At 55.5% G+C, this 473,559-nt stretch overlaps 2 protein-coding genes across 8 annotated transcripts; both read left to right on the top strand.

The window, feature by feature from the left end:
* Positions 1–38,294: 38,294 nt before the first annotated feature.
* Positions 38,295–306,689, top strand: DNMT3A (DNA methyltransferase 3 alpha). 6 transcript variants are annotated; one of them, XM_075126271.1, is made up of 24 exons: positions 38,295–38,382; positions 50,233–50,453; positions 81,781–81,885; positions 157,118–157,457; positions 191,385–191,431; positions 192,719–192,865; positions 197,320–197,352; positions 250,341–250,553; positions 251,432–251,590; positions 251,703–251,810; positions 254,822–254,978; positions 255,765–255,914; positions 257,225–257,269; positions 259,177–259,256; positions 267,357–267,469; positions 268,016–268,199; positions 268,875–268,959; positions 276,550–276,695; positions 278,204–278,294; positions 278,398–278,546; positions 300,528–300,628; positions 304,629–304,698; positions 305,606–305,724; positions 306,331–306,689. In XM_075126271.1, exons 2-24 carry the CDS (start codon positions 50,382–50,384, stop codon positions 306,470–306,472), a joined length of 2,856 nt encoding a protein of 951 aa, XP_074982372.1. In that variant the 5' UTR covers positions 38,295–38,382; positions 50,233–50,381; the 3' UTR covers positions 306,473–306,689. The 6 variants fall into 6 exon arrangements, with proteins under 6 accessions (XP_074982372.1, XP_074982373.1, XP_074982370.1 ...); XM_075126272.1 differs by lacking the exon at positions 197,320–197,352 and having other exon boundaries at positions 38,296–38,382; positions 157,118–157,388; positions 300,528–300,613; XM_075126269.1 differs by lacking the exons at positions 38,295–38,382; positions 50,233–50,453; positions 81,781–81,885 and adding an exon at positions 82,249–82,266 and having other exon boundaries at positions 300,528–300,613.
* Positions 306,690–331,576: 24,887 nt separating this feature from the next.
* On the top strand, positions 331,577–443,053 carry DPYSL5 (dihydropyrimidinase like 5). Of its 2 annotated transcripts, XM_048846106.2 has the most exons (13): positions 331,577–331,728; positions 369,902–370,166; positions 393,773–393,931; positions 396,087–396,266; positions 396,730–396,798; positions 397,896–397,940; positions 399,023–399,098; positions 400,175–400,331; positions 400,579–400,720; positions 401,428–401,570; positions 402,156–402,363; positions 424,432–424,600; positions 441,832–443,053. In XM_048846106.2, the coding sequence occupies exons 2-13, from the start codon at positions 369,906–369,908 to the stop codon at positions 441,915–441,917; spliced, it is 1,695 nt and encodes a 564-aa protein (XP_048702063.1). In that variant the 5' UTR covers positions 331,577–331,728; positions 369,902–369,905; the 3' UTR covers positions 441,918–443,053. The 2 variants fall into 2 exon arrangements, with proteins under 2 accessions (XP_048702063.1, XP_048702065.1); XM_048846108.2 differs by lacking the exon at positions 424,432–424,600.
* Positions 443,054–473,559: the final 30,506 nt, after the last annotated feature.

Here is a 473,559-nt window from a genome sequence, read left to right as displayed (position 1 = left end):
TCTAAGCGATGTCATGCCATAATGCTGTGCTTACAATCAGCAGAGGCCCCCTACGAAAGGGAGGCTACTGTTGCAGGGCCTTCTTGGTCAGGGGCGCTCTCCTCTGGAATGCTCTCCCCCTTGCAAGGGCCCGAATAATTTGGCTTTGCTGAGCTTGTGGGCATCCTGCAAAGCTCAGCTGTTAGAGCAGGCCATGGCAGAGCACTGAGGCAGGGAGGGTGGGGCTTCTGTCTAGTGGGAAAGGTAGTGTATTGCAAACTGCATTCAAAATAAAGCTATCACTTTAAGTGTGAGGGATTTCCTGGTCCTGCTTGCCAGCTAGGGGGCTCTGTGGGAAGCCAGGTGGCCTCGAACACCTGAGTCTGTTTCCAGGCAGCCAGTCTAGAGTAAAGTTGTCTCTGTTTTTACAGAGCAGCCTGCTTTGTCCCTCACTGGTTTTGGGTTCTTGTGTGTGTTATCATTGTGAACGCTAAGAAATAAAGGAGAGTTGAGCTGCAGCCTTCCAGCAAGAGCATTTATGTTGTTATCCAACCTCTCTCTGTATACACTGGGAATGCATCAGGAAAGTGCCATGCAGAGGTGTAAACCATATTGGGCACATGACTGGTGATCCAAAGGTGGATGGCTGGGGGTGGAGGTTAAGCAGAAGACATTTTGCTGCTTTGGTCCATTTTTCACTTCATATCGCCTTCGTTCTTGTGTTTGTCCAGGGCATCCAGAGCTCTGTCTGGTGTTTGTTCTCTTGTGTGGACATTGCCCAAAATCAAACTATATACATAAGGAGTTACTCTTATTAGGAGACAGAGGAGGGGTATTCCAATCTCCTGGGGATAGGCAAGAAGATTGGGGTGACAGGGTGTGGGGGGGATTCAGGGGTTGAAATGGCCACATTTGGGCACATTGACTTCGAAAGGCAGTAGCCAGTCAAACCAGAGGGATTTTGAGGTGCTCCTCAGAACACAAGATGAGAGAACAGAGATGACATTTCAGAATGTTCGTAGACTTCTGTAGGGCATGTGACTTGCTACCATGTGACATTTTAATTAAAAAATTAGAAAGATATAAAATGAACCTGGCACACATTAACTGGGTGAAAAGCCGACTAGCTTCTGGGTCTCCAAAAGTAATTATAGATGGGGAGGCAGGTGTGCTGCCAGTGGGGTCCTGCAGGGATCAGTTCTTGGCCCTACACTGTGTAACATTTTTATCAATGAGCTGGAAGAAGACTTAAACTCATCACTGACAAAGTTTGCTGAAGACACAAAAATTGGGGAGTGTAAATAATGAAGAGGATAGGTCGATGTGGATCGCTTGATAAGGTGGGGTGCAAACAGTGAATGTTTTAATACAGCTAAATGTACATCAGTAACAAGGAATGCAGGCCATACTTACAGGCTGGGGGATTCTATCCTGGGCAGCAGGGACTCTGACAAAGATTTGGGGATTGTGATGGATAATCAGCTGAACATGAGCTCCCAGTGTGACGCTGTGACCAACAGCGCTAATGCCATCTTGAGCTTCATAAACAGGAATCTTGAGCAGTAGCAGAGAGGTTATTTGACCTCTGTCTTGGGCACTGATGCGACTGCTGCTGGAATACTGAGTCCTTTTCTGGTGTTCATAGTTCAAAAATGATGTTAATAAATTGGAGAGGGGTCAGAGAAGAGCCATGAATATGATTAAAGGATTAGCAAACATGCCTTAGTGATAGACTCAAAGTGCTCAGGCTATTTAGTTTAACAAAAAGAAGGTCAAGGAGTGACTTGTTCACAGTCTATAAGCACCTACCAGGGGAACAAATATTTGATAATGAGCTTTTCAGCCTAGCAGAGAATGTTCTAACAGGGTCCAAAGGCTGGAGGTTGAAGCTAGACAAAGTCAGACTGGAAAAAAGGCCCTGAGTGTTTAACAGGAGAGTAATTAGCCATTGGAACAATTGCCAAAGGCCCTGGTGGATTCTCCATCACTGACAGGGTTTCAGTCAGGACTGGCTGGTTTTCTAACAGATCTGCTGCTCTGTGAGTTATTGCAGGACAGGTCTCTGGCCTGTGCTAGGCAGGCGGTCAGACCAGATGATCACAATGGCCCCTGCTGGCCTGGCGATCTATGAATCTCTGACGAAGAATAACAGCAACACACTGAGGCTGCTGCCTGTTAACTGGATGAGAACTGTAGCCCCAACTGCTAGTCCCTTAGCTCATGTTGTCTACTATGGGGCCATGTGTCATAGCAGAAAACCTGAGCTTTCAATCACTGCTTTACACACAACAGAGCTTCTCATATGGACAGGGACACGTCAGGTGTCAATCATGCTCACTGGGGGACGTTGTCACAGGGCGGGCCTGTCCCTTTTTGGGCTGGTCAGGCCTGTACAGTTAGCCCCAAGCCTACTGCACCTGTACAGGGCTGGATTTAAAAGAAAGAAAGCCCAGCAGCAGAGGGTTGGCTGGAGAGAAGAGAGGGGAGGTTGGGAGGAGCCAGAGGAGAGCACAGGCAGGAAGGCCTGCAGAGAACTGCTTAGAAGGAGCAGGGGCAGCCCAAAGGAGCCCAGGAAAGGCTGAGGGGAGAGATGGAAAGGAGCCCAATAAGGGCGAAAGCTGAGCCCAGAGGGGTGGCAGAAAAGTGCTTGAACCAGAGGCGGGAAGATGGGCTGGGCTCAGTGTGAGGCTGGGAAACAAGACTCTGGGTTTTATTTTTGGACTTGTATAACCAGAAGGGGGAATGGTTTAACCAGAGAGCCAAGTCACCGTGGGGAAACTGAGGCAGGGATGTCTACAGCCAAGCTCTGCGATACAACCGCATTTGCTCCAACCCCTCAGACAGAGACAAACACCTACAAGATCTCTATCAAGCATTCTTGCAACTACAATACCCACCTGCGGAAGTGAAGAAACAGATTGATAGAGCCAGAAGAGTTCCCAGAAGTCACCTACTATAGGACAGGCCTAACAAAGAAAATAACAGAACGCCACTAGCCGTCACCTTCAGCCCCAACTAAAACCCCTCCAACGCATTATTAAGGATCTACAACCTATCCTGAAGGATGACCCAACACTCTCACAAATCTTGGGAGACAGGCCAGTCCTTGCCTACAGACAGCCCCCCAACCTGAAGCAAATACTCACCAGCAACCACATACCACACAACAGAACCACTAACCCAGGAACCTATCCTTGCAACAAAGCCCGTTGCCAACTGTGCCCACAGATCTATTCAGGGGACACCATCACAGGGCCTAATAACATCAGCCACACTATCAGAGGCTCGTTCACCTGCACATCCACCAATGTGATATATGCCATCATGGGCCAGCAATGCCCCTCTGCCATGTACATTGGTCAAACTGGACAGGCTCTACGTAAAAGAATAAATGGACACAAATCAGATGTCAAGAATTATAACATTCATAAACCAGTCGGAGAACATTTCAATCTCTCTGGTCACGCGATTACAGACATGAAAGTTGCGATATTACAACCGAAAAACTTCAAATCCAGACTCCAGTGAGAGACTGTTGAATTGGAATTCATTTGCAAATTGGATACAATTAACTTAGGCTTGAATAGAGACTGGGAGTGGCTAAGTCATTATGCAAGGTAACCTATTTCCCCTTGTTTTTTCCTACCCCCCCCCCCCCAGATGTTCTTGTTAAACCCTGGATTTGTGCTGGAAATGGCCCACCTTGATTATCATACACATTGTAAGGAGAGTGATCACTTTAGATAAGCTATTACCAGCAGGAGAGTGGGGTGGGGAGAGAGAAAACCTTTTGTAGTGGTAAACACCCATTTTTTCATGGTTTGTGTGTATAAAAAGATCTTCTGTACTTTCCACAGTATGCATCCGATGAAGTGAGCTGTAGCTCACGAAAGCTTATGCTCAAATAAATTGGTTAGTCTTTAAGGTGCCACAAGTACTCCTTTTCTTTTTGCGAATACAGACTAACACGGCTGTTACTCTGAAACCTGCCATTTACTATATAGTGAATTTTGAAGGTATATTACGTAGTAAATAGGACTGCGTGGGCAGCAAGGTGCTACTTAGTATGAGTGAGATGTGGTACCAGACTTGGTTGAAGAGCCCTGCTCTGTTAGCCAGTGTAGATCTTACTGATAAAGGATTAACTGGGCTGGGCTGGGCTGATTATCCTGCCATGGGCTAGGGGAGGTGAGAGGGGATCTAGGATGTGGACTGAGCAATCTTGAGGGAGGATCCCTGGAAGCTGCTAAACATGGGGTGAAGGTCTGAGCTGAACTTTATTATGGTTGTTGATGTTTTATGTGTTAATAAAGACAAGGATTTTAAAGAATCCTTATTGAGGTTACAGGAACAAACCATCTCAATGTGTAGAAAGAATAGTAAATATGGCAGGCAACCAGCTTGGCTTAATAGTGAAATCCTTACTGATCATAAACACAAAAAAGAAGCTTATAAAAAGTGGAAGATTGGACAAATGACCAGGGAGGAGTATTCAAATATTGCTCAGGTGTGCAGGAGTGAAATCAGGAAGGCCAAATCACACTTGGAGTTGCAGCTAGCAAGGGATGTTAAGAGTAACAAGAAGGGTTTCTTCAGGTATGTTAGCAACAAGAAGAAAATCAAAGAAAGCGTGGGCCCCTTTCTGAATGAGGGAGGCAACCTAGTGACAGAGGATGTGGAAAAAGCTAATGTACTCAGTGCTTTTTTTGCCTCTGCCTTCACAAACAAGGTCAGGTCCCAGACTACTCTAGTGGGCGACACAGCATGGGGAGGAGGTGACCAGCCCTCTGTGGAGAAAGAAGTGGTTCGGGACTATTTAGAAAAGCTGGACAAGCACAAGTCCATGGGGCCAGATGCGCTGCATCTGAGGGTGCTAAAGGAGTTGGCGGCTGTGATTGCAGAGCCATTGGCCATTATCTTTGAAAACTCATGGCGATCGGGGGAGGTCCTGGACGACTGGAAAAAGGCTAATGTAGTGCCCATCTTTAAAAAAGGGAAGAAGGAGGATCCTGGGAACTACAGGCCAGTCAGCCTCACGTCAGTCCCTGGAAAAATCATGGAGCAGGTCCTCAAGGAATCAATTCTGAAGCACTTAGAGGAGAGGAAAGTGATCAGGAGTAATCAGCACGGATTCATCAAGGGCAAGTCATGCCTGACTAATCTAATTGCCTTCTATGATGAGATAACTGGCTCTGTGGATAAGGGGAAAGCAGTGGACGTGTTATTCCTTAACTTTAGCAAAGCTTTTGACACAGTCTCCCACAGTATTCTTGCCAGCAAGTTAAAGAAGTATGAGCTGGATAAATGGACTATAAGGTGGATAGAAAGCTGGCTAGATTGTTGGGCTCAACAGGTAGTGATCAATGGCTCCATGTCTAGTTGGCAGCCGGTATCAAGTGGAGTGCCCCAAGGGTCGGTCCTGGTGCCAGTTTTGTTCAATATCTTCATTAATTAACTGGAGGATGGGGTGAATTGCACCCTCAGCAAGTTTGCAGATGACACTAAACTGGGAGGAGTGGTAGATATGCTGGAGGGTAGGGATAGGACACAGAGGGCCCTAGACAAATTAGAGGATTGGGCCAAAAGAAATCTGATGAGGTTCAACAAGGACAAGTGCAGAGTTCTGCACTTAGGACGCAAGAATCCCATGCACCGCTACAGACTAGGGATCGAATGGCTCGGCAGCAGTTCTGCGGAAAAGGACCTAGGGGTTACAGTGGACAAGAAGCTGGATATGAGTCAACAGTGTGCCCTCGTTGCCAAGAAGGCTAACGGCATTTTGGGCTGTATAAGTAGGGGCATTGGCAGCAGATCGAGGGAGGTGATCGTTCCCCTCTATTCGACATTGGTGAGGCCTCATCTGGAGCACTGTGTCCAGTTTTGGGCCCCATACTTATAAGAAGGATGTGAAAAAATTGGAAAGCGTCCAGCAGAGGGCAACAAAAATGATTAGGGGACTGGAACACATGACTTATGAGGAGAGGCTGAGGGAACTGGGATTGTTTGGTCTGCGGAAGAGAAGAATGAGGGGGGATTTGATAGCTGCTTTCAACTACCTGAAAGGGGGTTCCAAAGATGATGGAGCTAGGCTGTTCTCAGTGGTGGCAGATGACAGAACAAGGATTAATGGTCTCACGTTGCAGTGGGGGAGGTTTAGGTTGGATATTAGGAAAAACTTTTTCACTAGGAGGGTGGTAAAGCACTGAAATGCGTTACCTAGGGAGGTGGTGGAATCTCCTTCGTTTGAGGTTTTTAAGGTCAGGCTTGACAAAGCCCTGGCTGGGATGATTTAGTTGGGGATTGGTCCTGCTTTGAGCAGGGGGTTGGACTAGATGACCTCCTGAGGTCCCTTCCAACCCTGATATTCTATGATTAAGGTCTTGTGGTTGTTTGGCCCTGTGGAAGAAGTGATGCTGAAAAAGACCTAGAGATGAGAGTGGATGGCAATTTAAACATGAATTTTCTGAAAACAAGTGCTGTATACATTTGGGGTTGGATTTGAAGGGGCTTCCCATACCAGGGCATGGAGGGGATAGTCCCTGAGGCCTGATTTTCATTTATGAGGCCCCTTGGGGGTAAACAAGCCTCCTGGTAGTGCTCTGAGGTGCAGCTGGTTCTGGAAGATTGTGGGCAGTTCTAGGCATCCCCTTCCCATGAGGTATTTATAAGCTCGAAGGAGTTCACAAAAGAGTTATCGAAATAATCAGGAGGCTGCTGGTAGATGTCAGGGCTGGGAGGGAGCGGGGGGCTGATTAGAAATGTAACTATGTGTAGTTTGGCTGAGCAATGATCCGGGAGGGGCGCATGTGTCAGCAAATATTCTTTTGATTGTTTATTTAGAAAGTTAGCAGAGATTTGATAACATGGAATCATTGATCACCAAAACAAGGGCAAAACCAAGAGCCTGTTAATATGAGTATTAAAGAGTGTCACAGAATTACCTTGTACCAGAGCCCTCTACAAGCTGCAGGTGTGTGTGACTCTAAAACCGAACAGGAATAGTTAACACTTCTCTCCCAAGGCAGAACTGAGTCTACAAATACTTGAAGTGTTTAAACAACAAAGAGGGTGTATAATTTCATGTGTTTCTAATGCAGACACTGAAGATAGAGGAAATCCTTCGTGGAGGTTCTCTGAAATCACTTCCTCTTTCATGCATTGTTTCAGTCAACAGACTCCCATGTGGGGCCATGCACTGGAGCAGCGTAAGGCCTGGGTGCCACCTAGGTCTTGCTTCACCCTTCAAAATGAAGCTTAAGTCAGACCAACGTGGTGCATAGGCCTGGTAGTGGTCAGACGCAAGGGGTGAATTTTACCCATGTGGGTAGATAAAAGCTATTGAGAGTCATATAAGCTGAGGAGCAGATGCCGAGGCCAGAGAAGGAGAGATTGCGGTAGCAAGATGTGAGATGACGAGGGCCTGGGCGGGAAGTCTGGTGGTGTGGCTGGAGAGAAGAGAGGAAAATATGTCTATTGTCCAAAGGCTTTGTGTCAACTAAAGGAGTTCCGGTGAAAAATGTAAATAAATGATTGTGTAAATCTGCATGTCAACCTGTACTATGTCCCTGTGAAAGTCGCTATGAATGTGGTATGCTTGACATTTCTAAGTTTTAACAATATGAAATTAGAGAGTCCTAAAGAAACGTGTATCTATCCAGTGCAAATAGGTGAAAAGAGTTCACTCTAAATGCTTCTAACTTTTAACCTATTGAACAGAATCACTGAAAACATTCACACAAATGAAACCCGCTACCACATCTTTGGCAGACGATGTGAGTTTGAGCAGGAAATACTTTGTTTTTCTTATAAAACTCAGTGAAATAAATCATCACTGTAACTGCATTTTTCAACACAACCTGAACTCTATAGCGTGTAACTAGGACTAGTGGAATGAAATTGAGAAAGGCCATTTTTAGATTGAATCTCAGTAAAAAAATTCCTGATGCTGAGATGAATCTAACTGGGTAATCATCTCCTGGGGAAAGGCTGGGAGCCCCATTGCCTGGAACCCTTAAATCTAGACAAAGTAAATGGTAAGGAGTGGTCCTTCAAGGGTAGAGAAGTGAGTGTAGGACCCAGCAGGTCTCTTCCATCTCTAATTTCTGTGAACTCCACGAGCCCTCTGGGTGAAAGTCACCCCGGTGCTGAGGGGCACCAGGAGGCCTATGCATTATGTGAGGTTTAAGTTGGACTTCAGAGGTACATAGCCCTTGTGGTGGGCCAGGGCATATTTCAAAGCTACAGGGCGCAATCAGTAGAATGATGATTATTCCTATCCAATTGCAGTATGCAAGGCCTGGCTGCCAGAGGCACTGATTAGTGGCATTGGACCCTGGTTCTCAAGTGAGGCAATGGAGCAGTTCACAAAGACCTGTCACTTGGAGCATATCACCTCCTTTCCACAGAGTAACTGGATGGGCAAGAAAACTATTGAGGCAGTGAAAATCTCTGCAGGAAAGCTAAATGGGATGATAAACATCCATGTCTTGTCCTCGTGTGACTTAGAACTACACCCACAGAAGGACTGGCACAGATTCTAAATGAATTAATTCACCAGGTTCTCAATCAGCTGTAACCACTAAGTAAAAAAGACAGCAACAAAAATGAGTCAAACTTAATTGGTGCCTAGGGCTTATGCTGACATCTGCCCTGCAATGAATGTCACCCTCTGTGACTTGGTTGCATTAGTCAATGAATAGTAAATAAATGAGGAAGCTGGGAATAAAGTTATTGGTTGGGATCTGTCCTGCACCAGGAGTGGCTCTATCGATTCTGCATGGTTTTTTCTCCTAACTGCCGATGTTCTTGCTGTCCACCAAAACTTCTGAGCCTCTTTTGAGTGACAGCTTTCTAACAAGCTCTCCTTCCTCACTTGGCAGTGTCTTTTAACCTTAATTTAATTTCCCCCCTTTGGCCCTGATTCAGCAAAGCATTTAAGCATTCACTTAATTTTAAGGACCTGCTTAAGTTGCCTTGACTTACAGTGGGACTTAACCACATGCTTAAAGGTAAGCACTGAGGCCTTTTAAAAGTCCTAATCATGTTTTTTTAAATGAATAGATCTCATTTACAGCGTTCATTGAGCTTCAGAGTTTTGTGTCTGGGAATAGAACTAGGCCTGTTAGTTACAGGCACCCTGAGAGTGCCAGGAATGGGGTTATATAAATATCTAAGAGGTGGGTATACGCCTCTGGTGATAGGGTGCAATGCGTCAATGGTGCTGCCTAGGCCTTTGCATGACTGAAGCTAGATACATTCAGTCTGAAAATAAGGTGTCCTTTTTTAACGGTGAGAGTTACCATTAGACCAGTTGCCAAGGGCTATGGTGGATTCTCCATCACTGGCAATTTTAAGATCAAGATTGGATATTTTTCTAAAAGATCCATTCTAGGAATTATTTGGTGGTCGGTTCCTGGCCGGTGCTATGCAGGTGGTCAGACTAGATGATCACAGTGGTCCCATACGTCCTTGGGATCTACAAATCTGTGACTTAAAGTGTTCAGGGCTAGGTTTGTACTTTTTCAAAGGTATAATTTGTGTCACAAGGAAGGTAGGAGAAACACTGGGGAGCGATTCCAGAGAGACATGATGACATGGCCAAGAGAGGGGGCAGGGACTGGAGCCAGGAACTCCTGAGTTTTAATTCCAGCTCGGACAATGACGCCCTCTTTGGCCATGGACTACTCCAGGCATGGGCTGAGAGGCCATATGTAGACCTGCAGCCGCATGAGGTGTAGCCCAGAGAACTAAATAATAGCCCTTGACGTAGTGTGGGAGCCCCTAGTGGCACTCAGTGGGTTCTGGGTTTAAGCTAGAAGCCCTCAGAACCTAACAAGAGCAGCAGCGTGGCTAACCCTAGCGTGTTGTGTATGTGCAGGCCACGCAGTTGTGTGGGCCTCATTGTGCTCCTGAATGAGCAGCAGACACATTGTGAGGCTTGGGCCGGTGGCTGGGTCAGGCAACCAAGCATCACAGGACAACAGATCGGAGGTGGTGCTTCCTATAAGAGGGAGCCAGCTCAGCCAGAGGAGGGCAGACCTGCAGGAGACATAGGGTGAAGAGAGGACCAGGAAGGGGCTGGCCACACCAGCCAGATGGAAAGGCCTGGCGGCAGCTACGTCCTAGGAGACGCCTGGGTGGGGGCCTTAACAGGAAGTAGCTTTAGGAACTTCCAGATAGCAGGACTTGGGTTTTGGGGAGGAGATACTGAGCCCTGGAAAGTGCTGGTTGAACTGTAGAGTCTAGGAAAGATGAGGCTTGATTTGAGGTGCCACTGAACTGTTATTTGAATAAACCAGAACGCCAAGCCAGGTTATGGACTTGAATGCCACCAGTCTGTGGGCTGTTACTGGGGCACCCAAAGGGGAAGACGAGGTACTGGATCCATGGGATGGAGAAGCTGACCCTTCTACACTGAGTTTGTGGACAGGGCCTAATGCTGGACTGTCCCTGTTCTTAGCGTCAGTAACTCGCTACTCCTGCTTCTGCTGCCTGAAAGGCCTGGAGGCAAAGTCAGAAAGTTTCCAGAGCAGAGGAGCTTTTCCAAGACATCAGCAGGGCCTGGAACTGAGGGAAGCAGGTGTGAAATTGTTCTACTGAGGCATTGCCTCTCTGACATGTCCTCCTGCGAGCCTGTGGGACAGAGTGGGGACAGTGGAAGGCCCTTCCCCTCCAAAGAGGTCAGACCTCAGCACCTCGCCCCCAAACTTACCTGGGACTTTCCTACATGCAGTTGCCAAGTGAGGAGCCAAGTGACTGGTCCTGCTGGCCAGTGCGGAATGACTGGGAGATCATTCTGCGCGGGGGGAGGGGTGCCTTAGAGCCACGCCAGGAGCAGGTGCACTGTGGTTTTGCATGTGCAATGAGCGATCTCTCTGTAGTGCTAAGGCAAAATCACTTTCTAACTCAGTTCTGACTAAATGACTGACCATGTGTCACAGTCTTAATTTGGAACCCACCTTCTTGGTGAAATTTCCAATTCAAATCACTGCTCTGGAGCCCCCAGAAAGTGCAGCTTTTGAAATTGGCACCTGTCACAGGAATGTCGTGCTACCCTTCATCTTGGTGATGAGTCTTATCTGGGAGGCTACTGGGGGTGGATTGATTGGGCAGAGGCGGAGGGTATCAGCTGTGCTGCTGCATGAAGCATTGGCCAGATCCTGCAGCAGTCCTCAAAGCCAATGGGAACCTTGCCTGTGACTTGGGGTTGCCTTGGCCTCACGCTGCATCCTGCGCAGGGATGAACTGGATTCAAACCGTTGTCACCTTGAGCTCTAAGCACTCTTGGGGCGTAAGATGGTGGAGGGGCAGGTCACCTTCGCCTGAAGCATTAGGGGTCCACAGCTGCTGAAGGAAGAATTGTGTGATCTGATTGGCAGATGTGCCAGGCTGAGTGGCCTGGTGGCCTGAACCTCTTGGGCATCAGATGGGGTGCTGGTTGGCATGGGCCAGAGGTGGGATATCAGGCTAGATGGCCCAGTGGCTTGCCCTGGTATAGCACTTCCTGTGTGACCGTATTGTTGCTGTTCTCCTCCCATAATGAAGCTCCGAGCTAATGGGAAGAAGGAGGAGCCCCCGAGGCCTTTGCAGCCCTTCAGCCACAGTTCTGGGCCTTGTTGGTGAAATCAGCGCTAATTAGCCACACTCTGCCTCTCTTGATGTAAGTGTCGAATACAACCTAACACCCTCCTGTGCCTTTTACTGGCCTGCTGGAGCGCCGCACCTTCTGACACCAGCCGCATGATCGCGAGTGCTAAGTACCTTTGGAAACAGTAAATTGCTCAGTAAGAGCCTGACTGACTGAAACAAGGACAGATTGTAGGACTCAGAGACAGTCCTGGCACATTTCCTTATCCTTCCTGCTAACTAAGTGTCTGCAACTCAGACTGGTACAAGTGTCACTCCACTTTCCTTTTGGAGCAAAGGGTTACTGCACTTATGCAATTTCTAGCCATGAAACCACAGCCCTCCCCCAGCCCCTCTGACCTTACCTCATGTGCAGAGATTCAGCCAGGGGATAACTGCATCTATTCACCTAGATGAAGGATCTAATGAGACTCTAGCCTTTCATGGAGGATAGGTCCATCAGTGGCTATTAGCCAAGATGGTCAGCACATAACTCCATACTCTGGGTGTCCCTAAACCTGACTGCCCGAAACTGGGACTGGATGACAGGGCTGGATCACTTGATAATTGTCCCATTCTGTTCATTCCCTGTGAAGCATCTGGCACTGGTCCCTGTCAGAAGACAGGTTTCCTGGGTAGATGGACCATTGGTCTGACCCAGTATGGCCGTTCTTATGTTCTTAACTAGTGGCTAAGTAATTATGGCTGCAGAAGGCCAGTTGGACGTTATGATGAATAATGCACTGCATACAAGCGCATAATGCCATGACATCTGAGGTGCATCAGTGTGACCAGGCGGCGCCCCTGAATTCTGGAAGAGAGCAGAGGAAGGGCCGAGAGCAGCCAGAGTGCTAACTAACAGGATTTTGAAAAGGGGAGACCTAAGAGAGGAGACCCAAAAAGGCAATGTGGACCCATCTCATGGTCTCACCATCCGCGAGGCGAAGAGTGAGGGTTGGGTGCGATGCCAGAATGGCATCAGGAGGGACAGACCACGATGAACTGGCCCTCCACAATGGTAACTGGGTCTAGGGACATGGAATGTTACTTCACGGGTGGGAAAGGAGCCAGAGTTGGTGGAAAAGGTAGAAAGGTACTGTCACGGAGTCCCCGGGCGATGCTCTGGAACTGCTCCCCATGAAGCCAGTCAGGACTCTAAGGAAGTCTCCTCTCTGGGAGCAGCCTGTCTTCAGGACACTAAGCTCACACAGCTTCCACCTTCCTGGGTCTGACCTCGGAGCATTCAGCATCCTCTGCCCCTCCGTGCACTTCCCACAGCGAGTCCGCTCAGGCGGGGTTCTGGGGAAGCCAGAGGGTCCTGCCCCCCAACTTCGCAGTCAGATGTGACTCTCAGCCAGCCAGTAAAACAGAGGTTTATTAGACGACAGGAACATAGTCTAACACAGAGCTTGTAGGTGCAGAGAACAGGACCCCTCAGCTGGGTCCATTTTGGGGGGCAGTGAGCCGGACAACCCCGTCTACCCTTCACTCCATGTGCCAGCCAGCCCCAAACTGAAACTCCCTCCAGCCCCTCCTCCTCTGGGCTTTGTCCCTTTCCCGGGCCAGGAGGTCACCTGATCCCTTTGTTCTCCAACCCTTTAGCTCTCACCTTCCAGGGGGGAAGGGACAGGCCATCAGTGGCCAGGAAACAGGGTGTCGGCCATTCTCTGTCTCCAGACCCCTGCACACACCTGCCCTCTAGGGCTCTGCAATGATCATACCCCCTTACCCCACCCCCTAGAGACGTAAGAACTGCCTAGGGGAAACTGAGGCACCCCCACAATGTTCAGAGGAAACATTGAGAACAGTCCCACTTCGTCACATCTCTCCCCCCTTCGAGATCGAACTGAGCGGGGTCACTTTAGCCGGTGACCTGGGGAAGTTCGAAGCCACCAGCGTTCCCATGGATGCCCCAGCATCTCTCCCATTCCTTGGAAGGAGTTACACCAGGCCCTTCCAGTTTCACGCCCTCCCTTAGGTCGGGGGAGGTCAATAGCACTCGCAGGCCGCATGTGGGAAGGTTTATGTGGCCTGTGCCCTTTGGCCACCCCAAAACCCCAGGGGGTCAAACTGGGATTGGGTCTTCTCCCCAACAAGCTGGCCAAACACAGCCACTTGGTTATAGGACTGTTTAACTTTCTTAACAGCTTTCACTTCATCTGAGATCTTCTCAAAGCTCTCCACACTGGATCTTTCAACAGGAAAGTCAGTGGATCCATTCACAGCAGAGAATTTCTGGCTGCTAGGAACTGAAACTTTCTTGATTAAATCACTTTCACACCCTTCAGTTGCAGTAAACTGCTTGCAAAGACTCCATGAGGATTCCTTTCCCTAGGGGCTTTTCTATGCAACAATTCACCCCACACAGAAATTCTGCTCCTACCCTCTTTACCTAGGGCTTGTTCTAGAGGAACACTTTCCTGAGCAACAACAGACTCTTTCTGGGTCTCCCGTACATCCAGAATCACCTCTGGCCCATCCGGTGGATTCCTACACAATCTCCTTTCAGGCAAACTTACAGACTTCCTAGATAAAAGGTCAGAAGCATTCTCTTTCCCTTTGCCACACACAAGTTCAGGAATCTTTTCCTTCTTGCTACAAGTTTCCACACCCTCAGTAGGTAACACAGTCACATCACCTTCATGCTCTTCTTGTGCCCTGGCTAGGATCTCACCCTGATTAGACAGAGTTGCTGCACCCTTTCCAACAACACACTAGCAACAGGCAAAATACAAGCACCAGAATTGTCTGGGCTCTGGGATTTTACATAGACACTAACTGGATGCGACCTAGTTACAGGACCATTCTCCCGAGCAGACACAAACTTAGGGCCCTTCCCTTCCTGGGCTTTAGCTGAATCCAGAACCAACTCTGAGACAACTGCACGACCCTCAACCATCACAGGCTGAAAGGCCCCTTCTGTCTGCTCCACAGACAAAGAAGAGCCGGACACACTTTCTCCTTTCCCAGACACACAGCTTGGGAGCTCATTCCCCTTGTCCCAGCACACAGGGCTGGTCACAGACAACTGCTTGGAGATCAGGGTAGCTCCCTCCATAGGCAAGTCAATACCCCTGACAGACACAGGCACATTTCCTTCCCTGTCCCACTTCTCCACCCAGCTAACAGGTAAGGTCCAGGGACACTCCTCTTCCACTCTCCTCGCCTTCCCACCCTGCTGACTAGACACAGCCATCAGCTCATAAGGCTGCCTAGGCTCATCCAGACTTTTCTTACCGAGCACCTTGCCACTCCCCAACAGATCCCCTGCCCTGCCTGTGTCTCCCCCCACTCAGCTGGGGTCTCAGCTCCCACTGTGCTCAGCACTGCCCTTGCTGTCCCAGTGGGGTAGGCAGCAAGCTCGCTGCTTTCCTCACTGCATCAGAGCCAGCCTGAGCCCCCTTTCCGGTGTGCAAGGGGGCGGGGAGCATCTCTCTGTCCCACCTAGCCCAAGGGGTCTAGTTACAGGCAGGCAGGTAGCCTGAGCCTAGCTGCTCCTCCCCCCTGCCAGCCAGGTCATCTGCATTTTCACTGACCATTTCCCTCTCCACCGATTGGTTCCCTGGATTCAAATTCAAACCCTTGGCCGTTACAGGAGCAAGGCCTGGATCCTGTCCCAAAAAGACAAAGTCACCCCACAACAGGGTCTCGCAGCCGATATCCTGGAGAACCCCAACAACCAGCCAGCCCCACCCTCCTGGGTCTGCACAGGGATCTGGGCCATAGGCAGGGCGAGGGGCTTCGTCCCTGGAACCCTCACCCAGCTCACACAGCCCCTCAGCCTCTGAGGCTGCACCACCCAGGACCTGACACACAAGTCCATGAGGCAGTGCATCCAAGGGTGCTGGGAGAGTTGGCTGATGTGATTACAGAGCCATTGGCCATTATCTTTGAAAACTCGTGGCAATTGGAGTAGGTCCCGGATGATTGGAAAAAGGCAAATATAGTACCCATCCTTACAAAAGGGAAGAAGGAGAATCTGGGGAACTACAGACCAGTCAGCCTCACCTCAGTCCCTGGAAAAATTATGGAGCAGGTCCTCAAGGAATCAATTCTGAAGCACTTAGAGGAGAGGAAAGTGATCGGGAACAGTCAGCATGGATTCACCCAGGGCAAGTCATGCCTGACCAACCTGATTGCCTTCTATGATGAGATAACTGGCTCTGTGGATATGGGGAAAGCAGCGGATGTGATATATCTTGACTATGGCAAAGCTTTTGATACGGTCTCCCATGGTATTCTCACCAGCAAGTTAAAGAAGTATGGATTGGATGAATGGACTATAAGGTGGATAGAAAACTGGCTAGATTGTCGGGCTCAACGGGTAGTGATCAATGGCTCGATGTCTAGTTGGCAGCTGGTATCAAGCAGAGTGCCACAGGGGTCAGTCCTGAGGCTGGTTTTGTTCGACTTCTTCATTACTGATCTGGATGATGGGGTGGATTGCACCCTCAGCAAGTTCGCGGATGACACTAAGCTACAGGGAGAGGTAGATACGCTGGAGGGTAGGGATAGGGTCCAGAGGGACCTAAACAAATTGGAGGATTGAGCCAAAAGAAATCTGATGAGTTTAACAAGGACAAGTGCAGAGTCCTGCACTTAGGATGGAAGAATCCCATGCACCGCTACAGGCTGGGGACCGACTGGCTAGGCAGCAGTTCTGCAGAAAAGGACCTAGGGATTACAGTGAATGAGAACATAGATATGAGTCAACAGTGTGCCCTTGTTGCCAAGAAAGCTAATGGCACATTGGGCTGCATTAGTTGGAGCATTGCCAGCCGATTGAGGGAAGTGATTTTTCCCCTATATCCAGCACTGGTGAGGCCACATCTGGAGTATTGCGTCCGCTTTTGGGCCCCATACTACAGAAAGGATGTGGACAAATTGAGGAGAGTCCAGTGGAGGGCAATGAAAATGATTAGTGAGCTGGGGCACATGACTTATGAGGAAAGGCTGAGGAAATTGGGTTTATTTAGTGAGTCTGCAGAAGAAAAGAGTGAGGGGGAATTTGATAGCAGCCTTCAACTACCTGAAGGGGCGTTCCAAAGAGGATGGAGCTCGGCTGTTCCTGCTTCTCCACGTGGGCACCAATGATACTGCCAAGAATGACCTTGAGTGGATCACTGCGGCTTCGTGGCTCTGGGAAGGAGGATAAAGGAGTTGGAGGCGCAAGTGGTGTTCTTGTCCATCCTCCCCGTGGAAGGAAAAGGCCTGGGTAGGGACCGTCGAATCGTGGAAGTCAACGAATGGCTACGCAGGTGGTGTTGGAGAGAAGGCTTTGGATTCTTTGACCATGGGATGGTGTTCCATGAAGGAGGAGTGCTGGGCAGAGACGGGCTCCATCTTACGAAGAGAGGGAAGAGCATCTTTGCCAGCAGGCTGGCTAACCTAGTGAGGAGGGCTTTAAACTAGGTTCACCGGGGGAAGGAGACCAAAGCCCTGAGGTAAGTGGGAAAGCGGGATACCGGGAGGAAGCTCAGGCAGGAATGTCTGTGAGGAGAGGGCTCCTGCCTCATACTGGGAATGAGGGGCAATCAACAGGTTATCTCAAGTGCTTATATACAAATGCACAAAGCCTTGGAAACAAGCAGGGAGAACTGGAGATCCTGGTGATGTCAAGGAACTATGACGTGATTGGAATAACAGAGACTTGGTGGGATAACTCACATGACTGGAGTACTGTCATGGATGGATATAAACTGTTCAGGAAGGACAGGCAGGGCAGAAAAGGTGGGGGAGTAGCACTGTATGTAAGGGAGCAGTATGACTGCTCAGAGCTCCGGTACGAAACTGCAGAAAAACCTGAGTGTCTCTGGATTAAGTTTAGAAGTGTGTGCAACAAGAGTGATGTAGTGGTGGGAGTCTGCTATAGACCACCGGACCAGGGGGATGAGGTAGATGAGGCTTTCTTCCGGCAGCTCACGGAAGCTACTAGATCGCATGCCCTGATTCTCATGGGTGACTTTAATTTTCCTGATATCTGCTGGGAGAGCAATACAGCGGTGCATAGACAATCCAGGAAGTTTTTGGAAAGCGTAGGGGACAATTTCCTGGCGCAAGTGCTAGAGAAGCCAACTAGGGGGGGCGCTTTTCTTGACCTGCTGCTCACAAACCGGGTAGAATTAGTGGGGGAAGCAAAAGTGGATGGGAATCTGGGAGGCAGTGACCATGAGTTGGTTGAGTTCAGGATCCTGACGCAGGGAAGAAAGGTAAGCAGCAGGATACGGACCCTGGACTTCAGGAAAGCAGACTTTGACTCCCTCAGGGAACGGATGGCCAGGATCCCCTGGGGGACTAACTTGAAGGGGAAAGGAGTCCAGGAGAGCTGGCTGTATTTCAAGGAATCCCTGTTGAGGTTACAGGGACAAACCATCCCAATGAGTCGAATGAATAGTAAATATGGCAGGCGACCAGCTTGGCTTAATGGTGAAATCCTAGCGGATCTTAAACATAAAAAAGAAGCTTATAAGAAGTGTAAGGTTGGACATATGACCAGGGAAGAGTATAAAAATATTGCTCGGGCATGTAGGAATGATATCAGGAGGGCCAAATCGCACCTGGAGCTGCAGCTAGCGAGAGATGTCAAGAGTAACAAGAAGGGTTTCTTCAGGTATGTTGGCAACAAGAAGAAAGCCAAGGAAAGTGTGGGCCCCTTACTGAATGAGGGAGGCAACCTAGTGACAGAGGATGTGGAAAAAGCTAATGTGCTCAATGCTTTTTTGCCTCTGTCTTCACGAACAAGGTCAGCTCCCAGACTGCTGTGCTGGGCATCACAAAATGGGGAAGAGATGGCCAGCCCTCTGTGGAGATAGAGGTGGTTCGGGACTATTTAGAAAAGCTGGACGTGCACAAGTCCATGGGGCCGGACGAGTTGCATCCGAGAGTGCTGAAGGAATTGGCGGCTGTGATTGCAGAGCCATTGGCCATTATCTTCGAAAACTCGTGGCGAACGGGGAAGTCCCGGATGACTGGAAAAAGGCTAATGTAGTGCCAATCTTTAAAAAAGGGAAGAAGGAGGATCCTGGGAACTACAGGCCAGTCAGCCTCACCTCAGTCCCTGGAAAAATCATGGAGCAGGTCCTCAAAGAATCAATCCTGAAGCACTTGCATGAGAGGAAAGTGATCAGGAACAGCCAGCATGGATTCACCAAGGGAAGGTCATGCCTGACTAATCTAATCGCCTTTTATGATGAGATTACTGGTTCTGTGGATGAAGGGAAAGCAGTGGATGTATTGTTTCTTGACTTTAGCAAAGCTTTTGACACGGTCTCCCACAGTATTCTTGTCAGCAAGTTAAGGAAGTATGGGCTGGATGAATGCACTATAAGGTGGGTAGAAAGCTGGCTAGATTGTTGGGCTCAACGGGTAGTGGTCAATGGCTCCATGTCTAGTTGGCAGCCGGTGTCAAGTGGAGTGCCCCAAGGGTCGGTCCTGGGGCCGGTTTTGTTCAATATCTTCATAAATGATCTGGAGGATGGTGTGGATTGTACTCTCAGCAAATTTGCGGATGATACTAAACTGGGAGGAGTGGTAGATACGCTGGAGGGGAGGGATAGGATACAGAAGGACCTAGACAAATTGGAGGATTGGGCCAAAAGAAATCTGATGAGGTTCAATAAGGATAAGTGCAGGGTCCTACACTTAGGATGGAAGAATCCAATGCACCGCTACAGACTAGGGACCGAATGGCTAGGCAGCAGTTCTGCGGAAAAGGACCTAGGGGTGACAGTGGACGAGAAGCTGGATATGAGTCAGCAGTGTGCCCTTGTTGCCAAGAAGGCCAATGGCATTTTGGGATGTATAAGTAGGGGCATAGCAAGCAGATCGAGGGACGTGATCGTTCCCCTTTATTCAACATTGGTGAGGCCTCATCTGGAGTACTGTGTCCAGTTTTGGGCCCCACACTACAAGAAGGATGTGGATAAATTGGAGAGAGTCCAGCGAAGGGCAACAAAAATGATTAGGGGTCTAGAACACATGACTTATGAGGAGAGGCTGAGGGAGCTGGGATTGTTTAGCCTGCAGAAGAGAAGAATGAGGGGGGATTTGATAGCTGCTTTCAACTACCTGAAAGGGGGTTCCAAAGAGGATGGCTCTAGACTGTTCTCAATGGTAGCAGATGACAGAACGAGGAGTAATGGTCTCAAGCTGCAGTGGGGGAGGTTTAGATTGGATATTAGGAAAAACTTTTTCACTAAGAGGGTGGTGAAACACTGGAATGCGTTACCTAGGGAGGTGGTAGAATCTCCTTCCTTAGAGGTTTTTAAGGTCAGGCTTGACAAAGCCCTGGCTGGGATGATTTAACTGGGAATTGGTCCTGCTTCGAGCAGGGGGTTGGACTAGATGACCTTCAGGGGTCCCTTCCAACCCTGATATTCTATGATTCTATGTTCTCAGTGGTGGCAGATGACTGAGAAAGGAGCAATGGTCTCAAGTTGCAGTGGGGGAGGTCTAGGTTGAATATTAGGAAACACTATTTCACGAGGAGGGTGGTGAAACACTGGAATGGGTTCCAGGAGAGGGCTCTGGGCTGGGGCAGTGGGTTGGGGTCTGGGACGGGGTACAGGCTCTGGGCTGGGAGGCGGGCTCCAGAGCGGGGCCAGAAATGAGGGGTTCAGGTGCAGGAGGGGGATCCGGGCTCGGGCAGAGGGTTGGTGTGTGGTGGGGTGAGGGCTCCGGCTGGGGATGCAGGCTCTGGGGTGGGGCCAGGGTTTGGGGTGCAGGAGAGGGCTCAGGGCTGGGGCAGTGGGTTGGGTCACTGGAGGGGGTTCAGGGTGCGGGCTCCGGATGGCGCTTACCTCATGTGGCTCCTGGGAAGCAGCCACATCTCCCTCTGGCTCCTAAGCGGAGGCACGACCATGTGACTCTGCACACTGCCCGCGCCTACAGGCACTGCTCCCTCAGCTCCCATTGGCCACGGTTCCTGGCCAATGGGAGCTGCTGAGCTGGCACTGGGGATGGAGGCAGCGTGTAGCGCCCCTGTGGCCACCCTTACACCTAGGAGCCAGACGGAGATGCCAGCAGCTTCCCAGGAGTCGCATGGTGCCGGGTAGGAAGCCTGCCTGCACTGCCAACCGGACTTTTAACAGTCTGGTCAGTGCTGCTGACCGGAGCCGCCAGGGTCCCTTTTTGACCAGGTGTTCTGGACACCGGACACCTGGCAACCCTGGGGGCGATACTGTGGCAAAAGTGGCAGATGTGACCCTTGGATGTATACATAAGGAAGTAGTGAGTAGGAACAGGGAGGTAATTTTCTTTGGGCTATTATTACCCATCTCAAACTGGCAGTAAAACAAACAAAGTTAAGTTCTCTCAAGTGCCCCGGGCTAGCTGTAGGGCTGTAGAGTGACGCTTTGTCCTCCTCTTGGGAGAAGAGCAATAGGGAATGTGTGACAAGGCCGTAAGCGGACTCTAACATCCCGGGGAAGCTTATTTTGTGCAATTAGGGTGAAATTTACCCCTAGGCAGAGGGCCAGCATGCGGCCTGGTCCAAAGCTCAGGCAGCACCCTGAGATCTGAAGCAGGATTTAAGCGGTGCTCAGGCTTTGGAGCCTGCTTTGCTATGGCCCTCAGCCCAGGGGGAAATTGAACCATGAGTGTTTTTCTTTGGCTAATTATTACTCATGTAAATGTGGGGGCAGATGTGGTATGGCAAATGCAAATTTGGCTTGCTTTGCGGGGAGGTTGCTTTTGCCTCTCTTTTTATGAATATTAAAAGTACATCTCCAGCAAAAAATTTCCTGGAACTTAGGGGAAAGGTCTTTGCCGAACAATTTAACCCTATCAGGCGTTTCTAACTCAGGAACAGAAATTCACTCATTTCACAGGTTTATGTTGGCCTGAATCTATGGAATTTTACTGAGCTTGTGTTTTCTTTGTGTGGGAGGGGCTTCCCCCCCGTCATGTTTCTGGCTAAAATCAGAGGGAACGCACGGTGTGCCCATCGGTGAGCTGAAGCGGGTGTCTTCGTATCCCCTCTGAAACCTGTGACTGGAGCGGTAGGGGAGAGATGGCTGCAGATCAACGGCCAGGGAGCTATCCACAGCATTGGCAGTGGCAATGCAAGTATCTCTTGCACTGCTCCACAAATGGATTTCATCCCTGTCCTGGTGAGACTCTCCTCCAAGAGTGAGAGGCCCATTCAGCCCTTGGGCTCCCAAGAAGAGGACCAACTACTGCTGACTGCAATGGTATTTTTTATAAAGTGAACACTTCTGTATTGGAAAGTCCAGGTCTAAATCCAGCAAACTAGCTTTATAGAAGACACTGAACATCGACCCCGTGGAAACAGCTTTTAGTTCGTAGAACTTAAGTTTAGAAGGGACAATTAGATCATCTAGTCTGACCTCCGGCATATCACAGTCCCTCGATTTCACCCTCTTACCCTTGTAATAAGCCCAATAACTTGTGGTTGGATAAAGTACATCTTCCAGGAAGGCATCCAGTCTTGATATGAAGACTTCAAAAGATGGAGAATCTACCAAATCCCTTGGTAATTTGCTCCAGTGGTTAATCACCCTCACTGGTAAAAACTTGTGTCTTATTTCCAAATTGAATTTGTCTGGCTTTATCTCCCAGACCTTGGCTCTTGTTTGTGCCTTTCCCCACTCTATTTAAGAGCCTTTTAGTGCCCAGTATTTTCTTCCCATGGGTAGGCTTACAACCGTGTAATCAAGTTGCCTCTCAATCTTCTTTCTGAGAGGCTAAACCTTGAATATTTCTGTGGCTCTCTTCTGCACCCTCGCCAATTTTTCAACATCCCTTTTTAAAATGGGGACATCAGATTTGGACCCAGTATTCCAGCATCTGTCTCACTAAATCTGAATTGTGATAGACCCAGGCCAGTTGGGTACAGCACAGTAGTCCTTATTGGGATCCAGGAAGTGGGTGGGCGAAGCCCGCCCACTGCTAAAGGTTCCCCCCCAGCCTAAGGGGGGGATCCACAGGACCTGGGAAACCAAATAATTATGGGGGATAACTAATGAACAACAGGAACGGGACTGCGGTCAAAGGGTCAAACGAAGGGAATTGGAGGGGGACACCGAGCAGAGAACCCCGGACAGCACCCACCGCTCCTCAAAGGCGTCAAGGGAGTCAGTGGACACCGCCCAGAGGAACTCCGCTCGGAGGCGTGAACGGACAGAGGATCGGAAATAAGCCTTGCAGTCGCAGAAGATTCCATCGGCCAACCTCCTCACCCTGGTTTTATAGATGGCCACTTTAGCCAGGGCCAGGAGGAAGTTGACCAGGAGGTCCCGCGACTTAGTGGGGCCACGGACAGGGAGTGCATAGATAAGAAGGTGAGGAGAGAAGTGCAACCAGAACCGTAACATAAGATTGGTGAGGAGCCGGAATAGGGGCTGCAACCTGGTGCACTCCAGATAGACATGCGCCAGGGTTTCCCTCTCACCGCAAAAGGGGCAGGTGTCCGGAATTTGGGTGAACCGTACCAAATACATGCCCGTGCTCACAGCCCCGTGAAGGAGCCGCCAACTGATATCCCCGGCGGGCCTCGGGACAAAGGCGGAATAGAGGCTGGCCCACCGGGGTGCAGCAGAGTAGTCCTATTGGGATGCAGGAAGTGGGCGGGCAGAGCTCATCCACTACGAAAGGATCCCCCCCCAGCCTAAGGGGGGGATCCACAGGGCCTGGAGAGCCAAATGATTACGGGAGACAATTCATGAAAAACAGGGACGGGAGTGCAGTCAAAGGGTCAAACGAAGGGAACCGTACGGGGACACCGAGCAGAGAACTCCGGACAGCGCCCACCGCTCCTCAAAGGCGTCAAGGGAGTCAGTGGACGCCGCCCAGAGGAACTCTGCCCGGAGGCGTGAACGGACAGAGGATCGGAAATAGGCCCCGCAGTCGCAGGAGACTCCATCGGCCAACCTCCTCACCCTGGTTTTATAGATGGCCACTTTAGCCAGGGCCAGGAGGAGGTTGACCAGGAGATCCCGCGACTTAGTGGGGCCACGGACAGGGAGTGCGTAGATAAGAAGGTGAGGAGAAAAGTGCAACCAAAACCGTAACGAAAGATTGGTGAGGAGCCGGAATAGGGGCTGCAACCTGGCGCACTCCAGATAGACGTGCGCCAGGGTTTCCCTCACGCCGCAAAAAGGGCAGGTGTCCGGAATTGAGGTGAACCGCGCCAAATACACGCCCGTGCTCACGGCCCCGTGAAGGAGCCGCCAACTGATATCCCCAGCGGGCCTCGGCACTAAGGTAGAATAGAGGCTGGCCCACTGGGGTACAGCAGAGTAGTCTTATTGGGATCCAGGACGTGGGCGGGCAGAGCTCGTCCACTACGAAAGGAGCCCCCCCCAGCCTAAGGGGGAGATCCACAGGGCCTGGAGAGCCAACTAATTACGGGGGACAACTAATGAAAAACAGGGACGGGAGTGCGGTCAAAGGGTCAAACGAAGGGAACCGGACGGGGACACCGAGCAGAGAACTCCGGACAGCGTCCACTGCTCCTCAAAAGCATCAAGGCAGTCGGTGGACGCCGCCCAGAGGAACTCCGCTCGGAGGCGTGAACGGACAGAGGATCGGAAATAGGCCCCGCAGTCGCAGGAGACTCCATCGGCCAACCTCCTCACCCTGGTTTTATAGATGGCCGCTTTAGCCAGGGCCAGGAGGAGGTTGACCAGGAGGTCCCGCGACTTAGTGGGGCCACGGACAGGGAGTGCGTAGATAAGGAGGTGAGGAGAAAAGTGCAACCAAAACCGTAACGAAAGATTGGTGAGGAGCCGGAATAGGGGCTGCAACCTGGCGCACTCCAGATAGACGTGCGCCAGGGTTTCCCTCACGCCGCAAAAGGGGCAGGTGTCCGGAATCGGGGTGAACCGCGCCAAATACACGCCCGTGCTCACGGCCCCGTGAAGGAGCCGCCAACTGATATCCCCGGCGGGCCTCGGCACTAAGGTGGAATAGAGGCTGGCCCACTGGGGTACAGCAGAGTAGTCCTATTGGGATCCAGGAAGTGGGCGGGCGGAGCTCGTCCACTACGAAAGGAGCCCCCCCCAGCCTAAGGGGGAGATCCACAGGGCCTGGAGAGCCAACTAATTACGGGGGACAACTAATGAAAAACAGGGACGGGAGTGCGGTCAAAGGGTCAAACGAAGGGAACCGGACGGGGACACCGAGCAGAGAACCCCGGACAGCGCCCACCGCTCCTCAAAGGCGTCAAGGGAGTCGGTGGACGCCGCCCAGAGGAACTCCGCTCGGAGACGTGAACAGACAGAGGATCGGAAATAGGCCCCGCAGTCGCAGGAGACTCCATCGGCCAACCTCCTCACCCTGGTTTTATAGATGGCCGCTTTAGCCAGGGCCAGGAGGAGGTTGACCAGGAGGTCCCGCGACTTAGTGGGGCCACGGACAGGGAGTGCGTAGATGAGAAGGTGAGGAGAAAAGTGCAACCAAAACCGTAACAAAAGATTGGTGAGGAGCCGGAATAGGGGCTGCAACCTGGCGCACTCCAGATAGACGTGCGCCAGGGTTTCCCTCATGCCGCAAAAGGGGCAGGTGTCCGGAATTGGGGTGAACCGCGCCAAATACACGCCCGTGCTCACGGCCCCGTGAAGGAGCCGCCAACTGATATCCCCGGCGGGCCTCGGCACTAAGGTGGAATAGAGGCTGGCCCACTGGGGTACAGCAGAGTAGTAGAAGGCAGATATACTGGCCACTGGAAAAGCAGTTTTCTGTTCCCTGACTGCCAGAGCAGGGGCTGCTCCAGGCTGGGGTGGACACCTGACTCCAATTAACCTGCAAAGAGTCAGGTGAAGCCGTTAGGCTAATGAGAACACCTGACTCTAATTAAGGCCCCTCTGATAGTATAAAAGGGCTCGCTCCAGTCAGGTCGAGAGAACCAGGGAGCCAGAGGAGAGGAAGTGTGGCTGAAGGGCTGGGTAATGAAGACACTCTCAAGCCACTGGAAAGGGAGCCCTAAGGTAAGGGTGAAGAAGGCGTTAAGAGAGAGAAGCAGGGGGGGAAGTGGCCCAGGGACACGTAGCAACTCTGGCAGTGAAAGGTTGGCTGCCAACAACTGCTGCCATTAGGGTCCCTGGGATGGAATCCGGAGTAGGGGGCAGGCCCGGGTTCCCCCCAACCCACCACTACAGAAACATCTCCTGGGAGGGGAAGACAGGTCCCTGTCAGGACAGGAGGCTAAACTGTTCTGGAATAAGCCTGTAGGGACAACAGACTGTGGGAGTTCTCTCACCTACCTCCTTGCTGGTTTATGATTAAAAGGACTCAGTAAACTGTACCCTGGCCCCAGAGAGAGAAGGGCTACATGGAGGGTCACAGTGAGCCTCTGAAGCTAGCATAAACCGCCTGGAAGCGCAGGACCCATGGGGACAAGAGCTCTGCCACAACTGGTGTCAGGGATGGGATTGTTCACAGCATGGCAGAACAAAGGTTTGGTTTTTTTTAAAAAGTGCACTGGGGTTTTCGGTTTGGGGTTTTTGTTTGTACCACAATGGAGGAGGTGGTGAGAGCGCTGGTGCAAGTCACAGTGGCCCAGCAGGAGGCAACCCGGGCTTAGGTGATGGCGCAACAGGAGTCCATGAGGCTACAGCCGGAAACAAACCAATTATTAATGAGCCAGGTGACCCAAGGTCGAGCCCTCCTGTGCAAGGTCGTGGACCAGCTGAAGATGCTCACCACCCAGGCCCGGAGGTCCAATGGGACCCAAACCCTGAGGGCCACCGGTTGTCTGCCAAAGATGACAGCAGCGGATGACGTAGAGGTGTATCTCCTCTCATTCGAAAGGACTGCTCAGCATGAGGCGTGGCCCCAGGAGCAGTGGGCCAGCATTCTCGCCCCTTTTTTGCGCGGAGAGGTACACAGTACTGCAGCTAAGGCCTCCCCATTGCCGAGTAGAGCAGGACAATTATTTCTCGTGTCTTAGATCTGACACTCCTGTTCATACACCCCAGAATTATATTTGTCTTTTTTGCAACTGCATCATGTTGTGGCTCATATTTAGCTTGTGATCCACAATAACCCCCAGTCCTTTTTAGTAGTACTATTCCCTACCCAGTTATTCCCCATTTTATAGTTGTGCATTTGATTTTGCACTTGTCTTTATTGAATTTCATCTTGTTCATTTCAGATCAGGTCACTCCATAACCTTCTCTCTGTTGAGGTAAACAGACAGGGCTCCTTGAGTCTGTCACTATAAGGAACGTCTTGTATCATTGTCGTGGCTCTTCTCTGACCCCTCTCCAATGTATCAACCTCTTTCTTGAATTGTGGGCACCAGAACTGCACACAATATTCCACTGGTCGCACCAGTGCCAAATACAGAGTACTATAACCTTCCTGTTCCTACTCAAGATTCCCTGGACAGCTGCATGGATGGCGAAGCCTCTGAGGGCTCATAATAGCAATGTTGAAATGACACCAGCTATGAGAAATCCGCCACGAGCTCCCTGGTGTCTCTGACAGCGGACTCATAAGCTGTATTGCCTCAGGAGGCAGGAAATGACCAGAAGTTTGAATAAACTCACCTCTAAGGTTGGCCGCATCATGTGCTGCAAGCAGAATGGAATATCACAACGGTTCCCTCACTCCCCCCTGGTTCTGTGTGAGCTGGGTGGGTCACCGAGCATGCAGGTGCCACCAGCAGCGCAGGAACCAGGCCTGCAGCAGCCTCTAATCTGGGTGATCAGGGAGACTCTAGATCTGGGTGTCAATCCAGCCAGAATGGAGAAGCGTGTCAGGCTTATTCACAACAGAGAGAGCTAGCATTTCTAACGACGAGAGGGAAATCAAAGGAACGTGACTTGAAAGAGCCTGGTAATGCTGCGAACACTGTGGTAGTTGTTAAACAAACGGAGCTGGGAAAGCTCGATCCCAGGCTTGAAGATTCATGCCAGGGTTGAAAAGACCCAGTAAGCTAAATGGTGCTCATCCTGAAACAGAGATCAGTTGGCACTTGAACGTGGGGAGCCTTATTCCACAGGCAAAGGAAGTGCTGCAGCGGGAGATCAAAGCCTGCCCTGGCTCCATCGCTGCATGCTGACCTAATACGATGATCAGTTGAGACTCATAACAGACCAGGAAAATTAGCATTAATCACAGTTACACAGCATTAAATAGGAAGCAAGGCCTTATGTAGTTATGTAGTTAACTCCAGCACCCCAGTATCAGCAGTCAAGCTGGACCCAGGGGAAGGCAGTGAGAGAAAGCCAGGTAGCAGCCTGCTGAGATGTGGAAGCAACTAATCCCGAGCCCTCGTTCATGTCAACTGTAGCAGGAGGTGAAGTGGCCACAGGGCTTTGGACGCACTTACTGGATGTTGGGCTTAGGAGTTCCCTTCTGGAGATGGTGCAGGACGAGAGGTGGCTTTCAGGGCACCGCAGCATGTCACACTCAGGCCAGGTCTCAAAAAGGGAGATGGAGACCAAAGAGGAACTGCAGCAAGCAGAGGAGATAGCACTATGCACAAGGCCTAGAGGGGCCAGGGCTGGACTGCATCCACTGTGAGCAAAGGAGGCAGGCTGTGGGGGGGATGTACTGCAAGGCTCACTCATTTCCTTCTTGGCCGAAAACACTGTATTTAAAGGCACCTAGAAAGAGGAGTCGTCTCCGTGTGAGAGAGGGAGCAGCTTTGCCCCTTTCTTACGCAGCCTAATGTAGTGATTGTTTTTTTTGGCCAGCCCTGCACGTTGAGCAGTGTCGGCACTAAGCTGCCCACAGGAACATCCATGTCCCTACCCTGAGTGGAAATCAATCAGGTGTCTGAGTTGTTCACATTATTCCCTCTCATGTGCATTATGTTGCATTTATCAGCCCTGAATTCCCTTTCCCATCATGTTGCCCATTCCCCTGGCTTGGGTCAGTCCCTCTGAAGTTCCTCAGTTTCCAATAGCCTTAACAAATCTACAGAATTTGGTGTCATCTGCAAATATCGGCTTCCCCACCCCATTCCAGCACATTAATTATTACATTCACCATCCTCCCCCTGGTACCGTGTTGCCAACCTTACACATTCAGGAAAGATGAGTCCATTCAAAAAATATGGATCAAAATCATAATTGTTTAGAAGATAACAAAGGTTCAGTCCTTTGCTTTCTGATTTCTGAGCTCGTAGGGTGCACTCGGGTCCAGTTTGCAGCCTTTTCTCAACCACCAAGAAACTAGACACACTCTTTTTTTTTTTTTAAAGAATCCATCTGGTTCTTACCTGGTCATATGCCTCCTGGAGCCTTGGATTACTTGCTGGGAGCCCTTGGCCAAGAACAAAACGGACCCTTTATTCCTGCTGTTCACTGTCTCAGCCAGCACGGCCGAACTGGCTCGGACAGGGTGCCCTGTGTGCAGGGAGAGGGGTGGAGGGCACTTGCGGGGAGGAGCAGCCAGTCGCTGGTGGGGTGGAGAGGCTTGGCAGAGGATGTACCCTGAGAACATAGAATCATAGAATCATAGAATATAAGGGTTGGAAGGGACCCCAGAAGGTCATCTAGTCCAACCCCCTGCTCGAAGCAGGACCAATTCCCAGTTAAATCATCCCAGCCAGGGCTTGGTCAAGCCTGACCTTAAAAACCTCTAAGGAAGGAGATTCTACCACCTCCCTAGGTAACGCATTCCAGTGTTTCACCACCCTCTTAGTGAAAAAGTTTTTCCTAATATCCAATCTAAACCTCCCCCACTGCAACATAAGACCATTACTCCTCGTTCTGTCATCTGCTACCATTGAGAACAGTCTAGAGCCATCCTCTTTGGAACCCCCTTTCAGGTAGTTGAAAGCAGCTATCAAATCCCCCCTCATTCTTCTCTTCTGCAGACTAAACAATCCCAGTTCCCTCAGCCTCTCCTCATAACTCATGTGTTCTAGACCCCTAATCATTTTTGTTGCCCTTCGCTGGACTCTCTCCAATTTATCCACATCCTTCTTGTAGTGTGGGGCCCAAAACTGGACACAGTACTCCAGATGAGGCCTCACCAATGTCGAATAGAGGGGAACGATCACGTCCCTCGATCTGCTCGCTATGCCCCTACTTATACATCCCAAAATGCCATTGGCCTTCTTGGCAACAAGGGCACACTGCTGACTCAACAAGGGCACACTGCTGACTCAACAAGGGCACACTGCTGACTCAACAGGCGTGGCAGGCTCTGGAGGCTGGGGCAGAGTTGGGCTGCATCTGGAAGCGGACCCCAAAAATTCAGAGGGGCGGAGAGGGGGGATCTGGCTAGTCCGAGGAGGAGCGGGATGCTCCGGGTGCTGCCCCCAAGGCAGGGGGGGGACGGAATGCTGGGGCTGGAAGGTTCCTTGTCAGTTGGGCCTGAACCTTCTTCCCCCCATCCCCCGCCTCCCTGGGAGGCCATTGAGACGAGACCCCCGCCCGGGGGAAGGGGGCAGGACCCCACGGAGGAGGCGATGGGGGCTGGTGCCCCCGAGGGAGGGGGGGCAGGTCCCCACGGAGGAGGCGATGGGGGCTAGTGCCCCCGAGGGAGGGGGGGCAGGTCCCCACGGAGGAGGCGATGGGGGCTAGTGCCCCTGGGGGAGGGGGGCAGGTCCCCACGGAGGAGGCGATGGGGGCTGGTGCCCCCGGGGGAGGGGGGGGCAGGTCCCCACGGAGGAGGCGATGGGGGCAGGTGCCCCCGGGGGAGGGGGGGGCAGGTCCCCACGGAGGAGGCGATGGGGGCAGGTGCCCCCGGGGGAGGGGGGGCAGGTCCCCACGGAGGAGGCGATGGGGGCTAGTGCCCCCGGGGGAGGGGGGGGCAGGTCCCCACGGAGCAGGCGATGGGGGCTAGTGCCCCCGGGGGAGGGGGGGGCAGGTCCCCACGGAGGAGGCGATGGGGGCTAGTGCCCCCGGGGGAGGGGGGGGCAGGTCCCCACGGAGGAGGCGATGGGGGCTAGTGCCCCCGGGGGAGGCGGGGCAGGTCCCCACGGAGCAGGCGATGGGGGCTAGTGCCCCCGGGGGAGGGGGGGGCAGGTCCCCACGGAGGAGGCGATGGGGGCTAGTGCCCCCGGGGGAGGGGGGGGCAGGTCCCCACGGAGCAGGCGATGGGGGCTAGTGCCCCCGGGGGAGGGGGGGGCAGGTCCCCACGGAGGAGGCGATGGGGGCTAGTGCCCCCGGGGGAGGCGGGGCAGGTCCCCACGGAGGAGGCGATGGGGGCTAATGCCCCCGGGGGAGGCAGTGGTACAAGGCTTTCCCCGTCAATGGCAGATGACCAGAGGGGGTCCCTGTGAGGGGGGCCGCGCCAGGCTCAGTGAGCACGTCCCCCGGGGGGTCCCTGTCTAGGGGTCCCTGTCTGGGGGTCAGGCTGGGATTGGTGAGCACGTCCCTGGGGTTCCCTGTGTGGGGGTCGGGCAGGGCTCAGTGAGTGCATCCCCAGGGGTCTCTGTGGGGGCTGGGCCGAGCTGGGTGAGCACGTCCCTGGGGGTCCCTGTGTGGGGGTCCCTGTGTGGGGCCAGGCCGGGCTCAGTGAGTGCGTCCCTGGGGCTCCCTGTGTGGGGCTCCCTGTGTGGGGGTCCCTGTGTGGGGGCTGCAGCGGGCTCAGTGAGCGTGTCCCCTGGGGTCCCTGTGTGCGGGTCCCTGTGTGGGGGCTGGGGCAGGCCCCGTGACAGTGGCGGGGGTCCTCTGGGGGAGGGAAATGGGGAACAGGCAAAGAGGGAGGTTGGCAGAGGGGTCCGGGAATGAGTGAGAACAATAGCAAGGGGCTGCAGCCGGAGATGAAACCAGAGGAACCTGGGAGGCCGTGAGAGGAGAGGACAGAGCAATGCCTGTGAGTGGGGGCCCCTGACACAGGAGTGGGGAGTTTCCAGGATGGGGGGGGGGAAAGGGAGGGCTCAAATGGATGCCTGGCCTTGCCTTGCCTTGCCCTCTGCCTCGGGCTGAATTGCACCCTGTGAGCTGGCTTTTCTAGCTGCAGATCCACGTGGCAGGGAGGACTAGCGGGGTGCTGCAGCGGGGCAGGGTGAGTTGCAGATTGGGAGCCCAGGGCCAGCTGCACAGTAATGGGGGGTGTTGGTGCAGGACTGAGGGTCAGCCGGATGGGTGGGATAGGCTGAGCGCTCTGGGCCAGGCGTATCCCAAGTGGAGTGTTGCGTGGGATGTGGGATGCTGAGGGGTTGCTATGTGCATACCAGGGGGTGGAACGGGGGTCCCTATCAGGTGCTGCATCACGTTCGGTGAGCGCGTCCCCGGGATCCCTGTGTGGGGGCCGTGCCGGGCTCAGTGAGTGCGTCCCTTGGGGGTCCCTGTGTGGGGGCCGCGAAGGGCTCGGTGAGCGTGTCCCGGAGTTCCTTGTGTGGGGGCCGCGCAGGGCGCGCTGAGAGCGTCCCCAGAGGTCCCTGTGTGGGGGTCCCTGTGTGGGGGCTGGGCCGGGCTGGGTGAGCGCTTCCCCGGGGGTCCCTGTGTGGGGGGGCCGGGCCTGGCTCAGTGAGTGCGTCCCCGGAGGTCCCTGTGTGGGGGTCCCTGTGTGGGGGTTGGGCCAGGCTCGTGAGCACGTCCCCGGGGGTCCCTGTTTGGGGGTCCCTGTGTGGGGGCCAGGCTGGGTGAACGCACCCCCGGGGGTCCCTGTGTGGGGGCCAAGCCGGGCTCTTGATCGTGCCCCCAGGGGTCCCTGTGTGGGGGTCCCTGTGTGGGGGCTGGGCCGGGCTGGGTGAGCGCGTCCCTGGGGGTCGCTGTGTGGGGGTCCCTATGTGTGGGCCGGGCTGGGTGAGCGCATCCCCAGGGGTCCCTGTGTGTGGGTCCCTGTGTGGGGGCCGGGCTGGGTGAGCGCGTCCCTGGGGGTCCCTGTGTGGGGGCCGGGCTGGGCTGAGTGAGCACGTCCCCAGGGGTCCCTGTGTGGGGGCTGGGCTCAGTGAATGCGTCCCCGGGGGTCCCTGTGTGGGGGCTGGGCCGGGCTGGGTGAGCACGTCCCCGGGGGTCCCTGTGTGGGGGTCCCTGTGTGGGGGATGGGACGGGCTCGTGAGCGTGTCCCAGGGAGTCCCTGTGTGGGGGTCCCTGTGTGGGGGCCAGGCTGGGTGAGCGCGCCCCCGGGGGTCCCTGTCTGGGGGTCTCTGTGTGGGGGCCACAGCGGGCTCGGTGTGCACGTCCCCTGGGGGTCCCTGTCTGGGGGTCCCTGTGTGGGGGCCGGGCCGGGTGAGTGCGCCCCCAGGGGTCCCTGTGTGGGGGATGGGACGGGCTCATGAGCGTGTCCCCGGGGATCGCTGTGGGAGGGTCCCTGTGTGGGGAATGGGACGGGCTTGTGAGCGTGTCCCTGGGGGTCCCTGTGTGGGGGTCCCTGTGTGGGGGCCGGGCTGGGTGAGCGCGTCCCCGGGGGCCCCTGTGTGGGGGCCGGGCTGGGCTGGGTCAGCGCGCCCCCGGGGGTCCCTGTGTGGGGGAAGGGAGGGGCTCGTGAGCGTGTCCCCAGGGGTCCCTCTGTGGGGGTCCCTGTGTGGGGGCCGGGCTGGGTGAGCGTGTCCCCGGGGGTCCCTGTGTGGGGGCTGGGCCGGGCTGGGTGAGCACGTCCCCGGGGGTCCCTGTGTGGGAGTCCCTGTGTGGGGAATGGGACGGGCTCGTGAGTGGGGCTCGTGAGTGTGTCCCGGGGGTCCCTCTATGGGGGTCCCTGTGTGGGGGCCGGGCCGGGCTGGGTGAGCCCGCTCCCGGGGGTCCCTGTCTGGGGGTCTCTGTGTGGGGGCCACAGCGTGCTCAGTGTGCGCGTCCCCTGGGGGTCCCTGTCTGGGGGTCCCTGTATGGGGGCTGGGTGAGTGCGCCCCCAGGGGTCCCTGCATGGGGGTCCCTGTGTGGGGGATGGGACGGGCTCATGAGCGTGTCCCCAGGGATCGCTGTGGGAGGGTCCCTGTGTGGGGAATGGGACGGGCTTGTGAGCGTGTCCCTGGGGGTCCCTGTGTGGGGGTCCCTGTGTGGGGGCCGGGCTGGGTGAGCGCATCCCCGGGGGCCCCTGTGTGGGGGCTGGGCTGGGCTGGGTCAGCGCGCCCCTGGGGGTCCCTGTGTGGGGGATGGGAGGGGCTCGTGAGTGTGTCCCCAGGGGTCCCTGTGTGGGGGTCCCTCTGTGGGGGCCGGGCTGGGTGAGCGTGTCCCCGGGGGTCCCTGTGTGGGGGCTGGGCCGGGCTGGGTGAGCACGTCCCCGGGGGTCCCTGTGTGGGAGTCCCTGTGTGGGGAATGGGACGGGCTCGTGAGTGGGGCTCGTGAGTGTGTCCCGGGGGTCCCTCTATGGGGGTCCCTGTGTGGGGGCCGGGCCGAGCTGGGTGAGCGTGTCCCCGGGGGCCCCTGTCTGGGGGCTGGGCTCGGTGAGCGGGTCCCCGGGGGCCCCTGTCTGGGGGATGGGACGGGCTGGGTGAGCGGGTCCCCGGGGGCCCCTGTCTGGGGGATGGGCCGGGCTGGGTGAGCGGGTCCCCGGGGGTCCCTGTGGGGGGGCCAGGCCGAGCTGGGTGAGCGTGTCCCCGGGGGCCCCTGTCTGGGGGCCGGGCTCGGTGAGCGGGTCCCCGGGGGCCCCTGTCTGGGGGATGGGACGGGCTGGGTGAGCGTGTCCCCGGGGGCCCCTGTCTAGGGGCCGGGCTCGGTGAGCGGGTCCCCGGGGGCCCCTGTGGGGGGGCCGGGCCGGGCTCGGTGAGCGTGTCCCCGGGGGTCCCTGTCTGGGGGATGGGCCGGGCTGGGTGAGCGGGTCCCCGGGGGTCCCTGTCTGGGGGCTGGGCTCGGTGAGCGGGTCCCCGGGGGTCCCTGTCTGGGGGATGGGCCGGGCTGGGTGAGCGGGTCCCCGGGGGTCCCTGTGGGGGGGCCAGGCCGAGCTGGGTGGGCGTGTCCCCGGGGGCCCCTGTCTGGGGGCCGGGCTCGGTGAGCGGACCCCCGGGGGTCCCTGTGGGGGGGATGGGACGGGCCGGGTGAGCGGGCCCCCGGGGGTCCCTGTGGGGGGGCCGGGCTCGGTGAGCGGGCCCCCGGGGGTCCCTGTGGGGGGGCCAGGCCGAGCTGGGTGAGCGGGTCCCCGGGGGCCCCTGTCTGGGGGCCCCTGTCTGGGGGCCGGGCTCGGTGAGCGGGTCCCCGGGGGCCCCTGTCTGGGGGATGGGCCGGGCTGGGTGAGCGGGTCCCCGGGGGCCCCTGTCTGGGGGATGGGCCGGGCTGGGTGAGCGGGTCCCCGGGGGTCCCTGTGTGGGGGCTGGGCCGGGCTGGGTGAGCACGTCCCCGGGGGTCCCTGTGTGGGAGTCCCTGTGTGGGGAATGGGACGGGCTCGTGAGTGGGGCTCGTGAGTGTGTCCCGGGGGTCCCTCTATGGGGGTCCCTGTGTGGGGGCCGGGCCGGGCTGGGTGAGCCCGCTCCCGGGGGTCCCTGTCTGGGGGTCTCTGTGTGGGGGCCACAGCGTGCTCAGTGTGCGCGTCCCCTGGGGGTCCCTGTCTGGGGGTCCCTGTATGGGGGCTGGGTGAGTGCGCCCCCAGGGGTCCCTGCATGGGGGTCCCTGTGTGGGGGATGGGACGGGCTCATGAGCGTGTCCCCAGGGATCGCTGTGGGAGGGTCCCTGTGTGGGGAATGGGACGGGCTTGTGAGCGTGTCCCTGGGGGTCCCTGTGTGGGGGTCCCTGTGTGGGGGCCGGGCTGGGTGAGCGCGTCCCCGGGGGCCCCTGTGTGGGGGCTGGGCTGGGCTGGGTCAGCGCGCCCCTGGGGGTCCCTGTGTGGGGGATGGGAGGGGCTCGTGAGTGTGTCCCCAGGGGTCCCTGTGTGGGGGTCCCTCTGTGGGGGCCGGGCTGGGTGAGCGTGTCCCCGGGGGTCCCTGTATGGGGGTCCCTGTGTGGGGGGCCGGGCCGAGCTGGGTGAGCGCGTCCCCGGGGGTCCCTGTGGGGGGGCCGGGCCGAGCTGGGTGAGCGTGTCCCCGGGGGCCCCTGTCTGGGGGCTGGGCTCGGTGAGCGGGTCCCCGGGGGCCCCTGTCTGGGGGATGGGACGGGCTGGGTGAGCGGGTCCCCGGGGGCCCCTGTCTGGGGGATGGGCCGGGCTGGGTGAGCGGGTCCCCGGGGGTCCCTGTGGGGGGGCCAGGCCGAGCTGGGTGAGCGTGTCCCCGGGGGCCCCTGTCTGGGGGCCGGGCTCGGTGAGCGGGTCCCCGGGGGCCCCTGTCTGGGGGATGGGACGGGCTGGGTGAGCGTGTCCCCGGGGGCCCCTGTCTAGGGGCCGGGCTCGGTGAGCGGGTCCCCGGGGGCCCCTGTGGGGGGGCCGGGCCGGGCTCCGTGAGCGTGTCCCCGGGGGTCCCTGTCTGGGGGATGGGCCGGGCTGGGTGAGCGGGTCCCCGGGGGTCCCTGTCTAGGGGCTGGGCTCGGTGAGCGGGTCCCCGGGGGCCCCTGTCTGGGGGATGGGCCGGGCTGGGTGAGCGGGTCCCCGGGGGCCCCTGTGGGGGGGCCAGGCCGAGCTGGGTGGGCGTGTCCCCGGGGGCCCCTGTCTGGGGGCCGGGCTCGGTGAGCGGGCCCCCGGGGGTCCCTGTGGGGGGGATGGGACGGGCCGGGTGAGCGGGCCCCCGGGGGTCCCTGTGGGGGGGCCGGGCTCGGTGAGCGGGCCCCCGGGGGTCCCTGTGGGGGGGCCAGGCCGAGCTGGGTGAGCGGGTCCCCGGGGGCCCCTGTCTGGGGGCCCCTGTCTGGGGGCCGGGCTCGGTGAGCGGGTCCCCGGGGGCCCCTGTCTGGGGGATGGGCCGGGCTGGGTGAGCGGGTCCCCGGGGGCCCCTGTGGGGGGGCCGGGCCGGGCTGGGTGAGCGGGTCCCCGGGGGCCCCTGTGGGGGGGCCGGGCCGGGCTCGGTGAGCGGGTCCCCGGGGGCCCCTGTGGGGGGGCCAGGCCGAGCTGGGTGAGCGGGTCCCCGGGGGCCCCTGTCTGGGGGATGGGCCGGGCTGGGTGAGCGGGTCCCCGGGGGCCCCTGTCTGGGGGATGGGCCGGGCTGGGTGAGCGGGTCCCCGGGGGTCCCTGTGGGGGGGCCAGGCCGAGCTGGGTGGGCGTGTCCCCGGGGGCCCCTGTCTGGGGGCCGGGCTCGGTGAGCGGGCCCCCGGGGGTCCCTGTGGGGGGGATGGGACGGGCCGGGTGAGCGGGCCCCCGGGGGTCCCTGTGGGGGGGCCGGGCTCGGTGAGCGGGCCCCCGGGGGTCCCTGTGGGGGGGCCAGGCCGAGCTGGGTGAGCGGGTCCCCGGGGGCCCCTGTCTGGGGGCCCCTGTCTGGGGGCCGGGCTCGGTGAGCGGGTCCCCGGGGGCCCCTGTCTGGGGGATGGGCCGGGCTGGGTGAGCGGGTCCCCGGGGGCCCCTGTGGGGGGGCCGGGCCGGGCTGGGTGAGCGGGTCCCCGGGGGCCCCTGTGGGGGGGCCGGGCCGGGCTCGGTGAGCGGGTCCCCGGGGGCCCCTGTGGGGGGGCCAGGCCGAGCTGGGTGAGCGGGTCCCCGGGGGCCCCTGTCTGGGGGATGGGCCGGGCTGGGTGAGCGGGTCCCCGGGGGCCCCTGTCTGGGGGATGGGCCGGGCTGGGTGAGCGGGTCCCCGGGGGTCCCTGTGGGGGGGCCAGGCCGAGCTGGGTGGGCGTGTCCCCGGGGGCCCCTGTCTGGGGGCCGGGCTCGGTGAGCGGGCCCCCGGGGGTCCCTGTGGGGGGGATGGGACGGGCCGGGTGAGCGGGCCCCCGGGGGTCCCTGTGGGGGGGCCGGGCTCGGTGAGCGGGCCCCCGGGGGTCCCTGTGGGGGGGCCAGGCCGAGCTGGGTGAGCGGGTCCCCGGGGGCCCCTGTCTGGGGGCCCCTGTCTGGGGGCCGGGCTCGGTGAGCGGGTCCCCGGGGGCCCCTGTCTGGGGGATGGGCCGGGCTGGGTGAGCGGGTCCCCGGGGGCCCCTGTGGGGGGGCCGGGCCGGGCTGGGTGAGCGGGTCCCCGGGGGCCCCTGTGGGGGGGCCGGGCCGGGCTCGGTGAGCGGGTCCCCGGGGGCCCCTGTGGGGGGGCCAGGCCGAGCTGGGTGAGCGGGTCCCCGGGGGCCCCTGTCTGGGGGATGGGCCGGGCTGGGTGAGCGGGTCCCCGGGGGCCCCTGTCTGGGGGATGGGCCGGGCTGGGTGAGCGGGTCCCCGGGGGCCCCTGTCTGGGGGATGGGCCGAGCTGGGTGAGCGGGTCCCCGGGGGCCCCTGTCTGGGGGATGGGACGGGCTGGGTGAGCGGGTCCCCGGGGGCCCCTGTCTGGGGGATGGGCCGGGCTGGGTGAGCGGGTCCCCGGGGGTCCCTGTGGGGGGGCCAGGCCGAGCTGGGTGAGCGTGTCCCCGGGGGCCCCTGTCTGGGGGCCGGGCTCGGTGAGCGGGCCCCCGGGGGTCCCTGTGGGGGGGATGGGACGGGCCGGGTGAGCGGGCCCCCGGGGGTCCCTGTGGGGGGGCCGGGCTCGGTGAGCGGGCCCCCGGGGGTCCCTGTGGGGGGGCCAGGCCGAGCTGGGTGAGCGGGTCCCCGGGGGCCCCTGTGGGGGGGCCGGGCCGGGCTCGGTGAGCGGGTCCCCGGGGGCCCCTGTCTGGGGGATGGGCCGGGCTGGGTGAGCGGGTCCCCGGGGGCCCCTGTCTGGGGGATGGGCCGGGCTCGGTGAGCGGGTCCCCGGGGGGGCCGGGCGTGGGCCGCAGCTGGGGCGGGGTCCCCGGCGCGGCGGGCGCGGGGCGGGCCGCCGGGCGCTAGGGCCGCGCGGGAGCCGCGCGGTGGCTCGGGCTCCGCGGGCGGGGGCTGTGCGGCTCAGTGCTGCAGTGGAGGCGGCGGAGCTGCGGGCGGAGGCCGCGCCGGGCAGGGCAGGAGGCGGCGGCGGAGAGGGGGAGCGCGGCGGCGGCGGCGGCGGCTCCCGGGGGAGGTCCAGGCCCGGGACTGGCCGAGGTAGGAGCGGGCCCCAGGCGGCGGCGGCGGCGGGGGGGGGCCGCTTCCCCAGGGCCGATCCTCCCCTTCTCCGCCCCCGGGTGGGGGCGGTGCCATGGGGGCAAGCGGGCACGGAGCTGGGGGCTTGGCACCCGGGCACGGGGACGGGGAGCGGGCAGAGCCCGCACCAGCTGCAGCCGCCCCCTCCCTGGGCTGCATGGGCCATGCGCCGCAGCCCCCCCTTCCCCCCCCGCCGCTTGTTGCATTTTATGTGCCTGCAAAGAAATCTGCCCTAGATGTTGCATTGCCCCCCCCTTGCTTTCTCGGCAGTCGGTGCCCCTTCCTCCTCCCAAGTTCGGGTGCCCCCGACCCCACTGCCCACAGATCGATGGGGGGAAAAGCGGTTGGTACTCAGGGGCTACCCCCTTGCCTTGCACCCAGACTCCCCGATTTGCGTACACGGGGGGCACACGAACTTGTGATCCCCGGGGGGCTGTGGGGGGAGAGAGCCCCCTGATCAATTAATGAGCCGTCAACTCTATCCCCTGAGGTGGAGATACAGCTTTTGCATTGAATATTGGGGGGGGCACCCAGATCCCCTCTTCTGTGTGGGGGTTTCCTTTATTTCACGTACGTTTGCAGACGTGTCTCGGCTGCAGTGCATTGCTCCCGGGTATTATTTTTTTTTCAGCCGTGCATTGGGTTTTGTACAAAAATAAGATGGGGGAGGAGAAGGGTGGGCACGGTTCCAGGGCAAGGAAATAATCCCCCTCCCCCTCCCTCAAACCCTTCTGTGAAGTGGAATGTAGAGCCGGGTTTGCAGGAGGGTGGTATGGAGGGCAAAGCAGAGAAGCAGGAAAAATGGCAGCCTGGCATGACCCTTCTTCTCTCGCTGTTCCCCCCTCCCCCTTGCTGTCCTGTGCCCTCCAGAGAAGGGGGCTTTAGGACACAGGCTGCAGCCTGGGGGGGTCCTGTCAGGGAGTCAGGATGGGAGGAGATAAGGCGGTTCTGCAGACAAGCTGCAGGGGTGTAAGGCACTGGTTGAGGGTAGGGATGGGGGGGATTGCTCTGATCTGCTGGGAGAGGAATCCATCCCTGGGGAGCAGGTCCCTGTGCACCCCCACCTGTGGCTTGATCTATGTGTGTGGAAGGTAGGAAACCCCTTGAGTTTGGGCGGGAGCTGCTGCTCTGCTGTTGGATTGTGCCTGCCGAGGGCCAGGACCGGGGTGCAGGGAGGGGTCATTCCCCAGGCTCTGCTAGCAGCATCCTCTTGCTCTGGAGCTTTGCTGAGGGGATGGGAGGAAACCTGCCCCCTCTCCCCCACCAGATACTGAGGGCAGGCCAGGGAGGGTATGGTGCACTGTAAGGAAGGTGGAGGGTGGTGGTTGTTTTTTTTGGGGGGGGAGGAGGGGGGGAAGAGAAGGGAGGATTCTTTCCCTCCATCCCATCATCAAGCCCAACCCCAGGGAAGTGTTAGTGGGACAGAGACCCTGCAAGGGGCAGAGGAAGCTGCTGCGTCCCTGGCTGGATTTGGAGGAGTCAGGGTGGTTCACAGCCCCCGATGAAGCTGGGCTCTCCTCCCTGTGAAGAGCTGGGTGCAGACGTGTCCTTGAACGCTTTGCATCTGCACTGATGAAGGGCAAGGCATCACAGCTGGGATTTGGGGGAAGGAGGGAGGCTGCATCGTGGTTCTGGTCCCCTCCCCAGCACATACACACTCACTGCAGGGGAATTGCCTCCGTGGGGCCATTTAATCAGCCCCACAAATTAGCCCTTCTAAAACTCGCTCCCTTCCCTCCTGCCTGTGCCTCTTTCTTCCCTGCATTGCCTGCTTGGCTGGTTTATCATCCCGGGCCTGGCAGAGGGCCAGGCCCCATCCCCTCCCCCCGGGGCTCTCTTTTCTCCAGCCTTTGGGCCGGGATCTGGCTGGCGGTGTGTGGGGGGAGAAGACACTGTGAAAATCTCTATTCCCCCCCCCACCCCAAGTTCTCTTGTCTTTTTATTTGGAAATGGCCTCTCTCCCTCTTTTCCATCCTCATCGGCAAGGCTGGGCTGCCTGTATTGTGACAAGGGCTTTGCAGCTCCCTCCAAACACAAGAAGCCTAGAGAGGTTTTGCAAGGCAGGCTGGCAGCTGAGATGTGCATGTTACTCATTCCCTGCACACAAGTGTCATTGACTTAGCCTGCCCATCTGTGTGTGTGTGCGCGCCCGTGCGTGTGTCTGTTTCTCTTGCGCTCTCATCTGTCACTTGGGAGGGACAAGCTCCTATGGGATCTGCATGGAGATTCTTTTTCTTATACACAGTCATTTCAGAATGATCATTATCAAACGCTTGCCCTGCTGGGGGAGGGAGCACTGCTACCTTTAGCCTCTGAAAGCTCTCAGTCCAGGATTGGGGCAAAGGGGGGGAAGTTGGCATGCTGTTTAATCTCCAGGAAACTTGTTTAAGGGGGGTGCCGTTATGCAGAAATATTGGGAAATGCACTAAAGATCCACTTTGAAGCCCCATCTATAAATTCACGGTTTTGAGTGTTTGTAGGACTGTCTGGTTGTTTTTCCGCCTGATGATTTTGCTGGCGAAGAATAGTCAGATGTCCAGCTAGAATGGGAAAGAATCAAACTGTAAGCCATTAGAGGCTGGGTAGTTTGGTCTCATACATACAGGAGCGAAGTTCATCTTTTGTATTGATTGTGCTAGTTTTCATCCATTGACCTGTTTCCTTCTGTAAGTACAATGCAAAAATCTATATGGAGAAAGAAAGGGTTCTTCATGGCTTGGAATTGAGGCCTAAAAGATCTGTATCTGCTTATGACGTGTACAGTTACCACAGACTTCCCTAGCTGTCTCTTTTTATGTTTATTAATGAGATAAGTTCAAGTTAGTGATGCCTTTTTTTCAGTGTTTGAGTGTGTGTGTGTCTTTGAGCAAGTGAAATTTTCCTCTTAGCCTAGTTCCTCTTTTTTTCTTCCCTTTGTGCTGTGTAGATGGCATCACAATGGTTGGTTTTACTATATTTGCATTGCTTTGCTAAGTGGATGATTGCAGAAATAAACCAAGAGGTCAGTGGCTATGTTTTGGTGAACGGCTTGCAGCCCAGTAACCTTTGGAGAGCCTAGGCTTTGAAAACACACAGTGCTGTACATATGTGTATATTTTTAACTTCGCTGCTTATACGGGCCTGGAGTACCATTTAGAGAGGCGAGGTTTCTGTCTAAAATCCTATGGAAGGAGAAGGCCTAGAAATTTGTAAGCAAATTCTTCAAATCCAGTGGCTGTGAAGTTCTTCACAATAATGGAAGAGGAATTGACCTTTTTGTGTTTAGTAACTGCTCTCAATAACTCTTCACACATGCAATAGCCTTTCATGCTGAGTCAGCTCGAAACTTCCTAGCAGGAGTCTTTTTTCTTAAAATGAAATGTCCACAAACATCTCTAGGAAATAATGGATACCCATATATAACAGTTGACTAAGGGCTTGCAAGCAGGTCTATAGTAGAGTGGCAGTGGGATTAGAGTCCAAACAATGTTTCCTTAGCTGCTTAAATAATCTCTAAATTTATAAGTGTCTTAAAAACATCTCTCTGGGTTGGTTGGAATGAAAGCAGAGCCAAAATGATTTAGTTCCTAACTTCATTCTCAGGAAAACGGGCTGGGTAAAACCCTGGAGGGATGTTTGCTTTTAAAAAGTTGGCAGAATCCACTAATTTGATCCTGCTTTGCAAAGTATTTTTGAGGGTGGGCACCGCCCCTTTCACCATAGCACCTCCCATTGCTTACTGTATTTTGTTTGTTTTTGATATTTTACACAACGGATACGTGAAGCTCTGCTTCTGGGCAGCAACTCCGGGAACCTCAGGTGATTTAACATTCATTCTGCATAGTCCTAAAAATATCACTTCACAATTATGCATCACTGCTTGATTGCTTCCGTGCTAGCATCTCCCCACACTTATACCAAACCATGGGCTGGCTTTTTCCTTGCCCTTTGTTACAATTGGGGTTCTTCTAACCTACAGCATCCCTGCTTTGCTCAGTCTACGGTTCTCCTAATCTTCTTAGTGCATGCTTGAGAACAGTTTGAGAGGTTTCACTTATAAATCCCTTGAGTGTCTCCGAACAGCTAAGGTCAATGGTAGAAAGTAGATCTGGCTGCAATTCTCGTGTATTGGTGATGATGTAACAGAAAGGGGTGCCCTGCTTTCTGCTCTGGGCTTCTTTGAGCCTGTGGCAGAACTGAAAAGGAAAGTGAACTGGCACAGTGATGCTCTTTATTACCCTGATGAGTGTGTTTAATTTTCCATGTGGAGTCGGCTGTTTTGATGTATGGCATGTGTTTCATGTGGGGGTTGAACAGAATTAGCTACATGTAAACAGTGAAATGTTTCATACTTCTGAGTGCAGTTTTCTAGAGAACAAATAGTAGAGTTTGGGACCAAGTTGTTCCTGAATTTTCTTGTAGATTTTAGGCTGTTTAGTTTTTTAAATGAAGGTCTTCTTGACCTACTAACCAGAAACTTCTCTAGCAGCCATTCCGTTAGTGTTGGGGTGGGTGGGGGAGGGCTGGGAGACTTCCAGGGACATGTGAAGCAAATGTTTCGTAGATTCATAGAGTTTAAGGTCTGATCAACTAGTCTGGCCATTGAATTTCACTCAGATACCTCCCTGTGTGCTGAGCCCAGTGACTTGTGTTTGGGTAAAAAGCAGATACCTTCCATAAAGACGTCAGATTGGAAGCCATCAAGAGAGACAGAACCCACCACTTCCCTAATCCCCCTCACTCTTAAAAATAGTGCCTTATTTCTCATTTGAATTTGCTTGGCTTCAGTTTCCCGCCTCCAGTTCTTGTTTTGCTTTTCTCAGGTAGTGTGAAGAGCCCTTTAGTACCCAATATTGTCTCCCTGTGAAAGCACTTATACCCTGTAATCAACTGACCTCTTTTGCTAACCAGATTGAGCTCTCTAAGTCTCTCACTGCAGGGTGTTCTCGTTCACCCTCTAATAATTTTTGTGGCTCTTTCCTACATTCTTTCAAATTGTTCAGCATCCTTTTTAAAACGTAGATACCAGAACTGTGTGCAGTATTCCAGCATTGGTCTCAACGGTGTTGTACACATGTGAAATCACCTCCCTGCCCTACCCTCCAGATGACATTAGCTCTGTTTGCCTCAGCATCACACTGGGAGTTCACATTGTTCACCATCACAGTGTTCAGTTGCTTGTGCACTGTGGTCCCTAAATGCTTTTCAGTCCCTGTTTTCCAGAATATATTCTCCCATTCTGTAGCGATGGCCTGCATTCCTTCTTCCTAGATGCATAACTTTACATTATTATGTTTACAGTGTAGGAGAGGATCTTGACTACTTAGGTTACAGTACAGGAGAAAAGAAAGTCTTGTTGTGTAGAATAACTTTCTGTCAGGCTAGTTTTGGGACCTTTGCCGTATCCTTCTCCTTTCCGTCTAGTCTGTTGCTGAGAACCATCCATTCCCTCCAACATACCTGTTTTTCTGTGTATTTTCACCTGAAGTGTGTGCTGTCACTGACCCCAGCACTTGGCAGAGTTGATGATCTGTTTTTGTTGGGTATAGTATCAAGTTTCATATAGCACTCTGTGAAGGTAATAGCCAAATACAAATAGAGATTTTGACTCCTTTGCCTAACACAGACTTGTAATTTTGAATAATAAGCAAAATATCTGACCATAGAAGTTTCTAATGAGCTAAGTGTGTTTAACTGGATCAAGCCAATACTTTTCTTATCCATGACAATGAATTTATTACTGCCATCTGTTGGGAGTAATAGCATAGGTGACGCTATCACTTCTAAACCATTAGCCCTGAACATTTTTGACAAATATGGCTATGATTTTTTCTGTAGAGCTTTCTCTTATCAGCCTTGTTGTAGTGGAAAGAGAGACTCTCTCTCCCAATTGCCTTCTTTTCTGAATGTCAAGAGTTGTGGTTTGCAGCATCATTTAGTTGTTGAGACCATTTTGGTCGCTGACTTCTGGTTTTAAGGAGGGATGGATTTGTTTGCTGCTTGCCTGGGAGACCTGCAAGGAAAGCTCAGGTGCAGTAGGTGCCGACTCCGGGTAGAGTCACAGAAGATCAGGGCTGGAAGGGACCTCGGGAGGTCACCTAGTCCCATCCCCTGCTCAAAGCAGGACCAAGCCCCGACTAATCATCCCAACCAGGACTTTGTCAAGCCAGACCTTAAAAATGAGGGCACCACTAGGTACCACTCTTGCCTCTGAGTCAAGACTCAGTGAACGCTGCAGTGGAGGGGGTGGTAGTGACTCAAAGTAGTTAGCATTCGTCTCGCTGAGTCAGTGCTCAGCTAATGCCCAGGTGTGATTTAGGGACTGCGGGATGGTTGTTGGTGGCTCAGTAGGTGTCTCTTGTTCCTGAGTCAATTCTGAACTAATGCTCCAGGTTGGGGGTGGGGAAGGAGGGACTGTGCTGTCACAGGGGGTGTTGGTGACTCAAAGTAACAATAATCACACTTTGCAACACTTGTCATGTTTCAAGTGCTTTGGACAGTTTCCCTAATGATTCCTCACAGCACCCTGGAAAGCCCCCTATTTTTACAGGTGCAAAGTGCACCCGTCTAAGCGCTAGGTGGCCCTTACCCCCCCTGTCTGTGCTGCACCACGGTGCCAGGTACGTGTGACGTGCACTGTGTTAGCAGAGGTGCTGTCTTTCACATGAGGAGTGAAGCTCTGGTCTTTGTGGTCATTAAAGGTCGCTGGGCAGGGTGTCACCTCTGTGTCATGGCCAAGTGCTGGCTTGGGTAAGGTAACTGCACGCTGGCACACCTCAAATTCTGCATGTAGTGTCAGAGCGAAGAAGCAGCTACCAAGGGAGGACTGTGTGCGTATTTGTGTCAGGGGGTAGCCGTGTTAGTCTGTATCCACAAAAACAACAAGGAGGCACCTTAAAGACCCATGAAAGCTTATGCTCAAATAAATCTATTAGTCTTTAAGGTGCCACCAGACTCCTTGTTGTTTTTGTGTATTTGTAACCATAGTCTGGAGGTGGCTGCATTTCAGCGATCTGTGCACACTGCATGTGTGTCTCTGAAAGGGCATTGGGGTGCTGGTCTTCGGGGTGAAGCTTGCCCTCACTATTAACAGCTGGAGCAGGAGGCTCCTGAGCTCTCCTCTTTGAAATGACTTGAAATAAAATGCCTGTTAGGTCTCTGCGAGGCGACCAGGCTGAAGCACCCTGACAGCAGGACTTGAGGAGTCCTTAATAAACCCTGGTTTGTCAGCACTGTGTGTATCATAGAAGGTAACCCACTTTAAACGACTCTGCCGTCAGTGGGAGTGACTGGCAGGTCCCATACAAGCTCTGCCTTGTGGGAGAAGTGCGGTAAATTTTCTTCCCCACTTGCCTTCAGTTGTAAGGTCAGACTGAGCTGTTAAATACAGGAGCAGAGGAACGTGCAGACAGAGTCCTTCCCTACACTTCAAAGGCAGGCGCTGGTGCGTGAGTGGGAGAGCCAAGCAGGTGGCAAGGAGAGGATTAATTTGAGATCAAGCTTTGAGACCTGCTGTATTAACTGGGTGAAACTCTTCCAGTTTGCAAGCTTCTGCTCAGCCTTTGCTAGTGATGCTCCAGTAATAATCTGGGTGCTAGCGCACCGGAGGAGAAGTGCGTGCTGCCATCAGGAGAGCGAGCTCTCATTGTGGGAGCAGTGGAGGAGCTCACTGACTTGGGTAAGGTTATTCAGAGAGCTTGGGACCGAGGCAAGGCTGCTGTGAATGGGCCACTTCTGAAGGCCCCACAGGTTCCACACTGAATGTGTGTAGCCTGCTTCAGTCGTGTTTCTTTGCACGTTTAGAGGTAAGGAACATTGTGTGGACCTTGTCAAACCTCCTTTAGACAGAGATGCAGGATCCCTCGCTGTTTGGACAGGGAGTCCACTCCCTCACGGGGCTCACAGCCGCAGCTTGTGGTTACTAGGGGAAAGAGGGGTGTTTGCACTCCACTGTAACGGAGGGACGGTGGCTCACTATGAAAAAGAGTGTTTGTCTTTATTTAAAGCTCAGCAGAGGGCAAAGGGAGAGGTTAGTTGGTGAGGCTGTTGAGGGATGGGGGCGGGGAGGAGGCTTTCATTGCTGGTTGTTCCCGGTGCTCCCCCTTGCATATTCCCCATCTGCCTGGTGTTTCTTACGCAGCCCGACTATTTTTAGTGCATTTGGAGACCATGTTTGCTGGAAGCGAATCAAAGCCTGAGAACTGGCTATTTTTCAGAGTGGAGCTGCGTGCTGCTCTGAGCGAGCCATTTCTCTGGGACATTGGGGATGACCTGGGGTGGGGGCTGGCTGGCAGTGCTGAGCTATTTGCTGGCCTGATGTGTGTGTTGGAACGCCTTTCTAATGGCAGAGCTCCCTGCATCTGGGGGGAGAAGTGGCTGACAGAGCCGTTTCATATGGGTTTGGGGAGGCTTACTTGGAAATCCATGCGAACGTTGCCAGCAGCTCAGCTGGGGCCCACAGAGTGGGAGACCCACCAGAGGAGAATGTGTTCTGTGGTGAGGGGCCCCAAGGGGCACAAGACCCCTACAGTGGAGCTGGACTGTGTGGAAATGGAGGTCCAGAGAGGGTTGAGACCCTGGCAAGGGAGTCAGATAGCATGGGGGGCAGGGCCCTGGGGATCATGAGACTCTGGCCAAGGACCTGGATTGCCTGGGGGTGCTAGGCCAGAGGGATGAGACACCCTGACTGAGAAGCTGGATTGCCTGCGGGGTGTCTGCATCCAACTGGCGCTGCTCAAACCAAGCAGCAGGGGTGCTCTCCACCTCAAGGAGCCCACAGTCTAGAGATGCAGCAAGTAGGGGGCAGGGCACAACACACACGCAGCATTGGGAGGTTTGAACAGTCCCCCGGGCACTCCTCTAGCACAGCGTGTCGCCCAGAGGCAGCACAGCAGAGATGGAGCTTCAGGCTGAGCTCGGGGAGCACACTCTAGGTGTAAGGGGCAGAGGTGTGGGGGACGCTGAGAATGGGCATTGGAGGCTGATGCTATTCGAGGGGGCAGGGAAGCACCTGGAATTTGGCAAGGGTGAGTCAATAAGGAGTCATGCAGGGTTTGGAAGGGGATGACAAATAGCTGGTGAGAAGGGCTCTTTTTGGTCTTGTCTGCTTGGGAAGCTTACACCGGTTTTCCTGCCTCCCGGTTGCTTGAAAAACACCGGGTTGCACACATGAGTGCGTCACCTGCTTGTCAGGAAGGCAAGAGGCATTGCAATGTCACCCCAAAATGTACAGGGGTCACATCTCAGTTTACTGAGGGCAGTTGTTGCACTGACCTCTTTGACAGCTCCCTTGCCTGGCCAACCTCTCTAGCTCACCAGCTGAGAGTCTCCTCTGAGCTCCCAAAAGATCTCTGCTTCTCCTCTGGGCCATGACCCCATATCCACATCTTGGTTCCACTGAGTCCCAGCCAGCAATCCAGGTGTGGGTCATGGGCTCATTCTGTACTCATAGCCCAGCTCCCTTCTGGTTTCCTCCCCTGCTGCCATACTCCTTTCCAGCAACCCCCAGGTACGCTGTCTGCTGAGGCAGGAGGCAGTAGGAGGAGCGAAGCTGGGAGCTAATCCCTTGGCTACCAGATTCCTGTTCCCTCTGCTCCCTCCAAACCCCACAGGACTTGCTGTGACAGAGTGGGGGGTGGGTGTGAGCAGAGCTGGGGAAGAAGGATATTGTGGGGGAGGGGCATGGCAGGGAAAAGAGTGCAGACCCAGCTGCTGAGCCACATGGATCACCAGTGGGGGCCCTGCAGCCCCAGTAGGGGAGGCTATGGAAAGGGATCCATTTCTGGAGAGAAGGGGATCCTCTTGGGGGCATAGCGCAGGGGCAGAGAGGGGAGTCTCAGCCAATGGATGGCTAGGGAAGCTGTCTTTATTGTCTCAGTCACCCTATGTGAATCGGCATCAGCATGGGCACAAAGGCAGCCGTGGAGTTGGTTAGGGTGGGCGCCCTTGGCCTTTTGGCAACAGTGTCCATGCTGACAGACGGTGGGAGGAAGGAACAGGAGCTCAGTTTGGCCATGGTACATTTGAGCTGACATCAGGCTGGGACAAAGGGACACAGGTCTGGAGTGGAGAGGTGGCTCTTTGGGGTGAAGATGGTAGTTGAAACTATGTGAGTGGATGAGCTCGCCCAGAAGGAGGGGTGAAAGGAGAAGAGGCAGGGGACAAAGGCAGCACCTAAGAGACTTGAGGGAGAGTGGAGACAGAGAGAGCCCTGAAGCGATGGTCAGAGATGAACCAGGGGAGAGGGAGTCTGGGAAGCCCCAGGTGTCAAGAAGGAGTGTGCTCAGCAGTGTGAAAAGCAGCAGCGAGGGCAAGGTGGGTGAGGAAGGGGTGGAGCTCTGGGAATGGACCAGAAGAGGAGGTTGAAGGAGACCCTGGTGAGATCTTTCGGTGGAGTGGAGAGGCTGGAAGCCCAGGGGAAATAGAGGAACTTGAGGTGGTGATTGATTGTAGCTGGCATGTCCCATGAGTCTGGAAGTGAGGGGGAGATGGGGCTGGGACAGTTGTTGGAGACACAGGGGAGACGTATGGCTGAAGGTGGGGCAGCCCAGGAGAGGTGGGTCTGTTCCAGACGGTGCCCTGCTTGTTCAGGCTGCAGAGAATGTTCCATGGTGCTCAAACCTCCCAGTAGTGGGGAAACAGCTCCCAAGTGTTGGTTGGTCCCAGATTCCTGCTAAGGATGAAGGGGCAGGGAGGGGGAGGCTGATTGCAAGGGGCGCCCAGCCCCATGGCCTCTGCACAGAGCAGAGGTGTGTATGTGCAAGGGTGTGGGTGTGGACAATGGACAGACAGGGAGGGGGAAGCTGATTGCAGGGGATGCCTGGCCCCCTGGCCTCTGCACAGAGCAGAGGTGTGTGTGTGTGTGTGTGTGTGTATATGTGTATGTGTGGGGGTGGGGTCGGACAGGAAGGGAGAGGCTGGTTCCTGCCTCTAACCCAGCTCCCTGGCCTCTGCACAGAGCAGAGGTGCTGGTGCGGGAACGGAGACGGACAGGGAGGGAGAGGCTGAGTGCAGTGGACACCCAGGCTCTGGCCTCTGCACAGAGGTGGGGAGCACAGAGAGGGAGAGGCTGGTTCCTGCCTACACCCAGCCCCCTGGCCTCTGCACAGAGCAGAGGTGTGGGGTGGGGGGCAGAGAGGAAGAGGCTGATTGTGGGGGACACCCAGCCCCCTGGCCTCTGCACAGAGCAGAGGTGTGGGGAGGGGAGAGGTGGAGGGAGAGGCCGCTCCCTGCAGCCCCCCAGGCCACAGCCTGCCTGTAGTGGGGGAGAGGCACAAGAATTGTCTGGGTTTTAAGTTTCTGTCTAGAAGCAGCAGCCCTGCCTGCCCAGCAGCCCCCCACCCTCCTGGCTGGAAACGAGCTGCGGCTGGAAAGCTCTAGAAACAATTTGCAGCTCTGGTGCCAAAGGCAACAGCAGCCCCGGCCATGGCTAATGCAGGCAGCATTTTCCATAGCAACAGGTGCTTGGCTGCAGTGGGCAGCCCCTGCTGGGGGAGGGGGACCAGCATCTGTCTGGGACAGGGAGGGGGGACGGACGACGAGGACTCTGTGCCCCTGGACAGGAGTTTGGGATTGACGGGGGGCCAGGGAGGGGCGAGGGGGCTCTCCTTTGGAGTCTGGAGGAGCCGGCTAGTATGGTGTCAGGGTGGCGGGGACCCTGGTGGGGCGGCGGAGCTGGGGGAAAGGGGCCCCTGCCCAGCTGAGTCAAGGCTGCGGCGTGTTAATAATTGTCCCTGGCTGGGGGCGAGGCCGCTTGAAGCTGGTGCCTGCGGGTGCCGTGTGCGATGGTGTTCCAGGCCTCACCCTGCGCCCTTCTCTGTGTTTCCCCCACAGGTGGCAGGAGGGGACGGACGGACGGAAGGAAGGCTCGGGGCATTGCTGCTGGGGCAGTTTTTAAACTTTTTTCTTGTTTTTAAAGTTTGAACTTTTAAAGTTTATTTTATTTTAAAAAAAGCAAAACTTCTCAGCCTCCCCCTCTCCCCATGATGCCGTCCAACGGGTCTATCGACACCAGCAGCACTGCTCCAGACAGGGAGACGCCCGACACTCACAAGGTAAGGAACAGTCTGAAGCCAGGCACACCAACTGCGGAAGGGGGGCATGGTCCTGCCCACTCTCTGATGGCCTACATGTGTGATGAATTGGGTGGGTCTCAGTCCAGTTTCCTGTGCACGTCCAGTGCTGGCTCTAACTGGCAGAAGGGCCACTGGAGGGAGGGCAGGGCTGGTGTGAGGGGGAACGGCTTGCCCGGCTGCTGCCTTGCTCCTGCTGTGGGGACGCATGGAGGGTTCAGGCTCTGGGACTGTCCATCTGGCCCCAATGTTTTCAAAGGCCCATGTCACGTCTAACTGGCTGTCTGATTGCCAGGGGGAGGAGTGTGGCAGGAGCTGGGGGGAACGTTCTGGTGGCTAGCAGGCAGGGAGAAGAGTGGGGCCTGGCCAGAGGCCTGTGCTGTTGATCTGAACTGGGGGTGGGGGCAGGCACTGAGGAGGCCTGAGCTGCAGAGTGGGATTAGAGCGGATTGAGCTATTTCTGGGCACTGCTGAATGGGGGCGAGTGTGACTGTGCTGATGAGACCTGCTGTTACCCTCGCTGCTGTCGCCTGCTGAGAGAGGGAAGCCTCTGGTACAGCGGGGGAATGAGGACAGCTGTACCGTTGGTTGGGGTGGCCTTGGGAGGCCTGGGGGATGGTTGCTTTGCAGGCAATGGCTGGTTTACCTGCCCCTCTGCTTCCTGTGACAGCAGGAACTGGGTCAGTTCCCTCCATGAGGCCCTAGTCTGACTCCACATACCTGGGCGGGGGGGGTGCACACCCATGAACCAGGGACACATAGGTGGGGGAGGGGGGAGTGCACACCCCTGAACCAGGGACACGTGACACGGGGAGAGAGATACACTGGGTGGGGAGAAGGCTGGCATGGGAGAGAGACCCACCCTGGGGAGTGGGTGGGGGAAGGAAAGCCTCAGCATGTACACTGGGCAGGGGTGCGAAGAAAAGACACAGCTTGGGCTGGGGGAGCACACGTTGTTGGGAGAGGCATGGAGAAAGGACAAAGAGAGACCGATAGAACCACCTGGCTTGGCTGTGAAGAAAGGACAGAGGCACTGGGGGAGTGGAGAGGGAGACACACATGGGGGGGGTGGGGGTGGGACAAAGATGCACACACTGCGGGGCAGGACGCAGAGGCGTGCATGCACCGAGGGGTGCGACAAGAGGCGTGGACACGGGTGGAGGGGGTGGGATGAAGGGAGAGAGACATGCTGGGAGGCGGGAAGAGGGGAGACACAGGCCGCCTGGGGTGGGAAGAGGGCGTGGAGGAAGAGAGGAGGAAGCACAAGTGCCCATGTCAGAGCTCTGCTCGTTTGCCAGCCCAAGCCGGGAGGCTCCAGCACCATCCCTAATGCCTGGCTGGAGCGGGAGAGCTCAGGTAAGCCCCAGCTGGGGGCGGGGCCTCGTGTAGGTACACACCTGCATGGCTGGGAGAGAGGAGCCAGGCCCCTGTGTGTGCCAGGGAGAATACAGCGCAGCGGGCCCCTCTGAATGGAGTGAGCGTACATGTGAGTGGGTTGGAGGGGGGAAGGTTCCCACACAGAGCAGAGGATCCAGGCACTGTGCTGGAGCTGGGCAGCCGTGGGGCCAATGGGAAAGCAACCATTTGCTGTTGCGGGGGTGGCTTCCTCCCAGGCGCCCACCCCCCTTGTGCTCAAGGCCTCTTCTTGGGTCCTCATAACTCACAAAAAGGGGTGTGTGCAAGTCCAATAACAGCAGCCTCTTTATGGAAGTTTATTAACTTCAGGTTCAGAAAGGAACAAAAGTCTGCTCTCCGGCCATAAGCCAGGCCCAGCCCCAGACTCCCTTGGCATCTCAGCTCCTCCCAGCCCTTCTCAGCTGGTGGAACTCCCCGACCTCCGAACCTTCTCTGCAGGAACCTCTCTCGCTCCCTGCTGCCCTTTATCAGGGGGACAGCTCCCATTCCCAGCCGGTTCTAATGAAACCCCACATCTCCTCCCAGGTATGGCAGGCAGGGCTCATTGAACAGAGCCAGCCAGCTCCAGACCTCCAGTCCTTAAAGGGACAGGCCACTCCCTTACAGAACCTCACCCTTCCCCAACCACAGGGCAAGTTTCTACCTTCTTTGTTTTTTCTGTCCCTCCTTGCTGGCCTGTTTTGCCGACAGCAATACCGCCAACTGGCCAAAGCCATGGAGCAACTGGATTTTTGCTCCTTGATGTCCTCCATCTCCCCTATTTGGAGATGAAGCCCACCCACTTGTCCACCAGCATTTTGATTTGCCATGCTAAGCCGTGCTTATCTGTGGCTAGCTCATCACTTTCTTGTAGGGCCAGCTGCACGTCCTCCTTCAAAGCAGCACGTTCCCTCTGGTGTGTCTCCTTCAAAGAGAGCAAACCACTAATCTCCTCTCCTGCCAGTTCTGTGTTTACACCCCTTTACTGACCAGCTGTCCTGTCCTGCCACTCCCGAGGCGCTTCCCTGCTCTGGTCCTGCCTCTCTCTGGCTTAGCGTCCTTCTCCCACAGCCCCAAATCCATCTGCTCTCGAGCAGGAGGCGGAGCTACTGCGTCCATCACCACCCCACTCTCTCCTCTCGCCTCGGGCACAGAGGGCTGGCCCAATTCCGAGAACATACTAGCGGCCTGCCAAATCTTTCCTGCTTACGACCCCCTCATTTTCTTTGCCAAGGTCCTGGATCTCATTAGGCCACATCTTTAGCGCAGGTCCGTCCTTCCTTCCCACGCCTGAAACACCTCTTGGGGGGGTGTTGGTCTGGCCTCATCCTCATCGGCCACATCCAGCGTGCCACTTAGGGGACATACTCAACATGGCCTGTTGCTCTTCTTCTTTCCCGCTTCTTTTTTTAACTTCTTAAAGGAGCAGACCCTCCTGGTATCCCCCACCACTTGACACTTGAAACATATGGCCAGGCCCTTCCACCTCCACACCACCCTTGGCGTGTCTCTTCCCCTAGCCCCTGACAAGTGATCCCACTGCCAGCTGGGGCCCTCCACTCTTGTGTCCAGGTTTCCCATATTAAAGCATAGCAGGATCTTCCCCACCTGCTGGTAGGGATTTCCCTGTCCTCCCTTCTGTGCCTGCGGCTGCACTACCTGGATTGCCAGATGATCCTGCGGAAGCTGCAGAAGGAACACTTGGATCCTGCCGCCTGTGCCACTGGCAACGCCCCGGACACCCCTCATGGCCGCAGGCTGGCCCCTCATCTCAGTTTCCCTTCTTGATTTCTCAGTAATTCACAAAAAGAGGCTTTTACAAGTCCAGTAACCACAGCTCTCTTTAGGGACTGGTTATTAGTTTAAAGTTCAGAAATGAATCCAAAAGTCTGCCCTGCAGCCATAAACTGGGCCCAGCCCCAAACTCCCCTGGTGTCTCAGGGTCTTCCCTGCTTCAGCCGGCTCCTCCCAGCCCTCCCTATCTGGGCAACTCCCCTGGTCTCTGAGTCTTTTCGGCAGGAGCCTCTCTCGTCTCTTCTGAGTTTCCTGAACTCTTCTCCCCAGCGTCCTGCTGCCCTTTACATGGGAGGCAGCGCCTTTATCCCCATCCCTGCCCCCTCCTTGCTGTATCTCTAGACTGCAGGCTCCTTGGGGGGGGGCTGCTGCTCTGTTTGGAAGGAGCCCAGTGTATTATGGGCAGTGATGAATAAATAATAATAATGAAAGACTTTCTGTGCCAGCAGTAACTAGGAAGGGTGTTAAACTGCAGCTATTAGAGTTAAACATTTTTAAATCTGCAGGAGCAGATAACTTGTACCCAAGAGTAGTAAAAGAACTGGCTGAGAAATTCTGTGAACCATTAATGTTGATTTTAACAAGTTTTGGATCACTGGGGAAGTGCCAAAGGACTGTAAAAAAGCTGCTAATGTTGTACTAATATTTAAAAAGGGTAAATGGGATGACCATGGAAACTATAGGCTGATTAGCCTGGCAGAATCCTGGAAAAGCGGATATGGGATGTGGTCAGTAAAGAATCAAAGGAAAGGTAGAGTAATAAATGCCACTAAACGTGGTTTTATGGGCGTTAAGACTTGCTAAACAAGCTTGGTATTGTTTTTTTGATGAGATCACAAGTTTAGTTGATGAAGGTAACTGCTGACACAATATACTTAGGTTTCTGACTCTGTCCCTTTGATATTCTGTTAAAAAATTACCATTATCTGAGTGGATGTTGTCATTGTCGTGATGGCAAATCCCTGCTTTTGGTGACTATGTGATTGCTGACTGTGAATGTCATTCCTTGGTAAATCAGCTTCCTAATCTGTTGGTCTTCCATTCTAATGATGTGTCTGCACCACGAAAGCTGCTGAAATCAAACGAGAGAGCTGATTTCCGGTCGCTGAGTCCAGTGACACATGTCCTCATTGTTCTGCCACTTGATATAGAGCAGTCAACAAAGACAACAAAAACTTCAGTCTGCTGCTGTTCAATCATCTTCAGCTCATGCTTTTCATCACCGTACAATAGAATTGATAGAATCCTGGTGCTACAGATCCACAGCTTCATTGCAAGCGTAATGTCACAACATCCCCATGGAGGCTTCTTAAGGGCTCAAAACACACAGCAGCTACTGCTGTGCAAGAGTTCACAGCTCTTAGGCATCCCAAGTCTCTGACAGCGGCCACCTGCCTGCCATTCCATCTGGACAGGGTAATACTGAACTCATTGTACTCTGGAGCTGGAGGCTGCTCAATGGGAATGGCCAGGGTTTATCTGGATCAATGTGCACAAGCTTCTTGCCCGACCAGATTGGCATCAGGTTTCTGATAGTCGACTCCGTAAGCTAGCAGAAAAAGACCAAGTTCCGACGTCTGGGAGCTGAAGTTAGACAAATTCAGACCAGAACTAAGGTGCAAGTTTTTAATAGGGTAATTAGTTACTGGAGGAACTAACCAAGGGCTGTGGTGGATTCTCCATCACTGGATAATTTGAAATCAAGACTAGATGTTAGTCTCAAAGACACACCATAGTTCATCCAGAAGTTATGGGCTTTGGCACAAATCGTTGGGTGGAATTCTCAGACTAGAAGATCTCAATGGTCCCAGCTGGGTGAGATCAGGCTGTGCAGGATCATCGGATAATGGGGCAGAGGCCAGGTGAGAGCAGGCTGGCAGAGGGGAAACGGGACAGAGGGTGGGGGAGCGTGGGCTGGGCAACGCAGGTTGGCTGGGAGATGGTGTGGTGGGGCAGATTGGTAATGGTGTTTAGGCTCACATCAGCACAGATCCAGCCACAGCTTGACTTAGAGGTTTAGCATCAACTAATGTACAGAGAAAGGATTTACTCTCCCGCTTTCTTAAACAGTGAAGCAATCAGTGGTGAGTGCGCTCTGCCAGCCAGGGGTGCTGGAAGCGTGGAGGGCTGCAACAAGGGACAACTTGCTGGCCCTCCTACAGTGGGAGGCCTCCAGCCTATCTCTCGAGCTCTGGGCCCGTTCATTTCTGGGACTCTCCTTACCAGACAGATACTGACAAAGTGGAGGAAGTGTTGAGAAGAGCCACAGAAACACTCCGGGGCCTGAAGGATCTGACAGATGAGGAGTCATTACAGAGCTACATGTGGCCACGCTAAACCACAGGAGGAAGAGGAATTGGTGAGAGTGGCCCAAGAGACCATGGGATGGAGACTAGGAGACATGGGATGGAATTAAGAAAGGGAAAATGAGAGATTCCCTGGCAGGAAATGGATCAGGCTGGGGAATTGCCTTTCAGGGAAGGGCTGGAGTCCCTGTTGATCATGTTAACACACACATGACAAAATGCTAGAAAACATACAGTTGGGAGCAACCTTTCCTGGCAACTGGACCCTGATGGGGCTTTTGTGGTTCGGGGTGAGGCCAGCTCACAAACTGAGGTTAGCATGTGAAGAATAAATCTCTGCAGAACTTTAAGGGGGAGTGGGTGACTCTTCCTCCAAGGCAGTGCTGTGTGGCAGTTGCAGCAGTAGGGGATGCTGTGCTCTGGGACGTGCGTCTGGCAGATGAGATGTAAACCTGAGGTCCTTCCTATCTGTGAGCCTTTTCCCAAGAGTTAACCTGTTAGTCCCAGTGTCCTACCTACATCCCTGCTCAAGTGATTCTGTTGTGCCTTCCTGTGTTCCCAGTGCAGTTTCCGCCAGGTACAGTGTTCTCCCTATCTTCATGGGGCAAAATTCAGCCCTGGTGTAAGTACGCAAGACTCCCAGTGTTTTCCCCTGGGTAGCTGTTAAATAGTTGCCATGCCCCACCACAGAGGCTGCTGCAGTCTGTGAAAGGAGCAGCAGAGATGTGCGCTGAGGCCAGTGACCTGAGCAAGCTTTCCATCTGCAGAGCCAGTGCCTGCTTCATGCAGCAGTTCTCCTTGGAGGTAGTTTCCCTGTGGGTTGTTGCTTGGCAGCGGAAGGAGAGAGCTGAGCTCCGGGGACACTCCAGGCAGTCAGGCAGTTCATTAAACCTGAGGGGGAGGAGAAGCTGCGTGATTTATGGGGGGATGAGTCAGCTCAGAGCCAGCTGGAGGAAGCAGGGAGGCTATGGCACAGACGCTTTGGAGATGCATCCTCTTTGCAGAGAGGCAAGGCAGTTTGTCTCTTTCTGCCAGATTTTGCCACCTCTGCTGCCCTTCATCCATTCCCTGCATCCCCTTTGCCTGACTGCATCTCTGACCTCGTGGCTGCAGCCTGTGAGGATTCTTCCATGATGGTGGGATGCTGTGATGCAGGTACTGTTCTGGAGAATGCCCTGAAGCCAGAGCGCCATGGCTCTGGGTTCCGTGTTTTGCCAGCTAAACATGTTTGGGGCTGGTCAGACTGGAATGGGCTCTTTCCAGGGAATCTGTAGGTGCTGCAGGCCTGGTGCTGGTGATTCTGTAGGTGTTGTTCTTCCTCAGCCAGGCACTAAGGGGCGCCATCAAACTCAGGTTGCTGTGTTTCCGCAGGGAGGAAAGGCCTCCCCTGGGCATAGTCAGGGGACTGTTCTAGGGATCTGTTTGGCACTCTCAGTGCTTACTTTGCTGAGCCTATCTTGAGTCTTGGGCCTGCCACTCCTGTTGCCTTCTGCTCACAGCAGCCGCCAGGAAATTGTTTAGCCCTGTGGTTTGCTAGCCTTACACCTGGCTTTTGCAGATGTTGTTATGCTGTGCTTCCTCACCAGCAGAAATAGTAACCTTGAGGTGACCCAGGCTTAACAGGTTGTGTGGAGGCTGTGGCCTCGGCATTGCATTGTCCTATTGGCTCCCAGATAGGCTTGGGGTATGCTGAATTCCATCCCTGAGTCACAGATCATACCCCCTGCCCATGAGAGGAGGTATCCCATGTCCAAGCTGCCCTTTCCCACCACCTGGTGCAGAACCAAAAACACCAGGCCCTGCTTTCCAAGAATCTGGCCCATTCATGGAAGCACTGACTGCAAAGGGAGCCGCTGCCTGTTACTGCCCCATCCCTCCTGAGAGTAAGGGGGAGCAGAGAACACCTGGGACCACTCCTAGCAGAGGCTGTCAGCACCTCCTAGGCTGTGGGGAATCTACCAGCTGTCTGAAAATATTATCAGTGCTAAAGAAACCATCATCCTTCACCAAAGACCTCACAAACCACCAGATGGCCTCCTCTGGGCCGTAGGTAAGGGAATTCCATGGCTCAGGCCCTTCCTCCGGCCAAACCCAGACGACCATGATGGTTAGCCAGTCCTCCATTGCCATAGCCTGCCAAGATTCAGTCCTCTCTCCTGGACTATTCAAGTGCCGTATGCAGCTGTCGGAAGAGATGGTGACACAATAAAGGCTGAAATGCCAGCGGCAGACAGTTGACATCCAGTTCTACATCTGCTTTACATGCAGTGTAAACAGCACCACCATTCAGCTTTCTGAGCCTGCCAAAACCAGCACCTGGCTTCTGGGCAGCTGACTTGAGCTGAACCCAGGCAAGGCTGAGATGATGTTGGTAGGGAAATGGAAACTGCTTTGTGGTGGTTGATTTCTCTGCAACATCACCTCCATCTTAGAGCATCAGCCCTTGGACTGGTAAATTGATCCACAGCATATGGCCCCTTCAGACACCTTGGAGTACTGGGTGCTCAAATAGATATGGTGGCAAAAAACACTCACTTCCATTTGAGACAGGCGAAATGATAGACCTGGCCGTGGAGATCCACGCATTCATGGCCTCCAGGATTGAGTAGTGCAGCTCGTTTTATCTTCCTCAAAAAGCTCCAATAGGTTCAAAATACAGCAGCTGTTCTGCTTAGCCACACAGGTTGGATGGACACATCATTCCATGCCCTGCTCTCTCCATCAGCTCCCCAAGGTCTCTGTCCTGATACTCAAAGCCTCAGAGATCATCCCTTGCTCACTGAGAGACACCTCTTCCTCTGTGGCCAGGGCCTTCCACAACAGCTGCATTACGCTGGAGCAGCGAAATTATCCCCCACCAAGGGAAGAGAGAACTTTCCCATGTTCACTGGCCATGTTGCTTCATCAACATCTCTAGGGCAGAAAAGAGTTACTGTACTTCCAACTTCTGCAGCCAGAGATCGCTGGATGGGAAGCCACCTCATTGTCCTCCTCCCAACTCTTTACATCTCATGACACAAAATGTCTTTTGGGAACCTCAGAATGTGCAAAAGAGCCTAGTGAAACAGTGTTAACAACACTGATAGGATGACAGGACCTGAAACTGCTTCGGCTAAAGCCTGCACTGCGGAACTCACTCCCAAAAGAGAGTGGAGGACATGGGATCCACCAAGCCTAAGGCTGAATCAGAACTCAGCTCTTTGACTTAGCTTCCTCTCTGTTGTTTCACAGACCCAGCACACTGTTTATTTCTAGCTCTGCCCTCCCCGAATCTACAAACCAGTGGTTTTCAACCTTTCCAAATTATTGTACCCATCAGAAGGCTGATTTGTTTTGCATACCCCAAGTGTCACCTCACTTAAAAACTACTTGCTTATAAAATGAGACATAAAAATACACACGTGCCACAGCCCACTAGTACTGAAGAATTGCTTACGTTCTCATTTTTATCCTATACTTATAAAATAAGTCACGACCACCAGGCTGAGAAACACTGATATAGTATCTAGAGCAGTGTAAACGAGTCATTGTCTGTATGAAATTCTTGTTTGTATTGACTTCGCTAGTGCTTTTCATGTGGCCTGTTCTAAAACTAGATGAGTTAACGTACCTCTGGAAGACCTGCATGTACCTCTGGCATACGTGTACCCCTGGTTGAGAACTACTCAAGCACTGTCTCCTGTAGGCTGGCAAAGGGGCGGGGAGAGACTATTGGTGTTTCCATGTTAGCCAGGAGGTGCTCAGACACCGTGGTGACTGGGAGTTGTCCAAAGAGAACTTTTGTGCTGCCGGGAGATAGAAGCAGCATAGAGAGAGATGGGTGGGAACATAAGAGATGACTCCGGGGATGCTCCAGCCCTGGAGCACTCAGAAAAAAATTAGTGGGTGTTCAGCGCCCACTGGCAGCCAGCTCCCCCACTCCTCCATCAGTGCCTCCTGTCTGCCGGTGCCCCCGCCAATCACCTCTTCCCCCTCCCTCGCAGCGCCTCCCGCCCACTGCGATAAGCTGTTCTGCAGCATGCAGGAGGTGGTGGGAGAGAGGGGGAGGAGTGGGGATAGGGCATGCTTGGGAGAAGGGGTGCGGGCAGGGCTGGGCAGAGCAGAGGCGAGGTTTGGGGAAGGGGTCAGGTTTGGGGAAGGGCTGGGGCGGAGCAGGGGGTTGACCACCCTTTGGGCCCAGAGGATACTGGTGCATGTGGGTGGGAAGAAGGCAGCTCTCTCCCTGCTTGAAATGGCCTTGCATTTGATTAGAGACCCAGGCAGCCTGAGTGACACCTGGCTTTGTAAATGAGGCCCAGACAACCCAAACGACTTGCTAACAGGGAGCAGGGATGTAAACCTAGGTTTCCCAGTCCCAGGCTAGCCCCTTCAACGCTGGGCCATAATTCTTGTCTGTGGCACAGCGGCCATCCTCTCCACTCTGATAGCCCCCAGAGCCGTCACCCATGACCTGGGGTCACACAAGAGCTCATAGGATTATATTTTAGTTGCTCTAGGTTCTGTGATGGCAGCAGCCCCGGAGCCTGTTGTGCTGGTGTTGTGTGCACGCACGCACACACACACAGTCCCTGTCCCTCAGTGGGCAGAGACACATAGATGTTGGCTGGAAGGGGCCCAGGGCTCTCGACGGAAGGGTTTATACCCCGCTGCCAGCCCTGAGCCCACTCTCTGTGCTGAGGCTGGAACACAACCACCTGGGCTGTGAGTACCCTTGTAATCAGCGACTGGTTCTGTGACCTCCTGGCATGGGAGTGACTAGGTTCCTGAGATGGCTTCCAGGGGGAGACAACAACGGGGTTCTACCACCCTGGGCCTGGCCTGGCCTTGCCAGACTGCCCCCCAGAACAGGACCGCAGCAGAAGCAGAGGGATTGGGGAGGGGGAGCTGTGTGGGGAGCCGTGCGGGCAGGGGGAGCCACAGGGATTGGGGAGGGGGAGCTGTACAGGCAGGGGGAGCTGTGCGGGGAGCCGTGAGGGCAGGGGGAGCCACAGGGATTGGGGAGGGGGAGCTGTACAGGTGGGGGGAGCTGTGTGGGGAGCCGTGCGGGCAGGGGGAGCCGCAGGGATTGGGGAGGGGGAGTTGCTGGGACAATTCTGCCTGCAGCCTTCTCACAGAGTCCAGGGAGGGTCATTCCCAGCAGGGTCAGTTGTTGTGGTTTCTTTTTCTTTTATTGCAAATCTTCTCAACAAAACAATGATCAAAACTTCCCCAAGTCTGTGCCTCACCCGCCATCAGTTCCTCGGCCCAAAAGTGCCTGGCTCTTACCTCAGAGCCTTTTGGATAACAGTACTTCCCAGTCTCCCCTCTGTCCTTTTGGTTCTGGGGAGCAGTTCCTCCTACCAGTACCCCCAGCCTCCGGCTGGTATTACCACTGCCTCTGTCCATTTCCTGCTCCTCCTCTTGAGAATCAGCCAGTTAAGCTGCAGGTCTTTTCCCAGGTGCGGTGGGTGGGGTAATCAGCCAGCTGCTGGCTTCAGACCTCAGTGGAGCGGTAACCCTTATACCTTCACAATCAGGCTGGCCGGCCAACCTGTCAACACAAGTGCTTTTGCAGCTGGAGCTGCATTGTGGGGAGAAGATCCGGTTACTTCCTGGAATGGTGGTTCTTCGAGATGTGATGCAGAGGTGTATTCCATGCAGGCTTGTGTGCACCTTGGAGCTGGAGCCTTTTGCCTAGCAATACCCATAGAGGGGCAGTGCTTGGGCCTCATGCCCATAGCCCCTCACCTGGCTATATGAGGCGGGGCCACCTGTCACGGAGTCCCTGGGCGATGCTCTGGAACTGCTCCCCATGAAGCCAGTCAGGACTCTGGGGCAGTCACCTTTCTGTGAGCAGCCTGTTTGCAGGACATACAGCTCACACAGCTTCCACCTTCCTGGGTCTGACCTCGGAGCATTCAGCCTCCTCTGCCCCTCCGTGCGCTTCCCACAGCGAGTCCGCCCAGGCGGGGCTCCTGGGGAAGCCAGAGGTCCTGCCCCCCAACTCTGCAGTCAGATGTGACTCTCAGCCAGCCAGTAAAACAGGGGTTTGTTAGACGACAGGAACATGGTCTAAAACAGAGCTTGCAGGTGCAGAGAACAGGACCCCTCAGCTGGGTCCATTTTGGGAGGGGCAGTGAGCCAGACAACCACGTCTGCACTTCACTCCATGTCCCAGCCAGGCCCAACTGAAACTCCCTCCAGCCCCTTCTCCTCTGGGCTTTGTCCCTTTCCCGGGCCAGGAGGTCACCGGATTCCTTTGTTCTCCAACCCTTTAGTTCTCACCTTGCAGGGGGGAAGGGCCCAGGCCATCAGTTGCCGGGAAACAGGGTGTCGGCCATTCTCTGTGTCCAGACCCCTGCACACACGTGCCTTCTAGGGCTCTGCAATGATCACACACCCTTACCCCACCCCGTGGAGATTTAAGAACTGCCTAGGGGAAACTGAGGCACCCCCACACTATTTAGAGGAAACATTAAGAACAGTCCCACTTCGTTACACCGCCCACCCCCTCCCCCCGCCAGTTCCTTCACTCCAAATGTGCAGGGGGAGACTCTGATGCAGAGGCTGGGTCGTGGAATGCGTGTCTGCATCACATCTTGAGGAACCAGTTACAGAAAGTAACCGTTCCTTTTTCGAGTAGATGCGGACATATATTCCAAGTAGGTGACTTGTGATCCTCATCTGTAGTGACAATGAGGTGTATATCTTCCTGCCCAGAAGGCCCAGGTGCTTAGAGTCTCTGTCTTTGCGGGCGGACTTGAACCTGCCCTGCCAGGCCTTGTCATTCACTGCCATGACCACCAGTGAGTTTGGTGCTGGATGGGTATAAAACCCTCTTATCTCTGTACCAGCACAAAATAGCACTTCTCCAAGTGCTTGGCCACTGGGGTACGCTGGCCTTGGTACCATCAAAGAACACTCGCTGGCTCAAGGAGCACCTCATTAATCAGGAAGGCCACTCTTCCAGGGACAGAAGGTTTGAGAATGCCCATGACTTCATGGATGTTCTTCTGGAGGGTGATGTGTGACGAAGTGGGACTGTTCTTAATGTTTCCTCTGAATATTGTAGGGGTGCCTCAGTTTCCCCTATGCATTTCTTAAGTCTCTAGGTGTTGGGATAAGGGGGTGTAATTGTTACAGAGCAAAGGGCCAGTATACATAAATGGCCAACACTCTGTCTCCTGGCAATGGATGGCCTGGGCCCTTCCCCACTGCAAGGTGATAGCTAAAGGGTTGGAGAACAAAGGAATCAGGTGACCTCCTGGCCCGGGAAAAGGACAAAGCCCAGAGGAGGAGGGTGAGTCAGTTTGGGGCTGGCTGGGGCTGAGGAGTGAAGTGCAGCCGTGGTTGTCTGGCTTACTGCCCCCCAAAATGGATCCAGCTGAGGGGTCCTGTTCTCTTTACCTACAAGCTCTGTTTTAAACCGTGTTCCTGTCATCTAATAAACCTCTGTTTTACTGGCTGGCTGAGAATCACTTCTGACTGTGAAGTTAGGGGGCAGGACCCAGGACCCCGCTTGGGCGGACTCGCTGTGGGAAGCGCACGGAGGGGCAGAGGAGGCTGAATGCTCCGAGGTCAGACCTAGGAAGGTGGAAGCCGTGTGAGCTTCTTGCCCTGGAGACAGTCCGCTCCCCGAGAGGAGACTTCCCCAGAGTCCTGCCTGGCTTCGTAGGGAGCAGTTCCAGAGCATCGCCCGGGGACCCTGTGACATGATGGTGTGACGATGTGACTCAGCAGGGAGGGGGGAGTGTTGACCTGGGAATGTGCCCTGGGGATGGGAGACCTGAGAGCCTGTCACCTGAGCCAGGAGGGGGAGGGGGAGGTAACACCTCTGCCCAGGAATGTGAACAGAGGCTGCAGCAGGGAACCTGCGGGGTGAGTTTAGTTGGCAGTTTGGAGGCTGGGGGGAGGAACACAGGGAACCCCAGGGCTGGGGTCTAAGCTCCCTGCTCCCCCAGAAGGACGTGATTGAGGGGTCCTGGTTGTACCCACAAGCTCTGTTGTGGACTGTGTTCCTGTTGTCCAATAAACCTTCTGTTTTACTGGCTGGCTGAGAGTCTCAGTGGATCCCAGGAAGAGGGGTGCAGGGCCTGGACTCCCCCACACTCCGTGACAACTGGTGGCAGCGGTGGGATCTACTGCACCCCGTGAACGGCGCTTCCTGCAGTAAGTGACTGGGGAACAGTAAAACGAAGGGGAATTGACGGGGACCAGGCGTGCTGAAGATTCAGAGACGGTTTCGGGGGGCGGTTAACCCCTGGGAATGTGTGACCAGAGAGAAAGACTTTTGCAGTAACAGGGTCCCCCGGGGGATTGCAGCGAGCAGTCCCAGGGGCGGAGGAGTCTGCAGCTCGACCCTGGCAAAGAGGTGGTGACCTCAAGAAGGACTGGCACACTAAGGGCTTTTCCTGGAAACCGTGGGAAGCTGCCCGGCCTGCGAGTGGCCAGCAGGGAGATATACGCTAAACGCCTTAAGAGTGACCTGGTGGAGCTGTGCAGGCAGAGGGGGCTGCGCATCGGGAGGTCCACCAAGGAACAACTGATTGCCCAGTTGGAGGAGAGGGATCGCTTGGATGACCCGATCCCTATCCCTGAGGGGAGCCGCCCGGCAGACGCAGCGTGGGCCCTGGGGCCTGACCGGGCTGGGAGGGGTCAGACTGCTGCCGAGGACATCCCGAGACCCTTCCTACCTATGTCTGGGGGAGGGGTTGGGGGAAGCCCAGCGAATACCGAGGGCACCCTGACCCCAGCACCCAGCAGGGGATCCTCCCGGCGGAGCTCCCCATCCCTGGAGCGGAGGCGGCTGGAATGGGAGAGGGAGATGAAAATGAGGGAGCTGGAGGATCATGAGAAACAACGTCAACATGAGCAGGAGGAGAAGGAGAAACAACGTCAACATGAGCGTCAGGAGAAGGAGAGGGAGCGTCAGGAGAAGGAGAGGGAGCGCCAGGAGAAGGAGAAACAAAGACAGCACGAACTGGAGCTGGCCAGGCTGAAGAGCAGTGGGGCCCCGGCTGTGGTGAGTGAGGGGGGACCCAAGACTGCAAGGAGCTTTGATAAGTGCTTCCTGGCCCAGCGTAAGGAGGGGGAGGACATAGATAGCTTCCTGACGGCCTTTGAGAATGCCTGTGAGCTGCACAGGGTTGACCCTGCAGACAGGCTCCAGTTTCTCACCCCCTTACTGGACCCCAAAGCCGTGGAGGTGTACAGCCGGATGACAGGGCCGGAGGCAGGGGACTATGAACTGTTCAAACAGGCCCTGCTCCGTGAGTTTGGGCTGACCCCCGAGATGTACCGGAGAAGGTTCCGGAGTCAGCGTAAAACGCCTGAGGTCACCTACCTACAACTGGCCAACCGGATGCAGGGGTATGCCCGCAAGTGGACAGCGGGGGCCCGAGCTAAAGAGGACCTGCTTGACCTAATTGTACTGGAGCAGCTGTATGAACAGTGCCCTTCCGACCTGAGGCTGTGGTTGGTGGACAAAAAGCTCGAGAACCCCCAGCACGCAGGGCAGCTGGCCGACGAGTTTGTGAACAGTCGGTCAGGGGGTAGCCAGGAGGAGTCCCAAAAGAACAGGCCCCCCCCGATGCAGAGAGAGAGTCACCAGGGGGCCTCCCAGCGGGGAAATAGGGAGAACCCCCTCCCAAGGGGAACGCCTGGCGTCGGGCCCCTCCGACCCGCTCGAGGGGACCAACGTGACCTGAGCTGCTATCACTGTGGCCAGAGAGGCCACGTACGGTCCCAGTGCCCTGGGCTCAGGGACAAACTGAGCAGACCCAACCTACCCAGGGTTAACTGGGTAGGGACCCAGCTGGACGAGGGGCAGACGACTCAGGCAAGGGGGGCTGCCAGTTTACCACCTGCCCCGGAGGGAAGAGTACCCCAGGCCAGCTCCACCAGAGGGCTGGAGGCTCTGGACTCAGGGCGCTCAGTTTACAGGGTGGGCGCGGGGCTGTCCCTCCGGAGAGAGTGCCTTGTTCCCCTGGAGGTGGATGGGAGGAAGGTCAATGGATACTGGGATACGGGTGCGGAGGTGACGCTGGCCCGGCCCGAGGTGGTGGCCCCAGATCGGGTGGTGCCCAACACCTACCTGACCCTGACAGGGGTGGGTGGGACCCCATTTAAGGTGCCCGTGGCAAGGGTACACCTGAAATGGGGGGCCAAGGAGGGCCACAAGGATGTGGGGGTACACCACCATTTGCCCACTGAAGTTTTGATGGGGGGAGACCTAGAGGACTGGCCAAGCAAGCCCCAGACCGCCCTGGTTGTGACCCGTAGCCAGAGCCGGCGAGGGCCACTGCTCCCTGACCTCGGGGAGGGTACCGCACCGGAGGCGCAGGACCCTACCCTGGTGGGAAGGGAGGGCCGAGGGGCACGGCTCAGAGAGGCTGAGGCCTCAGACCTGGCCACTGAGGGGGAACCGGTCCCCATCCCTTCCCCAGCCGCTGAGTTCCAGGCCGAGTTGAGGAAAGATCCCTCCTTGCGGAAGCTCAGGGACCTGGCCGACCTCGGTGTGGTACGGACCATGAGGAGAGGCTGCCAGGAGAGGTTCCTGTGGGAGAAGGGGTTCCTATACCGAGAATGGGCTCCCACAAGGGAAGTGGAGTCCTGTGGGATCAGGAGGCAGCTGGTGGTCCCCCAGAAGTATCGCCGCAGGCTCCTGTACCTGGCCCATGACATCCCCCTCGCAGGGCACCAGGGAATCCGGCGCACCCGGCAGAGGTTGCTACAGAACTTTTACTGGCCCGGGGTCTTTACCACGGTCCGGCAGTATTGCCGATCCTGTGACCCCTGTCAGAGGGTGGGGAAGGCCCGGGACAAGGGGAAAGCGGCTTTGAGACCTTTGCCCATCATAGAGGAGCCTTTCCAGAAGGTGGCCATGGACATCGTGGGGCCTCTCAGCAGGACGACCCGGTCGGGGAAGAAATACATTCTGGTGGTGGTAGATTTTGCCACCCGCTACCCCGAGGCAGTGCCCTTAGCTTCCATTGAAGCAGACACCGTGGCCGATGCGCTCCTGACCATTTTCAGCCGAGTGGGGTTCCCCAAGGAAGTCTTGACAGACCAAGGCTCCAACTTCATGTCGGCCCTGCTCCGGTGCTTGTGGGAGAAATGTGGGGTCCGGCACGACTGGGCCTCAGCTTATCACCCCCAGTCCAACGGGCTGGTGGAGAGGTTTAACGGGACGCTAAAGATGATGCTGAAAACCTTTATGAACCAGCACCCGCAGGATTGGGACAAGTACTTACCTCACCTGCTGTTCGCGTACAGGGAGGTGCCACAGGAGTCTACCGGATTTTCGCCTTTCGAACTGTTATATGGAAGGAGGGTGAGGGGCCCCCTGGACCTGATGAGAGACGAGTGGGAGGGGAAGGCCACTCCCGATGGAGAGTCAGTGGTGGAGTATGTCCTGATCTTCCGAGAGAGACTTGCTGAACTCATGGGCCTGGCCAGGGAGAATCTGGCCAGAGCCCAGAAGAAGCAGAAGGTCTGGTATGACCGCACGGCAAGGGCCCGTGCCTACGCCACCGGGGATCCGGTGATGGTTCTCATCCCAGTGAGAAAGAACAAACTACAGGCCGCCTGGGAGGGCCCTTTCAAGGTCGTCAAGCAGCTCAATGAGGTAAACTATGTGGTAGAGCTGTCGAACCGGGCGCACCACCGCCGGGTGTACCATGTGAATATGATGAAGCCATATTATGCCAGGGGGAATGTGGTGTTTGCCGTGTGTGGACAGTGGGAAGAGCAGGGAGATGACCCTTTAGTAGATCTATTCCCTGGGACCAGAGCTGGTTCCCCCCTGGAAACAATTCCCCTCTCGGATCAGCTAACCCCTGCCCAGCAAGCTGAGGTCAGGGAGGTGCTGCATCCGTACCGACAGCTGTTTTCCAACCAGCCTGGACGCACTAATCTGACTGTCCACCGGGTGCAGACAGGGTCGCACCCGCCGATAAGATGCTCCCCCTTCCGAGTCACAGGGAAAACTGCTCAGGACCTGGAAAGAGAGGTCCGGGACATGCTGGCTTTGGGGGTGATCCAGCCATCTGCCAGCCCTTGGGCCTCGCCGGTGGTGCTGGTCCCCAAAAAGGATGGGTCGGTCCGGTTCTGCGTGGACTATCGGAAGCTCAATGCCATCACAGTATCTGATGCCTACCCCATGCCCAGGCCTGATGAGCTCCTAGACAAGCTGGGAGGAGCTCGGTACCTTACCACCATGGACCTTACAAAGGGCTACTGGCAAGTGCCGCTGGATGCAGATGCCCGGCTGAAATCGGCCTTTATCACCCCTCTGGGGCTCTATGAGTTCCTGACCCTGCCTTTCGGCCTCAAGGGAGCGCCGGCCACCTTCCAGCGCCTAGTGGACCAGCTCCTGAGGGGGATGGAGAGTTTTGCCGTGGCATATATTGATGACATCTGTGTCTTTAGCCAGACCTGGGAGGACCATGTGTCCCAGGTTAGACAAGTGCTGGACCGACTCCAGGGGGCTGGGCTGACTGTAAAAGCGGAGAAGTGCAAGGTGGGGATGGCGGAAGTGTCTTACCTGGGCCATCGGGTGGGGAGCGGCCGCCTAAAGCCGGAACCAGCCAAGGTGGAGGTGATCAGAGACTGGCCCGCTCCCCACACCAAAAAGCAGGTCCAAGCCTTTATTGGGATGGCAGGATACTACCGAAGATTTGTGCCTCACTTTAGCGCCATAGCCACCCCCATCACTGAGCTATGCAAGAAGGGGAAGCCAGACAAGGTGGTCTGGACCGAGCAGTGCCAGGAGGCTTTCCGGGCGCTGAAGGAGGCTCTGGTCAGTGGCCCAGTTCTGGCAAACCCAGACTTTGACAAGCCCTTTGTGGTGTTCACCGACGCCTCCGACACGGGACTGGGGGCGGTGTTAATGCAGGAGGATGAAAAGGGGGAGAGACACCCCATCGTGTACCTGAGCAAGAAGTTGCTACCCCGGGAGCAACACTACGCGGCCATCGAGAAGGAGTGCCTGGCCATGGTGTGGGCCCTCAAGAAACTAGAGCCCTATCTCTTCGGGCGGCACTTCACCGTGTACACCGACCACTCGCCCCTGACCTGGCTGCACCAGATGAAAGGAGCCAACGCCAAGCTCCTGAGATGGAGCCTGCTCCTGCAGGATTACGACATGGACGTGGTCCACGTGAAGGGAAGTGCCAACCTGATAGCGGATGCGCTGTCCCGGAGAGGGGGCCCCGAACTTCCCCAGGTCACTGGTCACAGTGACCCCGCTCAGTTCAGTCTCGAAGGGGGGAGAGATGTGACGATGTGACTCAGCAGGGAGGGGGGAGTGTTGACCTGGGAATGTGCCCTGGGGATGGGAGACCTGAGAGCCTGTCACCTGAGCCAGGAGGGGGAGGGGGAGGTAACACCTCTACCCAGGAATGTGAACAGAGGCTGCAGCAGGGAACCTGCGGGGTGAGTTTAGTTGGCAGTTTGGAGGCTGGGGGGAGGAACACAGGGAACCCCAGGGCTGGGGTCTAAGCTCCCTGCTCCCCCAGAAGGACGTGATTGAGGGGTCCTGGTTGTACCCACAAGCTCTGTTGTGGACTGTGTTCCTGTTGTCCAATAAACCTTCTGTTTTACTGGCTGGCTGAGAGTCTCAGTGGATCCCAGGAAGAGGGGTGCAGGGCCTGGACTCCCCCACACTCCGTGACAGATGGCACCAGTGCCATCCTGGGTACTGGAGCCTGCACCGTGGAAGAGTTGCCCTGGGACCTCGAGTGCTCCTGATTTGTCTTACGCGGCCTCCTCTTTAGCGCCGACGACAGAGAACAACTCCTGCGCCTCTTCAGAGAGCCCTGCCCCAGAATGGGACGCAGCAGCACTCTGCGAGCCGGAGGGTGATTTGTGTCCTGAGGCAGGCCTAGGTACTGCGTTAGGCCTCATGACTTGTTCAAGCAGGGGCTGCTTAAGGCAAAGGTCCCATGCCATCTGGGTCCTCTGCTTGAAGGATCTGCAGATCGCACAGCACTCCTTAAGGTGGGCTTCGCCGAGGCAGAGCAAACGCCACGCGTGGGGGTCGCTGGTAGGAACTGCCACTCCATGTAAAGGGCAGTGCTTGGCCCCCAGTGAGGGTGTCGCCGGGGAGCATCACCACTGCCTATACACGGTAACTGCTAAGTAGCTGGTAACTGTGTACAATAAAAACTAGGCTAAGAAGTAAAGCAACAACCGCGTAGAGCTCTGACTCCAGCTGCCGGGAGATGAGAAGGAACGAGGGGGGTTGGGGTGGGGCTACAGGCATGAGCGCCGCCCTCTGTGGGTACTGCTAGGCAACAGGCTCCAGCGATCCACGCACCTAGTCGGAATACACGTCTGCATCTGCTTGAAGACGAACACCCTCAAAGTCTCAGTATAGATGAGGCAAAACAGCCAGCTCCTCTCTGGGGACCAGCCGGTTCTGCAGCCAGTTTTGTGGTGGGACGCTGAGTGGGAAGAGAGGGCCAGATGGGCAGCTGAGAAGGAAGGGAAACCTCAGTGAAACTTGCAGCACCTGTACCAGAGCCCCCAGGTTCAGGGAGCTGGGTCGTGAACACTGATGCAAGAGCAGGCATGGTGTGGTGCATCCCATATATACCAGAGAACAGTGATGCTGAAAAGTACTTTGGGAGTCATGGGCGATAACCAACTGAACATGAACTCCCAGTGCATTGCTGATGCTAAGACGATGAATGCAAACCTTGGATGCATACACAGTGGACTAGCCAATAGGAATAGTATCCCCTCTGGACATTGCATTAGTGTGACCATTTCGGGAATACTGTGTCAATGCAAAAAGGGTGTTGAAAAATTGGAAAGGGTTCAGAAAAGAGCGAAGAGAATGATTCAAAATCTGAAAAACCTGCCTTACAGCAAGAGATTTAAGAAGCTTGATGTATTTAGGTTATCAAAGGGAAGTTAAGAGATGATTTGATCCCAGTCTACAGGTACCTACACGAGGAAGATTTCTGACAGCAGATGGCTTTTTAATCTAATAGCAAAAGGCATAATAAAGTCCAGTGGCGGGAAGCTGAAGCTAGACACATTCTGACAAGCAGGAAGGCACACATTTTAACATAATTAACCATTGGAACAACTTCCTACAGGTGTGGTGGATCCTCATCTCTTGAAGTCTGTAAATAAGATGGTGGTGCTTTGGCCCAGGATAGTGTGATGTGTCTAGTGCCGTGTGCAGTGTAGGGTGATTGTCTTCTGCTTCTTGCTCCATACCCAGCCTCCAGCTAGCTTTAGCACAAGGAATGCAGAGGACAGTTCTTAAGTCCTTCTAACTGGTATGCAGCCTCTCCATGGTCAAGACTCTTGCAGTGCCTCCTCATGGCACCAGCTGGAAACTGACTGCACCGTGTGGTTTCAGGCTAAATGTGAGGGATCTTGGAGCAGCATGGGTCCCAGAGGTGCAGAGTGCAAACCCACTGGCATGTGGCTATGCCTTGGTGCTCACCTACCATGGCTAGCTATTGGCAAATAGTCCCAACCATGGATTAAATGGGGAAGGTGATAGGAAGAGAGTCTGAGCATAAGCCCTTATATTAGAGGCCTGATATGAGGCAGGACCTGCTCACAGAATCTGGCAAGAACTGGGCTGATATTGCAGGAATACACATTAACATTCCCCAAGGATAACAGGAACACATTGACCCATTCTAAAGGATAAGGTCACGATGACAGTACGTAATAGATATGTTTTGATTGAACCAACATATACAAGGTGATGGGCGATATCTAGCTACGTCGGGGGCAGTAACTAACTATGTTAGAGGCAGTACGTAACTCGTTTGTATTAGGGTATAAAGATGTATCTCAGAAGGAGTGTCTTTGTCCAGCCGAGGGGGGAAAGGAAAGTCCCGCCATTCACTGAGCTCTGTCCATTGTCACTGGCATACATGTCTTAGTCTCCTTGTAGAGCCTGCCAGGTGCTATTACCGTGCTTCAGCGACAATAAACCTGGCCTGGCGCCTTCATACCTTAACGGATCTTGTGGTCATTGAACAGTTTGCTTGAGGTCTGCTGTGCCAGCTATCTGCGCAGAGCTGGGACAGCACACAGGAAAAACACCCCCACACAGCCAAACATCTGACACTGGTGACCCGTAACAGCTAATCTGGTAAGTAAGCAAGCTGTCCTCTGTAGGAATTGCGATCTAACGTGACAGAAAACCATGAGCTAGGGAACCCCGTTATCTCCTCCCTGCAAATCCCCACAAAATTCCATCATCAAACAGTCCAGTTCTTCATGCTGAGCAGAACCAGCGTCGCGATATACCCCTCAGTTCTGCCAGTGATGCGCTAGGCGTTAGCACCAGGAAACATCCAGATTGGCTTACTGGCTACATGCAGTACATAAAACATGGTTATCTGACATGACTTTGACCACTAAGAGAGGTGCCTATCACAGCTTTCAGCAATCTAGCCTGTCTGAGCTGCGTACAGTGGAAGATGACTGGTGGAAGCACACATTAGAAAATGGCCAGCAGGCTGCAGACTAGAAAGACCTTAAATGCCTTTATGATCAATTGCAAATGGGTTTTGGTTCCATGTCTTGTGGTAGCATTCCCATCCATAGCCCAGAGGTCAGGATGCTCCACACAGACAGGAAAGCTATCAGCGATTGCTGGGCTGAACACTTTAATGGTCTACTCAATCCTCCATCTGCAATTTCAGAAGCTGCTATTCATGGTATAGCACAGTTCCCCGTACATGAAGGACTCGCCAGACTGCCAAGTATTATCGAGACAGCAGCTGCTATCAAACAGTTATCACAAGGAAACGCACCTGGCTTAGATGCAATACCCCCCCAGAAGTCTGTACACATGGTGGTTGTTGTCAAACTGTCCCGAAGTGGCTCAAGAGTATCAACCTCAGGACAGATTGTTAAGAACCAGGGCTCAAAGCCCACATTGGTTGTGAGTTCTGTACTTAGATTTCACCAACCAATTTATCAAGTGTGAACTCCTCAGGTGCTACAACAACCTTACCATGGAGTCCCAGATAGTCCCTTTGGGTACTCCAGTCTGTCCTGCCACCTCGGTGAGCCTGTTTTTGTGATAGCTTGTCCCTTACACTAAGGATTGCAGCAAATAACCAGGTTACTCCCAGTCCCAAAGGACCAGTCACTCACCCCAGGTTAGTTGCACTATAGATCTCACAGCACAGGCAACTGGTAGCCAATCCTATAATAAACTATGCAGAGATTTATTATGTAGGAAAAGGAAGCGAGAGTTATTTACACGGTGAAAGTGGGTAAACATGCATACACATAAATGAGTTCCAAGCTTAAGTTTCAAACAGTAACAGAAGCTTCTATAATAAGCAAGCCCTATATATGTCCTTTAGGGTAACCCAGGCTAAGCACAGGGGATCTTTTGCTCATGCCTAGTAATTCTTGCCCCCCACAGTCCAAGCAACAAGAAGGAACTGTATCTCATTGCTAAGGGGTTTTGTTCCCTTCCCCACTTGTACTTGGAGCTGAAAACTCAGCTGATGGGAGGACTTCACGGACATGGCTCATCTTTGTGGCAGGTGGGGGGAGCAAACAACAAAGTGTTTTGTCCTCTTTAATGTTCCACAATAGTTTGTTTGGATGGGCCTCCCTTGTTGGCCAGGACGTGCAACAACTTCTGTTGGAGATCAGCACTTTACGCTAGTTAAGGTCTCCCTCCTGTCTGGTGATGTACGCAGTTGCAAAGGCTCACCATGCAAACCCTTAAATGGTGCCTTATAATATGGGATTCAGATGACAGAAGTGAGACTAACGCAGGTAGCAATTTACAAGCATTCCATGAAATGTAAACAATAAACAAAAAACAAACAATGCTAACACACAGCTGAGCCAGACTGGTCCCAGCTAGGGATCTGTCAGTGTTCAGTGGAGGCATGGGAACCTGGGCGTGACCTGCCACCTGGTATGCCAGCGTCACAGTTATATGTCTTGAATGCTCACTTGGCTCTTCAGTGTCATCTGGGAGCAGGAGACCATGCCTCAAGATTTCGAGGATGCCGCTATATGTATAGTTATAGTTTAGTTATATATCATAGAAGGTCAGGGTTGGAAGAGACCTCAGGAGGTCATCTAGTCCAATCCCCTGTTCAAAGCAGGAGCAACCCCAACTAAATCATCGCAAACAGGGCGTTGTCAAGGCGGGCCTTAAAAACCTCTAAGGATGGAGATTCTGCCACCTCCCTAGGTAACCCATTTCAGCGCTTCACCACCCTCCTAGTGAAATAGTTTTTCCTAATATCCAACCTAGACCTCCCCCACTGCAACTTGAGACCATTACTCCTTGTTCTGTCATCTTCCACCATTGAGAACAGCCGAGCTCCATCCTCTTTGGAACCCCTCTTCAGGTAGTTGAAGGCTGCTATCAAATCCCCCCCTCGCTCTTCTCTTCTGCAGACTCACTAAATAACCCCAGTTTCCTCAGCCTCTCCTCATAAGTCATGTACCCCAGTCCCCTAATCATTTTCATTGCCCTCCACTGGACTCTCTCCAATTGTCCACATCCTTTCTTTATTGGGGGGCCCAAAACTGGACGCAGTACTCCAGATGTGGCCTCACCAGTGCCGAATAGAGGGGAATAATCACTTCCCTCGATCTGCTGGCAGTGCTCCTACAAATACAGACCAGTATGCTGTTAGCTTTTTTGGCAACAAGGGCACACTGTTGACTCATATCCAGCTTCTCGTCCACTGTAATCCCCAGGTCCTTTTCTGCAGAACTGCTGCTTAGCCAGTTGGTCCCCAGCCTGTAGCAGTGCATTGGATTCTTCCTTCCTAAGGGCAGGACTCTGCACTTGTCCTTGTTGAACCTCATCAGATTTCTTTTGGCTCAATCCTCCAATTTGTCTAGGTCCCTCTGGACCCTATCCCTACCCTCCAGCGTATCTTCCTCTCCCTGTAGCTTAGTGTCATCCGCGAACTTGCTGAGGGTGCAATTCATCACATCATCCAGATCATTAATGAAAATGTTCAACAAAATCAGCCCCAGGACCGACCCCTGGGGCACTCCGCTTGATACCAGCTGCCAACTGGACATGGAGCCATTGATCACTACCCTTTGAGCCTGATGATCTAGCCAGCTTTCTATCCATCTTATAGTGCATCCAGTCCATACTACTTTAACTTGCTGGCAAAAATACTGTGGGAGACTGTATGAAAAGCTTTGGTAAAGTCAAAGTATATCACATCCACCGCTTTCCCCATATCCACAGAGCCAGTTATCTCATCATAGAAGGCAATTAGGTTGATCGTATGCAAAGATGACTGAGCAGTCTGCCACAGCCATTGGTATCTTGCTTCTTTCCATTGCTGGGAAGATTTTGGCATGTCTTGCTCAATAGACTCTCCATCATCACTGATAACATCGGTTGTGGCTTTCGTGTGGGATGTGGAACAGTGGATATGATTTTTGCTGCTCACCAAGTACAGGAAAAGTGCTGGGCATAAAACAGTGATCTCTGTATGGTGTTTCTAGACCTGATGAAGGCCTTCAGCACTGTTAATTCATGGGTCTTCACTGGATCTTGTATAAAGTTGTCTGCCTGCACAGATTTATCACCATGGTGCACTCGTGCTGTTCTGGCATGCTGGCTAGAGTGCTGGAAAATTGTACTTTATCAGAGCCTTTCTTTGTCATGAGTGGCATTAAGCAGCTCTGTGTGCGTGACCGGGGTATTTACATGCAATTGTGCACAGTTGGCAGCATCTCCAATCTCCTGTGTCTCCAGGCTCACACTAAAGTGATGGACCTGCCCATCAGGCAATTCCTCTTCACTGATGACTGTACGTACATAGTACGTACTGTCGAAGACATGCAGCATCCTATCTAGTGCTTTTCTAGATCAGCAAAGCGATTCGGACTCTCCGTGAGCCTCAAGAGAACCGAATCGCTTTACTAGCCTGCACCAGGAAAAATGGAGTCTGCCCCGAAATCACAGCTGAGGGCACACTGCTTAATGCGGTAGAGAAATGTTGCTATCTTGGCAGCGCTTTACCTAGTAATGTGATCAATGGTGAAATCCCGCAGTACGTTTCGAAAGCCAGGGCTGCTTAGGGTTGGAGTGCGAGAGGCCTTCGCCTTCACTCCGTGTAGCTTAGCCAAGGACTCCTCCCTATGACTGTGAGACATGGACGCTCGATAGCAGAAACTTGAAGCAACTAGAGCATTTTCACATGCGCGGTCTGCGTCTCGTCTCTGACATCAGGTGGTCGCACAGGACACCCGCCATCCGAGTCCTGGACTGGTGCTGCATGGCTAGCTTTGAGTCCCTAATCTTACAGGAGCAGCTTTGGGTGACAAGCAATTCCCCAAAGCCGCATTTTCTGGACAGATGGAAGTGGGAGCACGTACTCTGGGAGACCCATGGAAATGATATAAGGACACTCTCAAAGCTCAGCTAACAGCTGGCACAGCTTGGGAAGTGGCTGCTATGAACACGTCAGGATGGCAACAGGCCCCAAGCTGCAGTTAAAGCCACTGAGAACAGCCGAACAGAAAAAGCCAAAGAGGCATGTGAGCGAAGCAAGCAGCTGTGGCAAAACCAGGTGCCTGTATCTGCCCAGCATGTGGACGCATCTGCAGATCCCTTGTTGGCTTCCGTTGCACTGAAGCAAACCAACTCCTACGTCGACCCCGATGGGAGACTCCAGCAACGGGAGGTTCTCTGGCCTGTGTTCTGCAGGGCATCAGATTAGATGATCCGAATGGTCCCTTCTGGCCATACCATGTGAATCGGTGTGTGCCTGGCCACTCTTGCCCAGGGTACAGCTGGTGTGGGCATGGGAATGGCAGTTGGGCTATGTGCTCCTTGTTTCAGAACTTCATCAGGACAGCTAGTGGGGCCAGGAGAACCACCTTGGCACAGGGGTGAGGCCTCTGCTCTGAGAGCAGGCCGCAGAGGTGGGAGACACACAGAGGGTGCCCCCAGAGGAAGCAAGGTCAAGGAGCAGCCGCAGGAGGAGCAGTTCCACGAGCGTGTGCTTCCCGGACTGTGGCAATAGTGGTCAAGCCCTTCACCCTGCAGCCACCCCTAGGGCTCGGGGTTATCGCCTGTCATGGAGACCCTGGGCGATGCTCTGGAACTGCTCCCCATAAAGCCAGGCAGGACTTTGGGGAAGTCTCCTTTCTCTGAGCATCCTGTCTGTAGGACACACAGCTCACACAGCTTCCACCTTCCTGGGTCTGACCTCGGAGCATTCAGCATCCTCTGCCCCTCCGTGCGCTTCCCACAGCGAGTCTGCTCAGGCAGGGCTCCTGGGGAAGCCAGAGGGTCCTGCACCCCAACTTCGCAGTCAGATGTGACTCTCAGCCAGCCAGTAAAACAGAGGTTTATTAGACAGGAACATGGTCTAACACAGAGCTTGTAGGTGCAGAGAACAGGACCCCTCAGCTGGATCCATTCTGGGGGGCAGTGAGCCAGACAACCACGTCTGCCCTTCACTCCATGTCTCCAGCCAGCCCCAAACTGAAACTCCCTCCAGCCCCTCCTCCCCTGGGCTTTGTTCCTTTCCCCGCCAATCCTTTGGCTCTCACCTTGCAGGGGGGAAGGGCCCAGGCCATCAGTTGCCAGGAAATAGGGTGTCGGCCATTCTCTGTGTCCAGACCCCTGCACACACCTGCCCTCTAGGGCTCTGCAACGATCATACACCCTCACCCCACTACCTAGATACTCAAGAACTGCCTAGGGGAAACTGAGCCACCCCCACACCATTCAGAGGAAACATTAAGAACAGTCCCACTTCGTCACACCACCTCCAGAAGGAAAGGCCCCCAGCCAATCCCCCAAATTACATCCACTCCAGAGCCTGGGGGAGTGCAGCAGGGCACATGTGCAGTGTCCCTCTCCCCCCCAGGGGGAACCCTCCCAGCTGGAACACACAGGGCCTGTAGGCTGGGGTATGGAGGAACCGCTCTTGGCTTGCTTGTAGAGCGTGCGTGGGGCATCGGTTGCACTGTGAGGGGCAAAGCCCGTTGCCAACTGTGCCCACATATCTATTCAGGGGACACCATCACAGGGCCTAGTAACATCAGCCACACTATCAGAGGCTCGTTCACCTGCACATCTACCAGTGTGATATATGCCATCATGTGTCAGCAGTGCCCCTCTGCCATTTACATTGGTCAAACTGGACAGGCTCTACGTAAAAGAATAAATGGACACAAATCAGATGTCAAGAATTATAACATTCATAAACCAGTCGGAGAACACTTCAATCTCTCTGGTCATGCAATCACAGACATGAAGGTCGCTATCTTAAAACAAAAAAACTTCAAATCCAGACTCCAGCGAGAAACTGCTGAATTGGAATTCATTTGCAAATTGGATACTATTAATTTAGGCTTAAATAGAGACTGGGAGTGGCTAAGTCATTATGCAAGGTAGCCTATTTCCCCTTGTTTTTTCCTATGCGCGCCCCCCCCCCCCCCCACCAGACGTTCTGGTTAAACTTGGATTTAAACTTGGAGAGTGGTCAGTTTGGATGAGCTATTGCCAGCAGGAGAGTGAGTTTGTGTGTGTGTGTGTGTGTCCGGGAAAAAGGGGGGCGGGTGAGAAAGCCTGGATTTGTGCTGGACATGGCCCACCTTGATTACCATGCACATTGTAGGGAGAGTGGTCACTTTGGATGAGCTATTACCAGCAGGAGAGTGAGTTTGTGTGTGGGGGGGTGGAGGGTGAGAAAACCTGGATTTGTGCTGGAAATGGCCCAACTTGATGACCACTTTAGATAAGCTATTACCAGCAGGACAGTGGGGTGGGAGGAGGTATTGTTTCATGATCTCTGCGTGTATATAAAGTCTGCTGCAGTTTCCACGGTATGCATCCGATGAAGTGAGCTGTAGCTCGCGAAAGCTCATGCTCAAATAAATTGGTTAGTCTCTAAGGTGCCACAAGTCCTCCTGTTCTTTTTGCGAATACAGACTAACACGGCTGTTACTCTGAAAACTGTGAGGGGGAGGACTCCAGGGCTGGAGAGTGGGGGGCTGCAGGTCGGGGTTACAGATGAGCACAGCCCTGGCTGGTTGGTACCCCTGCTCTTGGAGCTCCGCAGTGGTTCTCTCCTTATCGGGCTCTGAGCTACCCAGGCAGCTGGTGGCAGCCCTGTAGTGTTCAGGTGGGACAGGAATGTGGCTCGGACTTGTGCCTGAGCCTTCAGGAGACTGGGAGCTGTTGAGGCACAGCTGGATCTCAGGAGCTGTCTGTCTGCCAGCTCGCATCCCCTCCCCAACCCTGGCCTCTCCCTATTCAAGTGCCCCCCCACCTTTTCCTTCCACTTCTCCCCCTCTGCTGGCCTCTTCCTGCCTTGGCTGGGGCTGCGATCTTAGAGGCTCAAGTGAAATGCATCCCTGCCACCGGGAGCTGGTTTGTTTTCCTCTCCTCGGGTGACCCTCAGGCACATGGCTGGCTGCAGTCTGAGTGGCCTGTCACTGCCCATGGCACACAGCCACTAAGGAGGTGCTAGAGAACGACTTGGGGGCTGCCCCCTCATCCCACCCTGTGCTGTCCCTTGCTCGGGGCTACCTGATGGGGCTGATCCTGGCCTTGGCTGGGCTGTGGGAAATGGAGCCAGCCATGCCTGCTGGGAGGGACCAGAAGGTCTGTATAGCAGCACACCCCAGCCCAGCACCTTGCCCCTGGCTGGCAGGCTCTGCAGAGAGGCTGACGGCTGAAGAGCCAGCCCAGTTCCGGGAAGCTGGCCCTGCCGCAGCCTGTACTGAATCCATTCCCGACAGCCCGTAGGCAGGGCGGCTTGTGCCCTGTGTGACTGGATTGGCAGCGGGGCCGGGGCCTCCCCCAGGGAACATGAGCCGCTGCTCTGGGAACGTGACGCAGGTTCCTCTCCTCGGGACATGTTCACATACCTCCACCCATGCCAAGTGCGAGCGTCTCATCAGCTCGCTGGGACTGGGACACGAGCCTGCCTGTGCCAGCGTCCAGGTCCTGGAGGGGAGGAGACGAAGCTGCACCCTTCAGCCATTGCAGGGGGCTGCGGAGGAGTCGGAGCTTTGAGAGTGGGAGGATCCCCAGGGAAGGGGTCATTCCTGGCCCTCTCTCAGACCTGTTTCTCTGAGCAGCCCCCTGGGCTCTGTGCTGGGCTCCCACTGCTCAGCACCAGGAATCCCTACAGCTCTGCAGAGCTGGGCTGAAGGGCCCATTCGAGAGCACGTATCGGGCCAGTGCTTGGTGCAGAGAGGTGGGGTCAGGACTCCTTGGCCCGTCTGTCCTCTCCTCTCCCTCACTGCAGTGTTGTTAGCTGTGCTGGCCGGAGGAGGGTCTCCAAGTGTGCGGCGTTAGCCCCTCTCTCCCTGTGTGTAGACCCCCGGGCCTCCTCGCCGTGCTGGATGGGGGGTGTTAAACAGGCTGTGTAAGTGCGTTGTGCGCCCATATGCATGAGCACAGACATGCCTCCCCATGGCTGGCCTCGATCCGTTCGTATTGTTTTCTAAATGGCGCCCAGGCCCCGGAGCAGGCTGTCCCCTGCTGGCACCAGGACAGCCTCCCGCTGTCTCCTCCCTAGCAGGGCCTGGGGCTCAGCAAGCCAAACCCCAGAGAGAGCTGACCCCTCCCTTTGAACCCATCCACCTCAAACCCTTGGGCTGGGAACCAGTCAGATTCCACAAGCAAGTCAGGGCTGGTTCCAGTCCCACTGGCCCGTCAGCTCGGGTACTGCAGGCAGGGCCGTCTCTAGCCTTTTGGGTGCCCTACAAAGCCCCCCAGGCCTCCCCGCCCCTGGGGTCTGGGAGGCAGGAGCTGTGGGGGGGCACTTTTGGGGGCCCCACAGGCCCAGAGTGGCCGGGGGATTAGCGGGGGACTGGGAGCAGCCCGCTCCGCTTCCCTCACCCTGGCCCCAGTTGTATCGCTTGGGAGGAGGGATCCCCCGCTCACTGGCAGCGGCGGGAAGTGGAGCAGCCCAACTCCAACCCACTCTACTCCGCCAGCTCCCAGCCATGACGCTCCGCTTCCCGCCACCGGAGAGTGTGGGGGGGGACCTTTCCCCAACCCCCCTTTCCCCTGAGCTACATGGCTGGGGCTGTGTTGCTCCGCTTCCCGCCACTGGTGAGTGTGGGGGGCATCTTTTCCCCAACCTCCTCTCACTCACCAGCAGTGGGAAGTGGAGCGTCGCGGCTGGGAGCTGGCGGAGTGGAGTGGGATGGAGCCAGGTTGCTCCACTTTCCACCGCTGCCGGTGAGTGCAGGGTTGCTGGGGGAAGAGGTGGAATGGGGGCAGGGGAGGAGCAGGGGGGAAAGGTAAGAGGTGGGGCGGAGGGAGTTGTCCAGGACCCCACACCCTCTAGGGACGGCCCTGCCACTTGCAGTGGGTGCAGCCCACGGAGCGGCCGGTCGAGGGATAGGGCTGGTCGCCGGAGCTGGTGCTGCTGCTTATGCAGCACGCAGCTGCCTAGGGTGCCATGAAATTTGGACAGTTTGGTGCCCCAGATTTCATGGTGCCCTACGCAGCTGCGTATGCTGCGTATGCCTGAGGATGGCCCTGACTGCAGGAAGTGGGGCTGGGGGCTCAGAAGGAGGCACGGTGCCCGCAATGCAGGGCAAGGAGACATGGGGCTGGGCTGTCAACCTGGGCACTCTGAGCCGATATCCAAAGGGTGGAAATCTCGTCCTCCTGTGCCAGGACCCTTCCTGACCTAACATGCCAGGTCTGCTGTATGCTGCTTTCCACCCCAGGGGTGCCCTGTCCGTAGCGCAGGCCGCGCTTTGGGATGACAGGCCGTGTTGAAGTGTAAAATATGCTGGAGTTGAGGGAGCAGCTGTCTAGCCCCTGCTGTGACCTACTGCACTGACTGTACTCTCTCTTTGCCTGGCAGAGGGAAGAGGAGCTGGAGGAGAACCGGAGCAAGGACGAGAAGCAGGAACCAGGGACAGCCACGAGGAAAGCAGGGCGGCCTGGCAGGAAGCGCAAACATGTCCTGGTGAGTCTGAGAATGCGAGGCGGCTCGGAGTCCTGCCAGCGGGGCGCTGTCTGGGCTGACGGTGCTGGAGAGAGGGGCGGTGGACTGAGGGCTCTGAACCGGAGGAGAGAGCCTGGCTCGTTGGCACGGCTTGTGGGAGTATGGCTCGTGTATGTCTTGGGCTTGTGGCATGTCACGTGGAGCTTTGCACTCCAGCAGCTCAAGGGCAGGGCTTCCTTGGATGCTGTGAAGAGTGAGAAAGGGAACCTAGGAGCCCATGCCCTACAGGAAGGAACGTGCCACTTGTATAGGATTCCGTCACCATCTGGTTTGGAGGAAGGGAGTCAGGAGAGCCGTGCAGGAGCAGAGATGCTGCGGGAAGGAGCTGGCGGGGAGGCTAAGGTAGGAGCGCCCGACCTGGTTCGGCATTGCAGCTCACAGTTTCTGTGGAGAGGTGGCATCTCTGCAGACTACATTTCCCAGCATTCAGTGGGGCTAGGCTGCTTGGGTGGGACTTAAGCCGCACCTCCACTGAGGGGATGAAAGTACCCGTGCCCTGCTCTGTTCTGTGATGGTCAGGTGTGTCCTTTGGGCTCCTAGTGATCTGCCAAGGGGGTTCTCGCTCAGGGAAAGTCGGGGGGCCGAGTAGATGGGTTGCTGTGTAAATGCACCAGAGCAGTGCCCCAGACAGCCTTCCCACGGGGCCCTGCCGTACCTGGGGCTGGGCTAGCGCCAGGAGGCTTGCGGAGCCCCCTGGGAAGGCTCAGTGACGGGGGACGAGCCAGACGGAGACGCCAATAGCCAGCAGGCAAGAAGCTGCTGAAGTGCAGGTGCGGGTTTCACCCCATCTCTCTGGCCTGCTGTGCAGAGATGCTGGAGACCTCTCCCAGCTGCTGCTGACACACCCAGCAATACCTGGCCATAGCTCCTTACCCCTCTGTAGCATGGGGGCGGGTCAGTCCCTCTACCGCTCTGTTACACAGGTGGAAACTGAGGCACGGAGCTGTTGTGACTTGCCCAAGGCCAAGAGGAGAGCCAGTGGCAGGCCAGAGACTAGCACCCGGACACCTCGGTTCCTGGTCGTCTAGCCCGGCCAGTGCAGGGTGCTCTCTTGCTCCCTCTGTAGGTGCTTCGCCTTTCCCTGTCTCCCCTAACGAAGAGAGGTGACCCCTCTGCCTCTGCTTTGGAGCGCACAGGCTGCCAGCCCACTGTGGGGTCCAAGCGGTACCTAGGACACTCCGGTGGTGTCCAGGGTTGGCTATAGCAGCTGCAGTAACAAGGCATATTGGACTTCTCAGTTTACAGAGCGGCTGTGGGTTCCCTCCCCGAGAAACCTTCCTGTTATGCTGCTGGTGCCTGTGTCCCACGCTCTTCATTCCTGGTGCCTGCCCCAGAGCTCCCCGTTCCTGCCCCTCCCCCACTTCCATTTAAAAAGCCTCCCCAAGCCAGAGCCTCCATTTAGAAGGTTGCTGGAAGCAGAAACTTCTTCCCAGCAGCCACTTATTGGGGCCAGTGTGCGGCAGGGGTCCCAGCAGTGCCCTCTGTTGGGGAGCTCATGCATGCTCATGCAGCGTGATGTACAGCTTGGCTTTTCGGGAGCCCGCCGGGCCAGTCGCCAACCCCACCCACCCAAATACCACGATCACCCTGGCTGGGGGCATGTTTTTAAGACGCTGTTCGAATCTTGTGCAAAGATTACAGAGGCAAACACAAGGCACAAGACACTGTCCCCTCAGGGGCAAGTGCCCCCCTCTCCTCCCACTGTCCTGGAATGGGCCTGGGAGCCCATCTCCCTTGCAAAGCTGGGCCTGCTGCAGCCTGTGCCACTCTCCAGCAGCTTTGTGCTGTGCCCTGCAGGTCCCAGATTTGGGCTGTGTCACACCAGGGCAGGCAGGCGAGAACTCGCAGGTCGCTGCCTGCCACCGCTCCCCCCTTCCCAGAAACCAGGAAGCTGCTAGCTTGAGCAGCCCTCGTATCGCCTGGGCAGAGGAGCAGCTGGAGTGGGTCTAAGAGCTGCAATCCTCCACAGGGCCTGGGAGGCCAGGTGGCTCCAAAGTGCTGACCTGGGGAGGAGCTGGGCTGCAGCAGGGACACTTGCCCTGGCTGGCTTCTGTAGCTTTCACACCAGCCCATCTGCCCAGCATCTCATGCTGGCCAGCTCCTGGCCCTTTGGGAGCAGCTGTGACAGCTCTCGATCTGCTGACACTTGGGTGATAATTACCCTGTGGGAGGCCATGCTGCTGAGAGGAGATGCCCCCTAAAAACCATCTGGTATGTGCCTGGAGCCAAATGCTGCTGCATGCTTCACCTCTCCAGCTGGGGAGGGGTTGGCATGTGCAGGTTGTGGGGGTGTTGTGAACTTCCTGCTCCTCCTGCCCATAGCCCAGCTTGTGCAGCTGTCCCTCTGCCCCTTCCTGAGATCAAGTGCTCTGCCCTGTCCTTGGGGAACCCTGTGCAGGAGCTCAGACCTTCCCTTAGTCTGACAGGGGCTGGCCCCATCTCTGCTGGGGCAGGGCTTCAGACTCGGCCCTGGTAACCCAGTGTCTCTCTGCTTGGCACGTTGAGTATGTGAGCCGCTGCCCAAGGAGCAGGGAGCAGAAAGACGCCAGCGTCCTGCTCAGAGAGAGCATTCTCGGGGGGAATCTCAGGTGCAGCTTGGAATGGTGCTAGTTACTGTGTCCTGGGGATCTCTGGCCAGGTGCGAGAGCCGGTTGTGTATCTGGGGTGCCTGGGGGAGTCAGGTGTGGGGGTTTTCAGTGCCCTCAGGCCCCATAGAGGTCTCTGCCCCAAGGAACTCTGGGCACAGAGGCTGGGGCAGAGCAGAGTGAGGGTGAGATCGATTTTATACATGTGCACTTGCAATCTCTGTAGCTGCTGCCCTGATTAAAGCACAGCTTTCCCAAAGTGATCGGTAGCTGAGTTCCTTAGATCCCAAAGCCGGCGGCAGGGGAGAGGGGGTGGGCGGCATTGGAATGGTCTAGTCTGCCCTGCAGCATAGCACAGGTCAGAGACCTGCCCCCCAGTAATTCCTAGAGCCGATCTTTTCTTGATTGGGTCACTGTCAGTGATGGAGAATCCACCACCACCCTGGGGAAATGGCTCCAGTGGTTAATTACTCTCCCGGTTAAACATTCCTGCCTTATTTGTTTAGATTCAACTCCTTGCTGTTGGATCACGTTAGATCTTTCTCTGCTAGATTGAAGAGCCTAGTATTAAACTTCCTCAGGCGGGTCCTTAGACTGATCAGGTCACCGCTTAACCTGCTCTTGGCGAAACTAAACACATTGAGCTCTTGGAGTCTGTCTCTACAAGGCAGGTTTTCTAACTCTTTAATCATTCCCGTGGCTCTTCGCTGACCCCTCTCCAGTTTATCGACATCCTTCTTGACCTGTGGCACCAGACGTGGACAAAAGATACCAGCAGTGGTCATCCCAGTGCCAAATCCAGAGGTCAAATAACCTCTTGACTCCTACTCAAGATCCCTATTTATACCTCCCACAATTGCATTAGCTCTTTTGGCCAACAGGCTGTTGGCATGAGAGGATGTAGCACAAGGTGGCATGAGCTGGGTGACACATCAGCGGCTGGGTCCAGATAGCATGAGCAGACATAAGGGCTATGGGCTAGGTGGCCTGAGGCTCTGGAGTTGAACTGGAAGAAGAAAGGTGGTGGTTCTCTTCCAAGCTCCATCCACATGGGGCGCCGCTCGCAACAGATTGTGCAGATGTTCCGCATCTGGTCATGCATGCTCTCTCGGTGGTGCAGGGGCCAGGAGCTTGATTCCTTTTTGACTGAAGAAAAAAATAAGTGAGGGTATCTTCCAAGCCCACCCACTCATGGTGCTAAAATGAACCATCATTAAAGCGGATGGGCAAATCTGTTTTGGTACGCTCCTTTCTCTCCTTATGTTTATCATCTGACGAGCAGTGGCCTAGTTAGCATTTAACTCAGCTGATGCTACTGTAACACCAAGGGACGTGAATGGGATGTTCACTCCTCTGCCGCCTACAGACTTGGCAGGTGTCACTGCCTCAATTATGCTCACATCACGTTTTCAAGATTTCATTGCAGCCGTAACAGCTAGAGACTTCCCTTTTGTTAATGAAAGCCAAGACTTTGGAGGACAAATAGCAACTTGGGAATGTTGCTCGCACACCATCCCACCACATACCATGCCCATCCAAGCTGGGAAGGGGCAGGCATAAATGGCACAGGCTGTGTAGTGCTGAGGGCTTGCTACTTCTGCACTGGGGACTGGAGGGTGCAAAGCAGTCCCTTGAGCACAGAGAGGTCAGGTGCCTGGCGGAGGGGAGAGGGCAAGCGGAACAGTAGCAGAGCTGCCTGGAGGGATCTGTACTGCATGGCGAGGTGCTAGCAAAGCCCCCCGGAGAGGCTGTTGACTACAGACTGATGGCCACAGAAGGGAGCAGTGTCATGGAGCAGTGTCTGGCTGGCTAAGAGACAGAAACCAGTAGGGATAAAGGAAAGGAGTACTTGTGGCACTTGTGGGTTAGCTCTCAGAGCGGGTAACACAAATCTCTGTCCTAGGACTAAGATTGTGAATGTAGGGCACATCTACACTTAAAGTGGTCCAGTGGGGCATCGTAGACACTACCTACACGCACGGGAGGGCTTCTCCCATCGCCGTAGACAATCCATCTCCCCGAGAGGCGGTCGCTAGGTTGATGGGAGAATTATTCTGTCAACTTAGTGCTCTCTACCCTGGGAGCTAGGTCGGCTTAGCTCCGTCCCTCTGGGGGTGGATTTTCTGATGTAAATTCTTGTGCAGACCAGGCTTCGGACACTTCACTGGGTTCCCTCTGGGAAAGACCCGGGCATCGCTGTGGACAGCTTAGTGTGCATTGGTGATCAAACCAGCAAGGAGGCTGCATAAGGACCAGGAGGGAGAATAATATTCCAGTGCCCTCATCTGACTGACGACCGGTATAGAGAAGGTAGCTGGGGTGCTGCCATGCACCTTTTCCCACATACAACAATGAGGGGGAAATTGAAAGGAGGCAGAATTAGCAATGAAAAAGGGAATGTATTCACAGTGTATCATTAACCTGTGGAACTCGCCTCCACAGGCTATTAATGAACCAAAAGCTTAGTTAGATTCCCATAAGGATTGGACATTTATATGGATAATGAGAATAACCAGTTACATTAGGCCCAGATGTACAAGGCACATGAAGCCTCTTGTTTGAGGGCCTGAATCAGCCACAGGGAGTGGGGGTTTTAGCAAGAAATGTTCCTTATGGGCAGGGTATCTGCTACTTGTCTGTAATTGCTCCTTCTCCTGTGACATCTGTTATTGGCTGCTATCAGAGTCAGGGTGATCAACTGGGTGGGCTAATCTGCTCTGGCAGTTTCTCTGTTCTTGCCCCCTCCCACACCAAAGCATCCACGAATATGGGGGAAGCAAAGCCATACAGCATCAGTTTCTTGAATAGTTTCTCATAAAGCGCAGAATTTTAGATAAAGATCAGGAGGAACTGGAAATACTGAGTTGAGATCCGCCCCTCCCTCCCCGCAGCCTTGACTCTGCCCCCCTGGAGCTGGCAGTAGCCATGGGGAATTCTCTGCATGCACTGCAGCTGCATTCGCAGCATGAGGTGTAGCTGTATTGAATGGTGGAGGAGTTAGTTGGAGCAACTTGGTAGAGCTGTGATTGTGACAGGTGATCTGGGGGGCTGTGGCCCTCGGGGGGTGTTCGTGAGCCCCTGTGTGAGTGATCAGAGGAAAGGGATGCATTGTGCTTTGAGGGCCCCAGCATCCCTCAGGTCAGTGCTGCATTGAGTAGGCTGTGTCAGTAGCAGGGCACAATGGAGGTTGGTGGGAGGTGAGCGTGTTTGTGGGTTTAATGAAGGGTGAGTGGAAGCAGAGTGCTGATGCATCATGCACCTGGGGGTGAACTGGCTCAAGGGGGCTGCAGTGGGGCTGGTCTTTCTGTGGAGTAGGCTAGGCCGGTTGAGCATCGGGAGCTCCTGGTCAATGCACTGCAAAGTCAGAGTGCTATGTGAGTATGTTTGACAGTTGTAGTTAACTCTGGGTTAACAACAGTGTTTGCCATTTAATTTCCTGGGTTTTTTTTAACAGATTGGTAGGAATCTGGTCATTTAGGCAGTTGTAGTCATGTAGGTGTGCAGTTCAGACACTGCTCCTGCCAGATAATGATGATAATGTCTAGCTGTTATGTAGACTATCTTTCCATCTGTAGATCTCAAGGAGGGAAACATTATCTCCATTGTACAGATGGGGAAACTGAGGCACAGAGTGATTAAAAAGAAAAGGAGTACTTGTGGCACCTTAGAGACTAACCAATTTATTTGAGCATAAGCTTTCGGTACTCCTTTTCTTTTTGCGAATACAGACTAACATGGCTGTTACTCTGAAAAGAGTGATAAAAGTGACTTGGCCAAAGTCATTCCACTGGCAGAGCTGGGAATAGAGCCCAGTTTCCTGAGTCCCAGTCCACTGGGACTATGTGGTTGTTATGTGATTCCGAAGTACCACCCAAAATATACTTTGTTACAGTGGATTGGGAATAATGGTTGTGCTTTGAAATGTTTGGCATGTGTAATGGCTAATAGGGCTGGTGAAAGAAAGACGTTGTATTGTGTCCCAAACACTTGACAATTTTATTACAAGGTGGTTACAGGAACATAAAGCCTGTGAGAGAAGATTGGGGTGTCTCTCTTCCCCTTAGAATCTGTGAATTTTATTAAATGCTGTTTTTTCCCAAGGGGCTGAATCTCGGGAACCCCTTGGTCAGAAGACCCCACGTTAGGGTCACTAACCATACGCTGTGCCCCCATGAGAAACACCAGATTTCAAGGTAACCCAAATAACGGTACGGATTTTAGAATGCTTTGAAGAGTTGAGCTTTAACAGAAAATTGGTTTCTGCCTTAACTATTGTAGGCTGGCAGTCCACTCTTCTGCTGAAAGGGGGACCATTTAGGGAGGATGGAGGGAAGGGGCTCTACACATCCCTCTGCAGCATAGAGGAGTCAGAGAGGTGTGACATGTCCCATTCATGTCAATGAGATGTTCTCATTTAGCTGGGAATACCCCAGGGAGATGAATACAGCCTGAAACGATAGCTCTGGGACGTGTGAGCCACTCCATTCGGTCTGGTGGTCTTTCCACCTCCACTCCCTGGTGCTGGAAAACCTGTAGTATGCATCAGGCATGCCTGTTCCCAGTGTCAGCAGTGTTGCCTTGGTGCATGCTCCCAGGAGGCCTGTTCCCAGCTCCTCACTTAGGGGGGCAGGGCTTCCACAGATCCTAGCACGCATAGGATCATAGCATTGTGGGGCTGGAAGGGACCTCGAGAGGTCGTCTAGTCCTGCCCCCTCCACTGAGCGGTACCAAGTGAACTTAGACCAGCTGTGAGAGGGGTTTGTCCAACCTGTTCTTATAAACCTCCAGTGATGCGATTCCACAACCTCCCTTGGAAGTGGCTCCCCAAAGCTTAACTGCCCTTAGAGTTAGACAGTTTTTCCTAATCGCTAACCTCAGTCTCCCTGCTGCAGATTTAGCCCATTGCTTTTTGTCCTGTCTGCAGGGGACATGGCGAACAATGGATCACCATCCTCCTTAGAGCATCCCTGTACAGATTTAAAGGCTATCAGGTCCCCACTCAGGCTGCCACATGGGGGACAGGGAGAGAGGCTCAGATTTTCCCCAGAGAGACAAGGCCTTTCAGATATCAGCTCACATGAGGGGAGGTTGGAGGAGGGGCTCAGGCACCGCCAGAAAGGCATGCCCTCCCTCAAACCTGGCTGATTTGAGGGGGGGTCAGGCTTACACAGATGGGCAGAGTCCTCCCTGCTCCTGGCACACCCAGGGGAGGGGCAGGCAGAGGGGCTCAGGCACCTCCAGAGGAGCTAGGTCCCTTGGATCCCAGCACATGTGTGAAGGTAGGGAGAAGGATGTAGTCCACACAAGAGAGCCCGTCCGATCCTGGCTCACACCTGGGAGGGAAGAATGTGACACTGACAGGTGCCCCTGCCCCTATCTGCTACTCACCTCCATATCCCCCTTCCCAGTATCAGTCCCCACCCATTCCCCCAATCCCCATTGCCTCACCTGGGTCCCCGAACCCCCTCCCCTGCCAGCAAAGATTCTTATGTCTATTTTTTCCCCAAGAAATCCTTTCATTAAGTTCTCCCAATACAGACGCTCTCCGGAGAGAGGCGGATTTTACCCTTCAGATTTCTGCCTGCAGTAGGACTCCAATTGACACTGGCTAGGAGGACCAGGTTCAGGGGCTTGCTGCTTATCTGTGAGCTATCCAGCCACGGTTAATGCTTCTGGCCTACAAACCCTGTAGACTCCTCTGTCTTCCTCCTGTTTTCACTTTTCCTCCTCCAAAGGGCTAGTGGGTTCTGTGCGCTCTGTGAGGGTGACCGTTCAGCGAGCGAGATCCCTGTGCCAGGATCAGAGGCAGGGTTTCATTCCCAAGGCTGGGTTAAAAAAAAAAAGGTGCAAAAATGTCACCCGTTAGTGAAGCTGTTTTTTTGGTGGGCAGCATCTGGAGAACCCTGTGGTCAAATGACCCCAAATTTGGCTCACTCCGTGTACCCACGTTCCCAGGGGGCACCCCACAGTTCAGATTTTAGAGCACTGAGAAGAGTTGAGCTATATGTAAAAAGCTGTAGCGGAGTCCCTGGTGGCTAGAGGTGGGATTTTATAGCAACACAGGCTGGGCCTGGACTACACAGTTCTGCTGGTGAAACTTGCCTTGTATCAACGCATCTCATGCCTACGCTGCTGTTGGGCAGGGTGATTGCGGCACATGTGGCAACCTACACTGACGTCCCTACAAATCGCGGTGCAACCCCAGTGTCTTGGGTGGTGGCACAGGCTAATCGCCCGAGGACAGGCCTGCCCAAGCCCCTGGGTACATACTTGGGTGGCTAGCCGGCGCTGCCGCGGCTTCACTGGTCCATTTAGTGGGCCATCCCAGGCAAAGCTAGCTCAGGTATCCTTCTCCACTGCAGTGCAGACATACCCTTTGTTTGCATCCACACTCGGCTTGGAGTCCTGCTGGTAAAACCCCAGCTCTCCGTCAGTGGCTGAAAATCACCTCCCTGACTGGCATCAATCCTTCCCTGGCAAGGTGCCACCAGTTCCTGCGGTAGTATCTGTGCTGGTCAAAGCAGTCCTCCATCGACCGGTCCACAGCGACAGCAACTGCGCTGGGCGATGGTTGAACTCTGCTGCCCGGGCATTGCAGTGATTGGAAGCCTCCCCCCTAAGAACTCCCAGTGTGATTTTGGAGTGCCTCCCTCCCTGCTCGCTCACCTCTGTGACCAACCCGACGGGGGCAGCTCCAGGTAAAGCTACAAGCTGCATGCTGCTGCTGCCTGGTCCAGGAATGAAGTCCCAACTTCCTTGGGCTGGGGGGAGCAGGAGCTGTGCAAGCTCGGCGGCAGAGGAGCTGCAGAACTGACGGTGTCTCTTCGGACACTGGGTGTGCAGCAGCTGGGCTCTGACAGGGACGAGCAGCAATGTGCAGCCAAGGGGAAGGAACTACGGCAGTTGCACCATAAGACAAGGGAGGCCAACAGAAACGTATGCCAGGAAGAGTCCTAGCATGGCCCTGCTTGAACCGGTACCGGGCACTCAGGACTGGTATGGCATATGAACCAGAATAAGCCGTGCTGGTGTATACTGATATAACTGCATCTACACTAGGGGGCTTTGCCACTTTCACTATACTGGTAGTTAAAGCAGCAAACCCATTAGGTTAAGGTCTTACTGGCTAGCTTTCCAGGTTCCCATGTGTTCCCCGTGTACATGGTGCTCTCGGATCCCCTTCCTCACTGTGCTGAAGCCATGTAGTTGATGGCCACTAGGTCCAAGCTTCCATATTCTTCTCAATCATTCCCTCCCTTCAGTAAGACACAGCGCTGGGGTGGGGCGCCATACTTTCTGGATTTTGATGCCTACAGGCGGTAACCTAGTTTGAGCATCTCTGTTTGCCATCAGCTAGGCGGATGATTAAATCCTCCAGAAGTGCAGGATCCTGCTCTTGGGCGCAGGTCTTGCTCTCCTCTTGTCTGACAGCCTGTAGGAGATGCCCTTTGTTTTCAATTCCATGGACCTTCTCGTTGTCAGATTGCGGCCCCTAGCACTGCAGGTGTTTCTGGTGTACGTCATCCCATCTGTCCACCTTTGCTCTCTGTCCATCTCAGAGAGCTTGTCCCCCTTCAGTGCTGAAGAACCAGCCCACTGATTAATTGTGTTGCCATGCTGGACTGGGTGCAGGGCCGTGGTCCTAGCAGCTGTGCAGTGTACGCACAGTGATGGACAGTCTCTGCCTCAGGGAGCTTACAGTCTGACACAAACCAGGTGAGTGAGGCAGACACGTGGGTGGGGAGCAGAGAGGACAGGGTGTTTTAGCACAGGCCAGCTGCATGCACAAGTTGTAGATGTGCCAAACCAGGCGGTAGCAGCGATCAGTGAGTCACAGCAGCATTCTCTTGGCCTCATGGCAAGGTGGGCATAGGGAGGGACTGGAAGGAGGGTCAGGTGTTGGTCTTGGGAGTTTTGACCAGGGTGTTTTCCCACGTAGAGGGATGGCAAGGTGAATGTGGGAGAAGCAGGTGACTACCGTCCCTGGCAGAGTGGGGGTGGAGCGTGAAGGGCTCTGAAGGCGAGGATGTGTAGTGTGTATTTGAGGTGGTGGAGACTGGGAGGCCAATGGACTGACACAAAGGATGCCTGGTGTGGTCCCAGGGCCAGAAAGATCACCTTGCTGACAGCATTTGGAAGGAGGCTGAGTGAGGCAGGGTGGCAGTAGACAAGGAGCGAAGTCAAGACACAAGGTGATCAGGGCTTGGACGAGAGCTGTTAAGTCGTCAGTGGTTCCTGCTCCTGGCTTTGGAACTGCAGGTGCGTGAGTCTGTTAAGTGCCATCCTAGCCATCTCTGCTTTCTGTGAGCCTCCGCCCTCTTGTGCCCACTCTAAAGAAAGGCTGGTGTCTGCTTCTGTTTGCCCCTGCTGTAAATGCCACCTCACAAGCTCTGCCAAGTCAGAACTGCCCACCTGGGACCTGTGTGACCGGCGACGGCAGCAGAGTCTTGGAGGGCTTGGCCTGTGCACAGACCTGGCACTGGGCCTTAGCTCCTGTACCTGGTGCTCCTGCAGCCTGCTCCTGCTAAGCGGAAGCTGACAGTGGAGCTGAGAGGCTGCCCGGCTGACAGTGCAGTGCATTGTCTTCCTGTGTACACAGTATCCAGGCTGCCAGACGTGACCGAGCTGGCAAGCCTTGCAGCCCCGTCAGCCGCTCGGGCACTGCCAGGAGAATGTCTCCATGCTTGTTTTGAAGGGGAAAGCCCCAGCCTAGTGTGGGTTACTATAAATAGCCCATACAGCTGGAGAGCCCTGCCGCGCTGGCTCCTCCAGGGGAGGCCAGAGGCTGTGGCCAAACCCGGCTTTCTGGGGAATGGAGCTGGCTGCTGGAACCCCAAGTGGAGAGAAGCCAGAGGGCCTGTGGTGGAGACACTCCATGTGCATCTTGGTGGCTGCTGTTAACTGTTCAAGGGCTGTTGGGGATGGCCAGCCTCTCCCTGAGTCCTGGCTGCTGGGGCCGATTTGCTGTCAGTCCATCTGCTCTGGGAGCTCACCCAAGGCAGGTTCACAGTGCACTTGGCCATGGGAGTGGGAGTCCTTCCTGGCCTCCTCATAGTCGGAGAGTCAAAGGCCAGAAGGGACCACCTGACCATCCAGTCTGACCTGCTGTCTAGCACAGGCCACCAACCCATCTGGTTACCCCTGTGTGAAGACCAATGACCGTGACTAGACTAAAGAGTTCCAGCCCTCAGGAGACTGAGCTGGTGTATCACTGGCCAAGAACAGGGGGATTGACGTTCAGCACTGCCTGAGACTCCTGCAGCAGCCAGGAATTGATGGGGTGGGGGGCTGCCCAGACGATCCCTGCAGGTAACCCACATCCTATGCTGCAAAGGAAGGCGAACCTTCTCCCCCCCACCTCCAGGTCCCTGCCAATCTGACCTGAGGGAAATTCCTTCCCCATGCTCAATATGGTGATCAGTATAAGAACGGCCAGACTGGGTCAGACCAAAGGTCCATCTAGCCCAGTGTCCTGTCTTCTGACAGTGGCCAATGCCAGGTGCCCCAGAGGGAATGAACAGAACAGGGAATCACCAAGTGATCCGTCCCCTGTCGCCCATTCCCAGCTCCTGGCAAACAGAGGCTAGGGACACCTTCCCTGCCCATCCTGGCTAATAGCCATTGATGGACCTATCCTCCATGAACTTATCCAGTTCTTTTTTGAACCCTGTTATAGTCTCGGCCTTCACAACGTCCTCTGGAAAGAAGTTCCACAGGTTGACTGTGCATTGTGTGAAAGACTAGTTCCTTGTGTTTGTTTTAAGCCTGCTGCCTATTAATTTCATTTGGTGGCCCCTAGTTCTTGTGTTATGAGAAGGAGTAAATAACACTTCCTTATTTACTTTCTCCACACCAGTCCTATTAATCTCACCTCATATGGAAGCTGTTGACCCTGAGCATGTGAGCAAGACCCACCAGCCAAGCACTGGAGAAGGAGAATTCTCTGTACCCACCCACTCCAGTGTCCCGTCTTCAGCCATGGCCATCTCTGATACTTCAGAGGAAGGAGGGGAAAAAAACCCGCAGAATACACTGGCAGGGAAAGATTCCTTTCTCACCCCTGCGAGTGACTAGCTGAAGCCCTGAACCATGCTGGCCAGGCAGTGGGGTTAAACCACACTGTGGGCAGAACTCTGTAGGCTTGTTGGTATTGGGGCACAGGGGAGTGCTGGGATTTCTCGGGCACTGTGCCCCATTCTAGTGGTGTCAGACTCTCTCCAGACAGGAAGCTGTGCAGGGAGGGGTGGTAAGGTCTCGGTTCTTCCATTGAGGAGGTAGGTGTGTTAGGGAGTGTGAGTGAGGGAAGTGGCACGTGAAGGGAGAAACCAAAGGAGGAAGTGGGAGAAGGGAAGGAGTCTGGCTCAGCTTGTGTGCGCTGTGAGAGGACTGCGCTGTCCTACGGGTGCTGCCTGCTAACACCAGGGGGATGTGTGACCCTCTCATCCCCCTCCCTCCTCGTGGGAATGCAAGCTAAGGGGAAGAGTGTGGAGATGTGGGTGGCACACCTCTCCTAGGGGTCGGGAGGAATTGCTGCTCACTCTCCTTTTGTGGCTGTAATAGGACCTCTTATTTTATCAGGCTTTTCTGGGGCAGGTGAGTGATCTCTGGGACGGTGCAATCCTGCCCCAGCATGCAGCATATCACTCAGACCAGCTCTGAGGGAGTCTGCAGCTCCCATGCCCTGGGCTGCCACTTCTCTTCCCCCTTCGAAGGGGGAGTCATGGGCTTCGAATTGCTAGAGCCGGAAGAGCCCTGGTAAGGCCCCCACTCCATGTGTCCCATGGGACCCAGGTAGGAGCACGGTGGATCTGCTTGTGACAGGGGTCTGGGGCACATGCTTGAGGGTGGGTGTGTAGAGGTGGGCTGCGGGGGTTGCAGTGCTGTGCATTTTCCCATGGCTTTTTCAGTTTCTCAGGGAGCTGTTTATGATAGTGACATAAAGCGAGCGCCTCTCCTGAGTTCTCAGGTGGTGCAGTACCGCACTGAGAGCCACTCTCGCAGTATTTCATCCCCTGGAGACCAGAGCGATCTGAACATGGCTCTGAGCCCTGCCTGCCTCTCTCTAGCTGCAATCAGTGCAGCAGCTGAGTGCCCCAACTCTCCAACCCTCCCTGGGCTCTAGGGTTGGGCTGTTATTCCCTTTCTCAGATATGGGAACCGAGGCCCAGAGAGTCTAAGGGACTGGCCCAAGATCAACAGGGAGCACATGAATTGAACCCAGGTTTCCCACGTCAGTGCCCTACCCAGTGGGCCACCTGCCATGTGGCCAGGAGAGGAACTGCCTGGCCTTGGCCTTTCCTAATACCACTCGACCCCTGTGACGAAGTGGGACTGTTCTTAATGTTTCCTCTGAATAGTGTGGGGGTGCCTCAGTTTCCCCTATGCAGTTCTTAAGTATCTAGGTGGTGGGATAAGGGTGTATGATCACTGCAGAGCCCTAGAGGACAGGTGTGTGCAGGGGACTGGACACAGAGAATGGCCGGTTTCAGAGTAACAGCCGTGTTAGTCTGTATTCGCAAAAAGAAAAGGAGGACTTGTGGCACCTTAGAGACTAACCAATTTATTTGAGCATAAGCTTTCGTGAGCTACAGCCGACACCCTGTTTCCTGGCAACTGATGGCCTGGGCCCTTCCCCCCTGCAAGGTGAGAACCAAAGGGTTGGAGAACAAAGGAATCAGGTGCCCTCCTGGCCCGGGAAAGGGACAAAGCCCAGGGGAGGAGGGGCTGGAGGGAGTTTCAGTTTGGGGCTGGCTGGAGACGTGGAGTGAAGTGCAGACCTGGTTGTCTGGCTCACTACCCCCAAAATGGACCCAGCTGAGGGATCCTGTTCTCTGCACTTACAAGCTCTGGTTTAGACCATGTTCCTGTCATCTAATAAACCTCCTGTTTTACTGGCTGGCTGAGAGTCCCGTCTGACTGTGGAGTTGGGGGGCAGGACCCTCTGGCTTCCCCAGGAGCCTGTCTGGGCGGACTCGCTGTGGGAAGTGCACGGAGGGGCAGAGGAGGCTGAATGCTCCGAGGTCAGACCCAGGAAGGTGGAAGCCGTGTGAGCTGTGTGTCCTTCAGACAGGCTGCTCCCAGAAAGGAGACTTCCCCAGAGTCCTGCCTGGCTTCATAGGGAGCAGTTCCAGAGCATTGCCCAGGGACTCCGTGACAACTGGTGGCAGCGGTGGGATGTTCTGCATGCCGTGGATGGCACTTCCTGCAGTAAGTGACTGGAGAGCAGTAAAACGAAGGGGGACTGATGAGGACCAGACGTGCTGAAGGCTAAGAGAGGAGCGGTTTTGGGGGGGCGGTTAACCCCTGGGAGTGTGTGACCAGCGAGAAGGACTGTGCAGTAATGGGGTCCCCCTGGGGACTGCGATGAGCAGTCTCAGGGGCGGAGGAGCCTGCGGCTTGGCCCTGGGAGAGAGAAGGACTTTTGCAGTAACAGGGTTCCCCTGGGGATTGCAGCGAGCATTCCCAGGGGCGGAGGAGTCTGCCGCTCGACCCTGGCAAAGAGGTGGTGACCTCGAGAAGGGCTGGCACATGAGGGGTTCTCCTTGGAAACCATGGGGAGCTGAGAGCACAAAGGCCTGTGAGTCCACAGCAACTTGGGAAGAGCGGAGTGATGTCCTGTCACCATCTCCTTAAGAAGGACATTGTAACTCTGTGCAGAAGGAGAGTGTGAGCATTGGAAAGTTCACCAAAGCACAGTTAATCGTGCAGCTGGAGGAGGATGACCGCTCTAAGGAACAGATTCCTGACCCCAAATGAGGCTATAGCAGCAGATAGGGAGCAGCTGGAGTGGTAGCCAGGCATCACCAAGACTCCTGTCCCCGACCAGACGAGGGTCTTCACGATGAGGTTCCCCATCCGGGGATCGGAGACGGATGGGATTGGAGCCGAGTCCGACAGAGCAAGAGGACTGTGAGAGACAGCGAGAGCCCGAGAAAGAGCTGCAGAAGCAGCAGCAGCATGAACTGGTGGTGGTGGAGCGGAGAGGCCTAGGGGACCTCCCAGGAGTGAGTGGGGATAGACCCCGGGGGGCCAGTTCCGCAGGGAACCTCGAGACTAAATTGCTGCTCCTGGTTAAGGAGTGGGGGGATGTGGATGCCCACCTCACTGCCTTTGAGGAGGCTGGCGATTTGAAGCAGGAGGACCCTGCGGAAAAGCCACGGTGTCTAGCTCCCTTGCTGGGTCCCAAGGTGTCACGGAGTGTGGGGGAGTCCAGGCCCTGCACCCCTCTTCCTGGCATTCACTGAGACTCTCAGCCAGCCAGTAAAACGGAAGGTTTATTGGACAACAGGAACACAGTCTAAAACAGAGCTTGTGGGTACAACCAGGACCCCTCAGTCAAGTCCTTCTGGGGGAGCAGGGAGCTTAGACCCCAGCCCTGGGGTTCCCTGCGTTCCTCCACCCAGCACCAAACTGAAACTAACCCCCCCTCCCCCCCACCCCCAGCAGGCTCCCTCCTGCAGCCTCTGTCCACATTCCCGGGTAGAGGTGTTACCTCCCCCTCCCACTCCCGGCTCAGGTTACAGGCTCTCAGGTCTCCCATTGAAACTCCCCTGCCACATTCCCAGGTCAACACTCCCCCCTCCCTGCTGCGTCACACAAGGCCATAGACTCCGTCAGCCAGATAGGTGGGGAGGTGGACAAGCTCCTACTCCTGACCCCAACCTATATGTCTGTGTGGAGTCTCCTGGGGCCAGGCCCCTCGGACCTCCAGTGGGAGCGGAAGGTGATGGTCAATGGGGAGACATTCCCGGGGTGGCGAGATCCTGGGACAGAGAGAACTGTTGTCAGGCCCTGGTGGTGCAACCTCAGATGCTGAGGGGCTGTGTGAGCTGGGTGAGGGTCCCAGGGATGAAGCCCCTCGCCCTGCCTATAGCCCAGATCCCTGTGCAGACCCAGGAGGGGTCAGGCTGGCTGGCCGTTGGGGTGCTCCAGCTGCGAGACCCTGTTGTGGGGTGACTTTGTCTTTTTGGGACAGGATCCAGGCCTTGCTCCTGTAATGGCCGAGGGTTTGAATTTGAATCCAGGGAACCAATCGGTGGAGAAGGGGCTCAGGCTGGCTCTGATGCAGTGAGGAAAGCAACAAGCTCACTGCCTACCCCCACTGGGACAGCAAGGGCAGCGCTGAGCACAGTGGGAGCTGAGACCCCAGCTGAGTGGGGGGAGACACAGGCAGGACAGGGGATCTGTGGGGAGTGGCAAGGTGCTGGGTAAGGAAAGTCTGGATGAGCCTAGGCAGCCTTGTGAGCTGATGGCTGTGTCTAGTCAGCAGGGTGGGAAGGCGAGGAGAGTGGAAGAGGAGTGTCCCTGGACCTTACCTGTTAGCTGGGTGGAGAAGTGGGACAGCGAAGGAAATGTATCTGTGTCTGTCAGGGGTATTGACTTGCCTATGGAGGGAGCTACCCTGATCTCCAAGCAGTTGTCTGTGACCAGCCCTGTGTGCTGGGACAAGGGGAATGAGCTCCCAAGCTGTGTGTCTGGGGAAGGAGAAAGTGTGTCCTGCTCTTCTTTGTCTGTGGGTATGTCTACACTACGGAATAAGGTCGAATTTATAGAAGTCGGTTTTGTATATTCGAGTGTGTGTGTCCCCACAGAAAATGCTCTAAGTGCATTAAGTGCATTAACTCGGCGGAGCGCTTCCACAGTACCGAGGCTAGAGTTGACTTCCGGAGCGTTGCATTGTGGGAAGCTATCCCACAGTTCCCGCAGTCTCCGCTGCCCATTGGAATTCTGGGTTGAGATCCCAATGCCTGATGGGGCTAAAACATTGTCTGGGGTGGTTCTGGGTACATATCGTCAGGCCCCCGTTCCCTCCCTCCCTCCGTGAAAGCAAGGACAGACAATCGTTTCGCGCCTTTTTTCCTGAGTTACCTGTGCAGACGCCATACCACGGCAAGCATGGAGCCCGCTCAGGTAACCGTCACCCTATGTCTCCTGGGTGCTGGCAGACGCGGTACGGCATTGCTACACAGTAGCAGCAACCCCTTGCCTTGTGGCAGCAGACGGTACAGTACGACTGGTAGCCGTCATCGTCATGTCCGAGGTGCTCCTGGCCACGTCGGCTGGGAGCGCCTGGGCAGACATGGGCGCAGGGACTAAATTTGGAGTGACTTGACCAGGTCATTCTCTTTAGTCCTGCAGTCAGTCCTATTGAACCGTCTTATGGTGAGCGGGCAGGCGATATGGACTGCTAGCAGTCGTACTGTACCATCTTCTGCCGAGCAGCCATGAGATGTGGATGGCATGCAGTCCTTCTGCACCGTCTGCTGCCAGCCAAAGATGTAAAAGATAGATGGAGTGGGTCAAAACAAGAAATAGACCAGATTTGTTTTGTACTCATTTGCTTCCCCCCATCCCCTGTCTAGGGGACTCATTCTTCTAGGTCACACTGCAGTCACTCACAGAGAAGGTGCAGCGAGGTAAATCTAGCCATGTATCAATCAGAGGCCAGGCTAACCTCCTTGTTCCAATAAGAACGATAACTTAGGTGCACCATTTCTTATTGGAACCCTCCGTGAAGTCCTGCCTGAAATACTCCTAGATGTAAAGCCACCCCCTTTGTTGATTTTAGCTCCCTGAAGCCAACCCTGTAAGCGCCCCTCCCGGCGTCAGAGCAACGGCAAACAATCGGGCATTTGAGAGTGCTGTCCAGAGCAGTCACAATGGAGCACTCTGATGGGGCTAAAACATTGTCGCGGGTGGTTCTGGGTACGTATCGTCAGGCCCCCGTTCCCTCCCTCCCTCCCTCCGTGAAAGCAAGGGCAGACAATCATTTCGCGCCTTTTTTCCTGAGTTACCTGTGCAGACGCCATACCACGGCAAGCATGGAGCCCGCTCAGGTAACCGTCACCCTATGTCTCCTGGGTGCTGGCAGACGCGGTACGGCTTTGCTGCACAGTAGCAGCAACCCATTGCCTTCTGGCAGCAGACGGTGCAATACGATTGGTAGTCGTCCTCGTCGTGTCCGAGGTGCTCCTGGCCACGTCGGCTGGGAGCGCCTGGGCAGACATGGGCGCAGGGACTAAATTTGGAGTGACTTGACCAGGTCATTCTCTTTAGTCCTGCAGTCAGTCCTATTGAACCGTCTTATGGTGAGCGGGCAGGCGATACGGACTGCTAGCAGTCGTACTGTACCATCTTCTGCCAGGCAGGCAAGAGATGAGGATTGCTAGTAGTCATATTGTACCATCTTCTGCCAGGCAGGCAAGAGATGGGGATGGCTAGCAGTCGTACTGTACCATCTTCTGCCGAGCAGCCATGAGATGTGGATGGCATGCAGTCCTTCTGCACCGTCTGCTGCCAGCCAAAGATGTAAAAGATAGATGGAGTGGGTCAAAACAAGAAATAGACCAGATTTGTTTTGTACTCATTTGCCTCCTCCCCTGTCTAGGGGACTCATTCGTCTAGGTCACACTGCAGTCACTCACAGAGAAGGTGCAGCGAGGTAAATCTAGCCATGTATCAATCAGAGGCCAGGCTAACCTCCTTGTTCCAATAAGAACGATAACTTAGGTGCACCATTTCTTATTGGAACCCTCCGTGAAGTCCTGCCTGAAATACTCCTTGATGTAAAGACACCCCCTTTGTTGATTTTAGCTCCCTGAAGCCAACCCTGTAAGCTGTGTCGTCAGTCGCCCCTCCCTCCGTCAGAGCAACGGCAGACAATCGTTCCGCGCCTTTTTTCTGTGCGGACGCCATACCAAGGCAAGCATGGAGGCCGCTCAGCTCACTTTGGCAATTAAGAGCACATTAAACACCACACGCATTATCCAGCAGTATATGCAGCACCAGAACCTGGCAAAGCGATACCGGGCGAGGAGGCGACGTCAGCGCGGTCACGTGAGTGATCAGGACATGGACACAGATTTCTCTGAAAGCATGGGCCCTGCCAATGCATGCATCATGGTGCTAATGGGGCAGGTTCATGCTGTGGAACGCCGATTCTGGGCTCGGGAAACAAGCACAGACTGGTGGGACTGCATAGTGTTGCAGGTCTGGGACGATTCCCAGTGGCTGCGAAACTTTCGCATGCGTAAGGGCACTTTCATGGAACTTTGTGACTTGCTTTCCCCTGCCCTGAGGCGCATGAATACCAAGATGAGAGCAGCCCTCACAGTTGAGAAGCGAGTGGTGATAGCCCTGTGGAAGCTTGCAACGCCAGACAGCTACCGGTCAGTTGGGAATCAATTTGGAGTGGGCAAATCTACTGTGGGGGCTGCTGTGATGCAAGTAGCCCACGCAATCAAAGATCTGCTGATATCAAGGGTAGTGACCCTGGGAAATGTGCAGGTCATAGTGGATGGCTTTGCTGCAATGGGATTCCCTAACTGTGGTGGGGCTATAGACGGAACCCATATCCCTATCTTGGCACCGGAGCACCAAGCCGCTGAGTACATAAACCGCAAGGGGTACTTTTCGATAGTGCTGCAAGCTCTGGTGGATCACAAGGGACGTTTTCACCAACATCAACGTGGGATGGCCGGGAAAGGTGCATGATGCTCGCATCTTCAGGAACTCTGGTCTGTTTCAAAAGCTGCAGGAAGGGACTTTATTCCCAGACCAGAAAATAACTGTTGGGGATGTTGAAATGCCTATATGTATCCTTGGGGACCCAGCCTACCCCTTAATGCCATGGCTCATGAAGCCGTACACAGGCAGCCTGGACAGTAGTCAGGAGCTGTTCAACTACAGGCTGAGCAAGTGCAGAATGGTGGTAGAATGTGCATTTGGACGTTTAAAGGCGCGCTGGCGCAGTTTACTGACTCGCTTAGACCTCAGCGAAACCAATATTCCCACTGTTATTACTGCTTGCTGTGTGCTCCACAATATCTGTGAGAGTAAGGGGGAGACGTTTATGGCGGGGTGGGAGGTTGAGGCAAATCGCCTGGCTGCTGGTTACACGCAGCCAGACACCAGGGCGGTTAGAAGAGCACAGGAGGGCGCGGTACGCATCAGAGAAGCTTTGAAAACCAGTTTCATGACTGGCCAGGCTACGGTGTGAAAGTTCTGTTTGTTTCTCCTTGATGAAACCCCCCGCCCCTTGGTTCACTCTACTTCCCTGTAAGCTAACCACCCGCCCCTCCTCCCTTCAATCACCGCTTGCAGAGGCAATAAAGTCATTGTTGCTTCACATTCATGCATTCTTTATTCATTCATCACACAAATAGGGGGATGACTACCAAGGTAGCCCAGGAGGGGTGGTGGAGGAGGGAAGGAAAATGCCACACAGCACTTTAAGCACAGCACTTTAAAAGTTTACAACTTTAAAATTTATTGAATGACAGCCTTCTTTTTTTTGGGCAATCCTCTGTGGTGGAGTGGCTGGTTGGCCGGAGGCCCCCCCACCGCGTTCTTGGGCGTCTGGGTGTGGAGGCTATGGAACTTGGGGAGGAGGGCGGTTGGTTACAGAGGGGCTGCAGTGGCAGTCTGTGCTCCAGCTGCCTTTGCTGCAGCTCAACCATACACTGGAGCATACTGGTTTGGTCCTGCAGCAGCCTCAGCATTGAATCCTGCCTCCTCTCATCACGCTGCCGCCACATTTGAGCTTCAGCCCTGTCTTCAGCCCGCCACTTACTCTCTTCAGCCCGCCACCTCTCCTCCCGGTCATTTTGTGCTTTCCTGCACTCTGACATTATTTGCCTCCACGCATTCGTCTGTGCTCTGTCAGTGTGGGAGGACAGCATGAGCTCGGAGAACATTTCATCGCGAGTGCGTTTTTTTTTCTTTCTAAGCTTCACTAGCCTCTGGGAAGGAGAAGATCCTGTGATCATTGAAACACATGCAGCTGGTGGAGAAAAAAAAAGGGACAGCGGTATTTAAAAAGACACATTTTATAAAACAGTGGCTACACTCTTTCAGGGTAAACCTTGCTGTTAACATTACATACATAGCACATGTGCTTTCGTTACAAGGTCGCATTTTGCCTCCTCCCACCGCATGACTACCCCCTCAACCTTCCCCCCTCCCTGTGGCTAACAGCGGGGAACATTTCTGTTTAGCCACAGGCAAACAGCCCAGCAGGAATGGGCTCCTCTGAGTGTCCCCTGAAGAAAAGCACTCTATTTCAACCAGGTGACCATGAATTATATCTCACTCTCCTGAGGATAACACAGAGAGATAAAGAACGGATGTTGTTTGAATGCCAGCAAACATACACTGCAATGCTTTGTTCTGCAATGATTCCCGAGTACGTGTTACTGGCCTGGAGTGGTAAAGTGTCCTACCATGAAGGACGCAATAAGGCTGCCCTCCCCAGAAACCTTTTGCAAAGGCTTTAGGACTACATCTAGGAGAACCGCAAATGCCAGGGCAAAGTAATCCTTTCACACGCTTGCTTTTAAACCATGTATAGTATTTAAATAGTTAGGGACTATTTAGAAAAGCTGGACGTGCACAAGTCCATGGGGCCGGACGAGTTGCATCCGAGAGTGCTGAAGGAATTGGCGGCTGTGATTGCAGAGCCATTGGCCATTATCTTTGAAAACTCGTGGAGAACCGGGGAAGTCCCGGATGACTGGAAAAAGGCTAATGTAGTGCCAATCTTTAAAAAAGGGAAGAAGGAGGATCCTGGGAACTACAGGCCAGTCAGCCTCACCTCAGTCCCTGGAAAAATCATGGAGCAGGTCCTCAAAGAATCAATCCTGAAGCACTTGCATGAGAGGAAAGTGATCAGGAACAGCCAGCATGGATTCACCAAGGGAAGGTCATGCCTGACTAATCTAATCACCTTTTATGATGAGATTACTGGTTCTGTGGATGAAGGGAAAGCAGTGGATGTATTGTTTCTTGACTTTAGCAAAGCTTTTGACATGGTCTCCCACAGTATTCTTGTCAGCAAGTTAAGGAAGTATGGGCTGGATGAACGCACTATAAGGTGGGTAGAAAGCTGGCTAGATTGTCGGGCTCAACGGGTAGTGATCAATGGCTCCATGTCTAGTTGGCAGCCGGTATCAAGTGGAGTGCCCCAAGGGTCGGTCCTGGGGCCGGTTTTGTTCAATATCTTCATAAATGATCTGGAGGATGGTGTGGATTGCACTCTCAGCAAATTTGCGGATGATACTAAACTGGGAGGAGTGGTAGATACGCTGTAGGGGAGGGATAGGATACAGAAGGACCTAGACAAATTGGAGGATTGGGCCAAAAGAAATCTGATGAGGTTCAATAAGGATAAGTGCAGGGTCCTGCACTTAGGACGGAAGAACCCAATGCACAGCTACAGACTAGGGACCGAATGGCTAGGCAGCAGTTCTGCGGAAAAGGACCTAGGGGTGACAGTGGACGAGAAGCTGGATATGAGTCAGCAGTGTGCCCTTGTTGCCAAGAAGGCCAATGGCATTTTGGGATGTATAAGTAGGGGCATAGCGAGCAGATCGAGGGACGTGATCGTTCCCCTCTATTCGACATTGGTGAGGCCTCATCTGGAGTACTGTGTCCAGTTTTGGGCCCCACACTTCAAGAAGGATGTGGATAAATTGGAGAGAGTCCAGCGAAGGGCAACAAAAATGATTAGGGGTCTGGAACACATGAGTTATGAGGAGAGGCTGAGGGAGCTGGGATTGTTTAGCCTGCAGAAGAGAAGAATGAGGGGGGATTTGATAGCTGCTTTCAACTACGTGAAAGGGGGTTCCAAAGAGGATGGCTCTAGACTGTTCTCAATGGTAGCAGATGACAGAACGAGGAGTAATGGTCTCAAGCTGCAGTGGGGGAGGTTTAGATTGGATATTAGGAAAAACTTTTTCACTAAGAGGGTGGTGAAACACTGGAATGCGTTACCTAGGGAGGTGGTAGAATCTCCTTCCTTAGAGGTTTTTAAGGTCAGGCTTGACAAAGCCCTGGCTGGGATGATTTAACTGGGAATTGGTCCTGCTTCGAGCAGGGGGTTGGACTAGATGACCTTCTGGGGTCCCTTCCAACCCTGATATTCTATGATTCTATGATTTTAAAAGGTACACTCACCAGAGGTCCCTTCTCCGCCTGCTGGGTCCAGGAGGCAGCCTTGGGTGGGTTCGGGGGGTACTGGCTCCAGGTCTAGGGTGAGAAACAGTTCCTGGCTGTCGGGAAAACCGGTTTCTCCGCTTGCTTGCTGTGAGCTATCTACAACCTCCTCCTCATCATCATCTTCTTCGTCCCCAAAACCTGCTTCCGTATTGCCTCCATCTCCATTGAAGGAGTCAAACAACACGGCGGGGGTAGTGGTGGCTGAACCCCCTAAAATGGCATGCAGCTCATCATAGAAGCGGCATGTTTGGGGCTCTGACCCAGAGCGGCTGTTCGCCTCTCTGGTTTTCTGGTAGGCTTGCCTCAGCTCCTTCAGTTTCACGCGGCACTGCTTCGGGTCCCTGTTATGGCCTCTGTCCTTCATGCCCTAGGAGATTTTCACAAAGGTTTTGGCATTTCGAAAACTGGAACGGAGTTCTGATAGCACGGATTCCTCTCCCCAAACAGCGATCAGATCCCGTACCTCCCGTTCGGTCCATGCTGGAGCTCTTTTGCGATTCTGGGACTCCATCATGGTCACCTGTGCTGATGAGCTCTGCATGGTCACCTGCAGCTTGCCACGCTGGCCAAACAGGAAATGAGATTCAAAAGTTCGCGGTTCTTTTCCTGTCTACCTGGCCAGTGCATCTGAGTTGAGAGTGCTGTCCAGAGCGGTCATAATGGAGCACTCTGGGATAGCTCCCGGAGGCCAATACCATCGAATTGTGTCCACAGTACCCCAAATTCGAGCCGGCAACGTCGATTTAAGCGCTAATCCACTTGTCAGGGGTGGAGTAAGGAAATCGATTTTAAGAGCCCTTTAAGTCGAAATAAAGGGCTTCATTGTGTGGACGGGTGCAGGTTTACATCGATTTAACGCTGCTAAATTCGACCTAAAGTCCTAGTGTAGACCAGGGCTTAGGAGCAGACAGAAAGGGCCTTTCAGCCTGTGATGGCTGAGGGTCGTGCAGTTGTCTCAGAGCTGGTTCTGGATTCAGCTAAAGCCCAGGAAGGGAAGGGTCCTAAGTTTGTGTCTGCTCGGGAGAATGGCCCTGTAACTAGGTCGCATCCCGTTCGTGTCTATGTAAAATCCCAGAGCCCAGACAATTCTGGTGCTTGTATTTTGCCTGTTGCTAGTGTGTTGTAGGGAAAGGGTGCAGCAACTCTGTCTAATCAGGGTGAGATCCTAGCCAGGGCACAAGGAGAGCAGAAAGGTGATTTGATTGTGTTACCTACTGAGGGTGTGGAAACCTGTAGCAAGAAGGAAAAGATTCCTGAACTTGTGTGTGGCGAAGGGAAGGAGAATGCTTCTAGCCTTTTATCTAGGGAGTCTGTGAGTTTGCCTGAAAGGGGATTGTGTAGGAATCCGCCGGATGGGCCAGAGGTAATTCTGGATGTAAGTGAGACCCAGAAAGAGTCTGTTGTTGCTCAGGAAAGTGTTCCCCTAGAGCAAGCCCTAGGTGAAGAGGGTAAGAGCAGAATTTCTGTGAGGGGTGAATTGTTGCATAGAAAAGCCCCTCGGGAAAGAAATCCTCATGGAGTCTTTTACAAGTTGTTTACTGCAACTGAAGGGTGTGAAAGTGATTTAATCAAGAAAGTTTCAGTTCCTAACAGCCAGAAATTTTCTGTTGTGAATGGATCCACTGACTTTCCTGTTGAAAGACCCAGTGTGGAGAGCTTTGAGAAGGTCTCAGATGAAGTGAAAGCTGTTAAGAAAGTTAAACAGTCCCACTTCGTCACAACCCCCATCTTAGATAGGCAGGTGGCAGGGCCAACAGCTGCTCCAGGGCCATCCATTGCATCCCTTCCATATGCTCGCCTTTCCCTTCGCCTCCCGAAGGCCTCTCAGTGACTCCAGGTCACCTGAGCTCTGGTCACCAGTGAGAAAAAGTTTTTTTTCACCTGTCAGGGACCCGGACCTGCCTCCACCCTGAGAACGAAGGCTTCTGCCAGGTTCCCTCTGGCTCTGCCGTAGCTGGTTGATGTGTCTGAAGTCTGGTTTGCTCTCTGCAGAGGCGTCGGTGGCTGCAGAGAGAACCAGCGAGCGGTTGCTTGTGAAGCCAGCAGATGAGACTCCCTCACACAGGGGGCAAGGCTGAGACATACAAGCCACCCTTTGAACTCCTATGCTAAGCCATTGCCAAGGACACTTAAGGGGCTGCTCTCAGCTTCTGTCCTCAGGCAGTGGCTGATGCCCTCACAAGGCAGCTGGGAGGACAGGGAGGGTGCTGAGACAGGGCTCAGCAGGGCAAAGCAGACACTGGAGTCTCTGTTTGGGGAGAATGACATGCCCCTGAGGGGAGCGGGCTGGGCTCTTGAGCTTTGGGGGGGCCTACCTGTGTCTTGTCCTGAAGCTGTGAGTTAAAGCTCCCACAGCTTTCTGCGCTGGGCGTGTGATACTGAGGGGTGAGTCCTTCCTGTCCCATTCCCAAAGGCCTCATGTCAGGGTGATGGGCTCCCTGGATCCTGTTGGAGACCGTGATGGGGCTGGAGCAGACTCATGAGTCCAGGGTGGGGTTGGAGCAAGGCCAGAGTGAGAGCAAGGCTGGAGCAGAACGAGGAACGAGGCAGCAGCAGGGCTGGAGCAGGCTAAGGTTTGGGGAGTCTGTTGCCTACTGGGAAGGGGAGAGTTCCAATCCTGGAGTGATGTTGAGCAGTCAGAGCTACTGTTCCTCCAGTGAGGATTATATACCTGCCCTGACAGCCACTAGACTAGTTCCTGGCTTGTGGATTGGCTGGATCCTAGCACAGGAGGGACTTGTCACCTTGCAGATCCCTTCCCCTGGATCATAGAATCATAGAAGATCAGGGTTGAAAGGGACCTCAGGAGGTCATCTAATCCAATCTCCTGCTCAAAGCAGGACCAATCCCCAACTAAATCATCCCAGTCAGGGCTTTGTCAACCTTAAAAACCTCAAAGGAAGGAGATTCCACCACCTCCCTAGGTAACGCAGTGCTTCACCACCCTCCTAGTGAAATAGTTTTTCCTAATAGCCAACCTAGACCTCCCCCACTGCAACTTGAGACCATTGCTCCTTTCTCGGTCATCTGCCACCACTGAGAACAGCTGAGCTCCATCCTCTTTGGAACCCCCCTTCAGGTAGTTGAAGGCTGCTATCAAATCCCCCCTCACTCTTCTCTTTTGCAGACTAAATGAGCCCAGTTCCCTCAGCCTCTCCTCGTAAGTCACTGGCTCCAGCCCCCTAATCATTTTCGTTGCCTTCTGCTGGACTCCAGTTTGTCCACATCCTTTCTGTGGTGGGGGGACCAAAACTGGACGTAATACTTCAGGTGTGGCCTCACCAGTGCCGAATAGAGGGGAATAATCATTTGCCTCGATCTGCTGGCAGTGCTCCTACTAATACCTGCTGCAGCCTCTGTCCACATTCCCGGGTACAGGTGTTACCTCCCCCTCCCCCTCCCGGCTCAGGTGACAGGCTCTCAGGTCTCCCATCCCCAGCTCAATATGCCGTTGGCCTTCTTGGCATCAAGGGTACGGTGTTGACTCATATCCAGCTTCTCGTCTACTGTAATCCCCAGGTCCTTTTCTGCAGAACTGCTGCTTTGCCAGTTGGTCTCCAGCCTGTAACGGTACATGGGATTCTTCCGTCCTAAGTGCAGGACTCTGCACTTGTCCTTGTTGAATCTCATCAGATTTCTTTTGGCCCAATCCTCCAATTTGTCTAGGTCACTCTGGACCCTATCCCTACCCTCCAGCATATCTACCTCTCCACCAGCTTAGTGTCATCTGTGAACTTGCTGAGGGTGCAATTCATCCCATCATCCAGATCATTTCAGAGTAGCAGCCATGTTAGTCTGTATTCGCAAAAAGAAAAGGAGTACTTGTGGCACCTTAGAGACTAAACCAATTTATTTTAGCATAAGCTTTCATGAGCTACAGCTCACTTCATCGGATGAAGCTTATGAAAGCTTATGCTCAAATAAATTGGTTAGTCTCTAAGGTGCCACAAGTCCTCCTTTTCTTTTTATTAATAAAGATGTTGAACAAAACTGGCCCCAGGACCGAACTCTGGGGCACTCTGCTTGATACCGGCTGCCAACTAGACATCGAGCTGTTGATCACTGCGCGGTGAGCCCGACAATCTAGTCAGCTTTCTATCCACTGTATAGTCCATTTATCCAATCCATACTTCTTTAAGTTGCATGCAAGAATACTGTGGGAGACAGTATCAAAAGCTTTGCCATAATCAAGATATGTCACATCCACAGCTTTCCCCGTATCCACAGAGCCAGTTATCTCATCATAGAAGGCAATCAGGTTGGTCAGGTATGACTTGTCCATGGTGAATCCATGTTGACTGTTCCTGATCAACTTCCTCTCCTCCAAGTGCTTCAAAATGGTTTCCTTGAGGATCTGCTCCATGATTTTGCTGGGGACTGAGGCTAACCAGTCTATAGTTCCCTTGGTTTTCTTTCTTCCTTTTTTAAAATATGCGCACTATATTTGTCTTTTTCCAATCGTCCGTGTCACGGAGTGTGGGGGAGTCCAGGCCCTGCACCCCCCTTCCTGGGATTCACTGAGACTCTCAGCCAGCCGGTAAAACAGAAGGTTTATTGGACAACAGGAACACAGTCCACAACAGAGCTTGTGGGTGCACCCAGGACCCCTCAGTCAAGTCCTTCTGGGGGAGCAGGGAGCTTAGACCCCAGCCCTGGGGTTCCCTGTGTTCCTCCACCCAGCCCCAAACTGAAACTAACCCTCCCCCACCCCCCGCAGCAGGTTCCCTGCTGCAGCCTCTGTCCACATTCCCAGGTAGAGGTGTTACCTCCCCCTCCCCCTCCTGGCTCAGGTGACAGGCTCTCAGGTCTCCCATCCCCAGGGCACATTCCCAGGTCAACACTCCCCCCTCCCTGCCGAGTCACATCCTCACATCTCTCCCCCCTTCGAGACTGAACTGAGCGGGGTCACTGTGACCAGTGACCTGGGGAAGTTCGGGGCCCCCTCTCCGGGACAGCGCATCCGCTATCAGGTTGGCACTTCCCTTCATGTGGACCACGTCCATGTCATAATCCTGCAGGAGCAGGCTCCATCTCAGGAGCTTGGCGTTGGCTCCTTTCATCTGGTGCAGCCAGGTCAGGGGCGAGTGGTCGGTGTACACGGTGAAGTGTCGCCCGAAGAGATAGGGCTCTAGTTTCTTGAGGGCCCACACCATGGCCAGGCACTCCTTCTCAGTGGCTGCGTAGTGTTCCTCCCGGGGTAGCAACTTTTTGCTCAGGTACACGATGGGGTGTCTCTCCCCCTTTTCATCCTCCTGCATTAACACCGCCCCCAGTGCCGTGTCTGAGGCGTTGGTGAACACCACAAAGGGCTTGTCAAAGTCTGGGTTTGCCAGAACTGGGCCACTGACCAGAGCCTCCTTCAGCGCCCGGAAAGCCTCCTGGCACTGCTCGGTCCAGACCATCTTGTCTGGCTTCCCCTTCTTGCATAGCTGAGTGATGGGGGTGGCTATGGCGCTAAAGTGGGGCACAAATCTTCGGTAGTATCCTGCCATCCCAATAAAGGCTTGGACCTGCTTTTTGGTGTGGGGAGCGGGCCAGTCTCTGATCACCTCCACCTTGGCTGGTTCTGGCTTTAGGCGGCCGTTCCCCACCCGATGGCCCAGGTAAGATACTTCAGCCATCCCCACTTTGCACTTCTCCACTTTTACAGTCAGCCCAGCCCCCTGGAGTCGGTCCAGCACTTGTCTAACCTGGGACACGTGGTCCTCCCAGGTCTGGCTAAAGACACAGCTGTCATCAATATACGCCATGGCAAAACTCTCCATCCCCCTCAGTAGCTGATCCACCAGGTGCTGGAAGGTGGCCGGCGCTCCCTTGAGGCCGAAAGCAGGGTCAGGAACTCATAGAGCCCCAGAGGCGTGATAAAGGCCGATTTCAGCCGGGCATCTGCATCCAGCGGCACTTGCCAGTAGCCCTTTGTAAGGTCCATGGTGGTAAGGTACCGAGCTCCTCCCAGCTTTTCCAGGAGATCGTCCGGTCTGGGCATGGGTTAGGCATCAGATACAGTGATGGCACTGAGCTTTCAATAGTCCACACAGAACCGGACCGACCCGTCCTTTTTGGGGACCAGCACCACCGGCGAGGCCGAAGGGCTGGCAGATGGCTGGATCATGCCCAAAGCCAGCATGTCCCAGACCTCTCTTTCCAGGTCCTGAGCAGTTTTTCCTGTGACTCGAAAGGGGGAGCATCTTATCGGCGGGTGCAACCCTGTCTGCACCCGGTGGACAGTCAGATTAGTGCGTCCAGGCTGGTTGGAAAACAGCTGTCGGTACGGATGCAGCACCCCCCTGACCTCAGTTTGCTGGGCAAGGGTTAGCTGATCCGAGAGGGGAATTGTTTCCATGAGGGAACCAGCCCGGGTCCCAGGGAATAGATCTACTAAAGGGTCATTTCCCTGCTCCTCCCACTGTTCACACACGGCCAACACCACATTCCCCCTGGCATAATATGGCTTCATTGTATTCACATGGTACACCCGGCGGTGATGTGCCCGGTTCAACAGCTCCACCACGTAGTTTACCTCCTTGAGCTGCTTGACGACCTTGAAAGGGCCCTCCCAGGCGGCCTGTAGTTTGTTCTTTCTCACGGGGATGAGAACCATCACCTGATCCCCGGTGGCGTAGGCACGGGCCCGCGCCGTGCGGTCATACCAGACCTTCTGCTTCTTCTGGGCTCTGGCCAGATTCTCCCTGGCCAGGCCCATGAGTTCAGCCAGTCTCTCTCGGAAGATCAGGACATACTCCACCACTGACTCTCCATCGGGAGTGGCCTTCCCCTCCCATTCATCTCTCATCTGGTCCAGGGGCCCCCTTACCCTCCTTCCATATAGCAGTTCGAAAGGCAAAAATCCGGTAGACTCCTGGGGTACCTCCCTGTACGCGAACAACAGGTGAGGTAAGTACTTGTCCCAGTCCTGCGGGTGCTGGTTCATAAAGGTTTTCAGCATCATCTTTAGCATCCCGTTAAACCTCTCCACCAGCCCATTAGACTGGGGGTGATAAGCTGAGGCCCAGTTGTTCCAGACCCCACATTTCTCCCACAAGCACTGGAGCAGGGCTGACATGAAGTTGGAGCCTTGGTCTGTCAAGACTTCCTTGGGGAACCCCACTCGGCTGTAAATGGTCAGGAGCGCATCTGCCACGGTGTCTGCTTCAATGGAAGCTAATGGCACCTGCCTCGGGGTAGCGGGTGGCGAAATCTACCACCATCAGAATGTATTTCTTCCCCGACCGGGTCGTCTTGCTGAGAGGCCCCACGATGTCAATGGCCACCTTCTGGAAAGGCTCCTCTATGATGGGCAAAGGTCTCAAAGCCGCTTTCCCCTTGTCCCGGGCCTTCCCCACCCTCTGACAGGGGTCACAGGATCGGCAATACTGCCGGACCGTGGTAAAGACCCCGGGCCGGTAAAAGTTCTGTAGCAACCTCTGCCGGGTGCACCGGATTCCCTGGTGCCCTGTGAGGAGGATGTCATGGGCCAGGTACAGGAGCTTGCGGCGATACTTCTGGGGGACCACCAGCTGCCTCCTGATCCCACAGGACTCCACTTCCCTTGTGGGAGCCCATTCTCGGTACAGGAACCCCTTCTCCCACAGGAACCTCTCCTGGCAGCCTCTCCTCATGGTCCGTCCCACACTGAGGTCGGCCAGGTCCCTGAGCTTCCGCAAGGAGAGACTGTGGGTAGGTTGGGTCTGCTCAGTCTGTCCCTGAGCCCGGGACACTGTGTCCGTACGTGGCCTCTCTGGCCACAGTGATAGCAGCTCAGGTCACGTTGGTCCCCTCGAGCTGGTTGGAGGGGCCCGACGCCAGGCGTTCCCCTTTGGAGGGGGTTCTCCCTATTTCCCCGCTGGGAGGTCCCCTGGTGACTTTCTCTCTGCATCGGGGGGTGGGGGCCTGTTCTTTTGGGACTCCTCCCTGCTACCCACTGACCCACTGTTCACAAACTCATCGGCCAGCTGCCCTGCGTGCTGGGGGTTCTCTAGCTTTTTGTCCACCAACCACAGCCTCAGGTCGGAAGGGCACTGTTCATACAGTTGCTCCAGTACGATTAGGTCAAGCAGGTCCTCTTTAGCTTGGGCCCCAGCTGTCCACTTGCGGGCATATCCCTGCATCCGGTTGGCCAGTTGTAGGTAGGTGAGCTCAGGCGTTTTACGCTGACTCCGGAACCTTCTCCGGTACATCTCGGGAGTCAGCCCAAACTCACGGAGCAGGGCCTGTTTGAACAGTTCATAGTCCCCTGCCTCCGCCCCGTCATTCGGCTGTACACCTCCACGGCTTTGGGGTCCAGTAAGCGGGTGAGGAACTGGAGCCTGTCTGCAGGGTCAACCCTGTGCATCTCGCAGGCATTCTCAAAGGCCGTCAGGAAACTATCTATGTCCTCCCCCTCCTTCGCTGGGCCAGGAAGCACTTATCAAAGCTCTTTGCAGTCTTGGGTCCCCCCTCACTCACCGCAGCCGGGGCCCCACTGCTCCTCAGCCTGGCCAGCTCCAGTTCATGCTGTCTTTGTTTCTCCTTCTCCTAACGTTCGCTCTCCTTCTCCTCCTGCTCATGCCTACGTTGCCTCTCCTCCTGACGGTCTTGCTCCTTCTCCTCTTGTTCATGCTGATGTTGTTTCTCCTTCTCCTCCTGCTCATGTTGATGTTGTTTTTCATGATCCTCCAGCTCCCTCATTTTCATCTCCCTCTCCCATTCCAGCCGCATCCCCTCCAGGGATGGGGAGCTCCGCCGGGAGGATCCCCTGCTGGCTGCCGGGGTCAGGGTGCCCTCGGTGTTCGCTAGGCTTCCCCCAACCCCTCCCCCAGGCATAGGTAGGAAGGGTCTTGGAAGGTCCTCGGCAGCAGTCTGACCCCTCCCAGCCCGGTCAGGCCTCAGGGCCCACGTTGCGTCCGCTGGGCAGCTTCCCTCAGGGACAGGGATCGGGTCATCCAAGCGATCCCTCTCCTCCAGCTGGGCAATCAGCTGTTCCTTGGTGGGCCTCCCGATGCGCAGCCCCCTCTGCCTGCACCGCTCCACCAGGTCGCTCTTAAGGCGTTCAGCGTACATCTCCCTGCTGGCCACTCGCAGGCCGGGCAGCTTCCCACGGTTTCCAGGAAAAACCCCTCGTGTGCCAGTCCTTCTTGAGGTCACCACCTCTTTGCCAGGGTCGAGCTGCAGACTCCTCTGCCCCTGGGACCGCTCGCTGCGATCCCCCGGGGGACACTGTTACTGCAAAAGTCCTTCTCTCTGGTCACACACTCCCAGGGGTTAACCGCCCCGTCTCTCTCTATCTTCAGCACGCCTGGTCCCCGTCAATCCCCCTTCGTTTTACTGCTCCCCAGTCACTTACTGCAGGAAGCGCCGTTCACGGGGTGCAGTACATCCCACCACTACCAGCAGTTGTCACGGAGTGTGGGGGAGTCCAGGCCCTGCACCCCCCTTCCTGGGATTCACTGAGACTCTCAGCCAGCCAGTAAAACAGAAGGTTTATTGGACAACAGGAACACAGTCCAAAACAGAGCTTGTGGGTACACCCAGGACCCCTCAGTCAAGTCCTTCTGGGGGAGCAGGGAGCTTAGACCCCAGCCCTGGGGTTCCCTGCGTTCCTCCACCCAGCACCAAACTGAAACTAAACCCCCCCAGCAGGTTCCCTGCTTCAGCCTCTGTCCACATTCCCGGGTAGAGGTGTTACCTCCCCCTCCCGCTCCTGGCTCAGGTGACAGGCTCTCAGGTCTCCCATCCCCAGGGCACATTCCCAGGTCAACACTCCCCCCTCCCTGCTGCGTCACATCCTCACAGTCCGGGACCTCCCCTGATCTCCAGGAGTTTTCAAAGATAATGGCCAATGGCTCTGCAATCACATCAGCCAATTCCCTCAGCACCCTCGAATGCATTAGATCTGGGCCCATGGACTTTTGCATGTCCAGCTTTTCTAAATAGTCTTTAACCTGTTCTTTCACCACTGAGGGCTGATCACCTCCTCCCCATGCTGTGTTGCCCAGTGCAGCAGTCTGGGAGCTGCCCTTGTCTGTGAAAACCGAGGCAAAAAAAGCATTGAGTACTTCAGCTTTTTCCACATCATCTGTCACTAGGTTGCCTCCCCCATTCAGTAAGGCCCCCCACACTTCACTTGACCTTCTTTTTGTTGCTAACATACCTGTAGAAACTCTTCTTGTTACCCTTCACATCCCTTGCTAGCTGGAACTCCAATTGTGCCTTGGCCTTCCTGATTACACCCCTGCATGCTCGAGCAATATTTTTATACTCCTCCCTAGTCATCTGTCCAAGTTTCCACTTCTTGTAAGCTTCCTTTTTGAGTTTAAGATCACCGAAGATTTTACTGTTAAGCCAAGTGGTCGCCTGCCATATTTGCTATTATTTCTGCACATTGGGATTGTTTGTTCCTGCACCCTCAATAAGGTTTCTTGAAAATACAGCCAGCTCTCCTGGACTCCTTTCCCCCTCTGTCACGGAGTCCCCGGGCGATGCTCTGGAACTGCTCCCTGTGAAGCCAGTCAGGACGCTGGTGAGGTCTCCTTTCTGTGAGCAGCCTGTCTCCAGGGCAAAAAGCTCACATGGCTTCCACCTTCCTGGGTCTGACCTCGGAGCATTCAGCATCCTCTGCCCCTCTGTACGCTTCCCCCAGCGAGTCCGCCCAGGCGGGGCCCTGCGGAAGCCAGAGGGTCCTGCATCCCAAGTTTGTAGTCAGACGGGACTCTCAGCCTGCCAGTAAAACAGAAGGTTTATTTGACGACAGGAACATGGTCTAAAACAGAGCTTGTAGGTACAAAGAACAGGACCCCTCAGCCGGGTCCATTTTGGGGGCCAGTGAGCCAGACAACCACGTCTGCACTTCAGTCCATGTCCCCAGCCAGCCCCAAACTGAAACTCTCTCCAGCCCCTCCTCCTCTGGGCTTTGTCCCTTTCCCCGGGCCAGGAGGTCAACTGATTCCTTTGTTCTCTAACACCTTTAGCTCTCACCTTGCAGTGGGGAAGGGCCCAGGGCATCAGTTGCCAGGAGACAGAGTGTCGGCCATTTATGTACACTGGCCCTTTGCTCTGCAACAATTACACCCCTGTATCCCACCACCTAGAGACTTAAGGAATGCATAGGGGAAACTGAGGCACCCCTACAGTATTCAGAGGAAACATTAAGAACAGTCCCACTTTGTCAGACCCTCATATTAGTCTCCCCGGGGATCTTGCCCATCACTTCCCTAAGGGAGTCAGAGTCTGCTTTTCTGAAGTCCAGGGTCTGTATTTTGCTACTCTCCTTTCTTCCTTTTGTGAGGATCCTGAACTCAACCATCTCATGATCACTGCTGCCTAGGTTGACAGGTCACTCCCAGGCATCGGCTGTGACCGTAGGAACTTCATGGCAAGAGGCCATCCTCTATTGAATCGAGGGCTTGAAAGGGTCTGGACTCTTGGTGGGCTCAGGAGCACCTCTGGGGGCTGAGACCTGATGAACTATTGCCTTTCTGTGACCCATTCCCACCCACCTGAGCAGGCTCTGCTGGGACTTGTTTCCCTCTGTTTCCAGGGAGAAATACTGATTTAGATCTCTTCCCATTGACCCCAGTCATTGCACGGCTTGTGTCCTTTCGCCCTCGCTCAGGAGAATGGCTCAGGGAGGGTGTCCCTTGTGTAGGGGCCAGCACAGAGATGGGCGGCTGAGGCTGGGGGCCAGTGTCGTAAGAGATGAGCGTAGGCAGGAGTGCAGAGCTGGGGAGGGCCAGGTGTGTGGCTACTGGCAGCCTGGAGGTGGTGGTGCTGATGAAACACTGGCTGGTCGTGGCTCACCTGGCACTTGGGAGTGGGGGATGTTTGCTGAACTACCGTTGCTAGGCAAGTGTGTTGAGATCTGGGTTCCCAGCTGGGGAAGCCTCGTTCCAAGGCTGGCAAAGCTGTTCTGCAAGGTGTGATTGTGCTCCAGGGACCCTCCTCTCTAATCCCAGGGCCATCCACGTGCACACAGGAGTCAATGAGCAGGGGAGAGCCTGTGCATGACAAGTCAGGTCTCTCTGGACAGGTGCTTGATCTGCAACTCACATGCTGCTCTCGGCGCATCTTCACCCCTTACGCTCCATCCTGTATCCATGCACATGCGCCTCCCTGTGCCCCTGCCCATCTGCCCCTGCCTCTAGTGCCTGGTGGGGCAAAGCACCGGTGCAGGGGCAGGGCGGGAAAGTTCCTCCTCACCCAAAGAGAAGGCACAAGCTGTGCTCTAAGCCCGCGGCTCTGCAGCATGAAACCCAAGCCTGGAACAAAGGCAGGCCTTGCAGGCCTGTACACAGGGCTCTGGGTTTCTGTTTATTTTTGACTCCCAGGGAGCGTTCCGAGGTCACTGATTTCTAAGAATAACTGAGGGCAGCTGAGTCCAAATGGAGAAGCCGCCAAATGCCTTTCACTGGAGGAGAAGCAAATAAACAGGCAGGGATCTGCTGGGCCAGGAAGTGACACACACACACACATGCTTCACTAATGATTCAATGGAATCTTGTTGGCATACCGAGCTGAAGTGTCAAAGCGACCAAGCCCTCAGGTCCCTCTCAGCTGGCTGGGGTTATGGTCTGCCCTGGACGGGCATCACACCATGGCTGTGGTTTGACCGTGTTACTCTGTGGTTCTTGGCCCGTTGGGGTGTGGAGAACCCCTGAATGTTTAGCAGAGCACAAGGTGATGAGCGCTTTAAGTGTCTCAGTCCATAGGTGAGCTCAGCCCGGCTCTGGCTCGCCTCTGGGGTTCCTGCGGCAAGGTGTAGGGCACTTTTCCCAGCCAGCATTATGTGACATCATCATGTCATGTGAGAGAATCTGAATCAAGTTAGAGATGTGGGGCTTGTTTCAAAATATCGGCGGGATAAGCCTTAGATGAGTAAGAGAGCCCAGCATCCCCCGTGGCTGGAGGGCTGGAGTGAGCATTCAGGAGTTTGCTGCTTATTAAATGTAACTTCTGTTTTATGTCTGTCATATCATTCTCTGTCTGTCTGCCTAGGCTGGCCCTGTCTGTCTGCCCTGAATGCTACTCGGCTCAGATACCCCTCCTGGCTCTGCCCGTGACGTGCTGAACACAAGGGGATGCAGTCTGCCCCGAATAGGGCTTCACACGGTAGCGTCCATTCATGAGTCAGTGGCGGGCTACTCTGATGGTGTCTGTAGCATCTCTCTCCTTGCCCTGTGGCCCAGGCCAGGTTTTCTCTTCCTTTATGATCCCTGATAACTGGAGGTTTCAAAGTAGCAGCCGTGTTAGTCTGTATCCGCAAAAAGAAAAGGAGGACTTGTGGCACCTTAGAGACTAACCAATTTATTTGAGCATAAGCAACGATGCTGGTTCTGGCGGGACCCATCTGAGAGTGCCAATTCAGGACAAATTGCTTCAAGCAGGGCAGTTACAGCCCAAGGCTGGGGTTTCTGTGCACCCCAAGGCAAACCAAACCAGCCAGACAGAGAGGACTTCGGTCTGACCCCACTGGCTAACCACAAGTCACACAAGCAATTCCCTCAGACACTCCAGTTTCCCAGTGTCCCCACCAGTGCCCCTCGTTATGGGGACAGATGGTTATGAAAACCAATACCCCAGTAAAAGAACAAAGGTTCCCTCGATCCCAAAGGACCAAGCCCCAGACCCAGGTCAATATACAAGTCAGATCTTACCCACAAATCACACTGTTGCCAATCCATTAGAATCTAAAATCTAAAGGTTTATTCATAAAAGGAAAAAGATAGAGACGAGAGCTTAGAGTTGGTGAAATGGAATCACTGACACACAGCAATGGCAAAGTGCTTGGCTCAGGCTTGCAGCAGTGATGGAATAAACGGCAGGTTCAAATCAAGTCTCTGGAGAACATCCCCAGCTGGGATGGGTCTGTCAGTCCTTTGTGTAGAGCTTCCGTTTGTAGCAAAGTCCCTCCAGAGATATGAAGCAGGACTGAAGACAAGATGGAGGAGCTGCAGCAGCTTTTTATAGTCTCTTGCCGTGTGGTCTCTGCTTTCTTTGTCCCAGAGACCAGCTGCCCATCCCATGGCCTGGAAACACCTCAGAGTTCTGTCCATAGGCAGGTCCCTGCAGACCTTGCTGAGTCCCCAGGCGCGTCTGCCTTCTCTCAATGGGTCAGTTGTGTCGCTGATGGTCCTTAATGGGCCGTCCAGCAGGCTAGGCAGAGCCGACACCAACTTGTCTGGGGTGTCCCCCAGAAGCAGAGCATAAATTTTGAATACAGAGAGTATAGAGCCAATACGTATATCTTTAAATACAAAAATGATACATGCAAACAGATAGCATAATCCTAACCAGCCAACCATAACCTCATCTTAGACACCTTATTTGACCCCCTTTATACAAGATTTGGTGCCACTACATCCGATGAAGTGAGCTGTAGCTCACGAAAGCTCATGCTCAAATAAATTGGTTAGTCTCTAAGGTGCCACCAGTCCTCCTTTTCTTTTTGCTCATAACTGGAGGTAATTTCTCCGCTGGAGGAGACAAGGCCTCTATCTCTGTCTCCCCTTTAACATGTGGCTGCAGGCTGTCCTCCCTCAGGGCTGGACAGGGCTTTCCGTCAGTGGTCCCCCTTGGTTATGGCAGTTTTTGGTGGGAGTTGGTCTGAGCTTTGCACATGGCCTGGGGGAACGTATGTGTGAGCGTGACAGCCCGTGCAGGGATCTAGCTGGTTCTGGTGTGTGAGGTGGATATTGTATTGGGACAGGTGGAACAGCGCGGCCAGTTTGGGATTAACCGGGCAGTATGCTTGGGAGGTGAGAGCTGTTGAGATGGTCCCCTGGGGCAGCTGTTGGGTAGAGGAGGAAGCCCTTGCCCTGCTAATGAGCTGAGCTCAGTTCAGGCTCCTGCCCTGCAGTCTCAGAAGTGAGCAGCGGAGGGCAGCTCTGTCTCAGCCGCACTTCCTGCCAGGCTGTAAAAGGAGTTACTCTGGGTCTCGGTGTCTTCTGGGCTAGGGACGCCCCCAGGACAGGGAGGTCCTGCCGGGTGCCCCTTGCTCGCCTTGAGGCCTCTCTGGCTTCTACCCTGTGGGCCAGGCAGGCTCCAGACTAGCTTGGTCCTAACAAACTCCCCTTGGAGTGACTGTTCTTGTCAGACCTGCAGCAGCTGTGCCAGGGGAAGGGAAACACCAATGGACTGGGTGGCCCTTGGAGGAGAGAGGGGTGGGCTGGATTCCTGGTCTGGCCCAGGACTGAGATGTGTGCGTGACCGGGCTAGGAAATGCCTGTTTCCACAGTGACCCCCGACACAGTGGGGACGGATGCTCCTGGGCTAAGAGGACCTCATTCTGTCTATAGGGGCTGGGCCAGCCAGACAAAGGGTATGGGGAGGTTCTGGCTGCACATGGGTATCCAGCAACCAGGCATCTCCAGCACTCTGGCTCCTCCAGCAGTGCCTTCAACTTTTTTTTCATTTGTGGACCCATAAAACATTTCAAATGGAGGTGTGGACCTCTTTGGAAATCGTAGACGTAGTCTGCAGACCCCCAGGTTGAGAATCATTGCCCTACAGGAGGGAGGGAGGGTCGGTGCCCAGCCACAAGGAAGACATGTGCCTGGCATAATTCCACCCGATTCCTTACAGGACTGACCACTCTGCTTGCGTCTGAAAAGTACAGGCTGGGGAGAGGGAGGTTAGATTGGGAATGAGGGACATCGCCTAGCTCTGTGTGTGCCCAGCTCAGGCCTGGAAAAGCTGGGGTACTGCATGTTGGGATTGAGGGGCTTTGGCAGAGTTTGGGGAGCAGATCCCTTGGCTGGGGTAGCGGGAGGGCTGTGGTTTGGATTGAAGGACACAGAGTTTGAGGAGGAGGGCTGTGGGGCAGGATTGAAGGATTGGATTATGGGGGTGGAAAGGCTGGGGGTTGGGATTGAGGGACAATTGCAGTGGTTTTGGGGAGTCCAGGGCTGGAATAGCTGGGGTTTGGGATCGAGGGACACTGGCAGAGGGTTTGGGGAGCTGGGGGTTGGGATTGAGGGACACTGGCAGAGAGTTTGGGGAGCCCAGGGCTGGAATAGCCATCTCTGGTGGTCAGAATTGAGGGGCATTAATAGAGCTGTTTGGAGGCGTGTGGGTGGCATTGCAGGGCGTGCTCCAGGGCAGGAGCGAGGCTCATGGGCACTGCTGGGGGGCAGGGAGATGTTGGCCTAGCCGTTCCGTGCTGGCACTATGCCCACATCTTTCAGCACCATTGATTTCCCACTAATGAAGGCCAGAGTGTTGCATGGGTTTGGTGATGGGAACAAGCATGTGCCTGCACCCCAGCAGGTTCAAACCCTGCCCCTCAGGAACATCTGGGAGGCGGCAGGGATCGGGGATCAGCGTGGGGCTTGCGGAGCAGGTAGCTGGGATCATGGGTGACAGGTATCAAAGGCAGGGGAAGGCTAAGCCTCCCCAAACTGCCTGCGTGGCCCTGCCCACACTCCACCCCCAGCCCCTCCTGCTTCCCACCATGCTCTGCTGCGGCTCTTCCTTCCCAGGTGGGCTCCTGGGACACGGGCAGGGGGCTGCTTTTGCTTCCACCTCAGGTGGGGCCCCCGGCACCCCTCACTATTGGGAGGGTTCCAGTGCCCCTGCTGGGGCCAGGCTGCAGCCAAGGACTCTGGGTGGTTGGAGCCAGTGCTCACGCTGCCTGCCCACCTGGTGCTCTGGGGCTGGGGGATTCTGCCTGCCCGCCCACTGCGCTGGGGGCCACGCTCAGCTTCCTGCCCGTCCGCCGGCTGCTCCGGGGCTGGGGGGCATTCTGCCTGCCCGCCCACTGCGTTGGGGGCCACGCTCAGCTTCCTGCCCGTCCACCGGCTGCTCCGGGGCTGGGGGGCATTCTCCCTGCCCACCCACTGCGCTGGGGGCCACGCTCAGCTTCCTGCCCATCTGCCGGCTGCTCCGGGGCTGGTGGGCATTCTGCCTGCCCGCCCACTGCTCTGGGGGCCACGCTCAGCTTCCTGCCCGTCCGCCGGCTGCTCCGGGGCTGGGGGGCATTCTGCCTGCCCGCCCACTGCGCTGGGGGCCACGCTCAGCTTCCTGCCCATCCGCCGGCTGCTCCAGGGCTGGGGGGCATTCTGCCTGCCCGCCCACTGCTCTGGGGGCCACGCTCAGCTTCCTGCCCGCCCGCCGGCTGCTCCGGGGCTGGGTGGGCATTCTGCCTGCCCGCCCACTGCGCTGGGGGCCACGCTCAGCTTCCTGCCCGCCCGCCCGCCGGCTGCTCCGGGGCTGCAGGGGAGACTGGGCGCTCAGGCAGGCCCGGGGCTGGTGCGGGGAGCCCGGGCAGAAGGGGCAGGCTGGCCGAGGGCTAACCTCCCCAAGCCTGCAGTTCACCTGCCGCCCATGGCTGGGTCTCCCACATCTCTGCTGGCAGCAGAACTGGCATCACCCTGGCTGGAGAGGGCTGCGCTGGCGGCTGAGCCGAGTGCCTCCCAGCCGCACGCGGCACCTGGAGCTTGTCCGTGTGGCCCACGGGGACTACAGCTCCCATCATGCAGTGCAGCCCAGCCTGTGTAAGCCAGGTGATGGCACGGTGCATGCTGGGGAGCTGTGCTGGGCCCTGCTGCAGGCTCTGGGCCTGGTGTGGCAGCTCGTAGGGTGGGAGGGGCTCCTGTCTAGGAGGACTTCTCCGGTGGGGGGCCCCCCCCCCCGTGTTTGTACCTTGGGAAGGGGGTGTCAGCTCCCCCTCCGAGACTTTGATTCCTTTACTGAGTCCTGGCTGCTTTTCCTCCACCTGGGGCGGGCTACCCATGGCTCCTCCAGGACCACTGATCCGGGCAGTGCATCTTCCCAAGGGGCAGAGCAGAGAGCCCCACAGGGTGCTCCTCAGCTCCATGGGCTCCGTGTGCGCTGCCTGACCCACCCCTCCATGCTCTGGGCACTGCTTGTCTGTGGTGGGAGCAGGGGGCTGGGAGCCAGGATTCCTGGGCTCTAGTCCTGGCTCATGGCGAGGGGAGGGGTCTAGCACTGGGGGTGGGGGCCAGGTGTCCTGAGTTGCATTCTCAGCTCTCTCCCTGATTGGGTCGTAAGTGGGGTGATGCTGTCTACCCCCCATCCCAGGAGTGGGTAGGAGGCTAAATTAATGTCTGTGTTGGGTTCCTTAGGTGAGAACAATGCAAAGGCATGCCAGGCTGGATCAGACCATTGTCATTGTGGTGTTCCCCCCACCCCCGGTTCAATGGCCAGCACCAGGTACTTCAGAGGGAGCTGCAAGACACCCCATGGTGGAGGCCCCGTATGCTCTGCCACGCTGGATCTGAATCATGTTGCAAGGTCTCTGATCCTGCGATGCTGCAGCGGCATGGGATACATGGCAGCTATTGAGTTCAGTCTCATGACTGACTTGTGCAGTCCACGTGGCAGCCCCTGGGGACTAGTTCTGAGATTAAATTCATTTATCTGATGTGGCCCCCATGCTTTCTGTGCTCAGCGTGCCACAGATGCTGTGCGTGGAGAGCTGGGACTTCTGGCACCTGGAGGGCAGTTTGGGATTGTAGGATCTTCACAGTAGCTGGATGGTTGTGCTGAAGCAACCAACAGCAAAGTCATTACAGCGCTGACATTTATGCAGCCATCTTTAGGTTCCAGAGTTAACGGCCCATTATGATGAATGATGTCGTTCATGCCTCCCAGAGCTATTGTTTCAAGCTGTCAGCAGTGTAGGAATGCCTGCCGTACTGACTCTAGTGCCGTTCTGTCCCTACAGTGCAGGCCCTGTGCAGCAGCATCCCTGCAGGATAGCCCTGCTGTGGGCATAATACCAGGGAATTAGCGTTCCAGCTGGAAGCTCGTCTGTCCTGCTGGAGGGTTAATGTTCTAGCAGGTTGCTTTGTGTCCTGCCTTCACAGTGGTCTGACAGCAAGGCCTCTCTGCTCCCTGCGATGCCGACGCGCAGCTCCTCTGCACCAGCGCTCGTTTGTGACAGGGGGTCGGGAATGGTGTGTGCCACATCCTGGCACTGTCTGCGGGCTCCATGCGGCCTGCTGGAGACCCCAGAGGTACAGTCCCTCCACGCTCTGTCCAGCTGTAACCTGATCCCTGCCTCTGGTGCCAGGGGAGAGAGGCAGAATTGACGCCCAGCCAGTGCATGCTGGAGGCTGGTGTTACAGGCTGGAGCAGCACTGCTTACGTGGAATGACGGCTGTTTCCTGAAACTGGATGGGGCCTGGGAAGAGCTGGCTGTGCCCATCAGAAGGTCTGCAGCACGGCTGGGAAGGGGCTGCCAAAGGGAAGAGCTGGAGTGAGGCCAGGGTTCTGTCTCTGTACTGTAAAGGCACAAAGCAGAACAACTACATCTGCTTGGCTTGGCTGGATCTCCATGTTGTGGTGGTGGTGGGGCACTTAAAGGCACAGCCTGCTGAATTCTGAACACAGGAGCGGGAGCGTGGGATTGGCATGCCAGTAGGGTGGGTACTGCACCTGGGCTTTCTGGGGCACAGCTCCCTACGAAGCCAGTCAGGACTCTGGGGAAGTCTCCTTTCTGTGAGCAGCCTGTCTGCAGGACAAGAAGCTCACACAACTTCCACTTTCCTGGGTCTGACCTCGGAGCATTCAGCATCCTCTGCCCCTCCGTGCGCTTCCCACAGCGAGTCCGCCCAAGCGGGCTCCTGGGGAAGCCAGAGGGTCCTGCCCCCCAACTCCGCGGTCAGATGTGACTCTCAGCCAGCCAGTAAAACAGAGGTTTATTAGACAACAGGAACATGGTCTAACACAGAGCTTGTAGGTGCAGAGAACAGGACCCCTCAGCTGGGTCCATTTTGGGGGCCAATGAGCCAGATAACCAGGTCTGCACTTCACTCCATGTCCCCAGCAAGCCCCAACCTCAACTCTCCCCCTCCCCCCCTCCTCTGGGCTTTGTCCTTTTCCCCAGGCCAGGAGGTCACCTCATTCCTTTGTTCTCCAACACTTTAGCTCTCACCTTGCAGGGGGGAGGGGCCCAGGCCATCAGCTGCCAGGAAACAGGGTGTTGGCCATTCTCTGTCTCCAGACCCCTGCACGAAACCTGCCCTCTAGGGCTCTGCAACGATCATACACCCTTATCCCACCCCCTAGAGACTTAAAGAACTGCATAGGGGAAACTGAGGCACCCCCACACTATTCAGAGGAAACATTAAGAACACTCCTGCTTTGTCACATCTCTCCCCCCTTCGAGACCGAACTGAGTGGGGTCACTTTAGCCGGTGACCTGGGGAAGTTTGAAGCCACCAACGTTCCCATGAATGCCCCAGCATCTCTCCTCTTCCGCGGTGGGAGTTACACCAGGCCCTTCCAGTTTTACGCCCTTTCAGTTTCACGCCCTCCCTTAGGTCGGGGGTGGTCGATAGCACTCGCATGCTGCATGTGGGAAGGTTTATGCGGCCCGTGCCCTTTTGCCACCCCAAAACCCCCGGGGGTCAAACTGGGATCGGGTCTTCTCCCAGCGCTCCAGTCTGGAGGGCTGCAATTCGGGCTCTCTTGGTTAAGAGCCCCCATCTTGACCTGGGCCACATACTGTTCACTTACAGAACCAGCATGGAGACATCCCTTTCTGAACAACCTTGTCTCCCCAACAGGCTGGCCAAACACAGCCACTTGGTTATAGGACTGTTTAACTTTCTTAAAAGCTTTCACTCCATCTGAGACCTTCTCAAAATTATCCACACTGGATCTTTCAACAGGAAAGTCAGTGGATCCATTCACACCAGAAAATTTGTGGCTGTTAGGAACTGAAACTTTCTTGATTAAAAAGAAAAGGAGTACTAGTGGCACCTTAGAGACTAACCAATTTAGCTGTAGCTCACGAAAGCTTATGCTCAAATAAATTGGTTAGTCTCTAAGGTGCCACAAGTACTCCTTTTCTCCCTACAATGTGCATGATAATCAAGGTGGGCCATTTCCAGCACAAATTCAGGTTTTCTCACCCCCCCCGACCCCCATACACACACAAACTCACTCTCCTGCTGGTAATAGCTCATCCAAAGTGACCACTCTCCCTAGATAAGCTATTACCAGCAGGACAGTGGGGTGGGAGGAGGTATTGTTTCATATTCTCTGTGTGTATATAAAGTCTGCTGCACTTTCCACGGTATGCATCCGATGAAGTGAGCTGTAGCTCACGAAAGCTCATGCTCAAATAAATTGGTTAGTCTCTAAGGTGCCACAAGTCCTCCTTTTCTTTTTGTGAATACAGACTAACACTGCTGCTACTCTGAAACCTTTCTTGATTAAATCACTTTCACACCCTTCAGTTGCAGTAAGCTGCCTGCAAAGACTCCATGAGGATTCCTTTCCCAAGGGGCTTTTCTATGTAACAATTCACCCTTCACAGAAATTCTGCCCTTACCCACTTCACCTAGGGCTTGCTCTAGGGGACACTTTCCTGAGCAACAACAGACTCTTTCTGGGTCTCCCTTACATCCAGAATCACCTCTGGCCCATCCGGCGGATTCCTACACAATCCCCTTTCAGGCAAACTCACAGACTCCCTAGATAAAAGGCTAGAAGCATTCTCCTTCCCTTCGCCACACACAAGTTCAGGAATCTTTTCCTTCTTGCTACAGGTTTCCACACCCTCAGTAGGTAACACAATCAAATCATCTTTCTGCTCTCCTTGTGCCCTGGCTAGGATCTCACCCTGATTAGACAGAGTTGCTGCACCCTTTCCCAACAACACACTAGCAACAGGCAAAATACAAGCACCAGAATTGTCTGGGCTCTGGGATTTTACATAGACACGAACGGGATGCGACCTAGTTACAGGGCCATTCTCCCGAGCAGACACAAACTTAGGACCTTCCCTTCCTGGGGTTTAGCTGAATCCAGAACCAGCTCTGAGACAACTGCACGACCCTCAGCCATCACAGGCTGAAAGGCCCCTTCTGTCTGCTCCACAGACCAAGAAGAGCCGGACACACTTTCTCCTTTCCCAGACACACAGCTTGGGATCTCATTCCCCTTGTCCCAGCACACAGGGCTGGTCACAGACAACTGCTTGGAGATCAGGGTAGCTCCCTCCATAGGCAAGTCAATACCCCTGACAGACACAGGCACATTTCCTTCGCTGTCCCAGTTCTCCACCCAGCAAACAGGTAAGGTCCAGGGACACTCCTCTTCCACTCTCCTCGCCTTCCCACCCTGCTGACTAGACACAGCCATCAGCTCATAAGGCTGCCTAGGCTCATCCAGACTTTTCTTACCGAGCACCTTGCCACTCCCCACAGATGCCCTGCCCTGCCTGTGTCTCCCCCCACTCAGCTGGGGTCTCAGTTCCCACTGTGCTCTGCGCTACCCTTGCTGTCCCAGTGGGGTAGGCAGCGAGCTCGCTGCTTTCCTCACTGCATCAGAGACAGCGTGAGCCCCCTTTCTGGTGTGTAAGGGGGCGGGGAGCATCTCTCAGTCCCACCCAGCCCCAGAGGTCTGGTTACAGGGAGGCAGGTAACCTAAGCCTAGCAGCTCCTGCCTGCTGCCAGCCAGGTCATCTGCATTTTCACTGACCATTTCCGTCTCCGCCGATTGGTTCCCTGGATTCAAATTCAAACCCTTGGCAGTTACAGGAGCAGGGCCTGGATCCTGTCCCAAAGAGAGACAGTCACTCCCCAACAGGGTCTCGCAGCTGATATCCTGGAGAACCCCAACGACCAGCCAGCCCCACCCCTCCTGAGTCTGCACAGGGATCTGGGCCACAGGCAGGGTGAGGGGCTTCATCCCTGGGACCCTCACCGAGCTCACACAGCCCCTCAGCCTCTGAGGCTGCACCACCCAGGGCCTGACAACCGTTCTCTCTGTCCCAGGATCTCGCCACCCCAGGAATGTCTCCCCATTGACCATCACCTTCCGCTCCCACTGGGGGTCCGACGGGCCCGACCCCAGGAAGCTCCACACAGACATATAGGTTGGGGTCAGGAGTGGGAGCCTGTCCAACTCCCCACCCATCTGGTTGACGGAGTCTATGGCCTTGGGGCCCAGCAAGGGAGCTAGACACCGGGGCTTTTTCATAGGGTCTGCCTCGTTCAAATCTCCAGCCTGCTCAAAGCAGTGAGGTGGGCATCCACATTCCCCCCTCCCTCCCCCCCCGCCCTTAACCAGGGCAGCAATTTAGTCTCGAGGTTCCCTGCGGAACTGGCCCCCCCGGGGTCTATCCCTACTCACCCCTGGGGGTCCCCTAGGCCTCTCCGCTCCCCCACTGCCAGTTCATGCTGCTGGTGCTTCTGCCGCTCTTTCTTGGACTCTCCCTGTCTCTCACAGTCCTCTTGCTCTGTCGGACTCAGCTCCAATCCCGTCTGTCTCCGATCCCCTGATGGGGCACCCGATCATGAAGACCCCCGTCTGGTCGGGGACAGGAGTCTTGGCGATGCCTGGCTACCACTCCAGCTGCTCCCAGATCCTGCTATAGCCCCATTTGGGTCAGGAATCTGTTCCTTAGAGCAGTCATCCTCCTCCAGCTGCACGATTAACTGTGCTTTGGTGAACTTTCCAATGCGCAACCCCCTCTTTCTGCACAGGATTACAATGTTCTTCTTAAGGAGACGGTGACAGGACATCACTCCGCTCTTCCCAAGTTGCTGTGGACTCACAGGCCTGTGTGCTCTCAGCTCCCCATGGTTTCCAGGGAGAACCCCTCATGTGCCAGCCCTTCTCGAGGTCACCCCCTCTTTGCCAGGGTCGAGCTGCAGACTCCTCCGCCCCTGGGACCGCCCACTGCAATCCCCAGGGGAACCCTGTTACTGCCAAAGTCCTTCTCTTTCCCAGGGCCAAGCCGCAGGCTCCTCCACCCCTGAGACTGCTCACCACAGTCCCCAGGGGGACCCCATTACTGCACAGTCCTTCTCGCTGGTCACACACTCCCAGGGGTTAACCACCCCTCGAAACCACTCCTCTCTGAGCGTTCAGCACGCCTGGTCCTTGTCAATCCCCCTTCGTTTTACTGCTCCCCCGTCACTTACTGCAGAAAGCGCCATCCACGGGGTGCAGTACATCCGAGGGCTGCCACCAGTTGTCACGGCGTCCCTGGGCGATGCTCTGGAACTGCTCCCTACGAAGCCAGGCAGGACTCTGGGGAAGTCTCCTTTCTGTGAGCAGCCTGTGTGCAGGACACACAGCTCACACAGCTTCCACCTTCCTGGGTCTGACCTTGGAGCATTCAGCCTCCTCTGCCCCTCCGTGCACTTCCCACAGCGAGTCCGCCCAAGCGGGCTCCTGGGGAAGCCAGAGGGTCCTGCACCCCAACTCCGCAGTCAGACGGGACTCTCAGCCAGCCAGGAAAACAGAGGTTTATTAGATGACAGGAACATGGTCTAACACAGAGCTTGTAGGTACAGCAAACAGGACCCCTCAGCTGGGTCCATTTTGGGGGCTAGTGAGCCAGATAACCAGGTCTGTACTTCACTCCATGTCCCCAGCCAGCCCCAAACTGAAACTCTCTCCAGCCCCTCCTCCTCTGGGCTTTGTCCCTTTCCCGGGCTAGGAGGGCACCTGATTCATTTGTTCTCCAATACCTTTAGCTCTCACCTTGCAGTGGGGAAGGCCCAGGCTATCAGTTGTCAGGAAACAGGGTGTTGGCCATTCTCTGTGTCCTGATCCCTGCACACACCTGCCCTCTAGGGCTCTGCATCGATCATACAGCCTTATCCCACCCCGTAGAGACTTAAGAACTGCATAGGGGAAACTGAGGCACCCCCACACTATTCAGAGGAAACATTAAGAACAGTCCCGCTTAGTCACAACCCGGGCTTTCTGGGGCACAGCATAAATCACTCTGGGGGTGGCTGCCCGCTGGGACAGGGTGAACAGAGAGGTCAGTGAAGGACGGAGGGGGGGAAATGTCAGGTCCTAGGAGCGATCAGCCGAGGAGAAGGGGAATTGAATGCATCCGTGGGATCCCCTGCAGCACGTTGCTTGGGAGCTCGTGGCTCCCTGTGTGATCCTGAGAGAGTGGCCACATTCCTGCATCCACCAAGTCCCAGAGGCTGAACGGTGCCTTGTCTGGCGAGGAGGTGGCCAGCCCCGCTTGGCTCTGCAGCATTGTTCCTCCAGCAGTGCTGTCCGTCAGCCAGAATGGGCTGAGCCCTGGGCAGCCACATTTCCCAGGAGCCCTTGCAGCAGCCTGCGGACTAATTCAAACCACATGGGTTGGTTTCCCGTTTCCTCCGTGGGAAGTGCAGGGAATCTTTGTTATTGTTTATAATGGAGACTTCAGGATGCAGCTTGGAACGTGGTGTGAGCAGAGCTGCACGAGGAAGCTGGGGGAGGAGACTGCACTGGGACCAGTTGCTGAGATCCCATTTCTGGGAGTGCTGCCTTTAGGCTCGAGAAGGCTGTCAGCGAGCTGGGGCTGTGCGGAGAAGCTCTGTCCTGTGCAGAGTGCTTGCAAGAGGATTAGCTGCCCCTGTGCATAACGCTGAAGGGACAGGTGGCGAGCTGCAGCGTGGCAAGTGGAAAGGTGACTGGGTGGGATCTAATTGCCCAGTCCATGAGCCAAAGGAGAGCAGGAACTGGATCTTGTCCAGCTGTCACGGGAGAGAGACATAGGCCAGTGTGTTAGCACGCAGGACACTGAGCGGATGGGAGCAGCCCAGCCCAAAGGCAGCTTGGCCTTATTCTCTCGCACCCGAAGCAGCTGTCCTGGCAAGGGTCTGGGCTGGACCTCCTAGGCAACAGAACTGCTCCATCTCCTTCAGCTCATAAACTTTGTATGTTGCCTATTGTAGTGATGGAAACATTAGGCCCGTTTCCCTTGGACCAGTGCAGGATTGTCCCCTACAGTCTGTTCCCTCTGGCTTTATATGGTGTTAAATGTTCCCAGCAATGGGGTCTCACTCCTGCCTGGGACATGCCCCCCAGCTGGACCATCTCCCCTGCCGTAAAGTTCTTAATCGTAATCAGTGTCCATGGTGCCAGGCACTGGCCAAACACAGAACAAAAAGATGGTCCTGGCCCCACGGAGCTCACAGTCTATCTAAGCCAAAAGCCAGCAGATGGATACAGTCAGACAGAGCGTGATCTTTAGAGTCTCTTCCAGATCCTAAAGGCAGCTGTTAAATAAGAGCAGACCTCACCACTCCCTGCTTAGCTTCCAAGCCCCCTCATTGCTGTTTAGATTAGCCTATTATTCCATTTCATCTGTGGTCCCTTGGCCAGCGTCTGGTCTGTTTGACAAGGTTCTTATCGAGACCAGTCCGAATTAGTATGGACAGGGAGGTTGCAGGATATTTCTTAACATCTCAATATGTTCTGCTTCTCCTCCTGTGCTTCCGAATTCTGTCAGATAAAGCCACGATATCTTGTCCAGGTTTGTTCTTTAAAATACCCTGCAGCTAGTTATCGCTCGTAATTCTGTTAGCGCTGGGATGCTGTGTATCTTTACATACAGTTCTTTGTGTACCTGAGGCTGTTAGTACCATGCGGTGGTCATTTCCCGCATATCCCTCCTTTCTCTTTGGGAGGCCTGGAACCAGATTTGCTTTTATTCAGTCCATCCGGATCTCCATAGCTCTTCAGAAACAGTTCTTTGTGCTTGTGGCGGTTAGTGGTACCAGTGGCTCTTCCTTGACTGATTCGTAGGTATTCCTATTTTCCAGGCATTGCCTTAGCTGCTCCCCACAGCTAGTTGTCTTAAGGTCTGTGTTACTTCCTGATCGGCCAAAGGTTTCCCTTGGGTTTGTTGGAGATGGGTTTGGAAAAGCCGTTTGCTGTCTCCCCTCCTGGCTTACAAAGGACTTTCTCTAGTGGTTCTTCATGCCTTGATGAATTCCTCACAGCCCCTCTTAGCTGTGTCTGCACTACTGGGACCCAGCTACAGCATTGCAGCTGTCGTGCAGCCACTTCCTGCGGGGATGGAAGGAATCATTCTGCTGAGGCAGTTAATCCACCTTCCCAAGAGGCAGTAACTAGGGCGAAGGAAGAATTCTTCCATAGACCTGGCTGCATCTACACCAGCTCAGCCTTGCTCAAGGTATGACATTTTTCACAGCCTTGAGCAGCGTAGCTAGGTTGAGCTACATTTTAAGTGTAGACCTGACCTAATTCCACGGATCCCTTTGGGCTAGCAGGAGCTAGCTCTTTTGCTGTGCTTTCCTTGACCCGGAAGCCCTCTCTGTGGTGTCTTGTCTGGTAACCTCCTCACCAGTTCCAGTCCAGGTTAACTTTTGAAACCTCAGATCTTGTTCTTTGGATTCTTCTGGTTTGGAGGAACTCTAGTCTGTTGCACCTTAATATAGAGTGTCTATAGTCCCCGCCCTCCTGCTGCCCATTCAGTTCTGCTCAATGCATTTCTTAATTCCTCTCACTTTGCTGTCCTGAAGTCAGATCCCCTCATGCTGCTGAGTTCTGGGAACCTGCTTCTGCCTGTGGGGAATTCAAGGAGCTTGTGGCATGTACCAGGCTTTTCCTAGTATTCTCATTCTCCATCATGCTCTCTATTGCCATGGGCTTCACTTAGGTGCCTCTTCACATCATGCCCTGGGTCTGTTTCCCTACAGAGGTGCGGGTGGCACAGGCCCCTGGTGATAGTTTGACGTCCTTGAACATGACGGTGCTTCAAGAGAAGAATTCTCTAGATCGGGGTCGGCTGCCTTTCAGAAGCGGGGTGCCGAGTCGTCAGTTATTCACTCTAATGGAAGGGTTCGCGTGCCGGTCATACATTTTAACGTTTTTTAGAGGGTCTCTCTCTATAAGTCTATATATTATATAACTAAACTATTATATAAGTATTATGTAAAGTAAACAAGGTTTTCAAAATGTTTAAGAAGCTTCATTTAAAATTAAATTAAAATGCTGATCTTATGCCACTGGCCCGCTCAGCCCGCTGCCAGCCTGGGGTTCCGTTCACCTAGGCCAGCAGCAGGCTGAGTGGGGCCTGCGGCCGGGACCCCGGCTGGCAACGGGCTGAGTGGGGCCGGCAGCTGGGACCCCAGACCGGCAGTGGGCTGAGCGGCTCAGCCCGCTGCCGGTCTGGGGTTCCATCCGCCGGCCCCTGCCAGCCAGGGTCATGGCTGCCGGCCCCACTCAGCCCGCTGCCAGTCTGGGATCCCTTCCTTGCCTACATAGAGGGGGTACCTACCTTCTCCCTGGTTCTAGCCCATTCTCTTCCTCTCTTTCTGCACTGAGCTGAGGGTGGGAATGCACTGAGCACAGGGCTGGGGGTGAAGGAGCAGGCTGGGGGATGGGGTGTAGGGTCTGGCCAGGAGCTAGAATGAGGGAGGGGGCTCAGGGTTGGGGCAGGAGGTGTGGGTGTGGAGTGCTTATCTGGGCAGCTCCCATTTGGTGTGAGGGGTGCAGGTGGGAATGTGGGGGGTGGGGTGCAGGAGCTCCCATTTGGTGCTCAGGGTGGAGGTGGGAATGTGGGGGTGCAAGAGTCAGGGCATGGGGTGTGGGAGGGCTGGGTATGTGTGGGGGGTTCAGGAGTCAGGGCAGGGGGCTGGGGGTATGTGAGGAGGGTGCAGGAGTCAGGGCAGGGGGTGTGGGAGGGCTGCGTATGTGGGGGTGTGCCGGAATCAGGCTGGGGTCGTGGAGGGGTGCAGGAGTCAGGGAAGGAGGCTGGGGTTTGTGGGGGGTGGAGGGGTCAGGGCAGAGGGCTGGGGGTGTGGGCTAGGGTTGTGGGGGTGCTCCCAGCCCCTGCCCAGAGCGGCTCACAGCAGGGGGCTGGAGGGGATATACCCTGATTCCACCCCCCTTCCCCAAGGCCCTGTCCCCACTTCTTCTCCCCCTCCTCCCCTCCGCTTCTCCCCCTCCTGGGAGGGGCCATCAGCTGATGGGCAGCAGGGAGGGAGAGGAGGAGGGGCAGAAACGCAGCACGCTGGGGGAAGAGGTGGGGGAGCTTGCCTGCCCTGCAGCAGTAGCCGGCAGGATCAAGCTTTTTCACCCTTCCCCCATGGGGGAGGGCGGGGGGAGAGAGTGGGCCGGGGCGGGCGGGATTTTTAATGGCATGCTGCTGCCTGCTGGGGGGGCCGGCGGCTGGGACCCGGCAGGCAGCAGCGTGCCATTAAAAATCAGCTCACATGCCGTCTTTGGCGCGCGTGCCATAGGTTGCCGACCCCTACTCTAGATAGTCCTGATTTTGGAGATTCCTAGATCTTTCGGACAGAGGCGACCATTGTGATCACCTGGTCTGATCTCCTGCATAGCACAGGCCAGGGACTGGCCCCAGAACAATTCCCAGAGCACATCAGCAAGCGCCCATTTAAACAATGTGATATGTATGTCACAGCTCTCCAGAGTGCTAGGTGCTGTCAGGGCCAGTAGGAAGCATGGTCCCTGCCCCACAATCCTAGGAGCAGGAGTAGCAAACAGTGTGGGTGTGAGGGCAGGGGAGGGTTGCAGCAGTGTCTTGGTTTCGGCCTGGTGGGGAGAAGGCTGATAATGAATGACTCTCCGTGTTGTAGGAGTGGGGTTTGGCTGTGGGGAGGATGGTGGTTTGATGGGCTGAAAGTCAGCAGGACATCCGTGGGAAGGAGAAGCCGATGAACAGGGTATCAAGGCTGGTGTCACTGGGAGAGGGGGCCCAGGGCCATGCTTTGAGAGACCAGGCTGGGGTAGGGGCAGGTGGCTATGGAGCATCTTGCAGGGGGGCCAGGAAGGTTAAGCATGACCTGCAGGGGAGCTGAAGGCGGCTGCCCTATTGGGAAAGGCCTGCTCCGGCCTGCCCAGCACCCTTCCTGGGCTCCTCCCAGGGAAGATCTGCTAACCTCTCCACACAGATAACGGGGGGCTTTCCCCTAGTTCCGCACAGCAGCAATTCCTGCAGCCCAACCTTTGTGGCCTGCCTGTGGGTGGGAGGTGGCCGCGCCTCATCACACCTGTTTCCTGAGTTTTGGAAACGTACAGTCTAATTTATCCGCTTGAGGGGGGCTCTCTCCTAGGGACCGACGGCACCGTTCCTGTGAGCAGGGACCATGCCTAGTGGCCCCATCTTGGGTGGAGCCCCAAGCTTCCCATCTCTGGGGGTGGTTTTATTAACAATCAAATCAGCAGTAAGAGCACTCAGGGCCCAGCATAACCCTGCTCCCCAGGCAGGGCTGATCACAGGGCATGTCCTCAGGACTGCTCACCTGCCCCCTGCCTCTCCTTTCCTCCCCCGAGCCAACAGGTATGCCAGATTAACTACTGGGCCTGGCCTACGCTTACAGACGAGGTCACCCTAGAGACGGCGCTCAATGCTCAGCACCCTGAAGGCCGTGTTTAGGTCGACCTAGCCCCCAGGAGAGATGCAGCTGACTCGGCGGAAGAGCTGCCCCCTCTCCCGGAGCTGGCTTAGCAATGGTGATGGACAGACCCTTTCCTGCAGAGCCCCGCCTGTGCCTCAGAAGAGTAGACATGGCCAGGGACAGAGAGGGCACATGCTTGTCCTGGCTGGCCCACCCACCGGTGACAGGAAGGAGTCGCCCTTGTCTCCTTCAGGGACTCTCCCAGGCTCCAAACGCCCGGCACCGGCAGCATAGCAGTGGGCGGAGCTCCATGTGGGAGGATCAGCTGCAGGATCCCCAGTGGGTTGTGCAGCACCTGCGTAAGCCCTGGCACTTGGGCGTCGCAGCCCTGAGTGCACCTGTTGAGCCGTGTATCATCGGCTTGTCCAGGGAAAGTGCAGAGATGACCTGAAGTCAGCGGCTGCCTGCACCTGGTGCTAAGGGATGGCAGACGCCCTGTGCCCCAGGCGAGTGCTGGGTAACTGTGCCGTGTTAGAGAGAGGTCACGACTTGGCATCCAGTTACTTGAGGGCATTGGGATTCCCAGAGCAAAGCTGTGTCCATGGGCCTGCACAGTGTCAGCAAACTGGGCAGTACAGGCCTGACAGGTTCCAGGCTTGGTCCCTTCTGTCATGGTCTGGGGGTGCAGTTCAGACCACGAAGGGATGGTGTCACTGCTCCCCTGGGCACCTCACAACACTTGGCTGCTGTAGCTCCCTGCGTGGGGATGCCAGCCTACCAGCCTGCAGGTCATGCACTGAGTGTGTGCGTGCTACACAGCCCTGAGCCAACCACTCGGAGCCTGGCTGCCACCCCATGCTGACTTCCACCAGCCTCGGGTACCACCGGCCAGCTGGCCCCTACAGACTCCCAGTCCTGAATGTCCCTAAAGCCCTGTGCCCTGCAGCGCCCAGCCCTCCCCTGCACACTCAGAGCATAATACAGCTCCTTGCTCCTTTAGAGAGACCAAAGCAGAATACATCTTGTAACCCTAACCGGGGCGAATCCACCCTGCTCTTCACAAACTACCCGGAGCTGGTTTATTGTACAAATAAACAAATGATTCACAACGTAGCCAGCAGGGTAAGGGATTTTGGGCGTAAGGAATGGAGGCAGACAGTGACCAGTAAAACACAACCAACTACACTTTCCAGTGACCTGGGCTTTGTTCAAGGTGGATTTCTTACCGACCTTTCTCCTTCCCAACCATGGCTGGCTCTCCACAGACGTGCAAGGGGCTGGTTTCTTTTGGTGAAAGCTCTTGGCCTACGCAGGTGTCTCACCTGCATTCAGTTTGCAGAAACTTCATAGAATCATAGAATATCAGGGTTGGAAGGGACCTCAGGAGGTCATGTAGTCCATTCAAAGCAGGACCAATCCCCAACTAAATCATCTCAGCCAGGGCTTTGTCAAGCCTGACTTTAAAAACCTCAAAGGAAGGAGATTCCACCACCTCCCTAGGTAACCCATTCCAGTGCTTCACCACCCTCCTAGTGAAATAGTGTTTCCTAATATCCAACCTAGACATCCCCCATTGCAACTTGTGACCGTTGCTCCTTGTTCTGTCATCTGCCACAACTGAGACCAGCCGAGCTCCATCCTCTTTGGAACCCCCCTTCTGGTAGTTGAGGGCTGCTATCAAATCTCCCCTCATTCTTCTCTTCTACAGAATAAATTACTCCAGTTCCCTCAGCCTCTCCTCATAAGTCATGTGTTCCAGCCCCCTAATCATTTTTGTTGCCCTCCGCTAGACGTTTTCCAATTTTTCCACATCCTTCTTGTAGTGTGTGGCCCAAAACTGGACACAGTACTCCAGATGAGGCCTCACCAATGTCAAATAGAGAGGAATGATCATATCCATCGATCTGCTGGCAATGCCCCTACTTATACAGCCCAAAATGCCATTGGCCTTCTTGGCAACAATGGCACACTGTTGACTCATATCCAGCTTCTCGTCCACTGTATCCCCTAGGTCCTTTTCTGCAGAACTGCTGCCGAGCCATTCGGTCCCTAGTCTGTAGCGGTGCATGGGATTCTTCCGTCCTAAGTGTAGGACTCTGCACTTATCCTTGTTTAACCGCATCAGATTTCTTTTGGCCCAATCCTCCAATTTGTCTAGGTCCCTCTGTATCCTCTCCCTACCCTCCAGCGTATCTACCACTCCTCCCAGTTTAGTGTCATCTGCAAATTTGCTGAGGGTGCAATCCACGCCATCCTCCAGATCATTAATGAAGATACTGAACAAAACCGGCCACAGGACTGACCCTTGGGGCACTCTGCTTGATACTGGCTGCCAACTGGACGTGGAGCCATTGATCACTACCCATTGAGCCCGATGATCTAGCCAGCTTTCTATCCACCTTACAGTCCATTCATCCAGCCCATACTTCTTTAACTTGCTGGCAAGACTACTGTGGGAGACCATATCAAATGCTTTGCTAAAGTCAAGGAATAACACGTCCACTACTTTCCCCTCATCCACAGAGCCAGTTATCTCATCATAGAAAGCAATTAGGTTGGTCAGGCATGACTTGCCCTTGGTGAATCCATGCTGACTGTTCGTGATCACTTTCCTCTCCTCTAAGTGCTTCAAAATTTATTCCTTGAGGACCTGCTCCATGATTTTTCCAGGGCCTGAGGTGAGGCTGACTGGCCTGTAGGTCCCCGGATCCTCCTGCTTCCCTTTTTTAAAGATGGGCACTACTTCACCCCTGCTCCTCTGGCTTGAAGGACCCACCTTTCTCAGCTTGCCAGAGCCCTATTCCCTTGTGCCTGCCTAGTGCCAGGTGTCACAGATGGCAGCTGGTTTTGCCGATGTCTCCCAAAGGCCAATGACCTTGTTTCAAGAGGCCGGTTGTCTGGATGTTTTTCCCATCCCCTGCCTGAAAATGGGGCTTCCAGATTGTGACTCCACCACACTTAATGGACATAGGAGACAGGTGGACAGTGGTGACGTTCCCTGCTGGCGGGGAAAGACCCGTTTCTCCTTTGCTAGGACACTCTGTGAAGCCCAGTGTCCATGAGTGCCCACAGTTCCTGATGGAGTGTCACGGCCGTGCAGACATTTGGTGATGCTGTTAATCACTAGTGTGCCAGGCCTTCACTAAACACCTCACTCCATACACGGTTATAACCCAGAAATATTGGACACAATTAGGTGATCCAATTGCTTAGCACTTGATGTTCAGACCCCCTGTCTTTATAGCCCAGATAAAGTTTCTCTTCCCTTCTGGAAGCTTTCTCCTGCCCCACTTGGTAGCTTGGGGCTTCGTTTGCCTGACACGTCAGTAGACCTGTATTGTCTCTGCTTGACCCTGGGCTGGGCGTAGAAGCAAAGACGCCTTCCTTTGTCTAGGGCAGACCTGTTTACCAACCCCCCTGACGTGCCTGGTTTAAACCCCCGTTAGTGTAATTCCAGTGTGTATCCATAACTCTTACTACACACCGCACGTACATCACGCAAGAACATGAACCACCAGCGAGGCGTTTGTTTCCCAGTGACATATGACATGACACCTGGTAGATACAGGTTAGAGCCACAGTGAGCTGGGGTACACGGAGCTAGTCTCCTTAGCTGATCCGGGGGAGCCTCTTGCCCTCTGGCACTGGGATCTCTTAGGGGCACCCCTTCCCACAAGGTGTCATCTGAGTGGAATACTACCTCTGGTCTCTGACCCTGGCCTGACTCTGACCCCGACTCCTGCCTCTCGGTTCTAACCTGGTACTACCTCTGATCTCCCGTCTCTGACCCCGGCCTGACTCTGACCCCGATTCTTGCTTCTTGGTTCTAACCCGGTACCGCCTCTGATCTCCACTCTGACCCTGGCCTGACTCTGATCCCGATTCCTGCCTCTCGATTCTAACCCGGTACTACCTCTGATCTCCGGTCTCTGACCCTGGCCTGCCATTGACCCTGACTCTTGTTTATGGGACCTCGCCTTGTGGTTCCTCCCACTCTTGCCCAGTGGCTCCTGTCCCTGCTGGACAGACTTCAGCCAAGCTGTGACTGCTAGGCCAGACCACCTATACCGTGGTCTCTTACAGCATGTACATTTGTGCCAACTCAGAGCATTTGTGTAGGGGTAGGTTTGTGCAGTGTGACGAGGAGTTTGTATGACTTCCAAACAGTCTACACAATTTGTAGCAGCTCAAAACTTTCCCCTTTCTGAGAGTTTGGATTTATTCAATTAAGGAATTTGCAGTGAAGCTAGCCAAGCCCTAGCTCTGGCTTCTCTCCAGGTTGGGCTGCTCCCAGGGTTCCTCTCTGAGCTCAACTCTGCCCACACCCTATGTTCTCTCCTAAAAATCCAACCCCACCTCCCCTGTATTCGAATGGGTTCAATGAGTTACAAGAATCAGCACCTGCCACGAGGCTTGGGGGTTTCAGGCAAACATGGGCATCCTGATAGAGTGCAGAGATCAAGAGCGAGAGAGTGCGTGCCCGGGTGCACGTTCCCGGGTCCACGTGCCGATGAACACACTGCAATGTGGCTGGTTACTCCATTCCCTACACTTCATATCTGTGCAATAAAGGAAGGCCCTGGAACCAAGGGTCGGGTCAGGTCAGGCACTAAAGCAAACACAGCCGTGGCCAGTCCAGCAGTGCAGTGGCTGGGACAGTAACAAAGCATTGGTGCAGGCGGATGCTCTCCCTAGGGGATTTCAGGGCAGCCAGGGGTTTCTCTGGGGTCTGTGTGTATGCAGGTGTCCCGGAGTGGCAAGGCTGAGAGAGAGACAGACCGGGAACAGGCAGTGTCACCCGTGTCCTGCAGTTCCTAAGGCAGTCTTGCTGTGTGGTGGCGTGGGCTGGGGGCTGGGCACCCAGGGTCCCCTCCCGGTCGCAGAGGGTGGGACTTGTTCCGTCTCTCAAGGGCTGCCCCGATCGGCTTTGTGCTGCTTTGTGACAGACCCCCAGCCTCCTCAAGCAGTCAGGGCTCTGGGCTAGACTGCCCGCTATCTTCCTCCAGTTCCAAATATCGCTTGCTGCTCCCCCTCTCCGTCCCTATGGGCATCCCGGGGTCCGTGCCTGGCGACCCCTCCCACTCTCATGGCTTCGCTTGCCCTCCTGACCCCAGTAAGCCCCAAATGCGCCTCAGCCACCAGCTTCAGCTGCACACAGGCTGGGCTCCTTAGCTTTCCCCTCCCCAGCTCCAGGCTGTTGCTGTCTCTTCACCATCCCCTCTGCAAAACCCTGGTTCTTCCCCTCCGCTGCTTAACCCCCTGCTGGTGTGTGTGTCTCTTGGCTGTGCCCAGCTCTGCCCTTCCCTGCACCTCCTCCCCCAGTGCATGGCCAGCTGCTTGGGCCTCCTCCCCACCAGGTCTTCAGTTCCTGCCTTTTTCTCCCCTGCATCCTGGCACATCCTGCCCGACTCCCTGCAGCTTCACATTCCTCCTGTGGGGCCAGGCCTTGGGTCCCCGGGGCACTCGGAGCAGGCGAGTCGCTGGGGGTGAGGGGGGGCTGGCCTGTGACGGGAGGAAGTGACTCTGAGCGAGGCAGCGTCAGGGCCAGCGCTCAGCAGGAAGCGTCTGCTGCAGGCTCTGAGATAGAGAAACAAGTGTGGGGAGGAGGCTCCTGGGACGCAGGCAGGCGGCAGCTGTCCTTGGGGGCTCCGTTCGGGCTCCGGAGGGGATGCGTTGGGGCCTGCACCATGGTAAGAGGCAGCTGCCCCTTGTGGCCTTGGATGTGCTGTTGGCGGGCGGGGTGTCCGTCAGCACATGGCCGAGTGGGTGGGGGGTTCCACAGTGACACCTTCCTGCCCGCTGCTGGGGACCCAGTGCAGTGGGGTCCCTCCCTGGCATACAGCGAGGGACCCCAGGGATCTCTCCAGCCTTGGTGCCAGGCGATTTGTGAGTTAGTTGTGGCGGAATTCAGTGTCTGTGAAAGGGAAGGATACGGAGAGCTCTTGAGAGCGACCCTCGAGCCTCGCCTGTAGCCCTCCGCCCCATTTTAATCCTGGGTTCAGCCCCCCTAAGCCCAAGCCCCTCGATCCTCACTGCAGCCCCCCGGTCCCTCTTAGCTATTCCAGCCGATGGAGCAGAGGCAAAGCCAAGCCGTGTGCTGGCAGGCTCCCTGTGCCCTCTGGCCCCTTGCCAGTGTGCATTGCATCCTGGGACGTGTAGTTTCCACAGGGCATGATGCTGGTGTCGGCACCGTTCTGCATCAGCCGGGCACAGCGCCTGGCCCCACTGATCGCTGCCAGAGCCCCGGCCCTACTTCCCTTCTCACGTGATTACCTGTGACCAAGGGAGTAGTGAGACCAAGGGAGCAGCGAGTGGCCAGCTGGTGCCAGGAGCTGCGGTGTTGGGGGTCTGCGTGGCACTGGCATGGCACCGGGACAAGGCTGCCTGGTAAGAGAGAGATGAGGGGCTGAGTGAGCTTTGGCAAGGGGGAGGCTCCCCTGGGCCCGTTTCAGCTGGACTGAAGGGGTTCCTGATGCCCACCTGTGCCCTGCAGCACAGAAGGGGCTGGACTGAGAGCAAGTCACGTTCGGGGCATGGGGACTGGTACTCCAGGCTTGTCTCCCTGCCTTAGGGACAAGCCTCTTGCTTCAAACCCAGGCTTGCCTGCAGGGCCTGGGCCGAGGACAGGTTGGCACAGCAGGCACTGAGTGGGACGGCCACCGTCTCGCCTGGGCAGGGTGGTGCAGTGCCCGAGAAGGCTGGCACCACGTGAGGTTCCCGCCGCTGAGTGAATTCTCCCCAAGCCACCTCCTCTCTGCTGCTCCCTCCATGTTTGGCTGGGCTCCAAGCAGGCCTGCCTCGGCCCACGGGGAGAGTCCCGGGCCCTCGGCTTCTGCAGTGCTCCTGGTTTCTTGTTCCTCCTCAGAGGCAGGCTGAGCTGGGCCCCAGGGCTCAGGCCTGTTCCTGCTGCCTCGCTTGTGGGAGGGTGGTGCAGAGGCAGAGGGAGCTGAACGCTGGGTTTGGAGCACAGGAAACTGAGCTAAGTGTTCAATACCTCATGCTTTCTAATGGAGCATGTAATGTGCCTGGTGAGCTCATGGCCATAGCCCTGGCACCCTGCCGGCATGGGGCCTCCGGGGTGGGAGGCTGAGCTAGTGCAGCAGTTGAGCAAATGGCTGCTTCAGAAATGGGGCCATGTTTGCCCGTCGTGCTGCCAGGTGCAGGGTGGCCATGTGAGACAGGACTCTGCTGAGGCACTAATCAGGGGCTTGGTGTAGGGGCAGTTGGGGGACCTCCAGGGGGGCCCAGGTGCAGCAGGGAGCAGTGTGACTCGGGGGAGCGCTCTCCCACCTTGAGTGCAGATCTCCGTGCTCCGGCGTTGGGCTAGGGGGCTCTGCTGCAGGGAGCAGTGTGGGTGACTGAGCAGGGGTGGGCTGGCTAGTCGGCTGGCTGGGTGGCTCCCATCAGCAGAGGAGCTGAGCGCGTCCCAGTTTAGTAATAACCCAGACTCTGCCCTCCCCACCTGCAGCAGCAGCATGGAAAGTAGCAGCAGCTAGAAGTCCTGAGTTCTGATTCAGCCTGGAGCTCGGAGTCTTTCCCCTCTTGTGGGAGTGAGTTCCATAGGCCAGGCCCAGCTCCCGGGAAAGTTCTGTCTCCCCCAGTGGGGGACAGTTTCTTTTCTCTGGAGGAAGGTAGGCCCTGGACACAGGGAGCCAGGGCCATTCTCTGGGGCTTTGAGTATCAGGACAGAGACCTTGACCTGGCTCAAGTGGGGAGCTGAAGGAGAGAGCGGGGCATGGGGTGATGTGTCCATGTGTTGCTAAGCGGAATGGTGCTGCATTTTGCCCCAGCTGGAGGTTTTTGGGGGTCTGACTTTGTTGCTAGAGCAAATGAATTGCAGTAATCAGTCCTGGCGGCGGATCTCTGTGGCCAGGTTTGTCAAAGGGCCCCAGGGTGGCGCTGGGGGAAGAGAGCGGGGTCCCAAGGCAGCCCCAGTGGTGGGGAGTGGGGACCCAAAGGCAGCCTGGAAAGAAGAGCCCCCAGCGCTGCCCCATCGGATTTGTTGCTGGTTTGTGTGTGTGCCCGGTATCTCGGAGGGCTGTGGCCTGGCCCCGATCCTGCATCTGGGTGAGACTCTGCTGTTATGGAAAGAACCAAAGCGCCCCCCAGCACAGCCCCCTGCAGCCAGCGCTGCCTCAGCACACGTCCCTGCTGGGGTTTGCAGAGCACGCTTACACTTTCACTCTCCCTTGCCACGGAAACCACTGAGCCAGGTTGGGCCCTTTCACTCTTACTCCTCACCCTTCCCCCTCCGTCCACCACTTGCAGCCTCTCCGCTGTGTGGGGTCTTCCTGGACCCTCTGGCAAAGGGCACCTGAGCGCTGTTGCTGAGCAGGGTGGGAGTCCTGGCCCCCAGGCCTGGGAGGATGGCAGGATGGGACATGAGCCTGCTGCACTGCTCCTCCCTGCCTGTGGAGGGCTGCTCACCCCCGAGCCCCAGGAGCAGGAGGCAGAGGGGGGATCAAGGCTGGGGTGGGAGCTCACCTGGTTGGCTTTCACACCATCAGCCTGGCTGCCAGCCCTGCCCTTCTCTGTCCTGGGCTGCGTGGCTGTGGGGAAGGGTCGGCCTTGATTGTGTACCCAACGCAATCTCCCTCGCCGTTCACCCAGCCCAGGGCTGGACCACAGCTCGTGCTCTCTGCAGAGCTCCCGCCTGGAACCGCTTGCCCACCCGGGTTCCCCAGCGCAGAGGGGTTTAAGCAATCATTGCGAACTGTTGTCAGATAGTTCCCTGGGTGGCACAGCACTGCTGAGTGAGAGCCACCTGACCATGCTGCCAGGGCAGGCCAGTCCCAGGGCGCCTCAGAGGAAATAGGCTGGCTGCTAGCGCATGCAGGGCCAAACTGCAGAGCGGGCCAGGCCCCGCAGCTTGGTAGCCAACAGTGAGGATGCTCCAGAAGGCAGACAGTCAGTGCAGCTGGGAGGGGCTGGGGAGAGTGATTGAGCAGCTGGCCAGGGTCTGTCTCTCACCTCCCTGTTCCTGTCGCCCATGTGCCCTATGCCAGCTCTGGCTCTGCCTGACTCACACACACACTTTTTACACTTTCCCCAGTGGAGGCAGCTAGGTAGGGTTGCCAGCGCAGGCCGGCTCCTCTCCAGTATGAATGGGCTATGAATAATGCAGGTACCCAGCTGCTGGTAGGAATCCGTGTCCCTGGGCCTTCCTTCGCTTTGGGTTTACATGACTAATGAAAAGTGCTACAAGAAGCCACAGGCCCTCCCTCCTCCGCCCTGCTGCATGCCGTTCAGCAGAGACCCGCCCCAGCCACGCAGCACCATGTGGGGAAGCCTGATGCTCCCAGGACTTGCCATGTTCTGGCTACTCACCGGCTGGCTTTGGCAGGAGGGTCTATCCTGTTGCTACAGAGCTCTCCTGGGGCCCTGGGAGGTGGCCATGGGGTCACCGGGGGGCATGTGTCTCTGCCCCATACTCAGCACCGAGAGGTTTACCCTGCCCTCCTCGTGGCTCTGTGCCTCAGGCCAGGAGCTCTGGGTGCAGAATGGGCCAGCCTGGCCCTGGGTGGGGGTGAGATGGAAAATGGGATCCTGAAGACAAAAGGGGTGCACTAGGTGCAGCTAGACAGTTCTAGTATCAGGCCTCAGCCAGCCTGGGCCCACCTTTGGGGCTTTGCCCCCCCCTCCCCATAGGCACCATGGCGAGCAGTGCAGTAGAGATACCCGGCGGGCGGCAGCTCTCAGGGAGGGCCAAGCGTCAGTGTCCAGAAGGAACAGCTCTGGGATCCCATTGCATGGCCTGGCCTGTCACTCTCAGGAGGAGAAGGGGGCCTCCCTTGGTGCCACCCACTTGGGGCAGTGCCTGGTGTCACGGAGTGTGCGGGAGTCCAGGCCCTGCACCCCTCTTCCTGGGATTCACTGAGACTCTCAGCCAGCCAGTAAAACAGAAGGTTTATTGGACAACAGGTTACAGAGGAACAGCCGTGTTAGTCTGTATTCGCAAAAAGAAAAGGAGGACTTGTGGCACCTTAGAGACTAACCAATTTATTTGGACAACAGGAACACAGTCCAAAACAGAGCTTGTGGGTGCACCCAGGACCCCTCAGTCACGTCCTTCTGGGGGAGCAGGGAGCTTAGACCCCAGCCCTGGGGTTCCCTGTGTTCCTCCACCCAGCCCCAAACTGAAACTAAACCCCCCCCAGCAGGTTCCCTGCTGCAGCCTCCATCCACATTCCTGGGCAGAGGTGTCACCTCCCTGTCCCCCTCCTGGCTCAGGTGACAGCCTCTCGGGTCTCCCATCCCCAGGGCACATTCCCAGGTCAACACTCCCCCCTCCCTGCTGAGTCACATCTCTCCCCCCTTCGAGACTGAACTGAGCGGGGTCACTGTGACCAGTGACCTGGGGAAGTTCGGGGCCCCCTCTCCGGGACAGCGCATCCGCTATCAGGTTGGCACTTCCCTTCACGTGGACCACGTCCATGTCGTAATCCTGCAGGAGCAGGCTCCATCTCAGGAGCTTGGCGTTGGCTCCTTTCATCTGGTGCAGCCAGGTCAGGGGCGAGTGGTCGGTGTACACGGTGAAGTGTCGCCCGAAGAGATAGGGCTCTAGTTTCTTGAGGGCCCACACCATGGCCAGGCACTCCTTCTCGATGGCTGCGTAGTGTTGCTCCCGGGGTAGTAACTTCTTGCTCAGGTACACGATGGGGTGTCTCTCCCCCTTTTCATCCTCCTGCATTAACACCGCCCCCAGTCCCGTGTCGGAGGCGTCGGTGAACACCACAAAGGGCTTGTCAAAGTCTGGGTTTGCCAGAACTGGGCCACTGACCAGAGCCTCCTTCAGCGCCCAGAAAGCCTCCTGGCACTGCTCGGTCCAGACCACCTTGTCTGGCTTCCCCTTCTTGCATAGCTGAGTGATGGGGGTGGCTATGGCGCTAAAGTGGGGCACAAATCTTCGGTAGTATCCTGCCATCCCAATAAAGGCTTGGACCTGCTTTTTGGTGTGGGGAGCGGGCCGGTCTCTGATCACCTCCACCTTGGCTGGTTCTGCTTTAGGCGGCCGCTCCCCAGTCGATGGCCCAGGTAAGATACTTCAGCCATCCCCACCTTGCACTTCTCCGCTTTTACAGTCAGCCCAGCCCCCTGGAGTCAGTCCAGCACTTGTCTAACCTGGGACACATGGTCCTCCCAGGTCTGGCTAAAGACACAGATGTCATCAATATACGCCACGGCAAAACTCTCCATCCCCCTCAGGAGCTGGTCCACTAGGCGCTGGAAGGTGGTCGGCGCTCCCTTGAGGCCGAAAGGCAGGGTCAGGAACTCATAGAGCCCCAGAGGCGTGATAAAGGCCGATTTCAGCCGGGCATCTGCATCCAGCGGCACTTGCCAGTAGCCCTTTGTAAGGTCCATGGTGGTGAGGTACCGAGCTCCTCCCAGCTTGTCTAGGAGCTCGTCCGGCCTGGGCATGGGGTAGGCATCAGATACCGTGATGGCACTGAGCTTCCGATAGTCCACACAGAACCGGACCAACCCGTCCTTTTTGGGGACCAGCACCACCGGCGAGGCCCAAGGGCTGGCCGATAGCTGGATCACCCCCAAAGCCAGCATGTCCCGAACCTCTCTTTCCAGGTCCTGAGCAGTTTTCCCTGTGACTCGGAACGGGGAGCATCTTATCGGCGGGTGTGACCCTGTCTGCACCCAGTGGACAGTCAGTTTAGTGCGTCCAGGCTGGTTGGAAAACAGCTGTCGGTACGGACGCAGCACCCCCCTGACCTCAGCTTGCTGGGCAGGGGTTAGCTGATCCGAGAGGGGAATTGTTTCCAGGGGGGAACCAGCTCTGGTCCCAGGGAATAGATCTACTAAAGGGTCATCTCCCTGCTCTTCCCACTGTCCACACACGGCAAACACCACATTCCCCCTGGCATAATATGGCTTCATCGTATTCACATGGTACACCCGGCGGTGGTGCGCCCGGTTCGACAGCTCCACCACGTAGTTTACCTCCTTGAGCTGCTTGACAACCTTGAAAGGGCCCTCCCAGGTGGCCTGTAGTTTGTTCTTTCTCACGGGGATGAGAACCATCACCGGATCCCCGGTGGCGTAGGCACGGGCCCGCGCCGTGCGGTCATACCAGACCTTCTGCTTCCTCTGGGCTCTGGCCAGATTCTCCCTGGCCAGGCCCATGAGTTCAGCCAGTCTCTCTCGGAAGATCAGGACATACTCCACCACTGACTCTCCATCGGGAGTGGCCTTCCCCTCCCACTCGTCTCTCATCAGGTCCAGGGGGCCCCTCACCCTCCTGCCATATAACTGTTCGAAAGGCAAAAATCCGGTCGACTCCTGGGGCACCTCCCTGTACGCGAACAGCAGGTGAGGTAAGTACTTGTCCCAGTCCTGCGGGTGCTGGTTCATAAAGGTTTTCAGCATCATCTTTAGCGTCCCGTTAAACCTCTCCACCAGCCCATTAGACTGGGAGTGATAAGCTGAGGCCCAGTTGTGCCAGACCCCACATTTCTCCCACAAGCACCGGAGCAGGGCCGACATGAAGTTGGAGCCTTGGTCTGTCAAGACTTCCTTGGGGAACCCCACTCGGCTGAAAATGGTCAGGAGCGCATCGGCCACGGTGTCTGCTTCAATGGAAGCTAAGGGCACTGCCTCGGGGTAGCGGGTGGCAAAATCTACCACCATCAGAATGTATTTCTTCCCCGACCGGGTCATCTTGCTGAGAGGCCCCACGATGTCCATGGCCACCTTCTGGAAAGGCTCCTCTATGATGGGTGTCACGGAGTTCCTGGGCGATGCTCTGGAACTGCTCCCCATGAAGTCAGTCAGGACTCTGGGGTAGTCGCCTTTCTGTGAGCAGCCTGTCTTCAGGACACACAGCTCACACAGCTTCCACCTTCCTGGATCTGATCTCGGAGCATTCAGCATCCTCTGCCTCTCCGTGCGCTTCCCACAGCGAGTCCGCTCAGGCGGTGCTCCTGGGGAAGCCAGAGGGTCCTGCACCCCAACTTCGCAGTCAGACGTGACTCTCAGCCAGCCAGTAAAACAGAAGGTTTATTAGACGACAGGAACATGGTCTAAAACAGAGCTTGCAGGTGCAGAGAACGGGACCCCTCAGCTGGGTCCATTCTGGGGGGCAGTGAGCCAGACAACCACGTCTGCACTTCACTCCATGTCCCAGCCAGCCCCAAACTGAAAAACCCCTCCAGCCCCTCCTCCTCTGGGCTTTGTTCCTTTCCCGGGCCAGGAGGTCACCTGATTCCTTTGTTCTCCAACCCTTCAGCTCTCACCTTGCAGGGGGGAAGGGCCCAGGCCATCAGTTGCCAGGAAACAGGGTGTCGGCCATTCTCTGTGTCCAGACTCCTGCACACACATGCCCTCTAGGGCTCTGCAATGATCATACACCCTTACCCCACCACCTAGATACTTAAGAACTGCCTAGGGGAAACTGAGGCACCCCCACACTATTCAGAGGAAACATTAAGAACAGTCCCACTTCGTCACATCGGGCAAAGGTCTCAAAGCCACTTTCCCCTTGTCCTGGGCCTTCCCCACCCTCTGACAGGGGTCACAGGATCGGCAATACTGCCGGACCGTGGTAAAGACCCCGGGCCAGTAAAAGTTCTGTAGCAACCTCTGCCGGGTGCGCCGGATTCCCTGGTGCCCTGCGAGGGGGATGTCATGGGCCAGGTACAGGAGCTTGCGGCGATACTTCTGGGGGACCACCAGCTGCCTCCTGATCCCACAGGACTCTACTTCCCTTGTGGGAGCCCATTCTTGGTACAGGAACCCCTTCTCCCACAGGAACCTCTCCTGGCAGCCTCTCCTCATGGTCCGTACCACACTGAGGTCGGCCAGGTCCCTGAGCTTCCGCAAGGAGGGATCTTTCCTCAACTCGGCCTGGAACTCAGCGGCTGGGGAAGGGATGGGGACCGGTTCCCCCTCAGTGGCCAGGTCTGAGGCCTCAGCCTCTCTGAGCCGTGCCCCTCGGCGCTCCCTCCCCACCAGGGTAGGGTCCTGCGCCTCTGGTGTGGTACCCTCCCCAAGGTCAGGGCGCAGTGCCCCTCACTGGCTCTGGCTACGGGTCACAACCAGGGCGGTCTGGGGCTTGCTTGGCCAGTCCTCTAGGTCTCCCTCCATCAAAACTTCAGTGGGCAAATGGTGGTGTACCCGCACATCCTTGGGGCCCTCCTTGACCCCCCATTTCAGGTGTACCCTTGCCACGGGCACCTTAAATGGGGTCCCGCCCACCCCCATCAGAGTCAGGTAGGTGTTGGGCACCACCCGATCTGGGGCCACCACCTCGGGCCGGGCCAGCGTCACCTCCGCGCCCGTATCCCAGTATCCATTGACCTTCCTTCCATCCACCTCCAGGGGTACAAGGCACTCTCTCCGGAGGGACAGCCCCGCGCCCACCCTGTAAACCGAGCACCCTTAGTCCAGAGCCTCCAGCCCAATGGCGGAGCTGGCCTGGGGTACTCTTCCCTCCTGCGCAGGTGGTAAACTGGTAGCCCCCCTTTCCTGGGTCGTCTGCCCCTCGTCCAGCTGAGTCCCTACCCAGTTAACCCTGGGTAGGTTGGGTTGGCTCAGTTTGTCCCTGAGCCCGGGGCACAGGGTCCGTATGTGGCCTCTCTGGCCACAGTGATAGCAGCTCAGGTCACGTTGGTCCCCTCGAGCGGGTCGGAGGGGCCCGACGCCAGGCGTTCCCCTTGGGAGGGGGTTCTCCCTATTTCCCCGCTGGGAGGCCCCCTGGTGACTCTCTCTCTGCATCGGGGGGGGGGTGGCCTGTTCTTTTGGGACTCCTCCCGGCTACCCCCTAACCGACTGTTCACAAACTCGTCGGCCAGCTGCCCTGCATGCTGGGGGTTCTCGAGCTTTTTGTCCACCAACCACAGCCTCAGGTCGGAAGGGCACTGTTCATACAGTTGCTCCAGTACGATTAGGTCAAGCAGGTCCTCTTTAGCTCGGGCCCCAGCTGTCCACTTGCGGGCATATCCCTGCATCCGGTTGACCAGTTGTAGGTAGGTGACCTCAGGCGTTTTACGCTGACTCCGGAACCTTCTCCGGTACATCTCGGGGGTCAGCCCAAACTCACGGAGCAGGGCCTGTTTGAATAGTTCATAGTCCCCTGCCTCCGCCCCTGTCATCCGGCTGTACATCTCCACGGCTTTGGGGTCCAGTAAGGGGGTGAGGAACTGGAGCCTGTCTGCAGGGTCAACCCTGTGCATCTCACAGGCATTCTCAAAGGCCGTCAGGAAGCTATCTATGTCCTCCCCCTCCTTCTGCTGGGCCAGGAAGCACTTATCAAAGTTCCTTGCAGTCTTGGGTCCCCCCGCACTCACCACAGCCGGGGCCCCACTGCTCTTCAGCCTGGCCAGCTCCAGTTCATGCTGTCTTTGTTTCTCCTTCTCCTGACGTTCCCTCTCCTTCTCCTCCTGCTCATGTTGACGTTGTTTCTCCTCATGTTGACGTTGTTTTTTCATGATCCTCCAGCTCCCTCATTTTCATCTCCCTCTCCCATTCCAGCCGCATCCGCTCCAGGGATGGGGAGCTCCGCCGGGAGGATCCCCTGCTGGGTGCCGGGGTCAGGGTGCCCTCGGTATTCGCTGGGCTTCCCCCAACCCCTCCCCCAGGCCTAGGTAGGAAGGGTCTCGGGGTGTCCTGGGCAGCAGTCTGACTCCTCCCAGCCCGGTCAGGCCCCAGGGCCCATGCTGCGTCTGCCGGGCGGCTTCCCTCAGGGACAGGGATCGGGTCATCCAAGCGATCCCTCTCCTCCAGCTGGGCAATCAGCTGTTCCTTGGTGGACCTCCCGATGCGCAGCCCCCTCTGCCTGCACAGCTCCACCAGGTCGCTCTTAAGGCGTTTAGCGTACATCTCCCTGCTGGCCACTCGCAGGCCGGGCAGCTTCCCACGGTTTCCAGGAAAAGCCCCTAGTGTGCCAGTCCTTCTTGAGGTCACCACCTCTTTGCCAGGGTTGAGCTGCAGACTCCTCCGCCCCTGGGACCGCTCGCTGCTATCCCCCGGGGGACCCTGTTACTGCAAAAGTCCTTCTCTCTGGTCACACACTCCCAGGGGTTTACCGCCCCCTGAAACCGTCTCTCTCTGAATCTTCAGCACACCTGGTCCCCGTCAATCCCCCTTCGTTTTACTGCCCCCCAGTCACTCACTGCAGGAAACGCCGTTCACGGGGTGCAGTACATCCCACCGCTACCACCAGTTGTCACGGAGTGTGGGGGAGTCTAGGCCCTGCACCCCTCTTCCTGGGATTCACTGAGACTCTCAGCCAGCCAGTAAAACAGAAGGTTTATTGGACAACAGGAACACAGTCCAAAACAGAGCTTGTGGGGTACACCCAGGACCCCTCAGTCAAGTCCTTCTGGGGGAGCAGGGAGCTTAGACCCTAGCCCTGGGGTTCCCTGTGTTCCTCCACCCAGCCCCAAACTGAAACTAACCCCCCCCCACCCCCCCGCAGCAGGTTCCCTGCTGCAGCCTCTGTCCACATTCCCGGGCAGAGGTGTTACCTCCCCCTCCCCCTCCTGGCTCAGGTGACAGGCTCTCAGGTCTCCCATCTCCAGGGCACATTCCCAGGTCAACAGTCCCCCCGCCCTGCTGCGTCACATCCTCACACCTGATCCCAGCCCTGGTTCCTGGGGGAGGTTCCTGTCACCCAGGCTGCTGGATCGGGGGATGGGAGGAACCGGCCTGGGTGTCGCCCTGGGGCCCAGCTGGCTCAGCATTAGGTGTCACATTGATGCAGTGCCGTGGATTAACAGCTCACTCGGCAGGCCAGGCCAGGAGCAGAGGGCGCTTTGTGAGGAGCTGGGTGGCTGGATCTGCTCCTGGGCCCGGTGTCAGGAGTGGGGCAGGGGTGGCTGGGCTCAGTGCAAAGGTGTGACTGACTTGGGCTGCGGCAGGGTGTAACTATCCATGCATGTTGGGACAACAGCGCCCAATCCTACCCTCTAGGCTCTGGAGGGGCAGCAGGGCTGGCTGCACGCTTGGCAGGCTCCCAGCAGGAGAGGGGGAATTGGGAGTAGTTTGGTTTCCCTGTTGCTGAGGGGAGAGGGGTGCAGCTCATCCCTGCAGGCCTGGGGTCCCCTGTGCAGGGGCTGTTTGCCCGCGGCCCACCCTGCTCTGATGGGACAGGTAAGGCAGCTGGCTGTGGGAGCAGAGTGGCAGATTTGCCAGGGCTGCACGGAGATCCCCTCTGGCCTGCGCTGCTGGAGGGAGCTCAGAGTTCATGGGTGCTGGGAGCCTTTCATCAGCCCAGCTGGGCGTACCCTGTGAGCTCAGGTCACTGGCCTGCCTGTCCCATGCTGCACGCGCATACCTGGCTCTGGAGCCCTGTGGTTCAGGGCCAGGCTGAGACCACGGAGTGCCTGACTGACCAAACTGCCCTTGTCATGATGCTTGTTCTGAGGAAGGGCGGGGAGATGCGAGGTGTGTGGGTCAGAGAGGAAGCCAAGATTCAGGCTTGAGTGGCAGCAAGGCTGGTTGTTGCATTCGCCATGCCAGAGAAGGCAGGGGAGGGTGTCGGGAGAGATCAAGAGCTTTGTTGTGGCTATGTTAAGTTTCAGTGGCAGCTGGACACCCGCGGGAGGACGTTCAAGAGACAGGCTGAGATCTTAGGACAGAGAGAGGGAGACAGGGCTGGAGCAGGCCGTGAATTTGTGAGTCATCAGCTTAAAGATAGGTGTTAAAGCCAAAGCCATGTTTGTGGCTGAGATCACCCAGGGTTTGTCTGCGCAGCCCACGGAAGTGAGCTTGTCAGCCTGGGTCAGGCTTGGGCTAGCCGGACGTGGGCTAGTGCTCTCAAAAGAGCTGTGTAGACAGAGCACTGATGCTACGGCTCAGGCTGGAGCTCAGGCTCTGGAGCCCTGTTTTTAGAGCGCCCGCGTGAGCCCCACAGGGCCAAGTCTCCTGAGCCGGGCTGGGAGGCTTCCTTCTGCATGCTGCGTAGACACACCCCCAGAGACAGTGTAGAGGGAGACGAGGAGGGGGCAAGAATGGAGCCCTGAGGGGACCCACCCCATAAGAGGAGAGTGAAGCAAGACCACCCCCAGCTGAGACACCAAGGGAGGAGGCCAGGCTCCCGGAAGCCCAGGCATTGCAGGGTACAGAGAAGTGAGCGTGGTCAATCGTGTTAAAGGCAGCCAGCCATGGCCTGGAGGGGCTGAGGTTGGAGCACTGGCTGTGAAGTTGGTCTCAGAAGAGGTCATTAGAGGTCTTTGGGGGAGGGGGGGGTGTCAGTGGAGGCCGTGGGGCAGAAGCTAGATTGGAGTGGGGCTGGGATGGAGTTTGAGCAGAGGACTTGAAGCCAGCAGCAGTAGCTGTCTCACACTCAGTGAGCCTGGAGGTGAGGGGCTGGGCCAAGGATGGTTTTTACGATGCGAGAAAACAAGTCATGGGCCTTTTGTGAAGGGAGGAAAAGAACGAGGCAGACTCCAGGGAGTTGGAGGCGTGTGCATGAGGCAGCTGGGGGTGAGGAAGAACTGGGCGTGTGTCTCCAGACAGTGCCTGGAGCCCAAGGGTTTGCTGGTGTCTGACAAAATCTCATCTCCCAAGTGAGATCAATAGCCTGGAATGTGGAGCTTTTCGAGAGGGGTGCAGGGGGCATAACGGGGTGGGAGTGGGGATTTGATCTTAGCCTGGGCTCAGGAGAGATGCCGGGCAGGGAAATGGGCCCGGCTGGGGGCTGTTTCCTGGGGAAGGGCTGGGCGCTCTGGTGACAGGATGGAGTCCTAGAGAACAGACTGGGCGATCCTGGCCCAGTCGCATGAGGCCTGAAGGGCCTTTTCCAGCTCTGGCTTCTCTGATCCCATTAGCCATTTGAGCAGCTCTCCTTCCAGGTGGGGCTGGGGCCACGGGTAAGGACCAGCAGGGCAGGAAGGAGTGCAGGTTATCAGAAGGGTTCCAATGAGCTCTGGGTGTGTGGGTGGGTGTGCGCACCCTCCCACCCCTGCTGGGGTGTCACACAGCCATGTTGCAGTGTGGAGGGTGCTGGTTTATTTACGGACCTGACAGCCTTCACCTGCCCTTCCCCCTGCATCCCAGCAGGTGAATAATTGCTGGGTGCAGTGTCCCAGGCATGGACTGGGCTGGGCTATACAGTATTTATGAGTCTGGTCTCCCCAAGCCTGACCTTTTCCTGCTCATGGGAGTGGACATGGGGAGGGGAACAGGGCCTGCAACTCACTCTGCAGGTGTCTGGTGGTCCCAGGACCCAGATGCTTCAGAATGGGGCAGAGGGCATGTATCTCCACGCTGTCCGCTTCCCTTGCCAGGGCCCCCCGCTGTTTATCACTGGAGGCCTCTTGCCTGCGCTCCCATGTGACCAGCTTCAGGCTGGGTTGAGACCTGGATCCCATGGCCAGAAGGGACCATGGTGATCATCTATGTAACAGGCCAGAGACCTGCCCCAGAACCATTCCCAGAGCAGATCTTTTAGAAAAACATCCAGTCTTGGTTGAAACGTGGTCAGTGATGGAGAATCCACCATGGCCCTTGGTAAATTGTTCCAGTGGATAATTGTTACTCTCACCATCAAAAATTTACTCCTTATTTCCAGTCTGAATTTGTCTAGCTTCAGCTACCAGCCTTTGGCTCCTGATAGACATTTCTCTGCTAGATTGAAGAGCCTGTTATCGAATGTTTGTTCCCTGTGTAGGTACTTATAGACTGGGATGAAGACATCCCTTAACCTTCTTTTTGTTAGGCTAAATAGACTGAGATCCTTGAGTCAATCAGTCTAAAGCTCTTTTCTAACCCTTTAATCATTCTCGTGGCTCTTCTCTGACCCCTCACCAATTTATCAACATCCTTCTTGAATTGTGGGCACCAGAACTGGACACAGGATTCCAGCAGTGGTCTCATGGCTCCAAAGGCAGAGGTAAAATAATCCTTCATCCCTATTTGAGATTCCCCTCTTTATGCATCCAAGGATCACATTAGCCCTTTTGGTCACAGCCCACGATTGATGTCCGGATAACAGGTCTATAATTTCCTGGGTCGTCCCATTTATCTTTGTAGTAAGAAAAGAGCCTGAAACATATGGTGACGATAACACTCTTTCCATTCCATTTGTATCTCTGGGGGATGTTAGACAGAAGCTACTAAAGTAAGGCATTTTTAAACCAGCAGGACCAGATTACTTTCATTCAAGAGTTTTAAAAGAGCTGGCTGGGGAGCTCACTGAACTGTTAATGTTGATTTTCAATAAGTCTTGGAGCACTGGGGAAGTTACAGCCAATGGGGAAGGATTTCATGCAGGCCCCAGGAGATGTCTCTGGGGTACAGTGTGTGTATATTTGGGGGGTCAATAGTCTATTGACCTGCTGCCTGTAGCTGGGAGCAGTCTGGTCCCCCAAGCTCGGTACAGTGCAGGGGGTTCACTGCTGGGAGAGGGCTGGGCATCTGCCCCATGCAGTGCCTTTAACCCCTGCAGCACTGGGTTCTCTGGCACTCTCAGAGCTGTACAGCACTAGAGGGGACCGATGGGCCCTTTCTGGACCCTCATCCCCCCCAGGGCCAGTGCAAGGAGGTTTCACGCCCTAGGCGAAACTTCCACCTTGTGCTGCCCCCCCCACGGTAGCTCCCCCCCACACACCCTGAGGCGCCCCCCTGCGGCAGCTCCCCGCTGCCCCCTCCCTCCCCTCAGCCTGGGGAGCCGCGGGCAGCAGCTGCCCGCCCCAGCTCACCTCTGCTCCGCCTCCTCCCCGAGCACGCCGCCGCTTCTCCCGCCTCCCAGGCTTGCGGCACCAATCAGCTGTTTGGCGTGCAAGCCTGGGAGGGAGAGAAGCAGAGCGGGGCGGTGCTCAGGGGAGGAGGCGGAGCAGAGGTGAGCTGGGGCGGGGACCAGTTCTCCTGTGCGCCCCCACCCCCGTTACTTGCTGCAGGCGGCCCTACCCACGCCCCCCTGCCCCAGCTTACCTCCGCTCCACCGCCGCCCCCAACCACTTGGCGCCCTAGGCTACCGCCTCGTTCGCCTAGTGGTTGCACTGGCCCTGATCCCCCCAGGTGTGGGTCCGGTGCAGTACGTGGGGTTGCGGGGCAGGACTGTGATACATGGCGCCGTGGCCGCCAGGGCTCAGCCCTCCCAGAGGGTAGGTGACTCATGCAGAGTGCCAGTGAACGGGGAACCCCCCTGGAAGGAGGAGCCAGGGGACAGGTGGACATGCGGTGGAGAGGACTGAGATGTCCCAGTGGGGGCACATGCCAGCTCTAGCACAATCATAGAATCATAGAATATCAGGGTTGGAAGGGACCCCTGAAGGTCATCTAGTCCAACCCCCTGCTTGAAGCAGGACCTATTCCCAGTTAAATCATCCCAGCCAGGGCTTTGTCAAGCCTGACCTTACAAGGGTGTAGCTGGGAGCTGGCCTGAGGGGGCTCTTTGGGGATCATTCGGGGGCTGTATCAGGTGAGGGCACATGGGACATGGATCAAGGGGCACGTTGGGGGCCAGATTGGGGAGCACCGAGGGCAGATGAGGCTGGGTGACGGTGCTGGCGAAGGTGGCCCGAGGGCCTATGCAGCCCAGAGCTGGGCAGGAGCTGGCCTCTCAGCCTCTCCCGTTCTCTGTCTCTGCAGGTGGAAAGTAGTGAAACATCCAAAGACACTGCCTCAGTCCCAAAGTGCCACGCCCCCTGTCAGGATGCTGGCTCCACGGAGCAGGTGCCCAATGGAGACCTGGAGACAGATGGTGCCCAGTGGAAAGGCCCGGAGGACAGCGATGGGACCCCGAAGGGCGGGCAGCATGGCGAGGACGAGACGGACAGCCTCCCAGACAGTGAGACGGGCCAGGCCCTGGAGAACGGGCGCTGCACCCCGAAGGACAGCCCGGACCCACCGGCCGATGAGGGTGAGCTGGCCCCTTCCGCCCCCCAGAAGAAGAGAGGCAAGAGGAAACTCTTGGAGACAGCTGGGAAAAGTAAGACCTTAGCGTTTAGGGCTCCCGTCTACAGGGCTGGCAGGATCCAGGAGCGTGGGTAACTAACGTGACCTCTGACCTGCCAGGGGTCCTGCTGTCTCCTGCCTGTGCCCCTGTGGTGCCACCATCCAACTGAGGTGCCCTGTGGGAGGGTCTGCTACAGAGACCAGGGCTGGGAGCAGGCTTGAGAGGTACCGCTGGAGTCCTGGGCACCAGAGGGCTGGCTGGGAGCCCAGGGACACAGTATGGGGGTAGGCGGGTGTCGTGGAGAGAGGGCGATAGAGTAAATACCGAACTTCCTTGGGAATGAGCCAAGCCGCCTCATTCCTGCCAAACGACAGCCCCGGGAAGCTGAGTGGGCTAATGGTTGAGACTAGGAGGGGAGCCCCAGCAACTGGGGAGCAGCAGCCAGTGCCCCCTGACCTGCCCCCCCAAAGAGCTGTGTGTGTTCCCAGCTTCCCACTGACTGCCCCCACCCCATAGGTTCTGTGCTCCCAGCTGCCTCGCTGCTCCTAGAGACACTGACCCAGGAACGGGGGAGACCGAACCATTGGCGGGGTCCCCTCTCCAGCACGGGGAGAGAGTAGGGATGCCCCGGCACACCCACCCTGGAGAGCGGCTGGGGAGGCACCAGTGCCAGACTGCCAGCTGTGGGTTGCCCCCTGCCTGGGGAATGGGCTCTGTATTGCTGGGCTGTGGGAGGGGAAGAACCTGCAGCGGGTCCCTGCGGGGCTGCCGGGGGTAAACACTGGGGGCAGCTAAGGGACATAGCTCTTGTGCGCCCCCTAGGTTTTGTGCTGTACTCAGTCATGTCAGTCACTGCTAATCCGGTTACTGCCCTTGGCCACAGCTCTGAGATCCCAATCACTGTCTGGTGGCCTGCAGGGAATGGGGGAGAGGCAGGCAGCCGTCTTCTCTTGTCCCCTGTTCCCTAAGGCAGGCAAGCACACTCCTGGGTTTTGAGAAGGGCTCCCAGGGCGCTGCACAGAGAGAGAGACCGGCTCCGATGCTTTGCTGGGCCCAGTATCTGGGGGCACAGAAAAGCCAGCTGCAGCACCCTGAGTGTGGGGTCAGTTCTACACCAGCCCCGACCCAGCGTCCTTTGTGTCGCCTAAGAGATTCTAGGAAGTACGCTCTGTGGCCCCATGGGGCCATATGCCAGCAGAAAATCGCCACAGTCCAGTAGCATCTCCCTTCCTGCCCCTGGCCTGCCTTCTACAACGGAGGAGCTGTCTCTGCCAGCTGGGAACTCCACTACGCAGAGGAAATGCCCACTTGGAAAGATCTCGCTGCTTTCTTCCCCCTATGCCCAGCCACAATAGTGCCAAGCGCTGGATAGAGAGCCTGGCCCTCACCAGGAGACAGACAGTCCCATGCACACGTCAGACACACGCACACGCAGTGCCGTTCAGTGAGGCTCATTGGCATGAGCAACTCTACGGGTGCTGCCAGAGTGTAACGGGGACAGAACCCTGGAGCAGAGGCTGCCCTGGGGCTGGACATTAACCCCTGCAGCCATTCCCTTATTGCTGTCTGGTCCTGACCCCTCCATGCCATCTCCGCCCCCTCTCCCCTCCGGGAACCGGTTTTCCTGCTTGCTTTTCATAGCAGAGCCTTTGCTCATTTCTGGCCACGGGAGGGAGTCTCTTTCTCCCCCTGCCCTGGGTTTGGAGCTCGCCCTGGGCCTGAGCCGTCTGTCACTTATGTTGGTGTAAGTCAGATGTAAGTCCTGGAGGGGGAATTTGGTGCAGACAAGAGAAGACTCAGGCCTTCTGCTGTGCTGGCTGCAGTTCCCTCCTCTTGGGTTGGACGCTGCTTTGCGTCAGTTTCCACCTCCAGATCATGGTCCGTGACTGTGTTTGATGAGCACTGGCCTTAGCTTTGCAGGTTCCACGCGGTGAGGTCTGGGGGCACTTGCAGGGCTGGGGCACTGCAGCTGAGTGCAGGTGTTGGTACGTTCTCTCAGAGCCCGGGCTGGCGTGCTGGGCACCTTTTGGTGGATGGAGTGGATGGTGCCAGCTTTCCTCGGGCGGAACGGGCCCAGTTCTGCTTTGCTGCCCCTGAGGCTTGCTGTGATTGGCTGGTGAAGTGAGGCCCAGATGTGGGTGCCAGGCAGTCGAATGGGTGGGGCTGGACTGTTGGGGGTTGTGTCTAGCCCGTGGTTTCTCTGTGGGAGAGAGGCCCGTAGAGCTTTTTCTTGCAGTGCTCTCAGAGCCCGTCTGCAGTTCCCTGCCGCTCAGGTGTCGGAGTCGGGCTGTGCTCAATCACCGGTCTGCAATAAGGCCCATGTAGCACTGCAGGGTTCTAGGAGGGGCCAGTTCCTATAGAGACCAGCTTGTCACACACACAGGCTTCCTGCCCCATGAGCCAAGAAAGCTCCTGCACTCATTCGGCAAGTTTGTCTGCAGAGGCATCAGTAGTGAGAGGAAGGTCAAGATGTGCCCCCAGTAGCCCACTGCCTACACTCTCCCCGAGCACTAGCCACCGCTCTGCCTTCTGTGGCTTGTGTTCCCCAGGCAGCTCCTAAACCCCTTAGGAGACAGCCAGCTCCCAGTGGTAAGGCCCTTTCCCTCTCTGCCCATGGGGATGTCTTAGCTGCGGGATGGGTCATACTGGGCTTCCCGCTGGGAGAGCGCCCGGCTCCTCTCCTCGTGGGCCCTGCTGGTTGGGCTGGGATGTCTGAGATTGCCCTGGCCTAGCCTGGTGCAGTATGACATGGCTTTATGGCCAAAGGGGTAGGGAGCCAGCAGTGTCGGCAGAGCTGCACTGAGCTGGGCTCCCCGCAGCTGCCCTGTGAGATTGCTGCATTCGTGCTAGTTCTCACTAATCGTTATCCCGGTTATTTATGCTCCCTGGCAGAGCTGGAGCAGGAACTGCCGTGGTAACTCACAGTGCGTTAATTACCAGCCCCGGCCCAGCTAGCCTGGATCCTGCCTCTGGCTGTTCCCAGATCCCCAAGCTAGAAGGGACCACAGCGATCAACTGGCCTGACCTCCGGCATAGCACCAGCCAGACACCTGCCCCACAGTAGTTACCCAGAGAAGATCCATTAGAAAAACAGCCAGTCGGGATGTAGAATGTCCAGGGATGGAGCATCCCCCATGGCCCTGGGGAAATTGTTTCAGTGGTTAAGGGATGTCAGAGGAGGGTGTTCCCCTTGCTGGGCAGTACTTGCTTTGCAGGGCATGGTGTGGTAGAGGTGCCAGGCCTGTAGTTAGGGCTCCCTTCGCCCAGCTCTGGGTGGGAGTTGTGGCTTTTATGACGTGCCTGCGCAGAGCTCCGTGTGGGGCTGATGGGAGACTAGAAACCTCTTGTCAGACTGCTGCCTGAGCCCTAGCGAATCGTTGCCTTCCCTGGCCTAGTAGGGGGTGCTGTTAACCCAGCCAGGGGCTCCCTGCTCCTGGCACTCATGGCCAGGGATCCTAGAAATCTGTTTGCTGCGGAAAAATGCAGAATTTGCATTTTTACAGCGAATCTTTGGTTTTTACATTTTGTGAAAAAATAAAACCCTAAACAGTGGAACCCTGATTATCCAATCTCATGGGGACCGGGGCCAGATTACATCACCAGAAATTCAGGTAATCAGGAGAGCTTTCTATCCCTTATTTTCAGATGTGGTGGGGCTCAGGCAGACAGCCCTACATGGCTGGGACTGACCACCCCAGCCCCTGCTGCTGTCAGGCTCGGGCAGCTGGGGGTTCAGTTAATATGGAGAACCAGATAGCGGAATACAGACGTTGAAGTATTTGGTGTGTGTAAGAAATACAAATAGCAATGCTATCAATTGTATTTTATTATAATGAGTGATGGCAGTGCTGGTAGGCTTTGAACATTGTGCTCAGCTGACACCTGTGTATATTGCGGCTAGGGAAGCTCACATTCAGCATTTCATTTTCATTGTGGAAAAACGCCAATTTTTGTTGTTTTTATCAGAGAATTTTGGGTTTTATCATGGAAAACGGGGATCCCTGCTCATGGTTCTCCCTGACCTGGAATGCAGTAGCAGATGTGGCTCATGGAGAGTCTCACGCAGACCTCAGCCAGAGGGGGCTCCATGGCTTGGGGGGCAGAGTGGAGGACCCCCAGCGGGGGTGTAGAAACCAGGATCCCTCAGGAGTCGGCCCTAGTGCTCTGCAGGGGCAGGAATAGCCAGAATTGCCGTTTCCTCGCCAGCAGCCAGGCCTTGGAATTGGACCAAGGGACGTTTTGGGATCTGTAAATAAGCTCAGTCCTGGGAGGACAGAGAGACAGGCTGCTGCACCCATGGCACAATGCCCCCACACGGCGGGGGATGGGGGGGCAACTGCACCTGAATAATCCTGGTGGGGGCAGCGTGAGGCAGGCTGGGGGCCCGTTGTGTTGGGCACTGCACAGACACATGGGGGCACAGTGCCTGCCCCAGAAGCTTGGGGCTGGGGCAGGGAGCTGGCTACGACATGCAAGTGAAGGAGGTCAGACAGCAGTCGGTGCTCCAGTGACCATGGGGATGGAGGCGGGGAGAGCAGGCCCTGGGCCTGGAGCACAGCTCCGGTCCCTGGGTCCAGGGGTCCAGGGGTGGAGCGGCTAGACGCCTGAGGTGCTAGAGATTTCCATAGCCTCTCCCTCACCAGTGCTTCCCCTGCAGAGGTGGGGAGGGGGCAGCCAAGGCTTTCATGGAGCCACATGTCAGGTTGTAGCCTCGGGAGCCCTCAAACCCTGGTGGTGTGAGCTGCTGTGCTGGGGGGGGGGGGGGTGAAAGCGGGGCAATAGGCAAGGCCCAGCCCCCAGCCTGCCCTCCTTGTGCTGCTGGCTGGTCAGGGGATGCCTTGTGCCTGTTCCTAGCCCATGTCACTGGGCAGACTCCTCCCTGCTCCCCTTCCCTTCCATGGCTTGTTAACCACTCTAGCAGGATCTGCGCCTTAATTAGGCTGGGAGCTGCCTGTGCCGGCCCTGTGGGGCCCTGTTCCGGTTTGGGCCTCGGGCACAGCTGCAGTAAGGGTTACAGTCACAGCAGCGCTGCCCAGCTGCTTAGGGAAGGAAGGAAAATCCTGTCTCCTGTGGCAGCTGCAGGGAAAGTCTTTAATGAGGCAGATGGCATTAGCCCGGTTGGACTTGGGCCTTTTCTCTTGGGGAAGAAGTTTACCAGCCCCAAGCGGGCCAGCCCTCAGTTCTGGTCTCAGTTGAAGGCCAGGACCTCTAGCCATGCAGTGCCCCTTACTGCCACCCTGGGGTCAATATTGACTTGCAGGGAAGAGTGGCTTTTCCTGACCTCCCATCCATGTTTGACTGAGCTCCCCTGCCATCCCCCTGTTCGCAGGGCCTCAGCTATGACGGAAAACAGACGTTCCCCCATTGACTCGTTAGCCAGAGAGAGCAGCCCTAGGAAAGCTGTTTCTTCCCCAGGATTTCTGAGCAGAGTATTCTAGTTACTGCAGAGAGAGGCAGCGGGGTGGGGCGAGTTCTCTTGGCAAGCTGGCCTCAGCCAGGCGCTCCCAGGCCAGGCAGCGCAACACCCGGAAACATCTCTAACGCGGGACTCTCTCCAGCAGTGCCTGTTCCCCAGCCACCTCCTGTGCACCTCAGGGCTTAGGTGTAACTCCAGGCTCCAGCTGATGCTCACAGGGACATTTCCCTCCCACCGCTGGTCCTCAGCCTGCCAGTGAAGCTTCTCCGAGCTTTGATCCGCAGGTTCTGCGGGGTGACACACAGCCTCCAGGCTGTAGCTGGCCTGGGCAGAAGGGGGTAGCACAGACCCTCACCCACACCGGGACATTAGCAGCTATGATTGAGCCTGCAGCTTGAACTGCCTTGAGCTGTGACCACTCAGTGGGTTTGGTGTCACCCACACTCTAGCCTAGACCCAGCAGCATCTTCTCGGTCACTCTCCAAGGTTGGCGCCAGTAGATCACTCTCTTCTCCTGAGATGCTCACCATGGCCTGTGGGCACCAGGGAGGGTTTGCAGGGGCTGACCCATGCTGCTTGGCTCTGCTCGTTTTGCATGTCTGTGTAAACGTCCTTTGCTTAACTTTGCAAGGACAATTTCTAGGAAAAGGCAGGGGACCCTGTGATCCTGGCCAGGCCAGAAACCAACAATGACGGGGATATTCAAACCAGACACCCCAAAGGTCTGCCCAGCCAAGGGCCACACTGGCAGCTTCCAGGAGTCTGAGGGCTGCACCTGACTGGTATGAACCAGAGTGGACCGCAGATGTCTTCACTTCAGTATGGAAGTGCAGCCTCCCTGAGACCGCAGGTCCCAGCATGCAGTTCTGCATCTTGAGTGGACAGGCTTGGCTGAGATACAGCATTCCCTGCTGGGAGCTGTAGTCTCTGTGGGCCTTTGCCCTGCACTGGACATGGGAGTGGCTGTGGGCCACATCGGGCTGCCCCTTGTTCCCTCGGGACCCCCTTTTGGGTGCTGGGGAAGTCCTGCTCCTTGTGGGTTTGTGGCCCAGGTATGCTGCCTCCCTGCTGTGGCCGGGGTGTTCCTTGGTTCATTGGCATCCTGGGGCCCCCCCTCCCTGCAGTGCAGGGATTTTGCCCGGACAGGGAGGACTTCTGGAGCATGGCCTCGTCACACAGTCCCGTGCTTGGTCCCTCGGCCGGCGTGTGGCAGTAGAGCGGAGACGCTTGTCCTTAGTTTCTTCCCACTCCCTTTCAGTGGCTTTGGGGCGCTGTTAGGCCCAGGCCTTGTCCTGCTGCTGTGGGAATGCCCAGCGGTAGCTCTCCCTAAGAGCCTGAAGTGGCTTGCTGTGACGGGTCTCTCCTGGGGCAGCCAGCAGGTGGAAGGGGGCCTGGGAGCTGGGGCTGGGGCTTGACAGGGAAGGGAGACTGAGACGGGTGCTGGAGGACCCTAGGCTAAGGGAAGCGGGCACTCTGGGTTGGCTCCCCAGCCATGGGGGGCTCTGAGAAAGGCTGGGAAGGGAGGCACACCCATCCTCCTGGGGAACTCATTATTTGCTCTCCTGCGTGGGGCAGTGTTTGCCATCATGAGATGTGGGAGCCCCGGGCATAGCTTGTTTGCCTTCCCAATGGCATGTTCCTGGGAGTCTCATCAAACCTAGAGGGGGTCCTGGGGATCTGTGATAGGCTCTGGGGTTGTTAGTCTGCAGCTGGCAGCGAACAGCCTTGTTAAGCTGCTGAACACAAAGGGGTATCAGTATAGCAGGGAGAAGGGACCCTGTTCAGGTGGGTCGGAGTCAGGCCTGGTTGTTGGTTCATCCCCTGAGCATCTGAACGGCCTCTGGGCCCATTTCCCTTCTCCATGTGATTTCGGGGCCACTTGGGTTATAGGTAGGTGCCAGCCCCTGGGTTCTAGCCCAGCCTCTGCCCCAGCTGCCTGCCTGCCTGGAGCTTCCTCAGCTCAGCCTCCCCATCAGAAAAGGCAGGATAATGCTATGGATGGGAGTGAATTGTGGGAGGTTTCCCAGAGGGTTCCCAGTCCCTTTTTGAATCTTGCTAAGTTCTTAGCCTCAGTGTCTTCCTGAGGCAGTGAGCTCCACAAGCTAAGTATATGCTGTGTAACAAAGTACTTCTTCTGGTGAATTTTGAGTTCACCCTCTTTTTATTTCATGTACTGTACCATCACTCTTGTGTTATAAGGCAGGGAAAAAGGATGCTCCCGATCTCCCTTCTCTGCATGCATACATTCTCTCATAGTGCAGAACCCCGTAGCATCACATCACAATGAGCAGTAAACACAACACACAAGAGTTGCAATGCTCCTCCACGGTTTGCCTTGAGAAGTGCACCATACTTGCTGGTCATTTCTTGCTTCACAGTTTGGTCTTTATGTTGGCTATTACTAAGTTCTGATTGGATCCTGTGTTGGCCTTCTTGAAGGATCTGCTCCCCCATCACACCAGAATGCCTCCTCTTCGAGATCATGATGAAGTCAATATGGTTCTGAGTCCACAAATCTGACGATGTCCAAGTGCACTGCCTTGGTGGTTTTTGCTTGAACAAGGTATTTGTTAATACTAAATAATTTCCAGTCGCAAATTGCATGAGTCACAGTCCTCTGCTGTTTTTCTTGCCATACCCAAACTTCCCATCCCAGCTGAACCATTCTGGGTAACTCTCGGGGCCAATGCATACCATCCAGTCCCCTTGTGTGAACTCCTAACTCCTTCTTGATGTCACCCTAGAATTTCTCAGCTTGTTCATCATCACAGTCAGTCGTTGGGGCGCAGCACTGGAAACAGTTACATTATAAGGCTGCCAATCAGATTCCTCAGCCTGCTGCTGACCCGTTTGTAGGCCATGTAGGGGCTGATCTACTTCCTGAACAGCGCAACCCCACGCTGCCTGAGCCTGTCATCACCACTCCAGACCAGCATGTCTCCTTCCACATGAATCATCCCAGCCCATCTGGACTCACACAGACGGCTCATGTCCCACTTATACAAAGAGACCTCATTGTGTGTTATCTGGAAGTAACTTGCTTTCGTGGTATGAATGTTCCATATGCCAATGGAAAACACTTGCTTGGCTAATTTAATTCTGTACCAATCATTATTCTGTAGACTTTGGTCATGTCCCCTCTTAATTCGTTTCCTGTCTAAGGTCATCATCCCAGGCTTTTCAGTCTCTCTTTGGGTTTTCCCATGTCCCTGATCATTCTTGTTGGCCTTCTTTGAACCCCCTCTTGTTCTGCATGATCTGGAGTGAGATGGGCTGACCAGATGAGACGACACCAAAGCTATCCAGATGAGCACACGCTATCCAGATGAGACGACACCAAAGCGTTAATAGATTCTTTGTATTGTTCTCCAGCCCATTCCTGATGCATCCTAACATCTGATTTGCTTCCTTGACCACAGCTGCACCTTGAGACACGGTCTCACAGAGCTGTCCGCACTGGTGTGCCGTCCCTTTCCTGAGTTCATGCAGAGCCCTGGAAGTTGGGCAAGGAGTTTGTGTCCCCTCTAACGAGCATTACTCTATTTATCAACACCAAAGTTCATCTGCTGGTGTGTTGCCCATTCACTCCCCTTGTTTCTGTCTCTCTGAAGCTCCTCACAGCCCTCTCTGGTCCGGACTAACCTAAATAATTGGTGTCAAGTATCAGGGGGTAGCCGTGTTAGTCTGTATCCACAAAAAGAACAAGGAGTCCAGTGGCACCTTAAAAACTAACAGATTTATTTGGGCATAAGCTTTCGTGAGCTAGAACCTACTTCATCGGATGCATGGAGTGAAAAAATTATTTAGAGTGCAAATTTTCACTCTAAATAATTGGTGTCATCTGCAGATTTTGTTACCTTTCTGTATCATCCCCTTTCCAGATCACTGATAAATACAGTCAGCAACATGGGCCCTTGAGGCCCCCACTCTTACCTTTTTGCCATGATGCAAATTGACCATTTCATCCTGCCCTTTACTTTCTGCCCCCTACCCAGGTTTTGACCCATGACAATACTGTTAGGAGCTGGGAGAAGCGTTGTTATGGGTTGAGTTAAAACCCCATTGAGGTTGATAGATGCGAACACACCCTTCAGTGAACATCACTGTAAGCATAAGCCCCACCTGGGACAACAGGAGAATGTATGTGAACCTGCCCAGGGGCTTTTCCTGAGTATTGTTTTGGATAGGTGTGTGGGTGGGAAGGTAGAATAGAACCGAGGGAAAAAACCAAACAGTAACAACTGGGAAAGACTGAGCTGAGGGGCAGCCTGGTGAAAACACCGGGGCTGATCCTTCAAGACACCTCGGGGTCAACAAGAATGTGGACAAAGGTGATCCAATGGATATAGCATATTTAGATTTTCAGAAAGCCCTTAACAAGGTCCCTCACCAAAGGATCGCCTCTGGAGCTTTTAAAAAAAATTGGTGTTAAATTAGCTATCCTCCAGTCAATTGGTACTAAGTCTGATTTAAGTGATAGGTTATGTACCACAGTTAGTAGTTCTGCAATTTCATATTTGAGTTCCTTCAGAACTCTTGGGTGGTGCCACTTGGTCCTGATGACTTATTACTGTTTAATTTATCAATTTGTTCCAAAACCTCCTCTAATGACACCTTAATCTGGGACAGTTCCTCAGATTTGTCACCTAAAAAGAATATGTAGAGTGTGGGGACCTCCCCCATGTCCTCTGCAGTGAAGACCGATGGTGTTGTGAGGGGACACCACATTCCAGGATGGCAGCGTTTATGATTTTCCAGTCATATGCTCTCCTGATACTGGTATCCTCTCTCTGGGACGTCATTAATTGCTCTGGGTCCATTCCTGCAAACCCGCCCCTCTCCCCCCCACAGTTTCCAGTGAATGAACCAGGGACATGGGCACTTCTGCAAATTAGAGGAAGGGAGGCACACCCATTCTCCTGGGGAACTCATTTGCTTAGTCTGTAAGGTGCCACAGGACTCTTTGCCACTATTGTAGGGAGGCAGGCTCTGTCCTGGCAATAAACGTCAATACTTTGCCTCTCACCCCATAACAACTTAGCTTCATGTGCTGGCCCTTGTCAAAGGCCTTTTGACCATCCAGTCACAGAGTTTAAGGCCAGAAGGGACCACCCGGCCATGCAGTCTGACCCCCTGTATGGCACAGGCCATGAACACCATCCAGCCTCCGCACACTAACCCAGCAACCCAAGTTCGACCAGGACTGCAGCCCACAGGAGACGAGGCTGTTACATGCCACTGGGAGAGACTAGGAGGGAGTGAGGGGCACCAGTGCCTGCAGCCCCCACCATGGCAAGGGAATAGGGTGAGAGACACCCAGACAATCCTGGCAAGTGACCTGCACCCACACACTGGAGAGGAAGGCAAAAGAAACCCAGGGTCTCTGCCAATCTGACCTGGGGAAGAATTCCTTCCCGACCCTGCATAGGGATAGCTCAGGGGTTTGAGCATTGGCCTGCTAAACCCAGGGTTGTGAGTTCAATCCTTGAGGGGGCCGTTTAGGGATCTGGGACAAAAATTGGGGATTGGTCCTGCTTTGAGCAGGGGGTTGGACTAGATGACCTCCTGAGGTCCCTTCCAACCCTGATATTCTATGATTCTATGAACACTGCTCTGAAGAGAAACCAGAGTATAATTAAGGATTGTAGCTGTGATGTGTCATTCCTGTATACGGCGATCAGCTAGACCCTGAGCGTGTGAACAAGAACCAGCCAGCCCAGCACCTGAGAGAGAGAACTCTGAGTCCTGACTCACCCTGCCCAGTGCCCCATCTCCAGCCACAGCCATCCCTGATGCTTCAGAGGATGGAGATAAAAAAACAAAACAAACCCCGAATACAGCGGGGAGCAAAAAATCCATTGCTGACCCCTGCAGGGTTGAAGCCGGTTAAAACCTTGAAGCATGAGCTTTAGGAATATAACACAAACTGGCCTGCTCAGCCCTGCCCCCTACCATCACAAACAACGCCATCAGTAATCACACTCCGAAACGTGTCCAGCTCGCTTTTCAAACTAGTTATGCTGTTTGCCCTGAGGACTCCTGCTCACCCCTCTGATGGTTAGAAACCTTCTAATTTCCGGCTGGAATTTGTTCCTGGCCAGTTTAGCCCCATTTGTTCTTGTGCCAGCATTGTCCTTTAGCGTCAATAGCTCTTCCCCTCCCTGGGGTGTGCCCCCGGCTGATTTATGGTGTGCAGTGAGATCCCCCCCAGCCTTCTTTCTGCTGGCCTGAACAAGCCAGGTTCTGCCTTCTCCTCTCATAAGATAGGCCCTCCTGGGTGGCGGGTATAATAGGCCTGGGGAGCTAAGCCTCCCAAAACCCAGGCCCAACCTCTGCCCCAAGGCCCCTCCCTCGGTCTGCCTCTCCCCTGAAGCTGGCAGGGGCTCGACTTGGGTGCAGGGCTCGGGATAGGTGGTGGTCCACGGCAGCTCGAGCCAGCAGGCGACTTGACCCATCTGGCAGCCAGTGGCAGCTCAGGCCAGCCAGCGTCCAGGGGCGGCTCGGGCTGCCCAGTGGCTTGGGCTGGCTGGCAGCTCAGGGTCCAGTGGGGCTTGGGCCACAGTGGGGATCTCAGGCTACTCTGGCTTCAGCAGGTGGAGTGTGTGTGTGTGTGGGGGGAGCTTGGGCGGGTAGGGGAATTGTAGTCCCTGCATTCCCCTGATCATCCTAGCAGCTCTTCTGTGCACCTGTTTCAGTGTAAGTTCATCTTTCTTGAACATGGGTGTCCAGAACTGTACCCAGGATTCCAAACGAGGACTTCCCAGTGCCTTGTACAATGGAGTTAATACTTCCCTAGCTCTTCTGGAAATGCCTCTGCTGATACAGCCTAGGATCGCATTTGCCTCTTTCACAGACAGATCACACTGGTGACTCGTAGTCATCCTATGATGGACCCACACACCCAGGTCTCTCTCCTTCCTGTCGCTTCTTCTTTAGCCGCTACTTTATTGTCATGTGTAAATAATTTGAAGAGATCAGAGAGACACCTTTCCTTCGCAGAATCCATGGTGGTTAGACCCTTTCAGACCTGGACCTTCCAGGCACTTTGTGATTCTGTTTTCAATTATTGTTTCAACCCAATTTACCTGTTAGAAATTCCCTGGGTTACACCTAAAGCCTCTTTTAGCATCATAGTGATGGTCTCTCAGCCACTGGTTAGCTGGCTATCGCCTAGTCAGTGGCCATTGGTGCCTTTCCTGTGCCAGTCAAAGGGGCAGCAGGAGACATGTCTCTCCCTCGGCATTAGGCCCAGAGCTCTGTGCACTGCCTCCAGCCATGCTCTGTGCTGGGGATGTGACAAAGCGGGACTGTTCTTAATGTTTCCTCTGAATATTGTGGGGGTACCTCAGTTTCCCCTATGCATTTCTTAAGTCTCTAGGTGGTGGGATAAGGGGGTGTGATTGTTGCAGAGTAAAGGGCCAGTGTACAGGCCGACACCCTGTTTCCTGGCAACTGATGGCCTGGGCCCTTCCCCACTGCAAGGTGATAGCTAAAGGTGTTGGAGAACAAAGGAATCAGGTACCCTCCTAGCCCGGGAAAGGGACAAAGCCCAGAGGAGGAGGGGCTGGAGAGAGTTTCAGTTTCGGGCTGGCTGGGGACATGGACTGAAGTGCAGACGTGGTTGTCTGGCTCACTGCCTCCCAAAATGGACCCGGATGAGGGGTCCTGTTCTTTGTACCTACAAGCTCTGTTTTAGACCATGTTCCTGTCGTCAAATAAACCTTCTGTTTTACTGGCTGGCTGAGAGTCACGTCTGACTGCGAAGTTGGGATGCAGAACCTTCTGGCTTCCCCAGGACCCCGCCTGGGTGGAGTCACTGTGGGAAGCACACGGAGAGGCAGAGGAGGCTGAATGCTCCGAGGTCAGAGCCAGGAAGGTGGAAGCTGTGTGAGCTGTTTGTCCTGAAGACAGTCTGCTCACAGAGAGAAGACTTCCCCAGAGTCCTGCCTGGCTTCGTAGGGAGCAGTTCCAGAGCATCGCCCGGGGACTCCGTGACAACTGGTGGGAGAAGTGGGATGTACTGCACCCCGCGGATGGCGCTTCCTGCAGTAAGTGACTGGGGATCTGTCAAATGAAGGGGGATTGACGAGGACCAGGCATGCTGAAGGCTCAGAGAGGAGAAGTTTGGGGGGCAGTTAACCCCTGGGAGTGTGTGACCAGCGAGAAGGACTGTGCAGTAATGGGGTCCCCCTGGGAACTGCGATGACCAGTCTCAGGGGTGGAGGAGTCTGTGGCTTGGCCCTGGGAGAGAGAAGGACTTTGGCAGTAACAGGGTTCCCCTGGAGATTGCAGCAAGCAGTCCCAGAGGTGGAGGAGTCTGCAGCTCGACCCTGGCAAAGAGGGGGTAACCTCGAGAAGGGCTGGCACATGAGGGGTTCTCCCTGGAAACCGTGGGGAGCTGAGAGCACACAGGCCTGTGAGTCCACAACAACTTGGGAACAGTGGAGTGATGGCCTGTCACCATCTTCTGAAGAAGGACATTGTAACCCTGTGCAAAAAGAGAGGGTTGAGCATTGGAAAGTTCACCAAAGCACAGTTAATCGTGCAGCTGGAGGAGGATGACCGCTCTAAGGAACAGATTCCTGACCCAAATGGGGCTATAGCAGGATCTGGGAGCAGCTGGAATGGTAGCCAGGCATCCCCAAGACTCCTGTCACCAACCAGACAAGGGTCTTCACGATTGGGTGCCCCATCAGGGGATCGGAGATGGAGGGGATTGGAGCTGAGTCTGAGAGAGCAAGAGGTCTGTGAGAGACAGCATAGAATCATAGAATCATAGAATATCAGGGTTGGAAGGGACCTCAGGAGGTCATCTAGTGCAACACCCTGCTCAAAGCAGGACCGATCCCCAATTAAATCATCCCAGCCAGGGCTTTGTCAAGCCTGACCTTAAAAACTTCTAAGGAAGGAGATTCCACCACCTCCCTAGGTAACGCATTCCAGTGTTTCACCACCCTCCTAGTGAAAAAGTTTTTCTTAATATCCAACCTAAACCTCCCCCACTGCAACTTGAGACCATTACTCCTTGTTCTGTCATCTGCTACCACTGAGAACAGTCTAGATCCATCCTCTTTGGAACCCCCTTTCAGGTAGTTGAAAGCAGCTATCAAATCCCCCCTCATTCTTCTCTTCCGTAGACTAAACATCCCCAGTTCCCTCAGCCTCTCCTCATAAGTCATATGTTCCAGTCCCCTAATCATTTTTGTTGCCCTCTGCTGGACTCTTTCCAATTTTTCCACATCCTTCTTGTAGTGTGGGGCCCAAAACTGGACACAGTACTCCAGATGAGGCCTCACCAGTGTCGAATAGAGGGGAACGATCATGTCCCTCGATCTGCTGGCAATGCCCCTACTTATACAACCCAAAATGCCTTTGGACTTCTTGGCAACAAGGGCAACCTGCTGACTCATATCCAGCTTCTCGTCCACTGTAACCCGTAGGTCCTTTTCTGCAGAACTGCTGCTGAGCCATTTGGTCCCTAGTCTGTAGCATTGCATTGGGTTCTTCCGTCCTAAGTGCAGGACCCTGCACTTATCCTTATTGAACCTCATCAGATTTCTTTTGGCCCAATCTTCCAATTTGTCTAGGTCCCTCTGTATCCTATCCCTGCCCTCCAGCGTATCTACCTCTCCTCCCAGTTTAATGTCATCTACAAACTTGCTGAGGGTGCAATCCACACCATCCTCCAGATCATTTATGAAGATACTGAACAAAACCGGCCCCAGGACCGACCCTTGGGGCACTTCACTTGATACCGCTGCCAGCTAGACATGGAGCCATTGATCACTACCCGTTGAGCCCGACAATCTAGCCAACTTTCTATCCACCTTATAGTCCATTCATCCATCCCATACTTCTTTAACTTGCTGGCAAGAATACTGTGGGAGACCGTGTCAAAAGCTTTGCTAAAATCAAGGAACAACATGTCCACTGCTTTCCCTTCATCCACAGAGCCAGTTATCTCATCATAGAAGGCAATTAGATTAGTCAGGCATGACTTGCCCTTGGTGAATCCATGCTGACTGTTCGTGATCACTTTCCTCTCCTCTAAGTGCTTCAGAATTGATTCCTTGAGGACCTGCTGCATGATTTTTCCGGGGCCTGAGGTGAGGCTGACTGGCCTGTAGTTCCCAGGATCCTCCTTCTTCCCTTTTTTAAAGATGGGCACTACATTAGCCTTTTTCCAGTCATCTGGGACTTCCCCCGATTGCCATGAGTTTTCGAAGATAATGGCCAATGGCTCTGCAATCACATTGCAAGAGTCCAAGAAAGAGCTGCAGAAGCAGCGGCAGCATGAGCTGGCGGTGGTGGAGCGGAGAGGCATAGGGGACCTCCCCGGGGTGAGTGGGGATAGACCCCGGGGGGTCAGTTCTGCAGGAAACCTCGAGACTAAATTGCTGCCCCTGGTTAAGGAGCAGGGGGATGTGGATGCCACCTCACTGCCTTGGAAGAGGCTGGTGATTTGAACCAGGGGGACCCTGCGGAAAAGCCCCGGTGTCTAGCTCCCTTGCTGGGCCCCAAGGCCATAGACTCCGTCAGCCAGATGGGTGAGGAGGTGGACAGGCTCCCATTCCTGACCCCAATCTATGTGTCTGCTTGGAGTCTCCTGGGCTCAGGCGCCTCGGACCTCCAGTGGGAGCGGAAGGTGATGGTCAATGGGGAGACATTCCTGTGGTGGCGAGATCCTGGGACAGAGAGAACAGTTGTCAGGCCCTGGGTGGTGCAGCCTCCCCAGATGCTGAGGGGATGGGTGAGCTGGGTGAGGGTCCCAGGTATGAAGCTCCTCACTCTGCCTATGGCCCAGATCCCTGTCCATACCCAGGAGGGTGGGGCTGGCTGGTTGTTGGGGTTCTCCAGGATATCAGCTGCGAGATCCTGTTGTGGGGTGAATGTGTCTCTTTGGGACAGGATCCAGGCCCTGCTCCTGTAACTGCCAAAGGTTTGAATTTGAATCCAGGGAACCAATCCGCGGAGACGGTGAAAATGAGGGTCAGTGAAAATGCAGATGACCTGGCTGGCAGCAGGCAGGAGCTGCTAGGCTTAGGCTACCTGCCTCCCTGTAACCAGACCTCTGGGGCTGGGTGGGACTGAGAGATGCTCCCCGCCCCCTTGCACACCAGAAAGGGGGCTCACGCTGTCTCTGATGCAGTGAGGAAAGCAGCGAGCTCGCTGCCTACCCCACTGGGACAGCAAGGGCAGCGCTGAGCACAGTGGGAGCTGAGACCCCAGCTGAGTGGGGGGAGACACAGGCAGGGCAGGGGATCTGTTGGAAGTGGCAAGGTGCTGGGTAAGGAAAGTCTGGATGAGCCTAGGCAGCCTTGTGAGCTGATGGCTGTGTCTAGTCAGCAGGGTGGGAAGGCGAGGAGAGTGGAAGAGGAGTGTCCCTGGACCTTACCTGTCAGCTGGGTGGAGAATTGTGAGAGTGAAGGAAATGTACCTGTGTCTGTCAGGGGTATTGACTTGCCTATGGAGGGAGCTACCCTGATCTCCAAGCAGTTGTCTGTGACCAGCCCTGTGTGCTGGGACAAGGGGAGAGAGGTCCCAAGCTGTGTGTCTGGGAAAGGAGAAAGTGTGTCCGGCTCTTCTTGGTCTGTGGAGCAGACAGAAGGGGCCTTTCAGCCTGTGATGGCTGAGGGTCGTGCAGTTGTCTCAGAGCTGGTTCTGGATTCAGCTAAACCCCAGGAAGGGAAGGTCCTAAGTTTGTGTCTGCTCGGGAGAATGGCCCTGTAACTAGGTCGCATTCCGTTCGTGTCTATGTAAAATCCCAGAGCCCAGACAATTCTGGTGCTTGTATTTTGCCTGTTGCTAGTGTGTGGTTGGGAAAGGGTGCAGCAACTCTGTCTAATCAGGGTGAGATCCTAGCCAGGGCACAAGGAGAGCAGAAAGGTGATGTGATTGTGTTACCTACTGAGGGTGTGGAAACCTGTAGCAAGAAGGAAAAGATTCCTGAACTTGTGTGTGGCGAAGGAAAGGAGAATGCTTCCAACCTTTTATCTAGGGAGTCTGTAAGTTTGCCTGAAAGGGGATTGTTTAGGAATCCGCCTGATGGGCCAGAGGTGATTCTGGATGTACGTGAGACCCAGAAAGAGTCTGTTGTTGCTCAGGAAAGTGTTCCCCTAGAGCAAGCCCTAGGTGAAGCAGGTAAGGGCAGAATTTCTGTGAGGGGTGAATTGTTGCATAGAAAAGCCCTCGGAAAAGGAATCCTCATGGAGTCTTTGAAAGCAGTTTACTGCAACTGAAGGGTGTGAAAGTGATTTAATCAAGAAAGTTTCAGTTTCTAACAGCCAGAAATTTTCTGTTGTGAGTGGATCCACTGACTTTCCTGTTGAAAGACCCAGTGTGGAGAGCTTTGAGAAGGTCTCAGATGGAGTGAAAGCTGTTAAGAAAGTTAAGCAGTCCTATAACCAAGTGGCTGTGTTTGGCCAGCCTGTTGTGGAAACGAAGTTGTTGAGAAAGAGATGTCTCCATGCTGGTTCTGTAAGTGAACAGTATGTGGCCCAGGTCAAGATGGGGGCTCTTAACCAAGAGAGCCCGAATTGCAGCCCTCCAGACAGGAGCGCTGGGAGAAGACCCGATCCCATTTTGACCCCCGGGGGTTTTGGGGTGGCAAAAGGGCACGGGCTCCATAAACCTTTCCACATGCGGCATATCGACCACCCACGACCTAAGAGAGGGCGTGAAACTGGAAGGGCGTAAAACTGGAAGGGCCTGGTGTAACTCCCACCACGGAACGGGAGAGATGCTGGGGCATCCATGAGAACATTGCTGGGTTCGAACTTCCCCAGGTCACCGGCTAAAGTGACCCCACTCAGTTTGGTCTCGAAGGGGGGAGAGATGTGACGAAGCGGGACTGTTCTTAACGTTTCCTCTGAATAGTGTGGGGGTGCCTCAGTTTCCCCCATGCAGTTCTTAAGTGTCTAGGTGGTGGGAGAAGGGTGTATGATCATTGCAGAGCCCTAGAGGGCAGGTGTGTGCAGGGGTCTGGACACAGAGAATGGCCGACACCCTGTTTCCTGGCAGCTGATGGCCTGGCCCTTCCCCCCTGCAAGGTGGGAGCTAAAGGGTTGGAGAACAAAGGAATCAGGTGAGAAGTTTTCAGTTTGGGGCTGGCTGGGGATGTGGAGTGAAATGCAGACGTGGTTGTCTGGCTCACTGCCCCCCAAAATGGACCCAGCTGAAGGGTCCTGTTCTCTATACTACAAGCTCTGTTTTAGACCATGTTCCTGTCGTCTAATAAACCTCTGTTTTACTGGCTGGCTGAGAGTCCCGTCTGACTGCGGAGCTGGGGTGCAGGACCCTCTGGCTTCCCCAGGACCCCGCCTGGGCGGACTCGCTGTGGGAAGCACACGGAGGGGCAGAGGAGGCTGAATGCTCCGAGGTCAGACCCAGGAAGGTGGAAGCTGTGTGAGCTGTGTGTCCTGAAGACAGGCTGCTCCCAGAGAGGAGACTTCCCCAGAGTCCTGCCTGGCTTCGTAGGGAGCAGTTCCAGAGCATCGCCCAGGGACTCCGTGACAGGGCTCTTCACCCGTGTTCCTGGTGTGTCTCCCACTGGACGGGGAAAAGGCGGTGATTCTCCCATCACAGCGCCGTGGGCTGGGGTGGAGCCTGGAGGGCTCAGTGCCAGCTGCTCAGAGCTAACCACAGGGCTGGCCAGGGCTTGTTTTATTAACCAAACCCCATCAGAGCATTCTCTGTGTTCTGGCTGTGATAGCATCTTCCAGCAAGCTCTTCCCGCCGACTGCAGCAACCGCTCAGGAGCTAGCAGTGAGCTGCCCTGGGGGGTGTTCACTGGACGGCTGGGATTAATTCTGCTGCGGTTTGGATTGCCTGCCAACTTCTCTCCCTTCTGGGACGTTGCCAGTGTGTGTAACTGCTGCCCTGCGTCCCACACCCTCTATATCACACCTAGGGGGGCTTGCTCTTCCTGTGGCTCCCCGGGAGTGGCTCCTCTCTTCCTGGCAGGCACCCTGCACTGTTGGGAGACCCTAGATGCCTGTGTCTCTCCTGCAGCGAGTGCAGGGGCAGAGATGCCCAGCAGGGCTGCAAGCGACCCAAGGGATCAGGACTATGGAGAGGGGGTTAACTCATTCCCAGTGCTTTTGATTTCCTATTGGCCAGGAGCCAGGAGGGGGAGTGTGCATGATGGGGGAGCTACTCTGATCCCAGCCTCTGCGCCCCAGCACCCAGTGGGGCTTGGCAGTTTTCATCTCCAGTCAGAAGGCTGGAGAAAAATGTGTTCAGGAATGTGAAGGGGTGGGGGTGAGGGGGGGCGCCAGCCATAGAGCCCAAATCCACACAGGGGGCAGCAGGGCAAGTCCCTTCCACCACACACTGCACCTGCATAGCGTGCCCACCTGTGCCCTGGAGGGACCCTTCCGAGAGGGGAGTGAGGCACTCAGTCTCCACGGCCCACTCCGTCCAACGCTGCTGAGACTGCTGCCAGGGTCCCCTCTCCCAACTGGGCTGTGGCCACCCACTCATTTTACCCAGGCTGTGCAGCCTCAGGATTGGCAGCTTAGACTGGGCTGAGCACAGGGCTGGGAGCCAGGACCTTCCATTGTTATCCTGACCTCACCACCGACCTGTCTGAGCTCCTTCCCCCTTCCCGTGAGCCCCGGAACTCACATCTGTCATGTGTCCTCTCCTCTTCCCACTCCTCTGTTGCTTTGGCCAAGAGCCTTCCCCTTAATGTGCCTCACTTTCCCCCACCTGTCAAATGGGACTAACCTGCCCCAGCTCCCAGTGGTATAAGGGCTGTGGAGCTCGAAGGCCAGAACTCCACAGCATGCCATTACCAAACAGCCAGCCGGTGGGAACTGCACTAGAGCAATGGATTCAGGAACCATTACAGGGCAGCTTGGCTGGGCAGCATCCTGGGTGTGCACCCTCTAACCTCAACCCCCAGCCTGGCCCCTAGACCCCACTGCTCCAGCCCGTCTCCCGCCACCCGTACCCTCAATCCCCAATGTGTGCCCAGCGTGTACCTCCTAGTGTGTCTGCAGCCATCCTTGGCTCTCCAGCCTGCCTTGCCGGGAGCAGGGCCATGACAGGTGGCTGCGCTGGGGATTGCAGTGTTCCCAGTCCCTTAGCAAAGGCTTTTCTCCAGCTGCTGGATTCCAGCCCCTGGGATCGGCCCTTCCCTTACCCAGGACTCATTGCCGTGCCAGGCCCAGCCCGAGAGCTGGCTGCTGAGTGGATCAGGGACCAGGGTTCAGGCTCAGGTCGGGACCCCTGCCTAGAGCAGATGCACAGGGCAGTACCGCTCTCCTGGCATTACCACCTGTCATGGAGTCCCCAGACGATGCTCTGGAACTACTCCCTATGAAGCCAGGCAGGACTCTGAGGAAGTCTCCTTTCTGTGAGCAGCCTGTCTTCAGGACCCACAGCTCACACAGCTTCCACCTTCCTGGCTCTGACCTCGGAGCATTCAGCCTCCTCTGCCCCTCCGTGCGCTTCCCACAGCGAGTCCGCCCAGGCGGGGTCCTGGGGAAGCCAGAGGGTCCTACCCCCAACTCCGCTGTCAGACGTGACTCTTAGCCAGCCAGTAAAACAGAGGTTTATTAGACGACAGGAACATGGTCTAACACAGAGCTTGTAGGTGCAGAGAACCAGACCCCTCAGCTGGGTCCATTTTGGGGCCAGTGAGCCAGACAACCATGTCTGCACTTCAGTCCATGTCCCCAGCCAGCCCCAAACTTAAACCCTCTCCAGCCCCTCCTCCACTAGGCTTTGTCCCTTTCCCAGGCCAGGAGGTCACCTGATTCCTTTGTTCTCCAACTCCTTTAGCTCTCACCTTGTAGAGGGGAAGGGCCCAGGCCATCAGTTGCCAGGAAACAGGGTGTCGGCCATTCTCTGTGTCCAGACTCCTGCACACACATGCCCTCTAGGGCTCTGCAATGATCATACACCCTTCTCCCACCACCTAGATACTTAAGAACTGCATGGGGGAAACTGAGGCACACCCACACTATTCAGAGGAAACGTTAAGAACAGTCCCGCTTCGTCACATCTCTCCCCCCTTCGAGACCAAACTGAGTGGGGTCACTTTAGCCGGTGACCTGGAGAAGTTCGAACCCACCAACGTTCCCATGGATGCCCCAGCATCTCTCCCATTCCTCGGTGGGAGTTATACCAAGCCCTTCCAGTTTCACGCCCTCTCTTAGGTCGTGGGTGGTCGATATCCGCATGTGGAAAGGTTTATGGAGCCCGTGCCCTTTTGCCACCCCAAAACCCCCGGGGGTCAAACTGGGGTCGGGTCTTCTCCCAGTGCTCCAGTCTGGAGGGCTACAATTCGGGCTCTCTTGGCTAAGAGCCCCCATCTTGACCTGGGCCACATACTGTTCACTTACAGAACTAGCATGGAGACATCCCTTTCTCAACAACCTTGTCTCCACAACAAGCTGGCCAAACAGCCACTTGGTTAGAGGACTGCTTAACTTTCTTAACAGCTTTCACTCCATCTGAGACCTTCTCAAAGCTCTCCACACTGGATCTTTCAACAGGAAAGTCAAGTGGATCCATTCACAACAAAAAATTTCCAGCTGTTAGGAACTGAAACTTTCTTGATTAAATCACTTTCACACCCTTCAGTTGCAGTAAACAGCTTGTAAAAGACTCCATGAGGATTTCTTTCCCGAGGGGCTTTTCTATGCAACAATTCACCCCTCACAGAAATTCTGCTCTTACCCTCTTCACCTAGGGCTTGCTCTAGGGGAACACTTTCCTGAGCAACAACAGACTCTTTCTGGTTCTCACGTACATCCAGAATCACCTCTGGCCGATCAGGCGGATTCCTACACAATCCCCTTTCAGGCAAACTTACAGACTCCCTAGATAAAAGGTTGGAAGCATTCTCCTTCCCTTAGAAGACTGCAAGCAGACACATAGGTTGGGGTCAGGAGTGGGAGCCTGTCCACCTCCCCACCCATCTGGCTGACAGAGTCTATGGCCTTGGGACCCAGCAAGGGAGCTAGAAACCGGGGCTTTTCCGCAGAGTCCCCCTGGTTCAAATTGCCAGCCTCTTCAAAGGCAGTGAGGTGGTCATCCACATCCCCCCACTCCTTAACCAGGGGCAGCAATTTAGTCTCAAGGTTCCCTGCGGACCTGGACCCCCGGGGCCTATCCCCACTCACCCCTGGGAGGTCCCCTAGGCCTCTCGGCTCCCCCACCGCCAGCTCATGCTGCCGCTGCTTCTGCAGCTCTTTCTCGGGCTCTCGCTGTCTCCCACGGTCCTCTTGCTCTCTTAGACTCAGCTCTAATCCCATCCGTCTCCGAGATGGTGAAGACCCCCATCTGGTCGGGGAGAGGAGTCTTGGGGATGCCTTGCTACCACTCCAGCTTGTCACGGAGTGTGGGGGAGTCCAGGCCCTGCACCCCTCTTCCTGGGATTCACTGAGACTCTCAGCCAGCCGGTAAAACAGAAGGTTTATTGGACAACAGGAACACAGTCCAAAACAGAGCTTGTGGGTACACCCAGGACCCCTCAGTCAAGTCCTTCTGGGGGAGCAGGGAGCTTAGACCCCAGCCCTGGGGTTCCCTGCGTTCCTCCACCCAGCCCCAAACTGAAACTAACCCCCCCACACACACCCCGCAGCAGGTTCCCTGCTGCAGCCTCCGTCCACATTCCCGGGTAGAGGTGTTACCTCCCCCTCCCCCTCCTGGCTCAGGTGACAGGCTCTCAGGTCTCCCATCCCCAGGGCACATTCCCAGGTCAACACTCCCCCCTCCCTGCTGAGTCACATCCTCACATCTCTCCCCCCTTCGAGACTGAACTGAGCGGGGTCACTGTGACCAGTGACCTGGGGAAGTTCAGGGCCCCCTCTCCGGGACAGTGCATCCGCTATCAGGTTGGCACTTCCCTTTACGTGGACCACGTCCATGTCGTAATCCTGCAGGAGCAGGCTCCATCTCAGGAGCTTGGCGTTGGCTCCTTTCATCTGGTGCATCCAGGTCAGGGGAGAGTGGTCGGTGTAGACGGTGAAGTGTCGCCCGAAGAGATAGGGCTCTAGTTTCTTGAGGGCCCACACCATGGCCAGGCACTCCTTCTCAATGGCTGCGTAGTGTTGCTCCCGGGGTAGCAACTTCTTGCTCAGGTACACGATGGGGTGTCTCTCCCCCTTTTCATCCTCCTGCATTAACACCGCCCCCAGTGCCGTGTCTGAGGCGTCGGTGAACACCACAAAGGGCTTGTCAAAGTCTGGGTTTGCCAGAACTGGGCCACTGACCAGAGCCTCCTTCAGTGCCCAGAAAGCCTCCTGGCACTGCTCGGTCCAGACCATCTTGTCTGGCTTCCCCTTCTTGCCTAGCTCAGTGATGGGGGTGGCTATGGCGCTAAAGTGGGGCACAAATCTTCGGTAGTATCCTGCCATCCCAATAAAGGCTTGGACCTGCTTTTTGGTGTGGGGAGCGGGCCAGTCTCTGATCACCTCCACCTTGGCTGGTTCTGGCTTTAGGCGGCCGCTCCCCAGTCGATGGCCCAGGTAAGATACCTCAGCCATCCCCACCTTGCACTTCTCTGCTTTTACAGTCAGCCCAGCCCCCTGGAGTCGGTCCAGCACTTGTCTAACCTGGGACACGTGGTCCTCCCAGGTCTGGCTAAAGACATAGATGTCATCAATATACGCCACGGCAAAACTCTCCATCCCCCACAGTAGCTGATCCACCAGGTGCTGGAAGGTGGCCGGCGCTCCCTTGAGGCCGAAAGCAGGGTCAGGAACTCATAGAGCCCCAGAGGCGTGATAAAGGCCGATTTCAGCCGGGCATCTGCATCCAGCGGCACTTGCCAGTAGCCCTTTGTAAGGTCCATGGTGGTGAGGTACCGAGCTCCTCCCAGCTTGTCTAGGAGCTCGTCCGGCCTGGGCATGGGGTAGGCATCAGATACAGTGATGGCATTGAGCTTCCGATAGTCCACACAGAACCGGACCGACCCATCCTTTTTGGGGACCAGCACCACCGGCGAGGCCCAAGGGCTGGCAGATGGCTGGATCACCCCCAAAGCCAGCATGTCCCGGACCTCTCTTTCCAGGTCCTGAGCAGTTTTCCCTGTGACTCGGAAGGGGGAGCATCTTATCGGTGGGTGCAACCCTGTCTGCACCCAGTGGACAGTCAGATTAGTGCGTCCAGGCCGGTTGGAAAACAGCTGTCGGTACGGACGCAGCACCCCCCTGACCTCAGCTTGCTGGGCAAGGGTTAGCTGATCCGAGAAGGGAATTGTTTCCAGGAAAAAGATCTACTATCTGTTTCCAGCTCTGGTCCCAGGGAATAGATCTACTAAAGGTTCATCTCCCTGCTCCTCCCAATGTCCACACACGGCCAACACCACATTCCCCCTGGCATAATATGGCTTCATCATATTCACATGGTACACCTGGCGGTGGTGCGCCCTGTTAAACAGCTCCACCACGTAATTTACCTCCTTGAGCTGCTTGACAACCTTGAAAGGGCCCTCCCAGGCGGCCTGTAGTTTGTTCTTTCTCACGGGGATGAGAACCATCACCTGATCCCCGGTGGCGTAGGCACAGGCCCGCGCCGTGTGGTCATACCAGACCTTCTGCTTCTTCTGGGCTCTGGCTAGATTCTCCCTGGCCAGGCCCATGAGTTCAGCTAGTCTTTCTCGGAAGATCAGGACATACTCCACCACTGACTCTCCATCGGGAGTGGCCTTCCCCTCCCACTCGTCTCTCATCAGGTCCAGGGGGCCCCTTACCCTCCTTCCATATAACAGTTCAAAAGGCGAAAATCCGGTAGGCTCCTGGGGCACCTCCCTGTATGCGAACAGCAGGTGAGGTAAGTACTTGTCCCAATCCTGCGGGTGCTGGTTCATAATGGTTTTCAGCATCATCTTTAGCGTCCCATGGAACCTCTCCACCAGCCCATTGGACTGGGAGTGATAAGCTGAGGCCCAGTTGTGCTGGACCCCACATTTCTCGCACAAGCACCAGAGCAGGGCCAACATGAAGTTGGAGCCTTGGTCTGTCAAGACTTCCTTGGCGAACCCCACTCGGCTGAAAATGGTCAGGAGCGCATCGGCCACGGTGTCTGCTTCAACGGAAGCTAAGGGCACTGCCTTGGGGTAGCGGGTGGCAAAATCTACCACCACCAGAATGTATTTCTTTCCCGACCGGGTCGTCTTAGAATCATAGAATATCAAGGTTGGAAGGGACCACAGGAGGTCATCTAGTCCAACCCCCTGCTCAAAGCAGGACCAATCCCCAATTAAATCATCCCAGCCAGGGCTTTGTCAAGCCTGACCTTAAAAACTTCTAAGGAAGGAGATTCCACCACCTCCCTAGGTAACGCATTCCATTGTTTCACCACCCTCCTAGTGAAAAAGTTTTTCCAATATCCAACCTAAACCTCCCCCACTGCAACTTGAGACCATTACTCCTTGTCCTGTCCTCTTCCACCACTGAGAATAGTCTAGAACCATCCTCTCTGGAACCACCTCTCAGGTAGTTGAAAGCAGCTATCAAATCCCCCCTCATTCTTCTCTTCTGCAGGCTAAACAATCCCAGTTCCCTCAGCCTCTCCTCATAAGTCATGTGTTCCAGACCCCTAATCATTTTTGTTGCCCTTCGCTGGACTCTCTCCAATTTATCCACATCCTTCTTGTAGTGTGGGGCCCAAAACTGGACACAGTACTCCAGATGAGGCCTCACCAATGTCGAATAGAGGGGAACGATCACGTCCCTCGATCTGCTCGCTATGCCCCTACTTATACATCCCAAAATGCCATTGGCCTTCTTGGCAACAAGGGCACACTGCTGACTGATATCCAGCTTCTCATCCACTGTCACCCCTAGGTCCTTTTCCGCAGAACTGCTGCCTAGCCATTCGGTCCCTAGTCTGTAGCTGTGCATTGGGTTCTTCCGTCCTAAGTGCAGGACCCTGCACTTATCCTTATTGAACCTCATCAGATTTCTTTTGGCCCAATCCTCCAATTTGTCTAGGTCCCTCTGTATCCTATCCCTGCCCTCCAGCATATCTACCACTCCTCCCAGTTTAGTATCATCCTCAAATTTGCTGAGAGTGCAATCCACACCATTCTCCAGATTATTTATGAAGATATTGAACAAAACTGGCCCCAGGACCGACCCCTGGGGCACTCCACTTGACACCGGCTGCCAACTAGACATGGAGCCATTGATCACTACCCGTTGAGCCCGACAATCTAGCCAACTTTCTACCCACCTTATAGTGCATTCATCCAGCCCATACTTCTTTAACTTGCTGACAAGAATACTGTGGGAGACCTTGTCAAAAGCTTTGCTAAAGTCAAGAAACAATACATCCACTGCTTTCCCTTCATCCACAGAACCAGTAATCTCATCATAGAAGGCGATTAGATTAGTCAGGCATGACCTTCCCTTGGTGAATCCATGCTGACTGTTCCTGATCACTTTCCTCTCATGTAAGTGCTTCAGGATTGATTCTTTGAGGACCTGCTCCATGATTTTTCCAGGGACTGAAGTGAGGCTGACTGGCCTGTAGTTCCCAGGATCCTCCTTCTTCCCTTTTTTAAAGATTGGCACTACATTAGCCTTTTTCCAGTCATCCGGGACTTCCCCCGTTCGCCACAAGTTTTCAAAGATAATGGCCAATGGCTCTGCAATCACAGCCGCCAATTCCTTTAGCACTCTCGGATGCAACTCGTCCGGCCCCATGGACTTGTGCATGTCCAGCTTTTCTAAATAGTGCCTAACCACCTCTTTCTCCACACAGGGTTGGCCATCTATTCCCCATGTTGTGATGCCCTGCGCAGCAGTCTGGGAGCTGACCTTGTTCGTGAAGTGGAGGCAAAAAAAGCATCGAGTATATTAGCTTTTTCCACATCCTCTGTCACTAGGTTGCCTCCCTCATTCAGTAAGGGGCCCACACTTTCCTTGGCTTTCTTCTTGTTGCCAACATACCTGAAGAAACCTTTCTCGTTACTCTTGACATCTCTCGCTAGCTGCAGCTCCAGGTGCGATTTGGCCCTCCTGATTTCATTCCTACATGCCTGAGCAATATTTTTATACTCTTCCCTGGTCATATGTCCAACCTTCCACTTCTTGTAAGCTTCTTTTTTATGTTTAAGATCCGCTAGGATTTCACCGTTAAGCCAAGCTGGTCGCCTGCCATATTTACTAGTCTTTCGACACATCGGGATGGTTTGTCCCTGTAACCTCAACAGGGATTCCTTGAAATACAGCCAGCTCTCCTGGACTCCTTTCCCCTTCATGTTAGTCCCCCAGGGGATCCTACCCATCCGTTCCCTGAGGGAGTCGAAGTCTGCTTTCCTGAAGTCCAGGGTCCGTATCCTGCTGCTCTCCTTTCTTCCCTGTGTCAGGATCCTGAACTCAACCAACTCATGGTCACTGCCTCCCAGATTCCCATCCACTTTTGCTTCCCCTACTAATTATTCCTGGTTTGTGAGCAGCAGGTCAAGAAAAGCTCTCCCCCTAGTTGGCTCCCCTAGCACTTGCACCAGGAAATTGTCCCCTACGCTTTCCAAAAACTTCCTGGATTGTGTATGCACCGCTGTATTGCTCTCCCAGCAGATATCAGGAAAATTGAAGTCACCCATGAGAACCAGGGCGTGTGATCTAGTAGCTTCTGTGAGTTGCCAGAAGAAAGCCTCATCCACCTCATCCCCCTGGTCCGGTGGTCTATAGCAGACTCCCACCACTACATCACTCTTGTTGCTCACACTTCTAAACTTAATCCAGAGACACTCAGGTTTTTCTGCAGTTTCGTACCGGAGCTCTGAGCAGTCATACTGCTCCCTTACATACAGTGCTACTCCCCCACCTTTTCTGCCCTGCCTGTCCTTCCTGAACAGTTTATATCCATCCATGACAGTACTCCAGTCATGGGAGTTATCCCACCAAGTCTCTGTTATTCCAATCACGTCATAATTCCTTGACATCACCAGGACCTCCAGTTCTCCTTGCTTGTTTCTAAGGCTTTGTGCATTCGTATATAAGCACTTGAGATAACCTGCTGATCACCCCTCATTCTCAGTATGAGGCAGGAGGTCTTGCTGAGAGGTCCCACTATGTCAATGGCCACCTTCTGGAAAGGTTCCTCTATGATGGGCAAAGGTCTCAAAGCCGTTTTCCCCTTGTCCCGGGCCTTCCCCACCCTCTGACAGGGGTCACAGGATCGGCAATACTGCCGGACCGTGGTAAAGAACCCGGGCCAGTAAAAGTTCTGTAGCAACCTCTGCCGGGTGCGCCAGATTCCCTGGTGCCCTGTGAGGGGGATGTCATGGGCCAGGTACAGGAGCTTGCGGCGATACTTCTGGGGGACCAGCAGCTGCCTCCTGATCCCACAGGACTCTACTTCCCTTGTGGGAGCCCATTTTTGGTACAGGAACCCCTTCTCCCACAGGAACCTCTCCTGGCAGCCTCTCCTCATGGTCCGTCCCACACTGAGGTCGGCCAGGTCCCTGAGCTTCCGCAAGGAGGGATCTTTCCTCAGCTCAGCCTGGAACTCAGCGGCTGGGGAAGGGATGGGGACCGGTTCCCCCTTAGTGGCCAGGTCTGAGGCCACAGCCTCTCTGAGCCGTGCCCCTCGGCGCTCCCTCCCCACCAGGGTAGGGTCCTGCGCCTCTGGTGTGGTACCCTCCCCAAGGTCAGGGCGCAGTGCCCCTCACTGGCTCTGGCTACGGGTCACAACCAGGGCGGTCTGGGGGTTGCTTGGCCAGTCCTCTAGGTCCCCCCCCCATCAAAACCTCAGTGGGCAAATGGTGGTGTACCCCCACATCCTTGGGGCCCTCCTTGGCCCCCCATTTCAGGTGTACCCTTGCCACGGGCACCTTAAATGGGGTTCCGCCCACCCCCGTCAGGGTCAGGTAGGTGTTGGGCACCACCCGATCTGGGGCCACCACCTCGGGCCGGGCCAGCGTCACCTCCGCGCCCGTATCCCAGTATCCATTGACCTTCCTCCCATCCACCTCCAGGGGAACAAGGCACTCTCTCCGGAGGGACAGCCCCGCGCCCACCCTGTAAACTGAGCACCCTGAGTCCAGAGCCTCCAGCCCTCTTGCGGGGCTGGCCGGGGGTACTCTTCCCTCCTGAGCAGGTGGTTAACTGGCAGCCCCCCTTGCCTGGGTCGTCTGCCCCTCATCCACCTGGGTCCCTACCCAGTTAACCCTGGGTAGGTTGGGTCTGCTCAGTCTGTCCCTGAGCCCGTGGCACTGTGTCCATACGTGGCCTCTCTGGCCACAGTGATAGCAGCTCAGGTCACGTTCGTCCACAGAGCGGGTCGGAGGGGCCCGACGCCAGGCGTACCCCTTTGGAGGGGGTTCTCCCTATTTCCCCGCTAGGAGGTCCCCTGGTGACTCTCTCTCTGCATTTGGGGGGGGGCCTGTTCTTTTGGGACTCCTCCCTGCTACCCCCTGACCGACTGTTCACAAACTCGTCGGCCAGCTGCCCTGCGTGCTGGGGGTTCTCGAGCTTTTTGTCCACCAACCACAGCCTCAGGTCGGAAGGGCACTGTTCATACAGTTGCTCCAGTACGATTAGGTCAAGCAGGTCTTCTTTAGCTCGGGCCCCAGCTGTCCACTTGCGGGCATATCCCTGCATCCGGTTGGCCAGTTGTAGGTAGGTGACCTCAGGCGTTTTACGCTGACTCCGGAACCTTCTCCGGTACATCTCGGGGGTCAGCCCAAACTCACGGAGCAGGGCCTGTTTGAACAGTTCATAGTCCCCTGCCTCCGGCCCTGTCATCTGGCTGTACACCTCCACGGCTTTGGGGTCCAGTAAGGGGGTGAGGAACTGGAGCCTGTCTGCAGGGTCAACCCTGTGCCTCTCGCAGGCATTCTCAAATGCCGTCAGGAAGCTATCTATGTCCTCCCCCTCCTTCCACTGGGCCAGGAAGCACTTATCAAAGCTCCTTGCAGTCTTGGGTCGCCCTGCACTCACCACAGCCGGGGCCCCACTGCTCCTCAGCCTGGCCAGCTCCAGTTCATGCTGTCTTTGTTTCTCCTTCTCCTGACGTTCTCTCTCCTTCTCCTCCTGCTCATGCCTACATTGCCTCTCCTTCTTCTGATGTTCCCGCTCCTTCTCCTCCTGTTCATGCTGACATTGTTTCTCCTTCTCCTCCTGCTCATGTTGACGTTGTTTTTCATGATCCTCCAGCTCCCTCATTTTCATCTCCCTCTCCCATTCCAGCTGCATCCGCTCCAGGGATGGGGAGCTCTGCCGGGAGGATCCCCTGCTGGCTGCTGGGGTCAGGATGTCCTCGGTATTCGCTGGGCTTCCCCCAATCCCTCCCCCAGGCCTAGGTAGGAAGGGTCTTGGGATGTCCTCGGCAGCAGTCTGATCCCTCTCAGCCCAGTCAGGGTTGAGGGTGAGAAAACCTGGATTTGTGCTGGAAATGGCCCAACTTGATGATCACTTTAGATAAGCTATTACCAGCAGGACAGTGGGGTGGGAGGAGGTATTGTTTCATGATCTCTGTGTGTATATAAAGTCTGCTGCAGTTTCCACGGTATGCATCCGATGAAGTGAGCTGTGGCTCACGAAAGCTCATGCTCAAATAAATTGGTTAGTCTCTAAGGTGCCACAAGTACTCCTTTTCTTATTCCCGGGTAGAGGTGTCACCTCCCCCTTCCCCTCCTGGCTCAGGTGACAGGCTCTCAAGTCTCCCATCCCCAGGACACATTCCCAGGTCAACACTCCCCCGTCCCTGCTGCATCACATCGTCACACAGCTGCTCCCAGATCCTGCTATAGCCCCATTTGGGTCAGGAATCTGTTCCTTAGAGCGGTCATCCTCCTCCAGCTGCACGATTAACTGTGCTTTGGTGAACTTTCCAATGCTCAACCCTCTCTTTTTGCACAGGGTTACAATGTCCTTCTTCAGAAGATGGTGACAGGCCATCACTCCACTGTTCCCAAGTTGTTGTGGACTCACAGGCCTGTGTGCTCTCAGCTCCCCACGGTTTCCAGGGAGAACCCCTCATGTGCCAGCCCTTCTCGAGGTCACCCCCTCTTTGCCAGGGTCGAGCTGCAGACTCCTCCGCCCCTGGGAATGCTCGCTGCAATCCCCAGGGGAACCCTGTTACTGCCAAAGTCCTTCTCTCTCCCAGGGCCAAGCCACAGACTCCTCCACCCCTGAGACTGCTCACCGCAGTCCCCAGGGGGACCCCATTACTGCACAGTCCTTCTCGCTGGTCACACACTCCCAGGGGTTAACCACCCCCCAAAACTGCTCCTCTCTGAGCCTTCAGCAGCTCTGGTCCTTGTCAATCCCGCTTCGTTTTACTGCTCCCCAGTCACTTACTGCAGGAAGCGCCATCCACAGGGTGCAGTAGATCCCACCACTGCCACCAGTTATCGCAGAGTCCCCGGGCGATGCTCTGGAACTGCTCCCCATGAAGGCAGTCAGGACTCTGGGGAAGTCTTCTCTCTGTGAGCAGCCTGTCTGCAGGACACACAGCTCACACAGCTTCCACCTTCCTGGCTCTGACCTCGGAGCATTCAGCCTCCTCTGCCCCTCCGTGAGCTTCCCACAGCGAGTCTGCTTAGGCGGGGTCCTGGGGAAGCCAGAGGGTCCTGCACCCCAACTCCACAGTCAGACGGGACTCTCAGCCAGCCAGTAAAACAGAGGTTTATTAGATGACAGGAACGTGGTCTAACACAGAGCTTGTAGGTGCAGAAGAACAGGACCCCTCAGCCGGGTCCATTTTGGGGGGCAGTGAGCCAGACAACCACGTCTGCACTTCACTTCATGTCCCCAGCCAGACCCAAACTGAAACTCCCTCCAGCCCCTCCTCCTCTGGGCTTTGTCCCTTTCCCCGGGCCAGGAGGTCATCTGATTCCTTTGTTCTCCAACCCTTTAGCTCTCACCTTGCAGGGGGGAAGGGCCAGGCCATCAGGTGCCAGGAAACAGGGTGTCGGCCATTCTCTGTGTCCAGACCCCTGCACACACCTGCCCTCTAGGGCTCTGCAACAATCATACACCCTTATCCCACCCCCTAGATACTTAAGAACTGCATAGGGGAAACTGAGGCACCCCCACACTATTCAGAGGAAACATTAAGAACAGTCCCACTTCGTCACAGCACCTCAGGGCAGGTGCCTCTGCCCTGCTCGGTACAGAGCTCTTCCTTTCCCTCTCCCTAGGAACCAGGCCGTGTGGCTCCAGGCCTGCCTAGAGCAGTGCCCAGCTTGTGGGGAGTGGCCGTGGAACACCCTCCCTCACCTGGGCCCTGAGCCTGAGGAATCTGCCAGGGCGCCCCAAGCCCTGGGAATATGTTAGCGAGGCCCAGCCCCCGTCAGCGTTTGTGGCAGTGTGTCGGGAGCCAGCAAATGTGTGTGCACTGTGCGAGAGGACTGCAAATCTGTCAGCGTGCTGCACTCGGACTGGTAGCTCTTCGGCACCCCAGGATCCAGGATCCCGGGGCAAATGGAGGAGGCCATGAGTGACCTGGAGCTTGGCACTGTCTCTCCCAGCCCTATGGGAGTTTGTCTGCCAAGCCCAGCTCCCAGTCTGGGGCAGCTCAGTGTGCACGGCTTGCCTTTCTCAAGAGACGCCCCAGGCTGCAGTGGTGTCGCTCAGGCCTAGGGAGTAGCAGCAAAGCTGGGTTAGGCCAGGGCTGGACTATGGGGATACTCTGTGTGGCTTGAGGTGAATCAGCAGAGCTGGATGGGGATCACTGGACTGGAATGACAGGGTGGGCTGCCAGACTAGGCTGAGGGGCAGCGTCAGAGCTGTGTTTGGGGACACCAGGGCTGGAATTTCAGGGGGGCTGTAGCCTTGCATTCATGACCAGTGAAAATCCACTAACTACACCTTTACCAAAAGGCAGAGTCCCCGCCCCCCCACCCCAAAGATGTGTATGTGCCTCGCCCCTCACGGTAACTCACACTCAGCCCCCCCTTGTGTTTGGCCTCATAACACAGTCGCTTTGAATGTGTCAAGGGTTTGCAGCCCCAGAAACGGTTGGTTTTATTTTTAGCTGCTTTCCTGGCAGCAGCTCTGCTCATACCTGCAAGGCAGCGAGATGTACCGATAACACAGGAAACCAGAAACCTTTGCATAGTGCTGCGAACACTTCCCTTCCCGCCCTGCCCCCTAGCCAGTGCGTGCCCATTTCCAGGGGTCACCACCAGTCTGTTGGCATCCTGAGGCCTCCAGGCGGCACTATTCCTAGGTGCCGCGTGACATGGCCGCTGGAGTTGGAGACTATGAAGTGAGAGCAGTTGTCCCCCATGAGCCCAGCCCAGGGAAGGCACGCTGGAGACCTCATTCCCTGGCGCACAGGAGGACCTGGACCCCTTGCTCTGCTCCGGTGGGGAAGGGCGCATGTCCTGGCAGAGAGACAGCCAGAATTCTCAGGCAGGCGTGGGAGGCCAAAGGCATTGGAGACAGTGGGGTAGCCGAGGGTTGGCACAGTGGACTGTGGCTCCAGGGTAGACGCTCCCAGAGGCAGAGGGTTTCAGGAGGCCAGTGCAGTGGTATTGCCCAGCTGGCTTTTCTGCTCTGAACTGGCCTGTGTCCCTTGGGATCTGGCTCAGCTCCTTGTGTGCTGACCTGCGCTCTCTGTGTTCTGTACAGGCAAAGAAGAGAAGGAAGAAGCTAACTACGACTCGCTGAAAATGGAGGCAAGTATGTGCCACGGTCGCTGCCCTGGGGACTCCACTGCCTTGCCAGCTGTTGGTGATGCGTTAGTCCCTGGAACCCAGCTAACCCGCAGAGCTAAGTGCAGGCTGGGAGCCTTGACTCCTGCCCTCTCGAAGCAAGAGCACAGGCAGAATCAAGTGGCCACTGGGCCACATGGCTAAGTTCCTGTCAGGCTGCAGCCTGGCGTCTGGGGCGGGCATGTCCAACCCCCTGGGCAATCGGAGAGGGGTTCAAGAAGCTGCTGCATTGAGCGTGAGAGGCTGGCCAGGTACAATGCAGCAGATGGACGGTCTCACCAGGGCCTGGTTCAGCACATGGGGGCCTGGGCTAAGTTGCACCCTGGACACTAGAGCCCTTTATCTACACAGAAGGCACCAGGCACTTGAGCACGCTAGAGACCCCGGGGTCTCATTCCAGAGCCCGTCAGCTCCAGAGTGAGACCCCGATCCCAGAGCCTCTGCTGCATATCGGGGCACGATTGCCGGAGCTGTCCCAGGCCCGTACTGCAGATGTGTGTGCACAGATCAGACACACACAGTGGTGTCTGTGGTGGGATCTGGCTAATGTAGGGTTAGCTCTGGCTCTGGGTATCCAGTAGGTCTCACTGCTAACCATCTCTGTCTCCGTAATGCACTCCTGTAGGAGTCTGGCAGAGAAATTCTGATTGAACAGGCCTGACTGCCATTTCTGCTCTGGGCTCTGGGGTGAGCGCTGCAATCCAACGTCGGTGGCTGGTGCTTCCCAGGTTAATTCCTGCAGCTCGGCCCTGCTTGGCCTCCCAGGCACTGCGTTGCTAGAACCCATCCTGGGAGAGGCCAACGCTCTAGGCTAATTTTTCTCTGGAGGGAAAAGTGGGAGCTGCAGAAACCTCCCCCATCCCAGTGGGGGGACTGAGGGGATGCAGGGGTCCTGGTACCCTGCTCTGACCCCAGAGCTAGCATGCCTTTGACATGGTGTAGCCACAGGTAAAACCTGGCCTGGATTTGTGAGCCTCACGCTCTGGCAGTGACATGGCCCTGCCCTGAGCAGTGGCACTGGGAGTCAGGAGCCAGGGATCTGTTCCCTGCTCTGCTGCTGACATGGCCTGCGGTGGGTGAGTCCCTTCCCTGCTGTGTCCCTTGGTCGTCCACCCCCTGTTCCATGGGTCTCTCTCCGCCCTCACTGCCTTGTTTCCCCAGCGAGCCCCAGGCCCCCCGTGTTCAGAACTGTGAGCTGAGAAGCCAGCCCCTTTCAGCCTGTCTCTCTCCTCTCTCACTGCCTGCGAGCAGGGATCCCGAGGCCGCCTGCGTGGTGGGCTGGGCTGGGAGTCAAGCCTGCGTCAGAGGCCCATGCAGCGGCTCACCTTCCAGGCCGGGGACCCGTATTACATCAGCAAGAGGAAGCGAGATGAGTGGCTGGCCAGATGGAAAAGGGAGGTAAGGACACAGATTCTGCCTTGCCTGGACGCAGGCCGGTTCACCCTGCGAGGGGTACGTTCTGCCAGCCGTAGATAGCTGACACAGTACGCTTCGTCTCCGTGGGGATTCAGCCCAGCCTCAGATTTCTCCCCCCACTCACCTGCCCCCACGCTGTTTGATCCCCCACTCTTACAGCGGCTTTCTCATGTTGGTGGCAACTCTGCTGAAGCTGACACCTCTCCCCTCCCCTTGGCTCCCCATCACAGACGCAGGTTTCAGAGGAGCACGCGGCCCTCCAGAGCAGGGAGAGCCTTCCAGTCGAGCTGTGCTGCTGGCCTGTTCGACGGGGTAGGCGAGGAAATGGTTGGATGAGGCCTTTGTGTTTGAACCAGTCTCTTTAGATGGAGGGGCAGCAAATGGTTCTAGTAACAAATCGGTGACCATCCGTTGATCACTGTACCTCCTGGGGACAGCAGAACGCAGACTCTGTGCTTCAAAAGCACAGGGCCCTCCCGCTTGAACCAAAGGAGACTCCGTTAGCGGCGAGCAGTGCAGGGCCTTTAGCACACAGTTGGGCTGTTCGTAGCCAGGCTAGCCCGCTCCTGACAGCATCGTTAATTGTGAACACGCACGTGCTTTGCAGCCCTGTCTGGGGGAGTCTGTAGCTGAGAGCAGAGCCCGCGTGACCAGTGGGGAGCTCAGGGAGGTGTGGTGAGCACTCAGGAGGTCAGGCCAGGATGTGGGTTACAGCAGGAAGGATCTGCCTCCTTTCTAGTCTCATTCTCTCTCTCTCCAAAGCCCCCCACCCCCTCTCTCGCCTCGCCATTGTGACCAGCAGGGGCTTCTGGGAACTCTGGGGGGTAGCAGAGCCGAACACCCGGCAGCATTCTTTGAAATGGTCCCCGTTCTGGGAACCGTATCTCCATGGAAATGTTTCTGTTAGGCCTTCAAGTAAGTCTGCCCGGGGCAAAGGTAGGAGCAAAGGTAGAGAACATGGCTGGGTTCTCCAGGGTGAGCCAGCACGGGCAGTCGTGCAGGAAGGTAACTGACTGGTTACCATTCGTTTTTCATTTTTTTGTTCTGTTTTATTCAACATTGGGCCAGGTTCCCTGCTGTCCTTGTCGAGGCGCAGGGCTGGCTCGAGGGAGCTCGCTCCCGATTTACAGCAGTGAAATGAGAGCAGAGCCTGGGCCGTTGTCTCTATGCCAGTGACCACACCAATTATGGAAACCAAGATTTCAGCTAAATGACTGTAACCTTGCCCCACTGAGGCCGTTTTCACTCACTGTGGTCAGTGAGACTAGAGCGGTCAGTGTAATTTCCTGTTTCTAGTCAGTTTCAGGTACATGTTGTCCTGCCCCCCAGCCCAGCCCTGTTGTATTTGGGTTGGGGAGGCTGCCTGGGAATGCTCAAAACCGACCAAAAGCTGTTTTCTGGGAACGAATGGTGTTCCTCAGCCGTGGCTGGGCTGGGGAGAAGCGGAGGAAGCAGTGGCTCAGGGCCCCAGGCAGCTCACGGGGCCCGATTAGTGTGCCTGTACTTACTGAACAAGTGTGTGTTGGGTTGTTATTGGTTTGGTTTGTGGAGTAATGTAAGCAATATTCTTCAGGGTGGGGAGGGGAAAGAGGGAGCCCCAAAATATCCTTGCTTAGGGTCCCATGGGCCAGCACCACCTGTGTTCATGAGACTGGTTCTTATTTTCCAAAACCGGAACGTGGGGCCTCCAATGCTGCTGTCCCATTAAGTAGCATTTGTCTCCTCCCCTCTCGTGGCGCTCCCCGGGCTGTGCTGGACTGTCGGAAATGCCCGGCTGCTGGGCTCTGCTAACCATCTCTGCTTTCAAGCGCAGGTCACAGTGCTGCAAGGGGATGGCTTCCTTGCGACCCTCCTTTGTGTGCTGCTCTTCTTCCCTTGCCCTCTGGCAAGGATCGGTGCTGGCAGCTGCCATTGCCAACAGCCGACGGCCGAGGAGATCTGAGTTTGGACAGGGGGTACCAGGGGGCAGGTGGAGTCGTCTTTTCTTTCCGTGTGCTGGTGGCCTGGGGCCTCTTGTGGTTTTGGGTGGCTTTCCTTTCTGCATCAGGTTCTTTTCCTGTGTGTCTGTGTCTCTCCCTCGGGCTGTTTTCTTGTCCCTAGCCAGACCCCAGAGGGCAGGTCCTCCAGGTTCACCATGTGATGATGTCACACAATGAATCCGTACATCTCTGGCTCCTGGCGTTTGCCACTGAACCCTGCCCCGTTGGGTCCCTCCCTTCCTCCCGTACCCCACTCCCCACGCACTGGGAATCGGGCTGCTGATGAACAGTGGGGAGGAGCTAGTGAGAAGCCTGAGGAGGAAAGCCTTCCATTGAGTCACTGTCCCGCTCTCTCAGACCTGGGCAAGCAGGAGCGCACCTGAGCCGGCCAGAATGCAGCCAGATTTCCGCTTTTTGCCTTTTGTTCGCAGGCAGAGGCCCTGTCGTCGGGCTAGGCGCTGTGTGGACATAGAGTGAGACAGTCCATGCCCCAGGAGCTGATAGTCAGTGTAGGCGAGGGTGAGAGGGGAAAGACGTACAAGGAGGGGAACAGACTAACTTAGGGTCCCACAGCAGCTATGGGGCAGAGCTGCCAATATAAGCCAGGTTTCCTGCCTGCCAACCTAGTGCCCTCGCGGCGAGACCAAACTGTCTCTCAGGGCTAGTCAAAGTCTGGAGGGTTCCCGGAAGGTCCTTTGGCCTCTCGCTCTGGCTGTGTCCTGGGGACTCCTACACACAGAGGGGAGTGTGCAGGAAGCTGCATGGAGGGTGTCTGGACTGCAGGGCTAGTCCTAGATTCCCCAGGCCAGAAGGGACCACTGTGATCATCCTGTCACTCCAGTTTGAACTAAAGCAGATCTCTTAGAACCATCCAGTCTTGCTTTAACATTGCCAGGGCTGGAGAAGCCGCCACAACCTGGGTAAATTGTTCCCCTCACTCTTAAACACTGGCACCTTCTTTCCAGCCTGAATGTGTCTAACTTCCACCTCCTCACCCTGCATCTTGTTAGGCAGGGCTCTGCTAGATTGAAGCGCTCGTTACGACACATTTGGTCCCCAAGCCCTTGCCCTTTCTCTGCTTCCCAATGGGATCTTTCCTTTTCTCTTGGTTGCCAGGAGAACCAAGACAAACACAATGTGATTAAACTAAAAACAAACCAGAGTAAATAAATCCAGGCCGTAGGGGACTTTGGCACAAGCCCAGGGCCTGCCTCTGTCCTGCATGGAGGAAGCAGCTGCATCTTTGCTGTCTAGGAGCAAAGACTGCTCGTCCCAGCATACACCGCTCTCTTCTGAGCCAACCGGCTTGGTCCCCTTTCGTGCTGGGATGGGAATTCATTCTTAAGGCTGTTTGGAGCACTGGATGCTGTGGCCTGTAGTCCATGGTCTGAGAGCTGGTGTGTAGTGAGCTGTGGATTTTCTTGGACTGCCCTTTGGTCCCCCTGTGACCTACAGCATTCAGTTCTATCCCAAGGCCTTTAAGGAAGACCGTAGGTAGTGGGTCCCCCCGGAGGGAAGGACCCTGCATGCGTCAGCTGGTTGTAATATGGAGTGTCCACCTCTGTGTGTTCTTGGTCTCGGCCTCATCCTGTAGCTGCCAGTGCTAAGGGACTGGCGCACTGCAAGGGCAGGAGAGCCGCACAGTAGTTGCGTAGATGGCATATAACTGGGGTGAGCCATAGAACAAGGAGAAGGTCAGGAGGGACTGCAGAGAATTCTCCAGGAGAGCCAGGCCCCTGCCCTGAACAGACACACCCGGTGAATGCAAAGCAGCTTCTTGTCTGAGTTCTTTGCAAGATGGTTGTCAGGGCTGGTATGAGCTGGGGCAGGGATGGCACAGTCTGAGCACTGCACATGTGGGGAGGCATCCGCAGGAAATGCTTCTGTGGCAGGGTTGCAGGCACCTGTCTCCATACTGGGTTGGTGGGCACAGATGCCATGGAGACAGCACTCAGCCAAAGTGAGGGAGCCTGCCCAAAGCCCACCTCTGCCACGTCCTTGTCCCCTTTCCAGCTATGGTGAAGGAGTGACAAACCTCAGGGCCACAATCTGCGAGGTTACGGCTATTGGGCAAGCAGTGGAGAACAGCCTAGAAGCCAGGGAGCGAGGGACACCGGCTCCCCACAAAAAACAAGTCGATAATTCCCCCCCCCCAAAAAATAACCCCCCTCCTCTTCCGTGTCTGCTCTGGTTCTGGTGGTGCAGCTTCCCTTGACTGATGGGCACAAGCGTCCATTATCTTCCGTCTCACTGAGCAGAGGGGGGCTTCAAGGTGCGGGGCCCTTTCCTGAGGCCTCAGTGTGTTGCAAAGGGGAAGGGGATTTCCCTGTGCTGTTGCCCCCCCTGCTGCTGCTGCAACGTCTGCTTCCCACACGGGGCGGCTGGCAGCTTCTGATGTACTGAATGATGTGGTTGTGTTTGCTAACACCCTCCTCTCCTTTACCTTTCTCCCCACAGACTGATAATCCATCGGCATCCCAGCTTGACAAGGTTCGTGGCATGGGTGTAACTTCCTTCTGGGGGGCGGAGCGAGGGGCACGGACATGCTTTGCTTCTGGGCAGTGTTTACTGTGACATTGAAATGCTGTGTGGGGGGCGTGGAGCCCCTGGGCTTTGTGCTGCTGGACATGTTACAGGGTGTGCCCAGACCTCAGACTCCCAGTCACCTGTGTTCACTCCCATGTTCACAGGCCTGCTCGTTCACACCCACACTTCCATTCACCCCGTCTCACATCCACGCACTGGTGTACACACACTGGCATATAGACATGTACGCCTATGGATGCACACTTCAACACTTCTGTATGTGTACGTGCACTAACAACTCCGCAGAGAGTCACACGGCTAAAGCACCATATCCACGCACCATCACATTCACTCAGACAGCCCATGCCACATACAGTCTGTCCCTTTCCTTGCAGTGTTTGTCACGCAAATGACACCCGGACGAGCCTTATAGGGTTAATGAAATGCTAAGCCCTGGCTGAGAGAGCGAGGCGCTGAGAGGTCGAATGCGTTGTGTAGGTGCTGTGGACATGGCAGTGCAGACAGCACAGAGGAAAGAGAAGAAGAGATGGTCTCAGAGGAGAGCTGAAAATAGACAGTCCATTAGACTCTGTCAGAGAGATGCAGAAATCTCAGAAGCTGCAGAGGAGGAAGCCATTGCGCCAGCACTGGGAGGGCATGTTGAATAGGCGGAGGGGAGGCTGGTGCAGGATGGGTGGGTAGTAAGAGAGAGAGGTCTGTGAAACAGGCTGGGGAAAGCCCGTGGCGGGGTGTGCCTGGGCAGCCAGCCGAGGTGTCCGAGTTTGGGGGCATGTGTGTGTGGCCCGGGGAGAGCTAGGACTTACGAGCTGGCTAGCGCCCTGGGTGTGCATTGCACTTTGCAGGTAAAGGAAGTGGCTCAGTTCCTGCCCTGAGGAGCTTACAGTGGAGATGAAATCCAAGTGATGGCAGTACCACGTGGTGGAAAGAGGCTAGCCCAGGGGGCTGCCGTAGGCCAGGGGAGAGGGAATGGAGATGGCGCCACAGGAGGAGGTGAAGCCAGGGCTGATTCTGGCAGAGAACAGGAGGCGGCAATAGGCAGGTTTCCAGGCATAGGAAATGTGGGAGGAAAAAGAGGATTCGGGGGGCAGAGGAGGGCCCCGATGTAAAGGCAAACAGAAGTTTGATAGGGGATCAAACCCGCTGTAGCCCGCTCCTGGCGGACTGTACCCTGCTGACAGACACAGATCAAATGTAGAGCCAGTTCCTGCCTCAAAGAGCTCGCGGGCCAAGGCCAGACAGGACGAGAACAAAGGATGCAGCACCATTTTAAAATCCTCTTTGCCTAGGTGTATTCTCCGTCTTCGGAGCGGCAGGCTCTTGCCCCGTGCCTGTTCGGGTTCGTTGGCTGTAGTATAGCAGTGACAGCTCTGCAATACCTACGGTCCAGACCAGCTTTCGTGTTTGAAATCCAACTGCGCTGAGTGCTCTAAAATCTACACGACTACTCGGATTGCCCCATTGTGTCTCCTTCAGTGCGGGGTTCGGTAACTGATCCAGATTTGGGGCCATTTGACCAATGATCCCCTCGGTAGAACCCCCTGGGGAAAAACAGTTTGTCTTAAAGTTGACAGATTCTGGTGACCTATTTTTGCTCACAGGTAGAACTCAGATCCTCACTCCAGCATGTCCAGCGCTCAAGGGTTACCCCAAGACAGGGCTTGGCACCCACCAGCCCTGGGGGGGGATCAAATGAAAACATGATTTGAAAAAGCATTGCTTCTCCAGTTAGACACGTCACAAGTATCATGTGCTTATCGACCCCTTTAATTAATTCCACTGCATATGTCCGGAGAGAGGCTAGCTATCTGGAAAAGTCATTGTGTGCCACGGGGTCTGAGTGGTTCTGAGGACGTGTTCTGCTCAGGGACTCTGAGCACCAAGCCAGGTACTGTGAGTTCAGATCCAACCCGGGGTAGGAACAGGCAGTTAAAAAAGCAGGCATGTTGCTCCAGTCTGCTTCTGTCCCTGGCAGTCTTTAGATTGAGGAAACATAATCTGAGGACAACTGAGTATTCAGAAGGCGCTGAAACTAGGAAGAAAGTAAACTACACACGCTGATGCTCCCTGGGAGGGGCGAGTTCTTAGAGGTGGAAGAATAGGTGGGAATAGGGGAGCAGGGTTGGAGGATCAGGGGATGGGGAGTGGGAGAGGAGAGGAGAGGAGAGGAGGAAGGGGTGGGACACTGGGAAACGGGATATAGGGGGTGACTAATGGGGAGAGTAGGGACAGAGGCACCTGGCAGCCCCACATTCCTCTCTTATGTGTGCGCCACATGACCCCCCATGTGAGTTGGGATCTGGGGGTCCCTGCTTCCTCCAGTGGTGTCTGAGCTCCACTCCCTCCACCCCGTGTGTGTCAGGATCTTGGGGGGATCTGCTCATCTATGTGGGTGTGACCCCCCTATTTCCTTGCCCCCCTCATGTGACCCAGGTTTTGGAGGGGTCTTGCCTTTCTGGGAGTGTCTGCACCCCCCTTCTAAATCCAATCATGTGATCTGGGGGTCACTACTCCTGTGTAGGTATCTGAACCCTGCTTCCGGCCCCCCTCATGTGAGCTAGGAGGATCTGGGGAAGCCCTGCCACTCTGGCATGGGGAGCTTGGAACAGGCATGAGGCTCAGAGCATGCACCAAGAAAGCACCCACTGACACACTGTTGAGGCTGGCTGGAGTGAGGAGCTGAGAACCGGTGTGCTAGGCTCTGCTCAAACTCTCTAGTAGTAGGGTGCAGAGACGGGAAGACCCACTGCCAGGAATGGAGCAGTTCATGTGTCTCAGGGCCGCTCTTTCAGGTTGTATTCATCTCCATGGGGTGTTCCCTTTCCTCTGAGAACATCACATTGAGATAAATGGGCCACTTACCACCACTCTGAGCCTCTAATTGTGACGTCTGGAACCCACCCTGGGCAGAAATCTGAAAGAATCATAAACGTTTGGGGGAAATCTGCCTGTCACGGTGGTGGGGGTCTGGTTTGGGGTTTTTTAATAAATGTAATCGGAGTACAGCAGAATACTGAGATGTGCTGAATGTATTTTTGAGAAGAAAATGAATTACACATGCGAATGCTCGCTAGGAGGGAGAACGGTGATTAGAGGTACAAGAGTAGGCGGTAATAAGGGTCTGCAGTGAGGGATGGGAGTGTTCTGGGGAGGGGGATAAATGGGAATGTGGTAGGGGAAGGAAGAAGAGTTGGAGGGCTCAGTTAAGGGGGAAGGAGTGGGAGGGGGGAAGGTGGGAAGGCTTGCAACTATTTGAAAGCACGACCGTTATCCTTTCCACTATAACTCTATGTACAGGAGAGAGGAGAAGCCCTGAGGAGTCACAGAGAACCCTGTGTTCTGATAGACAGATCACTGGACTAGAACTGTTCCTAGCTCTGCCACTGGCCTGCTGGGTGACCTTGGACACATCACTTCACCTCTCAGTGCCTCAGTTTCCCATGTGTAAAATGAGCTCTTTGAGAACTCTCACTGTATATAAAACCTAAATCTTTTGATTGTTACCTAGCCACAGTAGCATATCAGCTGCAAACCCAGGTGAGCACTACAGCTGTGCAAATGACCAATAACTCCTACCAACAAACATTTCTCTTCGTGTTTAAAAAACTAGGAAGTTAAATGGCAAAAACTTAGTTAATGCAGAGTTCAGGTTGCCTGGTGCTGGATCACACCCTTCCAGAACGTTGAATTTGGCAAAACTCCACCTCTGAAACCCAGGAAATACTGAGTTAAGGTAAACGCCCATGCAGCCTTCACTGTGGTCTCTTTGAGCAATGCCCCAATACACCCATAACACACAGTCCAACTCTTCCTTCTCCTTGTGATGGACAGGTGCTGTCTGCACGTGTCCTGTGCTCAAACACTGAGCCTACTCCCCCTACAGAATACCACACCTGTAACATTTAACAACCATTTCATTGCCCATTTACAATTCCTTCCCACTTGCACCCAGGCTACCAGCTAACCCTTTACTTTTCCCTACCCATCATTAAATCTCACTCCTGACAATACCTATGGCAAGGAAACCCCAATGCCCCACTACTGCCAGCCTACTTGATTCTGTGTGGCAGCAGTGCAGATGGGACCCTCAAGGTACACATACACCTCTTGTCTTTGATCCCAGCTCGGTCCCAGATCCTCCTGTCACAATCACAGCCCTGCTAAGCTGATCCACTGTATTCCTCCACCACTGCAGCGAACGAGGCTGCAGTGCATGCAGAGAATTGACCAGGGCTACTGCCAGCTCCAGGGGGCAGAGTCAAGGTTGAGTGGCCATGCACCCCAAGACTATATTTCATGGTTTTCAGAAGTTTGAGTTTTGCTGAACCTTAACCCTGCGTTAACGAAGGTTTTTGCCATTTAATTTTGACTGAAAGCCTCACTGACTTTGTATTCTTAGACTGAACACTCTGTGGGCCAGGACTCGAGCCACTCGCTGCACAGTGGAGACCTGATCCTGAGCAGGGATCCTGCAGTATACACAGTGTGGTTTACTAGGGCTCTGTTGTCCCTTGACAGTTGTCCATTTTGAAATCTGTTTTGCTGGGCTTGAAGAAGCCCCCGTGGCAAAGGGAAGCACTTCTCTTTTGGCCTGAAGGAAGCAGAGCGGTTTATTTGATCAAGTCAGGCACGGAGAGTTCATTAAAGGTGTTAAAAGTTTCGTACAGTCATGTATCATTTGAACAAAAGTAGCAGCTAGTGATTAGAGGGAGAAGATGGTAAAGAGCCCAGGGCCAAGAATGGACTTCCTGGGGCAGAGCAGGAGCCCCCTCCATGGATGGAGAACTAGCTGTTAGCTCAGGAGTAGACCCATTTCAGGAGGGGCACGGAGATGCCAGCATAGCTGTGAAGTGGACCAGAGAACAGTGGCTGCTCTGGGGTCAGCAAGAAGGAGCCTTTGTCAGCTCAGGAGAGGAGGCGGTTAACTCCATGGAGGAGAGAGATTCCATGCTGTGAGGGGGAAACCCTGGCTGACCTGGAGCCAGGACACAGTGTGAGAGGGGCTGGGGAGATGAGAGGAAGTGACTCGCTCAGGCACTTTGCTGAGGAAGGGAAGGTCAGAGATGGGAGGAACTGAGAGAGGGCCCTGGGATGGAAAGTGGCAGGTAAAGAGATGGCGAAAGAACCAGAGGTCAGGTTGTCAGTGGTAGTACCATAGGGAGCCAGGTGGCCAATCAGAGATGTAGGGAGTGAAGGAAGGAAAGAGCTTTAAGAGCCTGTATGCCATTAGAAAGACCCAGGAGGGACAGTGGAGGGGTGGGGGGGAATAGAGTATGGTGGACAGGCAGGGCTATTTCATAGGGACGGTGATCCGGACCCAGGTGACGCCAAAGCCATGTCAGCCGGAGAGGGAAACGGCCACCAGGCTTTGGCCAGATTGGGGGAGATGCGGAGAGCCGATGGGGCAGAGAGATACAGGGAGATCAGGACCTGCAGGGAGAAGGCCCTTGCCCAATGGTGAGGTGGGAATGGACAGAGGGGAGTGAGGGTGGAGGGGAGCAGACAGGTTTTGTGAGCGAGAAGTGTAATTTGGAAGTGGACGGGGAGCCAGCGGAGGTGCTTTGAGATGCCGGGGCGGTCACCTGCTTTGTGAGCGTGAAGAGGTGGGGAAGCAGCAAAGGCTCACTCTGAGCAGATGGGGATCATCATGCTTGGCTGGAAGGGGGTGGGCTTGGGCCTGGAGAAGAGGCGAATGATGCAGAGATGGAAATGAAGACGACAAGTGCCCAGGGGACTGAGGGAAGGGGAAATGAGACTTGTCCTGAGGGCAGCCCAGAGAATGTTGGAGAGAGATCTCAGCTCCGGCTGCATGTCTGTGGCCCCCTTTGTTTGCCTGAGGAGATGGGGGCACCTGGTTCCTGTCATGTTAGGAGATGGAGGGGCACCAGGGCTCCCGTCGCCTGCCTCAGGGGATGGCGGGGCACCTGGGCCCCCGTCGCCTGCCTCAGGGGATGGCGGGGCACCTGGGCCCCCGTCGCCTGCCTCAGGGGATGGGGTACGTCTCAGCCATTGTAGTGTGTGTGTGAGCAGTTGTTGGGGAGAAGGGGGTGACTAGGCCTTGGAGCATGTGTGAGGAGATGGGAAGGCACTGGCCTACTGTCGCCTATCTGAGGAGATGGGGGGGCATCTGTCGCCCCCTCCCACACCTGTTTGAGGAGGTGGGGGTGCAGCTCAACCATTGGAGTGCATGTCTGAGGGGCAGGCAGAGAGCAGTGGGGGTCTGAAGGGTGAGCAGGGGGCATCTGAGGGGCGGGTGGGGAGCAGTGGGGATCTGAGGGGTGAGCAGAGAGCAGTGGGTCTGAGGGGTGAGCGGGGGGCATCTGAGGCGCGAGCAGGGGACGCCTTAGGGGTGGGTGGGAAGCAGGGGTGTCTGAGGGAGAGCAGGGAGCAGTGGGTCTGAGGGGCGAGCGGGGGGCATCTGAGGCGCGAGCAGGGGACGCCTTAGGGGTGGGTGGGAAGCAGGGGTGTCTGAGGGTGAGCAGGGAGCAGTGGGGGTCTGAGCGCGGGGAGGAGGAGGGGGTAGTTCTGGTTTGAAAGGTTGGGTCTCAGTCCTTGCTGCGTGTCTGGGAGAGGGCAAGGGGCGTGCTGGCCCCCACAACCTGGCAGAGATGGCGGAGGAAGGGGCCGTCTCTTCCCCATGACTTGTCTTTGGGAACCGAGGCCTCAGGCTCCGTCGTGCGATTCAGGGTGTCTTGGCCCGTTCCACGTTTGGAGAATCCCCCAGCTCCCTGCACAGCCGTGGAGCAGGCCCCCGACTCGGGCCCTTGGGGTGCCGACTCATGCCCGGGCGAGTCCGTGGGCCCAGCCAGAGCTTGTGAAGGGTGAGAACGTGGCGGTGAAGGCCGAGGCAAGGGGTGCTGCAGGGGGCCAGACCAGGCCAGGCTGGAGGTTAGTCCGGAGGGAAGGAGGTGCCTGGTAGTGCCAAGGCAGGCCGAAGGGGCGTCATGCTGACCTAGGAGGATGGGGACAGGTGAGAGCAGGCTCAGAGGGGGTTGTGTGTGTGGGGTGACAGGCCGTAGTGGGATGTACACACCAACCAGAACAGACCACCCGTTCTGTGATGCGTGCAGACCCTTCCCTGCCACCCCACCCGGCCTTCTCCTGCACTCAGCCAGCAGGCCTCTGCTCGGAAACCAGCTGTCCCCACCCTGCCCCTCCCCTGTATTTGGCCCAGATGCTGTGACCCCACCTCCCCACTGGCCTGGGGCAGGAGCTGCTGAGGGAAGGGGATGGGGTCTGTTTGCTCTTTAGAAGGGTTAGCCAGCTGTGCACCATAGCCAGATGCTGCTTCTGGGCTAGGGAAACAAGCCGCAGAGTGTATCCAGCCCACCCCAAACACCCTTCCTACCTCTGCCCATCTCTGCGCTGGGCTGATTGCAAGAGCTCTTCCTCTAGCACGCTCTTCCTGCCGCTCTTCCTGCCTCACTCGATAATCCTTCTTCCGCTGTCTCCCTTGTTCTGTCACTTGCTGAGTGTCAGCTGTGTCTCCCTAGCAACAGGTCTTCTCCCAGCTGCAGACTGTGTGGCTATTTATAGACCCTGGCCTGCCAAGCGCTGCTTTGGGCAGTTGCTTTCCATCAGTATAGGGCTGGGGAATGGGGACTGGATTGCCAGGGTGGCTCTTCTCTCCCTCCTGCTGCTGACCCCCCAGAATGGTGCAGAGGAGACCTGCAAGCCACAGCAGGGGGCTGAATGCAAGAGAAGGAACTGCATCGGGTAGTGACAGGGGGGAAAGGTTAGGGGGGAAATTTGAGTGCAGCTACAGCCTAAGAGGGGAGGCCCTGAGTTTCAGACCCTCATTGCACCTGTCCTGTGCACCTCGCATGCAGGCGGGGTGCTGCGAGCTCTGGCAAAGGCTTTGAAGTCAGGCAGACTACCTACAGAGAGACACCTGGATTCTGCAGTTTGAAGCCTGCAGGACTTTTGCTTGTACATAGTTTGGTCCTTTCACTTGGTCATTGGTCTGAGGTCTGACCCTGTGCAAAACAGATGGATTAAAAGGACAAGTCTGACCAGGAATAGCCCTGCTGTCTGCAAGTTAGGCCTGTGACTCTTCCATCCTGCCACTGCTCTTCCCTCCCACTTATACCTGGGTTAGCCAACTTCCTGCGCTCTCAGAGAGCTCAGCCCTGTGCCTGGAGCAAGCCTGCCAGAGACCGGTGGAGCTGCAAGAGCCCATGGGGACAGGGAGCCCCTGGCGACAAAGGCTCTGATTGATGTCACCTGTTCTGTCTGTGTCCGTGTGATTTCCTGAACTGGATCTCTCCATCCCAGATCCATGCCCTTTACCCATGGCACATGTTGGTGTTCTGCCATCCAGGCCAGACAGAGAGAGGCACACACATGAGAAGCGACAGAGGAAGGGCTACTAGATAGATGAGGAGAAAGGGCGCCAAATTAAGCCCTAGGAGTAGGGGCAGCTCCCATTGTGTCCACCTACACCAGTGGGGAATGAGTCCATCAGGGTAGATGGAGCACTAGTGAGAAAGAGATGGAGAAATGCCACGTTGGGGGAGCCGGGGAAAGACTGAGGATGAGAGCTGTGGCCTTCACCTCAGGTCACCGGTTCCAGTGCAGCTCCAGTGGGAATCATTCCCACCTACGGGCGTTCAGTGGGGCTGGAGTGTAGCGAGCTGGGAGACTCAGGGCAGTTCTGTGTGGACAAGTATCCACATCACAAAGCCACCAGCGCAGTTTCCTGCATTGTTGGCAGCAAGGTCCTGGAGTCTGATCTGCCGCCTCACCTCAGAGGGGCTCACACTAGTTCAGGCTCAGGTATGCTGCTTTGGCATTGTATGGGGAGCGCTTGCCCTCCCGTTGCCCAGGCTGTGCCTTTCCTGTGGATGCACAGAGGCTTCAGTCTCCAGGGCTGTCAGGCTGGTGCCTGCTGATTTAGAGCCATGTGCGCCCTGGTACCACTTCCACAAAGCCCAGTGGGTGCGGTGTGCAGGCGGAAGGGTGGGAGTTGCCTTATGTAGGAGATTCTGGCAGAACAGTGATCCAGAAGGGACTGTAGCTTTCTTGCAGATTGGAAGCTGCAGCAGATGGATCTTGGGTTTGATGGTAAGGATTGTGCCCGAGTCTCCTACATTAGTAAGAGTGGAAATGGCCCCAAGCCAAAACTCCAGCTTGGGAATCAGATCCAAGGTCTCAGCTGAAACCTCTCTCTGGAATGGGCCGAACTTTGGGAAAGTCTGGATCCCAACCTGGGCTTTGGGTTGGTCCCATTGTAGAAAGATGAGGTTTGCATCTGCAGAGTGACTCCAGGATTTTGTTCTGGGATAAGTCTTGCTTAGGACAAGGTTCATTGGGTTCTACCCTGCAGCCCCTTGGCACCTGGGGCTCAGCCAGGTTGAAAACCTGGCCTGGCCTTGATTACCCTTTAAAGAGTGGAGCAGGCTACACCGGGAAACCCATGCTGAAGGGACCTTCCTGTGTCATGACAAAGTGTCCCTACATTTACCAGCAGCTCAGGGAATAATGAAAATGAGAGGCAAAGTGTTATTGTGCAGCTGCCCCTTCAAAATAATAACAAAATGCCAGATGCTGCCTGGATTCTGACTCCACAGAGCCCCTCGTGACAATTGTGGTCAAAGTGATACTCAAAGGCCAAGCGTTGGGGACAGTGAGGCCACACAGGTGTGACCAAGGGCAACTAGCGATCTCCTCTCTTAGTGACGTGCTTATGTTGCCCCATCACTTTAGCAGCTGCACACCTCTCTTGGAGGATGTGTCTGTGGATCCACACATGTGCCTCAGACACACAACTTTGGAGTCTTTGTGACAGTGTCCCTCGGGCTGCACATGCACTCCATGCCTCCTTGTGCTCCCATATGAGGGTATAAAAGGTGGAACGGTCACAGCCCTCCCTCAGTTCCCATGTGCCCTTGTGGCTGCAGGACGGAACCTGGGCAGTGTCCAAACCATTTCTGTGGTTTCGAACTCATGAAGTTCCAAAGAGGATGGAGCTGGGCTGTTCTCAGTGGTAGCAGATGACAGAACGAGGAGTAATGGTCTCAAGTTGCAGTGGGGGAGGTTTAGGTTGGATATTAGGAAAAACTTTTTCACTAGGAGGGTGGTGAAGCACTGGAATGAGTTCCCTAGGGAGGTGGTGGAATCTCCTTCCTTAGAGGTTTTGAAGGTCAGGCTTGACAAAGCCCTGGCTGGGATGTTTTAGTTGGGGATTGGTCCTGTTTTGAGCAGGGGGTTGGACTAGATGACCTCCTGAGGTCCCTTCCAACCCTGATATTCTATGATTCCATGATTCTAAGTCTGAGGTTGTGGGGCTTGTCTGTTTCGGATTCATGTGAAGTAGTTATTCACACTAGATGGGATGTAGCTCTAGTGATCTCTGCGGGTCCCAGCTTGCAGTCCCACTCAGATCAGGATAGAGCATGGCATGCCAATACCCAGAGGCTCTTTGGGTTCCACCTCCATATTAAATATAAGGGTGGCGTCAGCATGCTCCATTTCTGCAGATTAAACACATCCCTTCGGCTCCCAGCAAGTTGATTTGTGTAGGGGTTGGAAGGATTTGCCCTTCTGCGCTGGTCTCTGGGATCCCCATCCCCATTGATATTTTGTTCAGATCCTTGCGGGCCTGTGTCGGCTGTGCAGTGGTGCTGGGCCCTGCCTCACTGGAGCATGCTCAGTGGTGTTGGGTGTGAGCTGCCTCATGCTGACTTCTGGCGTTAATAACTTGTGCTACAGGGAGACAAAGCTGCCTGCTCCATGATCATGGCCCTAACAGGGTGAGATACAGTTCCCCCTGGTCCTGTTCAGTAGGAAACCTCCTCCCACTAACACCCCAAATGGACACATGCCCTGTTTCCCTCCTCTGTAGGGCTGCAGCCTCAGAGCAGCCTGGGCTAGAAGGTCTGATGCTGTGCACGTGTTGGACCCAAACAGGGAGGCCCTGCAGGGGCAGAAGTGGGAGGTGGTTGAACTGGCTCCCCTGGCTGTGGGGAGAGGCAGCCAGGACTGAGAACATCAGCACTCCCAGGCTGGAAGCAGCTGTGTCCATGGCAGTGTTTGTGGTATTAGGGAGAGTGAGCTGGAAAGGTGTGTGCCCAGCACAGAGGCCCGGGAGCACCTTGAACCTGGCACAGAGAGAGACAGAGGCCCCAGATTCCAGGGGGGTTGCTCTGCCCTCACAGCAGGGGAGGAGCTTTTATTGCCAGTGCAGTTCTTGCCCCACCGCCACCTCCCCCCCAGGATGTGTGCAGGGATTAGGCCCTCATGCTGGGGGAGAAGGAGAGAGAGGCAGGATTTTAAGGTGGAATTCTCTGGGTTTGTGTTAAGGCGGCTAGGTGGTAGAGTCACACGGATTCTTCTTGCTCCCCGAGGGAGCTTGCCGTTCTCTGAGCCTGGTCTGCAATAGCCTTGGGAGGCCGTCACGCACTGGTGCCGCTCCTCTGATGTGAGCGGTCATGGCAGTGCTGGGGTAGGGCTCAGGCATTCTCATCACCTTGTCATCTGCTATTACTGTTAGGGAGGCAGCTTGTGGTTACTGCCCATGCCCATGGGGGCACATGTACACTCACTGGCCGGGCCACCTCCAGGGGCTAGGTTCATGGAAGGACAGTGAGGAGAGTGAATCCTGTCTCTAACTGTTATTTCTGCCATTCTCATCCGAACGGAACGCCATTGAGCTCCTTTGAACGAGCAGACAGTCGCCCATGGCAAAGTCGGGCTGCAGAGCCCTGATGTGAGCACACAGCAGCCTTCAAGAGAACCTAGAAGTGCTAGGTCATGGCACACAGTCTTTCTGCTTTGAGTCCTGTTCATCCCTTGCCCAGCCGGCCGGCCTGACTCTCTCTTGCCTTTGGGTGATGGACAGGCTGGATTTTTGGATGCTGGTGGAATGAGCACAGCCCTCTGAAGAGAGGAATCAGATAGCACCATGCCCGTCCCTGCTCACTGCGTGCCAAGGGCGAAGGTGTTTGATTCAGAGGCGCTGTGAAAGGCAAGACCCACGTGACTGACACAGAGCTGAGCTGAAATGTCTGCATGGGCTGATGAGCATGTGCACTCAGAGAAAGGGACCCGATTTGCACCCCCAGACATGTACCTTCCCCACCTAGCAGGCCTTGCATTGAGGGGCTTCTGGTTTGAACCAGGGTGAGAGCCTATAAACAGGCCACTGGTTTCCATCTTGATTGAAATGATTAGTGTTAGAGGCTGGGGACAATCTACCCAGGTGGAGCTGGCCTTTGGGTGAAGAGCCTTGAAAATGGAACCACAGTCAACTGGTCACTCGGGTTCAACGGAACAAGTAGCTGGTCACCTGTTCCGATGCAAGTGCCTGGGGGATCTGAAGCTGCTCCCCCCCCCCCCCCGCCACACACAGACATTCATGGGGCAAGTGAGTCAGTGATGTTTGGAGTGTGTCCCAAAGAACTAGCGTACTGCCCTGCCCCAGCTTCTGGGGCTGGCCTTGTGCGTAGGGATGTAGATTGGCTGTGTTTGAGATGGGTGGTAAAACACTGTTCTGTTGGCCCGGCATAAAACACTGCGACTGGCTGTGCCGGGGGCCGGGTTTCACTGCACATTGGGGTTCTGTCCTGTGTCCGTCTGTCATTACCATCTCTTCCTCATTCACTGGCAGGTTGCTGTGTAGCATGACACCATCTCTGCCAAACCTCTCCTGTCCTCCTGGGGGCACTTCTCTCAGGGCATGGGTCTGGCCTTTCCTGTTGGGCTGCACTGCGAAAACTCTGTCAGGCCTTTTGCATCTCCTATCTCAGCTGCTACTACAGCCTGACACCCCATTTGTGTCCTTTGGGCCATTCAAAATGCTGTTGAGAAGGTCAGCTGCCTGGCCCATTGCTAAGACCATGTTACCCCCTCTGAGCCCCTTCCCTCCTGGGTCTACCACATCAAATACAGGCTCCTTGTTCTCACCTTTGGCACCTTCACTCTGTCCTCTGGCATCTCCCATCCGCTCAGCTCTGTCATTGACACCAGCCTTCAAAACCTGTGTGTCAACTTCTCCCACTAGCAGCTTCACCCTTCCCTCCACCTGAAATGCCACCACCAACCCTACCCATCAATCTGCTCCTTCAGATCCTTCCTCCAGGCCCTCTTCTACTGCGCCAGCCACTGGAAACTGCCAGCTGGTAACTGCTAATATAAACATTGACTCGAAACTAGGTAGGAATGCCCAGAGCTGGGCTGTGTAAGCACAAGCTCCTCTCACTGTCACCCCATGGTTGTTAAACATGCTCAGCATGTCTTGTCTAAAGTGAGATTATAACCTCTTCAGGGCAGAGGAGACACATTTGTGTAGAGCCCAGTACCCTGGGGCTCCGATCCTGATATTGCTGTGTCTGCAATCACTGTAGTAACAATAAAGAAGGATAGGCACAAATTTTCCTCATCCCTTTTTAATGATACTTCCTTTGTACTGCCCGATAAGTGGAGGAAAACTTTCTTGCATTCCCTCATGTTCAGACGTTGCCACAGAAAGTGTCTTTGCCTCAGTCTCTTTGGTGCACAATCATTTCTCGCTGGGGTGGGACTGTGCTTTGTGTCTCCTAATTTCCACCTCCACTTTGTGGTCACGGACTGTGTATCGGTTGTAGCTTTACGCGTTGTCCTGTACTGAGGTAACTGCGAGTGACGGGACTGTGCGGGGATCTGTTGAGTGGATCACTTTCTCATTTAGACTCCTTTTCGGATCCTCTCGCTCTGCAGCAGAGGGAGTGTTTGCTGCTTTGGTTGAGGTGGCACCAGGGTCTGAGTGCTCCTTCCTGATTGGCAGGGGGAACGGGCCTGGTTCTTCTCCACAGCCAGACTTGCCGGGGTTCCCGTGCACCCGGCGTATTTGTTTGAGACTGACCAGTTGGGTTTTGTCCCATTGGTGTAATTGGCTGTTAAAGTGGATCCTGAGGCTTAGATCCCAGACAGCTGCATGGGTTGGGTTGTGCTGTCGGAGGCTGTGTCTAGCTAGTGGTTTCACTGTGGCACAGTTCACTTTAACCCTCTGCTCAGTGTGCTGGTACACGGATCATAGAATCATAGAATATCAGGGTTGGAAGGGACCTCAGGAGATCATCTAGTCCAACCCCCTGCTCAAAGCAGGACCAGCCCCAACTAAATCATCCCAGCCAGGGCTTTGTCAAGCCTGACCTTAAAAACTTCTAAGGAAGGAGATTCCACCACCTCCCTAGGTAACGCATTCCAGTGTTTCACCACCCTCCTAGTGAAAAAGTTTTTCCTAATATCCAACCTAAACCTCCCCCACTGCAACTTGAGACCATTACTCCTTGTTCAGTCATCAGCTACCACTGAGAACAGTCTAGATCCATCCTCTTTGGAACCCCCTTTCAGATAGTTGAAAGGAGCTATCAAATCCCCCCTCATTCTTCTCTTCCGCAGACTAAACAATCCCAGTTCCCTCAGCCTCTCCTCATAAGTCATGTGTTCCAGTCCCCTAATCATTTTTGTTGCCCTCCACTGGACATTTTCCAATTTTTCCACATCCTTCTTGTAGTGTGGGGCCCAAAACTGGACACAGTACTCCAGATGAGGCCTCACCAATGTCGAATAGAGGGGAACGATCACATCCCTCGATCTGCTGGCAATGCCCCTACTTATACTTACACTAATGCCATTGGCCTTCTTGGCAACAACGGCACACTGTTGACTCATATCCAACTTCTCACACAAATGAAGGTCATTGAAGTCACACAAATGAGGGTCATTCTTGTCAGTTGCCAGCTTGTGCAGATCAAGGAGTGACTGGTTCACATTCTTTTCCAGGTGCAAGGCACACTCCATTGCTGTCAACCCATTCTCCTATGTAACCCCTAGGTCCTTCTCTGCAGAACTGCTGCCTAGCCATTCGGTCCCTAGTCTGTAGTGGTGCATGGGATTCTTCCGTCCTAAGTGCAGGACTCTGCACTTGTCCTTGTTGAACCTCATCGGATTTCTTTTGGCCCAATCCTCCAATTTGTCTAGGGCCCTCTGTATCCTATCCCTACCCTCCAGCGTATCTACCTCTTCTCCCAGTTTAGTGTCATCTGCAAACTTGCTGAGGGTGCAATCCACACTATCCTCCAGATCATTTATGAAGATATTGAACAAAACCGGCCCCAGGACTGACCCTTGGGGCACTCCACTTGATACCGGCTGCCAACTAGACATGGAGCCATTGATCACTAGCCGTTGAGTCCGACAATCTAGCCAACTTTCTATCCACCTTATAGTCCATTCATCCAGTCCATACTTTTTTAGCTTGCTGGAAAGAATATTGTGGGAGACATGTCAAAAGCTTTGCTAAAGTCAAGGAACAACACGTCCACTGCTTTCCCCTCATCCACAGAGCCAGTTATCTCGTCATAGAAGGCAATTAGATTAGTCAGGCACGACTTACCCTTGGTGAATCCATGCTGACTGTTCCTGATCACTTTAACAATCTAACGATTGCTCCCCTGGGTCCATTTTGTGGTTCTTTAAAGTTCAATCCCGGGTGCTAGACTGAGTCTCTGGCATTATTCAAGTCTTTAAAGCCAATAAAGATCTTCTCTAGTTCTTCACGTTAGCTAATGAGCCTCCTCGGGGTAATGATGTGGCTCGTTCCTCAAGGAGGTCTCCAGTCTGACCTGCCTGGATAAACCTGATGGGGGTGGTCAGTTCTGCCGACTATGGGGAGGCAGAAATGTATCCTTGGAAGGGAAGTTGGAGACAGAGAGACTCCGGGTAGTTCCTGCTCCAGTTTGATTCACAGTCTCTGCCCAAGTCCTGTTCACCTGGAACAGTGATGGCAACAGCTCCCACCAGGCTGCCCAAGGCAACGCTGTGTTCACACCAATACTTGGCTTCCTTCTCTGAGCTGTGTGCTCTGTCCTGCTCCTAGCACACTGCGCTGGTGCCCTGCCTGCACCCTGGGCAGCCCCTCAGACCTGAGGGAGACCATTGTTCTCAACAGGAAACACAGGCTCATTCCAATGGGCCCAAGGCGTTTACTCCCTTTTGGCCAGCTGCTCTGCAACACAAAGGAGCATCTCAGACAGGTTCAGTGCCCCACAGGAGCCAGCCTCTCTGCCAGTCCATGTCGAGACAGAGTGCTTACTGTCCCACTTAACCACTCTCCAGGTGCCCCAGCCTTGGGGGGCCTTTGTGCAGGGCCCTTCCCACGTAACACTTTCTATGGAGCGTTCCACCAGTCCAGAGCTTGCTTTGCCATGCACATGCCATGCACTGCTGCTGGCAATGGTGTCTCTCTAGTTGTTTGGGCATCTTGGCTTTTGGGTCTGGAGCAAAGAGTCAAACTGACCACATCTCAGGGCAGTGTCTGAGCAGGAGCCTTAGGGGCAGTAAAGCTTTGTATGTCTTAACAAGGTGCATTGGTTTTTAAATTCAAGTACAGACCCCTGTGTGAACACTCCTCTATCAGGTTACAGTTGGTTTATATCATAGAATCATAGACTATCAGGGTTGGAAAGGACCTCAGGAGGTCATCTAGTCCAACCCCCTACTCAAAGCAGAACCAATCCCCAATTTTTGCCCCAGATCGCCCCCTGAAGAATTGAACTCGCAACCCTGGATTTAGCAGGCCAGTGCTCAAACCACTGAGCTATCCCTCGCCCCCATCAATTTACCTTTATTTGGTAAGGATTGAACTAAGGCTCACTTGATATAGAAGAGGTTGAAATTGGTTTAATTGTGTTCACCAAGGGGTTCGAACCAGTTTAATTAAATCAGTTTTAAAACACACTGTTAGTTAAACCAGCATAATTTGTAATACAGACACAGCCTGAGAACGGAAGGGACAAGTAACTCCAGGCACAAGCTGACATGTGGGTACAGATAACCACCTGATACTGTCACATGGGTACCAGAAACAGGCATGGGTAGCCACATGGGCACACGCTGACACAACGGTACAGGGAACTGTGCACTGTCTCAGGCTGACACACATGCACTGATAACATGCACACAAGCTAATGTTTAAACTCTCCCTCCGTCAATAGAGTCTCATTTCCGGGGCACCAGTTTTGGGCAGTCAGGAGACCGTGCACACACGTGACTTGATACAATAATTCTTTAGTGACATAACACACTATACAGGTGCTGTGAAAGTGTACAGCCACAGGTCCTGTACCTGTCAGAGCCAGCCAGGGAGTCCCATGAACCCGTGTCCTCAGGCTCCCAACTTAAAGGAATTAGAACGTCTCAGTTAGCATTAGAGAAGGCTTTTCACTTGGGAAGAGCCTTTCAAATGAAACCACCAGCAGTCCTTAGGCATGGAAGAAACAAGCAGCTAGTCTCCCAGTGTCTCATGTGACTGAATAGGCCAATCCGAGATTTGCATGATCTTTGGCAGTTATTGCAAATGTCTGTATCTTGCCTGGGAGCTGCTTGCTTCCTACGAAGCAGAAGGAGGGGCAGGTGTTATTACCATTATAGACAGTATTGGCAAGGTCATTACTAGAATAGTGCCCAGTTCTGGTGTCCACATTTTAAAAAGGTTGTTGAAAACATGGAAAGGGTTCAGAAAAGAGCTGCAGAAGTTATTTGAGGTCTATTTGGCTTATCACAGGGAAGCTGAAGAGGTGACTTGACTACAGTCCATAAATATCTACACATGAAGATTTCTGATAGTGAGAACTCTCTAATTTAGCTGACAAAGGCAGAGTGAAATCCAATGGCTGAAAGAAAAGGAGTAATTGTGGCACCTTAGAGACGAACAAATTTATTTGAGCATAAGCTTTCGTCTGTATGGTAACACCCATTGTTTCATGTTCTCTGTGTATATAAAATCTCCCCACTGTATTTTCCACTGAATGCATCCGATGAAGTGAGCTGTAGCTCACGAAAGCTTATGCTTAAATAAATTTGTTAGTCTCTAAGGTGCCACAAGTCCTCCTTTTCTTTTTACGGATACAGACTAACACAGCTGCTGCTCTGAATCCAATGGCTGGAAACTTAAACTAGACAAAATTCAGACTGAATAAGGTGCAAATGTTTACCATTGAGGGTAATTAACCATTGGCACAATTTACTAGGGGTGTGACTGATTCTCCGTGCAGTCTTTAAATCAAGATTGTGTGTCTTTCTAAAAGATGCCCTAGGCTTGAGACAGGAATCACGTGGTGAAATTCTCTGGCCTGCATTATACAGGAGGGCAGACTAGACAATCATAACAGTCCTTTCTGGTATTAAAATGTGTGACTCTGTGACCATTCCCCAAATCCTCAGGTTGGCTTTGTGCATGGTGGGATGATTACTGGGGCTGGCTGTGCTTGAGTTTGCTTCCATGACACTTTGTACTTGCTGTTCTTGATCTGCTGGCATGTTGCTCTGTAGCCTGCCCCCATCTCTGTCAAATCTCTCCCTGTTCCCCTGGGGCAGGGCAGGGGAGGGACAGAACAGCCATATAAATTCAGGACTTTATACTCCCCTGAATCCTCAGTGGATCCCCCATTGGCATGAGAGTCACAGAGATCAAGGGGAGGATACAGCTTTGTGCTGGAACTCACCTTTGTTTTTTTCTTCAGTGTCTGCACCATGCTCAAAACAAAAAGGAGGACTTGTGGCACCTTAGAGACTAACAAATTTATTTGAGCATAAGCTTTCGTGAGCTACAGCTCACTTCATCGAATGCCTTCAGTGGAAAATACAGTGGGGAGATTTTATGTACACAGAGAACATGAAACAATGGGTGTTACCATACAGACTGTAATGAGAGTGATCAGGAAAGGTGAAAAGAAAAGGAGTACTTGTGGCACCTTAGAGACTAACCAATTTATTTGAGCATGAGCTTTCGTGACACGAAAGCTCATGCTCAAATAAATTGGTTAGTCTCTAAGGTGCCACAAGTACTCCTTTTCTTTTTGCGAATACAGACTAACACGGCTGTTCCTCTGAAACCAGGAAAGGTGAGCTATTACCAGCAGGAGAGTGGGGGTGGGGTGGGAGGGGGAACCTTTTGTAGTGATAATCAAGGTGGGCCATTTCCAGCAGTTGACAAGAAAAAGTGAAGAACAGTAGGGAGGGAAATAGTTTTACTTTGTGTAATGATACATCCAGTCCCAGTCTTTATTCAAGCCTAAGCTAATGGTGTCCAGTTTGCAAATTAATTCCAATTCAGCAGTCTCTCGTTGGAGTCTGTTTTTGAAGTTTTTTTGTTGAAGAATTGCCACGTTTAGGTCTGTAATCGAGTGACCAGAGAGACTGAAGTCTTCTCCAAGTGGTTTTTGAATGTGTTAATTCTGGACGTCTGATTTGTGTCCATTTATTCTTGTACGTAGAGACTGTCCGGTTTGGCCAGTGTACATGGCAGAGGGGCATTGCTGGCCCATGATGGCATAGATCACATTGGTAGATGTGCAGGTGAACGAGCCTCTGATCGTGTGGCTGATGTGATTAGGCACTATAATGGTGTCCACTGCAGAGGTATGTGGATACAGTTGGCAACAGGCTTTGTTGCAAGGATAGGTTCCTGGGTTAGTGTGTTTGTTGTATGGTGTGTGGTTGCTGGTAAGTATTTGCTTCAGGTTGGGGGGCTGTCTGTAAGCGAGGATTGGCCTGTCCCCCAAGATCTGTGAGAGTGATGGGTCATCCTTCAGGATAGGTTGTAGATCCTTGATGATGCGTTGGAGAGGTTTTAGTTGGGGGCTGAAGGTGACGGCTAGTGGTGTTCTGTTATTTTCTTTGTTGGGCCTGTCCTGTAGTAGGTAACTTCTGGGTACTCTCCTGTACCATGCTCAGCATCTGCTCCCATTTGGGCCACTGCTACCTCTGCCCTTTGTCTCTGTTCCTTCCCATTCCCTTCTCTTTTCCGCTGCTATCTAGCGAGTACTGATATGGCCCCGTCACTGGGGTATCTGAGAACCTCACAGCCTGTAAGGACTTTGTCCTCGCAGCCCCACCAGGAGTCAGGGCAACTGGAGAACTGAGACACAGAGTTACTGAGTGACTTGCCAAGGTCACATAGAAAGTCTTTGGTGGAGCAAGGGATTGTACATGGTTCTCCTAAGTGCCAGGACAGTGCTCTAACCACTAGACCACCCTTCCTCTCGTCTCTCTGTCTCTGCAGGTCTCCTCTGTTCTTCCCTCTACATTTCCTTCTCTGCAGCACCTCACAGTTCCCATTCCCCGAGGGCTGCACTCCTATCCACTTCCCTGTTACATCCGCTAAAATGATCAACGGTGGAGCAGTTAATGTTGACACTCAAGTGTCTTCCTTTGGAGCTGATGTCCTCATGAGAGCAAGAGCAGATAGGGGGGTTCCACCTGTTTCAGGCTGCCTGCAGACTCAGGCAGATACCGTGCTAGTTCACATTTGGAAGGTTATCTCTGCAGCCACAAGGGATAGAAACTGGTTTTTAAATGAAAGCTGAGATTCTCTTCAAGCTGGGAGTGTGATGCAGGCCGCATAAATACACCATGCAGGCTGGATTCGACCCACAGGCCATATGTTTGAAACCCCTGCCTAGGTGAACATCTCTGAGATCTGGCTTTTTCTGTCCATCTACACCACTAAAACTCTCATCCAGGCCCTTTTTATCTCCTACCTCACAACTGTAGCCAACTTCCCTGTAGTTTTCCTGATACCCACTTCACCCCACTCCTCATAATCATTCAGAATGCTGCCACAGAGATCATGAGAACGGCCACACTGGGTCAGACCAATGGTCCATCTAGCCCGGAGTCCTGTCTTCCGAGAATGGCCAGTGCCAGGTGCCCCAGAGGGAATGAACAGAACAGGGAATCACCAAGTGATCCATCCCCTGTCGACTACTCCCAGCTTCCAGCAAACAGAGGCTAGGGACACTTCAGAGCATGGTTTTGCATCTCTGCCCATCCTGGCTAATAGCCATTGATGGACCTATCCGCAATGAAGTTATCTAGCTCTTTTTTGAATGCTGTTATAGTCTTGGCCTTCATATCATCCTCTGGCAAAGAGTTCCACAGGTTACTTGTACGCTGTGTGAAGAAATACTTCATTGTGTTTGTTTTAAACCTGCTGCCTAGTAATTTCATTTGGTGACCCCTAGTTCTTGTGTTATGAGAATTCCTTATTTACTTTCTCCACACTAGTTATGATTTTATAGACCTCTATCATATCCCCCCTTAGTCATCTCTTTTCCAAGCTGAAAAGTCCCAGTCTTATTAATCTCTCCTCATATGGAAGCTGTTCCATACGCCTAATCATTTTTGTTGCCTTTTTCTGTACATTTTCCAATTCCAGTATATCTTTTTTGAGATGGGGCGACCACATCTGCACACAGTATTCAAGCTGTGGGCGTACCATGGATTTATACTGAAGCAATATGATATTTCCTGTCGTCTTATCTATCCCTTTCCTAATGATTCCCAACATTCTGTTCACTTTTTTGACTGCCGCTGCACATTGAGTGGATGTTTTCAGAGAACTATCCACAATCACTTGCCCCATAACCTCAGCTGTGCAGAACACAATGCCATCCACAGCCTCAGAAACAACTCTGACATCATAATCAAAAAGGCTGACAAAGGAGGTGCTGTCGTCATCATGAATAGGTCGGAATATGAACAAGAGGCTGCTAGGCAGCTCTCCAACACCACTTTCTACAAGCCATTACCCTCTGATCCCACTGAGAGTTACCAAAAGAAACTAGGTTTCAGAGTAGCAGCTGTGTTAGTCTGTATTTGCAAAAAGAAAAGGAGTACTTGTGGCACCTTAGAGACTAACAAATTTTTGGAGCATAAGCTTTCGTGAGCTACAGCTCACTTCATTGAATGCATCCGATGAAGCGAGCTGTAGCTCACGAAAGCTTATGCTCCAATAAATTTGTTAGTCTCTAAGGTGCCACAAGTACTCCTTTTCTTTTTGCAAAAGAAACTACACCATCTGCTCAAGAAACTCCCTGAAAAAGCACAAGACACATATCCGCACAGACACACCCCTAGAACCCCGACAAGGGGTATTCTGTCTGCTACCCAAGATCCATAAACCTGGAAATCCTGGATGCCCCATCATCTCAGACATTGGCACCCTGACAGCAGGATTGTCTGGCTATGTGGACTCCCTCATCAGGCCCTATGCTACCATCACTCCCAGCTATCTTCGAGACACCACTGACTTCCTGAGGAAACTTCAATCCATCGGTGATCTTCCTGAAAACACCATCCTAGCCACTATGAATGTAGAAGCCCTTCACACCAACATTCCACACAAAGATGGACTACAAGCCATCAGGAACAGTATCCCTGATAATGTCACGGCAAATCTGGTGGCTGAACTTTGTGACTTTGTCCTCACCCATAACTATTTCACATTTGGGGACAATGTATACCTTCAAATCAGCGGCACTGCTATGGGTACCCGCATGGCCCCACAGTATGCCAACATTTTTATGGCTGACTTAGAACAACGCTTCCTCAGCTCTCATCCCCTAATGCCCCTACTCTACTTGCGCTACATTGATGACATCTTCATCATCTGGACCCATGGAAAAGAAGCCCTTGAGGAATTCCACCATGATTTCAACAACTTCCATCCCACCATCAACCTCAGCCTGGACCAGTCCACACAAGAGATCCACTTCCTGGACACTACGGTGCTAATAAGCGATTGTCACATAAACACCACCCTATACTGGAAACCTACTGACCACTATTCCTACCTACATGCCTCCAGCTTTCATCCAGATCACACCACACGATCCATTGTCTACAGCCAAGCTCTACGATACAACCGCATTTGCTCCAAACCTTCAGACAGAGACAAACACCTACAAGATCTCTATCAAGCATTCTTACAACTACAATACCCACCTGCTGAAGTGAAGAAACAGATTGACAGAGCCAGAAGAGTACCCAGAAGTTACCTACTGCAGGACAGGCCCAACAAAGAAAATAACAGAACGCCACTAGCCCTCACTTTCAGCCCCCAACTAAAACCTCTCCAGCGCATCATCAAGGATCTACAACCTATCCTGAAGGACGACCCATCACTCTCACAAATCTTGGGAGACAGGCCAGTCCTTGCTTACAGGCAACCCCCCAACCTGAAGCAAATACTCACCAGCAATCACACACCACACAACAAAAACACTAACCCAGGAACCTATCCTTGCAACAAAGCCCGTTGCCAACTGTGTCTACAGATCTATTCAGGGGACACCATCATAGGGCCTAATAACATCAGCCACACCATCAGAGGCTCGTTCACCTGCACATCTACCAATGTGATCTATGCCATCATGGGCCAGCAATGCCCCTCTGCCATGTACATTGGCCAAACCAGACAGTCTCTACATAAAAGAATAAATGGACACAAATCAGACATCAAGAATTATAACATTCAAAAACCACTTGGAAAACACTTCAATCTCTTTGGTCACTCTATTACAGACCTAAAAGTGGCAATTCTTCAACAAAAAAACTTCAAAAACAGACTCCAACAAGAGACTGCTGAATTGGAATTAATTTGCAAACTGGACACCATTAACTTAGGCTTGAATAAAGACTGGGAGTGGATGGGTCATTACACAAAGTAAAACTATTTCCCCATGTTTATTCCCCCCCCCCCCCCCCGCACTGTTCCTCATATTTTCTTGTCAACTGCTGGAAATGGCCCACCTTGATTATCACTACAAAAGGTTCCCCCTCCCACCCCACCTCCATTCTCCTGCTGGTAATAGCTCACCTTTCCTGATCACTCTTGTAACAGTCTGTATGGTAACACCCATTGTTTCATGTTCTCTGTGTATATAAAATCTCCCCACTGTATTTTCCACTGAAGGCATCCGATGAAGTGAGCTGTAGCTCACGAAAGCTTATGCTCTAATAAATTTGCTAGTCTCTAAGGTGCTACAAGTACTCCTGTTCTTTTTACAGATACAGACTAACACAGCTGCTACTCTGAAATCTTTCTTGAGTGGTAACAGTTAATTTAGACCCCATCATTTCATATGTATAGTTGGGATTATGTTTTCCAATGTGCATTACTTGCATTTATCAACACTGAATTTCATCTGCCATTTTGTTGCCCAGTCACCCAGTTTTGTGAGATTCTTTTGTTGCTCTTCGCTGTCTGCCTGGAACTTAACTACAGTAACGCCTCACTTCATGTCCTCCTGGTTAACGTTTCACTATTAGGTTGCTGACCAGTTAGAGAACATACTCCTTTAAAGTCCTGCAGTGTTCCCTTATAACGTTGTTTGGCTCCCTCCGCTCTGCCTGCGCGGTGCTCCTGCCGGGGACCGGGTCAGGATACGGGGGCTTGCCCTACTTCGCCCACCAGGTGTTCCAGCCGGGAAGCGGGCAACCCCCGCACCCTGACCCTGCTCCTCGGTTGGAATGCTGGGCAGAGTAGGGCAAGCCCCTGCGCCCGCGTCCCCAGCAGGAGCACCCGATGGGCTGAATGGGGCAAGCCGCCACCCCCCCACACCCTGCTCCCCAGCAGGAGCCCCGGGTGGGTGGAATGGGGCAAGCCCCCGCGGCCTCACCAGGCTCCCCAGCAGGAGCCCTGGGCGGCCGGAATGAGGCAAGCCCCTGGGCCCCTGCCCGCTCCCCGGCAGGAGCCCTGGGTGGGCAGAACAGGGCAAGCCCCCATGCCCTGACCCCGCGACACCCCTGCCTCAGCCAAGAATCACAATCATCATTGGTGAGTACAGTATTAAATTGTTCGTTTAAAATTCTTTAAAATGTATGCTGTATATGTATATAATGTCTTCGGCGAAAAAAAATTCCCTGGAACCTAACCCCCCCCCCATTTACATTAATTCTTATGGGGAAATTGGATTTGATTAACATCCTTTCGCCTAAACTTGAATTTTTCAAGAACATAACTAGGACGTTAAGTGAGGAGTTACTGTATCTTGGGTAGTTTTGTATCATCTGCAAATTTTGCCATCTCACTGGTTACCCCTTTTTCCAGATCATTTCTGAATATGTTGAATAGGACCAGTTCCAGTATGGACCCCTGCGGGACACCACTATTTACCGCTCTCCATTCTGAAAATGGACCATTTATTTCTAACTTTTGTTTCCCATCTTTTAACCAATTACTGATCCATGAGAAGACCTTCCCTCTTATCCCATGACTCCTTACTTTGCTTAAGAGCCTTTGGTGAAGGACCTTGTCAAAGGCTTTCTGAAAATCTAAGTACACTATATCCACTGGTCTGTCCACATACTTGTTGACCCCCCTCAAAGAATTCTAGTAAATTGCTGAGACATGATTTCCCTTTACAAAAACCATGTTGACTCTTCCCCAACATAACATGTTCATCTCTGTGTCTGATAATTCTGTTCTTTACTATAGTTTCAACCAATGTGCCCAGCACTGAAGTTAGGCTTACTGGCCTGTAATTGCTGGGGTCACCTCTGGAGCCTCTTTTAAAAATTGGTGTCACATTAGCTATCCTCTGGTCATTGGGTACAGAAGCTGATTTAAATGAGAGGTTACAGACTAGTTAGTAGTCCTGCAATTTCACATTTGAGTTCCTTCAGAACTCTTGGGTGATGCCACCTGGTCCTGGTGACTTATTACTATTTAGTTTATCAGTTTGTTCCAAAACCTCCTCTAATGACACCTCATCTTCCTAGCCTCTTACTTTCACCAGGTCACTTTCCATTTTGGGTCCCCGCACTGGCTTCCCCTCCTCCATGGCATCAAATGCAACCCTCCACAATTATGCTTCAACCTGCATAGTTCTTGTCACCCATTCCCTCTCCCCCCACCTGCTCCACCAACGATGCCCACCTCCATTATCTGTTTGTCAGCCTCACCCATGGGTGCTTCTGACTGGGGCCTCTAGGTGCTAATGAGATGTAACAAGGAAAATAACATGGGTTGCCCAGAGTTTCCCTCCTCCCTTTTTCGGGTGGGGAAATCACTTCCTGGCACTCCCTCGTGTTTCAGACATTGCAGCGCAGTGTCTGGCTCTGATATATTTACTCTGGGGCTGGAGGTGTCATTTCTAGCTCATGGAGGCATACCTGCGCTAGCTCTGATTGAGGTAGAGCACGAACAGTGGAGGGTAGCCACGATGCCTTGAGAGGCCAGACGGGCTGGGGTCTGGGACAGGATTGTACGTGGACTGGCTAGCCGGTGCGGCCACTCGCACTGTCACAGCATCTGTTGTTAGCATTAGCATGCTAGCTCCATCCGGGTATGTCTGCCCAAGCTGGAAATTACCCCTCCAGCTCCACGGCAACCATCCCCTCTAGTTGCACAATCGCTCCGGTCTGGGGTGGGACTGTGCTTTGTGTCTCCTAGTTTCCGCCTCCACTTTGTGGTCACGGTCCAGCTGCTCTGCAACACATGCATCTGTCGTAGCTTTACGCGTTGTCCTGTACTGAGGTAACTGCGAGTGACGGGGCTGTGCGGGGATCAGTCGAGTGGATCACGTTCTCATTTAGACTCCTTTTTGGATCCTCTCGCTGTGCGGCAGAGGGAGTGTTTGCTACTTTGGTTGAGGTGGCACCAGGGTCTGAGTGCTCCTTCCTGATTGGCAGGGGGAACGGGCCTGGTTCTTCTCCACAGCCAGCCTTGCCAGGGTTCCCGTGCACCCGGCTTATTTGTTTGAGACTGAAGAGTTGGGTTTTGTCCCATTGGTGTAATTGGCTGTTAAAGTGGATCCCGAGGCTTAGATCCCAGACAGCTGCATGGGTTGGGTTGTGCTGTCGGAGGCTGTGTCTAGCTAGTGGTTTCACTGTGGCACAGTTTACTTTAACCCTCTGGCTTTGCGGGGGCAGAAATGTATCCTTGGAAGGAGTTGGAGACAGAGACTCCGGGTAGTTCCTGCTCCAGTTTGATTCACAGTCTCTGCCCAAGTCCCGTTCACCTGGAACAGTGATGGCAACAGCTCCCACCAGGCTGCCCAAGGCAACGCCGTGTTCACACCAGTAGCTGGCTTCCTTCTCTGAGCTGTGTGCTCTGTCCTGCTCCTAGCACACTGCGCTGGTGCCCTGCCTGCACCCTGGGCAGCCCCTCAGCCCAAAATGATCCATCAGCTTCCTTCATAGAATCATAGAATACCAGGGTTGGAAGGGACCACAGGAGGTCATCTCTTCCAACCACCTGATAAAAGCAGGACCAATCCCCAACTAAATCATCCCAGCCAGGGCTTTGTCAAGCCTGACCTTAAAAACTTCTAAGGAAGGAGATTCCACCACCTCCCTAGGTAACCCATTCCAGTGTTTCACCACCCTCCTAGTGAAAAAGTTTTTCCTAATATCCAATCTAAACCTCCCCCACTGCAACTTGAGACCATTACTCCTTGTTCTGTCATCAGCTACCTCTGAGAACAGTCTAGATCCATCCTCTTTGGAACCCCCTTTCAGGTGGCTGAAAGCAGCTATCAAATCCCCCCTCATTCTTCTCTTCTGCAGACTAAACAATCCCAGTTCCCTCAGCCTCTCCTCATAAGTCATGTGTTCCAGTCCCCTAATCATTTTTGTTGCCCTCCACTGGACGTTTTCCAATTTTTCCACGTCCTTCTTGTAGTGTGGGGCCCAAAACTGGACACAGTACTCCAGTTGAGGCCTCACCAATGTCGAATAGAGGGGAACGATCACGTCCCTCGATCTGCTGGCAATGCCCCTACTTCTACATCCCAAAATGCCATTGGCCTTCTTGGCAACAGTGGCACACTGTTGACTCATATCCAGCTTCTCACACAAATGAAGGTCATTGAAGTCACACAAATGAGGGTCATTCTTGTCATTTCCCAGCTTGTGCAGATCAAGGAGTGACTGGTTCACATTCTTTTCCCAGTGCAAGGCACACTCCATTGCTGTCAACCCATTCTCCTATGCAACCCCTAGGTCCTTCTCTGCAGAACTGCTGCCTAGCCATTCGGTCCCTAGTCTGTAGCAGTGCATGGGATTCTTCCATCCTAAGTGCAGGACTCTGCACTTGTCCTTGTTGAACCTCATCAGATTTCTTTTGGCCCAATCCTCTAATTTGTCTAGGGCCCTCTATAGCCTATCCCTCCAACGTATCTACCTGTTCTCCCAGTTTAGTGTCATCTGCAAACTTGCTGAGGGTGCAATCCACACCATCCTCCAGATCATTTATGAAGATATTGAACAAAACCGGCCCCAGGACCGACCCTTGGGGCACTCCACTTGATACCGGTTGCCAACTAGACATGGAGCCATTGATCACTACCCGTTGAGCCCGACAATCTAGCCAACTCTCTATCCACCTTATAGTCCATTCATCCAGCCCATACTTCTTTAACTTGCTGGCAAGAATACTGTGGGAGACCGTGTCAAAAGCTTTGCTAAAGTCAAGCAACAACACGTCCACTGCTTTCCCTTCATCCACAGAACCAGTTATCTCATCATAGAAGGCAGTTAGATTAGTCAGGCATGACTTGCCCTTGATGAATCCATGCTGACTGTTCCTGATCACTTTCCTCCCCTCTAAGTGCTTCAGAATTGATTCCTTGAGGACCTGCTCCATGATTTTTCCAGGGACTGAGGTGAGGCTGACTGGCCTGTAGTTCCCAGGATCCTCCTTCTTCCCTTTTTTAAAGATGGGCACTACATTAGCCTTTTTCCAGTCATCCGAGACTTCCCCCGATCACCATGAGTTTTCAAAGATAATGGCCAATGGCTCTGCAATCACAGCTGCCAACTCCTTTAGCACTCTCAGATGCAGTGCATCCAGCCCCATGGACTTGTGCTCATCCAGCTTTTCTAAATAGTCCCGAACCACTTTTTTCTCCACAGAGGGCTGGCCACCTCCTTCCCATGCTGTGCTGCCCAGTGGAGTAGTCTGGGAGCTGACATTGTTCGTGAAGACAGAGGCAAAAAAAGCATTGAGTACATTAGCTTTTTCCACATCCTCTGTCACTAGGTTGCCCCCCTCATTCAGTAAGGGGCCCACACTTTCCTTAACTTTCTTCTTGTTGCTAACATACCTGAAGAAACCCTTCTTGTTACTCTTAACATGTCTTGCTAGGTGCACCTCCAGGTGTGATTTGGCCTTCCTGATTTCACTCCTGCATGCCCGAGCAATATTTTTATACTCTTCCCTGGTCATATGTCCAACCTTCCACTTCTTGTAAGCTTCTTTTTTGTGTTTAAGATCAGCAAGGATTTCACTGTTAAGCCAAGCTGGTCGCCTGCCATATTTACTATTCTTTCTACACATCGGGATGGTTTGTCCCTGTAACCTCAATAAGGATTCTTTAAAATACAGCCAGCTCTGCTGGACTCCTTTCCCCCTCATGTTATTCTCCCAAGGGATCCTGCCCATCAGTTCCCTGAGGGAGTCAAAGTCTGCTTTTCTGAAGTCCAGGGTCCGTATTCTGCTGCTCTCCTTTCTTCCGTGTGTCAGGATCCTGAACTCGACCATCTCATGGTCACTGCTTCCCAGGTTCCCATCCACTTTTGCTTCCCCTACTAATTCTTCCCGATGTGTGAGCAGCAGGTCAAGAAGGGCTCTGCCCCTAGTTGGTTCCTCCAGCACTTGCACCAGGAAATTGTCCCCTACACTTTCCAAAAACTTCCTGGATTGTCTGTGCACCGCTGTATTGCTCTCCCAGCAGATATCAGGGTGATTGAAGTCTCCCATAAGAAACAGAGCCTGCGATCTAGTAGCTTCCGTTAGTTGCCAAAAGAAAGCCTCGTCCACCTCATCCCCCTGGTCTGGTGGTCTATAGCAGACTCCCACCACTACATCACCCTTGTTGCTCACGCTTCTAAACTTAATCCAGAGACACTCAGGTTTTTCTGCAGTTTCATACCGGAGCTCTGAGCAGTCATACTGCTCCCTTACATACAGTGCTACTCCCCCACCTTTTCTGCCCTGCCTGTCCTTCCTGAACAGTTTATATCCATCCATGACAGTGCTCCAGTCATGTGAGTTATCCCTCCAAGTCTCTGTTATTCCAATCACGTCATAATTCCTTGACATCACCAGGACCTCCAGTTCTTCCTGCTTGTTTCCCAGGCTTCTTGCATTTCACTGACCTTTGAGCTCTGACTCCTGCTCCCTGCACTCTTTGACTGTGTGTGCAAGAGAGAAATGGACAGTTGTACAAAGAGGTCTGTCCCCTTGTGAAAAGCTCAGCTCTGCACACTAACGTCCTGGAACGAGTGTACAAAGGACTTTAACTGGTCAAAGCAGACTAGGCTTAGCAGCACTAAGAATTGGCTCAGAACAGTCACAGTCTGAACCGGAGCAGTGCCGGTGTGTAAGTACACAAGCTGCACTGGTTCAACTAGTCTTCCTCTTCCTATCCCAGAGTATAGCGGTGCCCTTTGAAAATCTCCCAGAATCCTTCTGGGGGCTGTGCTGGGACTGTACCCATTGGTCATTGCAACTGAAACAGTTGAGAACTCTGTCTCTGGAGTGGATGCTGGGCACAAGCGTGTGAGTTCTTACAGTGGTTTTCTGTGACTAGTGGCTCAGTCTTCTACTATAGGCACTGTTGGGTGCATTGTGGTGTTCCGACTCTCACCTGTTGACCTCTCAGCTCACAGCTGCACCACTGCGCCAGGATTGTTCTCAACACTAACACAGGTGCATTGCCAGCGGCTCTGTGCATTTGCCCCCTTTTGTCCAGCTGCTCTGCAACACAAAGATTCAGTGTCCTGCAGGAGCCAGCTTCTCTGCCAGTCCGCATCCAAACAAAAGAGAGGGCTTACCCCACACTGTCCCCTTAACCACTGCCCCCGTGCAGCAGGTGTAACCAGCCTTGGGGGCCTTTGGGCAAGGCCCTCTCCATTTAACCTTTTCCATGGAGTTTCACCAATCCATAGTCTGCATTTCATGGCTAGCTTTGCAGTGGCCGGAGTGCTCTCCTGTTGAGGATGCTGCAGACAAGCTTGCAGCTGCTGACACAGGTGCCGCTCGGATATGTGGCTGCAGAGCGTCTTGGTTTGAGTTTGGAGCAGAGTGTCCATTTGCCCACATCTCAGGGAAGCGTCTGAGCTGGAGCTTTAGGGTAAAATAACAGTTGAAAGGCTTCCTGGAGGTGGTAAAGTTCAGGGCTGTTTCAGCATCACATTTACTGTAGTATCAGAGCCACATGATTACCTGACTGAACTGCATACACATACAGATGCACAGCAACCGGTAACGCAGCATGCAAACACAAACACACAGCAACCGGTAACATATACATAGGTATCGTAGGAACAGTACGGCAGTGGAACAGACACCTAGGGAGGTTGTAGAAGTTCCTTCCCTGGAGGTTTTCAAAAGGAAGCTGGAGCCGTCTGCCTGGGATGGTTTAGACACATCAAATCCTGTGTCTTGGCTTGGGGCTTAGGCTTGATGACCCTTACGGTCCCTTCTAACCCTCTGGTTCTCTGACACCAGCACGGGTAGCACATGTTGACACAGAAGTGACTGGGTGCAAGCATAGGCGTATGTTCTCATGCCAGCATGTTCACCCCCTTTCCCTCTCCCACTGGTCTCTTTTGGGCTGGGAGGGGTGAGAGCAAACGTGCACATGGGTACGTACACACACACACACACACACACACACACACACACACACACACAGGAGGTAGCCTGCTTTACATTTGATTGTATCTGAGACACTGGTGAAGAAACAGGCTACCTGGTGATGTTGGCCAGACAGGAGAGACCAGGGCGAGCCCTGCTCAGCTGTGTCCTCTGTTCTGACTGTACCGTGGTACTTGAACACAGTCCAGTTACGTAGCGTAGACCAGCTTTCACGCCCCAGTAAAGCTGTAACATTTCTCTAGCATCTTCCCTAGGAGGATCTGGACCCCTTAACAGCCCCTCCTGTGAGGTGTGCTTGGTGAGTACTGTCCGCATTTGAGATGGGAAACCCGAGCCATAGTGTGGTTCAGAGACTTGCCCCTGTGGTCACGCCGGGAGTCAGGGGAAGAGCTGAGAACAGAACCCAGCAGGTCTGACCTCCAGTCCCATCCTGTAGCACTTGCAGGCCCTTGTCTCCCACCAGCCAGTGCTTTTGGTAGTCTCCAGCGATGCAGCAAGCTGCAGCTCACGAAAGCTTATGCTCAAATGAATTTGTTAGTTGCTAAGGTGCCAGAAGTCCTCCTTTTCTTTTTGCGGATACAGACTAAGGCGGCTGCTACTCTGAATCCTGCAGCCCTGCTGTGTCGCTACTCGCGTGTGTGTCCTTTGTGAGCTGTTGTCTTATTGTTGTTTGCAGGAGGGGTAGTTACTGGCTGAGAAGCGGTTCCCCTTAGCTGCCCCTGTCCCCTGTAATATTTCATGGGAGAGGTCCGTCTATCTGATGGCAGAAGAACTGGCCCAACGCCATGGGCTGGCCTGCTCTGGGGGAACTTCCTCCCTACTTCTCCAGAGCTGTAACGTCCAGACTAGCTGGAGCCGCAGCGTGGAGCAAGCGCCAGGCAGCCCGGCTGGAAGCGACCCTGCGCCTCTCTCCCTCGCCCTGGTCTCACTTTCTCCTCCTCGCTGCTCCCGAGGTGGATTCTCGGCCGCTCTCTGGCTCTGCTCCGGCCTCAGCTCTCCCTCGCCGGCCAACACGTCCCGAGCCCAGCCTCCCCGCAGTGCAGACGGGCCCGGCCACGCCGGCTCGCCGCCCCTTGCCCCGCGGCGCCGGGCTCGGCGGCCGGGGCGCGGGGCGCGGGGCCGGGGCGCGGGGGCCGGCTCTCCGGGGCGGCCGGAGGGGCCTGGCTCCCCGCCAGCGTGTGCAAGACCCCCCTCCCCCCGCCCCTCGCAGCCAACCAGTCAATCCAGCGGGGATCATGTGACCCGGAGTTCCCAGACAAAGACCCGGTGCAGCGTGGCCCCCCGGTAGCCCCCAGCCCCAGGCAGCCGCACGGGCCCGGCGGCCCCGCACGCACCTGCCCGGCCGCGCACCTGGCCGCACGGGTAGGTCCCTCCGCAGCGCGGCGTGCAGCCGGCGGGGGCCGGGCGCTCTGCCCGCCGCGCTGGCTGGGGCAGCGGCTGCGCCCCGCGGGGCTCCGGGCAGGGCAGGGCGGCTGCGCTGGCCCCCGGCCAGGCCCGCCGGAAAGTTGGCCCTGCGCAGGGCGGAGCGGGCAGAGCGAGCGCGGCCGGCGATGGGCAGGCGGCGGGGGGCGCACGGGGGCCGCGTCCCCGGGCGGGGAGGCCCGAGTGCCGGGCGGGGACCCCGGGGCGGGTCAGCCGGAGGGGGAGCTGTGGGAGGCAAATCCCCGGGGGGCCGTGCTGCAGGGGGGTGAACGGGCGGCAGATCCCCGGCGGGGAGGGTAAATTCCAGGGGGCTGCGCCTCGGGGAAGGGAGAGAACCCCGTGGGGGCGCGGTGCCTCCGGGGAGCGTGGAGAGAGAATCCCCGGGCAGTGGGGGAGCGGGCTTTCGTGAGGGGCATCCCCTTGGTGGGGTGAGGAGCTGCGTGTTCCTGGGGGCGGGGGAATATCCCCTGAGGAGGAGGGAGAGTGTGTGTGTGCTTTCTGGGGGGTGCAGATCCCCTTGGGGGGGTGCACGTGTTCCTCGGGGGAAGGGGGAGGAGTGCATGTCCTCAGAGAAATGAAGAGTCAGAGATTCCAAGGCCAGAAGGGACCATTGTGATCCTCTGATCTGCATAGCGCGGGCCAGAGACCGGCCCCACAATAATTCCTCCAGCCGCTTCTAGAAAAACATTGTCATGATTTAAAAATGTGTCCGTGATGGAGAATCCACCACCTAGCCCTTGGGAAATGGTTAATGACTCGCCCTGTTAATAATTTACACCTTATTTCCAGTCTGAATTTGTTTAGCTTCAACTTCTAGCGGTTGGATGGTGTTAGACCTTTCTCTGCTAGATTGCAGAGCTCATGGTCAAATATTCGTTCCTGTGTAGGTACTTATAGATTGTGGTAAAGTCACCTCTTAACCTTTTCTTTGTTAAACTCAATAGATTGAGCTCCTTGAGTTGATCACTAGGAGGCAGGTTTTCTAACCCTTTAAGCCAGTGGTTCTCAAACTTTAGCACCCTGAGGATGCTCACTTTTATTTAAATGTTTTGTGGACTCCCAGACCAGCATCTAATTTTCCCCAGGAGTGCTCAACCCCCACTCAGCCCCAGGCCCTGCCCCCACTCCACCCCTTCCTCAAAGGCCCCACTCCTCCCCCTCCCTCCCAGCGCCTCCTGCAAGCCACTGAACAGCTCTTCCACAAAAAGAAAAGGAGTACTTGTGGCACCTTAGAGACTAACCAATTTATTTGAGCATGAGCTTTCGTGACTAACACGGCTGTTCCTCTGAAACCTGTCATTATGCAAAGCTCTTCCACAGTGCACAGGAGGTGCTGGGAGGGAGATCAGCAGCCCCAGACATGACTTGCAGACCCTCTGGAGCCAGACATGACTTATGGACTCTCTGGAGTACCCTCCAGGACTCCAGTTTGAGAACTGCTGCTTTAAGCAATCTCATGGTTCGCCAATTTATCAGCATCTTTCTTGAATTGTGGGCACCAGAACTGGACACAGGCTTCCAGCAGTGGTCGCACCAGTGCCAAATGCAGAGGTCAAATAACCTCTTTGCTCCTACTTGAGATTCCTCTTTTTATGACTCCAAAGATCACATTCGCTCTTTGGCAACAGCATCATGGCAGGAGCTCCCCTCGGAATCTTATTTTACTCTCACTGATTCCTAAGATAAGAGTCCCCATCCTGCAAGCTCGGCCATCCATTTTTATATGGGGATGTAGACGTTTCCATGTAGCCATATTAAAAGACATTGTTTGCTTGCAACCAGCTTACCATGTGGTCCAGAATGTTCTGCATCAGTGACCTAGCTTCTTCATAATTTCCTACTCCCCCAGTTTTTGTGTCCTCTGTAAGCTTTATTATGTTTACTTCCAGGCCATCGATAAAAATGTTAAATAATATAAGGCCAGAAATCCCTTCCTCTGGGACCCCCATAGAAACACACCCAACTGATGATGGTTCCCCATTTACAGTTACATTTTGAGGCGTATCAGTTAGCCAGCTTTGCTCCATTGAATGTGTGCCATGTTAATTTTATATCATTTTAGTTTTTTAATCAAAATGTCCTACAGTACCAAGTTAAGAAATCTGTCTATTACATCAACATTAACTTTATCAACCAAACTTGTAATCTCATCAAAAAGATATCAAGTTAGTTTAATGTAAATCCATGTTGATTGGCATTAATTATGTTACCCTCCTTTAATTCTTTATTAGTCAAGTCCCCGCATCAGATACTCCATTTTCTTACCCAGAACCAATGTTAGGCTGACAAGCCTATAATTATCCAGATGCCCCATTTACCCTTTTAAAATATTGGCACATCACTAGACTGGAACATCCCTAGTTCTCTAAGACTTACTAAAAATCAACAATGGTTCAGCAATTTCCTTAGTCAGTTCCTTCAAAACTCTTGGATGCAAGTTATCTTGACTTGCTGGCTTAAAAATGTCTAAGTTTTTAGTAGCTGCTGTTTAACGTCCTCTGGGGTAGGAGTGGAACACGTGTTGTCATCATGGTATGATGAGACTGCTTCATCTGTTTTTCCAGATGCAGAACAGGAATATTTATGGAACGCTTGTGCCTTTTTTGTATTATTATTGATAATTAAGGCTGCGAGTTTGTCATGGAGGTCATGGATTCTGTGACTTCTGCAGCAGTTGGTGCGCCTGGCTCGGGGCGGCTCAGGCAGCCCCTGCGCCAGGCGTACCGGACGCTACTGAGGCAGTCTCGGGCCACCGCGCCCCCAGCAGCAGAGTTTGGGTGTGGGGTTGGGGCTCGGGATGGGGTGAGGCGGGCTTTGGGTGACACATACCTGGGGGGCACCCTGGAAGCGGTGACATCCCCCTCGTTCAGCTGCTACGCAGAGGTGTGGCTTTACAGCTCCCATTGGCTGGGAACCACGACCAATGGGATCTGCGGGGGCGGAGCCTTCAGGCGAGCAAGGAGTTGTGGGGAGCCCCCAGTAAGCGCCACCCAGAGCACACCTCATCCTGTCCTGTGCCCCAACCCCCTCCCACACCCAAACTCTTCTGCTGCTGCGAGGGGGAGGTGCCAAGGCAGGTAGGGAGCCTGCCGGCCCCACCAACCCTCTCTTCCCCCGTGCCAGTGGGGGTCCTGGGCCACCCATCGCCGCCCGCGCCCCCCTACAGCACCAGCGGGGGTTCCAGGCCAAGCACCGCTGCCTGCCCCCCCAACAGCATCAGCGGCAGTCCCAGCCCGTGTGCCACCGCCCTCCCCCGGCACCCATGGGGCCCCGGGAAATCCCTCCCCTCCCCCCAAATTTTAGTCACAGGTATCTTTAGTAAAAGTCAGGGACAGGTCACGGGCCGTAAATTTTTGTGTACTGCCCATGACCTGTCCCTGACTTTAAATGAAAATACCCATGAGTAAACCGTGGCCTTATTGAGACTTCTACCACTTCAGCCTGGTGATGGACCAATGCCATTGTCAGCATCCCGTTTTTATAGCGGCCTTCACTTCCCCTGTAAACACGTACTTCCCCCCATAGCCCCCAGGGACCCCCCACACCTACCTCATGTTGGCCCCCCGGGATCGTATTTCCTTTAGTTCAGTGACACTCAGACTGAGGCTTCGAGTCGCTAGCGGCTCTGTAATGTGTCTCCAGCGGCTCTTCGCAGCACACGAACCATGTGTGACTGAATTATTAACCAATCAGGAGGCTTTTACTATGTTACTAATCAATTGTACCTGATACAATAATACTTGGTCAGTCATTTTGCTGGGAGACTAATATGCACACGCGCACACACATGTACACACGTGCGCACAAGCAAATATTTCCCGTCTTACTATTTAAATATGAATATATAGATATATAGTAAACGAAGCAATGAATTCACACTCCTGTGGCTCTTTTGGGTACTGTTCATCGCTAATTTGGCTCCTGAACCACTGAGTGTCACTGCTTTCATTCTTGGCCACCCCTGTCTACAGTCCTGCCTTGTGCTTGCTGAGGGATTCATTTAAACAATTTGTTCAGATTCCTAGGAAGTGCATTGGCTGCCTACACTGGGGAGGGAGCTGATGGAGAGCAGCCAGATCTGTGGGGAGGGAGACTGATGGGTACGTAAGGAGGTGGGGAGGAAGGATGGAGAATGGTTGGGTCTGACTGACAGGTGGAGGGGCTGATGGAGAAAACTCAGGTCTTACTGACAGGCATGTGCAGAGGGGCAGGGCTTGTTGGAGAATGACTGGGTCTGACTGACAGGTATATTGGGGAGCCTGATAGAGAACAGCTGGGTCTGACCGATGGATGGCTGGGCCTAATAGAGGATGGCTGGGTCTGACTGACTGACGGGTGCGAGCGGGGGAGCCTGATGGAGAATTGCCGGGTGTGGGCAGGAGGGGCAGCAGGAGAGTCTGAAGGAGAACGGCTGGGTGTGGGCAGGAAGGGCAGCTGGAGAACCTAAAGGAGAATAGTGGCGTGTTGGCAGAAGGGGCAGCGGGAGCATCTGAAGGAGAATGGGAGGGAAGGAGAGCGGGAGAGCCTGAAGGAGAATGGGCAGGAAGAGCAGCTGGAGAGCCTGAAGGAGAACGGCCGGGTGTGGGCGGGAAGGAGAGCGGGAGAGCCTGAAGGAGAACGGCCGGGTGTGGGCGGGAAGGAGAGCGGGAGAGCCTGAAGGAGAACGGCCGGGTGTGGGCGGGAAGGAGAGCGGGAGAGCCTGAAGGAGAATGGCGGCGTGTTGATGGGAAGGACAGCTGAAGAGCCTGAAGGAGAATGGCCGGGTGTGGGTTGGAACAGCAGCTGAAGAGTCTGAAGGAGAATGGCGGCTTGTTGGCGGGAGGGGTAGCTGGAGTGCTAACTACCCAACCCCCTTGGTAGCAAACCCAGAGGGACCGGGTGGAGTGGGGCTTGGAGGAACTCCAGGAGGGACGGCTGGTAGTGCCAAGGTGTTGGGCACTCAGTGTTCATAAGTCATTGGTGCTGCCCTGCTCCTCGGGGGCACTGGCCATGGGTCTGCAGCTCTGTCCCCTTCTGGCCAATGTTGTTTTCCTGTCCGGTGCCGGAGGCTGCTGGGGGCGGGCGAGGAAAGGAATGCCCTGCTCCCTCTGTGTGGAGGGAGGCGCTCTGCGACCTGGGAGGCAGGGAGGGGCTGGAGGGTTGTCGGGGGGAGGGTTGTCACCAGCCGTGTAGCCAGGTGGAGGGAACAGGGAGCGAGCCAAAAAAAGGCGCCACCCACTCGCTCTGGGTCTTCGGCGTCACTGAAGGTCCGGCCGCTGCCGCCGCGGTGCCGCCGAAGACCCAGCGCGAGTGACGGTCCGGCCGCCGCGGTGCCACCGAAGACCCGGCGCGGGTGACGGTCCGGCCGCCGCGGTGCCGCCTTTCTTTGGGATCGCTCCCCCGTTCCCGCAGACATTCACGAGGCGCCACTTGTGCTCAGTGGGGGAGCGGCCGCTGCCCCGCTCCGCCCAGCTCCACCACTGGTTGTCACGTGACTGTGTACCTGCGTGCCTGATCCCTGCTAGGCATCTCTAGGCACTAGCGCTGTCCCTGCCACGGGGCATGGCGGGCAGTGTGTCCTGGAAGAGGGGAGCTGTGTGGAGTGAGGGGAGGGCAGGGGCTGGCGGGGCAGAGCAGCAAGGGCCTGTCCTGCATGGCAGTGGGGAGAGGATGAAGAGGACACTGCATTGCTGGCAGGCACAGGGTGGGATGCAGAAGAGACGAGACCCTGTTGAATAAGCAGCGGGACCTGACGTGGGGCAGAAGCCAGCAGAGGGATTGGAGGGGGTGAAGGGGCAAGAGCAGCAGACAAGCACTGTGGCTGATCCAGGTGGGAGTGCCATGGAGGTGCCCCAGTGGAGAGGGAGAGGAGGGGCTGGAGCCTAGGTCGGGGCTGGAGAAAGAAACAGCAGGTCTGGTGCCAGCCTGGCTGAGGGAAGGAATTGGGGCTGAGCCCCCCACCCTGGGTGTTGGGGAGGGGCCAGGACCCAGCCACAGGCCTGGTGTGGGGAAGGCTGAGGGGTCAGCAGCAGTGAGGGAGACAGCAGGGGACGGGAGGAGGAGCTCAGCGTGAGCCATGGGGGCTGGAGCTGTTTCCCATTGCCCCCCCAGCTGCGAGGGAATTTTGCCAGGGAAGGCGGGGGCCGGACACAGCCCTGCAGGTCTGCGGAGAGAGGGGAGGAGCCGCCGCCCAAGCAGGGACCAGAGAGGCAGGAGCTGACTCCAGAGAGGACCAAGCACAAAGGGCAGGGAGGGGAGAGAGCTGGGAGGAGGGTCAGCGGGCTGGGACAAGGAGGCTGTGAGGCCGGTGGCGGAGGGCAGCTGGGGGGCAGCAGACTGATGTGAGTGAGGGCAGTGGTGAGATTGGAAGGGGGCGGAGGGGGATCCCCGTGCGGGCTTGCATTGGGGAAGGACCCGGAGAAACGCGAGCCATGTGTGCAGGGGTGGTTGAGGCAAGGTGCAGAGCCACAGAGGGACCCCATGTCTCTGGAAACCGCGCCTGGCACCACAAGGAGCTGGTGGGCAGCTGAGCCCTGGACAGCCAGTTGAGTGCACGCACCTTCATGACCCTCCCCAGAAGTGGCCTCCAAACTTGGTCCCTTTTCTCCTCCCCTCCCGTTTCCCTCCACGCCATCCTGTGCCTGGCCCTGCCGACCCTGGCTGGGATGATTTAACTGGGAATTGGTCCTGCTTTGAGCAGGGGGTTGGACTAGATGACCTTCTGGGGTCCCTTCCAACCCTTATATTCTATGATTCTATGACCCCACTTCCCCCCCTAAACCCCTAGTGCCTGCCCCCCAATCCCCCACCAACCCCCCCTCTACCAACCCCCCCCATGCCTGCCCCCCCAATCCCCCACCAAACCCACCCGTGCCTGCCTCCCCGATTTCCCACCAAACCCCTTGTGCCTCTCCCCCTGATTTTCCCCTGGAGTAGCAGGGGACTGTGGGTTGGGATTGGGGGCACCAGTAGAGCTGTGTGTGGGGAGCCCAGGACTGGGGTAGCCGGGGGCTGTGGGAAGGGATTGGGGGCACTGGCAGAGCTGTGTGTGGGGAGCCCAGGGCTGGGGCAGCAGGGGGCTGCAGACCAGGAAATACATTAGCAGAGCTAGAGTGGGACTGTGGTGACTAGCCGATGCGGCTGGTTCTCGGTTGCGCTGCTCTTTGTCAGGAGGTGCTGGGAGAGGTTAGGACACACTGGCCCTGCAGGCTTCTCACCTCCCGGTTTGTCTCTGTTAGGGACGCACCAAGTCAGTTTGCTGCCAGCAGAAGGGGCTCAGCCAGTGCACCTGTGGGTTTTGACAGTCGTTCGGAGCCCATCTCCCATGCCTGGCAAGGAGCTTGGGGCTGTGGGGAGCCGCGCCTCTTGTCCCAAAGCCCCACGAGTGACTGTCTGCACCCCAGATACAGCCATGCAGGGGCACTGGGTCCAGCGAAATTCCACCCAGCTGCTTTCCGGTCTGGGTGTTGCTCAGAATGCAGGTATGTGGCGTGACCAGGCCGCTGGCTTGGACAGGGCTTCACGCTGCGGGCAGTTCTGGGAATTGGGTTGAGAGGGCTCAGGCTGCCCTCGTTTGCAGGTCAGCGGGCGCACGAAAATCAGAGAGCCCCAGTCAGCTCAGCCCAGGTAGGGCTCAGATCCCAGCCTGCTCCAAATCTGTTTGTGCTGGCTGGAATTGAAGGTTAGCGCCAGGCTCTGTCAGCCCTTTTTGCAACACAGGGCTGGGCATGCGTCATGGGCACAGACTGACTAGATCCCCTGTTGCAGTCAGGAACCCAGGGGCAGGCCTGGCGCTCTGTAGAGAGAGCCAATAGCCATATTTAAAAAAGGGAACCCGGGGAACTACAGACCAGTCAGCCTCACTTTGGACCCCAGCAAAATCATGGAGCAGGTCCTCAAGGAATCCATTGTGAAGCACTTGGAGGAGATGAAGGTGATCCGGAACAGTCAACATGGATTCACCAAGGGCAAGTCATGCCTGACCAACCTGATTTCCTTCTATGATGAGATAACTGGCTCTGTGGATATGGGAAAAGCGGTGGACGTGATACACTTTGACTTTAGCAAAGCTTTTGATACGGTCTCCCACAGTATTCTTGCCAGCAAGTTAGAGAAGTATGGATTGGATGAATGGACTATAAGGTGGATAGAAAGTTGGCTAGATTGTCGGGCTCAACGGGTAGTGATCAATGGCTCCATGTCTAGTTGGCAGCCGGTATCAAGCGAAGTGCCCCAGGGGTCGGTCCTGGGGCCAGTTTTGTTCACCATCTTTCTTAATGATCTGGATGATGGGATGGATTGCACCCTCAGCAAGTTAGCAAATGACAGTAAGCTGGGGGAGCAGTAGATACGCTGGAGGGTAGGGATAGGGTCCAGAGGGCCCTAGACAAATTAGAGGATTGGGCCAAAAGAAATCTGATGCGGTTAAACAAGGACAAGTGCAGAGTCCTGCACTTAGGACGGAAGAATCCCATGCACTTCTACAGACTAGGGACCGAATGGCTAGGCAGCAGTTCTGCAGAGAAGGACCTAGGGGTGACAGTGGACGAGAAGCTGGATATGAGTCAGCAGTGTGCCCTTGTTGCCAAGAAGGCCAATGGCATTGTGGGCTGTATAAGTAGGGGCATTGCCAGCAGATCAAGGGACGTGATCATTCCCCTCTGTTCAACATTGGTGAGGCCTCATCGGGAGTACTGTGTCCAGTTTTGGGCCCCACACTACAAGAAGGATGTGGAGAAATTGGAGAGAGTCCAGCGAAGGGCAACAAAAATGATTAGGGGACTGGAACACATGACTTATGAGGAGTGGCTGAGGGAACTGGGATTGTTCATTCTACGGAAGAGAAGAATGAGGGGGGATTTGATAGCTGCTTTTAACTACCTGAAAGGTGGATCCAAAGAGGATGGAGCTAGGCTGTTCTCAGTGGTGGCAGATGACACAACAAGGAGCAATGGTCTCAAGTTGCAGTGGGGGAGGTTTAGGTTGGATATTAGGAAAAACTTTTTCACTAGGAGGGTGGTGAAGAACGGGATGGGTTAATCATCATAGATTATCATAGAATATCAGGGTTGGAAGGGACCTCAGGAGGTCCTCTAGTCCAACCCCCTGCTCAAAGCAGGGCCAATCCCCAATTTTTTGCCCCAAATGGCCCCCTCAAGGATTGAACTCACAACCCTGGGTTTAGCAGGCCAATGCTCAAACCACTGAGCTATCCCTCCCCTCAACTTTTTTGGAGGCTCTTCTGGGTTAGCTAGGGAGGTGGTGGAATCTCCATCCTTAGAGGTTTTTAAGGCCCGGCTTGACAAAGCCCTGGCTGGATGATTTTGTTGGGGTTGGTCCTGCTTTCAGCAGGGGATTGAACTAGATGACCTCCTGAGGTCTCTTCCAGCCCTCTCTTGTATTATTCTAAGGGTTCTTGGGACAGGACCCGCATAGGAAGAGAAGGCAAAGGCTAAGGATCAGCATGTAGGAGAAGGGGGGGAATGCGGTTGCAAGGGGACAGCCCTGCTGCAGGTTTCTGGTTGTCTGAAGCAGCAGGGTGCTGTCTGAAGGACATGGCCTGGTGATGAACGGAGATAGAGGCCCTGTCTGCCCTCAGAGAGCCACTGAAGACCTGGCAGTAACCATGTGCTGAGTTGGAGAAGGGGGCCAGTAGCTGAGGCCCTCAATCCAGCCCTCTGATTGAACTTCCTCTGTAATGGTCTAGGAGAGGAAACAGAGTGTGAATAAAACAGGCCGACGTGATTAAACTGAGAGGAACAGCAAAGCCCGCTGAGGCCAGAGCAAGAGAATCCAGCGAGATGTGGGGAGGTTCGAATCATAGCTACGCAGGGCTGGAAGGGCCTCCTGAGGTCGGCTAGTCCAGCCCCCTGGGCTGAGGCAGGACCAAGTAAACCTAGACCAGCCCTGGCAGGTTTGCCCAACTTGTTCTTAAAAACCACCAGTGGCGAGGTTTCTACAGCCTTCCACGGCTTAACTACCCTGGCAGACAGCGTTTCCTAATATCTAACCTAAATCTCCCTTGCTGCAGATTAAGTCCATTTTTTCGTGTAACTACCGTCAGGGGACATGGAGAATAACAGATCACCATTCTCTGTAGAACAGCCCTGAACAGATTTGAACTGTTACCAGGTCCCCCCATAGTCGTCTTCTCTTAAGACTAAACATGCCCAGGCTTTGTAACCTTTCCTCATAGGCCAGGTTTAATCATTTGTGTTAGTGTCCCCTGGACTCTTTCCAATTTGTCCACTTCTTTCCCAGTGTGCAACATCCAGAATTGGACCCAGTACTCAGTGCCGAGTAGAGCGGGACAATTACCTCCCGTGTCTCACGTACGACACTCCTGTTAATGCACTCCAGGATGATGTTAGGCCTTTTCGCAGCTGCATCATGTTGTTGAGTCATATTCAATTTGTGATCCATTATAACCCCCAGATTATTCTCAGCAGTTCTACCGCTAGCCAGTAATTTCCCATTTTGTAATTGTGCATTTGATTTTGCCTTCCTAAGTATAGTACTTTACCCTTGTCTGTATTGAATATAATCTTGTTGATTTCAGACCAATTCATCAAGGTCATTTTCAATTTTGATCAGAGTACTTGCAGCCCCTCCCAGGTTGGTGTTATCTGCAAATTTTATAAGCATCCTCTCCACTATATTATCCAAATTATGAATGAAAATATTAAATAGTATCAGACCCAGGACTGAGCTCTGCAGGACTTCACTAGATACGCCCTCCCAGTTTGGGCGTAAACCTTTGATAACTACTGTTTTGAGTAAGATTTTTTCAACCGGTTGTGCAACCACTTTTTAGTAATTTCATCTAGACCACATTTCCCTATTTGCTTATGAGACTGTCATGTGGGAATGTGTCAAAAGCGTTACTAAAATCAAGATAGCATGTCTACCGCATCCCCCTATCCTTGCTCGGTATCACTCATTTTGTGCCTTAGCCTTTCTGATTTTGTCCCTTCATGCTGGTGCTATTCTTTTATACTCCTCCTTAGTAATTCATCCACGTTTCTATTTTTATAGGATTCCTTTTTGATTTTCAGGTTGTTAAAGAGCTCCTGTTGGAGCGATATTGTCCCCTTACTCTTTTTTCTATAATTCCTTCGCATTGGGATAGTTTGCAGTTGTGCTTTTAATATTGTCTCCCTTGAGAAACTGCCAGCTCTCTTGAACTCCTTTCGGCCTTAGTTAAGATCCCATGGGAAGAAAAATCTATCAGTTCTCAGGGTGTGTTAAAACCTGCTTTTTTAGAAGCCCATTCTTCTTATTCCGTTGCTTTCACTTTTCTTTCCTTAGAATCATGAAATCTGTCTTTTCATGATCCCTTTCATCCAAAAGACCTTCCACCTTCAGATTCGCAACCAATTCCTCCCTGTTGGTCAGAATCAAGTCTAAAATGGCTGCCCCCCATCTCCACTTTCTGAAACAAAATGTTGTCTCTAATCCATTCCAAGAACTTACTGGAAACGTTGTGTTTTGCCGTATCACTTTTCCAGCAGATGTCTGGGTAGTGACAGTCCCCCGTTGCTACCAGGTCTTGGCTTTGGATATTTCTCTTATTTGTTCTAGAAATGCCTTCTCCACCTCGTGTTCCTGACTTGGTGTCTGTAGTAGACCCTTCTCTGATGTTGTCCCTTTTCGATTCCCCCTTTTGTCTGTAGCCAGAGACTTTTAGCTGGTCTGCCTCTGACAGCCATCTGGACCTCAGAACGAGGAGATATATTCTTGATGTATATATAATGCAACATCACCTCCCTTTTCCCTGCCTGTCCCTCCCCCACAGGCTGTACTGCTCTGTACTAGTATTCCAGACATCAGAGTTATCCTACCAAGTCTCAGCGATGCCAGCGAAGTCATTATTTAGTTCCTATACTAAGACTTCCAGTCCTTCCTGTCTAGGCATTGTACTCCTTGAATTTGTGTACAGACATCTAAGCTGTTGAGCAGATTCCCTCGCTGTTTTCCCTCTTGTTGCGCCTACGACCCTAGTGTAATTTTCCATCCCATTCCCACAACATCTGTTCAAGTTACCTTTTGTACACCTACCCGTGGGCTTTTGTCACCTTCCCCCTTTGAACCTAGTTTAAAGCCTGGCTCACTAGGGTGGCGAGTCAGGACATGGAGATGCTCTTTCCAGAAGCATGGCAGGGCAGGGGGACCCCTGGGGCTTCCCAAAACCCAGCTGCTTGCTGGAGCTGAGAAAGGCCAAGGGGGGAGGGGGCAGCAAAGGGAGCTTGAGCTTGCCATGGGCTAGAGACCCAGAGAAGCCTGGAAGAGACTGAGCAGTGGAGGGACTGCCAGGGAGCCGCTGGGAGTGAGCCCCCAACCGGTGCAGGACATGGCCAGCTGCAGCCTGGAGGCGAGGACGGTGGTTGGTTGTTTAGATCGCGGAAATGCTGGGCTCTCTCTCGGAGCCTAGGAAACCTAGGACGGCAGGTGAAGCGTGGGGGAGAAAGAAGGGGCATTCGCTGCTGTGCAGAAGGGCTAGGCAGAACTAATCTCTAAGGCACGGGTTGGCAAACTTTTTGGCTCGAGGGCCACATCGGGGTTGCAAAACTGTATGGAGGGCCGGGTAGGAAAGGCTGTGCCTCCCCAAACAGCCTGGCCCCTGCCCCCTCCCATGTCCCGCCCCCTGACTGCCCCCCTCAGAACTCCCGACCCATCCAACGCCCCTGCTCCTTGTCCCCTGAACGCCCCCTCCCGAGACCCCCCTACCCCTAACCGCCCCCCCAGGATCCCACCTGCTATCCAACTCCCCCTGCTCCCTGACTGCCCCAACCCCTCCGCCCCCCCATGCCGGAGCCAGCCATGCCACCTTGCTGCGCTGCAGGCCAGAGGGCTGGGGGCACAGTGCGCTCAGGCTGTGGGGAGGGGGGACAGCAGGGGAGGGGCCGGGGACCAGCCACCCCGGCCGGGAGCTCAGGGGCCAGGCAGGATGGTCCCGTGGGCCGTAGTTTGCCCACCTCTGCCCTAAGGGATGGGGGGACGTTCCCCACAGCAATGGGGGTGGCTGGCCAGCTTTCGTACTGTAATTCTAGCTCGCCCTGTCCCCTCACCTCGGCAGGACCCAGCTCAGTCCTGAACCACACCTCCACCTCCCTCTGCAGGGAGAGGAACGAACTGCCCCAGGAGGTGCTCAGGCAGCCAGCCTGTAGGGGTCCTGGCAGAGGGTGGGTTTTCGGGCAGGATTCAAGAGGAGAGGGTGGAGTTGGCCCTGTTGACCGGCCAAGGCAGGGTTGAGCCTGGCCCGCTGGCGCTGAAGGGATGGGGCAATGCAGTAAGAGAGTCAGTCAGATAAGGAATGAGGGGCAGAGTTATTCCCACTGCAGCAGCTTCTCTGCATGGGGTGGAGCGACTGAGGTGGGCGTAAAGGAGGCTGGAGGCGGATTGGTGGGTGGGGATTTCAGATCCCGCTGTGAGACAGAGAAGCCTTGGGGTGGGGGGGAAGCACCATCCTGGCTGGCAGGAGCGAGGGAGGAGCACCGCTCCTGGGGGAAGGGAGAGGAGAGCTCAGGGGATCCTGTGCGTCATACAGAGTTTGCGTGGATGGGGGCAGGTGCCAGAGACACTGGCTGAGCTGGAGGGAGATGGGCTGACGGCGCAGAGGTGGATTTGGCCCTTGTCAGTGGAGCTGGGGGCTGAAGCTGCATCAGCAGATGACATCCCTAGAGAGCATGCGAGGGGGGGGTGACTATTGGGAGTGTTCTGGGATCCAGAGAGGGGAAGCCACAGAGCAAAGGACGATTTTGGCTGGATCAGGAGAGCTGTGGGACGGTGGCCTCTCTCCAGAGGGGAGGGCTGGGAGCCTGAAATCCCTGGAGAATAGACTCCAGTAGCCAGTGTTCACGGGCCGGGAAGATGCAGACAGGCACCACCAGGCCTGGCGAGTTGGCTTTCTCAGGGGCGGTTGGCAGGAGCAGGGCGGGATGCCATGCCGAAGGGAAGGAGAACCGTGCAGGTCAGGGAGGGGGCAGTATCCCAGGGGGCGAGGGGGGACTGGCGGCTGAGGAGACCCCCTCTGGTTGACTAGGTCCAAGGCTGAAAGGCGTTCGTGCATTTGTGGCACACAGTGGGCAGCAGCAGAGCTGGCTGCCTGTTACAGGGGCTGTGGCGAGGGGGAGGAAAGGCTGGGAGTGCTGGGAACAGCTGTTGCTTTCCCTTCCCAAGTCAGGAGGAGCCGTAGACGTCCGTTCGTCTGTCCGTGCCGCACAGTGGTTTGAGCCAGGCAGTCGGCACGGAGCCTGCAGGGAGGGGCCTGAGGCAGAACTGAGACCTAGACGGGGAGCCGTGGAATTCTCGGGCTGGAGAGACCCATCTCCTCCCCATGCCATGGGCCCTCAAGCATCTGTTCTGCAGGGCAGGTGCAGTCTGCTTTTCAACCTCCCTTGTAATGGGGGTCCCAGCAGATAACTCCCCACCCTGTGGCTGGACCCATCCTCTCAGCCCTTCTGCCGGAGACACCCCCGGCGAGAGTGCATGCCCGCGTCTGTTCCACCGCCGGTGTGCGCTCACCTCATGCCCAGTTGTCGGAGAACTTTTCCCCTCTGCGGTACCCGTCAGGGTGTCTCGAGCCTCCTCTGGTGCCTGACGCTGCTGCGTGCGGGTGTAAGGGGGAAGAGCCAGCCCCTCTCGGTGCCTTTATAGACAGTTGTTGGCGCAATCTTAGAATGCTCGTTTGAGGGAGCCTCCCTCGACTCCTACTGTTCGGAGTTAGCAAGTTTGATACGTTAGTTTAGCTCGTGCTGCTGGTAGTTCAGTCTTAGGGGTTTGGACTTCCCTTTTTGGTAGCGGGCTTGGTACCAGAACGCTGCCACGCTCCCTGGGGTGCGAGTGCTGAACGGCCGCTAGCCCAGGCCAGGCAGCGCTACGGCCCCAGCCTGCGTGACGCGCTGGGGAGAGTCCCACGTCAGCGTCACACGAAAAAGGCGAGTGGCGAGGCTCGAGTGTTTACTCCTAGAGGCAGCCCATCAGCCCGCATCAGACCCAACGCCTGGAGACAGCGTCCCGAAAACACTGCCTCGGCACAGAAACCTCCAGAGACGTCCCCGGGACCGAGAATCAGCCTCGCCTTCCGCAGGCTTGGTCCTGGGCTTGTTCATGTCTGTGCCTGAGGCTCATAATGGCAGAGACCCCAAGGAACGGACTGGAGGGTGTGTCTCTGGGGAGCCATCTTCAGCTGGATAAGAACATAAGAACGGCCACACTGGGTCAGCCCGATTGGTCCATCTAGCCCAGTGTCCTGTCGGCCAACAATGGCCAAGGCCAGGTGCTTCAGAGGGAATGAACAGAACAGGGCAACTTATCGAGTGATCCATCGCCTGTCATCTAGTCCCAGCTTCTGGCAGTCAGAGGTTCAGGGACACCCAGAGGATGGGGCTGTGTCCCTGACCATGTTTCCCCATCCTCCTGGGTCCTTAACAAGGGCAATCAGTTAGCGCGGCCCTGCCCTGCCTTGCCTGCCAGAGCAGGGCCAGCACCCCCTCCAGCCTCATCCCCTTGCAGCTCCCACGCCCCTCTCTGGGGGGCAGCTCTGTGGAAACCACACAGCCTCCGTCAGGGATTCTCTCTCATCCAAGGCTCGGATTTCAGCCGCTGCCCTGGCTTTCCTTAGCCCAGGCTGCAGCAGCTCTGTCCTGCCAGCGCCTGGCCAGGGGACTGCGCAGCCCGAGGGGGGTCTTTTCATTCTCACACTTCAAAGCCTCTCTTTGCTTTGGGCCATTTTCCCAGGGTTCTTGAAATACTTTCCTGGCACATCCTCTTCCCCCCCCCCCCCCCCTCAGCTGGGGAGCTGCCTCTCCCTCTGGGGCTCCTTCCCCTGAGCAGCGGGGCCCCAGCCGTCCAGACGAGGGTGGCTGCTGGTGAACACTCTGCCTGTGGCTAGCCTGGGGGGGGGGCAATCCCCGGGAGTGCTGGCCATGTGGGGGGGAATGCTGGCAGAGGGCTGTGGGGCCAGCAGCCTCGGTCACCTCCCAGCAGTTGGTGGCTGGTGCCTTTTCACTGCTCTGCTCTTCCCCTGCTGGCCCGGGGTAGCCGGCCACCTCCTTCCGGTGGGTTTTGGCAGCTGCTTACTTGCTGCAGGGCGCACTGTAAACGTCTAATTAGGTGAACCTGGCAACGCTTTAAGGGCTGGGGGGGAGGGATGGGCCTTGCCAGATCTGATCCTGGGCCACAAAGTTGAATTGTGGGGTGGGATTGGTGCTTTTCTGCGCTTTCCCCCCACTCCACTGGCTCCCCGGCAGCGGGACTGGGCTCTTCACTTTGGCTCAGTGCCTGGGCTGTGCCAGCCTGGTCTGGCCCCACACCTCCTCTGGCGTTACTAGGGGGCTGCGGCAGAGTTTGGCTGGCTGGCTGCGCAGTAAGAAGGGCCTGGCGGTGTGGTAACGCCGTTCCCCCAGCCACCCCCATCCCTCCTCTCCGGCACCCTGGAGAAACGTTCCCTCTACGTTTTTCCACCCGTGTGCAGAATAAATGTTATGTGCCCTGAGGTATGTGCCGACATGCCCCACCAGTAGAAACAAAAAACCTAGATATAATACAGATTTTTTAAAGTTACCATAGGGATAATTACTCCAGTCAGGACAGGTTTGGCATTTTACAACTCACTACTCAAAGAGTTAAATTTAAGTGTAAGAGAAATAAAAATTATGAAACGCATAGTCCAGTCAAAACACTAAAATGGCACACTTTGAAAGAATAAAATTAGAATATACGTGCATTGCAGGAGGTACTGAGACGTTAACAACAACGTGTGTGTGTGTGTGTGTGTGTGTGAGTGAGTAAGACAGACAGACAGTGTGTGTTGGCTGCTGGGGAAGTCTCTGAGAGACCGTGCGCTGTCTCTTTAAGGCAGTGACTCACCCGAAGGCTTGTTCAGAGCTGCTGCCAGTCCTGAGCCCTGTCTCCTCTACCCTGCTCTGTGGAGATGGGGTACAGGGACTGGGGGAGCAGGAGGGGGACATCCTGACATCAGCACCCTCCTTTCTCCCCTCTGCACAGCCAGCAGGAGGGTCCCAGGAGCAACGTGGCTTCAAAGTAGAGGGGGAGGCTACCGGTTAGATGTGCGCAGCACTGGAATCTCTCCTGAGTGGCCCCCAACTGTGCAGCTTACAGGGAACACAGCCACGGAGCCAGCTCCTTCACATCGCCCTCGCTGCCGGCCAGGGGCAAAATTCACCCGAGGGGGGCATCCCTTCTCAGCTCTGTTGGGGCACCCCTGCTGATAGGAGTGGGGCAGTACCAGCAGGGATCCCAGCCACGTGCCTGCCATTGCTGGGCAGGTCACCCTCCTGCCGTATCCACGCCAGACGACCCAGTGGAACAGGGTCCACACGGGCCATAGGCCTGTGAGCCTGCAGAACCCAGGGACTGCCCAGCTCTGACGTAGGCTGAGCCAGCTTTGCCTGGCAGAATAGGCCAGCCGCTCCCTCAGGAACATGTGGGTCCCAGCAGCATCTACTACCTGAAGCTTTAGGTTTGGGGGAAGGCCCATAATGCAGCTGATCAGGATTCCTTCCTGACCCCTCTTCTCCCAGGCCATAAGCTTGAGGTTTGCTTAGCCAGTTCCCCGGCCCCGATAAGAACACAAGGGTGGCCATCCTGGGTCAGACCAAAGGTCCATCTAGCCCAGTATCCTGTCTACCGACAGTGGCCAATGCCAGGTGCTGCAGAGGGAATGAACAGAACAGGGAATCATCGAGTGATCCATCTCCTGTCGCCCATTCGCAGCTCCTGGCAAACAGATTGCATGATGGAGTATTACTGGCCATGAGCCATCCCAGCAGTAAAGGATCCCACGTCTGAGCTGCTGCACCAGCGAGTCCGCACGTGAGCCATGCTGCCCGGAGCCTTTGCCTCCAGCCCCGGTCCCGGGGCTGGGCAAGGTACGAAGCAGCTACTCATTGTGCTTCAGCTCTTTGAAGCCTCTAATTCCTCTTGTCCCAAGTTTGATGACTACAGCTGGCAGGGGGATGCTCTACACCTGGCATCCTCTGGGCGACAGCTGGGCAGCGATTTGCAGTGTGCCCTGCCCCACCCTGCTCTCGAGGGCTCCAGGGCCTGTGATCTAGTTACAAATCCCCCGATCAATTTGGACATTTGAGCCCCACATATTCATAGTTCATAGTTCTGCCTTTTCTAACGTGCCAGCCATGGAGAGCCCGCCTTGCAGTCAGATTGGTGCCACCTGGGCCTGGAGCTTGCCTCCCATCCCTGGGTGAAGGGACTCGCTGGCTTGGGGCAAGCTAGCTCCCAGAGCGCAGGAGTCACCGTTCCTAGGAGCTTCGGGCTGCTCGCGGCCTGCAGGTGCCTCCCTCGTTCCATCCGAGCAGCGTCCGGTTAGCGAGGCAGGGAGTGCCGTCATGAAGGCAGTGTCGAGGGTTGGACATAGCTGGAACATGAGTAGCCAGGGCTCGGTGGGCTGCAGGGGTTGTGGAGAATGCCGCCCCGCTGCGCTCAGGTGTGCGGCTGGGGTGAGAGGGGTGGGGGGTAGAAAGCAGAGGTGGCTGGGAGAGTTTGGGGCAGGCTTGTCCCAGGGGTGCGGGGTAGGCCCTTGGTAAATGCTGGTGCTGTCACCGCTCCGGCTGATAGTGGTCTTGCCCTCTCCAATCCCTGCATCCAGCGGCTGAGAGCTCTCCCGGCTGTTTCCGGCACACCTGATGGCAGGGTTGGTTGATGCGGGGTGCGGCCCCCAGAGCTCCTTTCCATCCTCCCAGTCAGGCTCTGGGGGGTCCCAGCTGTGCCCTCTCCCAGGCTGCACCATGCTGCTTCCCACACCACATGGGAGGGGAAGGGGGGACTGGGGGCAGTCACTGCTCAGGGCACCATCAGTTGCGGGGGGCTGGGCACAGGCTTGTGCCCTAGTTGTTTTGCATAGTGGCTGATGAGAGCAGACCTAGCTCCTGGCAGGCCCAGGGTGCCCCTCAGTACCATTGGCACAGCATCCCTGGGCCCAGTCTTCCCAGGGGGCATCAGTCAGCACAGCCAGTGCAGTGACACCCTTCGCATGGTGTTTGGGGAAGGAGGCCAGTGATTTGATTCCCAGGGAGCCGCTGGGACACCTACTTTGTGACTCCAGGGACCTGGCACTTCCTTTGGGGTGGGGAAAGCCATCCCCGGGCTCCTCGGCCTGGCATTGTCCCCCACTGTCACAAACAGCTCCGGCTTGGGCCACCCGCACCTGGGACCAGCATGGAGCAGTCTGGGGCAGGGTGTTCCTGACCCTGGCAGGTGATGGTGACTGCTCCCCCTGACTGAAGCCATGGCTTGTGCTCACACAGTGCTGCTCTGAGCGGGGCCCTGGCCCTTTGGCTGGGCATCACCCGAGGAGCTCTGGCATCCCTCATCTCCCACTGCCCCTGGGGACTGTCTCCCCTCCCAGGAGAAGGACTTTCTGTGCCCTCCCCTCACTCACACTCCTGAGCCCTCTGTTTCCCTCCACTCCACCCCTAGCAGGCTGGGGAGATTCCCTGCTGGGCAGCGCGTGGCACTGGGCAGCACAGGGCATGGTGCTCTCTCCCACCCACCTGGGCAGCACTGCAGCCCTGGGACTGGAGGGCTGGGTCTAGACCCTGCATCTCTTGGCCAGGGGCCCGGCCCCTCTGACAGGGCAGAAAGGGGACAGGGCAGACCATGTATGAGGTCCTGCAGTCATACATTCCCCTCCTGGGGCCACCACAAGCTGCCTGAATGACCTGGCTGTCTCCTCCGAGAGGGGAGCCCCCCCATTCCCTAGAGGGCCCCCCACACAGCGTTGCAGCCTCCCATGCCAGGCTGGGTCCCCGACACCACATGGTCCCATGGGTGCGAAGCTGGTGTCTGGTGAGTCAAGGCCCAGGGTCATGCTGGGCCCCCGAGGGGCCTTTCCCAAACTGAGCCCCACGGTGGGAGAGTCCAGGATGGTGCCTCATTGCTGGGGGCCCTGCGCCCTGCCAGCCCCAACAGGGCCCACTTGAGAGCTGGCTCGGCTGAGCCGAGCAGTCCCTGCAGGGGATCTGACACTTGGTGGCCTCTTCCCTGCCCACTTCCGGCTTTTGGGGGGTCCCTCCTCCCCCAGGCGCAGCAGGCAGCCCTGACTCCCCATTTGCTCTCTCTGCAGGCTGAGAAGAAGGCCAAAGTCATTGCTGTCATGAACGTGGTAGAGGAGAGCCAACGGGCAGAGCCCCAGAAGGAGGAGGAGGCCAGCCCGCCTGCCTCACAGCAGCCCACAGACCCCGCTTCGCCCAACGTGGCCACCACGCCTGAGCCAGTGGTGGCCGACGCCGTGGACAAGAGCACGTCCAAGTCAGCTGACGACGAGCCGGAGTACGAGGTGAGTTCAGCCACAAGCAGTGGGGGCCAGGGGGCCTTCAGGCCAGCACTGCTGGGGGCAGATGTGGGGGGCACCATCTGGTGGGAACCCAGCCACAGCAGAGCACCCATGCCACATTCCGGGACCTTAGCCACCCCGATCCCTGCCGCCACCCATGCTTCTCCTTCTGCACGCCTTCCCTCCCCCACCTTGCACCACCCCTCCCCGTCCTTCTCTGTACCCCTCCCTCACCCAGCATCACACCTCCCCGTCCTTCCTGCACGCCTCCCCTCCCCCACCTTGCACCTTCCCTCCCTCATCCTGAACATTTCCCTTCCCCCATCCTTCCCTCCACACCTCCCCTCCTCCACACTGCACACCTCCCCTCCTGCATCCTTCTCTGCACCCCTCCGCTCCTCCACTCCCCCGTCCTTCCCTGCACACCTGTCCTCCACCCTGTGGCTCTTCCCTTTCCATCCCTCCATACCTCTTCCCCTCCCCCATCCTTTCCTGCACCCCTCCCCTCCCCCACCCTGCACCTCCACCCCCCTACACACCTCCCCTCCCCCAACCTTCTCTGCACACCTCCCCCATCTTTCCCTCCATACCTCTTGTGCCTCCCCTCCCCACCCCATGCCTCTGCCCCGTCCTCCCTTATACACCTTCCTTCTGCCCGCTCTGCATCCCCGCCCCCCTCCCCTGACCTCGCCTGCCCCCCGCCAACTCCACTGGCCCGCATGCATGTATCTCATCCCTGCCCATTCCTGTTCCCCCACACCCCGGCTGTTCCCCTTTCCCCGTGTCTAGCCCCCTGCCTTGCCCCTCCCCGGGCAGGCCCAGCTCTGGTTCTGACCGGGGGGCCCACTCTCTGACGCTCCGTCTGCTCCCTGGGCCGGCAGGATGGCCGAGGCTTCGGGATCGGTGAGCTGGTGTGGGGGAAGCTGCGTGGATTCTCCTGGTGGCCGGGCCGGATTGTGTCCTGGTGGATGACTGGGCGGAGCCGAGCAGCCGAGGGCACCCGCTGGGTCATGTGGTTCGGAGATGGCAAGTTTTCCGTGGTAAGTGGCAGCACCAGGCGCCATCTGGGCTGCGGGCTGGCAGTTCTTGGGCATGCCCTGGTGGACGGGTGCTCTCCTTTCCTCTCACAGCCCCCATCTCTGCTCCTCACAGGTCTGCGTGGAGAAGCTCCTGCCACTGAGCTCCTTCTCCAACGCCTTCCACCAGGCCACGTATAACAAGCAGCCGATGTACCGCAAAGCCATCTACGAGGTCCTGCAGGTAAGAGCGGCCAGAGAGGGTGCCAGGCACAAGGGCGCCCCTTGCAGTCCCCAGGCCCATCCACCCATGAGCCTTGGATTTGGCCCAGACTGCGGGAGTGTGACCATGGGCAGATCCCTCAGGCTCTCTGGGCGCCCAGCAGGGATCTGCCCTGCCGCCCGAGGGCGGTGAACGCATTACGCAGGGCGAGGCACTCAGCGATGGGGTCCAGAGAGAGACTCCCTGGCAGGGAAGGGGTGGAAGGGAAGGGCCCACTTGCCTCGGTCCCATCCATTCAGCTAGGCAGTGCTATGGGTCCTGGAGTTAGACCAACATAGAATCATAGAATATCAGGGTTGGAAGGGACCTCAGGAGGTCATCTAGTCCAACCCCCTGCTCAAAAGCAGGACCAATCCCCAATTAAATCATCCCAGCCAGGGCTTTGTCAAGCCTGACCTTAAAAACTTCTAAGGAAGGAGATTCCACCACCTCCCTAGGCAACGCATTCCAGTGTTTCACCACCCTCCTAGTGAAAAAGTTTTTCCTAATATCCAACCTAAACCTCCCCCACTGCAACTTGAGACCATTACTCCTTGTCCTGTCCTCTTCTACCACTGAGAACAGTCTAGAACCATCCTCTCTGGAACCACCTCTCAGGTAGTTGAAAGCAGCTATCAAATCCCCCCTCATTCTTCTCTTCTGCAGACTAAACAATCCCAGTTCCGTCAGCCTCTCCTCATAAGTCATGTGTTCCACACCCCTAATCATTTTTGTTGCCCTTCGCTGGACTCTCTCCAATTTATCCACATCCTTCTTGTAGTGTGGGGCCCAAAACTGGACACAGTACTCCAGATGAGGCCTCACCAATTTCGAATAGAGGGGGACGATCACGTCCCTCGATCTGCTCGCTATGCCCCTACTTATACATCCCAAAATGCCATTGGCCTTCTTGGCAACAAGGGCATACTGCTGACTCATATCCAGCTTCTCGTCCACTGTCACCCCTAGGTCCTTTTCCGCAGAACTGCTGCCTAGCCATTCGGTCCCTAGTCTGTAGCTGTGCATTGGGTTCTTCGGTCCTAAGTGCAGGACCCTGCACTTATCCTTATTGAACCTCATCAGATTTCTTTTGGCCCAATCCTCCAATTTGTCTAGGTCCCTCTGTATCCTATCCCTGCCCTCCAGCGTATCTACCACTCCTCCCAGTTTAGTATCATCCGCAAATTTGCTGAGAGTGCAATCCACACCATCCTCCAGATCATTTATGAAGATATTGAACAAAACCAGCCCCAGGACCGACCCTTGGGGCACTCCACTTGATACCGGCTGCCAACTAGACATGGAGCCATTGATCACTACCCGTTGAGCCCGACAATCTAGCCAACTTTCTACCCACCTTTATAGTGCATTCATCCAGCCCATACTTCTTTAACTTGCTGACAAGAAGAATACTGTGGGAGACGGTGTCAAAAGCTTTGCTAAAGTCAAGAAACAATACATCCACTGCTTTCCCTTCATCCACAGAACCAGTAATCTCATCATAGAAGGCGATTAGATTAGTCAGGCATGACCTTCCCTTGGTGAATCCATGCTGACTGTTCCTGATCACTTTCCTCTCGTGCAAGTGCTTCAGGATTGATTCTTTGAGGACCTGTTCCATGATTTTTCCGGGGACTGAAGTGAGGCTGACTGGCCTGTAGTTCCCAGGATCCTCCTTCTTCCCTTTTTTAAAGATGGGCACTACATTAGCCTTTTTCCAGTCATCCGAGACTTCCCCGTTCGCCACGAGTTTTCAAAGATAATGGCCAATGCCTCTGCAATCACAGCCGCCAGTTCCTTTAGCACTCTCGGATGCAACTCGTCCGGCCCCATGGACTTGTGCACGTCCAGCTTTTCTAAATAGTCCCTAACCACCTCTATCTCCACAGAGGGCTGGCCATCTACTCCCCATGTTGTGATGCCCAGCGCAGCAGTCTGGGAGCTGGCCTTCTTAGTGAAGACAGAGGCAAAAAAAGCATTGAGTACATTAGCTTTTTCCACATCCTCTGTCACTAGCTTGCCTTCCTCATTCATTAAGGGGCCCACACTTTCCTTGGCTTTCTTCTTGTTGCCAACATACCTGAAGAAACCCTTCTTGTTACTCTTAACATCTCTGGCTAGCTGCAGCTCCAGGTGCGATTTGGCCGTCCTGATTTCATTCCTACATGCCTGAGCAATATTTTTATACTCTTCCCTGGTCATGTATCCAGCCTTCCACTTCTTGTAAGCTTCTTTTTTATGTTTAATATCCGCTAGGATTTCACCGTTAAGCCAAGCTGGTCGCCTGCCATATTTACTATTCTTTCGACTCATCGGGATGGTTTGTCCCTGTAACCTCAACAGGGATTCCTTGAAATACAGCCAGCTCTCCTGGACTCCTTTCCCCTTCATGTTAGTCCCCCAGGGGATCCTACCCATCTGTTCCCTGAGGGAGTCGAAGTCTGCTTTCCTGAAGTCCAGGGTCCGTATCCTGCTGCTCTCCTTTCTTCCCTGTGTCAGGATCCTGAACTCGACCATCTCATGGTCACTGCCTCCCAGGTTCCCATCCACTTTTGCTTCCCCCACTAATTCTACCCGGTTTGTGAGCAGCAGGTCAAGAAAAGCTCTCCCCCTAGTTGGCTCCCCTAGCACTTGCACCAGGAAATTGTCCCCTACGCTTTCCAAAAACTTCCTGGATTGTCTGTGCACCGCTGTATTGCTCTCCCAGCAGATATCAGGGTGATTGAAGTCTCCCATCTAACCTGCTTCTGCAGTTACCTGCTTGGGCAGCTGCTTCCTCTGCGCCATGCTGCCTGCTGCTCACCGGGCACCTGCAGCCCGCTCAGGGCAGTGGCAGTGGCTGGGCTAAGGGGCACTGCCGCGCTCAGCCCCGGCCTGAATGGCAGCAGCACTGTCCTGGCTGCACACAGAGCAGGGAAGAGCCCTGTCGTGGGGAAGGGGAGGCCCCTCTTAGGCTGTGGGCAACTGGCCTGACCCCGGGGCTCGCTGCGCAGGTGGCCAGCAGCAGAGCGGGGAAGATCTTCCCAGCATGCCCTGAGAATGACGAGACAGACACTTCCAAAGCGGTGGAGATCCAGAACAAGCAGATGATCGAGTGGGCCTTGGGGGGCTTCCAGCCGTCTGGTCCCAAAGGCTTGGAGCCACCAGAAGGTAACGGGTTTCTGGGATGGGGCGGATGTAGCTCCAGGCAGGGGGAGCCAGGCTGCGAAATGGGCACTGGACCATGGGGAGGGGCAGTGGGACTCGCCTGCGTGTCCATGGCACCGGACACATCTACTCCCGAGCGTGCCAACGAGACGCTGTATTTCCCCGCACCGGGGGCACAGTGCCCTTCCCCAACCTTAGGCTGACTTACCTCGGCCATCCTGTCCCTAGCTCAGTTATCGCCAGAAGCTCTGTCCTACCAGGTCTGGCCACTGCTGTCCACCTCTTCAGCCTCAAAGGCCAGATTTGGGGCAGCAGAGAGGCTGGCCAGCCCTGCCAGCCTGCCCATCTCCTGGAGCTCAACTCATCAGCACTGCCTTGCTCCGCTAGGAGCGGTCCTGGCCGCTGGGAGTGATTGTCCAGTCCCAGCTGCAATCAGAGTCAGGGGAGGCCCCCCCCTTGGCACCTCCCTGTGATCTGCTAGCCTCCCCTCCCTTGTGGGGTCGCTCCTGGCGTGATAGCCGAGAAGCCCCAGGTAGGGATTAGGGCCCCGCTGTGCAGTGAAATCAGCCAGCTCCCGCCCCAAGGAGCACCCGGCCTTCGCAGGTGGCCACAGAGAGGGGTCAGGGAGCAGTGAAAGGGTGGGGGCCAGCGGCCTACGCTGCCACGGGTGTCCCTGGGAAATGCCTGGCAGCCGACTGCTTGGCCCAGCTCCCCCGTGCCCGCTGCGAGGAGCTGGCCCGTACCGCTCTCCTGCGCCCGCTCTAACCGCGTCCCGTTCCCTTTGCGCAGAGGAGCGGAATCCCTACAAAGAAGTTTACACGGAGATGTGGGTGGAGCCAGAAGCAGCCGCTTACCCCCCGCCTCCGCCAGCCAAAAAACCAAGGAAAAGCACAACGGAGAAGCCCAAGGTCAAGGAGATCATAGACGAGCGTACCCGAGGTAGCCACCCGCCCGCTGAGGGAGGGCCTCTGGAGAGGGGTGGCTGGCTGGCCGAGGGCCCAGCTTCCCACTAGCCGCCACTGCAGCTACAGAGCAGCATTTCCCATGGTGCAGCTGGCATCGCGCCCCTCCCCTGTCGTGAGAGCAGACCCCACCCCTTTGCGGAGGCACCCCACTGGCCCAGGGGGGCTGCAGGGCTCTGTCTGCTGGCCCTGGGGAGCACTAATGCCTCCCAAGGCCAGCCTGAGAACTAGAGCTGCCCAAGCCTACCTCCCAAATCCCCTTCTTGATCTGCGGCTAGCCCCCCGAGCCAGGCCGCGGTGGGCCCAGTTTCTCCAGTGATTGAACCACCCCTGCCCCTTCGGGGAGTTGGAATCTGGTTTTGAATCCCGAGCCCAGGGTGGCTCCAGCTTTTCCTGGACGGGGGTTGCCTCTGGACTTGGGTTAAGCCCCACCAGAGCTGCTCTGCGAGGCCTCATTCTCACTAGCCGGGCAAGGGAGGGGGTGAGGAGAGAAGTGGGGGCTGCCACCCCAGTGCAGAGTAATGGACCCCCAAAGTAGCTCCTCTCTCCCCTCAGTCACCCAGGGGAGAGAAGACAGAGGGAGCCTGGCTGCCGTCTCCCTAAGAGAACTGGCCCCTGTGTCTCCGTGCTCACACATTGCCCTGCCACTGGAGGGCAGCACTGGCTCTGTGTGTAGCCCTGGTGACTGGTGCCCAGCGGCCCTGGACACTAAACCTCCTACCCAGACAGCAGGTGCAGCCTGGGCCTGGCCAGTGCCTGGCCAGCGTCTCAGCCCCTCCCCTTGGCCGAGTGCAGTCTTCACACCCATTCTGCCCCTTGTGTCTCTGCAGAGACCACCAGCAAGGAGCCTGGCTCCTCTCCCACTGGGGACTGCTCTGAGACCCCCACTTGTCTCCCATGGCCCTGGAGCAGCCTGGGCCGGGCTGGACCCGAACGAGGGCCTGGATCCCACTTCTGCTCCTCCTGGCTCCTCCCTGGGCAGCAGGATCTGTGTCCCCCTCGCACTGCCCCATCTCTGGGGACACTGTCATTTGCATTGCATCCGGGACCCCACACCCCCAGGGGGCAGGAGGAGAAGGGGCTGGAATTCCCACCCTGCCCCATGTCAGGGCTGAGTGGCCGAGGCCTGGCTAGGGAAAGACCCTTCTCTCGGGCCCTGGAGAAACTCCCGCTCTTTCCTTATGAGCTGCCCGCGGGCCGGCGCAGAGCATCCTGTCCCGTTGTGCGTAACCCAGCCGCCCTCCAGGCCCCCTGTGATCTGCCTGACTTCTTCTTTCGCTCCCCCAGAGCGGCTTGTTTATGAGGTTCGCCAGAAATGCAGGAACATCGAAGGTGAGTGTGTGTGAGCAGGGAGGTGCCTAGCACCCACTGCTGTCCCCAGACATCCCTAGAGACGGGACGTCAGTAAGCCTCAGCCTCCCCTTTGGCCGCACGCTGTCCTGCGCTTAGAGAGAGACTGTGGTGGCGGTGAGGCAGGAAGGGAGCCAGTTGGCAGAGACACCTCCTGGTTTGCATCCGACTGGCATGCAGCGGTGCGGACAGTGGCCATCCTGTTGGATGGAAGGGCTGTCCTGGGGACACAGCACGTGGCACTAGCGGGAGTGGCTGCGTGTGTTGCATTCCCACACCGATGGGATCATCAGGGGAGCACCCTTGGGGCAGATGGCAGAGATGTGGTTGGAGACAGGAGACTGGACTAGAAGGCAGTTGGCTCCATGCTACTCAGTGTCTTCAGCACTGGTCTGAAAGAAAATCTCAGGTCCTTGCTGGTGAAGTTAGGAGATGACGCAGCCATTGGCGGGGGGGTAACAAGTGCCGGGGCAGTCAGTGCAGAGCGAGCAGGATTGCTGGGTAAGCTGGGCCCATTCAAACACAGTGTGTGCAATCCAGGCACTGCCAAGGTCTCCGCGTAAGAGCCGGGGACACAGGCCATGTGCACAGAACGGGGGCTGTCTGCTGGAAAGCAGTGCCTGGAAATGATGTAAGAGTCACAGCGTGCAAGCAACCGTATAAGAGTGCCCAGGGTGATGCCTTAGCAAGCCTTGGGTGTGTAACCAGGGGGGTAGCAAGGACAAGCCCAGAGATCTTCTCTCTGTACACGGCATTGGGGAGACGCTGCTGGAATTCGGTGTCCTGTTCTGGGGGTCACGTTTTTAAAAGGATGTTGAAAAATTGCAGTGGGTGCAGAAAAGAGCGGCCCAAAGCAGGAGGACAGGGCTGGAGAAAACACCCTCCAGCGGAGTGTTGTCTGTTTAGCTGACCAGGAAGAAGATTGAGAGGTGACTTGGTTACAGTGTGTAAGTGCTTTCCCAGGGAGAACTCACCAGGTCCTAGAGGGCTCTTTCCTCTAGCGGAGACAGGTAGTGGAGAGCCAGTGGCTGGGAGCTGGAGCCAGACCAAACGAGAAATAAGGTGCAAATCTGTAACAGTGCGTGGAATTAATCAGGGAAGGGGGGGACTCCCAAGGGCAGTGGGGAATTCTCCGTGGCTTGGCGTCTCTAAATGCAGACTGGCTGCCTTGCTGGCAGGTGCATTAGCCAAACACCCGTTACTGGGGTAACTGGCTGGAGTATAGTAGCCTTGGATATGCACATGTCAGGTGGGGTGATCTAATGGTCCTTTCCGGCCTTGCACTCTGCAACTCTTGTTTAGTTGACCTGAAAGAAGGATACGAGACTGGCTCCTGGCTCTGCGTGGGGCCGATGGCTTGTGCACCTCGCAAAGGCAGAACAAGACCCAGTGGCTAGAAACTGAAGTGAGACAAATCCAGGCTAGGAATAAGGAGCAGAGTTTTAACAGGGAGAGAAGGGTAATGAACCACTGGAGCAAGCCACCAGTGGCTGTGGGGAATTTGCTGTCACTTGAACACTTTAGCTTAGGCCTGGGGGTCTGTCAAAGGGATGCACTTTACCTCCACTGTAGCTTGTGGGCTGGAGGCAGGAATCGCTGGCTGGAGTCTCTGCCCGGTGTGATGCAGGACATCGGATGACCCTTCCTACCGTAAAGTGTGTGGCCTTCCGGGCTCCTCTTGTGGCTAGTGGGCGTGGAGTCTGCCGGGGCTCACACTGACTCGTTTGGGAAGCCATGCTGGCAGTGCAGTGTGGTGTTGGTTCCTGGGAGCTTGGGGTGCTCTGGACCAGGTAGCTGGGACACAGAGTGCGGGAGAGGGGATGGAGGTGAGGCTGAGAAGCCCCCATTGTATGTAACACTCTTGCCTTTTCTACTCTCCCCCTCCCCAGATATCTGCATTTCTTGTGGAAGCCTCAACGTTACCCTGGAACACCCTCTATTTATCGGAGGAATGTGCCAAAACTGCAAGGTATGGAGTGGGGGGAGCCTTCTTGCCTCTGTAGGCTGGCCTGGCCCCCAGCCTCCCTGGACGTTCCAGGCCAGACACGAGCAAAGCCGCATGTGCACTTTGATCATCCAGTTCTGCTCTGCAGAGGGGCAAGACCCGAGCTTCAGGCCTCAGCTGCAGTGAGGCCTCTCTGCCCTGTGTGGGCACCACCTTCTTCGAGTGATGGTCCCTGTTGCATTCCGCTGAGGGGTCACGCATGTGCCGTGTGCAAGTAGGAGTGTCCGGTGGTCAGCACACGCGCCCTGCCTTCACCTCAGGGTTTCATCCAAGGCAATAAAGTGCGGGGCGCATGAACCGGGTCTCCAGTTCCTTCTCATCGCTGCGTGGTCCAGGCCAGAGCTGCTAGTGTCCTCTCATCTCTGACATACTGGCAAATAACAGTTCAGAATTGTAGATAGTTTTCTTCCACTTTTTGCTGTTTTTAACATAGTGTCGTTTTTAGGAATAATTTTAGTAGAACTGAGGCCTTTGTGGAATGTGTTTACCAGTTCCCCCTGTCCAGCACCCACATGCAGAAAGTGGATTGTACCAAAGAGGCCAGGATTCAGTTTTGCACCTCCTGCCTGCGTTCCTTCTCGGTCAGCGACTGGCATGCAGTGTGCCCACTGCTGCTTGGGAGAGGCCCGCACTGCATCCAGGTGCTGTGTCTGCCCATCCGTCCCACGCTGTACCCAAGGAGGCCGGGCTCTCCGCCTCAAGAAGTGCCTCATGGAGGTCGCCATGAGCCCTTAGTTGGAACCAGGCTGGGGAACTGCCCCATACGTTGGCCTGAGAAACCCGGGAGTGCACCTCCAGCTGTGGAGATAGAGTCCTGCTTCACTGGTACCGCTGCCTCGGACCATGTGCCAGGGCCTGGCTGGGAGGCAGGGAAGCATGGTCCTGCTTTGAGCAGGGGGTTGGACTCAATGACCTCCTGAGATCTGTTCCAGCCCTAATCTTCTATGATACGCATGACAGTAAGTCTTCCTCTAGGCCTAAGAAGGACGATGCGCTTTCCGCAAGTACCGGCCACGGAGAAGCGGGGCGTTCCAAGGTGCACAAGCATGCCAAAACGTCACGCAGACCAGCGGATCCGCTGGCACCGAGCACCCAGTCGTGCATGCCCTCAATGTCGGCCTCCCTTAAGACAAGGGCTCCGTCAACTCCGGGACAGTCCTCCGCTCCAGGGCCAGTTCTGGTCGCGGAACGAGTACCGTTAACACCGGGGGGATTGGAGGAAACAGCGGAACCACATGAACTGTTTCCTTTAGGAGAACTGAGATCTCACACCTTCCTCCACCCTCTGCACCTAGGGAGGTCCGATCTCCTATCTAGGACTTACTCAGTCGAGTCACGCTGGGACTCATCCTTCTGCGGTTTTCACACTTCCACTGGCTCCAAGGGTACCACCTTTGGAACCGGGATCCGAGTCCTCACCATGGGAGGATTCCGACTGAGGACAAGGGCTGCCCAGTCCCTACCACTGGTACGGGTACCCGAAAGGACCACCAGTGTCGTGGCTGTATCTTTCTCTCCCAACAGCTGGGAGGTCATTGGTTTCCCTCACCACGGAGCCCTCTGCAGCATCCGCTGGATCAGTCCTGCTGGCCCTACTGGGGATCCTGGCCTCTGTACCCACCCTCAGAAGCCACCCATTTGGCAAGGGAGGCTTCACCCCCATCCCCGCTCAGGGTGCCCTCGGGCAGGTGCTCCGAAGCAGTTGTGGGGGACGAATTGCTCAGTCCGGTTCTGCCAGTACTTCTGAAGCAAGAGCATTTCCCATCGTCCTCTCCAGATGCTACAGGAACCTCACTCCCTCTCGCCTCCAGATGACTTTTGGCAGTTCCCAGAACTCCTGGGAAGAGTGGCAGACGGCCTTCATATTCTGCTGGAGGGAATACGAGACAAGCAGCACCAGGTCCTGGACACCCTTCATTCCTCGGTGCCGAGCAGGGTTGCTCTGCCAATCAACAATGCCATTCTGCAACCAGCTCGAACTGTTTAGCCTACCCTGGCCACTTGCATGCCTACCTCCAGGGGGCAGGGAAGAGAGGCTACGTACCGGCCAAGGGATTGGAGTTTCTTTTTTCACACCCCCACCCAGTTCTCTCATGGTGCAAGCAGCAACAGAACAGTCCAGACAGCAACACCCATGCTCCACCCCGTCGGATAAGGAGGGCAAATGCTTAGACCTTCTGGGACGCCAGGTCTTCTCTTGAGCTAGCCTCCAATTTCAAACTACCAGGCCTTGCTGGCCAAATCTAACTTCCTCAACTACAGAAAGTTGGAGGACTTTACTGAAAGGCTCCTCAGCAAGGTTGAGCATGTTTCCAGTCTATCCTGGAGGAGGGCAAACGGCACTACAGTCGGCTCTAGACGCTGCAGATCCTCTTCACACTCCATGGCCATGGGCATTGTCATGCGGAGGGAATCGTGGCTGCTCACATCCAGTTTACCCAGGGAGGTGCAAATACCATTGAGGAGCTCCAGTTCCACGAGTCACACTGGTTGAAGCTGAAGACTGACAATTCCCTCCACTCCCTCGAGGATTCCAGAGTCACACTTCAATCGCTGGGTATCTGTGCACCTGCACCCAAGCAGAACTTCTACCACCCACCACCTCCTCAAGACTCCCCAGGTCTTCCACCAGAGACCATACGAACCTCCTCGGAAGTGCCAGAAGACCTGACGATCCCACCCTCCAGGCCCCCTTCCCGGACTTCAGCATCTCACATTCAAACCTCTCAGAAACAATATTTCTGAGTGTCAACCACCATGCCAACTGCCATGCAACCAACCCACCCCCTTCGGGTGAGTCTAGCACTCTTCTTACCAGCTTGGAGTGCAATAACAACAGACAAGTGGGTACTGTATGCCATCCGCTATGGCTATACAATCGAGTTCAGCATGCTACCACATCCACATCCCCCACCCCGATCCCTCCTCAGGGACCACTCTCACAACAGCATCCTTGCCTTAGAAGTGACCCCTAACTGCAAAGGGGAGTGAGGGAGTGCATTTCTCCAAGCTATCAGGGCACGGGATTCTATTCCACTTACTTCCTGGTACCCAAGAAGAATGGCAGATGGAGACCAATCCTGGATCTCCGTCGCTTCAACTGCTTCATCCGGCAGCCCAAGTTCCGTATGGTCGCTTTAGCGGCCGACATGCTATCGCTAGAGAAAGGCACATGCTTTTCGGCTCTCGATATGCAGGACCCCTAGTGTCACATAGGCATGTAACCCACTGAAAATTCCCAAGGTTCATGGTAGGCCCTCAGCATTTTCAGTACAGGGTCCTGCCATTTGGACTCACCACTGCTCCCCGGAGCGGCCCACCAGTCCTTATATTCCCCATCTCGACTAGCAGCGCAATCCAGAGTTGAGACTCGGATCTCGACCTCCATGGTGCTCAGTCTCTTTTCCTCCCTGGGAGTCAACGTCAACGTCGAAAAATCAATTTTGATTCCCACACAGCCCCAAGACTTCATAGGGGCCTCCATCAACTCGGTCACAGCCAGAGCTTACCTAGCAAGGGACAGGTTCCAGCCTCTGCGGGAACATGTTGACTGGGTAGTCAACAGTCCACCTGTCCCGGTCAGGACTTGCTTATCCCTCCTTGGCCACATGGCATCCTGCACATATGTCAGCGCCTTCGCTCACCTCCACCTTCACTGTCTGCAGATGTCGCTCCAGGGGGGTTTACTCGCTGTGATGGGGTGTACCTACCGCATCCTGGCCCAGAAAGGGTTAACTGTGCATTGCAGGATGAGACGGCCATGTCCCCTCCATCCCTGCTGGGCATGCTTAGCCTGGAGGCAAGATATAAAAGCAGCAGCTCTGCTCAGTCTAGGCAGGCTGCTGAAGGGGAAGGGTGCAGATTGCAGGCTCTCTCCCAGGAGCTGCTACAGGCCCAAACCACAGAGCCAAGGCGCGCCGAGCCCCAGATGGATTCCAGGCTGCTTGTGGAATCCAGAGAAGGGAGCCATCAGCAGCTGCACTGGCCGAGGACCCCAGAGACCCAGGGGAACCATGGGCCACCGCTGTAGAAGACAGGATAGGAAGCAGCCCAGGGGATTTAGACATGGCTCCGGTTGGAGAACGGAAGAACAGGTTAGCGTGTTTCGGGTGGATCCCCGCTGACTCAGAGGGCCCAGGTCCTCCTACACCAGGTGCCACACACCCTTAGGTGGTGCTCCACGTCCCCAGTGGGCCAAAAGGCCACACAGCCCCTCAGAGGTAGGCAGCTTTATTGACTTCAGCCACTAGGCCACGCAGCCCTATAAGGAAGGGTCACTCTATTGATGCCGGCTACTGAGTCATGTAGACCCATGAGGAAGAGCGACTCTGGCCACTAGGCCGTACTACCACATGTTATGGTCAGGGTCACCAGCGTAAGAGCTAACTGGCTGCGGCACAGCTTCTCCTTGTCTTCTGACAAGCTGTGACCTGACACCCCGTGACGGGTGTTACCTACCCCACGACACACATGCACACTACGTGCCACAGGCCTTATGCTGTCAGTCCCCCCCGAGGTGCTCTCTTCCCTCCGGTGGTGAATGGACCCGTGGCAGGTGTCTACAGGGATCCCCATCCTCCCTGACAGGACAATCAGCACGGATGCGTCCCTCACAGGATGGGGAGTGCACATGGCCTAGCCCATGACGCAAGGGACACGGACCCCTCGGGAATTCAGAATGCACATCAACCTTCTGGAACTCCGGGCAGTACGGCGAGCGCGGCGAACATTTCTCCCATCGCTCGCATGATGTTCTCATCATCTCAGACACCACCACCACCATCTGTTACATCACAGACCGGGGCAGGAGGTCTGTGTGCGGACGCAGTGAGTCTGTGGGATTGGTGCGTTGCCCACAAGAGCCTATTGTCAGCAGCCTGTCTTCCAGGGACTCAGAACATGATTGCAGACTCCCGGCTGAAGAGTCATCTCCGTCACAAGTGAGAGCTGCACGACTCCATAGTAAACGACATCTTCAGCCAGTGCGGGACTCCTACCAGAGGCCTCTTTGCCTCCCACAGCAACAACAGCACGTACTGCTCAAGGCAATGCCTCATCCTCCACTGGTTAGACCAGATCAGCTCCTCCTCCCCCTCTTCCACTCCTTCCACCAGTCCTCCACAAGATCAGACAGGAAAGGGCCCCGTTCTGGCCACCCCAGTTTTGGTTTCCCAACCTTCTCCTTATGTCGGCCTGTCCCTCATTACCCCTACCCGCAAGGATCAGACACCCCGATCCACAGACACGTTACCTCAGAGCTTGGTATTTGGATAGGCATCTTCTCTAGAGCGGACGTGCATGTTGGCGGGGCATGATGGCCTTTCGAGCAGCAGGAAGGAGTCCACAAGGCATTCCTGTTGGGCCAAGGGAAATCGCTTGGCCTTTTGGTCCCAGCAAAAGGGCTTTCTTCTGAGGAAGTGGGCATTTCTCTTCTTTTGGACAGCCTCCTGTCCTTGGAGATGTCGGGGCTCGCCCTCAGTTCTCTCAAGGTTCACGTAGTGGCGATCAGCGCCTTCCACCGCCTCATGGAAGGACACTCCGTATTTACACATCCGTTGACTACCAGGTTTTGGAAAGCTCTCCCCAGGACTGACCCACCCATACAGCTCGTCACCCCCCAGTGCGACCTCAACCTCGTTCTAGCAGCATTAATGAAACCGCCCTTTGAGCCTCTGGTTTCATGCTGTATGTTCTTCCTCTCCATGAAAGTCACCTTCCTAGTGGCTGTCACTTTGGCGAGAAGGGTAGGCAAACTGGGGGCCACAATGGAGGACCCCCCTTTCGCCACGTTCCATAAGGACAAAGTCTTCCTGCGCCTGCACCCCAAGTTTCTACCAAAGGTCATAGCTCAGTTTCATCTCAATTATCCCATACGCTCACCTGCTTTCTTCCCAAAGCCTCACGCCTCGGCAGAGGAGTGGCACCTTCACTCCCTTGATGTCCGCAGGGCTCTGACCTACTTGCCGAGGACCAGACCTATCAGGAGGTCCCCTAGACCAGCGTTTCTCAAACTTGGGTCCACCGTGTCCCCAGGCCACACTGATCAACTCTTCCCCCTCCCTCCCAGCGCATCAGGGGCCCAGGGCTAAGGCAGGCTTCCTACCTGCCATGGTTCCACGCAGCTCCCAGAAGCAGCCGCCAGCTCCTTGCGGCCCCTAGGCTCATGGGCGGCCAAGGAGGCTCCGCACACTGCCCCTGCCCGAGTGTCGGCTCCGCAGCTCCCGTTGGCTGGGAACCGTGACCACTGGGAGCTGTGGGGGCGGCGGGTGTGCCACAAGGGCAGCGCGCAGAGCCTCCCTGACTGCCAATGAGCCCAGGGCCTGCGGGGACCCGTCAACCGCTTCCTGGGAGCCACAGTGAGCGCTGCCAGGACTCCGCACCCCAAACCCTCTCCTGTACCCCAACCCACTGCCCCAGCCCGGAGTCGCTTCCCACACCCAAAGTACTTTCCAGAGCCTACACTCTGAAACCCGCCCCCCCCAACCCCTTTCCCCAGCCCGGAGTCCCCACCCGCATGCAAATTTCTTCCCAGAGCCCACACGCCACACCCCGCCGTGCCCCAACCCTCTGCCCCAGCCCTGAGCCCCCTCCTGCACCTCAGCCCCCAGCCTAGAGTCCCCTCCCACACCCAAACTCCTTCCCAGAGCCCACACTCTGAACCCCCCCTACATGCCCCAACCCCCTTCTGCAGCCCTGAGCCCCCTCCTGCATCCTTGCCCCAGCCCAGAGTCCCCTCATGCACCCAAACTCCTTCCCAGAGCCCACACTCCGCACCCCCCCACAGCCCAACCCCCTTCCCCAGCCCTGAGCCCCCTCCTGCACCCCAAACCCCTACCCCAGCCTGGTGAAAGTGAGTGAGGGTGGGAGAGAGCGAGCGACAGAGGGAGGGCAGATGGAGCGAGCAGGGGTGGGGCCTCAGTGAAGGGGCAGGGCAGGGGCGCCATTGAAATTTTTTTTATCAAAATGGGGGTCCTGAGGTTGCTAATGTTTGAGAACCGCTGCCCTAGACCGTTTATCGCAATAGCTGAGAGGCTTAAGGGGCAGGTAATCTCCACGCAGAGGATTTCCAAGGGGATTTCGAGGTGTATTACATTCTGCTGTCCACTGACGGGACTTGGAGTGAGAGCCCAGACTCCGCGATGTGTCACTTCCAGACACACATGGAGTTCGCTGCCCGCAGCACCTTGGTATGGGACTCTGCGATGGATGCCTCGTGCTGCATGGCTGTCCTCCCTTCCACCCTGCAAATAATCACCCTCGATGGAATGCAGTAGGGGCCAGCACTCGAAGAGGAGGAGGTTACTTACCTGTAACTGGAAGTTCTTTGCGTTGTGTGGTCCCTCGCTGGATTCCACTTCCCGCCTCTGCTGCGGATCTGTTGGATCTGCAGTGGAGAAGGAACTGGGCTTGGTCCCCGCCCGTCATCGCCTCGGTCAAAACCATGAGGTGAAGCCAGGGTGCATACGCAGACCAACCGACACTCTCTGGCTTTCAAGTGCTCCAGCTTCGGCACACAATGTATGTGTAACCCCTCAGTGGAATGCAGGTAGGGACCACACATCTCAAAGAGCCTCCAGTTGCAGGTGAGTAACCTCCTCTTCTCATAGACTCATAGAATATCAGGGTTGGAAGGGACCTCAGGAGGTCATCTAGTCCAACCCCCTGCTCAAAGCAGGACCGATCCCCAATTTTTGCCCCAGATCCCTAAATGGCCCCCTCAAGGATTGAACTCGCAACCCTGGGTTTAGCAGGCCAATGCTCCAACCACTGAGCTATCCCTCCCTCTTCCTGGGTTTCCATCCCTTTGTTGCCTTCAAACATTTCTTGGTCCTTTTAGCCCTCTGCTCAAAGAATTTCCCCTCGAGGCAGGCTCCCCGCAGCAGGCCAGCCTGGCAGCAAGGGTTCAGCTGCAGGGGTTCTGCTCCCTAGCCCAGCAGGGCAGCCCGAGGGTGGATTACTCCCCATGGCCAGATGCAGAGCTCTGTGTCTGTGATGTGGGCCGTCCCCCTGGGTGGAGGGGTGCGGAGGGGACACAGCGTTCACTCCCCTCTCACTGTCCCCCAGAACTGCTTCCTGGAGTGCGCGTACCAGTACGACGACGATGGCTACCAGTCGTACTGTACAATCTGCTGTGGTGGCCGTGAGGTGCTCATGTGCGGAAACAACAACTGCTGCAGGTGGGTGTGGCGTGCTTAGCCGGGCTGGGACCCCGGGGCGGTCAGCCAGCTGCACCGGCCCTGCGCTGCGGGACGGGAAGGGCTCAGCCCCACGCTTCTGTCTGGCCTTGGGCAGGAACATGCGGCCAGCCACTGCCCTAGGAAGGAAGGGTTGAGACCTACAGCCAGTTTTCCCTCCCTCTCCAGGGCCCCCGCAACCAGGCCAGTCAGTGATGAAGGGACCAGAGAGACCTTGGGGACATGTGAGATGGTGATGCCGGACCCTGGGGCAAAGACCAGCACTCTGGCTGTGTGCCAGCTGGCCTGGGCCCTGAGCCCCAGCGGGCTCAGACTGGCACCTGTGGGTTGCCTTCCCAGCTCAGCACGGTCCTGCCCCCTGCAGTTAGGGGACAGCAAGGGAGGGAGCGGGGAGGGTCGCACGCGGCCCGCGCTGGGGAGCTGTGCTCCTGCAGGCCGTGGAGGCGAGGAGTACCCCCCACGCACCCCCCTGGAACAGAGGCGGGGCAGTAAATGGGCTGAAGCGTCTCCCCTTCCCCCGGATCTCAGGTGCTTCTGTGTGGAGTGTGTGGACCTGCTGGTGGGACCAGGTGCAGCCCAGGCAGCCATCAAGGAGGACCCCTGGAACTGCTACATGTGCGGCCACAAGGGCACCTACGGGCTGCTGAGGCGAAGAGACGACTGGCCCTCGCGCCTCCAGATGTTCTTCGCCAATAACCATGACCAAGAATTTGTGAGTATGTGGCATCGCTGCCCGGTCCCCCCGGGGGCTCGGCCCGGCGGCTCCCCAGAGTCACGGCAGAGCAGAGTCTCCCCACAGCCCTGCACCTGCTGCCGCTTGCTTCCGAGGGGCCTGGGCTGAGCACGCCCAGCGGGGCTGCCGGGGCAGCCTCTGTGCTGGGTCCCAGATCATCCCGGACATGCGGGACTGCTGGGGATCTCCAGGGTCCTCGAGTCCAGGCCCTGCTGTCGCAGGCAGCACCGTCATGGCGTCCGCTTCGTGAGCTCTCCGGAGTCCCTCGGCGAGCATCTTCGCCCCCCACGCCTCCTGCTGGGAGGCTGCTCGGGAGCCTCCCTCCTTCCCTGGTTACAAACCTCCTCTCCGGCCAGAGCGGCCCAGCTTGGGCTGGCATTGTCCTTTAGCTACCGAGCGCTGCCCCGCCGACGTGTGTGTCTAGACAGTGGTCAGTTCCCCACTCAGCAAGCCTGGCGTCTCCACTCCTAGGAGAGCGCAGCAGGGAGGTCCCCGCATTGCATGGAGCTCCAGCCATGATTAGCTCCCCCCGTAAGAGCTGGGATGGGACCCATCCGGGAGTTGGGAGCCCCGTTCATGTCTGAGAAGACTGTCTAGGGGAGCGTTTCTTGTGCCCCCCATCTCTCATGCTGCGCTGTGTGTGTGTGTTTTAAGGACCCACCAAAGGTTTATCCACCGGTCCCGGCTGAGAAGAGGAAGCCCATCCGAGTGCTCTCTCTCTTCGACGGAATTGCCACAGGTGGGTTAACAAGAGGGAGCTGAGTGGCACTAGGGTTCTGCTGTCCTCCTCCATGCTTACAGCACCCCACTACAGCCCCACAGCCTGGCAACCATGGGGCGGCCGTGACCCACCAGCACAGCCTAGCCCACTTCACAGCATGCAGAGGGCAAGGGGGAGCAGAAACGCTCTGGCTTAGCACCAGGGCAGTGCATGACCCAGCTGGTAGGTTCTCAGTAGCAGAACGCGATCCTGGGTTCTAAACCTAGCATGCAGGATGGGTGTTTGGCCCAGCCAGCGAGTACCAAGTGTGGGCTATTGCTCCACCTGTCTCTCGCAGCTCTGCTAAAGGGCCCCGCAACCCCCAAGATCATAGAACATTTTGCATCGACTATGGCCACCAGTTTCAAACTAAGTCCCTGATTTTGTGTGCTCCCAACTCAAGTCACTTTTGGCCTGGTTACTCAGAGGGGTTGAGGATCCAAAGCCACCGGGCCAGGCCGTCTGAAATCAGCTCCAAGGTGCCCTCATTGTCCTGCCGGCCGTATTTCAAAGAGGGGTGAGCCCAGGTTTCCACCAGGGGGCTGTGTAATTAAATTTGGCCTCTCCACACCCTTGGGAGTGTCAAAGTCAGATTCAGGACTCACATAATTTGTCAGACCACTCTGTTTATTAGAAAGCGCTTTGCCAATGTACCCAGATATATGTGAGCCAACTGCAAAAAGCTCAAGCCAACCCATTTATACAGACAAGCCAAAGCCAATCCAACATAGGAGACAAAAGGAAGCAGAAACTGACAAATATACATACATATCTTATTTGCATACTAACGTTTACCAATCTCCTAGCTCAGTAGAAGCTCTAAGTTAATGTGTTTGAGGACCCATTGTCTCACCCTCCTTAATGTTTCTCTTCCTGACAACTATATTTCAACAAACCCTTCAAACAGCATTTCTTTAATGAATTATAATTTCAATATAATTCATTCTACTTTCACAATCCCTCCTTTTGGTCAAGCTATGCAATGACCAACAATGACTAGGTTCCACATATCAATCGTTCTTTATCTCTTTGTTAATCAGTGATATTTTGTGATATTGCGCTGGGCATCACAAAATGGGGAAGAGATGGCCAGCCCTCTGTGGAGATAGAGGTGGTTAGGGACTATTTAGAAAAGCTGGACGTGCACAAGTCCATGGGGCCGGACGAGTTGCATCCGAGAGTGTTGAAGGAATTGGCGGCTGTGATTGCAGAGCCATTGGCCATTATCTTTGAAAACTCGTGGCGAACGGGGGAAGTCCCGGATGACTGGAAAAAGGCTAATGTAGTGCCAATCTTTAAAAAAGGGAAGAAGGAGGATCCTGGGAACTACAGGCCAGTCAGCCTCACCTCAGTCCCTGGAAAAATCATGGAGCAGGTCCTCAAAGAATCAATCCTGATGCACTTGCATGAGAGGAAAGTGATCAGGAACAGCCAGCATGGATTCACCAAGGGAAGGTCATGCCTGACTAATCTAATCGCTTTTTATGATGAGATTACTGGTTCTGTGGATGAAGGGAAAGCAGTGGATGTATTGTATCTTGACTTTAGCAAAGCTTTTGACACGGTCTCCCACAGTATTCTTGTCAGCAAGTTAAGGAAGTATGGGCTGGATGAATGCACTATAAGGTGGGTAGAAAGCTGGCTAGATTGTCGGGCTCAACGGGTAGTGATCAATGGCTCCGTGTCTAGTTGGCAGCCGGTGTCAAGTGGAGTGCCCCAAGGGTCGGTCCTGGGGCCGGTTTTGTTCAATATCTTCATAAATGATCTGGAGGATGGTGTGGATTGCACTCTCAGCAAATTTGCGGATGATACTAAACTGGGAGGAGTGGTAGATACGCTGGAGGGGAGGGATAGGATACAGAGGGACCTAGACAAATTGGAGGATTGGGCCAAAAGAAATCTGATGAGGTTCAATAAGGATAAGTGCAGGGTCCTGCACTTAGGATGGAAGAATCCAATGCACCGCTACAGACTAGGGACCGAATGGCTAGGCAGCAGTTCTGCGGAAAAGGACCTAGGGGTGACAGTGGACGAGAAGCTGGATATGAGTCAGCAGTGTGCCCTTGTTGCCAAGAAGGCCAATGGCATTTTGGGATGTATAAGTAGGGGCATAGCGAGCAGATCGAGGGACGTGATCGTTCCCCTCTATTCGACATTGGTGAGGCCTCATCTGGAGTACTGTGTCCAGTTCTGGGCCCCACACTACAAGAAGGATGTGGATAAATTGGAGAGAGTCCAGCGAAGGGCAACAAAAATGATTAGGGGTCTGGAACACATGACTTATGAGGAGAGGCTGAGGGAGCTGGGATTGTTTAGCCTGCAGAAGAGAAGAATGAGGGGGGATTTGATAGCTGCTTTCAACTACCTGAAAGGGGGTTCCAAAGAGGATGGCTCTAGACTGTTCTCAATGGTATCAGATGACAGAACGAGGAGTAATGGTCTCAAGCTGCAGTGGGGGAGGTTTAGATTGGATATTAGGAAAAACTTTTTCACTAGGAGGGTGGTGAAACACTGGAATGCGTTACCTAGGGAGGTGGTAGAATCTCCTTCCTTAGAGGTTTTTAAGGTCAGGCTTGACAAAGCCCTGGCTGGGATGATTTAACTGGGAATTGGTCCTGCTTCGAGCAGGGGGTTGGACTAGATGACCTTCAGGGGTCCCTTCCAACCCTGATATTCTATGATTCTATGATATTTAAAATCGTCAAATTAGCCCTCTGGTTTGGGGCAGCTATCTGTGTAGCATGCCTGACACAATTTTGGATACAACAGGAAAGTAACTGAAAACATACAAAAATTATTAGGATTCCAAACAGGAGAGTTAGGGCTCCCTGAAACAACCAGTTTCCTATGCCAGAGAAATTGAAAAGGTTACTTAGCCACTTCAATAAAGAACTTGGCTCTTCGTGGGGAAGATATGCGATTTTGTTCTAAGCGGCTAGCACGATCTATTACCTCATTGGTGTTGTCTGGTATATACACACAGCAGTCTTTTCCAATGAGAGCACAAGTCCCTCCTTTTGCCACGAGCACTATGTCCAATGCCTGACGGTTTTGGAGGGTCATCTGTCGGATTGCCCCTGTTTCTTTGGCCAGGGCTCTTAAACTTTCTCCGGTTTCATTTGCCATTATTTCAACTACTGCTTGTAACCTTAGGAGCCTTTTTGCATGGTGTATTACTCCCCCTAATGGTATGAAGGAACCGCCAATGGCCTCTTCCCAGGTTAAGGGGCTTATGTTATTTACATACCATTGGGCATCTGTTAAGTCCCTTCTTTTTCGCCTGAAATTGCGGAGGCGTTCTCGAGGGAAGGTTCCTAGCACTCGGAATTGTGGGAAGAGTTGGGCGGGATAATAGATTCCTGACCAATTTGCTGGTAGTGCGGTATAAGCTCTGGTCCCACACACCCAGTGATGGCCTATTAAGGCCGGGAAGGGTCGGTTGCACCCATTTGTCATATAGGTGTTTGCAAAAAAGGAGTAGTATCCCCCAAAGGGTACAGGGTAATTCTCCTTACGAGGAGTGGTGTTATTTGCATGACTGTAGGGGGAACATGAGATTGATTTCTCTGTTTGAATTCATATCTCCATACCCGGCCCGCCACTTTTTAGTTTTGTTTGAATAATCGCATACACCTTTGGCCACAATATGCTGAAGGCAACAGCTTTTCCCCAGATCCAGCCCTGTCCCATTACACACCCAACAGCAATGACCTTTTCCCTCCACCACACTTATCCATTGAGATGCATTTATTCCCACCGCTTCCCAAGTGTCATTGCTGTTCCATGTTTTGTTTAACGGACGAGGCCCTCCAGTGAGGTCTGGGGACTTGAGTGGGATAGCCAGGACAGGAACACCAGTTTGAGAGTGGGCTGGGATGTGGCTGCAGACCCAGCAATTAGAAATATTAAGGGTCTGAGCTGTCCACACCTTCTGCTGGATAAAAGAATTGTCACCGTGGTCTCCCCAGACCGTAAGATACCAGCAGCCAAGGAACAGCGTCTGCTTCTGGCAACCCTTACGAGAGCGTAGATTGTAAGGTATTGCAGACTGTTCCTCTACGTCTTCTTCTGGAGTCAAAATTGACTCTGCGTCGTCCTGAGGTGATGATTGGTTCTCTGGGGATGGTGCCTTCTTACGCTGTGAAGCATGTATCCACGCTGCGATGCCAGATAGTTTAAGAGCCGTCTGTGTAGTAAGCAGTACCTGATGAGGACCCTTCCACCGGGGCTCCAAGGCGTGCTTTCGATGATGGTGCTGTACGTAGACCCAATCGCCTGGCTCGAGGTTGTGGCAAGCATCGGAGGTGGGTTCCGTGGGCCAGGCGGCTCGAACCTGTGAATGGAAGTGACTTACAGCTTGCATTAGTCCCTTGCAATACTGAAGGAGCGCACTGTGAGTCAAGTTCAAATCTGGAACGGGAGTAATGGTCGTCATAGCTCGCATAGGGCGTCCCATAACAATTTCAAAGGGACTTAATTTATGCCTTTGGGATGGAGTGGATCTCATGCCCGTAAGGGCTAATGGTAAGGCTACTGGCCAGCTTAATCCTGTAGAGTCACAAATTTTAGCAAGCTTATTCTTAAGCACATCATTTCGTCTTTCAACTGCCCCTGCACTCTGTGGGTGGGAGGGACAGTGCAGCAGGTGTTTGATGTGCGATATACGGTCCAGCTGTTGAACAAGTTGTCCAGTAAAATGTGTACCCCGATCCCTGGACAGAGTAGCAGGAATTCCCTTGGCAGGCATAATATGATTTAACAAACATTTGGCAACAGACAGTGAGTCAGCCTTGCGACAAGGAAAGGCTTCAATCCAACCAGAGAATAAACATACCATAACAATATAAATTCATATTGTTGACACTTAGGCATTTGTACAAAATCAAGTTGCCAATGCAAGAACGGTGCTTGAGGCAGACCCCAGAACCCCTGGGCCACTTTTACAGGTTTGCCAATATTATGGCTTTGGCAAATGGTACAGGCTGCACAGTGGCGGGCTGCAAAAGAGCTAAAATGGGGGGGCCCACCATCCTGTCTTAGTTACAGCAGAGACCATCCCCTCCTTTCCGACATGCGAAACACCGTGTAGCAGGGCGGCCAGAGACGGGTAGAGTGAAAAGGGGGCTACAAAGGCGCCAGTAGGCAAGCGCCAAAAAGAATCAGGATGTAGAGAGCAACCTTGGGCAACCCAGGATTCTTTCTCGGTTTCTGGGGCAGAGTCTTGGAGCAGGGCGAGGTCAGTGAGGGACCAGGAGGGTAAGAGGAGAGCGGAGAACAAGGGAATCAGACATTTGGACTAGGCGCCCTGCAGCAGCCACAGCACGCAGGCAGGGGGGTAAGCCTTGGGCAACAGGGTCTCAAGTGGCAGAGAAATAAGCTACTGGGTGGTTCTTTTCTCCGTGCATCTGAGTGAGAACTCCAAGTGCACAGCTAGATTGTTCGTGGCAGAAAAGGGTAAAAGGCTTAGAATAGTCAAGCAGCCCTAAGGCAGGGTCAGGCACAGAGAATCGAGTGAGTTCCTGGAGAGGTTTTGCAAGGGAGGCATATTGGGGAATCCACTGTCTGCAAAATCCAGCCATGCCTAAAAACTTCCGGACCTGGCGTGGGGAGCGGGGTCAGGGAAAGCTAAGGATAGCTTGGACGCGGGTGGGAGAAAGTGCACGGGAAAGCTAGGAGAGGAGAAAGCTGAGGTATGTGACAGAAGCTTGACAGAGTTGTAGTTTAGAGCGAGAAGCCTTGTGACCCTTATTTGCTAGGGCAGTAAGGAGCACTAAAGAGTCAGTTTCAGAGGCAGATAATGAAGGGGAACAGAGGAGTAGATCATCTACATATTGGACTAGTGTGGACCTGGACGGGAAAGCAAGGTCTCGGGCTAATGCTTGGGAAAAATACGACGGGCTTTCAGTATACCCCTGGGGCAGTGTGGTCCATGTGTACTGTTGCCCCTTGTAAGTAAAGGCAAACAGGAACTGGGAGTCAGGGTGAACCGGGACAGAAAAGAAAGCAGAGCACAAATCAACAACAGTAAAATGAGTTGCATCTGGTGGGATAGAAGCCAGAATCTTTGAGAGGGGCAAGTTTTGATTCTGTCCACCTATGATTTGCCTCTACCCACCACTGCATGAAACAATCAACCTCTCCTTTTGCCAATTTAGTTTTAGGTTGGCCAAGTTTGTCTTTTAAGATGTCTACTCGGTCTTTGTCCCAAGATCCTAACAGTGGCCACTGAATTTTGGGATTCTCCTGAGTTAGCCTAGACCATTTTTCCAGAAATTTACTGGATTCCGGACCGTTCCTAAAATACATAAACTGAGCCAGCGTTCCTTTAGGACTGTCCCGACTTAGACGTCTGGTTACCCATACAGGAGGACTTTACGCACCAATCACACAAGAAGGAAAGTCGGGTTCGTCAGAGCAATGCCCGGTGCAACACATAAAAGGAGCCCACAGGCTACTGCCTCAATTGCCCTTGCTTTCACACCAAGGGTTTTAGCCAAGGCATGATGCGGCTGCGATTGTGCAGATTTCCCTCACTCAGACCATGGGGACAGGAACCCTTTGGTCAGCCAATCCCCAGACGGAGACGGCGCCCAGACTCAAACACACCACAGGGAGGACGGATAGACACAGAGACAAGACAGTCCTCAGTCCGGACAAAACACAGAAATAATTACCTGACCAGATTCCTGATGTCAGATCCCGGGATCCCTACCAGAACAGAGTGGGAACCAACAGGTTCGATGGCGTAGACTTCACTGTGGTCATGCACCCTTCCGTTCTGGCGGAGGTCCGCTCGGGCCAAATGCCCAGGTGCCGGCTTGCCACGGCCATCCTAAGAACAGTCAGGAGTCACACAGCCCCAGTGAAGACAGTTGCCATCTCGGTGGAACCTCCAAATTGTCAAAGTCAGATTCAGGACTCACATAATTTGTCAGACCACTCTGTTTATTAGCAAAGCGCTTTGCCAATGCACCTAGATACGTATGAGCCAACTGCAAAAAGCTCAAGCCAACCCATTTATACAGACAAGCCAAAGCCAATCCAACATAGGAGACAAAAGGAAGCAGAAACTGACAAATATACATACATATCTTATTTGCATACTAACATTTACCAATCTCCTAGCTCAGTAGGAGCTCTAAGTTAATTGGTTTGAGGACCCATTGTCTCACCCTCCTTAATGTTTCTCTTCCTGACCACTATATTTCAACAAATCTTTCAAGCAGCATTTCTTTAATGAATTATAATTTCAATATAATTCATTCTACTTTCACTGGAGTAAGGAGCAAACTCGGGGGGGGAGGGGTCCCCTGAATCAGTGGCCTCTGTAGTTCCCCATAGGGATACTACGAGTGTCCTGACTGCACCAGGTAGCTACAAGAAGCAGCTGCTTGAGTTCCATCGTTTTGTGTCGGAGGAGCCAGTGGTCCTGAGTCACTGCTCAGTGCTGAGAGGTCTCCTGGTGCATCTGGTTTGGGATGATGATCCCGATGGCAAGTGCTCCTTGGGGTGCTGTCCCCAGCGCCATCCCGCTGTTCCGTGCCTGACCCCTGCTCTGTCTCCTGGCAGGTCTGCTGGTGCTGAAGGACCTGGGCATCCAGGTGGACCGCTACATTGCTTCCGAGGTTTGCGAAGACTCTATCACTGTGGGGATGGTGAGACACCAGGGCAAGATCATGTACGTCGGCGACGTCCGGAATGTCACCCAGAAACATGTACGTGCGGCTGCCATCTGCCTGCCCCGCTCACCTCCCTAGCCCCCCGGCAGGCATCCCCACTCAGCGGCTGCGTCTCACAGGGGAGCAGCGGTCCTCCGGGGGGGCGGTCTGAACCCTTTTCTAGAGTCACAGAGTTTAAGGTCAGAAGGGATGTGTGGCCGAGTATGCACGCTCCACCCCCTTTGGGCATGGTGACACCGCAGGTACAGTCTGTCAGACTGTGCTGGGACTCAAGACAGTGCGGCTCAATGGCCAGAGTCAATACAGCGGCCCTCGAGCATAGGGCTGCGTGGCCTAGTGGCCGGAGTCAATATAGCGGCTCTCGAGTTCTGGGTATCACAGCCTAATCACCAAATCCGGGGGCTGCCACCAAAGTGGGGGTGGTAGCTGGGGGAGGGGGAGCCGGGCCTACTCGACCCAACTAGGTCCCAGCCCAGGGCCCTGTCAGCGGGGAATCCAGCCACCACACTCTGACCGTACACGGGTGGGAGATAACACTCACTCCTCCTCCCTGGGCCGCTTCCTGAAGCTGCAGTCCGGGTTCCTCGGTGCAGGGGGCTCCCTGGGACTCCAGTACAAAGGGCGGCCAGCACGTCTCTCAGCCTGTGCCGCTTCCCGCAGCCCCCATTGGCCTGGAGCAACGAACCGCGGCCACTGGGAGCCGCGATCGGCTGAACCTGGGGACACAGCAGGTAAACAGCCGGCCCCAGGCCGCCAGGGGCTTTCCCTGCACAAGTGGCGGACCGGCTTTGAGAACCACTGGCCTAGACTGCGAGCTGGGCTGCTCTCCTTTATACTAGCACAGAAATTGGAGCATGCCTAACTGGTTCTAAGGGGCAGGACTTCCTCCAGCCGAAGTGTGGGATTAACCCTTTCTCGCCTGGTGTGGGGTTTGCACACCGCATCACAGCACCATTCAGTGATGTAGTCTGGCCTCCTGTGTGTCACCAGCTGGTCCGTTTCACCCAGTTACCCCTGTACTGAGCCAGGTAACTTGGCTCTGCTAACGCATCTCCCAGAAAAGCAGCCAGGCTGTGTGTGAATTCACCCAATGGGGAAGAATCCATCTCTTCCCTTGGGAGTTTCCTCCAGGGCTTAGTCACCTGCATGGTTAACAAAAGGTGGGTGGTTTCTCATTGGATTTGTCTGGCAACAGTGTCCAGCCATGGGTTCTTGTTCTGCCTGTCTCCGCTAGAGGAAAGAGCCCTCTGGTACCTGGTATTTTCTCCCTGGAACAGTCCTTAGACTCTGGAATCAGGTTACCCCTCAGGCTCTCTTGGGATCAGCTAAACAGCAGGAGCTCGAAGTCGCACACCATGGCGCATTTTCTCCAGCCCTGGAATCATTTTTGTGGCTCTTTTCTGCAGTTTCTCAACATCTTTGTAAAATGTGGCCCCTGGAACTGGAGTCCATATTCCAGCTTCGGTTTCCCCACCGCCGCATACCAAGGGGGACTTGCCTCCTTTGCCTCCCTAGCCCCTCACTGGTGTGTCTCTGTGTTGCAGATACAGGAATGGGGCCCTTTTGACCTGGTGATTGGAGGGAGCCCATGTAATGACCTCTCCATTGTCAACCCTGCCAGGAAGGGTCTTTACGGTAGGTGTCCGAGCCGGCCATGCCTTCTCCCCCCCACTCCCGTCTAGGCTGAGGCAGGCTGTCAGCAGCTCACCCATGTCTCTTTTCTCTTCCTGCTGCCCAGAGGGCACCGGACGGCTCTTCTTCGAGTTCTACCGCCTTCTCCACGAAGCCCGGCCCAAGGAGGGCGATGACCGGCCCTTCTTCTGGCTCTTCGAGAACGTGGTGGCCATGGGGGTGAGCGACAAGCGGGACATTTCGCGCTTCCTAGAGGTGAGCACTACCATGGAAACCTGCTCGCCCTCCCCTAATGCACATGAGGCTCGCCAGAGAGTCCTGAGCTCCCAGCAGCTTCTGGCTTTGGGTCTGAGGGGCTTCCGTAGACTGGTACCTGTCCGACGATTCCTCAGTGCCCGTGTGTATGACTGAACCCTGGCATGAGGGGCAACGAGCATGGCCCAGCCGTGTGCACACATGCCCGGGGGTGGTTAGCTGGGCGGGGCCCGCTGGGACATGACACCCACCACCGAGAGGGGTGGCAAAGAGCCACAATGGGCAGGGGAAGGTAGATGAGGAGTCAGGAGGGTATTTCCCCTCTGTTTGTTTGGCTCTCGTGAGACCTCTGCTCCAATCCCTTGTCCAGTTCTGGTGCCCACAGATCCAGGAGGAGGTGGCTACATTGGCGAGGGGTCCAGGAAGAGCCACGAGAATGATGAAAGCGTTAGAAATGCTACCTCGTGGAGCTAGACTGAATTCCTCCTTGCCTCAGCTTCACTCCATCCATACCTGTGCCCCCTGCTGCCTTTCCCTCCACCCTGTCCCCTTCCCTTTGCATCCCAGCTAACGGCTCCCCGTGGCACCCCCAGGCCATCCCTCCGCTCTCCCCACTGGGCTCTGTCTGCTCTCGTGAGCATGTGGCTCTTCAGGGCAGGGACTGGCTGCGACTGGCTTTGTGCAGTGCCCAGCACAGTGGGGCCTGGTCTGGAGTGACAAGGTGGGACCCCGCCTGTATGGCTCGGGGGGTGGGTACATGGAGCCCAGCGTGTCTGGCAGCACAGAGCCAGCTGACAGAGCACCCCCACATGTCTCTGACACTGGCTGGGTCAGCTCTCCCCCAGGATTTTGTTTGTGGGGGAGGGGTCAGCTGCAGGAGGGGAATCTGAACCAGCTTTCCGGCTGCTCCCCTGCTGCAAGCGTTGGGTGGCTGACCCGAGCAGTGGGGCTGGGATTCCAGCACTGCGTGCACCGGAGGGCTGGGCATGCTGGCGTCTGAGCCCTTGCCCTGCAGGTCGTGGCTGTCAGTGCAGAACTTCTCTCCAGTAGCCGCCCTGCCCTCTCGCCGCCTTCCGGGCCTCCTGCTGTACGCAGTGGGTGCAGTGACCCAGTCTAACCACCCCAGTGCCCACTGCCCAGCCAGCTGCTCTGAACAGGTATCCACCCTGGGAGGGAGGAGCAGACAGGAGTTTGCCCCACCCCGCTCGGGGGAGACGCTTCCCAGTAGGGAGCATCCCCCCACACACACATACAGACTCCCATGACCCCTAGTTCCACACTTCCCCCTTGGCTTAACGCCTTGCCCTGCTTTTCGTCCGCATGTCCCTTCTGACCCTGAGCCACGGCGCTCACCCCTGTGCCAGCCCTTGGCTCATTTCTCTGGCTCTTCTCTGAGCTCTCTCCACTTAGTCACTGGCTGGCTGGTAGAACTGAATTCAGTGTCTGGCGCCTCATGGAGGAGTGCTCTCGATGCCTCTGTGGGTGCAGCGCTGGATCCCATTGGCCAGATCCGCTGTCTGACTGCATAGCCACCTCCTGCCGAACTCGCTGTCTGCTGTCAGCCCTGAGAATGTGGTGCTCCTGATTCACAGACTCCCCCTCCCAGCAAAAGCTCTCTTGGGGTATTTGCTCCTCTGACAGGCAGGTTTTTAGATCCATGCATGTTTAAAGAGCAGTTTGTGTCCCTGCCGCACAGTTGTGTTGCAGAGCTGTCGCACCCTGGCATTGCAGCATCTCTAGGTTCTTACAGGGCTGTGCAGCGGCTCTGCGGGGCTAGGATGCAGTGTTACCGCACTGTCATGGAGCTGTGTTCGGAGCTGTGTTCCCTGTGTTGGGGGCTGTGATGCAGTGTTACCGCACTGTCATGGAGCTGTGTTAGGGGCTGTGTTACCTGTGTTGGGGGCTGTAATGCAGTGTTACCGCACTGTCATGGAGCTGTGTTCCCTGTGTTGGGGGCTGTGATGCAGTGTTACCGCACTGTCATGGAGCTGTGTTCGGAGCTGTGTTCATAGAATCATAGAATATCAGGGTTGGAAGGGACCCCAGAAGGTCATCTAGTCCAACCCCCTGCTCGAAGCAGGACCAATTCCCAGTTAAATCATCCCAGCCAGGGCTTTGTCAAGCCTGACCTTAAAAACCTCTAAGGAAGGAGATTCTACCACCTCCCTAGGTAACGCATTCCAGTGTTTCACCACCCTCCTAGTGAAAAAGTTTTTCCTAATATCCAATCTAAACCTCCCCCACTGCAACTTGAGACCATTACTCCTCGTTCTGTCATCTGCTACCATTGAGAACAGTCTAGAGCCATCCTCTTTGGAACCCCCTTTCAGGTAGTTGGAAGCAGCTATCAAATCCCCCCTCATTCTTCTCTTCTGCAGGCTAAACAATCCCAGCTCCCTCAGCCTCTCCTCATAAGTCATGTGTTCTAGACCCCTAATCATTTTTGTTGCCCTTCGCTGGACTCTCTCCAATTTATCCACATCCTTCTTGTAGTGTGGGGCCCAAAACTGGACACAGTACTCCAGATTAGGCCTCACCAATGTCGAATAGAGGGGAACGATCACGTCCCTCGATCTGCTCGCTATGCCCCTACTTATACATCCCAAAATGCCATTGGCCTTCTTGGCAACAAGGGCACACTGCTGACTCATATCCAGCTTCTCATCCACTGTCACCCCTAGGTCCTTTTCCGCAGAACTGCTGCCTAGCCATTCGGCCCCTAGTCTGTAGCGGTGCCTGGGGTTTTGAACAAAGATATTGAACAAAACCGGCCCCAGGACCGACCCTTGGGGCACTCCACTTGATACCGGCTGCCAACTAGACATGGAGCCATTGATCACTACCCGTTGAGCCCGACAATCTAGCCAGCTTTCTACCCACCTTATAGTGTATTCATCCAGCCCATACTTCTTTAACTTGCTGACAAGAATACTGTGGGAGACGGTGTCAAAAGCTTTGCTAAAGTCAAGAAACAATACATCCACTGCTTTCCCTTCATCCACAGAACCAGTAATCTCATCATAAAAGGCGATTAGATTAGTCAGGCATGACCTTCCCTTGGTGAATCCATGCTGGCTGTTCCTGATCACTTTCCTCTTGTGCAAGTGCTTCAGGATTGATTCTTTGAGGACCTGCTCCATGATTTTTCCAGGGACTGAAGTGAGGCTGACTGGCCTGTAGTTCCCAGGATCCTCCTACTTCCCTTTTTTAAAGATTGGCACTACATTAGCCTTTTTCCAGTCATCCGGGACTTCCCCCGTTCGCCACGAGTTTTCAAAGATAATGGCCAATGGCTCTGCAATCACAGCCGCCAATTCCTTCAACACTCTCGGATGCAACTCGTCCGGCCCCATGGACTTGTGCACGTCCAGCTTTTCTAAATAGTCCCTAACCACCTCTTTCTCCACAGAGGGCTGGCCATCTCTTCCCCATTTTGTGATGCCCAGCGCAGCAGTCTGGGAGCTGACCTTGTTAGTGAAGACAGAGGCAAAAAAAGCATTGAGTACATTAGCTTTTTCCACATCCTCTGTCACTACGTTGCCTCCCTCATTCAGTAAGGGGCCCACACTTTCCTTGGCTTTCTTCTTGTTGCCAACATACCTGAAGAAACCCTTCTTGTTACTCTTGACATCTCTTGCTAGCTGCAGAGCTAGCTGTTACCTGTGTTGGGGGCTGTGATGCAGTGTTACCGCACTGTCGTGGAGCTGTGTTCGGGGCTGTGTTCCCTGTGTTGGGGGCTGTGATGCAGTGTTACCGCACTGTCGTGGAGCTGTGTTAGGAGCTGTGTTCCCTGGGTTGGGGGCTGTGATGCAGTGTTACCGCACTGTCGTGGAGCTGTGTTCGGGGCTGTGTTCCCTGTGTTGGGGGCTGTGATGCAGTGTTACCGCACTGTCATGGAGCTGTGTTCGGAGCTGTGTTCCCTGGGTTGGGGGCTGTGATGCAGTGTTACCGCACTGTCGTGGAGCTGTGTTAGGAGCTGTGTTACCTGTGTTGGGGGCTGTGATGCAGTGTTACCGCACTGTCATGGAGCTGTGTTCGGGGCTGTGTTCCCTGGGTTGGGGGCTGTGATGCAGTGTTACCGCACTGTCGTGGAGCTGTGTTAGGAGCTGTGTTCCCTGGGTTGGGGGCTGTGATGCAGTGTTACCGCACTGTCGTGGAGCTGTGTTCGGAGCTGTGTTCCCTGTGTTGGGGGCTGTGATGCAGTGTTACCGCACTGTCATGGAGCTGTGTTCGGAGCTGTGTTCCCTGTGTTGGGGGCTGTGATGCAGTGTTACCGCACTGTCATGGAGCTGTATTCGGAGCTGTGTTACCTGGGTTGGGGGCTGTGATGCAGTGTTACCGCACTGTCATGTAGCTGTGTTCGGAGCTGTGTTCCCTGTGTTGGGGGCTGTGATGCAGTGTTACCGCACTGTCATGGAGCTGTGTTCGGAGCTGTGTTCCCTGTGTTGGGGGCTGTGATGCAGTGTTACCGCACTGTCATGGAGCTGTGTTCGGAGCTGTGTTCCCTGTGTTGGGGGCTGTGATGCAGTGTTACCGCACTGTCATGGAGCTGTGTTCGGGGCTGTGTTCTCTGTGTTGGGGGCTGTGATGCAGTGTTACCGCACTGTCGTGGAGCTGTGTTCGGGGCTGTGTTCCCTGTGTTGGGGGCTGTGATGCAGTGTTACCGCACTGTCATGGAGCTGTGTTCGGAGCTGTGTTACCTGGGTTGGGGGCTGTGATGCAGTGTTACCGCACTGTCATGGAGCTGTGTTCGGAGCTGTGTTCCCTGTGTTGGGGGCTGTGATGCAGTGTTACCGCACTGTCATGGAGCTGTGTTCGGAGCTGTGTTCCCTGTGTTGGGGGCTGTGATGCAGTGTTACCGCACTGTCGTGGAGCTGTGTTCGGGGCTGTGTTCCCTGTGTTGGGGGCTGTGATGCAGTGTTACCGCACTGTCATGGAGCTGTGTTCGGGGCTGTGTTCTCTGTGTTGGGGGCTGTGATGCAGTGTTACCGCACTGTCGTGGAGCTGTGTTCGGGGCTGTGTTCCCTGTGTTGGGGGCTGTGATGCAGTGTTACCGCACTGTCATGGAGCTGTGTTCGGAGCTGTGTTACCTGGGTTGGGGGCTGTGATGCAGTGTTACCGCACTGTCGTGGAGCTGTGTTCGGAGCTGTGTTCCCTGGGTTGGGGGCTGTGATGCAGTGTTACCGCACTGTCGTGGAGCTGTGTTCGGAGCTGTGTTCCCTGGGTTGGGGGCTGTGATGCAGTGTTACCGCACTGTCATGGAGCTGTGTTCGGCAGGGATGCAGAGTTACTTCAGTGTTCTGGAACTGCTGGGAGGATGCAGTGTTACATCACGCTCACAACGCAGTTTTCGGGGCTGTGGTGCAGTGTTGCAGCAATCGTGTATCTTTGTTGGGGTCTGTGGTGCAGTGTTGCAGCACTGTCCCGGAGCTGGGTTGGGAGCTAGGATGCAGTGTTCTTCTTCTTTGAGTGTTTGCTCATGTCCATTCCGGTATAGTTGTGTGCGTGTCACGTGCACCATCACCAGAAGTTTTTCCCCTAATGATATCCGTCAGGTCGACTCTGGTGACCCCTGGAGAGGCGCCTTCCTTGCACGGTATATAAGGACCTGCCGACCCACCGCCTCCTCAGTTCCCTCTTCCCATCCATGGAATGGTCTTGTTCTCTTGCTCTGCGAGCAGTCTCCGTAGTGGTTTCCTGGAAATAGATTGTAGGCAGAGTGTAAAGAGTTCAGTTAGTTGCGGTTAGCAAATAGTGAGATTTGGGTACTTGTAATCTCCTGCCCTGTGGGGCTTGCTGCTGGGGCCTGAGGGTATGCCTCGGACCCAGGGCTTCAAACAGCCCGGCAGCTGCCGAGAGGCCACGTTCCTGATAAGTGCCAGACCCGTAAGAACTTTAAGCCCAGAACTAAGAATGAGAGAAAAACTGGACTCAAATTTCTCGTAATGGAGGTGGCACTTCGCCCTTCATCGGAGCCCGACCCAGCATCAAGCCCCTCCTCCATCAGGAGTGCCCCAGCCTCAGTAGAGGGGCTCAGTGGGGTCCAGGATCCCTGTCACCAGCTGTATGGCACCGACAAACTGCTCCAGCCACCAAGAAGTCCACCATGGCTGGTTGGCACCGCTCCCCGTCACTGGTGCCGAAGAAAAAGAAAAAGTCAGACTGGTGACGATCCCCTCTGAGGAGCGCCACAGAGAGAATGAGACCCGTGCTGGGCCATTCTCAGACAGACAGCAACCAGCCTGCGCTGTTGATTCCAGCCCCAGAAAGGGGCCCGTCGAGGTCTGGTGCATATGGACGCCCCGCCTGGGATGAGCCATAGAGGGGACTCAGCCCTGGTCATGCCACCTACACAAGAGGCATATGAAACAGCAAGAAGCCTTCTGTCCCTTCTAACGCCTTCCCTGAGCCAAGGCCCATCACGGACAGCCCCCGTCCCGTGGAGGCAAGTGCCAGTCTTGGGCAAGCTGACAATGACGGTGAGACAGCGCACTCCGTGAGATCGCAAGCCTCTTCAGCAGTATTCGTGGCTCCAGTCCCGATCCTGGATATCTGCTGGGCAGTGACCTGGTCTTCTGTCCACATGTTCACCACGCACTATACCATCACTGAGCAGGCCAGAAGTGATGCAGTTTTTGGTACAGCAGAGTCCAATCTGTCTCAGCAAAACGCCAGTCCCACCACCTGACTGGCTGCTTGGGAATCACTTCGACTGGAATGGACATGAGCAAGCACTTGAAGAAGAAAGAACGGTTACCTATCTCTCGGTACAGCTGTTCTTCGAGATGTGTTGCTTATGCCCATCCCAAGGCCCACCCGCCTGCCCCTCTGTCGGAGTTCCGGCAAGAAGCAACCGAGGAGGAGGTGGGTCGGCCGGTCCGTGTGCGCCATGAAGGCGCCAGTCCAGGGGCACCGGAGTCAACCCAACGGACACCACTAGGGGGAAACTTCCAGTGATGGTGCACGCGGTGTGCACACACCTATATTGGAATGGACCTGAGCAACACACCTCAAAGAGCAGCCCTCACGGAACGGTTAGGAACTGTTTTTCCAACATTATCACAGAGCTGGGATGCAGTGTTGCAGCACTGTCCTAGTGCTCTGTTCAGGCCTGTAATGCAATATTGCAGCAATCTCGGGTGGCCTTGCTGGGGTCTGCGATCAGTGTTGCAGCAGAGCGCTGTGAAGCGGGGCTGAGCTGTAGTGTTGGGGCACTCCTTGTGTTGTGGGCTGTGATGCAGTGTTCCAGCACGGTCATGGAGCTGTGCTGTGGACTGTGATCAGAGGTGAAAGTAAGCCACTACGCCCCGGTACGGTATACCGGCAAGAGCCTGTGCGCCGTACAGGGGTGGATCAGCTTCCCCAGACGGCAATGTAAAGGGCCTGGGGCTCCCAGCAGCTACCGACCCGGGCCCTTTAAATCGCCGCTGGAGCCCTGCCACCACCTCCCCAGGGCTCCGGCAGCAGGGCTCCAGGGCTGATTTAAAAGGCCCAGGGCTCCGGCCACCGTTACAGCCCCCAGGCCCTTTAAATAGCCGTCAGAGCCCCGCCACCGCTACCCCAGGGCTCCGGGGACGATTTAAAGGACCTGGGACGGTAGCGGCAGTGGGAGGCCCGGGCCCTTTAAATCGCCGTCCGAGCCCCCTGCCAGAGCCCCAGGGTAGCAGTGGCAGCTGGGTGCTCCGGCAGCAATTTAAAGGGCCCGGGGCTCCTCTGCAGTAGCGGTGGCTGGGAGCCCCTGACCCTTTAAATCACCCCCGAGCCCTGGGGCTCCCAGCCGCCTCTGCAGCTGGTAGCTCCAGGGTGATTTAAAAGGCCCGGGGCTCCCATCTGCTGCTACCAGAGTCCCAGCCCGGGGCCCTTTACATTCCCTGACCCTTTAAATCAAGATTTAAAGGTCCTGCCTCTTCTGGTAGAGGCCCCTCCCCTCCTAAGGACTCCGGAGTACCAGTAAGTCCTGTAAGTTACTTTCACCGCTGACTGTGATGCAGTGTTCCAGCACGGTCATGGACCTCTATAAGGGGCTGGGATGCAGTGTTGCAGTGCTGTCGTGGGGCTGTGTTGGGGGCTGGCATCCAGGGCTTGGATGAAGTCCCCCATCACCACCATCTGCTGGGAAAACAGCACAGCAGGGCACAGATTATCCAACAAGTTCTTGGAATTTATTGGAAACAATTTTTTTATTTCAGAAGGTGGAGACAGCTACTAGGGGAGAAGCTGTTCTAGATTTGATTTTGACAAATAGGAAGGAACTGGTTGAGAATTTGAAAGTGGAAGGCAGCTTGGGTGAAAGTGATTAATGATCTGGAGGACGGTATGGATTGCACCCTTAGCAAGTTTGCAGATGACACTAAACTGGGAGGAGAGGTAGATACGCTGGAGGGTAGGGATAGGATACAGAGGGACCTAGACAAATTAGAGGATTGGGCCAAATGAAATCTGATGAGGTTCAACAAGGTCAAGTGCAGAGTCCTGCACTTAGGACGGAAAAACCCCAGGCACCGCTACAGACTAGGGACCGAATGGCTCGGCAGCAGTTCTGCAGAAAAGGACCTAGGGGTTACAGTGGACGAGAAGCTGGATATGAGTCAACAGTGTGCTGTTGTTCCCAAGAAGGCCAATGGCATTTTGGGCTGTATAAGTAGGGGCATTGCTCGCAGATCGAGGGACTTGATCGTTCCCCTCTATTCGACTTTGGTGAGGCCTCATCTGGAGTACCGTGTCCAGTTTTGGGCCCCACACTACAAGAAGGATGTGAAAAATTGGAGAGAGTCCAGCGAAGGGCAACAAAAATGATTAAGGGGCTGTAGCACATGACTTATGAGGAGAGGCTGAGGGAACTGGGATTGTTTAGTCTACGGAAGACAAGAATGAGGGGGGATTTGATAGCTGCTTTCAACTACCTGAAAGGGGATTCCAAAGAGGATGGATCTAGACTGTTCTCAGTGGTAGCAGATGACAGAACGAGGAGTAATGGTCTCAAGTTGCAGTGGGGGAGGTCTAGGTTGGATATTAGGAAAAACTTTTTCACTAGGAGGGTGGTGAAGCACGGGAATGCATTACCTAGGGAGGTGGTGCAATGTCCTTCCTTAGAGGTTTTTAAGACCCAGCTTGACAAAGCCCTGGCTGGAATGATTTAGTTGGGGATTGGTCCTGCTTTGAGCAGGGGTTGGACTAGATGACCTCCTGAGGTCCCTTCTGTGACCAAGTGGGACTGTTCTTAATGTTTCCTCTGAATACTGTAGGGGTGCCTCAGTTTCCCATATGCATTTCTTAAGTCTCTAGGTGGTGGGATAAGGGGGTGTAATTGTTGCAGAGCAAAGCGCCAGAGTACATAAATGACCGACACTCTGTCTCCTGGCAACGGATAGCCTGGGCCCTTCCCCCCTGCCAGGTGAGAGCTAAAGGGTTGGAGAACAAAGTAATCAGGTGACCACCTGGCCCGGGAATGGGACAAAGCCCAGAGGAGGAGGGGCTGGAGAGAGTTTCAGTTTGGGGCTGGCTGGGGACGTGGAGTGAAGGGTAGACGTGGTTGTCTGGCTCACGGCCCCCCAAAATGGACCCGCCTCAGGGGTCCTGTTCTCTGTACCTACAAGCTCTGTTTTAGACCGTGTTCCTGTCGTCTAATAAACCTCTGTTTTACTGGCTGGCTGAGAGTCCCGTCTGACTGCGAAGCTGGGGGGCAGGACGCTCTGGCTTCCCCAGGACCTCGCCTGGGCAGACTCGCTGTGGGAAGCACATGGAGGGGCAGAGGATGCTGAATGCTCCGAGGTCAGACCCAGGAAGGTGGAAGCCATGTGAGCTTTTTGCCCTGCAGACAGTCTGCTCACAGAGAGGAGACTTCCCCAGAGTCTTGACTGGCTTCCTAGGGAGCAGTTCCAGAGCATTGCCCGGGGATGCCGTGACACCTTCCAACACTGATATTCTGTGATTCCATGATCAGGAAATGATAGAGTTCATGATTCTAAGGAATAGTAGGAGGGAGAACAGCACACTGAAGACAGTGGATTTCAAGAAGGCAGACTTCAGCAAACTCAAGGAGTTGGTAGGTAAGATCCCATGGGAAGCAAGTCTAAGGGGAAAAACAATGGAAGACAGTTGGCAGTTTTTCAAAGAGACGTTGTTAAGGGCACAAGAGGAAACTATCCCACTGCGTAGGAAAGATAGGAAACCTGGCAAGAGACCACCCTGGCTTATCCAGGAGACTGTCAATGATCTAAAAATCAAAAAAGCATCCTACAAAAAGTGGAAACTAGATTAAATTACAAAGGATGAATATAAACAAACAGCACAAGTATGTAGGGGCAAAATTAGAAAGGCCAAGGCACAAAATGAGATCAAACTAGCCAGAGACATAAAGGGTAACAGGAAAACATTCTACAACTACATTCTAAGCAAGAGGAACACCAAGGACAGGGTAGGCCCGTTACTCATTGAGGGGGGGAAATAATAACAGAAAATATGGAAATGGCAAAGGGGCTTAATGACTTCTTTGTTTCGGTTTTCACCAAGGTTGGTGGTGACTGGACATCTAATGTAGTGAATGCCAGTGAAAATGAGGTAGGATCAGAAGAGGCTAAAATAGGGAAAGAACAAGTTAAAAATTACTTGGCTAAATTAGATGTCTTCACGTCACCAGGGCCTGATGAAATGCGTCCTATAATACTCAAGGAGCTCACTGAGGAGATATCTGAGCCATTAGCGATTATCTTTGAAAAGTCATGGAAGACAGGAGAGATTCCAGAAGACTGGAAAAGGGCAAATCGAGTGCCAATCTATAAAAAGGGAAATAAGGACAACCCGGGGAATTATAGACCAGTCAGCTTAACTTCTGTACCCAGAAAGATAATGGAGCAAATAATTGAGCCATCAATTCACAAACATCTAGAAGATAATGATTAGGGGTCTGGAACACATGAGTTATGAGGAGAGGCTGAGGGAGCTGGGATTGTTTAGCCTGCAGAAGAGAAGAATGAGGGGGGATTTGATAGCTGCTTTCAACTACCTGAAAGGGGGTTCCAAAGAGGATGGCTCTAGACTGTTCTCAATGGTATCAGATGACAGAACGAGGAGTAATGGTCTCAAGCTGCAGTGGGGGAGGTTTAGATTGGATATTAGGAAAAACTTTTTCACTAAGAGGGTGGTGAAACACTGGAATGCGTTACCTAGGGAGGTGGTAGAATCTCCTTCCTTAGAGGTTTTTAAGGTCAGGCTTGACAAAGCCCTGGCTGGGATGATTTAACTGGGAATTGGTCCTGCTTCGAGCAGGGGGTTGGACTAGATGACCTTCTGGGGTCCCTTCCAACCCTTATATTCTATGATTCTATGATAATAAGGTGATAAGTAACAGTCAGCATAGATTTGTCAAAAACAAATCGTGTCAAACCAACCTGATAGCTTTCTTTGACAGGGTAACAAGCCTTGTGGATAGGGGGAAAGTGGTAGACGTGGTCGATCTTGATTTTAGTAAAATTTTTGATACTGTCTCGCATGACCTTCTCATAAACAAACAAGGGAAATGGAACCTAGATGGAGCTACTATAAGGTGGGTGCAAAACTGGTTGGAAAATCATTCCCAGAGAGTAATCATCAGTGGTTCACAGTCATGCTGGAAGGGCGTAACGAGCGGAGTCCCACAGGGATCAGTTCTGGGTCCAGTTCTGTTCAGTATCTTCATCAGTGATTTAGATAATGGCATATAAAGTTTGTGAATGATACCAAGCAGGGAGGGGTTGCGAGTGCTTTGGAGGATAAGATTAAAATTCAAAATGATCTGGACAGACTGGAGAAATGGTCTGAAGTAAATAGGATGATATTCAATAATGACAAATGCAAAGTACTCCACTTAGGAAGGAACACTCAGTTGCACAAATATCAAATGGGAAATGACTGCCTAGGAAGGAGTACTGCGGAAAGGGATCTGGGGGTCATAGTGGATCACAAGCTAAATATGGGTCAACAGTTGCAGAAAAACTGTTGCAGAAAAAGTGAACATCATTCTGGGATGTATTAGCAGGAGTGTTATAAGCAAGACGAGAAGTAATTCTTCTGCTCTACTTTGCGCTGATTAGGCCTCAACTGGAGTATTGCGTCCAGTTCTGGGCACCACATTTCAGGAAGGATGTGGACAAATTAGAGAGACTCCAGAGAAGAGTGACAAAAATGATTAAAGGTCTAGAAAACATGACCTATGAGGGAAGATTGAAAAAATTGGGTTTGTTTAGTCTGGAGAAGAGGAGACTGAGGGGGGACATAATTTTCAAGTATGTAAAGGATTATTACAAGGAGGAGGGAGAAAATTTGTTTTTCTTAGCCTCTGAGGACAAGACAAGAAGCAATGGGCTTAAATTGCAGCGAGGGCTGTTTAGGTTGGACATTAGGAAAATCTTTCTCACTGTTAGTGTGGTTAAGCACTGGAATAAATTGCCCAGGGAGGTTGTGGAATCTCCATCACTGGCGATGTTTAAGAGCAGGTTAGACAAACACCTGTCAGGGATGGTCTAGATAATACTTAGTCCTGTCAGGAACGCGGAGGACGGGACTAAATGACTTCTCAAGGTCCCTTCCAGTTCTGTGATTCCGTGCAGTGTTACAGCAATGTCGTGGAGCTGTGTTGGAAGCTGGGATGCAGTGTGGCAGCACTGTCATGGAGCTGAATTGCCGGCTTGGATGCAGTGTGACAGGACTGTCATGGGGCTCTGTTGGAGGTTGGGATGCCGTCTTGCAGCACTGACATGGACCTGTGTTTCTGTCTGGGCTGCAGTGTCCTGCAGCTGTGTTGGGGGCTGTGATGCAGTGCTGCAGCACTGTCATGGAGCTGTACTGGGGGCTCGGCTGCAGTTTTCAGCACTACCTTGGAAGTGTGTTAGGAAGTGGGATGCTGTGTTGGAGCGGTATAATGGAGCTGTATTTTGGGGCTGCAATGCAAAATGATAGAACTGTCATACAGCTGTGTTGGGGGCTGGTATTTAGTGTTACAGTGGGACGCAGCGGGGACTGAGTGGGGCGGATTGACCTAGGAATGTGGCAGGGGAGTTTACTGGGACTGTCTGATCAGTGATGAGATAGCAGGGAGTGACTTCACTGGCTGGGAAGATACCTGAGCCTGTCACCGGAGCCGGGAGGGGGGTTGGGTCCAGGTGACACCTTCTGCCCGGGAAACTGGACAAAGGCTGGGGGAGTCGGCTGGAGGGGTTTTGTTTTTGGAGTGGGCTGGGGAAGAGGAGGGAGCCCCCAGAGCTGGGGACTAATCTCCCTGCCCCCCAGAAGGACCTGACTAAGGGGTCCTGTTTATGCCTACAAGCTCTGGTCTGGACTGTATTCCCGTCGTCTCTAATAAACCTTCTGTTCTACTGGCTGGCTGAGAGTCGTGGTGAATCGCAGGAAGTGGGAGTGCAGGGCCCTGACTCCCCCAATCTCCGTGACAACTAGTGACGGGTGGGATGTACTGCACCCCGTGGGTGGCGCTTCCTGCAATAAGTGACTGGGGAGCAGTAAAACGAAGGGGGATTGACGGGGACCAGGCGTGCTGAAGAGTCAGAGAGGAGCAGTTTCAGGGGGCAGAGGAGCTACGCTTAACCCCTGGGAGTGTGTGACCAGCGAGAAGGACTGTTGCAGTAACGGGGTCCCGCTGGGGACTGCGGTGAGCAGACTTAGGGGCGGAGGAGTCTGTGCTCGACCCTGGGAGAGAGGTGGTGACCTGGAGAAGGGCTGACGCACTAGGGGTTCCTCCTGAAAACCGTGGGGAGCTGCAAGCACACAGGCCCGTGAGTGGCCAGCAGGAAGATGTATGCGAAGTGCCTTAAGAGCGACCTGGTGGAGCTGTGCAGGCAGAGGGGGCTGCGCAGTGGGAAGTGCACCAAAGAACAGCTGATTGCCCAGCTGGAGGAGGAGGATCGCTTGAATGAACCGATCCCTGTCTCTGAGGGAAGCAGCCCGGCAGATGCAGGGCGGGCACCAGTATCTGTCCCAGCTGGGAGTGGTCAGATGGCTGCCGAGGGCATCCTGAGACCCCTCCTACCTATGCCTCAGGGAGGGGCTGGGAGGAGCCCAGCGAATTCTGAGGGCACCCTGACCCCGGCAGCCAGCAGGGGATCCTCCCAGCGGAGCTCCCCATCCCTGGAGCTGAGGCGGCTGGAATGGGAGAGGGAGATAAAATTGAGAGAGTTGGAAGATGACGAAAAAGAGCAAGAGGATCGCGAAAGGCAGCGTCAGCATGAACTGGAGTTGGCCAGGCTGAGGAGCAGCGAGCCCCAAGCTGCGGTGAGTGATGGGGGACCCAGGACTGCACGGAGCTTTGATAAGTGCCTCCTGGCCCAGCGGAAGGAGGGGGAGGACATAGATGACTTCCTGACGGCATTTGAGAATGCCTGCGAGCTGCACAGGGTTGACCCTGCAGACAGGCTCCAGTTTCTCACCCCCTTACTGGACCCCAAAGCTGTGGCAATGTACAGCTGAATGAAAGGGACGGAGGCAGGGGACTATGAACTATTCAAAAAGGGCCTGCTCCGTGAGTTTGGGCTGACTCCTGAGATGTACCGGAGAAGGTTCCGGAGTCAGCGTAAAGGGCACATATCTAGAACTGGCCACCCGCATGGAGGGATATGCCCGCAAGTGGGCAGCTGGGGCCCAGATGAAGGAGGACCTGGTTAAACTGATGGTACTGGAGCAACTGTATGAACAGTGCCCATCCGACCTGAGGCTGTGGTTGGTGGACAAATATCCAGAGAACCCCCAGCACGCAGGGCAGCTGGCCGACAAGTTAGTGAACAGTCGGTCAGGGGGTAGCAGGGAGGAGTCCCAAAGGATCAGGCCCCCCCCCCGATGCAGAGAGAGAGTCACCCTAGGACCTCCCAAAGGGGGCTATGGAGAACCCCTTCCAAGGGGAGCATCCAGCGTCAGGCCCAACCGACTGGCTCGAGGGGACCAACGTGACCTGAGCTGCTGTCACTGTGGCCAGAGAGGCCACGTACGGACCCAGTGCCCCAGGTTCAGGGACAGACTGAGCAGACCGAACCCACCCAGGGTTAACTGAGTAGGGACCCAGCCGGACAAGGGGCAGACGGCCCAGGCAAGGGGAGCCTGGCAGCGTACCAACTGCTCAGGAGGGAGGAGGGCCCCAAACCAGCTCCTCTGGCGGGCTGGATGCTCCAGACTCAAGGTTTGCATTTTAGAAGGTGGGTGCGGGGCTGTCCCTGCGGAGCGAGTGCCTTGTTCCCCTGGCGGTGGATGGGAGGAAGGTCAGTGGATACTGGGATACGGGCACTGAGGTGATGCTGGCCTGGCCCAAGGTGGTGGCCTCAGATCGGATGGTGCCCAACACCTACCTGACCCTGACAGGGGTGGGCGGGACCCCATTCACGGTGCCCGTGGCGAGGGTACATCTGAAATGGGGCCCTCCTTGTCCCCCCAAGGATGTGGGGGTGCACCACCATTTACCCACTGAGGTGTTGATGGAGGGTGACCTAGAGGACTGGCCAAACAGCCCCCGGAACACCCTGGTCATGACCCGTAGCCAGAGCCGGCGAGGGTATCAAGGGTACCGAGGGCTGGTGGGGAGGGAGTGCCCAGGAACAAGGCTCAGAGAGGCTGTCGCCTCAGACCCGGCCAGTGAGAGAGAACCGGGCCCCATCCCTTCCCCAGCCGCTGGGTTCCAGGCCGAGTTGAGGAAAGATCCCTCCTTGCGGAAGCTCAGGGACCTGGCCAACCTCAGTGTGGTACGGACGTGAGGAGAGGCTGCCAGGAGAGGCTCCTGTGGGAGAAGGGGTTCCTGTACCGCGAATGGGCTCCCACAAGGGAAGTAGAGTCCTGTGGGATCAGGAGGCAGCTGGTGGTCCCCCAGAAGTATCGCCGCAGGCTCCTGTACCTGGCCCATGACATCCCCCTCGCAGGGCACCAGGGAATCCGGCGCACCCGGCAGAGGTTGCTACAGAACTTTTACTGGCCCGGGGTCTTTACCACGGTCCGGCAGTATTGCTCATCCTGTGACCCCTGTCAGAGGGTGGGGAAGGCCCGGGACAAGAGGAAAGCGGCTTTGAGGCCTTTGCCCCTCATAGAGGAGCTTTTCCAGAAGGTGGCCATGGACATCGTGGGGCCTCTCAGCAAGACGACCAGGTCTGGGAAGAAATACATTCTGGTGGTGGTAGATTTCGCCACCCGCTACCCCGAGGCAGTGCCCTTAGCTTCCATTGAAGCAGACACCGTGGCAGATTCGCTCCTGACCATTTCCAGCCGCGTGGGGTTCCCCAAGGAAGTCTTGACAGACCAAGGGTCCAACTTCATGTCGGCCCTGCTCCGGTGCTTGTGGGAGAAATGTGGGGTCTGGCACAACTGGGCCTCAGCTTATCACCCTCAGTCCAATGGGCTTGTGGAGAGGTTCAATGGGACGCTAAAGATGATGCTGAAAACCTTTATGAACCAGCACCCGCAGGATTGGGACAAGTACTTACCTCACCTGCTGTTCGCGTACAGGGAAGTGCCCCAGGAGTCTACCGGGTTTTCACCTTTCAAACTGTTATTTAGAAGGAGGGTAAGCGGGGCCCCTAGACCTGATGAGAGACAAATGGGAGGGGAAGGCCACTCCTGATGGGGAATCAGTGGTGGAGTATGTCCTGTCCATCTGAGAAAGACTTGCTGAACTCATGGGCTTGGCCAAGGAGAATCTGGCTAGATCCCAGAGGAAGCAGAAGGTCTGGTATGACCACACGGTGCGGGCCTACGCCACCGGGGATCAGGTGATGGTTCTCATCCCCATGAGGAAAAACAAACTACAGGCCACCTGGGAAGGTTGTCGTTTTAAGGTTGTCAAGCCATTGGTAAACTATGTGGTGGAGCTGTCGAACCGGGCGCACCACCGCCGGGTGTACCATGTGAATATGATGAAGCCATATTATGACAGGGGGAGTGTGGTGTTCGGCATGTGTGGACACTGGGAGGAGCAAGGAGACGACCCTTTAGTAGATCTATTCCCTGAGACAGGAGCTGGCTCCCCCCTGGAAACAATTCCTCTCTCCGATCAGCTAACGCCTGGCCAGCAAGCTGAGATCAGAGAGGTGCTGCATCTGTACCAACAGCTCTTTTCCAACCAGCCTGGACGCACTAATCTGACTAACTAATTTATTTGAGCATGAGCTTTTGTGAGTTACAGCTCACTTCATCGGACGCATATCGTGGAAACTGCAGCAGACATTATATACACACAGAGATCATGAAACAATACCTCCTCCCACCCCACTGTCCTGCTGGTAATAGCTTATCTAAAGTGATCATCAAGTTGGGCCATTTCCAGCACAAATCCAGGTTTTCTCACCCTCCACCCCCCCACACACAAACTCACTCTCCTGCTGGCAATAGCTCATCCAAAGTGACCACTCTCCCTACAATGTGCATGGTAATCAAGGTGGGCCATTTCCAGCACAAATCCAGGCTTTCTTAACCCCCCCTTTCCCGGGGACACACACACACACACAAACTCACTCTCCTGCAGGAGAGTGAGTTTGTGTGTGTATGGGGGTGGGGGGAGTGAGAAAACCTGGATTTGTGCTGGAAATGGCCCACCTTGATTATCATGCACATTGTAGGGAGAGTGGTCACTTTGGATGAGCTATTACCAGCAGGAGAGTGAGTTTGTGTGTGTGGTTTTTGGAGCGGGGTGAGGGGGTGAGAGAACCTGGATTTGTGCAGGAAATGGCCCACCTTGATTATCATGCACATTGTGAAGAGAGTTGTCACTTTGGATGGGCTATTACCAGCAGGAGAGTGAGTTTGGGGGGGGGGGGGGGCGGAGGGTTAGAAAACCTGGATTTGTGCTAGAAATGTCCCAACTTGATGATCATTTTAAATAAGCTATTACCAGCAGGACAGTGGGGTGGGAGGAGGTATTGTTTCATGGTCTCTGTGTATATAATGTCTGCTGCAGTTTCCACGGTATGCATCCGATGAAGTGAGCTGTAGCTCACAAAAGCTCATGCTCAAATAAATTGGTTAGTCTCTAAGGTGCCACGAGTACTCCTTTTCTTTTTGTGAATACAGACTAACACGGCTGTTACTCTGAAACTAATCTGACTGTCCACCTGGTGCAGACAGGGTCGCACCCACCTTTTAGATGCTCCCCCTTCCGAGTCACAGGAAAAACTGCTCAGGATCTGGAAAGAGAGGTCCGAGACATGCTGGCTTTGGGGTGATCCAGCCATCAGCCAGCCCTTGGGCTTCGCCGGTGGTGCTGGTCCCCAGAAAGGACGGGTCGGTCCAGTTCTGTGTGGACTATCGGAAGCTCAGTGCCATCACTGTATCTGATGCCTGTCCCATGCCCAGGCCTGATGAGCTCCTCGACAAGCTGGGAGGAGCTCGGTACCTTACCACCATGGACCTTACAAAGGGCTACTGGCAAGTGCCATTGGATGCAAATGCCCGGCTGAAATCTGCCTTTTATCACCCCTCTGGGCTCTGTGAGTTCCTGGCCCTGCCTTTCGGCCTCAAGGGAGCGCCGGCCACCTTCCAGCGCCTGGTGGATCAGCTACTGAGGGGGATGGAGAGTTTTACCATGGCGTATATTGACGACATCTGTCTTTAGCCAGACCTGGGAGGACCATGTGTCCCATCTTAGACAAGTGCTGAACCGACTCCAGGAAGCTGGGCTGACCATAAATGCGGAGAAGTGCAAGGTGGGGATGGCCGAAGTATCTTACCTGGCCCACTGGTTGGGGAGCGGCTGCCTAAAGCCAGAACCAGCCAAGGTGGAGGTGATCAGAGACTGGCCCACGCCCCAAACCAAAAAGCAGGTCCAGGCCTTTATTGGGATGGCCGGGTATTATCGAAGATTTGTGCCCCACTTTAGCACCATAGCCACCCCCATCCCTGAGCTATGCAAGAAGGGGAAGCCAGACAAGGTGGTCTGGACCGAGCAGTGCCAGGAGGCTTTCCGGGCGCTGAAGGAGGCACTGGTCAGTGGCCCAGTTCTGGCAAACCCAGACTTTGACAAGCCCTTTGTGGTGTTCACCGACGCCTCCGACACGGGACTGGGGGCGGTGTTAATGCAGGAGGATGAAAAGGGGGAGAGACACCCCATCGTGTACCTGAGCAAGAAGTTACTACCCCGGGAGCAACACTACGCAGCCATCGAGAAGGAGTGCCTGGCCATGGTGTGGGCCCTCAAGAAACTAGAGCCCTATCTCTTCGGGCAACACTTCACCGTCTACACCGACCACTCTCCCCTGACCTGGCTGCACCAGATGAAAGGAGCCAACGCCAAGCTCCTGAGATGGAGCCTGCTCCTGCAGGATTACGACATGGACGTGGTCCATGTGAAGGGAAGTGCCAACATGATAGTGGACGCATCCCGGAGAGGGGGCCCCGAACTTCCCCAGGTCACTGGTCAGTATAACCCCGCTCAGTTCAGTCTCAAAGGGGGGAGAGATGGGACGCAGCAGGGACTGAGTGGGGCGGATTGACCTGGGAATGTGGCAGGGGAGTTTACTGCCACTGTCTGACCGGTGATGAGATAGCAGGGGGTGACTTCACTGGCTGTCACCTGAGCCGGGAGGGAGGTTGGATCCAGGTGACACCTTCTGCCTGGGAAACTGGACAAAGGCTGGAGGAGGGGCTGGGGGGAGGCTGCGGGAGTCGGCTGGAGGCGTTTTGTTTTCGGAGTGGGCTGGGGAAGAAGAGGGAGCCCCCAGAGCTGGGGACTAATCTCCCTGCTCCCAAGAAGGACCTAACTAAGGGGTCCTGTTTATGCCTATAAGATCTGGTCCGGACTGTGTTCCTGTCGTCTCTAATAAACCTTCTGTTCTACCGGCTGGCTGAGAGTCATGGTGAATCGCAGGAAGTGGGAGTGCAGGGCCCTGACTCCCCCAATCTCCGTGACATATAGCACAGTCATAGAGCTGTGTTGGGAGCTGGAATGCAGTGTTGCAGTGCTGTCGTGGAGCTTTGTTGGGGGCTGGGATGCAGTGCTGCAGTGCTGTCATGGAGCTGCGTTGGGGGCTGGGATGCACTGCTGCAGTGCTGTCGTGGAGCTGTGTTGGGGGCTGGGATGCAGTGTTACAGGACAGTCGTGGAGCTGTGTTAGGGATTGGGTTGCAGTGTTACAGCACTGTCACGGAGCTGTGTTGGGTGGCTGGGATGCAGTGTTGCAGTGCTCTCGTGGAGCTGCGTTGGGGGCTGGGATGCAGTGTTGCAGTGCTGTTGTGGAGCTGTGTTGGGGGCTGGGGTGCAGTGTTACAGGACAGTCGTGGAGCTGTGTTAGGGATTGGGTTGCAGTGTTACAGCACTGTCACGGAGCTGTGTTGGGTGGCTGGGATGCAGTGTTGCAGTGCTGTCGTGGAGCAGCGTTGGGGGCTGGGATGCAGTGTTGCAGTGCTCTCGTGGAGCTCTCTTGGGGGCTGGGATGCAGTGTTGCAGTGCTGTTGTGGAGCTGCGTTGGGGGCTGGGATGCAGTGTTCCAGCATGGTCGTGGAGCTGTGTTGGGGGCTGGGATGCAGTGTTGCAGTGCTGTCGTGGAGCTGCTTTGGGGGCTGGGATACAGTGTTGCAGTGCTGTCGTGGAGCTGCGTTGGGGGCTGGGATGCAGTGTTCCAGCATGGTCGTGGAGCTGTGTTGGGGGCTGGGATGCAGTGTTGCAGTGCTGTCATGGAGCTGTGTTGGGGGCTGGGATGCAGTGTTCCAGCATGGTCGTGGAGCTGTGTTGGGGGCTGGGATGCAGTGTTGCAGTGCTGTCGTGGAGCTTTGTTGGGGGCTGGGATGCAGTGTTGCAGTGCTGTCGTGGAGCTGCGTTGGGGGCTGGGATGCAGTGTTCCAGCATGGTCGTGGAGCTGTGTTGGGGGCTGGGATGCAGTGTTGCAGTGCTGTCGTGGAGCTGCGTTGGGGGCTGGGATGCAGTGCTGCAGTGCTGTCATGGAGCTGCGTTGGGGGCTGGGATGCACTGTTGCAGTGCTGTCGTGGAGCTGTGTTGGGGGCTGGGATGCAGTGTTACAGGACAGTCGTGGAGCTGTGTTAGGGATTGGGTTGCAGTGTTACAGCACTGTCACGGAGCTGTGTTGGGTGGCTGGGATGCAGTGTTGCAGTGCTGTCGTGGAGCAGCGTTGGGGGCTGGGATGCAGTGTTGCAGTGCTCTCGTGGAGCTCTCTTGGGGGCTGGGATGCAGTGTTGCAGTGCTGTCATGGAGCTGCGTTGGGGGCTGGGATGCAGTGTTCCAGCATGGTCGTGGAGCTGTGTTGGGGGCTGGGATGCAGTGTTGCAGTGCTGTCGTGGAGCTGCTTTGGGGGCTGGGATGCAGTGTTGCAGTGCTCTCGTGGAGCTGCGTTGGGGGCTGGGGTGCAGTGTTGCAGTGCTCTCGTGGAGCTGCGTTGGGGGCTGGGGTGCAGTGTTGCAGTGCTCTCGTGGAGCTGCGTTGGGGGCTGGGATGCAGTGTTACAGCACTGTCACGGAGCTGTGTTGGGTGGCTGGGATGCAGTGTTGCAGTGCTCTCGTGGAGCTGCGTTGGGGGCTGGGGTGCAGTGTTGCAGTGCTCTCGTGGAGCTGCGTTGGGGGCTGGGGTGCAGTGTTGCAGTGCTCTCGTGGAGCTGCGTTGGGGGCTGGGATGCAGTGTTACAGCACTGTCACGGAGCTGTGTTGGGTGGCTGGGATGCAGTGTTGCAGTGCTCTCGTGGAGCTGCGTTGGGGGCTGGGGTGCAGTGTTGCAGTGCTCTCGTGGAGCTGCGTTGGGGGCTGGGGTGCAGTGTTGCAGCGCTCTCGTGGAGCTGCGTTGGGGGCTGGGGTGCAGTGTTGCAGCGCTCTCGTGGAGCTGCGTTGGGGGCTGGGGTGCAGTGTTACAGCACTGTCACGGAGCTGTGTTGGGTGGCTGGGATGCAGTGTTACAGCGCTGTCACGAAGCTGTGTTAGGGATTGTGATGCAGTGTTACAGCGCTGTCATGGAGCTGTGTTGCAGCACATCTGTGCTGTGGGCATGTTGTGTTACTTTACTGCTTTTTTTCCTTGTTTGCAGTCCAACCCAGTGATGATTGATGCCAAAGAGGTGTCTGCAGCGCACAGGGCCCGGTACTTCTGGGGTAACCTTCCCGGTATGAACAGGTTGGTGAGAGCATGGTGAGAGAACCCCGAGTTTTGGGCCGTTTGCTTCTTGCATGATAGCGGAGCAGGGGCCGGGGGATTGCCAGCCAGCATAATTCATTTTAATCGTGCCTCTTCGAACCAGCCTTTGGAGCCCTTCAGCCCCTTAGCACTCAGCCTATTCTCTGTTGTTCGGTGCTACTGTAGGCATGAAGGGGCCAGGTCACCCGTGTGTGCTCCGAGCAGGGCACCCCAAGGCCGTGAGGAGTGCGGGTAATCGGGTTGTAGATTTCACTCCCAGCTCTTTGCCCTCCACTCTGCAGAGCAGCCTTTGGGGGCACATGGGAGCTCAGAACTCCTGATTTCTACCCTGAGCACATCCCCACAAAGAGACAAAGTCCCAGGCTCCTCTCTTCACCAGGAATCCCGGCGTGGCTCCCACCAGCATAGCTCAGCCCTTTCCGTTCGAGGAACGTTCCTTGTGTGTTCCCATGGCCCTCGGCACCTGACGCTCACTCTTTGCACGGGCAGAGCACTGAGAGCCCAGGCCAGGGAGCCAGGACTCCTGGGTTCTCTTTCAGGCTTTGACACGAGCTCCCTCTTTGACCCTAGTCGAGTCCTTTCCCCTTGTGTGCCTCAGTGTCCTCCTCTGTAAGATGAGGATGAGACTTCAGCCAGCGCAGGGGGCAGGGCAGACGCGTTGTGAGTGTTTGTGAAGTGCTGGGTGGTGGCGTTTGTGGTCCCATTCTGAGCAGGGCCAGAGTCAGCGGGGGAGAGGCAGAGAGTGATGTCCCTGCAGCAGCAGTGTGATCAGAGGGGCATGAGTGACTCCACCGAGCAGGAGGTTGTAACTGGCTCTCCTGCCTCTGGCGGAGGAAGTGGCGAGGCTGAATCACCTGGAAATTCTCCAGATTGGTCCAGGAGCTGCTTTCTCCAGCACACCACCACCACCCCGTTGCTAATGGATCGGTCCAGAAGCTGCTGTCTCCTCCCCCACCACCCCATTGCTAATGGATCGGTCCAGGAGCTGCTCTGCTTCCTCAGGTCATTGCCAGTGCGGAGCTGCTCTGCCTCCTCCCCTCTGTCCAGGAGCTGCTCCGCCTCCTCCCTGCATTGCTAATGGGTTGGTCCACAAGCTGCTCCATTTCCTCCCCCCTATGCTAATGGATTGGTCCACGAGCTGCTGTCTCCTCCCCCACCACCCCATGGCTAATGCATCAGTGCACTGTATGCTCCACTTCCCCCCCCCCCCCCCCCCCGATGGATTGACCCAGGAGCTGCTCCATTGTTAATAGATCAATTCATGAGCTACTTCAGCTGCTTTCTCCCTCCCATTGCTAATGGACCAGTCATAGAATCATAGCAGATCAGGGTTGGAAGGGACCTCAGGGGGTCACCTAGTCCCACCCCCTGCTCAAAGCAGGACCAATCCCCGACTAAATCATCCCAGCCAGGGCTTTGTCAAGCTGGGCTTTAAAAACCTCTAAGGATGGAGATTCCACCACCTCCCTAGGTAACCCATTCCAGTGCTTCACCACCCTCCTAGTGAAATAGTGTTTCCTAATATCCCACCTAGACCTCCCCCACTGCAACTTGAGACCATTACTCCTTGTTCTGTCATCTGCCACCACTGAGAACAGCCGAGCTCCATCCTCTTTGGAACCCCCTTCTGGTAGTTGAAGGCTGCTATCAAATCCCCCCTCACTCTTCTCTTCTGCAGACTAAACAAGCCCAGTTCCCTCAGCCTCTTCCCATAAGTCATGTACCCCAGCCCCCTAATCATTTTTGTTGTCCTGTGAATGACTCTCTAATTTGTCCACATTCTTTCTGTAGTGGGGGGCCCAAAACTGGACACAGCACTGCAGATGTGGCCTCACCAGTGTGGAACAGAGGGGAATAATCACGTCCCTTGATCTTCTGGCAATGGTCCTACTAATGCAGCCCAATATGCCGTTAGCCTTCCTGGCAACAAGGGCACACTGCTGACTCATATCCAGCTTCTCGTCCACTGTAATCCCCAGGTCCTTTTCTGCAGAACGGCCGCTTAGCCAGTTGGTCCCCAGTCTGTAGCGGTGCATGGGATTCTTCCTTCCTAAGTGCAGGACTCTGCACTTGTCCTTGTTGAACCTCATCAGATTTCCTTTGGCCCAATCCTCCAATTTGTCTAGGTCACTCTGGACCCTATTCCTACCCTCCAGCTTATTTACCTCTCCCCCCCAGCGTAGTGTCATTCTGCCTGGTTCAGAATTACCTCACACTGGGATGCTTTTCAGGCCAGGGCTAGCAGGGACAATGCCATGGAGACCAACCTTCCTCCCAATACCACCCCTGATTCCCCCAGCCTTCCCCCTCCACAGACATGGACTCTGATCCATATGGATCACCCATGAAAGAACTTCCTTGGGATGGGGGAAGCTCTCCTCTTTCACAGCCCATGGAGGATACACAGATTTGAGTCCTTTCTAATAGCAACATCCACTTTCGTTAGGAGACTTCATTCCATCCTGGCAGATAAGGACTTGGCCGTGGTTAGTCACACCTTCATCATCCCATGTCTGGACAACAGCAATGCAATATACCTGGGCACAAAGCCATCAAAGTCAATGCTTCCTCACCCCCATTGCTAATGGACCAGCCCATGAGCTGCTTTCTCCTCCCCATTGCTAATTAATCAGTCCATGCTTCCTCACCCTCATTGCTAATGGACCAGCCCATGAGCTGCTTTCTCCTCTCCATTGCTAATGAATCAGTCCATGAGTGTCTCTGCTTCTTCCCCCTATTGCTAATGCTTTGGTCCATGAGCTGCTGTACCTCCTCCCCCCATGGTTAATGAATAGATCCTTGAGTTACTCTACCTCCTTACCCCATTGCTAATGGATCGGTCCACGAGCTGCACCACTTCTTTTCCCCCCATTGATAATGGATTGGTCCATGAGCTGTTCCCCCTCCCCCATGGGTAGGATGGGCCCACAAGGTTGCCCGGGGGCCTTTATGGGGCAAGCAGGTGGTCGGTGGCACTGTGTGCTGGGAGTCCTGCACAGCCCTGGGCTGTTGGCACTACCAGCGGGCCCTCACCTGCCCCACTGCACGGCCAGCCCCCTTCGGGTGTACGGCCAGCCCCCATAGGGGATACGGCCACCGTGGGTGCGACCAGCCCCCGTAGGGCATACAGGCGCCATGCGTGCGGCCAGCCCCCATAGGGGATATGGCCACCGTGGGCACGGCCAGCCCCCGTAGGGCATACAGGCGCCATGCGTGCGGCCAGCCCCCATAGGGGATACGGCCACCGTGGGCACGGCCAGCCCCCGTAGGGGATACAGGCGCCATGGGCGCAGCCAGCCCCCATAGGGGATACGGCCACCGTGGGCATGGCCAGCCCCCGTAGGGCATACAGGCGCCATGGGCGCGGCCAGCCCCCATAGGGAATACGGCCACCGTGGGCACGGCCTGCCCCCGTAGGGGATACGGCCGCCATGGGCACGGCCAGCCCCCATAGGGGATACGGCCACCATGGGCACGGCCAGCCCCCATAGGGGATACGGCCACCATGGGCACGGCCAGCCCCCGTAGGGCATACAGGCGCCATGCGTGCGGCCAGCCCCCATAGGGGATACGGCCACCGTGGGCACGGCCAGCCCCCGTAGGGGATACAGGCGCCATGCGTGCGGCCAGCCCCCGTAGGGGATACGGCCACCATGGGCACGGCCAGCCCCCGTAGGGCATACAGGCGCCATGGGCGCGGCCAGCCCCCATAGGGGATATGGCCACCGTGGGCACGACCAGCCCCCGTAGGGCATACAGGCGCTATGCGTGCGGCCAGCCCCCATAGGGGATACAGCCACCGTGGGCACGGCCAGCCCCCGTAGGGGATACGGGCGCCATGGGCACACGGCCAGCCCCCCTAGGGCATACAGATGCTGTGTGCGAGGGGCATGGGTGGGAGCCCAGCCCCCTGGCGGGCGCACCTGGAACATAGCAGCAGCACTGAGTGCAGGGTTAATGCCCGTTCTCAACCTCCCGCCCTTTTGTCTCCTAGGCCTTTGGCATCTACAGTGAACGATAAGCTGGAACTTCAGGAGTGCCTGGAGCACGGCAGGATAGCAAAGGTCAGTGCCTGAGCCTCCGTGGGGCAGCCAGGAGGTGCTGGAGCATAGCCCTGGGAGTTGGGCCGTGCCTCCTCTGGGCCTTTTCCGGGTGCTGTCCCGACCCAGGGCGGCATCAGCCCCTGTGCCGAAGTGGGAGGGGGCACGCACTGCACTGTGTCGCTTTGGGATTCAGGCCAAGGTGGGGCCATGGCCAACAGGGTGGGCCACAGCCAACCAGTATGGGGAGCAGATCCCAGCCAGCAGGGTGGGGCAGTGGGGGGCAGAGCAGGCCCAGTGAGGCAGGCAGAGGGGGCCAGACGTGGGGCACACTTTGGGAGCGGTTGGGAATACCCGCACCAGGAGATGGGACCTATGACATTTGTGCTGCTCTTGGAAGCGGGGGAAAGGCACCTGCTTTGGCCCTGATGGACGTCAGAGGAAGATGCTCAGCTCGCTCCCCAAGGAGTGGCTCTGCCCCAGCACGTGGGCTCACTTGAGACAGGATTCCTGTTCTGCCCTTCCATGGCCACGCAGTCACTACAGCGGAGCACGGGAGGGTAGCAAGGGGCTTGGGGGGATGCTGGTGATTCCAGCCCCCCAGCCTGGCTTCAGGCAGGACCTAGTGACCAGGAGAGGGGAGGGACAGACTAGCCCAGCTGCTGCCAAGGGGCCAGGCCGGATATGGGAACTCCACCCTCGCCCCAGAGCGAGTCCGGAGCCAGCAGAGGATGGGGATAAATCAGAATCATTCAGTGGCCCCACGAAGGTCTGGGCCAGCAAGAGACCTGAGGCTGCTCTGAGCAGACAGGCGCCCTCGGAGCAGCTCTTGGGGGCTGCCCAGCTGGGCCCCCATCTAGGCCATGTTAGCCGGGGCGGGGGAAGTGGCTACGGCTCTGGTTTGCTCAGAACGTTGCTTTGTCCCTTCTAGTTCAGCAAAGTGCGAACTATCACCACTCGCTCCAACTCCATCAAGCAGGGCAAGGACCAGCATTTCCCCGTCTTCATGAACGAGAAGGAGGACATCCTGTGGTGCACGGAGATGGAGAGGTACTGCTGGCCTGCGGGGGTGGGGCGGCTCCCTGGGTTTGCACCGTCTCTGGGATGGTCTCCCAGGGCGGCTGGGCACTGTCTGCGCCGGTGCCTGGGAAAGGAGGCCTGGGGACTCGTACTGCTGGTTGTGCTGGAGGACTTGGATGGCTCTGAATGCACCAGGGGAGCTCTGTTGTTAGGGGCCGAGGGGGAGCTGAATCTCAGAGCGGGAGCTCGTTTGTTGGCATGAAGCAAACCAAGGTCTCTTAGCCTGACCGACTCCATGATCGAGCTTCATGTTCTTCACCTGCCACTTCTCCAGCAGGCAGCACAGCCCTGGACACACACACAAGCCCCCTCTGCAGCTCTGCTTTGCAGGTCACAGAGAAGCCAAGCAGGGCCCCAGCCTAGTCTTGGCCTTCGCAAGCCCATCTGTCTGTCTAGGTTTTCTCACCGAGCCCGTCACCGTGGTGTCTGAGCACCTTTACAGTGTACCGATGTGGACCCGAGAACGTTACCGTCAAGCCCGGATCCTGCCAGGTGCTAAGTGGCTCCAAGTAGGAGGATTCCTGGGGCAGGAAATCAGCTAACCTGTGTTCTTCCTGTTCCCTCCTTTCCATGCAGGGTCTTTGGCTTCCCGGTTCATTACACAGATGTCTCCAACATGAGCCGCCTGGCCCGGCAGAGACTGCTCGGCAGATCTTGGAGCGTGCCGGTGATCCGCCATCTCTTTGCTCCCCTGAAGGAATACTTTGCCTGCGTGTAAGACACACAGGAACTAGTGAAGTGGAACGAATCAGATGAGAAGAGAAGTGAAAATGTGGAACAAGAGAAAAATCAGCACCCAGAAGAGAGAAAGGATTAAACCCGATGGGAATCCACCGCGTCTCCCCAAGCGAAAGGGTTCGGTGTCCTCTCCTGAATTTTCAATGTTCAGCTTTTAGCCTATTTAAAAAAAAACAAAAACCGGTTTTTTTTGGTAACCTTTTAATTTTCCGCTCTTTTCTGGATGGGTTTTTCTGTTAGTTTGGTTTCTGCTTCTCGAAGCTGCGAGCGAGGCGAAAGGCTTTCCCGAGCTTGTGAGCAAGCGCTGTCGTAGCAGGAGGGCAAAGCCAGCAGGAAACACTAGCAGAAACCCAAGCCTAGAGAGGGGGACGCGAAGGAAAGGTTCTGCCGACCTGTCGCTCTGAGCTCGAGTTTTGTCTCTGGTCTGGTGAGCGTAGGAGCACCCAGCAGGGAGTGCTCAGCCTGCGCCGTAACTTCCAGCACTGAGCCTTACTTACTTCTACCAGCACCATCACTGGTGATGCAAAGCAAAACCAACTAGCAGGGAAGCCAAGAACACGCACCACACCACACACTTTTCTACAGTATTTCGGGTGCCTACCACACAGGAAACCTTGAAGAAAGCAGATCCTAGATGCCGCTGTTACCTCTTGTTTACAGTTTATATATATACGGCAGGTGTGAGCGCGAGCTAGCTAGATAGATATATAAAAGGTACTGTTACTACTGTACATCCTGACTTCATAATGGTGCTTTTCAACAGCGGGGTGAGTCAAAACATCAGCTTCCACGTTGCCTTACGTGCCAGGGCTTTCCGCAGGGGGGACCATGCAGACTCAGTGCCGGGGGCAGGGGAGGCACTGGTCCCCCGCCCCCGGGCAGTGCGGGGGAGGGACGGGAGGCAGTCTCCGTCCCACGTCATGCAATAACCTTTTTATTTTCGAAAAGGAAGGCCCCCCTCCCACGCACTGGGGAGAAGCGGGTCCGGGGCTGCCCCCGCCCACCCGCAGGGGCTGGGGGGAGAGAAAGCCCTCGCCAGAGAATAACAACACACAAACGTACTGGTGCTTTTCTGTGTACGTCGCCTTTGGGTGTTCTTTTCCGAGGGGCTCCCCTCCCCTGGCCTGAGGCTGGGGTGCAGCACCGGGCAGAGCGATGCTTTGGGTCACCTCCGAACTCACAGGCTGCAGTTTTATACTGAGAAGCTGATGCCATCTTTGATTCTTCTTGTCTCTTTGTTGTAGAATGAAGAACTCGTCTGTAGGTTCATGCCGAGGTGGGAGGAGGGCCGGGCAGACGCCCCCCATTGCTCATCCAGGCCTGGGGGTGCAGGGCAGAGCTTTGGCTGCCCTGTGGGGTGCTCCCGGCCCAGCGGGGAGGCTGGTTCTCTCTTTTTGTGGACGCTGTGAATTCTGTTTCTTTTAGTACTTGATTGAACTGCAGCTGTGCGGTCCCTTCCCATCGGCCACCAGCGCGCTGCCCCTCACTCCTCGCGGCCTGGGCGGAGGGCGCATTCTCTGTGGGGCAGGAAGTGGGCAAGGGCTAGACTAGGAATCGCACTGGCAGGCCCCCCTGAGGGAGAATCCCCCCAGCAGAGCCAGGAGAGCAGCATCTCCAGAGGGGCTCCACCTCTGTTCCTGGATTCCAGGGGCTGGGGGCCCAGTGCCAGCCCGACAGCCTGGGCAGGCAGAGCAGAGGCAGCTTTCCCCCTGGCGTGTGCCTATGCAGCACGCCGGGGGAAGCCGGCAGGTGCCGCAGGCACTCAGGTGGGCAAGCATCCGCTGCAGAGCAGTGCCAGCTGGGCCAGGCTGAGATCCCAGAGGGAGCTCTAGGCCGGCCGGGGGTGTGGTACATTCAGGGGGGCACATGGCCAAAGCTAACCGATCCAGGCCTTGTGCCCTGCTGTATGTGGGCATGGCCCTAGCACAGCCAGTTGGCACCAGTGGATCATCTGGCCCTCCAGGGGCATTTGCTGGCATGGCCTGGAAGAGCGGGCATGGAAGGAGCTTGGTGTCTGTCTTGGCCTCTCTGCTGAGCCTGCCAGGGGAGAGCAGCTGTGAGGGGCTTTCCCAGCATGCGGAAGTGTTGTCCCGCGGGCAGACGCCCCGGCCTGAGTCTTGTCACAAGGGCACTGACCAGCCACCATCTCGATAACTTCCCTGCGCTGCCATTGGCCCGCCCCCTCAGTAACGCCCACCCCGCCCTGCGCATTGGCCCGCCCCCTCAGTAACGCCCACCCCGCCCTGCGCATTGGCCCGCCCCCTCAGTAACGCCCACCCCGCCCTGCGCTGCCATTGGCCCGCCCCCTCAGTAACGCCCACCCCGCCCTGCGCATTGGCCCGCCCCCTCAGTAACGCCCACCCCGCCCTGCGCTGCCATTGGCCCGCCCCCTCAGTAACGCCCACCCCGCCCTGCGCTGCCATTGGCCCGCCCCCTCAGTAACGCCCACCCTGCCCTGCGCTGCCATTGGCCCGCCCCCTCAGTAACGCCCACCCCGCCCTGCGTATTGGCCTGCCCCCTCAGTAATGCCCCTCCCCCGCCCATTGACCTGCCCCCTCAGTAATGCCCCTCCCCTGCCCATTGACCTGCTCTTTTGGAGGCGCCTGGGGCTTGTCTACATGGCTAATTACTGCACTGGGTGTGACTACAGCCACCCGCTTGCCAGGCAGCGGCAGCAGCTCCGTCCTGCGTGGGCCCTGCCGCAGCACGGGACGTCCCCGCTCTGCTGCTGGGCAGGGCCTTGCCCTGGAGACAAGCCTGAGGCTCCTTTTGAAAATATTTTTAATGGAATTTTAAAACCAGGCTAAGGAAATTCCCTCCCTCCTGCCCGTGCCAGAGCGTGAGTGCGCCCACACGTCCATGCTGCGCCCATGCCGCCCGGCCCCAGCTCGCCCGCACGCCGTCGAGCTGTGTGACGGGACCGTGCGGTGGGGAGCACGCGGCCCCCTCGGGGCCTGACTCACCGGTGACACAAGCTGGCTCCAGCTGCCCGCCCGGAGGGTGATTCCACAGCGCTTGGCACTGGCCTCGCCACTCCTGGGGGAGGCAGCGGTGAGACTCCCGAAGCCAGGCCAGTGCCAAGCGCTGCAGAATCCTCCCGCCGTGTGCCGAGGGGCCCGGCTTTAATGCCGCAGGCTGGGCAGTGGCGGCACACGCACCCCCCGCGAGGACGGAGGGACACTGCCCACCCCCGACAGACAGTCAAAACCGCACCCCTGTACCCACGCGGCCGACGGAACCTTGTCTTCCCACCGCGAAGCAGCCCACAGTGGAACATGTACACAACACAGACAGCGGGACCCCCCCTGCGCGCACGCTGACAGCGGGGGACACCCCCCCCTGCGCACACACACACAGACAGCGGGACCCCCCCTGCGCGCACGCTGACAGCGGGGGACACCCCCCCCCCTGCGCACACACACACAGACAGCGGGACCCCCCCTGCGCGCACGCTGACAGCGGGGGACACACCCCCCCTGCGCACACACTGACAGCGGGGGACACACCCCCCCTGCGCACACACTGACAGCGGGGGACACACCCCCCCCTGCGCACACACACACAGACAGCGGGACCCCCCCTGCGCGCACGCTGACAGCGGGGGACACCCCCCCCTGCGCACACACACACAGACAGCGGGACCCCCCCTGCGCGCACGCTGACAGCGGGGGACACCCCCCCCCCTGCGCACACACTGACAGCGGGGGACACCCCCCTCTGCGCACACACACACAGACAGCGGGACCCCCCCTGCGCACACGCTGACAGCGGGGGACACCCCCCCCCCCTGCGCACACACTGACAGCGGGGGACACCCCCCTCTGTGCACACACACACAGACAGCGGGACACACACCCCCCCCGCGCACACACTGACAGCGGGACCCCCCCTGCGCACACGCTGACAGCGGGGGACACCCCCCTCTGCGCACACACACACAGACAGCGGGACCCCCCCTGCGCGCACGCTGACAGCGGGGGACACCCCCCTCTGCGCACACACTGACAGCGGGACACACACCCCCCCCGCGCACACACTGACAGCGGGACACCCCCCCCTCTGCGCACACACACACAGACAGCGGGACACACACCCCCCTCTGCGCACACACTGACAGCGGGGGACACCCCCCTCTGCGCACACACACACAGACAGCGGGACCCCCCCTGCGCGCACGCTGACAGCGGGGGACACCCCCCTCTGCGCACACACTGACAGCGGGGGACACCCCCCTCTGCGCACACACACACAGACAGCGGGACCCCCCCTGCGCACACGCTGACAGCGGGGGACACCCCCCCCCTGCGCACACACTGACAGCGGGGGACACCCCCCTCTGTGCACACACACACAGACAGCGGGACCCCCCCCCTCTGCGCACACACACACAGACAGCGGGACACACCCCCCCCCCCGCGCACACACTGACAGCGGGACACACACACTGACAGCGGGACACCCCCCCTGCGCGCACACTGACAGCGGGACACACACCCCCTCTGCGCGCACGCTGACAGCGGGACACACCCCCCTCTGCGCACACTGACAGCGGGACACACACCCCCCCCCCCCGCGCACACACTGACAGCGGGACACACCACCCCCCCCGCCGCGCACACTGACAGCGGGACCCCCCCCCCCTGCGCGCACACTGACAGTGGGACACACACACCCCCCGCGCACACTGACAGCGGGGGACACACACTGACAGCGGGCCCCCCCCCCCCGCGCACACACAGCAGGAACGAACACACACGTCTGAGCACATGCGGACGGTGGAACACGCAAACCTGTCTGAGCGCTCGTAGACACACCCACACCCCCCGACGAGCATGCGCACGCACACCCCCAGAGCGTGGAACACGCTCACCCCCAGAGGAGCCTGCGCGCACATGCGGACTGGGGAACACTCCACCCCATATGCACACGAAGACAAAGGACCCGGCATGCCTGGCCAGTGGCGGCCCCGTGTCCCCGTACACACAGACTGTGGCATTCCCTCCCCCACGTGGACAGTGTCCCCCCCCTCGTGCATGCACACGTGGACAGTGGAGCACCCCAGCCCCATGGTGCACACTCGGCCGGCCCCCTGCGCCCACGGGAGCGGTGGCACACGCAGCCGGGCTGTATGCGCAGGCCGTGGGCACGGGCAGGACCCTGCAACGCCCCTGGTGTGCTCACATGCACACGCTGGCAGGCTGGGTTAGCGCAGGGACTTGGGAGGGCTCTGGCCCTGCCCAGCTGCAGGTCATCACTCGCCCCCGGCCGGGCTGGGGTCACAGATCCCAGCCCCAGATTCTCGCATTCCCTTTAAGGGCCGTTCTCCACCCACCCGCACGGGGCTGCTGACTCCCCCGCCCCCCCCGCGCCAGCCAGCGGCTATTGGCTTGGTGAGACGTGCCTGGGTCATCTCTGCATACGGGCGTGGGGCACCCCCTGAGAGTGGCTCCGTGACCAGCCTGGTGGGAGTGGGGCAGGAGCCCTGCCTTGCCCAGCACCTGAGCACGCTGCCTGGGGCAGTGATGTCACAGACTGTCCCAGGCACTGTTTGCAGTCCAGCCCCCCACCCCATGTCATGGGGGCCAGGGGCCCACTCTCCATTTCAGACGTAGGGCCTCTGTTGGCTCTCGCTGCACTGGGCTTGGCTGTGGGAGCGGCCCCTGCCTTCACCCTGAGTCAAAATAGACCCTCGGGGGGCCAGTGAGTGCACATGCCCCACTGCGTGGGGGGCAGCCCCCTTCAAAGCCATAGACGCAGGGATCTGCTGAGGGGAACCGAGGGGGGTCCTGGGCACAGGGGGGTCCTGCCTGCGTCCCTCCCCCAGGGCACACGGGGCCAGGGCCGCGGCGGGCAGTGGGAAGGGCCGGTGCAGCTCGGCTCGCTCGCAGGACAGGGGGCGGCTCAAACGCCTCAGGCAGTTACCCCAGCCCCCGGGCAAGGTGCCCGGGGAGCCGCAGTGGCCCACGCAGCTGCCGGTGACCTGCCCTCACCCGCTGCCAGCCCACGGAAAAGCCAGGAGCTGCTGTGTCAGCCCCGGGCCGTTAGCTGTCCCCACCCCTGCTCCGGCAGGACTAGACCTGCCCTGGGAAGCCTCCCCAGCCCCCTCAGGCCTCCTGCCCGTTGTGGCTGCATTGGCCCGTGGGAAAGGACCTGCCGCACCGTGCGCAGGACGGGAGGGCGGAGCTGGGGCTTGGACCCACCCCAAGGTGCTCAGGAGCAACAGCGTGAGGCCTGGTGTCTCAGAGCAGGTGTCGGTGCCATGGCAGCCCACCCACCCCAGTGCTTCCCCTCCTCGCTGCGCCAGCCCGCAGCATGAGCTGCGTGGCCGAGGCCTCCGAGCTGGGAGGAGCCCTGGGCCGAGCGCTCCCAGGGTCCCCTGGGGAGGGAGGGTCCGTGCAGCACAGCCCCCTTGGCGCTTGGGGCAAAGGGAGGTCATGTCCCGGGGCCAGTTCTTAAAGGAAAACTGCAGGGCTTGGTGCTAAAGCGCAGGGGGTCGGGCGGCTCGCCGCAATCCCTGTCGCTGTCTCGCTCCCCATAACTGTGAATGGTGCCGGGGTCTCTCAGGGCCTGACACTTCTCTCTGCTGGGCAGGGCAGGGTGCCGCAGGTGGAAGGGGTGGCTACCGGGGCCTGCCTGTGGGTGCTTGCTAATGTCACAGCAGGTCCACCTCGAAAGGAGGGTAGCGCGTCCCTTCCAGCAGCTGGCCCTGCCGGGCAGCCCCCCCACTCCCTGCCCTGCCTCTCGGGCACTCTCATGGCAGCTTCCCGGGGCACTGGGGTCTCTCTCGTGGTTTGCTCTTCTCTACAACTCGCTGGGGAGGGAGTTTGAGTCTCTTATTCACGTTGCAGTTTTCCTTTAACAGTGGGGGCAGGGGCTGCCCCCCGAGAGGCAGCACGGGCCTGGCACGGCCTAGCACGCACAGCTCGCGAAGGGAGACGGCCGTGGGAGGGGTCAGCCATGGGCGCTTCTGCTCTCCTAGTCTCTCTACCATGGGACTGGTGCTAAGTGGGGAATCTGTGAACCCCCATAACTGTGCATGAACACTGGGGGGAGGTTGCGGGGCCGAGCCAGCGTGAGGTCGCGGAGGGAGGGAGGGCGGGCGCTGCAGGCCGAGCAGAGCCGCGTTCGCAGCTCTGGCCCTTTAATCTTTACATTTTGGTAAAGGCGGCAGGACATGGGCCCCAGGCTCCCACCCTCCTGCCCGGGTCTCAGCAGAGACCTGCGGAGCCGTCGCTTTCCCAACCTCTTGTTCCGCTGCGAGCCTGGCAATGCGAAACTTGGGGAGGCCTGGGGCCCAGCACCACCCTCCCACCAGCTTTCCACCAGGAGCCACCACTGGCTGCAAGGGGCAGCTCCTGCGTGAGGCTGGTGTGAATGTGGGGGAACCAGGCTGCAGGGGGGTGCAGGGACCCCCCATGGCAGAGCCCGGTGGGTAAAGCAGGTTCCTGTTGCTCCACAAACTGGAAACTCTGGGAATGGCCCTTTGGCAGCGTTTTCAGGCAGTTTGTTTTCCAGATTCCCCAGTCCCCGTCTCCGGGAGCACCGGACACAAGCCACCCGGTTCCCAGCCTGTAGCCTCGGGACACAGACGGGGAGAATTAAGGTTTTTAAAATACCCAACACACTCTTTTTTTTAAAAAAGCAAAAAGCAAATTTTGTTGCACAGCCCTGTATCGAAAACAAAAAAGCCTAAATTCCTTAGAAATCCGCCGAGGGAGTAGGTGACAAACAAGGTGCTAAAACATTTTATTAAAAATCTATATTGTTAAATTAAGTCTGCTGTCTGGACAATGACTGTTTGTTTTGTTTTCTTGTGGAGTTTCAAAGAGCACTATTATTGTTTTACTCTTCTATATTATTATTAAAAAACAAAAAGGCATTTTAACTTTGTACTTGAAAACGAAATGAGAGATTTCATGTGTTTTAGCCTAGGCATTGAAGTAGCTGATGCTTAACTATTTGTGGGAAATCATTTATTCATACTGAAGAATAAACGCTGTAGAGACGTTGGTAATAACGTTGACTGTTCCCTATGATTTGGCTTGAGCCCCCAGCGCTAGGACCTTTCTAGTGTACATTCCATGCAGCTAACACCCACCTCCCCCCCGCTTTTCTTTTTCTTTCTTTCCTTTTTTATGATTAGGGTTATTCTGGTTTCTGGTTCCAGCATCCTTCAGCCGCTATGTTTTGGTTTTTTTAGGGTTGCTTCTATATTTATTGACAATAAATAATGTACATTTCACAGTATGGTTCTGCGACCTGGCGGGAAGGGGCCCCGCGGCCTCTCCCGCCCCGGTGTTCTGTTGTATCTCTGTGTAAGTATTGCTCGTGACATAGCTGTTATGAACTAATTAAAAAGGTCAATGCGTGCAGCAGATGTAGGAAGTCTGTCCGTTTCGCCTTCATCCCATTTCTTTTTTCTTTGGTGCCCAGAAGAATATACGAAAGAAAAGCTCCTTTCTAATGTACTTGTGCTGGAGAACACTTGAATAAATGTACTGTTTTTGTGCAAAAAAAGGAAAAAAAAAAAAGAAAAAAGTCCCACGGTCATGTGCTTTGTGTCGCCTCCTCTTGTCTTGGTGCGCGGGGTCCTTGGCACTGCGGGTGCCCGTCGGTCCCATCTGTGCCGCTGTCTGATCTCACTAGTCAGGCCCTGCCCCTGGGCACAGGGGAGCCGTGAGCTCGAGGACGTTACAGCCAGCCAACCCCAGCAGCTGCAGCACCCGTTTGTAAGTAGGTTTGTGTGTGACCTGAGGGTGGGGGCGTTGACGCCGCTCCTCTGCCCGTATTGCGGTCCAGGCCCCGCTCCCGGCAGGTGCTTAGCTTTAAATCCCACCGAGTCCAGCAGAGCCATTGTGGATCGGCATGTCATGCACTCCCAGCATGCTGGGGGCACACCTCGCGCCAGTTGCCTCCTGGGCACACACCTGCTGAGGGAAACAAGCCTTGGCCTCACGGCATCAGGCAGGGCAGGTGGCCGGGGCCTCTGAGCGCTGGCTCCTGGGGTGAATTCTTGCTGCAGACCCTTCTGTGAGAACAGGCGCCCCAGGTAATTAGACCAGGAGGAGAACTTGGCAACCCGAGCTGATCTGCTGCTGCAAAGCCTGGCCCAGGGAGACCCGCCCTGTGGAGCCGTCTGGCTGGCCTACTGCCAGTGCTTGCCACAAAGCCGCGCCTTTTCCATCCTGTGCCGCTGGGTCCAGTCCCTCCCCCGGCCCCTCCACTCCGCTCCGCCCCGCCCCCTCCAATCTGCCATATGCTTCATTTGTGTTCCATGGCAGACCCCGATTCCGGCTCCTGCTCCATCTCTGCCGCCCCCGTGGGTGCTAACGCCGCCTGCCCTCCCGGGCCCTGGCCCTTCGGTACCGCCCTGGGCGGCGCGCCCGTCTCTGCCGGCACGCCTGACCTCCGCTTCCTGGCGCCCACCCGGGATTCAGTGAGGCTCACAAACCCGTAGGTGTGCTGGAAAGGGGTTGCCACGGCGCAGGATCCCGAATCCGCTGTCCACAGCGTGAGACCCAGGCCACTGTCTGGCGCAATAGGCCAGGAGCTGAGAGCAGGAGGAGGACGTGGCCGGTGAGAATTGGCAGCTCCCGCTGCGCCGGCCTGGTCTCCTGGCAGGCACTCTCTGGCGTGTGGGCTAGGCGCAGCGTGCTGCCCCCCAAGGCAGACAGAAGTGAGGCAGTCCCACGCCAGCACCCGGGCAGGTGTCCCGGCACCAGCTGGAGAAGGTCCCAGGGGCGTTGCACGCACAGAAACGGCATCCAGTGACTGGGCTCCAGCCATTCTCGGCATTAGAGCTCGGCCGGCGTTGGGGTGAAGCGCTGACGGTTCTACCGTCACCCCACAGCCCAGGGCAGACGGGTCACAGTGCAGAGCACGGGGCACCCCAGCAGGGCCTGGCACTGATCCCTGCTCAGAGCCTTCCCGCCAGCTGGCCCGGGCCTGGCCAAGGCTGCCGCATCCGCAGGTCCCAGTGCCATCGGCACAGAGTGCTGACAGCTCCACTGACCTCGGGCTGTGGCCACTAGGGCAGCCCAGAGAAGCCAGGTTCTTCCTCCAGGGATTATCCCTCTGGACCCAGCTGGGATGCTTTAGCAGTGTCCCTCGGGGCCGTGTCTGCACCCCAGCTGCCCTTGTGCCCCCAGCCCGAGCACAAAGGCCACAGCAGGCCCCTTGTAGCCGCCCATGGCAATGGGCCCGCACCCCAGCTGCGTCTCCGTGTCCTGGGAGACGTTGCTGCCTTCATAGGGCTCCAGTGAGTGGTGTGAGGGCAGGTCCCAGCATCACAGCACCCCTGCCGGACCCCCTGCAGAGCGCCGGCCCGAGACCTGCCCCTCACTGAGCCCCACCGGAGAGTGGGTAGAGATCGACCCGTGGTCCATGACGGAGCGTCCAGCCCCGACCGGGGCGAGCTGTTCCAGGGGCTAGTTACCCTCCCCGCCAACAACGTGCACCGTGGGCTGGTCCAAATTTGCCGCGCTTCCACTGCCAGCCACTGCAGGGTGTTGGCCCTTCCTCTGCGAGCCCGCAGAGCTCCTTGACAGATCTCTGTGCCCCACGCAGGGTCTTACAGCTGGGGATCACGTCCCCTCTGGCCTTAGTGCAGAGTGTCTGCGGGGGCTAGATCGAAACAGCCAAACTTTGCTAGAGCCTCCCTCGGCCAGAGTGCGGCCGGGCTGGCTGGCTGCAGGGCCAGCCTTGGCCCAGCACTGCCTGGTGCTGGGCATGTGAGGGGTTTGGTTTGCCTTGGAGAATGGCACGTCCCTGCTGGCTGCGCTGCCCGGTGCTCCTTTGCTCAGAGGACACGGGGAGCCCTGTGTGTGACCAGAGTCTCCTCAGAGCTGGGGGGAGGCTCAGCCGGCCTGAGCAGGCGTCCTTGATCACAGCTTCTGTGAGCTGCGTCTCCGTGCCGCGCGCTGCAGCCGGGCTGCAGATCTGTCTTGGCACTTGGACCAAACCCACGGCACAGCCGCAGGGAGTTTAATAACAGCCCGGCCTCTGTGGGAAATGGCCTGTAGTCACAGGAGCACCCCTTAAAGTGGGGGGACCATGTGGCTGGGTCAGCTCCAGCCCCTGGGGTGGGAGGACCAGGGTGGGGGGAGTGTGTGGATTTGGGGCATGCCCAGGGGAAGTCCTGTGGGGGGGGAGAAAGCAAAGCATTGGCTCTTGTCCCACAGGACTGGCCCAGCTCCCTGCTCTCCCCACAGCACATGCAAGCACGACTGTGCCCCACCCCGCCATCTCGCTTGCCCCGAGCTGGCCTGCGCACACAGACCCATCGTTAATGATCTGGAGGATGGGGTGGATTGCACCCTCAGCAAGCTTGCGGATGATACTAAACTGGGAGGAGTGGTAGATACGCTGGAGGGCAGGGAAAGGATACAGAGGGTCCTAGACAAATTAGAGGATTGGGCCAAAAGAAATCTGATGAGGTTCAACAAGGATAAGTGCAGGGTCCTGCATTTAGGACGGAAGAATCCCATGCACCGCTACAAACTAGGGACCGAATGGCTCGGCAGCAGTTCTGCAGAAAAGGACCTAGGGGTGACAGTGGACGAGAAGCTGGATATGAGTCAGCAGTGTGCCCTTGTTGCCAAGAAGGCCAATGGCATTTTGGGATGTATAAGTAGGGGCATTGCTAGCAGCTCAAGGGACGTGATCGTTCCCCTCTATTCAGCATTGGTGAGGCCTCATCTGGAGTACTGTGTCCAGTTTTGGGCCCCACACTACAAGAAGGATGTGGAAAAATTGGAGAGAGTCCAGCGGAGGGCAACAAAAATGATTAGGGGACTGGAACAAATGACTTATGAGGCGAGGCTGAGGGAACTGGGATTGTTTAGTCTGTGGAAGAGAAGAGTGAGGGGAGATTTGATAGCTGTTTTCAACAACCTGAGAGGGGGTTCCAGAGAGGATGGATCTAGACCGTTCTCAGTTGTAGCTGATGACAGAACAAGGAGTAATGGTCTCAAGTTGCAGTGGGGGAGGTTTAGGTTGGATATTACGATAAAGCTTTTTCACCAGGAGGGTGGTGAAGCACGGGAATGGGTTCCCTAGGGAGGGGGTGGAATCTCCTTCCTTAGATATTTTTAAGGTCAGGCTTGACAAAGCCCTGGCTGGGATGATTTAATTGGGGATTGGTCCTGCTTTGAGCAGGGGGTTGGACAAATGACCTCCTGAGGTCCCTTCCAACCCTGATATTCTATGATTCTATGATATTACTTGTAATCAAAGTTTCTTAATGTACTAGGCTTAGACTTGCACGTTTTTGCTTGATTTTGCTTAGTGACTTATTTTGTTCTGTCTGTTATTATTTGAAACCACTTAAATCCTACTTTTTATACTTCATAAAATCACTTTTGTTTATTAATGAACCCAGAGTAAGTGATTAATAGCTGGGGGAGCAAACAGCTGTGCATATCTCTCTATCAGTGTTATAGAGGGCGGACAATTTACGAGTTTACTCTGTATAAGCTTTATACAGAGTAAAACGGATTTATTTGGGGTTTGGATCCCATGGGAACTGGGTGTCTGGGTGCTGGAGAGGTAGCCTGTTGAGCTGTTTTTGGTTAAATTCTGCAGCTTTGGGGCCGCGGCCCAGACCCTGAGTCTGTGTTGCAGCAGGCTAATGTGTCTGGCTAAACAAGACGGGGTTCTGGAATCCCAAGCTGGCAAGGAAAACGGGCTCAGAGGTAATTTCAGCACATCAGGTGACAGTCCCAAGGGGGCTTTGGCAGAGCACTGTGCCTTCCCATGGCCACTGCAGAGGCCCACGCCCTCCTGGGCTTGTGTGGCTGCAGCCATGGGGGCCAGCTGCCAGAGAGGCAAGGAGCTCAGCGGGCCATGGCCGCCAGCTGGGACATGGTATTTCTGGGCTTGGAAGCAGCCTCACTCAAGCTCAGTGGGTGACTGCTCTGCTGGCCCTGACATCCAGCCTGTGCTCACCCAGAGCTTCGCAGCTCTGAAGCTGCAGGGGGAATGCATCCCCAGCTATGCCCAGCTCACCTGCTCAGCTCTGCTCCGAGACTAGCTCCCCGGACTCACCCCAGTGCCCCTCTGAGACTTCCCCACCCGCAATGGGGCCTTCAGCCTGCATCAGGGTGTGGGCACCAGGGCTAGGGGGTTACAAACGCTGCAGCTTTGGGCTCAGGCATGCCAGGCATGGAGGAGTGGGGGCCTTCAAAGGCAGAAGCCCAATTCAGAAAGGCCTGGCCCTGTGAGGTGGCCAGAACTCTCCCCACAGAGCCAACACAGCAGAGGACAAACGTGACAGAGGGGTCCTGTGAGCACTGCCCTGAGGATGAGCTGGGCCATGGCCTGTCAGGGATCTCTGGAGAGGAGGGAGGCCAGGGTGATGTTTGGGCTAACTGTGTGTTGGGACGGCTATTCCTTTCTTACCGTTCTGCCGAGGGCTGGGGAAGAAGCCCAGGGGCAGGTAGAGTTGCCAGGCATCCCAGTTTTGACCAGAACACCTGGTCAAAAAGGGACCCTGGAGGCCATTAAAAGTCCGGTTGGCTGCCCGCAGTGGGGCAGGCAAGGTGCATGCATCTTCCTCTGGCTCCTAGGCATAGGGGTGGCCAGCACGTTACCCCCCCCCCCCCCCCGCCCGAGCACTAGCTCTGCAGCTCCCATTGTCTGGGAACTGTAGCCAATGAGAGTGCAGGGGTGGCGCCTGCAGGCGGGGTCAGCACGCAGGGCCCCTCAGCCACCCCTGTGCCTAGGAGCCAACATGCCGGCCGCCTCCAGGAGCAGCCTGAGGTAAGTGCTGCCCAGAGCCCGCACCCCTCACATCCTCCTGCACCCCAACCTCCTGCCCCAGCTTGGAACTTTCCCACACCCAAACTCCCTCCTGGAGCCTGCACCTCAAAATCCCTTCTGCACCCTAACCCCCTGTTCCCAGCTTGGAACCCTCTGTGATGCTCTGTACCTCAGGGGAACACCCTGCACCCCCATGTTCATTCTTATAATATGATTGTGTGGTATCCAGTGCAAAGTTTGTCATGTCAGGTGTCTTCGAAAGGCTCACGATGCACTGAGCATTGTTGTTATAGTGATGTTATAGGTTGTAATTTCATGTCTATAATTATGAAAATGTGTCCTCGTGGCTTAAAACAAGCCCAGGCAGAAACTCTCCAGGAGCAGAGGGACAGTTCACACCTCATCAGGGCATGTATGGGACAAACCCAGCCCAACATCACTGGAACAAAGGACATTGGCCTAGGCAACAACAAAGGATCTGTTGCACTCTCGAGTGAGTCACCCCACTTCCCTTGGTCAGTTTGGGACTACGATGAGGTAATGCTCACCTGACTCTGAAAGGAGAGGGGGGGACAAAGCCAAGAGGGAAGAAAGAACAGGATAAAAGGGAGAGATGTTTGCCATGCTCTTCCTCTCTCTTCCACCTCCATCTACAGATACCACCCCCAAAGTGGCTGAAATGCTGATCAAAGGGCAGAGCCTGGCTGAAGGGCAACCAGCCAGCCTGTGGTGAGAAGCATCTAAGTTTGTAAGGGCACTGAAAGTGTTAAGAGCAGCTTAGAATGCATTTTGCTTTTATTTCATTTGACCAGATCTGACTTGTTGGGCTTTGACTTATAATCACTTAAAATCTATCTTTTGTAGTTAATAAATTTGTTTGTTTATTCTACCTGAAGCAGTGCATTTGGTGTGAAGCGTGTCAGAGACTCCCCTTGGGATAACAAGCCTGGTACATATCAATTTCTTTGTTAAATTGACAAACTCATATAAGCTTGCAGCGTCCAGCAGCCATTACTGGACATTGCAAGGCAGAGGTTCCTAGGGTTGTATCTGGAACTGGAGATATTGGCTAGTATCATTCAGTTGCATAAGCCAAGCAGCAGCTGGCCAAAAGTGCTCACACACGTAGCTGGGAGCAGCTTACATGCCAGAGACTGTGTGTCAACAGCCTGGGAGTGGGGGTTCTCACAGCAGAGCAGGGTAAGGCTGGCTCCCAGAGTTGAGGGTTGGAGTGACCTAGGAGATCACCAGTCCAGATAACACCAGGGGAACGTCACTCACTCCTGCACCCAAACTCCCTCCCAGAGCCTGCACCCTGCACCCCCTCCTGCACTCCAACCTCCTGCCCAGCCCTAAGCCCCCTCCTGCACCTCAACCCCTCATCCTCAGTGTAACGAGGCTGCCTTTGGCGGGACACAACTGAGAGTATCAATTCAGGACTAATTGCTTAAAGCAGGGCAGTCACAGCCTGAGGCTGGGTGTCCTTTATTGTTAAGGCATGCCAAACCAGTGAAACAGAGAGGACTTTGGTTTTACCCCACTGGCTAACCACAAGTCACACAAGCAATTCCATTAGACCCTCCAGTTTCCCAGTATCTCCACCAGTGCCACTCGTTATGGGGATGAATGGTTATGAAAACCAACACCCCAGTAAAAGAAAAAAGGTTCTCTCGATCCCAAAGGACCAAGCCCCAGACCCAGGTCCAATGATAACTTAGATCTTAGCCAAAATGCACGGTTATAGCCAATTCTTATTAACTAAACTAAAATGTATTAAAAAAGAAAAGAGGGAGAGTTGGTGGAAAGATCAATATACAGACAGACTTGAGTTCAGTTTCTTGAGGTTCAGGTACAGAGTAGAGACGGGAGTTTGTAGTTGCCAAAAGTTCTTTTAGAAATAGTCCATGGGTTATAGTTCAATTCAGGGTGACTCCAGTCAGTGACTGGGGATCTCAATTCTTGTCTCAGGGTTTCCCCTTCTTGAAGCCCAAAGCAGATTGGAGATGAAGAAGGATCGTATCCCAGGGTATTTATACATTTCCAGCAGCCTCTTAGCCTGAGAAAACAATCGGCTTCTCTTTCCTTCTCCTTAACATCCTGGCAATTAGCCCAGGGTAATTTATCCATTAACAGTTCAGATACCGGTTACCACAACCTTCAAAGAGACATATAGACAATAATAGGTTTCAGAGTAGAAGCCATGCTTAGTCTGTATTCGCAAAAAGAAAAGGCACCTTAGAGACTAACCAATTTATTTGAGCATAAGCTTTCGTGGGCTACCGTTCACTTCATCAGATGCATTCAGTGGAAAATACAGCGAGGAGATTTATATACACAGAGAACATGAAACAATGGGTGTTACCATACGTACTATAAGGAGAGTGATCACTTAAGATGAGCTATTACCAGCAGGAGAGCGGGGTGGTGGTGGGGGGGGGAGAAAACCTTTTGTAGTGATAATCAAGGTGGGCCATTTCCAGCAGTTAACAAGAAAGTCTGAGGAACAATGTGGGGGGAGGGGGAAGGGGGGGTCGAATAAACATGGGGAAATAGTTTTACTTTGTGTAATGACTCATCCACTCCTAGTCTCTATTCAAGCCTGAGTTAATTGTATCCAGTTTGCAAATTAATTCCAATTCAGCAGTCTCTCGTTGGAGTCTGTTTTTGAAGTCTTTTTGTTGTAATATTGTGACTTTTAGGTCAGAGATCGAGTGACCAAAGAGATTGAAGTGTTCTCAGACTGGTTTTTGAATGTTATAATTCTTGACGTCTGATTTGTGTCCATTGATTCTTTTACGTAGAGACTGTCCAGTTTGACCAATGTACATGGCAGAGGGGCATTGCTGGCCCATGATGGCATCTATCACATTGGTGGATGTGCAGGTGAACGAGCCTCTGATAGTGTGGTTGATGTGATTAGGCCCTATGATGGTGTCCCCTGAATAGATCTGTGGACACAGTTGGCAACGGGCTTTGTTGCAAGGATAGGTTCCTGGGTTAGTGGTTCTGTTGTGTGGTATGTGGTTGCTGGTGAGTATTTTCTTCAGGGTGGGGGGCGCTGTCTGTAAGCAAGGACTGGCCTGTCTCCCAAGATTTGTGAGAGTGATGGGTCGTCCTTCAGGATAGGTTGTAGATCCTTGATGATGCGCTGGAGAGGTTTTAGTTGGGGAGCTGAAGGTGACGGCTAGTGGCGTTCTGTTATTTTCTTTGTTGGGCCTGTCCTGTAGTAGGTGACTTCTGGGTACTCTTCTGGCTCTGTCAATCTGTTTCTTCACTTCAGCAGGTGGGTATTGTAGTTGTAAGAACGCTTGATAGAGATCTTGTAGGTGTTTGTCTCTGTCTGAGGGGTTGGAGCAAATGCGGTTGTATCTCAGAGCTTGGCTGTAGACAATGGATCGTGTGGTGTGGTCTGAATGAAAGCTGGAGGCATGTGGGTAGGAATAGCGGTCAGTAGGTTTCCGGTATAGGGTGGTGTTTATGTGACCATCACTTATTAGCACTGTAGTGTCCAGGAAGTGGATCTCTTGTGTGGACTGGACCAGGCTGAGGTTGATGGTGGGATGGAAATTGTTGAAATCATGGTGGAATTCCTCAAGGGCTTCTTTTCCATGGGTCCAGATGATGAAGATGTCATCAATATAGCGCAAGTAGAGTAGGGGCATTAGGGGACGAGAGCTGAGGAAGCGTTGTTCTAAGTCAGCCATAAAAATGTTGGCATACTGTGGGGCCATGCGGGTACCCATAGCAGTGCCGCTGATTTGAAGGTATACATTGTCCCCAAATGTGAAATAGTTATGGGTGAGGACAAAGTCACAAAGTTCAGCCACCAGGTTAGCCGTGACATTATTGGGGATACTGTTCCTGACGGCTTGTAGTCCATCTTTGTGTGGAATGTTGGTGTAGAGGGCTTCTACATCCATAGTGGCCAGGATGGTGTTATCAGGAAGATCACCGATGGATTGTAGTTTCCTCAGGAAGTCAGTGGTGTCTTGAAGGTAGCTGGGAGTGCTGGTAGCGTAGGGCCTGAGGAGGGAGTCTACATAGCCAGACAATCCTGCTGTCAGGGTGCCAATGTCTGAGATGATGGGGCATCCAGGATTTCCAGGTTTATGGATCTTGGGTAGCAGATAGAATACCCCAGGTTGGGGTTCTAGAGGTGTGTGTGTGTGGATTTGTTCTTGTGCTTTTTCAGGGATTTTCTTGAGCAAATGCTGTAGTTTCTTTTGGTAACCCTCAGTGGGATCAGAGGGTAATGGCTTGTAGAAAGTGGTGTTGGAGAGCTGCCGAGCACCCTCTTGTTCATATTCCGACCTATTCATGATGACAACAGCACCTCCTTTATCAGCCTTTTTGATTATGATGTCAGAGTTGTTTCTGAGGCTGTGGATGGCATTGCGTTCCGCATGGCTGAGGTTATGGGGCAAGTGATGCTGCTTTTCCACAATTTCAGCCCGGGCACGTCGGCGGAAGCACTCTATGTAGAAGTCCAGTCTGCTGTCTCAAACTTCAGGAGGAGTCCACCCAGGATCCTTCTTTTTGTAGTGTTGGTAGGAAGGTCTCTGTGGGTTAGTATGTTGTTCAGAGGTGTGTTGGAAATATTCCTTGAGTCGGAGACATCGAAAATAGGATTCTAGGTCACCACAGAACTGTATCATGTTCGTGGGGGTGGAGGGGCAGAAGGAGAGGCCCCGAGATAGGACAGATTCTTCTGCTGGGCTAAGAGTATAGTTGGATAGATTAACAATATTGCTGGGTGGGTTAAGGGAACCATTGCTGTGGCCTCTTGTGGCATGCAGTAGTTTAGATAGTTTAGTGTCCTTTTTCTTTTGTAGAAAAGCAAAGTGTGTGTTGTAAATGGCTTGTCTAGTTTTAGTAAAGTCCAGCCACGAGGAAGTTTGTGTGGAAGGTTGTTTTTTTATGAGAGTATCCATTTTTGAGAGCTCATTCTTAATCTTTCCCTGTTTGCTGTAGAGGATGTTGATCAGGTGATTCCGCAGTTTCTTTGAGAGTGTGTGGCACAAGCTGTCAGTATAGTCTGTGTGGTATGTAGATTGTAATGGATTTTTTACCTTCAGTCCTTTTGGTATGATGTCCATCTGTTTGCATTTGGAAAGGAAGATGATGTCTGTCTGTATCTGTATGAGTTTTTTCATGAAGTTGATAGATTTCCACTCCATACGGCTAAATGCAGTGCCTTGCATAATGACAGGTTTCAGAGTAGCAGCCGTGTTAGTCTGTATTCGCAAAAAGAAAAGGAGGACTTGTGGCACCTTAGAGACTAACCAATTTATTTGAGCATAAGCTTTCGTGAGCTACAGCTCACTTCATCAGATGCATTCAGTGGAAAATACAGTGAGGAGATTTATATACACACAGAACATGAAAAAATGGGTGTTACCATACACACTGTAAGAAGAGTGATCACTTCAGATGAGCTATTACCAGCAGGAGAGAAAGGGGTGGGGGGGGGGGAAGAAAACCTTTTGTAGTGATAATCAAGGTGGGCCATTTCCAGCAGTTAACAAGAACGTCTGAGGAACAGTGTGTGTGTGTGTGTGGTGGGGGAAATAAACATGGGGAAATAGTTTTACTTTGTGTAATGACTCATCCACTCCCAGTCTCTTTTCAAGCCTAAGTTAATTGTATCCAGTTTGCAAATTAATTCCAATTCAGCAGTTTCTCATTGGAGTCTGTTTTTGAAGTCTTTTTGTTGTAATATTGTGATTTTTAGGTCAGAGATCGAGTGACCAGAGAGATTGAAGTGTTCTCCGACTGGTTTGAGTACCGAGAAGTCACCTACTACAGGACAGGCCTAACAAAGAAAATAACAGAACGCCACTAGCCATCACCTTCAGCCCCCAACTAAAACCTCTCCAGCGCATCGTCAAGGATCTACAACCTATCCTGAAGGACGACCCATCACTCTCACAGATCTTGGGAGACAGGCCAGTCCTTGCTTACAGACAGCCCCCCCCCCCCCCCCCCCCCTGAAGCGAATACTCACCAGCAACCACACACCACACAACAGAACCACTAACCCAGGAACCTATCCTTGCAACAAAGCCCGTTGCCAACTGTGTCCACAGATCTATTCAGGGGACACCATCACAGGGCCTAATCACATCAGCCACACTATCAGAGGCTCGTTCACCTGCACATCTACCAATGTGCCATCATGGGCCAGCAATGCCCCTCTGCCATGTACATTGGCCAAACCGGACAGTCTCTACGTAAAAGAATCAATGGACACAAACCAGACGTCAAGAATTATAACATTCAAAAACCAGTCGGAGAACACTTCAATCTCTCTGGTCACTCGATTACAGACCTAAAAGTGGCAATTCTTCAACAAAAAAACTTCAACAACAGACTCCAACGAGAGACTGCTGAATTGGAATTAATTTGCAAACTGGACACCATTAACTCAGGCTTGAATAGAGACTGGGACTGGATGTGTCATTACACAAAGTAAAACTATTTCTCCATGTTTATTCCCCCCCCCACACACACACACACAGTTCCTCAGATGCTGTAAATGGCCCACCTTGATTATCACTACAAATGTTTTGTTTTTTTCCCCCTCTCCTGCTGGTAATAGCTCACCTTAACTGATCACTCTCGTTACAGTCTGTATGGTAACACCCATTGTTTCATGTTCTGTGTGTATATAAATCTCCTCACTGTATTTTCCACTGAATGCATCTGATGAAGTGAGCTGTAGCTCACGAAAGCTTATGCTCAAATAAATTGGTTAGTCTCTAAGGTGCCACAAGTCCTCCTTTTCTTTTTATGGACAATAGTACTATTTCACTCAAGTGTCTTCCTAAATGTTAATATTCCTCTTTTGATCTTTGAATCAAGGCTATAGCAACAGACAAGACTTGTTTGCTGACATCACAAGACCAGAGCACACAGCTCCCCTTCTCTGTCACACAATGCCGGCTGCATTTCACAGCTCTGTTCATTTACAGATCCAGTCCGGCCCTGGGTCAGGTCAGTCTGGGAGTTCATTAACTCTTTCTGGCCCTGTCACCTTTCAATGAGATATTATATTACACCCATAATGCCACACCCAGCCCCACTGTGGAGCCCTCATCCCCCCATACCCCAACCCCCTGCCCCAGCCCTGAGCCCCCTCCAACACGCTGAACCCCTCAGACCCAGACCAGAATCCCCTCCTGAACTCCAACCCCTCATACCCAGCCCCACCCCGGAGCCCTCATCCCCCTGCACCCCAACCCCCTGCCCCAGCCCAGAGGCTCCTCCCACACTCCAAACCCCTCATTTCTGGCCCCACCCTGAAGCCCACGGCCCCAGCCAGAGCCCTCACCCCCTCCCATACCCCAACCCCCTACCCCTACCCCAGCCTGGTGAAAATGAGCAAGTGAGCGAGGGTGGGGGAGAGTGAGTGACAGAGTGGGGGGTGGAGGGAGTGGGGGCAGGGCCTCGGGGAAGGGGTGGGGCAGGGGTGTTCTGTTTTCTGCAATCAGACAGTTCCTTGGCAAGCCTAGGGGCAGGCCACAGGCGGACGCAGCCCAGGGCCGAAGCAGGAGGGCGGAAGCAGCAGCCCGCAGGGAAGCCGTGCTCGAGGACAGGCCTGGAGATGCCCCAGAAAAGGGTGGGTTGGCCTGGAGTCAGGCTGGAGCCCTGGCACAAGGCGGCTGGACGGGACGCTGACTTGCTCCGCCACGGGTGAGACTAGCCTGCCCCCGGGCTGCAGGGTGAGTTGCATGGCACAGGGGGTACGGCCAGCCCTGAGCAGCAGGCCAGCGGGGCCGTGGAGAAGAAAGCCAGCCCTGCAGCCAGCCACAAGGCAGCAGCCGGCTGGCTCTAGCCTCATGTTCCTCACTCCCGCCTGCTGGGCTGGCGCCAGAGCGGCTGGGCGAGCTTGGCCTGTGCCCCCTCGGAGCTGGCGTGCAGAGGTCACGGCAGAGCAAGCTCTGGCTGGCGCGGCCTCGGGAAGAGACACCTTGGAGCAGCCCGGCCACCCAAGGGCCTTGCGAGGGCATCTCCCGCTGGGCCTGTGGGGCGGAGGGCTCCCAGCGCCGGGGCCAGAGGGAAGGGAACTGGGGGTTACAGGTGGAGCCGTGGCAGCGCAGGGGCCCCCAAGGGAGAAAGGCACCTGCTGTGAGGGTGCAGAGCTGCCAGCTCAGGGCAGCGGGGGGAGAAGCGGCAGTGTCCCCTCAGGCAGTACCGCGGCTGCGTGCTGCCCAAGGGTGCTGGACACAGCCCAGCACACCCTGTCCCTGCCCCGCCACTAGCCTCAGAGAGGCGGGGCGGTGCTCTCCCGGCACCCCGCCCCCAGGGCTCCGAGGGGGCGGTGCTCTCCCGGCACCCCGCCCCCAGGGCTCCGAGGGGGCGGTGCTCTCCCGGCACCCCGCCCCCAGGGCTCCGAGGGGGCGGTGCTCTCCCGGCACCCCGCCCCCAGGGCTCCGAGGGGGCGGTGCTCTCCCGGCACCCCGCCCCCAGGGCTCCGAGGGGGCGGTGCTCTCCCGGCACCCCGCCCCCAGGGCTCCGAGGGGGCGGTGCTCTCCCGGCACCCCGCCCCCAGGGCTCTGAGTAGGGGAATCAAGGTGTTGCTTTAGCTCGACTCTGCCCCAGGGCTCAGAGTCGGGGATATGGGGGTGGTTCTCTACCTAGACCCCACCCCCAGGGCTCAGAGTCAGGGGGTGAGGGTGGTGATCTACCTGGTCCCTCCCCCATGGCTCAGAATTGGGGGTCTGAGGGGGAGTCTGCCTCGACTCTGCCCCTACCCCCCAGGCTCAGAGTGGAGGATGCTGGGGTTCCTGGCAGTTGACAGAGGGGGACTGAATAAAGGGGGGAAGATTCAGGAAAACCTGAGCTCTCACTGCCCCCCACTAAAACAGTCTGGGCCTGGCATGCCCCGCTGAGCTGAGGCCCCTGCTCCCAGGCCTGTCTCCCTGGGCACCAGGAGCAGTTCCTGGGAGCCGCAGAGAGGTGGCGGCAGCAGCTGCTGGATGGTGAAAGCCAGGGATGAAAGTAAGTCAGAGGACTTACCGGTTTGCCGGAGTCCTGAGCAGGGGGCCTGGCCTCAACCGGAAGAGTAAATCCCCGGGCCCTTTAAATCTTGATTTAAAGGGCCAGGGCTCCAGCTGCGGTAGCGGTGGTTGGGAGCCCGGGGCCCTTTAAATCACCCCCGAGCTACCAGCTGCAGAGGCAGCTGGGAGCCCCGGGGCTCGGGGGTGATTTAAAGGGCCCCAGGCTCCAGCTGCCGCTACCGCCCCCGCCCTTTAAATCCCCGCCAGAGCCCCGCCACTGCCGCTACCCCAGGGCTTCGGCAGCAGGGCTCTGGCGGGGATTTAAAGGGCCCCGGGGCAGTAGCAGCGACTGGAGCGCCGGGGCCCTTTAAATCCCTGCCGCAGCCCCCCCAGGGCTTTAAATTGCCCGCTCGGAAAGCCGGTCCTGGTACGGCGCGCTGGCTCTTATCGGTACACCGTACTGGGGCATACTGGCTTACTTTTGCCTCTGGTGAAAGCCAAGCTGCATGGCAACGCCTCCCCGCCCTGTGCATGAGGTGCCATTTCCAAAGGGCAGGGGGGCATGCGGCCCATTGTGAGCAGGGGAGGGGCGTGTATAGAGGAGAGGGGGATGTGGGCCCGGCTCTGGGCTAAGCCCTGCTGTGGTCCACTGCTGCCCCGGCTCTGCTGCTGGCTGGACCCTGACCGGTGCTGTCCATAGCTGCGGCGGTGTTGGGTACTGCCCCATGAACCTCTGCGACCCTGAGCCTGGTCTGGGGTGACAGTGTCTTTGCGGGTCACCTCCAGCCCCAAGGGGCAGGCCCAGGGGAGGGACGGAGGAAACAAAACCGAGGGTGCCCTGAATGCTGTCAGGGGCCACACGCCCACCCGTCACCCATGCGAACCTGCAGGAGCAGCAAGCCCAGGGACAGCTCCACTTGGCTGCTACCAGAGCTCTGCAGGAGGGGCTGCCCGGAGCATGCTGCAGAAGACCCCCCCAGGTGCCAGTCCCGGCATGCAAGCAAGACCCTGGGGCCTGGGGCAGGGCTCTACAAATCAGGGCTGTTCGATGTGCACTGTGCGAGTGGGCACGTAACCTTTTAACACCAACCTTGTGGTAATTCAGCCCCAGGTAACTGTCATCATCATACCACCTGGCTTTTCTCTAGCCCAGTTCGTTGGTAGCTCGCCAAGCCCTTTATAAAGGAGCGCAGCATCGTTATCCCCATTTTACAGATGGGGACACTGAGGCAAGAGTGATTTGCCTAGGGCCACCCAGCATGCCTGTAGCAGAGGCACACAGACCCACAGCTCAGTGCTCCACCCACTGGGCCACGCTGCCTCCCCTGTGCAAACAAGCAGTCCCTCAGCAACACCCCTGCATGACACCTTCATTTCGGGCAGGCCTTGGCTGGGGTGGGGGTGCTGGACAGGTTGCTGTGTGCCGGGGGTGGAGGGGCTTGAGAAAATGTGCCCTTTGGAATAAATGCCGGCTAGGGTTGCTTTCCGAGGTGGGAACAGTGCAGCAACGGGTGATTTGCGGGGATGGAGATGTTTCTGGAGGCACAGGATGGAGTGGGAGATTTGAGGCAAAGGGGGAGATGCCTGAAGGCACAATGGGGTGAAGGGGGAGGTTTGGGGTGAAGGGGAGGTGCTTTGGGGCACAATGGGGTGAAGGGGGACGTTTGGGGTGAAGGGGAGGTGCTTTGGGGCACAGTGGGGTGAAGGGGGAGGTTGGGAGTGAAGGGGAGGTGCTTTGGGGCACAGTGGGGTGAAGGGGGAGGTTGGGGGTGAAGGGGAGGTGCTTTGGGGCACTGTGGGGTGAAGGGGGAGGTTGGGGGTGAAGGGGAGGTGCTTTGGGGCACAGTGGGGTGAAGGGGGAGGTTTGGGGTGAAGGGGAGGTGCTTTGGGGCACAGTGGGGTGAAGGGGGAGGTTTGGGGTGAAGGGGAGGTGCTTTGGGGCACAGTGGGGTGAAGGGGGAGGTTTCTGTAGGGGTGGCAGCAGCAGGCCCTTTGGGGCACCCTGCCCTGCATGCTGGCACTAACCCAGGGGGGAGGGGGCTCTGGGGGTACATGAATGGGGTGCAGCTGGCCCCTCCCCCTCCCTTTCTGAGCCTTGGGAGAGGCCTTTGTGAAGGCTCCCTGGTCACCATGGCAACCCCAGAAGGAGCAGGTGGAAGGGGTGGGCGTGTCCGGAGCACTCGGCCCCGCCCCCGTTCGAGCCACGCCCCTTGGTGTCTATGGCGCCGGGCCTGTCGGGAGAGGTAGTTCCCGAGCCGCCAGGAGTGGGGGGACAGGCCCCGCCCACCCGGGGCAGGGGTCGGGCTGTGATTGGCTCGGGGGCGGCGGCTCGGCCCCGCCCCCTCGCCTCGCCCGCAGAGCAGCGCAGGTTGGTGGGAGACGCGAGCGGTGCGAGGCGCGGAGCGGAGCCGCCACGGGGCGAGGGGCGGCCGGGGCAGGTGCCGGGGCCTCCCGACGCGACTGGCCGCTGCTGCTGCAGGTGCGGGCGGGCGCGTCCCGGGGCGGGGGCCGCTCCCCCCTTGTCTCGGCGCTCGGAGGGGGCCGGGGCCGGGGCGGGGGCCGGGCGGCGCTCGGAGGGGGCCGGGGCCGGGGCGGGGGCCGGGGCCGGGGCCGGGGGTCGGGCGGCGCTCGGAGGGGGCCGGGGCCGGGGCCGGGGTCGGGGTCGGGCGGCGCTCGGAGGGGGCCGGGGGCCGGGGTCGGGGCCGAGCCTTTGTTGTCTTGGGGCCGCGCCCCCGCCGCCCCCGTCCCACGGGCCCCGCCCCGCCGCCGTGGCCCCCTCGGGGCGCCTCTTTGTGCGGGGCTTTGTCCGTGCTGGGCCGGGGCCCCCCCGGGTAGCCGGGCCCCGCCCGGAGCTGGGGCTGGCGCCCGTCCCGTGCCCGGCCTCGGCGGGGAGCGGGGAGCCGGGAGCCCGGTCCCGGGGGCCGGCGCGGGACGCGTTCCCCCCGGGGCCGTGGGGCGGCGGGCGGGAGAACCCCGCGGCGCCCCGCAGCCTCCCCGCCCGGGCAGCGCTGTCGCCTCTCCCCGCTCTCGGAGCCCGGGGCTGGCTCCGTCCGGCTCCGCAGCGGGCCCCGCCGGCTTCCCTTGGGCTTCCCGGCGGGGGCGGCCGGCTGGCCGTGGGGGAGAAGGGTCCGTCCTTCCCGGGCACTTCGAGGGGCTGGGCGGGCCCCAGTCCCGCTGCGGGGCCGGGGCCGTCTCCATGGTGCGGCGGGGGTTGCGGGGGAAGGGGCGGCGGGGGGCAAGGGGGGTGCGGGGGAAGGGGCGGCGGGGGGTAAGGGGGAGGCAGGGGGGTTGCGGGGGAAGGGGCGGCGGGGGGGTGCGGCGGGGGGTTGCGGGGGTAGGGGCGGCGAGGGGTGCGGGGGTGTGGAAGCGGCGTTGCACACCCTGGGAGTTCGTGGTGCTGGTTCCTCTGAGCCTGCCCGGGGCGTTCACGGGGCTGGGCTGGGAAGCGTCGCTCTCTCGGGCACCGCCAGGCTGCCTGCGGAAAAGGAGGAGAGGAGAGAGCTGCCTAGTGTGTGTGTCTCCCTTTCTCTTTCCACCTTCTCCTGCTCTACTTAAGCAGTAGCTGTGAGACGGCGGGGTGGTCCCCGGGGGGGGCGGCGGAACCTCGCAATCCCGGCCGATGTTTGAGATTAGCCCGAGACCTTGTAGTTGAGCCCCGGGGAGGGACTCTTACAGGTAGATGTAAAGATGCACCTCCCATCCGATGAAGTGAGCTGCTGCTCACGAAAGCTTATGCTCAAATAAATTGGTTAGTCTCTAAGGTGGCACTAGTCCTCCTTCTCTCCGTTCCTGAGGCGCTCAGTCTCCCGTGAATGGGTGGTAAATCTGGGACGACATCTCCTCTGATTTCAGTGGAGTGATTTCAGGTGTATACTAGAGGAACTGAGGTGTGAATAGTGCCTCACACCCTGTGATCCTAAACCCTGATTGGAGCCCCAGTCACTAATACAGACCACAAGGAAGAAATACAAGTAAAGGGGGTGGCTAAAGAGTGAGAGAAGCAAAGCAGTTTCAAGACCCTCTCCTCTCCCACACACCAGCACCTTGGAGGAGCTGTGGCTGCTTTTCTGCTCATGCAGGTGAATGCTCAGATGGCAAGGTGAGGGGTACACTGCGGTGGGCAGCTAGGGACCGCAAACAACCGATGGGAAAGGGGCACGTGTGGAAGAAAGGTTACAGTGGAGAGATCACGAGGGATCACTGTTTCCTACACACCTAGTTAGCTCCTTTCTGGAGCTAAAAAGTAGGCTAGTATTTGGGGATGTTTTCCTGGAGGACATGAGGATCAGAATTCAAAATGACCTTGACAAACTGGAGAATCGGTCTGAAATCAGCCAGATGACATTCAGTGAAGACAAGTGCAAAGTACTGTTCACAGGAAAGAAAAATCAAATACACAACTACAAAATGGGGAATGACCGGCTAGGCTGGGAACTGCTGAAAACGATCTGGGGGTCATAGTGAATCACAAAGTGAATATGAGTTGTCCATGTGATGGAGTTGCAAAAAAGGCTAATATTCTGGGGTTTATTAATAGGTGTCTCTCTTGTAAGAAAGACCTGGGAGGTAATTGTCCCACTCTTGTTGGCACTGGTGAGGCCTCAGCTGGAGGACTGTGTCCAGTTCTGGGAGCCACAGCTTTAAGAAAGATGCGGACAAATTGGAGAGAGTCCAGAGGAGAGCAACAAAAATTATTAGAAAGTTTGGAAAAATCTGACCTACGAGGAAAGTTTAAAAGCCTGGGCATGTTTAGCCTTGAGAAAAGAAGAGCGAGGGGGACACGATAAATCTTGAAATACATATTAAGGGCTGTTATAAGGAGGATGGTAATCAGTTGTTCTGAGTTCACTGAAGTTAGGATAAGAAGTAATGGATTTAACCTGGAGCAAGGGAGATTTAGGTTAAATATTAGGAAAAACTTTCTAACTAAAAGGGCAGTTATGCTCTAGAATAGTCTTCCAAGGGAGGTTGTGGGGTTGCATCATGAGAGGTTTTTAAGAGCAGGTTGGACAAACACCTGTCCGGGATGGTCTAGCTTTATTTGGTCCTGCCTCAGCCCAAGGGGCTGGACTCGGTGATGAGAGGACTAGCGGTCCCTTACAGCTCTACATTGCTATACATCTGAGTGATGTCTGGCGTGGGACTTAATACTAGGTCGCCTTCTCTCCAGGGTTGCTGTGTGTAGCTGTGCATGGTATCTAATTATTTCCACTCTTTGAAAGAAGCAAAGGAAATGGCATGGTATTGAGGTGTGAAAATCAGCCATTGTGCTTGCTAATTAAATTCTCCCCGTAAAACTTTCCTGTGGGCTTTTTAGCCGGTCTGATTTAGTGTATCTGGGGTGGAGACCAGACTGACACGATGAAATGTGACGGCTCCTCCCTCAGGTCAATAGTCCTGGTGTGCAATCGTTTGACTGATCTCTGATGGGTCTGCTGGATCAATAATGGCTCCTCTCTGCTAGGGGCAGGAGTGGGTTTTTGTTACCTGTTGTGTGTAGTGCCTCTGTGTGCATTGCTGTCATGTGGCCTGCGCTGTCACGGGTAGCATTGGTGAGAGAGGATATGTACAGTCATGATAAAATTTTTAAAATGTGCTTGGCACCTAGCCCCAAGTCTGGAGAGTCAAAGGAATAAATACCAGACCCAGGGATGACTTCTGGTCTGTTCTCAGGAGAAATGAGAACACCAAACTCCCATTGTAGTGGCTGTAAACTAGCAGTATTTAACACCTCCCTGGGTAAGGCCCTTGATGGAAGGTTTCAGAGAAGGGGAGTTTTTTAAACGTTTCCTCTGCAGAAATTAACTATTTCTAATAAGCAAGGATGGAAAATGAATGTGCTCTGTAGGTCTGTTGTGACAAACCTGGAGACTAAAGAGTGTGAAACAGTGGGATTTCAATCCTGCTTTCAGTGCAGCCTGAACTGCAGTGATATTGTCAATGACTCCCTAACAAAGGAGGACCTCTGATCCTGGCTGAAAACAATGAATGGAGTTCTGTGGCTGTTTGCAGTGGCAGAGTTCTTCCCTCCCAGCCGGGGAGAACTGAAAAGGCTAATCCATAAAGGGTTAGCTCTGAAGAGGATGGAGGGTGTGTGTATGTCTGTGCTTGGATCCCCTGAAGACTAAGTACTCGGGCTGGAGACGTCTGCAGCCGGCAGTCTCCAGGGTATAACATCCAGTTGCTCAATCATCTGTGTGCTGAGCTATTTGTGTGTTGATAGTCGCTTTAGGAAGTCTGCCTGGGAAATGCTGCATCTCATCTTAAGGGCTAGGTGAGCACAAAGTGCCAACCCATCCCTTCTCCCTGCCGTACACAGCAAATGGCATAGACTTGCTGAAAAAGGAATATAAAATTGAGGGCAGGCTCTCTGGTTGTTGCAGTGGATGAGAGCCGCTGAGATCCCACCCTGTATGATGGCTGTAGCGTAGCTTGGGATGCTGGGTGTGTATATTCAATTGTCAGGACTTGAGCTGGTACTGCCTTATGTGCTCTTGTTCCCTCCCCCTGCTCTCTGTCGGACTGTCCTGTCTCTTTAAGAGTGCCTTGCATAATGACAGGTTTCAGAGTAACAGCTGTGTTAGTCTGTATTTGCAAAAAGAAAAGGAGGACTTGTGGTACCTTAGAGACTAACCAATTTATTTGAGCATAAGCTTTCGTGAGCTACAGCTCACTTCATCGGATGCTGTAGCTCACGAAAGCTCATGCTCAAATAAATTGGTTAGTCTCTAAGGTGCCACAAGTCCTCCTTTTCTCTTTAAGAGTGTTAGCTCTCTGGGGCACAGGCTCTTCTGCCTTCTGTTTGTATCATGCCAAACACAGTGCGGCTCTTCCACCCCTCCCCTTCCCCCCCAGTGAAACAACAGTCCCCAGACTGCTGGAGGCCCAGGATTTCTTAGGGGTGGCGTTCACGAAGTGGTTTGTCCTGGTCTGAGGACGTGGGGCCCCTTGCCATTCAGCATGGCTGGTCTGAGGAGAGGCAGCACAGGGCTCTCTGGCCAAATAGGTCCGATTGTGTCAGTGGTTTTCGGTGGGTGGTTGAAGCAGCAGAAGTGTGGGTGCTCCACGAGGAGTCTTGGTACTTGGCTCCATCATGCATGTGCTGCCACCCAGGGAGAGGACAATAGCCGCTCATTCGCGTGACAGGGAGCATGTGATGCGAGTGGAGGCCCTCAGGAATGGCAGAAAACGCTGTTGGCCAACAGAGTGGTCCAGGTGATTTTTCACTTTAATTACAACACAATGCAGCTGTGTCTGAAAGGGACTCTGCAAAACAACCTGTCCCCAAATGCATGGAGAGCTCCAGAATACAGTGATGAAGCCAGGCAGCAACTCATGGGTGGGCAGGGGAGGGGAGAGAGGCACCAGGAGGGACAGGCAGGAAAAGATACACGTTCTTAGCCGAGACCTGGAGTGAGATGGAGACTCTAGCACAGCCATGCGGAGAGAACAGAGGAGGCCAGTGCTACAGTAGATGAGCAGAGGGAGGGGAAAGGAGAGAGAGGAGGTCTGTGATAGGTTAGAGAGTTTTACAAATGACGGTACCTGACCCGTCCTTTACCTTCCCCTCACACTGTGTGTGATGTTGTGGTCCTCTCCTGCAGGGCCCTCTGCAGCTGTGCCTTGCTGACTCCTCCATGCACAGACCTTCCTGGCCTGCTTTCTCCCATGGCTATTTCCATGCCTTTAGCCATGTCGCCCCTTACATCTGGAACAGTCTCTGATCTCGATCACCCCATCTTTGTACAAATCTGGTCTCCACTCACTGCTTTCACAAGGCCTGTCGAGTCTAACCCTCTGCTGAAACACACCCCTCCCATAACAAACACACAGACTGACAAAACACGTCCTAAAGCATCCAGCTTAGATCCCTCCTCCCTTCATCCCACAGGGGAATTGTCCTCCCAAGGACCTGTACCCTTCCCTCCCCAGTTCACCTTGGTCCTGCACACCATCCATATCCGTGTTACATCTCTGATGTTGCTTTAGGCTACACCCAGACACTGAAGAATGATGGGCACATTAGCAATACCTGAAAGGGACAGGCTCTATCACCGGTGGGCAAGGAGCTTGGGAGTGTATTTGCCTGGAAAGTGCCCATACCTACTGGGCTATGGAAGCGGTAACTTGGAGCTGGATTGTGAAATGAGCGGGGAGCTCATGGAGTCGTTGAGGGTGTGAGACACAGCTGCGCTGTTTTGTATGCATAACAAGATGGCCAGAGGATTCTGCTCATGTTGGAGCTGGAGAGCTGGGATCTGGGGAGCCTGAGAGTTACCTGGCTCATTGTTACTACCAGGAGTGGAGCTTGGCCCTTGCCTAGACTGACACCAGGGTCTGGTTTACAAAATGGGTCCAGGGTAGGATGTTGTCCCCTCCAATAGTGGACTCTCTGAGCGAAGACATGGTAGCTCTCTGCCTAGCTAGCATAAGCCAGTAACTCTTCTAGCCGGTTTCTTAAGAGAAGAGGAAAAGTCCTCTCCGGACCAGTGTGCTTGCTGGGCTGGGAAATCTTCCTGCAAGGCCCCTGGCTGCCACTCCCAGTGCTCGGCCAGCCCACACACTGCCTAGCTGCGCCCAGGGTGGCGATTCTGGCTCTAGTTGTCTCTGGCATCTAGGCAAGAAGCTGCAATGCCAGTATCCCTGTCTACTAATGGGGCTTTTGTTGCTGCTCATCCTCTGGTGAGGAAGGTCCATCAGTGCTAACCACTGCTGACACACTGACTGGGATTGGCTCTGTGTGAGTTAGTTTGTTCCCTAGTCGAACCTGGTATTTCCCAGTATTTTTCTTTCCAAACCAGTGAACGGTGGCTTGAGCCATTTGATGTCTGCTGGATGTACCTGAGGTCTCTCATGGGTCCATTGACTTCAGCTGAATAGTAACCGCTGAGGGCAGCACAGCAGGTATGGTGGAAGAACCAGCAGGGAAAGCGTTAAAGCAGCGCTGGCAAGTTTTGCTTTTTAGGGGTGGATTCACTAAAATTGTGGCTTCCAGGCAGTGGCCGAGTTATCTCCTAATTCTCCATCACCACCCGGTGAAGCATCTGGTTTTGGCCACTGTTGGAGATGGGAGGCTGGAGTTGATGAGCCACGGCTCGGAGCTGGGACCCAGTTCCCAGGCTGCTGCATGAGTCTCAGAATGTGGGTCCTGTGGGGGTTGAGACAAGCCCATGCACTGCAGAGATCAGACAGCTGCTGACTCCCTGAGCATCTGCTCTCCCAGGGTGTGGCTGGGTGCTGTGGGGCAGGATTCTGCTGGGTTAGCCCCCAGAATGGCACTCGGAGCCTGCTTGTCCAGTGGGGCTTCCCAGTGCTGAGACCAGATGCCGGGTGATGCAATGGGTGAATAACTCACCACTGCTCCGTCCCTCCCAGGGGAGCAGAGGGTCAGAAGGGAATGTAGCAGCAATGCTGATCACTGCGAAGTCCCCTACATTGGATTGCAGTGCCTTTAAAAGGGTTTTCATCTGTAAATCTGCGGGTCCGTCTGGTTTGCTAGTCCAGGACCCAGACTTCTGCTAGGCAGGAGAGACCCCTGACCTGCAAAGGTGGAAGTGACAAAGTGCCCCATTGTTTACATGACCTTGCCCAGAGCTGCCTCATGCCTACAACTGCCCCAGCATGTCCTGACACAGCTCTGATCTGACTGCACCTGCAGTGCTGTGGCCCTGTCGTTACCAGCGGGATCCTGACAAACTGAAGGGAGTTCCAAGAGGAGCAGCATAAATGCGAGGGGGCAGGAGGGTGAAGGCAGTCAGAGAAGATCTAGAGAGTGTGAGAAGTGGAGGTGGGGGCTAAGCCTGCTGTGTGTGTTGAAGGGGTGCTGTTGACCTGGGAGTAACAGGCAAAAATAAGGAAAGGTCAGGTGGGCTCAAGAGCCTGAGCTGTCCATGCTGCTATTGTTAGGGTGCCAGCTGGAGCCCCACTAGGGGTCTGTCTGCTCAGTCCCCGCTGCAGTGTTGATCTAGGAGGCCCTGTCTCTCAGGAAAGGCTGGACAGAGTGCGAGAAGCTGTCCCTCCTGAGGCAACCCTGCACGGGCTGTGAGCAAAGGGTCAGGAGCTAACAAAGCAGGACCCAATTCCCCTTGCTGGTGATGAGCAGAATAATATTTTGGACGGGTGACGGAAGGAGCTGTAATGTTCTTATCGTCATGGTGATTTGGGGGGTGGGCAGGCAGGCTTTGTGCCTGGGCTGGCAGCTCTCACCAGATTGGCCTGGCTGATTGAAAAAAGCCTGATACAATCTCTAATTTTTGGCTCTTTGAAGCTGTCTGAGGAAAGGAGAATATCTGCTGATTTCTTTGAGGAGGAAACCCAGGGACCAAGGACAAGCTCAGGGTCCAACTCTGGGCAGCCAAAATGGGTCAGACCACCCTTAAAAATCACTCAAGCTTCAATCATGACATCCCTCACATCTTCTCACATGCTTTCATTGCGGCTGGGTCTGCTGGTGGGGCATGTGAGGACCAAGGGGACAATAGCCTGGTGCAGAAATTGTCTGGATTCTCTCGTTTCCCTTCATGTCTTTGCTGTTCTGTCTGGATGGTGTTCTTAAGGTGAGAGCAGGACCCTGTGCACAGGAAGTGCAGTCATTCAGCTAGCTACGGGAGAAGCAGATCGGTGGGGTGGAAGCATGCCGCTGGGGTGGGAGGTGTGCCCAGCTGCCATTGCATTAGGAGGAGAAATCCCTTGTATTTCAGAAACTGCCCATCACCTGCTTGCACATACTGTAAAGAGAATTATTGCAGGGGCAGTCTTGGGAAGGGGTTGGCAGGCCACCCTCCTGCTGTAAATTGTTCTGGACTTCCTGTTAATAAGCCAGGCTGCATAACCCGGGGTTTTCTTATTGTCCTTCTGTGATATCACGGCTCCCAGAGAGACAGAGCTCATCAGCTCCCTTTGGTGACAAAGATGCATCTAATTTAGATTATCCCTTCCTCCCACTCCCGTTTAATCTTTGGAGTGATGGTTCCTGGGCTTGCTCTGTGCCTGTCTGGAACTGCAGCGCTTCCTGGTCTGAAGCGCTCCTGAATGAACATCTCTGGGGCTGGGACTGATGGGGCATGACTTAGAATGGGGCGTGGTGATGTCACAGGAGCTAAGGTGGGACCACTAGGCTCACGGATACCTGAAGTCCCCCTGCTGTCCCACCCAGGAAAGTCTGGGCTACACAGGGGTGTGCAGACAAGGGGGGCTAGCGGGGCATGGCCCCCCAATCAGCGGAGGCACAGAACTCCTCTGGGCCTGGGGCGGGGAAAGCGAGCTCCTCCAGCCCCAGGGCTGCGGAGGGAGAACGAGTGCACCTCCAAAAGTGGCCAAATATTTATTCCTGCGCATGCCCCTGGGGCTATGGGAGCTGTGGAGGAGCCATGCCCAGATGATTTTGCCACACTCATTGGAACAGCCCATGAGCAACATTCCCTAGCTAGGAAGGAAAAGCATCCCAGTCTTCTCCACTGAAATCTGTGAATGAATTTGCATTGCTGGTCACATGGGAGGAAGGCATGGAGGTGGGGAAAGGAGCATGAGCATCCTTGGGGCACTGTCTGGAGAGCTGAGGATAATCCGCAGAAGAGAGACTGTGAAGGCCTTGCCAGTCCAGGCTGATATCCTGTGTTGTGTACATTGAGGTGGCACCTAGAGGCTAACCCGCTCCAGCCCCCTTGTATTAGGCACTGGGTGTGTATAGCAAGAGACAGCCCCTGCTGCAAAGGGCATTATTATTTGTGCGCGGTAGCCCTTAGGATCCTTAGTTGCAGATCGGGACCCCATTGTGCCAGGTGCTGTACAAACAGAGGGAAAAGACCGACCCTGCACCACGGAGCTGACAGTCGAAGTGTGAGGAACGATACTGGTCAGCAGGTGAGGCTGCCTTCCCTTGGGGCACCAATCTGTGGGCTAACAGATCCATTAGGAAACTTTGCGGCTATGTAGCCGAAATTAGACCTTCACGAGCCACTCCTAACAGTCCCTTTGCTGCAAGAAGAGCCAGGGGCTGCAGGAGAAGAGGTTGGATTTGAATAGAGGGGAAACCAAAAGAAGGATTAGAGTCTAATGTTGTGACTAAGAGGATGTGGTGGAGGTTGCCTTCAGCGTTCAGTAAGCGTGTCACTCTGAGACTGGGACAAAGGCTACCAAACCAGCAAAGTGGCTTGAATTGATTTGCAAAAGCATGGCAGGTTGCTTGTGTTAGAAACAAGGGAGCTGTATTGTACCTAGTTCCTCGAGAGTCTCGGGGCTGGGATAAAAAGACTCAGTGATGTGTGCTAATAGATCAGAGAAAGGCAGGGGATGCGCCAGCTGGTGGGTGGGGGATTCAGAGCAGCACTTGCCAAGGGGCTTTTGGATGTCGCTCTGAGTGTCCCAAACCCAGTCCCATTTCCTGAAAAACCACATGCCGGATTTTAAGCCTATAAAAAGGAGGGTTTGGGGGAGTTAACCCAAACTAGAGCAGACACATGCCAAACGTGGCATGACTGCAGCGTGAAGACAACCCTTTCTGGGAATGCTGTGCACACGCGTGCTCTGAGCCGAGAGGTGTCCTGAGCAAAGTGGGAGGCCTGGACCGTGAGGCTCCTGTCTGGGTCATGTGGAGAATCTGTTCCTGAAATGCTCATTCTGTGAGCATGTTTTGCATGCGGGATCCTAGAGTCTCTGTCCCTGATCTCTCTCTGCCGGCCACATGTTTAACTGCACAATGAAACCTCTGAAAAGTCTGAGCTATGCATTACCTTCTGTCTGCCTGCCTGCCATCTTGGGTCACATCTGTCTGCCATTTTGGACCAAGTCCCCCATTTTGTCCTCTGGCCTCTCAGAGCAAAACTGGGCTTTCTCTTCTGATTGCAGCCACTAATCTCTACCTTTTCCTAATTCATGGAATTCAGTGTTGACTAGGCGGAGGAGGTATCTTAGTGGATTTAGGATTTGGGTTTCAAATAGCCAGATTCCTAGGACAAGTTCAAATGCCACAGGGTCCATTCAATTCTCCAATCTTCTGCCATGACAGACTAAGGTCCAAGCACTTTACTCTGGAAGGGTCTCTACATCTGTACTGCATAGGCATAGAGATTCACAATCCTCACCTAGTGCTGTGTAATGTGCTGTGCACAAGTCCAGCTGGGTACCATCTCCCACTCCAGACATGGCTGCGTTTCACACACTATGGCAGGAAGGGGCCATCATGATCAGCTAGTCTGGCCTCCTACACATCACAAGCCATAGGACAATAACCCAGTCAGTCCTTCATCAAGCTCATGACTCCTGGGAGAGCTAAAGCAAAGCTTTTAGAGAGAGATTCATCTTGATTTAAAGGCTTCAAGTGAGGGAGAATCGGCTGCATCCCTTGTTGAGGTGGTCCAATGGTTAATTACCCTCTGTTAAAAATTTGCATCTTTTTTCTAGTCTGCAGTTGTCTAGCTTCAGCTTCCGGACATTGGATCTTGTTCTACCTTTCACTGCTAAATTAAAGGCTACTGTCAGAAATCTTCTTCCATTGTAGGTACTTATGGACTGTGATCAAGTCACCTCTTAACCTTCTCTTAGGTAAACCTAAATAGCTTCTTTCGTCTCTGACTGGAAAGAATCTCTTTCAGGTCTCAAAAATATTCTTGTAGCTATTTTTTAATCTCTTTACATTTAGTCCACGTCCATTGTGAAGTGTGGAGACCAGAACTGGAAACATTATTCCAGTACTGGTTTCCCTAATACTATACAAAGGTGTCCTACTTGATATTCCCCTGTTCATATATCCTGGGATCCACACTAATTCTTAGCCATGTCATCGCATGGAGAGCTCATGTTCACTTGCCTGCCCACCATGACCCCAAGTCCCTTTCAGGGGCACTGCTTTGCAAAGCAGTGTCCCATTCTCACTCTTGGTTTCTAGGTGTGTGATCTTGCATTTGGCATGTCGTGTAATGCATGTCCAGATTTCAGTGGTGGGGAAAGGTAATTCCTGTATATGTAAAGTTCTCTGAGATGCTTCAGGTTGACAGGTACTGTAGTCTTATTTATCTATAAACCTAGCCATGGCACTTAAAATCTGGCCCTGTCTTTGGGAAGCTCATGACATGCCTGGAAGTATCTTTTGCTCTTATTAGTTCATTCTGCAGATGCCTGTAATCTCTGCAATGACTCCCATATCCAGCAGATTGTCAGCACTTGATACAAAACACAGCGTGTGATAATAGAGTTTTTCTCCACTGATGTGTCATCTCTTGGAATCTGTACAAGATCCTTCACTTGTTTCAGAATCCAGTGCCGTCATTAAAAATAACCCTCTTTCATCTCTGTGCTGCAATGCACCAATTTTTATCAAAAATAATAAATGTTTTCTGGGGAGGTGCAGCCCTTCCCCAATTTCAGTCTTTTGTTTGTCCCCTTTGCTGTCGAACAATCTAGCATGTTTTTTAAACCAAAAAATTACAAATTACCTTCCCTTTCCTGCTTGACCAATGTTGGACTGCAAAGCCGCACTCAATTTCAGTTCATTATCAGTGAATGGTCTGACTGGGACTGCCAGGCGTGTTGCTGGAGAGGACTTCTGTAGATTCAGCCTTTTCAGCAGACTCCTCAAGATCAAGCAAGTCTGCTAGGAGTCTCCCGTCGCACTCTGCCTTGCTGGGAGGGTAACTCACCTGGATTTTCAGGAGGACTCGGGTTTAGGCCTGACTTCTGTGGCTCTGTAGGGTGGATGTTTGACTAGGTTTGGACTTATCCCAGGAGATGACCTGCTATCACCCCCTCTCCTGCCCCATTGTCTGTCTTGAAACAGAGTGTGGAAAATCCATAACTATATAAACAAATAAACTTCAGCTGATGGGGCAGGTCCTCAGCACCCCCCTAGTGAGCCCAATGGCTGCTCGTGTCTGTGCAGAGAGCTGGAGAGATCAGCTAGTGCCGGCTGGAACAGGATTGGTGAAGCAGTTCGGGAAGGATGGAGCGGAGCTGAGCGGGAAGGCAGCATCCATGGAGTAGTGTCCTGTGAGTGCAGTACGTGACTGCATAAAGATGTTCGCAAACCCCACCCCTCCTACTGGCTGCTCTTTCTGCCTGAAGGAAACCGTAGGCCACTCCAGCCATTTCAGCTGCCTTGGGCTAATGTGCCAGGTCACGGGGAAGAACCCCTTGGCAGGGTTTATTTGTGTCAGGTGATGGCTGGAATGTAGCTGCTTGATGATTTTCTGCTCTTCGAGAATAACACTGGCTTTGACCCCCCGTTCTGTCCCGTGGCTTGCAGGTCCCAGGGTGGTGGCTGTGCTCAGCATGTCTCCAGCTGGTCTGCTTGTACTGTGCTACTGGGAGCAGGAGCTGTTGGAATCCTGCTGGCCTCAGGCATCACCCCTGTGCCAGTCTGGGGTGCGGCAGGGGAGCCCCCCGCTCCTGAAGAAGGCTTGGACATGGCTTTATAACACAGGACTGCATTGGACTATGGCCTAGTGCTCCCCTCGGTCCTGTCTGCTGCTCTGCGCCACCTTTTCCCTGGCCCCTATGCCTGGAACAGCCACCTCCTTAATCCCCCCTTGAAACGCTGCGTTTCGGGCCGGTGCTCTGCACTGCCTCTTCCCCACCGACCGGGCTAGGCTTGTCAATCAAACAGCCCCTCCCACTGCCCTCATCCTGGTGAGTGCCACCACTCTAGTCATTGGTTCTAACCCACGTGCACAAATACCCTCCTGTTCGCCTAAGAGCCCCCCACTTAGCTGGTCTGGCAGCCCCCCCCATTCATGTTACCTTCACAGGTTGGATTGGGAGCTCCTTGGAATGGAGACCTTGTCTGATCTGTGTGTACAGCACCATGCACGCTGAAGGACTTGCTAGCCCCAATCCTGGTCCAGCAGATGGAAAAGGCAGCGGACTCATGTCAGTCTGGATGATGCAGGTCTCTGCGATGTGACGTATCGGCATGAAGCTGGAATAGTCACGAGGGTCCCGTTCTGTGACGTGAACGGGGCAAAGCCCCGTAGAACTTACTCTAGGGACCAGTCCTGCCTGGGGGGGGTGGACAGGCTGCAACTTAATAGCTCTCATCTAACTGTCCTCTTCCTAGGATGTGTCCTGCACAAACAGGTGCTCACTGAACTGGGAGAACCCCGTGCTCCCCATGTGTTATCAGATGTCGTGCTTCCCTCACGCTGTCTTTGCACGACCATTCATGCAGAGGTGCCCATGGCAGGGAGATTCCCCTCTGTACCCCTTGTGACACAGCGGGCATTTTCTGTAGTATGTTTTGAGTCCTGTGTGCATCAGTTCCCCCTATACTTTGCATGGCTGCCCAGTTGGGGGGCGGGCGGGGAAGGACTGAGTTGGCTCTCAGGGAAGACTAAGAGCATTTCAAGTGTAGAAAAGCCACAGGGGCGCCACTGCAGCCCTTCAGCATAGACACTTCCGATGGGGTCCATCCGTGTAGGTAACCCATCTCCCCCAGAGGCAGTAGCTAAGTCAATGGAAGAATTCTTCTGTTGACCTAGTGCCATCCATGCCTGGCTGTGGATTCTTCACGCCCCTCAGAGGGATTGCTGGGTCAACCTCAGTGTAGACCAAGCCGAAGAGACCTAGGTGCGCGTGTGCCACTTAGTGGTCTGGGCACAGTGAATGGGTTTTGAAAAAGAACTGGCCGAGGCTGACCCATGCCAATGGAAGATCTGAGAAAGCGGTGGAAAGCACACACAGGATGCTGACCAGTGACCCTGAGGGAGGAGGGTTTCCCCACCTCTCAGCAGGGAGGTGGAGCAGAGGCCCCAGCTCGGAACAAAGGACTGGAAGGTGTGAGGGTGGGGAATAAAGGGGGACTTCTGGAAGAAACTTGGAGCTCTCCCACCTGGGAACTGATGGAGGAGGGAAGTCGGAGCCAGAAAATAGCATTCACTATGGCTTGGTTGGGCTCTGGGCTGACCAGAATGGTTGATGGCTTAACCTTCCTCTCTGTGCTAACCTGAGGACTTGCTGTGCCGTGTTCCAGTTGACTGATGAAACCTGGCTGTTTTGAAAACTCGGCCTAAGCGTCCCTGTAAATACTGGCTGGGGTGCACTGGTCCCTGTGGAGTGGACAAGTCTCTCTCCCAGGCGTCGGGCTCAGTTGCTCTCGCTGGGCAGAGCTCACGCTATGAAGTAGGAGGGCTGAAGCCCCAGAGAGGTGGTGAGGCCATGTGGCTGACCCTGAAGGAAGAACGAGACCCTTGGAGCTCTGGCACATCAAAGGGGTTTCTCCAGGGGACTGTTTCAAAGTGGGGGCCTAGCACCAGTCCTGTGGAGCTGTGACACTCCTGTTACGGGACAAGTCAGGGGACTCTCTGCCTTTTCTACTCATCTGTCCAAGTCTTCCCCAGAGTCACCTTTGACAGATCGGGAAATGCCGTGAGTTCAGAGTGCAAACGGGGCTTGGGTAGAGCTCTCTGTCTCCCCCATGGCAGTCCGTTTTGTTCCTTTCTCGGCCCAGTGGGCATTGGAAATGCGTACTGCTGTCCGTCAGCCAGCCAGCCGGTCTGCTGCCCGTGCTGTCAGGCACGTAGAGTAGGGAGCGCATGGAGCAAGTCCACAGAGCTGAACTTGCTGCTCCAGCTCTCCTGGGTGTTGGGATGGTGAAATGAGCGGCTGTGGAAAGCAAAGAGAATAATGTGCTGATAGACAATAGCTACGGCCTAGCAGTCTCTCTGCTCTCCCAGATGGGCCTTGGAAAGGTGTTCTCCCCCCACAAAACCATCCTCGGGGTGGCCTGGGAGAGCTCCGGGAAAGCAGTCCCATTTCCCTCCTCTCTCCCCCATGCTTTGAGCGTGTGCAGCCATTTGCTGCAGCAGTGGCAGCCCTGGTGGGCCTGAGGAATGCAATACGCCAGCCACGCGCTGCCTTGCTCGTCCCTCTCCCAGGGGAGACTCTTCTGGAGAGGGCCAGGGGAGTAGACTTGGATCCTTGCTGGGACTGGCGCATGCCCCTGTTTTGCCAGGCTCAGTGGGGACATCCGCTCTCCTCCATAAAGAAGTGTGCGACAACAGGGAAGTGCTGACAGCACGTTTTCTTGCCCGGTGTCGGTGCGGGGTTTGGCTCTACAAGCCAAGACTGCGCGGGGGCAGCGTACAGGGTCCCTTCATGCTCGTAAGTCAGATGCACGAGGATTAGTTCTCTTGCCTCGGTAGCTCCGCTGCTAATCTAATACAGCCCGAAAGACATTGCCTTTTCTTCTGTCAGCCATGTTTTTGCAATGTCTAGGAATAGTGACTCAGTAACCAGGGTTGTAAGCAGGCGTCTACCCATGTCTGTAACTCCAGTATATGGGGACGTTTTCCTAACCCTGTCCTCTGGGGGTATGTCTCCAAAAGAGCTAGCGGTGGATTTGGCAAAGCGTAGGGCATTATCCGATTCCTTTGTGAGACCATCCTTGAAGTGGGATCCCTAGACCTGGCCAGGAGCAGCACGGTATGTATGCAGAGCACATGGGCTCGCAAAGCTGCAGCGAAGAATGGAGAAGAACGATAGCTCATCAAGTGGGGAGGAGGGGCTAGCAGGGACTGGAATTGTTCAGTCTCACAAATCCCCTGGATGGTGAGGCAAGCAGCATGCTGATCCAGTTTGCAGCTGGTGTCCAGCTCCTGATGTACTGCAGGCACAGGCTGTGTCTGCACTAGTGAGTCAAGGGATTTCCCTGTGGGTCTGGCCTCGTGGCTAGTGGAGGTGGGAGCGCTGCGGGAGACTGGCTGCAAGCATTTTACCACCTTGTTGGCTAGACCTGTCCTGAGGAGGGTTAGACGGCATGGTGGTTAGACCCGCCTGTGGCCAGCATACACTAGTGCTAGCCCTAGTGAACTGCCCCAGTGACAGACCAATGGGGGGAGAGAATTCCCTGAAGGTCTCTGTACGTACAGCCAGAGAGGGCAACTGAACAATAGATATGGTTACAAATAAGCAGCTGCCTGGTACTTGTCTTCGGGCTCTCCAGAGAGCGCTGTACGCACAAAGGTCTGTCTATGCTGCTGCTCTGGAAGGAAGATCACTGCTTCCATTGTGCTGGTCACATGATGTGAACACCCATCATCCCTTCCTCACCAGAGAGGACCATGACACCAGCTGGGAACTGTCCCAGATGAAACAGTCGAACCCCAGCTCTGCACAGGCCTGAGATATGCTGGAAAGCAACCTGGCGTTCGAATGTGCATTAACCATGACTTAGCACTCGGATGTGCTGGTCCATGGCTCCATGGACTTCATGCCAGCGAGGGCCCATTGTAGGGTTAACCCCGGCCAGCTGGGCTGATCCACTGTCCAGCGTGACTGCGCTCCTCTCTAGGAGTGTAGCACCATGCAGGTTGACATGCGCTCTAACCCTGAGCGTTCCCAGCGTTGCCAAGCCCTGAGCAGGGACCGAAGCACATCCTGGCCTCTGCAGCCTGTCAGAGCTGTCGTGGTGTGCTAGCCATGACATGGAATGAACCAGGGAGGCGGCTAGCATGGAGGGAGGATGGCTCCCGAAGGCCCGAGCAGGCATCTTGGGGCTTGACAATGGGAGGTGAACCCCTCTTCTTGGTGGATCTCGTGGGAGGGTGCTGCTGAGCCCCAGCGTCGGTCAGCCTCCATCTCCCGAGAGGGAACAGTTGCTCAGCAACTTCTTCTCAACCAGCTGTCACATGCTCTCCTTTGTCGCATCCTGACACATGCTCAGCTGCTCAGAACGGGGCAGGGCTCAACAGCCGGGCAAGCTGCTTGCACCAGGCAGCTGTACTTGGGGCTGGGGTTACAGCTCCCAGCCCTGCCAGCTAGGGTGGGTTTAACTGTCCCAGTCCAGGGCTGTGGGGCCTGGATGGCTATGCAGCGAGTGCCTGCAGACCCGCATGCCGGCTGGCTGCCGGATATGGCATGAGTAGTACATTCACAGTACCCGTGCTTTCGGCTTAGCTGCTGCCCTGGCAGAGTTTGCAGCTCCCTCCCAGCAGGGCTCGGTGGGCAAAACATTGGGAAGCCCTCTGCTGTTGCTGCTGACCCAGGCTGAGCCCTCTGGGGCTGGGGGCTTGTTCTGTCCTATGGCTGCGAATAGTTGGCATGACCTTGACTCTTCCCCTATTCAGAATGAGCAATGGGCTTGCTGAGCTGAAATAATGGGGGTCGTGCTGCAATTCTCAGCCACCCGTGGAAAGAATTTGCCCGAGTCAGCACCAGCCCATGCTCACTTGGTATTAGGAGGCCATGTGGCCCAGTGCCTAGAGCAACAGATTTGTGTGCAGCCTTCAATGGCAGCCTAACCCCCTGTGCGGCCCTGGACCTGCCATTCAACCTCCTTGTCCTTCAGCTAACTCTGCTGTAAAACCACAGGAAGCAGCGAGACTGCGGTGGGCAGCGTGAGCTTTCCCAGCGAGTGTCGTTACATCGCCTGGAAAGCAACTGCTGCACAGGTCTGGGCGTGGGGGTAGATCAGAGAACTTGTACAGGCGAAATACATCAGCCATCAGAGTATCAATAATTCATTGCACTTAAAATCACGCTTGCTGCATGCAGCAGGTGTAGTCCCGCTCCCAGACGGCACAGTGTGGCTGCCTTTAATTCCCGACTTACCTGCATGTCCAACTTCACCGGGCAGGGCCGGGAGGGTGGGGCCACTCCCTGGGACCCTCAGCGTGGGCCCTTCAGCCCTCCTTTCCACATGGGCTCTGCTATGGAAGCTGCTGCCCAAGCATGGGTGTGTTTGGGGTCTTGAAGGGGTTAACTCCTGGTCTGGACTCCCTCTTCCCTCGAGTGTGTGGGGTGGCTGGTTCTTGGGCTTGTGCGTTGGAGCCCTTTGAAGGCAGGTGCAGCGTGGGGTTCCCCAGGGGACCATGCTCCCTGAAGAGACGTTATCCATTCTTCTCCCCTGCTCAGGCCCCTTCCGGGCAGATGCTGCTTGCTGCTCTAGAGCTGTGCTTTGGGGGGAGGCTTCCATCTCCCAAACCTCAGCTGAGCCCATTGTGGTTCCTGGCCTGAAGCGGTGCATGGTACTAAATTCCCTCTGGGCTTGTTGCCTGTAAGCAGCAGCTCCCTTGCATTGGAGGAGCCTTTGCAGCGAGGCTGGATCAGAGAGCTCCCATCTGTACGCAGGCACGTCCCAGCCTTTGGGTGTGTAAGGGAGGCAGGCAGACTGGGAGGCCGGCACGAGGCTGCTCAAATGGCAGCTCCTGCGTGAAGGCAAAGCACCCTGCAGTAGAACTTCTGCAGCTGGAAGCAGCCAGGACTCCGCTGCTTGGACCGCTTAGAAGTGGACTGGCTAAAGCGCGAGCGAATAATGGTGTGGGGCAATGCTGTGCTGGCCCCAGGAGATGGACTGGGCTTCTCCAGCTCTGGTTCTGCATGTCTGAACATCCAGCTTTGGAATCGGCTTCTGGCCTTGCCCCTCAGAATGGGGTTTGGCAGGATCCTGCGTCCTCCCCGCTGGGAGGAGCTGTGGGGCTGGCCCCGCATCTAGACTGCCTGCTTGGGAAAGGCACCTTGCTGAGCGTTGCCCTTGACCCTGTGGCTTCTGTGCCTCTTGCACCAGAACACGTACAGATCAATGTATGTAACCATCAGCTGTTGAATAAATATAGATCTATCATGTTGACGCTGTGAGACCCTGTGAGTTCTCCGTCTGTAGCTGGCGGCATGTGGAGGGCAGGCAGAGCCGAGCAGCGGGGTGCCATGGGGCAAAGGCAGCTCGGGAACCAAACTTTCCTAAGGGCATGGTGGGGGGCTGGCTTCTGGAGTGTGCCCCTTCCTTTATCTGGTGCATTGCCTGGCCGTGTGTGTGTGTTCCTGGCTGGCACAAATCTTTTATCATTGTGCTCCCCTTCCTCCCCTGAACATGTCGGGCCATTCCCTGCTTGGCGGCTGGTTTGTTCGCTGAGCTAGAACATAAGCCTAGGGACGCCCTCGTCCTTGCAGAGCGAACGGACGCACACGTCCATCACCCGGGCTCTGCTTCCAATACCTGCACTGCTGCCATCAGCTCACCCCTCAGCCTCCCAGCTGTCCACCACGCTGCCTTCTGCTTCTGGCTCACTTGGTGGTTTCCCTCTGTCCCCACCTGCCACAGGGGCTGAGCCAGGGGGTCAGCTGTTGCTGCTCCCTGCTGATTAAGAAGCAGGCTATGCAGAGAGGAGCGGGAGTGTCTGCTGTTCTGTATGGGCGGTTCCCAAATCCTCTCCCAGGTTTTCACTGCAGTGTCTGGTGCCAGAACCATGCACCCTCTCCCTGCTCAGCTTTTCAGGGACTGCTCCCCATGCATCTGAATTAATCAGTCCTTCAAAATTAGAAGCCTGAGTCCCTCCTTGGCAGACAATAGCGGTTGGCTAGCTGATGGCTGCAGACATGTCAAAGATGGCTGCGAATGGGTTAGAGAGACTTGTGGGCAGATGTGGTCTGTTTGGTAATTGACTATGTCAAAGTCGTGGCAAATGGCGTCTGCTCCCGAACAATGGATTGAATTCGTTAGCTTCCCAGCCAGGGAGACAGCACAAGGGAACCTGCTTTATGCAATCAGTAACTACGACTGTAAAGCTCTTTTTGGGAGGAGAACTGAGCTCAGCTCATCTCCTTGGTGATGTGATTCTTCAGCTGGCAGGGGAAAGGGAGGCCGCCTGCTCCGCCTGCCTGGTGATTGGGAAGAAATCTTGTTGTCTTTGTGATTGTGAGTCGCTCTGGTAATCAGCCGACAGTGCCTGCTTCCTGCATCTGGCGCTCGGCACAAACAGATCTTTAATTCTGGAAGCCAGTGTGATGCCGCGATCTGCATGGAAGATGCTGTGTAAGATTGTGTTCAGATGTGCTTGGAGACGCAGGACTGAGCCGTTGGCTTGTGGAGCCTCGGGTCTGGTTAGACTCATACGTTTTCCTGGTGCTTTATATACCCTTGTGTGTCTCATGGGGTGTAAGTCATTCCCTCAGGTGGATTCACGAAGAAGCAAGTGGCTGGAAGTAAGGTTGTGGCCCAATGTTTACTGCCTGCCTGATTCGCTGTCTGTCTGTCAGGCGCTGAGGCTGCAAGATCAGATGGAGCCGTAATCAGATCTGGGGAGTGCTAGTGAAGATGCTGTCAAGAGTCCCAGAGTGAAATTCGGCTGTAAATAAGCAGGGAGAAGTGTGGTGCGGGAGTTATGTCCTACCAGTCCCCCCATCTCTGGGCACTGGACCTTGATCCCTGTGTTGTCCTGCCAGCAAACCAGAGGCCAGCATGCTCTAGGGCTGGACAGCTGCAGGTGCCGTGCAAGTCACTCTTGATTTTCCACAAAGATGAAGAAAAATGTAGCATACAGGGTGAGAATGCTGTAGCTAGTCACTCGTGATTTGAGCCAGTGCTCTCCCCCGCTTCCTTCGTGCTGGAGTCCGTCCCCCTACTGATGGGGGGTGGGGAAGAGAGGTGCCCATTGAGGATATTTTTCTTCCCTAGTCTCTCCCAGAGCTGCTGCCTTGTCTAATCGTCTCTGCTCAGGCCTCAGTCAAAGCAACAGCCACGTTGCTCTTGCGGCTGCAGGCAGCCCCGGTGCAGTGCTAACCATTCCGCATTGTGGTGTACGCTGAGTGAGGCAAACATGGGGATGGGGGCATCTGCACAGAGGGACCTCTCCTGAGGTTTGTGACTTGTCCTTGGAGCAGATGGTGCAGGAGGGAAGGCTGGTGGGATAAGGGGCCTTTTCCTCCCACATCGTTGGCTTGCCACCAATCCAGGTGCATAGTTCCTGCAGTTCTTTACCAGCCCCTAGGCAGAGCTGGGCTAGGAAGGGTTAACTGCAGGGGTGGTGCTGATCTCCTGGTCCCTGGCCTGCTTGGGTCCAAGGAGTCTCCTCCCTCTGCACTGCCGGGAGGGCGTTCACTGGCAGTCCCAATCCTTGACCCTTCAGTGTGGGGCTAGTGACTCCTGACTAGCCCTCCCGCTTTGGCCGTGCTGGGCTGCACCTCTGTATCTACGCTTGGCAGAGTTTGATGGAGTTTTTTTAAGCATTTCTTTTATTTTTATCCATTCAGATTTTCCGTGCTGGGAAATTATGGCAGGGTGTCAAACAGCAGGGGAGACAATTATTTAATGACCGTACACTTTGAGACTACAAAAGTTAAAGCTTTGTAACTGTTAAAACAAATGGTCAAAATCCTATGTCTGAATATCCAAGGTAAATGGCCTTAAATGAACCTCTGCATTCTTAGGTAGCATTTTTCTTTCTTGGCCTAGCTGTCGATTTCAGTTATCGGTGGAAGTATTTGTGTCCATTTGCGTCTGGTGAAGTAGCTGTTTGTCGACCTTCGCCGATAATCTGACCCTACTAAACCTGTTTGTTACAGTAGTGTAGAGCGGGGTGGGGGGCTGCGCGCACCCAGGGAGAGGCAGTCTTGGCCCTAAACAGCCCCCCCAATCCATCCAAAGGGAGCAGGGCAGGGAGCTGTGGGGTGATGGGCAGTGTGGGGCACAGCCTGTGGAGGGGCAGGAAGGGATGAACTGGAGTTCAGATTGGAGAGCAGCCTGCTGCCGTCCCTGGAGGTGTTTAGGTCCGGGGAGCGGAGACAGGCCCTGGCTGACACCTCTGTCCTGCTTGCTGCTCCCAGGGCCTGGCTCCACCTGGGTTGTCCTTCTAAGCCTCTCCCAGGGCTGGGGCTGGGGCCTGGTCCACGGGTCCATTCAGGCCCTTGCCTGGTTGGGGAGGTTCATGCTTGAGGTCTCTTGTCTGGTCCCAAAGTGGTTCATCTTGTGCAAATGGAGCGAGCCAGCTCTGGGGCCCGTGGACCCCATTGGTGCTCCTGTGGGCAGTCTGTAGCCAGGTGCATGCCTCCCGGAGATGGAGGCATGGGCCAGGCCTGAGGCGCGCTGGCGGGGGTCGTGCGCTCTGCTGCTGCTCGTCCTGCCCCTGCCCTGTGGTTCAGTGGCTGTTCGCCCGGGAGTGCCCGATGCGGAGAAGAGCTATGTGCTGATGCTTAGCAATAGGGAGGCCAGTTATCCTGGGAATGGCTGGTGGAATGCCGGATAGTAACCAAGGGCATAGGCTGTACTGGGCCCCGTCTGACCGGAGCCGTGCTGCACGCATGCCCCGTGCCACAGCTTGGCATTGGAGGCTCTGTCCCCTTTCTGTGTCTCCTGGGAGTGAGTGGAAGCCGTCTGTCTGAAAACACCCTGGCCCGGGTGGGTGGGTAAAGCTAGCCGGCGGTGGGGCGCTGCCTTGATGGGGCGTGCTTTACAGAAGGGTGGATTTCTCCAGACCTGGCAGTGAAGGAGACGTGGGGAGAATGAGCCCCGTGCTGAGTGAGGTTGGTACCGCAGGGTTCATGTGCCGGAGAAACAGCCAGGCTGGTGCCCTGTTGCCTGCCTGTGCTCGGCCTTCTGGTCTCGCTCAGCGGCCTCCCTCTTGGAGTAGGTGGCTTCCACCCTTGCGGTGTGGGACTTTCTGGTGGTGTCGGGTGGGCCGAGGGGCTGCTCCTGGGACCTAGACCCTACCTTGGCGGCTCCGAATCGAGGGCACAGCCCTTGCTGAATGTGAACGTTCTCCCTCAGAGCTGAGCTGTCCCCAGGGGGGCTCTTGTGCAAACGCTAGAGGAGGGAGCGGGAGGAAGGATGCTGTGGGTCGCAGAGGAGCTCCCCGGGGGCTGCCCCAGGATGTGCTCTCCTGAGGATTAGTGTGTGCGTGACTTGCTGTTAGGAGCAGTGGCCAACATCCTCCACAGTCCAGGACTCCTTGGCAGAGAATGGCTCAGGTAGGGGCTGGGGGAGAGCCCTCAGAGGCGCTCAGGCCGTGTGATCTGGGCGTGGGTTTAACACCCCAAGCTTCTCCCCAGGCAGGGTGCAACCTGAGATGGGTTCAGTGTCCTCCGTATTTGCCTGTGCTTCCACGGGGTGAGGCATGTGGCCTGGCTCTGCAGGGGCCCCTCTGTCAGTCACTGGCCCTTCCTTTAGCCCTGCCCTGGTGGAGACAGAGCTGGCCAAAGGTCACTCTCTGATGGCCCTGTCTGAATGGGTCTGGTCACTACGAATGCGGGGTGGAAGATTGCACCCAGGGGCCCAGTGCTAGAACTCCAGAACAGAGGTGTCTGGCCCACTGTCACCGCTTCCGCCCCAGCGGGGAAACACACAGGCCTTCGACCACTGTCCAGACTTGTTCACTGGAGCAGCTCAGGCCTGGTGCCTGGGGCGCCGAATGCTGCCCGTGGCTGGGCCCTTCTGGTCACATCGGAGGGCCCGGGATGCTGCTGCGCAGGAGCCCGGGGTGCCTGGCTCCCAGAAGGCATCTTGAGAGAGGCCAGAGATTTGGCGACAGTGCCCCTGTTCTACTGCAGCAGCCTGCTTCCCCAGGTCCGCTCAAGGGCACGCTCGCGGTACCTACAAATCCAGAGCAAGGCTCAGATCTGAGTGTCTGGCTCATGGCAGAGCTGAGTGGCTGGGTAAAGGTCTCTGCCACTTCCTGCAGAGAGGGTACAGGCGCCCAGGCTAGGAATGGTGCAGGGTAACTCAGGCTAATGGCTGGGAGGTACTTGCCCGACCTCCTTTCCTGTTACCTGTACGGGGGAGGTTGGCAGCTGCTCTTGTGAGATGGTGACTGGAGAGGGACGGGAGCTTGCCCATCTGCCCTGCTTGGCTGAGCTGGCACCCGGGGGCTCACCACACGGCATGCTGTAACAGCAGCGGTTAAGTGTAGGGTGTGTCACGGAGTCCCTGGGCGATGCTCTGGAACTGCTCCCCATGAAGCCAGTCAGGACTCTGGGGCAGTCGCCTTTCTGTGAGCAGCCTGTCTTCAGGACACACAGCTCACACAGCTTCCACCTTCCTGGGTCTGACCTCGGAGCATTCAGCATCCTCTGCCCCTCCGTGCGCTTCCCCCAGCGAGTCCGCTCAGGCGGGGCTCCTGGGGAAGCCAGAGGGTCCTGCACCCCAACTTCACAGTCAGACGTGACTCTCAGCCAGCCAGTAAAACAGAAGGTTTATTAGACGACATGAACATGGTCTAAAACAGAGCTTGCAGGTGCAGAGAACGGGACCCCTCAGCGGGGTCCATTTTGGGGGGCAGTGAGCCAGACAACCACGTCTGCACTTCACTCCATGTCCCAGCCAGCCCCAAACTGAAAACCCCCTCCAGCCCCTCCTCCCCTGGGCTTTGTTCCTTTCCCGGGCCAGGTGGTCACCTGATTCCTTTGTTCTCCAACCCTTCAGCTCTCACCTTGCAGGGGGGAAAGGGCTCAGGCCATCAGTTGTCAGGAAACAGGGTGTTGGCCATTCTCTGTGTCCAGACCCCTGCACACACCTGCCCTCTAGGGCTCTGCAATGATCATACACCCTTACTCCACCCCCTAGATACTTAAGAACTGCATAGGGGAAACTGAGGCACCCCCACACTATTCAGAGGAAACATTAAGAACAGTCCCACTTCGTCACAGGGTGTAACAGAAACCCAAGCCAGGGTCCAACCAGGTCTCCTTGGAGATCTGTCTGCTCTGAGACTATTTCCTGGGTTTGCACTTTTGCAAACAGTGTATGGCAGGGCCAGCCCCAGTAGTGTCCCTATTACCCTGGGGGTGAGCAGCCAGCCCCCAGACGCTCCTTGCATGGCTTGGTAGCGAGGAGACCTCTGGGCGTGGACGTACAGCCAGCAGGTTTGGTAGGTTTGCTGTCAGAGGGGCTCTTCCGCGTTGCCGCTGACCTGTGGATAACGGGAAGCCCTGTAAGCGATGGTGGCCCCGCATGAATGCAGAGTAGTTCTCTGGCAATGCTGTGCCCAGGTCAGAGGAGGTGATCCCTCTGGCCTTAGTCTGTCAGTCCCTGGGGACAGACTGTCAGCCCCTGCTGGCGTGCTGCTCCCTGCATTGGAGCAGGTGGGATAGACTCTGTTCTGGGCAGCGTTCTCTTCCTGAAATAGGGCTGGCGTCTCTCCAGAAGGCCGGGTTGGAGGGTAGCGAAGGGGCTGGGAGCCAGACCTGCTGCAGCCTGGCCGAGGGACCCTTTGGATGTCAAGTGCTGTGACCTATAAAGCTGGGCCAGGACTTTCCAGAGTTGGAGCCTCCCGATGGCTCCTTAGTCGTACTCGGGCTGTGTCCACACAGCGAGCGGCTGCGAGTCTGAGCACTAGGGTTGACAGTGCTAAAACCAGCTAGATAGATGTGGCAGGGTGGGCTCTGGTGTCTGGGCTGGGGGTGGGTTCGGCCACACTGCTGTTTTTAGCGTGGTGACTTGCTCCTGGGGCTCGCTCCCGTGGGCTGCATAGACACCGTCCGTCCCTCCCCACACAAATCAGGTCAGCAAGCACTCAGGCCCTGGGTCCTAAGGCCCTGCTCTGGGAGTGGGTCAGAGCCCGTCACGCTCTGACTGGGCCAAGCCCCATCACTTTGCAGTGTGGATGCAGGGCAAGCCGCAGGCCTGTGTCAGAAGGCCAGTGTGGCGCAGAATGGGCGTGTTAGCACGGCTGAGAGAGCCAGGTCCACAATCCAGTGTGGACACTCGAGTGCAGGCTTGGAAACCCAGATCCACAGGTGTGGGTCCCAGCGAGCCAGGCTTAGTGTGCAGTGTAGACCTACCTCTAGTGCCCAACTCCCTGATCACTCCCCTTGTGTGGGGCGGCCCGACCCTCACGTGGAAATGTCTGGAGGGTTGAGGTTTTAAATTGTAAGCTCCCTCTTCCTACGGGGTCTGTCTCCCAGCACCTCTGTAACAATGTCCCTTTGCCTGATCTTTTAAAGCAGTGTGATGAGGGACAAAGTCAACCCTTCAACACAAAGCAATTGGCTATCCCGAGCCCTGTCGCTAACGTGGCACCCTGGGATGCGGGCGGCTGGCTGTGAACAAGTGGCACTGTCCCTGCAGCAGGCTGGGCCCAGATGAAGGGAGGGGCTGGGGTGCGGCAGGTAGCCTGGATTGGCCTGGCTTCAGCGCACTGATGCTGGTCCAAGGGATGCTCCACTTCCCGGGAGCAGGGGGGAGGAGAGTGAGGAGGCGAGCTCGCAGGCATGGGAAGAGGTGTGGAGAACCAGGGGGAGAAGGATGCGAAGGGAGTGGGGAGGCAGGAGCAGCTGGCAGTGGGTGGGGGAAACAAGGGAGCAGTGCTGATGACGAAGGGATTCGAGGGGGGGTGAGGGTTGTGCTGGCAGCAGACAGCGAGGAGGGGGAGCTGCAGCCTGCTGAGAGCGAGGCGGCTGCATTAGTGCCAGCAGCCGCCGGGAGCGTGCAGGCGAAACGATGCTGGTGTTCGGAGAAGCTGGGGCTGCTGAAGGAGCCGAGGGTGGAAGCAGAGCCGTGCTGGGAGCACGTGACTTGCAAGGGGGCATCTCGGGGTGAATGAGCACCCAGTGTTTGGCCTGTTGAACTGCTGGCAAAGCCATGTGTCCATGGGCGGGCAGGTGGGCAGCAATGTAGGTGCTGTGGATGGGGGTGAAGCATGCACATAAAGGTGGGAGCAGGAGGTTAAAAACGGATTCGAGGTCCCTGCAGAGGCACCTCTGCTCCTTCTTAGCCTCTGTTTGCCAGGAGCTGGGAATGGGCGACAGGGGATGGATCGCTGGATGATTCCCTCTTCTGTTCGTTCTCTCTGGGGCGCCTGGCATGGGCCACTGTGGGGAGACAGGATACTGGGCTAGAGGGACCTTTGGTCTGACCCAGTCTGGCCCCTTCATAAGTTCAGGGCACAGAGCAGCCGCTCGGGAGTGGTGGCGGGCAGTGAAATTGGTGGCGAACAGGGCACAGCTGAGAGGGTAACTCGGAGGAGTATCTTGGCTCAGCAGGGCACCTGCCCCAGTCCCAGCATGGAGGTGCCGAGGGCCGGAGATGTGGGGGAGCTGTGGGGAAGGGGTGGTGGCTGTGGAGCCTGCAGTAGGCCAGGAGAGGATCGAAAGCAGCCGGGGTGTGGGAGGCTGGCCAGCATCTCAAGGGCCGGGGGGGCATTGTAGGAGAGGTGACTGTGAGGGTCGTAGAGCAATGCCCTGGCCAGCCTGGCACTGCCCATTCTCTGTGGTCACCAGGTGCACACGTTCCATCATGAAACATCCCACAGAGCAAAGAGCAGTCGCTGGAGGGAAGGGGGTGCAGGGCACCACTCAGGGTAGAGCTGCAGCCCAACCGGACCCCCTTGCGCCTGAGCCAGGGGCCTGTGCTGCTGGGGTCTTTTCTGGCCTCTCTTAGAAGCCTTTTGCTAATAGCTCCAATGCTCCCTGCTGGAGTCCCCGGCAGCTGCTTGACGTGGGCTGGCTTAGTGCTGAGCAGTGGAGGGGGGGCGGCTGTTTGGGGCTCAGCCAGGGTAAGCTGGGATGCCCCGTATACAGCCCCGGACTGGGGAGTGGGAGCGTAACTCCTCCACCCCAGCAGAAGGCGCTCCCCTTGGGAAAATGTGTCTCCCTCCATCTTCCCAGCCTGCTGTGCCACCTGCACCCCGACATGGCTCTGTTTGCGGGGTCTAGGGGGTGTTCCCTCGGGTCACGCTCTGGCTATGGTGCAGCAACTGTTCTGCCTTGTGCCCCAGGGAGGGAGCAGCCATGTGGCACTGGGAGCTTTCAGGGGGTCATGGCCCGGGGCCCTTCTGCTTGAAACAAAGCCCTTTGGACATAAGTGTCCCCGTTGCAGGTCATCTCCCCACCCCCAGCTCGGTTCTGCTGCTGAATGGGAAAGGCAGCGTCAGAGTCCAGAATCCCAGCTCTCTGCACCACCTTGAGGCTGCCAGGAGCCCCGCTGGCCTTGGCCCATGGGTGACCCCCAGCTGCTGAACATCCCTCCCCTTCTGTCTACATTTGGTTTTAAAATAGGGGGATTTCCCCAGGTGCAGGGTGGATGGACTGTGGCTGCCGCTTCTGCTCCACAGCCCCGGGGCAGGAAGCAGCATGGGGACAGTGACCTGGATATAAGTGGCTGCTCTGTCTTCAAGGGCCCCCATGGCCTTTCCTGCTGCCCTCATGAACAGGGCTGGTTCCTGCCACTCGGGTCCCACCCTGCGGCTCATCTCCGCTCAGTGGCTGAGCCGTGAGTGCATTGGGCTGTGGACTCCTAGCGGGCAGCAGGGGCTCAGTGCGAGGTGGGGCTAGAGAGTCTCCTGCCCTTGCTGAGCCCAGGATGCTGGGGGGATGGGGTTCTCCATGGGTGTTAGCACTTCTTGCCTGCCTTGGGGCAGTGCCTAGAGGCCAAGGAGCTGCTGGCACAGATAGTCCAGGGCCTACAGGACTGTCCTGAGTAAAATGAAGAGTTGGATTAAAAACTGGCTAACTGATAGGTCTCAAAATGCAGTTGTAAATGGGGAATTGTCATCAAGTGGGTGTTTCCACCCGCAAAGATCAGTTCTAGGCCCTAGGCTATTTAACATCTTTATCAATGATCAGGAAGAAAATATAAACTTATCACTGATACAGATTGCTGATGACAGAAAAATGGGGGTGTGGTAAATAATGAAGAGGACAGATCCCTGATACAGAGCGATGTGGATCGCTTGGTAAATTGGGCACAAATAAACAAAATGCCTTTTCACATGGCTAAATGTAAACGTGTACATCTAGCAACAAAGAATGGAGGCTGTACTTACAGGCTGGGGGACTCGACCCTGGGCAGCAGGGACTCTGCAAAACGTTTTGGGGGTTGCGATGGATAATCAGCTGACCATAAGCTCCCATTGTGATGCTGTGGCTAAAAGACATCCCATCTTGGGATGCGTAAACGGGAATCTTGAGTAGGAGTCAAGAGCTTTTTACCTCTATGTGGTGTCATGGAGTCCCCAGGCGATGCTCTGGAACTGCTCCCCATGAAGCCGGTCAGGACTCTGGGGAAGTCTCCTCTCTGTGAGCAGCCTGTCTGCAGGACAAACAGCTTCCACCTTCCTGGGTCTGACCTTGGAGCATTCAGCCTCCTCTGCCCCTCCCTGTGCTTCCCACAGTGAGTCCCCCCAGGCGGGGTCCTGGGGAAGCCAGAGGGTCCTGCCCCCCAACTCCACAGTCAGACGTGACTCTTAGCCAGCCAGTAAAACAGAGGTTTATTAGACGACAGGCCCCCCCCCCCCCGCTTTGTCCCTTTCACGGGCCAGGAGGGCACCTGATTCCTTTGTTCTCCAACCCTTTAGCTCTCACCTTGCAGAGGGAAGGGCCCAGGCCATCAGTTGCTAGGAAACACGGTGTTGGCCATTGTCGCGGAGTGTGGGGGAGTCCAGGCCCTGCACCCCTCTTCCTGGGATCCACTGAGACTCTCAGCCAGCCAGTAAAACAGAAGGTTTATTGGACAACAGGAACACAGTCCACAACAGAGCTTGTGGGTACAACCAGGACCCCTCGATCACGTCCTTCTGGGGGAGCAGGGAGCTTAGACCCCAGCCCTGGGGTTCCCTGTGTTCCTCTCCCCAGCCTCCCAAACTGCCAACCAACCCCACCCAGCAGGTTCCCTGCTGCAGCCTCTGTTCACATTCCCGGGCAGAGGTGTTACCTCCCCCTCCCCCTCCTGGCTCAGGTGACAGGCTCTCAGGTCTCCCATCCCCAGGGCACATTCCCAGGTCAACACTCCCCCCTCCCTGCTGAGTCACTTCGTCACATCTCTCCCCCCTTCGAGACTGAACTGAGCGGGGTCACTGTGACCAGTGACCTGGGGAAGTTCGGGGCCCCCTCTCCGGGACAGCGCATCCGCTATCAGGTTGGCACTTCCCTTCACGTGGACCACGTCCATGTCGTAATCCTGCAGGAGCAGGCTCCATCTCAGGAGCTTGGCGTTGGCTCCTTTCATCTGGTGCAGCCAGGTCAGGGGAGAGTGGTCGGTGTAGACGGTGAAGTGTCGCCCGAAGAGATAGGGCTCTAGTTTCTTGAGGGCCCACACCATGGCCAGGCACTCCTTCTCGATGGCCGCGTAGTGTTGCTCCCGGGGTAGCAACTTCTTGCTCAGGTACACGATGGGGTGTCTCTCCCCCTTTTCATCCTCCTGCATTAACACCGCCCCCAGTCCCGTGTCGGAGGCGTCGGTGAACACCACAAAGGCCTTGTCAAAGTCCGGGTTCGCCAGAACTGGGCCACTGACCAGAGCCTCCTTCAGCGCCCGGAAAGCCACCTGGCACTGCTCGGTCCAGACCACCTTGTCTGGCTTCCCCTTCTTGCATAGCTCAGTGATGGGGGTGGCTATGGCGCTAAAGTGGGGCACAAATCTTCGGTAGTATCCTGCCATCCCAATAAAGGCTTGGACCTGCTTTTTGGTGTGGGGAGCGGGCCAGTCTCTGATCACCTCCACCTTGGCTGGTTCCGGCTTTAGGCGGCCGCTCCCCACCCGATGGCCCAGGTAAGACACTTCCGCCATCCCCACCTTGCACTTCTCCGCTTTTACAGTCAGCCCAGCCCCCTGGAGTCGGTCCAGCACTTGTCTAACCTGGGACACGTGGTCCTCCCAGGTCTGGCTAAAGACACAGATGTCATCAATATACGCCACGGCAAAACTCTCCATCCCCCTCAGGAGCTGGTCCACCAGGCGTTGGAAGGTGGCCGGCGCTCCCTTGAGGCCGAAAGGCAGGGTCAGGAACTCATAGAGCCCCAGAGGGGTGATAAAGGCCGATTTCAGTCGGGCATCTGCATCCAGCGGCACTTGCCAGTAGCCCTTTGTAAGGTCCATGGTGGTAAGGTACCGAGCTCCTCCCAGCTTGTCTAGGAGCTCGTCCGGCCTGGGCATGGGGTAGGCATCAGATACAGTGATGGCATTGAGCTTCCGATAGTCCACGCAGAACCGGACCGACCCATCCTTTTTGGGGACCAGCACCACCGGCGAGGCCCAAGGGCTGGCAGATGGCTGGATCACCCCCAAAGCCAGCATGTCCCGGACCTCTCTTTCCAGGTCCTGAGCAGTTTTCCCTGTGACTCGGAAGGGGGAGCATCTTATCGGCGGGTGCGACCCTGTCTGCACCCGGTGGACAGTCAGATTAGTGCGTCCAGGCTGGTTGGAAAACAGCTGTCGGTACGGATGCAGCACCCCCCTGACCTCAGCTTGCTGGGCAGGGGTTAGCTGATCCGAGAGGGGGATTGTTTCCAGGGGGGAACCAGCTCTGGTCCCAGGGAATAGATCTACTAAAGGGTCATCTCCCTGCTCTTCCCACTGTCCACACACGGCCAACACCACATTCCCCCTGGCATAATATGGCTTCATCATATTCACATGGTACACCCGGCGGTGGTGCGCCCGGTTCGACAGCTCCACCACATAGTTTACCTCATTGAGCTGCTTGACGACCTTGAAAGGGCCCTCCCAGGCGGCCTGTAGTTTGTTCTTTCTCACTGGGATGAGAACCATCACCGGATCCCCGGTGGCGTAGGCACGGGCCCTTGCCGTGCGGTCATACCAGACCTTCTGCTTCTTCTGGGCTCTGGCCAGATTCTCCCTGGCCAGGCCCATGAGTTCAGCCAGTCTCTCTCGGAAGATCAGGACATACTCCACCACTGACTCTCCATCGGGAGTGGCCTTCCCCTCCCACTCGTCTCTCATCAGGTCCAGGGGGCCCCTCACCCTCCTTCCATATAACAGTTCGAAAGGCGAAAATCCGGTAGACTCCTGGGGCACCTCCCTGTACGCGAACAGCAGGTGAGGTAAGTACTTGTCCCAATCCTGCGGGTGCTGGTTCATAAAGGTTTTCAGCATCATCTTTAGCGTCCCGTTAAACCTCTCCACCAGCCCGTTGGACTGGGGGTGATAAGCTGAGGCCCAGTCGTGCCGGACCCCACATTTCTCCCACAAGCACCGGAGCAGGGCCGACATGAAGTTGGAGCCTTGGTCTGTCAAGACTTCCTTGGGGAACCCCACTCGGCTGAAAATGGTCAGGAGCGCATCGGCCACGGTGTCTGCTTCAATGGAAGCTAAGGGCACTGCCTCGGGGTAGCGGGTGGCAAAATCTACCACCACCAGAATGTATTTCTTCCCCGACCGGGTCGTCTTGCTGAGAGGCCCCACGATGTCCATGGCCACCTTCTGGAAAGGCTCCTCTATGATGGGCAAAGGTCTCAAAGCCGCTTTCCCCTTGTCCCGGGCCTTCCCCACCCTCTGACAGGGGTCACAGGATCGGCAATACTGCCGGACCGTGGTAAAGACCCCGGGCCAGTAAAAGTTCTGTAGCAACCTCTGCCGGGTGCGCCGGATTCCCTGGTGCCCTGCGAGGGGGATGTCATGGGCCAGGGACAGGAGCTTGCGGCGATACTTCTGGGGGACCACCAGCTGCCTCCTGATCCCACAGGACTCCACTTCCCTTGTGGGAGCCCATTCTCGGTACAGGAACCCCTTCTCCCACAGGAACCTCTCCTGGCAGCCTCTCCTCATGGTCCGTACCACCCTGAGGCCGGCCAGGTCCCTGAGCTTCCGCAAGGAGGGATCTTTCCTCAACTCGGCCTGGAACTCAGCGGCTGGGGAAGGGATGGGGACCGGTTCCCCCTCAGTGGCCAGGTCTGAGGCCTCAGCCTCTCTGAGCCGTGCCCCTCGGCCCTCCCTTCCCACCAGGGTAGGGTCCTGCGCCTCCGGTGTGGTACCCTCCCCGAGGTCAGGGAGCAGTGGCCCTCGCCGGCTCTGGCTACGGGTCACAACCAGGGCGGTCTGGGGCTTGCTTGGCCAGTCCTCTAGGTCTCCCCCCATCAAAACTTCAGTGGGCAAATGGTGGTGTACCCCCACATCCTTGGGGCCCTCCTTGGCCCCCCATTTCAGGTGTACCCTTGCCACGGGCACCTTAAATGGGGTCCCGCCCACCCCTGTCAGGGTCAGGTAGGTGTTGGGCACCACCCGATCTGGGGCCACCACCTCGGGCCGGGCCAGCGTCACCTCCGCGCCCGTATCCCAGTATCCATTGACCTTCCTCCCATCCACCTCCAGGGGAACAAGGCACTCTCTCCGGAGGGACAGCCCCGCGCCCACCCTGTAAACTGAGCGCCCTGAGTCCAGAGCCTCCAGCCCTCTGGTGGAGCTGGCCTGGGGTACTCTTCCCTCCTGAGCAGGTGGTAAACTGGTAGGCCCCCTTTCCTGGGTCGTCTGCCCCTCGTCCAGCTGGGTCCCTACCCAATTAACCCTGGGTAGGTTGGGTCTGCTCAGTTTGTCCCTGAGCCCAGGGCACTGGGACCGTATGTGGCCTCTCTGGCCACAGTGATAGCAGCTCAGGTCACGTTGGTCCCCTCGAGCGGGTCGGAGGGGCCCGACGCCAGGCGTTCCCCTTGGGAGGGGGTTCTCCCTATTTCCCCGCTGGGAGGCCCCCTGGTGACTCTCTCTCTGCATCGGGGGGGGCCTGTTCTTTTGGGACTCCTCCCGGCTACCCCCTGACCGACTGTTCACAAACTCGTCGGCCAGCTGCCCTGCGTGCTGGGGGTTCTCTAGCTTTTTGTCCACCAACCACAGCCTCAGGTCGGAAGGGCACTGTTCATACAGTTGCTCCAGTACAATTAGGTCAAGCAGGTCCTCTTTAGCTCGGGCCCCAGCTGTCCACTTGCGGGCATATCCCTGCATCCGGTTGGCCAGTTGTAGGTAGGTGACCTCAGGCGTTTTACGCTGACTCCGGAACCTTCTCCGGTACATCTCGGGGGTCAGCCCAAACTCACGGAGCAGGGCCTGTTTGAACAGTTCATAGTCCCCTGCCTCCGGCCCTGTCATCCGGCTGTACACCTCCACGGCTTTGGGGTCCAGTAAGGGGGTGAGAAACTGGAGCCTGTCTGCAGGGTCAACCCTGTGCAGCTCACAGGCATTCTCAAAGGCCGTCAGGAAGCTATCTATGTCCTCCCCCTCCTTACGCTGGGCCAGGAAGCACTTATCAAAGTTCCTTGCAGTCTTGGGTCCCCCCTCATTCACCACAGCCGGGGCCCCACTGCTCTTCAGCCTGGCCAGCTCCAGTTCATGCTGTCTTTGTTTCTCCTTCTCCTGACGTTCCCTCTCCTTCTCCTGACGCTCATGTTGACGTTGTTTCTCCTCATGTTGACGTTGTTTTTCATGATCCTCCAGCTCCCTCATTTTCATCTCCCTCTCCCATTCCAGCCGCCTCCGCTCCAGGGATGGGGAGCTCTGCCGGGAGGATCCCCTGCTGGGTGCTGGGGTCAGGGTGCCCTCGGTATTCGCTGGGCTTCCCCCAACCCCTCCCCCAGGCATAGGTAGGAAGGGTCTCGGGATGTCCTCGGCAGCAGTCTGACCCCTCCCAGCCCGGTCAGGCCCCGGGGCCCACGCTGCGTCTGCCGGGCGGCTCCCCTCAGGGACAGGGATCGGGTCATCCAAGCGATCCCTCTCCTCCAACTGGGCAATCAGTTGTTCCTTGGTGGACCTCCCGATGCGCAGCCCCCTCTGCCTGCACAGCTCCACCAGGTCACTCTTAAGGCGTTTAGCGTACATCTCCCTGCTGGCCACTCGCAGGCCGGGCAGCTTCCCACGGTTTCCAGGAAAAGCCCTTAGTGTGCCAGTCCTTCTTGAGGTCACCACCTCTTTGCCAGGGTCGAGCTGCAGACTCCTCCGCCCCTGGGACCGCTCGCTGCAATCCCCCGGGGGACCCTGTTACTGCAAAAGTCTTTCTCTCTGGTCACACATTCCCAGGGGTTAGCCGCCCCCCGAAACCGTCTCTCTCTGAATCTTCAGCACGCCTGGTCCCCGTCAATTCCCCTTCGTTTTACTGTTCCCCAGTCACTTACTGCAGGAAGCGCCGTTCACGGGGTGCAGTAGATCCCACCGCTGCCACCAGTTGTCGCGGAGTGTGGGGGGAGTCCAGGCCCTGCACCCCTCTTCCTGGGATCCACTGAGACTCTCAGCCAGCCAGTAAAACAGAAGGTTTATTGGACAACAGGAACACAGTCCACAACAGAGCTTGTGGGTACAACCAGGACCCCTCGATCACGTCCTTCTGGGGGAGCAGGGAGCTTAGACCCCAGCCCTGGGGTTCCCTGTGTTCCTCTCCCCAGCCTCCCAAACTGCCAACCAACCCCACCCAGCAGGTTCCCTGCTGCAGCCTCTGTTCACATTCCCGGGCAGAGGTGTTACCTCCCCCTCCCCCTCCTGGCTCAGGTGACAGGCTCTCAGGTCTCCCATCCCCAGGGCACATTCCCAGGTCAACACTCCCCCCTCCCTGCTGAGTCACTTCGTCACAGCCATTCTCTGTGTCCAGACCCCTGCACACACCTGCCCTCTAGGGCTCTGCAACGATCATACACCCTTATCCCACCCCCTAGATACTTAAGAACTGCATAGGGGAAACTGAGGCACCCCCACACTATTCAGAGGAACCATTAAGAACAGTCCCACTTTGTCACGTGTGGTATGGGCGTGACCACGGCTGGAATCCCGTTCTGGTGCCCACAATTCAAGGAGGACATTGATAAATTGGCGAGGGTCAGAGAAGAGACATGAGATTAGAAAACCTGCCTCATGACAGACTCAACGTGTTTAGTCTATTTAGCCTAGCAAAGAGAAGGTTAAGGGATGACTTGATCGCAGTCTAAAAGCATAAACACAGGGAACAAATATTTAATAATGGGCTCTTCAGGCTAGCAGAGGAAGTTCTAACCCCATCTAGGGGCTGGAGTTTGAAGCTAGACAAATTCAGACTGGAAATAAGGCCTAAGTGTTTAACAGTGAGAATAACTCACCATTTCCCAAGGGTGGTGGTGGATTATCCAGCACTGGCACTGTTTACGGGAATACTGGATGTTTTTCTAAGAGGTCTGCTGTAGGAATTATTTAACATAAAACTGGCCACACTGGGGCAGACCAATGATCCATCTAGCCCAGTGTCCTGTCTGCCAACAGCGGCCAATGTCGGGTGCTTCGGAGGGAATGAACAGAGCAAGGCAATTGAGTGATCCAGCCCCTATGGTCCGCTCCTAGCTTCTAGCAAACAGAGGCTAGGGACACTCCGACTATGGGGTGACATCCAGCAGGCTTTCCAGCCATACCCCTCTTGGACTTCCTGCACCTGTTTCCGGGGCTGTGTGGCTGCACCCTGCCCCTCCAGTTCGGCCCGAGCGCCAGGTGTCTGAACTCCAAGAGAATGAGGCTGCTCATGAAAGATACATCCACGTAGCTCCTGCGCTTGGAGCCCAGGATCTGCCACTGGGCATGCAGCTTGGAAACCCGGGCGTGCTGGCAGCTGGGGAGCATACCACTGCCTGAAAGAGGGGTCCCTCCGATGCCCTCGGTGATGGGTCCAGGGGCAGCTGCTGCCCTGCTTCCACCCTCTTCTTGCCCCTCTCTGAGGGCTTGGTTCTGATGCGGCCCCTGTGATGGCCCCAGCATGCTGATCTTCTAGGTTTGCACTGGGATAATCTGCTGTTTACATACACCAGGGGCTGGCGGGTGTTTGACACCTCCTGGGTAATCCCTGACAGCCCTGGCCCCCGTGCGCTCCCCTCCCCCCAGCAGACCCAAAGGCTGGCTTAGCCTGCACATAGCCTTTCCCACTGAGAGCGCCAGCAGCTGCTCGCTCTGGCTGAATGCGCCCATGGGAGGCTGGCAGGGGCTCCCGCAGCATCTGCTAGTAAAGGGATGCACCCCACCCATCCTGCCCTCTGCACGCCCACCATCCATTACAGAAAGTCCCCGTGAGCCAAGGGCAGGTCAGTGGGAGTCGCTGGCTGGCACAGGCCTGTTTCCACCCAGCTTTGATGCCAGTGTCCCCCATACTTGCCAGGGGGCTCCCCCTGTTACTGTGAGCAGCGGGCATCTGGCCTGGTGTGAGAGTCCAGCCAGGCCTTCTGCACCCACATCCTGCTACGCCCTGGGGAGATGCAGCCATGCCTGCCTAGCCCAGTCCCCGCTGTGGTCCCTCCCTGGCTCCTGCACCTGCACCCTGCTGAGCCGTGGGGAGAATCAGCCATGCCTGCCTTGCCCAGTCCCTGCTGCAATCCCTCCCTGGCTCCCAGCAGCCAGCCGCATCCCCAGCGCACGCCGGGCAGTGAGCCCCTGCTCCTCTGAAGTGCTACTTGGACCACAAGCCCCTTGTGCTGTGTCCATCGCAGCAAAGGAGAGGCTGCCCCCATGGTCAAAGCCAGCAGGCCTAGGTGGGGCAGGGCGGCCCTGCTGAGGGGCAGGGTGTGGGCACTTGTATGGGGCCAGGTGTCTGAGACTCCCACTCCTCTTGGACAGCCCAGGCTGGCCCTGAGTGCACTGCTGTAGGGAGGGAGGTGGCAGCTAACCACTCCTTCAGGGCTGCAACTGCCCTATTCTGCTTGGAACCCACCATGTCCTTTCCCCTCCAGCCCCAAGACAGAGCGGCTCTTTGCAGTGACCCTGCGGCCTCTTGCATTGCCCCTGTGCCTGGCGTCATGCTGGGACAGCACTAACAAGGGGCTCCCTCCAAAAGCTCTGCCCCCTCATTCAATGTATGAGACTCCCCAAAAATCCACCAGCCCCATAAGCTCGCCTTTCCCGAATCTGTCCGGCCACTCCCCTTCTGACACATGGCCTCTTGACGCCACATCTCCCTCCCAGGCTCCTTCCAGCACCCCTAGGTGTCTCTAGCTGTTCCTCCAGCTGCCGCGGCTGTGGGTGGGAGGTAGACCCCTTCTAGGCTAGGCGGTTAGTTGTCCTTCCTTGCAGTGACCAGGTCTCACCTGAGTGCCGGCCATCTCGCTGGCTGCTGGGGATGGAAGTTCTGGGTCTGGCAAGGCTGGGGTGGGGGCTTCTGTTGGTGCTGCAGGGCAGGGAAATGGGGCTCCCGGCTCCCTCCCAGCTCTACTTGTGCCAGGCAGGCAGTGGCATGGCAGGGGGCCTGCAGGGGCCATTGGATGGCTGACCCTAACCCGTTGCTTCTCTCCCCTTTCAGAGCCATGCTTGCCAACTCGGCCACGATGCGGATCCTCATCAAGGGGGGGAAGGTGGTGAATGACGACTGCACCCTGGAGGCCGACGTCTACATTGAGAACGGCATCATCCAGCAAGTGGGCCGGGAGCTCATGATCCCGGGAGGGGCCAAGGTGATCGACGCCACCGGGAAGCTGGTGATCCCGGGCGGCATCGACACCAGCACTCACTTCCACCAGACCTTCATGAATGCCACCTGCGTGGACGACTTCTACCATGGCACCAAGGTACCTGTGGCCCGGTGGGTTAGTGATGGTGCTGGAGAGCGATCCTGGCACATGCCCTCCTCCCTGGGCAGGTGGCGCGAGGAACCTGACCTGGTCCCCATGTGCTGCTGCTGGGGGGCGAGGGGGGGTGGTGGTGGTGTCAGGGTGAAAGTCCTTTCATTCAAGGCACCAGCTTAGCTCCGGCTCAGGTGATTTGTAGATCATTTGTAGCTCACCCTGTCCGACCCCCTGGATAACACAGCCCAGAGGGCTTCCTGACGGATCCAGAGGAGATCTGGAAAAATATCTGGGCTTGACTGAAACACTGTCAATGATGGGGAATCCACCATGGCCCTTGGGAAATTGTTCCACTGGTTAGTTCCTCTCCCTGTTAATAACTTACTCCTTATTGCCAGTCTGGATCTGTCTGGTTTCAGCTGCCAGGCCTTGGCTCGTGTTAGCCCTTCTTCTGTCAGCTGGACGAGCCGATTACTAAATGTTTGTTCCCCCTGTAGGTTCTTATAGACTATGACCAAGTCCCCCCGAACCCTTATTAGACTCCGAGCTGAATCAGTTTAGCTTATCACTACAAGGCAGGTTTTCTAATCCTTTAATCATTCTCGTGGCTCTTCTCGGACCCCTCGCCAATTTATCAACATCCTTCTTGAATGGTGAGTACCAGAGCTGGACCCAGGATCCAAGCAGTAGTCGCACCAGTGCCAAATAGAGGTAAAATAACCTCACTGCCCCTACTTCTCCATGTCGCATTAGGATTTTTGGCCACAGCGTCTTGCTGAGAGCTCGGGTTCAGCTGATTCTCTGCCCCGACCCCCAGCCTCTCGGAGTCGCTGCCGGTCAGATGGAGGCTCCTTAGACTAGCTGGGAGGAGGGAGGGCTCAGTGAAGCAGTTAGTAAGGTGGGAGCGTTGCTATGAGTAACTTCTCCTGGGGTGGGCAAAGCCCTATGGGATAGCAATTCTTACTTTGCTGGGCAGCATCCACACTTCGATGGGGTCTAAATTAGCTGTTATCGCTCAAGAAAGAGATCTTGGAGTCACTGTGGAGAGTTCTCTGAAAACATCCACTCCATATGCAGCGGCCGTCAAAAAAGCGAACAGAATGCTGGGAATCATTAAGAAAGGGATAGATAATAGGACAGAAAATATCATGTTGCCTTTATATAAAGCCAGGGATGCCCACATCTTGAATTACTGTGCACAGATGTGGTCGCTGCGTCTCAAAAAAGATATATTGGAATTGGAAAAGGTTCAGAAAAGAGCAACAAAAATGATTGGGGTCTGGAATGGCTTCCGTATGGGGAGAGATTAATAAGACTGGGACTTTTCAGCTTGGAAAAGAGATGACTAAGGGGGGATATGATTGAGGTCTGTAAAAAAAAGTGGTCTGGTAGATACGCTGGAGGGGAGGGATAGGATACAGAAGGACCTAGACAAATTGGAGGATTGGGCCAAAAGAAATCTGATGAGGTTCAATAAGGATAAGTGCAGGGTCCTGCACTTAGGACGGAAGAACCCAATGCACAGCTACAGACTAGGGACCGAATGGCTAGGCAGCAGTTCTGCGGAAAAGGACCTAGGGGTGACAGTGGATGAGAAGCTGGATATGAGTCAGCAGTGTGCCCTTGTTGCCAAGAAGGCCAATGGCATTTTGGGATGTATAAGTAGGGGCATAGCGAGCAGATCGAGGGACGTGATCGTTCCCCTCTATTCGACATTGGTGAGGCCTCATCTGGAGTACTGTGTCCAGTTTTGGGTCCCACACTTCAAGAAGGATGTGGATAAATTGGAGAGAGTCCAGCGAAGGGCAACAAAAATGATTAGGGGTCTGGAACACATGAGTTATGAGGAGAGGCTGAGGGAGCTGGGATTGTTTAGCCTGCAGAAGAGAAGAATGAGGGGGGATTTGATAGCTGCTTTCAACTACCTGAAAGGGGGTTCCAAAGAGGATGGCTCTAGACTGTTCTCAATGGTAGCAGATGACAGAACGAGGAGTAATGGTCTCAAGTTGCAGTGGGGGAGGTTTAGATTGGATATTAGGAAAAACTTTTTCACTAAGAGGGTGGTGAAACACTGGAATGCGTTACCTAGGGAGGTGGTAGAATCTCCTTCCTTAGAGGTTTTTAAGGTCAGGCTTGACAAAGCCCTGGCTGGGATGATTTAACTGGGAATTGGTCCTGCTTCGAGCAGGGGGTTGGACTAGATGACCTTCTGGGGTCCCTTCCAACCCTTATATTCTATGATTCTATGATTCTTCTATGATTCTATAAAATCATGACTGGTGTGGAGAAAGTAGATAAGGAAGTGTTGTTTACTACTTCTCATAACCCAAGAACAAGGGGTCACCCAATGAAATTAATAGGCAGCAGTTTGAAAACAAACAGAAAGCAGTATTTCTTCACACAAATCACAGTCAATCCGTGGAATTCCTTGCCAGGGGATGTTGTGAAGGTCAGGACCATAACTCGGTTCAAAAAAGAACTGGATAAGTTCATGGAGGATAGGTCCATCAATGGCTGTTAGCCAGGATGGGCAGGGATGGTATCCCTAGCCTCTGTTTGCGAGAAGCTGGGAACGAGTGACGGGATGGATCACTTGTTGATTCCCTGTTCTGTTCATTCCCTCTGGGGCACCTGGCATTGGCCACTGTCGGAAGACAGGACACTGGGTTAGATGGACCTTTGGTCTGACCCAGTAGGGCTGTTCTTATGTTCTTACCTTGAGGTGTGCCTATGTGCTCGGCATAGGGCTCTGTGCAGCTGCTCGCTCTGTCCCCATCCTGGATAATCACTAGCCCGACCCAGTTCTGTGTGTGTGATTACCCACACTCTGCAAAGAGCAGCCATAGTGCCACTGTACCTGGCTCTAAATGAAACCCTGCATCCCTGCCGGGGGAGTGTCTGGGGGCAGTGATGGGCTCCTCTGAGCCTGCGCCCTCCAGACCCATCTGTACCAATGGGTGGAGCTTGCGCTTGCTGCGTGGAAGCCTGCAGTCTGGTTTGCTGTGGGGTCCCTTTTGGCCACACCGGGGAAGGTCCAGGCTGCTGGGCCTGAGCACTAGGCTCCCCTGCCCTGCTTTCCCGGGCCTGCCTCCTCATGTGTGCTTGGGGGTGGCAGCTGCTCCTCAGCCCTGCAGGCATTTGCTCCAGTGGCCTGTTCCTACCCCCAGCCGGGAGGTGAGAGCAAGTGGCTTGGTGGCCAGGCTCAAGTGGCTTGGTGGCCAGGCTTCCTTCCCGAGTTCCGCCCCGGCAGGGGGGAGCAGAGCCGGTCTGACAGGGCTGACTGCAAAGAGCTGTCCGGGCATTGGCGCTGACTCCGTGGGTGCTCTGGGGCTGGAGCACCCACAGGGAAAAAATGGTGGGTGCTGAGCACCCACCATCAGCCCCCTATCAGCTCTCCCCTCCCCCCGAGTGCCTCTTGCCTGCCTGCTTGCGAGCCCCCCAATCAGCACCTCCCCCTCCCTCCCCGCAGCGCCCACCCGCCGTGACAGGGTGTGCAGGAGGTGCTGAGGTGGGAGGAGTGAGAGCACGGTGGGGCCAGGAAGAGGCGGGGTGGGGGCGAGGCCTGGAGCACCCCTTGGCACATTGTAAAGTCGGCGCCTGTGTGTTCTGGGCCCAGGACCCCTGCAGTCGCATTGTGACCTCGTCAAGCACCTTGTACCAAAGCGCGACGCTGCGGGAGAATCGCGTCTCTTGCGCTGGCCCCGAGTGGACGCGCCATGCTATGGGGATGTGCCATGGCCACTCCAGCCCCCCGCTTTTCCTCGCTCTTGTGCGGGGAGGGGGAGGGAGCATGCCCGAGTGGGTGCCTGCCCGTGGCGCTGTATTATGGCATCTGGCTTAAAGCTGCATTTGACTAGAGCATGGGAATTGGGGGCCTGCACTGCTCGGCACCATGGATCCCCCCGTCCTCAGCTCAGCGCACGGCTCAGCCCAAGGGACATGTCACGCTCTGGACTAGGGAAGGGGGCACACGTTATTCTCGCCAAGTCACAGGGGCAAGGAAGGAGCAGGCTCTGAAGATGGGACTTAGCAGTTCCTGGACAGCTGTATAAGAACATACGAACGGCCAGGCTGGGTCAGACCAAAGGTCCATCTAGCCCAGTGTCCTGTCTTCCCACAGTGGCTATAAGAAGGGGCCATAGAGCTACCAACAGCCCCTGGCAATGCTGCCAATTCCTGTGCCCGTTGTGGGCACAAGTGGCCCCTTCTCGAGCTAACGACTATAGAAACGCAGCGGTGGGTGGGGTGTCCTGGAACCAACTGTGAGGAATCCTTGGAGTCCACAGGGAGCTTCTCCGGGCTGGCCCCAGCTGCGTCCTCTGCAGGAATGTGGGCCCAGGCCCTTGGGAACCCGCAGGGCAAGGGCTGCGTAAGAAGCCCAAAGCTGCCACTCCGCGCTTCTATCTGGCCATCCCAGAGCTCCTCCTGCCCCGTGACAGTGATGGGGGCTCCTCCATCCTCTGGGACAGGCTGGCTGGTGGCCAGGAGGGGCATGTGTGGTTGGCCCCTGAAATGGCCGCTGTGTCATCTGTGCTTCAGCTGAGCCGCGGGTATCCTCAATTGCCCCTGGGCGGGGTGCGTGTTGGTGGACTGCAGACTGCCCTGGCTGGTATTCCTGGCGCCAAGCCACTGCATTGCAGGCCTCGCAGCTGGAACGCACAGCGACAGTTCATTAGTCACCAGAGCAGCTCCGCTGACCTTTGCAGCACGTCTGAGCACCCCAGGAGCTGCTGTCTCCTGCTGTCGCTCCTTGGGATCCCACGCCGGCTGCTGTCTGAAGGAGGTGGGGTGTCTGTGTCCATGCTCAATGTGCCTGCAGCCAGCGTGTGTGTCCTTGGGAGAGGTGTCACCTAAGTTCCCTCTAAGCTGTGTGGCCGTGCAGCAGCCTATTAAGCGCCGCGCAGGCTGCGGTGGGGAGAAATGCCCCGCTCCTGGCCCCAACCCAGCCCTGACCTGCTGCAGCCGGGGGGAGAGGCACCTCTCCCCCGCCCCAGCCCAGGTGCTGCTGCAGGGGGAGAGAGTTGGGGGTAGGCTTCTCCCACAATAGCCCCGGGGCAGCCTGCACCCCCCTGCACCCCAACCCTCTGCCCCAGCCCTGAGCCCCTCCCACACTCCAAACCTCTTGGCCCCACCCCTGCCACATGAAGTTTGTTCTGTGCACCAATTTGGATGTGATGTGTCATGCATCACCTCCATATTGGTGCACAGAACAAAATTCATTGCGCACATGGGTGGGAAAAATGAGGGACGCTGGGTGTCATAATGGGGAGTGCAGCTCGGGACAGTTGGCATGTCTCGCGAGTCGTGGCTCATGCCATGTGCGATGCAGCGCAGACTTGGGAATTTCTGAACTCCGAGCCTCTGTGTATGCTGGATCTTGTTGTGTCACCTCCCAGGCCCCTTGATCTGTCACAGCCCCAGTGAGCTTCCTCCATTCCAGTATGTAATGGCCTGGGTGAGCCCGGCAGTGCCCCTGGGAGAGTGCCCCTGAGCTGGAAATCTGCCACAGGCAGCCTGGTGCGTAGCAGCCAGACCGCAGGGAGTGGAGTTTCCCGAGTGGAACTGCAGAGCAGTGCTGGGCTTCTCTGCTGCATGACCCCGCCTGTGAGGCTCTTTGCCGTGTCTGATTCTCTGGTGCTGTGGTGGTGAGGGCCCCCTGGCAGGGGAGATGGCTGTGCCCAGTGCTGTCTGTGTTGGTCCAGGCGCGGTATTCCCATTGGGATCTGCCGTCCCTGGGGCTCATGGTGGCTAACCGGCTGAATTCCTTTAATGGAATCTTGCCGCCTGCCTCCGCCGTGTGTGCAGTCTGTAACTCGCACCCTCCACCACCAGTGCTCCGAGGGCGCCTCCTGTGGGCGGGAGCTGAAGGTGGAATGGGGGGGTGTCTTTGCGCCATGGACCATCTGGGCAGGGCCTGGCTGCCTGACTCGTCAGGGCAGCAGCGCTGGCTCCTTGGCCTGGTGTAACTGAAACGCCCAGTTAGTTCTGCAGACACAGGAAGCTGTTCTCAGCGGATTAGCCTCTCCCGTAGCGGGACCTAGAAATCCTCCTTTTGCTGGCTGTGCATGGACTCGGCTCGGAAGGCAGGAGGACAGCCACGGTGCTGGGGCCACTCCCTGCGTGGGCTTCCTGGGCCTGCCTCTGGACATCTCCCCCAGCACCCCCCAGCCCCGCTCCCCGGTGGGAAGGCAGTGCCCCGAGCAGCCCATGGTGGGAAGGGCAGGTCTGGATGTGCCCTGGGAACGGTGGCTGTGCTGTTTCCAGGCTCCCTGCCTGCTGGTCTCCAGGGGGTTGGCTCCAAGCCGGTGACTAGGACTCATTGGAAGGGTCCTGCCACTGTTGGACACTGGCCTGCCACCTCGCAGGGACACTGTGGGCAAACCGTGCAGTATCAGAACCCAGCGAGCTCCGGGGAAGCCATCACGCTGGCCCTGCCCCTCCCTCTGCTGTGCCGCCTGCCTGTTCTCCTGGCTGGCATGGCGAGCTGGGAGTTCTGCCCTTGGCTGGCAGCCACTGGGCCCGTGGGAGCTCAGCAGCAGCAGTAGGAGAGACGTGCCTGACGTCTCTGCAGCCGGGCAGCGGGGCTGGAGGGGCAGTGTGTCTGCAGAGTCAGGCTGTCTCTGGGCTGGGGTCCCAGCTGCTCCCCAACAGGTCCAGCCGGGAGGGCTCCAGTTCTGCGGCTCACCCTACAGGTTCATAACAGCTCAGCACTGCGAACGGAAGAGGTCTGCGTGGCTCCCTGGAGCCCTCCAGCTGTGTGGCTAGTCTCTCTCCCCGCAGCTGAAGGGTGCCGGCTGCTCTCCTGTTGCAGGGCGGCTGATTTATTTGACATGCACAGCTGTCTTGCTGCCTCCGCGCTGCGATAACCTTGGCTTGGCTCTGGCTGCAGCTGGAATTGGAAAATTGGTGGGCACTGGGAAGGAGCTCGGTTGTTGGGCTCTGCCTCCCCAGCCCTGCGCACGCTGGTGGGGAGCACGAAGGTAGAGCTGCCCAGTCTGCTGTACTGCTCCGGCCCAAGGCCTCCCTCGCAGCCAGGACCACAGCCCCGGAGTGGGCGGGAGCTGGAGTTCACCCCTCGATTTTGGGCATTTCCAGGATACTAGGCAGGGGAAACTGCTTTCTGGTTTGTAGGATGTCTCCATCCAGGCACCTTGGGGACCTCTGCAGGTAGTAACAGTGCCACAGTCTCACCAGCCTTGCCTCCTCCCTCGGAGGTAGCTAAAGAATATTACCCCCCCCACGATGCAGCCATCTCTGGGGATGTGTAACATCCACACCCCACAAGCACCGAGAAGGGGAAATGAAGACTCTCCTATCCCAGTGGGGTCAAATGCCCAGCCACGGGCCCAGTCTGGCCTAGCTAAGGTACCCTGCCTCTCCCTGTCTGTTAGATTACGTGTTACCTGCACCCACCCCACAGCAGAATTCAGGCTTTAATTCCAGAGCCGTGGGCTGCGAAGGAGCCCGGGCCCGTTGTAGTAAGAGGAGGCCCTGAAACATAAACTCTTGTATCAGAGGCCCAGTCTGAAGCCTGAACCAAAGTACTTCCAGGCAGTGTTCAGCAAAGCTGGGCTGTAAGCCAGAGGCAGGTCCCACTCACAGAAGTTGGCAAGAAAAGGTTATTAGAAGCACGTGCGCATGCAGATAAGGGCTAATGAGAGGAACTTGCGCCACGACGGCATCCGAACACAGACATAACGAGGAACTGGCAAAAGGACAACGTGATGGAGAGATTCGTTTGAACTATGATGAGTAATCTGTCCTGCAATGGTATAAAAGTAGGTCTGGGGGCGCACATCTTTGTCCAGCCTAGGGGGCAGTGGAGAGTCCCGCCCCTGACCGAGCTGTGTCCATTGCCAGGGAGAACAAATTCGTAGTATGTCCGGTAGAGTCTATAGGGAACTATCATTGTGCTTCGTTTGACAATAAACCTGGCTCGGGTTCCTTTGTACCTTACTAAAGTCTGTGGTTTTTGGCGGTTCTCTCGGGGTCTGCTGTGTCAGCGATCTGCGCAGAGCCGGGGCAGCACACACACAAAACACGCATGCAGCCGACTGTTATCATCATCGAACAAAAGCAAAGCACCACACCAGTAGCTACCCACGCCACCAGCTGGGATGGTTAATGACGTGTAACATCTGCCTGGAGCCTGCGGCAGCCCCATGTGAACTGCCCCCTTCATCTCAAGAAGGCACTGACTCCAAAGCCTCAGCATGGTACTTCTGGGTGGCACTTGTCAGGTCCGTAAGCACCCAGTTGTGCTGGCTCGCCTGGTGACTGCGTGTGTGAAGGGCAGGAGTGGGCCTGGCCCCAGCTCTTCTCCCCTCGCAGGGCTGCTGAATGAATCGCCAGTGCTCTCCACCCGCGGCCGCGGAGCCATCTCTGCCTGGCTGGGGCTGCGGTGGCTCCTGGCGAGGAGGGTTGGGCTCAGCAGGGCTCCATGCAGGCTCCTCCAGCTGGGGCTGCCTGGTGGGTCTCCCTCAGGGAGCAGCAGTGGGTGCAGGAAGGGGTGGGGAGCTGTTGAGGAGGGAGGCGGTGGGGCTGGTGCAGTATCTGCCCTCTTTGCAGAGCTGGTGCTGGGGGGGAGGAGGTGGGGCTCTGCCGGGCCTGGGGCCGGAGCTGCTAGCCCCTTGCTCGCTCGGCTAGTGCCAGCATGCACTTGGTGTCCCCGGAAGGGGTGGGGCAGGAGCTGGTGCAGCCTGGTTAGCCGGGCAGCATCTGCCACCTCCTGCCCCGCTCGGCTCTGAGGCCCTTCCCGAGAGCATCCTGTTGTCCCAGACCCGGCTCCAGGCAGCCGGTGCTGGGGGCCGCAGAGCCCAGTGCCCAAGTGCCAGCACCCCCTGTGATGGACCTGCTGCTGCCCGCTCAACCTGTACCCAGGAACTAAGCGCCTCTGGCAGCAAAGCAGGGGCTGCAGCCGCGGGGGGCTGGGCACAGGGAGCCCCTGGTGGTTCTGCTGCCCAGGGAGCTGCAGACGCAGCCTGGAACACAACACACACCCCCGCCCCCCGGGTGCGGGGGGGAGGGCCCCAGTGTGCCCTCGGCTCCCCTTCTTCTGCTCTCGCTTGCACGGGCTGCTCCCGTCTGCCTGCGGTGGGCGGCTGGCTCCCGCCTCCCAGCTTCATTCAGCTGGCAGCTCGGAGCTCAGCAGAACCGACCCTGGGGGCTGCCCTGTTTGTGACCCGGGCTCTGGTTCCATGGAGGGGGCTGGGGCTGGCCTTACTGTGCAGCCTGCCTGGGCCGCAGGGACCTGGTGGCTGGTGCGTAATGGAAAGGAGGGGCTGCAGCCCGAGTCACTCTCACACCCTGCCCTCTGCTGATGCCCCCTGGCTAGTCTAGCCTCGGCTGGCCCTGCACCCCTGCTCACAGCCTGGTGTCCCTCGCACCCAGCTCTGCTGCTGCCCCTTGAGCCGAGGGCAGTGCCACTGGAAGCGTGGGCTGCTGACGAGTGGGGTAACCGCTCGCTCGCCCAGGCCCTGCTGCTGTTATTGCTGAACCCGGCTCCAGGGGGAAAGGCTCCGTAGGGGGTTGCCTAGCCTGGCGCCCACCTAGTGCGCCCTGCAGGTGGGCAGAGGTGGGGGCCAGAGGCCCTGCCCCTCCCTGCACTGGGACTGCTGCGCCCGCCATTTGTGCAGAGCAAAGCTCCCTCTTTGGCCGGCTGCTGGGTGGTGTGTCATGCCTGCAGCATTACTGGGGCCGACCCACCGCTGGCTTGGCTCTGTTCCTCCTCGGCCGTCCTGCCGCCCATCTCCCCGTGGGGCGCTCCCCCGGCTTGCTGGGCAGCTGAAGGCAGGCAGCTGCCTCGAGCCCTTGGAGGCTGGAGCAACAAAGAGCTCCCAGGCTCTCCTGGGGCGGCTGCCACCCGGCTACACACCCCTCCCTGCCCCGGCTCCGGCGGGGAGCTCGGGCCTGGAGCGCCGGGGTGCGTCCTCTCCTGCTGTGTGAGCAGAGCGGGGACAGGGGCTGGCTCAGTACCGCTGCTGGGTGGGGCAGGATGGAGGATTCGGGCACCTTGGACCCCTTCTCAGGGTTTGCGCCCATCCCCTGCACCCGCCGTGCCTGCTACCCTTTGTGCTGGCCAGGCTGCTGCTGGGGGAGGGACCCAGAGAAGGGGTCCCCTCGGATCAGCCGGGGCCTCCGCCTGCTGCCGTCTGTCTGCACCCGCCCCTTGGAGGAGCCCAGCCTGTTGCCATAGTAACCGTGCATCTGGGGCCCGGCTGCTTTGTGCTCAACACAATGAGTGTAAGTCGCAGGCTCCGCTCTGCAGACCCAGCAGCTGGCCTGGGCTGTGTCTGCCCCAGAGCAGGGAGCCTGCCCTCTGCCGGGTGCGGGTGGGCAGCACTAGTGCTATGACACGTAGCCATTAGCCCCTGTGCAGCTGCTCGCTGGGATCTCCCAGCTCAGCCCCCGGCCCCTTTCCCCAGGCCCCAGCCCTGCGGCTTGTGCTCTGCTCAGGCCGGGGGGCGGGTCCAGGCTCATGGGAACTGGCTTTCAGGTGCAGGCAATTCATGCAGGGCTGGTGGGAGTCCTGCCAAGACGCCCGCAGCCCCAGCTGCAATGACCTGCGCCCGGCTTAGTGGCCTGTAGTGTTCATGTCCTGTCCTAAAGGGGCCTGTGCGCAGGGCCTGCCTTTGCCTGCAGCCCTAATGCAGGTCCAGGCCTGCCCCCCCATGCTGTGCTGCTGTCTCTCAAGCCTGATCCATAACCCCCTGTTCTTCCAGCCCTGCCAGTGCCCCTCTGCCCTGAGCAGCACCCCCTGCGCTTGCAGAGCTGAGGCAGCCAGGGGCTAGCTGGGCAGGGGCGGGGGCAGCAGGCCCCACCCCCTAGAGCAAGGGTGGGCAAACTATGGGCCGCATCTAGCCTGCCAGCCATTTTAATCTGGCCCCCAAGCTCCTGCTGGGGAGTAGGGTCTGGGGATTGCTTTGCTCCAGCCAGGGAGAAGGATTGGGGGCTGCTCCATGTGGCTCCCAGAAGCAGCAGCATGTCCCCCCCTGCTCCTACACATAAGGGCAGCCTGGGGCCTCCGCTCCACACGCTGCCCCCTGCCCCAAGCGCTGCCCCCACAGATCCCATTGGCCAGGAACTGCAGCCAATGGGAGCTGCAGGGGTGGCAGATGGGGCAGCACGTAGCAGAGCCCCCTGCCTGCCCCTATGCATAGGAGCCGGAGAAGGGACAAGCTGCTGCTTACGGGAGCTGCTTGAGGTAAGCGCTGCCCAGAGCCTGCACCCCTGAGCCACCTGCCCATGCCCCTGCCCCAGCCCTGCTCCCCCTCTGCCCTCCAAACCCCTCACTCCCAGCCTGGAGCACCCTCCTGCACCCCAAACCTCTCATCCCCAGCCGGCGCCCTCACCGCCCTTCCTGCCCTAGCCCGGAGCCCCCTCCTGGACCCTAAGCTCCTTGTTTGTGGCCCCACCCCAGAGTTTGCACCCCAACCCCAATTTCTTGAGCGTTCATGTCCCGCCGTGCAATTTCCATACCCAGATCTGGCCCTAGGGTCAAAAAGTTTGCCCAGCCCTGCCCTAGTGCCTGTGAGGGGTGGGGGACGTCGGGTTCATCCTCGGTAGCACTTCTGACGTGGCTCAGGTGCAGGGAACCTGTCCCCCACCCCCAATGGGTGGGCAGAGCCGAGCTCCCCTTAGCCTGGGACCAGCCCCCGCCGGGGCCGTGCTGAGCTAAAATAAGCACACTGAGCTGTTATTACGCAGGCAGGGCTCGTCCCTCCTTGCGCTGGGCTGGCTCCATGGGATGAGAAGGAGCAGACCCAAATTAGTCCAGATTAAAGACTTAGCAGGCATGGCTGCAGCAGGAGAGCTGTGGCTGCCAGCACCTTGGCTTTCAGGAGCTGGAGGAGACGCTGAGTGGGGTTTAAATCCAGCACTCCCCCCATGCCCCGGAGAATGGCTTTCCTGCCAGCTGCTGCCAAATCAGGGGGGCTGGTCCCTGCCAATGAGGACCCCGCCGCTCCCTGGCTGTGTGGCTGAGGTCCCGTCCCTTACACACACACACACACACACAGCGCGCGCGTGTGTGTGTGTGTAAGTGTGTTTAAATCCAGATCAGTAACAGACTAGCCAGGGAAACCTGTGAACGGCTTTGCCTGCTCCTGCCATCTGCCCCTTCCGCTGTGTGGGGCTGTGTGCCCAGCTCCCGTACTCTCACTCCCTGGGGGCTGGAGCCCCTCTCCTGGCCTGCCACAGGGCCACTGGCAGGGGTCATTTCCCACACAGGCCGGTGGAGGTGTTAGCTCTGATTGCAGCGTGGCTGGGGCAATCCAGCCTGGCCCTCGGGTTCCTACTGAGGCGGCTAGACCAAGCTGCTGCCCGGGACCGCGTGCCACCCTGCAGCACGCTGGGCCGGTCTCTCCCGACCTGTGCGGGCAGCGCCTGGCCCAGCGTGGTCGGGGCGCTGGGTGCTGGGCTTTGCCCGCGGGGAGCCTGGCTCTGGGAGAACGGCCAGGGGAGCTCTCCGCCCCTTGTGGTGCTGAAATGGAGCAGGGCTCCTAGCTGCAGCGCAGGCCGAGTTCCCAGCGAGGTCCAAGGCTCGGCCAGGGGCGGTGGCTGTCAGGGCCCCCCGCTTTCTGTTCCCCTGCGCCCCGCACTTCCAGCCCAGCTTCTCCTGCCTGGAATCCTAGCGATGTCACAGGCTGCTGCTAAGGGACGGGTGACGTCATCTGTATGATGTCCCACCATGGGCTAATGGGAGGAGGCGACTAGGCTGGGGGGAGGCAGCTCGCTCGGGACTAGCCGCTCTGGCGGGAGCACTGAAGGCTGCCAGGTGCCAAAGCCTCAGCTGCTGGAATCGGGGTAGCTCCAGTGAGGTCAGCAGAGCGATGCTGATTTCCACCAGCTGCGGTCTGGCCCTGGGGCTTGTCCTCCTAGGAAGCAGGCTGGTCCCTGTGCCTTGAGCTGTCCGCGCATCATCTAGGGCCAGCTGCAGGAGCGCGGGACTCGGTTAATAGAGGGCGGGCAGGCCCCAGGGAAGGAGAGTTGGAACTGGGGTAGGAGGGCATGCGCTGGTGCAGGACTGCCAGGCCCAGTTCAACGGCCCAAGCAGGGAGCAGTCCTGGGGGGCAGGACAAGGTGGCGCTGGCCTGGGCTCTTCGAGGTTCCTGTGCTACAATGAAATGCAGCCGCTGGAGAGCTGGAGCCCAGCAGCGGTGCCCAGCGCACAGCACCATAGCTCGCTGGCTTACGGGAAGTGAGAGGACGGCAGTTTCTGTTGGCCCTGTCGAGGGGCGCAGGAAGGCGGGGGAGCTGCGTGGGTGGAACGTGCCTGGGGCACAGGGCGGCGCAGCCTGCCTGGGGTGAGCGACAACCCAGGAGCGGGCAGGCCTTAGCTCATGTCTCATGGGAGAGATGGCCCTTTCCACACACCCAGCAGTCACAGCCCCCTGGGCAGACCTTGGGGACAAGGGATTGCAGCTCAGACCCGCTGACTGTTCTGCCTGCCCCCACCCCTGCTGTCCCTTGGCTGGGTGGGGCCCTGGGTTGATCTCGTCCTGCTGCCTCCCTGAGACCCGCCAGTGCCAGCCAAGCAGCTCAGGATCAGCCGAGGAGCTTTGGGAATTAGTGCAGGGCTGGGCAAGGACACGGCCAGGCCTTTGGGAGCTGAGCTGTGGGTGAGGAGTGGGTGGAGCCACCCCCATGGGCTGGGCAGGATTCTCCCCCTGGCCCTATCACACGTGCACGCAAAGCCTCCTGCTGTGCCCACAGGACAGGCCCCAGACAGTCCCCCCCATGTGCTGTTCCCCTGAGCACCAGGGTGATAGCCTGACGCCTATTAGCCCAACAGGCACCAGGGCTAATGGCTATCAGTTGCCAGGGCATTGGACTAACGGGCCTCGGGCTAGTGGACACTTGAGCACACAGGCACCAGGGCACTGGGTGCCAGGGATGGGGGCTAACAGGTGCCAAGGTGCTAGGCTAATAGAGAACAGGGAAATGGGCTAATGGGCATCGGGCTAACGGGCACCTGCTATTCCAGTCCTGGGTCCCCTCCCAGCTCTGCCAGGGCCCCTCAGTTCAGATTCGGGTCCTTATTTTGGTTCTAGCCCTGCCTCCCTGGGCATTTCCCATGGGGTGGGGGCTCAGGAGGGGATAGGGCCTGGGTGGTAGAGTAGGCTTCTGCACTGCCCCTCATTTCCCCAGTCCCTCTGCTAAGCCCCGGGGCAGGGTGGGCCTTCCAGGCACGCCCATCAGGAGCTCGCCGCCTGCCCTGCCAGGTCAGTTTGGTGCTCAGCTCACCTGCCTGCTACAGCTGAGGAGAGGCACAGCCCTGCTGGGCTTGGGGGAAGGCTGGGGGGGCCCGGAGTCCCTGTTCCTGGCCCCTGGGGCTGTCTGTGCATGCTTCAGCCTGGCGTCTGTCCACCTGGCTTGGCGGGGTGGTGCTGCTAGTCCGCGGGGGGAGGACCTCCATGTCCAGCCGTGTGGGGCTGGGGCTGGGAGGAGCAGACTCGAGGGGTCTCTGATGTCACTGGGGGAGACTGGGGGGCTGTCGGAACAGCTCAGCTGTGGCTGCAGGGGGCTCCTGGGCATGTGTCGGCTCAGACAGAAGCCGAGGGAGAGGGAATGGTGCTGGGGGGCAGGGGGTGATGCACAAGGAGGGACGGGGGGAGGTGAGGTGACCACACGGGGGCCTGCCCTGGCATGAGTTTGCAGGGCAGCGAGCAGAATAAATTGCCGGGGGCCGTCTCGGGGGGAGATGGGCAGGGAGCAGCCAGGCCCCTGGTGCTCCCCCCACCCCCCAGCGTGAGGGGCCATAGTTCAGGCCGAGGCTGGCAGCAGGGTGTGGCTGAGGGGAGCGCACATGGCATGGGCGGCTCTGCCCAGCCCCCGTCGGGGTGGCAGGGTGCAGCCCCTTGGCTCTCTGAGCAGATGGTGTGTCTGTGTGTCCTTCGGTCCTTGGGGTGGGAACTGGGCAGCGCTTTGGGCCCATTCCAGTGTTATTCCCGGTCCGTGCCCTGCCTGGCGCCTGGTTGCTGCTCTGGCAACCATGCAGGGCCCGAGGTTCCCTGGTGCTGCCCAGCTCCCTCCCCGTGTGGCAGGTGGGACCTAGGAAGGTGGCTGAGCTGTTCCCAGGGTCCCTCCGGTGGGCATAACTCTGAATATGAATATGAGCCCCAGGAGGATACGGGATGGGTTAAAGAGGATTACAAGGACGAATAGGAATGGAAAGAACTTGCAGCCAGAGGGAATGGGGATAGACCGGAGAATCGCACCATCACCAGGAAAAGGCAGGTCTACGTGATCGGGGACTCCTTACTGAGAAGAATAGACAGGCCTGTAACCAGAGCTGATCCAGAGAATAGAAGGGTGTGCTGTCTTCCAGGTGCTAAGATACGGGAAGTGGACCTGAGGTTGAAAAGGATCCTAAAGGGAGCGGGAAAGAATCCACTGATTGTCCTTCATGTGGGAACAAATAATACCAGTAGATTCTCACTGGAACGTATCAAGGGAGACTATGCCAGGCTGGGGAAGACGCTTAAGGAAATCGAGGCTCAGGTGATCTTCAGTGGGATTCTGCCTGTTCCTAGAGAAGGGCAACAAAGGTGTGACAAGATTATGACTATCAACAGATGGCTTAGGCAGTGGTGCTAGAAGGAGGGCTTTGGCATGTATGGCCAGTGGGAGGCATTCATGGGCAGAGGACAGTTCTCTCGGGATGGACTTCATCTGAGCAGGGAAGGAAATAGACTTCTAGGATGGAGGCTGGCACAACTGATTAAAAGAGCTTTAAACTAGGAATCTGGGGGAGATGCTTGGGAGATGTCCAGGTAATCTCCACGCCGGATTTTAGCATTGAGAGGAAAGAAAACGAAGTAAGAGAGGATACAGCTGTGGGTAGGAGGAAGGGCAGTGTGGATACCAGTCTAATAGGTTATACGGGCTGTAGAATGACCGTGCCCAATCGGGTACAGAATGTGAGGGAGGCCAAACAGCAAAAATGAAGATGTTTGTACACCAATGCGAGGAGCCTAGGTAACAAAATGGAGGAACTAGAGCTACAGGTGCAGGAAGTGAAACCAGCTGTTCTCGGGATAACAGAAACAGGGTGGAATAGTCGTCATGACTGGACGTCAGCTATTGAAGGGTATGTGCTGCTTAGGAAAGACCGAAATAAAGGCAAAGGTGGTGGAGTAGCACTGTATATCAAGGATGAGGTAGACTGTAAAGAAATAAGAAGCAATGGAATGGATAAGACTGAGTCCGTCTGGGCAAAAATCATATTGGGGAAGAAAACTGCTAGAGCCGCCCCCCCCTCCCCTGGGATAGTGCTTGGGTGTGCTAGAGACCGCTGGGATCTAATTTGGATATAGATAGAGCCCTCTTTAATGTTTTTAATGAAGTAAATACTAATGGAAACTGCGTGATCATGGGAGACTTTAACTTCCCAGATGTAGACTGGAGGACGAGTGTTAGTAATAATAATAGGGCTCAGATTTTCCTAGATGCGACAGCTGATGGATTCCTTCACCAAGTAGTTGCTGAACTGTCACGGAGTCCCTGGGCGATGCTCTGGAACTGCTCCCCATGAAGCCAGGCAGGACTCTGGGGAAGTCTCCTCTCTGGGAGCAGCCTGTCTGCAGGACACACAGCTCCCCCGGCTTCCACCTTCCTGGGTCTGACCTTGGAGCATTCAGCATCCTCTGCCCCTCCCTGCACTTCCCACAGTGAGTCCACTCAGGCGGGGCTCCTGGGGAAGCCAGACGGTCCTGTCCCCCAACTCCGCAGTCAGACATGACTCTCCGCCAGCCAGTAAAACAGAGGTTTATTAGACGACAGGAACATGGTCTAACACAGAGCTTGCAGGTGCAGAGAACAGGACCCCTCAGCAGGGTCCATTTTGGGGGGCAGGGAGCCAGACAACCACGTCTCCCCTTCACTCCATGTCCCAGCCAGCCCCAAACTGAAACTCTCTCCAGCCCCTCCTCCCCTGGGCTTTGTCCCTTTCCCGGGCCAGGAGGTCACCGGATTCCTTTGTTCTCCAACCCTTTAGCTCTCACCTTGCAGGGAGGAAGGGCCCAGGCCACCAGTTGCCAGGGAACAGGGTGTCGGCCATTCTCTGTGAATCGACCCCGGCACACACCTGCCCTCTAGGGCTCTGCAACCATCATACACCCTTATCCCACCCCCTAGATACTTAAGAACTGCCTAGGGGAATCTGAGGCACCCCCACACTATTCAGAGGAAACATTAAGAACAGTCCCACTTCGTTACATGAACCGACTAGAGGGGATGCCATTTTAGATTTGGTTTTGATGAGTAGTGAGGACCTCATAGAAGAAATGGTTGTAGGGGTTCAAGTGATCATGAGCTAATTCAGTTCAAACTGAATGGAAGGATAAACAAAAATAAATCTGCGACTAGGGTTTTTGATTTCAAAAGGGCTGACTTTCAAAAATTAAGGAAATTAGTTAGGGAAGTGGATTGGACTGAAGAACTTATGGCTCTAAAGTCAGAGGAGGCCTGGGATTACTTCAAGTCAAAGCTTCAGAAGCTATCGGAAGCCTGCATCCCAAGAAAGGGGAAAAAATTCATAGGCAGGAGTTGTAGACCAAGCTGGATGAGCAAGCATCTCAGAGAGGTGATTAAGAAAAAGCAAAAAGCCTACAAGGAGTGGAAGAAGGGAGGGATCAGCAAGGAAAGCTACCTTACTGAGGCCGGAACATGTAGGGATAAAGTGAGACAGGCTAAAAGTCAAGTAGAGTTGGACCTTGGAAAGGGAATTAAAACCAATAGTAAAAGGTTCTATTGCCATATAAATAAGAAGAAAATAAAGAAAGAAGAAGTGGGACCGCTAAACACTGAGGATGGAGTGGAGGTCAAGGATAATCTAAGCATGCCCCAATATCTAAACAAATACTTTGCCTCAGTCTTTAATAAGGCTAAAGAGGATCTTAGGGATAATGGTAGCATGACAAATGGGAATGAGGATATGGAGGTAGACATTACCATATCTGAGGTAGAAGCGAAACTCGAACAGCTTAATGGGACTAAATCGGGGGGCCCAGATAATTTTCATCCAAGAATATTAAAGGAATTGGCACACGAAATTGCAAGCCCATTAGCAAGAAGTTTTAATGAATCTGTAAACTCAGAGGTTGTACGTATGACTAGAGAATTGCTAACATAGTTCCTATTTTTAAGAAAGGGAAAAAAAAGTGATCCGGGTAGCTACAGGCCTGTTAGTTTGACATCTGTAGTATGCAAGGACTTGGAAAAAATTTTGAAGGAGAAAGTAGTTAAGGACATTGAAGTCAATGGTAAATGGGACAAAATAAAACATGGTTTTACAAAAGGTAGATCGTGCCAAACCAACCTGATCTCCTTCTTCGAGAAAGTAACAGATGTTTTAGACAAAGGAAACGCAGTGGATCTAATTGACCTAGATTTCAGTAAGGCGTTTGATACTATGCCACACGGGGAATTATTAGTTAAATTGGAAAAGATGGGGATCAATATGAAAATTGAAAGATAAGGATTGATAAGGAATTGGTTAAAAGGGAGACTACAGTGGATCATACTGAAAGGTGAACTGTCAGACTGGAGGGAGGTTACCAGTGGAATTTCTCAGGGATCGGTTTTGGGACCAATCTTATTTAATCTTTTTATTACTGACCTTGGCACAAAAAGCAGGAATGTGCTAATAAAGTTTGTGGATGATACAAAGCTGGGAGGTATTGCCAATTTAGAGAAGGACCGGGATATCATACAGGAGGATCTGGATGACCTTGTAAACTGGAGTAATAGTGATAGGATGAAATTTAATAGTGAGAAGTGTAAGGTCATGCATTTAGGGATTAATAACAAGAATTTTAGTTATAAACTGGGGACGCATCAATTAGAAATAACGGAGGAGAAGAAGGACCTTGGAGTATTGGTTGACCACAGGATGACTATGAGCTGCCAATGTGATATGGCCGTGAAAAAAGCTAATGAGGTCTTAGGATGCATCAGGCGAGGTATTTCCAGTAGAGATGAGGTCTTAGTACCATTATACAAGGCACAGGTGAGACCTCTCCTGGAATACTGTGTGCAGTTCTGGTCTCCCATGTTTAAGAAGGATGAATTCAAACTGGAACAGGTACAGAGAAGGGCTACTAGGATGATCCGAGGAATGGGAAACTTGTCTTATGAAAGGAGACTCAAGGAGCTTGGCTTGTTTAGCCTAACTAAAAGAAGATTGAGGGGAGATATGATTGCTCCCTATGAATATATCAGAGGGATAAATACCGGAGAGGGAGAGGAATTATTTAAGCTCAGTACCAATGTGGACACAAGAACAAATGGATATAAACTGGCCACCAGGAAGTTTAGACTAGAAATTAGACGAAGGTTTCTAACCATCAGAGGAGTGAAGTTTTGGAATAGCCTTCCAAAGGAAGCAGTGGGGGCAAAAGATCTATCTGGCTTTAAGATTAAACTCGATAAGTTTATGGAGGAGATGGTATGATGGGATAACAAGATTTTGGCAATTAATTGATCTTTAACTATTCATGGTAAATAGGCCCAGTGGCTTGTGATGGGATGTTAGATGGGGTGGGATCTGAGTTACTACAGAGAATTCTTTCCTGGGTATCTGGCTGGTGAATCTTGCCCACATGCTCAGGGTTCAGCTGATCGCCATATTTGGGGTCAGGAAGGAATTTTCCTCCAGGGCAGATTGGAAAAGGCCCTGGGGATTTTTCCCCTTCCTCTGCAGCATGGGGCACAGGTCACTTGCTGGAGGATTCTCTGCATTTTGAAGTCTTTAAACTATGATTTGAGGACTTCAATAGCTCAGACATAGGTGAGAGGCTTTTTGCAAGAGTGGGTGGGTGAGATTCTGTGGCCTGCATTGTGCAGGAGGTCAGACTAGATGATCATAATGGTCCCTTCTGACCTTAATATTTATGACTCTATGAGCACTGGCTTTCCTCTGCCAGTGCGTTGCCCGTTTCCCCTGGTTTGGTCGGCCCCAAAGTCCCTCAGCAACCCCCAGCCTTGACTGGCCTGTAGCGCCACCATTTGCAGTCGGGCTGCTCGGCACGTTGGCCAGGCCGCGGTGGGGTTTCGAGAAGAGCCAGGTGATGATGCTGTGTGGGGCGGGGGTAGGTGGAGGCCAGGGCTGAGGTTCTGCCAGCTCCCGCTGAGCAGGGGTCCCTTCGTTGCTCCCTCCTAGCGGGGGCATGATGAGATCCCCCACCCCGGCTGCAGGGCAGGGTGACTCTTTCCATGTTCACCTGCCCAGTGGGGTGTGTCCTTTACCCTGAGCCGTGGCCCCGAGCCAGCCCACGTCCCCTCCAGACAGAGCTTGGGCAGGCTGCTCTGGAGGGTGCTCCCTGCGAGTCGGCTGTGGAGCATCATGAGCAGCACCTGGCACTGGTGCCCCAGAATTGCCCAGCTGCCATCCCTGGGGAGGTGGCAGACTTGGTCATGACCTGAAAGCCCTACATGGACTGGTCCAACCCCCGCATGCCCCATGACCAGCAGCAGAGAAGAGGAGACCAGAAGAGAGGGAGTTGCTGGCAGGGCCTCTTCTGGGCTCCCTCCCCAGCCTGCCAGCCACCAGCGCCCGAGTGCCAGGCCTGGCTGCACCAGTGGCTCTGGGCCGGGCTGAGCTGGCCGGGCAGGGCTCCGGCCCATGAACTGGAGGGCAGCTGGGGGGCTTCCTTCTGGTGCTGACGTGTGGTGCAATGCCTGGAGGCTTGGGGTGGGGCACTGCTGGCATGGGGTCTGCAGAGTACCAGGGGTGGGGGCTGGTGTTGGATACCCAGGGAGGTGGGGGGCTCGGTTCTTGTGCATTGGGGGTGCTGAGATGAGAGAGTGTGCGTGTGTGCACGCGCACTGAGGGTGTTTTGCTCAGGACGTAGACGTGGTGCTGCCTGTGAGCAGTGATGGGGAGCTGTCCGGGGGCTCCCCCCTCCTCTCCCTGTGGCTCCCCCGGTGCTGCTGGAGCACAAATCTCCTGGGCTGTGCACTGGAGCTCCTGCCGGCTGGGGGCACATGGCCGACGGGTCTGGGGGGGCTCCCGGTTCCTGTAGAAGGCTTATTCCGTGGCCTACCAGGCGTCTTAGCACCTGGGAGTGGGTGTGTCATAGAAGGTCAGGGATGGAAGAGACCCCAAGAGTTCATCTAGTCCAACCCCCTGCTCAAAGCAGGACCAACCCCAGCTAAATCATCCCAGCCAGAGCTTTGTCAAGCCGGGCCTTTAAAACCTCTAAGGAAGGAGATTCCACCACCTCCCTAGGTGACCCATTCCAGTGCTTCACCACCCTCCTAGTGAAATAGTGTTTCCTAATATCCCACCTAGACCTCCCCCACTGCAACTTGAGACCATTGCTCCTTGTTCTGTCATCTGCCACCACTGAGAACAGCCGAGCTCCATCCTCTTTGGAACCCCCTTCTGGTAGTTGAAGGCTGCTATCAAATCCCCCCTCATTCTTCTCTTCTGCAGATGAAATAACTCCAGTTTCCTCAGCCTCTCCTCATAAGTCATGTGCCCCAGTCCCCTAATCATTTTTGTTGCCCTTCGCTGGACTCTTTCCAATTTATCCACATCCTTTCTTTAGTGGGGGGCCCAAAACTGGACGCAGTACTCCAGGTGTGACCTCACCAGTGCCCAGTAGAGGGGAATAATCACTTCCCTCCATCTGCTGGCAATGCTCCTACTAATACAGCCCTATATGCCGTTGGCCTTCTTGGCAACAAGGGCACAGTGTTGACTCATATCCAGCTTCTGGCCCACTGTAATCCCCAGGTTCTTTTCTGCAGAACGGCCGCTTAGCCAGTTGGTCCCCAGCCTGTAGCAGTGTATGGGATTCTTCCTTCCTAAGTGCAGGACTCTGGACTTGTCCTTGTTGAACCTCATCAGATTTCTTTTGTTCCAATCCTCCAATTTGTCTAGGTCACTCTGGACCTGTAACGGGGCGGCGACTCACCCCTGCGGCGCCTTCTGCTGGTCGTCCAGGGAATTAGCGTTCCAGCCTCTGGAGTGCCCTCTGCAGGCCGGTGTCCCGCTTGCCACTGGCCCCCCTGTCCCTCCTGGACCCTGGTGACCCTTTTACCCAGGGTGCTGCCCCCTGGCAGTACCCCCACAGTCTCTGGGTCTCCCCATCTTGGGGAACCCCCACCCACTATCCCCACCTCGCCTCAGTCTTTGGCCACTGCCAGTCACCATTGAGCCCCCGCACACTGGGGCAGACTGCAGTGTATAAGCCAATCATCACAGGCAAGGGGGGTTTGGACCTGCTGTCTCTGCCTACCCATGGGCTGCCCCCTGTAACCCCAGTACCTATCGGGCCTTACCCTAGGCCTGCAGCCTGGGGGGTTTCCAGGCCGGAGCTCCTCAGCTCCCTTGGCCGTCCCCCAGGCCTGCTCCACCTCCGGTACCCAGGTACGCTCCCCAGCCGCCAGGCCCATCTCCCTCCACAGCTAAAGGAGACTCTGTCTGCTCCTGGCCCGCTGCCCTCTGATACGGGCCAGCTGAGCCTGCTTCCCCAATCAGCCTGGGAACTGCTTGCTCCCAGCCACATTCCTCTCCTGGGCTGTTGTAAGCCCTTTAAGGCCAGAGCGGGTGACCCCGCCGCTACAGGACCCTATCCCTACCCTCCGCGTATCTACCTCTCCCCCCAGCTTAGCGTCATCTGCGGACTGGCTGAGGGTGCAATCCAGCCCATCCTCCAGATCAGTTCTGAAGATGTTGAACAAAACCGGCCCCAGGACCGATCCCTGGGACACTCCACTTGATACCAGCTGCCAGCTAGACATTGAGCTTAGCACTGCCGGGGTCTGTGCTGGGCAGCTGTGGTCGGGGGCGGGGGCAGGGGCGGGGACCGCTGAGCTATGGCTGCTCCCCACCCCCTCTGCCAACTGGGCCTTACACTGCAGGCTGGACTCTGGGGTGCATAGGAACCTCCCAGGGAGAGTCCAGCTGCTCTGGGGCCATCTTTGCAGCCCCTGCCTCTGGCTGTGCAGGGAGCCAGCCAGATGACTCCTTCCAGCCTGGCCATGCTCGTGGGGGGAGCCAGCGTTCCCCCTCCTGACTGGACTTCAGCCAGTGCCCACGGCCTGCTCCGGCTTGCTTGGCCCTAGCCTGGCTGAATGGTTCGGGGGTAGCAGGCTGGCCCCTCGCTGGGCTGACTCACCAGAACTCCCGGCTGCCTTGCAGAGACAGACCTACCCCTGGGTAGGGCACTAGCCTGGGGCTTGGGAGAGCAGGTCCCAATCCCCACCTGTCCAGGCCCTGCCCTGCACACAGGGGGTGTGAGGAGAGAGACACCGCCGACTGGGTGATGCTCGGAGACTGCAGTGCTGGGGGCCATAGATGTACCTGGATTCATAGGACAAGACAGAGCAACCGATAGCCATTTACTGTAGGACCTAGAGAAAACTCGTTTTTTCTTCCCTCCCATCAGCTGGGTGTCTGAGCGTGTTCCCACAGCCTCTCCCCAGAGCGGTGTCTGGATCAGGGCGAGCAGGTGATCAAACAAGCCCCACAGAGCTGTGGGTTGCAACCTGGGGGCCCAGCTGGGTTCACCGAGGGCAGGACGATGCCCTTTGCTCAGCCCAGTGTAAACTCCCTTCTGCCCTGACCAGCATGACTCGAGCCCCTCTCCTGTCCCCCGCAGGCTGCTCTGGTTGGAGGGACGACCATGGTCATCGGCCACGTGCTGCCCGACAGGGAGACCTCCCTCCTGGACGCCTATGAGAAGTGCCGGAGCCTGGCCGACCCCAAGGTCTGCTGTGACTACGCCCTGCACATGGGCATCACCTGGTGGGCCCCCAAGGTGAGCAAGGACCCCAGTGCTCGGTCTGGCGAGGGGCCAGTGGCCAGGCTGCAGGGGCTCATGCTGCATGCCTGCACCCCGCCTCCCATCTCTCGGCGGCTGGTTCTCTCCCATCCCTGTTACTGTCTGTATTGCGCTGGCAGCTCCTGGGCCAGCCGTTCACAGGGACAGGAACCCTGAAAACATGCCCAGGGGCTGAGCCCTCCTGAGTCCTTTCCTCCTGGCTTGGCATGGGACCCCAGCTGCCTCGTGAGTGCCCCACTGAGATCCCCGCTGGGGGACGGGCACTGTGGCAGTGGGTGCTGGCTCTGCAGAGCTGGGCTGGGGGTGGCTTCTGGGTGGGGCAATGCATTTGGACTGAGGCTGGTTCATGGGGTGGCCATGAGCTGGGACAGCCCAGGCCTGAGCCGTGGCACATGCCCCAGGGCCAGAGCGACCCCCCCGACAGCCCCAAGGAGAGCTGCTCCCCCACCAGGACCCTGCCTAACAGCAAGGTGGCTGCGGTGCCCCAGTGCCGCTGGGGGAGGGTGTGCTGGGGGCCGGCTGGGAGTCTCAGGCCCTCGCCAGGTGCCCCCATGGGAGGGCGTGCCCAGGTGTATGAGCAAATGGGGCCCTGGGCCAGGAGAACAGCTGCTGGAGCCCGTGCTACCTGCCGCCCTGGCCAGGCTGCTCCAGCTGCTTAGCTGCTGTTTGGGTTGTTTTGTATGAGCCCCCTGCCCTCCCCCAGCCCCAGGCTCTGCTCTGAGCTGTCTGTACCCGCCGCTAACCCCACACAGCAGCAGCCGCTCACCCGCTAGCCATGGGCTGCTCAGCCGGCCCCGGTGCTGCAGACGGACACAGGCTGTGCCCTCCACACCCCGCTGGCCCCAGCACCCCCCAGCACAGGTGGCAGGATGCTGGCCCAAGCCCCGTGCGCTCCTGGCATCAGTGGAGTTGGGGAATGCCCAGCATGGGGTGACCGAGTGAGCCTTGGACGAGAGGTAGAACCATGCGCCCACATGTTGGGGCTGACAGCTGCAGCCTGGCCTTCGCCAGCTCTCTCCAGCCCCAGATTCCCAGCCCTTCGTCCGTCCCTTTGTGCTGTGTGGCTGCGGGAGCTCCCATGGTGCTTTGCATGAGTTGGGCTTGGGGTGCAGTTGGTTTACCCCTACCCCAGAGCAGGCTGCATGCCAGGGCTACCCCCGGGCACCAGGCCCTTCCTGTATGGGACCTTCTCCAGCCACAGCTCTTAGCTGGTCTGTGTCTGTCCCTGGGCAGCTAGCATAGCGCTCTCCCTGCTCTCAGGCATCGCCAGTACGCCAGCCCCAGCGGGGGGGTCGCCCTGGCCAATGGGGTTTGCTGCAGCTCCCCTAGCATGGGATCGTGGGATTCTTGGGGGGCAGGCCTGGCCCCTGGGCTGCTGCTCGGGGCCCCAGCGGTTCTGCACTTGCGATCACAAGCCCAAGAGCTCCTGCTGCCCTGTGCTGACATGCCCCCCACCGACATGCCCTCGGTCAGAGGTTCTCAACTTTTTTCTTTCTGAGCCCCCCCAACATGCTATAAAAACTCCACGGCCCACCTGGGCCACAACAACTGGTTTTCTGCATATAAAAGCCGGGGCCGGCTTTAGGGAGTAGCAAGCAGGGCAGTTGCCTGGGGCCCCATGCCACAGGGGGCCCCAGGAAGTTGCATTGCTCAGGCTTCAGCCCCATGCGTTGGGGCTTCAGCTTTCTGCCCTGGACCACAGCAAGTCTAATGCTGGCCTTGCTTGGAGGCCCCCCTGAAACCTGCTCAAGGCCTCCTAGGGGCCCCGGACCCCTGGCTGAGAACCACTGCCCTAGGTCTTCCGGTGACAGCCGTTTGAGTGGCTGCACTGGCCGCCATTGGGCCTGAGTTGGCTGGTTTGTCCGTGTGCGAGTCTGCATGGGACTGGCTCTCCCGCACACCCTAGGTCCTGTGACAGCCGTTTGAGCGGCTTGCTGCTGGTGCGGGGCCGAGCACGGCTGGTGTCTGGCCCCCCTAACCTGGTGGCACACTTGATCTTGCTAGAGGGCAGGTGGAGGGATGGGTTCTGCTCTGCACATGGGGCCCAGTCCTGTGGGAGCATGCCCAGCCCCACGGCAGATGGCCGGCCTGGCCGTGCCTGTCCTTCACCCTGCCCCCCGTGGCCTGGCAGGTGAAGTCGGAGATGGAGAGCCTGGTGCGGGAGAAGGGGGTGAACTCCTTCCAGATGTTCATGACCTACAAGGACCTGTACATGCTGCGGGACAGCGAGCTCTACCAAGTCTTCCTCGCCTGCAAGGACATTGGCGCCATCGCCCGGGTGCACGCTGAGAACGGGGAGCTGGTGGCGGAGGTGAGCACACGTGGGCTGCGCCGGGGCAGATGCTGCCGAGGATTGTGGCTGGAGAGCTGGGGGCTCTTGGTGAGCTCGTGCTGAGAAATGTGTACCTCGGACGGGCAGAGCTGAGCCCCATGCTGCTCCCCGCCCCCCAGAGCCACGTCACCCCCCAGAGGGTTGGTTTGTAATTCGTCAGCAAGTGCCATTCTTGGAGCCCATGGTCGGCTTTAGTGGGGTGCTCAGGACGAGGGGCAAGGCGGCTGTGGGGAGAGGAGCTGTCTCTGCCCACACACGGGCCGTTCAGGTACAGGGGGCTGGGCCCCAAATGTGTCCAGGCCGCTGCGGCCCAGCTAGGCCGAGGGGACAGAGAAGGGATTCAGGGCAGCCTGTGCCCACTCAGACTGACCCAGGCTCTGCTGGGCCTGGGCTCCCTGCTCCTGCTCTTGGCTCTTCCCACCAACTCCCTGTTCCCTCCCAGGGCGCGAAGGAGGCGCTGGATTTGGGCATCACGGGACCAGAGGGAATCGAGATCAGCCGACCGGAGGAGGTGAGGCCTGCGCTGGGCTCCCCTGCCCTCTCCGTGGGCGGCAGCAGGCAGGGCTCCAGACCTTGGAAGATGAGCGACAGGGCCCGCAGCTAGGGGTTCCCATCACTCCATCCTGGCTAGACCAGCCCTTCTGGGTTTGCTGGCAGCTCTCCGCTCTCCCAGCCGCCCCTCAGTGCTCGTCCCCAGCCCTTAGCTCCTGCTGGGTGCTGCGATGGAGTGTGCCGGGCACCCCAGCCCAAAGGCTGCTCAAGTGCAGGCTCCCCACAGCCTGGGACACTCCAGCAAGCGTGGCCCCATCTGGCTCCCTGCCACGCTGGCTCGTTCCAGCCACGCTGCTTCTGTTGGCGGGCCCTGGCGCCCCACCCGCCTGTGCCTGGATGAGCTGTGTCCATGTGCTGCAGCACGGCTCTGTGAGCGCTCGGCCTCGCCCTGCAGACTGCCTGCTGGCCAGGGGGGGTCTCCGCCCCAGCCCCCTCCCAGCCACGTGGTGGGGAGCATTGGCTGCCCCAGCCCCTCCCAGCTGCTGGGGGGAGTGGCCGTCCTGCTCCTTCCCCTTTCCCACCCTCTTGTGCTGTCCCTGCCCTACAAACTGCCTTACCCCGCCCCGTCCTGGGGGTGAGCGCCCCCCACCCTGCTGTGCCCCACCCCCAGCCGGGCACTGAGCCTCTGGACCCCTCCAGCTGTGTCCAGCTGCTCTGTGATCCAGCCATTGCCTGGCTGGGCAGGAATCTAGCCAGCCTGTTCTCAGTGTCTGCTGAGCACTCACCCTGGGGTGACCAGGGCCCTGCGGGCTGCTGTCTCCTTGACTGGGGGCTGGTCAGGCGGGCTGTGGGGCAGGAAGGCCGGGTCCCCCGGTCGTGGGGCAGGCTCTTTGGGAGCTGCACCAACAGGGGGCCATGTAGTTTCCTCACTAGAGAACGGTGATTTCCCATCACACCAAGCATGGGGGCCAGCTTTGGGGGAACGGTCTCCAAGCCCTGCTGTGGGAGCCGCAGTGCAGGGTTCTCTGGATGGGGGGCCGGGTAGATCCCCCAGAGGTGGGGCTGTCGCGGGTGGTCTGCACTCAGCAGAGCGTCACCGTCTTTTCTGTCCCCCAGCTGGAGGCTGAAGCCACGCACCGTGTGATCACCATCGCCAACCGGGTGAGTGCCCCCAGGACACCCCCCCCACACACACACACAGCACCCCTGATCTGGGCATGGTCAGAGCTCTCTGCCCCCGCCCTGAGCCCTCCTCCCTCCCGGGCTGCCCAGCAGGGAGTGCCCCTGCTGGCCATGCTGCCCTCCATTCCCCCCACCTCCACTCAGCCCCTCTTGGAGCTGTGGGGCCGGGCCCTCAGCAGGAAGCTTGCAATGGCCCCTCCTCCCCCATTCCCCGCACTGGTCCCACTTGCGAGTGCCCTGCCATTCCAGCCCCGCGCTGTGCTGCTTGGTCAGTCTGTGCCAGAATACCTGGGTCCCAGCTCTCGGCTGTAACAGACAGGACCCACCTCACCACCCTAACCGGCAGTGGAGCTGGTGCTGGCCCAAAGCCCAGCTGTGCTCACGATGGCATGGCTGGGGCACAGGGCCCTGGCTGCGGGGGGTGGTGGGGTGGAGCTGGACTCTTGCCCCACCTCCCTGCAACTGTAACCCACCCCCTCCCCCCAGCCCTGGTTCTTGGCCGGATCCTGAGCCAGGCCCGGGCAGGGGATGGGCACTGCCCAAGGGTGGGAGCAGGGAGCTGGGGATCAGTCCAGGGGCAGCAGTGGTAGGCGTCGGCGGGGATTTTTTGGAGAAGGCAGGATCCTGTCTGTTGGGGGGAGGGGTTTCTTGTGTGTTTGGTGCCCCATCTGTCCCTGGGACCCTGCCTGCACTGGGCTGCCTGCCCCATGGACACAGCCTGTCTGACCCTGGCGCCCAGGGCCCCCTGCCCTTGCTGGGCTGCCTGCCCCCTGGAGATGGCCTGTCCATCCTTGGAGCCCTTGGTGACGTTGTCTGTGGGCACAGGGCCATGGCGGCTCCCTGAGTGGCTCCCCGGGCGGCGCCCCCGCCCAGAGGGATTGCTGTGCTCTAGTGGGGGGTGCAGGGGCAGAGGTGAGCTGGGCTCTCACCTTCCCATGGACCGGAGCCCTCGGTGTGAGCCGGGCAGGCAGGCGGGGAGCTGTGTGCCCTGGCTGGGGGCGCCTGGCAGGGCAGGCTGAGCCAGCTGGCACCGGTGCTGAGACCTGTGCTGTCGTTCTCAGACTCACTGCCCCGTCTACCTGGTCAACGTGTCCAGCGTGTCTGCCGGCGACGTCGTGGCTGCCGCTAAGATGCAAGGTAAGGCTGGGCGCTGTCCCTCCGCGGCAGGGCTCTGCGCTTGGGAACTGCGACCAATGGGAGCTGCGGGGGCGGTGCCTGCAGGCAGGAGGGCAGCGTGCGGATTCTCCCTGGCCGCCCATGCGCCGAGGGGCTGCAGGGACTTGGCGGTTGCTTTCTGGGAGCCGCGGTAAGTGCCACTGGGACCCCGAACGCCCTGCCCCAGCCCTGAGCCCCCTCCTGCACCCCAAACCCCTGCCTCAGCCCGGTGAAAGTGAGTGAGAGTGGGGGAGAGTGATGGAGGGAGGGGGGATGGAGTGAGCAGGAATGGGGCCTTGGAGAAGGGGCAGGGCAGGGGCAACGCCTTGGGGGAGGGGGAGGGGCAAGGCAGGCGTGTTCAGTTTTGTGTGATTAGAAAGTTGGCAACCCTACCCCCAACATGCACCCCCACCTGCTGTCCAACCCAGCCCCACCTCTCTACACTGCTCCCAACACACACCCGGCCTCACCCCTCCAAGGCCCCTAACCCAGCCCCACCTCTCCACACAGCCTCCAGCACATGCCCCCCAGTGACACCGCCGTCCCCAAGCCGCGAGGGGGGTGGCCCAAGCCCCAGCCACGTTGCTGCCCTGCAGTGATGGTACGTGGGGCAGACAGAGGCTCTGTGGCCCTGAGAGCCCTGGGGTCTAGTAGCCGCAGCATAGGCCTGGGGGTGAGGGCGCCAAGTCCTAGCCCCTACCTGGCTCTGCTGATACCTGACCCAAGCAAGTCCCTCCCTGTCCCCCTGCCTCAGTTTCCCCCATACCATCAGTGTAATGCTGTGCCCAGGCGGCAGGTGCCAGCCCATCAGATGGCTCTGCGGAACCCAGCCCAGGGTCCCTGTGCCGGGGCGGCTGGTGCCCGCCCGTCAGATGACTCTGCAGACCGTCTCCTCCTTGGGGCGGGGATCCATCTGCTGCCTCGCCATGTGGCTGGCAGGGTGGCGAGAGAAACACTCCTGCCCCTAGGCAATCCACACGCTGCCCTGGGCTGCAGTGGGCACCACCCCAGCGCCAGAGCCCGTCCCCCCGACAGCCGTGTCCGCTCTCTCTTTGCAGGGAAGGTGGTGTATGCAGAGACCACCACGGCGCACGCCACGCTGACGGGCCTGCACTATTACCACCAGGACTGGTCCCACGCCGCCGCCTACGTCACCGTGCCGCCCCTGCGGCTGGACACCAACACCTCCACCTACCTCATGAGCCTGCTAGCCAAGTAAGGGCTGCTGGGCACTGCTGGGCGCCCGGGGCTTCTGGGCAAGGGGCTAATCCTGCGGGTCTGGCGCTGCCTGAGTCCCGTTAGAGCCCCAGGCAGGGCACTCTCTGCCCCGCTGCTGGGCGCTAGGGAGGCCCCAGCCACGGGCACGTGGTCTGTAACGAATGTGCCAGGTGGCCCTGCCAGGTGTGGAGAGCAGCACCGCAGCCGCCGGGCCGGTAACCCCTGTTCCCCTCTCTCCTGGCAGCGACACCCTCAATGTCGTGGCTTCCGACCACCGGCCCTTCACCAGCAAGCAGAAAGCCATGGGCAAGGAGGACTTCACCAAGATCCCCCACGGCGTGAGCGGCGTGCAAGATCGCATGAGCGTCATCTGGGAGCGGGGTGTGGTACGTGGCACCCGCAGCGGGCGTGGCACAGCTGTGAATGGGGCATGAGGAGTCTGGCACGCGCTGGTCGGCATCCAGGAGTTGGCCACCTCCGGTGCTGCGGGGGGCCGTGCCAGGGGTGGTGCTCTCGGGACCGCCACGCCCTGCCAGGGGAGATGGACCACTGAGACCCCAATCGCTCATGGGTACGACAGCCTGGGGCCAGATCCCAGTGTCCTGTTCCCTCCCACAGCAAGAGCCCGTTCTCCCTGCACACTAGGGGTGGAGCTACACCGTTGCCCCCCCCCAGGGGGCTGCAGTCCAGGGGGGTGTGACCAGGCTCTCTGGGGCTGTGGTAACATAGGGGGTGGGTGTTACGTCTGCAGCTGGGTTGTGCCCGCCCCATGAGGCAGTCCCTGGCTGGTGCTGGATCCCCCTGCTCAGCCCTGCAGCATGAGGCTAGGGTGAGCTAGGAGTGACCTGGCTGGGGTCCTGTGATAGGGCACCCCCCAGGGGGCAATTGCAGCGTCCTCTCCCAGCTGCTGGCGTGATGGGGCAGGATGTGCACACAGGGGAGAGGGAAAGAGGGGACGCACAGGAGCCGGGAACTCTCCCTCTGACAGCAGTGCCCACACCCCGGGCTGCGTCCCTGTCTGCCCACCCCTCCCAGAGGGACCATAGCAGAGCACGCCCCACTGCACCATCTCAGCCCCCTACTGTGTTTGCAGGTCGGGGGGAAGATGGACGAGAACCGCTTTGTAGCTGTGACCAGCTCGAACGCGGCCAAGATCCTCAACCTGTACCCACGGAAGGGCCGCATCATCCCCGGGGCCGACGCAGACATCGTGGTGTGGGACCCTGAAGCCACCAGGTAGGAATGGGGCAAAGGGGGAGGGGCAGAGAGTCTTTGCCCAGGGCCGGGAGGTGCCTGACGGGCCCAGAACAGACCCTGGTCGGGGTGGCAGGGGGAGAGGGACAGCAATCCGTGTCTCAGTCCCAGTTGGTGCCCAACGGGCCCAGAACAGACCCTGGTCAGGGGCAGCGATCCGTCTCCTGGTGCCAGGAGGTGCCCGATGAGCCCGGAACAGACTCTGGTTGGGATGGCAGGGGGAGAGGGGCAGCGATCCGTGTCCCGCTCCCGGTCGGTGCCGAACAGACCCTGGCCGGGGGGGGGCAGCGATCCGTGTCCCGCTCCCGGTCGGTGCCGAACAGACCCTGGCCGGGGGGGGGGCAGCGATCCGTGTCCCGCTCCCGGTCGGTGCCGAACAGACCCTGGCCGGGGGGGCAGCGATCCGTGTCCCACTCCCGGTCGGTGCTGCTCATTGCTCTGGGGACTCCGGGCTGCGCTGTGCTTGGGCAGAGGAGCTGCTGGCTCGTAGCACAGGGCTGCCCCAGTGCCGTGAGCCTCCTCTCTGGGCCCAGCTGTAACCAGCTGCTCCGGCTGTGCCACCCGCAGGACCATCTCTGCCAGCACCCAGGTGCAGGGGGGAGACATCAACCTGTACGAGACCATGCGCTGCCACGGGGTGCCGCTGGTCACCATCAGCCGCGGGCGCGTGGTCTACGAGAATGGCGTCTTCATGTGCGCTGAAGGCACTGGCAAGTTCTGCCCACTCCGCTCCTTCCCCGACTCCGTCTACAAGAAGCTCGTCCAGCGGGAGAAGGTAGGAGGGTGGGGTGGGGCATCCTGTGCTCCGCGGTGCTGTGCATGGCTTCAGGGTCACCTGGCTGCCCCTGCACGTCCCCACATGGCCGGAGCAGGGCCAGGATCACTGTGCAGGGCAAGGTGGCACGGTGCCCAAGCCCGGGATCCCGCCGCTGGGCCACCTCCCTGGCAGCAAGATGGGCCAGTTGGTTTGTGTAGGAAGCTGTTGGCCACTCCCACTCTTGTTGACTGCTGAGGGCTGCGTGTTGCAGCATGGGCGGGCGTTGTGCAGGGGCCCCGCTGGCAGGAAACAACCCACGCTGAGCAGCGCAGCCTGGGGTGGGTTTCCTCTGCCCGTAGGATCAGCGACAGCTGTGGGGCCCAGCCTTAAGGAGGAGACAATCCAGGAGTGGACAGGTTCCCCTGAGCCAACAGATGGTTGAGCAGCTGTCAGGCCTCAGGGCACTGCAGAGACGGGCAGTGCCCAGGGCCCAGGACGGAGAGACCCTTGGGGGCCTGACCCGCCAGCACTTCTCACAAGCCACTCGTGGGACGGGGCAGATGGGCAGAGGTTCCAGCTGGGGCACTGTGAGGGGAGAGCATCACGCCCTCATCCTCTGTGCCTCCTCCCTGCTGGGCAAGCAGATTGGAGCCAGCGTGGGCAAGTGGAGAATCATGGGCTAGGCCAGCGAGAACTGTGGGCATTGGACCCCAACTCTCGCCCTTGCCCCCCGGTCGCTGGGTATCCCACAAGGCAAAGAGCCTGCAGGTGGGTGGAGGGCAGAGGGTCCTACCCACGGTGCGCTGAGCAGTCACCGTGATGGCATGCGGCAGTGAAGTCACAAGTGTGTGACACGCACTGGGGCAGCCGGCTGGTGTGATCCCCCACCGGCAACGCTGCATCTCTCGCACTGGACTGGCACAGGTGGGGTGCAGAGCCAAACTCCTGTGGTTGACAGCACCCTTTGCCTGGCGAGCCCGAGCGCCAGGCCAGGCCATCTCCCTCTGTGTAGCACCTTGGCAGAGAGCTGAGCCAGAGGCTCCGCCCCAGCAGGGTGGGGAATAGGAAGGAGCCTGGCTGCTGGGCCCCTCCCATACTCTACTCACTGGCGGTGGCAAAAGGGGCTGCATTCCCAGTACAGGAGAGCACTCCTGTCCTCTGCAGCCCACTGGGGTCAGCAGCGAAATGCCAGCTACGTTGGCATCAGTGTCATTAGGGTTCAGAGTCAACACCCAGCCGCACCGCTGAGGAGTGGTTGTCTGACTCCACGGCCCGCGTTGCTGGGCTTTGCAGCTACTCTGCAGCCACCAGAGTAGTGGGAGCGGTTGGGGCTGGAGAATGTGATGCAGCCGGCACTGAGGTGCTCCCGCCCTGCTGCCGTGAGCTGGCTCCGTGTGGTGCCCTCAAAGGAGGCCAATGCGGGGCAAGACAGGCAGATAGGCAGGCTTTGTCTGGCTGGCGGGATGCTGGGCCATGGCCCTGGGGTGGTTGGGGAAGTCACACAGCCACCTGGGCAAGTGTCTCTGCCCACACAGGCAGGTGGGCAGCTGAATGCCACTCTGTATGGGGGGGAGCTGGGACCGGTGAGGGGGAAGAGGAGGTGGGAGCAGAAGGGGGCAGGCTGGGGATTTGGGGGGAGGGTTGTTGCCCAAAGGGGTCGAGGGTTTGAGGGGAGAAGCATTGGCTGAGGGAATGGGGTGGAGGGGAGGGGCATTGGCTGAGGAAAGGGGGGTCGAGGGGTTGAGGGGAGGGCAGGGGAGGGTGTTGAATGGAGGCTGGGCCGGAGGAGCATGTGGCTTACAGCATGGTAATCAGGGGCAGCAATGAGGGAGGACTGGGGCCAAACAAGGAACCAGCCCCAAGCTCCGGGAAGGAGGCAGGGGAGGTGCTGGGGGCATGCTGCCTGGGAGTCTCGGTTCCCTCCTGGGTAGTGGGGCACTGTCCTCAAGCCTCTCTGGACAAGGGAAACTCGGACCCGTCATGCACCCGGGGTGGGGCTGTCTCCCCATCCTGAGTCGGGGGATCGCACTGTCGGCCTGTCACATGTCTGGAATCCCCCAGGTCTCTTTGACTCTGACTGGGGAGGGATAGGTGTCATGGAGTGTGGGGGAGTCCGGGCCCTGACCCCCTCTTCCTGGGATTCATCGTGACTCTCAGCCAGCCAGTAAAACGGAAGGTTTATTGGCCAACAGGAACACAGTCCAAAACAGAGCTTGTGGGTACAACCAGGGCTCCTCAGTCAAGTCCTTCTGGGGGAGCAGGGAGCTTAGACCCCAGCCTTGGGGATCCCTGCGTTCTACCACCCAGCCCCAAACTGAAACCAAACCCCCCCAGCAGGCTCCCTCCTGCAGCCTTTGTCCAGTTTCCCGGGCAGAGGTGTTACCTTCCCCCTCCCCCTCCTGGCTCAGGTTACAGGCTCTCAGGTCTCCCATCCCCAGTGAAACTCCCCAGCCACAATCCCAGGTCAACACTCCCCCTCCCTGCTGTGTCACATCATCACATCTCTCCCTGCTTCGAGACTGAACTGAGCGGGGTCACTCTGACCAGTGACCTGGGGAAGTTCAGGGCCCCCTCTCCGGGACAGTGCGTCCGCTATCAGGTTGGCGCTTCCCTTCACATGGACCACATCCATGTCGTAATCCTGCAGGAGCAGGCTCCACCTCAGGAGCTTGGCGTTGGCTCCTTTCATCTGGGGCAACCAGGTCAGGGGAGAGTGGTCGGTGTAGATGGTGAAGTGTCGCCCGAAGAGATAGGGCTCTAGTTTCTTAAGGGCCCACACCATGGCCAGGCACTCCTTCTCGACAGCCACGTAGTTCTGCTCCTGGGGTAGCAACTTCTTGCTCAGGTACACGATGGGGTGTCTCTCCCCCTTTTCATCCTCCTGCATTAACACCACCCCCAGTCCCGTGTCTGAGGCGTCGGTGAACACCACAAAGGACTTGTCAAAGTATGGGTTTGCCAGAACTGGGCCACGGACTAGAGCCTCCTTCAGCGCCCGGAAAGCCTCCTGGCACTGCTCGGTCCAGACCACCTTGTCTGGCTTCCCCTTCTTGCATAGCTCAGTGATGGGGGCGGCTATGGCGCTAAAGCGGGGCACAAACCTTGGATAGTATCCTGCCAACGCAATACAGGCTTCGACCTGCTTTTTGGTTTGAGGCGCGGGCCAGTCTCTGATCACCTCCACCTTAGCTGGTTCCGGCTTTACGAGGCTGCTCCCCAGCCGATGGCCCAGGTAAGATACTTTCGCCATCCCCACCTTGCACTTCTCAGCTTTTACAGTCAGCCCAGCCCCCTGGAGTCGGTCCAGCACTTGTCTAACCTGGGACACGTGGTCCTCCCAGGTCTGGCTAAAGACACAGATGTCATCAATATATGCCACGGCAAAACTCTCCATCCTCCTCAGTAGCTGATCCACCAGGCGCTGGAAGGTGGCCGGCGCTCCCTTGAGGCCGAAAGGCAGGGTCAGGAACTCATAGCGCCCCAGAGGGGTGACAAAGGCCGATTTCAGCCGGGCATCTGCATCCAGCAGCACTTGCCAGTACCCCTTTGTAAGGTCCATGGTGGTAAGGTATCAAGCTTTTCCCAGCTTGTCCAGGAGCTCATCGGGCCTGGGCATGGGGTAGGCATCAGATACAGTGATGGCATTGAGCTTCCGATAGTCCACACAGAACCGGACTGACCCGTCCTTTTTGGGGACCAGCACCACCGGCGAGGCCCAAGGGCTGGCAGATGGCTGGATCACCCCCACGGCCAGCATGTCTCTGACCTCTTTTTCCAGGTCCTGAGCAGTTTTCCCTGTGACTCAGAACGGGGAGCATCTTATCGGCGGGTGTGATCCTGTCTGCACCCGGTGGACAGTCAGATTAGTGTGTCTAGGCGGGTTGGAAAACAGCTGTCGGTACTGATGCAGCACCCCTCTGATCTCAGCTTGCTGGGCAGGGGTTAGCTGATCCGAGAGGGGAATTGCTTCCACGGGGGAGCCAGCTCTGGTCTCAGGGAATATATTTACCAAAGGGTCGTCTCCCTGCTCCTCCCAATGTCCACACACGGCCAACACCACATTCCCCCTGGCATAATATGGCTTCATCATATTCACATGGTACACCCGGCGGTGGTGCGCCCGGTTCGACAGCTCCACCACATAGTTTACCTCATTGAGCTGCTTGACGACCTTGAAAGGCGGCCTGTAGTTTGTTCTTTCTCACGGGGATGAGAACTATCACCGGATCCCCAGTGGCGTAGGCGCGGGCCCTTGCCGTGCGGTCATACCAGACCTTCTGCTTCCTCTGGGCTCTGGCCAGATTCTCCCTGGCCAGGCCCATGAGTTCAGCCAGTCTCTCTCGGAAGATCAGGACATACTCCACCACTGACTCTCCATCGGGAGTGGCCTTCCCCTCCCATTCGTCTCTTATCTGGTCCAGGGGCCCCCATACCCTCCTTCCATATAGCAGTTCGAAAGGCAAAAATCCGGTAGACTCCTGGGGCACCTCCCTGTACGCGAACAGCAGGTGAGGTAAGTACTTGTCCCAATCCTGCGGGTGCTGGTTCATAAAGGTTTTCAGCATCATCTTTAGTGTCCAATTGAACCTCTCAACCAGCCCATTGGACTGGGGGTGATAAGCTGAGGCCCAGTCGTGCCGGACCCCACATTTCTCCCACAAGCACCGGAGCAGGGCCGACATGAAGTTGGACCCTTGGTCTGTCAAGACTTCCTTGGGGAACCCCACTCGGCTGAAAATGGTCAGGAGCGCATCGGCCACGGTGTCTGCTTCAATGGAAGCTAAGGGCACCTGCCTCGGGGTAGCGGGTGGCAAAATCTACCACCATCAGAATGTATTTCTTCCCCGACCGGGTCGTCTTGCTGAGAGGCCCCACTATGTCCGTGGCCACCTTCTGGAAAGGCTCCTCTATGATGGGCAAAGGTCTCACAGCTGCTTCCCCCTTGTCCCGGGCCTTCCCCACCCTCTGACAGGGGTCACAGGATCGGCAATACTGCCAGACCGTGGTAAAGAACCCGGGCCAGTAAAAGTTCTGTAGCAACCTCTGCCGGGTGCGCCGGATTCCCTGGTGTCCTGAGCGGGGGATGTCATGGGCCAGGTACAGGAGCCTGCGGCGATACTTCTGGGGGACCACCAGCTGCCTCCTGATCCCCCATGACTCCATTTCCCCTGTGGGAGCCCATTCTCAGTACAGGAACCCCTTCTCCCACAGGAACCTGTCCTGGCAATCTGTCCCCATGGTCTGTGCCGCACTGAGGTTGGCCAGGTCCCTGAGCTTCCACAAGGAGGATCTTTCCTCAACTCGGCCTGGAACTCAGCGGCTCAGGAAGGGGTGGGGGCTTGCTCTCTCTTGCTAGCTGGGTCTGAAGCCGCAGCCTCTCTGAGCCTTGTTCCTGGGCACTCCCTCCCCACCAGGGTAGGGTCCTGCGCCTCCAGTGTGGTACCCTCCCCGAGGTCGGGGCGCAGTGCCCCTCGCCAGCTCTGGCTACGGGTCACAACCAGGGCGTTCTGGGGGTTGCTTGGCCAGTCCTCTAGGTCCCCCCCCATCAACACCTTTGTGGGCAAATGGTGCACCCCCACATCCTTGGGGCCCTCCTTGGCCCCCCATTTTAGGTACATCCTTGCCACGGGCACCTTGAATGGGGTCCCGCCCACCCCCATCAGGGTCAGGTAGGTGTTGGGCACCACCCGATCTGGGGCCACCACCTCAGGCCGGGCCAGTGTCACTGCCGCACCCGTATCCCAGTATCCATTGACCTTCCTCCCATCCACCTCCAGGGGAACAAGGCACTCTTTCCGGAGGGACAGCCCCGCGCCCACCCTGTAAACCGAGAACCCTGAGCCCAGAGCATCCAGCCCTCCAGAGGAGCTGGCCTGGGGTATTCTTCCCTCCTGAGCAGGTGGTAAGCTGGCAGCCCCCCTTGCCTGGGCCATCTGCCCCTCGTCCAGCTGGGTCCCTACCCAGTTAACCCTGGATAGGTTGGGTCTGCTCAGTCTGTCCCTGAGCCTGGGGCACTGGGTCTGTATGTGGCCTCTCTGGCCACAGTGATAGTAGCCCTTGTCACGTTGGTGCCCTCGAGCGGGTCAGATGGTCCTGACACCAGGCGTTCCCCTTGGGAGGGGGTTCTCCATATTTCCCTGCTGGGACGTCCCATGGTGACTCTCTCTCTGCATTGTGAGGGGCCTGTTCTTTTGGGACTCCTCCCTGCTATCTCCTGACCAACTGTTCACAAAATCGTTGGCCAGCTGCCCTGCGTGCTGTGGGTTCTCTAGCTTTTTGTCCACCAACCATAGCCTCAGGTCGGAAGGGCACTGTTCATACAGTTGCTCCAGTACGATTAGGTCAAGCAGGTCCTCTTTAGCTTGGGCCCCAGCTGTCCACTTGCGGGCATATCCCTGGATTCGGTTGACCAGTTGTAGGTAGGTGACCTCAGACATTTTACGCTGACCCCGGAACCTTTTCCGGTACATCTTGGGGGTCAGCCCAGACTCATGGAGCAGGGCCTTTTTGAACAGTTCGTAGTCCCCTGCCTCCGCCCCTGTCATTCGGCTGTACACCTCCACGGCTTTGGGGTCCAGTAAGGGGGTGAGAAACTGGAGCCTGTCTGCAGGGTCAACCCTGTGCATCTCGCAGGCATTCTCAAAGGCTGTCAGGAAGCTATCTATGTCCTCCTCCCCACCTTACGCAGGGCCAGGAAGCACTTATCAAAGCTCCTTGCAGTCTCGGGTCCCCCCCTCACTCACCGCAGCCAGGGCCCCACTGCTCCTCAACCTGGCCAGCTCCAGCTCATGTTGTCTCTGTTTCTCCTTCAGCTCATGCTGATGTTGCTTCTCCTCATGCTGACGCTGCTTTTCGTGATCCTCCAGCTCCCTCATTTTCATCTCCCTCTCCCATTCCAGCTGCCTCCGCTCCAGGGATGGGGAGCTCTGCTGGGAGGATCCCCTGCTGGCTGCCGGGGTCAGGGTGCCCTCGGTATTCGCTGGGCTTCCCCCAACCCCTCCCCTAAGCATAGGTAGGAAGGGTCTCGGGATGTCCTCGGCCACAGTCTGACCCCTCCCAGCCCGGTCAGGCCCCGGGGCCCACGCTGTGTCCACCGGGCGGCTTCCCTCAGGGACAGGGATCAGGTCATCCAGGCGATCCTTCTCCAACTGGGCAATCAGCTGTTCCTTGGTGGACCTCCCAATGCGCAGCGCCCTCTGCCTGCACAGCTCCACCAGGTTGCTCTTAAGGCGTTTAGCGTACATCTCCCTGCTGGCCACTCGCAGGCTGGGCAGCTTTCTACTGATCCCAGGAAAAACCCCTCGTGTGCCAGTCCTTCTTGAGGTCACCACCTCTTTGCCAGGGTCGAGCTGCAGACTCCTCCACCCCGGGACCGCTTGCTGCAATCCCCCGGGCTACCCTGCTACTGCAAAAGTCCTTCTCTCTGGTCACACACTCCCAGGGGTTAACCGCCCCCTGAAACTGTCTCTCTCTGAATCTTCAGCACGCCTGGTCCCCGTCAATCCCCCTTCGTTTTACTGCCCCCCAGTCACTCACTGCAGGAAGTGCCGTCCACGGGGTGTAGTACATCCCACTTTTCCCACCAGTTGTCACAGAGTGTGGGGGAGTCCAGGCCCTGCACTCCTCTTCCTGGGATTCACCGTGACTCTCAGCCAGCCAGTAAAACAGAAGGTTTATTGGACAGTAGAAACACAGTCTAAAACAGAGGTTGTGGGTATAACCAGGGCCCCTCAGTCAAGTCCTTCTCGGGGGCAGGGAGCTTAGACCCCAGCCTTGGGGTTCCCTGCGTTCCTCCACCCAGCCCAAAACTGAAACCAAAACCCCTCCAGCGAATGCATCCGATGAAGTGAGCTGTAGCTCATGAAAGCTTATGCTCAAATAAATTTGTTAGTCTCTAAGGTGCCACAAGTACTCCTTTTCTTTTTGCGGATACAGACTAACACGGCTGCTACTCTGAAACCAGGCAGAGGTGTTACCTTCCCCCTCCCCCTCCTGGCTCAGGTGACAGGCTCTCAGGTCTCCCATCCCCAGTGAAACTCCCCAGCCACATTCCCAGGTCAACACTCCCCCCTCCCTGCTGCGTCACAACGGGAAAGGGGAAGGCTCCTTCTTCCCATCAAAGCATCTGAGCCCAGGGCCCCTCGCTTGGCTAGGAAAGCCCCAGGCTCCTGGAGCTGCTTTCCCACCAGTGGCCAGGGGTTCATTTCACCCAAAACAATCCCAGTCACCAGCCCCGGCCTGAGTTCAGACATTCAGATATTCCCAGGCCAGCAGGGATCAGATCAGCTAGTCTGAGACCTGCCCTAAATAATTCCCAGAACAGACCTGTTAGAAAAACAGCCAGTCTCAACTTACACGTGAGTGATGGAGAATTCACCACATCTCTTGGGAAATTAATTGTTCCAGTGGTTAATTACTCTTAGCATTAAAAATTAACTCCTGGTTACTCCTGAGGGAATTCTGCGCATGTGCAGAATTCATCTGCCCCGCAAATTTCTTTGCTTCCCCGCAGAAAAATGACTTTCTGACAGGGAAGCAAAGGGAAGCCACCAGAGTGGTCATGTGACCCTCCCCAACAGTATGTTTTGGGGGCCCAGCCAGCAGAGAGGTAAATCACTGTGGGGCAGGAGGCGAGACTGGGGAACACCCAGCTGGTGGCTCCTACTCTGTGCTGGGCTCAGCTGCTAGTCCTGGCTGGGCTGGGGAGGACGGGACTTTCTCTTCCCCTGTACGGCATCCCCCAGATTTCTCCCGAGGCTGCAGGAAGCTCTGCAAACTCCCCCACCACCCTTCCTGCACCCATCGCTCCTCAGCTGTAGGGGGAGGGATCACTGTACGGGGAGCTGCTTCCCCCATCCGCCCAACCCCCATGCATCCAGACCACCTCATATTCAGACCCTCCTGCTGAGTCTCCCCCCCCCCACCACCACACCCAGAGCCCGCCCCTGCCGAGCCCCACTCCCCCTGCACCTGGAACAGTCACCTGCACCTGGATCCCCACCCCACTGAGCCCCACTCCCGCAGCATCTGGACCCTCCCCACAGAACCCCCCACATCCAGACCCCCCGCTGAGCTTTATCCCTGCCACACCCTGACCCCCGCTGAGCTCCAACTACCTTCACCTGGACCCCCCTGCAGAGTCCCATTACCTTTGCACTCAGAACCCCCCACAACAAGCCCCTGTGCATCCGGATCCTCCACTGAGTTGCCTGCACACAGAACCCTCTCAAGCCACACCTGGATCCCCCCACACGAAGCCCCTCCTCACTTGGATCATAGAATCATAGAATATCAGGGTAGGAAGGGACCTCAGGAGGTCATCGAGTCCAACCCCCTGCTCAAAGCAGGACCGATCCTCAATTAAATCATCCCAGCCAGGGCTTTGTCAAGCCTGACCTTAAAAACTTCTAAGGAAGGAGATTCCACCACCTCCCTAGGTAACGCATTCCAGTGTTTCACCACCCTCCTAGTGAAAAAGTTTTTCCTAATATCCAACCTAAACCTCCCCCACTGCAACTTGAGACCATTACTCCTCGTTCTCTCATCTGCTACCACTGAGAACAGTCTAGAGCCATCCTCTTTGGAACCCCCTTTCAGGTAGTTGAAAGCAGCTGACAAATCCCCCCTCATTCTTGTCTTCTGTAGACTAAACATCCCCAGTTCCTTCAGGCTCTCCTCATAAGTCATTTGTTCCAGTCCCCTAATCATTTTTGTTGCCCTCCACTAGACGTTTTCCAATTTTTCCACATCCTTCTTGTAGTGTGGGGCCCAAAACTGGACACCGTACTCCAGATGAGGCCTCACCAGTGTCGAATAGAGGGGAACAATCACGTCCCTCGACCTGCTGGCAATGCCCCTACTTATACAGCCCAAAATGCCATTGGCCTTCTTGGATCCTGCCTCACTGAGCCTGCCTGCCCACACCTGGTGCATCTGGCACAGAGGGGCAGAGCCCTGGGGTGTTTCTGGGGCAGGCCTGGTCCTTGCACTTTGCCAGGGTTGGGTGAAGCCTCACCACTGAGTCCATGTCCCACGAGGGAGCTGCACAGTGATCTCCCACCTCTGTGCGGCCAGTGACCTGTGCTCCCCAATGTCATGCTGGAGCCAACACATTTATTTGACAAATAAAATTTGCAGAATTTTGCAGAATTTAAACATTGTGCACAGAATTTTTAATGTTTTGGCACAGAATGCCTTCAGGAGTAACACCTTATTTCCCTTTTGAATGTGTCTAGCTTCAACTTCCAGCCCTTGGCTCGTGTTAGCCAGACTGAAGTACCTGTTACCAAATATTTGTTCCCCACATAGGTACTTACAGCTTGGTATCTAGTCACTCTTTAACCTCCTCTTTGTTCAGCTAAAAAATTGAGCTCCTTTGAGTCTATCGCTCAGGCAGGTTTTCTAACCCTTGAATCATTCTCCTGTCTCTTCTGTGACCCCCTCCAATTTATCCACATCCTCCTGGAATTGTGGGCACTAGGACCCAGGCTTCTAGCAGTGGTCACACTTCCAAACATAGAGTAAAATAACCTCTCCACTTCTCCTCAAGAGCTCTGTTTATGTATTAGCCCTTTTGCCCACAGCGTCACACAGCGGGCTCAAGTTCAGCTGATTGTCTATGCCACCCCTCAAAATCTTCTTCAGAGTCAGTGCTTTCCAGGGTAAAGCCCCCCAGCCTGTAAGTCTTGCCTGCATTCTTTGTTCCTACATGTAACCGTATTAAAACACGTTGTTTGCTTGCCCCCAGTTTACCAAGCGATCCGCAGTGGTGTGAACCAGTAACCTGTCGTCTTCTTTATTTACCACTCACCCAATTTTTGTGTTGTCTGCAAGCTTTATCAGTGATGGTTTTCTTCCAGGTCATCAATAAAAATGTTAAATAATATAGGGCCGAGAGCCAATCCCTGCAGGACCCCACTGGAAACACCCCGTTCGATGATGACTCCCCATTTACAATTACGTGTTGAGATCTATCAGTTAGCCAGCTTTGAATCCATTTACTGTGGGCCATGCTTATTTTATAACATTCTTGTTTTTTAATCACAATGTCATGCAGTGCCATGCCAAACGCCTTAGAGAAATCTGAGTATATTACATCAGCACTGTTACCTTGATAAACCAGACTTGAAATCTCATCAAAAATATATCAAGTTAGTTTGACAGGATCCGTGCATAAACCCACATAAACCCATGTGGGACAAAGTGGGAATTTTCTGTAGTATTTTTTTAAAGTCCTGTGTGTGCCTCAGTTTCTCCTATATTTTGCATGGATACCAGGCAGGAGGGAGGGCGAAAGGACAAAGTTTGCTCTCCGGGCAAGCTGAGAGCGAGAGGTGGATGTATGTTGCTGTGACCAGGGTCCCAGGGAGCCACACTGCACTTACTCAATTGGGGTGAACTGCAAAGAATCCCCAAAGATGGTGGAGATTCCAATACTTAGGTTTATCAAGCCTGCACAAAACAGCTTCTATAGTACCTCACTGGTGAGCTGCTGGTTCCCTGTGGGCCCATCATGGTACAGGCAGGTCCGGGGGAGTGTGGAGGCGGCTGTGAAGGAAGCGGGCCCGGGGTCTCACAGTTACTGATCTTGTCCTTTGCCCTGATGCTCTGCTCCAGCCCTGCTCTCCCCCTGTGCACAGTGTCACTCCTGATCACACAGTGTCACTCCTGATCCATGCCTGGCCTTCCCTCCCCTCCCCCAGAGTATTCCTCTTTGGGTGCCTCTCAGCAGCACCCTTGAACCCGCCCTCCCAGTGAGGGCAGCCCCCTGGATCCTTTCACCCCCCGATTGCTTCCCTAGAGCCTCCCCCTCTACAGGTACTAATGCGGAGAGTGGACTAGATGATACATCTGAGGGAAGGGAAAAAAAGGAGACTCCGCCGATTGGAAGGCATGAGATGCACTGTCCTAGGGTTGGGGGTTCCACGACCACCATTCCCAAGAGAAGGAGGCGGGTGGTGGTGGTCGGGGACTCTCTCCCCAGGGGGACTGAGTCATCTATCTGCCGCCCCGACTGGGAAAACCAAGAAGTCTGCTGCTTGCCAGGAGCTAGGATTCACGATGTGACGGAGAGACTGCCGAGACTCATCAAGCCCTCGGATTGCTACCCCTTCCTGCTTCTCCACGTGGGCACCAATGACACTGCCAAGAATGACCTTGAGCAGATCACTGCGGACTACGTGGCTCTGGGAAGAAGGATAAAGGAGTTTGAGGCACAAGTGGTCTTCTCATCCATCCTCCCCGTGGAAGGAAAAGGCCTGGGTAGAGACCGTCGAATCGTGGAAGTCAACAAATGGCTACGCAGGTGGTGTCGGAGAGAAGGCTTTGGATTCTTTGACCATCAGATGGTGTTCCAAGAAGGAGGAGTGCTTGGCAGAGATGGGCTCCATCTAACGAAGAGAGGGAAGAGCATCTTCGCAAGCAGGCTGGCAAACCTAGTGAGGAGGGCTTTAAACTAGGTTCACGGGGGGAAGGAGACCAAAGCCCTGAGGTAAGTGGGATACTGGAAGGAAGCACGAGCAGGAGTGCGTGAGAGGGCAGGGCTCCTGCCTCATACTGAGAAAGAGGGGCGATCAGTGAGTTATCTCAAGTGCCTATACACAAATGCAAGAAGCCTGGGAAACAAGCAGGGAGAACTGGAAGTCCTGGCAAAGTCAAGGAATTATGATGTGATTGGAATAACAGAGACTTGGTGGGATAACTCACATGACTGGAGTACTGTCGTGGATGGATATAAACTGTTCAGGAAGGACAGGCAGGGCAGAAAAGGTGGGGGAGTTGCATTGTATGTAAGGGAGCAGTATGACAGCTCAGAGCTCAAGTATGAAACTGCAGAAAAACCTGAGAGTCTCTGGATTAAATTTAGAAGCGTGAGCAACAAGGGTGATGTCGTGGTGGGAGTCTGCTATGGACCACCGGACCAGGGGGATGAGGTGGACGAGGCTTTCTCCCAGCAACTCACGGAAGTTACTAGATCGCAGGCCCTGGTTCTCATGGGAGACTTCAGTCACCCTGATATCTGCTGGGAGAGCAATACAGCGGTGCACAGACCATCCAGGAAGTTTTTGGAAAGTGTAGGGGACAATTTCCTGGTGCAAGTGCTGGAGGAACCAACTAGGGGCAGAGCCCTTCTTGACCTGCTGCTCACACACCGGGAAGAATTAGTAGGGGAAGCAAAAGTGGATGGGAACCTGGGAAGCAGTGACCATGAGATGGTCGAGTTCAGAATTCTGACACAGGGAAGAAAGGGGAACAGCAGAATACGGACCCTGGACTTCAGAAAAGCAGACTTTGACAACCTCAGGGAACTGATGGGCAGGATCCCCTGGGAGAATAACATGAGGGGGAAAGGAGTCCAGCAGAGCTGGCTGTATTTTAAAGAATCCTTATTGAGGTTACAGGGACAAACCATCCCGATGTGTAGAAAGAATAGTAAATATGGCAGGCAACCAGCTTGGCTTAACAGTGAAATCCTTGCTGATCTTAAACACAAGAAAGAAGCTTACAAGAAGTGGAAGACTGGACAAATGACCAGGGAAGAGTATAAAAATATTGCTCAGGCATGCAGGAGTGAAATCAGGAAGGCCAAATCACACCTGGAGTTGCAGCTACCAAGAGATGTTTAGAGTAACAAGAAGGGTTTCTTCAAGTATGTTAACAACAAGAAGAAAGTCAAGGAAAGTGTGGGCCCCTTACTGAATGAGGGAGGCAAGCTAGTGACAGAGGATGTGGAAAAAGCTAATGTACTCAATGCTTTTTTTGCCTCTGTCTTCATGAACAAGGGCAGCTCCCAGACTACTGCACTGGGCAACACAGCATGGGGAGGAGGTGACCAGCCCTCTGTGGAGAAAGAAGTGGTTCGGGACTATTTAGAAAAGCTGGACGAGCACAAGTCCATGTGGCTGGATGCGCTGCATCCGAGAGTGCTAAAGGAGTTGGCAGATGTGATTGCAGAGCCATTGGCCATTATCTTTGAAAACTCATGGTGATCGGAGGAAGTCCCAGATGACTGGAAAAAGGCTAATGTAGTGCCCATCTTTAAAAAAGGGAAGAAGGAGGATCCTGGCAACTACAGGCCAGTCAGCCTCACCTCAGTCCCTGGAAAAATTATGGAGCAGGTCCTCAAGGAATCAATTCTGAAGCACTTAGAGGAGAGGAAAGTGCTCAGGAACAGTCAGCATGGATTCATCAAGGGCAAGTCATGCCTGACTAATCTAACTGCCTTCTATGATGAGATAACTGGTTCTGTGGATGAAGGGAAAGCAGTGGACGTGTTGTTGCTTGACTTTAGCAAAGCTTTTGACAAGGTCTCCCACAGTATTCTTGCCAGCAAGTTAAAGAAGTATGGGCTGGATGAATGGACTATAAGGTGGATAGAGAGTTGGCTAGATTGTCGGGCTCAACGGGTAGTGATCAATGGCTCCATGTCTAGTTGGCAACCGGTATCAAGTGGAGTGCCCCAAGGGTCGGTCCTGGGGCCGGTTTTGTTCAATATCTTCATAAATGATCTGGAGGATGGTGTGGATTGCACCCTCAGCAAGTTTGCAGATGACACTAAACTGGGAGGAGAGGTAGATACGCTGGAGGGTAGGGATAGGATACAGAGGGCCCTAGACAAATTGGAGGATTGGGCCAAAAGAAATCTGATTAGGTTCAACAAGGACAAGTGCACAGTCCTGCACTTAGGACGGAAGAATCCCATGCACTGCTACAGACTAGGGACCAAATGGCTCGGCAGCAGTTCTGCAGAAAAGGACCTGGGGGTTACAGTGGCCGAGAAGCTGGATATGAGTCAGCAGTGTGCCCTTGTTGCCAAGAAGTCCAATGGCATTTTGGGCTGTATAAGTAGGGGCATTGCCAGCAGGTCGAGGGACGTGATAGTTCCCCTTTGTTCGACATTGGTGAGGCCTCTCTGGAGTACTGTGTCCAGTTTTGGGCCCCACACTACAAGAAGGATGTGGAAAAATTGGAAAGAGTCCAGTGGAGGGCAACAAAAATGATTAGGGGTCTGGAACACATGACTTATGAGGAGAGGCTGAGGGAACTGGGATTGTTTAGTCTGCAGAAGAGAAGAATGAGGGGGGATTTGATAGCTGCTTTCAACTACCTGAGAGGTGGTTCCAAAGAGGATGGCTCTAGACTGTTCTCAGTGGTAGCTGATGACCGAACAAGGAGTAATGGTCTCAAGTTGCAGTGGGGGAGGTTTAGGTTGGATATTAGGAAAAACTTTTTCACTAGGTGGGTGGTGAAACACTGGAATGCGTTACCTAGGGAGGTGGTGTAATCTCCTTCCTTAGATGTTTTTAAGGTCAGGCTTGACAAAGCCCTGGCTGGGCTGATTAAGTTGGGGATTGGTCTTGTTTTGAGCAGGGGGTTGGACTAGATGACCTCCTGAGGTCCCTTCCAACCCTGATATTCTCTGAATCTATGATTGATTCTATGCTGGACCTGCACGTCCCCCTGGCCCTCTCCCTTCAGCTCAGGGGCTGCAGATCACTAGCTCCCCTACTGTCCCCAATCTTGGTGAGGGGGTCTAGGTGCTGGCTTCCGCTCCAAGCCATTGTGGATCCAGGAGCTGCCAGCTGCAGCCCTGGGGAGCTGCCTGCTGGTACCTCTCTCTTCACAGCTTGGCGCAGAATCATAGCAACGTGGGGCTGGCAGGGACCTCGCAAGGACACCATGTCCAGTGCTCCGTGCAGAGGCAGGGCCGGGGGAACCTGGACCAGCCCTGAGAGGGGTTTGTCCAACATGTTCTTAAATCTCCAGTGCCAGGATCCCACGGCCTCCCTTGGGAGCGGGTCCCAGAGCTTCACTCCCCAGCCGTTGGACAGTTCTTCCTAGGCGCTAACCTCAATCTCCCTGCTGCAGATTTAGCCCATTGCTTCTCATCCTACCTGCCAGGGACGTGGAGAACAAGTGATCACCACCCTCTGTAGAACAGCCCTGACCAGATCTGAAGACTGTTATCAGGTCCCCCCTCAGTCCCTTCTCTCAAGACTAAACAGGCCCAGGCTTTGTAACCGTTCCTCACAGATCAGGTTTTCTAAACCTTTCAGCAGTTCTGTTGCTCTCCTCTGAACTCCCCCGGGTTTGTCCACATCTTTCTTAAAGTGTGATGGTAAGAATTAGACCCAGGGCTCCAGCTGAGACCCCCTCAGTGCTGAACACCGCTAGGGTGACTGGATGTCCCGATTTTATAGGGACAGTCCCGATATTTGGGGCTTTTTCTTATTTTGGCTCCTATTAACTTCCCCCCACCCCCACCGTCCCGATTTTTCACACTTGCTATCTGGTCAGCCTAAACACAGCAGAACAGTGACCTCCCATCTCTTACCTTCGACATTTCTGTACAGACATCTGGGACAAAGTGCAAATATTTTGCACTGTTTTAATGGATCCTGTGTGGGGCTCAGTTTCCCCTCTATGCAGCATTGTTACCCAGTGGGTGGAAAGGGAGCAGTTGCTCTCAGGGCAGGCTAAGAGACACAGCTGGGGGTGTCATCAAGCTGTCTGGGTGCAGATTCGAGAAGACGATGGCAAATCCAATTGCCAAGACATTGAAACCTCCCCACACTGTCCCCAGAGGCAGATGGATTTCCCCACCGCTCAGCAGTGAGGCTGGGCAATGTCCCCAGCTGAGAACAATGGACTGGGGAGGTGTGGGGGGGAGGTAAGAGCTTGGGGCTGGAAGGAGTCGGGGGCGGGGCTCGCACCTGGAGTCTGACCAAGGTCAGACAGGAAACAAACAGACAGAGTTTGAACCAAGGAGGCCACTACAGCTGGTCTGGGTGCTGGCTGCCCAGGCTGGGCTGTAACGGTCAGTTCTCTGGGCCACCCGAGGGGCTGCCTGGGCCGTGTGCCAGGTGACCAATAAACCCACCTGGTTTCACAGCACTGGGTGAGTGTCCCTGCAGATGCTGGGTGAGGGGCACTGATCCCTGAGAAGAGGACACATCTCCCCCAGGGTCTGTCCCAGCTGGACTTGCTTCCTGGAGTTCCCGGGGTGAAGCGGGGGTAGGCTGCATCCCACAGGTCCAGTCTAAAGAGGCGGTGAAGCTGTGTGGCTTACCTTGGAGGAAGAGTGGGACCTGTAGGGGGTCTGGTCCACTGAAGGGCTCCTCCCAGAAACTATTCCAAAGCTGGGCCATAGCCCGACCCTATGGGTCTGTGACCCCGAATATTAGCCTTTTTTGCAACTGCATCACATTGTTGACTCATATTCAATTTGTGATCCACTGTACTGTCACCTTGCAGGTTATTCTCCACTGTACTTGTGCATTGGATTTTTACCTCCTAACTCAAGTATGTTGCACTTATCTGTATTGAATTACAACTTGTTGAATTCAGACCAATTCTCCAATTTGTCAAGGGCATCTTGAATTCTGATCCTGCCTCCAAAGTGCTCGCAGCCCCTCCCAGCTTGGTGTCATCCGCAGATTTTATAAGCCTCAGCTCCACTCCATTATCCAAATCAGTGAAAATATAGAACAGTACCAGACCCAGGACAGACTGTGACAGATTTATGTTACCAATCTGCCTGGGGCTTCAGGTGATCAGGCTGAGGCCGCAGGATCTTTAGGGGAGGAGAAGAAGGAGCACACCACGTAACTAAGTTTAAAGCTTTATTAACCAAATAACAGTGGTGAGTACTGGGCATGCCGCTCGTCACTCAGAGGGAGGAAGAAAGCATTAGTGCCCAAGCCTGAACCCACTTTCATACTTACACACGCACAACCCAAGGCTGGCCAAGCCTGGGTGTAACGTAAGAAGAAGGTCAGGGGGAAGGGTAGACGAGAGTTCTGCCATGTGCAAAGGTTGTCTAGAGTCCGTTGTAAATCTCCGACTTGCTTCAGCTTTCGGGAGTGTTTTAAGCCCTGGGTTCTTCCGGGAGCGTTTTCATCCAGGGACCCTCATCCCCCGTGCTCTCAGTACCAGTCCAAACCAGCCTTCCGCGGCTCCCTTAGTTTCCCCAAAACACACCCGTTTCAGGGTCACGAGACTGTTGTTTTCAACTCACTGACCTTCACAATCTTACTAGTTTTACAGCCCCTTCAGTTCTGTCTGGCTCAGTTCTCCTTTCTCACGGCTGGCCAGGGTTGAGATACAGGCTTCTGGCTGTTTGGCAGCAGAGAGCTTGTTTGTGTGTGCTGGCCTTGGGCTGCAGTTTCGTTCCTTATCTTCAGGGCTAGCTGGATCGTCGAGTTAACCCGTTCCTTTCTCCCTTCCTCCCCCTTCAGCCTCTTGTAACCTGCAAAGGACTCTTCCACTCCACATTGACACCTTCAATCCTTCCCAAGATACTTTCCAATGCATATAAAGGCGTTAGCAATATACAACGCTGGTGCTGACCCAGGGGACCCCATGGGGTGGGGGTGGTGGGCATTTTATTGTGACAAGACCCTGGCAGGATCCCAGTAGATACGACCTCCCAATTGGACAGCGAACCACTGATAACTACTCCTTGAGTGTGGTCTTTCAACCAGTTGTGTGCCTACCTTATGGTAATTCCATCCAGACCGCATCCGTGGGAATGTGTCAAAAGCCTTACGAAAATCAAGACATATCTACAGCTTCCCCCATCCGCTAGGCTAATAACTGTGTCAGAGAAGGAAATTAGTTTGGTTTGGTAGGATTTGTTCTTGATAAATCCATGCTGGCTGTCCTAACCCTCTTATCCTCTAGGTGCTTACAGATTGATGGAATAATTTGTTCCAGTGTCTTTCCAGGTATTGAAGTTAGGCTGACTGGTCTGTAATTCCTTGGGTCCTCCTTGTTCCCCTTTTGAAAGACAGTCCTATGTTTACCCGTCTCCAGTCCTCTGGGACCTCACCCGTCCTCCGGGAATTCTCAAAGAAAATTGCTATTGGTCCCGAGATTGTTTCCTCCAGTTCCTTAGTACCCTGGGTTGAAGTTTCATCAGGCCTTGCCGACTTGAATACGTCTAACTTCTCTAACCAGTCTTAGCCTGTTCTTTCCCCATTTCAGCTTGCGTTCCTTCCCCCTTGGGGTTCATATTAGTTGTGTTGAGGATCTGGTCACCATTAACCTTTTAGTGACGACTGCAACAGAATAGGCATTAAACATCTCAGGCTTTTGATGTTGTCAGTTATTAACTCTCCTTCCTCTTGCTCTTAATGTATCTATAGACCCACTTCTTACTGCCTTGTGTGTCCCTTGCTAGGTGTAACCTGGGGCCTTCGCCCCTACACGCCAGTGCCGCACTCTCGTACTCCTCCTTAGCAATTCGTCCCTCTTTCCACTTTTGTAGGATTCCCCACTCACCTACGGCAGCCTGTGCTTTCACCGTACTTGTGCCAGGGCGGCGGCATCCCCTGGGCAGCAGGGGGCGCCCCACCGTGGGCAGTGGTGTTACCATCCCCATTAGAGAGATGGGAGTCTGAGGCACGGAGTGGGGAGGGACCTGCCCGAGGCCACACAGAACCAGGGTTTGACCCTGGAGTTCTGGTTCCCAGCCCGCTGCTGTGGCCGCTGGGGCTTGCTGCTGTCTGTGCATGATCCTTGCATGGCACTAGGGGGCAGCGCTTGCCTGCATAGGACTGATCTTTAATGCCTGCGGTTACTTGCTTACAGGAGTGGGGGTGGGGGGTTGCCCTGGAGAGACGGGGAGGGGGTGGAATCTGCTTTGCATTGGTGCAGTGGGGTGGCGTGCCAGCAGGGGGCAGTGAGCTACAGGCCTTATGGGGACACACCCCGCTCTCTCTTGGACTGGGGTTTATCAAGCGCCCCAGCTCTGTGCTCCCTTCAGGTGGGGGTCATCCTCCCCCCAGCTGCCCAGCGTGGCACTTGCTCACAGCTCGGGGCGTCACTTGTCCTCTGCCTGCAGGGGGGCCTGCTCCTGGGGGAGCCAGCCTTGGCCTGACAGTGCCCCTCGACCAGCCCATGACACCAGCTGCCAGACCCAGGGTGCAGCTCTGCCAGACGGAGCCAGGCCTGAGTGGGGAGGAAAGGGGGATGCAATAGCAGAGACCCTGCCCCGCACTGCACCCCTTCCCCATGCTGTACCCCCTATCCCCACACTGCACCCCTTCCCCATACAGTACCCCTGCACTGTACCCCTTCCCCATGCTGTACCCCCTATCCCCACACTGCACCCCTTCCCCATACAGTACCCCTGCACTGTACCCCTTCCCCATGCTGTACCCCCTATCCCCACACTGCACCCCTTCCCCATGCTGTACCCCCTATCCCCACACTGCACCCCTTCCCCATGCAGTACCCCTGCACTGTACCCCTTCCCCATGCTGTACCCCCTATCCCCACACTGCACCCCTTCCCCATGCAGTACCCCTGCACTGTACCCCTTCCCCATGCTGTACCCCCTATCCCCACACTGCACCCCTTCCCCATACAGTACCCCTGCACTGTACCCCTTCCCCATGCTGTACCCCCTATCCCCACACTGCACCCCTTCCCCATGCAGTACCCCTGCACTGCACCCCTTCCCCATGCTGTACCCCCTATTCCCACACTGCACCCCTTCCCCATGCGGTACCCCCACTCTGCACCCCTTCCTCATGCTGTACCCCCACACTGCACCCCTTCCCCATGCGGTAACCCCACTCTGCACCCCTTCCTCATGCTGTACCCCCTATCCCCACACTGCACCCCTTCCCCATGCGGTACCCCCACTCTGCACCCCTTCCTCATGTTGTACCCCCTACCCTCACACTGCCCTCTTCCATATGCTGCACCACTGTATTGTACCCCTATCCCATGCTGCACTCCCTACCTCCACAATGAACCCCTTATCAATGCTGTATCCCCACACACACTGGACCCCCACCCCCATGCTACATCCCCTAGCCCCACGCTGCACCCCTTCCCCATGCTGTACCCCCACACACACTGCACCCCCTACTCCCCATACTACACCCCCTACCCCCATGCTGCATCCCTTCCTCATGCCATATCCCTGCACTGCACCACTTCCCCACACCGAACCCTTCTCCCATGCTGTACCCTGTACTTGTACACTGCACCCCTTCCCCATGCTGCACCCCCACATTGCACCCCATCCCATGCTGTACTCCCTACCCCCACACTGAATCCTTTCTCAATGCTGTATCCCCACTCCACACTGTACCCCTTCCCCATGCAGTACCTCCACACTGCACCCCTTCTCCACACTGCACCCCTTCCTCATGTAGTCCCCCCTTCCCCTGCACTCCACCCCTCCCCCATTCTGTACCCCCTTCCCCACTCCACACTGCACCCATTCCCCACATTGTATCCCCTACCCCATGCTGCACCCCCATCCCTATGCTGTGCCCCCTCCCAACACTGCACCCACACCCCAGGTTGTACCCTCCTCCCCACTCCTCTAGCCCTTGGTGTCTCATAAAAACAGCTAGACTGGGTCAGACCAAACGTCCATCTAGCCCCGTGTCCTGTCGGCCAGGAGCCCCAGAGGGAATGAACAGAACAGGGAAACATCAAGTGATCCATCCCCTGTCGCCCATTCCCAGCTCCTGGCAAACAGCGGCTAGGGACACCATCCCTGCCCAGCCTGGCTAGCAGGGCACGTACCAGACTTTCAGGGCATCAGTGGATAATGCCTCTGGAAGTTCAGTGTCCGAGCTGGGGAAGCTGCAGTGATGAGGCTGGGTGTCCTGAGAAACCCAGCATCCGTCCCCCGCTTTCAGCTGAGTTCTCCCCCCGAAGTGACCCCCAGGGCAGGGGCTGGGCAGGGTCGGGGAGCAAGCTCAGTTACAGGCCAGCCGAGCCCCATATTATGGGGGATCCCATCTCAGCCCCGCTCCACGTCCAGGCCCCAGATCGTCCAGGCTCCCGAGCCTGGTACCCCACATCTCAAGGGCAGAATCTGTCCCGGTGGGGCAAGGCCCTCATGCAGCCACTGGGCTGCTGGCTGCTGTCCCTCAGTGCCAGCCACAGCGGGTAGCCTAAGGTCCAGTCAGGCGGTGCCAGGCCAGCCATGGGGCTCAAGCAGCATAGAGGTGGGGCTGGCCACAGGGTTCAGGCAACGTAGGGGCAGGGCCGTGTAGGGATGGGGTGGGGCTCTAACTGTGCGGCCAGCGCTCATGGGTGTTTCTTTTCTCCCTCCATTAGAGTTTAAAGTTTAGGGGCGTGGAGCGCACCCCCTACCTGGGGGACGTGGCTGTGGTTGTGCATGCTGGGAAAAAGGAGACGGGGACTCCACTTGCAGATACCCCCACCCGACCTGCCACTCGACATGGGGGCATGAGGGACCTTCACGAGTCCGGCTTCAGCCTATCCGGTAAGAGCGGGGCCGGAGCGTGTGTTAGCGCCCCCTGAAGGGGGGGACCCCAGCGAGAGCGCCGTCCCTCCTGTCTGAGCGAGGGGGGGCTGGTTGGCTGAGAGCAGGACAGGTCAGGGTGCTTGGGCCTCTCGCTCCAGGTCTGGCTGCCGGCGGTTCGGTGCCTGAGTCGACCAGGTAGAGGGAGGCCACATGTCAACGTCACAGACAGGTGCCCAGCAGCGTTCATTGGCCATGCTCTCAGCCGTGGCGGGGGATCTCTCAGGCAGGGACACAGCGTGGGGGACACGCACCAGGCCCTGCCTGGGCTGCCCCGGTCCAGGGTGCTCCGGCAGGCTCTCCCCACCAGCCCCAGCTCCCTGTTCTACCAGCCCACAAGTGGCATGTGGACGAGCTGCTCCCTGCTGCCCCCTATGCCGAGCCCGCTGCCTAGCCGGACGCAGCACTGCCGGCTCCATCCACATACTGCGAGCGCTACCAGAGGCCATGCCGACGTCAGCCCTGCTGCACAGATGGGGAAACTGAGGCAATGTGTTCATTTGTACTGTGGGAGCGCCCATGGGTCCCAACCAGGACCTGTGGCCACTCACCCTGGGCGCTGCAGACACGCCCCTGCCCTGCAGAGCTTCTGGGCAGTGCCTGAGGTCAGCCCTCCTGTTCTTGGCAGAGCAGGGAGAAGCCAGGAGTCCTGGCTCCCAGCTCTCGTTCTGAGCCAGCCTGGTAATGCTGCTATTCCTGTGTCCGTCCGTTGCATGCCCGTGCTCCTGTCGCAGGGGCTGGCCGGTGAGGATTGGCGGGAGTTTCCATGAGTTGTGTGGCTGAGTCTCAGCAAAGCAAGCGCTGGGCAATTAATTGGGGCCTTGGCCATTGTTCGCCAGATACTTGGTGAGTCTGGCAGAGATTTCCTAAACCCTCCCCGAATTTCCCCAACACCCCCCCCCCCCCCCAGTGGTCAACTAGCTATGTGCAGTGTTGCCAATTTTGTCATTGGTTGGAAATTTGAATTGAAACTGAAACATTAATACACATTTTAAAAGCAGATACAGTGTATGATAAAATACGTGTTCCTGGAAAAGTGTAATGGGTCTGAAAAGTCTGAACAAAGCCTGGTTTCCTCACACAGCTGTCGTTTTTGCTGACAATGGTGGCACATTGGTGTCGGCGATGCTGGCCAACCTTATAATTTAAAATGATGATTTGTAAGCCAGGGCTGACTGAGCTCTGCCCTGACAGCTCGTGATGAGCCGGGGTTGGGGGAGGCTTCAGGACCAGGCCGTATTTACATGAACTCACATACTCTGCCGAGGTATCCAGCAGCCAGAGCCGTGCTGCCCAAGGGATCGATTTTGGCTGGTGCTGGGTTAAGAATGACTGTAGTATTGAACGTGGGGGTCATGAAATCCTTGTTCTCCTCATTGCTGGAGTAGAGGGCAGCAGACCTGCACTTCGCCCGCCTGCCCACCGGGCTGAGGGGGTCGCCCCCGGTGCATAATTTTCGCCAGGGCTCGGCCCCAGCACCTCCAGGCTTGGCAGTTCAGAGCCCCGGGTTTGCCACATCCGTTATGAAAGTAACAAACTTGCTTGAGCCCCGGCACCTCCTTCCTTACAAATTAAGCCCTGGTCACCTGCAACTGGACTGCGCTTGCTAAGCAAGGGGGTTGGATGGCAGATCCCAGTGGAGGGCGGGGGCAGGGGTGGGACAGGGGTTTTGCATGGTGGTGTGGGCTCTGCGTAAGAGTCACCAGCACTACTGGACTTGCCCCCTCTCCTGTTTAAAAATAGAGCTTATTAGGCTCCACTGAGAGTCTTTTTTGGTTTGTTAAGTGGTCACTAGAGCTGAAATCACTGATAATCAGGTCTAAGTGCTTAGACCTGCTGCAGGACAGTGTTTCTGTAGAAGGAACGGCCCAGCCTGCACCGCTGTGAGGTTCCCCCTGAGAGCTGAAATCACTGAGAGCTGGGTGGAAGAGACCGACTCACGGAGGTCACAGTGGCAGGTGGCAGCAGAAGGTGATGGCGCAGGGCCATCGGCACTGGAATGAACGGTGGCACGACAAACAGCGGCCGGAGCGAGTGGCAAGCAGCTGGAGGAACGAGCAAGGTGCCTTCTCCCCTGTACCCTCCAGGGTGGGAGGTGAACTCATGCAAAAGCACCTCTGAACTCTGGGTCTGCAGTGACCAAGGACAACAACTCTGAATGGGGTGCAGTGGAGGGAGAAGGGAGGGGCATGTTAAAGGGCTACGTTTTAGTGACTTTGCTCCAGAATGCTAGATTTGTGACTAAGAAACTTATATAAATATACATTTCCTAATAGGCCAGGATTTTTTTTAAAAACGCATTATTTGCCAAAGTCATTATCTCACTTTGTTGCTATCTCGAGAGGCGTTATCTTGGGGAGTTTCTGTACTAAACATTTTTATTATATTATAATTAATTTTTACGTAACATAAGAATGGCCATATTGGGTCAGACCAATGGTCCATCTAACCCTGTCTTCTGACAGTGGCCAGTGCCAGGTGCTTCAAAGGGAATTAACAGAACAAGCAATTATCAAGTGATCCATTCTCTGGTGTCCACTCCCAGCTTCTGGCAGGCAGAGGCTCTCAGAGCATGGTGTTGCATCCCTGCCCATCCTGGCTAAGCGCCATCAATGGACCTATCTTCCATGAACTTATCTAGTTCTTTTTTGAACCGTGTTATAGTCTTGGCCTTCACAACATCCTCTGGCAAGGAGTTCCACAGGTTGACTGTGTGTTGTGTGAAGAAATACTTCCTTCTGTTTGTTTTCAACCTGCTGCCCATTAATTTCATTTGGTGACCCCTGGTTCTTGTGTTACGTGAAGGAGCTTATTCACATTCTCCACACCAGTCAAGATTTTATAGACCTCTAGCATATCCCCTCTTAGTCCTCTCTTTTCCAAGCTGAAAAGTCCTAGTCTTTTTAATCTCTCCTCATATGGAAGATGTTCATTTTTGTTGCCCTTCTGTGTACCTTTTCCAACTCCAGTCTATCGTTTTCGAGATGGGGCAACCAGAACTGCACACAGTATTCAAGATGGGGGAATACCTGGATTTATACAATAAAAATGGAGGAACTTGGTTTGCCAGACAGATCAGTAAAGCCAATTCTGACAAACTATGTGAAAAGGCTGCAAAACACCAATCCTCTGGACTGCATTGACATGAAGAAAGCCTTATAAGCCAGTCATTGTCAAAGCCAATTTTAGAAGTACTTAATGAGGCTGTTAAAAATGCTGGAGACACGGTTTATTCAAACATGGCTGTCACATCATACTTTCATACTAAGCAAGAGATACCACCCACTACAAACTGGAGGCCTGTCACGGAGTCCCTGGGCGATGCTCTGGAACTGCTCCCCATGAAGCTAGTCAGGACTCTGGGGCAGTCGCCTTTCTGTGAGCAGCCTGTCTGCAGGACACACAGCTCACACAGCTTCCACCTTCCTGTGTCTGACCTCGGAGCATTCAGCCTCCTCTGCCCCTCCATGCGCTTTCCCCCAGCGAGTCCGCTCAGGCGGGGCTCCTGGGGAAGCCAGAGGGTCCTGCACCCCAACTTCGCAGTCAGACGTGACTCTCAGCCAGCCAGTAAAACAGAAGGTTTATTAGATGACAGGAACATGGTCTAAAACAGAGCTTGCAGGTGCAGAGAACGGGACCCCTCAGCTGGGTCCATTTTGGGGGGCAGTGAGCCAGACAACCACGTCTGCACTTCACTCCATGTCCCAGCCAGCCCCAAACTGAAAACCCCTCCAGCCCCTCCTCCTCTGGGCTTTGTTCCTTTCCCGGGCCAGAAGGTCACCTGGTTCCTTTGTTCTCCAACCCTTCAGCTCTCACCTTGCAGGGGGGGAAGGGCCCAGGCCATCAGTTGCCAGGAAACAGGGTGTCGGCCATTCTCTGTGTCCAGACCCCTTCACACACCTGCCCTCTAGGGCTCTGCAATGATCATACACCCTTACTCCACCCCCTAGATACTTAAGAACTGCCTAGGGGAAACTGAGGCACCCCCACACTATTCAGAGGAAACATTAAGAACAGTCCCACTTCGTCACATCTCTCCCCCCTTCGAGATCGAACTGAGCGGGGTCACTTTAGCCGGTGACCTGGGGAAGTTCGAAGCCACCAATGTTCCCATGGATGCCCCAGCATCTCTCCCGTTCCTTGGTAGGAGTTACACCAGGCCCCTCCGGTTTCACGCCCTCCCTTAGGTCAGGGGTGGTCGATAGCACTCGCAGGCCGCATGTGGGAAGGTTTATGCAGCCCATGCCCTTTGGCCACCCCAAGAATGTCTCCCCATTGACCATCACCTTCTGCTCCCACTGGAGGTCCGAGGGGCCTGGCCCCAGGAAACTCCACACCGACATATAGGTTGGGGTCAGGAGTGGGAGCCTGTCCACATCCCCACCCATCTGGCTGACGGAGTCTATGGCCTTGGGACCCAGTAAGGGAGCTAGATACCGGGGCTTTTCCGCAGGGTCCCCTTGGTTCAAATCGCCAGCCTGCTCAAAGGCAGTGAGGTGGGCGTCCACCTCCCCCCCATCCTTAACCAGGGGCAGCAATTTAGTCTCGAGGTTCCCTGCGGAACTGGCACCCCGGGGTCTATCCCCACTCACCCCGGGGAGGTCCCCTAGGCCTCTCCGCTCCCCCAACGCCAGTTCATGCTGCTGCTGCTTCTGCAGCTCTTTCTCGGGCTCTCGCTGTCTCCCACGGTCCTCTTGCTCTCTCGGACTCAGCTCCAATCCCGTCCGTCTCGATCCCCCGATGGGGAACCCGATCGTGAAGACCCTCGTCTGGTCGGGGACAGGAGTCTTGGCGATGCCTGGCTCCCACTCCAGCTGCTCCCAGATCCTGCTATAGCCCCAGTTGGGGTCAGGAATCTGTTCCTTAGAGCGGTCATCCTCCTCCAGCTGCACGATTAACTCTGCTTTGGTGAACTTTCCAAAGCTCAACCCTCTCTTTTTGCACAGGGTTACAATGTCCTTCTTAAGGAGACGGTGACAGGCCGTCACTCCGCTCCTCCCAAGCTGTTGTGGACTCACAGGTCCGTGTGTTCTCAGCTCCCCACGGTTTCCAGGGAGAACCCCTAGTGTGCCAGCCCTTCTCCAGGTCACCACCTCTTTGCCAGGGTCGAGCGGCAGACTCCTCCGCCCCTGAGACCGCTCACTGCAGTCCCCAGGGGGACCCCATTACTGCACAGTCCCTCTCGCTGGTCACACACTCCCAGGGGTTAACCGCCCCCCGAAACCGCTCCTTTCTGAGCCTTCAGCAGGCCTGGTCCTCGGCAATCCCCCTTCGTGTTACTGCTCCCCAGTCACTTACTGCAGGAAGCGCCATCCACGGGGTGCAGTACATCCCACCTCTGCCACCAGTTGTCACGGAGTCCCTGGGCGATGCTCTGGAACTGCTCCCCATGAAGCCAGTCAGGACTCTGGGGCAGTCGCCTTTCTGTGAGCAGCCTGTCTTCAGGACACGCAGCTCACTCAGCTTCCACCTTCCTGTGTCTGACCTCGGAGCATTCAGCCTCCTCTGCCCCTCCATGCGCTTTCCCCCAGCGAGTCCGCTCAGGCGGGGCTCCTGGGGAAGCCAGAGGGTCCTGCACCCCAACTTCGCAGTCAGACGTGACTCTCAGCCAGCCAGTAAAACAGAAGGTTTATTAGATGACAGGAACATGGTCTAAAACAGAGCTTGCAGGTGCAGAGAACGGGACCCCTCAGCTGGGTCCATTTTGGGGGGCAGTGAGCCAGACAACCACGTCTGCACTTCACTCCATGTCCCAGCCAGCCCCAAACTGAAAACCCCTCCAGCCCCTCCTCCTCTGGGCTTTGTTCCTTTCCCGGGCCAGAAGGTCACCTGATTCCTTTGTTCTCCAACCCTTCAGCTCTCACCTTGCAGGGGGGGAAGGGCCCAGGCCATCAGTTGCCAGGAAACAGGGTGTCGGCCATTCTCTGTGTCCAGACCCCTTCACACACCTGCCCTCTAGGGCTCTGCAATGATCATACACCCTTACTCCACCCCCTAGATACTTAAGAACTGCCTAGGGGAAACTGAGGCACCCCCACACTATTCAGAGGAAACATTAAGAACAGTCCCACTTCGTCACATGGCCAATGTTAAGGGCATTGTCATTTGTTAATCCTGAAGTTGGACACTGGTTCTGAGCAAGACCAACAAATGCTCACTGTCTTTCTGCAAGAAACTCAACTGACTGGTTAGAAGCATGTGGGTGCAACAGTGAAAGACTCAGCAGTGACAAGGTGAAGACCTCTCTCACCGCATTCTGAAAATGTGCCTACATGACTGATGAATGCACCGATGCAAATGGGCATCAAGTATTAAGTCACTGCACGTTATCTTGATGTCAGTGGTAGGCCAGTGGATGAATTTCCAGCTGTTCAGGAAATATATATATATATATAGAAGATATATCGGCTGCATCTCTGACAACCCACGTCTTAGAAGAGTTAAATGCTTATAAATTGAACCCCAAAGAGATGGCTGCTTGTGCATTTGATGGAGCTGCAAACTTCTCTAGAAGACATAGTGGAGTACAAGCTTTGCTCAGAGAAAAGTGTAACCCTTGTCTCTCCTATACGCACTGCAGAGGCCATCTACTCCAACTAGCGCTAGGACGAGCTGCAGAATCTTCAAAAGACGTTTAAAAAGCTATAAATGTAATGTCTTCATTCGACTCTTTTTTTCAGCAAGAGTCCAAAAGGACTGAGCGTCTTGGAAAACATAGAAGATCCACTGGGACAGAAGTGCAAATTAGTCCAACCTGGGAAAACCCGCTGGCTTTCTGAGGAGCAATCCCTGGCTGTTGTCTTAAAATTACTCCTGCCTCACTACAAAAGCTACTTTCCCCCTCTTGGTATTGACGCCTCCTCATCATTTATTGGGAGTGGACCAAGTCCACCCTGATTGAATTGGCCTTGTCAACACTGGTTCTCCACTTGTGAGGTAGCTCCCTTCTCTTCATGTATAGTAATGTCTGCATCTGTAATTTTCACTGCATGCATCTGAAGAAGTGAGTTTTTTACCCACAAAAGCTTATGCCCAAATAAATCTGTTCGTCTTTAAGATGCCACTGGACTCCTCATTGTTTTTGTGGATACAGACTAACACGGCTACCCCCTGATACTTAAAACTACTGCAACCATTATTATTGGCTTTGGAAAGTATCTGCCGAGATGGAGCAGATCTAAGTAGGTTTCAGAGTAGCAGCTGTGTTAGTCTGTATTCGCAAAAAGAAAAGGAGGACTCGTGGCACCTTAGAGACTAACCAATTTATTTGAGCATAAGCTTTCGTGAGCTACAGTTCACTTCATCGGATGCATTCAGTGGAAAATACAGTGGGGAGATTTTATATACACAGAGAACATGAAACAGTGGTGTTACCATACAGACTGTAAGGAAAGTGATCAGGTAAGGTGAGCTATTACTAGCAGGGGAGCGGGGGTGGGGTGCGGGGGGAACCTTTTGTAGTGATAATCAAGGTGGGCCATTTCCAGCAGTTGACAAGAACTTGTGAGGAACAGTAGGGAGGGAAATAAACATGGGGAAATAGTTTTACTTTGTGTAATGACACATCCACTCCCAGTCTCTATTCAAGCCTAAGCTAATTGTATCCAGTTTGCAAATTAATTCCAATTCAGCAGTCTCTCGTTGGAGTCTGTTTTTGAAGTTTTTTTGTTGAAGAATTGCCACTTTTAGGTCTGTAATCGAGTGACCAAAGAGATTGAAGTGTTCTCCAAGTGGTTTATGAATGTTATAATTCTTGGTGTCTGATTTGTGTCCATTTATTCTTTTACGTAGAGACTGTCCGGTTTGGCCAGTGTACATGGCAGAGGGGCATTGCTGGCCCATGATGGCGTATATCCACCAATGTGATATATGCCATCATGGGCCAGCCATGTAAGTCTACTGTTGAAACCACTTGGGTCATTAAACAGTGCCATCCAGGCATCTACTACTACAGTAGCAGATCTCTGTCCAGCAATGGAAGCTACACTTGGATCAATCAGAGAGGTCCATTGAAAACGTACTGAAAGAAGCAAAGACTTCAGTTCAGAAGTGACTAATTAGGGCACTTTTATTGACTCCTTAAATGAAGAGGACAAAAAGCATAGGTATACATCTTTCTATTCCCAGTCATAGCAGCTACTGTCGAGCATTCTTTTTCCTCGTTGAATAGCATTGTGTGTTCTGGAAGAAGTCGCCTTCTGCCTGATCATGAGCATGTCATGAAGGACTGGAAGTACCGGACACATGAGAAACCACCAAAAATGAACGCACCGCATTCGAGAAGTTCATTAACAGAGTTGTGCAAAATTACAAGAAGAAATCAAGAAGGATGTAGATGTCGTGCTTCATAGTAGGCTTGCGCAGCTAACATTAATTTGTGTGATGATTTAAAGATGTGAGTTAAATCTAATAAAATGGTCGTGAAACATTTTTCAGTTGTTACTGTGGTGCCATACAGCCCACCTTCAGCCTCACGGTCTCACCCCTCATTGGTCCTTACCCCCCTGTACTTTTGAACCCCATCCCCCCCCGCAATTTCAATTCTTGTGGAAAACACTGCCTGGTTAGAGTACCCTGGGCTTTGGGGGGAGGGATAGCTCAGGGGTTTGAGCATTGGCCTGCTAAACCCAGGGTTGTGAGTTCAATCCTTGAGGGGGTCAATTAGGGATCTGGGACAAAAATTGGGGATTGGTCCTGCTTTGAGCAGGGGGTTGGACTAGATGACCTCCTGAGGTCCCTTCCAACCCTGATATTCTATGATTCTATGATTTGGACCAAGGCCCCACGAATCTTCGAGTTTAAAATGTGCTGTTGAGAGTTTTATGGGTTAGAGAACACTGAGAGTGGGTGAAGCAGAGTCATATGCTGAAAGAAACATAAACAGTTATGTGAAGAAAGAAGAATGGCCCTTGGAGGGGACGGCTCAGCTCAGAAGTGAGAGGTTTGCACATGCGCTGTGATCAAACAGCAGAGGCCAGTGAAGTGGACAGGATCCGATTACAAATAAGGGTTGACAATGAAGTGAAGCCGGCTGGCGTTCGGGTAACAAGAAAACAGCGTGAGCTGAGGAAGGGGCAAAGCTGCTCACCTACAGCAAAAGCAAGAGCTGGAAGCTGAAGAAAAAGCCCACCAGAGACTGAAGAAAACTGCCACATTTCAACTCCAAGTCCTGGGAGAACCAAGGAATCTGCAGTCTGGAATTCCATCTGCGCCCAACCACAGAGACTGGGCTAGAGTCTGCTCAGTTTATAAAGAGCCTGAGCTACGGGGAGTTTCTGTCCACCTTGGAGTATGTGTGATAGTCCCAGGATTCCTGCAGGAATCACTGGTGCATATGTGAGAATGGAAATTGTGAAAAGCGTAAGCCCCCCAGGAGAAGGAATCACTTGGCACCACAGTTTAAAAGAGGGGAAGGTGTGAGAGTAAAACTAGCCCAGTGTATAAAACTCTGACCCTTGGGGAAACCATTATGTGACGCCAGCGTGGGGGGGCCCAAATTGTCCAAATCTTAGAAATACCCCAAACCCCACAATAAATTCTAATGTGCTTACTCTGAATACAGAGGCTAACCAGATATGCCCCAGCACAGCCATCTGGTGTCCCGAGGCAGTCCCTGCAAATATTGATGCTACCTCCTTGATCTCAGAAAAGTTTGGGGAAGGAATTAGCCTCAAGGAAAGGTCCTGGCTCGGGCCCGTGGCAACCAGCTGGGAGCTGGCCCGAGTGTGGCGGGGGGAGCTGGAGCTGGCAGGGAGCTGCAGCAGGAAGAGGAAGCAGGTTCTCCCGAGCCTCGGCCCTGACAGGGTCCATGGTGTGCTAGCAGTGCCAGGGCAAGGCCAGCCGGTGTGGGATGAGCAGGCTGCACCCAGCGAGGGCAGGAAGGAAACACCGGCGCCTGGCACAGCGATCTCAGGTCTGAGGGGCTGGCAAAGGAGCCGGCAGAAGCTTTTTACACCACTAACAATTCCACGGTATGGGGAGTGCCCCGGCTGGCGACAATCAGCCGTCGCTCTATTGCCTTGGCCCCACAATGGGCCTGGCCTGCATCTGCAGCTCCCTATCTCAGTGCCCTGACAAGATCATAAACAGGGATGCATAAATAGAGAAATCTTGAGTAGGGGTCGAGAGGGTTCTTTTACCTTTGGCACTGGTGCGACCACTGCTGGAATCCCATGTCCAGGTCTTGTGCCCACTGGTCAAGGAGGATGTTGATAAATTGGAGAGGGGTCAGAGAAGAGCCACGAAAATGATTGGAGGATTGGGAAGCTGCCTGATAGTGAGAGACTCCAGGAGCATTGTCTTTTTTTTAGCTTAACAAAGAAGAGCTTAAGGGGTGACTTGATCAGTAGACGTGGGGAACAAATACTTGGCATGGGGTTCTTCAGTCTAGCAGAGAGAGGGCTAACACCAGACAGTGGCTGGAGGAGGAAGCTAGACAAACTCAGACTGGAAATAAGGTGTAAATGATTAAGAGGGTGAGTAATTAACCACGGAAACCTTTTCCCAAGGGTCGTGGTGGATTCTCCATCACTGGTAATTTTAAACGATCTGCTCTGTGAGTTATCGTGGGGCTGGTCTCTGGCCTATGCTAGGCAGGAGGTCAGATCAGATGATCACAATGGTCCCTTCTGGCCTGGGGATCTCAGATCTGTTAATCGCTTTCCTACTTCTACGTGATAGCCCCATTTTTATATATCCCGGAGTCCTTGAGCCTTTTGCCAGAGCAGTGCACAGACAGCTCATGCTGAGGTGATTATCTCTGGTGATCCCTAAATCTGTCTCTGGATACGGGTACGCTTGGAGCTGGAGGTGTAGCGTACCAAACTGAGATGCCAAGTCTGGACTTGGGATGGCTAGACCATCCCGCTGCTCACACCACCGCGGCTACACTATTCTTAACGCATTCATTTGATCAGTGCTAGCTCAGGTACATCTAGATCATAGAACCGGAGGGTTGGTAGAGATGTCAAGGGGCATCTATTCTGATTCCCTGCCAAGACGTAGGATTTGTTGTGTCTAACCCATCCCAGACAGGTGGCTCCAGCCTCCTTTTGAAAACCCCCAGTGAAGGAGCTTCCATGACCTCTCAAGGTGTCTGTTTCACTGTCCTACTGTTCTTACAGTTAGGGAGTTTTTCCTGGGCTTTAATCTAAATCTGCTGTGCTGTAGTTTGATCCCATGGCCTCTTGTCCTGCCCCCTGTAGCAAGAGAGAACAACTTTTCTCCATCTTTTTATGGCAGCCTTTCCCGTGTCTGAAGACCACTATCATGTCCCCCCTTAATCCCCTTTTCCAAACTAAACATACCCAGTTCCTTCAGCCTTTGCTCATATGGCTTGCATTCCATCCCTTTGATCGTCTTTGTCGCTCACCTCTGGATCCTTTCCAGTTTCTCTACATCCTTTCTGTACCTTTCTATACCTTTGAAAGAATAGTAAATATGGCAGGCGACCAGCTTGGCTTAACGGTGAAATCCTAGCGGATCTTAAACATAAAAAAGAAGCTTACAAGAAGTGGAAGGTTAGACATATGACCAGGGAAGAGTATAAAAATATTTCTCGAGCATGTAGGAATGAAATCAGGAGGGCCAAATCGCACCTGGAGCTGCAGCTAGCGAGAGATGTCAAGAGTAACAAGAAGGGTTTCTTCAGGTATGTTAGCAATAAGAAGAAAGCCAAGGAAAGTGTGGGCCCCTTAATGAATGAGGGAGGCAACCTAGTGACAGAGGATGTGGAAAAAGCTAATGTACTCAATGCTTTTTTTGCCTCTGTCTTCACGAACAAGGTCAGCTCCCAGACTGCTGCACTGGGCATCACAACATGGGGAATAGATGGCCAGCCCTCTGTGGAGAAAGAGGTGGTTAGGCACTATTTAGAAAAGCTGGATGTGCACAAGTCCATGGGGCCGCACGAGTTGCATCCAAGAGTGCTAAAGGAATTGGCAGCTGTGATTGCAGAGCCATTGGCCATTATCTTTGAAAACTCGTGGCAAACGGGGGAAGTCCCGGATGACTGGAAAAAGGCTAATGTAGTGCCAATCTTTAAAAAAGGGAAGAAGAAGGATCCTGGGAACTACAGGCCAGTCAGCCTCACCTCAGTCCCCTGAAAAATCATGGAGCAGGTCCTCAAAGAATCAATCCTGAAGCACTTACATGAGAGGAAAGTGATCAGGAACAGTCAGCATGGATTCACCAAGGGAAGGTCATGCCTGACTAATCTAATCGCCTTCTATGATGAGATTACTGGTTCTGTGGATGAAGGGAAAGCAGTGGATGTATTGTTTCTTGACTTTAGCAAAGCTTTTGACACGGTCTCCCACAGTATTCTTGTCAGCAAGTTAAAGAAGTATGGGCTGGATGAATGCACTATAAGGTGGGTAGAAAGTTGGCTAGATTGTCGGGCTCAACGGGTAGTGATCAATGGCTCCATGTCTAGTTGGCAGCCGGTGTCAAGTGGAGTGCCCCAGGGGTCGGTCCTGGGGCCGGTTTTGTTCAATATCTTCATAAATGATCTGGAGGATGGTGTGGATTGCACTCTCAGCGAATTTGCGGATGATACTAAACTGGGAGGAGTGGTAGATACGCTGGAGGGCAGGGATAGGATACAGAGGGCCCTAGACAAATTGGAGGATTGGGCCAAAAGAAATCTGATGAGGTTCAATAAGGATAAGTGCAGGGTCCTGCACTTAGGACGGAAGAACCCAATGCACAGCTACAGACTAGGGACCGAATGGCTAGGCAGCAGTTCTGCGGAAAAGGACCTAGGGGTGACAGTGCACGAGAAGCTGGATATGAGTCAGCAGTGTGCCCTTGTTGCCAAGAAGGCCAATGGCATTTTGGGATGTATAAGTAGGGGCATAGCGAGCAGATCGAGGGACGTGATCGTCCCCCTCTATTCGACATTGGTGAGGCCTCATCTGGAGTACTGTGTCCAGTTTTGGGCCCCACACTACAAGAAGGATGTGGATAAATTGGAGAGAGTCCAGCGAAGGGCAACAAAAATGATTAGGGGTCTGGAACACATGAGTTATGAGGAGAGGCTGAGGGAACTGGGATTGTTTAGTCTGCAGAAGAGAAGAATGAGGGGGGATTTGATAGCTGCTTTCAACTACCTGAGAGGTGGTTCCAGAGAGGATGGTTCTAGACTATTCTCAGTGGTAGAAGAGGACAGGACAAGGAGTAATGGTCTCAAGTGGCAGTGGGGGAGGTTTAGATTGGATATTAGGAAAAACTTTTTCACTAGGAGGGCGGTGAAACACTGGAATGCGTTGCCTAGGGAGGTGGTAGAATCTCCTTCCTTAGAAGTTTTTAAGGTCAGGCTTGACAAAGCCCTGGCTGGGATGATTTAATTGGGGATTGGTCCTGCTTTGAGCAGGGGGTTGGACTAGATGACCTCCTGAGGTCCCTTCCAACCCTGATATTCTATGATTCTTGGTGACGAAAACTGGACACAGCACTAGAGCTGAGGCCTAACCAGGGCCAAGCAGAGTGGTCCTAGCACTTCCAGTGACTTACATGCTTTGCCTCTCTTAAAGCAACCTAAAATTGAAGTTGCTCTTTTTGCATCACAACAGCATCACATTGTTGACTCGTGCTGAGGATGCGATCCACCAGAACTCCCAGATCCTTCTCAGCAGTGCTGCTGCCAAGCCAGTTATCCCCCATCCTGTATTTGTGTATTTGGTTTTTCTTCCCTAAGTGCAGCACCTTCCATTTGTCTTTGCTGAATTTCATTTTGTCGTCTATAGCCCAGTTCTCCAAGTTATCAAGATCCCTGTGGATTTTAGCTCTGTTCTCCATTGCAACTCCCCCCAGCTTTGTGTCATCTGCACACGTGATCAGTGCGCTCTCTCCTCCGACATCCAGGGCATTAATAAAGATGTTCAACAACACCTGGCCCAGAACAGATCCCTGTGGAACCCCACTGGAAACCACCCTCCAATCCAACATCATTCCATTAATCGTTACTCTTTGTTCACAGTTGTTTAACCAATTATGCATCCACTTAATGGGAGTTCTGTTGAGCCCGCATTTCTCCAGCTTACTTATGAGACTGTCCTGTGGGACTGTGTCAGAAGCCTGGCTGAAGTCCAGGTATATTATGTCCGCTGCATTCCCCCATCCACCAAACCAGTTACCCTGTCAAAGAGGGAAATCAAGCTGGTTTGGCAGGGTTTGTTCTTGGTAAATCCAGGCTGGCTGCTAACGATCACCCCTTCCTCCTCCAGGTGTTTGCACATGGAATGTTTTATACATGGCTCTTGTCGCTTCCCAGGCATTGAGGTCCAGTGACTGGCCTACAGTTCCCTGGCTCCCCCTTTCCAACCCTTGTTAAAGATGGGCCCTACGTTGGCCCAACCATAGCCCTTCTCCAATCTTCCAGGACCTCTCCTGTTATCCATGAGTTGGTAAATATTATTGCCGATGGGTCTGAGATTTCTTCAGCTAATTCCTTCAGCACCCTGGGGTGACTAACATCCAGCCCTGCTGACCTGAATTCATTCAGATTGGTCAGAAGATCTGTGACATGTTCTTTACTTAGTCCGATCTGCAGCCCATCTATTGTCTCCCCATCTATTGTCTGTTGTAACTTCGCTAGTTGTCCGGTCACATGTCATTTTTTGTGAAAAGACTGAAGCAAAGTCGGCATTGAGCAGCTCTGCCTTCCTGTCATCTTCTGTTACCAGCTCACCACCTCCAGTGAGCCACGGGCCCACACTGTCCTTGGCCTTTCTGTTTTGTCTGACATCTTTGTAGAACCCCTTCCTGGTGTCTCTAACATTGCTTGCCAGCTGTGGCTCATTCTTTGCCTTGGCTCTCCTGACTTTGTCCCTACACTTGTGCTATTCCCATGTATCCTTCCTTGGGGCCGTGCCCTCCTTCCATTTCCTGTATGGGTCCCTTCTGGTTTTTACACAGCTACAAAGCCCTGGCTGGGATGATTTAACTGGGAATTGGTCCTGCTTCGAGCAGGGGGTTGGACTAGATGACCTTCTGGGGTCCCTTCCAACCCTGATATTCTATGATTCTATGAAAGCTCCTTATGCAGCCACATCGGCCTCCTGTGGCTCTTCTTCTCTTTCCTCTGCCTAAATCTCTGTGAGCTGGAATTTACACTTCCAGCTCCAGGCGGCAGAAGTGTTGCTGCTGTCCAAGACCGTCTCCCCTGCCCTGTAGATAGAATCTGCGTTCTTGGTCTTACCTGGCATTGGCTGTATTAAAACCCATCTTCTTGGATTGTGACCATTTAACCAGGTGCTTCGGCTCCCTCTGTAGCAGGATCCTGTCCTTATTTACTGCTCCACCCATCTGTGTGTCACCTGCCAACTTTACCAGCGAAGATTTATGTCCTGTGTTGGCCAGTGATAAAAATACTAACTCATGTTGGACCAAGAATTGATCGTGGGGGAACCTCGCTAGAAATAGCCCCACTCACCAATGGCTCTCCATTAATAACTCCATTCTGAGATTGGTCACTCAGCCAGTCTGTAATCCACCTGCTCATTCCATATAGTGCAAGGTTTTTTAACCAAACTGTCATGAGGTACTAAGTCCCATGTCATGGCGAAATCCAGTGAAATTAACCATGCTGTTGTATTCAGGATCGACATCAGGGTAACCAGGCTGCACTTCTCGGGCCGTCCCTTTTGCCCTTTTCTAATACTGCAACTACACTGGAAGCCCTCCAACTCTGGGATTTCCCAGCTTTCTCAAGATTTGTTTTAGCACCGCATCCACATTTCTGGGTGTTTTTTTCCCCAGCATAATTTCTTTGTGGAAGCATGGCATTTGGGGGTATCCAGGAGGATGTCCTTGACCAACTCCCTCTTTTTGTTAACACTGCCTGCGCCAGGGAAGTTGCCAGAGCCAGTCCTGAGCCCCCACTTTCCTTGCTGGGTGTGGGGGGAGAGGCCTGGCCGCCCCAGACATAGCTCCAGGGAGCTCCATTGCTGATTCTGCCCTGGCCTTCCAGACCAAGCCCAGTGGGACTCTGCTCTTAGGAGTAGGCATAGCTCCTGGCATAGCACGGGCATATGCCCAGCTCTGGGCAGCATGGGAGCTGCTCCGGATTCCCATTCTCTCCACTTAATGCCTCAAAGGCATTGGTGCCAGCTCTGAGCTGGGACACCAGGGAAGCAAGAGCTCGGTAACAGCTTCATGTGCCCACCCTCTGCATGGGCCACCTCAGCGCAAAGCTCATGAACACGTGCGGGAGGCTTTGGCAGGGGCATCAGGACGGGAGCGGCGCTGGCTGCGGGGCCCTGGATTGGGTGGGCGGGGGCGTATGTGTGGGAGAGGTGCCAGCCCAGGGCCCCGAATTGGGTGGGCGGGGGCATTGGGATGGGAGCGGTGCTGGCCGCAGGGCCCTGGATTGGGTGGGTGGGGGTGTCAGTGTGGAAGAGGTGCCAGCCCGGGGCCCTGGACTGGGTGAGTGGGGGCATCCATGTGGGAACAGTGCCGGGCGGGGGTCCTGGACTGGGTGAGCAGGGGTGTTGGTATGGGAGCGGGGCCTGGCAGGGGCCCTGGACTGGGTGGGGGAGTCGGTACGGGAACAGTGGTGGGCAGCGGCCCTGGACTGGGTGAGTGGGGGCATCAGTTTGGGAGTGGTGCCTGGTGCGGGCCCTGGACTGGATGTGCGGGGGTGTCGTTGTGGGAGGGGTGCTGAGCGGAGGGCCTGCACTGGGTGGGTGGGGGAATCTGTGTGGGAGAGGTGCCGGCCTGGTGCCCTGGACTAGGTGGGGCGGAAGTGCCGGTGTGGGAGAGGTGCCAGCCTCGGGCCCTGGACAGGGTGAGCGGGGGCATTGGTATGGGAGCAGTGCTGGGCGGTTGCCCTGGGGTGGGGGGGGATGTTGATACAGGAATGGTGCCAGTTTGGGGCCCTGCACTGGTTGGGTGGGGGTGTTGGTACGGGAACGGTGTTGGGCAGGGGCCCTGGAGTGGGTGTGCGGGGATGTTGGCATGGGAATGGTGCTGAGCGGAGGGCCTGCACTGGGTGGGTGGGGGCGTCCATGTGGGAATGGTGCCGAGCGGAGGCCTTGGACTGGGTGGGCGGGGGTGTCGGTGTGGGAGGGGTGCTGGGTGGGCGCGGGTGTCGGTGTGGGAGTGGTGTCGGACGGGGGCCCCAGCAGGGCAGGGCGGGGATCTCCCCCTCTCTCTCTCCCCACGGTGCTGACCTGCTGCCCCTCTCCTTGCAGGTTCTCAGATCGATGACCACGTTCCAAAGCGAGCTTCGGCCCGGATTCTCGCTCCCCCCGGAGGCAGGTCTAGCGGCATTTGGTAAAACCAGCGACCTGTCCCCAAACTAAGGACGCAGCAGCAGCACCCCACTCCTCCTGCTGGCCCCGCCCCCACTGGAAGACCTGGCCATGCCGCCTCCACCCACCCCGGGGCACCGGGACACCACAGTGCTGTCCAGCAGGGCTGTTTGCCATCCAGTCCCGCCAGGCGGTGGCGCCCGCTGGGAGGAGGCTGCAAGCCGTGCCCTCCTGCGGGTGGGCCATGGTAGGGGTGCCCTCACTGTATGGCCATGCACCCGCGCATGACTGCAGCTCCTTTCTGTGAGATAACGTTTGCTTTGCAGGCTGCACAGCTGGGCTCCTGGGCCCACTGCATGCAGCGCAAGTCAGCAGCAAGCTGCCTGCGGCATGGGGCAGGTGGGGCGCTGGTGCGGGCCAGGCCGGGCAGGGGGAGGGAGGGAGGGCGGCCTCTACGTTCCCTTTTCTGTTTGCACGTTGGGTTTGGATCAGTGAGTTTTGACTTGTTTGTGCATCACGTGAAAATAATCCCAGGTGGTTTGTGTCATTAGCGTTAGGGGAGAAGCGGGAGAAGGTCCGGGCCCCATGGCGGGAAGGGGGCGCAGGACCCCCCACACCAGGCTGCTGACTCCATGCTGTGGACAGCAGGCTCTGAAAGGAGGGTGAGGCCCCCCTCCCTGGTACACACGGAGCAAGGGCCCCTGACTACATCCAGATGTGCTACCCCCCCACACCCACACCCAGATCCCTGTGTGGGGACGTGCTACACACACAGACCCAGATCCCTGTGTGGGGACGTGCTACACACACAGACACAGATCCCTGTGTGGGGATATGCTAAACCAACCCTCCGTCCCGTGGCTGGGCTCCATTCGATGGGTGATGGCATTGAGCCCCCTTGGAAAGCATTGAGTACCTCGGGTGAACAGGTATGTCTCTTCCCTCTCCCTGTAGGTGGTTGCCATGGGAACGAGCCCAATGAAGCCACCTCCCAGTTGAACCAGGTTCAGGAGTTTGAAAAATCCAAGGTTTCCGAGCAGCAGCCGTGTTAGTCTGTATCTGCAAAAAGAACAGGAGGACTTGTGGCACCTTAGGGACTAACACATTTATTGGAGCATCAGCTTTCGTAGGCTACAGCTCACTTCATCGGATGCATAGAATGGAACATAGAGTAAGAAGATATAAAAATACCTACAGAGAAGGTGGAAGTTGCCGTACAAACTGTAAGGGGCTCATTAATGAAGATGAGCTATTATCAGTAGGAGAAAAAACTTTTGTGGTGATAATCAAGCTGGCCCATTTGGACCGTTGACCAGAAGGGGTGAAGATACTTAACATGGGGACATAGATTCAATTTGTGTAATGACCCAGCCACTCCCAGTCTCACAGATCTTGGCAGACAGGCCAGTCCTTGCTTACAGACAGCCTCCCAACCTGAAGCAAATACTCACCAGCAACCACATACCACACAACAGAGCCACTAACCCAGGAACCTATCCTTGCAACAAAGCCCGATGCCAACTGTGTCCACAGATCTATTCAGGGGACACCATCACAGGGCCTAATCACATCAGCCACACTATCAGAGGCTCGTTCCCCTGCACATCTGCCAATGTGATAGATGCCATCATGTGCCAGCAATGTCCCTCTGCCATGTACATTGGCCACACCGGACAGTCTCTAGGTAAAAGAATAAATGGACACAAATCTGACATCAGGAATCAGAACATTCAAAAACGGGCAGGAGAACACTTCAGCCTCTCTGGCTACTCAGTAACAGATTTAAGGGTGGCAATTTTGCAACAGAAAAGCTTCAAAAACAGACTCCAATGAGAAACTGCTGAGCTTGAATTCATATGCAAACTAGATCCCATTAACTTGGGTTTGAATAGAGCCTGGGAGTGGCTGGGTCATTACACATATTGAATCTATGTCCCCATGTTACGTATCCTCACACCTTCTGGTCAACGGTCCAAATGGGCCAGCTTGATTATCACCACAAAAGTTTTTTCTCCTGCTGATAATAGCTCATCTTCATTAGTGAGCCCCTTACAGTTGGTACGGCAACTTCCACCTTCTCTGTATGTATTTTTATCTTCTTACTCTATGTTCCATTCTGTGCATCCGATGAAGTGGTCTGTAGCCCAGGAAAGCTTATGCTCCAATAAATTGGTTAGTCTCTAAGGTGCCCCAAGTCCTCCTGTTCTTTCTGAAAACTCCAAGCTTCCCTGAGACTGATGTGCCCCCACCCCGAGCGGTGCCAGTGGGCCGGCCCTGTTCCCCCTCCTCCACAGCAGTGACAGTGGTCCAGCCTAACCCCCCACCTCCCGGCAGTGCCAGTGGGCTGGCCCTGTTCCCACCCTCCCTGTAGCAGTGTCATTGGGCTAGTCCATCAGCTGGGACACCCCCTGCACCCCAGAAACCAGCCAGTGGGGCCATCGCAGTGACTTCAAACTGGCCCTGAGACCCAGCTGGGGGCAATGGGGAGCTCCTGAGCCAACCCTGCCCTCTCCCAGCCCCACGGGAGCCCCTTGCTAGCCCTGGGATCCCCCTCGGGGTGCATGAGAGCCGGCACCCCAGAGCACAGCCAGTCCCTGCCCCAAAAAGCTCACAGCCCAAGAGCCAGGGAAATTCCTGGTGCCAACGACTGGCTGCTGGGGGGTGGGGGGGTCTCCTGGTGCCAGAGGCCAGCTGTTGGGGGTGGGGGGGCCCCTGGTGCCAGAGGCTGGCTGTTGGGTGCTAGGGGTATCCCTGGAGCCAGGGGATGTCTTTTGGGGGTTGGGGGTCTGCTGGTGCCAGAGACCGGCTGTTGAGGCAGGGGGTGTCCCTGGAGCCAGAGGCTTTCTGTTGGGATGTGGGGGTCCCCTGGTGACAGAGGATTGCTGTAGAGGGTAGGGGCCCCCCAAGCCAGAGGCTGGCTTTTGGGAGGTGGGAGATCCCCTTGAACCAGAGGCCGGCTGTTAGGGAATGGGGGGGTCCCCTTGAGCCTATTGTTCTTTCCCCAAACGTGTGACATTCCTGCTGTCTGAACCTGCCACAGCTTCCAGGAGGCCCTGGGCCCCCAGCCACTGTGCTGCTGAGACACAGGCCCCACAAGTGCCCCCTCATCTTCTGCCTGGCTGCCATCTCTCCCTGGGGATGGGGCCAGCCACTGGGGACGTCTTCCTGGCTGTGGTGGCCACCTTCCTTCTGCGGAGACCCAGGAGCAGCCGAGGCCTAGTGGCTGTCTGCTGGGCCTGGCTGAGATGAGCAGGGTCTCTGCCTGGACGGCTGCCACTCCAGGGGCTCAGGGTTTGGCAGGAGCGACTCCTTCCCGGCCTGGCTGCTTGCGGGTCGGAGCTCAGCCCTGCATGCTGGGCAGAGGCTGTGCCAGGCGGTCCTGGACTGGGGCGGTCCGGACACCACAATGAACCCCAACTCGTCTATCAGTGGAAGCAGCAAGGAATCCAGCTCCCGAGTGTGTGCTGGCCACAGGAGTCCCAGCCACGAGCCACGCCTCTCTCACATAATGGTGCTAAACCGTGTTGGCCGCGAGGCTGCACACTCCAGTGCTTTAACCATCTGCGTCTGGCAGAACAAGAACAAGCAGCAGCCATGGGCCGGGGCCTGGGGCCACTTCTCAGTGGACTCGAGCAACTTCTCCTGTGTTTCTCCTCCATGTTCCTTTGGGGTAGCGTGAAATGTGAAATGTAACTTGTGCACTTTTTTCCACTAGCTGGTACCTGTAGGTGTGGGAGCGGCCGGGCGGTGGCGCAGGCTCCCAGGCCCGGAGGTGTGGGAGTGGCCAGGCAGGGGTGTTGGCTCCCGGGCCAGGAGGTGTGGGAGTGGCCGGGCGGGGGCGCTGGCTCCTGGGCCAATGGCAAAGACTTGGCTCCGGGCCTGCCACCTTCCCTGCTGGATAGTCTGTATTGGCCAGTTTTAGAGACATGCCATATGTTTCTGTTTGCTCATTAAAGATCGTTCTCACAGTCTGAGCTCAACGCTTTGTCCACTGCCCGTGCGCCACCCCTGGACCCCGCCCCCAAGGAGGAGCCCTACCCACTGGAGCTCATACAGCACTCTGGGCACAGGTTCCTGACGGCACTGCTTGCGGGGGGGTGGTCTGCCAGGTGCATAACAACACCAGTGATCCCCATCACACCTCCTCTCATGCAGGGCAGACCCAGCGGGGTCACACGTGCTGGCTGCCTTAGCCAGGGGCCCTGTGGCCCTACTTTACTGGGGGAGTCTTGCCACCCCCAAGTATTTGAAATCAGTCAGACACCCCCCCGAAATCCTTAGATTGGCTTAAAACTTGATTTTGACCCAGAGAATGTGTTGTGGCCTATGGCTCCCCCTTCTGGAGCCTGAGCCCACTGCGGGGAGCCACGTGCACTTGGGGAAGGGGCTCAGCTCACTTGGGGGGAGCTGATTGGGGGGAGCCACATGGGCTTTGGGAGGGGTTCAGCTTGCTGTGTCACCCAGGGTTTTTCTGAACCCAAAGCTCTAGGTAACTTTACTCTCAATGGGGACATGGCGTGTCCGTCTGATAGATGGCTGGCACGAGCAGTACAACACATGAGGATTTTCACGGTCTCCAGCCCATACACACAAATGCAATAGGTTATAGACCATCCCAAGCCAATTGTTACCCCAAAAGTCTGGAGAGGTCTTGAAGTGGGTCAGCAACAGATGGCCGGTGGCCAGCCTCATGAGAGGTGATCATGCAGAGTCCGCCGAGCTCAGACCATCCCCCTGGTTGTACCTGGTAATATGACATAGCTTGACTCTCAAACCACTATGCACGCGGTTCTTCTTTGAGTGCTGGTCCCTGTGTGGATTCCAAGTGTGGACGCGCCAGAGCCGGAACTGTTCAGAGTCGTGTCTGTTGACCTGCGTCGTGCGTTGACCATGTGGTGCGGCTGAGGCTTTCAGAGGCTGTGTGGGTTGACGCTGCTCCAACTCCCTCTTACCGCTGCATGGCCAGAGTTGGAACCCTGTCCCTCTGTGCTCGGAGTCACCTGAGAGTAGTGCGTTCAACCTCTTTCACTCGATCTCGTTTCCTTGTTTTCGTTAGTTGTCCGTTCATTCGTCCGTAGTTAGTTAGGTTCTTCATTGAACTTTCCCCTTCGGGGGCTTATCTCCTCTCCCCAGCCAGGGGATTCTGCCCCATCAAGTCGACTTTAAGAATTGCACCTCATGCCCTCGCTCCTTTTCAGTGAGTGACGAGCGCACCCACTGTCTGTACTGTCTGGGCGAAGCCCCCGGTCTCTCGCTGCTCCATTTGCCCGGGCAGCTTGCCAGCTTCAGCTCCACAATTTTCTCATGGTGGAGGCCATGTGCGCAGCAAGACTCAGCTCCAAGAGAACTGCCGGCGAGATGGTGAGCACCCCACTGGGCCCTCCTGTGCAGCACCTCCAGCACTCCTGAAGCCCCACTGCATGCAGAAGAAGCACAGGCACAGGGACCACCTCAAAATGCAGCATTTCCTCCCCAACACCATCGGGCCAGGTCGGTCAGGCCGGAAGTTGCACGCAGCAGCTGATGATCTGGCTCTGACTTCAGCACTGGCCTCGAAGAACACGCGCACAAAGTATCGCTCTAAACGCCGCCGCTCTCAGCTAGCCCCACCGATTCCGGCACTGGGACCCACCTCATCACTCCTGGCAGCATTGACCCCACTGGGTCTGTCGAACTCGGTGCTCCCAGTCCCGTGCGCTCCAGGCCACTTATTGCCTAAAACACCAACAGCAGCTCTTACGTTACCCTTCGCTGGTGCTCCGCCACGTTCTGGCCCACCAGCAGGCGATAGGCTCCATCCTCCGGCCGCTGAACCCATCATCCTCTGTCCCTCTCCACCAGCACTGACAATGACCAAGTCCCTTCTCCTGGTTGACTGTCCTCCGACATCACTGGTAGCGCTTGCAACATCGGCTCCCCCTTTCCCGGAGCAGCAGGAGTCCGACTGATCTTCTGAACCAGACACAGCTCTCTCTCCCCTTATTGCTCCTATAGTTCTGACCCTCAGTACCATGAGTACGGTCATGCCGCTGACCCTTGGTTCCGGTACCCACGGGCACCACCCATGCACGGTGACCCCCTATTCGTGGCCATATTGGGCCTCCTGGGACCCTTACCATCCTCACGGTGGACATCACGCAGACCGCGCATCTCCAGCGCATATGACCACCCTCCAGGATGAACCTCTGGACGCTCCAGGTCCATCAGCACCAACAGTCCCACCCAAATTGCCAGAACCACCCATGCCTATGGGTGCTTCATCATCACCAGATGATATCCTTATCCCAGTTTCCCTCTCCCCACCGGATGATCATGCACAATATCAGTCCCTGCTCCATCGCAAGGCTACGGCCTTCAATCTCCCGGCAGAGGATGTTCAGGACCCCCAAGACCAATTCCTGGACATTCTTCAACCTCCGGGATCCCCCCCGCCCAGCCATGCCCATTCATTCGGCTATTTTACAACTGGCCCAGACGGTGTGGCACATGCCAGCCTCTTATGCCCCAAGCGAAAGCGAGCGGAACACCGCTATTTTGTACCCTCCAAGGGCACAGATTTTCTGTTCACCCATCCTCCGCTGAAGTCTCTGATCATCAATGCTGCCACTGCACGTGCCCTCCAGCAGCACTTCAAATCAACTTCGCCAGCACGCAATGCCAAGAAACGACTTGCTGGGTAGAAAAGTTAAACAAATTCATCTGCAACTTTCGTTTCCGGGTGGTCACTCTCCCTCTTATTACCCCCTGCTTCCCCCATGGAGCCTGGTTCACGACTCTTGATATGAAAGATGCATACTTTCATATAGACATCCACCCTGCTCATCGCAAATTCCTCCGCTTTGTGGTAGGCGATGCCCATTATGAGTTTCACATCCTCCCCCGCACAGTCTACAATCCACAGGTAGACTCGCTCACCAAACTGCTGGTCCTCTCCTTCTACATACTGACCTCCCTCTCCTGGTGGCGCAACCCCTCCATGGTCCTAGTGTTCAGGCCATTCACACCTCCTGCCACCCTCACCTCAGACGCATCCTTAATGGGCTGGGATGCCCCCCTCAATTACCGCAGAGCTCAGGGCCTCTGGTCCATGCGAGAAGCATGGGGGCACATCAACATCCTCACACTGTGAGCAGTCCATTTGGCCTGCCAAGCCTTTACTGGACTTCCTCCACTCCCACCATGTCCAAGTCCTATCAGACAACATGACCCCGCTCATCTATGTAAACAAGCAGGGTGGCGCCTGGTCCCCCTCTCTTTGTGCGGAAGCTGTCTGCCTGTGGAACTGGTGCCTCCAATACCAAAGCATCCCACGTGCCGTGCATCTCCCAGGCACCAGCAACTTCCTGGCAGACCAACTCAGCCATTCTTTCCATGCCAACCACACGTGGGAACTCCACAACCCTACTCTCAATTCCGTCTTCTGCCACTGGGGCCCGCCTCCCTCTTTGCAATACCACAGAACAGCAAACTACCCATTCTGCTTCCAAGGAGACCTGGGTCCGCACTCTCAGGGCGATGCCCTTCTTGTTCCCTGGACTGCATGTCTACTCTACTCCTACTTCTCTCAGGGATCGGTAACTGGTTAAAAGACAGGAAACAAAGGGTAGGAATAAATGGTCAGTTCTCAGAATGGAGAGAGGTAAATAGTGGGGTCCCCCAAGGGTCTGTGCTGGGCCCAGTCCTATTCAACATATTCATAAATGATCTGGAAAAAGGGGTAAACAGTGAGGTGGCAAAATTTGCAGATGATACAAAACTACTCAAGATAGTTAAGTCCAAAGCAGACTGCGAAGAGCTACAAAAGGATCTCACAAAACTGGGTAACTGGGCAACAAAATGGCAGATGAAATTCAATGTTGATCAATGCAAAGTAATGCACATTGGAAAACGTAATCCCAACTCTACATCTAAAATGATGGGGTCTAAATTTGCTGCTACCATTCAAGAAAGAGGTCTTGGAGTCATTGTGGATAGTTCTCTGAAAACCCACTCAATATGCAGCGGCAGTCAAAAAAGCGAACAGAATGCTGGGAATCATTAAGAAAGGGTAGATAATAGGACATAAAATATCATGTTGCCTCTATATAAATCCACGGGGTGCCCACATCTTGAATACTGTGTGCAGATGTGGTCGCCCCATCTTAAAGAAGATATATTGGAATTGGAAAAAGGTTCAGAAAAGGGCAACAAAAATTATTAGGGATCTGGAACAGCTGCCGTATGAGGAGAGATTAATAAGTCTGGGACTTTTCAGCTTGGAAAAGAGACGGCTAAGGGGGTGTATGATTGAGGTCTATAAAATCATGACTGGTGTGGAGAGAGTGAATAAAGAAGTGTTATTTACTCCTCATAACACAAGAACCAGGGGCCACCAAATGAAACTAAGAGGCAGCAGGTTGAAAACAAACACAAGGAAGTGTTTCTTCACACAACGCACAGTCAGCCTGCGGAACTCTTTGCCAGGGGACGTTGTGAAGGCCAAGACTATAACAGGGTTCAAAAAAGAACTAGATACGTTCATGGATGTGATGCCACCACTGGCCTGAGCAGGGCTGGCGCCAACCAGGCTCACGGGAGCTTCAGGAGCCAGGGGCTGCCGCACTGGATGGAGCAAGAGGGAGGAAGGGGCCACAGAGGACCGGGGGGGGGGGGCGAGGGCGGGAAATGGGGCGGGGGCGGGCTAAGGTGAGAGCCGAAGGGACGCCACTGAAAGCGGGGCCGAGGGACGCTCACAGCTCAGGGATTTACGTGGCACCAGCGTGGGCTGAGCTGGGGACTGTCAGCGCAGACCCATCCAAGACGGGCCCTGGCTCAGAGAGTGGCCAGGGGCAGGACTCAGGGCACCTGGGTTCTGGGACCGGCACTGCAGCAGCCTGTGGCTGCGGGGCGGGGCGGCTGGCGTGTGGTGGGCCTGGGGCGGGAGGCGACGGGAGCTGGTGACGCGATGGGTCCCTAGAGCTGACCAGAGGGGCCGCTGGAGCCAGCTGCAGCCCCAACAGCCCTGATGGGCCCCTCATGTCAGCCAGCCGGGCTAAGGCCAGCAGTGAGCCCACTGGCCAGGGCCTTCAGCCAGCCGCTGACCGGCTGGGTGCAGTACTGCCCACGGCCATTCGGGGTCCTCCTGGAGCCCCTGCAGCCAGGAGCAGGCCCAGAGCCGCCCAGGCAGATTCCACCCCCCCAGGGTATAGGCTGGGGGCCGAGGAGTGTGCTCAGCCTGGGGGCGTTTGGTGGGGGGCTCCAAGCGGGATGGAAGATGGGGGGCAGGGACTGAGCTGGGGAGAGGATGCGGGGGCTCTGAACCAGGCAGAGGATGGGGGGGCTGAGCCAGGGGGCGGATGGGGGGCTCGAAGCTGGAAGGGGGGCAGGCTGGTGGGGCAGGATAGTTGTCTTGGCCTGGGACTAGTCAGGCAGGAGGCAAGAATGGCCTGGAAGGGAGGGGCAGGGGTCTGCACTAGGAGTTTCATGGGGGAGGGGTGCTAAGGCACCTATAGTCCCCCCGGTGCCACAGCCCCCTAGGCCTTTTGGGTTCGGCCACCTGGGCTGCCCCTGGGCTCAGTCCCTGCCCTCTCTGGTGCTCGGGTTTTGAAAAGCCTCCCCCCTCCCTTTGCCTGACAAGCCACAGGCCCTTCCTGGGAGCCCCCCACAGCCAGCCACACACCCCTCCCGGGCAGCCATAGGCCCCAGCCCTTCCTGGCACCCCCCCCAAAACCGGCCCACCCCCCTGCCAGGCAGCCACAGGCCCCAGCCCTTCCTGGGACACTCCCCCAACCCCCTTCCCGACACATCCCCCCTCCTGGGCAGCCACAGGCCCCAGCCCTTCCTGGGACACTCCCCCAACCCCCTTCCCGACACATCCCCCCTCCTGGGCAGCCATAGGCCCCAGCCCTTCCTGGCACCCCCCCCAAAACCGGCCCACCCCCCTGCCAGGCAGCCACAGGCCCCAGCCCTTCCTGGGACACTCCCCCAACCCCCTTCCCGACACATCCCCCCTCCTGGGCAGCCATAGGCCCCAGCCCTTCCTGGCACCCCCCCCAAAACCGGCCCACCCCCCTGCCAGGCAGCCACAGGCCCCAGCCCTTCCTGGGACACTCCCCCAACCCCCTTCCCGACACATCCCCCCTCCTGGGCAGCCACAGGCCCCAGCCCTTCCTGGCACCCCCCCAAAACCGGCCCAGCTCCCTGCCAGGCAGCCACAGGCCCCAGCCATTCCTGGGAGCGCCCCCCAATTCCCCTGTGTGGCTGGTCACCTCCCATTTTGTCTCCTGGCTCTGCCTGTGACCCCCCCAGCTTGCCAGCCCCGACCCTTGGCCCCCAGCGGCCGTGGCCTGTCCCCGTCTCCAGCTCTGCAGCGATTCCACCTCGAACTCAGCACCGGGCACCGGTACTGCTCCTCTCCGAGCACCCCCAGCTCGGCAGGAGGGTCCAGGTAACAGGGTACGGCTAGCGGGCCTGGCCCGTCAAGGGGAGTTGGGTTCAGCCCCCTACGGCCTGCGGCTGCTTCTCCGCCTCCCTGCTGAGGGGTTGGGCTGGCCACTTAGGGGGCCAGGTTTTGCAGGCTGGGAGCCGCTGTGCAGGGTTTCCTTAGGGTGGCCAGAGAACGGAGGGTTACAGCCCAGCCCAGCTGCAGTGACTCCCTTGCTTCACGCTCTGTCTGTCTCGCTGCCTGACCTTCTTGGTCGGCCCTGCGCCCGACTCCTTCCAGCCCCCAGCTTTCCCCCCCCCCCACCTCCCCAGTCCATTGTTCTGGAGTTGGGAACATTGCCCAGCCTCCCTGCTGAGCGGTGGGGAAATCCATCTGCCTCTGGGGCCAGACTGGGGAGGTTTCAATGTCTTGGCAATTGGATTTGCCATCGTCTTCTCGAACCTGCAGTGATTCGGGGACCAACCCTAGACAGCTCTGTGACACCCCCAGCTGTGTCTCTTAGCCTGCCCTGAGAGCAACCATGCCCTTTCCACCCACTGGGGAAACTGAGCCACACACAGGACCCATCAAAATAGTGCAGAATAGTCCCACTGTGTCCCACCAGCATCCTGCCTGGTGCTCCCCGGCCCAGATGCGGCTCCCACCCTTTGTTTCACTCGCACCCTGGGTGCTTGGTTTGCACCAAACGGCTTTTACACCAAAATGCCCCGGGGTGCTGGGCTGGGCTGCAGTGACTCACCAGAGCAGCTGCAGCATCCCTGGACTCACTTCTCAGCACCCCCAGCTGTTTCCCCGGTGTGCCCCCCTCCACCAGCTGTCAGGTGTGTCTCTGCCTGCCCCAGGCCTACTCCTGCAGGGCAGCTCCCGAGTGCCCACCGGGGAGGAGGCTGCTGGGGGGCGGAGGGGGCACAGTGGGGCTCCAGTGGAGGCTGGGGCTCAGGGCTCGGTGGGGGCAGGTGTTTCTGATGGTTTTCCTGCCTGGGCCCAGCTCCCGTGAGCCTTGTGATGCTGAACCTGCCTGCTAGGCCCCCAGCGCCACAAGGTGCCACCCACCCAGCCCACAGGGGTGAACATAAGAACGGCCAGACGGGGTCAGACCAAAGGTCCATCCAGCCCTGTGTCCTGTCTACCGACACTGGCCCATGCCAGGTGCCCCAGAGGGAGTGAACAGAACAGATAATGATCAGTGATCTCTCTCCTGCCATCCATCTCCACCCTCTGACCAACTGAGGCTAGGGACACCATTCCTTACCCATCCTGGGTATGAATTTATCCAGTTCCCTTTTAAGCCCTGTTATAGTCTTGGCCTTCACAACCTCCTCAGGCAATGAGTTCCACAGGTTGACTGCGCTGTGTGAAGAAGAACTTCCTTTGATTTGTTTTAAACCTGCTGCCCATTTATTTCATTTGGTGGCCCCTCGTTCTTATATTATGGGAACAAGTAAATAACTTTTCCTTATTCACTTTCTCCACACCACTCATGACTTTACAGACCTCGATCCTATCCCCCCTTAGTCTCCTCTTTTCCAAGCTGAAAAGTCCTGGCCTCTTTAATCTCTCCTCATATGGGACCCCTTCCAAACCCCTAATCATTTTAGTTGCCCTTTTCTGAACCTTTTCTGACGCCAGTCTATCTTTTTTGAGATGAGGGGATGTGACAAAGTGGGACTGTTCTTAATGTTTCATCTGAATAGTGTGGGGGTGCCTGTGCAATTCTTAAGTATCTAGGGGGTGGGATGGGGATGTATGATTGTTGCAGAGCCCTAGAGGGCAGGTGTGTGCAGGGGTCTGACACCCTGTTTCCTGGCAACTGATGGCCTGGGCCCTTCCCCCCTGCAAGGTGAGAGCTAAAGAGTTGGAGAACAAAGGAATCCGGTGACCTCCTGGCCTGGGAAAGGGACCAAGCCCAGAGGAGGAGGGGCTGGAGTGGGAGTCAGTTTGGGGCTCGCTGGAGACATGGAGTGAAGTGCAGACGTGGTTGTCTGTCTCACTGCCCCCCAAAATGGACGCAGCTGAGGGGTCCTGTTCTCTGCACCTACAAGCTCTGGTTTAGACCATGTTCCTGTCATCTAACAAACCTTCTGTGTTACTGGCTGGCTGAGAGTCACGTCTGACTGCGGAGTTGGGGGGCAGGACTCTCTGGCTTCCCCAGGACCTCGCCTGGGCGGACTCACTGTGGGAAGTGCACGGAGGGGCAGAGGGTGCTGAATGCTCCAAGGTCAGACCCACGAAGGTGGAAGCCGGGTGACCTGTGTGTCCTGCAGACAGGCTGCTCACAGCAAGGAGACTTCTCCAGAGTCCTGCCTGGCTTCGTAGGGAGCAGGTCCAGAGCATCACCCAGGGACTCCGTGACAACTCCCCTGGACACACCTGCCCTCTAGGGCTCTGCAACAATCATACACCCTTATCCCACCACCTAGATACTTAAGAACTGCATAGGGGAAACTGAGGCACCCCCACACTATTCAGAGGAAACATTAAGAACAGTCCCGCTTCATCACAGGAGACCACATCTGCACACAGTATTCAAGATGTGGGTGTACAATGGATTTATATAAGGGCAATAAAATATTCTCCGTCTTATTCTCTATCCCTTTTTTAATGATTCCTAACATCCCGTTTGCTTTTTTGACTGCCGCTGCACACTGCGTGGACGTCTTCACAGAACTATCCACGATGACTCCAAGATTTGTGAGATCTTTTTGAAGTGCTTCACAGTCTGCTTTGGTCTTAACTGTCCTGAGCAGTTTAGTATCATCTGCAAACTTTGCCACCTCACTGTTTACCCCTTTCTCCAGATCATTTGTGAATAGGTGGAATAGGATTGGTCCTAGGACTGACCCTTGGGGGACACCACTATTTACCTCTCTCCATTCTGAAAATTTACCATTTATTCCTACCCTTTGTTCCCTGTCTTTTAACCGGTTCTCAATCCATGAAAGGATCTTCCCTCTTATCCCATGACAACTTAATTTACGTAAGAGCCTTTGGTGAGGGACCTTGTCAAAGGCTTTCTGGAAATCTAAATACACTATGTCCACTGGATCCTCCTTGTCCACATGTTTATTGACTCCTTTCTCAGGGTTCCCTCCCCACTCTGAACTCTGGGGTACAGATGTGGGGACCCACATGAAAACACCCCTAACCTTATAAGTACCAGCTTAGGTTAAAAACTTCCCCAAGGCACAAATCCTTTCCTTGTCCTTGGATGATATTGCTGCCACCACCAAGTGATTTAGACAAAGATTCAGGAAAAAGCCCACTTGGAGTTCCTGTTTCCCCAAAAAATCCCTCCAAGTCCCTTCACCCCCTTTCCTGGGGAGGCTTGAGAATAAATCTACCAACCAATAGGTTAACAAAGTGAGCACAGACCAACCCTTTTGGTTTTTAGGACACTAAAAGTCAATCAGGTTCTTAAAAGAACTTTATAATAAAGAAAAAAGTAAAAGAATCACACCTGAAAAATCAGGATGGAAGGTAACTTTACAGGGTGATAAAAGATTTAAAACACAGAGGACTCCCCTCTGGACACAACTTCACAGCTACAAAAAACAGGAATAAAACTACCTCTTAGCATAGGGAAAATTCACAAGCTAAAAGAAAAGATAATGTAGCACATTTCCTTGCTATCACTTACAATTTTTGTAAAATTTAGATGTATCATTTCAGGATTTTTTCAGAAACTGGTTTACCTGCTTGGTCTCTCTCTCTGTCCCGAGAAGGAACAAAACAAAGAGAGCACAAACAAAACCTTCCCCCCAACCCCACCCCCATTTGAAAGTATCTTCTTTTCCCATTGTTCCTTCTGGTCAGGTGCCAACTAGGTTAATTAAACTGATTAACCCCTTACAGGTAAGTGATTCTGTACCTCTGGCCAGGGGGGATTTTATCTTACTGCATACAGAAAGGTTGTTACCCTTCCCTTTATATTTATGACACCCCTCAAAGAGCTTGAATAGATCAGTAAGACACGATCTCCCTTTACAGAAACCATGTTGACTTTTGCACAGCAATTTATGGTCTTCTGTGTGTCTGACAATTTTATTCTTTACTATTGTCTCAGCTGATTTGCCCTGTACTGACATTAGGCTTACTGGTCTGTAATTGCCATGATCACCTGTCGAGCCCTTCTTAAATATTGGCCTCACATTCGCTATCTCCCAGTCACTGGGTGCAGAAGCTGATGTAAAGGACCGGTGACAAACCATTGTTAATAGTTCCGCAATTTCACATTCGAGTTCTTTCAGAGCTCTTGGGTGATGCCATCTGGGCCCGGTGACTTGTTACTGTTCAGTTTCTCAATTCATTCCAAAACCTCCTCCAGTGACACGTCAGTCTGTGACAATTCCTCAGATTTGGGGGGCGGGGGGTGAGGCGGTCGGGGAGGCAGGCCGGGGGGTACGGGGGTGGGGCGGTTGGAGAGGCAGGCCGGGAAGGGAATTGGGGGGGTGACGGTTGGAGAGCCAGGCCGGGAGGGGAATGGGCGGGGGGAGGCAGTTGGAGAGGCAGGCTGGGGAGGGGAATGGGCGGGGGAGGCGGTTGGAGAGGCAGGCCAGGGGGGTACAGGGGGTGAGGTGGTCGGAGAGGCAGGCCGGGGGGGGTACGGGGGGGGAGGCGGTTGGAGAGGCAGGCCGGGGGCGTACGGGGGTGAGGCAATTGGAGAAGCAGGCTGGGGGGGGAATGGGCGGGGGGAGGCGGTTGGAGAGGCAGGCCGGGGGCGTACGGGGGTGAGGCGGTTGGAGAGGCAGGCCGGGGGCATACGGGGGTGAGGCAGTTGGAGAAGCAGGCAGGGAGGGGAATGGGCAGAGGGAGGCGGTTGGAGAGGCAGGCCGGGGGGGGTACGGAGGGGAGGTGGTTGGAGAGGCAGGCTGGGGGAGGCAGTTGGAGAGGCAGGCTGGGGAGGTGAATGGATGGGGTGAGGTGGTTGGAGAGGCAGGCCGGGTGGGGTACGGGGGGGAGGCGGTTGGAGAGGCAGGCCGGGGGCATACGGGAGTGAGGCGGTTGGAGAAACAGGCAGGGAGGGGAATGGGCGGAGGGAGGCGGTTGGAGAGGCAGGCCGGGGGGGGGGGTATGGAGGGGAGGCAGTTGGAGAGGCAGGCCGGGGGGCGTACGGGGGGGAGGCCGTTGGAGAGGCAGGCTGGGGGGGGCATGGGGGGGAGGCAGCTGGAGAGGCAGGCCGGGAGGGGAATGGGCCGGGGGAGGCAGCTGGAGAGGCAGGCCGGGAGGGGAATGGGCGGGGGGAGGCGGTTGGAGAGGCAGGCCGGGGGGTGTACGGGGGTGAGGATGTCAGAGAGGCAGGCTGGGGGGGTTATGGGGGTGAGGTGGTTGGAGAGGCAGGCCGGGAGGGGAATAGGCGGGGGGAGGCAATTGGAGAGGCAGACCGGGAGGGGAATGGGCAGGGGGAGGCAGTTGGAGAGGCAGGCCAGGGGGGTACGGGGGGTGAGGTGGTCAGAGAGGCAGGCCGGGGGTGTTACGGGGGGGGAGGCGGTTGGAGAGGCAGGCTGGGGGGGGTACGGGGGTGAGGCGGTTGGAGAGGCAGGCTGGGGGGGAATGGGCAGGGGGAGGCGGTTGGAGAGGCAGGCTGGGGTGGTAAGGTGGGGAGGCGGTTGGAGAGGCAGGCCGGGAGGGGAATCGGGGGGGAGGCAGTTGGAGAGGCAGGCTGGGGGGGTAAGGTGGGGAGGCGGTTGGAGAGGCAAGTGTTATTTAAACAAAACTTGTGACATTTTACAATCCTTATGGGTTTCATTCACATGATCTTTGCTGGTGGTCGATCCAGATAACGATGTATTTGATCAATTAGCTGTCCATTGCATCGAGCTCCCGGAAGATGACCTCTATAAGGAACAAATGCGAGTACCATGCCCAAACATGGACAGTCCCCTGGATTGCTCGTTGCTCTCAAAAGGGGCATCAGTGAAGCTGGAGGTGGAATGTGTTTGGGGTAATGAATTGTGGTCAGCTGGGAAGGTACCAACCGCAATGTAACACTGGTGCCATGCCCAGGGTAACGAACCAGTGGAGATCTCTCGCGGAACGTGTGGCCTAGGACGAAAAGGAGCGGTATTGTGTGGGAACTAATCACGAGGAATTCTATTAGACGTATGGTCACAAACCCAAACATTTGTTTTAAGCAACAGCTACACACAGTTATTGGGCACACGACAATACTTCCAATGTTTTTGCAAATGAAACTGTTATTCTTAGCAACCCAGATTACCAGGATCTTATTAAACAAAAGACTCCCAGTGCTTCATATTTTCCACCATTAACTTTACAGCTAACACAATCATTAAAAATAAAAAATCCACAATTAATTAAAATTAGGAATGACATATTGTCACCGTGCCTCAGTGGGTCACAACTGAGAATACCAAATTCGGGACAGACTGCTGAGAAATAGGGCAGACACCCCGCAAAACCAGTGGCTATTCTCCCATAAGATATACCAAACCAGCAACAAAAGTAAACTGTCTCACCACACTGGCTAACAAGAAGTCAGAAATGCAGCCTCTTTAGGCATTCCAGTCCTGGATTCAACACCCAGACACTAGACTTAATGATGAGTGGTTATTTAAAACCAATTTTATCAAACAAAAAGGTTTCTTCTGATCTCAAAGGACCAGGCACACACCCAGGTCAATATAAAACTCAGATCTTAACCAATAATCATGCTTTTGCCAATCCTTTAGTATCTAATATCTAAAGGTTTATTTATAAAAATAAAGAAAGAGGTGAGAGTTAAAATCCGTTAAAGGAATCAAATACACACAGCGATGGCAAAGTTCTTGGTTTAGGCTTGTATCAGTGATGGAATAAACTGCTGGCTTGTTAAGTCTCTAGCTGCTTCCAAATCATGGGAAGGTCCTCAGTCCCTTGGCTAGATGCTCCCATTAGTACAAGTATCAGGGGGTAGCTGTGTTAGTCTGTATCCACAAAAACAACGAGGAGTCCGGTGGCACCTTAAAGACTAACAGATTTATTTGAGCATAAGATTTTGTGGGTAAAAACCTCACCTCTTCAAGAAAGCTTATGCTCAAATAAATCTGTTAGTCTTTAAGGTGCCACCAGACTCCTTGCTGTTTCCATTAGTACAAGTTCCTAGTCCAGAGATCAGAGCAGGAAAGAGGCAAAATGAAGGTGTTTCCAGGGCCTTTTATAGCGTCTGCCAAGCGAAGAGGAACCCATTGTTCTAGTTCATGGAAAATTACAGGTAACAAGATGGGGTTTGGAGTCACATGGGCAAGTCACATGTCCATGCCTGTTTCGCTTAGTCACAGTAGAGGCCATTCCCCATACTCTAGTTAATGGCAGTTCATCAGGTGTGAATGGGCGTCTCCCATGGTCACTGTGTGTTAAGCATTCCCTGATGAGCCATTTAACTTGAATAGTCCCTTCAAGATGTGCAGGCTAAATACCTTGTGAGTGTTACCACAGGAGCAAACATTTGAAATCCAGGTACACAGTTAATATTCATAACTTCAGATGCCAAAATGATACATGGATACCAATAGCATAATCATATTCATCAAATCATAACCTTTCAATAGACATATTACTTGACATACTTTGTACAAGGAAAAGAACATTTTTTCAAGGTCTGTGTGTATAAAAACATCCTCACTGCATTTTCCACTTTTATGCATCCGATGAAGTGAGCTGTAGCTCACGAAAGCTTATGCTCAAACAAATTGGTTAGTCTCTAAGGTGCCACAAGTCCTCCTTTCCTTTTTGCGAATACAGACTAACACGACTGCTGCTCTGAAACTTTGTACAAGGTTTGTTGCAATTATATAACAGTGGTAGCAACAATGATCTACATGGTCATATATTAATCAGATAACGTCACACATATAGAAGACAAACTAAGCACTGCCTGAAATTTTGGATGGTAGCAGCTCATATAAGGTATTCACTGTATCAAGAGGGATGAAAATTGAATGAAAAGAAATAATTATTGTCCATAGTATTCTCACTACGTGTACTCTGGTATTAATCATTGCTGGATACTGTCATGTAATATGTATGTGACAGGGCTCTTATTATCTAATTATCACCTGATAATGAGATAACACTCACCCTGTCAACGGGGGGGAATGTAGCCAATGATTTTAGTTTATTATCCATTTATTGTGTGATGTTATGATTAATCAATATTTTATAGTACATATATTCATTGTATGTTAATTAGAGTTAATTTGTAGGATTATAAAAGTATAAGATTGATCAGTATTTAGAACCAAGTATTAGACATGAGTAAGACAAGCTGAAATGCAAGAACCTGTAGGCTGAGGCCTGGAAGACTTTAGCTTAGCTGGTTTTGGCCTTGGAGACAAGAAATGATGACATAAGTAACCAGAAAATAACCCGATGCCCTAAGATTATGGGGAAAGAGGTACCAAGTGGTAATATTGTGCAAAATTACCCAAAATATTAATATCAGATCATAAAAGTAATGTAAAGGCGCATCTGTCTCTGACATGTGTCTTAACCATGGGATACAGGATGTGTCAGTGCTAATGAGAACAGAGGGAACTCACCCAGCCTATAGAAAATTTGTGTCCCTTAAGTTTCCAGGGGACACGGACCAATAAAAGACAAGAGGGTTGACGCTTTCATGGACGTGCACCAAATGTAGGTATAGACAGAATCACATTATAAAAAGAGGGTGCCCAGAATGGGAAGCTTGAGCTCACTCTGGGAGACTCCAGCAGGAACCGTCCCTATACTGATGATCAAGCCATGAGAGACCCATCAGACCCTAACCCTGTTGTTAAGGATGGGAGTATAACTACATTTGTAACTTGTGCATAGGTCTGTATAGAATCTCTATATGCTTGGGTAATCGTCACTTTAATTGTAACTTTAATACAAAATTGTAGAACAGTCTAGGCCTCATACTGGTCAATGGCCGCGTGGTCACTGTCCTTGGTCTCTGTGTGCTCCTAGAGACTCTAACTCTGAAGCACGTCGCAGAGGGGACTTTCACTCTAGTAAGCTTGAAACTGTAGCCAGGAGAGCCGAACCCCCGGCGGAGTAATACCACATTACAAATTTCACTTCCAGTAAAATCAAAGGCTACAGTGGCCCGCTGAATTAGGTGGACGGGAGAGCCATTCTGCCAACGGACAGGTTTCTGTGGTTGAGGCAACGTATTCTCAATGCCCAAGAGTGTCCAACTGGAAGAGGAACCTTTTCCCCTGGGTCTTAAGGCAGCCACTACATATGTTGTTGACTGGCTTTTTAACCTGGCCAGAGGACCAGTCTCAGGTACGTCTTCCCTCAACAGGGCCCTTGTTCCCCAAAGGAAGCTAACGAAAGGATAAGATGCAAACTAAGAACAGATTTATTGACAGACAACAGTTAACAAGGTAAAGGTGAACTATGGGAAGTATAACAAGGTAAATATTAAACAACACATTAGGGAAGCCCAAACGGAACCAACCAAGCGGGCACTGGCTATAACAGAGGAGGCCTTGAAGCCCCAGCCCAAGGCTACTCCCAGATTAGGCTAGGTAGAAAGAAAGATGTTGGGTCTCTACCATAGTCTGCAACTTTTACCAATGGCACCATCACGATGGGCCTGGCTCCGCTTCCAGGTCCAGATGACTCGGCAGGAAGGAAGGCAGGACCTTCTGGCACAGGTTGATGGATGCTCTGTTCTTGCTCTTCTTCCCTGCGTCAGCATGGGTGGATGTATGAGAAGGATCAGAATGGCAGATGATAGCTCGTTCTTGAGTGCAGGTGTGTACCCTCCCAACACCCCTTCGTGTGGTCCTAGGCCTACCCTTCAAGGTGATGGGGGGCCCCTCCTGACTGGAGACCAAACTCATATATACTGCCCAGTCTCTGAGCAAACTACCAGTTTCCCGCCCTTAGATGAAAACGGCGCCAAAACACAATGGGGGGGTGAGGAAGAAGGATATCAAATATGGATTCCAAGTGGTTGTAACAGAAATCCAAGATGGCATTATGGGGAAGATGGTACTATAGGGATATTGCACAACACAGGAAAATTTCCCCCTACAGTGTGACTCCTTTTGCCAGTCTGAGAAAGAGGCCTAAGCAGCACAGAATGTCTAAGGTTTATAGTTCAAGTTGGGATAGTTTGCACTTTCACTAGAGTGGTGGTTAAGCAGAATGAATGTCTTCAGAGTTGTCCAGTGCAATCCTCTGTCACCATCTGTGACATCAACTGCAGATGTGTCCAACAGTGGTTGGGTGCATCTGAATCATCTGTCTGTGCGAGGGCATTGGTCTCATCAGAAGAAGATTCTGCATATCAGTGTATTGGAGTTCAGAGCCATTCGCCTGGTCCTCAGATCATTCCTTCCTCACGTGCAGGGAAAGGTGGTGCATGTAATAACAGACAATACTTCTGCAGTGGGTTATGTCAGCAGACAGACTTTGTGCAGAAGCAATAAGGTTACGGGATTGGTGCATCCTCCACAATGTGTTCCCCAGTGGCCCTGAACTTGGCAGGAGAGAGCAGTGTGGTTGCAGACGGTCTCAGCAGAGACACATCTCAGATGCATGAATGGTCCCTGAAGGATCAGTTGGCTCGCAACATATTCGCTAGATGGGGTCAACCAGCTGTGGACCTGTTTGCAACAAGATTCAACAAGAAGTGTCCCCCCTTCTGCTCCAGAGCCAGCAGGGACAGTAGATGCTCTTCTACTGCACTGGGGAAAAGCCTGCTGGATGCTTCCCCCCCATTTCCATTGATCCAAAAAGAGGTATGGAAGATATGTCAGGACAGAGCACGGATGATGCTCATCACCCCAGCGTGGCCACCCCAGCAATGGTATTACTGATCTCCTCCAGCTGTCCGGCGGAGCATTCAAGCTGCTTCGTCTGTCACCAGATTTGTTGGCTCACCAGGAAGGGAGACTTCTTCATCCAGACCCGCTGTCCCTCTGCCTGACGGCTTGGCGTATCGGACTTTGACTCTATTTAATCTCGAGCAGTTCATTGGTTGTTTGCGAGATGCTGCATAATGCTAGGAAGCGGTCAATCAGACAGTGTTACAAAATGGACCAGATCTGTGACTTGCGTGACTGAGAAGGGTGATTCTGGTTCTCTTGCTTCAGCGTCCGTACCCTGTGCTCTAGAATATTTGATGTTTTTAAAGTCTGAAGGGTTATCTAACTCCTCATTAAGGATTCATATGGCAGCCGTTTCTGCCTCGCATACTTTAGTTGGTGGATCAGTGTATATAATACCATTAAGAAGTTTATGAAGGGCTTATCTAAAGAGTATCCTCCTTTGTGAGAGATACTGTCCCTCCTTGGGATCTCAGTTGGTGTGACAGTACCAGTGGGGTACAGGAGTCTCGTCGAAGGCAGGGGTGAAAGTAAGTCAGAGGACTTACTGGTTCCCTGGAGTCCTGAGCAGGGGGCCTGGCCTCAACCGGAAGAGGCAGGGCCTTAAATCCCCGGGCCCTTTAAATCTTGATTTAAAGGGCCCGGGGCTCGGCTGCGGTAGTGGCGGCTGGGAGTTCGGGGCCCTTTAAATCACCCCCGAGCTACCAGCTGCAGAGGCGGCTGGGAGCCCCGGGGCTCGGGGGCGATTTAAAGGGCCCCGGGCTCCAGCTGCTGCTACCGCAGCCGAGCCCCGGGCCCTTTAAATCACTGAGGAGCCCTGGGAGCTCCCAGCTGCCACCGCTACCCCAGGGCTCTGGGCTCTGGCAGAGCTTTAAAGGGCCTGGGGCTCCTCTGTGGTAGCAGCTACCGGAGCCCCGAGCCCTTTAAATCCCCGCCTGAGCCCTGCTGCCCGAGCCCTGGGGTAGCGGTGGCCAGGCTCCATTGGGGATTTAAAGGGCCCCGGAGCTCCAGCCGCCGCTACCGCCCCGGCCCTTTAAATGCCCGCTGGAGCCCCACCGCCGCTACCCCAGGGCTTCGGCAGCAGGGCTCAGGCGGGGATTTAATGGGCCCCGGGAGGGTATCGGGGGCTGGAGCTCCGGGGCCCTTTAAATCCCTGCCTGAGCCCTGCTGCCCGAGCCCTGGGGTAGCAGCAGTGGGGCTCAGGCTGGGATTTAAAGGGCCCCGGAGCTCCAGCCGCTGCTACTGCCCTGAGGCCCTTTAAATCCCCGCCAGAGCCCTGCCACCACTACCCCAGGGCTTTAAATTGCCCTGTCGGAAAACCGGTCCTGGTACGGTGCACCGTCTCTTACCGGTACGCCATACCGGCTTACTTTCACCTCTGTCGAAGGCAAATATACTGGCCACTGGATGAATAGTTTTCTGTTCCCTGAGTGACCAGAGCAGGGGCTGTGCTAGAGCAATCAGGAACCTGCTAGAACCAATTAAGACAGGCAAGCTAATCAAGACACCTGGAGCCAATTAAGAACTTTCTAGAATCAATTATGGCAGGCAGGCTAATCAGGATACCTGGTTTAAATCAGGATACCTCCCATCAGTTAGTAGAGGGGCATGCCAGGAGCAGGGAGTGAGAAGGCATGCTGCGGAAGGACTGAGGAGTTCAAGTGTGATCAGGCTTCAGGAGGAAGATCCTGCAGTGAGGATAAAGAAGGTGCTGGGGGAAGGCCATGGGGAAGTAGCCCAGGGAGTTGTAGCCATCATGCAGCTGATTCAGGGAACATTGTAGACAGCTGCTATCTACAGGGCCCTGGGCTGGAACCCGGTGTAGAGGGTGGGCCCAGGATCCCCTCATTCCCCCAACTCCTGATCAGACACTGGAGGAGTTGACCTGGTCTGTGAGAAACACCAGAAGGGAAGGTCTAAATTGGAAAGGGATCTGGCCTGTTCCCGACCCTCTAGGCGGGACACAGAAACTGTGGGGATTGTTCTGCATTTCCCCCATGCTGGCCAGTGATGGGGTTAGCTGAGTGGACGGCAGGTTTGAGCCACTAGCAAAAGTGGCCAAACTGAGGGCTGCCGGGATTCTCTGAGGTGAGCAAATCCGCCAATAAGCGCAGGACCCACCAAGGCAGAGGAGGAACTCTGTCCCATTGGGTTCTAGCTATTATGATGGAACCACCCTTTGAACCTTTTGTTGAGTGTTCTTTACATGAGTTATCTATTAAAATGGCTTTTATTGTTGCTAAAACATCTGCCAGAAAGGTGGGTGAGCCAACTGCTCTTATGGCTGGTCCACTGCTCACTATTGTCCATAAAGATAAGGTGGTTCTTCCGCTTGATCCCAGGTTTTTGCCAAAGGTGGTTTCTGATTTTCATGTCAATCAGTCCATTCATTTGCCATTTTCCCCCCGCCCCAGACCACATCCTAACAATGTTGAATGGGCTTTACATGCTTTAGATACAAGGAGGGTCCTTGCTTATAATTTAGACAGAACTGAAGGTTTTTGTAAATCATCCAGATTGTTTGTTTCTTATGCTAAAAAATCACATGGGATATATGCTTTCTTTCCAGACCATTTCTGGATGGATCAAGCAATGTATTGTTGAATGTAATTCCTTAGCAGGGATTCCTGTACCTGGAAAATACGTCCACATTTTACTCGAGTCATGGCAGATTCTTTTGCTTGCCTTAAACAAGTCCCTGCTGTGGAGATTTGTAGAGCTGCTACCTGGAGGTCTGGTCACAATTTGACTCAGCATAATGTACTGGACTTGTCATCTGGAGCAGATGCTGGGTTCAGGAGAGCAGTGCTGCGGTCTCTGTTCAGTTAGGACTTTGTCCCCACGTCCAGGTAATTTTCAGCCCTGCTGATCAGTCTGTCCCAGAAGTGGGAACACACAGAACCACTCAAAGAAGAAATGAAGGTTTATTTACTTGTAACAGGAGTTCTTCAAGATGACTCTGCAAATTCATAGTCCTAGTTGCTCACCGTTCTCTGCTGTTGCCATGGAAGGGACTGAGGTGATGGAGGATGCTCCATCCCCTAGATAGACTTGCTCTTGGGACATGAAGAAATGCTAAGGGTGCGAGAGCACTCTAAGGCAGCGGCTCTCAACCTTTCCAGATGCCTGTAACCCTCTAGTCTGATTTGTCTCATGTACCCCAAGTTTCACCTCACTTACAAACTACATGCTTACAAAATCTGACATAAAAATACAAAAGTGTCACAGCCACACTAGTTCTAACAAATTGATTACTTCCTCATTGTTACCACAGAATTATAAACCAATTGGAATATAAATATCGTACTTACATGTCAGCGTTTAGTGTATCTAGAGCAGTAGAAACAAGTCAGTGTCTGTAGGAAATTTTAGTTTGTACTGTCTTCACTAGTGCTTTTTATGTAGCCTGTTGTAAAACCAGGGGATACATCAACTCATCTAGATATTTGCCTAGAAGACCTCTGTGTATGCCCCAGGGGTATGTACCCAGGGGTTGAGACCCATTGCTCTAAGGAAACATCGAGGAGTCCAGTGGCACCTTAAAGACTAACAGATTTATTAGGGCATAAGCTTTCATGGGTAAAAAAACCCACTTCTTCAGATGCATGGAGTGAAAATTACAGAAACAGGCATAAATGATTTTCCATGCATCTGAAGAAGTGGGTTTTTTTTAAAAACGAAAGCTTATGCCCAAATAAATCGGTTAGTCTTTAAGGTGCCACCGGACTCCTTGTTGTTTTTGTGGACACAGACGAGCATGGCTACCCTCTGGTACGTTACTCTAAGGGACAGTATTCTTGTCAGCAAGTTAAAGAAGTATGGGCTGAATGAATGCACTATAAGGTGGGTAGAAAGTTGGCTAGATTGTTGGGCTCAACGGGTAGTGATCAATGGCTCCATGTCTAGTTGGCAGCCGGTGTCAAGTGGAGTGCCCCAGGGGTCGGTCCTGGGGCCGGTTTTGTTCAATATCTTCATAAATGATCTGGAGGATGGTGTGGATTGCACTCTCAGCAAATTTGCGGATGATACTAAACTGGGAGGAGTGGTAGATACGCTGGAGGGCAGGGATAGGATACAGAGGGACCTAGACAAATTGGAGGATTGGGCCAAAAAAAATCTGATGAGGTTCAATAAGGATAAGTGCAGGGTCCTGCACTTAGGACGGAAGAACCCAATGCACAGCTACAGACTAGGGACCGAATAGCTAGGCAGCAGTTCTGCGGAAAAGGACCTAGGGGTGACAGTGGACGAGAAGCTGGATATGAGTCAGCAGTGTGCCCTTGTTGCCAAGAAGGCCAATGGCATTTTGGGATGTATAAGTAGGGGCATAGCGAGCAGATCGAGGGACGTGATCGTCCCCCTCTATTCGACATTGGTGAGGCCTCATCTGGAGTACTGTGTCCAGTTTTGGGCTCCACACTACAAGAAGGATGTGGATAAATTGGAAAGAGTCCAGCGAAGGGCAACAAAAATGATTAGGGGTCTGGAACACATGAGTTATGAGGAGAGGCTGAGGGAACTGGGATTGTTTAGTCTGCAGAAGAGAAGAATGAGGGGGGATTTGATAGCTGCTTTCAACTACCTGAGAGGTGGTTCCAGAGAGGATGGTTCTAGACTATTCTCAGTTGTGGAAGAGGACAGGACAAGGAGTAATGGTCTCAAGTTGCAGTGGGGGAGGTTTAGGTTGGATATTAGGAAAAACTTTTTCACTAGGAGGGTGGTGAAACACTGGAATGCGTTGCCTAGGGAGGTGGTGGAATCTCCTTCCTTAGAAGTTTTTAAGGTCAGGCTTGACAAAGCCCTGGCTGGGATGATTTAATTGGGGATGGGTCCTGCTTTTGAGCAGGGGGTTGGACTAGATGACCTACTGAAGTCCCTTCCAACCCTGATATTCTATGATTCTATCTCATTACTGGGAGAGGCTCTACCATAAGGCACCACAAGGCGGTGCAGTATCCATGAGTGTGACCTTGCAGAGCCATCTCGAAGAACTCCAGTTACAAGAACAGGAGTACTTGTGGCACCTTAGAGACTAACAAATTTATTTGAGCATAAGCTTTCGTGAGCTACAGCTCACTTCATCAGATACATGCAGTGGAAAATACAGGAGGGGGATTTTATATACAAAGAGAATATGAAACAATGGGTGTTACCATACTCACTATAATGAGAGTGATCAGGTAAGTTAAGCTATTACCAGCAGGAGAGGGGGGAAAAAACCAAAACATTTGTAGTATTTGTAGTGATAATCAGGATGGGCCATTTCCAGCAGTTGACAAGAACGTCTGAGGAACAGTAGGGAGGGAAATAAACAAGGGGAAATAGTTTTACTTTGTGTAATGACACATCCACTCCCAGTCTTTATTCAAACCTAAGTTAATTGTATCCAGTTTGCAAATTAATTCCAATTCAGCAGCCTCTCGTTGGAGTCTGTTTTTGAAGTTTTTTTGTTGAAGAATTGCCACGTTTAGGTCTGTAATCGAGTGACCAAAGAGACTGAAGTGTTCTCCGACTGGTTTTTGAATGTTATAATTCTTGACGTCAGATTTGTGTCCATTGATTCTTTTAAGTAGAGAATGTCCAGTTTGGCCAACGTACATGGCAGAGGGGCATTGCTGGCCCATGATGGCATATATCACATTGGTAGATGTGCAGGTGAACAAGCCTCTGATAGTGTGGCTGCTGTGATTGGGCCCTATGATGGTGTCCCCTGAATAGATCTGTGGACACAGTTGGCAACGGGCTTTGTTGCAAGGATAGGTTCCTGGGTTAGTGTTTTTGTTGTGTGGTGTGCGGTTGCTGGTGCGTATTTGCTTCAGGCTGGGGGTCTGTCTGTAAGCGAGGACTGGCCTGTCTCCCAAGTTACAGGAAAGTAGGCTTCACTTCCCTGGCAGCTGGTTTGTGGTCCTGGATTGAGGCAAGGCCTACTGGGAGATAAAGCCGCTATAAACTGAGCCCTTTCCTTAGCTGAGGAGTCAGGCTGGGCCTGGAGGGCTCTTCAGTGAGTTATGGGCAAAGATCCCACTTTTTCCAGTTGCATTTTGACTTGGGAAATGTTTAGAGGTGGAGCCCGCAGGGGAGGGGTGGAGCCAGGGCCAGATTAAGATCTTTAGAGGCCCTAAGGACTGAAAAGATTATGGTGCTCCCCCATATATAAATCAAAATAAAAACAATACTATACCATAAAATAAAATTTTATTTTTTGAAATTACACAAAACTTAGTGTATGCTGAAATTAAAATTGCTTCTGTCAAGGTTCTTTCCTCACTCTGAACTCTAGGGTACAGATGTGGGGACCCGCACGAAAGACCCCCTAAACTTATTCTTACCATCTTAGGTTTAAAACTTCCCCAAGGTACAAACTTTGCCTTGTCCTTGAACCATATGCTGCCACCACAAAGCGTTTTAAACAAAGAACAGGGAAAGAGCCCACTCGGAGACGTCTTCCCCCAAAATATCCCCCCAAGCCCTACACCCCCTTTCCTGGGGAGGCTTGAGAAAAATAGCCTAACCAATTGGTTACAAAATCATCAAAGACCCAAACCCCTGGATCTTGGAATAATGGAAAAATCAGTCAGGTTCTTAAAAGAAGGATTTTATTAAAAAAAAAGAAAAGTAAAAATCATCTTTGTAAAATCAGGATGGAAAATACTTTACAGGGTATCCAGATTCAAAACACAGAGGATCCCCCTCTGGGCAAAACCTTAAAGTTACAGAAAACAGGAATAAACTTCCCTCTTAACCCAGAGAAAATTCACATAAAACAAAAGATAAACTAATCCGCCTTGCCTGGCTTACCTCTACTGGTTGCAATATTGGAGACTTGGATTAGGATGGGTTGGAGAAGATGGATTCCTGTCTGGCCTCTCTCAGTCCCAAGAGAGAACAAGCACGTAAACAAAGAGCACAAACAAAAGCCCCCCGACCCCCCACCCCCCCCACCCCGACCCCGACCAAGATTTGAAAGTATCTTGTTCCCTTATTGGTCCTTTGGTGCCAGGTGCCAGCCAGGTTAGCTGAGCTGCTTAACCCTTTACAGGTAACAGCATGTTGCCTCTGGCCGGGAGGGATTTTATAGCGCTGTATACAGAAAGGTGGTTACCCTTCCCTTTATGTTTATAACAGCTTCTTTCTAGATTTTCTGATTGCAAACTCTGATTACAAAATTCTGGATAAGTTCATCGAAGCTGACTCGACAAAGCATGTCCGCTTCCACACACACTAGGGAAAGTGAATCAAATCTGTCCTGACACATTGTTGTTCTCTGAGGGTTTTTTATTCTTTTCAGCTGAGAAAAAGAGCGTTCTGGGGAGCAGTTAGTAATCATCAATGTTAGACAAATCCGTCGTGCGATCTCTACTTTTGGAAACCACGTTGTGTTCCGCCTTTCAGTGTTGTGCCATGAAGATCAATGTGACTGAATTTCATTTTTCCTGTTTCATTCAACTTTAGGCGCATATAACAGTGGAACTGCCGCCCTTCTCCACAGAGACTCATGTTCAAGTCAACAGGGTCTGAGTCAACGAGCTCTTGGGAACCTTGTGAATATTGTTCGTCAGATAAGTCCATATCGTTTAGAAAAGAAAATCTACTTGATACTACTTTGTACACTTCACCTCTCCTCTTCATATGAGCTTCCAGTGTATCAGTTATAGCGTAGTAAGTAGATACGCGAAATTTGTCTCTAGGATTCAGTGCTGTTTCTGTTGCACTGCTATCATTTGCTTGTTTTTTCCTGATTCGCTTGCGGGACTGGGCTTCTTTGTAGGTAGTATGAGGCAAGACATCTTTTGATATGTCTTCAAATCTTTCGAAATCATTCCTCAAAGTGTGTAAGTGGTCTGCTAATGATGGGCAGAGATCTGCACATGTTTTCAAATCCAATTCTTTTTCTTGGAGAGCTTGACTTGTGTGGTAAGTGTTGTAGAATTTCCTTCCACATAAATACAAACTCTAGTTCTTGCATCTTGTTTGCAGTGTTTTCTGCCTCTCGTATAGTTTCTCCCTTTTGTGATTGGTTTTCAGCTGTACTTTCTATTGCATCCACAATCTTTGAGTAGGGCTCCAGAATTGCACTTGTTGCCACTGCATGTGCCTCTCAGCGAGTATTAGAAAGAGATTTCAACACACGACACGATCATTGCCCAAATATGTTTTAAGAACTGCCCGTCAGTGTGTTGAGGCAGAGAAAAATGTATAAAGTAACTGGACTGTTCAGAAAAAACTTACTGCCACCAGACAACAATCAACAGCACTGTGGCCAACAAGACTGAGAGAGTGTGCAGCAAATGGTATGAATATGGCATATTTGTTCTGTTCTAGAAGCTTCTTCTGCATTCCTTGATAACGCCCTGCCATGTTGGCAGCGTTGTCATAAGATTGACCTCTGCACTTTGAGAAATCTATTTTGCAAACTTGGCACAGATAAGGCAGTACTTGATTTGCCATTTCTTCACCAGTGTGGCTTTTCAAATTGAGGAATGTTATAAATTGTTCAACCAGTTTTCCATTTGTGGGAGACACATATCTTAATACAATACTCAGTTGATCAATATGTGAAAGATCAGGTGTAGAGTCGACAGATAAACTGAAAAGGAGGACTTGTGGCACCTTAGAGACTAACAAATTTATTTGAGCATGAGCTTTCGTGGGCTACAGACCACTTCATCGGATGCATAGAATGGAACATAGAGTAAGAAGATATACATATATATACATACAGAGAAGGTGGAAGTTGCCATACAAAGTGTAAGAGGCTAATTAATTAAGATGAGCTATTATCAGCAGGAGAAAAAAACTTGTGTAGTGATAATCAAGCTGGCCCATTTAGACAGTTGACAAGAAGGTGTGAGGATACTTAACATGGGGACATAGATTCAATATGTGTAATGACCCAGCCACTCCCAGGCTCTATTCAAACCCAAGTTAATGGGATCTAGTTTGCATATGAATTCAAGCTCAGCAGTTTCTCATTGGAGTCTTTTTTGAAGCTTTTCTGTTGCAAAATTGCCACCCTTAAATCTGTTATTGAGTGGCCAGAGAGGCTGAAGCGTTCTCCTGCCGGTTTCTGAATGTTCTGATTCCTGATGTCAGATTTGTGTCCATTTATTCTTTTACCTAGAGACTGTCCGGTGTGGCCAATGTACATGGCAGAGGGGCATTACTGGCACATGATGGCATCTATCACATTGGTAGATGTGCAGGTGAACGAGCCTCTGATAGTGTGGCTGATGTAATTAGGCCCTATGATGGTGTCCCCTGAATAGATCTGTGGACAGAGTTGGCATCGGGCTTTGTTGCAGGGATAGGTTCCTGGGTTAGTGTTTTTGTTGTGTGGTTGCTGGAGAGTATTTGCTTCAGGTTGGGGGGCTGTCTGCATGTGAGGACTGGCCTGTCTCCCAAGATCTGTGAGAGTGAGGGATCATTTTTCAGGATAGGTTGTAGATCCTTGATGATGTGTTGGAGAGGTTTTAGTTGGGGGCTGAAGGTGATGGCTAGTGGCGTTCTGTTATTTTCTTTGTGGGGCCTGTCCTGTAGTAGGTGACTTCTGGGTACTCTCCTGGCTCTGTCAGTCTGCTTCTTCACTTCAGCAGGTGGGTATTGTAGTTGTAAGAATGCTTGATAGAGTTCTTGTAGGTGTTTGTCTCTGTCTGAGGGATTGGAGCAAATGCGGTTGTATCGCAGAGCTTGGGTGTAGACAATGGATCGTGTGGTGTGTCCTGGATGGAAGCTGGAGGCATGTAGTTCATCACATGAGTTCATCACGTATTGTCTTGGATAAGTATGATGGATTACCTTTGCCAGCATTCCCATATTTTGAGATATGGCCTGCTAAAAATGGGTCAAATTGAGCCACAAGCTTGAACAATCCCAAGACATTTCCATTCTGCAATGATCCAAATGTGTCATTTGATCCCTGGAAAGGCAGACCATGTTCAGCTAATGTTTGAATAACAGCTATAACACACTGCAAGACATGTTGCCAGTATCCATGCTACCCTTTAATTTGTTCTTCTAATTTTTGTGTCAATCCAAAGCCCTGTCTTCAATTTAAATATGCCAACATTGAATCTCTGTGAGTAGTGCTATTTTCATGTTGTTCAATTAAAACAGTATTCCGCCAGTCACTAAATCCATCTGCAGCAAACCGGGATGTTGAAGGTTTATATGCAAAAAGTTTGCAAACAAAACAGTACACAGACCCTGTTGATGGTGAATACAGTAGCCATCCTCGAGTGTATTTCTCACCATTGGCTTTCATACCGAGAAATATTTTTTGTGAACAATATCTTGTTTGTTTGTCATTGGTAAAAGTCCGACATGATTTCTCAAACAACCCAGTGTGGTGTTAACAGTCATTTGGTCCACGATCTATCCAGTAAGCTACATCATCAGTACTGAAATCAACCCACATACCAGGATCTT

This window comes from Caretta caretta, chromosome 3 (assembly GCF_965140235.1).
Source record: "Caretta caretta isolate rCarCar2 chromosome 3, rCarCar1.hap1, whole genome shotgun sequence".
NCBI classification, from domain to species: domain Eukaryota; kingdom Metazoa; phylum Chordata; order Testudines; family Cheloniidae; genus Caretta; species Caretta caretta.
The sequence above is the reverse complement of the archived record's forward strand: the minus strand, read 5'-3'. Positions and strand labels throughout refer to the sequence as shown.

Coding starts and splice junctions, on each gene's coding strand:
- DNMT3A (XM_075126271.1), top strand. CDS start 50,382: ATGATGCCGTCCAACGGGTCTATCGACACCAGCAGCACTGCTCCAGAC. Junction 254,979..255,764: donor AGGCTTGGAGCCACCAGAAG/GTAACGGGTTTC, acceptor CCCTTTGCGCAG/AGGAGCGGAATCCCTACAAA. Junction 305,725..306,330: donor TGGTGCACGGAGATGGAGAG/GTACTGCTGGCC, acceptor CTTTCCATGCAG/GGTCTTTGGCTTCCCGGTTC.
- DPYSL5 (XM_048846106.2), top strand. CDS start 369,906: ATGCTTGCCAACTCGGCCACGATGCGGATCCTCATCAAGGGGGGGAAG. Junction 400,721..401,427: donor TCATCTGGGAGCGGGGTGTG/GTACGTGGCACC, acceptor CTGTGTTTGCAG/GTCGGGGGGAAGATGGACGA. Junction 424,601..441,831: donor GTCCGGCTTCAGCCTATCCG/GTAAGAGCGGGG, acceptor CTCTCCTTGCAG/GTTCTCAGATCGATGACCAC.